Raw genomic sequence first — 576,716 nt, 5'->3', positions numbered from 1 at the left:
TCAGGCTCAATGGAAGGAGCAATCACGCCCCAGCATGTAGTCAAAATAACTGCAGTCAATGGTGGTGACCACCCCAGGCAATAGGCTGTATGGCAGGCCGGAGTTAGCCAAGAAAAAATAACAAGGGGATCCCTGGTCACATGTGGGGACCCAGGATACTGATCACAAGCTGTGCATGCTGGAGGCAAAAAGCCAAGGAGGAGGAGTTGGAAGCATGACCTTGAGAGGACCCGGGGAGAGAGGACTTCTTGGGCACAGAGTTCACTGGAGTGGCAGACATGGGGATTTCTGAGCAAGAGAGCTGCCTGCTGTTGCTTGCTCCTCCTGAGTCCGGGGAAATGGGACTTTTGTACGATTCTCTAAGATTAAAGCAAGAACTGACCGGACGTGTATCACTGATTTCTCCTCCTAATGGCAACAACTCTGCCAGGCCCCTAATACTGGCAAACTGCTCAGGGCAAAGGGTCAGCCATCACATCCAGCAAGTTCAGTTCCTGAGGAGGAGGCACATGGCAGCAATATGCAGCGTTACGGGGAAAGTGCAGGGACTTTTGGTACAGCCTTAGGCCCCAGTCTCGCAATTGGTTCCCTTGCACTGGTTCTCATTGCAGGGATCAGGGCTTTAAAGGACTGGGGGGGGGAGAAAATCCACTGACTCAGAATGCACAAGTTCAACAAGAAAATTCCAAAGCACTCTCGTTACAGTGTGTATGGTAACACCCATTGTTTCATGTTCTCTGTGTACATAAAATCTTCTGACTGTATTTTCCACTGCATGCATCCGATGAAGTAGGTTTTAGCCCACAAAAGCTTACGCTCAAATAAATTGGTTAGTCTCTAAGATGCCACAAGTCCTGCTGTTCCTTGTGCGGATACAGACTAACACGGCTGCTACTCTGGAACCTGAAATATATATATATATATGTCTCAAAAATCTCCAGTGGTATGAACTGGGCAGTTGGTCATTCCAATAGGGAAAACTCTCTAGTATTGAGATCAGAGATGCAGGTGGATTGGAGCTAATGTAGAGAATAGTGGGGAATTTCCAAAACTCTTGTTCGGCAAATCCACAGACTATTTACCCAAAGAGAGCTGTGGCCATCTGTGCCTGTTCCCCATGTCTCTGGCTGCAGCCCTGAGCTTCCTGTCATGACACGGCTCATTGGGTTGCCAGCATAGTTGCTTCCTGCTGAGTTCTGCGGAGAAGAAGGATGGGCCTGGGGTTAAGGGCCTGGTGATGGTTCTGTTCTTGGTTTTGTCAGAGGCTTCCCAATGACCTTGTGTGCATCGTTTCTCTTCTCCGTGACCTCCTTCCCGATCTGTCAGATGAGGGTAATAATCCTTCCTGTCTCCCACTCTTCATCTGTCCCATCTGTTTAGACTGGGGGCTCTCTGGGGAAGGGGCTGTCTCTTGCTACGTGTTTGTACAGGGCTCAGTGCAACGGGACCCTGATCTCAGTCAGAGTCTGTGCAGCCCCCGGCACAATGGGGCCCGGATCTCGGTTCGGTTCTCTAAGGACTTGCCGTAATGCAAATAATCATCATAGCCAGAGCATTTTAAAGAATTGTGGCCCGATTCTGCTCTCCTTTCTCATGGTGACTGGTACCTTACACTACCTGCTTTCAGTACAGCTACACAAAGAGTAAGGTACTACTTAATACGGTACAGGGGCGGCAGAATCGGGCACGTAACACCGAGGGTTTTAGTCCTGTGTTTCACACTGCCCTTTGGCTTTCAATGATACCACTTATGTGGAGAGTAAATCTATCACAGGGCTACTCCCTGCAGCCCCCGAGCAGCACAGAGCTCCTGTTTTCCTGTAACAAGGCCTCTGCAAGGTGGCAGCCAAATCTGAGATGGGCCTGACAGGAAGGATAGTGCAATGGTTAAGGCTCTGGCCTGGGATTCCATTCCCTGCTCTGCTAAACACTGTCCCAGGTGCTGAAACCCGCCACCCCGTCGAAGCCAATTTCTGCAGGATGCACTGCAAACTCCAACCCATGGTGCTCCGAGGCAGCAGAGTGTTCGATGTCTGGGAAGATTTTGATAACCAACAGGGAGATTAAGAGCATGAAATATTAATGCTCTGTGCTTTCAGCTTTCAAGGCACTTTGGAAAGGGATGAGAGCCCGCATTAGCCCCAGTGAGGAAACTAAACCAAAGCAAGGTCAAGTGACATGGGCAAGGTCACCCAGCCAATCAGTGGCGCAGCTGGGAGTAGCACCTAGTCCAATGCCTGGCTCACAGGATCACAGTCCCATCCCCAGGATGAGTACACCGTATATTTATGGAGCAGCAGCCACGCTGAAGGATCCCAATGAAATGTGCATGCAGGGATCATTTACCTGCCTCTTAAGTGGAACATGAGGAGAGGAAGTAGAGAATAAATGGCTTTGGCTAAAATGGCCAGGGGGACTTTGGAAGCCAGAATACACCCACCCGTGCTGGAATTGGGCTGGGATACCAAGCATAACACCCCCCAATCTTGCAAGAAGGCCTGCAGGGTCTTTAAAACCTGGGACCAGTCAAGGGCGGGAAGGGGAGGGAAGCTGAAGTGGCAGGGAAACAGTGTGTTTTCTAGCGCTGTGCTCTGATAAATAGCAAACAGATTTCCAAACCACAGGGGATTTGGGCCCCACACAGAGTCATGTTAATGAATTGCTGAGGAAGGGCATCAGAAATCTGGTCAGGGATGATGGCGGGGACACAGTGGGCAGGTAGCGGGGGAGACGTTTGTCAGGAATCATCAGACCTCGCTGTCCCGCAGTCGGAGTTTGCTGAGGCAGGGGGTGGGTAATAATAAATGCAAGGCGCCCCAAGGCCAAGCATCCTGCACGGAACTGGCTGGACCGAGTGCAGAGGCTCCAGCATGGCACTTCAGGAATAGAATAAACCCCACGCTCACCCGTCAGCCCCGGCATGAGCTGACCTTGGCTAAGGGCGAGGAGCGGAGACGCTCCCAACAGCAGAGCCACTGTCCTGATGCGCCCCGTTAGGGTGCACGGGCTGGGACTGACTGCTGGGGGCTTTGGGCTCCAGCCCCAGCCCTCACGTCGCTCAGCATGCAAACCCAGAGCCGACGGAAGGGAGGGCAGGCTCCGAACTGCACTGCCGTGCACTGGGATCCTACCCAGGTTCAGGGCTTGGTCAGGGCTTTGATGGGAGACTGCCAAGGTGCTCTCCTTCAGAGGAGATGCGAAGCCAAAGTCTGGACTAGTTGTGGTCACAAAGGGTGTGTCTACACTGCACACTAAGCCCAGCATCTGGCTTCTGTTTAAACCCCAGCCCCCCCTTCCATCCACACACAAATCAGTCTGACCCAGGTCAGCAAGTACTCAGGACCCAGGTCCTAGGCCCACCATAGAGAGGTGGATCAGAGCCCAAATCCCGATGTGACTCAAGTCTAAGCCCTGTCATTTTGCAGTGTGGATGCAGCTTAAGCCACAGACCCAAGTCAGAAGGGCTGCGTCGTGCAGTGTGAACACCCTACCATGGCTGGGAGACTCGTTTCCAGTGACTGTGAACCCACGTTTACAATGCAGTCTGGACACTCAAGTGCAGGCTTGGAAACACTGGGTTTCCAGTGCAGTGTAGAGCGGGGCTTTGTAAAGATTCACTTTACACAAGAGCAGGGCTGTTAGCCCCACTGTCCTAGCCAAAGCCCAATGCTGGGAACCCTGGGTGCACCCCTCTGCCGTTTCAGTAACACACCGAATTCTGCTTCGCTTCCTGCCCTAAACTGGCATGTAGACTTGCTGGGCACTGTCAAACAGCTGCTGCCTTCCGCTGGGTGACATGAGTCCTATACCCAGGCGAGGCCTGCAGGCCAGAGGAAAGCCTGCTGGCTGACAGGGAAGGAAAGCATTTCGCAGGAGCTGCTTCCTCCCCTCCACTGGGGACCCGCCGGCCAGCAACACTGCCTCAAAGGGGGCTGGGGGATGTGTTGATTTTGTGCCACCTCTGTCAATGGGGCTTCAGCTCGGGCACAACATACACGGGCTCCCCCAGGAAGGGTTGTGGTAGAAACACTGGGGGTGGAGCCCTGCCCAGGGAGAGCAGCCAGTCTGACTCCAGCTTCTGGATTCTACGGTGACTCCTAGGGGCTTAGACAGCAGAAACACAAATGTCTCCATAGCCATTGTATACCCCAGTGTCACGGCACCTCTGACATGTATACAGCTCCCTCCAGCCTTCCACAGAGCTACGGGGCACACATACCCCCCCACTGAAATGCAGCCACCTCTGGAGAGGAACACAGCAGCTGTTTAACAGCCACAGTTTGGGACAGCTAGTTGTGGACGGCAGGGCTCACACTTCCAAGCAGAGTGAGCTGGGTATCCCTCAGAGCTTCTCTTTGGGCAACAGGTTCAAATCCCACCAGGACAGGTAGGGTGGGTAGATCACTTTGTCTCAGCAACTCAGTCTCTGATTGCAGTGAGTTTGCCAGCAATTTGCCACAGGGAGGACTTGGGGCGGGATGTACACCAGGCTCCGTAGCTGCTTTGCTGTCTGGTTGGGAATTGTCCCGACCATGCACAAGGTCCTTTGTGGCTGTTCTCACTATTCCTGTCTCGGTCCAGGTGTCTGTCCTGTCCTGCCCTCCATGGGAGGGTAGGAGCTGGGTGGGGGCCGGGGGAGTGATCTTCCCTCTTTCCCGGCCTCCTGAGACTCTGTCATGGGAACAGCGGGTATATTTCTTAAATGCATGTCCCCAAGACGGGGTGACCTAACGCTGGCCCAGAATCCTTTGCATCGGCTGTACCCTACTGCAGCAGAAGTGACTTGCCAGCTGGAGCAAAGACTTTGGGTCCCATCTGAGACCCGACAGTGCTGTCTGTGCACGAATGATCCCTCTTAGTCCTAGGCTCGGGCTGAGCTGGGATTATGAACCAACCCAGACTAGGCCGCACTGAGGGTGACTAGGCACTGGGGCGGGTGTGGGGAGGCAGCTGACGTCTCCTGGCATATATCCCACCCCAAGTCCTCCCTCTCCAGTGGTATTTGCCTGCTCTTCTCAGTGCCCAGTGCTTCTAGCAACAGTGCCTTCTGCTGTGTCTGGGGCAGACGCACATGCCCGAGGGGTTAGATAGGCCTAGAATAAACCTGACAAAGGTAAGTCTCATTATCCTGAGGGGAAACCGAGGCACAGAGCCACTCTACGATTGGCCAAGGGCGTACAGCAAATAAATGCCAGAGCCAGGATTAGCGCCCAAGTCTTCGAAGTCCCAGTTCTGTACCCCTTTGCTGGCCCACTTGCCTTAGATCCTTTCTTCTACAGCCCTGTGCTGATGCTGTCCCCAGCTCACCCCTACGCAGGCTCACCTCTTGACAACACCGGCCCATCTCCCCCTGGCACCCGCTCTGCTGCTTCTCCCTGGGACTAAACCCACGTCCCCAGCCCCTTCGCCAGGAGGGTTTGCTCGAGAAAGGCAGTTAAAGGTGCTGGCCCAGCCCTGAGCTAGTGAGAGTTCACGCCTGCTTTGAGATCACGCTAAAGCCCTCAACTCGCTCCCAGCCACACCCAACGACCAGGGTAGAGTCAGGAGCCGGCCTGCCATTGCCCTCAGCCCCTTGAAGCCAGGCTGGGCTGCTTGGAAAGTGACGAAGTTGGGACCAGACGGAGCGACCCGCCAGACACCTGCACGGCCCAACGCCGAGTCAAGCTCGCGTGTCTCATGCTCCGGGGAGGAGAAGAAAGCCGGGCAATGGGGCTAATGAGCAGCAGAAACACTGCCAAAGGGGAGTGCTTTGCATGAGGCATTGGCAAGTCACTGCGGCGCCTCGAAATCCTCTGGGCTGAGAGCCCCGGTAATCACAGCGCTGTAAAACACCAGCCGCTTCAGAGCAGCCAGGCCCAGGTCAGCACGTCAGCCACGGCCACGAGCAACGCTAGCTGCTCGAATCGCAGCCAAATGATACCAGCTGGAGCCCTTTATTACACTCATGTCAGCCGCATCAGTGAGACAGGTAGCGGGCTGGGGGAGGCTCATTACACGAGCGGATGGCTGGTGTTTGGGGGGTGGGGCGCTTCTGAATGCTGGCTGGGCCTGTGCTGAAATTGTATGTACTGCGTGTAGGCATCGTAACGTACCGGCAGCATGTCATGGATGTGTCTGCTCTGTGTGTAATATGCAAACGTGTGAACGTGAAACACAAAGACCCCCCCCCCGTGTGTGTGCGCTCCACACATGCATGGAGGTGCCTATGAATTGTACGTATGTGAAATACACACGTCACCTGTCATGTGTGCAATACACACCTGTGCATTATGCATCTGTTGTGTGACCAACACATGCATGTGTCATGGATGTGCATGCTGTGTGTGCATGTTACGGAGGCATCACCAGGTGCATACACGGGGTGGCTATAACATACATCACATTGTGTGCAATCAGTATGCACACACTATGGGCCCAGCCCCAAACTCCTCGATGTCAGCGGGAGTTTGGCACGGACAAGGCCTGCAAGGCCTGGGGGTCATGGGTCTGTGACACTTGCAGGGCGGGGCAGGGGCGGCCTTTGCTGCATCTGCTCTGTGACTAAAAGAGTAGCGCATAATACCCTGCACGTGGACAGCAACTTCCAGCCATGGCCCAGTGCGTCACACACAGTCATCAATTGATCAGTCATAAATGATCTGGAGGATGGTGTGGATTGCACTCTCAGCAAATTTGCGGATGATACTAAACTGGGAGGAGTGGTAGATACGCTGGAGGGGAGGGATAGGATACAGAGGGACCTAGACAAATTGGAGGATTGGGCCAAAAGAAATCTGATGAGGTTCAATAAGGATAAGTGCAGGGTCCTGCACTTAGGACGGAAGAACCCAATGCACAGCTACAGACTAGGGACCGAATGGCTAGGCAGCAGTTCTGCGGAAAAGGACCTAGGGGTGACAGTGGACGAGAAGCTGGATATGAGTCAGCAGTGTGCCCTTGTTGCCAAGAAGGCCAATGGCATTTTGGGATGTATAAGTAGGGGCATAGCGAGCAGATCAAGGGACGTGATCGTTCCCCTCTATTCGACATTGGTGAGGCCTCATCTGGAGTACTGTGTCCAGTTTTGGGCCCCACACTACAAGAAGGATTAGAGGACTGGAACACATGAGTTATGAGGAGAGGCTGAGGGAGCTGGGATTGTTTAGCCTGCAGAAGAGAAGAATGAGGGGGGATTTGATAGCTGCTTTCAACTACCTGAAAGGGGGTTCCAAAGAGGATGGCTCTAGACTGTTCTCAATGGTAGCAGATGACAGAACGAGGAGTAATGGTCTCAAGTTGCAGTGGGGGAGGTTTAGATTGGATATTAGGAAAAACTTTTTCACTAAGAGGGTGGTGAAACACTGGAATGCGTTACCTAGGGAGGTGGTAGAATCTCCTTCCTTAGAGGTTTTTAAGGTCAGGCTTGACAAAGCCCTGGCTGGGATGATTTAACTGGGAATTGGTCCTGCTTCGAGCAGGGGGTTGGACTAGATGACCTTCTGGGGTCCCTTCCAACCCTGATATTCTATGATTCTATGAATTACCCCTCTCTACCCTCCCTGGCAGGGGATACGGTCCTGTACAACTCTCCCCACTTCACAAGAGGGCAAATTCAGCACAGTGAGGGCATCTTGACCAGGGTCAAACAAATCGGTATCAGAGGCCAGGGCTCCTGATGGCCATTCTCAGGCTCTGCCCATTAAACCATGCCGGCCCCCCCCAGCTCCAGTCTGTTCCGAGCCTCACCTCACCCACCAGGCACATAGTGAGATTCCCAGACCAAAGCCATTCAGGCAGGTTATCGCTTTGGGTACACGTCGTGGCTGCGAGCCCCTGCAGCTCCCTGACCTGACCCGCCATGGCTCGAGCCCTCCGAACATGGGAGGATGTTGCAACTTCCAGCAGTTTGACTTCAGTGCGGAGAAACAAGGAAAGAGGGATTCCTCGTGTCCCAGGCCGTGGAAATTCCTTCTGCCCGTGCAGCAGAGCAGGGCGAGGGGACCAGCGAGAGTAAAGAGCGTGCTTGGAAAGGAGCCAGCTAATGAGCCCACCTGAACCCCGCTGGGACGTGGCCTCAAACTCTGCCTCCAGCTGCCTTTCCTACCTGCTGCGTGGTGGGGCCTGCTCCAGGAGCTGTTACCATCTCGCCGGCATGTCAGGCGCCATCAGGTCACCCTGCAGCTGACCCGGCCCAGCTCCCACGGATCAGGGAGAAACGCCCTGTTGGAAACGTGGCTGTGTTTAAGCATTAACCCCTTCTCAGCCAAAGCCCTTGTCACTCGGCACAAGCCGCGCACCCCAGGCCCTAAAGGATTTGCCACGTGGGAGACCCAGAAAAAAAATCCACAGGGAAAGTAATCAAAGCGTCAGAAAAACTGGAGCGATCAACCCGTTTACCGTCGTGTGTGCCTGTGCACTGGAGACAGACCACCGGTACGGGGCCGGATCCTCAGCTGGTGCAACGGAGCCAAGCGCCTTTGACTTTAATGGAGGAATAATCCGAGTCACTCCACTGAGAATCGGGCCCCCAGGGACGGCACGTCTCTGTCTCTGCGGCACGTAGCTGTCAGGACGGCTTGTTCGCATGGGTCACAGACGGGTGGGTGTGCGGCATGGGCTGGGGATCATACCCATGCTGAAGGGCAGAGTGTGGGGGGGGTGTGCGGGAACGGGCTAAGCCTCTATGGTGTGTGTGTGTGTGTGTGTGTGCGGGAACGGGCTAAGCCTCTATGTTGTGTGTGTGTGCTAAGGGTCTATGTTGTGTGTGTGTGTGTGTTCCCGTTAAGGGTCTATGGTGTGTGTGTGCGTATGTGCTAAGGGTCTATATTGTGTGTCTGTGTATGTGTGTGTGTGTGTGCTAAGGGTCTGTGGTGTGTGTGTGTGTGTGTGTACGCACAGGCTCAGGCTCTCTGGTGTGTGTGTGTGTGTGGGTGTGTGTGTGGGTGTGTGTGTGTGTGCACACAGGCTCAGGCTCTCTGGTGTGTGTGGGTGTGTGTGTGGGTGTGTGTGTGTGCACACATCCATGTGCCCAGGGTCTCTCTGGGTGTGTGCACACATGTAGCTGTGTACTCTGGTGACCATCTGGAAGCCACAGCGTTTATTCCTTTCACGGCCGCTCTGACATCATCTCTTTTCGGTCCCAGTCATGCCAAAATTCCTGCCATCTGGGAGGCTAATTCCAGCTCCTGCCATGGTTAGCAAGGCTGGGAAAACGTGTATTCTTTCCCCTTGCTGAGTCTCGCTACGTGCTTACTCGGAGCGTCTTCGGGTTCATTGGCCTCTCTTCTGACTATTGCTTAAAACCCTTGCTTCGTGCATCAATGGGAGACGTAACTTTTAGCCTTTGTGCTCACAGAGCTCCTCTCTTCCCCTGAGCTGAAAGTGCTCTAGCCAGTTGGGGAGGTATCATCACGCCCATTCTACAGAGCAGGAAACTGAGGCACAGAAAGGGGACATGCCTCTGATGCTGGCAGATCAGGTGCCAGTTCATGCCAAAGTCCCCCTGTCTCAACTGAACCCTGACTAACACCAAGCTGGGACCAGTCTGGCTCACCTGGGAGTCAGTATTGTTAAAATTGGTATTAGAATGATACGGTTGTGTTTAGTGTGTAGACGCTAGTGAATGCTTGTGAGTTCCTGCCTGCATTCATCTCCCTGATAACCTCCCATATTGTAAGGTAAAATTTGAGAGGTTGTATTCTGAGCCCCTATGACTGTGTAATTGACGGGACAGGAGAGAGACATTAATTAGCGTGAAGGGCTGAGTGCCAACAGAAGTTGTTACATCCTTCCCCACAGGAAAGCTCCATCAACACCAGATAGACTGTTGTGGGTTGTTAAAGAGGACAAAAGCCATTTATTGTTCGCAGGGGCCTGCACCAGGGGCATGGCTCCCCACAGTATTCACCTAAAAATGTGTATTTCTGCTCCAGCCCCGGACCCAGGCTGCTCCAGCCCCGGACCCAGGCTGCTCCAGCCCCAGCTGCTGACCGCAGTTTGCTGCTCCAGTCCCTGGCCGCTGACCCAGCCCCCAGCCACTGCTTTAACATGCCCCTCCAAAAGTGTTCAAATTTAAATTCCTGCGCATGCCCCTGGTTGTTTGGTTCTCCCCCCAGTCCTCTTTGAAGAAGAGTCATGCAAGTGGATTCCTCCCATCAGCTGAATTTGCAGCTCAGAGCACATGACAGGAAGGGGTTAAAAACCCCAGACACAAGGAACTCGGTATCTCTATGCTGCTTGGACTCGGGGTGGGGGTTGGCAAGGTTCTTCCAGGCATAAGCAAGAGATCCCCAGCAGCTTAGCCTGGGTTAGCCCTAAAGGACATATAGAGTTTGCCAATTATAGAAGCTTCTATTGCCTTTTGAACCTTAAGATTGTAACTAATTTGTGTGTATACATTTACCTGCTTTAACCTTCTAAATAATGCTCTAATTTGCTTTCCGTAGTTAATAAATCTGTATGTAGTTTATTATAGGATTGGCTAGAGATGTCGTCTTTGGTGTGAGATCAAAGGTGCAATTGTCCTTTGGGACTGGTAGTAACCTGAATATTGCTCTGATATGTGATGTAAGGGACCGTCTAACACAAAGAGAGGCTCACTGTGGTGGCAAGATAACTCGGAGTACCCTAGGCGATTGTCTGTGACTCCATGTTACGGCTGTTATAATGCCGAATGGAGAAGTTTACACTTGGTATTTGGTTGGTGAACTCCCAGCCAGTCTGTGGTTTAGTGCCTGGCTTCTTAACAGTCTGCCCTGAGGCTGGTACTCACACTCGAGTCATTGCCGGCAGCATTACATGGACTAGTCCAAAATCAGCAGCAGATCTGGGAACAGGAGCAGGGCCACCTCGTGGTGCTCACCCTCATGCTGATCCGACAGACCACAGCAGCTCCTGCTTGTTCGCTCTCCCCAGGACCAGTCTCTTGCAGCCTCCCAGGGAATGTTAAAGGTTCAAGAGCAGTTTTGTTTCATGCACTAATACCCTGTTTGCCACCCCAGGGCTTCAGCCCACCCTGCAGCTGAAATGACACAAAGAGCTGATGATATTCCAGTGTCTGATGTTGGACGGACGCTGGCTCTGCCCAGAAGGAGGAACAGAGCCTTAGTGCTAAGGAAGGTGACAGGGATAAGTATAGTACCTCGATACAGTAAGACTTTATTTTTATAGTGTCTGTGTCTCAAATGCTTTGCCAAGTTAGAAAGTGCCTCAATGAGAGGAGAAGGACAGAGAGAGGAGAGGTCTTTTCAGCGGAAATCTGAGCTGACGCGTGGAGAGAGACACAGGGAGTCCGCTGCAGATCCCCGGTGCTGCAGAGGAGAAAGGCCTCACTCCAGCAGTGGGCACATTGTTGCTGTCCCTGGGTACAGTGCCATGCTCGGTGATCCCCCGCAGTGACCTGACCTACCGGGGCACGATGGGAAAAGGAAAACACCAGCCTTCTACCTGCCACTTTGGAAAGGAGGACCACTACTGTTACTCACTCCCTTCTCCACCTCCCTGGGGAGTCTGTACACCCTCTGCTCTCTCTCTCTCTCTCTCTCTCTGTGTCCTGGGCTGCCCATTGGCACACGATTCCCGCACGCAATTCCCTTGGGCTTTGGAGAAAGAACTTTGCATTAATTTTACAGAAAGAGAGAGAGAGAAAAGAAAACCCGAAAAGACAGGAGAGGTTAAAAAACCGCAATTCAAACCTGCCTGCCTGCGCCGTAGAGAGAGGCATGGATGGCTGTCCTCTGCCTTACGGACGGGATGGTGACGTGTTACCGGAACCTGCAGCGTGGGGTTAGCTTCTCTGTTCCCTGCACCTTGTCAGACCGGCGGTGAACCAGGTACCCAGGGTGTGGGGATCTGTTGCACATTACCTCTAAGGCTCTTCTCCTTCTGTGGGGCTTGGGGGGTACCTGTCTGCACCCAGGATGGTTACTTCCAGGACAGAAAGCCACTCGCTAAGGAGACTGGATTTATTCCACATAGGAGATCTGTTTCTGCTGCTCCAGGCTCTTTTCTCAGGCCTCCATTCACAGGTATTGGGCAACAGTGTAAACAGAGGGGCCCAAGTAGCAAAATTAGATCTATGTTTAGATGAAACCCCTTGGAGTGGTTCGGGTCCAGCTCGTTATGGACACCAGGAACAGCCCCAAAGTCTGGCTCCAAAACTGAACTGGCTTCTGGAATGTGTGCAGTCCAGGCATGTGTGGGGCCTGCCCCTCATTCTCTGCAAGTCCCCATCTCCAGCTGGCCCCTCTCACATACAGGTTTGCCTCCACGGGAGTGTTGTGGGTTTCCGCCAGGGGAGCTCCCCTGTGGCTCGGTCCCTCGGTCGGGGTGTCGGAGCCTTAGGCATCACCGTAGCACGAATACACACGGGGCACCTGAACGAACAGGGCACTTTGCATCCCTAGCTCACCACGTGCTTTGCAAAGGAGAGGTCGTTTCCTCGCGCCTTTCACACGTGAAGGTCAGTGAGCAGACGGGACTTGCACAAGCCCAGGGCAGAACCAGCAAAACTCCACAGACACCAATGAAATTTGACCTCTGAGAGGAGACCAGGCTAATGATTGCAGCAGCACTGCTGCCCTCCCCCACCCACCCCCCGCCCAGGGCACTGGCTCTGGACTGTTGCCCATCGAAGTGCTAACTCAATCTGACCTGGTTTATCCCGTGAGGGCAGTCATGCTCCCAGCCCAGCTTCTTTGAACTGCGGGCTGCACTGGGAGTCCCGAGGGAGGGAATATTACTCAGCAGCAAGGAGATTTCGGATTCTCCTTGGTGGCTCTCATAGAATCATAGAATATCAGGGTTGGAAGGGACTAGTCCAACCCCCTGCTCAAAAAAGGACCAATCCCCAACTAAATCATCCCAGCCAGGGCTTTGTCAAGCCTGACCTTAAAAACTTCTAAGGAAGGAGATTCCATCACCTCCCTAGGGAACCCATTCCAGTGCTTCAACACCCTCCTAGTGAAAAAGTTTTTCCTAATATCCAACCTAAACCTCCCCCACTGCAACTTGAGACCATTACTCCTTGTTCTGTCATCTGGTACCACCGAGAACAGTCTAGATCCATCCTCTTTGGAACCCCCTTTCAGGTAGTTGAAAGCAGCTATCAAATCCCCCCTCATTCTTCTCTTCTGCAGACTAAATAATTCCAGTTCCCTCAGCCTCTCCTCATAAATCATGTGCTCCAGCCCCCTAATCATTTTTGTTGCCCTCCACTGGACTCTTTCCAATTTTTCCACATCCTTCTTGTACTGTGGGAACCAAAACTGGACACAGTACTCCAGATGAGGCCTCACTAATGTCAAATAGAGGGGAATGATCACGTCCCTCGATCTGCTGGCAATGCTCCTACTTATACATCCCAAAATGCCGTTAGGCTTCTTGGCAACAAGGGCACACTGTTGACTCATATCCAGCTTCTCGTCCACTGTAACCCCTAGGTCCTTTTCCGCAGAACTGCTGCCGAGCCATTCGGTCCCTAGTCTGTAGCGGTGCATGGGATTCTTCCGTTCTAAGTGCAGGACTCTGCACTTGTCCTTGCTGAACCTCATCAGATTTCTTTTGGCCCAATCCTCTAATTTGTCTAGGTCCCTCTGTATCCTATCCCTACCCTCCAACGTATCTACCTCTCCTCCCAGTTCAGTGTCATCTGCAAACTTTCTGAGGGTGCAATCCACACCATCCTCCAGATCATTTATGAAGACATTGAACAAAACCGGTCCCAGGACCGACCCTTGGGGCACTCCGCTTGATACCGGCTGCCAACTAGACAAGGAGCCATTGATCACTACCCGTTGAGCCCGACAATCTCGCCAACTTTCTATCCACCTTATAGTCCATTCATCCAGCCCATACTTCTTTAACTTACTGGCAAGAATACTGTGGGAGACCGTGTCAAAAGCTTTGCTAAAGACAAGGAATAACACATCCACCGCTTTCCCTTCATCCACAGAGCCAGTTATCTCATCATAGAAGGCAATTAGGTTAGTCAGGCATGACTTGCCCTTGGTGAATCCATGCTGACTGTTCCTGATCACTTTCCTCTCCTCTAAGTGCTTCAGAATTGATTCCTTGAGGACCTGCTCCATGATTTTTCCAGGGACTGAGGCGAGGCTGACTGGCCTGTAGATCCCAGGATCCTCCTTTTTCCCTTTTTTAAAGATGGGCACTACATTAGCCTTTTTCCAGTCGTCCGGGACCTCCCCTGATCGCCATGAGTTTTCAAAGATAATGGCCAATGGCTCTGCAATCACATCCGCCAACTCCTTTAGCACTCTCAGATGCAGCGTATCCAGCCCCATGGACTTGTGCTCGTCCAGCTTTTCTAAATAGTCCCGAATCACTTCTTTCTCCAGAGGGCTGGTCACCTCCTCCCCATTCTGTGCTGCCCTGTGCAGTAGTCTGGGAGCTGACCTTGTTCGCGAAGACAGAGGCAAAAAAAAGCATTGAGTACATTTGCTTTTTCCACATCCTCTGTCACTAGGTTGCCTCCCTCATTCAGTAAGGGGCCCACACTTTCCTTGGCTTTCTTCTTGTTGCTAACATACCTGAAGAAACCCTTTTTGTTACTCTTATCATCTCTTGCTAGCTGCACCTCCAGGTGTGATTTGGCCTTCCTGATTTCACTCCCGCATGCCCAAGCAATATGTTTATATTCCTCCCGGTCATTTGTCCAATCTTCCACTTCTTGTAAGCTTCTTTTTTGTATTTAAGATCAGCAAGGATTTCACTGTTAAGCCAGGCTGGTCACCTGCCATATTTACTATTCTTTCTACACATCGGGATGGTTTGTCCCTGTAAGCTCAATAACCCCTGTAACTTTTGCTGCACAACGCATCCACCAGCCCGAATACCAGGCTCCCTCCTGGGCTTAGCCCCTGGGGTGTGTCCGGGGGGATAAGCAATTCTTAGGGGGATGACATGACTCCCTCATTGGAACCACAATAGTTTTCAGCAGCTATCTATCTTCTGTAGCCTTCACTGTAGTAACTGAGCACCTCACAAATCGTCCCCATGTTTATCCCCCCAACACCCCTGGCAGGGGTGGCGGAAGTTTCCTAACAGTGGGGGGCCCCCACTGGCCCCCAAACCGTGCCCCCCGACGCTGTCCCTTCTCCCCAAGCCCCTGCCCTCGTGCCACCCCTTCCCTCCGAGCCCCTCCCCCACACTACCCATTCCCCACTGAGGCTTTGCCCCCGCACCGCCCCTTTCCCTGAGGCCCTACTCCTGCACCACCTCTTACCCCCAGGATCTTTCCTCTTCCCCCCATAGTTCATCCTAATGGCCAGTAAAACATGGGAGGGCATAGTGGGAGGGTTCTGGTGCCCCGACCCCACGGCAACAGGGCAGGGCTGTTCTCCCCATTGAACTGATGGGGAACTGAGACCCAGCGAGACTAAGTGACTTGGCCAAGTTCACACAAGGAGTCTGTGGCAGAGCAAGGACTAGGAAACCTGGGTCTCCCACATCCTAGGGCCACATCCCGGACCACTTGCACCAGCATGCAATTAGGGAACGTTTCTCAGTCAGCCTAGCCCAGAGCATCCTGACCATCTGCAGCTCCCACGGGTCAGGAAAGCCTCAGCCAAACGACTTTGGTGGAAAAGGCAGTTTCTGTAAAATCCAAGTTTTCAGGCAAGTCAGACTGAAATACTCAGTTTGGGATTGGGCTGACCTGAATTGAAACATTTCAGTTTGTCAAAATAGTCCAGTCTGGGTCAGCGGGACTTTAATCTGTGTCTGCCGGAGCTGCACAGTGCTTCACGCATACAGGTCAGCAATGGGATGCAGCTGGGGAAAAGGCTAATATCATTTGGGGGTGTATTAACAGGGGTGTCACACATAAGACATGGGAGGTACTTGACCTGCTTTACTCAGCCCTGATGAGGACCCAGCTCGAGTACTGCATCCAGTTCTGGGTACCGCACTTTAGGAAACATGTGGACAAACTCGAGAGTGTCCAGAGGAGAGCAACAAAAATGATCAAAGGTTTGGAAAACCTGACCTGTGAGAAAAGGTTACAAAAACGGGGCGTGATTCATCTCGAGAAGAGAAGACTGAGGGAGGACCTGCTAACAGTCTTCCAATATGTTCAGGGCTGTTATGAAGAGGACAGTGATCAATTGTTCTCTGTGTCCACTGAAGGACGGACAAGAAGTAATGGGCTTAATCTGCAGCAAAGGAGATTTAGGTTAGAGATTAGGAATTCTAAACATAGTTAAGCTCTGGAATAGGCTTCCATGGAAGTTGCGGAATCCCTAACACTGGAGACTTTTTAAGAAAAAGGTCAGACAAACACCTGTCAGGGATGATCTAGGTTTGCTTGATCCTGCCTCATTACAGGGGAACTAGGTGACCTCTCAAGGTCCCTTCCAGCCCTACATTTCTATGATTCTATACCTCCATTCTCTTCAAAGGGCCAGACTACATTTCCCATGATGCACTACGGTGTCTCTCTCTCTCTCTCTCTGTCTCTGTCTCTCTCTCTCTGGTTGGATTGGCACTATGCATTTTGGGAGTCCAATGACCACAGGGAATCATGGGAGATGTAGTCTGGCTGGGGAGCCTGGCCCATAGAGGGGAATGGAGCAACAAGGCACCAAAACTACAAGTCCCATGAGGCATGATGGTAGCTCCGGTGGATCCAGTTGAGTGTCAAACCAATCAGATGTAACGTTCCAACATGTCCAAATCAATTTTTTTCTGAACTTTATGATCTGAGAAAAATTTTGACTTTGTGTCCTGACTTGGAAGGAAAACAAAAGTCAAAATATCAGAATTTACCATGGAACAGTAAATTCCACTCATCCACCAGTTCTAACTTTGATCCAGTCTAAATACCAAACATGGATCATGCCTGTATCACATTGACTAGGATGCTTCAGGGTTCATTTATGACCCTTCCTTTAATTACTTTTGGTCTGGAATGAACTAAAAGCGCTGTCCTGTCCTGTTGTGCCATGTCGCTGTAAGCTGTTGTGCAGCTGCCATGTTCTACCCAAGAGGTGGCTGCCTTTCAGTGGTGGGTAAAATGAATCCTTTGTATAAAATGTGCCTACTGCTTTAGGATATTTAGATAAAAGGTACTGCATGAAGGTTGGGCACAGTGTGCCCGTTATGGATATTCTGTATATTGCTTCATATAGAGAGGTCACTAGAGTCCAGCACTTGGTGAGAAGAAGCAGGGTCTTGCAGTTAGAGCACAACACAAACCATCAGTATTTTCAGCCTGTTTTAGGACACAGGACTGCGCGACAGAAGACCTAGGTTCTAACCCCATCTCTGATGCTGAATTGCCGTGGGAATCGCTGTGTATTCATTCTCTGTCTAGGTTCTGGTATGGCCCCATCCATACAGGGTATGAGTATAATGTTGTGAACCTGGGAAGATTCAAAATCAACTCTGATTCTGAAACCCTGGCATTCAGAGACTTTAAGGCCAAAGGGGACCATTGTGATCAACTAGTTTGACCTCCTGCCCATTGCTCCTCGGAACCACATGCAGGCCGCATAAGTATATGCGGCTCCATAGAGATTAGTGGAATTGTACTCAGTGACACTAACTTTGCCCCTCTCCAGTATTACAGCTGTGACTTGCAATGACTTCCTTAGCAGTCATTAAAATGTGCTTAAAGAGCAAACAGGCTAAACTCCTTGACTCCCAGAATGAGGAGCTGGAAGTCCTTAAAGCCTGTCTAATTGAATGCAACCCACAGAAAATATCTAACATGATCTGCCTTGGCCACGTCAGTTTCCATTAGTGATTCTGACCGATTATCTCTGCTGCCATCTGGATAGCACATTCCATGCTGCTCTTCAGGTAGTAAGGCTGCAAGGAGAGCAGCATTGCGCAATCAGCCCCTAGCATGAGACAAGAAGCAGAGAGATTAGGGTGACCAGATGTCCCGATTTTATAGGGATAGTCCTGATTTTGGGGTGTTTTTCTTATATGGGCTCCTATTACCCCTCACCCCCTTCACGATTTTTCACATTTGCTGCCTAGTCACCCTAAGAGAGATTGAAAGGGGGTGCAGGGGTTTTGAATTAGACAAAACTCAGAGCAGCAAGGGAGTCCAGAGAGAAGCCGGTCTGAGTGCAAGGCTGAAACCTGGTGTGCTCCCAATGATATATTCCAGGTCACGTGCACTTGGGCAAAAGTCACTAGTGATTTTAGGTTTCAGAGTAACAGCCGTGTTAGTCTGTATTCGCAAAAAGAAAAGGAGGACTTGTGGCACCTTAGAGACTAACCAATTTATTTGAGCATGAGCTTTCTTGAGCTACAGCTCACTTCATCGGATGCATACCGTGGAAACTGCAGCAGACTTTATATATACACAGAGAATATGAAACAATACCTCCTCCCACCCCACTGTCCTGCTGGTAATAGCTTATCTAAAGTGATAAGCTATTACCAGATAAGCTATTACCAGCAGGACAGTGGGGTGGGAGGAGGTATTGTTTCATATTCTCTGTGTGTATATAAAGTCTGCTGCAGTTTCCACGGTATGCATCCGATGAAGTGAGCTGTAGCTCACGGAAGCTCATGCTCAAATAAATTGGTTAGTCTCTAAGGTGCCACAAGTACTCCTTTTCTTTTAGTGATTTTAGGTGCCCAATCTGAGGCACTTTTAAAGGGGTCTGGTTTTTCAGAGGAAGGGCGCTCAGCTAGAACTGGCTGGCACTATTGATGATAAAAAGTTGCCTTGTTGAAAGGAATGAACATTGTTATGAAACGTTTGGTTCCTTTCAAATTTTTGTTTTCAGTTTGTTTCCTAAAATAAAATTGTTTCCTTTTTGGGTTTTTTTTTTCCTTTTCTGCTTCTTTCCTTTTCCTGATCCACCCCCTTTTTCCAGCGAGGAAAAGAAGGTTAAAGGTGAGGGGTATTTGAAACTGAAATGGAAGTTTTTGTTCAAATTTAAAAATTTTAATTCATTAGAAAACTCCTTTAGCAACGTGAAGGCCCCCATTCAGGTGTCTCTGATTAGCCACACAAAGGTCGAGTCACCTAACACTGGAGCAGGGAGGTGGGATAACCTCTGCACGTGGCTTTCATGAGCCCATTACCGGATACTGTGCCCACTTCTGGTGCCCAAGCTTCCGAAAGGGTGCTGACGATTGGAAAGGGTTCAGAAAAGAGCTCTGAGAATGATCAGAGGGTTGGAAAAGCTGCCTAACAATGAAAGATTAAAGGAGCTCAATCTAGTTAGGTTAGCCGAGAGATGGTTAAGTGGTGACTAGCTCAAGGTCTGCAGGTACCTACATGGGGAAGAGCTTGGTGATACTAGATGTTTTTAATCTAGCAGAAAAAGGCATCACACGATCCAATGGCTGGAAGTTCAAGGTAAATTCAGACAAGGAATAAGATGTACATTTTTAATAGTGAGTGTAATTAACCAATGCAACAACTTACCCAGGAAAGTGGTGGATTCTCCATCATTTGGAGTCTTTAAATAAAGGCAGAATGTCTGTTGAAACAGCTCAAACAGAAGTTATGGATTTGATGTAGAAATTAGCAGGTGAGGTGTGGCCTGTTCTATACAGATCGCACCAGAATGACCATAATGGTGGAAGCCAGGGTTGGAATGAGCTCTCCCCGGCCATCTACTGATGAACTGGGGGAAGGAAAAGACCTTGGAACATGGAACGTATCTGCACAGACACACCTTGGCTATCAGCAGACAGATCTGCTTTGCCAACGTGATCAGTTTTGGCTGTTTTGGGTTAAAATTCACCTTAGGGGTAATCAATGTTACTATCCTGATAGCAGGACTAAAGAGCCACAGAGCTGTACGTACTAGGCCCTAACTGCGGGGCAGCGCGTATCGTAACTTGAACCTGTCTCGCTAAGCAGGGGTGGTGATGAAAAGCCAAGGGGAGTACCCAAGAGGCGGGCAGAGGTGTTTCTATATAGTGTTAGAGAGGCTGTTTAAAGAACTCTCAGAGGTGACACGTGGGGTCACAGATGTTAGGGGGCTTATTCCTTCACCCACTTACTTCCCTGGGCCTTCTCGCATGAACGAAGAGCAACAATGGTGTCCAAAGGTGCAAACAATTCGATGTTTATTGGGGTGAACTTCCAGCAGGCATGATTCCAGTTTCCTTCCTTAGTGTCCCCCTTCCCAGTTCTGACACCACAGAGCCTTACACCTGTGTCCCTGTTCCCATTCCTGCCCTTAGCCAAACATGATTCCAATTGCCCCACCCCCATTCCCTGTTCCCATTTCCCCCCCACTTCCTGATTGTCTGCAGACTATATAGTAAAACTTGAGTTCAGCTTAGCTATACCTTAACCAATCATTTCCCTGAAATTTAACTAACCAATCCTAACATATTGTAACATGATTATGTAACCAATTATATCCCACCACCTTAATTAGTTTACACCCAGCAAAATTAATTATACAGCAGACAGGAACAATCACAGAACCAGACAGAGATTATACAGACAAACAATAGCAAAGTGGGAACTATAATGACAAAACAATACAGAAGTGAGGATTTCACATCCCAGCTATTGATAAGTGAGTTCTTGCCAGACAGGATGCTATCAAACTAAGTTTTCTTTTACATTTTCTAGGCACTTCCCTTTCTCTGGAGGTGATAGGCATTATCAGGACAGGATTGTATTCCTAACAGCCCAATAGCACCTTATTTCAATGAGACTAAGTTGGAATGTGAGGAGGTGACCGGTCGCTTCCCAGCTTATGGCTGCCTCTGCTGCTTAGCCAAAGGCCTTAGCCTAAGCACAGGGCCTCAGACTGTCACAGTAAGAGAAGGCCCTTACACTTGCAGACAGTGATTTTGATTCTCTCTTTTATACCTCTAGAACTAGCCAAGTGATAAGAATACACCTAAATTCTTAGAGTATTGGCCTTTACCGACAGGCCTGAATATCTATATCCTAACAACGTCGTACCCCCGGATTTCTGCCAGGGTTTGCCTGTCGGGCTCCCTCCCTTTGTGGCAGCTCCTGGAGCTGGTGAGCTGCAAGCTGTGGCTGCGAGAAGAGGCAGCAGCAAACAGCTAGGAGCTGCAGGGGGGGCTGCTGAGGGCGGGGGGGAGAAGTGGCTGTGTGGGACATGACTCAAGCTGTTTGGGGCGGAGGGACCTTTACATTGTGCCTCCCCGCTATCAGCAGGTACCAGTCATCATTTGATGCACCCCATCCAGTGTTTAAAGACAGAGCTGATCAGACAACTGAAAATCCTTGTTCCTGCTCAGTTGTGACGAGAGCTGAACTTACTCATGAGCAGTACTCATTTACTTATTAAATGAGCATAAGCTTTCGTGAGCTGCAGCTCACTTCATCGGATGCATCCGATGAAGTGAGCTGTAGCTCACAAAAGCTTATGCTCAAATAAATGTATTAGTCTCTAAGGTGCCACAAGTCCTCCTTTTCTTTATGTTATGGAGTATCTACAGTGATTTCAGTGTAATATTTCTGCCAACAGTATAGTGTCTTGTTTCATATTTGTTCCTGTGGTTAGAACACGAATGTCTATTTTAATTGGGAGAGTTTCTTAAGAGAGGAGGGAATGTGGTGTTTAGATGTTGCTTGTAATTATTAGAATTGGGAGCACTGGCTGTTGGGAGTCTGAAAGGACAGGAAACAGGAAGGAGGGGGGAGGAGTTGAGAGCCTGGGAGAAAGCTAAAGAGGGTGCAGCAGCATCCTGGGAAAGAGGTTTCCACTTTGAAAATAAAGTCCTGTTGAAGCTTGTTAGTACCTTGCCTGGTTGATACAACAATCAGTAAGAAGCCACAGCCCTTGGGAGTGTCCTCCACACACAGCCCTGGCGTTTCCCAGGGGCATGGCTTGACACTGACACATCTAAACATTGAGTAGCAAGAGCCCCGCTTCTAATTCCCGGCAGCTTCCACTGATACAAGAGACAAACCCCCTGCCGGCTGTCCCGACTGCAACAAGAGAACAAAGTCCCCTGAGAAACAAATGATGCAATTTCTCCTCCTGTCTCTATCTCAGACTGTGGCCCACAACCCTCTGGGGTGGGCAGCCAGCCTGGCGCAAAGCTTCCCAGCAGGTTGATTTGCCTGCCTGTCCCAATACCGTCCTCATCCAGCAGACCACAAGCCTCATTCACTACAGGGAGGGGGAAATGCTGGGAGGGACGTAGTCAAGTGGGGTGGATCAAATGGGGTAGCAGATACAGCCCACCCTGGAGGAAAGCTGCTAGTCAAGGGTGTCAGCGAAGCATCTTTCAACTAGGAAGGAGGATGGATGCACAGCTACATGGCAAGTCACCTGGCCTCTCTGTGCCTCAGTTTCCCCATCGGTACAATGGAGATAGCAGCTCTGCCCTGCCTCACAGGGGGGTTGGGAGGATACGTTAAAGATTGTGAGGGGCTCAGTTACTACAGCGATGCAGGCTGAGGAAGTACCTAGACAGAGTGACAGGGAACCAGCACTAAATTCACTCCCAGGATCTAAAGGAGGAATAAAGCCCAGACAGCCATTGCATAGACAATCCTGCTGCCTGCCGGGAGTCCCAGTGCTTGGTGCAGTGTGGGAACCCCCCCTGCCGGGTCTCCGCGTGCACTGCTGTGGGTGCTGGAGCCAACAGCCTTGGGCTCGGGTGAAAGGATCTGCCTGCACTGGCGGGATGAGATTCCAATCATGAGGCTGATCTCTGAGGAGGATGATCTCTGGCTCCTTGGAGAGAGGCCATGGGGGCAGAGGGCACCTCGGGGAGGGGAGAGAAAAGATAGGAGCTCATGTCAGGGGCACAGGGACCCCAGAATAAAGAAGGTGTGGGGAGATTGCCCAACAGCCAACCCGCATGAGATCAGGAAGATCAAACAGGGTTGCTGCAGGGTTCCCGGAAAAACAGCAAATCCCGGATTATTGTAATAAAACTAGGGGGAAAACAATTCTTCAGAGACTAAGTGCTTGTCAGCCCTCCTCGCTAGGGAAAATAACGGGAGAGATGTACCCCACATTCTGCCCTACACCAGCGCCAGTCCATGCAGAATTGGGTGGGTTTGCATCACCCTGCCCTTTGCCTGACTGCCCCTGGGGGGCCGTGCTGGGAGCTGCAGGGTAACAGGTGAGAGCCAAGACTGGAGAAGTGCAAAAGAAATGAAGTCCTGATAGTTTGACTCGTGGTGCGGCGGAGTCAAATATACACAAAGCAAAGATGCTGAGGACCCATTCGATTAGCCACTCCAGCTGGCGGTCAGCACAGGGTTAGGCCCTACAATCTCCTCCTCCGGCTTTTGCCCAGCACAGTCCCAAGCTATGATGTTTACACCACTTCTCTTGGAGGGCTTTTCTACAACCTAATTATTTGTGTTGCAGTAGCACTGGCTGAGACCTGGGTCCCAGTTTGCTAGGCTGTGTACACACACACCCCCACACACCAAGAGACAGTTTACAACCTAAAAGGACAGGACAGACAAAGGAAAAGTGATTATCCCCATTGTACAGGTTGGGAAACTGAGGCCCGGGGCGATGACGTGACCAAGAAGCCAGTGGGAGCAGAGTTCAGATCTGTGTCTCAAGTTCAGAGCCTTCCCCATCCTCCCCACTCAGACACATTTAATCAACTTCACCTTTAGGACACTCTCCCTGGGACTCACCTGCCACTTCATTTCACCCCATTACTCCCTGTCTGCCCCGAATCTCCCCTCCCCTCCTGGATCTTTCCGTGCCTTCCTGCTCTTAGCACAGCTCGCTCTACAGTCCTCGGAGAACAATCGCCCCCAATTTTCTAACGAGAGGAGCTATTTTTGTCTCAATCTGCCTGCCATTCCCCTGCCATTGATTGGGGCGGGCTGCTGAAGCTGTCAGGCTGCGGCAGCATGCACTGGCGTGTGTGCTAACCAGACAAGAGGAAGGAACGTGGCCTGTCATAGCTCAGGCAGCCTACAAGGCCCAGCTGTCTGGAGCTTGGGCTTTTTTTAGACCCCGCTGCACAGAGACTTCAAGGGGATCTCCCTCGTCTTCGCCTTGCTTTCCCCTCCCATGGCACTCCTTTTCCTGACAGCCAAGATTTTCAGCACAGCCACCTGCAGCCTAAACTTAGAGATGGCCATTTGTGCTAGGTGGTTTCTAAGATGCACCCCGACGGTCAGGTTTTCGCACAGAGAGTTTTAACTCAATCCCCTTGAAATCCTTGGGGCTACTGCCTGGATCCAGCACCCCCTTCTCAGTAACAGCCACACACATTAAAGGGCTGGAAGGACAGATTTATTGAGGAGGGATTAAAAGGGCTAAGTATGCATAGTTCATTGGGAGACAAATAAAGGACCAGCTATTCGTGTCTGAAGGAGATGAACATCACAGGAAGGAAGGGAGACTTGTCTAGGGTGGTAGAACTAAGGGCACCTGGGTACACCTGGGTTTGGGACAATTTAGCCTGAATTTCAAGACATATTTCTGATTGTGAAAATGTGCTGAGCTCCAGAGGGAAGAGGTGGGAGGTGCATAGCTTGGGACATTTCCCTGCAGTAGCCTCTGCAGTTTTAACAATCTAGCATGGGCCACCATGGGGCGTACTAGACAGGACACAACTAGACATCTCGCTCCGTCTCTGGAGGCAAGAGGGAGAGAGACGAAAACTTTTAAAAGGGCAAAGGGGTTTCCATTTCTAAGGATGCAAAACAGGCCCACTGGGTAGGTTATTCCACAGTTGCTAGCTTGGGGTTTGGGGCACCTTCCTCTGAAGAAGCTGCTGCCGGTAGGACCCCGTTATATTAGTCGTAGATTTTTTTGGGCCGGAAGAGTCTATTTTGATCATTTAGTCTGACTTCCTGGATAACATAGTTCCAAGAACCTCACCCAAACATTTCTCTGTCAGCCTATAACTTCTCTTTGAGCTATGGCGTATCTTTTAAAAAGACATCCTGTCTTGATTTAAAGACTCCAAGTGAAGGAGAATCTACCATGTCCCTAGGTAAATTGTCCAAGAGCTAATTCTCTTGCCTGTTAAAAATGTGTACCTTATTTCTAATCTGGATTTTTCTAGCTTCAGATGCCAGCCATAGGATCTCCTGGTGCCTTTTTCTGATAGATTAAAGAGCCCACTACTATCAATAATCTTTTTCCCTGTGTAGGTATTTGTACATCAGAACAGCCACACTGGGTCAGACCAATGGTCCATCTAGCGCAGTATCCTGTCAATGCCAGGTGCTTCAGAGGGAATGAACGGAACAGGGCAATTCTGAGTGATCCATCTCCTAGCTTCTGGAGGTTTAGGGACACCCAAGCAGCCCTATGGCTCATAACCATTCCTGGACCTGTCCTCCAGGAACTTGTAGATGATGATGAGTTACTCCAGAATAGCTATTCTGGTACATTTCCAAATTTCCTCACTCTCTCACTACAAGGCATGATTTCCAGACCTCTATCCTCAGAGCAAGGGAGACCCAAAAGCCAACAGCCCCTCCTTAGGCAAAACATCTCCCGTTGTCTCAATTTTCATAATCAATTAAAGTTTAAAGCTAGAGCTGTAATAGTCAATAGTTTTTCTGTCAAAGCGAGTCTTCCCCCCACCCCCGTGACAAATAGCTTTTCAAACTATTTTCAGATTTTTCATCACATTAAACCAAAAATAAAAAGGGGGGGAGGGCTAGGTTTGGGGTCCCCCACCCTCTTTTCCTCTCCTCCCCACACTTTTCCAAAGAAGGAGAGGGGGAAAATTGATTTTGGGTTTTTTTGTTGATCCATTTGTACATCTTAGGCAAACAAAGTATTACACTAACAAGTGGGGGCGGGGAGGGGAGAAAGAGCATGGACCTTCCTTCATCCCACACTCCGTCCTGCCTTCCTTACAGCTTGAATAAACTTTCCTCTGAGAGGCGACCCTCGGAAGAATCCATTTCAGCTGTTCACTGTTCTAGAAAGACAGGGAGCTGAATCTCAGGTGATAAACAATCGAATCAACTGATTGAATAGACTATTAGTGTATCAAGTAAGGTCTTTTACGAATGCCTGTAACACGCTAGAAGTGACAACCAGAAGGTATGTCTAGCCTCACGCTCCAAGAAGACGTGTCTGTCCATGCCCTATGAAGGTTAAAATCTTCGCGTGCCCCACGTTCATGCCAGTGCACACACATTCTGCAACTGCATTTGCTGTAAAGAGTATATCCCTATTAATGTCACGAAAGCAGAGAGCCAACCACGACAGACACCGTTGCATTAACGCAGAGGGGCAGGAGTTTCTTATTTGGCAGGGAGGAGATGCGGTGTTAGAGTCTGATGCGATACATCAGTCACACACACTGAGGGTCATCATGGGTTCAAAGGGTTTCTTAGATAACTGCAGTTTAGCTGGACGGTTGCACTCATCTGGTTTCTTGACTCCCTGCAGCCTCCATGACTTTCCTGGTCTAACATCTACCCAGGGAGTGGGGGTATTCTGGCCTCCCCAACTAACTTTAGCCAGGTCACTGGACAGGTGTCTACCTTTGTCTGGATGGACCTGATCCTCCAAGTCATTCATTGGCTTCTGGGAGGTGAGGTCTCTCCACATGTCACAGATTAGGGCACTAGTGACTTTCCAGGTTCTATCTGGTAAGCGTTTCCCATTCCTAACGCTATGGTTGTGTTTGAGATACCGTGCACCTTGCCACACACAGACTAATTAATCCTCCTTCACCATGGAGGATGGAAGAGGTAGGGATTCCTGAGACAGAGCTGTATTAATCCCTGTCCAGGGAAGGGGCACATTGCTATTCTTCAGCTACTGAGCAAGATTTAAGCACTTATTGCAATAAATCAAGGCTGTAAAATCCTATACGATACAGGGAAAAGAGAGCACATGGCAGTGGGGCCAAACTCATTTTGGGGAGGGCGAGTTACTAGATCTGTGGAGAAGGATGTGAATTAGGACGACATAATGCCCCCAGCCTGCAGCTGAGCTCCCACTGGCACCAAAGGATGGTTTAAGCAAGGCTTGAAATGACTATATAAAGAGTCTAAACTCAAAGATATTTGTCACATTTGACATCACTCAGCAAGAAATTCTGTTTCTCTTTCAGACCACTGCTATTCCTGCCCTTTGCTTCTCTAATTCATCCCTATTTTTATGTCTCTATACACTACCTTCCCTGAAACAGCCACCCCCATGCCATCCTGAGAGTGTCACTCCTAAAGTAATCAACAGTGAAATAGTTAATGCTGCTGTGTGAGGGGACATCGTTAGGCTTCAGAGTTAACATTGAATGGGGTATATGATAAATGAAGGGGGGAGCTCCCTTTAATGGACACCCAGCCAGCCAGTAGCTATAAAATCCCTCTTAGTAGCTGTTCTCTAATTGTTCTACCTGTAAAGGGTTAAAAAGTCTCTCTGCTATGCATAGGTAAAAGGAATTGAGCGGGCACCTGGCCAAAAGAGCCAATGAGAAGGCTAGAACTTTTAAAACTGAGGAAAAGACTTTGTCCATCTGTTGTTCTCACGGGCAGAGGAGGGCAGGGCAGCAGCTACGCTGGAAGAAGCTTGGGCCAAGTATGAAAAAAAATAATCAGATCATACCTAGAAACTACTCATTTAAAACCCCAGCTATGTGAGTAGGTCAGGAAACGTCTAGGAAGATGCAATTCGGTTTATCCCTTTTATTTCGTTATGGCTTGTGGATTCCATTGTGCTAACCCCAGGTGCTTTTGTTTTGCTTGTAACCTTTAAGGTGGACCTCAAGAAAGCTATTCTTGGTGCTTAATCCTTGTAGTTGCTCTTTTAATATCTAGTAATAGCCTGAGTTGCCAGATGTAGTTTCTTTTTCTTTTTCTTTTTTTTTTTAATAAAATTTACCTTTTTGAAGAACAGGATTGGATTGTTGGGTCTTAAGAGGTTTGTGCACATGTTGTTTAATTAGCTGGTGGCAACAGCTAATTTCCTTGTTTTGTTTTTTTTCCTCAGCTCTTCCCCGGACGGGGGTGACAAGGCTTGAGGGTACCTCACAGGAAGGAATTCCCAAGTGCACCTTCCTGGGCTCTTATAGGGGTTCTGCACTTAGGTGGTGGCAGCTTCTACCAATCAGAGGTCAGAGAAAAGTTAAAAGAAAAGGGGTACTTGTGGCACCTTAGAGACTGACACATTTATTAGAGCATGAGCTTTCGTGAGCTACAGCTCACATCATCGGCTGCATACTGTGGAAAATACAGTGGGGAGATTTTATATACACAGAGAACATGAAACAATGGGTGTTACCATACACACTGTAACGAGACTGATCAGGAAAGGTGAGCTATTACCAGCAGGAGAGTGGGGTGGGGGTTGGGGGGGGACCTTTTGTAGTGATAATCAAGGTGGGCCATTTCCAGCACTTTACAATAACAGTAGGAGGGGAAATAAACAAGGGGAAATAGTTTTACTTTGTGTAATGACCCATCCACTCCCAGTCTTTATTCAAGCCTAAGTTAATTGTATCCAGTTTGCAAATTAATTCCAATTCAGCAGTCTCTTGTCAGAGTCTGTTTTTGAAGTTTTTTTGTTGAAGAATTGCCACTTTTAGGTCTATAATCGAGTGACCAAAGAGATTGAAGTGTTCTCCGACTGGTTTTTGAATGTTATAATTCTTGATGTCTGATTTGTGTCCATTTATTCTTTTATGTAGAGACTGTCCAGTTTGGCCAATGTACACGGCAAAGGGGCATTGCTGGCACATGATGGCATAGATCACATTGGTAGATGCGCAGGTGAACGAGCCTCTGATAGTGTGGCTGATGTGATTAGGCCCTATGATGGTGTCCCCTGAATAGATATGTGGACACAGTTGGCAACGGGCTTTGTTGCAAGGATAGGTTCCTGGGTTAGTGGTTCTGTTGCGTGGTGTGTGGTTGCTGGTGAGTATTTGCTTCAGGTTGGGGGGCTGTCTGTAAGCAAGGACTGGCCTGTCTCCCAAGATCTGTGAGAGTGATGGGTCGTCCTTCACGATAGGTTGTAGATCCTTGATGATGCGTTGGAGAGCTCTTAGTTGGGGGCTGAAGGTGATGGCTAGTGGCGTTCTGTTATTTTCTTTGTTGGGCCTGTCCTGTAATAGGTGACTTCTGGGTACTCTTCTGGCTCTGTCAATCTTTTTCTCTGGAGTTCTACATAGAGTGCTTCCGCCGACATGCACAGACTGAAATTGTGGAAAAGCAGCATCACTTGCCCCATAACCTCAGCCATGAAGAACACAATGCCATCCACAGCCTCAGAAACAACTCTGACATCATAATCAAAAAGGCTGACAAAGGAGGTGCTGTCGTCATCATGAATAGGTCGGAATATGAACAAGAGGTTGCTCGGCAGCTCTCCAACACCACTTTCTACAAGCCATTACCCTCTGATCCCACGGAGGGTTACCAAAAGAAACTACAGCATCTGCTCAAGAAACTCCCTGAAAAAGCACAAGAACAAATCCACACAGACACACCCCTAGAATCCCGACCAGAAGTTGCTGCAGTTCTGTTTGTTTACAATGAAGGTTCACAAAGTCTGTTTCCTGAACAGGTTAGGAACAAACAACAACAGGCAGTTTCCTTGTTTGGAAATCCAACCCTGTTTCCAGTCAGCACTCTGCCCCCCAAAATCTCTCTCTCTGGGTTTCTTCCCAGGGTCACACTACCAGCACTTCTCTTGCTGTCTCCTGGCTTTTCTGTAGCTGACACGCAGCTGCAATCCAGTCAGTGCTCAGTCCCCCAGCTTCTACTCCCGCCTTGTCCATGATTTGGGCAGTAGCTTCTACTGGTTCAGCACTCACTAAACAAAGGGACAGTTACTTGCTCCCTTGATTAGGCTGAATGAAAGGCAGCTAGCACACACTTAACAAGGTCTGTGATTGCCCATATAGAAAAGACACACTTAATGGCTGCTACCAACACCCTCCAGCATAACAATATTAGGATGCATGCATTTGTCCCATTAGATCATTGGCTCTTAATCTGTGGCCTCCAGGGCATTTGGGAGCAGTTCCAGGTGGCCTGCAGAGATGCTTCAAAACTGCAGCAACTGTGATATTGTAAATGCTGATGCTTTAAGCAATTTGTAACCTAGCCCGGGATTCTTTGGGGTTTGCTGAGGCTTTTTCTATCATTTACACTCAAAACCCACAAAGTCCCTCTCTGCCCCCTTCGTGTGCGGGTCTGTTAGTGCAAATGAACTGTGATTAGCTATACAGATGACCCCAACATTTGAAGGGAAGCATACAGCTAGGCAGACAGAGGCACAGAGACCTGGAGTGATCCGGGTCATAGAGAACACAAATCATGGGAGAGACAAGATCCTGATAAATGTACAGCCCTAAATTCAGGGAGAGGAAGAAAACAGCAGAGAGGAGAAAAGCGGGTGAGAGGGAGAAGTAACCAGCAGCTGTAGCTCACGAAAGCTCATGCTCAAATAAATTGGTTAGTCTCTAAGGTGCCACAAGTCCTCCTTTTCTTCTTCCAGCTAACATTGTGATAGTTTAGTTTCATCTTGTTTTCTTAATGACCTGTCCAGAAAACCAATCATTGCTATCTGCATCAGGAAGTGGAGGGGTCAAGCTTGGGAGTGGAGATGGGCCTAAAAGGATTTTGATTTGAAATTGTCTGTGGTATGAGAGAATTTGCAAACCACTGTGTAAAAGCAGGACAGTCCTACCCCTTCTGAGCCCTGGTCTACACTGGGGTGGGGGGGTCGACCTAAGATATGCAACTTCAGCTTCGTCCGTGTATCTTAGGTTGACTTACCTGGCCGTGAGGACAGTGGCAAGTCGACTGCTGCTGCTCTCCCGTCGACTCCGCTTCTGCCTCTCGCGAGCTAGAGTACCGGAGTCGACGGGGAGCGCGATCAGAGATCGATTTTATTGCGTCTACACTAGACGCGATAAATCGATCCCCGATAGATTGATCACTATCCGGCGCATAGTGAAGACCTGCCCTTAGCGAGGGCAGCCATCAGGGACCCTGGGGTGGTGCGATAGGAGGTGGGGGAACTGAGAGGGTGAATCGGGACAAACACAAATGCCACATTGTCATTTAAAAATGTTTGCTGCGTTTGGCTAGGGTTGTGTATTCATCTAGCCGGAAGCAGCTCCTTTCTTTTTGGTATTCGAGCTGTGTTTAAGAGCCTGAGTGCAAAAATAAACCACATGGCAGGGTTGCAATAAAAGTAGGCCAAGAGCTGTGGTGCATTGTCTGAATGTAAAAAGCAGGCGCCTTGGGCCATCTCGTGGTTGCAGAGCTTGCTGATGAGATGCTATGCTGTTTAACAGTTTTTCACAGCGAGTGCGTTGGCTTCTCTGTAGACACAGAACAGGGAGCCTGAGCATCTGGGACGGGACCTACTAGAGTAGAGTGTGATGTTTGTTTGATCTTTTGATGCTCCCTGTGAAGGGAAAGGACCATGTGTCTCCAGATTAGCAGGGGAAGGGGACAGACACATGAGCAGAGCTAGGCACAGCCTCAGGAAACTCACACCTGACAGCCCAATCCTATGTGGTGCAGAGCACCCCACAAGTCAATAGGAGTTCAGGGTACTCGACACTTTGCAGGACTGAATGTTGAGAATATAGGGGTGGGTTTTCCAAGATCACTCAGCCCTGGCCTAAGTCTGCTCCCACTGATGCCAATTATGGGACTATTACCAGTGCACTGTCCTAGTTTTAATTCTTGAGCCTGTGCACACATCCTACTAGATCTGACCCACTGCGGCCGAAGGGATCTTTGGCATGACTTCCAAAGGGCGTAGGAGTAGGGCCTGGATTGCTGGGCTGTCGCCCACTTCAGTCTTTTCTTTTTACTCCTTCTGTGGAGCTTTGCAGCCATTAATATCAAGGCAAGAAGCACAAATGTCCCTAACCTTATATTTTGAAGACAGGAAAACAGAGGCACAGAGAGGGGAAAAGACATGAAGAAGAGCTCTGTATGGCTCGAAAGCTTGTCTCTCTCACCAATAAAAGATATTCCCTCACCTGCCTTGTTTACCTAGGATCACACAGCAGAACAGTGAACAAAGCCAGGAACAGACCTCAGTTTCACTGATTCACAGTCCCATGCTCTAGCCTGTTACTTAGCCATTCTGCCTGTTACTTACATTGTGACAGTGCCCAGAAGTGCCAACCAGTGTCGGGGCTTATTGAATCAGACACTGTACAAGCACACAGGAAGACAGTCCCTTCTCCAAAGAGATTACAATTTAAGACAAACAACACTTGAATGATGGGAGGAGGAATGCAACCACAGTATGGTCAATTTTAATATCATAAACTGGTGGTTTAAAAAAAATAAAACAATCAAATAGGTCCATCGATGGCTATTAGCCAAGATGGTCAGGTTTGCAACTCGGTGCTCTGGTTGTCCCTAGCCTCTGACAGCCAGAGGCTGGGAGTGGATGACAGGGGATGGATCACTCAATGATTGCTTGTTCTGTTCATTCCCTCGGAAGCACCTGGTATTGGCCACTGGTGACAGACAGGATATGGGGCTAGATGGACCCTTGGTCTGACCCAATAGGGCCGTTCTTATGTTCTTAAACCCAACTGCTTGTCAAGCTGTCCAGAATTAGCTGGCTGATGTCTTAAAGGTGTCACGGCAGGAGTAGGCCTTGCAAATGGATTTGGAAGTGGAGAGGGTACAGGTTTATCCATCAGTTCAGTGAGGGCAGGAGGAATGTGGAAGAAGGCATGAAGACAGCAGTGGGAAATGCAGACAAGGGGCAGATGAGGCAAGTCTTGTTGGCAGAGAAATATGGGGAAGGGCCATGTCTATTATACATTCTTACCGTTTTAGTATTGGGATCACAGAGCACAGTATTAGGACACTAACCCCAGCACTGCCCCAGAACTTGAACTCTGTAGAGACATTTATTCCAAAGCTGGAAGAACCCAATTAAAGTCTCATGGACCAGGCCTGACAGCAAAACAGCTCAGCTCTAAAGGGATTTCAAAGATTTTGTTTGAAAGGAGGGAAACCCCTGCCTCAGATGAACATCCCACTAATAAAAGCAAACCTGGCTCTTCCTTCCCCTTGTTTTCCTGGGCGAGGCTTTTGTTCTGCTTGAGGGATATTTTAGGAGGGATCATGAAGCCTCTGCAATTGAGGGAAAGTGTGTGATCTTCAAAGGGAGGAAAGTGAACGTCTGAAATTCAAATGAAAGGAAGACGCCTGCCTTCAGGCACACTGCAGCTCTCAGTGCAAGGGTCTCGGTGGCAGCACTTGAAATAGAGGACTTCAGACGGACAGAAGCGAAAAATGGGTAGGCAACAGACAACAACACTGAGATTCTGTCCATCCAACCTGGAGCTAGCTTACGTGGGCCCAACACATAGTACCTGTCCATACCAACCCAGAGACGACATCATTACGTGATGTATCACTAGGGGCAGTTGCACATTTAGCAGCCTAAACAGTTTGTCTCTCTTGATTGGTCTTCTCAGAGGGACAAGAGTAGTTCTTAAATGCCCTTCTCTCCCAAATACATATAGTTTAAGAATCCAGTGCACAATATACAGTTGCCCACCTTCCAGTCTAACACCAGAGCAAACTCCTCATATGATGGCAAATAGTTCAGTGTCCAAGTTGCTTGGGCAGGAGTGCTGTGGATGCTGCAGGCTGATCGGCACAGGAAAGAGAAGGGAATTCTGGCTGATTTATAAAAGCAGGCTTTACGGGGCATGTCTACACTGCCTCTGCCTCTCAGCCCTGGTCCACAGACTCACCCTAGTGCCTTAAAAATAGCTGCAGACATGTTGCATTGACAATACAGCTCGGCCTGTCAAGCACACCCACCACCCTCTCCCGTGGCTTCAGAGCCTGTGTTCCAGCCTGGGCCCCAATGTTTACATAACTATTTCTGGAACATGAGCAGGAGCCCAGCCCGGGAGGCTCGCTCCCAGATGCAGTGTAGACATGTTCAAGGAGGCTTACCACAACCTGGAACCATTCCTTCCTGACCCCTGTAGATTACCAATTTGAACCTTGAAGCCAGAGATTGAATTAGCCTTTGCTTATCACTATATTGTGAGCACTTTGGCGAAAGGGCTATTTTTCTGTTTGTGTAGCACCTAGCAAAGCAGGGTCCTGGTTTGTGACAGGGGCTGCTAGGCTCTTATGACAACACAAATAATTCTTAAACTGTGGTCAGCAGAGAGCTGGCTGGTCACATAAGGGTGGCTCTGCTCCTTGTTTCCAGCTGCCAAATGGCACTGAGAGCTAAAAATCCATTAAATAATTTCCTATCTCCATTGCCCATGAAAGCAACTGCGGTAGTTGCCACAGGGATATTATAGGGGAGCAAGTGAGATGAGGGGTATCCACAAAACAGTCTATCAAACGGGGCCCCTCTATGAGTTTGAGACCCCTTGGTTTGGTGTGCACAATAATGTGCCATCGAGAGGTAGAACACTGAATCCAGACAATGTTTGTGTGTGTCTAATGTTGACAAGAATGACACACTCTCTTTCCTGTATCTCCTGGGCAGCAGCAGTCTCAGTCCCTGTCAACCAATGAACAGAGGAAAGAGTACAGAACCAGAATCAAACTATCACCTGCATGACAGAACAAAGCAGAGCAACAATTACAGGGTGACCACGCCAACCGATTCCATTCTCCCAACAGAAAGAAGCCACGTTCACTGCTCTGATTCAGCCATGAGGAAGCAGGACTTGCAACTGCCGCATAATTCTGTGGCTACATTTGTGGGGTTCTCAAAAAGAATCAGAAGCATGGCTTCCTGCTCTGTTAATAGCAAGTTTGCCAATGTGTGTAGGTGCTGGAAAATTAGAAACAGCCACAGCTTCCCAGAGAAAGATTCTTAGCAGCACTGGTTCAAAGTAATTCCGTCTCTGGGTTCTGGGGCCATCACAGAGCTCATATGGTGTAGGAAGTCACAAAAATCCTCACCTGGGAATAACAGTGCAGCCTCTGTCTTAGTTTCTATAAGTCAAAAACAGTCATAAAGGGTGGGTTGATATAGTAATTTGATCTGGTAGTTTTCAAACACCTACTTAAAACTAAAAACACTTTGCAACTTTGATTAACAGGCATTACCTGCTAAGTGGTACACTACAAAGAGGATTACACATGCCATTTTTGGATCTGGCTTACTTTCAAAAGAGAATTTTAGTAGAAAATAAAAGCAATTTGAGACCTCTGGCGATAGGTTCACTAGACACACTCAGCTTGATCAGTCCCTTGTGCTTGCTTCTTTCTTTGGCACTTGTTACTTATCTCTGCTAATTAGTAACAAAAACAAGCTTCTCCCTAGATTTAAGGAAGACAGGAGCTCTGTGCCAGCAGCTAGGACTAGCATGCCTCTTCTGAAAACAAGCTACCTCAATTTAAATGAAATCTTCATCTTCAAAGTATCTCAAGCCATCATATACCTTGTTGCACTTCCACCAGAATAAATTTGCTCATTTATTTATATTTAGTCTGACGGGTTTTCTCCGTTTAAGTACCTTGTTGAATTGAGGCCTAGAGCATGGAAATACTCACACTGAAGCCAATGGGACTACTCATGTAATTAGTTATGTACATGCTTAACCTCCTTGCTGAACTGGGGCCTCAATTTGTATCTGTCTGCTTTGAAGACATACAGACACTTCATTGACACTGGTTTTTTTTTTTTTTCTTTTTTAGAGTCTGAAAACAAAAAGAGAACTTCATAAGCAGCTTCTGAGTCTCGCGAATTTCTCTCACACAAACACCTCTCACACAAACACACGCTAGGCTGTTACTCATGGCATAATTACATGGATAAATTCTAAATCTGCATTACAGACTTCATGCAGCTTTAACTCCTGTTATAATTTCTAATCACACAATGATCCTTAAACAAAGCATATAAGATTGAGTACGTTTGTCTTCAGACCAAATCTTAATAAAAATCAGTTGAGCCTCAAGCTCTGGGAACCTGAGTAATGGGATGTAGCCAGCATCTTCAGGTCATAAATTTCAAGAGAGGCACATTATCGTATCAATCTTTGTACATCTGCCTTATAATGTGATTTAATTATTCCGGTAGTGGAGGACAGGAGAGGCAACAGAAAGCCTCTGAAAGGGAGCAATTTGTGAAAGTTTCATTTTTAGTTGGTAAAAATGATGTTACCAGGTTAAAAACCATAAGTGACATAAGAACATAAGAGTGGCCATACTGGGTCAGACCAAAAGGTCCATCTAGCCCAATATCCTGTCTTCCGGCAGTAGCCAATTCCAGGTGCCCAGAGGGAATGAACAGAACAGGTTATCATCAAGTGAGCCATCCCATCGCCCAGTCCCGGCTTCTGGCAAACAGGCTAGGGACACCATCCCTGCTCATTTTGGCTAATAGCCATCGATGGACCTATCCTCCATGAACTTATCTAGTTCTTTTTTGAACCCTGGTGTAGTCTTGGCTTTCACAACATCCTCTGGCAAGTTCCACAGATTGACTGTCGTGTGAAAAAATACTTCCTTTTGTTTGTTTTAAACCTGCTGCCTGTTAATTTCTTTTTGTGACCCCTAGTTCTTGTGCTATGAGTTACACTTCCTCATTTACTTCCTCCACGCCAGTCATGATTTTATAGACCTCTATCATATCCCTCCCTTAGTTGTCTCTTTTCAAAGCTGAAAAGTCCCAGTCTTATTAATCTCTTCTCATACAGAAGCTGTTTCATACTCCTAATCCTTTTTGTTGCCCCTTTCTGAACCTTTTCCAATTCCAATGTATCTTTTTTGAGATGGGGCAACCACGTCTGCACGACGTATTCAAGATGTGGACGTACCATGGATTTTATACCGGCAATATGATATTTTCTTATTATCTCTCCCTTTCTTAATGATTTCCAACATTCCATTTGCTTTTTTGCCTACTGCTGCACACTGAGTAGATGTTTTCAGAGAACGATCCACGACTCCAAGATCTCTTTCTTGACTGGTAACAGCTAATTTAGACCCCACAATTTTATATGTATAGTTGAGATTATGTTTTCCAATGTGCATTACATTGAATTTTATCTGCCATTTTGTCGCCCAGTCACCCAGTTTTGAGAGATCCTTTTATAGCTCTTCGCAGTCTACCTGGGACTTAACTATCTTGAGTAATTTTGTATCATCTGCAAATTTTGCCACCTCACTTTTTACCCCTTTTTCCAGATCATTTATGAATGTGTTGAACAGGACTGGTTCCAGTACAGACCCCTGGGGAACACCAGTATTTACCTCTCTCCATTCTGAAAACCAACTCTCTTTCCCGTACTGTAAACAATCCTTCTAATTTTTTGAAAAAAAAGTTTCACAAATCTGGTTCACTTTTCACCATTGACGCTACGTATAATCTCTCTGGTCACTTGATTACAGATCTAAAAGTCGCAATCTTACAACAAAAAATACTTTAAAAACAGACTCCAACGAGAGACTCAATTGGAATTAATTTGCAAACTGGACACCATTAAATTAGGCTTGAATAAAGACTGGGAGTGGATGGGTCATTACACAAAGTAAAACTATTTCCCCATGTTTATTTTCCCCCCCTTCTGTTCCTCACACATTCTTGTCAACTGCTGGAAATGGCCCCTCTTGATTATTACTACAAAAGATTCCACCCCCTCCCCTGCTGGTAATAGCTCACCTTAACTGCTCACTCTCGTTATAGTATGCATGGTAACACCCATTGTTTCATGTTCTCGGTGTACATAAATTCGTCCTACTGTATTTTCCACTGCATGCATCCGATGAAGTAGGCTGTAGCCCACGAAAGCTTATGCTCAAATAAATTTGTTAGTCTCTAAGGTGCCACAAGTACTCCTTTTCTTTTTGCGAATACAGACTAACATGGCTGCTACTCTGAAAACTTTCACTCTGTCTCTCAGATATTAGCACTGGAACACAACACTGGCAGGCGAATGTTTAAATCCTCACAAATTTTTTCATGGGATTGTTTGTGTTTCAAGGAAATATTATTTATATTTATTAGAGATGAGAACACTGAGTCATGACAAAAATAAGCTACGCAAAAGTGTGTGTGATCGTGAATGCAACTTGTGTTGTGAAACATGACTTTTGTGATATGATTGAAAAGACACTTACATACTTACCTCTAAAGTTGAGCATGTGAGTCAACCTTGTGTGCTGGTGAGCATGCAGATTGAAAAAACCTTGTTCTTGATTCTGAAAGTCTCACACATAATGTGACATAAGACACACTCATGCTTCACTTCAATACTGACTTATATAAATCCTTGATTTTACAAAAGTTTACATTTGATTTCAATTGACCTAACAGTGTTATTTTAGATAAAGAGTGGCTCTGGCAGGCTCTGAAGGGAGTATGTTAGTGTCTCATTGCAGATGCATTTAACAGAAGAGAAAGTGGAAATTATGGACATCATCCAGAAAGCAATTTATAAGATTCATTCTTGCAAGTAACAATCTTTGAATTACAACTACAGAATCTTTTTCCTGACCCATATTTAACTGAAACAGATATTCATAAAATGAAACAGCATAATAAGGAAACTAAGTTATTTCCTCTGCTTCTTTCAGCAAAGTTTTGAAGCTTCAGAACTATTTCAAAAGTACGTAAACAGATTTAAGAACACTTAACTGCAAAAAGCTGCCCCACAATCCCTTTAGAGAAAAGAAGCATTAACCCTTTCTGAGGCTTTAAAGATGATTTGTAATGGGAAACAACCTGTTGGACCCTTTTACAATTCTTTAAGAAGAATAAAAGTTCAACATATTAACCCTTTCCTCCTCAATCACAGCTGAGTGTGCTCAGGTTTCACTCTAGTCCAGTCCTCTAAACGTTGGGCCTCTGGCAAAAAGAGGAAAGGATGGAGACAAGATTTCTGATGTAAAACACAAGAGGGAACTTTATTTTAAACCCTGCTTTAAGAATCATAAAGGAATGGTAAAGGGAAAAATAATTTTTGCTTTGGTGTTCACTATTAACAATTGTATTGAACACGTATACAGAGCTGTATGTCAAGATGATTTATACCAATTACTATCCTCACAAAACCCCTGTGACGTACATACAACATCCCCCATCCTCCAGACAAGGAAAATGAGGAATAGAAGGGATGTGACTCCCCGAAGGTCACACAAGCAGTAACTGTCAAAGCTGAGATCCCAGCTCCTTATTCAGATCACCAGTTTCTCTCAAGGGATTAGCAGAACATACCTAAAAAAAGGGAAACTGAGCCCAAAAGCTCTGTTAGGAGGTCCAGTCCAATAAAATGCCATTGCAATAGCTAGTTAGGAAAGCCAAAAATGCAACCTCAAGCTCAGAGTTCTACAACACAGCCCACTACCCTTTCATCTCTAATACAGACACATGGCTCACTCAGACGGCGACATCTTCAAAGCCGCATCCAGGGCAACTGAAACCTACTCCATTTAATGCAGATTAGTTTTGGCTTCATGACTCCTGGCAAATTACCATTAAACAGAGTTTGGGCAATTCTGGTCTACCTGGCCTCATTTTTAAACCATAAGCCACAGAGTATCACCAGAGAGGTCTTCAACAAAAAACCTCATCAAAATAGAATGCCAGACTTGTTATGATAATTTATTTGCCATGGCTATGACCATATCTGTTTTCACATGGCCCTCGTCCCTCTCCCAATTGTGCTAGGTTTCAGCTCTTCTCTATCAAGGAGCTCAGTCACTCTGTGTTTGGTGGTAGCTCTTGAGCCACACTAGGTGGCTTGGTTTTTTGTTCTTGACGCCATTAACAATTGCTTCTGATATATCTTTGTCTCAAGGCTTTTTGTAGGATTCTCCACGTCCCCCAACAGATCTAGGATGCTTTCCTGTGTGGCCAGGCCCCCTTCCTCCACCCTGCTTTCTCTTAATTTGTCCCTGGGACTCTGCTTTGAGTGTCTCGATCCAGAAGGCATCAAAAGAGCCTGGTGCCTGATACCCAGGCTCTTGGGAATCTAGTGCATCTTTGCTCAGCAAGACACATATGGCAGGAATATTTCTCTTCACTGTCAAGGCATCTAGACCAGCCTCAGGGACGATGGGCTCCCAGATCTCTTCGGTCTGTTTGAAGAGCACTTTGGTGATTTGGTGGAGTCCCTTGAGCCGTCGCTTCATGATTTCCACACAAGTGATAGTCTTGCTGATGGCTTTGCCAGAGCCAGTGAAAAGAATCTGCCTAACTGAGTCCGACTCCATCTTGCCGATGGCATAACCCATAAGATTTCTGATTTTGCTGCCATCCTTCACTTTCATCTCAATAATATCTGAAGGCAGGTTGGTGAATGGAAGGGGAGAGGGCTTCTCCACAATCTTGGATTTCTTATAATTCTCCATTACATACCACTGTAAATTAGAAGAACAGTATCAATGAATACTTCTAATTATGATTCACAAAGGCAACATACCTAAATTTACGGACTACATTATCGGACTGATAAAAGTTAAGTAGAATCCACACTTTATTCATTTGTGTTACCATGCTACCTAGGAGACCTCGTCATGGACTGGGACCCCATTGTGCTAGATGCTATATTCTGACTTCTAGCATGTTCTGGAGTAGCAGTTCTCAACTGGGGCTCCGTGGGCCACTGGGGGTCCACAAGCCGTTTCAGGGCTGCTTGGAGCCCCAAGCCCCAGCGGCTGAAGCCTGGAGCACCGGTGCCAGAGCAGAAGCTCCCCTGACTACCCCCCCGCCAGCCCCATGCAGCTTAAACCCTGAGCCACCCCCCACCCCAAGGGGCAGAAACCTTGAGCCCCCCAAGGCTCCCAACCCTGCTCCAGTGTTGGAAGCCCAAAGACCCCCCCCCGTGGAGTTTATATAGCATGTTGGGTGGGGCTCCAAAGGAAAAAGCTTGAGAACCCCTATTCTAGAGTACCTAGCTGAACTCAATAATCCAAACAGTATCTTAATTCATATTTAACTACTTGTATTGTGGCAGCACCCAGGGATCTCATTCTGCTAGAGACTGCCCAGACACACAGAAAGACAGTCTCTGCTCTGAAGTTATTTACTCATGCTGCTTAGATTTGCCTCGAAATGATCAGGACACTTTTAGGCACTACAGCTACCATGTTATAGAACAGAGGTGGGCAAACTATGGCCCACAGGCCAAATCCGGCCCACGGGTCCCTCCTGCCCGGCCCCTGAGCTCCTGGCCTGAGAGGCTAACCCCCAGGCCCTCCCCCGCAGCCACAGTTCACAGTTCACTGCCGCCGGTACAATGCTCTGGGCAGCAGGGCTGCGAGCTCTTGCCGGGCAGCGCAGCTGCAGAGCTGTGGCCTGACCCAATGCTCTGTGCTACACGGTGCTGTGGCTGGCTCCAGCTTGGCGGCCCGGCTGCCTGTCCTGGTGCTCTGGGTGGCACGGCTGTAGTACCGCCAGCCACCAGTGTTCCAGGCAGCACGGTAACGGGGCAGGGGGGTTTGGATAGAGGGCAGGGGAGTTTGGGGTGGTGGTCAGGGGGCGCGGGTGTGGTCGTGTGGATAGGGGTAGTGGCAGTCAGAGGGTGGGGAATAGGGGCTTGAATGGGGGCAGGGGTCCCGGGTGGGGGAGAATCAGGAAGGGGGTTGGATGAGGCGGCAGTGGTAGTCGGGGGCGGTCAGGGGACAGGGAGAAGGGGTGGTTGGATGGGGCGGGGGGTGCAGTCAGGAATGAGAGGAGGGGTTGGATGGGGCGGCGGTGGGCAGTCAGGAGCGGAGGGTCTGGGGGCGGTCAGGGGGCGCGAAGCAAGGGGAGCCGGATAGGGGGTAGGGGCCGGGCCACACCTGGCTGTTTGGGGAGGCACAGCCACCCCTAACAGGCCCTCCATACAATTTTGGAAATCTGATGTGGCTCCCAGGCCAAAATGTTTGCCTGCGCTCACGAGGGTGGGGGCGGGGGGGGGTGGATGGCGGGGGGAGGAGGGGCCCCGCTCACGAGGGTGGGGGCGGGGGGGGGGCGGATGGCGGGGGGAGGAGGGGCCCCGCTCACGAGGGTGGGGGCGGGGGGGGGCGGATGGCGGGGGGAGGAGGGGCCCCGCTCACGAGGGTGGGGGCGGGGGGGGGCGGATGGCGGGGGGAGGAGGGGCCCCGCTCACGAGGGTGGGGGCGGGGGGGGGCGGATGGCGGGGGGAGGAGGGGCCCCGCTCACGAGGGTGGGGGCGGGGGGGGGCGGATGGCGGGGGGAGGAGGGGCCCCGCTCACGAGGGTGGGGGCGGGGGGGGCGGATGGCGGGGGGAGGAGGGGCCCCGCTCACGAGGGTGGGGGCGGGGGGGGTGGATGGCGGGGGGAGGAGGGGCCCCGCTCACGAGGGTGGATGGCGGGGGGGGGGAGGGGCCCCGCTCACGAGGGTGGGGGCCCCGCTCACGAGGGTGGGGGCGGGGGGGGTCTCTGATCAGAGGTGCGGGGGGGATGGAGACGAGGGGGTGCAGGGGGGCAGGAACAGGGGAGGGGGCATGTCTGCTTGGGGCTCGGGGAGGGTGGATATGGGGGGTCCCTGTCCGAGGGCTGGAAACAGGGGCTCAGAGAAGGGGGGGGGGTCTCCTCTCGGGGGCGCGGGAGGGGGCAGACGCAGGGGAGGGGGCAGGCCGTGAGCGGCCGCGGGGGGGCTCTGTCCCCATCCCGAGGGGCCGGGGTCTGCAGCTCGGGGCCCGGTGGGTGCGGGAGGGAGACGCGGGGAGGCCCCGCCCCCGCCGCTCTTACCGGTCCCGGCCGGAGCGAAGGGCCGCACGCGCCGCCGGCCCCGCGAGCCCCAGGCGGCGGTTTCCGGCTCAGGAGCGGGTCGCGCGGGCGACGTCAGGGGGGCGCAGAGTGACGGTTGGGGGCGCGTGCGCCAACGGCCGCCAGTCTAGCCCCGCCCTCTCACGTGAGCCCCCCGCGCCTTGTGCCGCCCGGCGTCGGCGCTCGGCGTCGCTCGCGCGCTCGTCCCCAACGGCCGTTGTTGCGTCATGGCGCCCGCGCTCGGTTCCCGGCCGGAGTCCCTGCCCGCCGCCTGCCAGGGCGGCCAGCCCCGCCCTCCCGCGCCGTGTGCGTGGCGCCCTTGCTGCTCAGCTGCCCAGTCAGGGCACCCCTGTGACATCAGTGGTTACTATGACAACAGGTTGTGAGTGACGTCTCCCGCCGGGGATGCTCCGAGGCAGCGCCGGGCGCCCCCGAGCTGGCCGGTGCCTGGGGCAGGGGTCAACCCGCCGCCCACCGGCGTCCGCCTGGGAAAGCCCCTGCTCCTGCCTGGCCACGCAGAAGGGCCCGCAGCCCCCCCTGGGGTGAACGGGGGCCAGGGTGGAGCCGCTCCAGGGCTGCTGCGGGACAGTTTGGGACAGGAAGTGACGGGCGTGTCCGTTGAGCACCAGCGCGGCGGTCCAGGTAGCAGGAGAGAGGCTGGATAGGCCAGTGGACGGGGAGTCAGGAGAGTGGGGTCTTATGTCTGGCTCTGCCACATCTGGCTGTGTGATTTGGGGCAAGTCATCTTATCCCTCTGTTGGGGACCCTGGGGCCTGGCCACTGGGTGACTGGAGGGGATGGAAGACCCCGAGTGTCGATGAAGCCCCCCCCTCGCACGAGGCCCAGGTGTCCTTGGCCCCCCGGCCTGGAGGCGCTCGCAGCCGTTATGCTGAGGATCTGCAACAGTATGCTGCGGAGTCAGACGGCCTGAAACTGAGCAAGGCCACACAGGGCAGATACGGAAGAACAATGCTGAATCAAGCAGCTTTATGTAGAGTTTAACAAATGATGCCGAGAACCAGGGAACTAGCTGGCAACGGGATTGGCTGGCTAGATGGAGACTTGGGGCAGCTTGCTATTGGACAAGTATGCTGGGGAAAAGGATGTATAAAAGCCTGTGTAACTTCCTGCTCTGTGTGCAGGATTTGAGATTTTATTCTCCCTGTACCTATTTGAAGCTTCAAATAAACTTTTCTGCTTCTCCAGCCCGTTGTGATTATTGGGTGTAGCACACCGGGTAATGAACCACTCAAGCTGTTGTTCAGCCTCTCGGCACTGGGTGCCGGCAACACCTCGTGCCTCCGTTTCCCCCCTTCCCATCCTTTGTCTGCGGTATTTGGATTAAGCTCGTCAGGGCCGGGACTGTCTCTTGCTATCTGTGTGTACAGTGCCCAGCACACTGGGGCCCTAATCTCAGTTGCGGGCTCTAGGTGTCACAGTAATACGAATAAATGTTAACAGCGACAACGTGTCACCCAGTCTGGAATCTGGCCGGGGTACTAGAATTTATATATCCTCCTCTCAGAGAAAATGTCATGGGATCTTCAGTGAAGACAGGTGTTTAGGGCCTTTTGGTTTTACATTTCATTCAGAAGAAAGCACCTTCACCAACACAGGGCCCTAGATCTTGGTCCAGGCACATTTGTTTGGTTCTGATTGAGCGAGAAGAGCACCAGCTACTCTATCACCTCAGCAACTTGGATTTTCTTTGGATGTCTCAAATCCAACTACTGACTGTCTGCCCGACAGCCGTTATGGCCCTGCAGCTGGGCCGCTGTAGTGTACAGTACTGTAGTGTAGATGCTTCCTATGTGGATGGAAGGAGTTTTTCCATTGCTTAGTCCACCTTTCTGAGAGGAACTAGTGAGGTTAATGGAAGAATTTTTCTATCGAGTTAGCTGTGTCTACATAGGAGGGGTGAGTTGACATAACTATGTAGCACAGGATGTGACATTTTGTACAGCCTTGAGCGTCATAGCTAGGTTGATTAATTTTTAAGTGTAGATCTGGGCTCAGTCTGAAACTGCTTAGCTTTTGAGATGCAACAAGTTGTTAGTCTGAGCTGATATTACCGCAAGGCTTCTAGGACCTATGAATATCTTAGTAAAATATGTTATTTAAAGACTTAACTGCAGTAACACCACTGAAAAGGCTGATTACCATGTAACCCTTCTGCCCGTCAGAGTTGGCAGCAACAAGGGCCGGGTTCAATATCTAGGGGTTCCATTCCAATAACACAATGCAAACCGGCTCGAGCCCCCACCCAGTGACCTGGGACCAATATATACCACCCCCGCTGGGCGCCTCCAAGAGGCAATACTTCCCCTCTCGCAAGCACCTAGTCTGAGTGTAGCAAAAGTCTTTTAATAACAGAGAGAAACAATGTGGCATTATGTTGGGGAAACACCACCAACAGGATTCATAACACAACCCATGAGCAAAAACAACCCCACCCCAGGCAAATTGGGGCATGCCCTTTTCCCTTTGGTTCTTGAGTCCAGCAACCCCAAATCACCCAAAGTCCCAAAAGTCCAATGCCCCAAAAGTCTCTGTCCCTGGTCAGGGCAGCCCCAGAGTTCGAAAGTTTATCGGCGGAGCTTTACCTCCCAATCTGGGTGGAAATGGGACAGGGGTAAGAGGCACCTTACGTGATCTGAAGCTGACCGCCCCATAGCTCCATAGCGGCGCTCCGCTCCGCCAGCCACCCCACGAACTCCTTCGCTCAGCTGCGCTCCGCTCCGCCAGCCGCCCCACGAACTCCTTCACTCAGCTGCGCTCCGCTCCGCCAGCCGCCCCATGAACTCCTTCACTCAGCTCCACGGCCCACAAGCAGCTCCTGCCATCCACACACTGCTCCGCGTCGAACTGCTTCACCAGCCGTCCCGCAAATTGCTCCACAATATATCTTCAGGCTCCCCCACTACTTAACACAACACTCAGTGATTTCAGCTCTTAGGTGAATTCAGCTTATAGTAGGGGAGCCCCAGTGCTGGTGCACTGTCAGCCCAAAGTGAGCTCAGCAGCCTATAACTAGACTTCTAATGAAATCAAAATTAGCTCTGATATTCCACAGTGGAGAGAGGAGGAAGTGCAATCAGCATGTAAGGCCCTCACCAAGGGGCCCATACCACCAAGTATTAATACTTGTCCCCAGCCTCTCTCCATTCACACAGTTTTGGAACCCATGACCCTTGCCTAGCGAGTGCTACTTAGTTGATGGTGAATCCCTCCATCATAACAAAAGGCCACGTACAGTTCCAAGCACAGTTCCCATAATCAGGGTAATAGCAATTTATTCTTCCTGCCCCAATAACAGAGACACTGGGGATCCCACAGCAGCCAAAGTGACCATTTGGGCAGCTATGGTCTCATTCTAGGCGTGGTGGGTGTGCCTATGCAAATGAGATCGGCCCCTGAAGTTCTTTTCCACAACTTGCCACACCTCACCACCAGATGTCAGGGTGGAGCTCATCCTGACACTGCTTACAACCAAAATAGATATAGAGTAATGAAATCATAGTTTCTTAGAGCCAAGGAGTCTTAAAATGAAATAGTAGCAATGATGAATTATGGGGAACTTAGTTTGTAGACAGTTTACCAAGACTGAATTAACTGTACAGATTATTCGATGATTAGCGGCAAAAATATAACTTCCATCATCTCAACATCAGGATTTTTAGCAGTACATTACTGAGTCATTATTTTTGGAGACCCCCAGACTTCAATGTGATGTGAGAAATGGGGATTTCATGCCACTTAATTGTAGCAAAGCTCTATTGGCCTGCACCATGCATATTACCTTGACGGATTTTTTATTAGCTTTACTCAACTACTTCTCTGTGTCTTGGAAATTCCAGACCAATGAGCTGATGCTGACTCAATCCATGGGGTTTCTCCATCTGTAAACTGGGCATAATAGCACTTACCCCACAAGGGTGTTGCAAAGATTAGTTAATGGACTAGTTTCAGAGCTAGTGTAAATGGGTGCTTTTCAGGGACGAATTCAGAGGAGATAGTTTCATAGAGTTTTAAGCCAGGAGGGACCATCCAGTCTGACCTTTTGTACGTAACAGGTCATTAATTTTCACCCAGATGCCCCTATATTAAGCTCAAAGACTTTAGTTTCACTAAAGCATTTCAGACCTCAAGAGGCTAAACAGCGTGCCATAGATAGAACAGGAAAGATCAACGTGCCACCAATTCCTGAGGCTCCTGCAATGGCAGGAAACTGATTAGATGAGTATTACCAAGAGGTCCACATACCATGCTACAGAGGAAGGTGAAAAAACCCCCACAGTCACTGGCAATCTGACCCAGGGAGACATTCCTTCCTGACTCCAGATCTGGCAAACAGTTTGACCCTGAGCCTGTGAGCAAGAAACACCATCTGGTCAACAAGAAAGGATTCTGTGTACCACCTCAGAGCACTACTCTGTCCCAACTCCAGCTGTGGTCAATCTCTGATCCTTCAGAGGATGGAAAAAACAACAATTACTACCACCCAGAACACATCTAGCCAATTGTGCATCGGGCTGAAAAAATCCTTCCTGGCCCTGGAAGGTGATGTAAGCAACGTAAGTTACCTGTCAGGTATAAGATGATCAAAAAACTGGTGTAAGTGCCCAAGTATAGTAACTTGAGGAATAGAGTGGGCTTTAAAAATAGTGTAATTTATATACTAAATTAGAGTATTAGAGTAGCATCTACAGACTCCGGTCCCATTGTGGGAGGCACAAACAATGGAGAAAAGACAGTCTCTGCGCTGAAGAGCTTACAGTTTAAGTATAAGATGAGGGACAACAGATGGATACAGCAGACAGATGGGGGGAGCACAAGAGAACAATGAGACAACTGTGAGCAGCATGATAAGCAGTGGTCACAGCAAACCAGCTGTCCCGCCTTTCCTATCACAGAATCATAGAATATCAGTGTTGGACGGGACCTCAGGAAGTCATCTAGTCCAACCCCCTGCTCAAAGCAGGACCAATCCCGAACTAAATCACCCAGCCAGGCCTTTGTCAAGCCTGACCTTAAAAACTTCTAAGGAAGGAGATTCCATCACCTCCCTAGGTAACCCATTCCAGTGCTTCATCACCCTCCTAGTGAAAAAGTTTTTCCTAATATCCAATCTAAACCTCCCCCACTGCAACATGAGACCATTACGCCTTGTTCTGTCATCTGGTACCACTGAGAACAGTCTAGATCCTTCATCTTTGGAACCCCATTTCAGTAGTTGAAAGCAGCTATCAAATCCCCCCTCATTCTTCTCTTCTGCAGACTAAATAATTCCAGTTCCCTCAGCCTCTCTTCATAAATCATGTGCTCCAGTCCCCTAATCATTTTTGTTGCCCTCCACTGGACTCTTTCCAATTTTTCCACATCCTTCTTGTACTGTGGGAACCAAAATTGGACACAGTACTCCAGATGAGGTCTCGCCAATGCCAAATAGAGGGGAATGATCACATCCCTCGATCTGCTGGCAATGCTCCTACTTATACATCCCAAAATGCCATTGGCAACAAAGGCACACTGTTGACTCATATCCAGCTTCTCGTCCACTGCAACCCCTAGGTCCTTTTCTGCAGAACTGCTGCCTAGCCATTCGGTCCCTAGTCTGTAGCGGTGCATGGGATTCTTCCGTCCTAAGTGCAGGACTCTGCACTTGTCCTTGTTGAACCTTATCAGATTCTTTTGGCCAATCCTCTAATTTGTCTGGGTCCCTCTGTATCCTATCCCTACCCTCCAGCGTATCTACCTCTCCTCCCAGTTTAGTATCATCTGCAAACTTGCTGAGGGTGCAATCCACACCATCCTCCAGATCATTTATGAAGATATTGAACAAAACCGGCCCCAGGACTGACCCTTGGGGCACTTTGCTTGATTCTGGCTGCCAACTAGACATGGAGCCATTGACCACTACCCTTTGAGCCTGATGATCTAGCCAGCTTTCTATGCACCTTATAGTCCATTCATCCAGCCCAGCCTTCTTTAACTTACTGGCAAGAATGCTGTGGAGACCGTATCAAAAGCCTTGCTAAGGTCAAGGAATAACACATGCTTTCCCCTCATCCACAGAGCCAGTTATCTCGTCATAGAAGGCAATTAGGTTAGTCAGGCATGACTTGCCCTTGGTGAATCCATGCTGACTGTTCCTGATCACTTTCCTCTCCTCTAAGTGCTTCAAAATTGATTCCTTGAGGACCTGCTCCATGATTTTCCAGGGACTGAGGTGAGGCTGTGACATATGTTTAATAGCAACTCTGAAGAGCACAGCTTCCTGAATAACCTTTTGTCCTTGGATTTGGCAAGCAGGACACCCTCCTCTTCCTAACGCTTGACCACCAGGGTCCACTAACCACAGCACTGCTCCAGAACCGCCTTGCAGGGCCCTGTGGAGGCTTTTATCCCAAGGCTGGAAGAACCCAATTAAAGCTTCAGGGATCTGACTTGACAGCAAAACAACTCTTCACATCTAAAGGAATTTCAAAGATTTTGTTTTAAAGGAGCGAAACCCCTGCCTCAGATGAACATCCCACTAATAAAAGCAAACCTGGCTCTTCCTTCCCCTTTTTTCCTTGGGTGAGGCTTTCACTGTGCTTGAGGGGGCCTTTGTGAAAATTTTAGGAGGGATCATAAAGCCTCTGCAGTTGAGGATGACAAGCAGCATAAAATGTTAAGGGAGATTGATCTTCAAAGGGAAGAAATTGAACTTCTGAAATTCAAATGAAAGGAAGATGCCTGCCTTCAGGCACGCGGCAACTCTTAATGCAAGGGTCTTGGTGGCAGCACTTGGAACAGAAAATCTTAGACTGAGAGAAGCCAAAAAGGGTAGGCCACCGACAGAATACTGAGTCTGTCCATCCAACCTGGGCATAGCTCAGATGGTCCCAATACATAATATCTATAATGAATGTGTGTATTATTTCTCCTGTTGTGGGATGGCAGGCAGGAGGTGGGCTGTGGAAGGTTCGAGACAGAATCTCTACTGCTTCCCGCAGCTCCCATTGGCCAGGAATGGTGAACTGCGGCCACTGGGGACCATGCCTGCGGATGGTCAATGTCAGCAAAATGTCTTGTGGCCTGCAATCAGATTACCCTGATGGCCGCAGGTTGCCCACCGCTGCTCTGTGGTAATGTTTTCAGTTTCTCTTTATGAGAGTTTGTCCATTCCCCTAATCATTCTCACCACCCATCTCTGTACTCCCTCTACTTCTGCAGTCTACTTATCTCTACATCTGTTTGAGATGGGGTGACCAGAACTAAACTCAGTATTCCAGGTGACAACTTGCCATTGCCTTATATAATGGCATTATAATAGTTTAAGTTTTATTCTCCCTTCCCTCCTTTATGCACCTTAACATTGTTTAATTTATTGACCACTGACTCATATGCCATAGAAGTCTTTCTTGAGGTGTTTACAGTGACGCCCAAATCTTTGCCTTCAGTTGCTACAGTTAATTTAGACCCCATCAAGATGTACAAGTGATTCAAACATTCCTTTCTATGTGCAATTAGCGATGGCTGCCAAAATGTGTCCCACACACTGGGGAATGACCCAGGGACCTCCAGAGCTAAAAGTGGGAGTTGCTACAGTTTAAGATCAAGGGCCAAACCTCAGTAGTTGGGAATTGTAATAACTCCTATCCTTTCTGGATTGGCACAGTGGGGGAACCTGTAACACAGATTCATCAGTGGGTTACGGTTATACATTGTCATGATTCAGGGCTATCTGCTCCTTTAATCACCCATTCTCTGTGAGTGCATCCCCATCAGGCATTTGGCATCTTGCCTTCACCTGTCCTGGGATGAGATTCTGCAATTCTCCCACTCTTAGACTGGGTCCTGGGGGTGCAACACCCTCTGTTCTAACCCTGATTGCTCAGTAAGTCCCCCTGTCTTTGGCTACCTGCCAGTCTTCCCTGTGGGAGCTGTGGCCAATGTTGAATGCAGTGACCCTAAAGAGCTTTTTCAGAACAAAGTGTTATTTAATCTCAACAGTAGGACACAGCACAACAAGGGAAAAGAGTTTTAAAACAAAAAAAGGCATTGACGTATATCCTTCCTACCTATTGTCTAGGTAGGCTTAGCTTATCCCAGACACACCCCACCTCTGGTCTGCTCCCACAATCTGCACCCCGGCAGTTTTTACCTCTCTCTCCGGCTCAGAGTGTACCCCTTTACGCAATCCACCACGTCCTTTGTTTTCTCCTCTGCCTCTTGAGCCTCACCATACTGGTGTGTTTGGCTTTTCAGCAGGCTGGGTATGTAACAGAGGCCTCCTGATCACTGAATTTAGGGCAGCACAGAAGAGGCTAAAGGGCCAGCTGGGAGCAAATGAACACTTTCTGTCTGGTGGTTATGAGCACCTGGGTGGTAATTACATAATTATGTAATTGGTAGAAACAGGATGGACACAAGAAGAACAAACAGGGAGCAAGGGATGCTCAGAAGATGAGCTGTGCTGAGCTGAGGAGAGACGCTATGTGGAAAGTTCCTGCTACACAATGTCTGTGTTATGTGTCATGTGTAAAAGTGAAGAGGAATAAAAGATACACGTGGTGAAAGGAAAACAGGCTGTGTGTGTGTGACTGGGAGGTAACAGAGATAGGCTAGACAGCGCGGCACACCGGGTAGCCGTGGAGGAGCCCTGTGATGGTGTAGACTGCAGAGCAGTTGATTTTCTGCATTGTCTTTTGTGCAAGTCAGCTTCTGCTGGAATTGACCCCCTGATAGTCGTACAGAAAACACTGCAATAACAATCAGGCAAACAGACTATATAATAATCACAGAAATATTCCAGGCAGCTCCCATGTGCTTCTCATTCATTACTTTACATTTGTTTACATTGACTTTCATCTGCCATTGTGTTGTCTATCTAACTTGGTTAGGTCCCTCTGAAGTGCCTCACAGTCTTCTAACCTAAATCATTTTATGTCATCTGCAAAATGTTACCACGTCGTGGCTCACCATCTTTTCCAGGACATTCATATACTTACTATCAGTCCTAGTTCAGAAGCTTGTGGCATCTCACTGTTAACCTTTGCCATGAAGAAAATTAACCATTCCTACTCTTTGATTTCTACCTGTTAGCTAATTTTTGATCCATGACAATGCTTTGTTTTTTACCTCATAGCTAATTAATTAGTTTCTTTAGTAGTCTCTTGAGAGGGATTTTGTCTTAGGCCTTTTGAAAGTCTCATTAAATTATTCCCTTTCTTCTATTCCTTTATTTTACTTTGGAGCTGGCCTGCCATTTGTTGTGTGTTTCCACAGCACCAAGCACAATCGGGCTGATCCTCACTGTGGCTTTCGAGTGCTACCGCATTAACAACAATAATTTTGTTCTAGAAATAGCAATTTGGTGGCCGTCCTAGGCTGCCAGACAATGACTAAGCTCACCAGGAATGGCAGTGATTCCTTTCCTATGCAGAGCTTTTCCTCAGACTAACTAACTGACTGAGCAGTGAATCTCTTGGAAGTAGAAAGGGATGAGCTGGGTTGTCAGCCAGAGACACGCTTTCACACAATTGCATCCGATGAAGTGAGCTGTAGCTCACAAAAGCTCATGCTCAAATAAATTGGTTAGTCTCTAAGGTGCCACAAGTACTCCTTTTCTTTTTGCGAATACAGACTAACACGGCTGTTACTCTGAAACCTTTCACACAACACTACACTTCTGCTTGGGGATGTCTGCTCTCTTCTAGTCTTGCAGCTCCCTCTTGTGGGCAGCGCAGAGGTCTGTGGATGCAGGTTCTTTAGGCACAGTGGCCCTCAGTTCAACAAGACATTGGTGGCATGACAACCTCTAGGTTTTGCAAAGTATACACACACACAAAAGACAGACCCATCATGTATATTTCAGAGATAAGTAACATCTGCCAATGGTAGGGCTGCACATTGCCTGGGATTTGGTCCTCTGTGTCTGTGTGTCACTGATATCCATTCCTGACATGGTGGCAGGTTGCTACCTAGCAGGATGACATCTCTGCCATCTCTCTCCTTTCTCCCAGGGTCAGGGACAGGTTAGGAACAGTTTTTCCTCATCACTTTTTGATGAGAGGTCTTTTATCAAGACCATAATCAGAGCCTGTGGAATGAACTCCCACAGGAACTAAGGACCATCACAAGACATCTCCATTTCTCTGACCTGCCTTCTCCAACATCAGCACAGAGCAGTGTGTACATTAAAAAAACAACAACAGCCAACCTACCAAAACAAAACACTAGCCCATCTGCAATCCCTACACAATTCACAGTTGTCTCCCTAGGGAGATGATATGAGGAAGAACAAACTACATCAGACAGATGTCAGTCCCATCAGTCAATGCACTCCTGGAAGGCACATAGATGCTACGGTGATAAGGGCGGTATGTGAACTGACAGAGAGAGACTGAAGAAATTTTTCTCACATTTCCTTGTACTTGAGACGCTGGATTAGAAAGAATCATCTCAATCTCCTGGCCCCATGGGTGGGTCGATGGGGGGCTGGAGCAGAAGGAGATAGAGCCATGAAAAGTCCTTCTCTCCCCATCCTGGCTGCGTAGAAAGAAGTGCCAATGGTTTCAAACCACCTGCCATCTTCTGTCAAAGACACTAGCGCCTTCCGTGCTGGTGCAATACAACGGTGTGAGTGACAGCTGAGGCACAGGGCAGCACCCCAGGCAGGAGTGGCTGTGTGGAGGAGGTTTAACTCACAGTGCCTTGGGGTTGGAGGGGGCAGGGCGGGTCAGTCATGTTCAGCATTTGTTCAATCCAAATTTCCTACAAGTTGTTGCCACAGTTTCAATGTGCCTCCAACTGAAGCCGGTTCCAGTGCGACCTGCAGCCCAGTTTCAGCTCTGCTCGCAGTTGAGGGGCCTGTCTAAAATGCAGATAAAACCGACTGGAAGGGGAGAACATTTAGAGAATCAGGGCGACAGAGAAAGTCCCGCTGTAGAGGTGCCCATGGGAACAGAACTGCAGCACAATGCAAGAGTGCGGCTTGTGTGGGGAAAGCCCAGTATTTGTATCCTCACGGACAATGCTGCACTAGGGCCAGGAGTCAGTGGCAGATCCTGGAACGAGCCCCGAGAGCTCAGACAGTGATTAACTGCCAGCCCTGACTCATCTCCAGGAGGGGGAAGTCACTCGAGTTAGGCTTGGATGATTCCAAGGCCTACTTCATTCCTGATGGCTACCTGGTCTGTGCAGCTGAGTCTATCTGCTCTGGAGCTAGGAGTCCAAAGAAACTGTTCAGAACCAGTCAGTCCGGTCCATCTCACACCTACTTGCTTTCACTAGGGGGTACCTCAGGAAGAGCATGCTAAGCAAAGGCAGTGGGCAATCCCACTGTACGGGGAGACTTTGGCAAACCAGTAAAGTGCCTGAAACCACTATGGGTTATTGCTACAAGTAGCCAAGTCAGCAGGCTGTAAATTAGCCAAGTCAGCAGGCTTAGCTTAACCAAGGCAGGAGGGGAGGGGGGTTTTGGGTGCCACAGAGAGGGCAGCTTGACCCCACGTCCTTCCTGATAAGAATTGTGTTGAAATTGCTGATACATGCATCTTAGAAGAGAAGGATGTGCCCCAGGAATGTCTACGGGGGCCTCAAGCCTGCAAACTCTAGAAAAACCCACACCTGGTTAATCGATAATCAGGAGCCTCTTGCTTGCCCATTGGAACTGGTTGCTCTCTGCCCCCCAGGCTAGCACTCCCAGAGCTGGAGGGAGGTGATGCCCCACACCCTCCACGCTGCGCTGGCCAACTCCAGGCACTTCTGCCAAGCAGAAATGTTGCTTCCGGCCCAGGGAGGAACCCAGTCCTGGCTGCCAGTCAAAGTGGGGGAAGCCAGGGATCACAGGGCAGGTGCCAGAGTGCTACACGGAGAGAGAGCTGGGCAGCAAAGAGGAGCCCAAGCCCTGGACCAAGGCGCTTCTGTGACCACAGTGCCCTGGGGAGTCGCCCAGGTCACCCAACCCTAAGGCCAGCCCGGGGAGCAAGCACCCAGGTGAACCTTTCTCAGGGAAGCTCTGGGCTCAGCCACTGGGGACAGGCCAGGTGCATCACAATGGACAGGTAGCCCACAGCTGCCATGGCAACCAGAGAAACAACCCCTCTCCTTGGAGACACTTGGATTCATGCATCTGAAGGCCAGAAGGGACCATTAGATCATCTATTCTGACCTCCTGTCTAGCACAGGCCAAAGAATATCACCGAGTTACCCCTGTACTGAAGCCAGTAACTTGTGTTTTGGCTAAAGCATCTTTCAGACAGGCGGCCAGGCTGGATTCGGAGACATCAGGAGATGGAGAAGCCACCACGTCCCTTGGGAGGTTGTTCCAGTGGTCAATCACCTTCCCTGTTAGACATGTGTGCCTTATTGCTCATTAGAATTGGTCTGGCTTCAGCTTGCAGCCGTTTGTTCTTGTTCTGCCTTTCTTGGTTAGATTAGCAAGGAGCTACCAAGTTCCTGGCATTTTCTCCCTGGGGCAGGTACTTCTACACCATAATCAACTTATCTCTCAATCTTCGCTAAATGGATGGCACTCCTTACTGTGAGTTACTGCAAGGCATTTTGTTTTGCCCTCGAATCATTGTTGTGGCTCTTCTGTGCACCCTCTATAATTGTTCATTAACCTGTTTAAAATGTGGACACCAGAACTGGGTGCAGTATTCCAGTATCTGTCTCACCAATGCTGTAAACAGAGGTAACAAGTCCCCTGCCTGCTGGTTGTCACTACGCCCTCTTTATACATCCCAGGATCTCATTAGTTCTTTTTGCTACAGCATCATACTGGGAACCCATGTTCAGTTGTTTGTCCACTGTGGTCCCTAAATTCTTTTCTGAGACACTGCTTTGATTTCCCTAATCCTGACTCTTTGGGACTGAAGGCTCCATTATCCCCAGCATGGGGCCTCCTGGCTGGCTGATGGATCCTGGAACTCTCCCAAATCTCTCAGACTTCTCAGCAACAAGGCTAAACCCTTGGGAGTGTCTGGAGAGTCCCTGGCTTGTGTAAGATTTATTATTCATCTACCCAAGTCAGCCATCTCCATATGAAACCTCAGGGCTGACTTTGAAAGCTCACAGCTGTCACAAGTCGTAGGGCCAGGGACAAAAATCATTATCAGAGCAAATTCTGTGTCAGCTTTCACAGCTGTAGAAGCGCTGACCATACCAGGGGTGGGTAACGTACCCAGCATTCATAATCAAAGGAGATTCAGACTCGGGGCTCCTGTGATTTGGATGATACGTGGATCCCAGAATCTAAACTCCCATTAAAGAATATTCACTAAAAAAAATCAGATGGAAAGTGTTTTGATTTCAGTGTGAAAATTTCAGTTTTTAAAAACCCAATTCCCCTCTGCCCTCCAACCTCCTCTTCCCCTCCCTCAACAACTTTTTTCAGTTTTCAGTGAAAGTTCTTGGTGCTCATGGCTTCGATGGGTCTTATCCTTGCACAATATAAGGCACAGGTAACGTCTTCCAAAACTTTGCCCTGGCCTTTTAAGTCCAGACGGTTTGTCCGTTTCATGTCTTTCACAAACCCACATTTGATCTAACATGCAGCATGTCCCTCCAGCCCCATTTTGCCTCGTTGAGCCAAGTTCTGCCAGTTATGAAGGTCCATCTTCCTGACCCTGATGTGGATTAGCCTATTTAATTGTCTCCCAAGGGAGGAGTGTGAGCTTCATTGTTTGGCAGTTTTAAAACCAGATGGGACAAATTCAGTGGAAAGTGTCCTGTCGGAACAATCCTGCATTGACCTCAGGGAGATGGACTGGGAGGTTTATCAGGCCTTTTCAGTCTGTATTACCATTATTGCTGTTTATTGTATGTGTATGACAGTCATGCTTAGAGGACCCAATCAGGGGTCGGGGTCCTGTTTTGAAGGGCGCTGCACACACACATAATGAAAAGCCAGTCCCTGCCCCACAGAGCTTACAGTCACATATAGGACACAAGACCATAGGTGGCTAAAGCTCCATCTCTAACGTCTATGGGTCTATGGACAAAATTCAGCCCTCCTGGTGCCACTCTGTTGAAGTCCATGGAGAGGCACATAGCTGAGTTTGGTCCCCAGGCAATGCTTGTCCCAGTATAGCTGTGTTGTTTAGGGGTGTGATTGGTTTACCACTATAGCTGGACTAGTACAAGCCCTCGTGTGGATGCAGTTATACACGTATAAAGGGGCCTTATTTCACCACTGGCTCGAATATGCAGGCTCCTCCCTGCAGCCCGGCTTTACCTCCGTATGCCAATTAATGAAGAACCATCTATTTCTATAAAGGTGCCTTGTCTTGGTGTAGTTTATTCCCCTTCCCGCATGGCAATAAGCTATCCCAAGATACACACATTTGCATCCATGTAACTGCATCCATACTCGGCAGGGCGGGACCACTTTAACTGTACCCTATAATTAACGTGGTACAAGGTGAGTGTAGACAAGCCCGCAGTGCTGAGTCCGATGAACAACCGCAGTTCTGACATGCCACCGCAAGGGGGCACTGTGACACTGCTTCAGCCACCAGGAGAAGGTCTATGGAGCTGAATGTTATTTCAAGGACTTGGCTCCTGGTTATGTGTTTTAGTGGATCCTGCCACAAGACTGCTAGTGGGCACAGGAAGGCGTGAGACCCTCCCACCCTGTTGCCATCAGTGCTGGCCAGTCCCCAGCTCACCCTGGAAAGTCTCCTGAGCTCTTGGAAAGGTGCAGATGGGACTTCTGGGATTTTATCCCGAGAGCAGCCACCTAACTTTTTGCTCTGCCTCCAGCTCAGATTGGTAGCAGCAGCCTTCCTGCTGCTTCCCTCCACCTGAGCCCTGCTCCATGCCATGTTACAGGAGTTTCCTTGCTCCTCCTCCTCCCATCTATTCTCTCCTCCCCAGTATTCAGGAGCCCCTGAAACATAGGGAGCAGGGACCCTGCAAGGTGGGTGGGTCAGCGCCCAGCTGAGACTTAGGTCCTAGCCCTGTCATTTTGCAGTGTGGATACAGCTTAAGCCGCAGACCCGAGCCGGAAGGTCTGCGCAGTGCAGTATGGACGCGTGAGCATGGCTGGGAGACTTGGGTCCAGCAACTGTGAACTCCGGTTTACACTGCAGCATGGACACTCAAGTGCAGGCTTGGAAACATCAAGGCCACAAGCCTGGGTGCCCCAGACCTGGGGTTGCCATGCAGTGCAGACAGGCGCTGTGGAGACCGTGGTTCTGAAACGCTCAGGAACTGAGTACAGCCACGAGCAGAGAGACTCCTGCTAGGAGGCAGGAGAGCATCGAGGCATGCACAGCTGGTTATCATCTGCAGAGGAGTAACTGGGGCTAGGAATCAGGCATCTCAGCAGAAATTAGAAGAAAGAAGGGCAGGGACAGAGAGTTGGGATGCTCCACAGGGGAGGAGGAAAAGCTTCCACCTGGAGCAGGTAGAAAGGCAGGAATCGAAGCCAAAGAGATGTCAGTTTCCTAGAACGTGGGGATGGGCCGGCCTGTTAGGTTGGCTAGTCCAGCCAGCCCCATGGAAATTAGTGCAGATCCTAAAACACAAGCCCTTTTCATAATGCTCCAGGGAGAATCAAGCACTTGGGAAGATCAGTCCCAGGGAATGTAAAACACATGTAAAGATGAAATAGCGGCAACCTTCTAACAAACACCGTGAGCAGATGGGAAATCTCAGTATTATCCCAGCTGGGGCGAGCTGCAGTAATTATAGAGAACCTCTTCCCCACCCCCCAGCTGGCGTGCCTAATGCAAGTATCGACCTTGGATTGGAAGTTTAGGGTCTCAAACGGACGGGAGGGGTGAAACCCCAGAGTATGAGCTGTCAAGAGATGGTGGGGGACAGGGAGGGCTACTGGGTTTTAGCCAGAACTTCTGGCTCAGAATGGGCCAGATCGTGACTTTAAACCCAGCCCTCAGCAAAGGCTGGTGCACTGGGCCCCAGCAACACCCATGTCTGTTTCCCCCCGGACTGTGCAGGGCGGGAGTAATTTGCTGTTGGCCTATTCCAGGAACAAGTTATGGCACCTACCCGTGCTGGTTCTCCGTTGTCTCCACCTGCAACCCCTTTGACACCTTCTATCCACCTGTCCTGGCGAGGGATGATGGGCGCACAGCATCCACTTACTCCTGCACGCCCAGTGCCAAGGTCTGGGCAGTCCATGTCAGGGTGCAAAGCAGCGCTCCTACACCCCTCGCTCCCCAGTCTGGGTGTGTGGCCCAGTGGTGCGTCTACACTGCAGTCACTGGCTGCAATGGAGGTGCCTTCCTCTCCCACCTCCCAGGGCTTCGATACTCCCAGCAGCTCTTGTATCTCCACCCGAGAGGTTTCCCGGAGACATCTCCGAGCTGCCGGTCTTCTTGCAGGAGCTCTGCAGGACCTGGGAGCTTATCTCGGTGACCAGGTCTGTAGCGGCCACCGAGGGGAGGACCTCCTAACAGAGCCCCTGCTGCACAACCCAAACCTTCGTGTGCAGCTGGCGGAGTCCCCCCGGTGCGCTGGAGGTTGGTCCTGGCTGGGGCCGCTAGAATCGGAGACCTCCTGGGCTACGATTGGAGGGACTGCGTGGCCCCCTGTAGCACTGGGCCAGGGCATGGGGCTGCCCCCTCCATGTGTCTCCTGCCCCCCCCCGCCCCAGCATGTGTCTCCTGTGTGCTCTGGGAGGTGAGGGCCACCTTGCCTCAAGTGGGTCCTGCAGAGGGTGCTCCCTGCCGACCTCTAATCCCTGGCCCTCCAGAATTCATCACCAGGTCCTGGCCCCGCGAGCCTCTCCTGCCACCCCAACACATGTCCTGAGTCATGTAAACAGCATCCAAACCATGCCCGGAAAACACCTGCCCATGCTCCTGCTTCACACCTGCCACCTCCTTGCCGTCCTGTCCTGTCCTGACACCATGTGACAGGACCTGCTGCCACTGGTGGAGGGCCAGGAGCCCTGGGGGGCCCATCTGCGCCCACTCTGGTTCCACGGCCCGCCGGGGACATCAGCTGGCAGCTCCTCCACAGAGTCGTGAACGTGGGCGTGTACCTGGCACGGTTCACGATCTCCCCAGCACCGCTTCCTTCTGCGGTCAGAGGGAGACACTAGCAGCCACCTATTCAGAGTGTGTCAGGTTGCAGCCCTTCTTCCGGCTCCTCACTGAGGGTCTGGCTGCATTTTTCCCTGCACCTCCTGACCCTTGCACGCGGCCCCACCAAGTCGCGGGACTCCCTCCTGGTGTTGGCCGAGATGCCCATCCGATCACCTGCCTCTGGTAGTGTCCACCCACTCCTACAGAGTCTCCCCACCCCCCGGATTCTTAACCTTTGACCTCACTCCTGCTCCCGTTTTCTCCTTCATTGTCCCGCATACTCACTTGTGGACTGGCCTAGTGGCTCCTCTCCATGGCCTGTAGTTTTGGGTGGGCCTAAACGCCTGTCCCAGCACCTGCAAACAGTACAGGCGACTGCATGAGTAATTAGCCAGGGCTAGGGGCTGGCTTGTACCGTGTGCAGTGATGCATGTGTCGCTGCTGGTAATCTCATTAGCTAGATGAAAACCAGCTCGGGTTTGTCCACACAAGATGCAGCTGCGCCCCATGAGTGCAGGGTAGACACACCCCTAGTGAAGATCTAGCCCAGCGGTAGTCAATTGGTAGACTGTGGCCCGAATCCGGACCTCCAGATGCTTTTGAATGGATCCCAAAATCTTTTTATTTACTTATTATCATTATTGGTTTTTTATTATTTTCTCTGGAGTCTGGACCTTGACAAAGAAATTTGGACCTTGACAAAAAATAATTGACTACCCCGACCTAGCCCACAGTAAAGGCATTGGGTCAGTCTGTGAATGCCTCCCTATTGCGAGCAGTTACTCCCGTGAGTAATCCTGTTAGATGCAATGGGATGGCCTGTGTGAACAACTGCTCCCCGGGAGAGCAAGGCGCTCACAACCCGACATAGCATTTGATAAAATAGTTATTTATTTGGGCCTTTGGGGGCCATCCTGCCACACAAGCAGCATTAAATCTGGCGTGGAATGAGGAGAAGAGAAATGATCACAGCTGCCTGCCCAGCATGGAAGTCCCTTGGGGAATGGGTGAAGCCAGGGTTTGGGGATGTTACAATTTCCAGACAGTTCACAAATTGTCACATTCCCAGCTGTGGGATTCCTGACAAGTTATTCTCAGCAGGCTGGAAGCTTTCTGGTTAAATGCTTCCACGCCAATAAGTTGTGACGTGAAATACACTCCCGGAGCAGCTTCCCCAGAGAGCACTAGATTCCAGGGATTTCTCACTGCAATTTATAAAAGTTTTACTAGAAGTAATCCAAGTAAATACTGCAAATCTCCTGGCCCTGCCAAGCCAAGCTCTTGCCACATAAATTACTGCCACACAAGAGGTTAGAAGCTCTAAAACATAAAGCACTTCCCCAGCTACAAACAAGGCACAGACACCAGCTCAAAGATTTGTTCTGCCTCAAAATTTTATTGCTCCCCCAACTGTACGAGACACTATGCCATGAGGAAACACGTCGCTGACCCATCTGCTGCAGACATGTTGAGCTGTGCAATCCGTTTGGAACGAGGCAAAGGAAACTATGAATAAAAAGGTGGGATTAGCGATTAAACATGTGTTCTGGGGATTGCAAAGGGAGATGAAATGTTCTGACAAGAAAGAAACAGCTTCTCCTGCCACTAGGTGTTATTATTACAATAATACCAGAGGCTCCAGGAGAAACTGGCTCTCCCCAACCCTGCTAGGTGCTGCTCGGTCTACTCCAAAGGCTTTGCGTTCTAAATGGACAGCACAAAGATTATTGTCCGCAGGGAACGGACCTGGATCTCTGTCAGAGCTCAAAATCCCAGCCCCAAAGACAGTCCGTTCTGAGCCCACAGGGGACGTTTCCAGCTGCTCAGCAAAGGGACAAACAAATCTGCTGATGTTTCCCGCTGATGTTTTGGTCCAAGTTTTTTTCTCACTGTGTATTTTCCAGTGGACTCTCGTTACATCGCGCACGCGCGTGTGTGTATGTCTCCAAGCATCCTCCACTGGCCACTGTCACAACTCCCCCCTCTCAAGGGTCTCAGCAATACTCCACGTGACACATGGCTAACATAGGAAGCATCCCGTTGGGGGTTCATTTATTTAATATCCCCAAGAACTCTGCCCCACGTCTTCAAGCAAATCTTAATGTCCCACCGTGAAATCCTCAACTCAACCCCATCTTTTCTACACCAGGGTCTTCAGGATCTTGGCTCCCTTTTCCTCCAACATGCCTTCATCAATGGACCAGTCAGCCCAAGTGACCTCCTCCCTTCCCGGGATTACCACAGTCCTCATCTGCCCTCCATGGGCTTGACTTCATCCCAAAGGATGGCAGCTTCCCAGCCAGTCTCTTTCTGGCCCCCAACCCTGGGTCATCACCACAGAAGCAAATTCCCCTCCCCCGCAAGCTTCCTCTCTGCAACTGCCTTCTTAGCTTCTAATTCAGGCATCGCCCTGCCCCACATTAACCTCAAACTGGGTGCAGCCGTCTAGGCATTGGGGGAGCTGGGCCCATTTCACTTAAAGCGGCCACCAGCCTGTGACCAGGGCCCTCTCCATGCATTCAGGGAGCACCTCGATGGGGATGTGCCTGCTGGGCACGGTCTGGCTACTGGGGCTCAGAGAAACACACACAATGGAGCAGATCCCAGCATGCAGCTTGCAGGTTTGGGGGTGGCTAGAAGAAATGCCGGGATGTCAGCGACAGCCTTGCAGGGCTGCAGTAATCTGCCCCCGCCTTGGAGCCAGAGCGGAGCTCGGCGGATGTGACCGGAGTGTCACGGAGTGTGGAGGAGTCCAGGGCCTGCACCCCTCTTCCTGGGATTCACTGTGACTCTCAGCCAGCCAGTAAAACAGAAGGTTTATTGGACAACAGGAACACAGTCCAAAACAGAGCTTGTGGGTACACCCAGGACCCCACAGTCAAGTCCTTCTGGGGGAGCAGGGAGCTTAGACCCCAGCCCTGGGGTTCCCTGTGTTCCTCCACCCAGCCCCAAACTGAAACTGACCCCCCATCCCCAGCAGGCTCTCTCCTGCAGACTGTCTTCACATTCCTGGGCAGAGGTGTTACCTCCCCCTCCCCCTCCTGGCTCAGGTTACAGGCTCTCAGGTCTCCCATCCCCAGGGCACATTCCCAGGTCAACACTCCCCCCTCTCTGCTGCGTCACATCATCACAACTCTCCCCCCTTCGAGACTGAACTGAGCGGGGTCACTGTGACCAGTGACCTGAGGAAGTTCGGGGCCCCCTCTGCGGGACAGCGCATCCGCTATCAGGTTGGCACTTCCCTTCGCGTGGACCACGTCCATGTCGTAATCCTGCAGGAGCAGGCTCCATCTCAGGAGTTTTGTGTTGGCTCCTTTTATCTGGTGCAGCCAGGTCAGGGGAGAGTGGTCGGTGTAGACAGTGAAGTGTCGCCCGAAGAGATAGGGCTCTAGTTTCTTGAGGGCCCACACCATGGGCAGGCACTCCTTCTCGATGGCCGCGTAGTGTTGCTCCCAGGGTAGCAACTTCTTGCTCAGGTACACGATGGGGTATCTCTCCCCCTTTTCATCCTCCTGCATTAACACCGCCCCCAGTCCCGTGTCTGAGGCGTTGGTGAACACCACAAAGGGCTTGTCAAAGTCTGGGTTTGCCAGAACTGGGCCACTGACCAGAGTCTCCTTCAGAGCCCGGAAAGCCTCGTGGCACTGCTCGGTCCAGACCACCTTGTCTGGCTTCCCCTTCTTGCATAGCTCAGTGATGGGGGTAGCTATGGCGCTAAAGTGGGGCACAAATATTCGGTAGTATCCTGCCATCCCAATAAAGGCTTAGACCTGCTTTTTGGTGTGGGGGGCGGGCCAGTCTCTGATCACCTCCACCTTGGCTGGTTCCGGCTTTAGGCGGCCCCTCCCCACCCGATGGCCCAGGTAAGATACTTCAGCCATCCCCACCTTGCACCTCTCCGCTTTTACAGTCAGCCCAGCCCCCTGGAGTCGGTCCAGCACTTGTCTAACCTGGGACACGTGGTCCTCCCAGGTCTGGCTAAAGACACAGATGTCATCAATATACGCCATGGCAAAACTCTCCATCCCCCTCAGTAGCTGGTCCACTAGGCGCTGGAAGGTGGCCGGCGCTCCCTTGAGGCCGAAAGGCAGGGTCAGGAACTCATAGAGCCCCAGAGGGGTGATAAAGGCCGATTTCAGCCAGGCATCTGCATCCAGCGGCACTTGCCAGTAGCCCTTTGTAAGGTCCATGGTGGTAAGGTACCGAGCTCCTCCCAGCTTGTCTAGGAGCTCATCCGGCCTGGGCATGGGGTAGGCATCAGATACAGTGATGGCATTGAGCTTCCAATAGTCCACACAGAACCGGACTGACCCATCCTTTTTGGGGACCAGCACCACCGGCGAGGCCCAAGGGCTGGCCGATGGCTGGATCACCCCCAAAGCCAGCATGTCCCGGACCTCTCTTTCCAGGTCCTGAGCAGTTTTCCCTGTGACTCGGAAGGTGGAGCATCTTATCTGCGGGTGCGACCCTGTCTGCACCCGGTGGACAGTCAGATTAGTGCGTCCAGGCTGGTTGGAAAATAGCTGTCGGTACAGATGCAGCACCCCCCTGACCTCAGCTTGCTGGGCAGGGGTTAGCTGATCCGAGAGGGGAATTGTTTCCAGGGGGGAACCAGCTCTGATAGATCTACTAAAGGGTCATCTCCCTGCTCCTTCCACTGTCCACACACGGCCAACACCACATTCCCCCTGGCATAGTATGGCTTCATCATATTCACATGATACACCCGGCGGTGGTGTGCCCGGTTAGGCAGCTCCACCACATAGTTTACCTCATTGAGCTGCTTGACAACCTTGAAAGAGCCCTCCCAGGCGGCCTGTAGTTTGTTCTTTCTCACGGGGATGAGAACCATCACCTGATCCCCAGTGGCGTAAGTGCGGGCCCGCGCCGTGCGGTCATACCAGACCTTCTGCTTCCTCTGGGCTCTGGCCAGATTCTCCCTGGCCAGGCCCATGAGTTCAGCCAGTCTCTCTCGGAAGATCAGGACATACCCCACCACTGATTCTCCATCGGGAGTGGCCTTCCCCTCCCATTCGTCTCTTATCAGGTCCAGGGGGCCCCTCACCCTCCTTCCATATAACAGTTCGACAGGCGAAAATCCGGTAGACTCCTGGGGCACCTCCCTGTACACGAACAGCAGGTGAGGTAAGTACTTGTCCCAGTCCTGCGGGTGCTGGTTCATAAAGGTTTTCAGCATCATCTTTAGCGTCCCATTGAACCTCTCCACCAGCCCATTGGACTGGGGGTGATAAGCTGAGGCCCAGTCGTGCCGGAACCCACACTTCTCCCACAAGCACCGGAGCAGGGCCGACATGAAGTTGGACTCTTGGTCTGTCAAGACTTCCTTGGGGAACCCCACGTGGCTGAAAATGGTCAGGAGCGCATCGGCCACGGTGTCTGCTTCAATGGAAGCTAAGGGCACTGCCTCGGGGTAGCGGGTGGCAAAATCTACCACCACCAGAATGTATTTCTTCCCCGACCGGGTCGTCTTGCTGAGAGGCCCCACGATGTCCATGGCCACCTTCTGGAAAGGCTCCTCTATGATGGGCAAAGGTCTCAAAGCCGCTTTCCCCTTGTCCCGGGACTTCCCCACCCTCTGACAGGGGTCACAGGATCGGCAATACTGCCAGATGGTGGTAAAGACCCCGGGCCAGTAAAAGTTCTGTAGCAACCTCTGCCGGGTGCGCCGGATTCCCTGGTGCCCTGCGAGGGGGATGTCATGGGCCAGGTACAGGAGCTTGCGGCGATACTTCTGGGGGACCACCAGCTGCCTCCTGATCCCACAGGACTCTACTTCCCTTGTGGGAGCCCATTCTCGGTACAGGAACCCCTTCTCCCACAGGAACCTCTCCTGGCAGCCTCTCCTCATGGTCCGTCCCACACTGAGGACGGTCAGGTCCCTGAGCTTCCGCAAGGAGGGATCTTTCCTCAACTCGACCTGGAACTCAGCGGCTGGGGAAGGGATGGGGCCCGGTTCCCCCTCAGTGGCCAGGTCTGAGGCCTCCGCCTCTCTGAGCCGTGCCCCTCGGCGCTCCCTGCCCACCAGGGTAGGGTCCTGTGCCTCCGGTGTGGTACCCTCGCCAAGGTCAGGGTGCAGTGCCCCTCGCTGGCTCTGGCTACGGGTCACAACCAGGGCGGTCTGGGGGTTGCTTGGCCAGTCCTCTAGGTCTCCCCCCATCAAAACTTCAGTGGGCAAATGGTGGTGTACCCCCACATCCTTGGGGCCCTCCTTGGCCCCCCATTTCAGGTGTACCCTTGCCACGGGCACCTTAAATTGGGTCCGCCCACCCCTGTCAGGGCCAGGTAGGTGTTGGGCACCACCCGATCTGGGGCCACCACCTCGGGCTGGGCCAGCGTCACCTCCGCGCCTGTATCCCAGTATCCATTGACCTTCCTCCCATCCACCTCCAGGGGAACAAGGCACTCTCTCCGGAGGGACAGCCCCGCGCCCACCCTGTAAACTGAGCACCCGGAGTCCAGAGCCTCCAGCCCTCTGGCGGAGCTGGCCTGGGGTACTCTTCCCCCCTGAGCAGGTGGTAAGCTGGCAGCCCCCCTTGCCTGGGTCGTCTGCCCCTCGTCCAGCTGGGTCCCTACCCAGTTAACCCTGGGTAGGTTGGGTCTGCTCAGTTTGTCCCTGAGCCCTGGGCACTGGGTCCATACATGGCCTCTCTGGCCAAAGTGATAGCAGCTCAGGTCACGTTGGTCCCCTCGAGCGGGTCGGAGGGGCTCGACGCCAGGCGTTCCCCTTTGGAGGGGGTTCTCCCTATTTCCCCGCTGGGAGGCCCCATGGTGACTCTCTCTCTGCATCGGGGGGGGGGGCTGTTCTTTTGGGACTCCTCCTGGCTACCCCCTGACCGACTGTTCACAAACTCGTCGGCCAGCTGCCCTGCGTGCTGGGGGTTCTCGAGCTTTTTGTCCACCAGCCACAGCCTCAGGTCGGAAGGGCACTGTTCATACAGTTGCTCCAGTACGATTAGGTCAAGCAGGTCCTCTTTAGCTCAGGCCCCAGCTGTCCACTTGCGGGCATATCCCTGCATTCGGTTGACCAGTTGTAGGTAGGTGACGTCAGGCGTTTTACGCTGACTCCGGAACCTTCTCCAGTACATCTCGGGGGTCAGCCCAAACTTACGGAGCAGGGCCTGCTTGAACAGTTCATAGTCCCCTGCCTCCGCCCCTGTCATTCGGCTGTACACCTCCACGGCTTTGGGGTCCAGTAAGGGGGTGAGGAACTGGAGCCTGTCTGCAGGGTCAACCCTGTGCATCTCGCAGGCATTCTCAAAGGCCGTCAGGAAGCTATCTATGTCCTCCCCCTCCTTCCGCTGGGCCAGGAAGCACTTATCAAAGCTCCTTGCAGTCTTGGGTCCCCCCGCACTGACCGCAGCCGGGGCCCCACTGCTCCTCAGCCTGGCCAGCTCCAGTTCATGCTGTCTTTGTTTCTCCTTCTCCTGACGTTCCCTCTCCTTCTCCTCCTGCTCATGTTGACGTTGTTTCTCCTCATGTTGACGCTGTTCTTCATGATCCTCCAGCTCCCTCATTTTCATCTCCCGCTCCCATTCCAGCGGCCTCCGCTCCAGGGATGGGGAGCTCCGCCGGGAGGATCCCCTGCTGGCTGCCGGGGTCAGGGTGCCCTCGGTATTCGCTGGGCTTCCCCCAACCCCTCCCCCAGGCATAGGTAGGAAGGGTCTCGGGATGTCCTTGGCAGCAGTCTGACCCCTCCCAGCCCGGTCAGGCCCCAGGGCCCAGGCTGCGTCCACCGGGCGGCTTCCCTCAGGGACAGGGATCGGGTCATCCAAGCAATCCCTCTCCTCCAACTGGGCAATCAGCTGTTCCTTGGTGGACCTCCCGATGCGCAGCCCCCTCTGCCTGCACAGCTCCACCAGGTCGCTCTTAAGGCGTTTAGCGTACATCTCCCTGCTGGCAACTCGCAGGCCGGGCAGCTTTCCAGGGTTTCCAGGAAAAGCCCCTAGTGTGCCAGTCCTTCTTGAGGTCACCACCTCTTTGCCAGGGTCGAGCTGCAGACTCCTCCGCCCCAGGACCGCTCGCTGCAATCCCCTGGGGGACCCTGTTACTGCAAAAGTCCTTCTCTCTGGTCACACACTCCCAGGGGTTAACCGCCCCCTGGAACCGTCTCTCTCTGACTCTTCAGCATGCCTGGTCCCTGTCAATCCCCCTTCGTTTTACTGTTCCCCAGTCACTTACTCCAGGAAGCGCCATTCACGGGGTGCAGTACATCCCACCGCTGCCACCAGTTGTCACGGAGTGTGGGGGAGTCCAGGCCCTGCACCCCTCTCCTGGGATTCACTGAGACTCTCAGCCAGCCAGTAAAACAGAAGGTTTATTGGACAACAGGAACACAGTCCAAAACAGAGCTTGTGGGTACACCCAGGACCCCTCAGTCAAGTCCTTCTGGGGGAGCAGGGAGCTTAGACCCCAGCCCTGGAGTTCCCTGTGTTCCTCCACCCAGCCCCAAACTGAAACTAACCCCCACCCCCCACCCCAGCAGGCTCTCTCCTGCAGCCTGTCTTCACATTCCTGGGCAGAGGTGTTACTTCCCCCTTCCCCTCCTGGCTCAGGTTACAGGCTCTCAGGTCTCCCATCCCCAGGGCACATTCCCAGGTCAACACTCCCCCCTCCCTGCTGTGTCACATCTTCACACGGGGTCCTAGTGAGGAGCCAGCTGTGGTCACTCAATTAGTGTGAACTGCAAAAATGGAGCAGACAATCCCCATAAAGCTGGTGGATATTCCAATACTTAGATTCACCAAACCAGCACCAAACAGCTTCTTTATTACCTCACTGGTTACTCAGAAGTGCAAGCAACACAGTTCCCTTAAAGTGATCCAGCCTCAGGCCTCCATCCAGGTACCCACGTCAAATATGATGAAAATTTCTGTAAATCTTATTTCATTGTATTAAAGAAAAGGTTCGACCAATCCCCAAGGATTGGACACGTCACCGCCCAGGTTAATGAACGTTTCAGATCTTACCCAAAGACACGCTCCAGCCAATTCTTATTAACTAAACTAAAATGTATTAAAAAACAAAAGAGAGAGAGTAAGGTTAAAAGATCAATATTCATACAGACATGAGTTCAATTCATTGAGGTGCAGATTCCTAGCAGAGATGGTAAGCTTCGTAGTTGCAAAGAGTTCCTTTGGAATTCAGTTCACAGGTCATAGTCCAATGTCCAGATCTCATATTCAGGGCATACCAGCATAACTGGGACCTCAGACTTGCAATTCAAACTTCCCCTGATGAAGCGTAAGCAGATGTGAGATGACAGAATCAGGACCCAAGGATACAATTTCATGTCTTTTGACAAGCTGGGATTCCCTCAGGGAACAAAAGGTAATTAGGATGACTTTGAAGGAAGTCCATCACTGGTACTTACCTATATGAATTATCATAAGGCCATTTGCTTGTTCCTCCACCATTCACAGTACATTTCAAAGAGAGATGAATACCGAGATATCCTGTCTTTTGAGGATTATTTATTTTGCAGGATGTTTAACCCTTTCTAGCCATGCGTCACACCCCCAGTGAGAGACTGGTGTGGAAGGGTGAAATTGGAGCTCCTGGATACACCTTAAATACCTTCCAACATTGATAGGAGCTGTGTTTACATTGAATTCTTTGTAAGGCCAAATTATTGATACATGCTTTGGCCCCAGCCAAAAACCTAGTCCATATTTTGTGAAACACTTTAGTGATTCCAGGGTTTGGTCTATATGTAGACTTAACATAGCCATTAATGTTTTTCAAAGAGCACTTACTCTGGCATTCAGCCACGAAGGCTGTGAGGTATTGTACCTCAGTTTCCCTTCGTGCACAGCAGTTCAAGCTTGTAGTGGGTTTTCAGCTGTGTACAGTTTCAAGATTAGATACACGCACTAACTGTGGAATATCCGTATCACTAGGCCTTTTAACATAGTGTGTGTTGTCATGTAATGAAAGAGTCTAACCATGAAGGTTTTTACAACATGAGTTCTTATGTATCAGCCCCAACATGTTCAAGGGTTTTTCCAAAAAAAGAACCTGCACTTTGTACCTTTTTACAGTTCTTGGTATCAGCAGCAAGTTAGTTACTATCATTAACAATAATATCAGTTTTATCACAAGTGTACTTTTACAATTTTTTTTGTCATGCCAAGCCTTTGGTTTAGACAAATCATTCTTTAGGTCAGCTTGTTCAATATCCCTTTTGAATCTTTGTAGCTTTCTCTTGACCTCAGGGTCTTCCTTAACATAGGCTTTGAGTTTAACCACTTCCTTGGGGTTTTGGTATTTTTGGGTTAACCTGTGGCTTTTATTTGCAAGGTTTAATCCTTCCCTTCCTCCCTGTCCAGTGGGTCAAAATCTGAACTCTTTGGTGTAACAGAATCCATTGGCTGGCTGGGTGTGTCCTTTTTGCTAACAGCTACAGGCAAGTCTTTCTCCCCCCAGGCAGTCAGGTAATTTGCATGAACACAGACACTAGCCTGTTTACTAGTTTTCAGATCCTAAACCTTTACCAATTCCAAGGCTGGATTCTGTCTTAAAGAGGCACCATCCATTTTCACTAGCATGTTAACCATCCATTTTCACTAGCATGTTAGACTCAAGGTTCTTTTGTCCTTCCCTTACCAAGCTCTGCTTCCACCTGGAATCAGATGTCAAGTCCATGAAGAAACTACAAGACATATCCAAAATATGTAAAGATGAGAGTTTGCCTGCTCTCCCCTGTATTCTTGAGAAATTAACTGCACAACTGTCCTCCTGCTCTGCAGATTCAGCTGTCCAGTCTTCCCTCTGAACCTGAGATACAGACTGCTCACTCAAAGAACCAACGTGGAGACAGTCCTGTCCCAACACCATTGTCTCCCCGACAAGCTGGTTAAGCTTATAGGGCTGTTTAAACTCCCTAACAATTTCTATTCCATCTGAAATCTCCTCAAAGCTATCCACGATGGATTTTTTCAAAACAAATTCAGTGGATGGATTTTTTCAAAACAAATTCAGTGGCTTCATTTTTATTTCAAAGACTTTGGCCCCTAGGCACCAACACACTTTCCTCAGAAGAGAGACTGTTTGCTATCCACAATGGCCCATGAAGAGTCAATGGAAACAATTCCTTTTCACAGACATCAAAGACTTCACCCAGAACTTCCTTTCCTTCTGCAATATCCTCCACTGCAACAGATTCTTTCTGAGCTTTATTTATGTCCAGAACCGACTTTGGCACAACAGACAAATCACCAAACTCCTTCTGAGTTTCACAGACATCCAGAATCACCTCTGGCCCATCAGGAGGATTTTCACACAGCCCTGTTTCAGGCAAACTGCTAGACTTCATAGTCACAAGATTAGAGGCATTCTCTTCCTTGTTAAAAGTTTCCACACTGTCAGCAGGTAACACAGTCTAATCACCCTCATGCTCTCCTTGTGCCCTGGCTATGATATCACCCTGATCAGACAAGGTTGTCATATCTTTACCCAGCGACACACTAGCAACAGGCAAAACAGAAGCACCAAAATCGCTTGGTCTCTGGGAGCTATTTATGACATTAACTGGACGCAACCTAGCTGCAATGTCATCATCCCTAGCAGACACAAATTCAGGACCACTTCCTTCCTGGGCTTTAGTTGTATCCAGAATCAGCTCTGGGTCGATTGATAAATTTTCAACCATCATAGGCTGACAAACTTCTTCTGTCTGCTCTACAAACAGAAAAGAGCTGGGAAAACATTTCCCTTTCACAGACAAACAGCTTGGGATCTCATTTTCCTTGTCCAAGTACACATGGCTGTTCACGGACAATTGCTTGGAGATTGGGGTAGCTCCCTTCATGGGCAAGTCATTACCCCTAACAGACACAGGAACATTTCCTTCACTGTCACCATTCTCCACACCGGTAACAGGTAAGGTGTAGGGATACCCATGTTGCACTAACTTCGCTTTCCCAAACTGCTGATTACACAAAGCCATCAGCTCAGAAGGCTGCTTATGCTCATCTAAACTTTCTTTCCCTTTCCCTCCCTTAACAGATAAACTGCTGTTTCCCACAAATAGTGTCATATTACACTGACCTACCTTAAGCGCATCACTTTTACCTGGGACAGGCTTACTTTCCCAAGCTTTACTAGCCAACATTCCATCACCCATAAAAACATTACCCTTTTGTTCCTCAATTAGGGCTTTAGCCTGATCACCAGCTTTAATTTGCTCTAGAGAAACATTTCCCTGAGCCCTTTCTAATGCCAGATTCACTTCTGAGATACCAGACAGACACTCAGAAATGCCTTCCACATATGAACTGCTTCTTTGCACAGACAGACAGCCATCTTCCTCAGACAAACATTTGGAGAAACCCTCCACAGGCAAATCTTTGCCCCTAGTAGACACAGGTTCAGAATTATTTCTTTCCTGTGACTGGTTTATGTCAACCTGACTGAACAAAGCTTTAATATCATCCCAATCAAAAGATCCTTAGGCAATAACTTTCTTACACCAGAGATAACTTCATGTTTAACACCATTCCATTCAAGAGGGATTCTGGCTAAAGGCACACTGACAGTAAACTCATAGAGGATTACAACATTCACACTCTGATTTGGTATATAATCTTCCTCTTTGACAAGATCTGCTTTAACAAGAGTGATGTTAGAAGCTGTAATTTTCCCTAAACAGCGTTTATCATTGACTTTTACATTCTCTGCACAAGTTATGGGGTTACCTTCACCCGAGCTCATAGCAAAAACATTTACATAAAAGGTGGCAGTGTTGGGGCACATTTGGTTACACACAGACAACTGCTTAGGGTCAAACAACATACCAACGTTGTCACAAACTGGATAGATTCTATCCTCATCTTTGTTGTTGAGAGGAACTGTTTTCTCAGGATGATACAGTTCCTGTTGTTCCTTTATTCTCTTGAGTTGGAGTTTAAGTCTGTCCACTTTTGCCTTAGCTTCTAGTTCCTGCAATCAAATATATGCCATTTTTTGTTCAGGTTCAAAACACAGGCGTTCTCTTTCAGCAGCTTCTCCTTCCTCCTATCAGCTATTTTTTGCTTTTGTTCAAGTTCTAGCTGCTGGTTTCTCACTGCAACCATTTTCGCTGGGTCTGCTTCCTTATCACTGGCAATTAACAGATTTTTCAGTTCCTGCGCTGGGGCCTTTTGCTTAAAATACAACCTTCTCTGTAAGCACAATTCTTCCAGGCTTTTTCTGTCAGGATCTTGATCATGGGTCACTCACTGTAACTGATTTTTAACCCTTAAACTCTCCAATCTCGAAATTAAATTTTGACAAGCATGTGGGTCTGATCCATAAACCCAATTAACCTGTGGTAATGTGTATCCAAGCATGACTACGCCACTGTGACCGGGGTCCTAGTGGGGAGCCAGCTGCGGTCACTCAATTAGGGCGAACTGCAAAGAATGAAGCAGACAATCCCCATAAAGCTGGTGGATATTCCAATACTTAGATTCACCAAGCCAGCATAAAACAGCTTCTTTATTACCTCACTGGTTACTCAGAAGTGCAAGCAACACAGTTCCCTTAAAGTGATCCAGCCTCAGGCCTCCATCCAGGTACCCACGTCAAATATGATGAAAATTTCTGTAAATCTTATTTCATCGTATAAAATAAAAGGTTCGACCAATCCCCAAGGATCGGACACATCACCGCCCAGGTTAATGAACGTTTCAGATCTTACCCAAAGACACGCTCCAGCCAATTCTTATTAACTAAACTAAAATGTATTAAAAAAACAAAAGAGAGAGAGTATGGTTAAAAGATCAATATTCATACAGACATGAGTTCAATTCATTGAGGTTCAGATTCATAGCAGAGATGGTGAGCTTCGTAGTTGCAAAGAGTTCCTTTGGAATTCAGTTCATAGGTCATAATCCAATGTCCAGATCTTATATTCAGGGCATACCAGCATAACTGGGACCTCAGACTTGCAATTCAAACTTCCCCTGATGAAGCGTAAGCAGATGTGAGATGACAGAATCAGGACCCAAGGATACAATTTCATGTCTTTTGACAAGCTGGGATTCCCTCGGGGAACAAAAGGTAATTAGGATGACTTTGAAGGAGGTCCATCACTGGTACTTACCTATTTGAATTAACATAAGGCCATTTGCTTGTCCCTCCACCATTCACAGTACATTTCAAAGAGAGATGAATACCAAGATATCCTGAGTTTACAATTCATTTAAATTATATCAGAATACAGCATAAACAGGGACTGTTGATTACATTGTCCACCCTACTCATACATATGTAAATACACAAAAACACAAACATTATCTCCCCACATGTCTTTTGAGGGTTATTTGTTTTGCAGGATGTTTAACTCTTTCTAGCCATGCGTCACAGGGGGGAAATGTGACTCTTGTGATTCTCTGCTGCCCCATCAGCCCACCGCCCAGGGGGCAGGAGCAAGCTTCTGGGTGCAAGCTGGGCTCTTCCGCTCCCTTATGCCCCATGCAGGCACGCAGGTCCGGTCACAGTCTAGCTCCAAGAGAGGTCGGCTACAGTCTCTACAGCCAGGGCCCGACCCTTCCACAACTGCAGTGCAACTGCACCGAGTGTGTTCAGTACCAGCCTGCTTCTCCAGGACGTGATGGAAACAAGCCATCTTCTCCTACCTTCGGTGGACATGGAGATCAACTGATCACCGCCCTCTGTATTCCAGCCCTTAGCTTCCCCTCAGGCTGCTTTCTTCAAGACTAAACATGCCCAGTATTCTCAACCTGTCCTCACAGGTCTAAACCTTGGAGCATGTTTGCTGCTCTCGTCTGAACTCTGTCCAGTTTGTCCACAACTTTTTTACTGTGCGGTGCCCAGAACTGGACACAGTATCCAGCTGAGACCTCACCAGTGCTGAGTAGAGCAGGGCAGTGACTGCCCGTGTTTGAACCTACGGCACTGCTGGTAATACACCCCGGAATGATAGCTGCTTTTTTGTACAACTTCATTCAATTTGTGAGGCGCTATCAGCCCCAGAACCTTTTCCGCAGCACTACCCTTAGCCAGTGTGTAATTGGGCACTTGATTTGTCCATCCTAGGTGCAGTACTTTGCACTTATGTAACCCTTCTGCCAGCAACACCGGCCAGGTTCAATACCTAGGGGCAGTGGTGAGCTGGAGCCGGTTCGCTCTAGTTCCCGTGAACGGGTTGTTAAATTTTGCAGCTGGTTTAGAACCGGTTGTAAAAGGGATTCGGCAGACTCCGGCCCGCGGGCCACATGTGGCCCACAGGACCGTCCTGTCCATCCCGCCTGAGCTCTCGGCTGGGGAGGCTCCCCTGAGAATTTCTACTCGCCCAGCGGCCCCGCGGTCCTTCAGCGGCACTTCGGCGGTGGGTCCTTCAGTGGCTCAGAGTCTTCGGTGGCACTTCAGCGGCGGGCCCTTCAGTGCCACCGAAGACCCAGAGCGACTGAAGGAACCGGTTCTTCAGCTTCCGGCAGCTCATCACAGCGTAGGGGTTCCTCTAAACAGGACAACACAGACTCAGCTCCAGCCCCTACCTAGGAACCTGGGGAAATGACACACCACCCCGGGTGCCTCTGAGAGGCAATACTTCCCCTCTCACACGCGCTGAGTCTGCATATAGCAAGGAAAACTTTTAATAAAAAAGGGGAATGGAACCCGGCATTAATGGGGGGAAAACCCACAGCCATGATTCAAAAGTATGTGACCAGGAGCCAAACACCCCCCCCCCCGGGCAATGGCCTTGGCCTCAGTTTATCACCTTGTGATGCAAAAGGCCGACAAACAAATGTTCCTTTAACACCATTCCCCTCTCCCTCCACCGCACCCCACTCACAGTGGCTGGCCTGGGCCAGCGAAGACCCGGCGTTCCGAGGTGCATTCCCATGAGTCCATTCATTCTGCTGTGCTGCCTTTCACTCCACTGCTGGCCACCGGGCCGCCGGCCACTCCGCTGCCCTCAGCGACTGCATGGCTGGCCGCTGTGCCTGCAGCTGCTTCCACCCCTCTCTCTCCTGCAACCCCTGCAAGGCCCTGGGCCCTGCCACTCAACGCGCCTCTCAGGGGTTGCAGCAGGTCCTGCAGGCTGGGCAGTTGCTCTCACTGGGCACACTGGTCCCCAGCGGCCTTCGCCCGCAGACCTGGCTTTCAGTGCTTGCAGGGCTAGTGACCACGTAACAAAACAAACAACTTTCAACTGGGTCTAATGCGCTCTAATCAGTGAGTAGGGGAAGGGGTCAAATGAGACCCAGAACAGCACCCACACCAGGAGATGACAACACCTTACTGGGCCCGGGCACCCTTACGCCCTGCTTAGCGAGTGCAGCCCAGTTGAGGGTGACGGGCTAAGCACAGTTCTGCTGCCGTTTACTCATACAATAAGGCTAACGAGCTTTCTTTACCCCTGCCACTGACTTGCAGGCGGTGGGTAACCTACGTGTCAAATGGACAGGCGGTGAGGTGGGCGCCGGATGGCCGCGGACCTGGAGCCCATTCCAGCGTCTAATTCAGCCCAGTGAGCAGTGGCTCAGAGCAGCTCCTGGGACTGGATGGCTTAGCCCGGTGGCAAAGCCCAGCCCTCAGCTCGCTCCCTCGTTGGCCATTTCAGCCGGGAGAAGCCAAGGGCGGACTGGCCACAGCTCCACTGGTGGTGGGTGAACCACCTAGTCCCCGACCAAACTGCTCGAGGACGCGCCCCCTTTCCTCTGCCAGAGCCCCCCTGCGGCTGCCAGCCCCCCGCATCCCCAAGGGGCCCCAGGGGAAAGGGCAAGCAGGGCTTCAGGAAGGGCTTTCTGGTCTCTGCTTTCGCTGAACGGACAAGCAGCCAGGTATGGCAGCCAGCGGTGCCAGCCGCAGTTGCAGGCCCAGGAGAGACACAGCGGAGAGCAGAGAGTCTGCATTTGCTGGAGGGTGAGATGGAGCTGAGCGTATGCACAATGGGCCAAATTCTGCATTCACGGGGGTAGAGCTGGAGTAACCCCACCGAGTTCCTCTGTTACTCTGGATTTACACTGATGGCAAAGGGAGCAAAATCAGCCTCCGATGGTGTGTCTGCACTGCATGGTAAACCCGGGTCTGGGGGACCCAGGCTTGTAGATTCCGTGTTTCCACACCCGTGCTTCAGTGTCCACACTGCAGTGCAAACCCGGGTTTACAACTGCTGGCCCCAGGCCTCACAGCCATGCTAACATATCCACACTGCACTACACAGACCGTCTGACTCAAATCTGCAGCTCATGCTGTGACCACACTGCAAAACGACAAGGCTTGGACCCGAGTCTCAGCGGGACTTGGGCTGGGAGCCACCCACTCCTTGCAGAGTCCTAGGACCCAGTTCCTGAGTGCGTGCTGACCTGAGTCACACTGGTTTATGTGCAGACAGAAGGGGTGGTGGGAGGTTGGGTTCAAACCTGAGTCTGAGCCCAGGGCGAGCGTGCAGTGTAGCCGTCCCCATAGGCTGCAGCCTTCCGCCGATCAGCAGCGGCCCCTCGGTAACGAATTAGGTATGCCCTGGGCACAGGGATCAATCAGACCCTCCCCAGACAGCAGCTGGAGGGCACTGTGACAGCAGAAGCCGAGAGAGAAATTCCCTCTCACAAGGACAAGAGCACTATGTTTATGAAGATGATTTACCTGCCGACTCTAAAGCTGGATGAGCCTGAGAGGCAGCAGTGAGACAGGGCCAGCTCAGAGCCACTCCATACGCTGGCTCCGGGGCAGTGCTGGGACTCGGCGGGTGGGGGCCTGGCCCCGGGGAGGGGGCTCCCCGATACGGCAGGACACCTGGAGGCAGAGGGGTTACTGAGATACAGTAGCTCCTCCAGGAGATCTCACCATGGATTGCGCCTCCCTGTGACCTGCGTTCCAGCCGTGGGGAGCAAATGGAGACAGGGCAGGAAGCAGAGGAGGCCTCTGAGCTCAGGCAGAGGCCCCACAAAGGCAGGCGTTCCTGTCTGCCACAGATCTTCAGCACTGCCGGTCAGGGTCATTCCGCCCTGCTGCTCCAGCCCTCAGCAATACATGGGGCTCTTAGCAAATCTGCAAGCCAGGGGAGTGAGGGGCAGCAGGTACCTCACTGGTAGGGGGAATAAAAATCACCTGCCCGTGTAGAAAAACAAACCTCTCCACCTTCTGGTAGTGGAACAACCGGGAGAGTTGCAGGGCACAATTCCATCCTAAGCGCTGTGTGAGGAGGCCAGAACAGGGAGGGCTGTGGGTCGGGATGGATTGGCACCGGCCGTGCTGTGTGGGGTACCCAGGGTTGGGGTAGCAGAGGGGCTGCTCGTCAGGATGGAGGGGCATTGGCAGAGCTCGGGGGGCGGGGGGGGGGGCAGATCTAGAGTAGCAGGGACGCTGCAAGTCAAGATTGAGGCGCATTGGCAGAGCTGTACGTGGGGCGTTCTGGAATGTCCCGGTCGAGGTTAGTGCATGGTCAGGGTGGCAGTACAATTCTGCGGCAGCTGGAGGTGAACAGGATTAAATGCTGGGTGAAGGCACCAGGTGGAATGCAGGCTGGTGAGATCAGGCAGGGAGGCGTGCGTGGCAGTGACAGGGATATGGGGAAGCAGGACTGGAGCGGCGAGGGGTCAGCAGGGAATTGCACTAACAGATCTGTGCAGGCAGAACGAAGCCAGCAGCTGGCTGGCACTAGCCGGAGCTGTCGGACCCAAATGCTTATAAACAGGGCTCCCTGTTTATGTGTGCGGAGGCGCAGGGCTCAGAGACAGGCACATATCTATTACACACGGAGTAATGGCTGTATATTACAGGGCTGTAATTCTGTCAGGGAGCCCTCTGGCCACACCATAAAGTATGGGAGTGAAGCTCAGGTCGTTTATCAGCCTTGCCAGAATCCCCATGGTGGGATTAACCGCCAGAATGTGCTGCCGGGGCCCTTGAGGTGCATGTTCCTCATTACCAGACATGGGGAAGTGAATGGTTCCCGGACGCCCTGGCTCCAGATTCCCATTTGGCGAATCCCACTGCAGAAACAAATGCCCCGGGCCAGAGGTCCCCAGTCGCGCACCGTGGAGAACCAAGAGCAAATAGGTGACCAGCAAGCTGCAGGCCAGAAGAGAGTCACGGGAAGGGTCTGCGGAAATATTCCATCTACCGGACATGTTCATGGGAATCGGAGGGTGAACAGTGCCATAGTGTCTAGCATGCTGCCTCAGGGCATGGTGATCCTCTGTTCCCTTCCCCCTGCTCTGGCCCGGTTCCAAGGAGGTAATAATTGGCTCCTGGCCTATACCAGCATCGCCCCGGCCCTGCTTTACCAGCTGGTGCACTGGCTGAGTAAAACCATTTCCCCCTGCCTCTCCCATCTGCTGGGAGGGAAGCCGGTGTGTTTAGATTGATTGTTACTTGAGTTTCAGGCACTTTGGTACTACAATGATGGGGACCATCAAAGAAAGCAAGCATGGATGGATGGATGATGGTTTATTAAATCTCAAGGGATCAGTAATTCCAGCAGGAAAAGAGAAATACCATGCAGCCGACAATGTTAATGCAACATTCCATTAGTGGTTCTATTCATACAAGGTCAGATGCCAGTGGCTCCTCAGCTGGCGTTGATGGACACAGCTTTCAGTGGAGCCATGCTGATTTACACCAACAAAGGATCCGTACCGGGAAATTGACAGTTTAGGCTCCCATTGAAATGCAGCTGCTTCTGGGCTAGAGGGCAGCAACCAACCAACATAGCAGCAGGAGGACAAGATTTTGGCCAGGGACAGAAGGGCAGCCACCTGCTTTCACAAAGAGTGTCAAGGGATCTTTAGCATTCACACAGCAGGCAGGTGTTATGTGGGAGGCTCCTAGGCAGAATGCACATTGCATGCAGCTCAATCTACCTGTCTCAGGTGAAGCTTCTGCTGGAATTTGAACCTGTGGTTGCAGGGAATCAAGGTATTTTAAAGATGAGTCCCAAAACCATTGCAGCAATGACAAAGGGACAGACTAGGAGTCACAGGAGACGGGATTCCATCCCCACCTCTGCTGTGCTGCGGGGCCTGGTGTGAGTCACTCACCCCTTGTCTGCATCCAGCTCTGGGGTGTACTTTCAGGCCACTGGGTTACAGTTGCTTAGCCTTATTCAGCTAATTCCTCATTTTTATGTGGAAGGGGGCGAAGGGGGGATTGCAAGTGGATTTTCCAAAGGAGGTTCTGCAGGAAATGAAACAGCAGCTGCAGCCCGTTGTACCAAACCTCCCAGTGTCCCATCAGCTCCCAGATGCCTCGCTGGAGGCCTTCCGCCCAAATACTAACCAGGCCTGAGATTCCCTAGCTTGCGCTCACAGCCTGGGCAGCTCAGCGCGTTGGTTCTAGTCACTGAAGTCCCTAAGAGGAGCAAGGACCAGCCCCAGCTCTCCCAGGCAGCCCTGCAATTAGGCCACCAGGCAACGCTGCAGCTGTGTATCACCCTGCACCATGAAACCCTGGAATAAAACATGGTTTAGAGCAGCCACGGCTCTCCCAGGCCTGGAACACCAGGTGCACTTAGGTGGTCTCTTGATCTGGTGCTTAGCAGGGCCAGAACAAACACAACCACCCAAGACAACATCAGGCTGTCCAGAGCAGTGAGCCCATCTGGTTCCAAGCGTACAGCTGCCGTCCCTTCCACTGAAAATTCACTCTGGCTCTTATAATTTATTCATCCCAGGATGCAGCTTATCCATCTGCAGTGCCATTACTGGAGATACCATTAGCTTTAAAATTTTATAAACTGCGGCGCAGGTGACAAGCTGAAAAGTTAAAGAGGGTGATTGTTGCAGGAGAAGAGGGGGATTGTTGCAGAAGAGGGTTATTGTTGAGCAGTTCTCTCCCCGGCTGAGATCCAAGCTCTTTAGAGGTGGTGGCAGAGATCTGTATCTACATGTGCTGGGCCTACCAACATCTCCAGATCTTCTCTCTCTCTCCTGGCTGTAAAGCTGATAGTGCCCCTGGTGAGACTGATTGCAAAAGCAGCTGTTTACACCTAGAAGCATCAAGCTCTGGTGCCTGGTTGAAGACCCGAATGCAGCAAGCACAGAAACGCAGGGCTGTCTGCGTATGAAGACATCTGTGTTTTGCTCCCTAGTTTGCCGTGATCTGGGATCAGGGAGACGGGCGACTGCAACCTAATGTTTCCTAAATACCCCATCATATTTGGATGCTGCAGTTTTGGGTTGTTCACTCTGAGACACCCAAACGTCCCCAAACCCAAACCCCCTGAAACCAAGACAGCCAAAGTGAGTGGGCGTCATTGCTTTGTGCCTCAGGCTCCTCAGCTGTGGAATTGGGATTATTTAATAGTCCACCTCATCCCGGTGCTGTGCAGTTAATTCTATCTGTCCATCCATCCTTGCCCGTCTGTCTCGGGACTTCTCTAGCCGCTGGCTGTAGGCCTTGAGCAGAAAGTGCTTTGCAGTCGTTAGGTGGCATTCTCTTGGGAGGGCAAGATATTGGGCTCAGTTGTCATTTTCAGTGGTTCACAGCACTGCAGTTTCCAAACCGGAGCTCCGCCAGCCCCAATCCTCACACAGCACCAGGCGGGTGCCCAGCGGAGGAGTTTTAGAGCAAAGCCATGGGGCAGTTGTCTAAGGGGAGGCAAACACTCAGACTCTGAGGAACTCTCTGTGAGCGCAGGCCAGCTTCACAACCCATCCTTGCAGTGGGATTCCTCTCCACCGCTTGCCCTTAGCTCTGGCCTGGGCTTGCTGTGCCCTGTTTAAAGGTTGCTGCGGCCCCCATCCCAGGGGTTATTAATTATGGTTAATTATTGCTTAATTCACTGAGTGGCCAAGCCCAGCCCTGGGCTATTTCAGCTCAATAAGGAAGTTTAAAAGTTGCATTTGCCACTCAATGAGGGCTGGGGGTCGCAGAGTGGGCTATACAGCAATGCCTGTAAACATGAACTGCAACCTCTTCCTAGGGTGACCAGAGGTCCCGGTTTTAGAGAGACAGTCCCGATATTTGGGGCTTTTTCTTATATAGGCTCCTATGACCCCCCACCCCCGTCCCGATTTTTCACACTTGCTGTCTGGTCACCCTACCTGTTCCCCCTGCTCCCCCAGTAATGAATTAGGCATGTGCTGGGAGTGGGGATCAGTCAGACCCTCCCCCGACAGCAGCTGGAGGTGGCTCTGACAGCAAGATTGGGGGATAAATTCCCTCTCACAAAGGACAAGAGAACTATGTGTATGAAGATGATTTACCTACTGCTTAAAAGTCTGGCTGCACCTGAGAAGCAGCAGCTAGTCAGAGCTAGTCCACATCTGGCCCTGGGGCGATGATGGGACTTGGAGGGTGGGGAGTGGCCTGAATGACACGCCCTGGGGGAGCAAAGGACAGGAAGGAGGATGCAGGGTCCCCAGGGATGGGGCATTAACTGAAGCACCTCCAGATCTCTCTGTCTCATTGCTTTTGTTTTTCATGGGAGAGAGAGTGTGATTTAGGGCAAGTTTCCTCTCCAGAAGGTTGTCCTCATTCACCCTTCATCGGGACCCCCCAGACTCGTGCCCCCCTAGGCCCACTGACTCGCATGGACATGGGGGCACACCCACCCACCCAGACATGATCTTCCATACGCACATGCATCATCCTCATGTGAAAATAATTCTCCACCACCTGCACTGGGAAGGGGAGTCCGGAGTCGGCGTGGTGGCTGTGAAGCACTCCCTGAGGACAAGATGGTGCTCTCCATGTTTGAGCTGGGTGGGCCAGGCCCACCAATGGTGATCCTGCTGGGACATCAAGCAGCCAAGGACAAGGGTCAAAAGCATGAGTGGTGGGGGCTCAGAGAATCCACAAAATCAGGAACATTCAAATGACAAAGGAAGTTGACCGCACCATGAGCAGATAATCCACCCGACAACCACGGCTGTCAACCTGGAAGGGCTTGGGGAGATTAGCACAGAGCCAGATTGCTTTAATGTGATGCATATAAACTCATCCCACCAATTAACTGAGCAACCGTAGTATCTCTTCTAGACTAGGTCTTACCTCGGCCTCATTACCGCAATATCTGAGTATCTTCCAGCCGTGCATTAAGCGACATGACTAATATCTGTCATGTGCGGTTCTCTCTTCCTTTTTCTCCCCCAGAGGACAGCCATAGGAGAGTTTTGTTTTTCAAATGTTATTTTTCATGTATCAGAGGGGTAGGCGTGTTAGTCTGGATCTGTAAAAGCGGCAAAGAGTCCTGTGGCACCTTATAGACTAACAGCCGTATTGGAGCATGAACTTTTGTGGGTGAATACCCACTTCGTCGGTTGCATCCGACAAAGTGGGTATTCACCCACGAAAGCTCATGCTCCAATACGGCTGTTAGTCTATAAGGTGCCACAGGACTCTTTGCTTATTTTTTATGTATTGATCACCTGCTTCCTGCCCAACACATGTTTGTTATTGATGGCTAGTTGAAGACATGTGCCTTGCCGTTGGAGCAGAAGGTGGGCAGCTTTGGGATGGTCCTTCGTTCCTGGGGGATTTGTTCCATAGTCCCGGACCAGCCCCCAAGAAAGTTCTGTCTCCTGCACAGACGACCTTTACCCTTATTGTAGTTAGTTCCACTGTGCAGGAGGAGTGAAATTGTCACCCACGTTCTGCATCCTGGAGCTTTTGGTGACCTTTTAGATATCATGGCTTCCTAGGTTCCAAGGCCAGAAGCGACCGCTGTGAACATCTAGTCTGCCTTCCTGTAGGACACAAGCCAGAGAACCTCACTAAGTAATTTCTGCATCAAGCCCATCACTTCTCTTTGCGCTACAGCAGGGATTCTCAAACTGGGAGTCGGGGACCCCTCACGGGGTCGTGAGGTTATTACATGGGGGATCGCAAGCTGTCAGCCTCCACCCCAAACTCCACTTTGCCTCCAGAATTTATAATGCTGTTAAATATATAAACAAGTGTTTTTAATTTATAACGGGGGGGGGGTCGCACGCAGAGGTCTGCTATGTGAAAGGGGTCACCAGTACAATAGTTTGAGAACCACTGCGCTATAGTGTCTTTTTTTGAAAGACATCCAAGATTGAAAGACTCGAAGCAATGCAGAACCCGCCATGTTCCTGGATATCTCCTGGGCCCAGACTATTGAAAACCTTGACGATAAGAGCCAAGAAGGCCTTGAACTTCACTCTTTATTCAACAGGAAGCCAGTGTAGAAAGCAGAGGACAGGTGCAAGGTGCTCACGGCCTCCCATGTTGCCAGGGAGACGCGGTGTAGCATTCTGTTCTAGCTGGAGTTTCGTAAGGGCGGATGGCTTCGTGCCCAGGTGTATTGCGTTGCTGTAGTCTGGGTGCGGGGCAATAAAGCCGTGAATATTGGAGGCCAGTCATCGTCTACCAGAACAGGATGGAGTCTCCTAGCCAATTGGAGATGGTAGAAAGTATGCTGAGAGCTCAGCATCATTCATGAGTCCCCTAGCCTGATATAACCAAAGGAGATCACACCCTGCCAACCATCAGAACCTCCGTCTTGCTCTTCCGCTACATTACCTTCCTACTCCCACGTGGCACAACCTTCAGCCCCAAGAACCCCAGGTGAAGTTCTTGTTGAATTGTTCCTCCCTTCCCATGGCTGCCAGATACATCACGTGGACACGAGTCGAGATGAGCAAATAATGTGTAATTCATCATCTAGTTATCACGTTTGCCTCTTCTCCCCTTTGTGAGCAGATTGCAAAATCCTTCACAGGGGCTTTCAGTGTGGAACGAACTGTGAGTTTCTCCCCGATCTGGTTCGAAGCACGTATGAATTGCGCTGCAGTGAATAGTCAAGGTCTGACATTCCAAACTCATGCTATGCTGCTGAGTCGCACAAGTACCGTTTCTAGCCCACGAACAGACGACTTGCAGGCCTGACCAACACAGGGAGAATCTGGAATATTATAAATGAACATGTGCACTTTGTCCTTCACTCACTCACTGGGACACATCTGTAAAGTGTGTCTGGGCCACTAGAGGATAAGAACCTACTAGTGCTGCTAGCTAATAGAGTCCCTTGTTTAATTTGGGTGGTAGAGGGAACAGTGCTGAAGCCTGAAGTTCAAGCTCCACTGATGATACTTGGGGAGGAGGGTGGCAATGCGTTCGCATTCACTATTCGTGCTAGTAAAGTGCAACTGCTCAAATATTTGGGGGAAGTGAGCACAGAAGGGCCATAAGCCCAGTCAGATGAAATGCCATCCTGAATTCAATTGGCCAGTCCCTGGGAATGTTTCCCAGCATCCTCTCATCTCTGTATATCACCCAAGCGACCGATGGTACAAGAAATGCACCCGGGGCTTGATCCAAACCCCACTGACATCAACCCAAAGCCTTCCACTGACTTCAAAGGGCTTTGGGTCAGGCTGGGGTTTAGCCATGCGGGAAGTTTATCCAAGTACTCTGCTGCCAACTATGTGCTTTACATGTTGAAATCAAAGATCAAGGCTCCGAGTCTCCCTGGCCTGCCTCTTAACGCGGCCGTCGACCCCCGGCAAAGCACGTAGAAAACCGCCTCGTCCCAGCACAACCGCCATCTTGCATTGCCATTGCAGCGGGGTCACGGGCTGCCCAAGGGGGAGGGCAGCGGAGACTCAGGCCCCAATAGACCTCCTGTCCTCTTCTGCTCAGTCTGAAGGGCCGGATTCCAGCAGCCTTCCACAAGGGACATTCCCTTTCTTACCTGTGCTGCTGACCCCCCATCTCTGCCCCTTCCTGCCAGCTGCCTTGCGGGCTTCACATGTTTGGCTTGCAGCCGGGGAAGAGCGGGCTCGGTTCCCTTAGCAGCCCCCAGGGCAGCAGAGGCAGCACCCCACAGGCCAGCAAGTCCTCTCCATAACGGAGTCGCCGTACAGAGCTGTCTCCTCTGAACTGGAGCTGTTCAAGCACCGCCCAGCCGGCCCGTCTCAGCTCCCAGCACCCTGCCGTTCCACGACTCTTTGGCGTGAGTCAAACGGCACCTCGTCCCCCTGCTGCGGTCTCGCTGCCTTTCGGTTACCTGCCTTCTGATGTGAATTTTACAGGAACTGGCTTTCCAGCCCACAGCCGCTCGGTGTCTGCTCTCCACGGCATGTCCCTCTTCGGCGCTTCGAGTCCCACGGCCTTTGGGAATCAATTTCCCCTGGAAAAACACGCTTCCCACCTACTCGGGAATCACCACTTCGCATCAGAGCAGGGACAGACATCTAGACTAGAGTCCCATCTCTCATTACAACCAGCATCTGGGGTGGCTGAGGAAGGTGCAAGACACCCCATAACGGAAGTGCAGACAATGACCATTCTTAGAGGGAGGGGCTTCCTACCCGTTAATTAGTGGTTGGCTCCAGCTCTGAAGCAGTAGAGTTCCTAACCCTTCACATTTCAATCCTAACTCCTTCTGAGGCCCCTATCTGGAAAACAGGATTCAAAGGAGCTGGCATCTCCTTGCAGGCAGGAGTCTGTGGAACTCATTGCCACAAGCCATTATAAAGGCCCAGAGCTTAGCAAGATCCCAACACGTTAAACCGTTATTTTTCCTATTGAGAGGTCAAATCCTTGTTTGAATCTCACTGAGCTCTTGACCTCAAGGTCTCAGAGGAGCACATGGGAAGTTTCCATGGGGCCAGAGGGGAGGGAGAGATGCACGAGCAGGTGCTAACCCTGAGCCCAGTGCAGATCCCTAGTGAACACGTCCCTGCTTGCTGCTCCTTCCTGACTCTTCCAGCAAGGTCGTGATCCTCCCCTGCGATACCCGAGCCGCGTGCTGTGGGGCAGCGCTGCAGGGAGCTGATGGGGTGAAGCGACGGGCCAGGGACGAGGCTGACGCAGCAGCAGGACCCAGCGTGGTGTCTGGAAAGGCGGCTTGTGGGTGCCAGCCCGACCTAGCGAGCAGGGGGCCCCGCTGGCCAGCACGCTCTCCGTTCCCTGGGCAGCCAGCTCTCTGCTTTGCACTGCCATGCCCTGAGCTGCCCTTCCACTGCAGTCTGGCCCCGTCCTGCCTCCCTAACTCTAGAGGCTGCTCCTGGCTTTGCTGGTGCCTTGCTGGCCCCCGCCGTAGCTCTCGCCAAGCCTGGCTGCCGGTGCCAGCGGGAGTCGTCGCTCCCGTCGAGCAGCAGGACGAGTCCATTGCAGCGCGTGGCTCAGCGCCGAGGACTGGCTCCCCCTTCCCGGATCCTGGCGTGCATCTGCGGCTCCATCCCCCTCCGGCGGCCCCGCGCACCTGCACTCCCAGGCGGAGAGGGATTTACCCTGCCTCAGGCTCTCAGCACCAGGGGTCAGCCCTCATAAACCTCCACGGCACCGGAGCCCAGGCCAGCTGACTCGCCGGCGCCCACGGGGACAGCCCCCCGCGCCCCATGCTCTTCCAGGCCCACTCCTGCGCTGGGCTGATGCACGGGGACCGGGGTCATTCCCAGGCCAAACAGCCAGAGGGGGCCCCCATCCAGCGAGTTCAGATCAAGCTGCCTGGCTCAGGTGGTGCTGTTGGGGTCTGTGTTGATGGCTGCGTGTCCCCCCCATTGCTCCCCACTCCCCCCCCCAGGAGCACTCTGGGTAACCCCGTTCTGTGGGAGGCAGGATGAAGTCATGCTGGTCCACAGCGAGCTCCTCCAGCTGCCTGGAGCCAGGGCAGATTGTGGGACGTGTCTGGTGACTGACGAGGCCTGAAAGCCACATTTATGCGAGATGATATCAAGAGTTTTAATTTTTTATGAGTGAGGGGGAGCGCCCAGGGAGCCGGGGGAGGGGGGAGAGCGGGACGAGGGACGGGGGCGAAATGCGCTTTGGTTTGGTTTGTTGACCCGCAGCTGCAGAAATGCTGCTCGGATCAAAACAACATCCCGTCCCGTCCGAGGCACAGGGAGCAGCTGGGGCCCGGCAGGGAGGAGGCTGGGCCGTGGCTTGCAGTGGCCGGCATGGAAAGGAGCCGCTACAGCAGAGAGCGGAGGCCGCCTGCGGGCAAGAAGGAGCCAGGCAGCACGTGCCAACAAGTGCGCACTGGGCGCCTGTGCCCGAACACAGCTGGGACTGACGGCTTTGCTGGGGTAGCGAGAGCCCCCTGCTATTCCAGGCCGAGGCTCCCCCCGAGACCCCGTGCCCGAACACAGCTGGGAGTGACGGCTTTGCCGGGGTAGCGAGAGCCCCCTGCTATTCCAGGCCGAGGCTCCCCCCGAGACCCCGTGCCCGAACACAGCTGGGACTGACGGCTCTGCCGGGGTAGCGAGAGCCCCCTGCTATTCCAGGCCGAGGCTCCCCCCCGAGACCCCGTGCCCGAACACAGCTGGGACTGACGGCTCTGCCGGGGTAGCGAGAGCCCCCTGCTATTCCAGGCCGAGGCTCCCCCCCGAGAGCCCGTGCCCGAACACAGCTGGGAGTGACGGCTTTGCCGGGGTAGCGAGAGCCCCCTGCTATTCCAGGCCCAGACTCCCCCCCGAGACCCCGTGCCCGAACACAGCTGGGACTGACGGCTTTGCCGGGGTAGCGAGAGCCCCCTGCTATTCCAGGCCCGGACTCCCCCCGAGACCCCGTGCCCGAACACAGCTGGGAGTGACGGCTTTGCGGGGTAGCGAGAGCCCCCTGCTATTCCAGGCCGAGGCTCCCCCCCGAGACCCCGTGCCCGAACACAGCTGGGAGTGACGGCTTTGCCGGGGTAGCGAGAGCCCCCTGCTATTCCAGGCCCGGACTCCCCCCGAGAGCCCGTGCCCGAACACAGCTGGGACTGACAGCTTTGCTGGGGTAGCGAGAGCCCCCTGCTATTCCAGGCCCAGACTCCCCACCGAGACCCCGTGCCCGAACACAGCTGGGAGTGACGGCTTTGCTGGGGTAGCGAGAGCCCCCTGCTATTCCAGGCCCAGACTCCCCCCCGAGAGCCCGTGCCCGAACACAGCTGGGAGTGACGGCTTTGCCGGGGTAGCGAGAGCCCCCTGCTATTCCAGGCCGAGGCTCCCCCCCGAGACCCCGTGCCCGAACACAGCTGGGACTGACGGCTTTGCCGGGGTAGCGAGAGCCCCCTGCCGCTCACCCCCGAAGCCACCGCCCCAGCAGCTGCTCCAGGGCGGGTCTGCACCTATGCAGAGGCAGCGGCGTGTATTGTGGGCACTGGGCGTTTGGGAGACGACATTGCTACGTTTTGCCGTTCTCCTGCCTTTTCACTCCTTTGGCACAGCTTTGTCCGGGATGCCCATCACCCCAGCAGCCGAGCCCGCTTGTGCGTGCCCGCTCCCTAACATGAGGGGGTAACTGGAAGGCCAGGGCCTGTTCACATACCGTGGGCAGCCGTCTCATGACAGCTCCTGCCAGGCGCTTCCTGAGAAGCTGGCCATTTTGGACCCAGCCAGCTCGTCTCCCTGTGAGACGCCTCGCGCGGTACTCACATTTCAGCCTGAAGCCTCCCCCAGCCCTTGCGGAGTGGGTCAGTTATCCACCCTGTCACCGACAAGGCCTCTGGCTTCTCCAGGGTCACGTGGCTGCAAGCCAGCGGCAGAGTCAGGACGTGAACCCAGGAGTCCTGCGGCCTGCCCCATCCGCCAGCCCACGCAGGAGTGTGATTTATTTCCAGAGGCTCTGGCAGGGCAGGGTAGCATGCTGGCGTCTCACGGGATCACCCCAGAAAGGACCACACGGGCTGGAAATCTCCAGGTCCACCACCGAGGAAGGCTTTCGGTCGCTGCATTGGGCCCTGACCCCCTCGGGGACGCGGCCTTTGGAGAAGCGGACATAGGCGTGGGCACTTGGGCAATTTCTTGGGAGCGTTTGGCCCCTTCTCTTGCTCTCCACCTGCCCCTGCTACTTGGACCAAGCTATCGGTAATGCCAAAGCATGCAAGGAAGTTTTTACTGGGGGGGCAGGGAGGGGAGTAGCGGGGATCCATATACCGAGAGGGCTCTGTCAGCTGGTATCCGAGCCATGTGCTAAGACATCTGAAGCTGTGTCTGCCCCCTGACTGCCTGGCCTGAGCACTCCAAATGCCGGGTGCCCGGGAATGTGCCTGTGGTCAGCGGCACTGGCCAAGCTTTGCTGGTGCAGAGAGGGCTGAGGGTGGAACGGCCCTAGTCCAGCAGTTCTCAAACTGTGGGTCAGGACCCTACAGTGGGTTGCAACCCCATTTTAATGGGGTTGCCAGAGCTGACGTTACACTTGCTGGGGACCGGGGCCAAAGCCTGAGCCCCACCACCCAGGGTCAAAGCCAAAGCCTGAGGGATTCAGCCCTGGGTGGTGGGGCTCAGGTTACAGGCACCCCACCTGGCCCCGGCCGGGGTGTCAGAGCTCGGGCAGGCTCAGGCTTCGGTCCCCCTTCCTGGGTGGTGCAGTAACTTTTGTTGTCAGAAGGGGGTCGCGGTGCAATGAAGTTTGAGAACCCCTGGCCTAGTCACACCCTGCCTTGAGCCAGCGGAGTAGCCTGTGTGTCCCGGCTCTGGCCCTCAGGTCTTTGGAACAGAAACCCTCCTTCCTAGGCCCTTTTGTTGTTATTCAACTTGCTTACTGATGCCCCCCCAGGACAGCTCGTCAGGGCTAGAATAACGGGTCTTGATTGTCGGGGGGGCAAGCGGAGACCTCGGCCCATCTGGGCTCACCGAAGGGAGCGAACGATGATGGTTTATAAAACTCCACTGCAGCTTGCTATGTTTGCGGACGGAGAGACCCCACATCAAAGACTCTTTCTGCTCCCTCCGCTCGGAGGCCCCTCCATCAGGGTCAGCTATAACATCCTGTGACAGCCCCCCGCCTCTCTCCAGCCTGGAGCTCATGGAGAGGCCATTGCAAATAATACTGAGCAGGGAAGTGTGGGAGCTTTGAGTGCTCCCCACCCTGCAGGGGTGTTACCCCTAGACTACATCTCGTGGCGGTTACAGCCAGGAGGAGGCAAATACAACAGGGCTGCCTGTAGGGCCCTGGCTTCCCCTTGGGCTGCGGGGAGGCACCTGGCATCTCGGTGCACACTGCTGCCCCATCCTCCGGCTCCTTCTGTCTGGGGAGTGAGAGCAAATCCTGCGCGGGCACCGCTGCATGAGACTGAGCTCCCCGCAGCTGCCCCTGCAGGGAGCGTGCTGGGGGACGCTCCACAGCTCAGCCCTCCGCCCCTTTGGTGGTGCGTGCTCGGCACCTCGACCTGCCTTTGCTCCTGGCAGGGTCCACGTCCGGGATACATCAGCCCAGCGTCCTAGTGCATGGAAGGCAAGGTTAAACGCTGGCGACACCACCGGGCACTCGAGGGCTCTGTGTCTAGCAGGCAAAGGCAGAGCGAGATCCAGCAGCTGGACGTGGAAGCTAGAAAATTTCAGGCTAGAAATGAGGCGCACATTTCTGACAGGGAGGGGGACCTCCCTGCTGGAACACCTTACCCGGGGACAGGGTGGATTTTTCGTCACAGGGAGTCTGGAAATCAAGACGGGACATCCCTTTCTTACAGATCCGCTGCAGCTCAAACAGAAGTGACGGGTTTGATCCCGGAATCCCTGGGGGAGGTTCTCCGGCCTGTGATATGCAGGAAGTCAGTTCATTAATTATCCCTTCTGGCCTTGGAATCTACAAATCCTGCCTCTGGAGGGACCCACTCAAAGTGGAAGTGGGAAGTCTCTTCCACACCTTGTTCAGTCCTCGGCCTCTGTGCTGAGATTGTCACGGGCCAGTTAGTGCCAGGGGTAGGGTGGTTTGTGCCATGTGGGAACAGACCTCACGACTAGGACTTTGACTGGAACCTACCAAGCTTGTCCTGGGCAGAGGCCCTTGACCAGAATGCGCTGGGCATAGCAGCGGGGAACGTTATCACAGAGGTTGCTGGTTCCCAGAGCTGGTTGGGAAGCCATTTTCCATCGGCGAAGGACCTGCCTTCAAAATCACGCTGGGTTTGCTGACATTGCATTTAAGGGAAAAGAACAAACAACCGCAAAAAGTTCTGATGGTGTCAAACCGTCCCATTCCTGACATTATTGGAACGAAATGTTTTGATCTGTCATTTTTGCAACAAGTTTTCATTTAGCTTCTAAAGCTCTATTTGAATGTAACATAACATTTGAACATGTGAAATTGGAACAAACCATTTCGATTAACCCCCAAAGGAAATCCTCCCCGCCCCCCGCCAGAATTTTCCCACATGGAGGATTTCAAAGGTTTCCGATTCACAATGAAGCCAGATTTCAAAATCCTTCACAGGGTGGAGCAGTCGTCCGCTGGCCAGCTCTACTAGTTACACACCGATGTGTGGTGGAGATAGGTTTGCTAGGGATTAAGGCTATCTGGATTGAGACGCGGGCAATCTGGAGTCACTGCCCTGCTCTGTCTTGGGCAAGTCGTGGCAGCTCTCCAGGCCTCGATTCCCCATCGGGAGAAAGGAGATAATAACGCTTCCTCAGCCTTGGTCTGAGCTGCAGGCTCCGAGGGGCAGGGGCGGCGTATCGCTTTGTGCGGGTACGTCTGCACGGGGGCTGGAGGGATAACGCCCGGGTCGTGTAGGTGTACCTGCCCTCGCTCTGATTGCACCAGCATGCCCAACTTCGTGGAGTAGCTGCAGCTGCCCGGGTGGTGGCTGCTTGTGTACGTGCCCAGTGTGCCAGATGGGCTTGGTCTCAGGTCGGCTGCTGTGGCTACGCTGCTATTTTTAGCACGCTAGTTCGTGTCTGCCCACCGGAGCTGCAAATTACACCGCCCGGCGTCAGTGTAGCCATTCCCTGAGCGGGCAGTGCCCAGCAGAGAGGGGCCCAGATCCGGGCTGGGCCCGCCGCGTGCCACCGTAAGACATAATACACTAGAATACAGTCAGCCATCCAAAGGGAGGAGACGAGACCCACGTGACCCGTCGGGGGGCTGGTTTCCCTCAGGGGCCGGCGGGTTTTGGAGCATGGCACAAGCAGTGATAAGCCCTATTTGCCACGTTCCCCTTTATGTTTTCCCCCACTGTGCTGCTGTAATGAGTCTGAATTAGACCTGTGCCGTTCCTGCTCAGCCTTTGTGGGGCTTAATTAGCCCTCTGCATTCTCCAGCAATTAGCACGGCCCATAATCTTCCCTGGGAGCCATGCAAACAAACAACAACGAAAGGAGGCCAGACTTCCGGGAGACACTTTCATTTCGTGCCTAAGCCAGTACCAGAGCACCAATTACTCTGCTTCTGAGCCCACACAGCTGCATTAGCACCCTTCAGGCTGTCTCCTTTCCATCAATCATGCAGTCTCTCTGATCAGCCCAGACAGCAGAAGTGGGTTATAAAGACAAGAATCAATCAGAGATGCTATTAGATAAACAGAGCGGCAAAAGCCAGATTAATGCTCAGCTGTTTCTTCAAAGCGATTAAAAACAAACCAGTTAATTGCTCATTAGGTGTCTTCAGCTCAGTCGGATCAACCTCCGGAGGGCGAGTGACTCCACACGGGGTTCAGATGCTCAGTGTTTGGGTGCCATGAGGTTCACGGTGCCATCCTTCTTCCCCTTTGGAGCGCCAGCCTCGTGTGGGATGGCATGAGAAAAGCCTGTCTGCTTAATGACTGACAACAAAAATTAGTACACCACCCCAGGAAGGGGGACCAAAGCCTGAGTGCGCCTCAGACCCGCTGCCCCGGGTTGGGGGACCAAAACCAAAGCCCGAGCTCCACTGCCGTGGGTGGGCGAAAGCTGAAACCCAAAGCCTTCGACACCAGGCAGGGGGCTGGTAACCTGAGCCCCAAAACCTAGGGCTGAAGCCCTTGGCCTTCAGCTTTGGCCCCAGGCGGTGGGGCTCAGGCTTTGGCTTCGGCCCCAGGCCCCAGCAAGTCTAAGCCAGCCTTGGTGACCCACTTTGGGGTCCCAAACCACAGTTTGAGAACAACTGGACTAAAGCATCTCTTCTGGAGAGGGAACTAGCCTTGATCTGAAGGTAGCAGGAGAGGGAGAACCCACCACTTCCCTTTGGAGCTTGTTGCTGTGGTTAAGCGCCCTCCTTGCTAAACCATTGTGTCTTATTTCTCACTGGACATGGGCTGGCTTTAACTTCCAGCTATTGGCTCTTGATATAGCCCCAAGGTTACATACCTGGCCCAGTCACTGACCCCCTGTGCGTCCTTGGCCAGGGCACCTGAACTTCCTGGCCGTGGTCCTGCCCCAGGGGAGTTTTGCGGTTGCCTTCAGTGAGTGCAGACTAAGCTCTGTGTCCTCCATTGTCTCCACCTGTCCCATGGGGATGCTCAGACACTGTTTGCCTACCTCCCAGTGCCTACCTGGTCAGCCTGGAAAGGACCCGGGGCATGTCTCAAGGTCAGTGACCTAGTTCCGTGGTACCCTGATCAGCTCCGTATATTTTTAACAGCCACCAGGCTGGCATGAGTATCCAGTGGCTTGCTCTGCCAATGCCATGGCTCTCCAGCCAGCCCCAAAGACCCAGATTCCTGTGACTGGCAGAGACATTGGAGGTTCAGAGACACATCAATACCCGGTGGGGCTCTTGTGAGCCTGCTGGGTCTCTAAGAGGAAGTGGCTAAAGAGGTGCATGGAGAGGGACAGAGTTTAGGGGTTCACCGAGCCAGGCATGCAATATGTTTCTATCCATTGCGCTGCTGATGGATCGTTTAAATGAAAGCATTTGAATGCACGGAGCCCTGTCTGTTTGCTCTGGGAGCCAGTATCATTCCCAAGAGCTCCCTGTCCACCATTCCCATGGGATGGGCCTTTCCCAGAGGGACACGAGGAAATGCACCAACATGCAGCAGGGAGACAAACATTTACAAACACCCACCAACCAGGTTTGAGCTTGGGATGACGGCTCTGCTCCTTCCATCCAGCCCTGGTTCTAGACCCAGTTTTGGCTTCCCCTGCTTACTCCTATTTCAAAGGGGGTGAAGCCAGCGGGTGGTTGGAGCGCCGGAGAGCAGCCAAGTGCTGAGGTTTCCTGACTGGGAGGAAGAGACATGTCTTGCCACGTGTGCTGAGCACACACAGCTTTCCAAGGGGAGAGGCGGCAAAACATACATGTCTTGAGATCTGCAAAGTGTCCTGCTCTGCACAAAATGTCCTGGCTTTTGCACCGCCTGCTCTCAGCCGTGGATGTCTCCATTAACTGAGATTAATGGGACCTCCCCTGGCCCGTCGCTCAGCTGCTGAAGCAGCCTTCAGTATTACAAAATCTTGCCTAACATTTCAACTATATTTGCCTCTTTTACTCCTCTGCCCCTCAGTGCTTGGCTCTGTCCTTGGGTGCGCTCTTTGCAGTTCTCATGATTCCCCCCAGCTGCCTGTCCTCCAGACAGATCAAGGCCCAGTGCCCTCCACCTTTCCTTCCTTTCCCAAACCCCTCATCATTTCTGCTCCTCTCGGCTCCGTTCTCTCCAATTTCCCTGCTGGAATGCAGCACTCAGGGCTGAACCCAGGGCTCCGAACAAGAAATCAAGCATAGCCGGTCGAGTTCACCACACATTTCTCATATGGCGCTTCCAATGGCTTTCTGGAATAGCACCCCACTGCTAATGCCTGTTGCATTTCTCCTCCAATCTGTCCCCAGCCCCAGATAACCCTCTGGCTACGGATGCCCAGGGCCATCACCCCTGGGGAGTTTCCGTATTCCTTCCAGTGTGTAGCAACCTTACATGTGTCAGCGTCAAATCCTGGGTGAGTGATCAAAGCCCGTTTCTCCAGTTCATCTGTTTCACATGGCATTTATGGACCCATCCATGGAAATATTTGCAGGTCAATCCTGGGGCCGGGTTGTCTGTGGGTCTAATTACCCCTTTCCCCGTTTCATGTCATTAAAGGAACTGATCCACAAATGACTGGCCTCCATTTCAAAGGCCTTTCCTGGCTTAGCCCCAGCCCTGGCCACCATCCCAGACTCTTTCAGGCCTTTGAGTCCCTTCCCATCTCAGCCCCGGAGGCCTCTACTCTGTCAGTGATCCCTGCCTTCATCACTCATTTGTCAAAGTGTCTGGCCAGCCCCCCAATCCACCAGAAAGAGCCCCCCTTTCCAGTGGCTTGGCAGTCAGCGCTCACCTTTTGGGGTTCACACTCTAACTCCCCTCTCCCTGCCCAGGATTGCAGCTCTATCCACTGACATCACTATTCCCACTGCCTCGGCTGTATCGACTGCCTCGTTACCCCGGCAAAGGAAGACGGTTAAGTGAGATTGGCCTGATTTGTTCTGGCTAAGCCTGTGCCTTGCTTGCTGCCTTAGGACACGGTGGGTACTCGCCCATGGGCTGCGTTCAGCGTTGTTCCAGCCATTTACCAGGTCTTGACGTAGTGTCTTCTGTGCTTGCCATAAAGCAAAATCTGGGTGGGAGCATCTTCAGCCAGAAACACGCGGCCATTTTGCTTCGTGCACAAGGGGCTCACCCGGGGGAGAGATTCGCGTAGGTGAGTCACAGCATCGGAAATGGGAACCACCCCTCAGGGCTGTGAAGCCCAAGATTCATCTTAGGATGGAAGGTGCAGAACACCCGAAGCTGTGCCAGCCAGCTCCTACTGCTGCCCCAACAGCTAATGCCCTCCTTGGCTGTCCAAACGGGGGACTCTGGAGTAGGCACAGGGAGGTTATTTTATCTCTGTATTGGGCACTGGTGCGACCGCTGCTGGAATCCTGGGTCCAGGTCCGGTGCCCACAATTCCAGAAGGATGTTGAGAAACTGGACAAAGTTCAGAGAAGAGCCACAAAGATGACTTAAGGACCAGACAGCATGTCCAAGTGAGAGACTCAAGGGGCTCCGTCTATTAAGCTTATCAAAGAGAAGGTTAATGGGTGACCTGCCCACAGTCTATAAATACCTATGCAGGGAACAAATATTTAATAACTGGCTCTGCAGTTGAGCAGAGAAAGGCATCGAGAGATCCAGTGGCTGGATCCAGCTAGCCAAATTCAGACTGGAAATAAGATGCAAATTTGATGACAACATGGTGGCTTCTCCATCACTGGAAAGTTTTAAATCAAATTTGGAAGTTTTTCCAACAGATCGGCTCTAGTTGGAACAGGAACTAAGGCAGGGAAGTCTTGCGGCCTGTGTTAGACAGGAGGCCAGACTAGAGGAGCACAGAGATCCCTTCTGGCCCTGGAATCTATGAATCTGCCATTTGGTTCTGCACCTTCCATCCTACGGTGGATCTTGGGCTGCTGCAGGCTGGCACCTAAACACTGTGGGCTGGGGTAGGAGGCGAGCAGCGGTGATGCACTCACCCAGAACGGAAACCTAGTGTGGCGTCTCACCTGGGACATGGACCACCCCTTCTGGGCTAGCCAGTCAACTGACCAGCCTCGCTCCAGGTGATGGAGCTCCCGCCATGTCCTTAGGGGTGCAGATACCATAGTCTGTGAGAGCTCACTGCCGGCAAACATCTCCAGCCACTGAGCCTCAACTCCTGAACCGTCCACGGCCCTGCTCCCCCAGCCTCTCTCCTTCCAAAGCAGCACCTGGGATGGGATTGACTGTGGGGAAGCCGTGGGGACCCATTCTGCACAGTCTGGATTTCATGTTATGTGACGCAGCGGTCTCTCTGAACGCTGTGATTCCCGCTTCCTCCCTCTACGGGATCCTTCTGTGAAGTGGAAGGCCGAGACGCCAAAGTTAGTAACATTCATGCACAGCTGTGCATAATGCTGCTGGGATGCTCGGCGTCCAGGCCTCTACCATTCTCCTTCCTGGGCTGCCTTCATGCGGCAGTAGGGTTTGGCATTTGTCACAGGGTAGCCAGCACCCTGCCTACCTGTGCCAGGCTAAGCACTGAGCCTAATAAAGGCTTATAAGGGCTCAGACGGGAAGGCCCAGAACACGGAGGAAGCTCCCGAGCAGAAAGACGTCTTGAGGAGCCGGGTAGGGGGCTCAGCGGGAAAGGGAACCTCGGAAAGGCACCGAAGGTTTCCGACAGGATGGAGCTAGGCGGGCCAATGCCATAGGGAGACCTGGTGCCAGTGAAAGGATTTTCCCAGGCAGCGGCAGGCAGGGAACTTGATGCTGCTCCAGAGAAGAGCTGCAGTGGTTTGAGCTCTATGGGTCTCCGACTCCAGAGAGGGAGCCCTTTCCCGGGTGATGGTGCGAGGCCTTGCTCCAGAGGCCTTACTGGTAAGGAGCCTGGCAGAGGAGATGGATGACTCGGGGCGAGGGGTGGGGCAGCCAGACAAATATTACTTCGCGCCCCCTCAGCTAAAACACTGGAGTTAAGGCCTGTTTTGCAAACCATATTCAGCCTTTGGTTAAATTAACTAGGCCCTTGAAGGGGCATTGCTCACTATACACAAGACTGGTTTACTTATTGATAGCCCCTAAGGGGAAACTGAGGCAGGGATAGCCACTGTGATTCTGCATCAGGCCACTGAGCGGGCATGCAGGGAGACAGGCTAGCTTCAACTGAAGGGGGTGCTTCAGCTGTGAAGGCCCCACCAGAGCTGTACTGCTTCCCAATCGTCATGTCAAAGATGCGACGCTCGGTGCTGCGGGAGGGTGCCCAATCGCTGAGGGAGAATGACCTCTTACCTAAGTTTTCAGCACCGTGGTAGCTGCTACCCAGGGAAGTTAGGCCCCCAAATACATTTTTGGCTCTTGGCCTGAGTGCCTTTCCATGGTACGGGCACACCTTTGCTGGATCATTCTTTGGTTAAACAGCTGACCCAATCTTCTACTCAATGGCTCGGTGTGGTGCTCCCCAGCCCCGCCGGTATGGCCCAAAACCTCTGGCCCAACTGACGCTCGATCTGTCTGCTCAGCTGGACCCAAGAGACAGCTGCTATTCTAATTGCTTTCCCATTAGGAGATGCGTTTTCCCTGCCAGGTCCCCGTCCAAAGAGCCGGCTGACATTGTAAATCACCCTGGCTTTCGGGGCTGTGAATCCATAATTAGTGCATAATTAATTAGCAGCTGTTTTCCACACTAATGACACATTAATAAATGATGAAGGCATGTTGTCGGGTAATGGAACATTAACGATGAAACATGATCCTGTGTGAAGCCTGCTGATTCCCCATGCTGCTGGAGCGGGGAAGCGGGGCGTGTAGGAAGGTGAGTTCGGAGCTAACAAGCCCCTTGCCAGGCTCCACCCCCCATGACCATGGAACCTTCCGCGAGACCCCGGCTGGCTTCACGTGTCCTTCACACGTCACAGCTAGGTGTTTTTGGTCACCTGCCTCAGTGCTCTGGTCACCGCCAGCTTCACAGGCAGGACTAGGCCTCCCGGGCCAGATCCTGACCTATGCTACAGCCTCTTTGTCCTGCACCCGGCGTAAGGGGTGTGGCTAAGGAAAAGGGGTGTGGCTGGAGCAGGGCAATCCCCCGCAGGCACAGCAGTCCTCGCGGGAGGAGGGCTGTTACTAGTCCCCATCCCAGAGGCTGCTCACACTTAGTTTGGGGTGGATGAATTGGCCCCCAGCAGCTCCAGGGATCAGAGAGAGAAAAGTAGCATCCAGCCATTTCCCAACTCTGACCTCATGTCCTGCCCTGACTGCAGCTGGGTTGGACCCCAGGATCGCCACCCTGATGGAAAAACCCGAATGTGGGCAATTTCTACACTGGGTAAAATGCTAAAAATCCCTTTTGCAAACTCGAACGTTTTGGAGTGCTCAGAAACCTGCTCGGTTGCTACCGGGACCCAACCGCCAAGCCTGCCCGGGTTCATCCAGCCCTCGGCGAAATCGCCACTGCTGGCAGGAAACCAGCTGGAGGCTTACCGAAGAGGGCTCTTGCTTGGCATGGAGTTGTCTCTGCCGTTATGCTCTTCGGCACCAGGCGACGGTCCACCAGCATTGCACAGCCCGGGCACCTCAGAACGAGAAAGAAGGCTGCTGGGTTTGAGCCACAAGCCGCTGTGCAGAGGGACTTCTCTCAGACTGAGGGCGGGCTCTCCATTTTGGGGTATTTCCCTGGGGGAGGGTTGCCAGGGGTGTCTGCACTGCAGCCCTCTGGCGCTGATTGTGGGGACAGCCAGACGGACAGCTAGATTAGGTCATTTCTTTTGACAGCCAAGTGCAATATTCATTTTTTCCCCAGTTTGGGCCCTGATTCAGCAAAGCACGTGCTCAGCTCTAAGCATCTGCCTAATCCACCGGATGCCACTGGGGCCGCTTGTGCGCCTAAAGCTAAGTGTGTGGGTCACGGCTTTGCTGAGCTGGGAGGAGAATCCGTTTCCAGACTTGCCAATTTACTAACAACCTGGTTCCTTCCCCACTGAGCAGTAAGTATGTGGATTAGCATCACTCCTGCACCTGCCACGGCACTATCATGGGGCCATGTTTGTTTCAGGTAAGAGGCAGGTTTCTGGCCAGTCCAGAAAAGATGTACTAGGAGCAGGGGCTAGCTCAGGGGTTCTCAAACGTTTGTACTGGCGACCCCTTTCACACACCAAGCCTCTGAGTGCAACTCCCCGCTCATAAATTAAAAGGGGGGGGGATTTAATGTAATTTTAATTTCACGGGGGCCAAGGCTGTCAGCCCCGCTCCTGGCAGAGCTGGGGCTGTCAGCTCCCACCAGGCATAGGGCTGACAGCTTGCGACCCCCAGGTGATAACCTCACAACCCCCCCCCAGTTTGAGAACCCGTGGCTAGATCCTGCCGCTGACACGCTCCCTTTGCTAAACCGTCCTCCTGGCTTGGCGAACAGCCACTTCCCCTCCGAATGCTGGCTGTGGGGCCCGCCAAAATTCCTGTTTGGGGTGAATCAAAAGCCACTGGAGTCTTAGGCGCCATCCCTGGGATCCGCCAGAGGCCAGACCCAGGGCCGTTTCATACCCCCTGCAACCATGGGTCACACTCAGAGACACCTTTGCTCTGTATTTTTATTTCCCAGCAGCAGCCAAAGTAGCCTGGAGCTGGAAGAGCTGCAGCAAGGCCCCAGTGTCATGCTTCTAGGGCAGGGCAGGAAGAGCAAACGCCAACGCGGTTGCATGGGGCGTGGCTGGGGAATGGCAATAAAGGGACGGGCAGCCTCCAGCATCCTTCTGGCAGACTCAGTGCAGCCCAGGTAGGCCCCATCCGGTCGTAGGGCGTAACCTGCCCCATACCTGTAGAGCACATCTGACCCCCAAGCTGTAGCTTTAGGGATCACTGCTCCCCATAATGTAGACAGGTGAAAAGCAGCAACCCCGCACCAGGGATCCATCCCTCATGGACCAGCCCAGGCTCTGTGTTCTGGTTACAAGCCAAGCTGGAGCACGGCCCACATACTTGCTGGGTGGCACCATTTGACAGATACTGTCAACCCATTGGGTATTGACCTCACCTAGCCGCTCTCCGTGGCACATCACCTGAGCCACGTGGTCTGCACCCAGCAAACGCCCAGCGCTGGCTCAGCGTGAAGGGCAGCCGTGCCCCAAATGTTGACAGAAAGTTTTGGGCAAGGGGGCAGGGCATGGGACGTGGCCCGATCAGAGAGCTGCTTGGTACTGCATTTTTCCTGGGGGCAACAGATTTCAATACACTGGGCCCCCCAATGGAAGCTCTTGCAGGTCACCTTCATTTCACCTGTACCAGCCATGGCATAGTGAGCAGCATCGCGGCAAGAAGCCCACTAGGAGCCCAATGGAACAATCAGCCCGCTGCCCGTCATCTCCCTGCCACCGCGTGTGTGCCAGTGGAAAGGTGCCAGGAACCTAGCAGAGAATGGCAGTGGGACAAAGCCAGCGTGCTGCACGAGGCGACCCACCGTGGCCATGCCCTGGGCTGGCGCTGGGGTTCCCCGAGGATTTCACACGCGCTGGGTCAAGCCTCCCTCCGGTGTGTCTGCTTCCCCTGGCCAAGGCCTTCTGCTCTGGGAACGTCAACTCCGAAACAATGCCCGAGGTGGAGAGAGGTCCCCATGGCAGCCTCAGCGCAGGAGCCCCGTGTCCCGGGTGGCCCCAGCCAGCAAGCCGGGCCTGTACGCATGGGTGGGCACGCTCGCATCCGAGCCACGCTTGAGTCTTTGTTAGGCCTTGTGGCCGGTGCGTGGCGGCTCTTGGGCACCAGCTGATGGGTGAGGGGAGGCTAACCGCTGCAGGGGACCGTAGAGGAGGGGTTCACACCAGACCACGACTAGGCTGTTTCCCAGTCCTTAGGTGGGGCGTTTTTAAGGCACACAGAGGCATGAACCCTCAATAGCTAAGTAATAAGTCTCTGCTGCAGTGGCCTCCATCTGCACTGAGCCCAGCTCGGGGGGGCTGGCCTGCACGGGATGGGGCTCTGCTCAGGGTTAACCCTGCTGACCCCAGCCAGCTGAGCAGGGCGCGGGGGAGATAAGCGGGGCTGTTCCCGGCCAGAGCCCTATTCCCAGCAATGGTGGGGCGCAGAGGCCAGGATGGGGCTTAGCAGCCAGCACAGCAGAGTTAATTAGGGGCTTGTGCTGGGGTTTTATTGCCCAGTTAAACATTTAGTGCACCGCGGTGGGAGGGACGTGGCTGCGATGGCTGGAGCCTGCAAGAGCTCGTCCCAGCTCCGGCCTCTGCACCTGACTGTGCTAGAGAGTGCATGGGCCAGGGTGACACCCCTGGCCCCGCTGCCCTCCAGCAGCCCAGCCCCTGCCCCCCGTTGGCGTCTCCCTCGCTCCCCGCTCGCTGAGCGAGATTAGAGACTCCCCAGTTTAAAATCCAGCTGTGGATCTGGCCCTGAGCGTCATGGCTCACTGGGCAGAACCAGCTCCCTGGAACTGAAATCTCCTGCACTTGGTGGCTTGGCAAGGAAACCCCTAAGCCCTCACCCACATCAGATGAGAAATCAATTCAAAAGTGCCCTCCTGGGCCTTATTTCCCACACTCCCCTCGCCAGCCACAGGAGACCAGCAGCTCCCATCTACTCCAGTGGGCGTCCCAGGATGGGGCCCCAGCCCCTTCTCACAATCCCACCAGCTCTGTTGCAAAAGCCATCTCCTGTGCAGCTGCTGGCCCGAGGACACCCTTCACCCGCTCGGTCTGCACGTCTCCTCTGCTCAGCCACCTCCTCGCCCGTCCCGCGCTGTCTTTGTCTTCCCCACCCTCACGGCATTTGGATTCTGCTGCTGGCTTCCCCTCCTGTTCGCTGGCTGGAGAACAAATTGGTCCCACTGTATCGATGGCAGTTATTTCTCTTGAGGTAGTGCCCGGAGGTTCCATCCCCAGCTGGCACCTCTTGCACTTGGCACTGTCCCCACACTGCGAGATGGCCCTTGCCCCAAAGAGCTTACAATCTAAGCAGGTGCGACAAAGGGGGAGGGGAAACTGAGGGTCACCAGCTGAGCTGGGAACAGAACCCAGGCCTCCTCACTCCCAGTCCAGTGCCCTGTCCACCAGACCCTACCACCTCCCTCTTGACGCCTGCCTTGTTGCAGGAGGTGGTTATTACCGGGTCAGAGACCAGGTAACAAACCTGCCCCTTGTGAAAGTTTAACTAGGAACGGCTGAGTCAATGCAACTTTACCATGAAATTACCCCAGACACGGATGCTGCAGTAACTTGGGGCGTCTGCGCTTCTGCTCTGTCTTCCGACAGTGACCAGTGCCAGGTGCCCCAGAGGGAATGAACAGAACAGGGAATCATCAAGTGATCCAACCCGTCACCCATTCCCAGCTTCTGGCAAACAGAGGCTGGGGACACCATTCCTGCCCATCCTGGCTAATAGCCATCGATGAACCTATCCTCCATGAACTGATCTAGTTCTTTTTTGAACCTTGTTATAGTCTTGGCCTTTACAACATCCTCTGGCAAGGCGTTCCACAGACTGACTGTGCGTTGTGTGAAAAAATACTTCCTTTTGTTTGTTTTAAACCTGCTGCCTATTTCATTTGGTGACCCCCTAGTTCTTATGTTCTGAGAAGGAGTAAATAACACTTCCTTATTTACTTTCTCCACACCAGTCAAGATTTTATAACCCTCAATCATATCCCCCCATAATGGTCTCTTTTCCAAGATGCAAAGTCCCAGTCTTATTAATCTCTCCTCATACAGAAGCTGTTCCAAACCCCTAATCATTTTTGTTGCCCTTTTCTGAACCTTTTCCAATTCCAATATATCTTTTTTGAGATGGGGTGACCACATCTGCACACAGTATTCAAGATGTGGGCGTACCATGGATTTATATAGAGGCAATGTGATATTTTCTGTCTTATTATCTCTCCCTTTCTTGATGATTCCCAATGTTCTGTTCGCTTTTTTGATGGCCGCTGCACATTGAGTGGATGATTTCAGAGAACTCTCCACAATGACTCCAAGATCTCCTTCTTGAGTGGTAACCGCTAATTTAGACCCCATCATTTTATATGCAGAGTTGGGATTATGTTTTCCAATGTGCATTACTTTGCATTTATCAACCCTGAATTTCACCTGCCATTGTGTTGCCCAGTCACGCAGTGTTGCAAGACAGTGTGATTCCAGTTCCAGCAGCACCAGTGTTCAGCTTCCAGAAATAGGAGGGCTAAAGGATCAAGACTGGCCTTGCACTGGGAGAGGTGCCAGGCAGAGCCGTCCCTTGGATAGGGTGTATCGGCCCCACGCTTTGGGGGACCCCGCGGGCCAGTGCCATTGGCCAGCACAGTTGGTCCCAGAAGAGATGAATCCATCACTTCCACCCCGGGCCCCGCACTCCCTTTGGGATAGCCCTTGTGCCAGGTGTCTAGAATGACGTGGGGCTCTTAATCTAGTTTGATTTCCCCATCCTGATAGGTATCAGGGGCTTCTTCTAAAACACAGGGGGGTCTGTAGAATGCCAAGTCTCTTGAACTCTGGGTAGTGCTAGAATGCCCAGAACTCCGCAACTCCAAAAGTCTCTAGAATGCTTGGGGGTTTGAGGGCTCCAAAGGGATCTAGAACTTTTTCTGGGGGGGGGGGTCCTAAGGGCTCCAAAAGGCACTAACACTCTTAGGGGTTCTGGAACTCCAAAAGCTTTAGAGCTCTGGATCTGGAGGCTTTTTCAATCAGTCTAATCTCTTCCCCACCCACCAGCACTGGACGGTGGGAATGACTGGAAGCGTTCTACCTTCTTTGGCCCCCCATCACTGGGGTTCCCAATGGTCTAGAATACTTGGGGCTCAGCCCTGACCTTGAGGTGAAATAATTCCAGGGGCCAACAGTCATCACGAAATGATCACGTTTAATGAACAACCTCTTTCCTGGGTTGTTTTTTGTTGTTGTTGGCTGTTTTGGGGTGGGGGTGTGTGTGTGTGGGTTTTTTTGTTTGTTTTTTTATATATACATCTATAAAAAATTCAAATACAGCATGTTAACTTTTGGAATACTAGGACATCAGGTATTAAATACTGCGCTCGGAACGGGCAGGGTGCTGTCTTACAAAACAGGACCGGGGTGTGGCGGGAGTGCGGGGAGGAGAGAACGAAGGATGGGGGCAACGGACGAGCGTGGGGGGGAGATACGTTTGTGTTGTACAGTTCCATTATGAATATTTGTTTTTCGGTAATAAGACAAATACAGAAACCGAGGCGCTTCCCTGTAGAAATGGAAGGGAGGTGATAAAAAGAGAGACAACCAGGCAACGGGACGGGGGAGAGTCGCAGACTTCACTGTAGCTATTGTCTCCTCGCTGATTTCGCCCGGGCTGGGAGGCGCCGGGAGTCCAGTGCAGGCGGACGGCGGAGGGAGGAGGGTCGGTGTGGCTGTTGTTCTCAGATTCCTGTTTCCTGTAAAAAAGAAAGCCCCCAATGCACTTGTCTGCGCTCATGAAAACAGTGCTTATGTCCTCTGTCGCACGGGGGCTGGGGGTGGGGAACCGCATCCGGGGGGACTAAACCCCCCGCTGCCCCTCCAGCCTGGGGCTTCTGGAAGCCAGTTCAGTTCTTCGGCGCCCCCCCCCCGAGGAGCAGGTGGAGGGGGTCGCTCCCTTACGAGGCTCATTGTGGTTTCGAGGCCCCTCCCCCGTCCCGTGTGTGTTTGACACGTTTTGTCACCCGTGTTGTGGCAGCGGGGGCAGCAGGGCGCCGTGGGCATGAAGCGAAGTAGCGAAGCATCTTTGGCATGGCGGTTTAGCTGTATGATCCGATCTCTCGCCCAGGGCGGCTGGCGCTCTCCTCTGCAGCGCGGCCGGGGTTGGCGTCTCGCTGTTTTTTTGGGGGGGGGGGGGCATCAGGGGAGTGGGGGTGTCTCTCTCGCTCTCTCTCTCTCTCTCTTTTTGTAAAGGTTCCGCGGTCCCCCCGGCAGTTCGGGGCGGGGAAATCCTCGCGGCGCGGCAGGTCTGTCCTTCTACAAAGTGAAGCGATGAAGAGAAATGTGATACGTCCGCCTTAACGTGTGCAAAATAGAAGAGAAAACAGATTCAGATGCGGGGGGGGTCTCCTCCGGGGGGGGCTGCGAGGAGGGGATCTGCAGGCAGGGAGAGGAACAGAGAGAGGGATCACCGCCTGTGCTCAGGGGGGCTCCGAAAGCAGCACACTCAAGCGCGGTACAGTCGAAAGCCACAGCGTCACAGGCCGGAAGAGACCCACCAGATCATCCCATCTGACCTGCTGTATAGCACAGCCAGCCCCCCGCATGCTCCCCCCAGAACCTGGATTAGAGCAAAGTGTTACAGGCCTCGGGAGCTTTGTATGCCACAGGCAGAGACCAGGAGTCACCGAGGAGCACCAGAGGCCAACACCTCGGCAATGGCAGGGAACTGACTGGATGAGATAGACCCAGATGATCCCAGCAGGCGATCCATGCCCCACAGAGGAAGACAACCCCCCCACCCATCAAGAACACTGCTAATCTGACCTGGGAGAAAATGATCCCAACCCCAAATCTGGTGATCAGTTAGACCCGGAGCAAGACTCACCAGCCAAGCACCCAAGAAAGGGAATTCTCAGGGCCATCTCAGGGCACCAGCACACCCCAAATAGACACCCCAAATGTCTCATCTCCACCCCGGCCATCTCTGATGCTTCAGACCAAAAAACCCACAAACCCCAGAATACAATAGGGAAAAAATTCCCTCCCAAAGCCCTCCAGGTGGTGGCTGAAGCCCTGAAGCATGAGACAGGTAGATTTATAGCTACACAGATTGGCCCTTGCCCCTATCCCTGGGGTGCCCCCACTTTGCATCACAGCGAAAAGAATCCACAGACTGCTGTCAGAGGGCAGGGATCCCAGAAATCCTGGCCCCACTGCAATTACTGGAAGTTTTGCTATTAACTTTAATGAGGTGAGGAGTTCATCACTCTGGAAAACGGAGATCTCCCCTCACTGGTAGCAGTAGGGGGTCCCTTATTCTTTGAAACTCCGCCTCCAACAGGGAGTGCACTGCTTCCAGGCTCAATGGCAGAGCGAAGCCTTTGATTCTGAACCGTCCCCGTGTTCCAGGCGAAGCAGACTGTGTGCACGCAGGCCAGGTAGAGTTGCCAATTTTGGTTGGACGTATTCCTGGAGGTTTCATCACATGACATAATCTTTAATTAAAGATTAATCTCTAATTCCTGGAGACTCCAGGACAATCCTGGAGCGTTGGCAATCCCAAGTTTGTGTGCCCATCACTCTGTGTGTGGACGCATACGTGAATGTGTGAGTGTGTGTCCATGCATGGGCATGAGTGTGCATGATTGTGTGGCTGTACCTATGGGCATTCATGCATGCCTTTGTGTGCGTGTACATTTGTGTACGGGGCTGTGCGTGCATGTGTCTGTGAGAACATCCATATGTACCTCACAGACTCATGGACTTTAAGGCCAGAAGGGGCCATCATGATCATTTAGTCTGACCTCCTTCACGTTGCAGGCCACAGAACCTCACCCCCCACTCCTGTTACAGACCCTCTGGCTGAGCTGCTGACGTCCTCAAATCTTGCTTTAAAGACTTCAAGTGACAGAGAACCCACCATGGCCACTAGTTTAAACCAGCAAGTGACCCACGCTGCAGCGGAAGGCGAAACCCCCCCAGGGTCTCTGCCAATCTGACCCAGAGGAAAATTCCTTCCCAACCCCAAATATGGCGATCAGTTAGACCCGGAGCATGTGGGCGAGACCCACCAGCCAGACACCTGGGAAAGAATTCTCTGTAGTAACTCAGAACCCTCCCCATCTAGTGTCCCATCTCTGGCCACTGGAGATATTTGCTAATAGCATTTGCGGATTGGCCATATGCCGTTGTCGGCTACCTCTTTATACTGTCCCCTCCGTAAATTTATCAAGGTGAGTCTTGAAGCCAGGTAGCTTTTTTGCCCCAACTGCTCCCCTTGGCAGGCTGTTCCAGAACTTCACTCCTCCGATGGTTAGAAACCCTTTGTCTCATTTCAAGTCTAAACTTGTTGATGGCTAGTTTCTATCCATTTGTTCTTGTGTCCACACTGGTGCTTAACTTCAATAACTCCTCTCCCTCCCTGATATTTATCTCTCTGATGTATTTAGAGAGAGCAATCAGATCGCCCCTCAGTCTTTGTTTGGTTATGATAAACAAGCCAAGCTCCTTGAGTTTCCTCTCAGAAGGTAGGTTTTCCATTCCTCTGATCATCCTAGTCGCGCTTCTCTGCACCTGTTCCAGTTTGAATTCATCTTTCTTAAACATGGGAGACTAGAATATGTATGTACACGTGGGTATGTTTGCTTGCTAAGCTTTCTAGTTAATTTTTAAAATAGGTGGGAAAAGTTTTAAAAATTGTTTGGGAGCCTTTTGAAAAATTTCAGACCATTTTGTGCCTCTTCCCTTGAGAACGGCTGAATTTTTCTTTTGCTTTTTTCACCTTTTCTTAAATCCATATCTTTTTAGATTTAAAAAAGTTGCAGTTTTTCCAAACAGAAATGCTTTGGACATTGAAATCAACATTTTTTTCAGCCCAAACATTTTCAGTTTTGCAAAACACCACGGTGTGAGTCGGCTGGCCCAGCAAACGAGTTCTGTGTGTGTGTGTGTTTGTATCTGTGTGTGTGATTTCTGTTTTTGAAAAATGATCAAATTTAGTCCAAAAAACTCCACCACATTTCAAACAAACAATCTTATCATGCTCTTGATTTGGGACCCAGCTCTCATTTTAACTAAGGCCCTTTCCCCCTCGCTTGCCCAGCAGATGAGATTAGAGTGAAAACGCCTCTAGGAAACCCTGGCAAACCTTCCTTCTTGAAATACCCTTTAGTCATGATGATACTCACAACACTGACCCCCGTCCCACCCCCAAATCTGAGCACTGACACCCCCTTCTACGCAATACTGACATCCTTTTGTACTGCAAAGCCCCACTGCGAGAAACAAGACTCAACCCGTCCCCCCAAACAACACCAACGAATCAAATCACCCCCCCAATCAGCACTCTGACCCCCAAAAGAGAGATAGGCCAGAGACTTTACTACTGCTCTTGATTTTACATGAAAGGCACCCAGACACCGTGGTGATGGGCAGCAGGCTAAAACAGATTAGAATAGACAGACAGACAGATGTGCATGGGGGTTAGGTAGATAGATAGATAGATAGATAGATAGATAGATAGATCTAACAGGCATCTTGTGTCTCCAGTGTCCCGGGCTACATCTCCACTGGCAAGGTGTGTTTTTCTCTCAGGATACCTAACACCCGTTATCTCTGCCACTGTGCAATCCCGGTGGAGACAAGGCTCCACAGTGCGACTGCGAGATGAACTAGGGGAGGCCGACCCAGCACAGGGGTCTAGTGCTGGCCTGGCCTAGCTCCTTGCTGGTAACGCTACCGGTGCCTTTTGCGGGGTAGTTACCTCACAGTGAACACACACTTCGGTGCCAGTGAAGAGCACGCCAAGGACTCTGCGTACTGCGCTGCGAGTGTGACTGTCCCATTCTGGCGGCCCGTGCGTGGCTAGTTTGGCTCCAGCCCAGTGAGGACGGGCAGGAGGGATCTGCCAGAGCTGGTGAATACTTACTAAATAAACAGAACGCCAGCTGCTGCCAGTACCAATCCCGCCGCCCAGGACATGGTCACGGCCCCGCTGCCGACAACGGCCTCCTGGTCGCAGATCTTGGTGGTGGGGGGCGGCACGAAGGAGGAGCTGCTGGTGGTGGTCGTCTCTGGAGCGAGGGAAAGGAACAGCCTGCAGATGGGCCAACAGGCAGCTACGGTCTGCATCGCCTCCTGCCCGCTTCACCTTCCCTCCAAGCTACAGGCCCACCCTGGCACGGCACGGATGGCAGCGCCTCTCCCAGGCCAGGGCTCACCATGCCAGCCTGTCTATTAAAAGCCCTTTGCCCATCCGGCAGCCTCCTGACAATACTTTCCTGGATTAGGAAAATCTGTCTGCCCCCCCATCATCTCACCAGCTAGCCTCTTGCTTTGTTTAGTCTCTCTGTGCACTTGTGTATCCAGCCCTTCACCACACTAGCCATGAGCCCCGATTAATTTCCCTTTTACCTCCTCTGGCTGAAGGGGGCTGGGCATGGCTCCCTTTGCTCTGGGCACTGCCCTGGGAACTGGACATTGGCATGACCTGTCCTCCCTCAGCCCCCCACCCCCAATCTGAGGGGCCTGGTGTGCAGCCTCAGCAAGAGCTCTGCGCCCCCGCTGGGCTGGGTTATGAGCATTGCAGCCTCCTGGGTGGGCCTCAGCTCTGCACAGCTCCTTGGGGTGCCCGGTCTTTGATGCCCGTGTCTCCCAAGGGACCTGCTCAGAGCTTTCTGCAAGCCCAGCTCCACTGGGGCCCCGTGTTAAACAGAATGGCCAGCAGAGGGCACCATCCCCCCACAGAAATGTCCCCGAGGGTGCCAGGGCGGATTTGGGGATGCCCAAAGGCAGAGTGGCCAAAGCCTGCGACGGGAACCGGCTGGGGTTCTGGGGAGCCGGGAGACGCAGCACAGGCCGTTGGCCCGCCCACGTGAAGGGAGAGCCACGGCCGGGCTGCACCTCGCAGGTCGGGGCTGGGGTGTCCTCCCCAGGTCGAAACGCGGAGGTCTCTGCTCTGGGGGGACCGGCTGGTAATAGCGGCTCGAGGGGGGTAGCTCAACTTTACTGCCATATGTGGCTGGCGTCCTCCGTGAGGGGGCCTGGGTTGAGAGAGAGAGCTCCCGGTGGGAGTGCACTCGCATGGGTGGTGATTTGGGCTCACCCATGGGGAAATCTGACCAGCCCCATCTCCCTTTGGGGTCATCCCCCATTTTAGGATGCTCCTGACTCCCATTGGCATGTGCCGTGTCCTGCAAGGTGGCACCTGCAGAGGGTGAACAGGGCCGTGACTCCACACAGGGGCCCAGGCCCTTCGCTGGGTCTGGGCAGGGGAACGTTGTGGCCCAACCGGGCTGTGATGAATGAGGCGCGGGCAGGTGCTGCCTCCCAGCCCGGTTTCCGGAGGCCTCACCTCACCATATGCACCGACCCCCTGACATCACTGGCCTATGACATCACCAGCACGGTGGGGGCAAGTTTCATGACATCATCAGACATGTCAGTCTTCATGGTGTCGTCAGGGCTGTGATGCAAGGTCTCTGACATCACCCTCACAGCACGTCACGTGCTTTGAGACGCCCTTAGCATCAGCGAGGCCTGTCAGGAGCTTTATGACATCATGAGCACAGCAAGTCACAAGTTTCATGACCTCATCAGCCTGCGCCCCTGGATCAGCTACAGCATACTGTATCCTGGCATACAGCCCCCCCCACCCCACCCCCCAGCCTTGCACTTGGAGGTCAGTCCTCCAAGGAGGTCAGACATTCCCGTATTCCCCCCCAAGAGCAGGTCCGGGGGGGGCCCTAACCCGGAATTCCCTCCGGCCCTTCTGGGGCCCCCACTTCCATAGCGCTGCCAGAGTTGAATCACTGCCACTTTCCTAGCAGCAAACAGCTGCTCATGCTTTTAGATCTAACTGGTGCCACCGGGCAGGAGCCAAGGGCCAGCAGAGTCAGTCCAACAGCTGGAGAGCAGGCCCGGGGGAACCAGGCCACTCGTCACACGCTGACTGGAACTGTCATGGGGGGCCATGGGCCAATCTTGGCGGGGTGGGGGGAGGATCTCAGCAGGTGCTTAGCCAAACCTCTCCAAGGTGTCCAGGAGACAGAGAAAGGGAGGAGCAGAGGCTAATTCAGAGGGGTCCGTTGCAGCTCAGCTATTTCAGAGCGATTGCCATCAAGAGGTGTGCAAACGGGGGGTGCGTGTGAGAACTTTGTGTGTGTGTGTGTGCATGCAAGTCATGCGTGTGCATTCAAGGTGGTGTGTGTATGCATATGGAGAGGTGTGTGTGAGTCAACCTGCAGCAACACTTGTATTGTTTGTCACACTCACAAAGGATTAGTTAACTGAACAGGAGAAAACCAGGCGTGTGTGTGTATTCATGTGAGCGTTCACACGCCCCAGGGAGTGTCTGTGAGCGAGTATAGCTGTGTGTGTAAACGGGTGAATGCCTGCATGTTTGTAAGCATTTGGGTGTATGTTTGTGTGATGTTGGGGTGTGTGTGTCTGTATGTGTGTTACTTTGCAAGGGTTTTGTGTATGCGACCGAGGCAGCATGTGTCTGAACGGCTGCAAACTCCCGGCTCTGTCTGATAAGCTTCAGGCAGCAAAGTCCTGGCAGGTGCCGCAGCCTCCAGAGGGCAAATCTCAGTGTATCTTCCTTCAGCTTGAGACAAACAGCCTGGGCTTCTTCCTCCGGACTGCAGCATCGAGTGCCTCCTCGCTCGCCTGCATGCCCCATGTGGGCGAGGCTCCTTTGACTCACACAGCTAACAGCCCAAGGATTTGCACACACACACACACAGAGTGTCAGCAGTGCCAAGGCCTTGCACACCCACGACCGGTAGTGGCAAAGATTTGTGCAGTGCTGAGAATTTGGACGCTGTCCCAGTTCTCTGTGAGAAGCAGTGATTTATTTGCTCTGGGGATGTGGATTGCCCAACCTCCTGGCAGTCAGTGCCAGTTGGGGGAACCAAGCCGGGGTCCGCTCCAGTCCTTCTGGGAAACCGAAGGCCGACGTCGTGAATTTGGACGCGGTCCCAGCTCTTTCCTAGAAACAGGGGCTTGTTAACTTTGTGCCTTTTCTTTCTAATTGGTGTGGCTCCGAGCCATTGTGCGGGATCAGGGGAGCTGGGGGGCAGCACTCCACTGAATAATAACCTTCCTATGAATCCTTAGTGCTTCTTCGCAAGCTGGAGGCCAGAGCTGGGAGGAGCTGAGTCAGCAGAGGCCAGGCCACCATCTGACATGCCGGCTGAAACGCTGTAACGCAGCTGGGGGGAGTGCGCCCGCCGTGGGGATTGTACATGGCCCGGTCCCGGTGGAGGCCAAACCTAGTTGGCTCTTAGCCAAACCTCTCGAAGGTGTCAGGGCAAGAGACAGAAGCAGAGGCTAATTCTGAGGGAGCCTGTCAGGCTCCGTCCTTGCCGAGCAGTGTGTGTGTGGATTTGTGGACAGGTGTTTTGTGCGTGTGTGAGCAAACAGGACATTTGCACGTGTGTGTTGTGTGTCAAGGAGAGAGAGAAGCACGGGCAAGTGCTTAGCCCAGGGACTGGATAAGTTTGAATCCAAGCTCGGAAGCTGCGTCACTCTGGCCAGGGGTGAGTTGCTGAGGTCCAGCTGGCAAAGGTCTCTGCTAGTTTGGGGGGCCCAGCCTGGGAGGCTGGAAATGCTGCGAGCTGGGTACCCACATCTAGCTGGCTCTTTGAAACCTTGGGCTTTAACCTTCCTGTGCCTCAGTTTACCCATCTGTCCAATGGGGAAGGGGGGGAGGCGCTCTTAAGGTTAATTAGCCCGTTTGTAGGTGTGTGTGACCAGAGATGGACAAAATGCAACAGCTCGAGGTGGAGGGAGGAGGCGTCTGGCCCGAGTCACGGCCTGGGACAGGCTGGAGGGAGCCCCGTCCGATGCACTGACAACACCAAGGGGCTTGGGCCTTGTCTCACGTTTCGTTCCTCCCCACTCTCTGGCAGGAGCCCCAGTCTCACAGCTGGGCAGAGCCAGTGTGGACAGCATAGGCATTATGGGCCCACACCTAGGGCCCCAGCCCCTGGAGGCACGTGATGAATCCGAATCTCAACTGCCATTTAAAAGTAAAAACAACGAGGAGTCCGTGTGACACCTTAGAGACTAACATATTTATTTGGGCATAAGCTTTTGTGGGCTAAAACCCACTTCATCAGATGCATGGAGTGGAAAATACAGTAAGCAGTATATATATCACAGCACATGAAAAGATGGGAGTTGCCTTACCAAGTGGGGGGAGGAGGGGGTCAGTGCTAATTAGGCCAATTCAATTAAGGTGGAAGTGGCCTATTCTCAACAGTTGACAAGAAGGGGTGAATATCAAGAGAGGGAAAATTACTTTTGTAGTGTTAATGAGGGCAATGCAATCCAGGTGGACGTTGGCCATTTCCAACAGTTGACAAGAAGATGTGAGTATCAACAGAGGGAAAATTACTTTTTGTAGTGACCCAGTCACTCCCAGTCTCTATTCAAGCCTAATTTGATGGTGTCCAGTTTGCAAATTAATTCCAGTTCTGCAGTTTCTCTTTGGAGTCTGTTTTTGAAGTTTTTTTGTTGAAGAATGGCCACTTTTACATCTGTTATTGAGTGTCCAGGGAGATTGAAGTGCTCTCCTACTGGTTTTTGAATGTTACACTTCTTGATGTCTGTCTTCCAAGATCTGTGAGAGTGAGGGATCGTCCTTCAGGATAGGTTGTAGATCCTTGATGATGTGCTGGAGAGGTTTTAGTTAACAGAATGCCACCTGCAGTCACCTACAGCCCCCAACTAAAACCTCTCCAGCGCATCATCAAGGATCTACAACGTATCCTGAAGGACGGTCCCTCACTCTCACAGACCTTGGGAGACAGGCCAGTTCTCGCTTACAGACAGCCCCCCACCCTGAAGCAAATACTCACCAGCAGCTACACACCACACAACAAAAACACTAACCCAGGAACCAATACCTGCAACAAACCCCGGTGACAACTCTGTCTGCTTATTTATTCAAGGGACACCATCACAGGACCTGACCACATCAGAAACACCATCAGGGGCTCATTCCCCTGCACATCTACCATTGTGATATATGCCATCACGTGCCAGCAATGCCCCTCCGCCATGTACATTGGCCAAACCAGACAGTCTCTACGCAAAAGAATAAATGGACACAAATCAGATGTCAGGAATCATAACACTTCACTCTCTCTGGACACTCAATAACAGACTTAAAAGTGGCAATTTAATCGCATTGCCCTTGTTAACACTACAAAAGTAATTTTCCCTCTCTTGATATTCACCCCTTCTTGTCAACTGTTGAGAATAGGCCACTTCCACATTAATTGAATTGGCCTCATTAGCACTGACCCCACACTTAGTAAGGCAACTCCCATCTTTTCATGTGCTGTATATATAAACTGCTGACTGTATTTTTCACTCCATGCATCTGATGAAGTGGGTTTTAGCCCACGAAAGCTTATGCCCAAATAAATGTGTTAGTCTCTAAGGTGCCACAAGGACTCCTCACTGTTTTTGCTGATGCAGACTAACACGGCTACCACTCTGAAACCATTGAAAAGTGATGTGTTTCTGTCCTTCATGGATGCAGAGAAAAGCTTGAAAATGTGCCCTAAGTTAACTGATGCCTACCTGAGTATGCAGAGAGCCTGAAACAATAGCTCCAGGAGCTGGGGACTGCCCCCTGCACCTGGATCCTGAAACCTGCTGCCACCGGAAGGGCAGGGCCCCGGGGGCCCTGGGCTGCTTTCACTCAGTCTCATGACTGCCAGTGCTCCTGGCCTCCAGCTCTCCCATGAGGCAGTGCGCCAGCTTGACAGGGTGAGGTCTAGTGGGTTAGAGACTGGACAGCAGGACTCCTGGTTCTGTCCCTGGCACTGGGAGGATAGTGGGGTCTAGTGGTCAAAGCAGGAGGCTGGGAGCCAGGACTCCTGGCTTCTCTTCCCGACTCTGCTCCTTGTGGTGTGAACTTGGGCAACCCCCTTCCCCACCCTTCGCGGGGCCCGCCTCCCCGCCTCCCCTCAGCTGTGCAGCAGCGGTGATGCCAGGCCCTTGGCAGGAGAGGGGATCAAACCCCCGGGCCCTGCTGCACCGTCCCGGCTGGGGGCCCCCTGCCGCCTGGCACCCTCACCTGCCACCGGGGCTTCCGTGGTGAGGTGCTTGGGCTCCTCCGTCCAGGGCGTGGCGTGCACAGCGGCGCTCCAGTCGCTCCACGTGCCGATGTCATTGTCCTTGGCGGCCACCTGGATGATGTACTCCTTGCCGGCGTAGGCGTCGGTGATGGTGTGGGACGTCCCGTCGGACAGCTCCACCTGCATGGGGAGAGCGGAGGGGGCGGTCACCGGGATGCCGAGGGGGGATGGGGAGGGGGGAACGGAGGGGGAGGGGATGGGGCACGGGGGAGGGGGAATGGGGAGGGGATGGGAGGGGGGAATGGAGGGGGAGGGGATGGGGCACAGGGGTGGGGGAATGGAGGAGGTGAGGGGGGAATGGAGGGGGAGGGGATGGGACACAGGGGTGAGGGAATGGAGGGGGGATGGGGAGGGGGGAACGGAGGGAGAGGGAATGGGGCACAGGGGTGAGGGAATGGAGGGGGTGAGGGGGGAATGGAGGGGAGGGGATGGGGCACACGGGTGGGGGAATGGAGGAGGGGATGGGTGAGGGGGGAATGGAGGGAGGGGATGGGAGGGGGAATGGAGGGGGAAGGGATGGTACACAGGGGTGGGGGAATCGAGGGGGTGAGGGGGGAATGGAGGGAGAGGGAATGGGGCACGGGGGTGAGGGAATGGAGGAGGGGATGGGAGGGGGGAACGGAGGGGGAGGGGATGGGGCACAGGGATGGGGAAATGGAGGGGGGATGGGGAGGGGGAATGGAGGGAGAGGGAATGGGGCACGGGGGTGAGGGAATGGAGGAGGGGATGGGAGGGGGGAACGGAGGGGGAGGGGATGGGGCACAGGGGAGGGGGGATGGGTGAGGGGGGAATGGAGGGAGAGGGAATGGGGCACACGGGTGGGGGAATGGAGGAGGGGATGGGTGAGGGGGGAATGGAGGGAGGGGATGGGGCACAGGGGTGAGGGAATGGAGGAGGGGATGGGAGGGGGGAACGGAGGGGGAGGGGATGGGACACAGGGATGGGGAAATGGAGGGGGGATGGGGAGGGGGAATGGAGGGGGAAGGGATGGTACACAGGGGTGGGGGAATGGAGGGGGTGAGGGGGGAATGGAGGGAGAGGGAATGGGGCACGGGGGTGAGGGAATGGAGGAGGGGATGGGAGGGGGGAACGGAGGGGGAGGGGATGGGACACAGGGATGGGGAAATGGAGGGGGGATGGGGAGGGGGAATGGAGGGGGAAGGGATGGTACACAGGGGTGGGGGAATGGAGGGGGTGAGGGGGAAATGGAGGGAGAGGGAATGGGGCACGGGGGTGAGGGAATGGAGGAGGGGATGGGAGGGGGGAACGGAGGGGGAGGGGATGGGGCACGGGGGTGAGGGAATGGAGGAGGGGATGGGAGGGGGGAACGGAGGGAGAGGGAATGGGGCACGGGGGTGAGGGAATGGAGGAGGGGATGGGAGGGGGGAACGGAGGGGGAGGGGATGGGGCACAGGGATGGGGACACGGAGGAATGGAGGGGCAGGGGAGACAGGGAACTGGAGCCGAGAGGAGGAATCGTAGCTCGGCAGGGGAGGGGGGGTCGTCATGGCTGCCCGTCTGTCAGGTGCCAGAGGCTGGGCCAGGGTGGTGGCGCGAGTTCTGAGCAGCCGCAGAGCGCGCGCCAGGCGCTGCACAGCGGGAGCAGGGGGACGGCCGACCTCCACCCCCAAGGCTGGTCACCGCGTCCCTGACACCAGTCTGGCGGCTCCTCTCCGCTGGGGATGGGGTGGGGGCCAAGGCGGGGCTGGAGCCAGCCGCCTCCTCTGCCCTCCCCCCTCCCCCCGAGCAGGAGGGTCCGTCATTCCCGGTCGGGCTGGGCCCAGGATGTCCCCCCGACCAGAGCGCGGCCCGACGGACCGGCCGAAGCAGCAGGCCAGCCGGCCTGCCCGGGCAGTGCCCGTGAGCACCAGAGTCAGTGAGACGGGCAGACACGGCTGGGGAGAGACCCGAGAGCCAGAGGGGAGGGACAGAGACAGATCGCAGAGGGGGCCAGGGCTCCGCCGGCTGTCCCTCCGCCCCGCTGGCAGCGCTCAGCCCGCAAGGCAGGGAGCGAGCCACCCTGGCCGTGCCCCGGGCACCCCCAGCCCTGCCTGCGGGGGACGCTGCACAGGGGGAGCTGGCTGCAGAAGGCTGGGAGGCCAGGCCCGGCGTGGTCTGTCCCCACACCCGAGAGGCTGAGCCCCAGCCGAGCACTGTCTGAGCCCCAGATCCTCAGCCCCTGCTGCCCTCTGGTGCCCCACTCCCAGCCACGATGCCCAGGGCACCCGGCACCAGCCCAGAGGGGCCCAGGTCAGCCCTAGGGCGTCCCTTACCCAAGGCTTTCTTTCCGGGGGAGGAGGGGGCTTTACACAGACGACACACTCTGTGGCTTCTGGGCCGATGCAGGGAACGACCCCTCCCACTGTCAGGCAGCGCTTGGGGCGGGGTGGGGGAGCCGACGTGGCCTGTTTGTGAGGTTTCCTCCTAGCCACGAAGCCTGGAAACTCCATTGTTTTCAAATGAAAGCGGGGATTTTGGAGCACAGCTCTGGGGCGGGAGGTGAACTCGGCAGCTGCTGTGGGACCAAATCCAGGGGGCTCTGCTCCGTCATAAGCAACCCTACCATAACACACCAGGCGCTCAGCCCCGCGCGAACGAGCGACCCTCCGGCCATGAGCAAGCCCACAGCAACGGATGGTGGCTGGCATGCCTAACCCACCTACAGCAACATGAATGCCCAGCACTCCGGCGCACCTTACGACAACAAATCAGCGCGCGTAGCCCAGCGCTCAGGGACAGCCCGCCACTAACAAAGCAGCCCGCACGTGAGAGGGAAGGAAAAGCACTATAGGGCAAGAGAGCTCTCAGGTTTAGGCTTTCGGGGGGCTCAGCATCAAGGGGAAAGGAAACCGCTTCGTAAAGTGCTGGGGAGCTGTTGGTGCCAGGATGTCGGACAGACGGGGTGGGGAAGGCAAGGCCTTCCATTGGCCCCACTTCTGTGGGAGAGAGACACGAAAACGCACGGCATTCCTGCTCGAGCGAAGGCCGGAGAGACTGTGGAAAGGACCCCCCGGCGGACTCCCGGAGACAGCCCCTCTCCAAGCCCCACTCAGGATTTCCGCTGCGAGCCCACGTCCCACCATACTCCAGGAGCTGGCTCCCTGGGGCTGCGGGAGACACCGTGACCACCCCGTGTTACGGGAGGGTTGACCAGCGGCCGCACGGCACTCTTGGTGCGATGGGTTAACGCCGAGCCATTCTCCCTCGCGACCTCTGGGACCCTGGGCTTGAGTTCGATCTCGGCCACAAGTCAAATGGGCCAGTGGGTCTCGCCTCACCCCCCCCAGCCGGTGTCTGTCCACACAGGTGCCAGCTTTCTTCTTGCCGGGTGGGTGCTCCACCCCTACTCTGCCCCCGAGGCCATGCCCCCACCCCGCCCCTTCCCCCAAGGCCCCACTCTCGCCACCTCTTCCCACCCCCTTCCCCCAGCGCCTCCTGCCCACTGCCAGCTGATCGTCGGGTGGTTGGCGGGTGGTGAGCACCCACTATTGAGGGGATCAGCAGAAAGGGGGAGAGGGGGCTGCGAGGGGGCAGGTTGGACAAGCAGGGGGGCTGCAAGTCAGAATGGAGGTGCATCGGTGCAGCTCTGGGCGGGGAGGCTACGACTGGAAAAGCAGAGGGGCTGCAGGTCAGGGCTGGGGGGCACTGACAAGGGGAGTGTGGGGGAAGCTGGAAGACAGAACTGAGGCACGCTGGGAGTGCTGCACGGGGACGTACCTGTGCTGGGCCTTACTGACACGGGAGGGTCACGCCGGTTACACGTACACTGTGTTTAACAACCAGCCCTCACGCTGCGAAACCAAAGAGGCGAGGCTCATTATTCTGCACGGACAATGGCAAATAGTGAAGCCAGGGGAAATCTCTCTCCCTCCTCCCACGCCACCTGGGGCAGAGCAAGTGGGTTCCTCGGTGGCAGCTGGCTGAGAACCTGGGTGGTGCAAGAAGCGGGTTTGCTCGAGGCAAACGCTGGCTTGAAGGCCCATCTCCGGAGCACAGTCTATTAGACACACAGCGCAGTAAGAGCTCAGGCCGATCGACTCTTACAGGATCTCTTGGCTTTTGCCCTTGGGCACATGACATTGGGCATGTCGACACTACAATCTTCAGTCCACCTATGTAGAGGGAGAAGCCGCCCGTGGCTTCTTGCCTCCGGTGGGGAGATCCACGCCTAGAGTCCAGTCAGCTGCTGTGCTCCCAGCGGGGAGCTGGGACCCCAGGGAGCAGCAGCCCACACCAGGAGCCTGGGTGGCAGCAAAGCTGGGGAGCTGGGAGCCGGCCTTCTTGTCAGTGTCCCCGCTCCAGCTGCCTTATGTGGACCTAACTCTGTAGCGTAGACCAAGCCATTGACTGAATGCAGGAACAGAGTCAGCTACATTTCCCTGAAGGCTAGCTCAGCACCCTGGATTTTGCAGGCTCGTATCTGAGATCTCCTCGGCTGAATTCTGCACTGGAGTTCGGGGCTGGTTCTCACTTCATCCAAATCCACTTGCTTGGCCCTACTTGATATGTCTTCAGTGCTGTGCATCCCAGATCCTCCCCAGGTGTGACCCGGCACCACGGCACTGGCTTCAACGGCGCAATGTCAGTTTTTACCAGCTGAGGATCTGTCCCATTCCATTTAAAATAACACAGGGACATTATGACTTGCCATAAAGAAACAGAGCAATGGTCCATCGAGCCTGGTGCCCTGGCTCCCTGCAATGCTGGGTCAGGCCAATGGCCCATGGAGTCAGATGTCCCGTCTCTCTGGCATACCCGACCAAACACACCCTCCACTCCTCTCATGGCAGGTCCAGTGCCAGGCGTGTAGGAATTAGATCCCCTGCATTTGCCCACTCACCTCCCTGCATGCAAAGTGTTTGATCAAATCCAGGGGCCATGCACTGATTCGCCTGATGCGCACGTCTGCATGTGTGGACACCATGGGACTTCCACGCAGGCAGAAGGAGCGAGGACGTGCACGGTTATCTTCCCACCTGCCTTCCAGTCACACCACATCATCTGGTGTCAGTCCCCCCGGCACCGCAGCCAGAAACCTGCAGCCCATGGACCCCCTAGATGGGCGCTGTCAGATGGCCGTTATGTCTGTCACAAGAAACCTCCGGATTAACAGGACGATGGTACCCTCCTGCGAGCCCTGCGTTTAACCCACACGATGCCACTGCAGTTCCCATCCGCGGCATGGCCCCATGTGCAACCGGCAAGACTCGCTCACGTCCCCTCCCTTCCTTCTTGGCCTGTGCTGACACAAGCCATCTTCTCTCCAGACACATGTGGATAATAAACATGTCTGAGCGGATGAAGGATTGCGAGGGGTCTGACACGACCCATCTGCTAGGCTCGGGGGGAGGGGAGGAAGTTGGCCTCTGCTCTCAATTCTGGAGCTCAGGAGGCCAATGGAGAACAGAAGCAGGAGGGATAGAACCAGAGCTGGGACATTGACCATGAAGCTCCCACGTCCTTCCACCCCTCTCCCTGGCAGAGAGCACCAGCCAGATCTCAGCTCAGCTGTCAGAGGGGGGAGAGGAAGATGCTCCCTTTGTGGCTGGGGGTGCTCAGCATGAGCCCAAATCTGTGCAAGAGCAGAGGGAAAATTCAAGGGACATTATGTACTGGCGCCCCGGGGGGCAACTTGGATAGTGGGTGTGTGAGGTGGGAATCCGCCGTGAATCTGGAAAGCCCCTGTCAGTCTGAGGCTGCCGATGAACTGATGGGATATTCTGAGACTTCAGCTGTTGTCTCGGGAGTAACAGTGAGTAATGTGAATGACCCAAGTTGTGGAAGAGTAACTCCATCAAACTCCCCGGGGCCCCATCTGAACAAACAGCCGAGTTTTTAAAGAGCTAAATTCATCTACAGGAGCAAGGTGGAGCGGAAAAGTCCTGCCTCATTTTAGATCTCCACCCTCCCAGCACACTGCGTAGCCGCACATTGAGCCAGTGAAAACGAGACAGACACATTACACCATTGCAACCAATTCCCGCTGGCCTGACACCCTCCCAAGGGCAAGGAAACCATTATCCAGTATGTGCTGAGAGCTGGTGACTGTTTCTGGGGGTGCACCTGGGAGGACGACTGACGGACCAAGGAGATGTGCCCGCTGAGACAGCCGGCCCAGGAATAGCGCAGTGCAAGGCTAGCAGTGTACAAAGGGAGGCCCCCGTGTGCATCTGTGCATGCCACACTTGGCCTGGAGCAATCAGAAATTGATGAGAGCCATGGAAGAAGGGGGGGGGGAGAAGAGCACCCATGGGTGGGGACTGGATGGGAGAGGAGTTAGGGAAACTGAAAGTCGCAGGGGTGCTAAAGGGGGAAACAAGGGAGAACAAGGCATTGAATCTGTAGGCATTGACCCGAGTAAGGAGACCCACGGGCTGGGCTGATGGAGAATGATGTCTCACTGTTGCCATGCAACCCAATGGAGATACTACAGAGACCTGGTACCCCAGAGCCGGTGGTAGACAAAGAGCCAGAGGGTAGCAGTGGGGGTGTATGAGTGCTGTGCGGCACGGCTGTTGACGTGTGGACGGCATTGTGCGCAAGTCACTAGGAGTGTTGTGCAATAGACTGTGTGTGCGTGCGTGTGCGTGTGTTTTTAAGCGTGTATGGTTGGGGGTAACAACATGTGTATACGGAAGCGGTGTGTTTGTGTGTGCCACGTGCAACAGTGTGTGCATGAGTGAATGAGAAGCAGGGTCAGTGCACGCACGTGTACATGAGTGTTAGTGTGGGTGGACGGAAATTTGGTGTGTGAAAGGTTATGGGTGAGTCTGAGAGAACGTGTGCGCGGTGGGGGTTGTGTGCATGGGAGTGTGTACAAGAGTGTGGCAGGCTGTGTATGTGGGAGTGTGTTGCTGTGAGTGCAGGGCGTGTGTGAATGGAAGCGAGTCCGTGTGTGCACGGGTGTGAGTGCAGGGTGTGTGTGTGTATAGAAGTGAGTCCGCATGTGCATGGGTGTGAGTGCAGGGTGGGTGTGTGGAAGTGGGTCAGTGTGTGCGCGTGGATATAAATACAGGGCATGTGTGTATGGAAGCGTCATGGCATGGGCATGGGTGTGCGTGCCGGGCGTTTGTGTATGGAATTGTGTAGGGGCGTGGGCATGGGTGTGAGTGCCGGGCGTTTGTGTATGGAATTGTGTCGGGGCGTGGGCATGGGTGTGAGTGCCGGGCGTTTGTGTATGGAATTGTGTCGGGGCGTGGGCATGGGTGTGCATGCCAGGCGTTTGTGTATGGAATTGTGTCGGGGCATGGGCATGGGTGTGAGTGCTGGGCGTTTGTGTAGGGAATTGTGTCAGGGCGTGGCCATGGGTGTGCGTGCCGGGCGTTTGTGTATGTAATTGTGTCGGGGCGTGGGCATGGGTGTGAGTGCCGGGCATTGGTGTATGGAATTGTGTCGGGGCGTGGGCATGGGTGTGCGTGCCGGGCGTTTGTGTATGGAATTGTGTCGGGGCGTGGGCATGGGTGTGAGTGCCGGGCGTTTGTGTAAGAAATTGTGTCGGGGTGTGGGCATGGGTGTGAGTGCCGGGTGTTTGTGTAAGGAATTGTGTCGGGGTGTGGGCATGGGTGTGAGTGCCGGGCGTTTGTGTATGGAATTGTGTCGGGGCGTGGGCATGGGTGGGAGTGCCGGGTGTTTGTGTACAGAATTGTGTCGGGGCGTGGGCATGGGTGTGAGTGCCAGGCCTTTGTGTATGGAATTGTGTCGGGGCGTGGGCATGTGTGTGAGTGCCGGGCGTTGGTGTATGGAATTGTGTTGGGGCGTGGGCATGGGTGTGAGTGCCGGGCATTTGTGTATGGAATTGTGTCGGGGCGTGGGCATGGGTGTGAGTGCTGGGCGTTTGTGTATGGAATTGTGTCGGGGCGTGGGCATGGGTGTGCGTGCCGGGCGTTTGTGTATGGAATTGTGTCGGGGCGTGGGCATGGGTGTGAGTGCCGGGCGTTTGTGTATGGAATTGTGTCGGGGCGTGGGCATGGGTGTGCATGCCAGGCGTTTGTGTATGGAATTGTGTCGGGGCATGGGCATGGGTGTGAGTGCTGGGCGTTTGTGTAGGGAATTGTGTCAGGGCGTGGCCATGGGTGTGCGTGCCGGGCGTTTGTGTATGTAATTGTGTCGGGGCGTGGGCATGGGTGTGAGTGCCGGGCATTGGTGTATGGAATTGTGTCGGGGCGTGGGCATGGGTGTGCGTGCCGGGCGTTTGTGTATGGAATTGTGTCGGGGCGTGGGCATGGGTGTGAGTGCCGGGCGTTTGTGTAAGAAATTGTGTCGGGGTGTGGGCATGGGTGTGAGTGCCGGGTGTTTGTGTAAGGAATTGTGTCGGGGTGTGGGCATGGGTGTGAGTGCCGGGCGTTTGTGTATGGAATTGTGTCGGGGCGTGGGCATGGGTGGGAGTGCCGGGTGTTTGTGTACAGAATTGTGTCGGGGCGTGGGCATGGGTGTGAGTGCCAGGCCTTTGTGTATGGAATTGTGTCGGGGCGTGGGCATGTGTGTGAGTGCCGGGCGTTGGTGTATGGAATTGTGTTGGGGCGTGGGCATGGGTGTGAGTGCCGGGCATTTGTGTATGGAATTGTGTCGGGGCGTGGGCATGGGTGTGAGTGCTGGGCGTTTGTGTATGGAATTGTGTCGGGGCGTGGGCATGGGTGTGCGTGCCGGGCATTTGTGTACGGAATTGTGTCGGGGCGTGGGCATGGGTATGAGTGCCGGGCGTTTGTGTAATTAATTGTGTCGGGGCGTGGGCATGGGTGTGAGTGCCGGGCGTTTGTGTACGGAATTGTGTCGGGGCGTGGGCATGGGTGTGAGTGCTGGGCGTTTGTGTACGGAATTGTGTCGGGGCGTGGGCATGGTGTGAGTGCCGGGACTTTGTGTATGGAATTGTGTCGGGGCGTAGGCATGGGTGTGAGTGCCGGGCGTTTGTGTATGGAATTGTGTCGGGGCGTGGGCATGGGTGTGCGTGCCGGGCGTTTGTGTATGGAATTGTGTCGGGGCGTGGGCATGGGTGTGAGTGCCGGGCATTTGTGTAAGGAATTGTGTCGGGGCATGGGCATGGGTGTGAGTGCCGGGTGTTTGTGTACGGAATTGTGTCGGGGCGTGGGCATGGGTGTGAGTGCTGGGTGTTTGTGTATGGAATTGTGTCGGGGCGTGGGCATGGGTGTGAGTGCCGGGCGTTTGTGTATGGAATTGTGTCGGGGCGTGGGCATGGGTGTGAGTGCCGGGCGTTTGTGTACGGAATTGTGTCGGGGCGTGGGCATGGGTGTGAGTGCCGGGCGTTTGTGTATGGAATTGTGTCGGGGCGTGGGCATGGGTGTGCGTGCCGGGCGTTTGTGTATGGAATTGTGTCGGGGCGTGGGCATGGGTGTGAGTGCTGGGCGTTTGTGTAAGGAATTGTGTCGGGGCATGGGCATGGGTGTGAGTGCCGGGTGTTTGTGTACGGAATTGTGTCGGGGCGTGGGCATGGGTGTGCGTGCCAGGCATTTGTGTAAGGAATTGTGTCGGGGCGTGGGCATGGGTGTGAGTGCCGGGCGTTTGTGTATGGAATTGTGTCGGGGCGTGGGCATGGGTGTGAGTGCCGGGCGTTTGTGTACGGAATTGTGTCGGGGCGTGGGCATGGGTGTGAGTGCCGGGCGTTTGTGTATGGAATTGTGTCGGGGCGTGGGCATGGGTGTGCGTGCCGGGCGTTTGTGTACGGAATTGTGTCGGGGCATGGGCATGGGTGTGCGTGCCGGGCGTTTGTGTAAGGAATTGTGTCGGGGCGTGTGCGATGCAGAGAGAGTGACGGGTCCCCCTAGGGAGTGAACAGGAATTATTGATGGCATCTGATTTCCTCTGGGAAGCTGGAGCGTTCCCCCTCCCCCCTGGAAATAACAAAATCTGCCCCCCCCCATCAGCTCACCCTCCCCCGCCCCAGGCTTACGTAATCCTTTCGGGATGTAGCTCGGAGCCACGGCGGGAGCCCATGGTTTACAGCTGCGGCGCATTCCTGGGCCTCTCGCTCTGGGCCGCACATCCTGGGCTAATTCAACACTGACTTTCAAAGCCACGCACAGGAGGATATTAACACCCCCCCCACCCCGCCCCATGGAGGGGGAGCCCCACACGAGCTGCGGGGAGGTCACAGGCTCACAGCCCCACTGTAAGGGCCCTGCTAATGCCCCCGTGTCGGCCTGGGGCCGTGGCTATTGTGTGCTTGATCAGCCCCAGCGTGGTCCCTGCTGCTGTGGACGGGGCCTGTGGCCTGGGGATGTGGCTAGGTCCGGTCTACATGGTAAAATGCAACAGTGCAGGCCGACAGCCGGCCGATCTCCACACCTACAGCCAAAGTGTGAAGGAGACAGACCCCATCCCGGGGGTACGCCCGCCCCCCCCCAGCATAAGGGCACGTGCTGCGTTTGGGGCTGGAGCCTCCATTTCCATCTGTCAGCGGGGTCCATTCCGGACCCCGTGGCAGGTTGCTGCCATCTCGCTCCGCTAGCTAGATAACCCCGCCCCCCCCCATCAAACTCCTGCCAACATTAACTGATCCTATAACCGATTCCCCCCTCCCCCCGTGCCGCCAGACAGGAGGGAAGTCTGGGGCCCAACTCTAACAGCTGACAACGCTGATTGGGACCAAACCCCAATGCAATCCGCACAGCTGCTGCTCCGCCAGCAACGCCCCCCACACCCACAGGACTCCAGCAACCACAGCTGCAGAGCAGAACTGGGCCCGGTCCCCCCGCTAACCAACATGCAGACAGGAATATTCCACTTCTGGGGCCACCTCAGCCGAAGCAGCAAATCAGCCCTCTGCCACAAAGCACCGGAGCAGAAAAAATTCATTCGGTCTCTCTCGAAGGTACTTTGAGAGATTCCGAGGCCAGAAGGGACCGCTGTGATCATCTCCGCTGCCCTCCCGTAGAACGCAGGCCAGAGACCTGCCCCACACTAATCCCTAGAGCAGCGCTGTTAGCAAAACGTCCCATCTTGAACTGAAAATTATCCGTGCTGGAGACTCCACCACGACCCTTGGGAACAGTTAATCGCTGTCACTGTTAAAAATGGTTTCAGAGGAGCAGCCGGGTTAGTCTGTATTCACAAAAAGAAAAGGAGGACTTGTGGCACCTTAGAGACTAACCAATTTACTGGGAGTGACTAGGAGAGGCTAAGTCATTATGCAAGGTAACCTATTTCCCCTTGTTTTTTCCTCCCCCCCCCCCTTCCTCAGACATTCTTGTTAAACCCTGGATTTGTGCTGGAAATGGCCCACCTTGATTATCATACACATTGTAAGGAGAGTGATCACTTTAGATAAGCTATTACCAGCAGGAGAGTGGGGTGGGGGGAGAGAAAACCTTTTGAAGTGATAAACACCCATTTTTTCATGATCTGTGTGTATAAAAACATCCTCACTGCATTTTCCACTTTTATGCATCCGATGAAGTGAGCTGTCGCTCACGAAAGCTTATGCTCAAATAAATTGGTTAGTCTCTAAGGTGCCACAAGTCCTCCTTTTCTTTTTACTGTTAAAAATGTAGGCCTAATTTGTCTAGCTTCAATTTCCAGCCATTGGATGGTGTTGGACCTGCCTCTACTACACTGAAGAGCCCATGATTAAATATTTGTGCTCCATGTGGGTACTTACAGATTGCAATCAAGTCACCCCGCACCCTTCTGTCTGTAAAGACTGAGCTCCGTAAGTCTATCACTGTAGACAGTCTCACACCTGTTTTCTAACCCTTTACTGCTTCTCGTGGCTCTTCTCTGAACGTTCTGCAATTTATCAGCATCCTTCTTGAACCGTGGGCACCAGACCTGGATTCCAGCAGCGGTCACATCAGTGCCAAAATAACCTCTCTGCCCACACTGGAGATTCCCCTCTTGATGCGTCATGGACTCGCATTAGCCCTTTCAGCCACAGTGTCGCTCTGGGAGCTCAGGTTTAGCTCATTACCCATCACGATCCCCAGGCCCTTTTCAGTGTCACTGCTTCCCAGGGCAGAGTCCCCCCCAGTGGAAGTGTGGCCTGCAGTCTTTGTTCCTAGACGCTCCCAGTACCCAACAAAACCACACCCCCCTTCTACTGTCGGCTCTCTCGGGCCGGGACCACGTCTTTGCTCTGTGTTTGTACAGCAGCAACGGGCTGCGGGGCCAGGACTGGGGCTCCTCCTGCGACAGAAAGACGCCATGAACTTCCCAGCTGACCCAAGCCCGCCCCAGACTGAAAGATGCCAGTGATACAAGTCAGGGGGAAGAACAAAGCAAAAGCAACGCCAAGCTAGCCTGCTGCGCAACCCTGCTCAGAACAATCGCGCCAGCAGGCGAGCGGCAGGGCCCGAGCACACCGTCCCCAAGCACGGTCAGGGACCCGAAACCAGAGGTGGAAACTGGAGTCACCAAGCACAGTGCAGACGCAGAGACGAGACACTGTCTGGCCAACATGACAGAGGCAAGCGTCCTCGGCTGGTGTGAACTGGAGCCGGCCTGAGTTTTCGTGGCGCAGAGGCTGGGATCTGACACTTCTACACAGTCCCGCTGCTCGGTCTGTGACAGTCCCGGAGCGTGTGCGTGTGAGCGTCGGGCGGATGGCTGGCCTGGACCGGGGAGCTGTGACTCCCCGCTCATTTGGGCCTGCCTACGCTCGCTCTGCTGGTGCCCCCAGACGGCGCTGTGTCCGCGGTGGCACAGGCCCAGGTCTGCACCCGCGTCGGTTAGCCCAAGAGGCCGCCCGTTCGCTCCCAGCGCAGGTGCACATGCAGGACCTGGGAACTGCCCCTCTCTGCCCAAATGTAGCCCTACCCTGTCTGCGAGCAACTGGGCCTGCGTCTCCTTCCAGGGACGTGTGAGACTCGGCAGTGCCGACGCTGGGGAGTATTCGTGTGAGGGGTGCGTAGCTGTAGCACGTGTGTTTGTGATCGTGGGTGTGACTACGTGCGTTTGTGGTGCTGGCCGTGTGGGATATTTGTGGTGCTGTGTATTGGTGTGTATTGCTTGGGTTGCACGCTGTTGTGTGTGTATTTGTGGTGCTGTGTGTACCTGTGGTGCTGTGCACTGGGGTGTATTTGTGGTGCTGTGTGTATTTGTGGTGCTGTGCGCTGGGGTGTATTTGTGGTGCTGTGTGTATTTGTGGTATTGCGCGCTGGTGTGTATTTGTGGTGGTGTGCATTGGTGTGTATTTGTGGTGCTGTGTGTATTTGTGGTGGTGTGCATTGGTGTGTATTTGTGGTGCTGTGTGTATTTGTGGTGCTGTGCGCTGGGGTGTATTTGTGGTACTGCGCGCTGGTGTGTATTTGTGGTGCTGTGTGTATTTGTGGTGTTGCGCGTTGGGGTGTATTTGTGGTGCTGTGTGTATTTGTGGTGCTGTGTGTATTTGTGGTACTGCGCGCTGGTGTGTATTTGTGGTGTTGCGCGCTGGGGTGTATTTGTGGTGCTGTGTGTATTTGTGGTACTGCGCGCTGGTGTGTATTTGTGGTGTTGCGCGCTGGGGTGTATTTGTGGTGCTGTGTGTATTTGTGGTGCTGTGCACTGGGGTGTATTTGTGGTACTGCGCGCTGGTGTGTATTTGTGGTGGTGTGTATTTGTGGTGCTGTGTGTATTTGTGGTGCTGTGCACTGGTGTGTATTTGTGGTGCTGTGTGTATTTGTGGTGTTGCGCACTGGTGTGTATTTGTGGTGCTGTGTGTATTTGTGGTACTGCGCGCTGGTGTGTATTTGTGGTGCTGTGTGTATTTGTGGTGCTGTGCACTGGTGTGTATTTGTGGTGCTGTGTATTTGTGGTGCTGTGTGTATTTGTGGTGCTGTGCACTGGTGTGTATTTGTGGTGTTGCGCGCTGGGGTGTATTTGTGGTGCTGTGTGTATTTGTGGTACTGCGCGCTGGTGTGTATTTGTGGTGCTGTGTGTATTTGTGGTGCTGTGCACTGGTGTGTATTTGTGGTGCTGTGTGTATTTGTGGTGCTGTGCGCTGGTGTGTATTTGTGGAGCTGTGTGTATTTGTGGTGCTGTGCACTGGTGTGTATTTGTGGTGCTGTGTGTATTTGTGGTGCTGTGCGCTGGTGTGTATTTGTGGTGCTGTGTGTATTTGTGGTGCTGTGCGCTGGTGTGTATTTGTGGTGCTGTGTGTATTTGTGGTGCTGTGCGCTGGTGTGTATTTGTGGTGGTGTGTATTTGTGGTGCTGTGTGTATTTGTGGTACTGCACGCTGGTGTGTATTTGTGGTGGTGTGTATTTGTGGTGCTGTGTGTATTTGTGGTGCTGTGCACTGGTGTGTATTTGTGGTGCTGTGTGTATTTGTGGTGCTGTGCACTGGGGTGTATTTGTGGTGCTGTGTGTATTTGTGGTGCTGTGCACTGGTGTGTATTTGTGGTGCTGTGTGTATTTGTGGTGCTGTGCGCTGGGGTGTATTTGTGGTGCTGTGTGTATTTGTGGTGCTGTGCACTGGTGTGTATTTGTGGTGCTGTGCGCTGGGGTGTATTTGTGGTGCTGTGTGTATTTGTGGTGCTGTGCGCTGGGGTGTATTTGTGGTGTTGCGCGCTGGTGTGTATTTGTGGTGGTGTGTATTTGTGGTGCTGTGTGTATTTGTGGTGTTGCGCGCTGGTGTGTATTTGTGGTGGTGTGTATTTGTGGTGCTGTGTGTATTTGTGGTACTGCACGCTGGTGTGTATTTGTGGTGGTGTGTATTTGTGGTGCTGTGTGTATTTGTGGTGCTGTGCACTGGTGTGTATTTGTGGTGCTGTGTGTATTTGTGGTGCTGTGCACTGGGGTGTATTTGTGGTGCTGTGTGTATTTGTGGTGCTGTGCACTGGTGTGTATTTGTGGTGCTGTGTGTATTTGTGGTGCTGTGCGCTGGGGTGTATTTGTGGTGCTGTGTGTATTTGTGGTGCTGTGCACTGGTGTGTATTTGTGGTGCTGTGCGCTGGGGTGTATTTGTGGTGCTGTGTGTATTTGTGGTGCTGTGCGCTGGGGTGTATTTGTGGTGTTGCGCGCTGGTGTGTATTTGTGGTGGTGTGTATTTGTGGTGCTGTGTGTATTTGTGGTGTTGCGCACTGGTGTGTATTTGTGGTGCTGTGTGTATTTGTGGTACTGCGCGCTGGTGTGTATTTGTGGTGGTGTGTATTTGTGGTGCTGTGTGTATTTGTGGTGTTGCGCACTGGTGTGTATTTGTGGTGCTGTGTGTATTTGTGGTACTGCGCGCTGGTGTGTATTTGTGGAGCTGTGTGTATTTGTGGTGCTGTGCACTGGTGTGTATTTGTGGTGCTGTGTGTATTTGTGGTGCTGTGCGCTGGTGTGTATTTGTGGTGCTGTGTGTATTTGTGGTGCTGTGCGCTGGTGTGTATTTGTGGTGCTGTGTGTATTTGTGGTGCTGTGCGCTGGTGTGTATTTGTGGAGCTGTGTGTATTTGTGGTGCTGTGCACTGGTGTGTATTTGTGGTGCTGTGTGTATTTGTGGTGCTGTGCGCTGGTGTGTATTTGTGGTGCTGTGTGTATTTGTGGTGCTGTGCGCTGGTGTGTATTTGTGGTGCTGTGTGTATTTGTGGTGCTGTGCGCTGGTGTGTATTTGTGGTGGTGTGTATTTGTGGTGCTGTGTGTATTTGTGGTACTGCACGCTGGTGTGTATTTGTGGTGGTGTGTATTTGTGGTGCTGTGTGTATTTGTGGTGCTGTGCACTGGTGTGTATTTGTGGTGCTGTGTGTATTTGTGGTGCTGTGCACTGGGGTGTATTTGTGGTGCTGTGTGTATTTGTGGTGCTGTGCACTGGTGTGTATTTGTGGTGCTGTGTGTATTTGTGGTGCTGTGCGCTGGGGTGTATTTGTGGTGCTGTGTGTATTTGTGGTGCTGTGCACTGGTGTGTATTTGTGGTGCTGTGCGCTGGGGTGTATTTGTGGTGCTGTGTGTATTTGTGGTGCTGTGCGCTGGGGTGTATTTGTGGTGTTGCGCGCTGGTGTGTATTTGTGGTGGTGTGTATTTGTGGTGCTGTGTGTATTTGTGGTGTTGCGCGCTGGTGTGTATTTGTGGTGGTGTGTATTTGTGGTGCTGTGTGTATTTGTGGTACTGCACGCTGGTGTGTATTTGTGGTGGTGTGTATTTGTGGTGCTGTGTGTATTTGTGGTGCTGTGCACTGGTGTGTATTTGTGGTGCTGTGTGTATTTGTGGTGCTGTGCACTGGGGTGTATTTGTGGTGCTGTGTGTATTTGTGGTGCTGTGCACTGGTGTGTATTTGTGGTGCTGTGTGTATTTGTGGTGCTGTGCGCTGGGGTGTATTTGTGGTGCTGTGTGTATTTGTGGTGCTGTGCACTGGTGTGTATTTGTGGTGCTGTGCGCTGGGGTGTATTTGTGGTGCTGTGTGTATTTGTGGTGCTGTGCGCTGGGGTGTATTTGTGGTGTTGCGCGCTGGTGTGTATTTGTGGTGGTGTGTATTTGTGGTGCTGTGTGTATTTGTGGTGTTGCGCACTGGTGTGTATTTGTGGTGCTGTGTGTATTTGTGGTACTGCGCGCTGGTGTGTATTTGTGGAGCTGTGTGTATTTGTGGTGATGTGTGTTGTTGCATGTCGCCCATGCTGCCCCACGCAGCCTCCCCCTGCCACCCCCAGGCTGGTCCCGGGGAGGCTGGGTTCGCCCCGGGGCCCACGGGGCATCGGCCCCTTGGTTCGCCCTGAGCCAGCCTGGGCGTGGAGCCGCTGGGGAGCCGTGGAGGCAGGTCCCAGGCCCCGGGATCTGCTGCAGTGGAGGAGGGGATGCGGGGGGAAGACGGAGTCTGGAAGCTGAGATTTGTTTCACAAACGCTCCGATTCCCTTCGTGCCCATCCCTCGCTGTGCTGCCAGCCGGCACCCCCAGCCAAGCCCCACGCCGCGGGGCCGGCGCACGGAAAGCCTCCCAGCTCCGCCGCTTGGGATTTACGGGGGCACTCTCAGCAGCACCCCCCACCCTGCTCTGGGCTCTCCCCTCAGCATGGCTGCTGGAAGGAGCTGAGGCTTGGGACACGAAGGGGAACCGGAGCCGACGGGGAACCGGAGCCAACGGCACCAAATAGAAGTTCCGTGGAAGACCCTGGGGACTTTATTCAACTACCCCCAAGCACGGCAAGATTTCCAATAGAAACGCAGCCACACCTTGCCTTTCCCTGCAAAGCTTCCCCCCCTCCTGCAGCCTCAGCTGTGCCTCACCCTCTCATGGGTCAAACTGGTCCTCGGATCTGAGTCCGTCCCCCCCACTTTCCTGTTTGATGTTGGGAAGATGCTGGGGCAGTGCCAGGGGAGTGCTGCCGGGTGTCGCTAGTCATTTGGAAACGAGCATGAGATGAAAGGGACCTTGGCTGCAGGCAGCTTAGACAGCAACAGCGGATCATTGTTCCTGGCCTGGGAAAGGCCGGCGCTGGGGTGGGAGCGGGGCTTTGCAGATTCAAGGACCAAGTTAGAGGCCCAACTGCGTGCATCACAGAGGAGGTGATGAGCGGGTCCTGCGGGGAGGGGCCGGCGAGGTGATCCCGCGGGGCTATCGAGGGGGCTGTTGCGCTGACCCAAGGTGGGTCACTTGGAGGTGGGACACATAGAATCGTAGCATAGAACTGCAAGGAACCTTGAGAGGTCATCTAGTCCGGTCCCCTGCACTCAAGGCAGGACTAAGTATTATCTAGACCATCCCTGACAGATGTTTGTCTAACTTGCTCTTAAAAATCCCCAATGATGGAGATTTCACCACCTCCCTTGGCAATTTATTGCAGCGCGTAACCACCCTGACAGTTAGGAAGTTTTTCCTCATGTCCAACCTAAACCACCCTTGCTGCAATTTAAGCCCATTGCTTCTTGTCCTATCCTCAGAGATTAAGAAGAACAACTTTTCTCCCGCCTCCTTGTAACAACCTTTTATGTACTTGAAAACTGGTATCATGTCCCGCTCAGTCTTCTCTTCACAAGAATAAACAAACCCAATTTTTTCAAGCTTTCCTCATAGGTCATGTTTTCTAGACCTTTAATCATTTTTGTTGCTCTTCTCTGGACTGTCTCCAATTTGTCCACATGGGTGCTGCAGATGGAGGTGGGACATATGGCCACGGATAAGGCCCCAGAAATCTCAGCTCATTTCTAACCTCTCTGGAAGCGCCCCTGTGCAGATAGCAGACCCCCAGCAAGTTTCCCGTCCACCAGCTTGTTCATCTGTCTGCCTTGGCTCCCGATTACTCCTTGGTGGTCAGTGCCCTCGGCAGTTATCTGTCACCAGCTGGTCCCTTCCTCCTGGACAATCTTTGCTAGGCAGTGCATATCCCCCTTGGTTTGAATTCACACCCCTCTTGGCCAGCCTGCAGCATGCAGACCTGGAATGGGCTGCCCCTGAGAACATCTCTCTCTCTCCAGGAGACAGCCTGCAGCTGCCAAAATCCACATTCAGTTCAGAGCAGACATGAAGTGGAGTGAATGAACACAGCTGGATCTGCATCTCCTGTCCGCACAAGCAAGAGGCTACTGGAGTGGGGGAGAAGGTGGGGCCACCAGACAGTTCTCTCTCTCTAGGTTCTTCTCTAGCTTCTCTCATTGGGGTTGTTAAGCACCATACAACACCCGTAATGTGGGGGAAATAACATTATTCCCAGCTACTCTGAAACCTGTCATTATTCCCATTGTGCAGATGGGGAAACTGAGGTCCAGACAGAGGAAGTGACTTGTCCCCAAAGTCACATATGGTGTCGGTGGCGGTGCTGGGCACTCTCAAGTTCCCAGCCAAATCCTGTAACCACAGGGCCAATGCACATCCACGTGAGTGACGGAGCCAGCTTCCAAAGGGCTCTCAGCAGCAGCCACAGTGCAAGGGAACACAGGAACAAAAGCCATTTACTGGAGGCAATGGACTGAGTCCTCACGAGAGACGGGACGGGACACAGAGAGGTGACAGCTCTGGGGATGGCCCCTCTGTGTTAATGCCTTTGGAGGGAGAGAGACATAAGAGAGTCCCCCGGGGGACGGAGATAGGGGATGGGAGATGGATGACATGAGATGTCTGACCGAAAAAGCCGGATTTTCCCCTTTTTTTGGATTTACTTCATTGACTGCTCTGCAGCAGGATGAACAGGACCCCGATCAGGCCGCTGGGTCCGCAATGCAGCCAGGGTTGGAAAAGCAGAGGGAGGGGGGGGAGACCATGGGCAATACGGGGGGAGTAAAATATTGCTACCCTCTACGAGGAGACCTCACCTCAGCGGAGCAGCGCCAGGTCTCGGCTGAGATCTGTCAGACAGACCGCAGCTTGGGTTCTAACCAGGCATGCAAACCTTGGCTTGTAGCTTGTGGCTTCTTTTTTTGATCAGCTCCCAGCAAGCAGGGGCCGGGAGGGGGAGGGGGGAAAGAGTCAGGGGTGCACAGTGGGACCACCACGGTCCCAGATTGCATGCCGTGGGGATCTAGTCACGTAGAGTGTTGGGGTTCTTAGGGATTGGCTTGTTTTGGCCTTGTTTTGAAATGGGATTAGCTTAATTTAGTCTGCAGAAGAGAAGAGTGAGGGGGGATTTGATAGCTGCTTTCAAGTACCTGAAAGGGAGTTCCAAAGAGGATGGATCTAGACTGTTCTCAGTGGTAGCAGATGACAGAACAAGGAGTAATGGTCTCAAGTTGCAGTGGGGGAGGTTTAGGTTGGATATTAGGAAAAACTTTTTCACTAGGAGGGTGGTGAAGCACTGGAATGCGTTACCTAGGGAGGTGGTGGAATCTCCTTCCTTAGGGGTTTTTAAGGTCAGGCTTGACAAAGCCCTGGCTGGGATGATTGAGTTGGGGATTTGTCCTGCTTCGAGCAGGGGGTTGGACTAGATGACCTCCTGAGGTCCCTTCCAACCCTGATATTCTTTGATTCTCTGATTTTTGGCTTATTGTGAAAGTCGGGGTGCTTATTTACCGCGTGAAAGTTGGCAACTGTGGTTCTAACCCAGAGTTTTCTCTCATGACCAGAACCAAAGCAGAATCCAGGTCCGTGGAGGCGAGGGGTTTCCGCTGGCATCGGCCCATCATACCGCACGTGAGATTCCCCGCTGCATTCGTGAAATGGAGACAGGCTCCACGCACAGGAACGCACAACACCCAAGCATCTGGGGACGTGCAGCCGGGACCATGCATATGCCAGCCCTTGGCTCTCTCCAGACCAAGGAATGCCTTCAGCAGGCCGTGCAGCGATCCCCATGCCTCCTGGAGCCAAAGGGCACCTGAGGGGTACTCAGTGCCGTGCAGGATTCGTCTCTCGGTTGACGTGCTGTTAAACAAAAGAGGAAGGCTCCCCAGAATATCTCTATCCAGCCCTCCGCCCCCGTTCCGTGCTGCGCCTTTGTCAAAACAGACCCCCACGCTGCATCGCGCACTGCAGCATAATGAGGGTAGATTGTAATTGCAGTCATTACGCTTCCTCTCCCCCACACGCTCCCTCGCTGCTCGGATGGAAAAACACGGGCCTCGGTTTCTCTCCCGGGCCCTTCCCCCACCCCCGTGGAGTCTCCCCTGCCTTGGGGAGAAAGGAGAGCACGTCCGTCTGGCTTTGTGCTCACCTGGTGCAGAGACACCAGCCAGCGCCAGGAAGCAGGCCTGCTTCACACCGACTCGGAGTCTGCATGGGGCATTTTCAGCTACCTCGAGCCCTGCCTCTGTCCCGGGTGCCCGCTGCCCCATGCTCGCTCCTGTGGGACTGCGCTGCTCAGCAAACACCTGCACTTCGCTGTGTGTCAGGGTTTCAAGCCCCCTGCCGTGGAGGTGGCACCGGACAGAGCGGCAAGCCGGTGACGGAGCATTAAAAGCCGCACTTCACAGTGTGTCCACTTGATGGCACCAAAGAATTTTTAAATACATTTGCCACTCACCAGCCACAATAACCCAAACTAACTGGGAAAGCCACCTGGTGCACGTCCTGGGGTCTTGGCAAGCACACAGGTTCCCCTCGGCTGAGCCCCGAGGGGCAGCGGGTGTGCTTGGAGGCAGAGAAACACAGGACTTGGTTGCAATGACGATTTAGGGGATTCCTGATTGTGGCTGCTGGGCACAGACAGACCTTGGGGTTCCCTCGGGCACCTTAGCTCCCAGCCCGTGCTGCCTAGAGCCACCAAGGGGGTTGCGGCTGTCACCGAAAGGACTGCTGAGTGAGGCACAGTAGGGTTTCTACCCCAGCCAGAACTGGGGCATTGTGCTAAGCGAGGCAAGCGTGAAGCACAAGCTGCTGAGTACTGAAAAAGGGCAGGTGAGGCCACCAGGGGGCGCCAGCCAGGCCTATTCTTTCCCCGCCTCCGTCGGTATTTGCATGTTGGACTAGCTCTGCCAATCTCCATCTTCCATTTCTTTGCCATGGCAACAAACGTGAAGGTGGAGCAATGGAGAGCCACCCAAAGCACAGGCTGTGGAAAGCAGCTTGTGAGCCCCAGGGAGCCCTTCTGGCTGCTCCCTGAGTCCGCTCTGACGCCCGTTCCCATTGCGCCTCTCCCTCCATGGGGTGCACGGCCCCTAATTGCAAGCTGCCGAGGGGCAGGAAGAGCCCCGCGGAGCCGGCTTTTGCTTTCCCTGGGGAACCATGTGGGGCAGTGCCCTCAGGCTGGGATGTGTTGGGAAGAAAAGAGATTTCCAGACTGACCGTGCAGGATTGAGACAGGCAGCCAACCCCCCAACCCCCAGGCACCTGGCTGACATTCCCCCAGTACTAGCTGTGCCCACCTCTTATGCAGAGACCCAGAAAGAGGGAGCAGGGGGAGAGCGACGCTAAAGACAGCAATCCCTCCCTGTGCCCCAATCCCCAGCTTGATCCTCTGCCCTGCTACCACCTAGCTTCCTGCCCTCCGCCTTATCCCACACCGTCACTGGTGACAAGCATCCCCCCCAGCTGCCAGACCCTTCCTCACCCCTTCAGGGATGATCCTCTCCTGCCCCAAACCCATACCCTTCCCAGTTGCCAAAGCCTCCCTCACCTCGTGTGTCCATTCCCCATGGCAGGGAGTCATACAAGTGGTCCTGGTTTCTAACATTGGGCCACCTTAATAAATTCAGGTGTTTTGTACCTCTCTGGTCTTTCCCCAAGCCCTGGTCAGTGCTTTCCAGGGAGTGCCCCAGCCTAAAGCAAAGAGTCTGAGGGAAATGGAAGGCAGCACATTTAAAACTGAACAAAGGAACACAAAAGACACACCTAGCCGGTGGAACTCATTGCCACAAGATATCAGTGTGGCCAACAGCTAATCAGGAATTAAACCTATCCAGGAATAGGATATTTGCATGGATAACAAGAATATCCAGTGTTATAAGAAAAATAACCGAAGAAACCCTCCTTTTTCAGGGCAAACCTCTAAACACTAGCAGGAGTTTCCCCCGGGTTGAGGAGGTTGAGTCTATTGCAGGGCTCTTGCACCTGCCTCTGATGCAGCTGGTACTGGCCATTATGTCAGACAGAATGGCAGGCTAGATGGACCCCTGGGCTGACTCTGTCTGGCAATTCCTCTGTTCCCAGGACTAATGTCTACCAGATAAACAGAGACCAAGAATTACCAGGTCTTCAGTCACTCTGGACCAGAGCCATCCTGGGAACTTACGAGCTGCAACAAATTGGGCACATGCATCGTTTGATTCCTGGTTCCGATCCCCGCCTGGCTGGGAGTCACCGAAAGCCATCCCCCATCTGGCTCAGCAGCCCTGGGGAGTGGCAGTCCACTCCCTCGCTGGGCAGTGGCCACAGGAGGTTTGGTGTCCCATGTTGTTGGCATTGGCAGAAGAGAGCCAGGGCACCAAGTGGACCAAAGAGACTGAACCTGCCCTCCCAGTTAAGAGAAGCCATGGGGCAACGCTATCATCGGGGCAGCGCAGATGGAGAGGAGGCAAGGAAGCAAACTCTCTCCTCTCAGATAACCCATCGCTAGTGAGATCTGCAGGGACGGGGCTCCTTGGCAGGCTTGGACGCCCTCTGTAGCGAGTGGGCCAAATTCTGCACTTGAGGCACTAATGGAAATCCAGGGGAACTCCAATAGGAAAAGGCTGTATCTACACCAGGGTAACTAATGGGGCTCACTGGGAGCAGTGGTGTAAAGTAAGACCTGACCTGAACCTTCACCCAAAACTCCAGCCCAACCTGATGGGCAGACAAGGGTCCGCGCTGCCTCGGTGCCCCACAGCGCTGGCTGGGTGTGGAAAGGGATTCCCCCAAACACAGCGACCCAGGCCATCCGGATGGCATTGCTGAGCTGGAACACCAGAAACAGGTCGAGGAACCCAGAGGCTTTGGGGGAACAGCCGAGGGTGGCAGGCCATGGGAGAGTGGCTGGGCCTGAGTAGCCGGAGAGTGGAGTAGACGCTCCTTAGGAAGTGGTGGAGCGCTCGTGACTGCAGTGATTCCAGGGCAGTTTAGCTCAGCTGTTAGTGTGACGGGTGCAGGGCACAGCTTTGCCGCACCCAGGGCTCTGGCCGGCCAGCCCGAGCAGTCTCCAGCCCCTGGATTCAGTTTTGCACCGATAAGGCAGAGAGCACACGGAGAGCTGGGGAAGAGAGCTGGGGAAGGGCTCCAACCCGACAGACAGACAGATCGGTGCGGGAGGAGGGGCAGAGAAGCAGCATCAAAGAGAGAGAAATTCCTTAATCCGCGTCCCTGCCACACAGGGACAAAAGTTGGTGAAAGCTGCGAATGGTAATTTTTTTGGCCGGAGGGGCTGCGTTTCGCAGCCCGCTTTGTGTACCTGCCAAAAGTCACTCGGGCTGGCTGCAAAGCAGGGCGGAGATTAATGAAGGCTCAATAGCCAGTGCAATGCAGGGCGATTAGCAGTGCAAAAAAAAAAAAAAAATCCCAACTCCTTGAAGCCAGTTAGTCAGCCGTCCATGCTGACAGCTCGTGCAGGAAATCTCAGCCATTCTTCCACTGTCTGTCCTGCCCCACCTCCACCGCCCAGCTCTCTGGGAGACAACGTCCTCCCCTTTGAGTTTCCTCATCCCCCAGACGACTGCTTTTCCACCACTGCCTCCACCCGCTAACGGAGCGGAGCCAACGGGCTTTAGAACGGGGCCCAAGTCCTCAGCACAGGGATGCCCCCCAACCAGAAGCAGGGAGCGAGATGGGGGGCTCAGGGACTCCCATGGCATTAGATAGTGGAGGGTCCTCAGAGCCCTACGTCCATGCTAGGCACCGAGGGAAATGGCAGATCCGTGCGTGGAAGGGAAGTGACTGTCGGTCTAGGCAGAGCCATATCCCCTGCTAACGAGGGCTGGCTGAGCGCTGCCTTCCGTGGGCTGCCTCCGTCGCTTGTTAATAAACTCCTGCCCCTAGGATGCAAGCCAGGCTTGGAGGCCGTCTCCGAGGCAGTGTGCACAGCAGAGAGGTGGGACTCACGCAGGGCCACCGAGCAGCTCGGCCAGGCCATGGGACGGCGGATTGCAATGAGCAAGGGGCACCAGCCGGGGGCGCCGTGTGACCCAGGGGCACAGTGTACCTGCGGCAGGGAAGCAATGGTGCAGGATGTGGAGGGCTGGGCGGCACAAGGCCACAATGGGGGAGGGGTGGGGCAGAGCCTGGTCTGCAGCAGAGCCTAACAGAGCGGGGCAGGATCTTGACAACTCCTGCCCCCAGGGCCCCTTCCAGCTGGGACCAGACCCTTCTTCTCCCCCATGCCCCAGCCCCTGCACTGCCTCTCCAGGCCTACAAAACAGGACTCCCTGGAGCATGGAGCAGAGCCCAGGAGAGGAGGGGGCTGGGAAGACACGATGACCCATTCGGTGACCCTGGTCAAGTCCCTTCCTCTCTCTGTGTCTCTGTAAAATGGGGGCAATGGCAGTGATCCCCACCCCCAGAAGCTGCGGGGAGGATGGAGGACTGGATGCAGGTAGGGGGACGGGCCCAAGTCCCATTGGTGCTCAGCTCTGGCTCCTTGTTGGTGCTGATGACACGCCGACTGGAGGTTCGGGGTTTGCCCCCCAGCGCAGATTCCAGCTCTACACCCCCCCACCCCCGGCCCCGGTACATCACCCGTTGGTGCAGAGAATCAGGGACACCAGCTTGCATAGGAACAGGAGTGACCCAACCTTGGCCCATGACGCCAACTGAGCCCCCAACCTGTGGGGCATTCCCTAGCTGGAGCTCATGGCTGGGTTCCAGCCGGCGCTTCGGCCCTGGGCTATAGATAGATCATTAGCTCCACCTGAGCCGTTAGGTGCTTGCTGGCAGGCTCAGGGCTAACACCAGGGCAGCAGCAGACGGTTGGGGTGGGGTGTGACCCAGCAACTTCAGGAACGGCACCGAGGGGCGCCGGCAGAGCTGGGGTGGGAGGAGGCCAGGGCTGGGACAGCGGGGGGTGTGGGTCGGGAGTGGGGGCTGGCAGAGCTGGGGGAGGGGAGGAGCTCAGGGCTAGGACAGTGGGGGTGTGGGTGGGGACTGAGGGGGGCTGGCAGAGCTGGGGTGGGAGGAGCCCAGGGCTGGGACAGCAGGGGGTGTGGGTCGGGACTGTGGGGCAGGGCGAGTGGGACAACAGGGAGCTGTGTGTCGGAGCCGAGGTGCGTAGGAAGTTTGCTACCAACAGCCCCCTAGGCCTCCCTCCAGACACTGCCCTTAATCCCTCGCTCCCCATCTGGAGGTGTGCAAAGCTCGTTTAACCCCGTCCGTGCCCTGTGGCTCTAACAGTGCCCCACACGCTGAGCGGGAGGCGGCCCAGCGAGGAGCTAAACTACCTGCAGCCGACGTCCGGACCCTCCACGGGACCCCGCGCTCCCTCGCCATGTGCACCATCCTGGGGCGAAAGGAGCTCACGAAGGCCGGCCTGTCCACTCAGCGCTTCCCCACCCCACTCCTGGCTGCCCCCGGGGTCAAAAGCCAGGGCGAAACCGCAGCCTGCGTTCCTGGTGCACTCTGGCAGGTAGCTGGGTGAGCTGCAACCAGGCCGGAGGTCCAGACGGCCCTTCGAAGGGATGTGAACAATCCCCCACAGCGCGGGGGCGGGGGCTGTTTGAAAGGGGAAGACTTGACTGTCTCGAACCTCTGCATCCCACATGAAAATGTGTTAGCCGGCTCCGCGCCTGCTGGGTTCTGCTTTCCATTCCTCGACACCTCCCCACCCTCCTCCCTCCCTCCTGCCAACAGACAAGCTTGCAGCCTGCAGCCCGACAGGAAAGGGGTTGTCTCTCTGCATCCCAGTGTGCTGAGCCATGCACGGCCCCCAGGGAGCAGAGCTTCCCTCTGCCCCAGTGGGGGGCACCGCCGAGCCAGACGCAGGTCGGATGCAGTGAGAGCTGGCTGAGGCGACCCGAGGGCATCCACTCTCTCTTATATCCCCTTTGTTGCATTTGTCCCATCGCCTCCCCATCCCAGATGGGGCCATGGCTGAGATGTTGCTTCCCCAGCACCTTCTCCCCTCTTTCTCAGGGGTGAACGCATAGGCATAGTTTGACTGGCAGCTCCAGTCAGACCAATGGGGCCAGGCAGGGAGGGAGTGAGGGGCAAATTCTGCACCTGTCTGAGGCTTGCAGTTTGGGGGGGCAACGCCTCCCCCCCTCAAAACTATGTCCATGGGTGGAGGCGCTTTGGGGCAGCTGTGTGGCCATGGTGAAGCATGGGACATGAAATCTGGCTGGGGAGGCGGGTGCGTAAAAGAGGATGGGTATGTGAAGCACCTGAGACCTGGGGCGGGGGGCGTGTCGGAGCGGGAATATTGCCGTTCTCAGGCGCTCAGGTTCTCAGAGAAAAAGACCCATTGCCCAGACACTTTTGGAGAAGGAACACGCTGAACGGAAAACCCATTTCCCACCAAAAAGCAGTTTGGGGGGAGAATGTGTGAGCGGCCCCAGTGCGAGGACGGGGGTGGGGGAAGCAGCCAAAGGGAAAGAGGAGGCTGCCATGAGGGGTTCAGCAGAAGGGGTGCTAAGAAAGGAGTGAATAAGCAGGGAGGGGCAGAACTGGGACGAGTCTTGAAGGGAGGACAAGAAGCCTGAACTAGGCAAGGTGGGGTTCAAAGAGCATTAAATGAGACCAGCAATGGGGAAAAAACCCATTGGATCTGTGCCCTTTTTTGCTTCTTTGCACCGGATGATGAAGGGCCAGAAAGTTATTTGAAATACACATATAAATCAATTAAAGGGCAGAGCAACACAGCCCTGACCAACCCAGGGGATGCTGTGGGTCCCGGAGAGCGAGTGAAAAGGCCGCAGCACAAGGATCAAGAGAGTGAACGCTGAGCTGCTGACAGAGAAGGGACAGTCAGGCTCAGTCTATGGGCTCAGCTTGCATTGGTGTCAAAGGCTCCGTATGCTGGTGCGAGCCGGTGTGTGTCCACACACAAATCCCCTCCCGCTGGGAGAAGTGACTCCAGGTTGCAAACGCAAGTCTAGAGTGGCGGGAGTTAAACTGGGGAGCAGCAGTGTGCACAGTTCAGTCCTTAGGGCACTAGCCTAGCACTTCGGAGACCTAGGCTCAGTTGTCTGCTCTGCCGTGTGACCTTGGGCAAGACACTAAGCCTCTCTGTGCCTCAGTTTCCCCACCTGTACAATGGGGTTAACAGCACTGCCCACCTCACGGGAGTATTGTGAGGATAAATACATTAAAGACTGTGAGGTGCTCAGATACTGTGGTCACAGGGGCCAGATAAGTACCTAAAATAGATATGTCCTGCTCCAATTTCACTAGGCCCATGCATGCAGCTCTCCCATTACATCCCCTCAGGGGTGTTTACACACAAATGCACACTGCTTCAGTTAAACCAGTTTAGCTTAAGCCCGTTCTTAATTGAGTTCTGGGTAGGTCTACATTACAGCTGTGCAGCTGTGTCATCGTAGCGTAGACACTTCCTACATGGACAGAAGGGGTTTTTCCATCACTGTAGTTAATCCACCCTGCTGAGAGGCAGTACATAGGTCAGTGGAAGAATTCTTCCTTTGTCCTAGCTGTGTCTGCACCGGGGGTTAAGCCAACTGAACTATGGTGCTCAGGGCATAACGTTTTTGACAGCCCTGAGCGACGTAGCTAGGTCAGTGTAATTTTTAAATGTGGCCCAGCCAAGGTTTAACCAAAACAAGCCTGGTGTAAATTGAAATAAGAGTGCCCACACTGACTTTAGCACCAGCTTAAGTAAATCAATTTAGAATCACTCCTTTGGTTAAATAGGTGCAGTTGTGTGTGTAGACAGCCCTTAGGCAGAGTCTTTAAAACACTTTGGGTTTCCATTCCTCTTGGTCGATGTCTATTTAAGTCCGACGTCCAATGGGCCTTTGTTGAAGATTCACCATCCCCTTCCACAAAGGCGGGAACTCCCAAAACACATGGTTTGACACAACAGAGCTGACAACCCTGATATCTCTAGGGGAAAACACCATTAGAAACCCTCCAAATTCCCAGGCTTTCTTTACCTGTCACAAAGAGACATGCTGGAGACTCCCAGCAGTCCCCAGACAGTGGTGTTTTTAGTCTTTCCTGCTCTGGATGTTCCCCATAGACATAGGGATGGTTTTCAGTTATTAACGACCATGATGGTTCTGGTTTCCAGGCTCCTCGCTGGCTGAGCGCTGTGCACCCCCAAGAGGAAACGGGAATTCACTGCTCGTCCAGGCGGAGGCAGCCCGGCTACGACCTGCAGAAGATTTCTGCTTTGCTTCAGGTTACTTGGCTTTCTCATTAACATGTCACGGGAGTAGTCATAAACAGAACCCTGTCGAGAGAGCGCAAACCCCTCCTCGCCTGACCCCCCCCTTCTCTCTCTGATTAAAGACCAGACTCCGCCATCTCTCCTGGCCTCCTCCCTCCCAGGGTGGCCCCAGTGAGACCAGTGGGCCTGCTGGCTGAGTCAGACTTGACTGCAGCCGCTTACAGATGTGGCCCAAGGACCAGGTCAGCCCATTACTCAATGAGGGGGTGGGGAAACAACAACAGAAAATGTGGAAATGGCAGAAGAGCTAAATGACTTTTTTGTTTCGGTTTTCACTAACAATCGGTTAGTAGCGATTAGACGTCTAATATAGTGAATGCCAGTGAAAATGAGGTAGGATCAGAGTCTAAAATAGGGAAAGAACAAGTCACAAATTACTTAGACCAGTTAGATGTCTTCAAGCCACCAGGGCCTGATGAAATGCATCCTAGAATACTCAAGGAGCTGACTGAGGAGATATCTGAACCATTAGTGATTATCTTCAAAAAGTCATGGAAGATGGAAGAGATTCCAGAAGACTGGAAAAGTGCAAATATAGTGCCCATCTATACCAAGGGAAATAAGGAGAACATGGGGAATTACAGACCAATTTGCTGGAAAAATAATGGAGCAAATAATTAAGCAAACAATTTGCAAACACCTAGAGGATAATGAGGTGATAAGTAAGAGTTAGCACGGATTTGTCAAGAACAAATTGTGTCAGACCAACCTGAGAGCTTTCTTTGACAGGGTAACAAGCCTTGTGGATAGTAGGGAAGTGGTAGATGTGGTATATCTTGACTTTAGTAAAGCTTTTGATACTGTCTCGCATGACCTTCTCATAAACAAACTAGGGAAATACAGCCTAGATGAAGGTACTACAAGGTGGGTGCATAACTGGTTGGAAAACGGTTCCCTGAGAGTCGTTATCAGTGGTTCACAGTCAAGCTGGAAGGTTATATCAAGTAGGGACCTGCAGAGATCAGTTCTGGGTCTGATTCTGTTCAATATCTTCATCGATGATTGAGATAATAGCATAGAGGGTACACTTATCAAGTTTGCGGATGATACCAAGCTGAGAAGGGGTTGCAAGCGCTTTGGAGGGTAGGATTAAAATTCAAAATGATCTGGACAAACTGGAGAAATGGTCTGAAGTAAATAGGATGAAACTCAATAAGGACAAATGCAAAGTACTCCACTTAGGAAGGAGCAATCAGTTGCACACACACAAATGGGAAATGACTGTCTAGGAAGGAGTCCTGCAGAAAGGGATCTGGGGGTCACAGTGGATCACAAGCTAAATATGAGTCACTGTGTAACACTGTTGCAAAAAAAGCAAACATCATTCTGGGATGTATTAGCAGGAGTAAGCAAGAAACGAGAAGTAATTCTTCCGCTCTACTCCATGCTGATTAGGCCTCTGCTGGAGTATTGTGTCCATTTCTGTGCGCCACATTTCAGGAAAGATGTGGACAAATTGGAGACAGTCCAGAGAAGAGCAACAAAAATGATTAAAGGTCCAGAAAACATGACCTATGAGGGAAGATTGAAAAAATTGGGTTTGTTTATTCTTGTGAAGAGAAGACTGAGAGGGAACATGATACCAGTTTTCAAGTACATAAAAGGTTGTTACAAGAAGGAGGGAGAAAAATTGTTCTCCTTAACCTCTGAGGATAGGACAAGAAGCAATGGGCTTAAATTGCAGCAAGGGTGGTTTAGGTTGGACATTAGGAAAAACTGCCTAACAGTCAGGGTAGTTAAGCATTGGAATAAATTGCCTCGGGAGGTTGTGGAATCTCCATCATTGGAGATTTTTAAGAGCAGGTTAGACAAACACCTGTCAGGGATGGTCTAGATAATACTCAGTCCTTCCACGAGTGCAGGGGACTGGACTAGATGACCTTTTGAGCAGACAGGGCTCAGGGAGGCTGGCATTCTGGGCACTGTCATGCCTCACCCGGCGCTGGGCAGGGCTAAACGACACGGTGGTTACAAGGCAGTGCCCGAGGGTCACGGCTTTGCTACCAGGACTCCCACTGCTGCTACCACCAAGCAGGGCCACCCGGGGCAGGGGGGCAGTTTGCTTCACCCCCCGCTCCATTTGAGAGGGCCCCCTAACTGAGCAGCATTGCAGCCTGGCCCGCGGGATTGCAATGCCACTCAGGTTTGGCCTGGCTGCTGCTCCAAGGGACAGGAGCTGCTGCCGCAGGGTGAACGCAGGGCGGGCTCGCAATGCAGCCATAACCTCGGGGACAAGCTGGCTTTGAAGGCCCAATCCTGCGAGGTGCCCAACTCTTCCTAGTTGCTAGCCATTCACGTCCAAGGGCGTGGAAGTTAAGGGTGCTCATCCCTGCGTCTCAGCCCAGCCCCTGGGGCCACGGACACAAAGCAACACATGCTGGGAGTAGCGTGTGTCTCTGGCTCTGCTACTTGCTAATCGTTAGTCTTTGGGCTTGTCTACACTGGCGTGTCTACACTGGCTTGTGTGGTTGCGGTGCAGCACTAGGAAAGAACTCTCCCAGCGCTCTAAAAAACCCGCCTCCACGAGGGGAGTAGCTACTGTCTACACTGGTGCTTTACAGCGCTGAAACTTGCTGCACTCGGGGGGGTGTTTTTTCACACCCCGGAGCGAGAAAATTGCAGCACTGTAAAGAGCGAGTGTAGAAAAGCCCTTTGTTTTCAGTGTGATAGAGGCATGCAGCGCACTTTACAGACATGCTCCTTGCTGCAGGACGTGCCAGACCCAATCCTCCAACACCCCAGACAGCGGGAAGAAGGGAAATCCCACTGCAGAGGCTTGGATGGTTTCTCGGGATGTGCTCCTAACGCCCCCCGCCCTGTCTTCCAAGCTGCACTGGCCCCTAATGGACCATTTTTCGTAGTGATCCGCCCCTGGGGGTTCCTCTGTCCCCACCCCCCCAGAAACCCTGGATTCCGCCCACTCCGAGGTGGGGAGTGCATGACTAGGACCGAGTAAACTCTGCAACCAGGTTGCCTTCTAAAAGCAAACTCACCAGGCCAAAGCATCCTGGGCAAACGATGATGCAAACTGCCCCTAAGTAGCATCTGTTCCATGAAGCAATGCTGTTAGCAAAGCCACACGGCGGTGGCAAATGGAGCTGTACCGATTTCCTCCCCACTTCCCCACCTGCTACTTGCTCAAATACTCTGCAGATGAACAGGCTTTGCCGGTGGGGGGGGGGGGGGTTGATCTTTGCTTTGGTTTGCCCTGAACCAAGAACTGCAGGGGCTTTGGTAAGCAGACCGAGAGGTTCGTCTCTTTCGCTGTGGCTGCTGCCTTGCGGCTTTGCATGGTGACAGGGCTCAGCGATTCCCAACAGGTATCCAGATACCGGTGGAGCAATTGCTTCTCTGTGATCCCAGCAGGCATCAGTAATGACATAAGAACGGCCACACTGGGTCAGATCAATGGTCAAGCTAGCCCGGTATCCTGTCTGCTGACAGTGGCCAATGTCAGGTGCCCCAGAGGGAATGAACAGAACAGGGCAATCAAGTGATCCAGCCATATGCCAGCTGCATCAATAGCCCCGCTGAGATTCCCATATCCCAGGGGAGTGGCCTGGCCATTGGGCTGTTGGCTACTTTGGGGTGGGTCTCCGTCTCTGAGACCAGAAATTCCACCCCATGCCCTCCTAGCAATGGGGCAGATGCTTTGAAACACAGCGCTTGGCACGGATCTGCCATGTTGCCATGTCTCCCAATTGTATCAGAAGTCTCCCGTCATTGGGTGTTTTTCCTAAAGCTCCAGCTTCAGGAGTCATGAGAATAGGGGGTGGGAGTGAGGGGGTCTCAGCTTGAGAAATGGTTTCTCTTGCCCGGTAATAAACTGACTATTGAGTATGAGCATCACTGTCCTCTACTGTACAGAGTCAAAACTGCTCGATTATGTGTCACAGGGGTCCCTTTACCTTGAGTGGCAGGACTTAGGCTTTCAGAACCAGGGGCCCTGAGTTCTATTCCCTGATGCTACATGGTGGAGCAAAGTGACACTGAAGAGGTTCCCACTCTAAAGCCCTGATCCAGCAAAGCAGTTAAGCATGCGAATAGTTCCATTGCAGGGCCCATCACCCACGCCCTGCATGCTCCACACTAGGCGGGGGTGACTGATTTTGCTTGTGTGTTACATGGCTCCTCTTGGAGGTCTCTCTGGTGTGTGCATGCCATTGTGGTGACAGCACTGCATTATCTGGGTCTTTTTATATAAACGTAGCCTCTCGTGAGGGGGGACTTTAGCAGTGTGGGCAAGTGTGCATGGAAGTGAGCCTAGGAGTTAGCCTATGGATGGTCTGAGTAGGGGTGCGTGTGGGTGTCTACATTCATGCACACATGTGCACTTTCATGCAGACAGGACCTCTGTGTGTGTGTGTCTGCAGATGTGTGTGATCATCTCCATGTGTGAGAGCCAGCGAGCTCGCTGGGATACAGTATGTATGAGTGCAGCGATTGCTGCTGCTGTTGTGAGTTAACTGAAGGAGCCTGTAAAACCAGAAACAGGCTATTAGCAATCCATTAGGGCAGAGTATCCAGTTCCAGCCTAGGTAATCCATTAGAGGAACATCTGAGCGCATTAGGAGAGCTCGCTGGAGGCCAGGACGGGGCCATAAAACAGAGGAGGAAACCATGCTAATCTGGCTTGAATTACCAACTTAAAAGCAGGAGAGAAATAAAGGATACCCTAAATATTGAATGTTTTATATTTAGGAGACAAAATGTGAGGTTCTGCCAAGAGGGGAGAATAAAAAACCTGTTTCGTCTGCAAATACATCCCATCACTCCCTCCTGGAAGCCGAAAAGGAGCAGCCCCGCTTTCCAGTCCCCTGGCTCTCTGGGGTGAGCTCATCAGGGCAGGCAAGAAGGGAGAACTGATTGCCATCCATCATGAAATTAACTCTACCTTTGATGGGCCTGTCAGCTTAGAGTGCTGGGGAAGGGACGTGTCCCCATGGAACCCCGCCTTTCGAGAGGCTAGCCCGGGCCCTGCCCCTTCTGCCCAATGCCCCGCCTTTACCCCACCCATTCCATCCCCCCCTCGCACGCTGGAGCCCCAAGCCCCCACTGCAGCTGGAGGAGCCCCAGTCGAGCCGCTCCAAACACCAGCCCGCTCGCCTCAGCTGTCCAGAGCTCTGGGCAGCCGGCCGATCCACCCCAGCTGCACCGGCCAGCCCAAGCCATTCCTGGCTGCTGGCTGGCCCGTGCGCCCATTGGCCTGAGGTGCCCCAGGTCTCCAGCCAGCCTAAGCCCCAAGCTCCGGGCTGCTCGCACAAGCTGAGCCCCCCGCTGGCTTCAGGGGAGAGGCGGAGCAAAGGTGGGGCCTTGGGGCAGAACGTGGGTGGGGCCACGGCCTGGGACTGGGGAGGTTTAGCCTCCTCATGCCTATTATACCTGCTGCTCATGTGTGTCCCAGCTCTGTCTTAAGTGCTGCAATGTGCCACGCGTCCACCACACATAACAGCACGCACAGACTCCCGTGTTTCGGTCGAGGGGCAGCCTGGGGCTCCTTCTTTTAGCACACTGGTAATACTTCACATGCTTAGAGGATTGAGTTCAACCTCACAGCAGTCCGGGGGTGAGGGATGAGGTAGCAGCAGAAAGCAGCCTGGCTTGAGTCACATCTCAGGCTGAGTGCACAGGGTTGGCAATTCGGGAGCACCGCCGGCCCCAATCTCACTACTTGTGTAAAGTAAGCAATTTGGATATGAAGTCACTCAGGTTCTAATGCAGAGTCACTCAGGTTCTCATACCTGCTTTAACTCCATCCTGTCCCTGCCCTGTGGCTAGAGACCTTCACTTGTTGCTACATGAAACATACTGTTAGCCTTTAAATTACGGCAGCACAGGCCCCAGCCACACAGTGCTGTAACCAGCCCCTCCTGTATCTGCCCATCCAGGGTATCAGGGGGGCCTCAGGGCAGATTGAGGATGAATCCTTGGAGCCCTGCACTGGAGAGGGCCCCATAGCGATCCGGAGGTGGGACACAGCTAACTGCTGGTGGCCAGCAGGCTGATTGGGGAGCAGCCAGCAGCTGACCGTCACCAGTTGCCAGGATGCTTCCAAGGGGGGGGCCACGTCTGAGCCGGCCCCTCCTCTCCTCAGATGTGTGGGACAAGGGTAGGTCTCTGGCCTGTACGAGGAGGGTGAGATCCCATTGGGAAGGCCCTGACCTGCTGCATAACCTGAACTGAGTCAGCAGCTCCCTGCGTCTACTCTCCCATCTGTAAAATGGGCACTTGGACACTTTGGGCGGCGCTCTGGGGCCTGGGGGTGAAAAGCACCCACGACACAGCCAGTCCGTTCCCGTTGATGCCTTTAGGGCAGCATTTTAGAGCAGTCTGCACAAATCACCCCAGCACAGCAAAGCCTGAGGCCAAACTCTGTGCGCAAAGCGGGCAGTAGGGGAAGGAGCCCTTTGCTCTCGGGCGGCCATCGGACCCATTTCAGGGGGAGGGGGAATTGCTTTTGCTGCCAACAAATGATGCACGCACGCAGAGTCTGAATGCACGTTCCTGTCTACTGCCAGTCACTCCAGCGGCCCTCTTGCGACCTGCCGCTCAGCCAGCCAGTCCAGGTTGTTCTTGCACTTCTGCTGCTGTGTGCCCGGAGGCTGCTGCCCCCCCCAGGAATCCCTCTCTTCACCCTGGGAATGTTTAATAAGTTGGCCTGCTCCCATCTCCACCTTGGCACATCCCTGCTCCCTGCTGGGTGACAGCCCCGGGGCACAAAGCAAGGCTGGGTGGGGGATGCAACCTAAGTAGGTGGCAGGAAGAAGTTCCATTAGCCGACTCCTGTGTATGCAAGGGGTTTAACATGAGGTATGGGGGTAAGTGCATGTGGGGCAGGGGGAAGATGAAGAAGGGGCCAAGAATGGTGGGATTGGGCATACGTACCAGCATATGGTTTCATTGCTTCTTGTGGCTGCTGGCAAAGTTCCATCTTTCTCCAGCTGGCCTCCTTTTTATTAACCTGCCGGGACACTTTGTGATGGACGTTCCCGCGGTCAGCAGTCAGGTTGTGTATAATGGCCTTGCCATGTGGGGAGCTGAGCGCAGGAGGGCTCCTTGTGTTTGCACCGATAGCTCGTTGCACCCCTGTGTCAGCCAAACAGCCTGTCAGGGCAGCTTGGAGACCCGCATGGCTTGGGATGCACCTCCCCTTCCCAGAATATGCCCTAGTCCAGTGTACTGGTCCCTAGACTCCAATAGGGAGGGGAAAGGCTCAGGCCACCTGGGAAAGACACAGTATGCAACAGAGAAGGGACCTGTCTGTGACACTTTATACTCATTAACCATTTCCATGCCAGTCAACACCTGCTCGTCCCCTTCAGGCTGTGGGCAGAGGAATGGCCTCTCATTCGGTGCCCAGCTACCCTTCTCGGCAAATGAAACCTCAGAGCCTCTTGTTCAACTGCTGCACAGCACCCGGCTGAACTGGTCACAGTGCGAGTGACATCCCGGCATGGTACCAGGAGCTCAGGGCCGCCTCTTGCCTGTCATCAGTGCAGGCTTGGCACATGTGGTGGCCTCATCTCAGACACGCTGGTCGCTGGCCAGCAGTGTGCCAGGACTGGCATAGCAGGACTTGCTGCTGGTCAGGATTAAGATGCATTGGCAGAGCTGTGTGGGTGGGATTGTGGTGCATTGACAAAGCTGTGGCGGGGGTGGGAGGAGGGGATGTCCAGGGCTCTGTGTGTATGTGTGGGTATCCCTGGACTGGACTGGCAGGGAGGCAGGGTGTGGGTTGGGACTGTGGTGGATATGCAAAGCTGTGTGTGTGTTGGGGGGAGCCCAGGGCTGGACTGGCAGGAAGTGCTGCAGCTGTGAATTCAAGTGGCTTGAAAGAGCTGAGTAGGGAATCTTGCCTGGCCCTGCAGTGCTACCCCCGTCTGACTTTAAAGAGCTGATTGAATTAATCACTGCAAATAATTCACCTGATGAATAGCGGCATTTTCATTCAGCTTATTCACAAATCGTATTTTTCATTCTCCAGCTGGCTTGACAGACAGTCTAATAATGAGCCCAGGACCTTCGTCGGCAAATGTTGGCTGTCAGTCACTGAGCAAATTATTCCCAAACACACTTTTGCATTATTTGACCCGCTCCAGCGACTGGTGTCACGTCACTCACAATTAGGTTTTGCGTTTTTTTAAATATAAAAACAAGCAATACAGAAGAATGATGCAGCCATAGCATGAGTGATGGCAGAGAGGGAAAAAGCCCGGAACATCAGCAGTTCTGGATCAGGCACCTTGGTTCTTAAAACAGGAATGCCAAGCCATGCAATATGGAGCAAAGGATTGTTTTCATCTACATCTCCACTCCCAGATGCAATGGGGAATCATCTCCAGATTGCACCGATGAATCACATTGGGGGGTTACACTGGGGACTGACTGTTTCTTGGGGCTTGTATTTTTACTGAGAATTCTCATCTAACATATTGAGATAGTCCCACTCGCCTTGGTATTTGAGCACCATACAGTTTTTAACGAGTTTAGCCTCATGGGCCCCCTGTGAAGTACAGGGCGTGCTTATCCCCATTGTGGCACACAGAGAGGTTAAGTGACTTGCCTAATGTCACACAGGAAGTCGGTGGCGGAGCAGGGGCTTGAACCAAAGTTTCCCACATCTGAGGCTAGCATCCCTAGCCACGGGACCATCCTTCCGCCCTTAACATAGTTTCAAATGCCAGCAATCGTATTTAACAGACTCCAGGAGGCTGAAAAATTGCCAAGTCCCCTTTTCTCTTGAGGCACAGCATAAAATGACCGGCACTCAGACACACAATCAGACCGAGCGGGCCGGCCTATCTTGAGAGCTCATAGTGAGACAGACATAGCCACCCTGACCCAAGGAGCTGTAGGCAGCAGGATTGCTGCTGTCACTGGTGTGGACAGGCAGGTTACTCCCATCCCAAAACAAGATAGATGAAAGATCATCTGATTGCTCATGTCATTCCTGCAAGGAGCCAAAAGAACAGAGCTGGTCAGAAAAGCACTGTCTGCAATTGCTTTGTTTGAAACTTCCCCTGGGTCTTCTGATTTTTGGCCAAGTGAAACCAAATTTTGCATTTCAAACACAATTTTTTCTTTGTTTATGAAAGTGTTCAAAAACCTAAAAAACCATATTTTTATTTGTAGGTTTTATTTGTCAGGCTCCCCTCCCCTCTTCACCCCCCTGCTTTCCAGTGGGAAAATGGGTGGGGTAAAGAGAAAGAAAGGGGGACAAAAATTCCCCCCCAAAGCCAAGAATTTCTTGATTTTCAAAAAGAGAAACAAAAATTTCAATTGGGAACAAAACTACACATTTTCGCCTGGTCAAAAAATAAGAAAACACCCAAGGACCCAAAAATTTGACACAGAAATTTTCTTTGCCTTCAAAAGATCTTTTTTCATCAAAAAAGCCCGTCTGACAAAGAAACATGGATCAGCTCTACAAACATAGCTGAAATGCAGGTCTACCACCAAGCTGTTGGTCTCGCTCCGTTTGCCAGTGAGCTAATAATCTCCCCATCGCACAGACCACCACCAAACATCGCCCTACTTGGGATTATAGTCAGCCAGTCTCAGAAGAGAAGACAAAGGTTGAACGGACCATGGAGACTCAAAAATGCTGTTACCCATGCTATCCCAGGTCTTCTAGCTAACCGTGGACTTCTGTCCTAAGAGCCTCACTGACGACTTTCTTTAAAAAACAAAAACAAGAAATAAAAGTAAAACTACGATAACGTCAAGGCACAGGCGGAGTCCCTGACAGTACAGCGTGTTCTGGCCCAAGGTATTTTTTATCTCTGGTTTGGAGTCTAACATGGCAGAGCGCATTTAAATGCGGTGACATTTACACTTCAAATGGCTCTTACGTCTCAGCGGGCAACCTTTATGTAGAACATACGTATGGAAAATAGAGACTGGCCCCATAGTACAGCGCAGGGTGGGGGAGTGGTTTGAAGGCGGAATGGGGACTTGAAAGGGGCGCCGGCTCTTGGTTGCGTTTGCTGGGCCTGACATGAAGGAAAGAATCAAATGTGCGTTTTCTGCAAGCTGGTTACCAGGCAGTAACCGCGCCTTCGCAGCAATAAAGCCCCTTCCCGTTCCCGAGCACCTCCTGTCCGAGGTCCTTCCCAAGCCATAGGCCCATTCTGAGGCATTTAGTGTCCCCCTTAACTCCACTCACTTCACAGCAGGTAAGGAGAGGCTGCAGGCTTGGGCCTCACAACCCAACAACCCCCTAGCCTTCCCCCCACCACCTGGCCCTCAGTGAAGGCGATTGAGAGGTCACTCACATGTTGCCACTGGTCAAGGATGAGGGGGCGATACCTCAAGAAGAATTTGAGCGGAAAGGACTCGGGGTCAGGCCAAGAGGAAGGGTTCTGCCACCTCACTTCGAGCCTCCGGGGGTTGTTGGATACGGGCTTGGCCACCACGTTCTCTGGAGGGTCCGGCTTTACTGGAATAATACAGAAAGGTCTTTTTACACCTTATACTCTTAGTCCATTCTCATGCTATTTCACAATACAGGGCTGGGGTAGCTCTACTCCAGGTACAAACACACCACAGGTAACTTCCTCCCATGGTACATTTTGCCACTCACAAAATATCAGCCACATGTGCAACATGGCCACGTAGCTTCTAGACTCCGTCTTATACTTTGTGGCTATGTTGCAATATGTTTTATGAAGCATACAGTAAATACGTGGAATAGCAGATGCTTTTCCCTGTACAGATTAGAAGCAACAGGTACTACATCGAGGAGGGTCACACAGACAGATACATGTACAGGGGTGATAGACAGAGAGACAGACAGACATTGTACTAGAGGACTAGTGAGATGAGGTGACTGGTAATGAGTTATAGACACTTGTATGGTACACTTCTAAGCCGTCTGTGCTCAGTCCTGACCCCAAACCATCATTTTCAAGGGGATGACCCAGGAGGTCCCTTCCAGTCTGACATCCTATGTTCCTATGAAATCGAAGGGCCAAAGCTGGTGCTCATTACTCAGCCGAGCTGACTTCAAGGGAAGTTTGGCCTGCATAAGAATTGAGTAAAAGCCTCAGAATTTGGTCTTTGACTTTGATGTAGATTTAGGCTTCAGAAGGACTGAGAACATAGGATTCAACCCAGGTCAGTTACTGACTCTTCATGATCACCCAGAGCAAAAGTCCCTTCTGTTTTACCTTCTTCCCCCAACTTTCAGCCTCTTCCCCTTTGGCTCTAGTTTGGGGTATTGGAATATTTGCTCACCTACTTCAGAGGCGTTTTGAGTGAGTAATTAGCTGAAGTTTGTAAAGCGCTTTGAAGCTGAAGACATATTAGGGTATCGACAGCAAATCAATCATTACTATACTTAGAGACAGGCCATTTTCTTCTTGGGGAATGGGGCGGTGTCCCACCAAGCATTGTTGAACTGAACTCCCAACTTCTAAAACTTTTAATTTGCTTTAGCAAATCTATCAAAGGCCAAGGGCAGTGTGAGGGCATTAGTGTGCTGCACTATTTCATGTTAAGAACATAACATAAGAATGGCCACACTGGGTCAGACCAAAGGTCCATCTAGCCCAGGATCCTGTCTTCTGACAGTGGCCAGTGCCAGGTGCCCCAGAGGGAATGAACAGAACCGGTAATCATCAAGTGATCCACCCCCTGTTGCCTATTCCCAGCTTCTGGCAAACAGAGTCTAGGGACACCATCACTGCCCATCCTGGCTAATAACCATTGATGAACCTGTCCTCCATGAACTTATCTCGTTCTTTTTTGAACCCTGCTATGGTCTCGGCCTTCACAACATCCTCTGGCAAGGAGTTCCACAGGCTGACTGTGAGTTGTATGAAGAAATACTTCCTTTTATTTGTTTTGAACCTGCTGCCTATGTTCTGTGGTAATTAACAGCGTGTTAATTATTGAACAGGTGAGAAGCACAGAAGTTGCAGGGCGCCTAAACCTAGCTGTGTGTTCTGTCTCTCCATTCATGCTTATACTCTCCTGGGGAGCTGGTTAGACAGATATGCCCCAGAACCTGACAGCCGGACACATCCAGATTGCAAAATAAACCCTGCCTGAGAAAGCTGTGTGCTCCTGTCTGTGCACCAGTGTGGGCCCTTCCAAACCAAACAGGTGAGCGAATCCCTCCGGTTCTGCTCTCCGCTCAAGGGCAGTGATGGCAGAACAAGTCACTGGGCTACACGATCTCTTTCCCTCACTGCAGCATCGCAAACAGGCACCAGCCGTCTATAGCTGCACGGAGATGGAGCAGGGTGGGAGGTGGTTCGACAACGCACTTTCACAATGGGAGAGCAATTCTATTATCTCCGGGTAAGTGGGGACTGGCCCAGAGCCCACTGATGCCAATACAAAGATGGCCTCTGACTCCACTGGGCTTTGCCTCAGTCTCAGGGAGCAAGCCTGTGCAGGAGGTATCATCACACCAATTTTGGAGATGGCTTCCTGGCCTGTGGTACACAAGAGGCCAGGCCAATAATGGCCATCTGGCCTTCAGTATCTGCAGATGACATGACTTCCACCACCACTCTGAATACACCCCCTGGCCAATCATCTCCATGGCAACTGACTGGCCAGGTGACGATCAGTGACTAGGATTCACAAATTGGGACTCAGCAGCAGAGGGACACCTGGCGCCGAGGACCCGGTTCAACCAGAGCCTCCTCAGCCTCTCTCAGTCCCAGATCCTCTCTCTGCGGGCGTCTGATGAACAGTGGGCCTCATGCAGCTATGCCCTCTGAGCCCCACGATTCCAGGGGAGCTGCTGAGGTGATGGGCTCCCTCCAACCCCATGCAGTATTGGGGTTCAGGCTCGGGAGGGGACCTCCCTTTCTGCTCCGTCTCTGCCATGCTCACGACCCTGCTAGCCGACAGTCCGGTGCCTCCCTAGCCTGGAACTGGAGAGGGAGCCCCTCGCGCCAGGGCGCTGGAAGTTTAGTATGAGGGAGGATGGGGCTTTCAGGGTAGCTCTTGGCCATGCAGCAGTCTGCCAGAGGGGCAGAGGACCCCACGGGAATCCTCGAGGCCTTTGAATAAAACTCAAGCTGAGTGTAACGTGTCTGTCTGTCTCGTCTCCAGCAGCCTCTGGAGGAGTCCACCACCCTAGCCCTGGCTGCTGTTGGACAGTTCCACAATCTGCAGCCTGGTTCTCTCTGTCGACAGGAAGAAGCTTGGACAGGATGAACCTAGGTTTGTAACTAGAGTGCCTTGGCTTCCTCTGGGTGCCTGCAACGGTTACTCCTCTGCTTCCTACCACAGGACTTTGGCCAGTGGTGATTCCTGTGGACAATGGTACAACCACACACAAAAGGCAGGTGGCCAAAGGACTCACAAGGCCAATAGATCATGCCCTTTATCCAAAAGTGTTATGGAGGAGTCACCGGGTGGTGCTGTTATACGCAGTCTTTTTCTGAGTTCTTTTTCTGAGCATGCAAGTGCTGTTCAGCCTTTGAAGTCATGCTGCTTGTTGTTAGTTTTGTGATGTGATTACTTTTGGGTGGGAGCTGTAGCCAGCAGCAAGGGAGTTCGGTCTCTGCTCTCTAACTAGAGTCAGTTCTTGCGGGGCTGAGATTCCTGGAAGAAGGGGTTGCCTGTGGGCTGCTTGTGACCACCACTGTTCCAGGACTGTTGAATATAGTGTAAATAAATGAAGTTACACTAAGAAATTACCCAGACTCCTCATCTAACCGTCCCGCAAGGCCCAGATATCTTCTACTGCTGGATAGAGGGACAGCAGCAGCATAAGATACCTGTCTAGTTAATGAGCAATTTCTGTACTGTGATTGTTGTTATTATCTGCTGGGCCCTGGCAATGTGCATGGTGCTGTACTGGACACGACACAGAAACAGCCCCTGCCCTGAGGTGCTTGCGACATAGCTGCGAAGGCAGGATGCACTGGGGAACCCAGGGGAAGGAAGAACTGGGGGCTGGTTATTCTTTGGGTGGCGAGTTCCCGTCCAGCAGGCCCAGCAGGAGGTGTGAGTGGGAAGGAGTGCCTCGAGTGCAGGAGAGCGGTACCTGAGTGAGCAGGGATGGAGAGGGCCTTTGATGCAGAGAGGATTGCGGGGGACCAGTCATGGGAACGGCAGACAGAGACACAGGGGATCTTGAGCCTGCATCCTTGAGCCACAACTTCCCTCTCCCGTCGCTTCACCCATCTTGCCTGCCGCTGCATCAATTCACTGGCTGCCTCTTAAACTTCTGATCCCAGCCTTCCAGGCCCCACATCGCTTGGCCGACACCTCAGGCCCCGTCTCCTTTGATGGAGCCCCCGCCACAATGCCAGCTTCAACACCTGTTCAGCCCCTTCTCTCACCAGCGTCCTCCCTCCCTCCCGGATGGAGCACCCTGCCTCAACCCGCCACCTCCCTCGCCTCCCCTGGAACCTCACTGCTGCTGTCCTGCCTACGAGCCGCAAAGGGGGGGGTTGGGGAGAGGAAAAGATGAGGTCACAAGGCAGATGTGCACATGCCTGGGAGAATGACTGACCGATCCCAGCAGGGGCACCTCTTGCGCTCCCCTTATCTCTCTGTTCAGCACGTCACATGTTGCATCGTGTCAGGTTCGGGGGGGTTAGACAATGGGCTTGGCCTGTCTGGCCGACAGCTGGAAAGACGCGATCCTACGGGCCTGATGCTGCCAGGTGCTGAGCATCCTCAACTCCCCCATGACTTTCCTTATAAGGTTTTATCCACTGGGGAGGAGGTGGGGTGTTATAGCCAGGTGACGTGTGCAAATGCACGTGCTTTTTGGGGGTCACTTTTGAGGCACAATCACCCCATTTGGTAGCAGGCCAGCTGGGGAGGGGGGACAATTATTATCAGGCCTGATTTTCCTCTGGTGGCTTTGCCTTTTATCAACAAGCAGCAGGGGGAGGATTTGTCGGGTCTGTGCAGTCCTGAGCTACTCCAGATGGCTGTGTAATTCCTTCTCTTGCTTTGAATCCCGGGGCTTGGGGTGGACATCGGCTTCCATTAAAAGGGCCTTTGAGTCCAAACACATACGGAAAAGTATAAATCCAGCGCTGGCTCTGTGGACTTTGTGGATTTGGTTTGCAAAACAAAATATCTGTGTTGCTGAACGAATGCAGATGATTTCAAAATCCAGCTTAACAGAAAGTCTGCGAGAAGCCTTGGGGATGAAAGGCGCTGGGCTGGGTGAATGTGAGATATTGCGACAGGGGAAACTTTCAAACCCTCCAACTTAAATCCATTCACTTTGCAGGTGTTTCTCCTTTGCTGTGTTTGCTAAGGACCCAAACACTCAGGGCCAAACTCTCTCCCGGTGTCACGCTCCGAGCCAAATCCTGCTGTCATTTGTAAAGCCAGAGTAACTTCGTCAAATAGACAGGGAAGGACTTGGATACTGGGGTGAAGATCGGTGCACATGTGCTTCAGATGGGCTGACAGCTGGATACGTGACCCCTTGGGTTTACGCCAGTATAACTGAGGGCAGACTATGGCCCCAGATGTCAGTGAAGCTGCACCAGGGATGGGCTTGGCTCTTTGTGGATGGAACGAGAGTCCCAGTGTAAGAACAAATACCAAAATAGTATCAGTGGGTGGAACAAATCCATCCATTTTGTCAGAGATTTGGTTATGAGCCATTCGCATGTGAGCAGCCCTTTGAACTAAACTTTTTTCCCAAGCAAAATGGAGGTATAAAATGAAAGTTAGACTGGTATAAGGTAAAGTGTGAATTTAAAGTGAGATAGTTCTACTGGTATAACCCTCTGAGGACACTCATTCTCGTATAAGATAATGTTGCTTGGGAAGTGGTTTAAGACAGAAAAAAGCTACTTTTATACTGGAGATTTCTGGGAGAGAATCTTCTGGCTCTGAGCAGCATCAGACTCAGTCCTTGAGTGGGTCTGCACGTTTGTGGTCAGCAGAGAGTCTGCAAACGGCGCTCCAGTGTGTTTAGAAAACAGTGCTCCCAACCCTGAGGTCCTTGTTCAGTTCTCCCCGAATCAGTGGGAGTTTTGCCCGAATAAGGATTGCTTAAAAATGGAGTCAGGCTCTCAGGATTTGTGTGAAGAACAACAGCATCCCCAATCTGCAAAATGGTGTGACAAACTGGGCTGTTTCCGCCATGTTCTCATCACAGATTTTCAGGTCAGAAAGGACCATTGTGATCATCCTGTATAGCACAGGTCACAGAACCTCACCCAGTGGTTTCTGCTTTGAGCCTAGCAGCTTGTGGTCAAACTGAAGAATATCCTCAGCTCACTGACTCTTCCCAGCTCTGGTTATCTAGGCGCCTGTGTGTCACCTCGCTAACACCAGAATATACGTTCATTCTGATTGTGCACTGAGGGGCCAGCTAGTTTCACGGAACATTTGTATCCTGGTCTCAGCGAGAGATGGTTCAGGGAGAAGAAATTATTCAGCTTGTGGGAGTTTTACCTTTGTTTCCAGTGGGACCAGGGCTCGGCCAATGCCGGATACTATGACCGCAGCTAGCATTGCTACCTTTGTTTGTTTTGTCCATCTTAGGGTGGAAGCTCTTTGGAGCAGGAAAAACGGCTTAATTTAGCGTTGAAAAGTGCCGTGTACATTTGCAGCTATGTATAAATCAGTATCACAGTTCTAGCTTCTCTGGAATATACCAGCTGGTTTGTCTGATGGACTGTTCAAGAAGAAATCCTTCATCTTCAATCAACTAATAACTTCCCAGAGAGATTCCAATGTGCAAGGCAGCCAGTCCTGAAAACCTTGTTTCCATCTGCACCACCACAGAGGAGGAACCTATTAACTAGCACAGGGGAGCCTACAGAAGTTTGGAACATCCTGGAAGACAGCAGTAAAGGGCAAGAAGGGGCAAACTTTGAAAGTCTAACAGATGCCAGCTTCAGATCAAGTGTAAAGTCTACAGCATAACTGCTTCCTATCATGCTGTAGACATTCTCCAGCTTTGTAACTGGTTTAGATCTGTTCTCAGGATTTCACTGAGGAGATCTGCTATCTAGTGCTCAAATACTATAGTGAGGGGGCCCCGACCGACAGACAGACAGGGCAGGGGTTGAGGAGTACAGAGTTCAGTTCTGGGCACCCCCTTGCCAAAAAGCTATTGACAAGCTGAAGGGAGTTTAGCACAGAGCAACAGAAATGACTGGGAGACCTGCAGAGATTGCTGTAGGAAGAACAAAAGGCATTCTTTTATACACATTAAATCAACCAACTGATCCGCTAAGAGGACTCAGCCTCGGCTCATGACCGATTTGCAAGCAGTAAAAAACACAAAAAGAAAATATAGCAAGCACTGTAGAGTAACAGGGTGAAATGAAGGACTTGCCTACCCAAGAAAGGTATACTGGGATAAGGTAAAGTGTGAATTTAAACTGAGATAGTTCTACTGGTATAACCCTCTGAGGATACTCATTCTCGTATAAGATAATGTTGCTTGGGAAGTGGTTTAAGACAGAAAAAAGCTACTTTTATCCTGGAATAAGCATGTCCCCAAAGGAAGTTATACTGGTATAACTATAGCCGTTTAATTACACTGGTAGAACAAGTGGGAACCCCTACCACTTCAATCTTTTATAATTAGATTGTACAAAACAATAACAAATGTATCATAGGGGACAAGCCTGCATTGTTCTCCATAGGGATGGGCTGGATTGAACCCTATGGGGACATACGAACCACATGGCAACCATTTAGGTCGTAGAAAAGATTGACCTTTCTAACTGACCAGGAGCATTCTTGCTAGCACTCAAACAAGTAGATATCAAACAGGGGTTCTGTGATTTTTGCAAAGACTTTGCCATGTTTATGGAGGTACCCTGAGTCTCTCATTTGATGTCTTTGGTTTCGCGCCTTCAAAAAATGTCAGTCATCCAGTCAGAGAGCAGAAACAATACCACGTGACTCAGGTAACCCACTTCATGCCAGCAATGAGAAATGAGGAGCAGACCAGAGAACAGTGGAAGTAGTAAATGAATCACTTAGCTCACAATTAGTGCCTAGTCCAGGAGGAGTTCACATAAAATGTGTAGCACCCCATTTCAAAGGCTGACCCAATTCATTTAAAACAGAATCAAAATCCCTTCATGGATAATTCACTGGCAGAAAAATGGGGAAAATTCATCATATAAATAATCCTCAGCAAAAAAGATCTATTTACCAATTGCTACCGGCCCAGTACTTCTAAGAGCAGCCAGGGCAACACTGGAGTGGCCACGTAAATTTCCTTCCCGTGTTTTCATTTCCAAACTTGCCATGCTGTGTGAACTCCCTCCTTTTCAGAGAGCCCCTGCCCCGGTCAGACAAACTTGACCTCAGCTTTTCAGATCTCACCCCAGCCAGTCACCTTGTCATATGTCCGAAATTAAGCAGCCCGGCCCCATCAGTCGCGGAAAGGAGGAACTCTCTGAGTAAAACCAAGGTGCTGCAGGAAGTGGAACTGACGAGGCACTCTGTGCTGTCAGTCAGTACCACAGCACACTGCACTATCCGAGCCACCGTCTTTCAACCGAATGGTAAAACCGATCACTTAGGATCATTCAATATCCCGGGGCATTTTTCACAAGAGTAAGGGTATTAAACTCCACGGTTTGGCCAAATTCCAGTCTAGGTCTTTTAATTCTGCCTGCCTAAGTAGTTTAAATTGAACTGACCTGCTGTGTAGGTTGTTACAGACCCATTTGTGTAGCACGTGAGCACCTCACAGACATTAATACTGGATTCTCACAAAGCCCCTTGGAAGTAAGGAAGAATCATTAACCTCACTGTACAGCTGGGACACAGGGAGATTAAGTGATTTCCCTAAGACCACACAGGGGGCCTGTGGCAGAGTCAGGAACTGAACCTGGATCTTCCGGCTCAGTTCAGTGCCTTGACTCCAAGGCTATTTTGCCTCTCTCTGTCCTCACATTATAAATTGCTGCTCAATGTGACCGGGCTGCCATCTGAGAAGTGGCTGTGTTTTGGGGGGTGGTGAAGTCTCCCTTGCGTATAATCTGTATGCTGTTCTGCAGAATGCTCTGGTTTCCTTTCAGGTTGAAGGGGTCAGGGAACGCCTGCCCTTTCAAGTGCCGGGATTGCATTTGAGCATGTTATCGCATCCGAACGAGCCGAAAATGTCTTTCCCTTCCTTAGGTTGGTGGCCTGCACTCCGCTGTTCGCTTGGAATTGCGTTTGCCTTGAATTGCTTTTGATATGTGGAATAATTAGCACCAGCAGGATGTTACATTTTTAATGCCGTGTATTTTCTTTTGATAACTTGCCCAAGGCTCCCATCAGAAAAATCGCGGAGGTGAGGTGGTGTTTTTTTTTTCCCCCTCCCCTCTTTTGCCTGAAGAATGCAAATACCATCTGTCAGGCTGCTTTAAAGCTGTTAAAACACAAGTCAGGATTCAGAGAGGAGCTGTTCACTCCCCCTCCCCCACATACAGCAAACGGGAATGACAGTGCTGGAGTCTCTTCTCTATCAGAATGATGTTTGTACTCGTGAAAGGCTCTGGCAGTCCCCACTATATGCAAAGGACAAAGTGTCCTATGGGCAGAGGACATGCAACTGTCCTCCAGGCTCACTCCTCACCTCAGCTATGGCCTGCGGGGATCACTTCTCCACGGCCCATTCGGTGCTTGGCTTCTAGTGAGAAGGCCACTCAGGGCCCAAATAGCGCCCATCAGGATGGGGGTCATGTGACACTGCACCCCATATTCTTCACAGATATTACGATATGATATGATTAATACATAATGACGTATTTTATGCAAGATGGGTCATGTGAGATATCATTGGAAAGATTATGATTTGCTGAATATGATTATCCTATTTGTATGCATGTATCATTTTTGTATCTGAAGTTAGGAATATTGGCTATGTATCTGTATTACAAATCTGTTTACACCTGGGGAACACCCACTAGGCAAAAGACTGTCAGTCTAGATGGCTGGCTGGGAAAGGCCCATTCAAGTTAATGAACCATTAGGGAGAACACTAGGCCTAGAAGAAGCTTATTTCCCACCTGGGGGCCTTCCTGAGGAAGTTACAAACAGTCTCCAAGTCATGGCAGCTGTGACACTAAAGGGACCAGAGACCAAGTCACCTGGTGCTGGTCTCCATCTTGGAATACCAGTGTTTTTCTACTGACTGGCGTGGGAACCAAGCTTTGAGACAAAGGGTTCCCTGCCTTATGCAAAAGCTATATAAGGCAAGGGAGTGACATTACTGTGGTTCTTCACTGACTCTCCCCCCAAAGAGTCTCTTGAAAACACCGAAGGAACAGAGACTGAACTGGGGGAAGTGCTGGACCCAGGCTAAAGGGATTTTTAGCCTGTGAAAGGAACACCTGGGGCTTTTAGCTGTAAGCAAGTGCAGCTGGCTTCTTAGGAATCTCTGCAGCCTGCTTGAATCATAATTTAAGGAAAGAAGTTGCTACTCATATACAATCTCTTTAGTATATTAAACTTAGTTTGCGTGTTTTGTTTGTTTGCTAGGTAACCGGCTTTGATCTGTTTGCTATCCCTTATGATCACTTAAAATCTATCTTTTGTAGTTAATAAACTTGTTTTTTCTTTATCACAAGCCAGTGTGTGGGAGTCATAACTTGGGGCAGAAAGCTGTTGCATATCCTTCTCCTCATTGAGGGAGAGGGCTAATTTCATGAGCTTACACTGTACAGTTCCCTGTGCAGTGCAAGACGGTATAATTTTGGGTTTGTACTCCTGGGAGGGAGGGACGTGCACTTGAGCAGCTGGGCAGTTCCTTAGCTGTAGCCTCTCCATGCAGAGCTGATCACAGCATCTGTATGTACTGCAGCTGGATGGGTCCCTACCTGTATGTGTGTGGGAGCCTGGGAGAGGGCTTGGCAGGCTGGTCACAGCAGTACAATGTAAAGGGAGCTCAGGATGGTGGGTCGGGGGGGCTCAGTGGTACCCCAGGTCCAGGTGGCACCCCAGAGGGGAGGGGGAAACCTGTCGCAGGTCGGATATCCGTTGAGAGCTGGGCTCACTTCACAGCTGGGCCACCAAACCACCAGATGAGGGTAGCAGCTTGTGGATGCTGGTGACCCACCGGCGAATGGGCCCCCCATGCTGCCTCTCTAAGGCCAGGCGAGAGTCACCGGTAAATACTGTGGTTTGTTATGCTCGGCCAGCAGGTGAGGAGTCGACAGGGGGTGAACATGCGGATGATACTAAACTGGGAGGAGTGGTAGATACGCTGGAGGGGAGGGATAGGATACAGAAGGACCTAGACAAATTGGAGGATTGGGCCAAAAGAAATCTGATGAGGTTCAATAAGGATAAGTGCAGGGTCCTGCAGTTAGGACGGAAGAACCCAATGCACCGCTACAGACTAGGGACCGAATGGCTAGGCAGCAGTTCTGCGGAAAAGGACCTAGGGGTGACAGTGGACGAGAAGCTGGATATGAGTCAGCAGTGTGCCCTTGTTGCCAAGAAGGCCAATGGCATTTTGGGATGTATAAGTAGGGGCATAGCGAGCAGATCGAGGGACGTGATCGTTCCCCTCTATTCGACATTGGTGAGGCCTCATCTGGAGTACTGTGTCCAGTTTTGGGCCCCACACTACAAGAAGGATGTGGATAAATTGGAGAGAGTCCAGCGAAGGCCAACAAAAATGATTAGGGGTCTGGAACACATGAGTTATGAGGAGAGGCTGAGGGAGCTGGGATTGTTTAGCCTGCAGAAGAGAAGAATGAGGGGGGATTTGATAGCTGCTTTCAACTACCTGAAAGGGGGTTCCAAAGAGGATGGCTCTAGACTGTTCTCAATGGTAGCAGATGACAGAACGAGGAGTAATGGTCTCAAGTTGCAGTGGGGGAGGTTTAGATTGGATATTAGGAAAAACTTTTTCACTAAGAGGGTGGTGAACCACTGGAATGCGTTACCTAGGGAGGTGGTAGAATCTCCTTCCTTAGAGGTTTTTAAGGTCAGGCTTGACAAAGCCCTGGCTGGGGTGATTTAACTGGGAATTGATCCTGCTTCGAGCAGGGGGTTGGACTAGATGACCTTCAGGGGTCCCTTCCAACCCTGATATTCTATGATTCTATGAACATCCCAGCATTTTCCCTTCAGGAAATGGAGCAAAACTGCATGTTTCTAGCCCCCCTCCCCTAGGCAAAGTAGGTCCTAGGTCCCCTCCCTGCTCCTGTAGAACCTGGCTGTACAGACGTGGAGGTAAATGCAGGGGTGCTGGAACAATGTGTATAGTGGGGGCGCTGAGAGCCATTGATCCAAACTGTGAACCCTGGATATGAGGGAAACCACTTCAAGCCACGGCGTGCGGCAGCTCCCCCCGTCCCCCCCAGTTCCAGTCCCTATGGATGGTAAACGACTCATTTTTCTGCCCAGACATGATGCTTTTGGTCTGTTTTGCCATGGGGCGGGGGGGAGGGCAGGGAGGGGGAGTTTCCTTGCACGATGCTTGGCCTGACTGGATGCCGGAGGGCGGGGGACACAGTCATAGGCTACGTCTACGCTTGGGGTGTGACTGCCAGCTGGCACGGACCTCCTGGTGCTAGCTCTCGGGGAGCGAGTGCACTAAGGACTGTAGTGTAGCCATGGGGGCACGGGCAGAGGCAGCGGTGGCCCAGGCTAGCTACACCAAGTTCACACCCCCAGGGTTCAGGCGGGTTTGTGTTCGGCATGGCCAGCCTGTGCCGTTGCTTGCCGTGTTACCCCAGCCACACTGGCTCGAAGAGAGCCAGCATGAGTGGGTCTGCGTGAGTTGGACTCGCAGCCACAGCTCCAAGAGTACACACAGCCAGAGTCAGACCTCCTGTCTCTCACAGGGCTCCAATCCCACCCAGCACCCGCCCACTGAACCCGACACCCCACCCGTCAGTGCAGGCACAATGGCGGCTTGCCTTAGACAAGCCGGCTCTTTTGCTTCACGGTGTTTCCCAGCCAACGACCAGCGGTTCCTGACTCCTGCATGGAAACCATGGGCTGAACCAGGAAGCCATGAGATTCAAGGCCCTGCCCACCCCCGCCTGCCCCACCCCGCACAGGAGGGAAGCTCTCGCTCCTTTCCTTAGCACTTTAGGGTACATCTACACCACAACTGAAAATCCACGGCTGGCCCGTGCCAGTTGATGAGAAGGTCCCAAAGCTCGGGCTGCAGCCTGACCCCTGAACATCTAACACCGCATTTAAACAGCCTCTTAGCCCAAGCCCCGTGAGCCTGAGGCAGCCGGCCTGGGCCAGCCGTGGGTGCCTATTGCAGTGTAGACACACCCTTCGTGTCCTCTGGAGGCACAGGGGGAGTCATCCAGGCATCCCTATAGAGTCCAAGTCCTTTCTGATGAGTAACCTCTGGCTGTCCTCCCCCTGCCCAACCCAGAATGTACTGCTCTTCACCCTCCCCAGGGAGAGGATCCTTTTGAACTGGATCACACGCCTACGGCAGCTCAGGCATGGGCTGGCTCCTTCTCGTCCCGCTGTAAGGCCTCGCCAAGGTGTCTCTGCCGGCTCACGCTGCCTATAGGGACTTCAGCACTGCCAGGATGGATCAGACCGGGGGCCCATCTAGCCTGGTATCCCTGGTGATGGGACAATCTTCCCACAGGGAAAGTTTTCTCCAGAGCTGCAATAGCTAATGGTCAGTTTATGCCCTGAGGGTTTATAGCTCCTATGGTCACTGTATCTAGTCCCTCTCTGTGTGTCTCTGCTCCAAGGCCTCCACCTGCTCCCCCGGCCCACTCTCACTGCTCCCACCCATGACCCACCCCCTCTCTCCAGGCTCTCTCCCTTCTCTGCTGATGGCACCTGTCCGTTGGCTCCCACGCTCCTTTGGTGCAAGGAGCAGAGGCGTTTGGCTTATGGAGCATGGTAAGGGGTGCACCAGCCACCCTGGCTCCTCTCCCCACTCCTGGCTGCCCTGAGCTCCAAGCTCCTCTCCCAGCCTCAGCGAATACTGATACCTTTGCAGAAAGCATAACTCAGAAAACCGTTTCCAGGCCAGAGAGGGGAGGACAGCAGCCCTGATTCCTTACTGAGCAGAGACAGGGGCCGGAGGGTTCGAACACATCTTGCAGCCATCATTTAAAATGGCAACACAGAGTGACTCCTTGCAGCTGGATGCTAACAAGCGGCGCTATGTGACCGGCAAGCGAGGCAGCAGCAAAGGGCATCAGAAGAATGTGCCAGTCATTTTCCACTCAATTAGAGTTCATCTTCTGGGCTTCTGGGGAGGGGGTTTTCCATTGGAGACTAGAGCAGGGGAGGGGGAGGAAGCACACCAACGAAGGTTAGTTCTTCCCAGGCCTCTGGCTGTTTAGATGGGCCCCATCGCTGGTGGTCTGACAAGGAAACAAGTGCCAGACTTGCTCCATGCTCAACTGAGATTCAATTCAATTCCATTCAGAGGGAGTCAGGGAGAGTCTGCTAAGCTCCTGAATGTGTGGCTGGACTTCTCGGGGGAGGAACAGCCTTTAATCTGAGGCTGCATCTGAATTTACTGCTGGCTGTGTCTACACTAGGAGTTTCTGGGGCCATAATTCCCAGCGGGTGCAATATCAGGGGAAGCTCTAGTATATACAGCGCTCAGGTGTGTTTACCTCCACCACTCAGATGAGGGTTAGATGACAATGGTCTATCTAGACTAGCATAAAAGGTGGATTTTTTTAGGAACATAGGACTGGAAGGGACTTGCTGGGTCATTGAGTCCAGTCCCCTGATACCATGGGCAATCCCATCATATCATCCTGTTCATAAACTTATCAAACTCCATCTTCAGACTAGTCAGGTTGTTTCCCCAAACTACGCCTAGTAGAAGGCTTCACTCCTCATTCCTCTGATGGGTAGTTACCTCCTTCTAATTTTAATCAAGTTAGTTCAGTCAGGGTAGTTTAACCCTGTTGAAGACCCCACTGAATAAGAACATAAGAACAGACATATTGGGTCAGACCAAAGGTCCATCTAGCCCAGTATCCTGCCTCCTGACAGTGGCCAATGCCAAGTGCTTCAGAGCAAATAAACAGAACAGGTCATCATGAAGTGATCCACCCCCTGTTCACTCCCAGCTTCTGGCAAACAGAGGCTAGGGACACCCGGAGCATGGTGTTACGTCCCTGACCATCTTGGCTAATAGCCATTGATGGACCTATCCTCCAGGAACTAATCTAGTTCTTTTTTGCTACCAGTGTGGATACATTTCAATGCCTTTCACTCAATTTCAGAAAGATATAAAATGTGGATTTTAGCTAGAACAGTTTAGCATGTGCTAAAATTCAATGGCTTTGTCTTGACTGGAGTTTTAGAAGGCGTTAATTAGATAGAGCTAGTTAATATCACAGATTTAAATCTCGGTCTAGATAAGACCATTCTGGTGAAAGCCTAGGAGCCCTCCTGAGCCTTGTTTACACTACAGCTCCCACAAGTGGAACTGCTCCTGTGGGCTGTCCTGGGTCTGAACAATCCTGGTGATGAAAGGGCCAGTCAAGGAAGAGTTGAGTCCTGCAGTGACGAGTCCTAACCTAGAAGCGGGAATGGCTAGGGACAGGCCAGGAAGAGCAGGTAACCAGCTACCTGAGGTTATCTCGCACTGGTGCCACTTTCCACACCAGACAGACAGTGCGAAGGTGCATGACGAGGAACAAAATGTTTTACATATCATAGACTGTAGGGCTGGAAGGGTCGTTGAGTCCAGCCCCCGGCCCTGAGGCAGGACCAAGTAAACTAGACCAGCCCTAACAAGTGTTTGTCTGCCAGTGACAGGGATTTCATAATGTCCCTTGAAAGCCCATTCCAGAACTTAACTCCCCTTAACATTAGAAAGTTTTTCCGAATATAAAACCAAAATCTCCCTTGCTGCCAATGAAGCCAATTACTTCTCGACCTACCTTTAGTGCACATGAAGAACAACTGATCACCATCCTGTTTACAATAGCCCTTAACATATTGGAAGACTGTTTTCAGGTCCTCCCTCAGTCTTCTCTTCTCAAGACTGAACATGCCCAGTTGTTTTAACCTTTCCTGATACTCTAGGTTTTCTAAACTGTTTATCGGTTTTGTTGCTCTCCTCTGGACTCTCTCCAGTTTGTCTGCATCTTTCTTAAAGTGAGGCGCCCAGAACTTGACACAGTGCTCCAGCTTAGGCCTCACCAGCGCTGAGTAGACATCCCCCCTTTTTTTTTTGAGAATGTCATGTGGGACTATATCAAAAACCTTACTAAAATCAAGATATATCATGTCTACTGCCCACCCCGCCCCACCCCTATGCACTAAGCCGGTAACCTTGTTGAAGAAGGAAATTAGGTTTGTTTGATATGATTTGTTTTTGACAAGTCTATGCTGGTTAACCTTATTGTCCTCTAGGTGCTTACATACTGATTATTTAATAATTTGTGCCAGTATCTTTCCAGGTATCAAAGTTATGCTGACTGGTCTATAATTCCCTGAGTCCTCTTTGTTCCCCTTTTTAAAGATAGGTACTATGTTTGCCCTTTTCCAGTCCTCTGGGACCTCACTCGTCCTCCACGAATTCTCAAAGATAAGTGCTAATGGTTCCAAGATTGCTTCAGCTAGTTCCTTAAGTACCCTACGATGAGTTTGATCAGGCCCTGCTGACTTGACTATTACCTCTAACATATGTAACTATTCTTTAACCTGTTCTTTCCTATTTTGGCTTGTGTTCCTTCGCCCTTGTTGTTGCTATTAATTGTGTTTAGTATCTGGTCCCTGTTAAAATAGGCATTAAACATCTCAGCCTTCTTGAAGTCACACATTATTAGCTCTCCTTCCCTACTAAGTAAAGGATCTATACTTTCCTTCATCTTTCTCTTGCTCCTAATGTATTTAAAGAACCCCTTCTTCATGCCTTTTATGTCCCTTGCTGCATGTCCCCTTAGCCTTTCTGATTTTGATTTGCTTGATTTGCTAAATATTTATTTAAAGTGAAGTCACACATTATTAGCTCTCCTTCCCTACTAAGTCTTGAAGTCACACATTATTAGCTCTCCTTCCCTACTAAGTAAAGGATCTATACTTTCCTTCATCTTTCTCTTGCTCCTAATGTATTTAAAGAACCCCTTCTTCATGCCTTTTATGTCCCTTGCTGCATGTCCCCTTAGCCTTTCTGATTTTGATTTGCTTGATTTGCTAAATATTTATTTAAAGTCAAGCAAGCTCTTTGAGGCCTCAGAAGAGGCCCAATTTGGGTGATGTAGGAAGGTTTGAGTAGGTTCTCTGCCGATGATTTCCTCCCATAATTTCTCTGCTGTCTCCCCAGCTGCCTACTTACTCCTCACTGGGGCGTCTATCACCTTACTCTCTGCAAGTGTAAACATATTGTTTCTGTAGATGTTCAGGCTAGAAGGGTCTGTGTAATCATCTAGTGGGACTTGCTGCATAACACTGGACATAGAAATTCACCCAGTGAGTCCTGCATTGAGTTCAACAACTTGTAGTGGAAGTAGAGGTCACCTTAGTCTTTTAGAAAGACCACCAGTTTTGATTTAACAACTCCAAGTGATGGACAATACACCACAGCCCTGGGCTAGTTGTTCCAACTGCTATTATTAGGATTAATTTGTATTACCATAGTGTCTAGTAGCCCTAGTCATGGACCAGGACTCCATTGTGCCAGGTGCTGTACAAACACAGGACCCACAGGGTTCACAGTTACCTCACTGTTAAGATTTGGTGCTTTATTTCCGGTTTGAATTTTTCTGAATTTAGGTCCACACAGGGGCCAAATCCATCTTGGCATGAGAGAAAGCAACTCAGCTGAAATCCATGGAGTTGCATCTGCTTACACCAACCATGGATTTTGCCCACCTTTCTCTCTCCCAGACCTGACATATCCACTGCATCAAAGGCATTGACTGAACACTGGGAACATCATTTATTTGCTCCCATGGCCCAATAATTGATGGTGCATTTGTGAAACCAACAAATTATTTTACTTGTTTCTGGGCTTGTTTCTCTCTGTTGTTTTTTAAAGAATATTGTTTTGGTAAAACACATACTTCCCCCAAGCCTTCTCTCCCAACTCAAAAGGAAGAAAACTTGAATTTTGATGGAAACCGAAGGCAAGCTGGTTAATTCTTGTGTTTACCTTTTGGGTCTGGTTTTGGCTCGAACCAGAAACACAAGAATATCTGTGGTAGTTTCATCTTAATTGCTCCATCCAGCAGGTTATGACAAAGTCTGAGATGCTCCTAGACTCAGCCAAAGCTTTTCTAGACCTACACAGACAGAATCAAAGCCAAATGGAAAGTGTGATACCACTGATGATGTCATTCATCTGTGGGTTGTACGGGGCTTTGGGTTCCCTTGAGATGAGGGACACTAGAGATTCACAGATACTAAGGTCAGAAGGGACCATTATGATCATCTAGTCTGACCTCCTGCACAACGCAGGTCACAGAATTTCACTGACCCACTCCTGCGAAAAACTTCTCACCTATGTCTGAGCTATTGAAGTCCTCAAATCGTGGTTTAAAGACTTCAAGGAGCAGAGAATCCTCCAGCAAGTGACCCGTGCCCCATGCTACAGAGAAAGGCGAAAAACCTCTAGGGCCTCTTCCCATCTGCCCTGGAGGAAAATTCCTTCCCGACCCCAAATATGGCAATCAGTCTGAGCATATGGGCAAGATTCACCAGCCAGATACTACAGAAAATTCTTTCCTTGGTAACTCAGATCCCACCCCATCTAATATCCAGGTTCCATTCTTTTTGGGCTCTTATCATGGCACCCAACACTGTGGCATCCATGTGATTATGACCATTATTACATTTAGAATAGCAACAAGCGACCCAGTGAGGGGTTAGGCCAGGTGCCACCATGTGGGTCAACTGGCTCCTGAATCCCAGCTGCCTGCTCAATAAGGATCCATTGTACATTACAGCTGGGCAGGTGGCTGGCTGAGATTGCTGCCGAATGGGCAGCTGGAGTCACCTATGAATTGTGGACACAGAACTTAGCACAACAGGGTGCTGGTCTAGGATTAGAGCTCCTAAGGGTTAGGATAATACACATAAATAATAATGATATCACAGCTAATCCTCCTTCTCCTGTGTGCTTTTGCCACTCAGCTCTTGCCTTAGATGAAGATTGTGCATTTACTGGGCAGGAATGGGCTTTTATTGTTTGCCTGGAAAGCACCCAGCACGATGGGGCCCTGGCTAGACCGAGGCCTCCAGGTGCTAACGCAGTGCACATGCTCAGTAACAACAGCCTGTCCCACTTCTCTGCTGTGGTTTTGGTGGCTGTTCCCTCTCCTAAGAGATGTCTGTCTCTCTCCAGGTACCTAATACCAAACCACACGGAACCCGAGACAAAGGAGCTATTTATCCATCGCTTTACGGGAACACAACTCGGCCTATAGGCTTTTCCTGAATTGCTCATTGTGACCATCTGTTGCTCATGGCAAGTGACTGGGCAGCCGAGTCACCTGGGGCACGATTATTTCCACTCCCTGACTGGATGAGTGAAAACAGGGATGGAGTAAGTCTGGTGCAAACAGCAAACCCCTCTTTTCATGCACCAGTTCCCTGCGGGAACTTCTTTCTCCCTGCTCAGAATGGGAGGTGGACAGTGACGCTGCTCCAAAGGAGGCCTGCTTCCTGCCCCAAGCTGCGTCTGAGTGGAAAGGAGCTGAGAGTGCATTTTGGGGACTGCTCTGACAGCTCAGTTATCGCCTTTGATCCCGGCAGCCCGAGATGGGAAACGAGCAACACACCAGGCTGTAAGCTGGGAATCAGATGGCTCGGGGGCTACCTGTTCAAATCTTGCTTCGCTCTGTGGTGACCACATCGCATTGTCATCGGACAGCTGTTTGGTGGCCTCACTAGTGGTCACAGCTAGGGCTACCAACCTGCCAGGATTGTCCTGGAGTTTCCAGAAATTAAAAGATTAATCTTTAATTAAAGATTGTGTCATGGGATGAAAACCCCAGGAACACGTCCAACCAAAACTGGCAAAACCTAGTCACAGCCCGTGTCCTAAGCAAAACGTTCAGTGAAGCATCATTTTAGTCGGCATGGACTCTCTTTCCAATAGCAGAGGAGCCAATGGGCTATATGGACCATGGAGACCATACTCCCTTCTCCTGACTTGAGGGAGTCCCTGCAGAACATGGGTAGGACACATCCATGCTCTGCCCTGGATAATCTGTGGATAACAAAGGCTCTGTTCCAGCGCTGTCAACCGGGCACCTCTCCCCAGCACTACCATCCAGGAACTAAGACAGGCAGCCTCGTGCCACACTAAGAACCAGTCAAACCGCCCGCCCGGCTCTGAGAGCCCAGCGCCGGCCAGGGAAGTTACCTATGGTGAACTCGTCAAAGGTGATTGTGGTGGCGTTTCTGCCCAGGGCATTCGTGACTGTCAAGGTCACCTTGTACTTCACCGTGGAGAACAGCTGGAGATATCTGATGTGACACCTGTTTTTGGGGAAAGCGTCTTTCTCACAGACCAACTCTCTCGGGCCATGCCTGTCAAAACCAGAAAAGAAGAGAAAACAGGCATTACCCTGAGGATCAGCACTCAGCTGGACAGGCTCACTGGGGCCCAGGATTGGTGCCATGCTGGCATCCCTGTGCTCCAGCCTGGCCTTAATTATCATGCCTCTTCTCTGCTCAGACCTGCCCTCAGCCTTAGGGAGGCTCGTCACTCCTCCATCTTCCCCTGGGCGGCCCCCTCTTTGGCTCAGACCTCAGGTGCACCGTCACAACTTCTGCCTGGATCCTGCCATCACCCCGGTGCGAAGCTGCAACCCCACCTCTGGGGGCTACAAGGTGCCACGCCAGCTCCAGCACCCAAGAGGTTACCTCCTTCCAAAGGGGATGCCCCAGGCTCACGTGCCCTGCATGACTTTAAACCATCGGGAAAGGGGAGTTTGTGCTGATTGACAGCCCTGGAGCCAGAAACCCATTGATTCATCCACAGAACAAGGCCAGTGGGCAGCTGCAGTGCAAACTTCCCTATGCGCCCCGCTCCACCTGGATGCGGAGAGGAGCCAGCAGCTCCCTGTCCATACGCAGGCAGGGTTAGGGCCAGTGTTAATCCTGATTTGGAGTGGAGTGGACTCCTCCCTGTGAGGATGGAGATTACGAACTAATTTCACACAGGCCAGCCGGTGGCCACCTCACAGGAAGCAACCAGCACCGGAGAGCTGAAGGGCTGCCTTCCCAATTCCCTCATCCGCCCAGCCCGGCAGTGGTACTGCTGTCTGTGACGGGAGAGTCTGTCCTTTGGGCAGTGTCTAGGGACCACCACAAGTTCTCCGTGGGCCCCTGCGGGCAGGTAGCTATGTGATCGTGTAGGAATTGCCAGAAGCAACACGGAAATGGATGACGCTCCCCCCTGTAGCACCAGCTGCGTTCCAGCAGGCCAAGAGGGCTGGGGGAAGCCTAGCGATGTGATGGCACTTGGCCAAGACAAATGAATTTAAACCGGAATAGCTGGCAGGTGAATAGCAGCTGGGAGCTATTTCCCCATGTGGAGAAGGAGGTGGTGTGGACTGGCCCTGACGCCCAGGAATAGGATCTGAATGGGCTCAGGGGTGACTCAGTTAGGAGTCACATCCTGCACCAGGACGCTGGTTTGGATGTCACCGGAACGTCACTGCTGTGCACAGCTGGCTGGCCCATTTCTGGGACATGCAGCAACACCAGGGTATCTTTTAGGTGCTCTGTGTCTGTGCTGTGAACCTGGGGGCACTCCAAGGAGCGACTCCAGATTTATTCCAGATTTACCCCTCAGCCCAGAGACAAAATTGCCCCACACAAAGATGCACCTCTCCCCTCCCCGCCCCCCCGGACCCAGGCACTTACATGACGGTGATATTGAAGGTGTTGGGGATGTACGTGGGACTGGGCAGGTGCCAACTGCAGTAGAATCCCTTGGGGTAGTTGTTGGATCGACACATCAGCACTGGCTCCTTGGGCGAGGCTGCCGGGAAGCAGAGACCTAGATTACTAATGGGGACGTCCTCATCACTCTGGTCTGTGCGATGGAGGAAGCGCGGAGAGGTGGGGACGCGCTGAATGCAAGAGGATTTCACTGCCGTAATTGTGCAATGGAAACTCTGACCCAGGAGGACCTCACAGGCCCAGGCAAAAAACCCAACCCCTGCCATCCGGCTTCTAACTCTAAAGACCTCCATGTGGCTTCCTGTATTGCTTGGGAGGGCCGGATTCTACGCTGCATCAGAACCTGGCCAGCAGATCACCCACAGGAGGCATCCCTAGACCCGGTTCCCTAATTGGTGTGTCTACCAGCTGGCTGCCAGCCCCTAGAGAGGGCATAATCCTCGGAGCAGACGCACTCGAGGTGTGTGTTAGCCCTGCAACTTATCACTGCCAAAGCTGTGCAACTCACACACACACTTTGGGGGCTGGGCCTAGGACCCTGGAGCTTCTGCTGCCAGAACAAAAACTTCCGACACATGAGCAAAAGGAGCTCTCCTTGAGCTGGTAGCAATAACAGGTCTCTTATCCTCTCTGTAGAACGCACACACACACGCACATGTAGATAGTACATTCCAGCTTGTCTCGGCTGGACGTTATTCTCATGTAATGGACATAACAATCAAGCACTGCCCACTGGCCAGTGACACACTCCAATGAGACAGAAGAGATTCACAGAGGTCAAGGCCAAAAGGGGCCCCTGCGATCCTCTGGCCTGACCTCCTGCAGAACACAGGCCAGAAGACATCGCTCGGCGATGCCTGCCGTGGTCGGATTTCCTCTTCTCCTGCTCTGTGACGTCAGCTTTGAGAACATGGGCAGCCCACCAGGCTGAGCTACATGCGTGCGATTGATGTGTTATACCAAGATGGCATGCGTGCAGAGAGGGTGGTGGCTACGGGGAAACTGCTGGAGCCCAAGTTTCATTGACCTGTTCTGGGGTTGAACTGTTTTCAGGGCCAGAGTGAGAAACCCCAGAGACCCACTGGCACCCATATTTAATGGAGAGCGCAGAGCCAGGGAACATTGCACCCAATGACTATTATATCCATGCACGACCGCCTGCTAATGCCCTGCTAATGCCCTCTCCAGGAGGAGCGAGCTTTGCTGAGTAATTGCAGAGTTTCAGTTCTGCAACCCTCATCCATCTCCCCACCTCCGCTTCCCTCTTGGTGCCTGATGGCTGAAATTAGATGGTAAGTGCTCTGGGGCAGGGACCTCATCTTCCCATCCCCACACCTCACACACCTGCGGGTGGTGCAAAATACAGAACCAGGTGTGCCGTTACGAGCTCTCAGGCACAGTGTCTGCAGCTGTCTGTGCCCAGGGCGGCCGTCACTTGTGTTTGAGACCGTGTTGTGCCTATGGGATAGCACAAGGACTGTCCTCTCTGGACAGCGTGTTCTGGCCAGACCCAGAGGACCCGGTGGGAGCACGCTGTTCCATCTGCCTCACATTATTGAGAGATTTGCACACCAGAGAGAGCCCGAAGGTGACAATGAAAGCACCAGAAGCAACAGAGAGCATGTCCTATCTAAAGAGAGGGAGGAACTGGGGCCACGCAGCTTAGGAGAGAGGGAAAAGCTGATGGTCTGTAAACGGGCCAAGACAGGGGGAAATGAAGGGTACGCGTCAGGACCAGTCTGCGTCAACACTTTGGTCAGCAGAACTGTTTCACCAAGGACAGCAGAAAACCCGGGTCATGTGAGAGAGGAATGTGCGTACGCATTGGGCCAGGAGAACCCCTTCCCCTGTGCTAAGACCTGTGGCTTGGCCGTGGCTTCTTCAGAGGATTAGAGACGTTTCAGATGGGAAAGGTCTGACCATAGTTCACCCATCCCTAGTCGTGGGGGCCGGGCCCACGACTACGAAACCACAAATAATAAAAGCAGTGTAGCTGTAGCCACGTCGGTACTGGGATATTAGAGAGACAAGGTTGGGCAGATAATACCTTGTATTGCAGAAGCTGGTCCAACGAAAGATATTACTTCACTCACCTTGGCGCTCAGATAATAAAAGGTCAGAGTACATGAGCATAATGGTCCTTTCTGGCCCTAAAAAATCTGTATCTATGCACTTTGCTGATATCTAAGCACCTGCCTATGCAGGTCTAGACAGCTCAGGTGTTTGGGTGGTATGCCAGCATGGATGTACACTTCACTCTATAACTTGCTCCCACTGCAACAGAAACAGACATAGATAGATTTTCTACTGCTTTGTCTAGTTGACCTTTAGAAGATCCAAGCCCCGGGGCTCCCACCTCTTCCCTGGGGAGCAACACCACAATCTACTACAGCTTGCTGTCAGGAAGGTCTCTGATATACGTCAGCCCTGATTTGTCATCTCCTCAGTCCTGCTCATATCCCTGAGCATGACAATGAAGAATTCCTAGCCCTCTTTGAGTAAAGACTGTCTTCCATAAGCAAAGAAGAAGAGCCAATATGGCCTCTACTCAATCTACCATCCATCACTCCCAAATAGCCGTTGACCAGGGTTAGACCCCACTGCACATGTCAGCACTGGGCTCCCAGAAACATCAGCCCAACACCCCACTCCACTCAGGCCACCCCTTGGAAACAGAGTCCAGAACAACGATGTTCAGAGCCCTCCGTGCGACTAGTCACAGCGATGAGAGAGATGCCTCGCCCACGACAATCGTGATCTCCCCTGGCAGCACCGTTCCACTGGGACAATGGAACTGCCAAGCCAAAGGGGGACTCGTGAGCATGGGACTTGGGCCCCAGGCCTCTGCATTGGAACTCATTCCCACTATGGACCCCACGCAAACCCTCTGCAATGTCAGCGCACACTCGCACCAATGTAAATACACAAACACAGTCATAGAATCATAATCATAGAATCATAGAATATCAGGGTTGGAAGGGACCTCAGGAGGTCATCTAGTCCAACCCCCTGCTCAAAAACAGGACCCATCCCCAATTAAATCATCCCAGCCAGGGCTTTGTCAAGCCTGACCTTAAAAACTTCTAAGGAAGGAGATTCCACCACCTCCCTAGGCAACGCATTCCAGTGTTTCACCACCCTCCTAGTGAAAAAGTTTTTCCTAATATCCAACCTAAACCTCCTCCACTGCAACTTGAGACCATTACTCCTTGTCCTGTCCTCTTCCACCACTGAGAATAGTCTAGAACCATCCTCTCTGGAACCACCTCTCAGGTAGTTGAAAGCAGTTATCAAATCCCCCCTCATTCTTGTCTTCCGCAGACTAAACAATGCCAGTTCCCTCAGCCTCTCCTCATAAGTCATGTGTTCCAGACCCCTAATCATTTTTGTTGCCCTTCGCTGGACTCTTTCCAATTTATCCACATCCTTCTTGTAGTGTGGGGCCCAAAACTGGACACAGTACTCCAGATGAAGCCTCACCAATGTCGAATAGAGGGGGACGATCACGTCCCTCGATCTGCTCGTTATGCCCCTACTTATACATCCCAAAATGCCATTGGCCTTCTTGGCAACAAGGGCACACTGCTGACTCATATCCAGCTTCTCGTCCACTGTCACTCCTAGGTCCTTTTCTACAGAACTACTGCCTAGCCATTCAGTCCCTAGTCTGTAGCTGTGCATTGGGTTCTTCTGTCCTAAGTGCAGGACCCTGCACTTATCCTTATTGAACCTCATCAGATTTCTTTTGGCCCAATCCTCCAATTTGTCTAGGTCCCTCTGTATCCTATCCCTGCCCTCCAGCATATCTACCACCTCTCCCAGTTTAGTATCATCCGCAAATTTGCTGAGAGTGCAATCCACACCATCCTCCAGATCATTTATGAAGATATTGAACAAAACCGGCCCCAGGACCGACCCCTGGGGCACTCCACTTGACACCGGCTGCCAACTAGACATGGAGCCATTGATCACTGCCCGTTGAGCCCGACAATCTAGCCAACTTTCTACCCACCTTATAGTGCATTCATCCAGCCCATACTTCTTTAACTTGCTGACAAGAATACTGTGGGATACAGTGTCAAAAGCTTTGCTAAAGTCAAGATACAATACATCCACTGCTTTCCCTTCATCCACAGAACCAGTAATCTCATCATAGAAGGCGATTAGATTAGTCAGGCATGACCTTCCCTTGGTGAATCCATGCTGACTGTTCCTGATCACTTTCCTCTCATGTAAGTGCTTCAGGATTGATTCTTTGAGGACCTGCTCCATGATTTTTCCGGGGACTGAAGTGAGGCTGACTGGCCTGTAGTTCCCAGGATCCTCCTTCTTCCCTTTTTTAAAGATTGGCACTACATTAGCCTTTTTCCAGTCATCTGGGACTTCCCCCGTTCGCCACGAGTTTTCAAAGATAATGGCCAATGGCTCTGCAATCACAGCCGCCAGTTCCTTTAGCACTCTCGGATGCAACTCGTCCGGCCCCATGGACTTGTGCACGTCCAGCTTTTCTAAATAGTCCCTAACCACCTCTTTCTCCACAGAGGGCTGGCCATCTATTCCCCATGTTGTGATGCCCAGTGCAGCAGTCTGGGAGCTGACCTTGTTCGTGAAGACAGAGGCAAAAAAAGCATTGAGTACATTAGCTTTTTCCACATCCTCTGTCACTAGGTTGCCTCCCTCATTCATTAAGGGGCCCACACTTTCCTTGGCTTTCTTCTTGTTGCCAACATACCTGAAGAAACCCTTCTTGTTACTCTTAACATCTCTCGCTAGCTGCAGCTTCAGGTGCGATTTGGCCCTCCTAATTTCATTCCTACATGCCCGAGCAATATTTTTATACTCCTTCCTGGTCATATGTCCAGCCTTCCACTTCTTGTAAGCTTCTTTTTTATGCTTAAGATCCGCTAGGATTTCACCATTAAGCCAAGCTGGTCGCCTGCCATATTTACTATTCTTTCGACTCATCGGGATGGTTTGTCCCTGTAACCTCAACAGGGATTCCTTGAAATACAGCCAGCTCTCCTGGACTCCTTTCCCCTTCATGTTAGTCCCCCAGGGGATCCTGGCCATCCGTTCCCTGAGGGAGTCGAAGTCTGCTTTCCTGAAGTCCAGGGTCCGTATCCTGCTGCTTACCTTTCTTCCCTGTGTCAGGATCCTGAACTCAACCAACTCATGGTCACTGCCTCCCAGATTCCCATCCACTTTTGCTTCCCCCACTAATTCTACCTGGTTTGTGAGCAGCAGGTCAAGAAAAGCTCCCCCCTAGTTGGCTCCTCTAGCACTTGCACCAGGAAATTGTCCCCTACGCTTTCCAAAAACTTCCTGGATTGTCTGTGCACCGCTGTATTGCTCTCCCAGCAGATATCAGGAAAATTAAAGTCACCCATGAGAACCAGGGCATGCGATCTAGTAGCTTCCGCGAGCTGCCGGAAGAAAGCCTCATCCACCTCATCCCCCTGGGCCGGTGGTCCATAGCAGACTCCCACCACTGCATCACTCCTGTTGCTCACACTTCTAAACTTAATCCAGAGACACTCAGGTTTTTCTGCAGTTTTGTACCGGAGCTCTGAGCAGTCATACTGCTCCCTTACATACAGTGCTACTCCCCCACCTTTTCTGCCCTGCCTGTCCTTCCTGAACAGCTTATATCTATCCATGACAGTACTCCAGTCATGTGAGTCACAAGCCTTCTACGCCCATGGAGCTCTACCGCCTCCCGGTGAGAGACAGAGGAGGGGAAAAGGCTCTCGTCATTTCTAGTTTACACGGTTCAGGAGGTGTTCAGTCACTTTAGGGATGGGGACTGATGGACAGACAGGAATCCTGGTGGGACCTCCAGTCCGCAGAGTGCCTGCGAAGAGGCTGTGGGTGTTGATTTGATGTCACTCATGGGGAAATCTGGCCAGACCCATCTCCCTTTGCGGTCAACTCCCATCCTGGGATGCTCCTGATTCTCACGGGTGTGCGCCGTGCCCTGCAAGGTGGAGTCTGCAGTATAGACGACGACTTCCCTTCTGCCCAGTGGGTGCTCCACCCCCTGCCCTGGCCCCGCCCCATCCTGCCTCTTCCCGCCCCTGCTCCGCCCCCATTCCACTCCTTCCCCCAAGTCCCCGCCTCCTTCCCCAAGTCCCCGCCCCTTCTCTGCCTCCTCCCTGAGCGCGCTGCATCCCCGCTCCTCCCCCTCCCGCTGGGAAAGTCCTAAACCTCACCAAACAGCTTTTAGGTGGGGGGGGTGGGAAGCCCTGGGAGGGAGGGGGAGAAGCGGGGACGCAGTGTGCTTGGGGGGGCAGAGGGGGAGGCGAGGCGGGGGCAGGGGGAGCTTGGCTGCCGGTGGCTGCCGAGCACCTGCTAATTTTTCCCGGTGGGTGCTCCGGACTCGGCGCCCGTGGTCTGCAGGTGTGAACAGGGCCCTGAATTCACAGGGAGGCCGACACCCCTTCTCTGGGTCTGGACGGGGGAACGTGGCAGCTCAGCCTGGTGGGATGCCGAGACGGGTGACGAACGTGGCGAGAGCCGCTCCTGCCTCCCCATCCCGTCCCTGGAGGCCTCGCCACGCCATATGCACAGAGCCCGCAGACTGGCAGAGCTTCACGAAAGCACCAGCATTGCACAGGACATCACCAGCCTGGCAGGACGGGTTTATGAGCACACACATTTCAGCCTCTCTGTAGATAATAACTAACCATGATAACCCAGGAGAGCTGTTGGCTCCTGTCTGGTGCTCATTACATCCAGCTGAGCAAAGGCTGGGTCTCCTGGGTGCGCAGCCGCTGGAGACCGTTTTGCTCACACTGAGCAGCGAGAGGCACAGCAAGCAGCTCCAGATACATTAAACCAAGCCGCCAATGGCTCTTTCTTTCCAGAGGGTGAAACTCCCCATCCCCCCCGCGAGCAAATGGCTCACTGTGCCCAGTCCGGTGTGCAGAAAACGCTCCGGGGAAGAGACCAGCCTGCGCCCGCTCCAGTGACAGCTGGGGTGGCTTTCCACATGCTCCAGGCTGGGAGTCTGCATTGCAAACCAGAGCTGCTGTGGACGCCACTGACATTCTCCCAGGGAGAAGAAGAATTTGCCCTCCTGTGTAGCCACTTCCAGCCAAAGAGAGAGAGAGAAACTGAGGCACAAGGAGCTGCAGCGGCTTGCCTGAGGACACTAACTAGGTCTCCCAACTTGCAGTCCCGAGGCCATCCTTCCCCCTGGTCTTCGGGGCGTTGTGTCTGTTGGGAGAAAGCAGCCCCTCAGCATGGCACAGACCTTGGCCAAAGCACTGAGGAGGATGGAGAGGGAGAAGAAACCTGCTTTGGTATAAGGCGTGTGTCTCTCCTGATGGCTATTTCAGCCCTCAGACAACAGAGGAAGGCCAGAATCTGGGCAATGAGCCCCACGGTTAAATAATTCAAGCAGACCCTTTGCAGAAAACCAGTTCAGATCATCGCAAGGCCAGAGACGATGCCGAATTCCCCACCTCTCCTGCCAGCCCCTTAACCCCTTCGCTGCCCGTGGAGCGAGCACTTAGAACCCACGCGGCCGCAGACCGTTGGCACTACGGTCGCGTGCCATCTTTCTCAGAATCCCACGGGAGCTGGAAACAACCACCAGGCTAAAAACATGTGGCCCCTAAGTACCCACCTGATGAAGCGCGTAAGGAAGAAGGGGCAAGGGGGGCTGAGGACCATCCTGTTGTATCTCAGAGCTACCACATGGTGGCAGTAGCTCATCAGAACACTGTTACTTGGGGGCCACCAGCACAGGGCCCACGGCATTCCACGGAGAAAAATCAAATACATGGAGTTCCGAAAGAGGGCGGGGAAGCCCTAGAGACTGGGGTACCAGGGGGCTGGCAGCGCCCGCTGCAGGGGGTGTGTGCAGTGATGGAGCAGAGCCCAAAGACTGGCAGAATCCAGGGGCTGAGCTGGGGGACACACAATGATGGGCTCAGAGCACAGATGTTTGGGGTATCAGGGATGGGGGTGCTCTGGCTTTCCCCCCCTGCAGCGAGGATGTTTAGGATCCATTATTCATACGAAGAAGCTGATTCCAGCCGTCTCCTCTGTCTCCACCCCAACACTGGCTCCTGCCCTTCTCATTACAAGCATCCTCTGCAGCCCTCTTCGGCTTTGACTCGATCCGCGCCCCACCTCCCTTCCCAGGCCTGTAGAGGCAGTCAAAGGCTAGAGCCGCTGCTCCGAAAGGACAAGCTTATGCACTGCTCAGCAGCCTTTCCACCCAGCCGCCCCTCACACTAGGCTTCTGACTCACCAGCATTCGCGAGCAACCTGCAGTTCTTCCTTGGGGTATTTGTTCCTGGTGGGGGGGAGAGGTAGAGTGGCAGGGGACATCCGCTACTTAGGAAAAGCAAAGGGCCCAGCTAAATTCTCGGTATGCAGAGACAGCACCAGAAATGTGCTGGGCACGTGGGACCCTGTCCGGAGCCGGATACAGCGTGAAATCGCCCCGCGCCTCCCTTGCAGAGACAGCACAGAGGGATCCTTTGCCAAGAATTCATCCTCGGCTCACCTCGGCCTCATGGAGAGGCCCGCATGCTACCTGCACCACCCTGGAAGGTTGCCTGGCCTGCAAATATCATTAATTAATCTTTAACGAGACTTTAATTAGCCTATCTGAAGATTATTTATCTCCTCTGTCCGGCGGCAAGCCTTGTAAATTGGATCCAGCTATCAGCAATCTTTGCTAATTCCTCCATGCCCTGAAGATGGTTGGAGATTTGCAGGCTGGGCTTAGAACTTTAGTTCTGCTTTTCAGCAAGAAGAGAGGGCGTCTGAACAGCCTCGCTGCTGCATTATCACTCGGCAGCCTTTGAAGGACTTGCAAATATTGTTAGTCTGTTTGTCTTCACAGCAACCCCCTTGAAAATTCTCTCCATCTGCCTGCTCAAGTACAGAGGTGCATGAGCACTGTGTGCAAAGAAGGAAGAAAGGACAGATAGATAGATAGATAGACGGGGGTATGGGCAGTGATGAGCTGCCAAAATCTTAACAACGGGTTCTCTCCTCACCCCACGAGGGGGTCGTTGTCCACCCCTGCCCCCCCAGGACTCCTGCCCCATCCAACACCCCCCCACGTTCCTTGACGCCCTCCCCCACCAGGACCCCTGCCCCATCCACTGCCCCCAGAACCGGGCAGGAGGGTCTCATGAGCCACCATAGTGGGTGCCCACCCCACCTCTAAGAGCCAGAGGGACCTGCTGGGGGGCGAGGTAGGGAGTCCCGGTGGTGCTTACCTGGGGCAGCTCCCAGGAAGCATCTGGCAGGTCCCTCTGGCTCCTAGGGGTGGGGTAGCATAGCTGCGGGGGGAGCAGGGGGAGCAGCTGCTCCCCCCACTGATCACATCAAAAATGGCGCCTTAGGCACCGACTCCCTGGGTGCTCCGGGGCTGGAGCCCCCACGGGGAAAATTGGTGGGTGCAGAGCCCCCATCAGCAGCTCCCGGCCCCACGCCTGGCCCCAGCTCACCGCCACTCCACCTCCGGGGGTGGGGCGGGGAGCTGCCGGTGGGGGCTCTGCACCCACCAAATTTTCCCCTTGGGGGCTCCAGGGCTGGAGCACCCGTGGAGTTGGCGCCTAAGGTGCCACTTTTGGCCGGGTAAATTTAGAAGCCCTTTTAGAACCGGTTCTCCCTCGCGGAACCACCGGCTCTAAAAGGGCTTCTAAACTTAACAACCGGTTCTAGCGAACCGGTGACAACCGGCTCCAGCTCCCCACTGGGTATGGGGATAGACAGATAGACAGATGTGTATGGGGGATGGAAAGAGAGGGAGAGATGTGGATAGGGTTGGTTAGATAGACAGATATTGCCAGACTATCTTAGATCTCAGGTCCATCTAGTCCAGTATCTTGCTACCAGCGGTACTCAGTGCCATCTGCTTCAACGGAAGGTGGTAGACCCCTGCATGGCACATTTCCTCCGAAACCCTCATAATTTAGAGGTCAGCTCATGCCCTGAGCCAGGAAGGGTTATGTTCTGTGTTCAAAATGTTTGTTAATTTTTAAAAAAATCATTACTATAACATTCCGGCGATCTTTGTGTTACACTTGCCCAATCCTCCTCTGAATCCTGCTCAGCTCTTGGCCTCTGTAGGATACTGTGGCAATGAGTTCCATAGGCTAATGGTGTGTTGTGTGACAAATCACTTCCTTTCGTCCGTTTTAAATTTGCTGGCATAAATTATCATCTGTCATGGGCTTGGGAGTTCTGTTACCAGGGAAATAAAAATAGATCCACATGTGAAGCTGGGGAAATGAGAGCCCATGTGACTTTCTCTGCATATCCCCTGCTGACAGCACAGAGTGTGCACGGCTGAATTTACGCCAATACCTTAATACAGCAGATAAGACTTTTTTCCTGTTTTTAAGCAAGGGGAAGAGCAACAAACTTTTGGAATGTCCTCTGGGCTTGGCAGCAGGTGGTATTTTTGGCAAACTCAGAGAGCAAAAGAGACTCAAGTCAAAGACAATGAAACGAGGCCGGTAACCCATCTGTGCAACCAAAGGCACATTTCCATATGAAACACTGTGGCTGCACATTGTGCCGGTGTACTGCCTTTTCTGATATCTGGGAAGGAAGCAAAGTGTACACTGGCCTGAATATTACATAGAGCTGCCCCTCTTTGAACTCCTGTCTGTCCCAGAAAGCTCAGTGTTTAAGACAGCAGAATGACCCAGTGGATAGAGCACTGAACTAGGACTCAGAAGATCTTCTGGGATCTATTCCTGGCTCTGCCACTGAGCTACCGGGTGACCTTGGGCAAATTGCTTCAGCCTCTTGTGCCTCAGTTTCCCCACCTGTAAAATGATGATAATAACCATGGTGACCTCCTTTGTAAAGCACTTGGGATGAAAAGGCAAGAAGCAGAGTCTACAGCATCATATGACACTTGCGTGGATTGAAATAAGTATTGTCAGTAATGCCAGCTAGGATAAAATTACAGGGGCAACTGACCCGCCTGTGTCAGGGAAGGCCGTGGCCAGAGGTATGCCCCTCCTATGATGGAATCAAGGACAATGAGGTGCAGTGTGTGTGTTTGAGGTGAGGAGAGGTCATGCCTCCTTCTGAAGTATCCAACATTAAAAGAGATAAGGAGACTGGACTAGATGGAGCACCAGTCCATGGCAGGATGCCAGGAGGATGGATATCGAGTCAGGTGGAGTGCTGGTCCATGGTGGAGCATCAGGAGGAGGGATACCAGGCCAGGTGGAGCACCGCTGTAACCCACACACCTCCTGGATGCGGTGTTCTGTCCCATCTAGTGGCATCCGAGAGAGAGAGAGAGAGATTAATGAGTCTGTTCTAGAGCCTTAGCTAACAGCCGTATGGCTTTCAGCTCATGCTGTAGCGGCTCATGCATTTAGCTCCAGAGGTCCCCTGTTCAATCCCGCTCACCAATAACCAGGGTCTGTCGGTGTCACAAGTTGGGGCTCATCCAGGATTTCAGCTGGGAAGTCTGACGCACGGGACGCGCTTCCTCCACTTGCGGAAGTATGTCACTCACTCACCTTCTGGGTGTGGTGTTCTGTCCTATCTAGTAGCACCGAGACCACTGAGACAGAGATTAATGAGTCTGCTCTACAGGCAGTTGGCTTTTAGCTCATGCACTAAACTCCAGAGGCCGCAGGTTCGATCCCGCCTGCCAACGACCAGGGTCTGTCGGTGTAACACCAGTCTGTGGTGGAGCGCCAGGAGGAGGCATATCAGGTCAGGTGGCCAGTCTGTGGCAGTGTGGCAGGAGGATGGATACTGGGTCAGGCGGAGCGCTGGTCTGTAGTAGAGTGCCAGGAGGAGGGATACCGGGTCAGGCAGAGCACGGGTCCACAGTGGCGTGGAAGGAGGAGGGATACAGGATCAGGCAGAGCACCGGTCTGTGGCGGCGTGGCAGGAGGAGGGATACTGGGCCAGGTGGAGCGCCGTCTGTGGTGGAGCGGCAGGAGGAGGGATACCAGGTTGGGTGGAGTGTCAGTCTGTGGTGGAGCGCCAGGAGGAGGGATACTGGGTCAGGCAGAGCACCGGTCCGTGGCGGCGTGGCAGGAGGAGGGATACCAGGTCAGGTGGAGCGCCAGTCCGTGGCAGGAGGAGGGATACCGGGTCAGGTGGAGCGCTGGTCTGTGGTGGAGCGCCAGGAGGAGGGATACTGGGCCAGGTGGAGCGCCTGTCTGTGGTGGAGTGCCAGGAGGAGGGATACCAGGTCAGGTGGAGCACTGGTCCGTGGCGGTCTGGCAGGAGGAGGGATACCGGGTCAGGCAGAGTGCCAGTCTGTGGTGGAGCGGCAGGAGGAGGGATACCAGGTCGGGTGGAGCGCCGGTCTGTGGTGGAGCACCAGGTGAAGGGATACTGGGTCAGGCAGAGCACCGGTCCGTGGCGGCGTGGAAGGAGGAGGGATACCGGGTCAGGTGGAGCGCCGGTGTGTGGTGGAGCACCAGGAGGAGGGATACTGGGTCAGGCAGAGCACCGGTCCGTGGCGGCGTGGCAGGAGGAGGGATACCAGGTCAGGTGGAGCGCCAGTCCGTGGCAGGAGGAGGGATACCGGGTCAGGTGGAGCGCTGGTCTGTGGTGGAGCGCCAGGAGGAGGGATACTGGGCCAGGTGGAGCGCCTGTCTGTGGTGGAGTGCCAGGAGGAGGGATACCAGGTCAGGTGGAGCACTGGTCCGTGGCGGTCTGGCAGGAGGAGGGATACCGGGTCAGGCAGAGTGCCAGTCTGTGGTGGAGCGGCAGGAGGAGGGATACCAGGTCGGGTGGAGCGCCGGTCTGTGGTGGAGCACCAGGTGAAGGGATACTGGGTCAGGCAGAGCACCGGTCCGTGGCGGCGTGGAAGGAGGAGGGATACCAGGTCAGGTGGAGCGCCGGTGTGTGGTGGAGCACCAGGAGGAGGGATACTGGGTCAGGCAGAGCACCGGTCCGTGGCGGCGTGGCAGGAGGAGGGATACCAGGTCAGGTGGAGCACTGGTCCGTGGCGGTCTGGCAGGAGGAGGGATACCGGGTCAGGCGGAGTGCCAGTCTGTGGTGGAGCGGCAGGAGGAGGGATACCAGGTCGGGTGGAGCGCCGGTCTGTGGTGGAGTGCCAGGAGGAGGGATACCAGGTCAGGTGGAGCACTGGTCCGTGGCGGTCTGGCAGGAGGAGGGATACCGGGTCAGGCGGAGTGCCAGTCTGTGGTGGAGCGGCAGGAGGAGGGATACCAGGTCGGGTGGAGCGCCGGTCTGTGGTGGAGCACCAGGTGAAGGGATACTGGGTCAGGCAGAGCACCGGTCCGTGGCGGCGTGGAAGGAGGAGGGATACCGGGTCAGGTGGAGCGCCGGTGTGTGGTGGAGCACCAGGAGGAGGGATACTGGGTCAGGCAGAGCACCGGTCCGTGGCGGCGTGGCAGGAGGAGGGATACCGGGTCAGGTGGAGCGCCGGTCTGTGGTGGAGCGGCAGGAGGAGGGATATTGGATCAGGTGGCACTCTGGTCTGTGGCAGTACATCTGTTGATATGTTCAGGCCCCCTACACCAGGCAGAGAAGTTTCCATTTGCAGCACTGAATGGTTCTGAGTGAACTTGTTACCTCTCCTGTAGCCACCACCCCCACTTCCAGAGGGCAAGGTAGGGCTGCCAAGGGCCCCCAGGGCTCTGCATGCCCCAGCTCTGCAGCAAAATCCTGGCCCACCCCTTGCCTCTAGCAGGCAGAGCTCATCAGCCCATCCCATGCTCTTAAGAAGAGAAAATAAAGCAGCACACCCAGATCGATACAGGGCTCCTTAATGCTATGGCTGGAGCCGGGCCAGGCTGCCAGGCCTCTGGAGAGAGAAAGGTGGGGGCTGGGGGGGGAAACAAAGCCATCAAGGGAATGTTAGAGACACTATCTGTGCTGAGGCTCCGGAGTTCCGTGGGTCACCCCCTGAGGCAGAGTCCCCCAGGGGCTGGGTTCAGAACAGTGTGTCCCACGGGTTGCTTGGGGAACTGCTCGCAGGATGATAGGGTGGTGCAAAGCAAAGTGGGGAGTTTGAGGAAATGTTTCCTGTTTCCCACCTACCAGGAATGGAAATGATGGGAACATAGAGAACAGGAGTGGCACGTGCCCCATTCCAGACGCCTCTGCGTACCCCATGGCCGCACGCAAACATCCCCTCAAAGCCGGAATCCAGTCGCTGGTGTCATGTCCCTTCCTCTCAGTGGTTGGTAGCTGATGACATTCTGATCACTAAATCCATCCCTGGCTGCTCTCCAGCTCCTCCAACCATTTTTTGTCCTTATTTCCAGTCATAAGGCCCAGTTCTCTCCTGGGGACAGCCTGTGCAACCCTGCAGCCAGTGGGGTGCCGGGGGCTAGAAACCAGGGCAGTCCCCAGCCCATTAGCTTCAGGAGAGCCTATAATGCTGCCTCCTCTGGCACCTCCAGAAGCAGGCGTATATGGGGAGTTGACCTCTTCCACCCTCTTTAATCTGCAATAAATATTTACTTCTCTGCCTTCGCTTCCTGTCCAAGAGATGGAGAAATTAATCCAGCTGAGGATCTTTAGCTACTGCCTCAGTGCAGACAGCTCCTGCTCTGTCGGTCTGTTTACCAACCTCTCTCAGTCACAAAGCCAGCCACAAGCCATAGAAAACCCCTGCGGGTTTAATCTCGTGGTCAATGTCTATGTTTAACTGAGTCTCCGCTTCTCGTATCACACTTCAGGCTTCACACACCTGCTTCTAATCCGCCTGTCCTGTCGCATGAGCGCCTGGCATTTGTACGGAAAACACAGAGCCAAATTCATCCCTGCTATAACTCCAGTGGAGTCATCTCAGTTACACCAGGGATGAGTTCAGGCCAGTTAGCATTTCCTTCCTGCCTTTCCCCAGGGGATTCGCTAATCAAAGGCTTGCTGTGCTCACCCCTTCTCTGTGAGTTACTTGTCCAGGTGATTTGCTGTCTAGATGGCAGCATCTCTCCCATGCTGCAAAGGACAGACAGTCCAAGCCAGCTAGAAAGCCAGTACCGCAATGCCCTGCCATATGCACCATTATCTGATGGGGCACGGTAGGAATTCACTGTTGAAAAACTCTACAACATTAAAATCTTACTTGTCTTTAAAATATCCAGCATAAACCAAATTCCCTATTATTTGTATGAGAGTAATACTTACAGGCCTCATTGTGCTAGGTGCTGCCATAAGGGGCAGACCCTGCCCCCCGTACAGCTTAGATTATAAATAGATCAGGGAACACAAAGGAAGCAGTATTGTCCCAGTTTTACAGAGAAGTGACTTGACCAAGGTCACAGAACACTTCAGTGGCAGAGCTGAGGTCAGACCTCAGATCGCCTCACTCCTAAAGCACCTCACTATCCATTGGACCACGCTGCAAGCTTACAGATGTTGGAGTACTGTCGACTAAATATGCTGTCAGCATGAATTTGGATGAGGCAAAGCCCTCACAGGTGATGGAACCACCAGTCATTTGTGCCGATCATCCTAAATGAACCCGTCCCATATGGGGCTGTCAGACGCAGCATTCCACTCGTGACACGGTTCACCCGTAAAACAATTCTACGGGGCTTGGGCTGCTGTATCCACTGCCCTGCGACTTGCATAGTCCCTCGCACCTGCGCAACGGGAGTGTGAAATGCTCCCATTCTGCTTTGGTGGCGCTGGTGTGAAAAGATCAATTCCATGCGATGCAACGCAATGGAGAATAAGGTCCTGTGTAGATACATGGATCGACTAGCAGATTTCTGTCTCACTCCATCTGTAAAGCCACAAAGTCTTCGTACTTCGAGTCCCACTGAGCAGGGAAAAAAACGTAACCAATCCATTTGAGAAACCGCTAAAAATGATCGACAGTAGCTTTTCCTGGCCCTGAGGGCCGTGAGATAATGGCCATTAAAATCATGGCATATTTATATATAGAAAAGCTATTTTAGGTCATTTTGAGAGGTTTCTGAAATGGATCAGTTATAATTTTCCTCGCCAGCTGAGAACTTAATGTACTAAAGGTGCCTGGCTCTAGAGGTGGAGGGATACGAAAAATAGTACCAATAAAAGGTTTAAAGGCTCTCCAAAACATTTCTGTAAGAGGCTTATTTCCTTTATCACACATTGCATATACAGAGCACAGGATGACGAGGGATTTTATTGACATGAATTTGAGATGACCTGCATAACTCATCATCCCTAACTCAAGCCAATAAAACCTTTATAAGACAAGGTACCATCATATATCTCCTCCAGAAACATAAACATTTGACACTGTGTGTGTGTGTGTGCTGTGATATTAGATAGATCTTGGCCTCCTCCAGGCCTCACTGTGGATAATTTACACAGGTCTGCAGTCACAAAGCCAGCTGAGCCTGCTCCCTAAGGCTTTCTAGAGGAGAGCAATCTCTAGATGGTATAGGACTGGTGTAACTGGTCTTAGGTAGGAATGAGGCAGTAAGGTGGCATGGCTAACGTTCCAATTGCTGGAGTAGTCCTCTGGAGCTTGCTACAGAGGGGCATAATTCAAGAGTGTTGAATTGAGCTCAGCTGGGCCTGGGGATCTAGGAATGTCTGTGTGTGTTTGCACACACCTATGTACCTCCATATACACAGAGTGTAACCAAGCAGAATGTACAGGCTATCCCTAACCACATACACATGTATACGGTACTAGATCTGTGCCTCTCACTAGATGCACCGTTGGTGCCCTTCCTCCCTTTGATAGTAGCACTTGTTGCTGCAGAAAACGTATGTTATTTATTCTAATACAGATTTCCTGAAAATGGCCGGTTTCTAGAGGGCCACTGGGAAATTAAAACTATGAATAAATCATATTTCTACAGCTGATAACCGGAGCATCTGTACAGACAGGAACGGGTTCTCACCAGAGTCCGCCTGCAAATCTCTGCTCTGGAGCAGCTGCAGTAGTAAATGAAATAATAATTAATAATCATGTTCGTGTACATTGTACCTTCCCCTGAAATGTCTGAAAGAGCTTCTCGGAGCGAGCACGTCTGAATGTGCAGATGTGGGAACCAGAGACACCAGAGGTTGAGATTTTGCTGTAGGTGATGCTGGTGTAAATTGCTCTGGTTGCACATTGCCGTGTGACTTTCGGTTCTTCGGTGCGCGTGGAGGGTGGCAGCATTATTGAAGTGAAAATGAACATGCTACAGAGTTAATGTGACACTGTGACAGTGATGGGCTAATGCTTGGTGATTAGCATTGCATTGCCTATGAATGCTGACGTTACTTATAAGCCCCTTGTTTTTTAGGGTGTGTATTGGGAGGAAATGCACTTTTGCAACTTAAGGTAATGTGTTTTGCAGTGGAATTTTTGAGGTTTTTAAAACCAATGCAACGAATGTCAATTGTGAGGGAAACTAAGGCTCCAGGGATGGAGAGAAAGGATGGCCCAATGGTTACAGCACTAGCCTGGGACTCTCAGGAGATGTGACTTCAATTCCCTGCTCCATTACAAACTTCCTGGGTGAATTCGGACAAGTCAGTCACTCGGCTACCCAGAAGATAACAGCCCTGCCCTGCCTGGCTGGGAGGATAAATATATTCTAACAAAAGAGCGTGAGGTGCTCAGATACTCTGGAGGCTTCTATAAATACCACAGAGAGACAGAGAGACAGACAGGCAATGCTCTGGAGAGAGAGGAGCCGGTCTGATAATTTCATTGGCTGAGCTCCCAAGACCCGCAATCAATAATCCTTAAGCCCTAGTCAGGGACCTTCTGGCCCTCATCCACAGTCCCTCTTCCATGGCTCCAACAGTTTCTTCTTGTGAGCTATTACCTATCATGCTATTGATACACAACGTATTTGTTGTTGGACCCCACAGTGTAAATAGCAGGACACTCCAAAACCTAAATCCCTTTTTCCTTATAGATCTGTGGATCGATCCAGCTATGGAATTATGGATGTATGCATCTGTTGTGCCCAGATACCCAAGGATGGAAGCGTGGTCTAGGTGTGTCCCCCATCTTCAGAACCTTCAATTCTACTGTGTTCCAGAAGTGAGTCAATTTCCACATCTCAAAAATCAGGAATTTTTCAGAAGGAGCCGAACAAAACAGGGTTGACTCAGCAAAAGATAAATTTCTTAAAGGGCCTGTTTCAAAACACTCACAACTCACAAACCAAGCAATGGATGCGCTCTTGCCCTTTCAGAAAATTCACCCTGAGCTCCAAGAGTAAATGCCATACGTCTAGGGAGAAGACAGTGTGTTATTTAGGCAGAACCAGAGGCTGAAATCCTAACTTTAAGCACAAATCTCATTGCAAACTCCCACCATAAATGCTGCTTCTCAGTAAGTAAATCTGATGATGGATTCACTCTTGTTTATTTCACCACATGCTGATTGAGCCTACAGTATTAAATGCAGCCTGTCGCAGAGTCAGCGTGAGTATCACTTCAAAACACTGGCCCAGCTTCTGAGCGCTGCTAATGGCTCCTGAAAGTTCAGGTCATTAGCAGGAAAGTCTGCTCAATGAGAGAGAGAAGCAAATCAACACCCGCGGCACCCGTGAGCCTGCTCTGAGGACAGCTTGTGACTGACAAACTGAATCGCTCTTCTCCGTGGAAATGGCCATGCCATCAAGGCTAATGTCAGGGGCCTTGTAGGCAAGGCAGGCTCCTGCTTTGGCCAGGCAGGGCAAGGGAGAGGCAAGCAAAGCAAAAGCACAGGAGGCCAGCTTGACGTTCACTGGTGCGGCATCGGAGCACTGTGATGCGAAAGGAAAAGCCTGTGGCAGGAGGTGACGGCATCTCACCAGTCCTGGAGCCCTTTGGAGACTGGTGTAGCATCTTGAAAGCCCCCATTTGGGGGGAGGAATAGCTCAGTGGTTTGAGCATTGGCCTGCTAAACCCAGGGTTGTGAGTTCAATCCTTGAGGGGGCCATTTAGGGATCTGGGGCAAAAATTGGGGATTGGTCCTGCTTTGAGCAGGGGGTTGGACTAGATGACCTCCTGAGGTCCCTTCTAACCCTAATATTCTATTCTATATAGATCCAGCTGGAAGGACATCCCAAACACGAAGGGAGGCAATCCTAGGCCCGGCCCAGTCCCTCATCTCTCCTGGTATATCAGCTCACTGAATGATCAGCTTACTATAATCCGTGCGCCATTTACTCTGCGATCAGACCATGGTGCCAGGACCAGGGCGTGGGCGCTCTGACTTAGCAGTTAAGAGCCGGGGACAGGAGCTGGGGGCCAGAGCCAGAGTAGACAGGCCATTCGCTCAGTTTTAAACTAGACAGTCCTCTTTTTGGGTGCTTTTGTCCCCGACACAAAAACAGACAGTATCGGACGGGGGAATGACGCTTTGCCCCCTCTGGCATGACCTCACGTGCGCAGTGTGTGCGAGGTCATGCAAGTGGGCGAAAGGCAGCAGGTCCTTCAAAATGGTGCCTGCCCTGCAGTGTGACCTTGTATGCCGCCAGGCCCACGCCATTCCCGGAAGTGCTGGAACATCTGGTATTCTGGCCACCCTACGCCGGAGTCAAGAACCAGGAGTCGAGCCAAGGGGCCAAGTCAGAGCCAGGAGTCAATCACCAAAGCCAGGGGTCAGAGCCGTATTCAGAAACTGGACAAGGGAGCAGGGCTGTGGTGGCCTGGAGCAGGACTGGAACAGGCCAGGCGCCCGGCTGGGGTACAGGAGTGATCGCAATGGCTGGGGTAAGCATTAAGCAGCCAGCAACCTGCTGCTGAGCTTCAATGCAGACCTGTTGGCCCCTTTCAGCCAGTCAGGCAGACTGGCCAATCAGGTAATTCTCCTACAGCAGATCTGGGCTCATTAACCTGACCAAAGGCTGACATGGCTAGCCCCAGGCTCAGCAGGGAGAATTCACCCCCATGGCACCTGAAGTGTAGGGCCCCAGACACAGGCAGCCTACAAATGATATCCAGCCCTATGCAGAGGGTCAGCTCATAGGGCTTAAGTGGAACTTAAATGGCACCTAGGGTCTGCACAGGGTGGATTTTGTTCTGTTCATGGTGTTTGCACAGAGACATTAGACAAAAACATAAATCCTCTTGCTGGAAAGTAGCCATATAACCCACCTTTATTTCTTAGAATCCAGAACCCTAACACATGAGAACCCAAAACAGAGAGAGCCGAAGCAGGCTGCTCCCTAAATGAAAATCGTCCCCATCCTGAAAACCACCCTGACTAACAGGAAGAGAAGGGCCTGCAGCAAGTGGAGGCTGCATGTGCTCGGAGCCTCACAACACACACGTCCTGCCCTGAGGAGCTCGCTGAGCCAAAGACAGGGTGATGGGTTGAGCAGAGGTATGGCCAGGGTGGAGAAAAGAGGGATTGGTGGCAGTGGTGGGTTTTGGGAGGGCAGAGAGAGGGAGGGATATGGTGGAAGAACGAGGCCCACTATGACTCAGGAGCAGGCGTGGTGCTGTATTGTGCCCGACACCGTCACCTCATTTCATTGCAATGATGCCCCACGCCTTGCAGCCCAGGGCCAGGGCGTCAGGTGGGCTGCGGAAACCACCGGGCATCAGGACTGACCTGAGCATTCCCTGCTGGGGAGCAGGTACTGCGGGCGCTTATCTGCTGTCCCTGCTGAAGGGGAGAATAACCAACCTTCGAGCTCCCTCCCTCTGTCCAGAGCCTGGAACATGCAGCAGCTTGTCTGGCGCCGCTTGGCATTCCCACGACGCAGCCTCTCCCCGAAGAGGGGAACCCGCTGCGCATGCTGCTGATCCTGGCTGCGGGGGAGGATGCTCTATGCCACAGCTCACAGCCCAGCAAATACGTTTCAAGAGCTGACAAGGGAGGGCAGATCTGGAGCTTGGGAAGCTGCCCGGATGCCCTCTCTGAGGGGCAGCCTGTGAGCTGCCCCCTTCCCTGGGCACTCAGTCCGGCTAACGCTGCTCCTAACACTCACCACAGCCAAACTCTCGCAGACCCAAGTTCAAAGGAGATGAGGACAGAGCGACGGGCAGGGAAGAGAAGAGGGCACCGGGGGGAGGAGAAGGAGTTCCGTCTGCTCTGTGTCCGACAGGCCTGCCTTGCGAGGCATGGAGCCACCCTGGGGAATTCCTGACACTGAGCCTGGGCATGAACACCAAGCCGGCACGATGCCACCAGCTCATCCCATGGTAGACGTTTCTACAGCTCCGCCCGCCCCCCTGGCTCCGCCTTCTCTGTGCCAGGAGTATGGATTTGCAGTGATGCTGCCCTGATGAATTTGCCGCCTATGTCGATGGAGGACACGCGCTCCGACAGGAGCATTGCTGCTTGTTCCTGGCCTAGGTGTGGGAACAGCTGCCACGGACACGTCTCAGCATCCACGGGGGGGAAGCTGTCAAGAGCTGTGCAGAGGAAACCATTGGACCTGCACAGCCCAGGAACTAAGCTCCGTACCCGTGAGCTCCATCTAGTGGCGGAGTATCTGTTAACCAACTCCGTACATCTCTACCAACATCTCTTTCACAGAGCACTCCTGTCAGAGAAGCGAGTTTTCAGGAGGGGTTTGAAAGAAGGGGGGGTTTGATCTACTCTCTGGGCGGCTCTGCTGGGAGCCCTGAGGAGAGAAGGCATGAAGGGAAGGGATTTTTATTTAGATCTTAGTTAAAATGGGATTTCAGAGGACTCCTGATGACGCCCCCCTATCGCTGCAGTGTTTGAACCCTGCCCAGTGCCCAACTGCCTCCCAAGACCCACAATTTCCATACAAATACAAAGCAGATTTTCCCTACGAGAAACCTTCCTTTTCCCCAGCTCCTGGCACCAGCAAGCCAGAGCGTAGGGAAATGTATGCCCTGCAACCGCCTGCTAGCCCCCTCCCCTACCTTGCCCTAGCTTCCAAAGAGACAATCAATTCTCCTTGCCGCTCCAGATGGATATGACGGGGGAAAATACCAGGGATAATCAGACACAACAGGGGCCGTCAGCAAAAGCCATGTATCCTCCACAAAGCTGTCCCACCAGAACTCCTGGAAATTGTATATTTATCCAGGATGATCCTCTAGAGAGGCCATCTAAGCAGTTTGTCATGTAATGAGCCACCGGGCCCCAAGGATATTAGCCTCTATCCCTCCCAGAGGAGAGGGGCACATACAGTACGGCAGTAAGCAGCAGCCCTCCAAGCAGGGCCCTGCTCTCGGCTTCCCTTCGCCCAAGTCCCTCCCCTCCCTGCCCCTCCTGCAGAAGGATTTCCACTCGGCTTTCCCTGCTAGCCAGGGGAGAGAGAGGGGTGTACGTGTGAGGTCTCGCCTCAATCCCCAGAGGACAGAGAGGAAGTATTAGGGGGTCTCTGACCCTGCTGATGAGGGGAGGGGAAGTTATGTATGCCTCTCTTCTCTCCTCCACATGGGAGGACTGACTAGAGAGTGGGGAGAGGGCCACAGCGCCGGTTAGGGACAGAAAGGATCTCGTCTATTGGTGAAATGCACCCCTAGCACTGAGGAGCAGCTCAAGGTCTAGGCTGCTTGGAGGCTAGGGGTGGCACACGGGTCTTGGGCAGGCCCTTCAGCCCAGGGGTGAATTTCACCTAGGGGTGGGGGTGTTGAGCAGGGATGAGGATAGGGAGCTGCTCCAGTTTGTCCTGGGATGAGGGAAACCACTGGGGGTGAACAGAACTGTTGTGCTTTGTCAGCCCCTCTCCCCCAGTCCCCAGAAAGAACCAAACCCAAAGACTTGGGGTGGGGAGGCTGAGGGCAGTTTCGTTAATTACAGACACCCCATGAGAAAGGCGAAGCTGGGGCCGGAGGAGTTTCATGAGGCAGGCTGTTCCAGCTGCATAAACTTCAGCAGCCCCCCGCGCTTCGCCCCCTGCTGTTTGTACCTAGGTAGGGCGTGCACCCAGCCGCTCCATCCCCAGGCCAAGTGAGGGTTATCTGCACTACACCTATAGCACGCCGGTGCCTTTCCCAGCCAGCCCGCAGTGCCACAGAGCCAGAACCAAAGCCAGCACAGCAGGCTCTGGTGTGGAGGAGGTGGGCAGGGTCCTGGACCAGAGTGAGTTGAATACCACCCCCAGCCCCGGACCAGTGACTGTTTTCACAGCGGGGGTCGGTTTGCTTGGTGCCCTGGTGTCACAATTCATGAGCGTTTGGACGGTTTGGGGAAACATTCCCCAATTTTGACCGTTTCTCAGGTGTGTAATCCTCCCGGGAGAAGCAGCGCTCCATACAGGCTCATCTCACTCACTACCTGTTCGTCTCTTGGCCTGAAAGATGCCAGCCCTCCAACTGGGTGGCAGAAACACACAGACAACTTGTCTTCAGGAGACCACTGAGTAACCAGCGCTCGATGCTCACTCCCAATCCCGCAAACGAAAGGGCTGTACCGGGCAGTTATGTGGCCAGCGCTTTGGAGCAAGCAAAAATCCATTCAAAGGGAGCCAGGAAACGGGCTCAGAAACAATCTGTGAATTAGAAGAATAAGGCAAAAGTAAGAATGGCTCTAACAGGTCACTGGATGAGATCCTGCCTGACTATCCTGAGGGCCAAACCTGTGGCGGGTCAGCCCTGCGTGGAGTGAAGCCAACCCAGGAATTCTGCTAGATCCACGATTCGGAAGTCGAACTGATGCGGCACTGGCCTGAGGCGGACAGGCGCTGGTGACGGAGATGGGGTGGTGTCACTAAAAGCCAAAGACAGCGGGCTGCATTTGTGCCCAGAGCTCTGACTGCTCCCTAGCAGTTGGGACCACAAGGGGGTGGGAAGGAGGAGACACGGGATGTGTGTGTGTGGCAGGCCAAACGATCAATTCAGGGAGCAACTGGGAAGGGGGGCGGGTTTCCTTCCTCAGAGAAGAGAAAATGAATAAATAAAGGGAATGAATCTGAGCTTCTGAAAGTGAAGGTCTGAGGGCGTTGGCTACAACCAGGTGGGAAACGAGGCCTGATGGCCAGGCTTCCTCCAGCACAAGCACCCCCCAAAGCGGACCTGCCTCACCCGCTTGTATCTCAGCCCCAGGACCACCCCGGCTCCAGCTCTCTTGATGCACTTTCATCCTGAGCCACAGCCCGGCCCACTCTCCCAGTCCTGGCCTCACTCCCGGCTTTGCCAATGCTGCTCAATCCCGACGTGCAGCCCCCCTGTTATTCCACGCCTGGGTCCCCCACGCAGGCTGCCAATGCACCTTAATACCGATCCGCAGCCCCTTCTGCTATTCCAGCCCTGGGCTACCCCTAAGCAAGAAGAACCAATGGCCCCAAACTGCATGGCCCTTTTGGAAAACGGACAAACAGCCAGTGCTAAGCAGTTTGATGGCAAGTCAGCCACCACACTCATGTCCCAAGAGAGGCAGTGCAGCTTCCCCCATAGACCTTCTCCAGCTGCAAGGGGCTCTACTCTGACCTGGAGAGACCACCACCAGGGTGAGACAGTCTCCAGGGCCCATTCTATCCCTGGCCTCTGCTAAGTCACACAGAAGAGGGACTAGCTGGCGCCGATCGGGTGACGTTTTTGTAGAGGATTGAGATCACCAGTTCATTCGTCACTAGTCACTGACCAACGGTTACAGCCGTCAGCCCCGAATGACCACCGAGAGCATGATTAACGTTCCCCAGGAGCTCCACCAGCCAGCCAGCCGCCGAGGGGAGCCTCAGCTCCTAACCAACGGTTTGGAGGTGCTGGGTTTCCTGACGCAAAGGCTTCTGGGGGTTCCAAACAGGCCCCGCATTGGCCCCCTTCGGCTCGTTTCCTGCCAGAGCTGTTCCTTTCCCAGGGAGGGGGAGGCACCCCCGAACGGGTTAAAGTCTGGAGTCCGCTCAGAGCCCTCCTCCGACTGGAAGGACTGGGAGGAACTCCTCCACGGCCCCTGGGGATGCCAGTAATTAAACATCCAGGACCACTGCCAAGAACTCCAGATGTTTAATTAAAAAACCAAAGCTCACCTCTGCTCACCTGCTCCGTGCAAACGGCGCAGGTCTGGGAGCCACGGCAGAGAGCCCCAGCCTGTGCGCCATGAGGCTGCCCGGGGCATCCGGCTGCCACGAGGCGCCCCGCTGCCCAAGACCCCCCACCAGCTCAGGAACCGGAGAGGGAGGCGAGTCTTTTCTCCAATACAGCGGATGTGGCAGCAGCAGCCCGTGGAGGAGAATGTGGAGCCAGGTTCAAAGGTAGCCAGCTGTCCAGAGGCGGAGGGTCTCAGCCCTACAGGTGGAAATGCCTGGGGAGATGGCCAGGAATTGCCCCTCCCTCTGCAGGTGGCCTCAGCGACTCGCAGCCAGGCCTTGTGAGATGTCACGAGCACCTTGGGAGCCACTAGAACAAGTCCCAAGAAACCTCCTCTGCTCTGAGCAGCTGAACGTTGGACCACAGTGCGAATGTTGCCGAGAGTCTCTATTCTGCTCCTGCTGCCTTGGCTTCCCCTTCCCTCCACTGGCGGGGGTCTCCTCTGGGCTGGGGAGAGTGGGAGTAACTCTTCCCACCACCCCGTTTGCAGGAAAGGTTTGACCTGAAAATGCCGTTAGCACCTTGCTGTTTAACAGGGGAACTTGGCGCCGGTGAAAGGCGCCAGTCTGGCAGCCCTTGAAGCTGAAGCAACCGAAGAGATACAACGCAGCCAGCCATGGTCCAGGCTTTCCCGACAACCTGCCTCAAGGCAGCCCAGACTCTGTTCCTCTTCTGAGAAAGCCCAGAGGAGGGTCAGGCAGGGCCAAGTGCAGCGGTCTTTGTGATACAATCGCCTTTTTCTCTAAGCACCGCGCCCCTTTCACATAGGCCACCAACCAACCTTCCGCGTTGGTGGCCTGAGCTGGATTTGAACCAGTGCCCTAGAAGCATCTGCAGAAACAATTACCTAACGCCAAATGAGCGATCTGCAAAAGCACTTCATCAAAGAGCGATGAGCAAAAGCCATCCCGGCCCCCAGGAGATGGGGATGCCATAGCACTACGGAGCAACCTACCTCTGGGTCAGGGACAGACACTAATGCGAAATGGACACAGGTGATCCAACCCTGAATGCAGTGTGTGATCCGACCCTAGATGGGTCCTTCCCCACTCTGTGACAGAGACCAGAGGGCTCTAACTTCGTTTTACACCTGGCTAGCACTCAGAGATCTTGTCCTGCCTCACTTAATTTGTATCCTGTCCAGGAGAAAAAGAAGCCATGACATTTCATTCTTTAAAATAAATTCCAACCTGTATCCTCCCTGGGATCCCAGGGGCCTGGGCTCCAGGTACAGTCCATGTGATTTTCACAGCCTGCTGACTAGGCCCAGGTCAGCCTTACTTTCTTCACCCCAGATGAGTAATCTTGGGAAAGTCCCTGATCAATGTATCTCAATAAGGAGCTCAGTCCTTGCAAACCCATATTCATGGGTACCGTCCCTTCTGTTTCAATGGTTCAGATCCTTGACTGCTGTAAACCAGAGCAGCTCCATTCAAGTCAGTGGCACTATCCTATTTGCACCAGCAAGGATATGGCCTGAGGTAAGGATTTGCACGAGCGAGGCTCCGACTGTATATGTCACTGCATCGCGCAGTGTCTGAGCGTCCCCTTTCAGAATGCACACTGGGCCAGCACGAGGCTCGGCTGATCGGTGTGGTCAGCTCAAACCCTGCTGTGCTAGGTGCCCTGCGCTGAGAAGGAACCTGGAGTGGAGATTCTGCCCTGCCCCTTTGCATGGCCGCAGGACTGGCTTTACTACCCCTGCCTCTCTCCAGTACCGGCATTTCCTACCCTCCTTGGCAGCCTCTTCTGTCGCCGAACTCTCCGGTTTAACCTACCTTTGCCCTGCCACAACTTTGGGCCTGGGCCCCTCTGTTCTGGGCCCTGCAGCTGGGGGATGGTTGATCCCTGTCTGTTTGCGTAGCTGGAGCTAATTCGCAATCTCCTTTCTTCCAGCCTGGGGAAGGTTCCCTTCAATCTTTTCCTCACCAAAGTTTATTTCCCAATCCCCCTTATGGCACTGGCTGGCGGATTCGTAAGGGAAACGTAATGATCATTAGCTCTTGGCTCTCCCAAGCAACAGGAAGGGGCAGCGTGCGTGCCACTCAGCCGCTTTCCCAGCCCTGCGCTGCTGCAGCAGCCCTTCATTATCATAATCTCCTTCCCAGCTCACTCCTTAGTCTCAGTGACAAGTTTATAGAGCTCAGGAACTTTGAAAAGTCCACGAGATTTGGACACCGCTGAAGGGCTGGCGAGCGTCCAGGTGCTTGTTGGCTCTGGGACAGGAGCTGGGAGCTGGGAGATAAATACCTAGGAGAGGATTAAAGGAAGCGCCTGGAAGTTGCTCTGGATCTGGCTTCTCCTCTCCCCCTTTTCCATTTCATTAGCGATGGGCTGGTGGTTCAAAGGCACATTCCTCAGGCAGGAAAAGCAAGGCTGCTCCTCTGATTAGCTAATGCACGGGGCATTTGTTCCCTGTACACACCAGCCACCTGAAACAGCTTCGCCCAGAACAAACTAATGAAGCCATGAAAAAGGTCAGTTGCAAATATTTTTATCTCCTAACAGCAACAACGATTTCAGTGCAGGAATTAGTGATGTGCTGGGACTCCTGCCTCCCCCTTCAAGCATCAGCCAGTCTTTGGTCCCCGCAGAATCCCCTTCATTTCGATGCATAGCCCTTAAACAAGGCCTAGGGTGAGAGAAATAGAGACGTGTTTCACAATCCACATGTATGCACCAGCTGTGCACCGAAGTTCCTGCACAGCTTAGGAGCTCTGCAGGAGTGAGACTGTTGCACTGTGGAGTTTAGGAGACAGGAACATAGGAGTTAGCACATCGGGATCAGACCAGGGCTCCATCTCGTTCAGTATCCTGCCTCCAGCTGTGACCAGCCCCAGCTGCTTCTGAGGAAGGTGGAAGAGCCCGTAGTAGCAAGCTAAGTGTCCTCTTCCCATACCTCTTGGCTATTTACAATCCTTATTATTGTGATTCCGCATGTTCTTGCTTATAAATGTCCAGGCCTCTTCTGAATCCTGCCTCATTTGCATCTTGCGAGTTCCATGGGCAAATTAAATCCGGATCTGATCGGCTTTTGGAAATAATAAATATACCCCTGACTCAGCCGTCCTTAACTTGGGCAGCCCTACTTCATCCATCCACAAAACCCAGTTTGGAAGGGATTTTCAAGGGGTCGTCATTTTAAAAGCTTTACGCTGATTTTCTTCCAACATCAGCTTGTTGCGCAAATCTCAGGCAGGGTTATTAAGCCGCGTTGGAAGTTTCTGCTGCCTCTCAGTTAGAAGAGTTAAACATTTTTGACTGGAACAAATGAAAAGCTCTTTCCCCCCAGCATGCCCATTAGAAAGCTGACAATTCACAACACAAAACGAAGTGGGAATCATTAATTAAATTATCCACAAGGCGTGTGTCATCCAGCCCTAATTACTACATGTACTGTATTTGTAAGATTGTTTTCATTCGTCTCCTTTCTTCCTTCTCTAAACCGTATTATGCAGTACACAGTACACTAAATTATCTTAAGCTCTCCTCTAGGTCATACACCAGCTTCTAATCCTTTAATCAATTCTGTTGCCCTTCTCTGGATTCTCTGTAATTTATTGATGACCTTTTAATGATGAGACACCCAGAACTGGATGCCGTTTTCCTCAGTGTATCCACACCAAATCTGTATACAGAGTCATTGTTACCTTCTTTGTCCTATAAATGATAGGCCTGGACTTGCTACATACGCTAGGTAACAGTGACTGTTATTTGCTGGCTGTTCATTACCACCGAGTTAAAGGAGCAAATTGACTATCACTAGGGCTTGTGATAAATATTCGCTTGATTTTTTTGTTAACATCAATAGTGCCACTTTTTGAAGGATTTACATTTTGCCCCTGCAGAAGCACATATAACAAATCCTCATGTTCCTGCTGATACTTTAAAATAATATGCCACTCCCTCTGCCCTTCCCAACCTCCAAACTACGGGATGATCCCCTCTCTCTCCATCCAAAAGAAAGAGGCCACCCACTGAAACGGAAAGATAGCACAGAGTAAACTGATACAAAGAAATAATATTTTTACACAACACATAATTTGCCTGTGGAACTCCATGCCACAAGACCTCAAGGAGTCCAAGAGCTCAGCTGGATCCAGAAAAGGATTGTGGATGTTCATATGGCTAAGGGGAACATTCAGAGTCACATTAGACAGGATAAAATGTTACCAGGGCTATAAACCCTCATGCTTCAGTGTATAAACCAATCACTGACAGTAGTCAGGAAGAAACTTCCCTTTAAGGATTTGTCAATACCTGCCCTTTCCTTTTGGTAGTAGCTGCCACTGGAGATGGGATAACCAGCACCTCTAAGGCATTTTTCAGGTGTACGGACATGGAATGATCACACTACCTGGGTCAAAGTTAGGGGAGATTTCCCTAGCACCTTCCACCCAGAGATCCCCAAATCACAACAAACTGCATAGATGTCACCCCTCCCAAACAAAGCTCGTTGCAGGCACAGAGCTGCAGCAGCTCACAGTAAGTCTGACCCAGGGCCATCATTAGGCATAGAAAGCATAGGCGGCTGCATAGGGTACCTGAAAATTTGGGACACCCCTGGATTTTAGTGTCCACCCTTCCGTCTCTTCCTATCCCTGTTCTGAACCTTCCTGCAGGCTCCCACCACAGCTGGCTGCTGCAGCCTGGTTGCTCTTACTCCGGAGGGGATCTAGTACTTAAAAGTGAAAAAGCCTCCAGCCTGCCAGACCTATTAGCACAAGAAGCTTATGCTCAAATAAATTGGTTAGTCTCTAAGGTGCCACAAGTCCTCCTTTTCTTTTTGCGAACATTGAAACTGTTAAAGAGCCATTCAAGGGGTAATGAAGCCATTTAACAGGCATTTGCCAACCCCAAGGTATATACTGTCAGTTTCTGAATTTACTGACAAAACCAGTTGTGCATTACTGTAATATTTATGCAGAACGAGTCTACAGGACCTTAGTTTAAAACTTGTTTTAAAAATATTTCATTAGTGGGTTGCTGAAGATTATAAAAATCACATCTCTAAAAAATCCTTGCATAGATTTTTAGATGCACAATCTGAGTATTCATCTTTAGCCTTAAATGCTTGGATCTTCAGACATATAGTTTTTTAAATAAATCCTTCAAAAGACCACCTTTATCTAAAATACACATGTGAGCCCGGGCTGCCATCGGGCATAGGGGCACCAGTTTAATAATACTGCATAGGGCCCCATAAATCCTAAGGACGGCCCTGGTCTTACCAAGCATGTTGCAAGACAGGAAGTGAAGTGCAATCCCACCTCCAAGTGAAACGGCAGCGGGGCCAGAGCGGGGAAAAACATACTTACTCCCACTCTTTGGAATTTGACCAGGGCCCTGTGTTTAATACCCCAGCGCTTGGGGAAAGTACCAGAGGAAGTGCCACCAGTGGACAGGACCCCTCCCTTGTCCCATCTGAAAGACGGCACCTCCGGGGACCCCCTGCCCAGCGCCATGCCAAGGCATCGGCTGGGTGCTGACTCAGGAAGAGGAGAGCCAGCTAATGAATAAAGAAAAGGAGTACTTTTGGCACCTTAGAGACTAACCAATTTATTTGAGCATAAGCTTTCGTGAGCTACAGCTCACTTCATCGGATGCATACTGTGGAAACTGCAGAAGACATTATATACACAGAGACCATGAAACAATACCTCCTCCCACCCCACTCTCCTGCTGGTAATAGCTTATCTAAAGTGATCACTCTCACTTATCACTTATCACTTATCTAAAGTGATCACTCTCACATTACAAAAAGAAGGATTCTAGGTGGACTCCTCCTGAAGGTTGAAACAGCAGACTGGACTTCTACATAGAGTGCTTCCGCCGACGTGCACGGGCTGAAATTGTGGAAAAGCAGCATCACTTGCCCCATAACCTCAGCTGTGCGGAACACAATGCCATCCACAGCCTCAGAAACAACTCTGACATCATAATCAAAAAGGCTGACAAAGGAGGTGCTGTTGTCATCATGAATAGGTCGGAATATGAACAAGAGGCTGCTCGGCAGCTCTCCAACACCACTTTCTACAAGCCATTACCCTATGATCCCACTGAGAGTTACCAAAAGCAACTACAGCATTTGCTCAAGAAACTTCCTGAAAAAGCACAAGATCAAATCCGCACAGACACACCCCTGGAACCCCGACCTGGGATATTCTATCTAATACCCAAGATCCATAAACCTGGAAATCCTGGGCACCCCATCATCTCAGGCATTGGCACCCTGACAGCAGGATTGTCTGGCTATGTAGACTCCCTCCTCAGGCCCTACGCTACCAGCACTCCCAGCTACCTTCGAGACACCACTGACTTCCTGAGGAAACTACAATCTATCGGTGATCTTCCTGATAACACCATCCTGGCCACTATGGATGTAGAAGCCCTCTACACCAACATTCCACACAAAGATGGATTACAAGCCGTCAAGAACACTATCCCCGATTAATGTCATGGCTAACCTGGTGGCTGAACTTTGTGACTTTGTCCTTACCCATAACTATTTTACATTTGGGGACAATGTATACCTTCAGATCAGCGGCACTGCGATGGGTACCCGCATGGCCCCACAGTATGCCAACATTTTTATGGCTGATTTAGAACAACGCTTCCTCAGCTCTCGTCCCCTAAAGCCCCTACTCTACTTGCGCTATATTGATGACATCTTCATCATCTGGACCCATGGAAAAGAAGCCCTTGAGGAATTCCACCATGATTTCAACAATTTCCATCCCACCATCAACCGCAGCCTGGTCCAGTCCACACAAGAGATCCACTTCCTGGACACTACAGTGCTAATAAACAATGGTCACATAAACACCACCCTATACCGGAAACCTACTGACCGCTATTCCTACCTACATGCCTCCAGCTTTCACCCTGACCACACCACACGATCCATCGTCTACAGCCAAGCTCTGCGATACAACCGCATTTGCTCCAACCCCTCAGACAGAGACAAACACCTACAAGATCTCTATCAAGCATTCTTATAACTACAATACCCACCTGCTGAAGTAAAGAAACAGATTGATAGAGCCAGAAGCGTTCCCAGAAGTCACCTACTACAGGACAGGCCTAACAAAGAAAATAACAGAACGCCACTAGCCATCACCTTCAGCCCCCAACTAAAACCCCTCCAACGCATTATTAAGGATCTACAACCTATCCTGAAGGACGACCCATCACTCTCACAAATCTTGGGAGACAGGCCAGTCCTTGCCTACAGACAGCCCCTCAACCTGAAGCAAATACTCACCAGCAACCACATACCACACAACAGAACCACTAACCCAGGAACCTATCTTTCAGCAAAGCCCGTTGCCAACTGTGCCCACATATCTATTCAGGGGACACTATCACAGGACCTAATAACATCAGCCACACTATCAGAGGCTCGTTCACCTGCACATCCACCAATGTGATAGATGCCATCATGTGCCAGCAATGCTCCTCTGCCATTTACATTGGTCAAACTGGACAGTCTCTACGTAAAAGAATAAATGGACACAAATCAGATGTCAAGAATTATAACATTCATAAACCAGTCGGAGAACACTTCAATCTCTCTGGTCACGCAATTACAGACATGAAGGTCGCTATCTTAAAACAAAAAAACTTCAAATCCAGACTCCAGCGAGAAACTGCTGAATTGGAATTCATTTGCAAATTGGATACTATTAATTTAGGCTTAAATAGAGACTGGGAGTGGCTAAGTCATTATGCAAGGTAGCCTATTTCCCCTTGTTTTTTCCTACCCCCACCCCCAGATGTTCTGGTTAAACTTGGATTTATGCTGGAAATGGCCCACCTTGATTTTCATACACATTGTAAGGAGAGTGGTCACTTTGGATGAACTATTACCAGCAGGAGAGTGAGTTTGTGTGTGCATGGGGGTGGGGGGTGAGAAAACCTGGATTTGTGCTGGAAATGGCCCACCTTGATTTTCATACACATTATAAGGAGAGTGGTCACTTTGGATAAGCTATTACCAGCAGGAGAGTGAGTATGTGTGTGTGTTTTTTGGAAAAGGGAGGGGGGGGGTGAGAAAACCTGAATTTGTGCTGGAAATGGCCCACCTTGATTATCATACACATTGTAAAGAGAATGGTCACTTTGGATGGGCTATTACCAGCAGGAGAGTGAGTTTGTGTGTGGGGGGGCAGAGGGTGAGAAAACCTGGATTTGTGCTGGAAATGGCCCAACTTGATTATCATACACATTGTAAGGAGAGTGATCACTTTAGATAAGCTATTACCAGCAGGAGAGTGGGGTGGGACGAGGTATTGTTTCATGGTCTCTGTGTATATAATGTCTTCTGCAGTTTCCACAGTATGCATCCGATGAAGTGAGCTGTAGCTCACGAAAGCTTATGCTCAAATAAATTGGTTAGTCTCTAAGGTGCCACAAGTACTCCTTTTCTTTTTGCGAATACAGACTAACACGGCTGCTACTCTGAAACCTGTCATTATGCTAATGAATAAACACCACCTCTGCTTGCCGCACCTTTGCTCTCCAAGCAGGTCTCTTGTCTGGGCCTAACACCGTGTGACAAGACCGCTGCCTATGGAGGTGCTGTCTGACCAAAGAGACTTTTTATCCTCTTCACTCAGAATCCACAAGGTCCCAGTTCACCTGTCCTCGCCAGTCACTACTGCAGGAGTTCTCGCTCTTGGGATGGCAGAGTCCGCAGCCCGCATCTCCGTCTTTAATCTCCTCCCAACAGGCCGCGCAAGCAACCAACCCAACCTCTTCGCCAAGGAAGCTGAGGGGATTCCCTCTGAGCCAGTCAAACACCACTTCTTCTCTGGCAGCCTGAAGGGGTTCCAAAGAGGTGTCCCCTCCTCATGCTCCTCCCTTCAGACTGCTCACAGCTAGAGCGGGGCAAAATGTTTCAGACTAGTCGTTTATTCACTGGAAAAGGCAGTTGGGGGTTGACAGAAACGATCTGAGAATTCGGGTCGAAACTGGCAGATGGATTCGACTGGAAAAACTCAAAGAGAAAACATGTGAGAGAAGAAGTGGAAATGTTTTGTTCGAAATTGAGCTAAAAACAAAGAGAAAGGATAAAAACCACCCAAATATGATGCAAAACAAAAAGAAACAAAAACATGTTTCAGGTAGAACAAAACGTTTAGTTTGACCCCAAATTAATTTATTTTATTTTTTGGTTTGGCCACTGAAGTGAGAAACCAGTGATTCACTCAGCTGTGCTCCCAGGTAAAGCCCTAGCACAGAGTGCAAAGCAGCTATTCACACTGATGCCATTGCAGCCCTGGATCTAATTGGGGCAGATTCCCAGCACGGACGAGGCCTTCGCATTGTACTCGATGCAGCATAGAAGCTTGGCAGGCAAAACCAGCGTGTTGGATTTTTCCTCCCCCAAGGTCACACAGTCTTGGCTCTCAGTAAGATCTCACTGAGGCTCCCAAGGATTTTGCTGGGTATTTGATGGGATTTCAGCAGCCTCTAAGTGCGACTTCCCAGAGAGGAAGAAAAAACCCCAAAGCTTTAGAAGGAAACATTATGAGCGGCTTTGAAGGATTTTGCTCCCCTCTCTGAAGGATTGCACAGGAAATTGCTATTAGACAGAGGGAGAGGAGCGAGCGGGGCTAGGGAAACGTGTGAGTTCGCCCTGCCTTTGCACTGACCGCAGTCTCGCTAAGGCAGCCGGTTTGGGCCGGCAGCTCAGGCTGCGCAGGGATTGGCGCAAACCCCGGGGTGGACCCGACACCAGGACAAAAGCAACAGCTGACATTCACAATGGAGCACTCCGGCTGCTCCTGCTCTGGGATCGGTCGAAGATCTCCCCTTTGCTAATGCCCAGCATGCAACAAACAAGAGGGAACCTGTCTGACCCCCTCCCCCAGTCTAGAAGGGGGGAAGCTCCCTTCCCCCAATAGAACAAGAAGAAACACCTCTGGCCACCTCATCTTGTTCATTACACTATTTACTTAGGGGCTGCCATTCCTGGCACACAACAAATAATGGCTACATATGATGAGTAAATGCTGGAATGAGCGGGCACCCCCAGGAGGATGGAGGGACAATATCCCTGCTACACATAAGGTGGCAGAATCATGGTTAGTGGAGCAGCGGAGGGAGGGGCTGGAAGACACCTTTGATTTCTTGCACAGATCTGGACGCTCTGTGCTGCTGAGGTCAGGTTTTTGGCACATTCTGAGGGTAGGGCTCAAACCATCAAGCCAACAGCCCTTCAAGGACGTGGCCGGCGTTGACAAGATCTGATGTGACTGGACGCACAGGAGGTCACGTTTTCAGAGCCCCATGCAATAGCTGAGCAGTGCTGAAGGAACGAGGCCTGGTGCATGCATCCTACACAGCCCAGCTTCTGTGCCTGGCTTGGGAGCTCTGGCCTGCAGTGGCTCTGAGGATTTTGGAAGTCCCCGCAAGATGATAATGTTTGAGGCCCAGGGTTATTTTTTGCCATTTCCCAGGGCAAATTTTGCATGTGCGGCTACCATGGCCTACACGCACCTTTACAACAACTGCGTCCACATGAAACCCCTGATGTCAGCTATCCGGTTGCATGCAGGACTGCTGTCACTGCATGCAACTTGGCAGCGACTGCAGGTGTGAGACATGAATGTGCATTTCAGAAGATGCAATTCTAATTTTTGGTCTGGAAATGAAAGAGGGAGGATTTGGGGAAGAACCCAGGAGAAGGGGAAAAAACATAGTCTCTTCCTTCCTCTCTTCCCATCCTGCCACTTTAATTTGAGACTTGGTTAGGTCTCGGCTTTAAGGCAGCAAGTGGCTTGCAAACGAATTGCCACATAGTGTGTCATCTGCATCGTTTAATAGGATACATTTTCCAGAGCAAAGGGGAGGGTGGAAATGTGCACAATAAATGTCTGGCACCTCTTCTGAAATGCTAAACCCGTGGCAATAGATTATATGTGAGAGGCTGGGTTGTAACCATCATCTGCAAGGGTGTTTCTAACAACAGTGCAGCTGGCTTCAGATGTCAAACAATAATACGCAGCACTTAATACCTTCCAAGCCCTTTACAAAGAACGGATGGGATCCAGGCCCCATGGCAGTTAACAGGAGATTTGTCACTGGTTGCAGTTCTAGCCAGATCTGACCCATTAATTCATCATCGTTGCTAACCTCCAGGAGGTAGGTACAGAAGTATTGCACTGGGCTCTGCTGAATGGAACAGAACTGCTCTACTGTGGGTCATGGGCTCCCAGCAAGAGATTCCGTGGCAGGGGCCTGTATTTGGGAAGCAGGAGCAGCTTGGTTCTAGCCCCACAGTTTGAGCGGTCGACAGATTTGTTACAGGTTTCAGAGTAGCAGCCGTGTTAGTCTGTATTCGCAAAAAGAAAAGGAGGACTTCTGGCACCTTAAGAGACTAACACATTTATTTAAGCATAAGTTTTTGTGAGCTACAGCTCAGTATCACTCAGACCGTTTTACAGTGGGCGCCCAGAGAGGTGACGTGACCCAACCCAGGCCACAGAGGGAGTCCGTGGTGAAGGCAGGAACAGCACCCGGGAGCCCTGGCTCCCAGGTCCTGTGGTTCAATTGGTAGAACACGCTGGATATCAGGAGATCTCATGGGACCCAAACAAGTCATGGTATTGCCAGCCGCATGTTTTATCCCTCGCTGCATTCTACATGGGATGGGCAGGTGGGGAATTTAAGCATGCAGGTCCTGGGGAAGGCCTATGAAACCAAACTATTTACCCCTTCACATAACACAAGACCCAGGGGTCCCGCAATGAGATTAGTAGGGAGCAGGTTTGAAACAAAGAAAAGGAAGTATTTCTTCACACAACGCACAATCAACCTAAGGAACTCGCTGCCAGGGGATGTTGTGAAGGCCAAAAGTATAACTGGGTTCAAAAAGAACTAGATAAGTTCCTGGAGGATAGGTCCAGCAATGGCTATTAGCCTGGATGGTCAGGGGTGCAATCCCATGCTCTGGGTGTCCACAGCCTCTGACTGCCAGAAGCTGGGAGTGGGTGACAGGGGATGGATCACTCGATAATTGCCCTGTTCTGTTTATTCCCTCTGAAGCACCTGGCACTGGCCACTGTTGGAAGACAGGACACTGGGCTAGATGGACCCTTGGTCTGACCCAGCGTGGCCATTGTTATATTTTTATGGTCTAAGGATCATCCAGCCAGTAGGAGGGGAGGTCACACTTCTCTCTTCTATCACAGGCGCCCAGATACTATGGTGATGGGCAGAAGCATAAAACCCTACAGTTCTATGGCAACTACAAGGCCCGGCTGCGTGGGTCCCCCATGGGTCTAGCTGCTGCAGTTCCACCTGGGGGAGGGCGGGGGCTGGCGTTAGCACAGGCCAAACAGTTTCAAATACAGGCATTGCACCCACAAAACATGCCTTGGCAGGTGCTGAGTGCAGGGAGTTGCTACAGGGCCACCGCACCCACAAGCAATGGAGGGGTGTGTTCCCAGTGGGTGGCTGTGTGCGGTCTGGGCTTGCACCATGTGCACCCCACGGCGTGGGAAGGGCCATCTGCTAGTGAAGGAGAGGTCCCAGGACTCTGGCAAACCTACCCGCTCTGGATCCTGCCTCTGCTGCTGTAGGCACAGGGGCCTTTCTCTCCTCTCACTGCCGAAACACAAGGTGGAGTTGACCCCTGTGCAATGGACTGGTCTCAGTTCTGCTCCAGGTTTCCGCGCAGCATCAAAAGGTCCGGGGAACAACGAGCATGGCAGTAATCAGCTGCTATTCTACTCGATTTGGTTTTTTATCCCATGCCCATCGCTCTTGTACCTGTGCATTAAGTGACTGGCAGCTGCTGGCTCTCTCAGCCAAGGACTGCAGGGCTGGAGGAGACTGCCTCCCTTTGGCAGAGGGGTGAGGTCCATCAGTGGTGCTGGGAAGCGTGGCCTGCTACTGCCCAGGCTGTACTAAGCCTGTGGGTGGAAGGCCAGAGCTGTCAATCCAGCCCCTTTCACCAGAGCTCAAACTCCCCCTAGACCACGTAATGACCCACTCCCAGAGCCTGCATTAAGGGAGCAATTAAAAGTTGCAGGATGTGCCCTGCCCATGCCACTCATGATGGCCACTCTTTCGGAAGCCACCCAGACATCCACGCTCACCCCTCCCCGCCACGGACCAGCGCTACGGCTGAAAAAACACTTCTCGCAACAGTTGTTTCCCTGCAGCCCGAGCAGATGTTCTGGGTTCTGTTACATGGGATGGATCCTGCTTTGATTTATTGCTGGACGTGACTTCTGGAGATTCTCAACCCCAGCTCCCTCTTGCTCTCCCTCCTGTCTATGTTCTTTTACGTTCGCTTTGCGGTCTCCCCGACACTCTCTGCAATAAACAGAAACTCCTTTCCAGTGTAAACAAACACACAGAACACCCCAGCAAGCCGCACGGTGCTTGCTCTTTAATTCCCCTCCTTATTGCTAATATTCTCTGGGAAAATGTTTTTTTTTTTAAATTTCCCCCCCCTTCCTTGCATTTTTTCGCAGAGATTTATAATGTGTCGGCCCGACTGCAGTGGTCTAGCCCGCTCCTTGTCACGAATGTGCTATTAAAAGTAACTCTAACAATATATCTACATAAGTAAAGCCACACAAAATACCAATACCTGATATACACACCACCTCCCAGAGAGAAACGGTTGGAAAAGGAAGGTAGGCTACCTGGAATTCTGCCTTAGCCTGGGAATTACCCAGCCACAAAACATGGGCATTGCCACTATTAAACCCAACTATTCAAAAGCTTTCCAAGAGGCAGTATGTCCCCACAGGCAGGGCACCAGCCGGGGACTCAAAAGACCTGGGTTCTAGTCCCAACTCTTATGCACCTAACACAGAGATCTACAGTTCTGCTGGCCAGCCCAGCGTAAGTTGCCAGCTGAGATGCTCCATCAGGGGACTTTTTCAAAGCAATCGTAAGTTAGGATTTAAAAGCACCTGGAGTTAGGCTACATCTGCTTCCAGTGATTCCAGTGAGAGAAAAGTTAGGCAAATGTGGCCCCACCAGTAGGATTTAATTTGCCAGTTGACCCTCCTCAACTGCTCTGAGGTCAACTTGAAGCTCAGCCTGAGCCACTGACTGCAGGAGAAGGGAGTGAGTTCTTACCGTTCACTGGAATTGCTAATTGTCATGTTATTAGTGCTGGTCCGGAACAGGGCCTCACCTCCCACTAAGGTTTCAGAGGAACAGAGATCCCTGCTCTGACCAGTGCAGATGAGTTTGGAAGGACACAGCCTGAGGTGCAGATTTCTGGGGATAACTGGATTATTGGAGAACGTTCCCGTCTGTTAATTTGGAAGAGTTATTAATACTGATAAGGCCATGCCAAAAGATGCTAATGGCTTACCTGCGAGGGGTGCATGACGGATAAGCGCCCAGACCCTGGTCAAGGAGATCACAAGGGTTAAAGCCCTCTTCCTGGTGAGGCAGTTAAAGGTCTGAGGTCTCCTTGTATTGCACAACAGCTGCTCACAAGAAGGGCCAGATGCCAGCCTCACCTCTGAAACCCTGTGATTCCACAGGAGGGGCTCGGAGCCAGAAGGTTTCCCTGGTGTACAGCTCAGGGACAGGGGCAGGAAGAGGAAACAACATGTTCAGCTTTTAGATTGGTGTGAGGCCCTAGAGAGAGACAGAGGGATAATGCAGCTACTTCTCCAGACAAGTGCCTTAACTGAGGCTTCTGCTAACGGGAATTGCTTGCCTGTGTGCAGTTCATTACCCCCTCTGCTCTAGGACTCAGGGGAACTGACCTGCCGGGCCCCAAAATCTGCTACCACTCAGATTAAACTGCAAGCCCTTGCTCTGAAGTAGTGCGAGGTGGTTAAATAAAATCTAGGAATAAGGAGACAATTTCCTCACTGTAGATGCTTAACGCTCTGGGAGTAGTTTAGGTCAAGACACAAAGATATGCAGGTTATACTACCCCTGTATTTTGCTACTGGAATCTTGCACCCAGTTCTTGCATACGCAGGTGAAGAAGGATACTGAACAACCAGAAAGGGCTCAGAAAGGAGCGACAAAAATGATGCGGGGTGTGGAAAAACTGTCTTATAATGAGAGACTTCGGAAACTTGCTCTATTTAGTTTATCCAGGAGAAGGTTAAAAGGTGACTTGATCTAGGTCTACAGTTACCTACAGGGGGAAGAGATTTCTGATGATAGAGGGCTCATCGGTCTAACAGACTAACATCTAACAAGATCCAACAGCTGGAAGTTCAAGTTAGGTACAGTCAGACTCAAAATAAGGGGCCAGTTTTTAACAGGGAAGATAACTAACCGCTGGAACAACGTAGCAAGTGTTGTGATGGATTCTCCATCCCTGGCAATGGATTCTCCATCCCTGGCAATCTTTACCTCAAGAATGGATGTATTTACTAACAGATATGCTCTGGTTCAAACAGGAATTAGCGTCGGGAAGTCCTGAGGCCGGTGGGATGCAGGAGGCCAGACTAGATGGACTGCAATGGTCCCTTCTGGCCTATGCTTTTTGTGTAGCAACTATTATAATCCTGCCGCAAATAGAAGAAGTAAATGCTTTCCATTTGTTTAATGGAATGAAGGCAAAATGGTAGCTTTGTGTAGAGTAACTGCAGCCAGACCCACCTCGCAGGGTCCTAGAGCCAAGACTCCAGCCCGAGCCCTGATGTCTACACAGCAAGGAAACAGCCGCGCAAACCGAGCCAGCTGGCACAGGCAAGCCGCGGGTGTCTAGCCGCAGTGTCCACAGACCCAAAGGGTTCCAGCCATGTACACCAGGCAAAGATCTGGGTCAGCATCTTTTATTTAGAGAGCTAAGTGCCACAATACTGTTAGGAAATATCTGTTCACGGTAACAAAGATTATAAACTGTCATATTTTTACAACACGGGAAAATAAAAAGCTTGTTTCCTGAGGGAAACAGTCATTCGCAGCAGTTGGAAGTGCCTGTGATTAGATCCTCTCTGAAGAGTTATTTTTAAAATTACCAAGAAAACAAGGCAGATAAGTGGAACTCTGCATGCAAGGCCTGCGGAGGGAGGATTTGCAGCCAGGGCCAGGAGATATGAGATAACTCAGACTTCACCAGCCTGTTGCCAACTGGCCTCTAGCATCTTTGGTAACATTAGAAATTGTCCAGCTGCCAGTGTTATCACCTGCTGGAAACTGGTGACAGCGCCTGGTTGTAAAAATGTGATGATGGCTGCTTGCTCTCAGCCATCCATCCGTGTCTGCGGATTTGGTGTCATCTGTGTCACACCTCGTGGCCGGAGTGAATTCAGACAAGAGCCACTCTGTCTCCCGAACAGTCCAAGTGCTGCCGTGGAGGACTCCTTTGCAAGGCTGTGAGCTGTGTTTTGATAAGATAACGAGGCCTGTGCCGGGCGATCTGCCTCGTGGAGAATGGCAAGTCCTCTTCTCATTGCTCCTGCGACACTGCTGGGAGCTGTCTGGCACAGTGCCGGTTTGACACGACACACCCCCCATTCGCCTCCATTAACATCCGACTTGTGAGACGCAAAGGGGCCCTGTCACTAGACGCTCCGGACATTCGATAGATGATGAGATCGGCCCATCGGTCGGTGGCCACCTTGAGCAGCATGCTTGTCGTTACCACCAAAATCCACATGGGTGCACTGCCCTGGCTGCTCAGGACCGTGGCCCTGGATGCAGGAGGGCTAGTTCTGGCATACTGCTTACACCATGGGCACACTTTTGCCTTCTTTTCCAGCCAAGCCCACCAGAGTAGCCTTCGGCCGTTTCCATCACAAACATCGCTCCACCAGGAACCGATCCGGCCTCGGTGTCCCAATACCGCTACAGCAACAAACTCACAACAGGCATTCAGACTGAACCAGTGCCCCAGATCACCTGCCGTGACGAGGCATGCGCCTTTCTGCTGAGTCTAACCTTTCTCATGCCTCACCAGGGCAAACCTGGGGATGGGACAGCTTTGAGAACCTGTCACAGGTATGTTTAAAGTCTCCATACTGGGAAAGGCTATTAAAGCTCCCCTTTGTATTCTCCTGGCAGCACCTAGCACAGCGGGCCTATGTAAATCACAAGAGTGTAATACCTGTGACCCTTGGTAGAAACCAGGGCCAAAGAATCTGTCAGATGCCCAAGTCTCTGTCTGGATAAGACCAGATAACATTTTGCACATAGCAAAAATAGATCTGAATTAGCTCCTCTGTACTTAGTAACCCTGAAATACAGGCAGCCAGTTTTTCCTCTCCAGTGGACACAATATAAGAACTGGGTCACACTTTGTAGGAAGTCCCCGTTTATCAATGGTTTATAAAGATCATTATTCAGAAGCGCTGTACAGATGTTATGAGCAAGTAACAGAGAAGAGTAGTCTGGGTTACAAGCATCGCAGCTCCGGCTGCTACAGATGGCGATAAGCGACTGATTGACCGGTTGGACTCTATAACAATTGATTAACTATTTATTAAGACATCGATTACTAATTTATTAGCCCTTTAGAAACCAAGTATCAATGGAATTTTCAGATAAGGTGTGACTGATACATGGCTCTTCTCATTTCACCAGGAGGACACGTCGAACCTCATCTGGGCTGATAGATCAGTACTGGAAGCCGGTTGCTTCTCTTCAGTCCTTTCCAGAGCTTTGCCAGATTTGTCAGTCCAAGTCCAGAGTTCTCCTTGACCCAGACCATCATGAAGACGCTTCATTGCCGTAGCCAGAGAAGGAGTCTCGAGTCCATGATAAGTAACCCTAGGAAAGAATGCAGCAGCCTCCTATTTTGAGAACATGGCCTTGACCTTTGCCTGGTGGCCCGTGAAGACCACATGGTCCAAATACTCCAGGGAGCACCGGAAAAAGTTCCTGTTTGTTCTTGTCAACAGTTCAACACTCATCCTCCAGCCCTAGTTGCAGCTACATTCCTCGGATGTTCATTTTGTATTCCGGCTGCTCACCGGGCGCTCAGCTACCACTGTATAAAACCTACAATAGGCCAGAATTTATTATTATTTGTATTACAGTGGCACCAGGAGACCCCCACTAAGATTGCGGCGCCATTGTGTGAGGGGCTGCACGTGCTCAGAGTAAGAGAAAGCCTTGTCCCGAAGAGGTGGCCAAAACAGACAAAGGGAGAAAGCGAGGATTATTATCCTTATTCTACTGATGGGGGAATTGAGGCGCACGAAGATTACAGAACTGGCCCTAGCTCACACAGGAAGTTTTATGGCAGAGCCAGGATTCAAACCCGTGGTGGTAGTCCAGAGCCTTGGCCACAAGAGCCAGTACCTAAGTAGCAGGGTGCTCCTGACACTCAAAATCTGCCCAGGATGCGCTCTGGAACAAGGGAAGTGCTGATGCTCCCCCCAAAGAGAAGCAGCACTACCAGCATGTCCCCTTATGCGTCCACTGTTGCTCTCCTCCTGGGACATTTCCTTCGCGAATGCTTGGCTGAGGCCAATTTCGCCAAACAAATTTGACCCCTCGCTACTGAACCCAAGAGACCTTCACCACAAACAAGCGATTGCTGTTCTGCTCGGTGGCTTCACAATCACTTGGAAACCTGACGGCGCTGCTCCTGCTTACGAGGCAGGGGAGAGAGACCTCTTGTGTCTACCTGCTGCTCCAGATCCCCTTATTTCTGAGAGCAGAGGGCACTATCCTCCCCTTGAAGCATTTGTGGTGTCTGCCTGGCTAGTTCGACAGTGACCTCTTCCATTGCTACCTACCTCCCCCTTGGGGAGAGTTTCCCCAGCACTGCAGCTAAACCGGTTTTACCTCTTGCCACCATGAGAGTTTCTGACTGGTTCTGCTGGAGCTTTGCAAGCTCCAGTTAGCTCGGTAGGATGGACAGTTGGGTGCCCATAGCATTCCACGTAGGTCAGTACAGGCCCCGTCATGGGTCACTGGGTCCTCTCCCTCCCCCGGGAAAGTCTGTGTTGTTATCCTTGGTCTGTCTGTTCTATACGCATTAAGAGCTTCTCCTCTGGCCCCGCTCAAGAGCGTGGGCACAACTTCTGGTTCTCCAGCGGGGCGTTTGCAGATACAAATTATTCAGAGCATTCAAATGCAGGAGCTCCACCGCTTCCCGTTCACATCCAAATGACCCACAGGGTTGCCATGATGGTGATTTTTATTTAAATCGATATTTTCTGTGATATCCCAGAAGCACTGGCTGCCAATTATCTCTCTCATCAATCAGGCTCTCCGCAGCGGCAATCAGATTTCCTTTGCTTTGCACACTCCTATGGGTGGCTGCCCCTTTTCCTTGCGCCTCCATCTCTCTCATTCTGTCTTTGCAGCTGGCAGGCTCCGTCCTTCTCCAACTCTCTGCGCCCTCCAGGGAGCACCCAGCTTTCTCCCACTGCAGCCCCTGGGGGATCTGAGGAACACACGCATGGTCCAGGGAGAGTAGAGTGATTTCACTTGGCAGTGCCACCTGGTAGGACATTGGCTAGGACATTGCAGCTCCTTCCTCCTTCCTGTGATTGACCCCGGTGGTTGCTTGGCTGACTGCAGTGTCGCAGGGCTGTTGTCATTTTCTTCGTCACCACTGCTAAGCTTGGAACTCCGGAGATGAAATTCACCCCTGTGCACTTAAGTGGTGCATAGGGTTGAATATTACCCTCAGAGAAACAAACCACACCAGCTGGAGGTCAGCAACAAACTCTTCTTGATGGTGTTGTTCTTGGGCAGAGACCAAAGACTCTCAACCCGTGACACCGAGCTGCAGAACCTGATGGGAAATAACCCATGTGTGAGGTTCAGGTCACAGAAGCCATGAAAGGAAATGAGTTTATAATGGCAGCCCAAACCTTCAGCTGAACTAATTTATTAAACATCACGGAAAATTATTTCATTGTTTTAAAAAAAAAATCAAACCCCAAATCCGCAAAGAACACCCCCTCGCCCCACCCCGCTTCTGCAAACCATCTCTGTTGGTTCAGGAATCTAGCACATCTTTCGGCTTTCAAGCCAGCATAAATAACTGAAACACTGTTTTAGTGCATCTGCTACTCTAGGAAAGTAGTCACTCTTCTTCGTCTGCTAATGATTTGTTATTACTTGTATTGCCACAGCGCCTTGGCGTCTTAGCCAGGACCAAGCTGCCGTTGTGCTCGGTGCTGTACAAAGACAGATCTTGTCCCAAACAGCTTATAATCAAGAGATGACAGATGGATACAGACCAAAAGAGAGGGGGTGTACTAGGAAACAATGAGGCAATTTTGGTCACCATGAGAGGCAGTGGGTTCAGCACATCAGCCACCGGACCGACGTCTGGTTTTTTGTAGGCACCACGGAGAAGGAGAGTTTTACGGACGGATTTGGAGGTGGAAAACGAGTCCGTTTTGCAGCTGTTTATGGAGAGCTCTTCCCACAGGTGATGGGCAACATGGCAGAAAGGATGAAGGGGCTAGTTTTAAAATGTCACAAGTGGTGTAACAAATTGACACCAGTCACACCTGGTGTGGCTGACTCACGATTTTATCAGGCATCTCATGATATTTGGTGTTTTTCCTAAATCCCCAGCTCCTGGAGTCATGGTGTATGGGGAGATGTCAGCAAACCAGTAAAATGCCTGAAACCACTACGGCTTATTGCTAAAAGCAGCCAAGTCAGCAGGCTTAGCTTAACCAAGGAAGGAGGGGAGGGAGTGTTGGGTGCCACAGAAAGGGCAGCTTGACCCTGCATCCTTTCTGATAAGAATTGTGTTGAAGTTGCTGATACATGCATCTTAGAAGAGCAGGATGTGCCCCAGGAATGTCTGTTGGGGCCTCAAGGCTGCAAACTCTGGAAAAACCCACACCTGGTTAATTGATAATCAGAAGGAGCCTCTTGCTTGCCCACTGGGACTGCTTGCTTAACAAGTTTTCTTTACGGGACATGTCATTCTATTACTAATGTATAAAACAATGGCATCAGCAGAGAATCGCAGCTTTCATTTAAGTTTCCAGCCTTCCTGCTTGTGGCGAAAATCTTGAAAACGTGACCCCCCTAAAGACCCCAGGAGGGAATTAAAAAGAACCCCATGTACAGTATTTGGATTTTTTAAAAAAATCTCATGATTTTTTAAACTGATCTCATGATTTGTTTTGAGGCCAGGCTCATAGTTTAGCAACACTTGTGGTTGGCAATACCACACCCCCTCTGCCTGGGCGAAACAGAGAGCAGAATCTGGCCTAAGCCTTAGAGCAAGAGAAGCCCAATGAGTGCCGAATCCAGGGAGTACGTGAACTACTGCCCCTTGAACCACAATTCCCAGAACGCTCGAGGGAATGACTTGCCTGGGTGTTTCAAATAAGCCCCCAAAACGGAACACAGCCAACCAAGGCATAAACATAATGGCAGATCAGTGGATTATGGATTTGCAGTGTCAAAATAATTGATCAAGACTTGCTCTAAAACCGGCCTTTAGAATGGGATTGTTGCTGCCATCCATATATTATATTTGATGAAACCAAGTTAGCAGCGTTTTTATCTGTCAATTAGGAACCATGAAGCAGTTATTAAATAGAGCCGGAGCTCTCCTTGCTGCTATCTCGGGCCGCACGGCAGACACATAACAGCCTGTAATGAGGCATTAAGAAGCAGCGGTTTTGTTTCTGATTGGATTGGAGATGATAAGCCAGAGACGGGCAGCTGCTCGCTGGGGAGTGGATCCGCAGCTAAACGGCCGGAGAGAAACAGCTGCTCTCGGAAAGATCAAGATGCAAGTTCCACCCCCCGCTTAAAACGAGGCTCTGAAGAGCGGCCGTCTCGCTGCGATCGTTAGCTGGGTGGAAGCTGGCTAGACCCTGAATTTAATTAAAGGCTTTCCCAGAGCGCGCGCTGAGCACGGGGCAGGTCGGCCACTCCGTCGGGCCCCAGGCGCCAGTGGGTGGGTTTGGAGAAGAAGCAGGCAGGCACCAGGCAGCACGCTTTGTATGGGAAGAATGGGGCTGCCACACATCAGTGTCGGAGAGAGGGAGCAGGGAAAACATCTGCTTGGAAAATACATAAGTGACGTCGACTGAACTCGCCCCTGCCCCCCAAGTGTCCGATGCCCTGATGGGGGGAAGCTGGGCGGGGGTGGAACAGCTGCTGCCCACATGGGCTTCTCCACCTCCGCTGTCATAACACCGCTCTGGGAGACAGGCCACCGAGAGAGATGGACCCCAGGGCTGGCAAGTCCTCAGTCCCACTGCAGAGCGGGGCTGCACCGGAACCGGTAACCCAGCGGAGAAAGGTGCCAGCACCGCCCATCCACAGCCACCCCCCGAGTTCCTAAAGGGCAGCAGGGAGAAGGCAAATTACGCACCAGTAACCCAGCCGGCCGCTCCATGCCTTGGGAGGACAGGGGTTAAAGGAAAGACTTGGGTGTGTTATTACCCTGGTTCGTTACCAACCGATCCCCTTCCGTGGGGCTGTGCCCCCCGGGGCCGGCTGCTGGGAACTCCCCGAGTTCCAGCGTTCTAAACCAACGCAGTCTCCCCAGTAGGCCCCATACATTGCCCATGGAGTTGAGGGCACCTGCATTTCAAACCAACTGTCTGATGTTGTGTTGACGCTCAGGCCCCTGCGTCACCCCAACCCCAGGGGCCTGCTGGGAGGTGACAGAGGGTCTTTAATCTTGACATCTCTGAGGAGAACAAGAATCACAGGTAAGCCATCTCCTTTTCTCCGCCAGGCACCACAGCTATGATGGTTTCTCGGCTCCTAAAGCGACTTGAACCCTGCGCACATGTCTCTGTCGAAAGGGTAGCGACGGTAACAAAGTGCAGACGGAAAAGAGAAATTGCAAAGGGTCGGTTTGAAAGGAGCAGCCTGGGGAGGGGACCAGTAGGGGAGGGACTCTGATGGGAGTGGAAGGGAACCAGGATGGGTAAATAACTTCCATCTGTGTGGAACCTAGCCTACGCTGGAGCAGGAGCTAGTAGACCTGATGCTCACTCAATCACTGGAACAAAGCCGCTGTGAGAGGGAACTGCCCTCAGACATACTGAATGGTTCAGGAGAGGGCTAACAAGGAGCGGAGAGCCGCGCGTTGTCAGGGTGAGACAGCACGAGAACATGCAGTGCTGTTCAAAACCTCTGTGCGCCTCCACACCGTCCCATCTCCAGGGTGCCCCATCGGGCCTGCATGGAATAGGGGTGACACAGTCTCCGGGCCCAGCCGGCTCGCTGGATGCTGAAGTCTTGTGCCTTGAGGGAGTCCAGGCCCACTGCCGATCAGATCAGCAGAAGCATCGGGCACTGCTCCCAGACCAGCTCCCAGCAACAGCTCCCAGCAACATCAAACCAGGAAACCTCAGGCAACTGCCATGTCTGTCCATAGAATCATAGAATATCAGGGTTGGAAGGGACCCCAGAAGGTCATCTAGTCCCACCCCCTGCTCAAAGCAGGACCCATCCCCAATTAAATCATCCCAGCCAGGGCTTTGTCAAGCCTGACCTTAAAAACTTCTAAGGAAGGAGATTCTACCACCTCCCTAGGTAACGCATTCCAGTGTTTCACCACCCTCCTAGTGAAAAAGTTTTTCCTAATATCCAACCTAAACCTCCCCCACTGCAACTTGAGACCATTACTCCTTGTCCTGTCCTCTTCTACCCCTGAGAATAGTCTAGAACCATCCTCTCTGGAACCACCTCTCAGGTAGCTGAAAGCAGCTATCAAATCCTCCCTCATTCTTCTCTTCTGCAGACTAAACAATCCCAGTTCCTTCAGCCTCTCCTCATAAATCATGTGTTCCAGACCCCTAATCATTTTTGTTGCCCTTCGCTGGACTCTCTCCAATTTATCCACATCCTTCTTGTAGTGTGGGGCCCAAAACTGGACACAGTACTCTAGATGAGGCCTCACCAATGTCGAATAGAGGGGAACGATCACGTCCCTCGATCTGCTCACTATGCCCCTACTTATACATCCCAAAATGCCATTGGCCTTCTTGGCAACAAGGGCACACTGCTGACTCATATCCAGCTTCTCGTCCACTGTCACCCCAGGTCCTTTTCCGCAGAACTGCTGCCTAGCCATTCGGTCCCTAGTCTGTAGCGGTGCATTGGGCTCTTCCATCCTAAGTGCAGGACCCTGCACTTATCCTTATCCCCATGATGGGCACCTTATGGCAGTGCACGGGGCATGGCTTGCAGCAGGCGGGGTGCTTCTCCAAGCTGCCTCTGGAACAAAGAGAAAAGCACAGGGACAGCAGCCACGGCTTGAAATACACTCAAGCAACCTAACGGGCCACCAAGAGACCATGCCCCCGCTGCCTGGTGCCACGCAAAAGCATTGTTGGCCACGGCTCCTGAGCAGCAGTGAGAGTCAGGAAGAGGAGAAAACTTGGGGAACGTCAGAGCTCGGACTACCGGAGAGCACTGAAAATGAGCCGAAAACTCCTCAGGGTGCTGCAGAGGGGACAGAGGTGCCCTTACCTGCTCCGCGATGAAATAAACGCACAGCTGTGGTCCAACAGACAAGCAGGCAGCAAGGAAGGGGAGGTCTGGGCTCTCCACTCTCTCCGCCGGAGAGACAGATAAAGCCAGGATCAGGTCACCCCTGTGGGAGAGTGTACTGGAACCACCACCGGGGCAGTGGCCTGTGGGCACAGAGCCCCTTGCAGGCTCCAAAAAGCAAGGCCTGGCCTTGGGGAAGTTAAAACAATGGCTGTTCCGCGTTGTGTGAGCCAGGCACCCCGCCGCCCCCAGCTCCAGGGGGAATTCTGCACCCCGCTGCTACTGCTGGGGGAAGTGCTGAGCAGTCCGCACTGCCGTGATCTGTACCACCCATGGAGATGGCTACCTGGGACACGAGGAAAAGAGACGAGCCCAGAGCAGAAAACACAGTGTTTTAACCCCACAAATAGGTCTAGGGGCCGGGCTGGCTGGAGAGGGGCACACAAGCCCCATAGGCAACAGCGTGAGATCAGCTTTGAGAAGCTGAGAAATGCAGGCAATGAGGGCTTTGGGCACCCAGTTCCCGCTGCAATTCACGGAGCATCCAAATCCCGGAGGGCTGGCAGCTACGCTGCTCTCAGCTGAAGTGTTCTGTGCCGTGGGGCGTCTCAGCCACAGGGCAAAGTCCTCAGACCCACTGCAGCCTGAGGCTAGAACTGTGTGCGACCTGCCATGGGATGCAAAGCTAGGCAGCCATTCAGGGCTTCACGTACGGGTTGGAACGTACCGACATGGGGGTGTGTTTGTGTGTGCATCGTTTGCCTCTGCGGGTCAGAATCAGAACTGCTCGCTTGTGTGTCCTAGGCCCTATACTCCCAGCCATGGATGATAAGCCTCATTAGTTGGGGTGGTGGGTGCATGTGAAGCAAGAAGACGCACACGCTCTCTTGGCTGTCACTGTGACGTCGCACGTGGTCAGGCACAGTGCGGCAGAGAGAGCACTGGGAGGTACTAGGCAGTGGTGGATTGATCACAGATCAATCAGATCCTGCCAGCCTCCCCTGCATCATCTTCCCCCAGCCCAGCTCTTCCATCTCTCTCCTAGTAACCTTTTCTTTGTGAAGGGGGGTTGGTATCCATTATTTGGGTAAACTTAGCGCAGCTGGTGAAAGGTGCTGCACTGGCTGGAGCCCTGGGGACTGACGACCACTGGAAAGATCCAGCCAGCACAATGGGAGTGCAGGCTCCACCCCCCAGCCCAACGGGAAGGACTCGTTTTCCTGGTTTGCGGTCTCCAAGGGGCCCGGCTGTGAAGGTGGTTTGGGTGAGGTGAACTCCTAGATGGAGACCCACCAACTCGTTAGCACAGCCGGCAGCCCTGTCCGTCTTCACAGCATCCACACCTCCAGCTGCCCCATGCCCCTTTGCCTTTCGTGCCTTTCCCCCCTTGGACTACTGTGTTTCGCTGCGCCCATCACCGGGGCCCTGCGCTGTCTGGGCCACAGTCCCTGCGGGGCCTCTCCAGTGGTTATGCACAGAGGCTCCAAAGCTGCCCCATTGATTTTGGTCTCTCAATCTAGAAAATAAACCAATTTCCCAAACAATGAGAGAGCTTTGCCCGTTAGCCCCAGTGCAGCACGAGGAAGCAGAGAAATCCGAATGGGATTAGGATAGAGCCCCCTGCTAGTCCAACCGTGATTAACGGCTTCTGAAAATACCTTCAGTCCAGCAGTTAGATTTCCGCTGGCGTGAGATGTAGCGGGAATTGGATGCGTTTTCCCGCCGAGACTACCTCTGCTCTGGGAGGGGTCAGTGGAGGGCAGGCTGGGGGGAGGGGAGGGTTTTGAGGTAGGTCCCGCCACTGCCACCTCCACTCACATCATTATTTTCCTTAAATTTGACCAAGAACAAATTCTCGGGGACTAGCGGCGGCCACGTATTGAGGGATTATGAGATTAGAAATGCCACTGACGCTGAGCGGAATCACTTTAATTCTTATCTGATGCCCACAGATGTAGGCAATCAAAGCATCCCCTCCAGGTAGAGCAACGAATGGCGATTCAGAGGAAGGAGAACAGGACGCGGCCCTCTCCCGGTGAGCGGAGAAGTAGGCGTTCCCGGAGACAGCAGGGCAAGATTGCGTCTCCGCTGCCAGGCCTCCCCCTTTCATTATCTTTTCCAAGGGCGAGTCTGTCAATTCCCTGCCAAGAACTCTGCTGAGCTGTAGGCAGGATCTGTTTCAGTTTGCTCTCTTCTGGAAGAGCCATCGCTGTGGCATGTTTCCTGTCCCGTCCACCTGCTGGCTGGACCATGCTGTGAGCCGGCTGGCTTGGAGGATGCACGACGGGGCATCCAGTCTGCAAACACTCCGGTGTCTGTGTCTCATGGTTTTTTAATTCTCTCTCAAATAAATACACAAGTCAGTTTCATGTCTGTGAACGCCAGGGCTTGGACTACTGCCGTTAGCACACCCAGAGCAGGCAGGGCTTGTGCAGGCTTCCCACATACACAGCTCTAGCGAAGCCCTGTAGCCCGACTTGGTACTCCCCCACTTCCATCCTTTCTGAGAAGCATCCAGCCGTTTGGGCGCTCAGCCGCAGGAAAGGAGGGGCAGATGCTCTTGCGGGATTCCTGGTGCTTCTCCCTTCCAGTTGGGTCCGACGCCGGTAGCCCAAAGGCAGCGGGGAAGTGAAAAACAATGGGGCAAAATGATCTGTAGGGTTTTTGAATGTCAAGGAAGCCTGGCTGATGCTGGCCAAGGTGGTTTGGCCAGCCCCTCATGTTAGCCAAGGAGGAGACATGGCACTGTCCCTCAAGACAGCTCCCGAGCATAGATCAAAACTCTGCTAGCCTGCATCCCTCATTTACCTTAGTCCCACCCGTTTCAAAGGGGCCACCTGCTCCAGAGAGTAAAATTCCATAGAATCTGGGCCTAAGACCCAGAGCTGTGGGGAAAGATGATCTTGTGGCCCAAACATGAGCCAGAAGTCAGGTGATGGTAGGGTGACCAGATGTCCAGATTTTATAGCGACAGTCCCAATATTTGGGCCTTTGTCTTATATAGGCACCTATTACCCCCCACCCCCTGTCCCGATTTTTCACACTTACTGTGTGGTCACCTTAGGTGAAGGGGGTTGAGTACCCAGAGCATGAGTTGGCTCGGTCCAAAGAGACCTCCTGCGCTGGAAGGAGCTCTGCAACCAGGCCCAGCCAGGCCCAAGGGACAGGCACCTGGGCTTGCTGGAGGCAAAACAGAACTGAGAGAATGAGCTTCCTGTATGGGCCACTAGGAGGTGCTGACCGGCCCACCCCACATAATTTGCACGGTGGGGGTGGGAAGTGGGTCAGTCAGTGATTGAGCCTGGCCTGTTGTGCCCCAGTGAGGGGCACACACCCGGACATGTTTCACCACCAGGGCTGCCTGCAGCCGGCTACGCGGCCTGGATAGTGGCTAGATCCGGCAGCTGCCCCCAGCTGCCTTCTCTTCTGCCCTTGACTCGGCGCAGAAGCCTGTGTGGCCGTGGGACGCCTCGGCCAGAGGCCACCTGTCCACGTTCCAGACCCGCCCCAGAGAGCTGGGTTGGGACAGGCGGGCCCGGCAGTGCCTCCATGTCCTTAGCGTGCACTAAGGGCACCGGAGTGCTCTTGGCCCACGCAGCAAGCTGGGCAAAGGAGGGAGAGATTTGCATAAAGCTTCTCCACAAAGAGGCCGCGCTCCCATCCAGCTGCCTTTTGAAGCCGCATTACCTCATGTCGGCTCCGTATCAAAAGCCCTCGGTCAATTTCCTCCTTATAAGGAGATCAGGGGACTGTCCTCTTGTTATTGCTAAGGTTGCTCACTATTTTTTCACCCCCCTCCCCCCCCTTTTCCACTTTCCTGTCTTATCCTTGGCTTTTTCATTTCCTTTTTTCCTTCCCCCTCTCCTGCAGACACCTTGACAATGAGCCCGCCTGATCTGCCCCCTCTCTTTCCAGGCTGTCTCTGCCAGATGAACTCGGGAGCACAATGCAGACGAAGCCACGAGACGTAATAAGTTTTGACGGACCAGGCAGGCTGGGGGAGGGGGAAGGCAGGGGAGTGCTGTCCGGGAAGTAGCTCATGGCATCGGCATTATTCCTGAGCCCTAGAGAAGTGGGGTTGCAAGGGGCTTACTGCCTTCCCCTGCCATGCGGCATCTCGCCCCTTGCGAAGCAGGGCAGCTCATTGCCATCGGAGCAATTGACAGAGAAGCTGGTAATGGCCATTGACACTTTGCTTTCCTTTCCTTTCCCGGCCTCTCCGCATAGCAACATAGGGATCCTCTGACCAGATCAGACCCAGGGTCCAGCTAGCCCAATATCCTATCTCTGGGACAATTGGCCCCCCTTGCAGATCTCATCCCGAGCCCTATTAATTGGAGACTGGCTGAAGCCCAGAAAACCCTGATGCAGGAGATTTAATATCCCTTCCAAACTGTGCTGGTCTTAGCTGTTATAACTCTGGCTAGGCATATCCAAACACACGTCCCATTCCCCATTTGGGGACAAGCTCAAATGAATCGGGTCCTTTGCACTGTCTACCTCCCTGCAGAAAAAGAAGGATCCACCCATCGGAAATGGAATATCTGCTGTGCTTCCTGTCTACCTGTCTGTTTGCCTGTCTGTCTGTCTTCCTGTCTGTTTAGATTTGAGAGAAAGAGAATAAAAGGGGCCATGACAGAGCAATAGGGTCTGGTCTAGAGGCTACTGCGGGCAATGAGAATATTTCCACTGATTTCAAAGGGCTTTGGGCCAAGCTCCTGCAGAATAATACATGGTGGAGAGAAGATAAACCAGGCGCTCCTATTTCCCCTGTCTCATAACACAAGGACAAAGGGCTACCGCATGAAACTGAAGGGCATCTAATTTAAAACCGATAGAAGCAATCATGGTACTACACAGTGCATGAATAGCCTGTGGAACTCATTGCCACTGCATTATTGAGGCAAAGAGCTTAGTGGGATTCAGGAAGGACTGGACATTTATGTGGATCGTGGGAACAGCTTCTAGAAATGGTTATTGCAATAAACTGGGCCAGAGTGAGGAAGGCAGGGTCTGCAGCAGAGCTGGTCTCCCTGATTGGCCGCCGGGGCCAGCACAGCAGCAGCTCTCTGGCTTCTCATTGCTCATACCCACCCCTGGGTCTGCTCCTGTGTTACTCCGGCGCCTGCTTCCTGCTGCCCCTGCCCTAAAACCCGCCTTGCCTGATCCCCTCCTTGCTCCACTTACTGCCCTCTGGTTTGACCCTTGGCTTTGGCTCCTGACTACTGACGTCCACGCCAACCACTAGGCCAGACCGCCCTCATCCTGGTTGACTGAGAGGCGGGCACCTACCTCTCACTGATCGCAGGGTTCGGAGGGAATGTACTCTGTGGACAGGTCATTCCATAACTGCCCACTGGGGGGATTCTTGCCCTTTCCTCGCAAGCACTTAGTGTCAAAGAGAGGGGGCTGTGTGGAAGGTGTGCTCCGGTTTGGTGACTCCGGCATTCCATCCTATCCATAGGGACTGGCTAGCTTTTAAACCACTGCACTCGAGGCTCAAATCATTTGTATTGCCGCATCATAAGACAACCTTGTCCTATTGCATTGTAACCTCCCACGGTTTGTCCTGCAAATCGCCTCGCTGAACACTGGCCGTCCCTTTCAGACTTGGTCTGGGCCACCAAAATCAGAGCCACTGCAGATCCTCTAGCGTTTGAACAGGGGCACGGCAAGGCCTCCCCAATGCAAATAACCACAGTGATAGACCAGAGGCAATATCTGACACAGGCCAGAGAACTTAATCCAGTTCCCCTGTACTGAGTCCAGTAATTTGTATTTGACTAAAACATCCTCCAGAAAGGCAGGCAGTCAGATCTGAAGACATCAAGAGAAAGAGAATCCACCGCTTCCCTGGGTAGTTTGTCAATCAGCCTCACACTGTTAAAAATGTGCGCTTTATTTCCCATTGGAACTGGTCTGGCTTCAGCTTCCCGTCATTGGTCTTTCTTCTGCCTTGCTCCACTAAAGAGCCCATTAGCACTGGGTAAGTTCTCCCCGTGAAGGTTCAGATCCACTCTTACCAAGTCACTTCTCAATTGTCTTTTTGAGAAACTGAACGCATTGAGCTCCTGAAGTCTCTTTTTTTTTCAACTCCCGAATATTTTTATGGCTCTTCTCTGCACCCACTGCAGTTTTTCGCTATCGTTTTCAAAACAAGGACACCAGAATGGGATGCAACATTCTGAACTGGTCTCCCCAGTCCTGTATACAGAGGTACAGACTCCTCCCTGCACCTACTCACTACTCCCCTATTTACACAGCTACAGATCATGATTTAATTGGGGATTGGTCCTGCTTTGAGCAGGGGGTTGGATTAGATGACCTCCTGAGGTCCCTTCCAACCCTGATATTCTATGATTCTATGAGTCCTTTTAGTCACAGCATTGCACTGGGACCTTGTACATGGTCTTTTCTGAGTCACAGCTTCCCAGGATACAGTCGCCGAGCTAAACAGCCTTGTTTTCAAGGGACAAGTTTACATTTTTGTGCCGGACCAGTTTCAGAGATAGATGTCCATGTTCAGGTCACAGTGGAATACCCCAAGGGAAGGCTACTCCCATGTTCCTGAGGGTCTCTGATATTTTGTTTCTTGGGAGCACCGTTCTCAACACCGTGAGTTATGATTCTGGTGAGCCAGCGAGAACCACAGGGGTCTGAAATACGTCTCCACAGATACACACACAGAGGAGAAGTGGCTATGCAATTGTCTGCCACCCCAATGCCTTCGATGCCTTCCCACTATTCAAAACTCCTTTGAAGCACTCAAGAGGACTGAAGTTCCTTTGTAACAGCTTAAAATATATCTGAAAGCATTGAGTGGTGTGTCGTTAACTTGCAGAACTCACTGCAGCTGGACCCCCATGAGGCAAAGGACACACCCGCTGCAATCTCTCCAAGAAGGGCTTTTGATCTTCCTGCATCTATGGAGAACATGATTCCCCAGCTGCCATCAGGAAGCAGTTTCCCCATTGGGATCAACTAGGCACAACAATGACAGGTCACTGTTAGCCCTTCTCTTTGCTAGGTAACTAGCTAACAAAGGGCAAAACCCTAGTGTAGACAAGGCTGTTTTAATGAGTTAGCAGGTTTGAGATTAACCCTTGGTGCCTCCCTGGCATTCATCTTGACCTGCTAACACGTGTTAAAACTACAGCTGCCTTGTCCACACTAGACGGCTACTGCGTTGTAAAACATACCACCCCTTTTCCTAGCATAAAGAAAAGATGATGCAGGGCTGCAAGAACCACTGATGGGTTTCGGCATGTCAATATACACCTTAGGCCTGCTGTCTGGAGCATTCAGAACCTACTGTCCCTCGGGTGGGCTCGTTCCTACCTATAAAGGTTTATAGGGGTTGCCCCTCACCATGGCATCTGAGGGCCTTAGGGCCACGTTAGGTGAAGATCACTTTGAAGACTCATGTCTGTCTGGGCAAACAGGCCAGGTTTATTTTACAAGCAATGGAGAAGAGAACAAAAGGACTCTCCCCGGCTGCACCGTGCCGTGGGCCAGGGCGGCCCTTGAAGATGAACGAGTCATTCAGATGCTTGCTGCTTCCAGCTGCTGGGTGGGATGCACCGACAGCCGCGCGGGGACCTCCTTGCTGGTGATAGGGACTGAACGCTGGTGACAGGGACCCTGAAAGCCAGAGCCTTGACCGGAGACATCATTCAACTGCCAGGGATGTCCCAGCTGACTGGGGAGCTCAGCTCTGGGTGAGGAGAGTGACGGAGCAGGAGGAGACAACCTGACAGAGCTGGACCGTGTCTGACCAGCTCCTCCTGGAGCTCAAACACCGAGTCACCTGGCCTGGCCCGGCCTGAGGGAGGGAGGGAGGGAGGGAAGGATGGGCTTGAGCCAGTGCCAACTCCAGGCAGGGAAAATAAATACCTGTCAGCTTTGCTGACTGCCTCGCAAATCTCAGCTGCCTGCCTGCTCGCCCCCAGGTTCTATACGGCCCCCACGGCTGCTGTGTGGAGCTCCACTGCCGGGCCGATGATCTGCTTCTGAAACACTGATGTTCCACTGTCTCTTGCATGTGGCATCTGCTCTGCTTTTCAAAGTCCCCAGCAAGGGGCCTTCCGTGATTCCCCAGCCTGAGCCAGCTTGCTGTCAGCAAGCTTTTCCGGATAGATGCCCTATGTTACCCCACTCTTCCGAGCGCTGCACCCACGGATCATGGGCGACTCAGAGTCCCCTTCCTGCTCCCGCTGCAATACGTGGCTAAGCTCCAACATCTCTGCTTCTGTGGCATGAAGCACAGCCTCCCACACCTTATCCTGTCCCGCCTCAGCACTTTCCTGGCTGCTTCCATCTCTCCTCCCACGCTGATCCCACCGCACGCTGGGTCGCTGCTCGTGCCCTTCGTCGAACTCTCTCCAAATCAGCAATACTCGTTGGGTAACATGGTGTCCAGGAGGACACAACACATTCTGAGCCCCAGCACACCCAAGAGAGGGAAACCATGAGCCTCTGAGAGCGAAGCCCCAGATGACGCTGGCCTTTTCTGCAGCCATATGGCCACTGTAAACTCAGGACTAAGGTGTTGCTCACTCCCAATCTGGACTCCCAATCTCCCAGCCCCACTGATTCCCCAGTTCCCCTCCCACAGGGAACTTCCAGCTTTGGGATGATTTTGCCCTAGACCTAGATGATTGTCATTTTGGTGTCTGGGGATGAGGAACTCTTAGCAAACCCAGGAGCCAGATCCTCAGCTGGTGTGACCCACTCAGATCCATTGTCTGCACCCACCAGAGTGGCACCAGTTTACATCAGCTGAGGATGTGGCCCAAGCTTTACGTCAGTTAGGGTGACCAGCAGCCCCGATTTTATAGAGACAGTTCCAACATTCAGGGCTTTGTCTTATATAGGCGCCTATTACACCCCCCCCCCCCGACCCATCCTTATTGTTCACACTTGCTAGGTGGTCACCCTACCGTCAGTGGCCACAGGGTGCCGAGCTGGGGAAGGGAAACCAGTACGATGATTCCGAAAGAGAATATATTTTATAGCCTCTTTATGAGCTTCTTAACGATCAAGAAAAACTCCACTACCATTTAAGAGCTGAGTGAAATGCTTGGCGTCCACCGCAGTCCAATGCAAACCGCAACAGAGCTTGGAATGAGCCTGCCTCCCAATTACCACCTTCTAAATGCTCTCCTGATAATACGGCTATTTTAGGGACTGATTCAGGTGAAATTCCACCTCTGCTGCCTGTGGATGTAGCTTTTTAGACAGAAAAGTTGGCGGAATTCTACCCGGCTTTCCCTTGTGAAAATGCAAGACTCCCAGCCAACAGGTAACCACCGGGACTTGAACCTGGGACTTCCAGCTCCAAAGCACAGACCTATTTCCCTTAAGCTAAAAGTTTAGCTCATTAGGTAGCAGCAGACAGTGGTTGGCTGTTGTGCTGTATGTGGATTAGGCACCAGACAGGGATACAACACACACTTTACAAGTACCTTACAGGGAGTTGCAAAGTGGGGGAAAGTAGCTCCAGGCACGAATCAGCTGATTTGCTGGAGGCAGTTCATTAAAACTTGCAGCTATAAAGCCCTTTTCAAATGGATAATTAAAAAATGAATAACAGAAGCGAGAGCAATCCCAGGTGTGACGTGTTTTAGTGGAAGGGGGACTTTTTCTCCGGGCAGTTTTGCTGGCAGTGAGAATGCGTGCATCTGGCAGATCCTGGCAAATTGTCTGCCGCACCATGAAAAGGCTGAAAAGTAACAGACATGCACTGAAAATAGGAACTAGAATCCAAGGAATGCATCAATGATCGTTTAGGGCAGTGATTCTCAAACTTTTCCCTACCGCGACCAACATTTCCATATTTAAACTTCGCCAAGGTATCCCTGCTGCTAGCCAGGACCCCTTCCACTTAGCAACATGGGAAGGACAAAACCGTCACGACACCCTGATGCTTGTCTGTGAACCCCAGATTGCAGCAACGTGCAGCACGAAGCAGAAGAGGCAACGGCCAGACAAAGAGGTCGAGCTGGTCAAAAAGGGGAACCAGCTTTTTTTATGAAAGATTTTGAAATCCAAAGTTTTGTGATTTCCCCCATCGTATCTCAAGAAATAATCCATGCTAGTATTTTGCAGGAATCTCCTAGTTAGGTGTACCTGGGTAGGATATGATGTAGCTTGATTTTAGGAAGGCTTTTGACACAGTCCCATATGACATTCTCATAAGTAAACTAGGGCAATCCAGTTTAGATCAGTGGTTCTCAAACTGTGGGTCGGGACCCCAACATGGGTCGCGACCCTGTTTTAATGGGGTCTCCAGGGCCGGCTTAGGACCTGGGGCTGAAGCCTGAGCCCCACCGCCAGGGGCCGAAGCCAGACTCCCTGCCTGGGGCTGAAGCCCTTGGGCTTCAGTTTTGGTCCTCCCACGCAGGGCGGTGGGGCTCAGGAGGGCTCAGGCTTCAGTCACCACTCTTGGGGTGGTGTAGTAATTTTTGTTGTCAGAGGGGGGTTGCGGTGCAAGGAAGTTTGAGAACCCCTGATCTAGATGAAATCACTATAAACTGTGTGCAAAAGTGGTTGGAAGACAGTACTCAAAGAGTGGTTATCAACGGTTCTCTGTCTCTTCCACCCCTAGGATTCTATAGGATCGGAATGGATCCACCCCAAGCCTTTGCCTACAACTTGGAATGACTCATTTTAGATGTTTAACTTTCTTGAAAGTGACATGGCAAATTCAGTTTGCAAAAGCAGGAGTGTTTCCACTGGCAATAAGTGGATTGCACTAGGAACTTGCAAGGAATACCCAGCAATGGATTATTTCTCTGTTGCCTGGCACTTTGTGCAGTCATTTACTTCCCAATTTACAAAAAGAAAAGGAGGACTTGTGGCACCTTAGAGACTAACCAGTTTATTTGAGCATAAGCTTTCGTGAGCTGCAGCTCATTTCATCGGATGCATTCAGTCATGTAGCTCACGAAAGCTTATGCTCAAATAAATTGGTTAGTCTCTAAGGTGCCACAAGTACTCCTTTTCTTTTTGCGAATACAGACTAACACGGCTGCTACTCTGTAACATCCCAATTGAGTAGCATTTTACCGCCTGCTTTGCACGGGTGTAAATATTTGCCCACGCAGGACGCCAGAGAACTAGGAATAAGCGCCCGCTCTCTGCCTCATACCAACTTCCCCGAAAACATAGAGTCTGATTCTCCCCAGCTTTACACCTTATGTCACCACTTACACCTCTGCTCCCACCTCAGAATTCTCCTCTGGCGCCGGCGGGCGTGTTTGACCAGGCTGGGACATGCCGGGAGCCCGTCGCTCCCTCCACATACAGAGACACAGAAAGTGCCCAGCAAAGTTGAATATCAGGCTTCTGATTTAGATGCCAGTGTGGAACCATGGGCTGCAGCTTATCCGGACAATTTCCCCATACCAAGCTTTTCTTGGGATATTGGCAGCGCCGCCCAGAGCCCAGCTGGGCTGCGGTGGCTGGAGCAAACACAGCCCCCGCTCTATTGATACAGAAGGAGCTCATGGCATTCCCTGGAGAATTATCTTGTCATTCCTCCCAGTTGCCTCAGGCCACCCCTGTGGGTGATCACAGGGCCCAGGAATCAGTCCTCTTGTGGTTGCTTTGCAGGCCTGCCTCAAACCGCCAAGGCTGGCTCGCCTCCCCTGCAAGTTCTCAGCAGCTGGAAAAGCAGTAAATCAGGGAGGAGCTGTCTCGCTGAGGGCCGCTCGGCGGTGGGTTCCCCTGGGGGCCTGGTAGATGGAAGGAGCTTGTGTGCATTGCAGCAAAGTGCGAATTGTGCTGTGCATGAACGGCCCGGAGTCAATGACCGGAGCGCTGGGGCGGGAGAGCTGGCCCAACACCCTCGGCCAAAACACGTTGCTTGGCTTGACACCATGGGGGGAGGAGGGACGGGAAGGGTTAGAGGACAGTGGCGGAGCCTGGAGTGGAAAGAAAGGCTGCCAAAAATAGCCTCCTAGGCTTTCCATTATCTCTCCCCACCCCCAACCGGACGGCCAGGCTTGGTCAGAGGAGATAGCTCATTTCACAGTCACTCTAGCCTCAAGCCCTGCAGGGCAGGCCGGTGAGCAGCCAGCGGTGAAGGGCTCAGACGCGCCCCTATGGAGCCGCAGGACAGATTTTCTCCAGGGCTGTCGGACGCACGCAGCACGTGGGGGAAGATGGGCACTGCTCGGAGCTGCAGACATGTAGCATGCTCGAGGGGCAGCCCTACAAGGTCCCAGTGGATCCCACAGGGAGCCCAAGTGGGTACTTGTAGTGAGGACCATGGCACTGGGCTGGGAATCAGGAGATCTGGGTCCTGATCCTGGCTCTGCTGGTGAGCTTGGGCAAGTCTGTGTCTCTGTTCAGACCGCGAGTTCTCTGAGGCCGGGACTCTCTCTCATTATGCTTGTACAACAATGAGCACAAACAGGGCCCAATCTTGCTTGGAATTTCTGGACTCTCGTAATAACACGAACAACCCAGGCTTGCTGTTCAAAAGGGATTCCCTTTGTCGGTGTGTTTACGGAAGAGTTAAGAGCTCAGAGCTCTGTTCTGGGCAGGGAAGGACTAGAGGAGAAGTGGGCGAGAGCTGGATTGTGTATTTCCACTAGACACATGTGGAGCTGGGGCCCTTTTCTGGGGTGGCAGGATGATGTTTATCCCACCCAGAGGAAGAGAACAGCTGACAAGAAGCCACCACAGTACAGTGTTGTGTTTGGGTGGTAAGTCTGGGGAAATCGGACAGACAGCAATGGACCAACTTAAACTAAAACAATCTACGCTGGCTGCAAACCGATTTAAGTGAGTCCACACAATGGTTTGTACCAGTTTAACAACATTGATCCTCCCCCCCCAACCCCCCCCCCCGCATTTTAAAGTGGTGCAATGTGGGCATGTAAAAAGGCCTACAGCCTCGAGATGAGAGCATCACGTAACCCCGAGTTAGTGTTGCTAACAGCACCAAAGAATGGTGCTGCTGGGTCTAGACTCAGCAGACTTCGCTTTTCGCTCCTGACACTGTTCATCCTGTGAACGCTCGTTCTACGGGACTGTTCGTTCCCGGGCTGCTTGGTGCAGCAATACGCCTGGAGCAAACAGTCTGTGGTTATTGATGGGCCATGGTCACGGCTTATATCCCCTAGGCAGCATCGTCCTGCTTCTGCTACTCTTAGGCCTGGCCTACACTCAAAAGTTATGTTGACTCAGCTACATTGCTCAGGGGTGTGAAAAATCCACCCCGCTTCGAGATGTAGCTAAGCCGACCTAGCCCTCGGTGTAGCCAGCTCTGTGACGACGGACGAATTCTGCCATTGCTCTAGCTCCCATGGGGAGGGGGATTATCTACACCCATGAGAGAAACTCTCCCATCGCTGTAAGTAGTGTCTTCCTGAAGCGCTACATTTGCACAGCTGCTCCTCTGTAGCGTTTCAAGTGTAGACAAGCCCTAAGTCCTACATTAGCCTCTTTTCTTTTCACACCCTGGATGCAAACAGGAACATCTTCCTGCAATATCATCCAGCTGCTGGTTGCCCCCGTGGGTTAGAAAGGAAAAGAAAACAAGCAACCCGGGCCAAACTTCTTTGGAACTAGTTCACGGCAGCCTGGGGTGGGAAGCCACAAGTGTCACTGTGTCACAGAGCCCGAGAGGAAGGCAGTGCAGAAATCGCCTGCTAAAGGAAAAAGCGTCTGGCTGGGCTCTGTGAGATGCAGGGCTCTCTGCGGCAGCGAGGCCTGGCTGGAATTCACCTCCTGGGCTGTGTTAGGGTGGCACAGTTGGCCACACTGATGGCTCCTGGCAAAGGGGTGTCCTTAAGAAAGGGACTGTCCCCACAGGGATAACGCTTAGTGGATGCCAGTCTCTAAACCAGCCATCAGTGACTGGATAGCGGCAGGGATATAACGCAGACTCCCTCTCGTGCACTGTAACAAACCCTAGGAACCACATGCTTGTCACCGTGCTGCGTACCACAGTCGCTCAGAACTTTACGGTGGAAGGAGAAGAACTCAGATCCTCCTGGCTCCAAAAGTACCAGCCCTGGAGCTAAATAAAGATGGCGCCACCTTTGCTGTTAGCTCTATAGGGGCTAAGACACATGGTCAAAGAGGTCTAGCAACTGGCACTGGTGCAGCTTGGTCTTTTCCAGCTCCCTGAGAAGTGTTTCTATGCCAGGCATGCAATGCACACGATGGGCATCTGTCGTGATGTTACAAGGAGGAGGGCGAAAAATTGTCCTCTTTAACCTCTGAGGACAGGACAAGAAGCAATGGGCTTAAATTGCAGCCAGGGCAGTTTAGGTTGGACATTAGGAAAAACTTCCTGGCAGGGTGGTGAAGCACTGGAATAAATTGCCCAGGGAGGTTGTGAAATCTCCGTCGTTGGAGATTTTTAAGAGATTAGATAAACACCTGTCAGGGTAATACTTAGCCTGCCTCAAGTGCAGGGGACTGGGCTAGATGACCTCCGTGACACTCTGTACCTCGTGGGAACACCCTGCATGCCCATGTTCATCCTTATCATATGATTGTATGGTATCCAATGCAAAGTTTGTCATGTCTTTGGAAGGCTCAGGATGCCCTGAGCATTGTTGTTATAGTGATGTTATACGTTGTAATTTCATATATATAGTTATGAGGCTGAAAATGTGTCCTCATGGCTTAAAGCAAGCCCAGGCAAAACTCTCCAGGAGCAGAGGGGCAGTTCACACCTTATAATGGCATGTATGGGACAAACCCAGCCCAGCCTCACAGGAACACAGGCCACTGGCCTAGGCAGCAACAAAGGGTATGTTGGACTCTCAAGTGAGTCACCCCCCTTCCTTTGGTCAGTTTGGGAGTACGATGAGGTAATGCTCACCTGACTCTGAAGGGGAGAGGGGGAAGCCAAGAGGGAAGAAAGAACATGTTAAAAGGGAGAGACATTTGTCATGCTCTCTCTCTTTCTTCCACCTCCATCTACAGACACCACACCAAGCAACTGAAGCGCTAATCAAAGGGGAGAGCCTCGCTGAAGGGTGACCAGCCAGCCAGTGGTGAGAAGGATCCACGTTTGTAAGGACACTGTAAGCGTTAAGATCAGCTTAGAATGTGTTTTGCTTTTATTTCATTTGCCCAAATCTGACTTCTTGTGTTTTGACCTATAATCACTTAAAATCTATCTTTTGTAGTTAATACATTTGTTTGTTTATTCTACCTGAAGCAGTGCGTTTGGTATGAAGCGTGTCAGAGGCTCCCCCTGAGAGAACAAGCCTGGTACATATCAATTTCTTTGTTAAATTGATGAACTCATATACGCTTGCAGCATCCAGCGGGCATAACTGGACACTGCAAGACGGAGGTTCCTAGGATTGTGTCTGGGGCTGGAGATATTGGCTAGTGTCATCCGGTTGCACAATCCAAGCAGCGGCTGGCCCAAAGTGCTCACTCACGTAGCTGGGAGCAGCTTCCATGCTAAAGGCTGCACGTGATCAGCCTGGGACTGGGGGTTCTCACTGCAGAGCAGGGTAAGGCTGGCTCCCAGAGTCGGGGATTGGAGTGACCTAGCAGATCACCGGTCCAGATAACATCAGGGGAACCTCACTGCTAGGATACAGATATTCAGGCCTGACTGTAAAGGCCTCTCCTTTAAGAATTTGGTGTATGTTTATCACTTAGCTAGTTATAGAGGTATAAAAGAAAGAATCAAAATCACTGTCTGCCGGTGTAAGGACTGTGACACTCTGAGGCCCTGTTCTTAAACTAAGGCCTCTGGCCAAGCAGCATAGGCAGCCATAAGCTGGGAAGCGACCAGTCACCTCCTCACATTCCAGCCTAGTCACATTGAAATAAGGCAATCTGGGGCTGTTAGGAAGGGGATCCGATCTATCAGCACCAGATAAAGGGAAGAGCCTAGAAGATGTAAAAGGAAATTTAGTTTGATAGTTTTCTCTTTGGTAAGAACTCACTTATCAATAGATACACCTGGGAAACCCTTATGTCTTTATAGATATAGCTGGGAAATCCTCACTTCTGTATTGTTTTGTCATTATAGTTCCCACTTCATTATTGTTTATTGGCATGGTCTCTGTCTGGTTCTGTGATTGTTTCTGTCTGCTGTATAATTAATTTTGCTGGGTGTAAACTAATTAAGGTGGTGGGATATAATTGGTTAGCTAACCATGTTAGGACTGGTTAGGTAAATTTCAGTAAAATGATTGGTTAAGGTACAGCTGAGAATATTACTATATAAATTGGGGCAAACAGGAAGTAAGTTGGGATTTGAAAATAAGGAAAAAGGAACTTGGATTTAAGCTTGCTGGAAGTTCACCCCAATAAACATCGAATTGTTTGCACCTTCGGACTGCGGGTATTGTTGCTCTCTGTTCATGCGAGATGGACCAGGGAAGTGAGAGGGTGAAGAAATAAGCTTTCTAACGGTCACAACCTCACAAGGTCCCTTCCAGTCCTACAATTCTGAGCTAGCTGGTCCTGGAGGAAAGCAGGCTCAGGCTTCATCATGACAGCAGCTATTCCTCAGCCTTATTGATGAGCTGGCAACATAAAAGTTAATTAGTGACCCCAGATGGAGCTTAATTAGAAAGACTGACCCCAGCTGTTAGGCTTGAAATAAGACAAAGGTTTCTAACCATCGGAGGAGTGACGTTCTGGAGCAGCCTTCCAAGTGGAGCAGTGAGGCCATAAACCTACCTGGGCTTCAAGACTGAGCTTTGGTAAGTTTATGGAGGGGATGGTATGATGGGACTGCTTACAATGGCATATGGCCCATCTGCAACTGCTATTACAAATATCTCCACAGGCCAGAGATGGGACACTATATGGGGAGGGCTCTGAGTTACTACAGAGAATTCTTTCCTAGCTCTGTGACTGGTGGGTCTTACCCACATACTCAGGGTCTAATTGATTGTCACATTTGGGGTTGGGAAGGAATTTTCCCCCAGGTCAGATTAGCAGAGCCCCTGGGGGTTTTTCACCTTCCTCTGCAGCATGAGGCACGGGTCACTTGCTGGTCTGAACTTGAGTAAATGGAGGATTCTCTGTAACTTGAAATCTTTAAAAGAAGATTTGAGGACTTCAGTAATTCAGCTGTAGGATATGGGCCTGCTACAGGAGGTGATGTGGGAGGCTCTGTGGCCTGTGATATACAGGGGGTCAGACTAGATGATCATGATGGTCCCTTCTGGCCTTAATGCCTGTGATTGAAGCAAACAGAGCACCAACTAAACAGAAGTGGGAACTCAGTAGACGGGGCAACCTGGGAGCTAGGGAAGGGCCTGAAGGAAAGCCCAGTAGTTTGGGTCTGGCTGTGGCCACGGAAGCAGAGCTGCAGGAGCAGGGTTAATCCCTGTGGTGGGGCCCCAGAGGAGAGAAGAGCCCCAGGGACCAGGGAATGACACAGAAGCCCAGGTGGAGTGGAAGGCCCGTGTACATGGTACTTGGACTCCCAGCAAGGAAAGGCCTGTGGGGAGGGATCAAAGAATTTATTGTTCGGAGTCAAGTCCAGCAGGGGCAAAGGACCCTGAAAGGGGTCTGAACTGCTGGGTGACTTGGCCTGAAGACTGACTCACAGGAGATGCAGTGAGGGAGTCCAGGGAAGAGCCTGGCTGGAAGTGGTCACCATGGAAAAATTGGAGAGAGTCCAGAGAAGGGCAACAAAAATGATTAGGGGACTGGAACACATGACTAATGAGGAGAGTCTGAGGGAACTGGGATTGTTTAGTCTGCGGAAGAGAAGAATGAGGGGGGATTTGATAGCCGCTTTCAACTACCTGAAAGGGGGATCCAAAGAGGATGGCTCTAGACTGTTCTCAGTGGTGGCAGATGACAGAACGAGGAGTAATGGTCTCAAGTTGCAGTGGGGGAGGTCTAGGTTGGATATTAGGGAAAACTTTTTCACTAGGAGAATGGTGAAACACTGGAATGCGTTACCTAGGGAGGTGGTGGAATCTCCTTCCTTAGAAGTTTTTAAGGTCAGGCTTGACAAAGCCCTGGCTGGGATGATTTAGTGGGGATTGGTCCTGCTCTGAGCAGGGGGTTGGACTAGATGACCTCCTGAGGTCCCGTCCAACCCCGATATTCGATGATTCTATGATGAGAACGTAGCCACCAGAGCGCTGTGAGAGGCAAAGTCCCTTGCAATGCCATGTCCCAGCCTGAGGGGGAGCCACAGAGGTGAGGACACAGGTTGCCATCATCGAAGTGTTTAGATGTCATCACAGTTATGAACATGGGACAGAGATAGATCGATAGAGAAATGTGCATGGGGTTCAGACAGACAGACAGATAGAGATAGATAGATCTGATCAGCTGTCTAGGATTCTGACTGTGCACGTATTGAATCCCCATATTCAAACACCAGGTTGTATGTTACTGCCGAAGGTACATACAGCATATGGGGCATATACATAAGGCCACTATTCCCAGACATACGGATGGTACAATACTGACCCCATTTTAAATGTATAGTCAGAGACTCTGACTTGCAAGCAGTTTACAAAGGTGTAGGATATTCCCACCTCTCTAGTTCCATACCATATCTCCAGCTCTCATATGAAACGAGGGGCTGCATTCCACACCTCACCTCCCTTGTGCATAGCGTAACCACGCAATAGATCATCACCCAGCAAGGAGCCTGACACCCTGGAGAGGTTCCCGACATGCTGCTCTCAGCTGGCTACTCCACTTTGGCATGGGGAATTGCCCTAGCTGCACAAAATAAAAACTGGACGCAGAAAATAATTTCCTTCCAGACAACCAGCACAGGAGACAAGATGGCACTGAAGGGGCAGGTAGGCAGCTAACGCCCCTGTGGTTTAAAAGTTACCAGCTGGGACGCTTGGCTTGTCTCGTTGGAGATTAGACTGATGAGAGACACAGCAATGCTTCACAAGCAGGGCATGCTCAGAGTGGGTGCAGCGTCTCGAGGCTTCTAGGACAGCCACTGGTGCACTTTGCCACCAACCCGCTGGGGATTGAACCAGGGACCCACACAGCACAGCTTGAGCGAGCAAAGCCTCCGAGGATGGGGGCTGTAACCCCTCGTATCTTCTGTGGATCAGCACTGAGAGGGACTGTAACACCCACCCACTAGTGGGTCACGCTTACGCCAGATGCATCTGCGGCCCTGGGTGTAAATGGTTCGTAAAGTTGATATACAAGGGCAAAGGAGTGATGCTCACGCTCAGCAGGTGTCCAGAGTGTTTGCAACAAAAAACAACAACAACCTCCACGGGTGTATCAGCCAGTGAGAGATGTAGCAGGAGTTTACAACAAGACAGCTCCATTGCTACTCGCATCTACCATGCCCCATCCCGAACTAGCAGGGGCCAGGTCCTCCGCTGGTGCGGGCACTGCACACATTTACACCAGGAGAGTATCTGAGCCTAGAATACCCAGGCCCATTCCACCCCCTCATGTCAGCTCTGCGTAAGCTACTCGGCCACACCACTGACGTACACCCCTTTCTACCCAACGTACACCCCCGACTGCAGCCCAGTGGGGATGGATTTACTGCAGAATGCCACCAGCAGAAGTGAGATCAGAGCCGGGCCCAGCCCCCCTAGAGGCAGCTTGCCCTGCTGAATGTCATCTGGTGTAAATCCAAGGAAGACTCTGGATTGGGCTCCACCCGACAGCAGAATCCAGCCCCAGCCAGCATATGCTTCCAGAAAGCCTGCTGGTGCAAATAGGTGGGCACATGCCATGCCTGCCCTGGGGTACAACATTGAATTGACGTGGACGGAATAACAGAGACTTGGTGGGATAACTCACATGACTGGAGTACTGTCATGGATGGTTATAAACTGTTCAGGAAGGACAGGCAGGGCAGAAAAGGTGGGGGAGTAGCCCTGTATGTAAGGGAGCAGTATGACTGCTCAGAGCTCCGGTACGAAACTGCAGAAAAACCTGAGTGTCTCTGGATTAAGTTTAGAAGTGTGTGCAACAAGAGTGATGTAGTGGTGGGAGTCTGCTATAGACCACCGGACCAGGGGGATGAGGTAGATGAGGCTTTCTTCCGGCAGCTCATGGAAGCTACTAGATCGCATGCCCTGATTCTCATGGGTGACTTTAATTTTCCTGATATCTGCTGGGAGAGCAATACAGCGGCGCATAGACAATCCAGGAAGTTTTTGGAAAGCGTAGGGGACAATTTCCTGGTGCAAGTGCTAGAGGAGCCAACTAGGGGGGGCGCTTTTCTTGACCTACTGCTCACAAACCGGGTAGAATTAGTGGGGGAAGCAAAAGTGGATGGGAATCTGGGAGGCAGTGACCATGAGTTGGTTGAGTTCAGGATCCTGACGCAGGGAAGAAAGGTAAGCAGCAGGATACGGACCCTGGACTTCAGGAAAGCAGACTTCGACTCCCTCAGGGAACGGATGGCCAGGATCCCCTGGGGGACTAACTTGAAGGGGAAAGGAGTCCAGGAGAGCTGGCTGTATTTCAAGGAATCCCTGTTGAGGTTACAGGGACAAACCATCCCGATGAGTCGAAAGAATAGTAAATATGGCAGGCGACCAGCTTGGCTTAATGGTGAAATCCTAGCGGATCTTCAACATAAAAAAGAAGCTTACAAGAAGTGGAAGGTTGGACATATGACCAGGGAAGAGTATAAAAATATTGCTCGGGCATGTAGGAATGAAATCAGGAGGGCCAAATCGCACCTGGAGCTGCAGCTAGCGAGAGATGTCAAGAGTAACAAGAAGGGTTTCTTCAGGTATGTTGGCAACAAGAAGAAAGCCAAGGAATGTGTGGGCCCCTTACTGAATGAGGGACGCAACCTAGTGACAGAGGATGTGGAAAAAGCTAATGTACTCAATGCTTTTTTTGCCTCTGTTTTCACTAACAAGGTCAGCTCCCAGACTGCTGCGCTGGGCATCACAAAATGGGGAAGAGATGGCCAGCCCTCTGTGGAGATAGAGGTGGTTAGGGACTATTTAGAAAAGCTGGACGTGCACAAGTCCATGGGGCCGGACGAGTTGCATCCGAGAGTGCTGAAGGAATTGGCGGCTGTGATTGCAGAGCCATTGGCCATTATCTTTGAAAACTCGTGGCGAACCGGGGAAGTCCCGGATGACTGGAAAAAGGCTAATGTAGTGCCAATCTTTAAAAAAGGGAAGAAGGAGGATCCTGGGAACTACAGGCCAGTCAGCCTCACCTCAGTCCCTGGAAAAATCATGGAGCAGGTCCTCAAAGAATCAATCCTGAAGCACTTGCATGAGAGGAAAGTGATCAGGAACAGCCAGCATGGATTCACCAAGGGAAGGTCATGCCTGACTAATCTAATTGCCTTTTATGATGAGATTACTGGTTCTGTGGATGAAGGGAAAACAGTGGATGTATTGTTTCTTGACTTTAGCAAAGCTTTTGACACGGTCTCCCACAGTATTCTTGTCAGCAAGTTAAGGAAGTATGGGCTGGATGAATGCACTATAAGGTGGGTAGAAAGCTGGCTAGATTGTCGGGCTCAACGGGTAGTGATCAATGGCTCCATGTCTAGTTGGCAGCCGGTATCAAGTGGAGTGCCCCAAGGGTCGGTCCTGGGGCCGGTTTTGTTCAATATCTTCATAAATGATCTGGAGGATGGTGTGGATTGCACTCTCAGCAAATTTGCGGATGATACTAAACTGGGAGGAGTGGTAGATACGCTGGAGGGGAGGGATAGGATACAGAAAGACCTAGACAAATTGGAGGATTGGGCCAAAAGAAATCTGATGAGGTTCAATAAGGATAAGTGCAGGGTCCTGCACTTAGGACGGAAGAACCCAATGCACAGCTACAGACTAGGGACCGAATGGCTAGGCAGCAGTTCTGCGGAAAAGGACCTAGGGGTGACAGTGGACGAGAAGCTGGATATGAGTCAGCAGTGTGCCCTTGTTGCCAAGAAGGCCAATGGCATTTTGGGATGTATAAGTAGGGGCATAGCGAGCAGATCGAGGGACGTGATCGTTCCCCTCTATTCGACATTGGTGAGGCCTCATCTGGAGTACTGTGTCCAGTTTTGGGCCCCACACTTCAAGAAGGATGTGGATAAATTGGAGAGAGTCCAGCGAAGGGCAACAAAAATGATTAGGGGACTGGAACACATGACTTATGAGGAGAGGCTGAGGGAGCTGGGATTGTTTAGCCTGCAGAAGAGAAGAATGAGGGGGGATTTGATAGCTGCTTTCAACTACCTGAAAGGGGGTTCCAAAGAGCATGGCTCTAGACTGTTCTCAATGGTAGCAGATGACAGAACGAGGAGTAATGGTCTCAAGTTGCAGTGGGGAAGGTTTAGATTGGATATTAGGAAAAACTTTTTCACTAAGAGGGTGGTGAAGCACTGGAATGCGTTACCTAGGGAGGTGGTAGAATCTCCTTCCTTAGAGGTTTTTAAGGTCAGGCTTGACAAAGCCCTGGCTGGGATGATTTAACTGGGAATTGGTCCTGCTTTGAGCAGGGGGTTGGACTAGATGACCTTCTGGGGTCCCTTCCAACCCTGATATTCTATGATTCTATGATTCTATGAATTTCCTGGAGACGTGCCCGATAGCAGGTTTGTCTTGTTCCCCACCAGGCTTTTCAGCTGTGTTGCGAGAGGAGCCCTCTGCCCAACGAACTGCTGAGTCCGTGGGACCCGGACAGATCCCAGGGCACGGTGCAAACCTTTCGAGGTTAGCTACATCCTGCACTGAGCCGGTCACATACAGCAAAGCTCCTTTGATGGAACACAGACCCGAGTGCGGAGAGAGCGAGCAGCTTCCACTCCCGGGATAAGATCATCAACTATTTTAATAAGGGAGTCCCTCCCCAGCCCCGATTCAAGTGAACACTGTCTTGTTTAGTTGGCAGCAAATGCTAAAGACCCCCGGGGAGCTCGGGCGAGGAGGAGGGGGAGAAAAGGGACATCTGTTTAGAGCATTTCCACTCCATGCTCTCCCAGGCTATTGCTATCTCTTGTTGTCAAAATTTATCAACTGCGTAATTGTTTAAACAGCATTAAAGTGCTTGGAGCAAGAGCGACTGGAACTTGTCCTGCAGTTGCCTGTAGGACTGATACTGACAGCTCAGGAGGATCGGGGAGGGGAATGATCCATGAGCTGCCAAAATCCTCCAGCTCACGATCTCGGGGGGAACACACCCCGGCTTGCCTGAGACCCCCCCGCTTTCCTCTCAGCTCCCCTCCTTGTTTCCCAGACCCCAAATTCTCCTCCCCCACCGCAGAGCCCTGCTGCGATCCCATTTATTATTCTAAATTATTTACAGCAAGGATGCCAGATTGGGAAACCACAGCTAATTACACTGTCATTCAGGCTAAAGTACGCCCAGCTTCACCTTGGACAGAGCGCCCGGCAAAATAAGCTATTTGCTGCATCCCTCACTGTCTGTCTGAGCCCCCCTCCCCCACTTGGGACTCATCAGGTGAGCTGTGGCAGGAGAGGTGGGGATGGGGAAAGTGGTAGGGGGTGTGGAGATGGGACACAATGAAATAGTTCTAATCCCTTTCCACTGGAGAGCCAGAAAAAGCTTTTCAAGTGTTAATTGAGGCACCTTTTACATGGGGGAAACTGAGGCACAAAGAGGGTAAGGACCACTCCTCCAAACCACGGGGAGCTCAGCACCTCTCAAAACCTAGCACTAAGCGACCGAGAAGCCATATAGCAGACCGAGGAATATATCATGTCTCCCTCTCCCAGTCCTGTGCTTTACCCCCTCTGATTTCTTGCCAAGAAGTGGCTGCAGGGGTGGGGCGAGCAGGGGGAGGGCAAGGGCGTGGTAGGCTCAGAGGCCAGGAAGAACCCCACTGCTTCCTGCTGACAAAAGGAGATGTCTCCTTATTGGGTTAGTGTGTGGACAGCCCCGGAGCGCCAGGACTGGCGGTGTGTTTACCATTCCCAAGACACGACAGGACTTTCCCCGAGATCAGACAGGTGAAGAACACACCTGTGGAATGGGAATGCCCGGCAGGGTCCCCGCCCATCGCCACCCTGCACCCTGTGCGTACGTCTACACTGGGCTGGAGGGGTCATTTCCAGCTCAGGTGGCTACAGCCGCACAAGCGCTGATTGAGCTAGGGCACTAAAACCAGAAGTGGAGCAGCCGCCGCCCGGGCTAGCCGCCCCGGTGCAATCCTGTCGGAGATCGTGGGTATGGAGCTGTGCCGCGGCCCGCACCAGGGCAGCCAGACTGCTGTGCATGGCGCACTAGCTCCATCAGAGCTAGCCCAGATACGACTGCCCGAGCTGGAACGCAGCCCTGCCCTAAGGGGAGCAGCCGGGCTGTTAACCCCAGCAGAGTTAGTTCCCTGAACGTCTGTACAGATTTCGATGGGATCTGACCACCCGTGCATGCCACCGGCCAAACAGCAGACCACAAACCTCGCAGTGTAAGCCCCCCAGGGCTGACGCCTGCCCCCACGGGTAACTGGTCTGGGAAAGGCGAGGGAGGGCCCTGGAGATAAGGGCTATATAGAGGGGCACCACCAAGCTAGGAGCAGAGGCTGGTGTTTCTGGCCTGCCAGCGGGGAGCTAGGAAGACGTGGGCAGCAGGGGGGTGAGAGGTTCTCTCCCATCCCTGCGAGCGAACCCCATGGCACAGGCGGACACCTGGAAACTCAGCACCCGCCGGTGGCAGGAAGTTCACAAAAATATTTTGACAAGGGGCACTTAGCCGAGCCGCACCCCCGCAGAGGGGAGCCCAGTGTAAACAGAGCGCCGGATCTCCACGCCACCGGGGCCCCCATCACGCCCCGCTCGCTTGGCGTGGGACGTCCCTGAGATGATGCGGCTGGAGCTTCTCTGGTTAATTGCCGTCAGCACTGCAGACAGCTCAGAGAGGGAAGGCAAAGATGGGGGTGGGGGGCTGTGGGAAGCTGTTTAGACAATGGTTTGGCTTCTTTAATTATTGTGCTGGGTTTGTCATGTTAACAAGGATAAACAAGTCGGGGGAAATCTCCCAGCTGACGCCAGGGCTTTGGCATTCACAGGGGGCGGGGGGGAGACCAAGACAGACCTGGGAGGTGGCGGGGAGGGGGAATTTAGCGTTCATTAAAGCGAGAGGCTGGGGACTGGGCTGCCATGGGGCTGCCAGGTGATGGCTGAGGTTCCCCCTAGCCTGCCAGCCCCATACACCTAAGTGTCTCTGTCCTACCAGCACAGACCAGAGCACCGAACTGAAAAGACTGGCTGCCCTGCCTACCGGTGCAGGAAAATCCCCCCAGAGAATAAGATGAGAACCTCAAACTCATTTTGCTCATGCCCCCAAATCCAGATGGAAACCCAGGTTTTCAGGTGACCAGCTAGAGCTGTGAACTTACTCACCACCTTGGGGTTTCCGAGTGAACCCCGCTGACGGCCACGCAGCTGGTCCTGACTCACACTGGGGCAGCTGAGATCGGAGTGAGGATCTCGGTGCGACCGAGGACCCCTCCCCAACACAGTCACTAATGTCCAGAGGAGTGCTTCCGGGGGCTTTGGATCAGGGCCGCAGTGAGGCAGGCCAGCTTTAGCGGCTGCATTTCAAGGACGGGGAGGGTAAAAGAAAACCTACAGAAGCAGCAGATCATGTCACCCAGCTTGAATCAACCTTGATGCCAGATGCCCACAGCAGCCCCAAGCCTGCCACGGCAACGGACACTGCTTGGCCCACCTTGGTGGCTGCAGCAGAGAGGGCGAGGACTGAATGGGTCATAGGGACTGAATTCCCCTCTGCCAGTGGGGCAGCTTTGGGTGTGTGCTCACCCTCCCGCTCTCTGTGCTGTAGCTGTTCTGTGGCTAAACAATCGCCAGGGTAGATGCCAGGCAGCACTCCCAATGCTAAGGCCAGGGCTATCCTATAAACTCACGTCGGCATAGCTATGTCGCTTAGGGATGGAAAAACCCACGCAGTGAGACCGACCTCAGCCCTGGTGTAGACAGCGCTGTGGCGCCGGGAGAGCTGTATGTGTCACCAAGCCCTAACTGAATCGTCGAGGGGGTGACGTGGGGAAGTGAAAACTGAGGAGGTTGGGGGGAGATGGCTGCACAGCTGGGTGTGCAGTCCCCGGCGGGGATGGGGTTACTGTGCACATCTTCACTGATGCAGGCACTGGGCAGGCTACGACAGCAGCCAGGGCCAAGCTTCTGTTCAGAGACCCATCCCCCTGCGGAGCTCTCTCTCTTCCCTCACGCTTTATTACTTGGGACACTAGGACAGAAACTAATTAGGACGGAGCATCAGAATTCCCGTGAGAGGCCTCTGCTCCGACTGCTTGTTCCACCTCTGACTCAGAGTCAGTCTCTGATCTGCCTAGGCATTTATACCGTCTTATTATTGCAGCAGCTCGATGCCCAAAGACAGGGAAGATCTGCCAGCTCGCAGCTTGGGCCCAGTCCTGCGAGCCTAACACAGGCAGGACTCTGCTGGAAGGTGCTGGGAATTTTGCCTGAGAAAGGACTGCAGGCCCAGGTATTTTGTCCAAGGCCCCGGAGCGGATGTATGGCCTTTCCTACTGCACTACGGCCAAAGTTCAAAGCGCCCCAGGGTCTGTTCAGAGCACCAGAGTCAGATCGGCTGAATTTCATGTAGCCTCCAGTGGATGAGACCTTCAAAAACTCAGCTGCTGTGTGCACACCTTCATGAAGAGAAAATATCAGGTACTAACGGGCTCTCTAATCTAGCCGAGAAAGATACAACAAGAACTGACAGTTGGCAGTTTAAGCCAGGCACATTCAAATGATGCAGATTTTCAACAGTGAGGCTGGTTAATCATTGGACCCAAGGCCCAAGGGAAGTGCTGGATTCTCCACCTCTTGATGTCTTCACACCCCAGCCTGGTTGCCTTTCGGGAAGGGAGGCTTTAGCCAAACCCAAGTTATCGGGGTTACTAGAAGGGTAACCGGCTGAAACTGGTCTCGCTATACACAAGGTCAGACTAGATGATCTGATGGTCTTTTCTGGCCTTAAAATCTCTGAATCAAAGATGATCTATATAAATATAAGGTGCTGCTACTCCATCGGCTCTCCATGAGGTGCCCAAGACACTTGGTGGAACAGAAGGAGCAGGGAATGTCAGATTTCACAGGGTTATTAGCCCGGACAGACAGGCTCTCCTGAGAGGCCTAGCACACTGGGCTTCTTAGAGACCAGCAGAACCTTTGATGGGGTCTAATGAATGCTCCTCTCTTTATGATGAGCCCCCACTGCCCCCTGCCTGCCGTGGCATGGCTCAGAGCTCCCGGCCCCCCTGGCCCTCGCAGCTGCTCTGTGTTTACAGCGGGAAGAAAGGATATTTTTATTGTTTCTGACATCGGCTGCCCTGGATTATCATAGTGTACACGGCAAGCCAAGTCAGCACCACTCTGCTAGGCTGCAGCCGGGCAGCTTGCCTGCGAGGGAAGGGAAGGAATGCGGCGGTGATAACATGTGTGCGGGGGGGGGGAGGGGGGGCGATTAGACCCATTCAGTCAGCATTTGGAAAGAGCCTTCTCTTTCGCTCTCACACCCCTTGGCAGGGCCAAGCGAGTCCTGCCGGGGGACGAGGTGGAGAGGTTACCCCTTGCCTTTGAACGTGTTTGTTTGTCTAGTTCTGCTCCTAATTCCATTAGAGCTAATTGCATTTGGGACTGCGGTCTGGTGTCATGTTTTGTTTTCTTTTAAAGGCTGAGATATTAATTTGCATATCCTTACCCAGCATGCCTTTCCCGGCCCTCAGCACTGCCAGGGCCTGAAATCTGTGCATAAGCAGCGAGGTTCGTGGGTTGAGTTTTTGAGCCCTGAGTGATCCAATCCCCTTAGGACTTGGAGGCTGAATTCTGAGGGTTGTGTGTCCAGTAAAATGATCTGTATTTAGATTAATAGCACATCGTAATAACCTAATCTAATTTGTAACACTCCCACCACTGTGGTTTATTGGTGAACTGTGGGTCACTCCTATGCCTCATCATTATCTCTCTGTAGGGGATACTTTGCTGATGTATTGAGGTGGCAATTAACACAGCAGTCCCATGCTATTCTACTTTATAGGCCCAGCCAGATTAATCTCACCTGCAGGGATCCCCAAACCTGCTGTCATCAGCCCAACTACAGACAGCATGGTGCTGAGGGACATGGTGGTCCTGGGGACACGGAGACTCACTGAGTGTCCACCCAGCACCTTTTCCAGTCCAACAGCACCGGAAGAAGGGGGGTTAATGGTCGCAAGCAGTCAGGGCTTCGTTTCCCTCTCCAGTCTGCGAGAGAGCATCCCCCTGAGCCATCCACAGCATCCCCCGAGTCACCCCACTGCATCCCCCCCCCGAGTTGCCCTGCGGCACCCTCCTTGAGTCGCCTTGCGGCACCCCCCCCGAGTTGCCCCGTACACTCCCCAGAGTCACCCCACAGCAGGCACTGACTCACTGGGCCATGAGGGGCAGCAATGATTCAAAAGGGAGAGTGCCCCCTACTGTGACACCCACACACCTGCATGCGGTACAGAGCCCCACTAGCATGGTGCTGGGACATTGGGGTCAGCATTGACTTTGAGGGGAGAGCGTCCCCACCCCACTGCTCCAGGCGCACAGCGCCCCCTAGTGCTGCCCCAGGGTGAGCCCTCATTTCAAGGTGAGGGCTCACTATACTGAGTAGGGTTGCCGCCTCCAAGATACAAAAAAACAGGAGCCAGCTATTACTTACAAGGCAGAGACCTCTCTGCTTCTCACATCATACCACGGCACTGGCCAACCAGCTGCGCCTACCCCCACTGCCCAGCCCAGTCTCCCAGGCCAGGCCCAGCCTCTCTCTTCCCCACAGCTCTGGGCCCCCAGACTCCGGCTCCCAGCCCCTGCAGTTGGACACCCCACTGGCTACCAGGCAGGCAGCAGGGGGCAGTTCAGTCTTGCAATACCCCTGCCTTTGTGCCACCACTTCCTCTTCAACCCGATGAATCTGCCACTACCCTGCCCCCATTTGCCACCCACTTGCTGGTCCTGGCCACCCTTTGGTGCCATCTGGCTGGGATGCAGGTACTACTCCCATCTCTGAGCAGGCTTGGCAGAGAGATGCATTATCATGCGATTGACAAAACCCGGCATTTTTAGTGTCCCGGGAAGACTTGCAGATTTCTCGTGGTGGCTACCTGGAAAACGGGCCGATCCTGGGAAACTTGGGCTGATGGCAACCCTAGGAGCGAGTCACCCACACTTCTCCCTGCAGCACAGCACCCCCAATGCTGAACCGGGGCACTGGGCTCCGCACTGACTCTGAAGAGCCAACCACCCGCCTCCCGCAGGCTGCCCACTCACACAGCTGCAAGACGGGGGCCACACTCTGTCCCCCGCTACCTGAGCAAAGGACACAGCAGCACCTCATCAGCTCCTCCTACCCCCTGGGGCAGCGCAGTAGGGTGACCAGATGTCCGATATTAGGGGCTTTGTCTTATATACACAACTCTACCCCCACCCCCTGAAAAAAAAGTCCTCCAATTTTTCACACTTGCCATCTGGTCACCCAAAGAGTTCAGGGGCATGGCCGGGCAAGGGATCCGTCCCACGAAGGAGTGGGTAGGCTGGTGGTTTTCATGGAGATGTTTTTCTTTTTCTCTTTCTTTTTTTTTTTCAAGGGAAGGGAGCGGGGAGCCCAGCCCCAAACCGCAGCTGGAGCCCAGCTGAGGAGCAAAGCGACTTCCAAGGCAGAGGAACAGGGGGTTGTTATTATTTATTAGCAGCTAATGCTTGATTGTCCACTAATCAGGCCAGAGAATACAAACGCGGGCCATCCCGGCCCCCCGCTCACATGTGGTTTCTGTTGCGTTGCCTGCCTTCCCCTACCCTCCCTGGTTGGGTTTTGTTTGTTTTTCTGTTAATTTGGTTGTTTTTCCATGTCGTTTTCCGTCAAACCGCATGTTTTTCCCCTTCATCTCGCCAGCCATTTAGTGACAGGCAGCCGGGGAAGGAGTCCAGCACGGAGCCCTTCTCTCCAAGTCTGGTGGGTGGCCCCCTGCCAGCTCCGGCACTCTGCGGAGTCAAACGTGCTGCATTCCATTCCACGCGGATCCAAGCGCTCACCTGCACTGCAGGCAATTAGGGACACATGGGACGAGCGGAGCTGGCAGCCTCCCCCTGGACAGATCCCCTAGCAAAGAGCAGTCACAGGCTTCCAAAGCGACGGACTCCTCCGGGCTGGCTGCTGTGCCACGCTATGGTGCACGCCGTGTCTGGTTCCCGCACGCTCCCGCTCACTCTGCAGCTTCCCCCGTCTTCTCTCTCCGCTCCTCCCCCAGCCTCTGGAGAGCTGACCTGGGATCTAGCCCTAGCTGTACTCTCACTCCCGATGCATCTGGCTTAGAGAGCGCTCCCACCTGGACACCGACGCAAGCCGCCCTGGCTAGAATGAATGGCGGGGACCCTGACTCTGGCTCAGCAGCTCCTAGGGGCTGAGGGAGCGTGCTCATGGATGCATTATTAGACCCAAGCTAGCTAGATGTGTCCAGGGATGGAGAAATTGGTTCCCTCCAGGGTATGGGTGACCTAGGAGCTCCCTTTCTGCTATCCATGGCCATTAACTCAAGCCCCCCTTCCACATTGCCTGGGAGGCCTTCCTGGTCCCATTTGCACAGACACCTCACTCTCCTCTTTTGGCCGACCTTCTGCCTCTAACTATCCTCTCCTCTCTGGCCTGTTAAAATTATTTTTATAACAGACTATAAAAAAGAGAGCCATGTGCCAAACCTCAAGAGCACATTATTTCCTAACATCTCTGTTACAGCCACTCCCCCGCCCTCGGGCCCTGCGTTGCCTAACTCGGAGCGTGAGCTCTGGCTCAGCCGGGAGCTTGCCTTCTAGCCTTGCTCTGAGATGGCTCAGCTCCCCCAGGGTGCTCCGGTTCCACCCCCTTCCTGACCCCGCGCAATCCATCGCACAGAGCTGTGCTCTTCAGGAGAGAATTCCCTGGATGGAAAGTCCCATTGCATCCCCGTCTCCCAGCACGCCTAGCCCTGCTCACCCAGCACAACCCCCTGGGCAGTGGGATGCCAGTGGAAGCACCAAGAGAACCTAGTGTCCTGATTCCACAGCCCCGTGCAGCCTCTTGGGTGTAAATGGGAATCACTCCAGCGAAGACAGCACTTGGCTGTTCCGAGGCTCAGCCTGGCCCGTGGTTAAGCGGCTCTCCAATATCTGCGCAATATGTTATGTTCACTGTGCTCTAAGACCTTCAACTACACGAGTTCAGTGACGGCCTGATTGGCAAGTACCCAACCCCCAGGGCAAACAGCAAGAGGGACGTAGCCTGAAACAATTGGCCCAGGGGGCCATCCAGTCCCGTTCTTCATCTAGGACAGTGGCCAGGGCCTTCAGAAGGAGGAACAAGAAAGCCCATAATGGACAATTCCAGAAGGATCTGTGCTTCCCATTAGTTCGTGGCTGGTTTGATCCACACCTGGCCTTGCAGTCACACAAGTCAGGCAGATTTAAATCTGCACATTTGATGTCCGGGGACTACCTGCCCATGACACCATCCCTTGAGGGGCAGGATTTCCTATGCACAGAAAGTGGCTCCACGTGGCCTGCTCCAAGAAGAGGCTGTGGCTTTAAAGGATCAGTGGGCACGGACCTGTTCCTGAGCGGCTCTTTTTTGAATGGCCAGCCAACGACATGAGAGGATACTGAAGAGGTGGATAATTGTGCCTGACCCCGGAATGGGAAATCCCTTTGCAGTGGCTCAAACCCAGAAGCCGGGGACGCTTTTGGATGATGGGGCAGACTGGCCTTGTGACCATTTGCACTCTCCCTTTGAACCCTGCCCTGCCCAGGGTGGGGAAGAGGCCAGCACCAAGCTGTGAGCCAACTCTTGAGCAAGGGCTCCAATTCTGAGTCCAACCTCCGTAGGGTGAACCCCAATGCTGAGCTACGCTGGGATTTCAGGCAGGGCTGGGGGCACCTCTACAAGGCCCAGCTGGGCCTGCAAAACCCAGGCTGGGAAGCTGCTCTGAGCTTGGCGCGGCTCTTGTTTTCACGCTGGGTGAAAGGAGGGGGTCCTTGTCCACTCAGGGACATGCCCCTCTGCAGTAGCATGTCTCTGCACTGAGGTTATTAATTCCGTGAGAGGAAGAGGCAAGTGAGTGGGGTAGGGGTGATGGGGGAGGGGGGGAAGGGAAGGAAGAACTTGCAGAGAGCTTTCAGTTAAAATCCAGGCAATTAAATTAATTACCAGAAAAAGCATCTCACCTGATTAGTTCCTTGCATATTTAATTACATTAGCAACATCGGGCATTCGCTTATTTCTTTATCTCCGGCTCTCTCTGCTGGGCTCGCAGCCCCGGCACTGTCCGAGCTCTCCCCAGCCTGCCACAGCCCAGGGAAAGCTGGGAGCGAGTGAAACCAGCAGGATATCGGCGCTAAAGCCGACCCATTCCCACGGGCCCCTGGGGGGATTGACGGGGATTATTATTAGTGAGGTGCTTAGCAGATGTAAAAGCCATTGCAAAGTCAGGGCTATGCCACAGCTGGAAAGGAGCCTTCGGAGGCGAGAAGCTGAGCCAGGCCCCCTCCTTCTCTCCAGCCCAGATCTGGGCTCCAGCTTCCCCTTCCCTGCGTGCAGAGCTGCATGGCAGCCTGACGTGCAGCCCAGCTCAGCTGTTCCCACCCGGTTTCCAACAGGAAGGATTTCTGGTGGGCGTCAGGGCCTCTCCCGGGTTTAGCCCCGCTGGGGGGAAGAACCCCCTGGCAGGCACAGGGCGACACAGTGCCACGGTGCCACGTTCAGCAGAGTCGTGGAGGGTGTCATGCCCTCCAAAGTCACCCTGGAGCCAGAGAGGCTCTGAATTGGTGTGGGGGGGAGGGCGGGCGCTCTGCGCTTTGGGAGCCTCACAGAACGGGCCCCAGGGGTGAGTCCAGCCTGAACGAGAGTCACTTACTCGACAGGGTTGCCGGTAAATGATGCACCCACTCTGGCCTCTCCATTGCCACATGGCCTCATCAACCCACCATCCAGCCCCTCCACAGCTTCTCTGCCACCTCCCGCCCCCTCCTCCCCATCTGCTGACTCATCTGTAGATTTCCCCTCCTTCTCCCTAACTCCCCGCACTCCTGGATGACTCCAGCAAACCACCCTCTTGCTGCCCCGTTACCCGGCAACTCTTGATAAGGTGCTGCGGGGGGGGGGGGGGGCCTTCACCCACAACAAGTGGCTCTCTCCTCATTCTGTCTGCCATGCTCTTTGCCGGCAACCACATGCCTCTGGCCTCCCTGGTTCGCAGGCCCAAAGCCCCAGGGTTTATTTGCTGCCTTTGATCCCCTCGTTGTACTCAGCTGGGTCTGGTCCCACCCTCTCCGGACAACATCTTGCTGACATCCTACAAGAACAGATCCGTCGTGGCCTCCCGCCCTTGGTCCACAGCCTGTCCTCGTCCCTGCTCATCACACACACCAAGGATTCTCATCTGATCTGCTCATCTAGCCCTTCCACCTCTCCCCTGGACATCAGCCCCTCCTAGCTACTGAGCGTCCTACACCCATGGAGGAAAGAGTCAATGATCAGATCCTAAGGCATACATAGGAGGGGGAAAAGTTAAGGTTACACCTGAATTCTGGCATTTCCTGACTTGCATGTTCCTCAATTTACAATCTGAATAATGTCTGTTTTGTATGTGTGCGGGATGTGTGTGTGTGTGTAGATTAATATAGCATCATCCCGCCACAGCGTTAAACTTCACAGGTGGCATGTGACTGGGCTGGCTGCTTCCGACGTGCCCCATCGTCACCAAGGGTCACGCTCCAGGCAGCCTGCCTCAGTTTCCCCTCTGGGACTGTGCAAATAAAACTTCCCGGCAGGCTTTTTCTTGGGCAAAAATATCCCTCCTTGGGGACTGGGTTTATTAATATAAAAGAAACTGCTAATAAAACTCAACCCCCCCCAGCCCCCCCCAAACAGTCCATTTGTAAGTCCACAGAACCCAAGGGTTTTCTTCCCCTTCCCAAGCCTCCTGGCCTGGAGGAACTCTCACGGTCTTCCCTGCAAGAGCCTTTCCTCACTGTCTGCGGACTCTGCTACAGCTTCCTGGGCTTTCCCCTTCACTGCAGCCACCTGCTGCCCTTTTAGGGAACTACCTGATTGAACCCAAAGGTGCCTCATTTTGTGATATTTTAGGGCTAGACCCAGCCCTCTGGCCCATAAGGGGCGAGCCATCCTGGTACACGGCTGCTCCAGGATTGACGTTCACCACTCACGGCTGGTGAGTTAGGCTGCAGGCGCCTTTCATGTCAGATCATTTATCACTCCTAATCAGAAATGCCCCGCTGGCCCCTTGGATGGACCCAGTAAGGTGAAACAAGTGTTTAGAGAAAAGACCCACGACACACCGGGCTGGATGGCCCGAGCCCAGGAATCTTGGCCGATATTGTCACCTACACACACATCCCGTCCTGTGAAATACACAGTTGCCATCACCTCTACGCGCCGAGTCCTGTGAATTCTAGTGACTGTCGTGTCCAAACACACGCCCATAGTCTCCCATGCAGGAACTACAGTCATTAATGCCTCGCTCCAGCCACTCATCTGAGACGGCCCCACCGCGGCGCAGCCAGAATTGCCCCTTAGAGCTAAGCATGCTTTGCTGATTGCTGGGAGAATCTCTCCCTTCCCTCGAGTCACAACAGCGGACGTGAGTCCCTTATTCCTCTGGGCTGCACCATCCCGTGAGCGTGGATGGGGGAGCATCCCCTTGCGCCTAGAGAGCCAAGCAGCAGTTAACCTACGATGGGGGGCCAGGCTGCTGCCAGACGTGGGGAGGAGATGCCCAGTGCTGGGTTGTGTTATCGGGGTACGGTGCAGCTCTCACGGTCTATCCCCAAGGAGGGGTCCGGACCTCGCGCTAAGGCGTACTCACTTCCCACTTTCAGGTAGGTCTGGTATTTGAGGTGCCACGAGGAGCCTTCGTAGCAGGCGTACTGGCCAGTGCGTGTGAGGTCAACGTTGCGCAGCACCAGGCGTGACCCGTTGAGGTGGGACTCATCCATGTCTGTGCCGTTGGCCGACCAGGTCACGGCCGCGTCCCAGTCCATCGCCCCGCACTGCATGGTCACATCTGCGCCCAGCCGCTCGTACTGGACCTGCATGTCTGAGGAGACAGAAGAAGAATCCCGAGGTGAGCTCTAAGCACGTCTAAGCAAGCCACACTCGGGGGGTGTGGAAACGGTGGGGCAGCTGAGAGAGAGAGAGAGAGAGAGAGACCCCGGAGCTACCCTGGAAGAAAGTCTGAGCATTAAATCACCCCCCAGAAGGAGGCAGGAAAGGCAGCATGACATGAGCACAGCCCCGGAGCCAGGCCTGCGCGGGTTCTAGTCACCAGTCACAGCTCTGACACTGACTCACTGTACAGCTCTGGGCACATCCTTTAAATCCTTCTTGATGCCTCAGCTTCCTCACCTACACCACACTGGCCTTCCTCACCTACACTGACACGGGCCTGCTCACCCCGGTAAGCTGCTTGGAGTCCCTGCTCAGTGCAAAGCCCTATCCTCGTTAGCCCCACTTTCCATGGCAGAGCTTACAAAGGCACGGAGAGCTCGCGCGGCTCGGCTTAGTGGGCTGGACACTGACCTGGCATCCAAGCCCTGTCCATTCCAGTGCTATCAGCCTTCTGGGGGACCTTGGGCTGGTAGCTTCAGCAGGACAAGGGTCCCTCCCTACCGCTGAGCTGGGCAAGGCAGGTAAAGGAGTTCCCTTTGTTTGCAACCTGCTTTAACAATGACAATCATTCGGGCTTTTCCTCTGCAGATCTCAGTGACCTTCCCAAGGGGGGGGGGGCAGAGCCATCGTCCCCATTTTACACAAGGCAGGAGGTGCAGAGTGATGAAGGGACAAGCCCACTGTTGTACAGGGAGTCCGGGGCAGAGCTGAGAAACGACCCCAGGTGTCCTGATAGGGTGATCAGTCAGCAAGTGTGAAAAATCAGGACGGGGGTGGGGGGGTAATAGGAGCTTATATAAGAAAAAGACCCCCAAATCGGGACTGTCCCTATCAAATCGGGACATCTGGTCACCCTATGTCCTGACACCCCCATCCAGCCTGTGCCCTCGCCCCGATACTACGAGCTAAGCGATAGCTTGTTATGAGCAGCTGCCTGTGCCCCAGCAACGGCGCCAACCCGTTCTACGGCCTGGTACTCCTCGGCTGGGGGACGGGTGCTACCGGGCAGCCAGACCGAGTGACGGGGATTGGGAGTTAGAGGCTTCTACCAGGTCATTTGTCTCTCACCAGGCACAGACAACAGTGACAAGAATGGCCTCACGATGGGCAGTGGGAATCCATTGACACCGGCGTCCAGGGTCAGGCCATCGAATTATATGATTTTAGTGGAGTTGCCTAGAGAGGCCTATTCCGCAGTACCCATCTGCTCGTCCTCTGGGCTGGGGAGGCTAAATCTCTAGTCTCTCTGTCGTTGGTCCCTGTGTCTGAGAGGGAGGGAGATGTAACGCCCAAGGCTTCAGGGTGGGACAAATACTGCCGAGGCAACACTGCAAGAGAGGGGACGGGTGATTGTTGCTGGTGGTACAGGGTGGTTATGAACAAGGGAGAAAGCCCAGGCATTAGGACAGGGAAGATGATGATTACGCACAAGGAACATTCATTCACAGGCAGTCAGACTCACAGGCAGTCAGTTTCCGTGTGGTAAAGCTGGTTGGAAAAATTCGGATGGGACATGCTTTCTGTGGAGCTTGCTGGTTCAACATTCAAGCATTTCGTGGATACGGCTCAGTTTCAGCAAAGGTTCAATGGAAGCCAGGCAGCGTTTGAATCCTGCCTGCCAGGAAGGTTTCCACTGGAAACTTGCCTGGTTTCCTGCCAGCTCACCCGCCCGGCTCCTTGGCACCCTGCCTGGTGGGCTGACACGGAGTTGGGAGTCTCAGCTCCCACGGTCACAGCTCCTCAACAGACTAGGCTTCCAGTCTCCCCATGTGGTCTGACTCAGAGCTGGGAACCCCAAGGCTTCCAGGGCCTGTGGCATCCTGCCAGGTGGACTCATATGGAATTAGGGACCTCAGGGAGCCCAGGGTCCACAGCTGGCCGATTATGCCGTGTGGGCAATTTGCGCATACAGTCATAATAACTGTGTGTGCAAAGCTGGGGACGTGGCTGTGTGGACGTTTTTGCATTGTTTTGAAAACCAGGACCTGGACACAGGGAGTGTGGGTGAGGATTGTGACTGTGCAGAACATAAAGCAAGGCATGGACGCTGCCTGGAGGATCTTACGGTCTAAAGAGATGGACAACACAAGTGCACTGGGTGCCTCTGTGTTTGACAGTTACCCGAGGGACCTCAAGAGACCCGGGCAGTAGAGTTCCTCAGGAGACACTCAGAGACTGAGTGGGTGGGACCGTCCTGCTGTGTGACAGCTGATGGGAGCAATGGTCTGTCGTGGGACCCTCCTCAGCCAGCTGGGCCAGGCATCACACTCCCACCCGTGTCCGAGAGAAGGCAGGCTGACGCCAGAAGCTGAGCAGGAGTGCTGGAGCGAATGCATGTGGAGAGAGCAGTGGAATCCCCCAGGGCCGGGCCGGGGCCAGGGGGAGCCCTGAGGGGAAGGGGTAATGGCAGTCTCCTACATCCTAACATGCTCAGTTAGGTGGAAGCCCGGAGTTGTAATGCCATGAGACGTACTCAGATCTGGGTGCTCAGGAACGCAGGTCTCCCTGTTCCTGGGAACCTTCCAAAACAGCTCAAAATCCAGCTACACATAGAAACGCAAAGGGTCCATTAGCATAATATGGGAAGTAGGGGTATGGCTGAAGGGGCATTAAAGAGAAAATTTTATACCCACATACAGAGATCTTCCAGACCTCTCCTCCCCCCCACACACACTAAACCCAGCTCTGGGTACCCTACACACAGCTCTGCCAACATCCCTCCACCCTGATCTGCAGCACGGCTCTTATTCCAGCCCGGGGCTCCCCATATTCAACTCTGTTGCTGTCCCTCAACCCTGACCTGAAGCCCCCGTCGCCATGGTGTTCCTACCCCTTTCGCAGGAGCATTTCTCAGCCGTCCTCAGTCCTCGCTTGGTTCTACTTGGAGCGTGCACCCCTCTTGGGCAGGCACTGCCATCGGCACTGGATTGCCCGCCCGAGCTTGGCTTCAAACCCACACTGGCAAAGGCGAGAGGCCAACTCCCACCCCCCCCCCTCGCTCCCCGCTCTTCCACCTCTAATGCTGCTTTTGGATCGAGACCGATCGGCGCACAGCTACCACATCCGATGCCGCTGGTGGGAGCCTGAGCGGAGAACGCACTGGAGCGTGACAAGCAGGGAAATCAAACCACCGGGGCAGCATTCTTCTTCGTTATTTGTACAGCTGCAGTGCCGAGGGGCCCTAATCACGGATCAGGACCGTACCAGCACAGGGACTCCTCCTGCGCAGTCACTTGTCCAAGCTGCCCAGGTCTCTGGGTATGTGGGCACAGCAACAAAACCCCCACAGCAGCGAGTCTCAGAGGCCGGGTCAATAGACGCCGGCTCCTGGGGCTTGTACTACGGCGTGAAAACTAGCCACGCAGACGTTCCTGCTCAGGCTCTGTGACCCACCCCCTCGCCGGTCCCCCGAGCAGGAACGTTGACTATTTTAAGTGCCATAGCACGAGCCCAGGTCTGTAGACCCGGTCTCTGAGCCTCACGGCTGTGTTTGCAGCGTGCTCGTACCCTCTGCGTCCTGGAGGGAGGCTGGGCAGCACACAGAGCTGCAGAATGGCCTCTGGCCATGCACTTCCCTCTGCAGAGCAGCCCTGACCTTCCTGACAAAGCCACAAGGGATCACTGCACTTCTGGGCAAAGCTCGCCCGCGAGAGATGCAGCGTGCATCTGGGACGCGATTCCAGATGGAGGGCTGTGGGTGCACGCAGAGCAAGCACCTGCGGCGTGGAGGGAGAGTTAATCTGGGGATGGGTGGGTGGCCAGCTGTGAATATTTGCGTATATGGGATGTGAGGGTCCGTGTGTATATGAGGACGGTATGCAAACGCGGTGTGTGTCTGTGTGTGGGTGAGTGAGAGAGATTGGAGAACGGTGGATGCAGAGTATGAGTGTGCACGGCAGACTCATGGCACGTGCATGTACGTCGGGGTATGCCTGTGCGCATGGGGTCTGTGTGTGCGCAGCCGAGCTGTGGGTAGGCAGGGGGTGGATCTGAGCTCTCTCTGCAGGTTTTGGCACATGTGCAGTCAGGCTGGGAGATGCCGCTGTGAAGTCGCTGGTGCTTGCCTCTTTGGAAAGAGAATGTGCGGGACCCATTTTTGGCAGCCACGGCACACGTGTTTCTCTTCACTGGGGCTCTGCTAATTTATGTCCCTCCCTTCAAGGCAAGATGCTGACCTGAGCTCTGTGTAAAACCCCAGGGACAGAGTGTCTCCCCGGATGGTAGGTGCAACCCCCACGTGGCTGGTATCTTGTGAGGGGAGATTCAGCGCTCAAGTGGGACCAGAGCATGAGGCTGGTACTAAATACGGCTCTTCCCTGACCTACATCCCCTTGGAAATGCCTCTGACAGCAGCCAGGTCCCAGGCCGCGCTGTGGGGAGAGTGCAGACATGCCGAGCCACCCGCTCCTTGCCCAGCGTGCCGCTACGTAGGGCTGGAAGGGGGTGGCAGGTCATTTCAGGGAGGCCACGTCCACTGGCACACGCCGGGCACAGCTGGTGTTGGAAGAAAGCAGAGAATGAACGGGACTGGCTTGAGCTCAAATAACTGTTGATGCGGCTTCTGGGGAGGGGAAAGGATTGCCATATGCATGGGCAGGGGCAGAGGGGGGGCCATGCATGGACCATCAGGAAACTGCTCTGACTGGACACTTTGGATGGGCCAAGGTAGCTGCCGCCCCTTGGTGGCTTTTTTTTTTGTCCGGAGGAGAACTTGGTGGCTTCATTAGGTGCTCCCACCACCGTGGTTCTCAACACCACCCCCTGCTGGGACCCTGGGGGTTCCCATCGCCCCACTGGGGCTTCCTCCTGATCCTGAAAGGTAGAGACAGGGACCACATGGCATCCTGGTCTGTGTTTCTTTGCCCTGAGCAATTCCCTAGGCTCCTTACACTCATCCCACACCCCCTTCACCTTCAGCTTCCACCTTAGTGCTCTGCCTCAGGGCGCTTTCCTGTGGCTGGCCTGGCAAGCTAAAACGGATTCCCAAACGGCCTTTGACTGGAGACTGGTCCATCGATCCATCCAGGAGGTGAGCTCCAGCATCTTACTCAGACTCCTGCACCCATAAATCCCCCTGGTAGCGTTGAACAAAGCCGTTATCCTTTGCTCCCCTCGAGCCTCTTCTGTTGCATTGCCCATACAGCGGCTGCTGGGTTTGACCCCCACAAGGCAGCCGAAGCTGGGCAGGTGCTCCCTGTTCAAGGCCTGGGGACCCTTTGGGAGGAACACCGAGCGTTATTGCAGCCCGAGGCAGGGGAGGGATCCTTTCAGTGAGAAGGCTGAAGGAGTCCCCAAGGGGGAAGGTGCTGGGCCCGTTGAGTTTGAAAGCTTCCCATCTGCTGGTCCCGGGAGGGAGGTGGAGGAAGCAGAGGGTGCTGACGGAGCGGCTCACAGGTCCCTGATGGATGCTGTGCTTCTCTGTCACCCTCCAGACAGTGGCTGAGGGGGTGTCTGTGGCTGGAGGGGGACGGGGAGAGGAGGACTCTTAAATTGCGTTCCTATTGGCCCATAAATGAGCGGCCCTCCGAGGCTGGCTGCTAGCCGCCAATGCTCCGGCCGTAGGGAGGGATTAGGGAGCTGTTCCTAGCACTGCGGCGCATTGTCTCTGCAAGTGGCGCTCTCTTGCCAAGTCGATGATTGAAGGCCCATTACGCCCTACGGACCAGGGAGAATCCAGCAAACCACATGCTCGTCTCTCTGCCTGCGTTCCAGAGGCGCCCGTGGGAGCAGAGCCAGAGGGCTGACAGTGCAGTCAGCACGGAGCAGGGCCGCTTGCCACACTCATCGGCGGGGAGCGGAGCCGCTGGCCCGGAAAGGGGACTTTGACTGAGCTTGATCAGCTTTCACCTGCTTTTACGAGGCAGAGGGATAAACCCAGAGCCAGCCTCTCTGAACGTGACCGGGCTCACTGCACGGAGCAGCGCTGGATGTCAAGCGTTGCGTCAGATCACTTTGAAGGGGGCCCAAACCAGCAGCATGCCAAGCCAATGCCTCGGCTGCCAGGTGCAGTCTGGGGTGTGCGTGGAGCGTGTTTACATTCACACAGCACCAGACTGACGCAGCCCAGAGACCGACTGCCTCTGCTTAGCTGCAAAACAGGTACAGCATGGACAGAAGCCAGCACACAGCTCCCACGCAGCCACCCACGGGGGTGCCCTCGCCCTGCTCGGGGGGGATCCGTGCTCTGGAGTTCACCAGTCCTGGCTCATTCTTCTGAGATTGTCAGCAAACACATTTCAGAGCATCAGAGCTGCTACGCTGGGGTCAGACCAATGGTCCATCCTGCCCAGTACCCTGTCTCTGACAGTGACCCATACCAGAGCTTTGGGGGAGTTATGGAGTGATCTGCCCTGTCTTCCACTCCTGGCTTCTGGCAGTCAGAGGCGTAGGGACACCCAGAGCATGGGGTTGCACCCCTGAACATCTTGGCTAATAGCCATTGATGGACCTATCCTCCAGGGACTGATCCAGTTCCTTTCAGAATCCCTTTTTGGGACCAGTGGGAGGGACAGGGAGCTTGGAGACCTGACTCTGTCCTATATTCCTTGTGTGACTCTGGGGGAGAGACTGCCTCTCCCGTGCCTTGCCCACTCTACACTACAGGGGTAAACTCACCCACAGGCCGGTGAGGAGAGGGTAAAAGCCACTGGCAGCTGTCAGGTGCTCAGCTACTGTGGGGAAGGGGCCACGTTAGTGCCCAGCGAGAGAAGTTGCTGATCATCTACCAGGTGATAGCAGCTGCCTCTTGTTACTAGGGGTCCATCTCCCGCCCAAATTAAGGTGTGACTGTAGACCAGGCAGACACAACCATGCTAGTGTCAGCCTAGCTGGCACGGACAGCAATAGCAATGGCGAGCCAGGTACAAAGCCAGTGTGCCCGGCAGGTTTGTACCGGAGCGGGCGGCCAGTGCCACCACATCTGCTCTCGTTAGCCGCGCCAGCCCGATGAGCGGGGGGACGCCCCCCGGTGCTGCAGCCACTCCTTCACGGGCGTGCCCCCGGGGCAGCATGAACAGAAGGACGCGGCATTGGGGAAAATGTCTCCACTGGGTTTGGGGCAGTTCTGGAGCCCCAGCACGTCAGGCCATTGAGCCTTGGTTTTTTTTGCATTGACTCGCCTGGAGGCCTGGGAAGCCCCTTCCAACCCAGAGCCTCAGGGGATGTGGGACAGGAGAGAGACCAGGACGAGGCCGTCTTCGGTCCTGGGGAGGGGGGGAAAACCAGACCAATGTTCGTTGCATGCAGAGCGGTGGCCTGGGGGGGGAGTCGCCAAGTGCAGTTGATGCAGCATTCAGGGCTTTCCCTGGAGCGAGTACAGGGCAGCATCCGGGGGCACTGCCAATACTGAGATCACCTCTCCTAGTGACCTTGGCCAAAGGGCCAGAGTGGGCCCTGCAAGAGAGCCTAGCTGGGACCAGGCACGAGTGCAGAATTCCCCTGCAATCCAGGACTGCTCCCTGCTAGCGTGACGGCCCCACCCTGGCCAAAGGGGGGGCACATGTGCAGGCAGGGACGGACCCCTAGCCAACGTCTCCCCCCACATGCTGGTATGCACAGAGCCACCGCAGCGAGGGTCAGCGAAGGGCAGGGCAACAAGCGACTGATCGGAGGCAGGCGTTAAGCTGCCCTGCCCCGCTGCAGGGGAGGACCAAGACTTCAGGCTGCAGAGCCACTTGGTAAGAGACCAGGTGGGCGATTCTGTAGAGCATTAGTCACAGGAAGCAAAGGGAGACCTGGGATGCCACCTGTGGCCAAATGGCTTTGTGAGCACGTAAAGGAGCAGCTGAAAGCAGCTCTTCTGCGACAGACACTAGCGAAGGGACGAGATGAAGCGGTTTGGGAGGTGGGGCCTATGGGAGGGCACTTTACCCGTTCCTGCTCAGCCGGGGCCCCTACACTGAAATTACCACTCTCCCTCTGAAAGACTCTTGATCGGCTTCCAGGCCAGCAAAGGCAGGACAGCTAAAGCAAGCAAACCCAAGCAAAAGCTCTGTGTAAGCGCGTGCAACCAGCCGGCCTGCACACTTCCCAGGTGTGACGCATGTGGGGGTGCTCAGCCCTGAATATTGGTCTGTACCCCAAAATCTAGGGCACGCAGCAAGCCAGGCTGCCCAGAGCAGAAGCAACAGGCAGATATAAAAAGAACAGGAAGGGAACCAGCTTCAACAACGGGAAAATACTGGTGAATGCAGTTCAGAGAAGCCCCCAGTAGCAGTGCAAGTGGCAGGCCCACTGACCGGCCCTCAGCCACCCCCCTGTGGGTTTCAGGTGGGCCGGAGAGGGCCGCGGGATGTCAATCACAGTGCACTGCCCTGATCTCTGCCAAAGAGCCCGGCGGTGCTTCTATCACACATGCCATCTCCCGACCAGGCTGGAGGCAGGGAAGAGCCCTCCTCACTGCCCTCCGAGAAGATCCCCGCTCTGGAAACCCTGTCCCAAGTCGTGCGTTCCAGGCCTGAGCCCCATCTCCTGAGATGGGTGGGCCCCCTCCAATGGGGCAGTCTGGGAACCCACAGCACCTCCACAGGGACAGAGGCACCCCGCCCAACCCCTGCACCAAGCACACGAGGCAGCAAGGGCCTTCTGCCACTCCCACAGGAGGAGCAGGGCACACGGGCGGCCTGTGTGCACCTGCCAGGAGGCCTGGCTCCAGCAAGGCTGAATCCTGAAGAGGCCAAACGGGCCCGTATTACAAGCCCCCGTCCCCCTTTCCTCCACTTGCGTGCTACGCTGCTTTCCACTGCCCTGGCAGCGCAGGAGAGTCAGCTCCCCGTGTTCTCCGCCTGTCCCGTGCGAAACGCTCCCCGCACCAGCCAGCACGCCCCGCACGCTCGGCTGGGTATTGTGGCTGCTCAAGGAAACCCCCAGGGGCCGGCTCCTGACTCGGTGCGGATGGGCTCAGCCCCACCGATGTGACCGCAGCTCAGCCAACACACGCCCGCTGCCAATCCGCCCCAGGGGCTCTCCCAACTCGTCCCAGGGGTTCTCCAAAGACAAAGCAGAAAAGAAGGGGAGATTTTTAACATTCCTGCTGGAAGCGGCCGCTCCAGCCTGTTGAATGGGGCTCATTGTGCCAGGCTCCCTCGCGAGCAAATTACCGGCATTCATTCCCGAGGGCCCCACCCCGTTTGGCTGCCATGGCAATTTACAGACAGACTTGACCCAACTGTTCTTGCCGCAGTGGGCACGCCCTTCTGCCCACACACAAGGTGGATTCGCTGCTTGTGGAATCGAGGGGGGCAGGGGGCACTGTTCACAGACAGGTCCAGCCCCAGGCAGCCGTGCTTCAATATTGCTCATAGCATCAGCCTCACTGGCAAGTTTCAAAGCCTTTTGCTTGAGGCGGCGCAGTGTCATTGGCCTCATTTTACAGCTGGGAAAACCGAGGCACAGAGCAGGCGAGTGAGTTTGCCCAGAGGGCGCAGAGGGGGTCAATGACAGGACTGAGAATTGAATCCAAGTCTCGTGATTCACAGGCCTTCCCCCCGGCCACTGGAGGTGCATCTCTCTCCTGGCTGGGTCTGACCAGCCACAAGCAATACTCTGGGTGGCGAATTAGACGCCTGTGAGTGTATTCGTATAGAATAAATTTCTTATCTGCACCGTGCCGGGGGAGGGGGGTGCTGAGAGCTTCACAGGCAGAGAAAAGCAGATGGGCTCAGAACCCCGTGACTTTCACGCTAAACTAGATCAACAACACAACACAAAAATAGCAACAGGCCTGGGGGGTGGGGGGTGGAGGGAGAGAAGGGCAGGGCAGGGACGAGCTGGGGGGAAAGACTCTAGTAAACAGGAAGAGGCGATGGCTGCTGGGAGAAAGGTGGTTATTCCCACCTGAGCTGATTAGTGTTGCAAACTCTGCAGGCTTCCCTACTCAGCTCTCCTGATTTGCAGCCCCACTGTAACTCCAGTCCCAGGCTGCTCACTCAGCTCTGCCGGAGCTCTGCAATCCCGCCCTGCAGCCCCACCCGGCTAATCGAATTCTGGGCCCACTCTATAGATCGCCAGTGCGTCTAGTCCTGGGTCCCCTCATGGCTCGGCCACTGCATTTCCACACTGGCTTGCAGCTCTCCCTTCTGCAGATGCACCCAGCCCTGTCCTCTAGCACCCCTACTGATTCCGCTCCTAGGCCCCCTCTCCCCACAGCCCTGACTGGCCAGGATCCCTATCTACACCAGCCCTGCTTTCCTCCAGACCAGGAATCCTGCCAAGTTGCATGTTACGGTACAGACAAAACAAGCACAAGGCCCAGGCTGGGCTGCTCAGCCCCCTCTCAGTTGTGCCTGGAATGGAACGGCGGGTTTAATTCTTGCTATCAATCCCTTTGCTCACTTCTGCTGCACTTTGTTCCCACCCGGCCTCGGTGGCCAACAGAAACCTTCCCTTGCGGGAGGAGGAATGTCATGCAAAGGAAGCCAGTTCCTCCAGGAGTGAGTTCAAACCAAATCTATCTTTGTAAGGAAACAGACGTAATTAAGTGTTGTAGGTGGAGCCAAAGATATGGACCGTTCCAGGTTTAATTTGTTCATTAATGAAGAACTGCAGTAAGTGAAGCCTTGTTTCCTTTGCAGCACTTTGGTAAATCCCCGGAGTCAGCATCTTGGCTCTCCTGACAAGGAAAAATAATTAGCGAGAAACTTTAATTAAGAGATAACAGATGGGTGCTAAAGGACTTCCACTTAATCACTCCCAGATAGCCTGGAGCCTGAACTTGGTTTACTTCAGGGGAGTCGTAAATGATGCATCCCCCCTCCTACAGAATCTTACAGAGATTCACTGCACTAATCACGGCTGGTGAACATGACGAGCACTAGGCGTGCAAGTCTGTGAATCCGGGGCCTGGTGGGACTCCGAGGGCTCGTCTCAAGAGGGATCAGAAATGCAGCTCAGGGTCCTTTCTCCCCAGGTTGACCCCAGATGGGTCCTCTGCTCGTTTCCAAGCACAGCAATCAATAACTTGCCACAATTCCTTCCCTCGCTCTCCTGCAGACCAAGACCAGGTCACGAGAGGCAGGAGCTGCCTTCGGGGACTCTGCGGCTACTCGGTTTCAAAGAATCCATCCTGGTGCTTTAGTGACACAATGAGCAAAAAGAAAGGAAACCCTCAGACTGGAACCAGCGTCAGGGACAGAGACTGGAGACTGGCCCTGGTGGGATGGCTGGAGAGTCAGCCTGGGACAAATGTTGGATGCTCCAAGCTGTCTACTAGGAAGGAGACTGTATATCCCCATACTTCTCCCCTCTCTGCTGCTGGTGGGACACCGAGCTAGAGACTGGCATGGCAGAGAAGGGGCTGATCCTGTTGCTCATCACCAAGCGACTGAGATCCAGGGAGGACAACGGCAGCTGTAGAGGGACTTGTCTGGACTCAAGAGAAGCCTGGAGAGCTGCATTATGTGGAAATGTACGTGCTGGCAGTCTCCCTCCATCACTGGGGAATCCATATGAGTAGCAGACCTTCCCCACTCAACCAGTCACAGCGGGCTCAGACCATGGTTCCAGCTAACCCAGGAATCGATATCCAACAGTGGCCAGTTCCAGTTGCTTCAGGGAAAGGTGCCAGAAACCTCCTAGTAGGTGCTTATGGGGCAACCTGCCCAGAGAAGGTTTCTCCTGACCCCAAGAAGTTGGCTTATACTCTGAAGAAAGAGCCCTTCCAAACCCCTGGTTTTATAAAGTCCATACTGTTGTAACTTGGGGTGTTCTTGTTTCTGGACTAAATGTCATGTGGGGGGCAGGTAGGTAGGGAGGGTTGGGCATCGGGGTGTATGGTAGGTAGGGGTGCGTGGGGGGGTACACGGTAGGTAGATAGGGAGGGTTGGGCATCGGGGTGTACGGTAGGTAGGGGTGCGCGGGGGGGTACACGGTAGGTAGATAGGGAGGGTTGGGCATCAGGGTGTACGGTAGATAGGGGTGCGCGGGGGGTGCATGGTAGGTAGATAGGGAGGGTTGGGCATCGGGGTGTACGGTAGGTAGGGGTGTGCGTGGAAGCCGCTTTTCAGCCTGCTCTCCGCCAAGCACAGTCTCTTGGCTCAGAGGTGTGACTCTCGCACCGGGTGAAGCCCTTTCCGTCCCTGGTCGGATTTAGTCTCCACGTGTGTCTGTGCCATGTTGCTCTTTGCAGTGGAGGTAGCGAAGCCGCCCGAGAGACGCAGGGGTGGGAGGCGTCTCCTTGTCCCCTCTAGCCGTTCATCTGGAAGATACACAGGCATGTTCCATCAACGCTAATGCTACAGTTATGGGAATTTTCTTTATAGGAAGGGACACTTCTGAAATCAGTCAAATATGCCGTTGTCACAAGAGATAAGCCCGTCCGCGGCTCCCCTTGCGCTCTCCACGACTGTTATATAATAGTTTTGCGCGGCAGCTAACGAATCCTCAGCCACAGAGTCCGACCGAGGGAACGGAGAAGGGGAGCCACGGCCGAGGGACTTGCAATGCGTAGAAGCTCCTCGCAAGCATTCAGAAAAGCAACCCTGGTGTGTTCAGGCAGCAATTTTGCTCTACCAAGGGAACAGCTGATGAGCACCTGTGTCTAGCTGGCCTCACTCCGCTCGCTCTCAGCTATGAAGCTTCTCCATCTCCATCTCTTGATGTCTCCAGATCCAGCCTGGTGGTTTATCTGGAAGATGCTTTAGCCAAACACAAGTTACTGGGCTCAGTACAGGGGTGACGAGGAGAAGTTTAATGGCCTGTACTGTACAGGAGCTAGGCGACCTCATGGTTCCTTCTGGTCTTAAACTCTATGAATCAATCAAATGGTCACTAAGCAGCATCCAAACTGGGTGGTGGAGGGACCAGTGCCCAGTGGGGAACGGCGCACAGCTCTCTTATGGAACAGGAGAGTTACAGCTTGGCACAGGACCCACAGTGGCCTTTGTACGTCCTGCCCAATTCCCGATCCACAATGGAGCCCATCTGGAAGCTCTGCTGACATACTTCATAGCATCTGAGCCAGTTGCCAACATCGGAGCTCATCCTTGCTGCACGCCGTTGAGGCCAGGAAGTAGGGGGAGCAGAGGTCCCGATTTTACAGGGACAGTCCCGATATTCGTGGCTTTGTCTGATACAGGCGCCTATTACCCCCCAGCCCATCCTGATTTTTCACACTTGCTGTCTGGTCACCCTACGAGGAAGCCGCCCCCTCAGCTGAGGCACAGGGCACAGGGCAGGAGATCAGAGGTCCACTTCAGCTGAAACCAATGGGAGCTTCCAAAAATCAACCCCTTGTCTGAGGTCAAGCTCAGACCCAGTTCTCTCAAGTCCCATCCTAGCTCATTAACTACAAAATCATCCTCCTGCAGCCCATTGGCGGTCTCTGGTCCCTCCAGGAACAGCCATCGCGAGCGCCCTCCAAACATCAAAGGCAGCGCCATCCCTCCCCGAAGTGCGTGCACGCAGTGGCTGCATTCTGTCCTGCTCGGCGGGAAGTCCGACCGCAGAGCTGAGCGGGGAGCCCAGGGCAGGACGGAGGGGCATTGGCAGAGCCGGGTCGGGACAGGAATGGCAGGTCAGGAGCGGGGTGTTGTGTCTAATGCAGCCCTTCTAAAAACACAGGCTGCCACCTGTTTGGGGCTCCGTAGGTAGGCGGCATCGCAGTGAGTTAGCAGGCAGTTGAGCGGGGAAAGCTCTAGTGACAGGGCAGTAATAAAGCCTCTCTTGATCAGCCCATAATAAGGAGTTAAACCTGCCCACTGTCGGCCTGCGTGCATGTGTGTCTGTCACTCTGCACCTAGCACAAAATTCACCTGCCATATCGACCCCCCAGATCTGTTCCCCCGTCTTTAAGGGTCAAAGAGTAGACTGGGCTGGGCTGCACTGGGTCAGAAGCCTGTTCCAGGAGCTGCGCTTTTTACAGATAATGTGTAAGGCTGGTGGCAGTTGACACGTTGCTTTTAATCTCGGGATTTTTAAGTGCAACTGGTGATTTTTTAGCCCTTGGCTTGGCAATGCTGAACCCCCCCTTTGCACTCCCCTGCCTTCCCCTCAGTTCTGTTTGCCTGTGAACCAGTTCTAGAGCAATCCAGGATCCTGCCTTCCCGTGCCCCCGTCGCGTGGCATGCTGTCGTGGCACTCTTGTCACACCTGCAGAGGCCTTCTTTGAAACCGCTGCCAACCCAGCGGGGTCGATGTCTGATGCCTCCCACAGACCCATTTCTGAAAGGCTGAGACTCTTTTACTCCGGCTAGAAGAGCCGTAAACCCTGGACACAAGCCGGCCCTTCCCCCCTTTCCTTTCTTCAGCAACACCTCCCCATTCCCCCAGATGCCGTCCCTGGATGGCGGTGATTTCTGATGCGTTGATAGGACCCGGGTGTCCAATTATTCCTCAGCTGTGAGTGAAGACTGATGCTTTAAGAGATCAAGTTTCCAGTAGGAAGTCTTGGGAAAGCCTTCCCCTGGCTTACCTACTTCGTACATTTTTGCAAAGGAACGTCCGCTAGAGCTTCCACAGACGACACGAGTACTGCAGAGACCTGTCTTCCCGGCTTGCCAAAGGCCTGCCAAGGAGGGCTAGTCTACCCCACTGCTGCCATTACAGCCTGGGCCTGGGCACCATCGCGGGGCTAGCACTTGAGAGACCTCGGATCAAGCCCCCAGCTCTGCCACTGGCCGCACGTCACGGTGACATCTCTCTTGAGCCGGCCTAGCGCGAGCGAGAGCAGCCACACGGCGAGATATCACTGCGTCCACGCTGGTGCTGTGCTCACTCGTGCATGGCACAAAGACTTCTGGGGGCAGCTCCCATGGTTCTTAGCACTGCCAGGAGCTGAGATGCCCTATGAATTCTTCCCCAGTGTACTGGGGTGGGGGGGAACTTGTCTGTCCCTTCTGGGTGGAGCTGGGGAGGGGGGAATTGTGGGAAGGCCCTGGAAGACTAGAGGCTCTCAAGTGGAGCTAGCCTGCATCCACCCTCCAGAGCAGTCATGTTAGCAGCTCACGAGCCGCGCTAACTCCAGCTTAGGCCCGTACCGCCCTTGGGCCAGGGAACTCAAGTTAAAAGTACCACTGCGCTTGAGTTAAGTGTGTGTGCGTGTGGATGGGACTCGAGTTAACTTGGCGATGAAAACAAGCCAGAAGTATCCTTAGACAAAGGATTTAGGTCACGAAAGCAGCCTCAAGGAATCAAAGGGATTTGGCACCTAAGTCCCATAGGAGTTTGCAAATCACAGTCACAAACACACGAGCAATCCCATCCCTGTTCAGCAATGGAACAAACCCATAGGCTTAACTGTTAAGCATGCATTTAAGCTGATGTTGGAGGGGGACAGAGGGCTCTGAACCCTGCAAGATGGAGCTTTAGGTGCACACTAGGTTAAAGGCCCTTTATCACCACGTAAGCCATGTGCCTGGGGCGTGAATTTCTCCATCAGTGATCCCATCTACATTCACACACTGAAATAATGACCATGCCCTCAAACAAATACACTTGAGTGGATGGTTATTTGCCTCTGGGACGCTCATATTGATGTAACAACAAGGATCAGGATCCAAATTCCTCCCATTGAAGTCTGTAGATTACCACCAGGGACCATGCAATATAAGCATGTTAAAATAAACTCTCAGAATTAGAGAAGTCAGAGGCGTAAAAGACCTGTTGGGTCCACTTCAGTTTACCCTCCTGCTGCCAAGACACTATTGTTCCCTACAGTATCTTTGCTATTTCTCCAGTTTAGTTTTACACACTGTACAATCTGTGCAGGACCAAGTTACGAGCATTGTGTGAAAACCAGAGCGCACCATTTCCAGACTCTGGGGTGTGCAAATGCACAACTGTGATGTTACATTAATTTTTTTTTGCACTTAATAGCTTTAAAACTCAGCCCCCGAGGCTTTTTCCATCTGTCTATTTTCCTGCTGCAGGCTAATGCTTTGTCACTCATTCAGTACCAGTCTTCGTAAAATCACCATTAAAGTCAGATTAAAACATCAGACCTAGAGATGTGATTACTTGAACGAGTCCCTTTTAAAAAAACAACTGCCCAGCCCAATTCAATAGGACGTGGGTAACTTTTCTAGACAGATGGCGAGTAAGTAACACTAAGGATCCCAGCATAGCACCGTCCACTGTCATGTGGTCAAGATTTTGGTAAGGTGCTTGCACGGATTGCACCTGCAGAGGCTGCCTCCTCTATGGTCTTTCTGATTCTCACATCAGGGCAGAGAGCCAATGCTCAGGACTTAGCGGACAATGCTGTCAAACAATGCGTGAGGTGGAACAGAACCCAGCTCACTCGCTGCTGCGTCCTGCTAGCACAGGAGTGAGAACACACTAGTACAACAGCAGCGTACAACAGAATCACAGAATCAGCAGATCGAGGGAAGTGATTATTCCCCTCTGTTCGGCATGGGGGAGGCCACACCTGGAGTACTGCATCCAGTTCCCATTACAGAATGGATGTGGACAAATTGGAGAGAGCCCAGCGGAGGGCAACGAAATTTTACTAGGAGGATGGTGAAGCACTGGAATGGGTTTCCTAGGGAGGTGGTGGAATCTCCTTCCTTGGAGGTTTTTAAAACCTGGCTTGACAAAGCCCTGGCTGGGATGATTTAATCGGGGATGGGTCCTGCTTTGAGCAGGGGGTGGGACTAGATGACCTCCTGAGGTCCCTTCCTACCCTGATCTTCTGTAATTCTATGTGTGACCTGCAGGCACGCAGGGAAGAGGCCATTTCCCCCAAGTCACTTTTCTGACTCAGCGCTGAGTCACTCACTTCCCTGACTAACATTTGCGCTTTGACAGTCTCCTGTCACTTTTATGGGGCAAATGCTAGGGGTCTTACTCAGACAAAACTCCACCTGCTTTCCCCCCAGGTAATTAAAAAACAAGGAAAAGGTCTCCAGATTGGGCCCAGTAACAATGACATGTTAAATTTGTATATTGTGCCTGTTGCTCCCAAAGGGTCCCAATGTGTTTTACAACTACACAAACAATTGTGGAATGCAGCCACCTGTATGATGGAGGGACACAACATGTTTCGCACACACAACACACTGCAAACCAGTGGGGAGAGGGTTACTTTGACCACAGACGCTGGGGGAAATCCCTTATTCTATCCAAAAGTCCCTGTAGCTTGGGTAGGACCTTGGCTTTTACAGTCTCATCTGAGGAAGATGGGCAGGTTTGGCATCGTTTAATCATATTTCATAGAATCACAGCATTTAAGGCCAGAAGGGATGATTAGATTATCTAGTCTAACCTCTGGAACGACACAGGCCAGAGAAGACACAAACTTAGGACCATTCCCTTCTTGGGCTTTAGCTGAATCCAGAACAAACTCTGAGACAACTGCACTCCCCTCAACCATCATAGGCTGAAAGGCCTCTTCTGTCTGCTCCACAGACAAAGAAGAACCGGACACACTTTCTCCTTTACCAGACACACAGCTTGGGATCTCTTTCCAGTTTCACCCAGTTATGCCTATATTGAGCCCAATAACTTGTGTTTGGCTAAAGCATAACTTCAAGAAGGGAAGCCAGTCTGGATTTGGAGACATCAAGAGCTGGAGAATCCATCCGTTCCCTTGGGAGTCTGAGCCAATGGTTAATCCCCCTCCCTGTTAAAAATGTGCACCGTACCTCCTCATTCGAATGTGTCTGGCTTTAACTTCATTCTCCATGCCCTACATTGCCCCTTGGGTGTTCTACATTTGACTAGATATCCATGGCAGCTGTCTGGCAATGGTTCCAGGTGCAGATTTGCCATGGCTGAGTGATTGGAGAGCCTTCTCTCTCGTTGATACTCACCTGCTCGTGGCGGTTTGAGAGGTATTCCTGGGCTCATCCCCGTCACTCTCAGACTTGAGCAGCACTGCTGCACTTTTACAAGAAACGGCACCAGGCGAGAGAGGTTCAAAATAGGCTTTGCTCCCTGTGGTCAACTCTGTCCTTTCCTAGTCAAACACCACGCACATGGCTCACACAAACAGAGCATCCTGTCTTTTCCATTGTGCAGGACAGGTGCAGGGTATGTTCCATTTAAGGTTTCCCTGCTGGTTGAGATGGATCCCTTACTAGACTAGCTCAAAGACCGCAGAGCTCAGACAACTTAAAATGCAGCCACCCTTTGGATACTGTTTGTGCCTGGAATCAGAAGCAAGCCCAGGATCTCTAGCTACAGGTTGGCAGACGCATTAGGGTTCTAAAACAGACACTTGAAATTACAGATTCCCAAACAATACCTCCTCAAGGGAGTTCTGCATTGCTAAGGAGTTCTGAGCCTCCCGCCCAACTCGCAAATCCATGGCGTGCCTGAGCAGCTTCGTCTTGCCTTGCCAACACTGAAGTACTCGGGATGGCAGGACCATCCATTAACATTCTGGTCAGCTTGGGGAATAACAGCACTACAGGAGGTCTCCCTGGATCTGCATGAGACAGAATGCTCCCAGGACCCCAGCGGCCAACCTTAAATCAATGGCAACACGATAGGCAGATTAGCCAGGGCCTTCTGCTCTCCCCCAGATACCCACCCTGCCCACAGGATACTTGCCATGGTGGGGATCTTAGATGTCAGAAATCAGATCCATAGATTCCAAGGCCAGAAGGGACCACTGTGGTCATCTAGTCTGACCCCCTGTAGAACACAGGCCAGAGAACAGCCCCACAAACAATTCCTAGAGCAGATCTTTTAGATATTACATTATCTGTTACATTTACATTACCGCAAATTACTGCAGCCCAGCAGAGAAACCCTGACACACCCCTCATGGAAGATGAGTTAATTGAGACTATTAAGAATACGAAAGTGGGAAAAACGCAGATGGTTTCCCTGCTGAATTCTACAGACAGTTCTGTGATGCTTCCCTGGAGGTACCCAGCTCTCACTACACATACCGACAGGCTTTGAGAGCTACAGCACACATTGGTTTTTATCACATGGTTGAATGCCTATGTATTAGCCAACGGGATTTTCTTTCTTTTCTTTCTTTCATAATTAATCTTTAAGGGCAATAAAGAAGTCTATGTGATGACCACACCATATAATAATAGAAACTGCCAGTTCTGTATCAGACCAGGAATCCATCTAGCCTAGTATCTCTAACAGTAACCAGTACCAGCTGCTTCAGAGGAAGGTTAATGTCATGCTGCAGTGGACAATTATGAAATAACCTGCCTAGAGGGAAAGTTTTTTCCTGACTCCAATAGGTTAGTGGGCTGGTTTATGTCCTGAAGCATGAGGGTTTATATCCCTTCTAAAAAAAGTCCTATATAATGTGATTGAGGATGTTCTCATTATCCATAAAATGCCTAACCATTTTTGAATGCTATTACTATCTTGGCCTTATTGGTATCCAGTGGCAATGAGTTCCACTGGTTAATTATGCATTGCTGAAAACAAATATTTCCTGTCTTCAGTTTTAAATTGATTTCCTTTCAATGTCATTGAACTCCTGGCTGTAAGCATGGCTGAGTGGCTACAGCACTAGCCTAGGTTCAGTAAGGTTTCCTGTGTGAACTTGGGCAAGTCACAGTTTCTCTATTCCTCAGTTCCCTTCTGTACAATGTGGATAATGGCCCTGCCCTGCCTCACAGGGGTGTAGTGAGGATAAATGTATTAGAGTCTGTGAGGTGATCAAGTAGTTGTGGCCAAGTGGTTAAGGCAATGGACTAGAAATCCATTGAGGACTCCCACACCCAGGTTCAAATCCTGCCTTTTTGGGGGGGAGGGATAGTTCAGTGGTTTGAGCATTGGCCTGCTAAACCAGGGTTGTGAGTTCAATCCCTGAGGGGGCCATTTAGGGATCTGGGGCAAAAATTGGGGCTTGGTCCTGCTTTGAGCAGGGGGTTGGACTAGATGACCTCCTGAGGTCCCTTCTAACCCTGGTATTCTATGATTTTCAGATCTAAGGGAATGAGGTCACTGATGTACTTTAGAAAGATAGACTCCAGCCTGGGTCAAATTACAGCTCACTGGAAAATAGGGGCACAAAATACAAATATTTAAAAAATAATTTTCTCCGATTTCCCCCCCTCAATTTAAAATACAGAAATTAAAAACGTCATAATTTCAAAACTGAAGAAAAAAATCTGTGTTTTTATTGGATGAAAAATAGGGGGGAAGGAGAGCGGAATTTGAAAATTCATCTACTTCTTTCCTTTTTTTTAGGGTTTTTTTTTTTTTTTTCAAATTTTGGGGAAAAAATTTGGCCAGCTTTCTGGCTCATCTTGGATTTGAGACCATACGACACTTCAGGATTTAGATCAGTGGCCCAATTAGAACACAACTGTGGCCCATATGACATCCTCAAGGCCATTCAGACAGTCTGTATATTGTGTGGAAGCGGCCCACATAACACATAGAGAGCTGCATATGCAGCCCACATGGTAAATTGGTTGAGAACCACTGAAAGAGAGTCACAGAATCCAAGGGCAGAAGGGACCACTGTGAAAGATCTGTCCTACAATAATTCCTAGAGCAGAGCTTTCAGAAAACATCCAATCTTGCATTAAAAATTGTCGGCAATGGAGAATCCACCACGACCTTTGGTAAGTTGTACCAATGGTTAATTATCCCCCCATCAAAAATGTACACCTTATTTCCAGTCTGAATTTGTTTAGCTTCTATTTCCAAACACAGGATTGAATTATACCTTTCTCTGCTCGATTGTTCTCCGTGTAGATACTTATAGACTATAGCCAAGTTGCCCCTTACCCTCTTTGTTAAATTAAACAGATTGAGTTCTTTGAGTCTATCACTGTAAGGCAGGTTTTCTAATCCCATAGTCATTCTTGTGGCTCTTCCCTGACCCCTCTCCAATATATCAACATCCGTCTTCAAAAATACCACCGAGGCGAAACAACAAAGTAAAAGAAATTGTGAGATGCAAAAAGGCATCCTTTAAAAAGTAGAAGTTAAATCCTAGTGAGGAAAATAGAAAGGAGCATAAAGTCTGGCAAGTGAAGTGTAAAAATACACTAAGGGTAGGTCTTCACTACCCGCCAGATCGGCGGGTAGTGATTGATCTGTCGGGGATTGATTTATCGCGTTTCGTCTAGAAGCAATAAATTGATCCCCGAACGCGCTCCTCGTCGACTCCAGAACTCCAACTCGTGAGAGGCAGAAGCGGAGTCGATGGGGGAACGGCAGCGGTCAACTCACCGCTGTCCTCACAGCCAGGTAAGTCGACCTAAGATACGCCGACTTCAGCTATGCTATTTGCGTAGCTGAAGTTGCGTATCTTAGTTCGACTCCCACCCCTAGTGTAGACCAGGGCTTAGGAAGGCCAAAAAAGAATTTAAAGAACAGCTAGCCAAAGACTCAAAAAGTTACAGCAAAAATATTTTTAAGTACATCAGAAGCAGGAAGTGTACTAAACAACCAGTGGGGCCACTGCATGGTCGAGATGCTAAAGGAGCAATCAAGGATGATAAGGCCATTGAAGCAGAAACTAAACGAATTCTTTGCATTGGTCTTCACTGTGGAGGATGTGAGGGAGATTCCCAAACCTAAGCCATTCTTTTTAGGTGACAAATCTGAGGAACTGTTCCAGATTGAGATGTCATTAGAGGAGGTTTTGGAACAAATTGATAAATTAAATAGTAATAAGCCACCAGGACCAGATGGGATTCACCCAAGAGTTCTGAATTAACTCAAATGTGAAATTGCAGAACTACTAACTGTGATTAAACTATCGTTTAAATCAGCTTCTGTGCCAAATGACTGGAGGATAGCTAATGTGACACCAATTTTTTAAAAGGGCTCCAGAGAAGCTCCTGGCAATTATAGGCCAGTAAGTCTGACTTCAGTACCAGGCAAACTGGTTGAAACTATAGTAAAGAACAGAATTGTCAGACACATAGATGAACATAATTTGTTGGGGGGGGGGGGAATAGACAACATGGTTTTTTGTAAAGGGAAATCATGCCTCACCAATCTACTAGAATCTACAATCTCTGAGGGGGTCAACAAGCATGGGGACAAGGGGGATCCAGTGGATATAGTGTACTTAGATTTTCAGAAAGCCTTTGACAAGGTCCCTCACCAAAGTCTCTTAAGCAAAGTAAGCCGTCATGGGATAAGAGGGAAGGTCTTCTCATGGACTGGTAACTGGTTAAAAGATAGGAAACAAAGGGTAGGAATAAATGGTCAGTTTTCAGAATGGAGGGAGGTAAATAGTGGTGTCCCCAGGGGTCTGTATTGGGACCAATACTATTCAACATATTTATAAAGGACCTGGAAAAAGGATAAAACAGTGAGGTGGCAAAATTTGCAGATAAAACTATGCAAGATAGTTAAGTCCAAAGTAGACTGTGAAGAGCTACAAAGGGATATCACAAAACTGGGTGACTGGGAACAAAATGGCCGATGAAATTCAATGTTGATAAATGCAAAGTTATGCACATTGTAAAACATAATCCTAAATATACCTATAAAATGATGGGGTCTAAATTTTAGACCACTCAAGAGAGAGATCTTGAAGTCATTGTGGATAGTTCTCTGAAAATATCCACTCAATGTGCAGCGGCAATCAAAAAAGCGAACAGAATGTTGGGAATCATTAGGAAAGGGAGAGATAATAAGACAGAAAATATCACATTGCCTCTGTATAAATCCACGGTAAGCCCACATCTTAAATACTGCGTGCAGATGTGGTCGCCCCATCTCAAAAAAAGATATATTGGAATTGGAAAAGGTTCAGAAAAGGACAACAAAAATGATTAGGGGTATGGAACAGCTTCTGTATGAGGAGAGATTAATAAGACTGGGACTTTTCAGCTTGGAAAAGAGATGAATAAGGGGGGATATGATAGAGGTCTATAAAATCATGACTGGTGTGGAGAAAGTAAATAAGGAAGTGTTATTTACTCCTTCTCATAACACAAGAACTAGGGATCACACAATGAAATTAATAGGCAGCAGGTTTAAAACAAACAAAAGGAAGTATTTTTCACACAACACACAGTCAATCTGTGGAACTCTTTGCCAGAAGATGTTGTGAAGGCCAAGACTATAAAAGGGTTCAAAGAAGAACTAGATAAGTTCGTGGAGGATAGGTCCATCAATGGCTATTAGCCAGGATGGGCAGGGATGGTGTCCCTAGCCTCTGTTTGCCAGAAGCTAGGAATGGGCGACAGGGGATGGATCACTTAATGATTTCCTGTTTTGTTCATTCCCTCTGGGGCACCTGGCATTGGCCACTGTCAGAGGACAGGATACTGGGCTAGATGAACCTGTGGTCTGACCCATTATGGCCGTTCTTGTGGACACCAGAACTAGACACAGGATTCCAGCAGTGGTCGCAACAGTGCCAATCACAGAGGGAAAATAAACTGTCTGCTCATACTCAAGAAATCCCTTGTTTACGCACGCCAGGATTGCATTAGCCCTTTGGGCCACAGCGTCACACTGGGAGCTCATGTGTAGCTCCTTATCCACCACAACCCCAAACCTTTCTCGGAATCACTGCTCCCCAGGACAGAGTCTCCTATTCGGTAAGTACGGCTACAGTATCACGGGTTTCATGAAAGTCTCAGATGTTAGCATGTAGATGGTTTCAGAGTATTTTGAAGGTCCCATTGTGCTCATTGATATGAGAGTTTAAGTTCTCAAGTTCTGGATCCTTTTTTTCATTTAGAATTTTGGTTTTTAAGCCTTTTAAAAAGATTCAGAAAATATCTTTGGCCGTGATTCAGCAAAGCACTTACACACGTGCTCAATTCCATCCCTATTCGGCAAAGCACTTAAGCAAGTCCTTAATTTTAAGCACGTATTTAAATGCTTTGCTCAACTGGGGTCTTTAACCCCAGGGGGGGAAACAGGGGGGAACATTCCTTAGTTCTATGGAAGTCTCCAACCGTGTCAAGAAAAATATGGGACTCTCCTCTGCAAAGGAACAAAATGAAAAATCAGAATAATGACATGTTGTTAAATTAAACACTAGAGAAGAAAAGATCCCTGGGGGAGAGAAATTCCCTGAACAAATGGAACATTTCATTACAACCTAACTCATGCTGCTTCCAACTCTCTCCAGAGGAGCTGTCCTGGCCCTTTAACATGCAGAAATTAATTAGTTTTTTTTAAAAAACCCTCTTCCCCTGCACTTGCATCCTGAAACCAAGCAGGGTCGGGGAAAGAAAATTCTTGGCTTCCAGGGTGAAAAACCAGTTTTGAAATGAATCTGCTGTGAAAAAGTTGATAGGACCAGGAGGGGGATAGAGAGAAGAGGAGGAAATTAATAATAGTAGCGGAGAAAGAAAGGACTCAAGACACAAGCACAAAGCAGCTATCGGAGGGGTAGAGAGTACAAAAAGTCCAAGAGAAGAGAGTGAGCAAAGGGAAATATAATCCCTGCTTCAAATCAATGCATAGAAAGCAGCTATCTGAGGGAAAATGCCTTTTCTGTCCCAGACTTGAGGTCATGAATAGAAAATAATCTCAACTCTAATAATCTCCGGTACCAGGCAACAATCCTTTTTATTTTCTAAAGCACAGTGAAAACTATATACACATAGCTTTATCTATTGATGGGTGCACCCTCACGCGCAGCACCGGGCAACCAGCCCGCCTGGCTCCCTTACTGAGTTGACAGAGAATCCCGGGAGGTTGGGATGGGAAAGGCCCGTGTCCCCATCTACCAGGGGGACAGCACAGGACTGTTGCCTCCAGGGCTTTCTCCAGCCCAGTTTTAAATGTCTCCGGCGACGAGGCTCCCCACGATCTAACAGGCCTCGCGATCAGAATATCATTCTTGCTTTCTCAGCTCATGACCCCTGGGTAGGTCCTCTTGCTCCGCCACACACAGCGCCTCCCCCGCCCGGGTTTGCACGCATGCACACATCACCGTGGAATGTTTTTTGAGGGGAGCAGCACTTCCGGGGGTGGGAGGGGGGAGATCTCAGTTGCTTTTCTTGACCCTGCGGCCATCAAGGCCCCCAGGAGCAGCTCAGCACAGGAAAAGTGACAAGACGGGACATGGAGTGGGATGCAAACAGCAAAGGGTGGGGTTTTGAACTGTCCTTTTGCTCAGGGGAGGCTCCCGTGATCCTCTCTCACGCTCTATAGCAAACTTTACTTCTCCCGACCCCCTTTAGGGAGCATGAAGCCCACACAAGGCTCAGGTGTAAGCTCTTATTACTGCTTGCCTTACAGCAATGAATGCAGTCCTCAGCCGAGATCAGGGTCCCTGACCTGAGCCAGGGCCTGTGGGCTCTACTGCAATACAAATAATTAAATAACGAACAACCTTTTGGGCCGCAGATCGTCTACCAGTCTTTGCTCCCTCTGCAGTTCCAGCGGAGGCAGAATTCTGCTGGACAATCCGGCTGTTTAGTGGTGCTGCTAGACAGCTGTGGAATCACAATCAGAAGTGACTCCATTTAGAGCAGCACACAAAAGGGATTCTCGTAAATACTGCCCTCACTCAAAACACTTCCATGGGCAACAGTTCCAGGGAGAGACGGCACCTGGCACCATGCCACAACAGCAAGGAAAAGAAATGCGAAGCCACCTAACAGCATGTACCCATGCTGCATCCACCCCCCTACCTCCTACCCCACCCCATGCCAGCTAGCAAGCACCCGCTGTGCCAAACTTCTCCCTCCAGACACAGCAAACCACTCCCCCAACCTTTTCCCTTCTCCCCCCATCCCTTTCTCACACTACCCCTCAGTAGATAGGGACGTGCCATGCAGTAGAAAAGAATTCTAGCAGAATCTGCCTAAGTTGAGCAGCGAACTGAAGCTGCACGGTCCACAGCAGCGAATCCAGTGAGAAAGCACAGATTCACTAATGCTGTGCGAAGGAGATAAAAAAAAAAATCATTCAAATGTTGTAAGCACACGCCTGGGTGTCCTGGGAAGCGAGGGGCACAAGGGATTGTGGAACCGTGACCAGTCCCTGTGTTCCCCTGCTCCTCCAGTTCTGCCTGGTCCTTAAACACACTGCAGAAAGACTGGGGGAATCTCCTTGTCCTCAGCACCCTCGTAAGGGCCAGTGTGTGTCTAGCCTGAGTATTCACAGCGAATGAGCAATGGGCTGTCCGGTCACACATGTCTAAATGCTCCATTTCTTATAGGGCCAAAGAAACACAGTCTAAACTAGTCCTCAGAGCGTACACAATGCCAGGAATTCTTAACCAGGTCAACAATGCAAACTTGCAGCATGCTAGAAGAGACTGTAACATGAACAAGTCTGTCCTTCATTTACGGCGGTGCGATCCATGAATTCTTCATTCCTACTCTATGATTTAAAGCAGAATGAATAGCATAACAGGATTAGATCTGCCACCTAAATTCTGAAATGTTCCTTCTGGGTATATATCTAACAATCCCATTGACAGATCAATAGAAGGACTTCTGCCGTCATCTCAGCTGAGCTGCCAAAAATGTAATTGCAAAAACCTGGAGAAAGAAAATGTACCATGGATAGAAAGTGCATAGAACCACAGAGCTCTGCTTGTACTTATCAGTGATCAACAGGCTTGGTAGAATTCGATTTCATGTGTTTATAATTTCAATGGATAATATTGACATTTCTTTTTAAGCTTTTTAAATTTTTATCGATATACATTTTCACAGTTGCAGAAAATTATGGGGTGGGAATCAGAGAATTATTTCATGACCATAGACATCGGAGATTCAAAAAACTTAAAAACAGTTAAAACCCAAATTGTCAACCTCGCATGTCAAGATATACAAAGTAAATAGCCTTAGGTCAACAAATCATACCTGGTTTTACTATTCACTCACTCGCCAATTTGCAACAAACCTAATTCAAACATCTGAATCGCTGGATTTTGACTCTAATAGTTTATCAAACAGCAGTTTTCTTACTTTGCCTATCTGTAAATTTCCGTTATTCATAGAATCATAGAATATCAGGGTTGGAAGGGACCTCAGGAGGTCATCTAGTCCAACCCCCTGCTCAAAGCAGGACCAGTCCCCAATTAAATCATCCCAGCCAGGGCTTTGTCAAGCCTGACCTTAAAAACTTCTAAGGAAGGAGATTCTACCACCTCCCTAGGTAACGCAGTCCAGTGTTTCACCACCCTCCTAGTGAAAAAGTTTTTCCTAATATCCAACCTAAACCTCCCCCACTGCAACTTGAGACCATTACTCCTTGTCCTGTCCTCTTCCACCACTGAGAATAGTCTAGAACCATCCTCTCTGGAACCACCTCTCAGGTAGTTGAAAGCAGCTATCAAATCCCCCCTCATTCTTCTCTTCTGCAGACTAAACAATCCCAGTTCCCTCAGCCTCTCCTCATAACTCATGTGTTTCAGACCCCTAATAATTTTTGTTGCCCTTCGCTGGACTCTCTCCAATTTATCCACATCCTTCTTGTAGTGTGGGGCCCAAAACTGGACACAGTACTCCAGATGAAGCCTCACCAATGTCGAATAGAGGGGAACGATCACGTCCCTCGATCTGCTCGCTATGCCCCTACTTATACATCCCAAAATGCCATTGGCCTTCTTGGCAACAAGGGCACACTGCTTACTCATATCCAGCTTCTCGTCCACTGTCACCCCTAGGTCCTTTTCCGCAGAACTGCTGCCTAGCCACTCGGTCCCTAGTCTGTAGCGGTGCATTGGATTCTTCCGTCCTAAGTGCAGGACCCTGCACTTATCCTTATTGAACCTCATCAGATTTCTTTTGGCCCAATCCTCCAATTTGCCTAGGTCCCTCTGTATCCTATCCCTGCCCTCCAGCATATCTACCACTCCTCCCAGTTTAGTATCATCTGCAAATTTGCTGAGAGTGCAATCCACACCATCCTCCAGATCATTTATGAAGATATTGAACAAAACCGGCCCCAGGATCGACCCCTGGGGCACTCCACTTGACACCGGCTGCCAACTAGACATGGAGACATTGATCACTACCCGTTGAGCCCGACAATCTAGCCAGCTTTCTACCCACCTTATAGTGCATTCATCCAGCCCATACTTCTTTAACTTGCTGACAAGAATACTGTGGGAGACCATGTCAAAAGCTTTGCTAAAGTCAAGATACAATACATCCACTGCTTTCCCTTCATCCACAGAACCAGTAATCTCATCATAGAAGGCGATTAGATTAGTCAGGCATGACCTTCCCTTGGTGAATCCATGCTGACTGTTCCTGATCACTTTCCTCTCATGTTAAGTGCTTCAGGATTGATTCTTTGAGGACCTGCTCCATGATTTTTCCGGGGACTGAGGTGAGGCTGACTGGCCTGTAGTTCCCAGGATCCTCCTTCTTCCCTTTTTTAAAGATGGCAATTGATGGCAATATTTTTTGTCGGTTTGCATGTGTACGGTGGAATCAATGTTTACCGACATTTACCAATAAAAATCCAACCTTTCCAAGTCTACTTTTAACTGCTACAGTTTTGTTAATGTGCTTTGATAAATAACCATCAATATGATCCATCAAAATTATAAAAAATATTTAAAATTGAATTTTACCAAGCCTTGTGCTAAACTAGTTGCATGCCTGCAAGAAACATTCAGATGATCCAGCAAGTTGGACAATCTGCCTTGCTTCCATAGAGTCACAGAATCACAAAACTGAAAGGGACCTCAAGAGGGCTCTTGTCCAGCCCCCTGCACTCGTGGCAGGACTCAGTATTATCTAGACCATCCCTGTCAGGTGTTTGTCCAACCTGCTCTTAAAAATCCCCAATTATGGAGTTTCCACAACCTTCCTAGGCAATTTATTCCAGTGCTTAACCATCCTGAAAGGAAGTTTTTCCTAATGTCCAACCTAAACCTCCCTTGCTGCAATTTAAGCCCATTGTTTCTTGTCCTGTCCTCAGAGGTTAAGAAAAACACTTTTTCTTCCTCCTCCTTGTAACAACCTTTTACATACTTGAAAACTGTTATCGAATCATAGAATCATAGAATATCAGGGTTGGAAGGGACCTCAGGAGGTCATCTAGTCCCACCCCCTGCTCAAAGCAGGACCCATCCCCAATTAAATCATCCCAGCCAGGGCTTTGTCAAGCCTGACCTTAAAAACTTCTAAGGAAGGAGATTCCACCACCTCCCTAGGTAATGCATTCCAATGTTTCACCACCCTCCTAGTGAAAAAGTTTTTCCTAATATCCAACCTAAATCTTCCCCACTGCAACTTGAGGCCATTACTCCTTGTTCTGTCATCTGCTACCACTGAGAACAGTCTAGAGCCATCCTCTTTGGAACCCCCTTTCAGGTAGTTGAAAGCAGCTATCAAATCCCCCCTCATTCTTCTCTTCTGCAGGCTAAACAATCCCAGTTCCCTCAGCCTCTCCTCATAACTCATGTGTTCCAGACCCCTAATAATTTTTGTTGCCCATCGCTGGATTCTTTCCAATTTTTCCACATCCTTCTTGTAGTGTGGGGTCCAAAACTGGACACAGTACTCCAGATGTCCCCATTCAGTCTTCTCTTCTCCAGACTAAACACATTTTTTCAATTTTCCCTCATAGGTCATGTTTTCTAGACCTTTAATCATTTTTGTCGCTCTTCTCTGGACTCTCTCCAATTTGTCCACATCCTTCCTGAAATGTGGTGCCCAGAACCAGACATAATACTCCAGTTGAGGCCTAATCAGCGCAGAACAGAGTGGAAGAATTACTTCTTGTGTCTTTCTCACAACACTCCTGCTAATACATCCTAGAGGATGTTCACTTTTTTTGCAACAGCGTTACACTGTTGACTCGTATTTAGCTTGTGGTCCACTATGACCCCCAAATCCCTTTCTGCAGTACTGCTTCCTAGGCAGTCATTTCCCATTTTGTGTGTGTGCTACTGATTGCTCCTTCTTAAGTGGAGTACTTTGCATTTGTCCTTATTGAATTGCATCCTATTTACTTCAGACCATTTCTCCAGATCATTTTGAATTTTAATCCTATCCTCCAAAGCACTTGCAATCCCTACCAGCTTGGTATCATCTGCAAACTTTATAAGTGTACTCTCTAAGCCATTCTCTAAATCAGTGCTGAAGATATTGAACAGAACCGGACCCAGAACTGACCCTTGCAGGACACCACCCATTATGCCCTTCCAGAATGACTGTGAACCTCTGATAACTAGTCTTTAGGAATGGTTTTTCAACCAGTTTTGCACTCACCTTATAGTAGCTCAATCTAGGCTGCATTTCCCTAGTTTGTTTATGAGAAGGTTATGCGAGACAGTATCAAAAGCTTTACTAAAGTCAAAATATACCACGTCTAGCGCTTCCCCCCATCCACAAGACTTGTTACCCTGTCAAAGAAAGCTATCAGCTTGGTTTGACATGATTTCTTTTTGACAAATCCATGCTGACTCTTACTTATCACCTTATTGTCTTCTATATGTTTGCAAATTGATTGCTTAATTATTTGCTCCATTATCTTTCTGGGTACAGAAGCTAAGCTGACTGGTCTGTAATTCCCCAGGTTGTCCTTATTTACCTTTTTATAGATTGGCACTATATTTGCCCTTTTCCAGTCTTCTGGAATATCTCCCATCTTCCATGACTTTTCAAAGATAATTGCTAATGGCTCAGATATCTCCTCGGTCAGCTCCTTGAGTATTTGAGGATGTATTTCATTGGGCTCTGGTGACTTGAAGACATCTAACTTGTCTCAGTAATTTTTAACTTGTTCTTTCCCTGTTTTAGAATCATAGAACCATAGAATATCAGGGTTGGAAGGGACCTCAGGAGGTCATCTAGTCCAACCCCCTGCTCAAAGCAGGACCAGTCCCCAATTAAATCATCCCAGCCAGGGCTTTGTCAAGCCTGACCTTAAAAACTTCTAAGGAAGGAGATTCTACCACCTCCCTAGGTAACGCAGTCCAGTGTTTCACCACCCTCCTAGTGAAAAAGTTTTTCCTAATATCCAACCTAAATCTCCCCCACTGCAACTTGAGACCATTACTCCTTGTCCTGTCCTCTTCTACCACTGAGAATAGTCTAGAACCATCCTCTCTGGAACCACCTCTCAGGTAGTTGAAAGCAGCTATCAAATCCCCCCTCATTCTTCTCTTCTGCAGGCTAAACAATCCCAGTTCCCTCAGCCTCTCCTCATAACTCATGTGTTCCAGACCCCTAATAATTTTTGTTGCCCATCGCTGGACTCTCTCCAATTTATCCACATCCTTCTTGTAGTGTGGGGCCCAAAACTGGACACAGTACTCCAGATGAGGCCTCACCAATGCGAATAGAGGGGAACGATCACGTCCCTCGATCTGCTCGCTATGCCCCTACTTATACATCCCAAAATGCCATTGGCCTTCTTGGCAACAAGGGCACACTGCTGACTCATATCCAGCTTCTCGTCCATTGTCACCCCTAGGCCCTTTTCCGCAGAACTGCTGCCTAGCCATTCGGTCCCTAGTCTGTAGCGGTGCATTGGATTCTTCCGTCCTAAGTGCAGGACCCTGCACTTATCCTTATTGAACCTCATCAGATTTCTTTTGGCCCAATCCTCCAATTTGCCTAGGTCCCTCTGTATCCTATCCCTGCCCTCCAGCATATCTACCACTCCTCCCAGTTTAGTATCATCTGCAAATTTGCTGAGAGTGCAATCCACACCATCCTCCAGATCATTTATGAAGATATTGAACAAAACCGGCCCCAGGATTGACCCCTGGGGCACTCCACTTGACACCGGCTGCCAACTAGACATGGAGACATTGATCACTACCCGCTGAGCCCGACAATCTAGCCAACTTTCTACCCACCTTATAGTGCATTCATCCAGCCCATACTTCCTTAACTTGCTGACAAGAATACTGTGGGAGATCATGTCAAAAGCTTTGCTAAAGTCAAGAAACAATACTTTCAAGAAACAATACCACTGCTTTCCCTTCATCCACAGAACCAGTAATCTCATCATAGAAGGCAATTAGATTAGTCAGGCATGACCTTCCCTTGGTGAATCCACGCTGACTGTTCCTGATCACTTTCCTCTCATGTAAGTGCTTCAGGATTGATTCTTTGAGGACCTGCTCCATGATTTTTCCGGGGACTGAGGTGAGGCTGACTGGCCTATAGTTCCCAGGATCCTCCTTCTTCCCTTTTTTAAAGATTGGCACTACATTAGCCTTTTTCCAGTCATCCGGGACTTCCCGCGTTCGCCACGAGTTTTCAAAGATAATGGCCAATGGCTCTGCAATCACAGCCGTCAATTCCTTTAGCACTCTCGGATGCAACTCGTCCGGCCCCATGGACTTGTACATGTCCAGCTTTTCTAAATAGTCCCTACCCACCTCTTTCTCCACAGAGGGCTGGCCATCTACTCCCCATGCTGTGATGCCCAGCGCAGCAGTCTGGGAGCTGACTCTTCTAGTCTCCTCTGATCCTACCTCATTTTCACTGGCATTCACTATGTTAGACGTACAATCACCACCAACCTTATTCATGAAAACAGAAACAAAGAAGTTATTAAGCACCTCTGCCATTTCCACATTTTCTGTTATTATTTTTCCCCCCTCATTGAGAAACGGGCCTACCCTGTCCTTGGTCTTCCTCTTTCTTCTAATGTATTTGTAGAATGTTTTCTTGTTCTCCCTTCTGTCTCTATTTAGTTTGAACTTGTTTTGTGCCTTGGCCTTTCTACACGGAAAGAAGGTTTCCGAATGCAAGATGACTTAAGGGCCATTGGGCGTCTGCAGCTCACAAACCAGTTGGCGAGAACTCCCTTCCAGGAGCAGCACCTTGTAAGCCAGTGGGTTGGGAGCGCTTGCTGCCATGGCGAAGGGTCACACAGTCTAGCCCCCTGTAACCTCAACTTCCATGGCCTCTTATTTCAAGAGATTTAGCTAGTTTGAGAGAAACGTGTGATTTCTGGAGAGGAAGAGAGGCCGCTGGGTAGAGTGCCAACATGGGACCCCGGTTCAGCCACTTTCGGCATGTCTGCAATGGAGTTGGAGGCGTAATTCCCAGGGCGGCAGCCACATCCGTGCCAGCTCTGATTGAGCCAGTGCGCTAGAAGTGCCAGGGAGGGGCCAGCTGCCCTGCGTATAGCCCCATCAGAGACTCTAGGCGCACACGAAGGTGGCTAGCGGCTCCCGCCACTCATGCGGCCATGAACACACTTCGCGTTTTAGTGCCCTGGCTTGCTCGGAGCTAAAGCAGCCACATCTCCTCGAGCTGGAATTTACCCCCCCCCCCCCGGCACCATTCGTTAGTCTCTCTGGGCTGCAGCTGCCTAGCTGTGAAATGAGGAAGAAGCACTTCTCTCCCGCACAGGGTGTTTGGAAGTTGCTCAGGTGCTCACGTGCCACGCGAAGGGGGACGAGAGAGAACGCAACTTAGCAGCCACTTACCCATTTTTATTCCCGGGGCAGCTCCCAGGTGGGAGTCTGCAGACAGCCCTGCCCCACTGAAGTCAACGGGAGTTTCTCTTTCCGCAGGAGCGGATTTCGGCCAGCACTGAGCAATTTTGAAAATCCCCCTCATCAACTTGTTTCTTTTTAAACAGTTATTTACGTGTTTTAAAACTCCAGGATCTTCCGATCGTTCGGCGAGTTTCCCTTCTCTGTCTCGACAGTCACTGCAGCTGCTAGGTAGCTTCTGGACAGTGCTGGCTAGTTATGTAAATCTAGTTGCAATGATTATGTTGTTCCACTCCGTTGCTGCTTACCTTCTAATTTCGCTGCAGCTCCCACCTTATAATTGTAAGTGAAGTACAATCAACGCTAATTAATTAAGGGCCAGAACCTGCCAACCATAATCAAATTAAGTCATACGTTATCCTGCAAGCAGCCCCATTGATTTTGGCGGAGCTTCTTGCATATTAAGGTATATTTCTCTACACAAGGAAAGGGAAAGAACCTAGCCCTAAATTATTTGAACTGGATCCAAAAAGAAGACACTAGAAAACACACTGCAATCTGAGCTAGAAAGGGCTAGACAAGCCCCTCCCCCCCCCTTGCTCTAAACTCAGATTTGGCGGGGTGATGGAACTCTCCTAAGTGTTTTCTCCAGTCTGTGGTCTTCTGCATTATCCCCGCAGGCTGCACCAAGGTGTTCTTGAGGGTTATCTCTATGGAGGTAGCTTTTTCTCTTTCTAAGCACCTTGAGGGAATGTTACCAGCTATGTAGGGTTTTAATTCTTCTGAACTAAGAAAGTAAGAGTGCAAAGTGATGGCCATTACTGGTGATGAGTGGGGAACAGGCCAAGTCCTCAGCTGGTGTCAATCAGCAGAGTGCCATTCGCTCTAGGGGAGGTGTGACACTCTGTGCCCCAAAGCAACACCTTGGCACCCCCACATTCACCATTGTCATATAATTATGATATGTTTTGTACAAAGTCTGCCTTGTGAGTTATCTTCTAAAAGTCTTGATCTGTTGAACATAAATGTCCTGTTGGATTGTATGGGCTGTCATTTTACGTGAAATTATGAAGTTTTGCTATGTATGTGTAACTGAAAGATGATGTCAAGATGGAAACACCCACACTAGCCTTTCAGGTACAACAAGGAAGAAGCTAAATAGTGCTAAGAGCCCATCAGTGAAAACAATGGACCATCGAAGAGCTTATCCTCACCTGTGGAGCTTCAGTCAGCCTATACACAATAGCTGCCATGACTCATCGGGAGCAGGCAAGGGCTTGTGACTAGATCACATGATATTGAACTCCATTTTGGTACCTGTATTTTTCCACGGACTGGGCTTGGAACAAAGAGGTTCCCGCCCTATGGAAGAAACTATATAAGGGGGAAGTGACATCTCCACGGGGCCTCACTCCCCACACAAGAGAACATCTGGAAACACCTGAGGAACAAAGACTGAACCGGGGGAAGTACTGGTCCCAGGCTAAAGGGATTTCTAGCCTTTGTATGGAAGCTTGATGGACTGTTTATACTACCTAACATAGTAAGACACTGCTTGATTCAAATCCTATCTAGTGTATAAAACTTAAAGTGCGATAAATGTGTAAATGCATGGTTGCGCAGATGGTGTCGGAGAGAGGGCTTTGGATTCTTCGACCATGGAATGTTGTTCCAGGAAGAACGGTTGCTAGGAAGAGATGGGATCCACCTAATGAAGAGAGGGAAGAGCATCTTTGCAGGGAGGCTGGCTAACCTAGTGAGGAGGGCTTTAAATTAGGTTCACTGGGGGATGGTGACCTAAGCCCAGAAGTAAGTGGGGAAGTGGGATACCGGGAGGAAACACAAGGAGGAGGGTGCAACAGGGGAAGCCTCCGGATTCATAGTGAGAAAGTAGGGCAATTGGCTAGTTATCTTAGGAGCCTTTACATGAATGCAAGAGGCCTGGGAAACAAACAGGAAGAATTGGAAGTCCTGGCGCAGTCAAGGAACTATGATGTGATTGGAATAATAGAGACTTGGTGGGGTAACTCACATGACTGGAGCACTGTCATGGATGGGTATAAACTGTTCAGGAAGGAAAGGCGGGGGAGAAAAGGTGGGGGAGTTATACTGCTCCCTTACATACAGTGTGATTGCTCAGAGCTCCAGTATGAAACTAGAGAAAAGCCTTTTGAGAGTCTTTGGGTTAAGTTTAGAGGCGAGAGCAACAAGGGTGATGTCGTGGTCGGCATCTGCTATAAACCACCAGACCAGGAGGATAAGGTAGAGGAGGCTTTCTTCGGACAACTAACAGAAGTTTCCAGATCACAGGCCCTGGTTCTCATGGGGGACTTCAATCACTCTGACATCTGCTGGGAGAGCAATACAGCAGTGCACAGACAATCCAGGAAGGTTTTGGAGACAGTTCGGGACAACTTCCTGGTGCAAGTGCTGGAGGAACCAACTAGGGGTTGTGCTTCTCTTGACCTGCTTCTCACAAACAGGGAAGAATTGGTAGGGGAAGTAGAAGTGGGTGGTAACCTGGGCAGCAGTGACCATGAGATGGTCGAGTTCAGGATACTGACAAAAGGAAGAAAGGAGAGCAGCAGAATACAGACCACGGACTTCAGAAAAGCAGACTTTAACTCCTTCAGGGAACCGATGGGCAAGATCCCCTGGGCGGCTAATATGAGGGGGAAAGGAGTCCAGGAAAATTGGCTGTTTTTTAAAGAAGCCTTATTGAGGGTGCAGGAACAAACCATCCCGATGTGCAGAAAGAATAGCAAATATGGCAGGCGACCAGGTTGGCTTAACAGAGAAATCTTTGGTGGGCTTAAACACAAAAAGGAAGCTTACAAGAAGTGGAAACTTGGACAGAAGACTAGAAAGGAGTATAAAATATTGCTCAAGCATGCAGGGATGTAATCAGGAAGGCCAAAGCACAATTGGAGTTGCAGCTAGCAAGGGATGTGAAGGGAACAAGAAGGGTTTCTACAGGTATGTTAGCAACAAGAAGAAGGTCAGGGAAAATGTGGGACGCTTACTGAATGGGAGAGGCAACCTAGTGACAGATGATGTGGAAAAAGCTGAAGTACTCAATGCTTTCACAGACAAGGTGAGCTCCCAGACTGCTGCACTGGGCAGCATAGTATAGGGAAGAAGTGAGCAGTCCTCAGTGGTGAAAGAACTGGTTAAGGACTATTTGGAAAAGGGAGACATTCACAAGTCCATGAGGCTGGATCTAATGCATCTGAGAGTGCTGAGGGAGTTGGCTGATGTTATTGCAGAGCCATTGGCCTTTATCTTTGAAAACTCTTGGTGACTGGGGGAGGTCCCAGATGACTGGAAAAAGGCAAATATAGTGCCTATCTTTAAAAAAGGGAAGAAGGAGAATCCAGGAAACTACAGACCAGTCAGCCTCACCTCAGTCCCTTGGAGGATCATTGAGAAGGTCCTCAAGGAATCCATTTTGAAGCATCTGGAGGAGAGGAAGGTGATCAGGAACAGTCAACATGGATTCACCAAGGGTAAGTCATTGCCTTCTATGATGAGATAACGGGCACTCTGGATATGGGGAAAGCAGTGGATGTGATATACCTTGAAAGAACTATGGATTGGATGAATGGACTATAAGGTGGATAGAAAGCTGGCTAGATTATCGGGCTCAACAGGTAATGATCAACAGCTCGATGTCTAGTTGGCAGCTGGTATCAAGCGGAGTGCCCCAGGGGTCTGTCCTGGGGCCGGTTTTGTTCAACATCTTCATTGATGATCTAGATGATGGGATGGTTTGCACCCTCAGCAAATTCACAGATGACACTAAGCTGAGGGGAGAGGTAGGTACATTGGAGGGTAGGGATAGGGTCAAGAGTTACCTAGACAAATTGGAGGATTGGGCCAAAATAAATCTGATGAGGTTTAACAAGGACAAGTGCAGAGTCCTGCACTTAGGAAGGAAGAATCCCATGTACTGCTATAGGCTGGAGACGACTGGCTAAGCAGCAGTTCTGCAGAAAAAGACCTGGAGATTACAGTGGAGAAGCTGGATATGAGTCAACAGTGTGCCCTTGTTGCCAAGAAGGCTAACGGCATATTGGGCTGCATTAGTAGGAGCATTGCCGGCAGATCGGGGGAAGGGATTATTCCCCTCTATTTGGAACTGGTGAGGCCACATCTGGAGTATTCCGTCCAGTTTTGGGCCCCCCACTACAGAAAGGATGTCATCAAATTGGAGAGAGTCCAGTAGAGGGCAACAAAAATTATTAGGGGGCTGGGGCACATGACTTATGAGGAGAGGCTGAGGGAACTGGGCTTATTTAGTCTGCAGAAGAGAAGGATGAGGGGGGATTTGATAGCAGCCTCCAACTACCTGAAGCAGGGGTTCCAAAGAGGATGGAGCTCGGCTATTCTCAGTGGTGGCAGATGACAGAACAAGGAGCAATGGTCTCACATTGCAGTGGGGGAAGTCTAGGTTGGATATTAGGAAAAATTATTTCACTAGGATTGTGGTCAAGCACTGGAATGCGTTACCTAGGGAGGTGGTGGAATCTCCATCCTTAGAGGTTTTTTAAGGTCAGGCTTGACGAAGTCCTGGCTGGGATGATGTAGGTGGGGATTGGTCCTGCTTTGAGCAGGGGTTAGGACTAGATGACCTCCTGAGGTCTCTTCCAACCCTAATTTTCTATGATTTTGTTTATTTCTTAGGTAACCATTTTTATCTGTTTGCTGTCACTTATAATCACTTAAAACCTATCTTTCTGAAGTTAATAAATCTATTTTATATTTTTTTTACCTAAAACAGTGTGGTTTGAGTGAAGTGTTTGTGAAAAATCTCAGCTCAGTTAACAAAGGTTTTGCGCATATTACTCTCCATATTGAGGGAGGGGTGAACTGGGTAATTGTAATAATCTTTATTGGTCGGGCTTTTGACCAGAGCAGGACAGTACAGTTCTGGGATCCTAGGCCGAGGAGGTGGGAGTATTTTGGCTGTAGCCTCTCTATTGTTCGTTCACGCAGTGGCTGGCCAGATCATTCATGAACACAATTGGGTGTGGCCCCTGACTATGGATGTTGGTGTGAGGGAAAGCTTGGAGGGCTTTGCAGCTTGTCACAATGTCATAGTGCAAGAGGGAACCCAAAGGTGAGACAGAGGGCTCGGCTGTATCCCAGTTCCCGGGGGTGGGGGTATTACAGGACTCTGGCTAGATAGGTAAGCAGGCAGATTCTAAAACATCTTCCTCATGGGTAGCTTTCCACAGGCTTGCAGATGACAGAATTGGGGCCAGGTTCAGCTACACATGCTCATGCTGAGTAGCACCTTACTCCATGTGGAGCCATATTGAACAGGTGTGAGATATCTTCTCAGTCCGAGCAAGGGTGGCAGCAGAACCTGGCTCATGACCTAGACATTCAACGAGGGCGAGCGGAAACCATTTGAATATTGCAGTGAGTATTAATGTCCTGGCCGGGAGCCCCGGAGTCGGGTGGCCCAATGCCAGACATGAGCATTCTTGACTTTGGACCAGTGCAAGAGCACAAAGATGTTCCAAGAATTGGGGGCACAGTGCTGGACACATGTCATTAGCTGCTGCTGAAAGAATGGGATTCTGTTCAGAAGTGCAATGCCAGGTCAGACCAAGTGAATGCTGAGGGAAGGGGGGGAATGTCACTGGGCAAAGCTGGTTCAGCTTCTGATGGGTGGATGGCTGAAGCAGAGAGGATGATGGTTGAAGCCAGAATTGATTCTTTCTCTTTGCTCCACTAGGAGATTCTGAACTGAATCATGCTGTTGTTCACCTGGCCCTGATGAGCCCTTTGCAGCTGCTCCAGCTCAGACTCCTTCGTTGCAAGGCACCAGCGTGGTACCTTGTCAATGCTGGCCCAGTCAGGCCTGGTCAACGGTGGTGGAAAGATCTGAGCCCTCAGAACACAACTTCTTCTTCTTTATTTTATTACGTATGCACCATTATCCACAAAGGAATCCTTATAGATAAAAGAACATGGACGGATCTGTCGCTCTGCTCTGAAATACGAGCTCCAAACTTCTGGGCAACTGGGCAACCATCTACAACGCCTGTCTATGCCACGCCGAGGCCAGCAGATAACACAAGAACTCCTCCAAACTCGGAGAAGCAGTGTGATGCTCATGTATCTCGCCACATTGACAATTCCTTCCCATGTCGCTGTGTGTTGCTCCCCTCTTGGCCGCTCAGATTGCCCTGGCAACCAGTACAGCTTGTGGTGGGGTTCCATACTCAAGTAATCAGACTCCATGTTCTGATGCAGTAGCCGGCTTTGCACAGGAAGTATCAGGTGTATGTGTGCATAAAACCAGGAAAGGTGGTGGGGATTCTCAGCCAGAATCTGAGTTCTAATCCTCCCCTGACACAGACTCCCCAGGTGGTCTGGGGAGAGTCACTTCCCTCACTCCCATCCATGCCTCGGTTTCCCAAACCTAACATGGGAGGTGACAATACTCGCCAGAGTGCTGTGAAGAATAAGTGGTTAGTGTTTGTTCCATTACTTTAAGAGCCAGACCCTCCGGTGGTGTAAATCGGAGTAGCCATGCTGACACCACTGGATCTCCACTGATTTACATTAGCTGACGACCTGGCCCATAAAGTGCTAATTACTGTGGTTATCGGCACAGACGCCCCCACATCTGAGGACACTCAGTTATGCTGCCTCCAGACTCTCTTCTCAGGATGCCCTGCCCCCTTCACAAGTAAAGCCGAGAACAGCAACAGCTTCCTCCCAAACACACCACACCACACCCCGTCTCCTCTACAGGAAAAGTGTTCCTTTTGTGGCACACAAACTTTACTGAAATCCAGCCACTCCGGGCTTCGCGAAAGCTACCAGCAATTCCAGCAGACTTGAATTGCGAGCAGCATGTCACCCTCTGCTCCACTTCCTTCACTGGTCTAGAATATTGGAACAAGTTCAAGGTCTCGGGCCTTATCATCAGAGTGCTGCAAGGCCTGGGCTCAGGGTATCTAAAAGAGCCCAAAGCTCCGGGATGAAGACCAGGGTCGACAGCTTCACCCCTCTGGCCCAGGAGAACTCTCAGTAACAAGAGTTAAAAGCTCATCTGTGCAGGGACAGAACTTTCTTGGGGCCGGTCCCAGACTGAGGAATGACCTCCCCCAGGAACGAAGGACCATCTCAAACCCTCCTCTCTTCCGCTGAAAGAGCAAGGCACATATCTTCAACCTACCTTCTGTAACCAACATGTAGTCACGTGCGTATATTGTATAGCATAAAAAGAAAATTCCAAATCAAAGCACCCCTCTGCATACACTTCTCCCACTGGGGAGAGGATGAAAGAACGAACACATGGTGGATGTTAGCCATGTTGCTTAACACACACCTGTTACTATGGTGATGAGCATGGTATAAGAACGTAACTGCCAATCCTGCCGACTCAGCTGGGGATCTGAGAGTCAAGCCAGGTTCATTTCATGCCAGGAATCATCCCCAGTCATAAAGACCCTGCAAGCCACGTTCTTCCCACAGCAGCACCCACACCACCCCTTTGCATTCAGTGGGTTTGCACTGAATCTTCAGAAGCGATTCGGCAGCTGCTGCACCATAAGTAACTTCAGCCCCCTCTCCTGTAGCCGCCCTACCTCTGCCTGGCTCACGGGGGGAAGCAGCATCAAACATGGACTTTTGCTGCTAAAGGCAGCAGCTCTGTGTGGTACACGCTTGAAGCAGAGCTCCTGAGTAAGGAGGGACCCATTTTCCAACCCACTGCACCGAGTAGGACTGCACTTTAACACATACATGAGTTGATTTTCTAGCTACTCCTCTCTCGCTGTGAACATCAGTGTTATCTAGCCATGCACAACCCATGCTCGCCACCAGCCCGAAGAACCTCTCGCCCCACACGCTGGGAATACATCCACAGACACTCATTTCATCCCCCTTTTGCTCTGCCCCACACTCTCCAGCTCTGTACCGTCTTCCATGCAGCATCCAGCACCTACAAACCCCCTTGCCCCCCGCCCCACAACTTCTAAGCTCTCCTCTTAGTCCCTCTTTTAATACTCACCCCATCTAGAAGAACTGCTGCCCTCCTCCCCCCGCCCCCCTTCAAAGCAGCATTAACGAACTCATCATGGAACTAGCAAGACACACGCTGAACTCTCTGGCTCAGCCACTGTGCTTGTGTTTGTTTCCCAAGCATTGTGCGTGGTCTGCTTAGACTGGTCTCCATAGCCGTGACCCGGCTTTCTTATGGACGGCGGCCAGCCCTGATGTGGGCCTCCATGCTCTAGTGTCTGAACGCACTGCCTGAGGCGGACGGATGGCAGGAAGGCAGGTGATGCTCTGCCAGTTGACACCCTCCCATCAGGCTTTGACCTTGTGCATGGTGCCTGCAGCATGGATTCTCCCTGCCTGAATTAAGCGTGGGATGCATCTCACAAAACGACACAGAGCTGCTGCCACCAGGACTGACCCACGGGCAGCAGTTCCCGCTGCCAAAGCACTACGCTCTGTGTCAGGGACCAGGAGTCTCACTTCTCCTAGTGCCCGGACAATGGCCCTGAGAGCAGCGCAGGAGGGCATAATGCACTGTCCCACCCTACCCTACCCCAGCCCTCGGTATACACATGGACAAAGCTAGAGGCAGGTCCAATTTTCCGCCAGCCAGCTTGACGGCATCTCTTTAAACAATTAGCGTCTAGTTTCCACCAGCACCTGGTAGCAGCTGAGCCTAAAGAGCAATCATTCCTAGCTAATCCAACACCCATGGATCGATGGTCCATACACCGAACAAATAACACTGCGAACCCCCTGCCTCTATCACTGCCGATTGCTTTGCAGTCTCACTTCAGTTCTCCACCTGATTGGCCTTCCTGATGCTCTTGTTACAAGGTGACACGCATCACTTTCCCCCTCTGTAATGAGCCTGCCCCACACAACCTTTTCAATCTTTTTTGAAAAAAATCTATACCACAATTATATCAGCATCTCTGTACAGATCGGCTCCTTTTCGCACCGCAAGGGCCTGATAGTGCAACAGGAAGCTGCTGAAACTTATCTAGCCGTACAGGCCCAAACTCCAGCATATTGGGGTTTGAGTTTTGGGGGGTTATTTAAATCTAAGTTTCTCCTACTTGGCTGATACAGCCACTGTTGGGGCAGGGGGTCGATATGCTGTGCTGATCTTTATCCCTGGGATAAAGATTTCTGAGATTTCTGGCTAATTTCAGAGATTTCTGGCTAATTGCACAAAGGATTAGAGCTCAAAAAGTCTCCCAATACAAGGATTATGCAAAATATAATACACCTCTGCTCTTCTCAACACGCATTAGGGGCCTGGTTCCTGAGCTTTGCTCATTGCTCCTCGGCTCCTAATCTGACCACCTTCCTACCAGGTGTGCACGAATGATGGTTTGGTCTCCGTGTCTCATTTTAGCTACATTCCGATTGTCCAGGGCTCTGCACAGTGGTGGCCGTTTGTCGCAGGGGGATTTCACCAAAACACCCCACAGAGGCTGGTGGCACTGGCTCACTGCAGGCATAGTATTGACAGAGGATGAGACGTACAGGCTGTCTCTAGGCAGCTCTGCTGATGAGTCCTGCCCTTCAGTACCCGGGTTCCATACACACACGGCTCTGCTGGTGCACATCAGTCCCGACCTACAGCCCCTCTGCTATTCCAGTCCCGGGGTCCTCTGCAGACAGCTCTGACCATATCTCTGAGTCGTGACCTGCAGCCCAGCTCTTATTTCAACCCTAACCTCCCTACACAAACACCTCTGCCAATGCACCTAAATTCTGACTTGCAACGTTCCTTCTTTCTGTCTTGGGCTTCTACGGCCAGCGGACCTCAACCCTGAGCAGAAGCCCCCCTGCTATTTCAGCCCTGCTTCTGCCTGAGCTGCCGCTAGGTTGAAATTGTGCTGAAATACTCGATGAGTTAAGCTATGGTTTTAGATGAGGGAAGCAGTTCAGAGCAAGTAATTAATGACTGGAACTTTCAGTCCCAACTTGAACTGGGCACGTGCTGGTCAGTGTTTGGACTGGACTGGACGGACTGAAACAGGGACACACCCTGTTCCCAATGGCATCTGTATATGATAGTCTGGAGCAAGAGTCCCATATGCCTTTGGGTGCTCATTCAGCCAAACAACTGAACTGTTTGGGATTTCCACTCAAACCATGATCACCTCTGCATTTCTACAGACCCGTCACTCCAAAGCCCTTTCCAAACTTAACAACCCAGCTTGCACATTTCACACCGGGATCACTGCAATGCAGCTACTGCTGGGGTGGAACCCAGCAGGTGTTGAACAGCTACAGCTGATTGAATATGGTCTGTGAATATTCCCTCGGAGGCCAAGCTACTTTTTGATTCAGCCACATTCAAGCCCCCGCTATTGGAAACGTTCACGCAAATGGGGTTTGGTGCACACAAGTGTTTGGGAAATTGCTGCTTATTCACACACAGGCAGCAGGTCGGGGTTAGGAGACTTGCTCGGCCCCACACAGGGAGGCAGAGCTGGGAGGAAATCTCGGGCAGCCCCGGCTCCCAGCCCTATGTTCTGTCTGTTCTTTGATCCTCTGCTGGATTTCCCATGCAAATGCAGATCCAACCCATTCCTCACTCGGTGGAAGCCAGAGGGGCGCTCCCTTTGCAGGTCATGCTTCCGCACGGCCTTCGCATTCCGCATGTCAGACCTGGGGCAGCAGGAGCCGCTGCTCTTGGAACTGGCTGCTCTCAGGCTGGAGGGAGACCCCTCTCAGGGCTGGGCACCATCGCTGCTGGCACTGTCCAAGCACTGGCTACTGCCTTCTTGCACACAGCCTGGCCCTGCTGCGGCATGGGTGGTCAGGCCCAGTGGGTGGAGCCAGAGCTGGGCCTGGTGGGTAGGACTGGAGCCCAGGGTCAGAGCTAGGATTGAAAGCCAGGAACCAAAGCCGGGGGGTCAGAGCAGGGCTTGGAATCCAGGGGTCAGAGCCGGGATCTCAAGCCAGGAACCAAAGCCAGGGGTCGGAACTGGGGTCAGAAGCCAAGGGTCAGAGCAAGGCGAAGGAGCAGGGTCTGTGATAGCAGCCGGTTGGGGATCCACCTAGCTGCAAAGGCACCTTCCACCAGGTGTCCCCTCCAGGCTTCAGGAGTGCACCTGGACCAATCAGGGACCTGGCAGCTCTGCCAATCTAGCCCTCAGCGGGCAGCACAACCAGCAGACCCAGGGTCCCACTCCCCTGCACTCTGAGCCCCGAGTCCAGCCCCAGGGCAGTTTGGGCTCTTTCACCAGAGCCCTGCTGCCTAGCACAGCCCTCTTTGCTGGGGTCAGTCCCCGTGCCAGAGGGTCTTGCGCAGGGCTGGCATACTTGGTGCCTGCTGCATAGGTGGGCTTCCCGTTCCCAGCAGAGCCTTTCCCAGGTGATTTGCAAAACTCAGCGATCCTGCGAAACTGGGGACCCCTTTGTCCAAACCTGGTCTGCTGGGTCCTGTGCTTGAACTGGGCTTTATCCAAGAGCGAGCCCCAGGGATTAGACAGAGGTTGCCAAGCCAGCCGATTGCTGGGGATGCAGAGCTGAGAGGCTAGATCCCAGTGCCCACGAGCCAGCTCCCCTCCAAGCAGTGTCCTCTTCTTCACAGACACTGCTTGTATTCATCCAGGTGGGATACAACCAGGAGTGCCCCTCCCTCCCCTGGCCTGCTCTCCCCCTGCCTCCCTCAGAGGGGGACACACTCTTTCTTTTATGAATTAGCAAGCTGGCGTCTCTTACTGCTTTTGGCTCCCTCTGACAGGCTCTGGCAAGAAGCACAGCAGAGCCGCGCTCGCTCCGACAGTCAATACCGGGCCCCTCTCCAGGATAAACACCCATTGCTCTCTCTCTGTTGCAAGTGCTGCGGCAGCCAGATCCTCTAGGACAGGATGCCCCAGTTGGTGAATACTCACCACGGACTAAGGAACATCGCTTCAGCTGTTAGTTGGAGGTTCCCTAGCTTAGCCCCGCTTGGATGGGGCTGGGGGCGTCACACAGAGACTCCAGAGGCAGCATCTGTCCCAGGTCACTTTGAATTTTCCTCCTCAGGGCCTTTCATGTGTGGAATTGAGAGCTCGTCAAACAGGGAGAGCAAGAGAGGATAGTCGCTGGTATCCTGGGGACAGGTGCGGTGGTAACTCCCACGGTGCTCTGCTGATTCCACGTAGTCCCAAGCTGCGGACACCCTGGCTATCCGAGCTCCCTACACACAGCTGTGCTGTGATGGAAATGGACCATTGAACCCTACTCTTTGGTTCCGGTCTCTTAGTTGGCTTTTGCTCAGTGACAATACTTCGCTTTTCACCCCATGACTACTTAGTAGCCTCTTGTCAAAGCCGTTTAAATGTCTAAATAAATTATGCCAGCCGGTTCTCCTTTATCCACTCCTTTACTGACATGGTCAGAGAATTCTATCAGATTGGTGAGGGACAATTTTTCTTTGCACTAACGGTGCTAATTAGACCCTATCCGATCACAATGTTCCTGGTGTTTTATGATTGTTTTTAATGATCATTTCAACCAGTTTGCCAGGTACAGATGGTTTACTGGTCTGTAGTGCCCCAGATCACCCTGAGACACTTTTTGAAATACAGGTACATTTGCTACACCCATTCTCTGGAAGAGCAGCTGATGAGAGACTGAAAAATATTTTTGTTAGCATCTCAGCCCCTTCATGTTTGCGTTCCTTCAGAACCCTTGTATGGACCATCATGGCCTGGGGATTTATTGCTTTTTAAATGATCGGTTTGTCCGAGCAGCTCTTCTTCTCTCATCTCAATCTCTGAGAGCACCTCCTCTTTATTACCAGGAAGAGCAGGTGCGGGGTAGGAAAACTCCAACATCCTCCTGGGTGAAGGCTGGTGCAAAGAGAGCAGTTAGCATCGCAGCAATGTCCTTATCTTCTTCCATTGCTCCCTTTAGCCCCTAGTGTTCCAGCAAATCCCCCAGTTCTCTCACGGGCTTCCTACTTCTGATAGATGCATCGAAATCCCCTAAATTGCTTTGCAAATCTAGCCCAAGTTTGATACAATAATAAAATAATTTTCGGTATGAAATAAGCAGGGTCTCAGCTTTCCTGGGTTCCCTTCGGCTTTCCAAGTACACTTCTCAGTTACCTTTATTAAAAGGTCCATCTCCCTTTCACAGTGTTTCCTGGTGGTTCCTTAACACAGGGTTCACCGGAGACAAGGAGGGCTGGAAAACCCAGGTGGTGCATGTCAGCGTGGTTAAGGACTGAGGAGAGCAAAGAGCAATAGGGTGGAGGGACGCTGGATGGCTCAGGGGTGTGGAATGGGACCTGGAGCCTTTCACTTCCCCGATTCACTGCACATCCGGGCTGGATGTGAGTGAAAGCCGGGGCAGCCTACGGGAAAGGAGACCAGGCTTTGTCCAGCTCATTAGCAGGTCAGGGTCTGAACCACAAAACCACCAGCACCAACCGGCATCCTTGCTGCTGGTCTCAACACAGAGGGCTAGGAAAGAGCAGCATGGCCCAGTGGGGATGCAGTGCACTGCACTGGGACTCAGGAGTCGAGGGTGCGGGTGGGGAATGGGGTCTGCCTGGCTAGAGCAGCAACGCACTCCCTCAGTATCTGCCTGGCAGCACAGCAAGGCAGCAGAGCCTGCAAGAAAACATCAGCACTAAAAATAGGGTGTCTGCGGTAGGGACTGACCACATTTATTAGCGTGTCCGTGACCCGCCTGACCACCAGGTCAGCCTGGGAGAGCTCGGCAATAATGCACTGTGCATCTGGTCAGGAAATCTCCTGAAGCACGGGGGGGATAGATGTCCAGGAATAGAAAGAGACATTCCAGGAGCTGTTGTTTTATTTTGCTTTGCAGACAGGGAAGCCTTGTGCCTTTCAGGAGCTGCCTCTTGGTCTGCAGAGAGCCAGGAGTCTGGTGGAGGAAGGGTGGAGAGCAGAAGGGAAGGGGGAACTGGAAAGGAGATGGGGAAGCAATCCGAACCGGTCATGCCTCCAACTCTGCTCTGAACTAACTGTTGGTTCTGGGCTTCCTCTTATCAAACCGATGCATCAGCTGGGGGAAAAAGAGGAGGGGACCAGGCAGGCTGACCTAAGGAGACAGCTGGGAAAGATTAAAGCAGCATGGGGGTGTGGGGCCACAGACATTCATGGGATCCTAGATGTCCTAACGTCCCGTCCAGCATCTGATGGGACAACGCTGGAATGTCAGTGTGGATGGGGCATCACTGCCCTATGTGTGAGTAGCCTGCAAAATCCCAGACAGAGACAGAGAGACTGTGGCTCCGGCAGCGAAGAAGGGAATCGCAGACTGTCGGCTCGGAGGACAGGGGAAGTGGAGAGGGTGAACAGCAGTGGTTATCTGTGCTAGGCCACTAAAGGGATAGAGGTCCCTTGCAAACACAACAGGCAGCCACACGTCACTTGGGCTAGCAGAGACCTGGACCCGCTCTCAGGTGCCCACGCGGACCCCGGGGGGAGGTTAGCTACACATGCAGAGAACCTAGAACAAAAGGCCCTGAAAGCGTCCCAGAGGGCACCAGAGAGGGCAGAACCCACCCAGAGAAGAAGCCCCCCTGGCTGGCAAGATTTCTGACCCACAGGGAGGACCTGATTGACAGTGCAAGGTTAATAGGCAGGGCCCACTGGGCTGAAACCCACGGTGCAAGCCGAGGCTGCTGTGCACAATACAGTGCCCTCCCCACAATTCGGCCCCATGCTGGGGGAGGGTGAAATCCTTCACTTGGTGAACCCCACGTCAGACCCACATCCGACTTCACTTTCCACAGCACCGGGAATACATGCCAGGCACAGCAGAGACCCAGGGGGACAGCTTGGTCTTCCCAATCCCCAAAGCCCCCAAGGGGTTGCGCTGTTCACAAAACATCTTTGCTTCCCAGCTCTTTGGCAGACCAAGGGTATTTCCCCTTGACATCCAGAGCCCCCGCACTGATTTCCCAGCAGTCTGCTCCAGACGGGCTATTCCTCTTCCTCATTGTGTTAGGCTGTCACTTCCCTGTGCGGCTGTCACAGTAGGGCAAAGATTGCACATGGCAGGGGGCAGAGAGACGGTGCTCCAGGGCACTGCACGGGAACCTCTGCGTTCCTGGCACCCGCATGCAGGAGGTCCCCGCACATTCCACCCCAGGGCAGGACGTGCTCCCCCATGGGCATCGGGAAAAGGGCAGAATCTGGAAATGGGCAGGACAAAAAGGGGAACATGGAGGCAGCGACGCTGGGATGTTTCCCTTTGAACAGCGGTGTTAGAATGATTTAAACAGACTCCTTGAAAGGGGAAGCTTGAATTCTAATCATGGTACAAAAGCAGCTGGTGCCGAAGCTTTCATATGAGGGGTACCGTGTCTTCAGTGACTCACACTGACTCACGCGCCCTGTGCATGAGGTGCAGACAGTAACAACTTGCGTGCCAGAAGGGGGGACCACAGACCCTTGTGGAACAACACCGGCTGCCAACAGCAAGTGGGATGTTGTCAGCAAAGGCGGGGGAAGATCTGGGGCGCAACAAGCCCTCACTCTTTTGAGGCACCCTCCTGCACTGGGAATGAGGAAAGCCTCTGTCCAAAGCCTCCGTTCTTGAAGTCCCATGCAGGGGGCAGGCATTTCAGATGTGTCTGCCACCCCAGGTCTCCCTTTTGCAGAGTGTATGTTCTCCCTCTGTGCAGAAGGCCCCAGAGGGCTATCTGGACACGATACAGAGTCTGAGCCACAGCTAGGGCTGGCTTGACTATGTGAATCAAAACAGTTTATCCACAAAATTTGTCTCTCCTCATCCCTCCCCCCCAGCTTGTTCATCATTTCATCAGGTGTGGTGAACACTTTCCCAGAACATATCTGAGCCTATGGATTACTCTCCAGTTAAGTGCTTGGCCAGTTGTTGCTATTTGAGCTTTGTGACTGGCCAAGCTAAGTCAGGTGGCCTTTGATTCTTCCCCCTGATTGGATGAGCTAACCCTGATGCAGCACTTCTGACTAGAACCAATTTAATTTCTTGATTGACCAACTCTTGTTCCAGGGCCCCAAGTTCCTTTGGAGGGAAAGTTCATGTGCACAGAATTTCAGCCACAAGAATGCCTGTGAACAGTGAACAGTCAAAGTCTAAGCAGGCTTCACCTAACCCTAACAGGAGAAAGGGTTTGCAATCATGATACACTTGGCTCTCAGGACAAAAGAAATCTGAGTTTGGAATGAGTCTCATATGGTCAGCCAGCTTGATAAGGAGAACACCCGGAGTCATATTAGGAAGGCTTAAAAAATGTAATTGCTAATGGGGACTTAGTTATAAAACGAGGACTCCTTGTTAAATGAGGGTGTTTCTTTTGGGGTCCCCCAGGGATTTGTTCTGGGCCCAATAGTAGTCAACAGCTTTATCAATGACCTTAAAGAAAATATAAAATCATTGTTGGTAAAATTTGCTGATGGCCCACAGGGTGCTGGGGTGATAATAATGATAAGGACAGGGCACGCTGGAACCCTTGATAACTGGGCATATTCAAACAACAGCCTGTGTTTTAATACGGCCACATGCAAGTTCATACGTCTAGGAACAAAGGCTGCAGGTGACGGTTACTGGACGCTGGACTGTGGTTAGGACGGCAGTGACTCTGATAAGGACTGAAGGGTCATGGTGGAAAGCAGCTGAATATTAGCTCCTGGAGCTTTGCTGCAGGCAAGAGGGGAATACCAAGTAGGAGCAGTGCGGTGATAGGTGATAGCCAGGAGACAGAGCTTTCTTGGGGCCAGACCCAGAGTGTGGAATTAACTCCCCCAGGAATTAAGGGCCCTCCCAAACCTCAAGGTCCTTCTGCTCTATGCACAAGGTGCATTTCTTTGACCTTGCCTTCTCAAACAACCATATATTATATATATAAAAACTCCATAGCAAAACGCTCCATTACACACACTTCTCCCCCTGGGCAGAGCAAGAGAGATCAAACATGTGACAGATGTTAGTCACGTTGCTTAATGCATGACTGGAAAACATTCATATACTACAGTGGTGAGTGCGGCATAAGAACCTAAACCGAATAGAACAGAATAGCTCTGTATACAGAATTGGGGAGAACATTACTGGAACGCTGTTTCTGTTCTGGTGTCCACACTTCAAAAAGCATGTTCAAAAATTGGAAAAGGTTCAGAGAAGAGCCATGAGAATGACTCAAGGAATGGGTTTCAGAGTAGCAGCCGTGTTAGTCTGTATCCGCAAAAAGAACAGGAGTACTTGTGGCACCTCAAAGACTAACAAATTTATTTGAGCATAAGCTTTCGTGGGCTACTGCCCACTTCATCCGATGCTTGCAGTGGAAAATACAGTAGGACGATTTTATGTACACAGAGAACATGAAACAATGGGTGTTACCATACACACTGTAACGAGAATGATCAGTTAAGGTGAGCTATTACCAGCAGGAGAGAAAAAAAAACCTTTTGTAGTGATAATCAAGATGGGCCATTTCCAGCAGTTGACAAGAATGTGTGAGGAACAGTAGGGGGGAAAATAAACATGGGGAAATAGTTTTACTTTGTGTAATGACACATCCACTCCCATTCTCTATTCAAGCCTAATTTAATGGTGTCTAGTTTGCAAATTAATTCCAATTCAGCAGTCTCTCGTTGGAGTCTGTTTTTGAAGTTTTTTTGTGGTAATATTGCGACTTTTAGGTCTGTAATCGAGTGACCAGAGAGACTGAAGTGTTCTCTGGCTGGTTTTTGAATGTTATAATTCTTGACGTCTGATTTGTGTCCATTTATCCTTTTACATAGAGACTGTCTGGTTTGGCCAATGTACATGGCAGAGGGGCATTGCTGGCACATGATGGCATATATCACATTGGTAGATGTGCAGGTGAATGAGCCTCTGATAATGTGGCTGATGTGATTAGGCCCTATGATGGTGTCCCCTGAATAGATATGTGGACACAGTTGGCAACGGGCTTTGTGCAAGGATAGGTTCCTGGGTTAGTGTTTTTGTTGTGTCATGTGTGGTTGCTGGTGAGTATTTGCTTCAGGTTGGGGGCTGTCTGTAAGCGAGGAGTGGCCTGTAAGCAAGGAATGGGAAAACTGCTTTACAGTAGCTCAATCTGCATGAGCAGTCAAGAGGAGACTTGATCGAAGTCTGTAAATATCTACACAGAGGAGAAGATTTCTGATCGTGGGGTCTTTAATCTTGCAGACAAAGGCATAACAAGACCTAAAAAGTGGAAACCGAAGCCAGACAAAATCAGACTTTGAAATTAGGTGCAATGTTTTAAGTGGATAATTAACCACTGGAAAAATTCACCCAGGATTGGAGAGGGTTCTCCATCATTTGAAGTCTTTAAATCAGGAGTGGATGCCTTTCTAAATGAGATGCTTCAGCTCAGACAGAAATGATGGGCTTGATGAAGGAACCACGGGGTGAAGTATTTCAAGCTGTGCAATACAGGAGGTCACACTAGAGAAGTATAATGGTTCCTTCTGGCCCTAAAATCTATGCATTTATGGAAAAACCAAGAGATCTAAACCATCATGCCTTTCGGGCAAGAGCTAAGCTCTAATGACTGGGGGCTAGGAGGGAAGTATCCCTGAGTACAGGTGTGATAAATGAAGGGGAGGGGAGTAGCTCCCTTTTATGAACACCCAGCCAGCCAGTTAGCTATAAAATCCCTCTTGGTGGCTGTTCTCTGCTTGCTTTACCTATAAAGGGTGAAAAAGTCCCCCAGGTAAAGGAAAGGGAGTGGGCACCTGACCAAAAGAGCCAATGGGAAGGCTGGAACTTTTTAAAATGAAAAAACCCCACTTTCCCCTTTGTCTCTGTGTGGTTCTCTGGGAAAGAGGGGAACAGGGAGCAGTTATGCTGTGAGAAGCTTTAAGCCAGAGAATAAAATCATCAGATCATATCTAGAACTACTTTTAACAATGCAAATATGTAAGTAAATCAGGGAATGTCTAGGAAGACGCGATTAGGGTTATTTCTTTTATTTCTTATTGGCTTGTGGACTCCTCTGTGCTAACCCCAGATGCTTTTGTTTTGCTTGTAACCTTTAAGCTGAACCTCAAAAGAGCTATCTTGATGCTTAATTTTTGTAATTGTTTCTTTTAAGATCTAGAAAAAGCCTAAATTCCAAATGTATTTCCCTTCTTTTTGTTTTTAATAAAATGTCCCCTTATTAAGAACAGGATTGGATTTTGTGTCCTAAGAGGTTCGTGCACAGGTTGTTTAATTAGCTGGTGGCAACAGCTGATTTCCTTTGTTTTTTCTCAGCTCTTCCCCGGAGGGGGGTGTGTGTGAAAGGGCTTGAGGGTGCCCCACAGGAAGGAATTCCCAAGTGCGCCTTCCTGGGTTCCAAGGGGGTTTTGCATTTGGGTGGTGGCAGCATCTACCCATCCAAGATCAGAGAGAAGCTGTAACTTTGGGAGTTTAATACAAGCCTGGAGTGGCCAGCATTAATTTTTAGAGTCCTTGCAGGCCCCCACCTTTGGCACTCAAAGTGCCAGGGTGGGGAATCAGCTTTGACAGCAGGGTATCCCATAACTGCCTCCTGGCAGCACCTAATGCTGACCACTGTCAGAGAGAGACTCGTCGGCTGGACGGAGCCCTGCCCTGATCTTGTACCTTCAAAGAAAGAGAAGATCTTTTCACGGTCAGGTAATTTGGGCCCAACTCTCGACTTGGCAATTAATAAATAATCCAGTGGAGAAAGTTCTCTGGGTTTTCAGTGCAATAGAGGAACACAGGATTTGCTGAACCAGATTAGACCATTGTTCCTGACTCTGGTACCTGCCAATGCCAGCTTCTTCAGAGAAAGGGAAAAGAAAAAAACAACATCTCTTGCAATTTGTCACACTGCGCTGTGCAGAGGGGTTCCCTCCTGACGCTGCAGGGACCAGCTCATGGCCTGAAGCCTGGGGGTGATTATTCCCATGGCCCCAAATCCACTGATCCTTGGCTGAGCTATAAAACGCTGCTTTCCCCCTTTCGAAATAGTCACCTCACATTCTGTGGGACACACGCAAAACCCACTCATGCCTCCTGCTGCTGGCTTTGATCGAATGGCAGAACAGTGCTGCCGTCATGACCTGTGCTGAAAAGGAACATGCAGCTGGCCCCAAGTGTTATAACGGAGAGTAATGGGATTAAATTAAGCAAAGGCCACAGTCAGATCCACCCCTCTGGGAAGAGCACTCCCAAGACACACGGTAGGACAGTGACTTACATTTACTAGACAGTCATGCCTTTTATCTGGGAGGATCCTAAAGCATCTACAGTACGATACAGGCTGTAGGATAGAAATATAGCTATTGAAACTGGATCAAAAAAAACCCAAGGGAGGAGAAATGTCATGATTTCTGGGTATTTTGAAAATGTCTCCCTTAATTTAAAAATTCAGAAATGCTGAAATGCCCAAATGTCACATGCTTTCCCCCAGCTCTATAGCTGGCTGAAAAAGGAGGAGAAAGAACTGGGAAAATTTCCCTTCTAATGGGAAATCAACTCGCAAGGCCCCGACTTCTGTTACTGCTTGGCAGAAGGAAAAGAGTATTCCAGCAGATCCCAACTGAGGCCAGTGCCCCGTTGTGCTAGGTGCTGTGTGCACACACACACTCTGAGTCTCTGAGGAAGTGTTGTCCTCCCCCATTGAACCAAGGTGCTCAGAGATGAAGTGACTTGCCCAAGGTCCAAGCGTCACTCCATGTGAACTGAACCCATGTCTCAATTCCCAGTCCAGAGCTTTAACCACAAGACCGCCTTTCCTGTCTGAAAGACCTGCTATGATGGTTGCCAGCAATAGTGGGGTAGTGGACTCGATGACCCAAGAGGTCCCTGCCAGCCCTACACCCTGTGCTCTATGGGACCCAATATATTAAGCTGAATAGGAGCTGTGGGTACTCAACACCCCTGGAAAACAAGCCAACATACTTAGAGGTCTCCTCACCTCTCGCTTTCTACTCTGTTCAGCTCTTCCTCTGAGAGACACGAGATTCCTGTCCTCAACAGCTCGTGTGTCTGTCCGGCCTCAAGGAGAAAAGTCTATTATTCAGTATCAGAGAGACAGTGGACACACGTGGGCCTGCGGGCTTCTTCCTACCCTTGAAATATGCATGTGTGTTTGTGCAAAGGCAGGTACCTTGCAGCTGCTTTAGATAAAGGCACCATGAGAGCCATGAAAGCCTGCATTCCAGATCCAGGCAGCACCTCCGCCTTTCATCAGCCTCAGCTGCCATTTCGTGGGGCTGGTTCAGGGAACACAGCATGTAACACTCTCTGCCAAGGCCAGAGCCAGACTAACGGGGAAGTTCAGTCCTGCACCGAGGAGTCAGCATGAGGCCTGGGCAATGCCTGCCCCTTAAAAACAGGGCAGGTCCCAGGCTTGCTGCATGCCGCCCAGAAGGAATTTGCAAATTCCATTGTCTGGTTTGATTTGACCCACATTTGCAGGGCCATTTCCTGGTCCCTCCAGGCATGTGGACCAGTCTTTGTTCGCTCAGGTGCCCGGTAGAAACTCTCTCTTGGTGCAAATACAGGTATGAGTGCCCGAGCTACGCACCCGCTGCCCCCGTTGCCCCATCCACAGAGTGGGAGTGAGGCTGTGAGGAGACATCTCCAGCCAGTGCTCAGCCTCAGATCCTGGAGGAGGGCGTCTGCTGCGGGAGCAGATACCGAGGTGGGGAAATCAGCACCAGGCCACAAGAACCCTCTGGAGCCACTTCTCTGCTCAGGGCTGGGCCACGTGTGGGTTCCCAGGGCCAGCGAGCCCAGCCGCACCTGTAATGACCATGCTAAGTGGTAACATGATGTAAAATGTTGCATCCGATGAAGTGAGCTGTAGTTCACGAAAGCTTATGCTCAAATAAATTGGTTAGTCTCTAAGGTGCCACAAGTCCTCCTGTTCTTTTTGCAAATACAGACTAACACGGCTGCTACTCTGAAACCTGTCATGATGTAAAATGGAGGCTAGTGGATTCAATCCATGCCCAGTGCAGCCAAGTGAAAAAGCGGGCATTGTTCTTTACAGCCAGGCACTCCACACCACCTCAGCACTCGGGCCAGTAGATGAACCATGCAGGGATCTGGACTCAGCGTTTGCAAACCCCATCACCGTGCAGTTACATGGCAGGAGAAAACTAGATGTACAGATAGCCATAAGGCCAATAAATCTGGTCTCTTTCTTTCTCTCTCCCCCTCACTCAGGAAGGAAGCCAGCTCCTTTACAATCTGGGCTGCCCATTCATAGCCAAATATCACGCTCTCTCCTGTGCAGAAGAGACTGGAAAAGGCCATGGCTAGACAAGGAGCTCTTTGCTAGCATAGCTATACTCGTCCAGCAAAGCGCTGCTCACGGAGATGCAGTCTGTACCAGCAAAGCCGCACTTTTGCCGGCAGAGCTTATTCCAACCCCCTGAGCAAAACAAGCTATAACGGTAAAAACGCACTTCTGCTGCTATAACTCCATCTACACGAGCATCGTTCACAAGTCACATCCCTGACAGAGGGACGCAGCTATGCTGGGAAAAGTGTGCGGTGTAGACCTGGCCTGTGTGACCTAAACTGTCCGAGGCCTGTTATTTCCTATGGGCATCTCCCTGAAACTGTCCCTCCCTCAGAGAGAGTCAGTTCATTGCTACTGCTCCTAGTCATCCAACCGGAGGACAAAAATCATACCCCGAGGACTTAAGCAGCCGATCCCAGAGCTCAAAATCCCCCAAGCCTAGCTATCTTGATAAAAACTACTCAAACAATGACAAATTTCCAGCATATTTTTGAGAGAGACAAGGTGAGGGTGAGGTAATGTCTTTTACTGGGGCAAATCGTTCTCTCTGTCGTCCACAAGCTTGTCTCTGTCACCAACAGAAGTTGGTCCAGTAACAGATATCACTTCACCCACCTCGTCTCTCTCATACATTGGGACCAACATGGCTACAGCACCACTGCAAACATCTCATTTTTGGAATTCACCATAGCTTCCCTGGCACAAAATAAAGGCAAAGCCCAGTGAACAAACCGCTCACCGTGATGAGCTCATCCAGGGCTAGCTGATCCCCCAAACTCTGATTAGCCGACCCCAAGAGGAGTGGGCAGAGCTACAGGAGAGCTCCTTCTCTCCCAGTCAAATGAGGGGTGGTGACAGAAATAACTAGGAAGGTTGACTGCTCATTGGGCAGGCAATTTGCATTACCTTGCTGTGCATTCTGAGGGCTGCTTACAGGCTAATGACTTTGTCTTGGCTGGAACAAGGTCAGCATTTTTAACAAGGTGTATGCAAATGGGCACTGCCAGGAGATTTTGTAGCAGAACAGATTGCAAAAGATTACCACAAGGGCTGGAAAGCGAGAGAGCAAGAGAATAAGTAAAATCAAATCTCTCTCTCTCTCTCTCCCCCAGTTGAGGAATGATTGGGGTTAATTGCTCATCGCTGGTTAGTAAGCTAAAAGAGATAGCAGCTTCTTTGTGCATCAATAAACTAACCTCAGATACTCTGGCCTCAGAAGTTCATTCATTTCAAGAGACTTTTATCTCTTTATGGCCTCTCCAAAGTGAAAACATAATTACTGTTTAAACGTGAGTTAATTCAGCAGGGTAAGGATCAATAAAGCAGAATTACTCCTTTCAAACAGAGAAATCACAATAAGGGACAGATGTGTATGTAACTAGTGGATAGCTAAATGATAGGGGAAGGGAGAGATCATGTGGCTTGGGGTGGGGCATTCCAGGTTTGGGGTATTTTTTTAGTTCAATATGTTATACAGTAGTTGACTGAGGTGTTCATATACTCAGTCTTAAGAGTTTTGCATGGCCACCCATCACCATAGTACCCGAGTGCCTTCCATGCTAAAGAGATTGACCATCGCAAATTCCCCAGTGCAACTTCATACAGCCCCTGGATCTTAGATTCAGAGATTCCAAAGCCAGAAGGGACGATTGTGATCATCCAGTTTGACCTCCTGTAGAACACGGGCCAGAGCCCTGCCCCACACAAATTCCAAGAGCAGAGCTTATAGAAAAGCATCCACTGTTGACTTTAAAAATGTCAGTGACGGAGAATCCACCGGGTCTCTCTTTTCCAGATACAGAAAGCTCTGGTTGGGATTGGGTGTTCTCTTCTTTGTGGTGAGGGGATGGGGAAAAAGGGGAGCAGTTGATGGGGGGAATGTCATTCTGGTCATGATGGGGGTCAGGATGGACTCCTTGTATCTATGGAAGTTGCCTAGGTCACAGTGGGCAGCATTATTATATCCCCTGTTTTGTTTTGTTCCCCCCACCCCCATAATGTAATGTACCTACAAAGGGAAACAGCAAAATAACAATATCCCACAGACACAGAGAAAGAACCACGAGGAAGAAAATCCAAGAAGAAAATTAAGTAGCACAGTCCAGCAGATGGACTGGGGCTCAGGACTCCTGGGTTCTAGGGCTGGCTCAGATGCTGACTGGCTGGGAGACAAGTCACTTCATGCCTCTCTTCCCCTTCCATGCTTTGTCTTGTCTACTCAGACTGGCACCGTCTCCTGGAAGTGCCACTAATTCCTACAGCATCCAGGGATTACATAACCCCACAGGAAGTGGCTCCTTGATTTGGACCGCCCCCCCAGCCAGAAGGTGCAAGGGGCACTCATGCAATCACAGTACTAGCTCTGGGGTCCCCTTTCCCACCTACGTATATGCCTCGCAGCTCCACCGCAGACATCATCACTAGCGCTGCAAGCGGGTCAGCCCACGGAGTCCTGACGTAGGTGCGAAGCTGCTGCTTCGTCTACAAACACCCCGGGCTCCTAGATCTTGCAGAACCTCCGTGGGCCTGCAGAGGGCTCTGGACCCTCGTTTGGTCACCTCCTGTACTGCAAACTTTTGCTCCTCTCTGTCTCGGTTATTTATAGGATTTCTCTGGGACTCCTTATGTTTCCATCCACAAGTTTGTTGCTAACAAGTGCAAGGCCTGATGCTTAGACAGCACAGGGCTGGGTGCATTAGAAAGACCATTGTCTGGGACAGAACAAGAGAGAGGATCAGGGGCTGTGCACAGCACGGGTGGAACAGAGCATGAGCGTGCATATTGTCCAAGTGTGCGTGCAAGACCGAGGCAGCGTGTGTGTGCGAGGGCGAGTGTGTGAGAGAGAGAGTCTGGTGCCCAGCTCGGCCTCGTTAATCCTTTTTCCATCCCCCCCATCCCTGGCAGGCGAGAGCTGGAACAAGCCAGGCCGAAATAAACCAGTATTCTTTGCTGTAATTGTGGGTGTTTCATTCCCTCCCTTTAAACTGGCAGAGGGAGGGTTTGTTCCAGGGGCTAGAGCTCCTGACAGCTGGTTAAAATTCACTCCTGGGCAGAGACTGGCTGGATAGAAATCCTTCCCCTAACCCCACATGGTCTGCTCCCACCCCGGAGTTCTGGGAGCCTGGAGGGCAGCCTGGAACTCCCCCCATGTGTACCCTGCTGTCTCGCCTGGCCCTCTGCTCCCCTCCCCTATGCCCCGGCGACCCTCCACCCTCCTTGGTCTCTTCCTTACCACCAAGCCTGCATGGTCCACCCCGAGAGTAGGCAAGCTGTCAAACTCAGCAGGGTGGCATCCATGCCAAAGCCTCGCCTTGCAGTCTGAAGAAGCATGTTTGCATGGCAGCCTGCCAGTTCCAGACTCCCTCTGCCCTAATCTGACCCACCCCAAGTCTCTGCCAGTCCCTCCCAAATCCTGTCTGCCTTCTTACCCTGTAAAACCACCCTGGTGTTGTTGCTAGGCTGTGGGGGTAGATTTCAGACCCCAACAGGACCCTTCTGATCATTTGGCATGACCTCCTGCATAGCACCTCCCCCAGGGATTCCTGCATCCAGTCCAGCCACTTGTGGAAAGAGACATCTGACTCCAAGTGCTGGAGAATTCACCACCTCGCTTGCTGCTGAGCTACCCTCGTTGCTAAGCATTTGTCTCGTCTGCCCCCATTTAAACTTGGTTGATGTAAGCTCTCAGCCATTGGATCTCATCCTGCCTTGGTCTGCTAAATTAAAGACCCCTCCAAGGCAGGAATGGGGGTCCATCCGCAAGCCCTCTGCGGTATCACTCGGATGGTGAAAGTCTTTCTGAGAAAGGGAGCCGATCAGCAGTGCTGACCCATGCTGCTGTGTTATTCCTTTCTCCCCAGCAGCAGCTCTGTCTACAGGAATACTTTTAATCAAGGGTGGACACACGGGGATGGTGTCTCTGACCCAAGCTTGTGTCCTCATGCCACACTATTGTTGCCTGGTAAGCAACAGTCACTATGCGGAGTGGATCTCTTCTCTCACAGGCCCCGGCTGACATGTGATTGTTTTGTCACCGGGTCATCCGGCTTATTGTGCTGTGTGGGCAGGACTCTACCTCTGCCTGTACGATGGGTTTGGCTGCTCCGCCATCCACCCACCTCGCCGGGTGTTAAGGCATCCTGCCCCAGCTGCTGATGGTGCCACGCCGTATGCCTGCCCTTGGAGCACTCCAGCCACGGCAAAGGCACGAGAGGGCACAGGTGCCCAGGTTTCCCTGCCACGCACCAATACACACACGTTCCAGCAGCAGCAGCAGCAGCGCAGATGGACACGCACTGCTGACCTGACACACGGCTGATATTGTGAGAAAAGTCACGTTTGTTGATTCTCCCTCCCCGACCTGGGTTTGAACCAGGGAACGTCAGCATGAGCTGCTACCACTTGAACTAAGGGAGCAATTCTGTTCGCTAGTAGCAGCAGTAGACTGTTATCTTCCATGTGGCCCAGCCACTAGAGGGGGATGCAACACCTGTTGTCAGTATGTTACACAGACTGATCTAAAAGTGGAGTCTGAGGACATAAACACACAAAGCCATGTCTTAAGTGGCAACTAGAACACCCCTTAATCACTCCACAAAAAATGCTAGCACTGATAGCCGATTGTGGCCCCTTGCCAGAAGTAGATTATCATCCAGGGAGAGCAGGGCCGTCCCTGTGTCACACCCAGGGCTAAATGGGGACTGAGAAGGGTCAAGGGAAGCTGGGGACTCCAGATAAGGACAGAGCTGCTAAGCCACAACCATCTCAGGAGCCTCTGGCCTCAACTGTTCAGGTGCCCACATCAATTATGGCTGCCTCGGCTTCCCCCTTCCTCCCCCTTCCAGTTAAAAATGAACATTGCTCAGAATCTATTTAGCTACGCAGTCCCGTGAGGAGGCTTCCCACTTCTCTCAGTACTAACCATATCCTGAGCAATCACACACCTCAGCCTTGTAGGGAAACTGGTCGGGAGAATGGGACCAAGCAGGAGACATTTCATATTTATATTTATTTATTTATTTAGGGCCAGACTTTGCTGCCCTTTAGTTGAGTACTACCTTCCCATTTGAATGGTCCCTCTGAAATCAGTGGGGCTATTCACCCAGGGAAGGAACTGCTCCATGTGAGTTAGGGTATCAAAATCTGGCCCTTATCTATCTGTTTTCTGTTTTTCTTATAATAGGCAGAACGGGTAGCATCACCTCTAGTTAAGGTTGCCCACCACTTCCCCCTACAAGACCTTGTTTTCGGTTGCTTATAACTTAGCCAAACTTTAACCGCTCAGGCTGCGATTTTTTCCTGCTGGGGCGGCAGCATCAGGCTGCATTATTTTGAAAAGTTTCAGCAAAAATCGTCCAGCTCTTTCTGAGATCATGATTAGGGAAAATCACATGCCCACGGTAAGGTCATTATTCTGACCGTTTTACTGAGAAAAATCTAACTCCGCCATGCTTTGGAGCAGGGACTTGAAATTTGGCAAAGGGGTGGCCTTTGTGTCAGGGATGTATCTTTTGCTGTTTCCATGAAAAAACAAACAAACCAACCCAAGTACATTTGGCCAAATAATGAGCCTCTGAAAAATCTGTTTGCACGGCCAGTAGATACTCGTTAGAGTTTGGAAACTAAAGTCTCTGAAGATTCCATCTGCACTGGGCATGCTCCAGCCCAGGACTGCAGGGGCTAACCAGGAATTTCCCTGCAATTGCTGCTCCTGGCTGCTGTGACTCCGGGCAAAGAAATGCAGAGCAGGGAGCCTGTCTCTCCTCTGCACTCACTGGTCCCCAGTTCCCCACCCCGCCAGGGCCCAGGCCTCATGGAGGAGGAAGCTGTCTGACTTAAATGCAGATAGGACAGGAGCCAGACTTGAGGTGTGGGAGAAACAATAGATTGGGACAAGGAGATTGGAGGACAAATGGGGAGCTGGTGATGGGGGGTGGGGAAGACTGGGAAAAGAGACTGGGAGCCAGAGGTATGGGGAACGGAGCTGGGGAGACTGGGAACCAGTGAGCATGTGGGGGAGAGAGTGAGATTGGATGTGGAGTCTGGGACTGGGAACAGAGTGGGGAAAAACTGAGATCAGATGACGAGTCCAGGTATGATGAGAGAATGGGACTGGCTGGATAAGAAGACTGAGATAAGGAGCCTGGCGGGAAACTGGAGTGGTGGAAAGACTGCGACTTGAATGGGAACTCTGGGGGAAAAACTGGGACAGGCTGGAGGAATGGCCAAAAGGAAATGGCCTGCATGAGAACGGGAGCAGAAGGGTCTATGACCACTAGCAGACACTCCCCCTTCTCCAGAACCTGGAATGGAACCCAAGATTCCTGTGTCTCCACCACCCTCTGCTGTCAGAAAATAGCAGTGAAAGCCACTCACAAAGCATATACCTTATCCCCCTCTGGCGGCTGGTTCACACAGATGATGACAACCTACTACTGCCGTCGGCTATTTCATTAGCTCCCATGGCAGAGGTCTGTGCGGTGGGTCTAAATGTTCCAGCCCAGCTGACAACACACGCAGGCACCAGTGTGATGCCATGTGATGGAATTTTTGTTTTTTTCAGTGTGCTTCTACAAAAACCTAGGAAATTATGCACCAAAAACTACCTGAAAAGAACATTAAGGTTGTGAAGTCAAGCGCTCAAAGGATAGGAAATGAAACATTCTGAGACACAACCAGAACAAAGGGGCCAAATCGCTTGCTTGGGTGACTTAAGCCTTAGTTACATGCCCCGGCAGGATAAAGTGGAGAATCTGAGGAGTCTGGAGGCCAAGACCAAATGGCAGTGCTGGGGTTTGGGGTCGTGTCGGGTGACTTGAGAGCCGTCGCGCAGTGGGTGTTAGCAAGCAAGCAGCCTAAGCCCCTTCCAGCCCAACAACATCCTTATTAATTCATACGGCATTTTGTAGGAAGCTTGCTAATTGCTAGCACCGAGTAAGTCAGGAGGGGACGCTCAGCCCAGTGTGGCTGTAAGCTCCTGTGCAGAACGGCTTGTCAGAGTCTCTTTGCTTAAGTATTTACAACAATGTGTTTCCCCAAATGCTTCCTACTTTATTAAAGCTGAACACCCACTAATCACGTTATAAATAGGGAGGTGGCCATTGCCAAGGGCTCTCGCTGCTTTACTGGAGTCGGGCAGCCCTGCGTGCTGCCTCTCCTGCTTTTTCCTCGCAGCCGAGATTCCCCGTCTCGGGATTTATTTAACAGGGTGTTAAAAGGGATACAGGTGCTCAGGGAATAGCCTGCAAGGGAGAGGGGTACATTGGAGCACATGGGACAGGCCTGGGGGGGGTCTGGGCAGGAAGGTGGGGCAACAGGATGTGGGGGAGGATGTCGGAGGATTCTGCCTAAGTTCCATTATTCAGGAATGAGGCCCGTGTCCATGGCATGTGTTGCTGAGGGGAACATCTGGATTTAGGCCTGGTTTCAGAACAGCTCTGCCTTGCTGTCCCCCAGGGCTCCCCAGCTCCCTCTCTGAGGCCTCCAGCTCCCTCCTAGCTCCCTCAAGGCTGCAGAGTCCCTTTTGCCCTGTGGCACCCCCTTGGGTTACGCCCCAGGGAGCAAGGCCTGCCCTCTCACAGCGGGTTATGCTGCTGGGGAGCAGCTGCCACAGAGGGACAAGATGGAATGACATGCCCACTCCACAGGGCCGGGGAGGGTCAGACTGCAGAGGGCATATGGCCAAAACCCTCGACCCCTCGGCTACCAGGCAGCCACACAAAAAGTAGAACTGTATCCGGCACCCGCAGCACCTGCTGTGCATATTCAGGGGGCTTGAACGCCTGTGACATGCCAGCTGCCCTGGGTCAGAGTCAGAGACCGAAGAGACCCACCTAGGAAGCATAATGATACCAGATCCTGATCAACATCCACAGAGAGTCTCCTTTAACGCTTAGCAGTCTACCCAGCGAAGGTGCGCAACCGGCCCCCTTTGCCATCATATCTGTGCCCCACACAGTCTGTAGTGTCTTTATCCTCCCAAGACCCCTGTCGGGTAGGGAGTGCCATGGTCCCTATTTCACAGCTGGGAAACTGAGGCAGGGACAGACTAAGTGACTTGCTCAAGGTCACCCAGGAAGTCTGTGGCAGAGCAGGGAATTAAGCCCGTCTCCCCCAAGCCCCGGGCAAGCACTCTAACCGCTGTGCCAGCCTTCCTCCTGTGTGGGAGCCTAGGACACATGGTTGAGCAGGGCTGGTTCCGTCCAGCAGAGGTCAGGGGTGCACATGACCACCCACCTGCCATCACAAAGCTGCGGCTCTCCAAAGAAACAAGGTGGACAGGGCTGCAGGCTGGCCTACTAACCCGCATGAGGTATTTTCACACTCCCCCAGGTTGCAGCCCTGCCTGTCCTGCTGACTCAGAGCGTGTTCCGGGAACGGTGCACTCAGCGACGACGAAAGCCCAGGACAAAAGAGCGATAGCCACCCTTCCTCAGCAGCCAGGACAACGCAAAGCAGCTGGGCCCCCCTGGGAAATCTGGCCCCGTTGTTCTCCTGGTTACAGCTGTGCCCAGGGAATTGCACAGGGTTCTGGGGCTCTGCCGGCTGCTGTCGTGACTCGCACACTACCAGCGACTCCTTGCTCTCTCTAGAATGGAAACAGGCCACTGTTTATCTCAGCCACTGGTGATGGGGACTCAGCAGAGAGCGACTCTGGACATCATAGCAAGGGACAATGGGTGCATTCTGGTATGACTGGCCATGGATCACCCCTGGCACCCCCACGGGGGCGCTTTCAGAGGCTGCAGGCAGTGTGCTCAGAGGTAAGCAGTGGGGATACTCTGTGTCCCTGCACTGGCTCGTTATGGTCACCCCCTTCCATTCTCCAGCGCCACCCCTACAGCAGCCGACGAACCCAGAGTGCTCATAGCACAGGGCATGGCCGGGCGCCGTCCTCCTTAGCACAGCGGGGTGCGGAGGAGAGGACACGAAAGGAGATGCGGCACACAGCCCTTGACACAGACACTGCAGACTGAGCACCCAAATGGGACTGGGAGATAAGAGGCAGCGGGCTACGAGAGAGATACATAATAAGCAGGTTCCACGCTCTCGCAGAGACAGAATTCTTTGCGGGCCGCGGGGAGGGAGGCTGCGATTAACTTACCCAGCTCGCTGTGCCTCTGAGCATACACCATCACGACTGCGGCGAGCACCATGCAGCAGGCTGACGGGACAGGATTGGCCATCTGTAGAAGCAAATGAGAGGGATGGGTCAGGGTTTGTCCCTCGGGCGAGAGCGCTCTGTACTCAGAGGAGAAACTCAACCTCCATGCGCCGGCATCTGGCTCGGGGGCGCTGGGTAGCTGGTGGCACTGTCTTGCTGAGGAGGAATGTCACTGAGGCCTGGTGGTCTTTAAATAGCCCGTGCAACTTTCCACTAGAGCTGGGGCGTGAGCTCTGGGCCCTGCCCTCTGTTACTTTGGAGTAACTCCTACGGACTTTGATGGGAACAGCACTGGTGTAGCTGAGAGCAGAACTGAGCACTTAGAAATATCCCTTACACATTCATATGGGCATGTTATTTTCCCCATCCCCTTCTAAGCTCCAACACTCCCCCCGCACACAACCCTGTTAAGCAGCTGCAGCACTCCACACCAGAGGTAGATGCCTCTGAATGGTGTGGCAGACAAACATCAGAACGGCCACACGGGCTCAGACCAAAGGTCTATCTAGCCCAGTATCCTGTCTTCCGACAGTGGCCAGTGCCAGGTGCCCCAGAGGGAATGAACAGAACAGGGAATCTCAAGTGATCCATCCCCTGTCGTCCAGTCCCAGCTTCTGGCAAACAGAGATTTAGGGATACCCAGAGTGTGGGGCTGGGTCCCTGATCTCATATCCACACATTACAATAGTACTCCCAGAGGACTTTTGGAATCAGGTCCTATTTATGAGCTAGTGAGCCAGCTCCAATGCCCTCCACTGCATCTCCCCATGGAGCCGCCCGTGCCCAGGGGCTGGATCTAAGACATGAGAGGAGATGACAGAACACTGCAGTAGCTGTTGGTGTCTCATCTGAAATGGCCTTAAGGCACCACGGACAGGGCACTGGCCTGAGACCCAGGACACCTGGGTTCTATTCCTGCCTCTGAACTGCTGGGTGACCCCAGGTAAGTCACTTCCCCTCCTGCCCTTTGTTTGTCTGTTTAGATTGTAACCTCACTGGGGCACGGACTGTCGCTGGTGGTTGATGTGTACAGCCCGATGGGGCCACTAGGTTTTACAGTAATAGAAATAATAAATAGAATCAGTAACAATTGCACGCCTCCTCCACGTATCTTTAAGCCAGTGCTTCCCTCTGTAGTACGGTTATTATTATATTAACCACCAGACCTGTACGGGACATTGCACAGAAGATGGGGTGCCAGGTGTAAGCCAAGTGAGGCAATTATCCTGCTCAGCCAGGCTGGGGCCTGGTCTCTGTTAGGAGCCCTGGGTTAGTCCTGCATGTTAGGAAAGCCTCAGACGCACTGGAGAGGGGAAGAAGCAGGAAATGCCTGGGGAGTAGGAGCTGGGAGGAAAGGTGACAGCACTGGGCTATGTTCTGTCTGGGGAGCAGGGAGCGTGAGAACCGCCTGCAGATACAGTCAGGGTCTTTTCCTAGGGGAGAGGGACCAGTTACATGGAGTAGGTCCATGAGGAAGTCATGGACTAGAGGTTCAGCGGGGATGTTAGGGGAGCTGGAAAAAGAGTGAAAACGAGTCCGGTGGCTCGTCCAGACCCCGCCGACCATGTCAAGAAGCCGGCACATGCTTCGGCACAACTGGCGCGGCCTAAGTAGACATGTGCTAGGGAAGGTGATGGGGGCACAGGTGGGTGTTCGTGTGTGGGTGAAAATGTCCCCCTCTACTCCAAAGAATCCCCTCCAGCATCATGCATGGTGCCTGACCCCCCCAGCATGTCCCTCTCCACAAATCAGAGTGGCGAGCCAGCAAGGAGGGTGCAATTCAAGTCGCACAGCTTGGCTGGAAGGTTTGCCTTGCCTGGGGCTGTGCTGGAAACAATGTGAGACAGAGCTGTGCAGCCAGCCACTGTCCCCATTCTGTGCGCTGAAATCCTACCAGGAGCTCGGGCGCCGTACTCCTCAACGCAGAGGGAGCAGCCTGGTGTCTTGCTGAATCGAGAGGGCCGCTGCTGGGGACAATGGAAGGGCACCTCTCCAACCCCCGAGACCAAGGTTGCTGGCTGCCCAAGGTGGTGAAATAGGTTTGTTTGATGGTGCGGGTCAGAGCTGGGTGTCGCGTTGCCTGGTTAGAATCCCCCCATTCAGCAGCTTGCCACCTTTGCAGGCTGGGGTGCTGGAATAATTTTTCTACTGGGGGTGCTGCTGATGGAAACCGTATCTTTGGAATTTTGTTTTTTTTAACCACTTTTACCACTTCAAGCCCAGGGATGATTCAACCCCAGCACCGCTAGTTCCAGCACCACCAATTGCAGGGTAACGAGGGGGTGAAATGGGCATAGGGGAGTGGGGGAAAGGCAAAGGTTAAACAGGAAGAGTCAAGGGTTTAAGACACTGGTATCCCCTTCACAGCCACATTAGAGCTCCCTGCATCATCCCTTCTAATCCCCCAGTCCTCTGTGCAGAGAGGTAGGCACAGAAGGGCAGGGAGTGTGGGGAGGTGTCTCTGTGCCCCAACCGCAGCGTGCCAACTCCCACAGCTGGGCCAGGTGAGCCGAGTAGGTGCTATCCTTTTCAGGGCTGCGGAAAGCACCCCTCAGAGCAAGAGCTGAGCTGGGAGCAATTGAGACTCAGCTGCAATTTGTGCCTGGACTGCCTCTGGAGGTAGCGCAGCGACGCACCACCTCCTCAGAGGGGCTTAGAGACCAGTCTCCACCTAGCCCTCCGCATCCATATGGCAGCCAGTGCAACGGGGCTCCTGGCCCAGAGAGTGGGAAGATGCAAACGCTGCATCAAGCGAAATGTGCATGCAAACTACCAGGCAATCAGGGAGTCCGGTTTCATGGTTCACGCCGGGGTAGACGGCATGAAGAGGGAAAATAAATTAGCCTTTTAAAATTATTGCAGCCTCAGTAATCTCAGGTGCTAGGTCACTAATGCGTGGAAGGTTTCTCTTGTAACACGGAACATGCTTATAGGCTCTTTAGCCATATGGCACCCATTTAGCCTCCTAACACGGTTGCAGTAATTGGCCCAAACAGCAAAACATATTCCACATAAAACACGCAAGCTATGGGAGCCCATCTGGACGCAGCCTGGCATATCACCGCCCTTTACAACACCAAGTTCAAATAGAACGATCAATGGAAAAGCCTGGGAAGGGGGAATCTTGGGGTGGTGGAGGGAGGTTGAAGTGCCATGAATGAGCACAGAGCTCACCCTCCTGGGGTTCACAAACCTTTCCCTCCTGTTTAAACTCACTTCCTGCTCCTGTCCCCTAAGCAGGGCTCACTGCTCTGCTGCACAGCCACCCTCCCTTCCTAGCAGGGATGGGAGAAGCCCCGAAGCAGGCTGTCACCAGGTGACACCCTACCCAGGCAGGGCACTCCAGTGGCTAGTGTACGGAGACCTTACCAAGTCCTGTCGCAGACTTACCACTCTGCAGCATCTCCTCCTGGCCAAACCCAGCACTGCAGCCCCTCTGCCTCACCCTCCACCTGGACTGGGCTTTGGTGGCCTGGGCAGTTACTCGGCCCTCCGGCCTGGTCACACTGAGGCTCCCAGACCTTCCAGGGTAAGAGTGTCCCAGCTCAAAGGAAGAAAAACTCCACCCAGGCTCCAGTCCCTACAGATTCTTCTCCCCCTCCTGGGCTCTGGCCTTCCAGGGCTTACCCCCGGTTTCATCCCTGGAGACTCTCCTCCTAGGCCTGCTGAAGGAGGCTCCTGCTCCCCAGCTGCCCTCTCCCTTCACGGGCAGTCCCAAGGCAAGACTCCTTCCTGCAAGCCCCTCTGTGGTTCCCTTCCCAGAGAGCAGAAACTTCCCACTGCCTTACCCCTGGGTCTCTCCTCCCTATTGCCCTGCAGTCCTTCCTTTATGCTTCTCCTGGGTCAAATCCTTAATTACCTGATCCCTTCCAGGTGCCACAGAATGAGCTAATTGGAAGGGGCAATCCACCTGGAGGAAGGGTGGCAGGGCAGGGCCCTGTATTTCTACACTGACTAACCCCAGGTGCTAGTTCTGGCTCATGCAGAAATGACAACAAACAGAGCCCTCAAAGGGTAGTTGGCAACCAGGAGACAGGCCCCCGGGCTTAGGGACGGGTGATGGTAAAGTCCGATGTTGCAAGATTCATTGGGCTTGAGTCTCTGTTAAATTAAGACTCTTTTTTGCAGCATAAAAGTGGCTCAAAGAGAAGTCCCCGAGAATCCCTCCTGCTCAGGGGCATTCCGCTCTGTGCCCCCAGCCCCTGGCATAGGGGGTGGATCGAGGGCGTGGCCAGAGAGTGTATGGCGATTCTCTGCTTCCTGGGAGCAGGCGTAGAAGGGCGGAAGGTAGAGCATCCCTGAGGCTGCCGTCTCTCCCCGGTGCAGCCCTGGAACACATAACGCCCCCTCCCTGGCCCAGGTTCAAGCAGAGAGTATCTCAGAGTCAGGCCCCGGGTGCCAGCTGTGCCTACGTTCTGACAACACATGGCCGAGGCTTCCCACATTGTCTCCAAGGGTCATTCAGTAAAAAACCCCCATTAATTGCATCAGCTTTCAGCTCAAAGTCAGTCACCATCGGCTCAGGGCCTGGTCTCCAGCACCTGCCATGACAGTCCATTGCAGGGCGGCTGCCAAGCAGCACCAGACACGGGAACCCAGCGTGATCCAGCCACCCTCACAGTGCTAAAGATTTTATTGTGCAACGTGTAGCTAGGTGTCCTGTGGGGAGCTGCTACACTACGAGGGCCACGTGATTATACCAGGGGCTGGGTCATCAGCATGGGATTGTGAGCAGAATCATTGGAACTGTGGGCATCATTTGCAGGGGAGACTTTATTCCACTGATTTAGCCTCTCTCTCTGTTTGCCATTACTAGGGAGTGGGCTGTGACTGTCTTCCACTTACTCCTTATTCTCCCAACAGCCTTTGTGACTATTTCTTGGCCTGGAGACCTTTCAGGGGCTGGTTCTGACAATTACATGGTCTTCAAAATGCAAATGTTATTGGTTAGTTTTAAATGCACACAACTTAGGTCACATGTTTTGGGTTTTGTGCCCTAAATGATCTGGAAAAAGGGGTAAACACTGAGGTGGCAAAATTTGCAGATGACACAAAACTACTTAAGATAGTTAAGTCCAAAGCAGACTGCAAAGTATTATGAAGGGACCTCACAAAACTGGGTGACTGGGCAACAAAATGGCAGATGAAATTCAATGTTGATAAATGCAAAGTAATGCACATTGTAAAACATAATCCCAACTATCCGTACCGTGACAGGGTGGGGACAGATGGCTACAGGAGAGTAACAGAAGGCAGATATATTAGCCCCAGGTTAAGTAGGTCCCTTTTCCCTGGGTAAGGTAACAGCGAAGGTTTTTTTTTTTTTTTTTTCAGTCTGCAACAGCATGTATTTACTCATGTAACAACCTGAAGATACAAAAACATCTGAGAAAATAACAGAAGCATCCAGTACTGGCTGAAAAGGAAGTGGTATTTTTTAAAAAAAGTCTCTGACCTTGAGTCCTTTCATTGATCTATTTGAAATCAGAGTTTTTTATAATGAGTATTGCCTTTTCCATCAGTGTTTTTACACTATCAAGTTATCCACAAATAGGAAGTGATTTTAAAATGATCACACATGGAAATAAATACATGTAACCAGTGTGACAGGGTCAGGCCAGATGGCTACGGGAGAATAATAGAAGGCAGATATATTAGCCCCAGGTTAAGTAGGTCCCTTTTCCCTGGGTAAGGTAACAGCGAAGGTTCCAGAACAATCAGGAACCTTCTGGAGACAATTAAGACAGACAGGCTGATTAGAACACCTGCAGCCAATCAAGAAGCTGCTAGAATCAATTAAGACAGGCTAATCAGGGCACCTGGGTTTAAAAAGGAGCTCACTTCAGTTTGTGGTGCGCTTGTGAGGAGCTGGGAGCAAGAGGTGCTAGGAGCGGAGAGTGAGAACGCGGACAGTTGGAAGCCTGAGGAGTACAAGCGTTATTAGACACCAGGAGGAAGGTCTTAATGGTGAGGATAAAGAAGGTGTTGGGAGGAGGCCATGGGGAAGTAGCCCAGGGAGTTGTATCTGTCGCACAGCTGTTCCAGGAGGCACTCTAAACAGCTGCTTTCCACAGGGCCCTGGGCTGGAACCCGGAGTAGAGGGCGGGCCCGGGTTCCCCCCAAACCTCCCAACTCCTGGTCAGACACAGGAGGAGTTGACCTGGACTGTGGGTTCACGAAAACGGCCAAACTGAGGGCTGCCGTGAAGCTCCAAGGTGAGCAAATCCGCCAATAAGTGCAAGATCCACCAAGGTAGAGGAGGAACTTTGTCACAGTACAAAATGATGGGATCTAAATTAGCTGTTACCACTCAAGAAAGATCTTGGAGTCATTGTGGATAGTTCTCTGAAAACATCCACACAATGTGCAGCGGCCGTCAAAAAAGCGAACAGAATGTTGGGAATCATTAGGAAAGGGAGAGATAATAAGTCAGAAAATATCATATTGCCTCTCTATAAATCCATGGCACGGCCACATCTTGAATACTGCGTGCAGATGTGGTTGCCCCATCTCAAAAAAGATATATTGGAATTGGAAAACGTTCAGAAAAAGGCAACAAAAATGATTAGGGGTATGGAACAGCTTCCATATGAGGAGAGATTAATAAGACTGGGACTTTTCAGCTTGGAAAAGAGACAACTAAGGGGGGATATGATAGAGGTTTATAAAATCATGACTGGTGTGGAGAAAGTAAATAGGGAAGTGTTATTTACTCATAACACAAGAACTAATGTGTCACCAAATTAAATTAATAGGCAGCAAGTTTAAAACAAACCAAAGGAAGTATTTCTTCACACAACGCACAGTCAACCTGTGGAACTCTTTGCCAGAGGATGTTGTGAAGGCCAAGACTATAATAGGGTTAAAAAAAGAACTAGATAAATTCATGGAGGATAGGTCCATCGATGGCTATTAGCCAGGATGGGTGGGGATGGTGTCCCTAGCCTCTGTTTGCCAGAAGCTGGAAATGGGCGACGGGATGAATCACTTGATGATTACCTGTTCTGTTCATTCCCTCTGAAGCACCTGGCATTGGCCACTGTCGGCAGACAGGATCCTGGGCTAGATGAACCCTTGGTCTGACCCCATATGGTCGTTCTTATGTTCTTACTTGGATGAGCTTAATTCTTAGTGTTGGATTTCAGGGATAGGGATTCCCATGGCTTATCCATTCAGAAGTCACTTGGCATTCCTATTCTCTGACACTCACTAGGAACTGGCTCCTCCCACAAACGTGCCTGCTGGTGACCTCAGTACTAGAACTGGGATCTCAAACTTATTCAAAATGTCGACCCCATCTTCAAAGAGAGAACGTCTCATTGCACCTCCCACAATGCGCCAACCTACACTTCTCCTCCCATTGGAAAGCACCCAGCACCACTTCCCTTCCCACTGGGGTCACCTTCACCCCACCCCACCCTTCACCACGCCCCAGCCTCCCTCTGTCTTCCCATCGGCTGTTGTGTAACATCACGGTAGCTACCAGCAATTGCCTCCGGAAGAAGTAACTTTACAGAGATATTGAGTGCATTTGTAGCTACTTGTAAAGTGATTGAGCAGCTGGAGGCATGGAGGAGCTTTCCAGTGCATGTGAGCAGCCAGCTCCCCGCAGCCAGGGACCCTCCATGCTAGACTCCAGTGGGTGGCTGCTTTTGCTTCTGCCTGAGACTAGTGACAGCGGGTTTACTGTTCAAGTATTTGACCTGCAGTGATGAGAACAACCGGACTCCAGCTCACGTGTCCTGGTAGCACTTTACACTGACAAAGCACTCTGCAGATATGAATCCGCCCTAACAAACTCAGCAAGGGCACGGCTCCCGCACCGCAGCGAGATTGATGCACCGGGCAGGGGTTAGGCTCAGCGGGTTGCTGCTTTCCCACAAGCTCAGTGAAGGGTGGCCAGAAGACAGCCACCTCCGTTCAGCAGCCCTGGCAGCGTGCCCGCCGCTGCTGCACGGATCTTCTCTCGTGGCAACCACGCACAGCTGCCGTGCCCCAGCACAGCAGCTGGGCCCACAAGCCTGCGCGCTGCGCTCCTGTCGCCCTGGGCGAATTTGGAAGGGAAAAGGGTACGGGCTGAGCACAGAGCAGAAAGGATGGAAAGGTCACTCCCCTGAAGGAGAAACGCTGCCAGAGGCATGGCCCGCAGCCTGAGGGGGTGCGAGGTGTGGGGCAGAGAGGGCCAGTTCCAATGCATAGCACGGCTTTGTAAAGAGCAGCGTGGGCCTGGAGGGGTCAGATCAGACCATTGGGTCCATCTACTCCGGTATCCTGCATCTGGCAGGCACCGTGGCCAGATGCACAGGAGAAACCATGACCCTGCCGAATGCACCTAACTGCAACGTTAACGTGTGCGAGCACGCGCATGTGTGGAAAAGTCCCTTCTGACCTCTGCAGCTATAAGCCTGTGCCCTGAAGCGTCAAATCTGATTACAGTCCCCTTATGTTAACTTACATCACTACCAGCTGGTCAGCACGCGAGCCAACCCTTCTCTGCTGCCCATTCCACAAGGCAAACCCATGTGCTCCCCTGCTTCTCCCCAGCCTCTCTGCCATTTAAAATCCCTACTCTTATTCCTCTTGCTATGACCCTCGGGCCTAGAAGTCGGCCTGGGGCCCCAAAGAGCTGACAAGCAAAATAAATAAGACAGACAAAGGGTGGGAGGAAAAGAAGGATGACTGTCCCCATTTTACAGATGGGGAAACTATGGCCCAGCAAGTTTAATTGATTTACCCAAGGCCATACAGGGAATCTATGAAACAGCCTGGAGTTAAACCAAGCTTTCCTGAGTCCCAGCCAGCCCTTAACCACACAGCCACCCTTCCTCTCTATACACCTGTGTTGAAGCCATCCGTTGTTTTCAGTACCACAGCTGGCTGGAAAATACAGGGCTTTTTCTGCAGAAGATTTTGACAAAAATGATTTTTTTTTTCATTTTTGTCAAAATTTTCTATGGAAAACGTTGATTTTTTTTAGCTCAGTGTTTTGGCTGAAACCCAAAAACCTTCTAAGTTTTGAGCATTTGTTTTTCTGAGACTATCAAAACGGTTCATGGAAAACAGACCATTTACACACACACATTCCCACACACATACACACACATTTTTGTTGAAAACTCTATTTTCTGTCCAAAAATAAAAGGGCTGGATATTTTTCTGCCATGCCGAGTAAGTGTCCTCTTGGGGGCAGGAGCAAAAGGAGAACATCTCTAGGTCTGGAGGTCCAAAGGTTCAGATGCCTGACAGACCTCTCCTGAGACCAGAGATCCGATAGGAAATACCACGAGTGCAGCTTTCCTGGTGATATTTCTGCTACTTCAAGATTTTTGTCCAGACTGGAAATAACACAAAAAGAGCACCCCGCCCCCCCAAATTTTAGATGAAGTTGAAAAAATTATGAAACAGGCAACATTAACCAAGGTTTTCTCAAACCTCCAGAATTTGTCTCCAGTTTTGAGGGAAGCGTTGAGCCAGTTCTGACCTGAACGAGCCCACCCATCTGTAGCAGTGATTCCATTCCCCCGGACCCTGGAATAAAAGCGTGGGTGCTTCCTTCCCTGACCCAATACCCTTCCGAGCCCCTAAGGCTCCAGCACAGCACCCATCTGTCAAGTGGTGCACTCCCGCTGCAGCAACCCTTGCTGATCCTGCCCTGCCCAAGTACAACCAAATCTCCCAGGGAGGAGCGTTACCTATTTGAATGCCCAGCGCATTCGCAGCACTCTGCACATCAGGATTGTTTCGCCTCAGCGTCTTCCCAGACCCAAAGAGTTGGCGGAAAGGCAAAGAAAATCCCCAGCGTGAGGAGGATGGAGCACGTACGAACTTGCTGAGCCAGCCAGCATTCCGGCACGCAGTCCCCCAGGAGCTAGGGAGAGCAAACTCACCCGGCTGCACGCCCCGCTCGCTCTCCTAGGTGTCAGACACGCAGCGGGAAGGAGCAGCGCGTTCTCACCGGCAGCTGACACGAGCCAGTGGAGCGCCCCATCTTGGGGCATGGCCGCGAGCCCCAAGCAGCAGCCCCGACTGCCCTCTACTGAACTTGCTCCTCAAAGAGCACATGGTTCCTTAATTCAACTCAAATATGGTTCCAGTGTCCCACTTGGTGCCACTTCCGAGGTTTATAGACTCCAAAGCCAGAAGGACTCATTGTGATAATCTAGACTGGATTTCCAAACTACAGCCTCTCACCGGGGGAGTCTGCATTTCTGGGTCTCGTGCTTCACTCTGGAGATGTGCCTCACGTGGGGAGTGCTCAAAGTGAAGTTAATGCTGCAGGAAGGGGTGAGATTGGGAGTCTGTGTAGACTGAAGGCCTCTACTTATCCATAGAATACGTATTGCCCAGAGAGCAGCCCAAGATTCTCCCCACATCCCTTTCCCTTCTCAGCACACCTCAGCCCTGACCCGGAGGCACACACGTCTAGAGGGGAGGTGGGCTTGCAGTCTCCATGGCCCGTTCAGCTCTTGTCCGCTCTGCTGAGAGTGCCAGCGAGGGGCCTCCTTTGTGCCAGTTGCAGAGGTGGGTTTTGTGCCCCACTAAAAGAGAATCAGACATGGACACAAGTGTGGCCATATGGATGCTTTTATTTCAGTTTACCCAAGCATATTTCAGCTTGGCTTAAATCCATGAGGAATGGGTGGGAGGGGGGAGGGATAGCTAAGTGGTTTGCACATTGGCTTGCTAACCCCAGGGTCGTGAGTTCAATCCTTGAGGGGGCCATTTAGGGATCTGGGACAAAAACTGGGGATTGGTCCTGCTTTGAGCAGGGGGTTGGACTAGATGACCTCCTGAGGCCCCTTCCAACCATGATATTCTATGACGACACATGGCTTTGCACTGGATTAACTAAACTGGTGCAAGTTTGTTGGGAGGCAAGGCCCTGGATTGCTTCTTTAAGTAGGGGGAGGCTGCTGATGGGGCAAGTGGAGAAGGAGAAGATGGAGCTCAGCTACCATGGTGATGGGTGCGGGAGAACAGGACAGAATAGAGTGCGGAGAGGACTCGGCAGGAGGCGAGTGAAAAGAGATCAAAGATCCAGGCGGAAGGTGGAATGCCACTTTATCTATTGAGTGAATGGGGCAGATGTCCTGCCCGGAATCTAATCATGGCCGAATATCAGATCCTGTGCAAATTCATACTAGGGACTGAACTGGGGCCACCAACTCCTTTAGCAAAGGCCACTAAAATAGCTCACAGACGGTAGGATGTGGAACTTGGAAGACTGGCTTGGTGACTTAGGAATGAAAGTCTCCATGACCCATTCTCCTTCCCCAGGTGCACAGAACTTCCTCTCATCCAACAGCATTGCAAAGGATCTGGTCTCTGAGCGTGGTCCGTATCATAGGACCTTTCCTAGACGCCAGCTCATCCCTTGTCTCTCGCCACGGGGCTCCTAGACCGCAGCTCTACCAGTATATCAGCTGTTTCCTTGGTCTCCATGTCCAACCATCTCGCAAGCTCTTTCCTTTGGGTGCTTCTGGAGACCTATGTGTATTGGGAAGATGGACAAGGAGGAGCTGCTAAGGGCACAGTTCCCCAGGCAGTGCTTTATTAGTGATGGCCACACTGGGTCAGCCCAAAGGTCCATCTAGCCCAGTATCCTGTCTTCCGACAGTGGCCTGCGCCAGGTGCCGCAGAGGGAACGAACAGAACTGAACAGCCAGTGGAGAAACTGTCTCGAACCTGCTCTGCACCAACTTGGCTCAGCCCATTCCTTCTGTCTCCGGCACGCTCCGGCATGGACGTTGGAGCCGGCTTGGGAGCCACAAGCCCTTACGGCGCAGTGCTCGGAATGCCAAAAATCTGCGCAAACTGCCCAGGGCTGAATAGACCGCCCCAATCTCACTGCTGTCACTCAACCGCCATGTACCGCACTCTTCTCCCCAACGGCAAAAAGATGGAAGGGGGGCAAGCGTGCAAAGAGGGGGCAAAAAGATGGAAAGGAGGGGGGAGGGGCAAGTGTCTTTGGGAACCTGAAACCATCAAGTGTCATCTCTATTCCTCTAAAATCTGCAGAGACTCCCCAGGCTGGAAAGGGGGGGAATAAAACCCTTGCCTGTTACCTTCTTATACAGGAGCCCCGACATGTCCCTCTTAATAGGCCTTAAGCTCCAGGCCTAGCAGAGTCCTTGTCAGACCTAAACCTCATTTTGTTGCTTAAAGGGAAAGAAAAGACGGGCATTATCATCTTCCTAATACATGCTTCAGAAAGTCTTACCTGCAGATTTAGAGATGCTTCCACTTGAAAGGGTTCCTTTAATCTCGTTGAAACACCCACTGTCAGCACAACAATTAGAGCCGGCCTCCCAGACTTCTCTCGCCCAGAGGATTACAACAGCCAGCTGGAATTAACACACCTGCTGCTTTCCCAGGTTCTTCCCCACCCCCTCTACCCCCGCTACCTTTTCTCCTTTAGAATATGGGGTTGTTTTAAATGACAGGAGGGGAGGTGTCCAAGCAACGGTCACAAGTGAAGAGGCAAGTCCTCAGATTCTTACGTGTATTGCAGAAAGACAGAGAGCCCAGCCAAAAGTGGGCCCAACTCTACTGGATCCTGCCCCAAAGAGCTTACAGTCTAAACAGACAAGATGGATAGAGCAACAGAGGGAAAGATACTTGTTCCAGGTCATGCGGGTGGAGGGGGCAGAGAGTCAGGATTAGAATCCAGGTCTCTCAACTCTCAGTCCTGTGCTCTACTCACTGGACTATGCTACCTTATTGCAAGCAAATCAAGCTTTGACCCAGGGTCCTTCCAAGACAAGAAATGAGGGTGTGGGCACGTGTGTATGCGGGGATCTGACATGGGTAGGAATGCTGCACCCAGGCATTGAACGCTGGCTGTGAGACTGAAGAGTTAGGCTGTTTTTCAGGGAAAGGGGAGGGGAGGGATGTCCTTTTGGCTGAAACTTTATAGGAGCTTCCACAGGCCCACAGATGGATTTTGGAGAGAAAGTTTGGCTAGCTCTGTTAAGCTGTTTGGAGTCAATCTGGTTCTAGCCAGGAGCTGAAAGGAAGAGAAATAACAGGCTTGGGGCTAAAGCACTAGCCTGGGCTTCAAGAATCCTGGATTCAGTTCCTGACTCTGCCACAGGCTTCCTGTGGGACCTTGGGCAAATCACTTCATCTCTGGGCCACAGGTCCCCATCTAGGGCTGACTGTTGCTCTGTGTTTTGTACAGCTCCGAGTGCAATGGGGCTTGGTCTGGGTTGGTGCCTCCCTGTTAAATGGTCATTTAAATAATAACACCACCACATAGGAGAAGTTCTGGAATTGTCCAAAGTTCTAGTTAATAATTTGGAGAGGAGAAGAGCCACAAGAATAATTAAAGGCTTAGAAAACCAGCCTTCTAGTGATAGATTCAAGGAGCTCCACGTATTTAGCTTAACAAACAGAAGGTTAAGCAGTGACTTGGTTACAGTCGATAAGAACCTACCTGAAGAATAAATATTTGAGAACTGGCCCTTCCGTCTAGCAGACAAAGTTTATAACAAGATCCAATGGCTCGAAGTTGAAGCTAGACAAATTCAGGTGGGAAGTAAGGCTGTCGTAAAGAAGTAAGAAAGAAGTTGATGCTAGACAAATTCAGATGGGAAGTACATTTTTAACAGTGAGGGTAATTAACCACTGGAATGACGTATCAAGGACGGTGGTGGTGATTCCATCATTGGCCATTTTTATATCAAGTGCAGATGTTTTTCTAAAAGGTCTCCAGTTCAAACCGGAATCATTTTGGGGCCACAGCCTGTGTTCTACAGGAGGGCAGACTAGATGATCACGGTGGTCCCATCTGGCCTTGGAATCTATGAAACGACCAATAGGCTGAAATATCCTAAGAAACGTGACTGGCAGCAGAACACAGCAGTAATTTCAAGGGAAAGCCCAACCTCGTGGTATTTCTATCCTTTGTTTTCCAGAACAAGTTGGTTTAGATACATTTCAGACACACATCTCAGCAGCATCCTGAGTTCAAGCAAGCTCCCACTGAAGTTAATAGGAGTTTTGCCCAACTAAGGGCTGAATAAAATCAGAGCAAGGAGCTCAGGATTTGGCCCTTAGGATCTGGATGCTACTCAGAACCATACCTGTGACAATGTTCAGCTCCATCCCGTTACGGACGTCCCCTCTTCGCAGTCACCTGTTGCCTGTGACTAGAGAGTAAAACTCTGATTGGCCTTCCGAGACTGCTATCACCATCCAGTGACAGATCCCCTCAGAGCTCGCTGGGGTACCCACTCTGGACATATCAGTTCTAGCCAACTACCGGTCCAATGGCAAGCCTCCTATTCCTGAGCAAGCTCAGAGAGAAGCTGGACAAAGGCCAACTACAAGCTCATCTGATTGAAGTCAACATTTTAGACCTAGCACAGTCTGGATTCAGGCCAGGACACGGAACTGAAATTGCTTCAGTGGCATGGAAGAATGATCTCCTGTCAACGGGTAGTGGACAGACATCCACACTCATCCTCCTGGACCACACTGCAGCATTCAGCACTGTTGACCATGAGTTTCTGTTGCCATGCCTGAGAGAGGTGGCAAGGGTCCGGGGTAACACGCTAGAATGAATCCTTCCTGGAGGGATGCGACCAATGAGCAGAGATGGAAAACTGTACCTCCACCACCAGACTGCTACTTGTGGAGTCCCACAAGAACCAGTTCTCTCTCTGGTCCTATTCAACATCTACACACAGTCCCTAGGTGAACTGGTTGGGGATGACATGACTCAAAGGTCAGCAATATGTAGATGACACACAGCTCTACCTATCCTATGCCACATGTAACCACGCCACCACCACGGCAAGATGATCTCCTGGGCATGAAGCCTTCAGAGCTTAGGAAACTCCAGCCAGTACAGAATGCTGCAGCACGCTCCTCAGCCACGCAGGCTACCACAAGGACATCAAACCTGTCTTCCACTCACTACACCAGCTTCCCATCAAATAGTGAATCAAGTTCAAGGTCTCGCTCCCCATCTTAAAGGTGCCCCACAGCCTGAATCCAGGGATCTAAAAGAGCCAAAAGCTCCAAGATGAAAACCGTGGTACAACTGTGCTCCTCTGGTACAACAGAGCTCCTTACAATAAGGGTAAAGCTCACCTGTGTGGGAGATAGCTCTTTCTCAGGTGCTGGTCCTGGACGGCGGAATGACCTCCCCGCAAAACTAAGCGCCATCCCAAACCTCACCACCTTCCACTTCAAGTGCAATGCACAGTTCTTTGACCTGCCTTCTCTAACAAAATACAGAGCAACAGGTATATTTAAAAACCCTACCAACACAAGACACTCCATTGCACATACTTCTCCCCTGGAGGAGAGAACAAACACCATGCGACAGAACAGATGTTAGTTGCGTTGTTTAATGCACCACTGGAAGGTGCTCAGATACCACAGTGATGTGTGCAGTAGAAGAACCTGAACTGAATAGAATAGATGCTACCAGCACCATCCAAATCCTTGACCCCATGAAGAATGCATCCTTTGTCGCTTGCCATATGAACCTCCACTAAGCAGATCTTGAACAATGGCAAGAACAGTATGAGCAGGCAACCTTTCAGGGATCGTCTCAACTGGGCCCGACTATAAATTGCCTTTGGCTCAATGGACATTGCCTTAACTCTGGGTCCATGCAGATGCTGCTGCGTGGGATAACATTTTTATACACACACATTTTGCACATGCAGCCGCCTGGCTCTGCCACAGTCTGGTCCCATCTCCCTTTCAGAATCGTGTAATGGATCACTTCCCTTGGCTTGTACCTGGCCTCTCAACTGTATTGTCACATAATTAACTGGTCTATCTGAAAAGAAAGGGCACCAGTCCAAACCCGGCCATCTGTTCAAGCACTGATAAAAGCCATTGCAAGGCGCAGCATACTAATAGCACGGCATATCTGGTCTGGTTTAGAAACCAGCTCTGTGAAAATGCATGGGAGGGTGAGAGGAGCCCTGAATTCTGATGTTCTCTGGTTGCATCCCTGGGGAATATCAGATGGGAAACCATTCATCATGGGCTCCCAGTGAACTAGGAACAGGAGTTCAGCTGAGATAGAATAAATAAGCCAAAACCTTCACTCAACATTCAAAATCAGCCGGTTGGGTTGGGTTGGGTTAAAAGTGACCCAAGGTGGCTGTGCTGTTCCTTTCTGATTTTTTTCTTTTATTCAACTCTGCCATGCTATCAGCTGTGGCGTCCAAGCTCCCTGCAGCAAGTGAAATTGCCAGGTAACTGGAAGCAATTGTATGTTTTCTTCTGTTAAAGAAATGTCAGATAAGTTAACTTTCCAGAGTTCTAGATTCAGCATCTTTTTCTGAAGCTCTTTCATCTGCAGCAAGGGCTTGATGTCAGTTACACCCAAGACAAATCTTGAATAGCTGGGTACAGTCTGAACATAAGGCAAACCCTCTCTCATTGCGGGATGGATGTCAGTGCCCTCAGCCTACAGATATGTCTGTGCGAGAGCTCTGTATTTTTACTGTGCTGACTCAGACCAATTCTGCCCTCAGGTACCCATTGAAATCAAGAGGAGCTGGGCCAGCAAACCTGAAGGCAGACACAGATTCACAGATTCCAAGCCCAGAAGGAACCATTGTCTTTATCTCATCTGACCTCCTGTGTAACACTGGACAGGGAACTTCCCCAAAATAATCTCCAGAGCAGAGCTTCTCGAAAAACATCCCGTCTTGATGAAGAATCTACCACAGCCCTTGATAAGTTATCCCAATGGTTAATTACTCTGCCTGTTAAAAATTTGCACCTTATTTCCCACCTGAATTTCTCAAGCTTCAACTAACCGTTCTCTAAATTGAAGATTATTAAATATTTGTCCCTCATGTCACTACTTACAGACTGTAATCAAGTCACCCCTTAACTAAACCAATTAAGCCCCTTGAGTCTATCACTACAAGACAGGTTTCCTAATCCTCTAATCAATCTTGTGGTTCGTCTCTGAACCCCCCCCCCCCAATTTTTCAACATCCTTTTTGAAGGTTGAACACCAGAACTGGGCACAGGATTCCAGCTCTGCCAGTGCCAGACACAGCCGTAAAACCACCTCTGTGCTCCTACTTGAGATTCCCCTGCCTATGCATCCGAGGATCGTGTTAGCTCTTTTGGCCAGAGCGTCACACTGGGAGCTCACATTCCAACCTGATTATGCATCATGACTTCCGGATTTTTTTCAGTCTTTGCTTCCCAGGATAGAGTCCCCCATCCTGTAAGTATGGCCTGCATTCTTTATTCCAAGATGTCATTTACATTTAGCCATATTGTTTGTTTGCATCCAGCTTAGCAAGAAATCCAGATTGCTCCGTATCAGTGACCTCATAGACTTTAAGGTTAGGAGGGTCCATCATGATCATCAAGTTTGACCTGTTGCACATTGCAGGCCACAGAACCTCACCCATGCCTGAAAGAGACTCCTAACCTCTGGCTGAATTACTGAAGTCCTCAAATCATGGTTTAAAGACTTCAAGTTACAGAGAATTCATCATTTACGCTACTTTAAACCTGCAAGTGACCTATCCCCCATGCTACAGAGGAAGGCGAAAAACCCCAGGGTCTCTGCCAATCTGACCCGGGGGAAAATTCCCTCCCAACCCCAAATATGGCAATCAATTAGACCCTGAGCATGTGGGCAAGACCCACCAGGCAGATACCTGGGAAAGAATTCTTTGTAAAAGTGGCAAAGAGTTCTGTGGCACCTTATAGACTAACAGACGTATTGGAGCATGAGCTTTCGTGGGTGAATACCCACTATGTCAATTTTTACTACTACAATTCTTTGTAGTAACTCAGCCCTCCTCATCTAGTGTCCCATCTTCGGCTGTTGAGGATTTTTGCTATTGGTAGTAGCCGATGGGTCACATACCACTGTAGGGGCAGTCCCATCATACCATCCTCTCCATAAACTTATCAAGATCCATCTTGAAGCCAGTTAGTTTTTTTGCCCTCACTGCTCCCCTTGGGAGGCTGTTCCAGAACTTCACTCCTCTGATGGTTAGAAACTTTCAGCTAATTTCAAGCCTAAACTTGTCGTGGCCAGTTTCTGTTTGTTCTCGTGTCCACACTGGCGCTTAACTTCAATAACTCCTCTCCCTTCCTGGTATTTATCCCTCTGATGTATTTATAGAGAGCAGTCAGATCTCCCCTCAGCCTTCTTTTGATTAGGCTATACCAGCCAAGCTATTTGAGTCTTCTTTCATAAGGTAGGTTTTCCATTCCTCGGATCATCCTAGTCGCCCTTCTCTGCACCTGTTCCAGGTTGAATTCATCTTTCTTAAACATGGGAGACTAGAATTGCCACAGCATTCCAGATGAGATCTCCCAGTGCCTTGTATAATGGTACTATCAACTTCCCTGTCTCTACTGGAAATACCTCCCTTGATGTATCCTAGGATTCCATTAGCCTTTTTCACAGCTGCATCACTTTGACAGCTCATAGTCATCCTGTGATCAACCAAAACACCGAGGTATTTCTCCTCCTCTGTTGCTTCCAACTGATAAACCCTCAATTTATAGAAAAAATTCTTGTGGTTAGTCCTTAAGTGCATGAGCTTGCACTTTGCACTATTAAATTTCATCCCATATTTGTTACTCTAGTTTATAAAATCATCCAGATCTTCTTTTATGATATTCGGTTCCACCTCTGTATTGGCCATACCTCCCAACTTTGTGTTATCTGCAAATTTTATTAGCACGCTCCCACTTTGTGTGCTAAGGTCAGGAATACAAATGTTGAACAAGGTTGGTCCCAAGACTGATTCCTAAGGAGCTCTACTAGTAACCTCCTTCCAGCCTGACAGTTCCCCTTTCAGTGTGACATGTTGTAGTCTCCCCTTCAACCAGTTCCTTATCCACCTTTCAATTCTCATTTTAATCCCCATCTTCTCCAATTTAACTAACAATTTCCATGTGGAACTGTATTAAATACCCGACTGACCTCCAGGTAGATTAGATCTACTGCACTTCCTTGGTCTCAGAAATCAGTTATCTTCTCAAAGCAGGAGATCAGGTTGGTCCTTCACGATTTACCTTTTGTAAAACCATGCTGTATTTTATCCCAATTACTGTTCACCTCTATGTCCTTAACTACTTTCTGTTTCAAAATTTGTTCCTTTTCATTATTTCCCATTTCCCCAATCTTTGTGTCATCTGCAAACTTTATCAGTGATGATTTTATGATTTCTTCCAGGTATTTAATAAAAGTGTTAAATAGCGTGGGTCCAAGAACAGATCTCTGTAGGTCCCCAGTGGAAGCACACTCATTCAGTGATGATTCCTCATTTACAATTAGATTTTGAGACCTATCAGTCAGCCAGCTTTTAATCCATGTTAATTTTACATCTTTTTAGTTTTTTAATCAAAATGTCATGCGGTACCAAGTCAAATGCCTTACAGAAGTCTAAGTATATTATATTACTTCAATACTATTACCTTTATCAGCCAAATTTATAATCTCATCCAAAAAGATATGAAGTTGGTTTGACAGGATCTATTTTCCATAAACCCATGTTGATTGGAATTACCTATATTACCTTCCTTTAATTCTTTCTTAATCAAGTCCCGTATCATCTGGTCTATTATCTTGCCCAGAGTCAATGTCAAACTGACAGGCCTATAAACACCCAGAATATCCCGTTTATACTTTTAAAATATTGGCACAACGTTAGTTTTCTTCCAGTCTTTTGGCACTTTCCCAGTGTCCCAAGAGTTAGTGGGAATCAACATTAACGGTGCATTAACTTGAATGCAAGTTATTTGGACTTGCTTATTTAAAACCTTAGTAGCTGCTGTTTAACATCCTCCTGAGATACTAGTGGAAAGGAAAGAGCGTTATTGTACAATACGACTATATCATCTGTTTTTTCCCCAAATAGAGAACAGAAATATTTATTGAACACTTCTGACTGTTCTGCATTATTATTGATAATTCTGCCATTTCCATCCAGTAACAGAGAAATACCATTGCTGGGATTCATTTTGTGAGATCAAATTCTGTTTTTGCTGGCATAGAGTTGCAGTAAATTGACTGAAATCAATAGAGTTATTCAAGATTTACACAAAATTTGACCCAAAGAGCATATTTGTCACCACTGACAATGGAATGCCAGAGCTGCTGAAGACCATGAGACTGTGTGGAACGTTCATCACTAGTAGAGCTGGGCACGTCATGGATATTTTGGTTTACTGGTAATTCTGGAAAATTGGAAAACCCCGTTTTGGGTCAAAAAATCAAAACATCTTAATGGGGGGGGGATTTTGGATATATGGATGCTCTGATGCTGGTTGCTTTGAGCATTCTGTATTATCTCTAGCTACTTTGCTGGCCTGGATGTTTGTGCTTTTGCTAACTGCCAATAAAAATATTACAAGGACACAACATCTTTCCTAAGGGTAAAGGAGGACTTGTTGCACCTTAGAGACTAACAAATTTATTTGAGCATAAGCTTTCGTGAGCTACAGCTCACTTGTAGCTCACGAAAGCTTATGCTCAAATAAATTTGTTAGTCTCTAAGGTGCCACAAGTACTCCTTTTCTTTTTGCGAATACAGACTAACACGGCTGCTACTCTGAAACCTTTCCTAAGAGTGACACTCTCTCATGCACTCTGGAGTCCTTGTAATAAATCTAATCCTTCTGGATCTTGTCACAAGGCAGGACCTGCCAAACTACAGAGTGTTAATTAGCATTTCTAAGTGATCGCTATAACTAATACACAATCAATAGAGCAGGTAACAATGGCTCGAGGGCTAAGATGGAAACACCCTAAATTACAGCCAGAGAGGAGCAGCTAACAGTTCCGATGTTTATCAAAACTTCTTGCATCTGCAAACTGAAGCTGGCAATCCCACAAGAACAGCCCTTCTCATGTGGCTTCTGGTACATTCTGCATCCATTCGGACTGGAATTATTACAGGAGCAGCGCCTTCTCACTTTATTTTGGCACGTCAATTTCTAGTCTCCAGACACCAACATGAGACTTACTGGGAGTGTAGTGTAAAAAAACAAAACAATGCAAACTGTTTAGGAACTCAGAAAAGGGGTTGATTGGGGTCCAGTTTGATAGTTCTGGGCAAAGGTTCAGGCCAGTGATTATTTTTTATGGGACCCGTGTTGCCAAACTCTGCCCCGCCCTGCCCCAATTTTGCAGATGACCCCAGAATTCTGACTTAGTGAAGTTTGCGGCCAGACCACTTTATAAACTCTCCAGTGCCCCTTAACAACACAAGCCCCTAAGGCAGAGAGAACCAGCGCGGCCCCAAAGTGTCTCACAGTCACATGCTGTCCTAACCAAAATGAACAGGAAAGGAAAAGAAGCCCCAGATTGAAGCACTAACATTTCATTTCCAAAATCCTTCCCTGGCTCTGGCACAGACCTGCTTGGAAACATCACGGCCGCACACAGTGTCCAACTCGCTCCTGCATTTGCTTTTTCCATCAAGGCATATCAGGTTGTCTTGAGGGCTGCGTAGCTGATGTGCAGCTGGGATCCATGCTCCACGGGGACGTGCAGGGCAGACTCTGGGGCCTCGTCAATCTCAGGGTGAGCGGTGCTGGCTCAAATAGGGTGGCACTGGTGTAAATTGTGTCCTTGGTCGCTACACTGGGGCAGCTACCCTGGCAGCGGCCATCCCGGCACAGAGAAGGCTTTGGAGATGAGGCATTGGTGGAACAGAACAGAGCTTGTTTTATTGGCATCCTTCATATACCACGTAGCCCAGAGCGGTGCTGAAGGGGCTGCTAGTGCTGGTAAAGGCACTCACACAGCAACGGCTCCCACGCAGCCTGGGGCATCGCGGCCTGCGTATTGTTGGCTGGGAACTGGGGTTAATCCCTAAAAAGGCCAGGGGATCTTGAACTGTCTCCTGGAGGGCAACCAGAGACACCAGGGAAGGGACCTTGGTTTGACACCTGCCCTGCAGCCCGGCAGCTTTAACAGCGCAGCCCGCCCCTCACCCCAGTACTGTGCCTGAAGCATCAGTAGTGGGTAGGAGCCCGCGGCCGGGGGAGGGGGCTTGAAATCACAATCTGTTTGCCCACAGAAAGACACGGATGCTACCAACCAAGCCATTCCTCCGCCCTGCAGCGTGGAAGAGGATTTGTTTGGATAAGCTGGGTGCAAGCTGTCGGATCTCTGTGTTGGCCCCAGGGTTTGCCGTCACATACTGCAGAATGCAGAGACTCCACTCCCTTCACACCCAGCCTCCAAGGGTACCAAGCGCTCACTGGGAAGCACTTCGAGAGGGATCCTGTCTCCCTGGGGTCGAATCTCTCCCAGAGCTCGCACTGAAGCAGAGCAGCTCTTCACCCCACGCTGGGCTGAGTCTTAGAGGCGCAATCCAGGCCTAAAATCGACTAGCACAACAAACAACCAGCCCTAATGAACTGGATCCTAGAATCCCAGGACACCCTCTTCTTCGGCAGAGGTAGTTCTGCACATTGAAATGGCTAGAAAGTCTGTGTTACGGAGACATGTGTAAAACCTCGTGCCAGACAACAGGGGAGGCCAGAAGCCAGATTATTAATTCTGGGTGAAATTAAAACACAAGCAGACTATATTTTTAAAAGCATCTGATAGGGGAGAAGCTATTGAAATCATTTGTGATGCTGCTTTCAAAGAGCCATTCCTAGCAGGACCCTGGCATAAGAACATAAGAACGGCCCTACTGGGTCAGACCAATGGTCCATCGAGCTCAGTATCCTGTCTGCCGACAGTGGCCGGTACCAGGCGCTTCAGAGGGAATGAACAGGACAGGTAATCATCAAGTGATCCATCCCCTGTCATCCAGTCACAGCTTCTGGCAGTCAGAAGCTAGGGACACCATGAGCATGGTGTTGCATCCCTGACCTTCCTGGCTAATAGCCACTGAGGGGCCTATTCTCCAGGAACTTATCGAGTTCTTTTTTGAACCCCGTTATACTTTTGGCCTGGCAAAGAATTCCCCAGATTCCCTGCGCGTTCTGTGAAGAAATACAGGCAGTCCTTGACTTTACAATGTTTGACTTATGACGAACAGTACTTATGACTCTTCTGAATTGACACCCTGATTCGACTTATGACAATTGGTTTAGACTTTACGTCACTCAGTCCCGCAATTGAGTAGGTTGCGGTTCTGAGTTATGATGCTTTGACTTACGATGAAATTTTCAGAAGCCAATTGCATCCTAAGTCCGAGGACTGCCTGTACTTCCTTTTGTTTGTTTTTAACCAGCTGCCTATTAATTTCATCGGGTGACCCCTAGTTCGTGTGTCATGAGAAGGAGTAAATAATACTTCCTTATTGACTTTCTCACCACCAGTCATGATTTTACAGACCCCAATCATATCCCCCCTTAGTCGTCTCTTTTCCAAACAGTTCAGACCCAGTCTATTTAATCTCTCCTTGTATGGAAGCTGCTCCATGCCCCTGGTCACTTTTGTTGCCCCTCTCTGCACTTTTCCCTATTCCAATATATAGTGGCCTTCACTATTGCGTAATCTACACAAATACAGGCAAGCAAAGAGAGTGCCAGCCAGCCTCCCTGATCCCCAGGCAGGTTTGCCAGGAAGCCAGATTGCCTCCGGGGTGCAGAGGGGAATTTAGGTCCCTCCATGTCTCTTGGAGATGCCGTCTGACTCCTTAGACTCTGTTGCGGGGACATCCCCAGGCCCGACATCCTGCCTGCTTTTCCACCCAGGCAAAACTCCCTCTGATGTCTCCGGTTTACAGCGTCTTGGCTTCACTTCACTTATAGTCCTCCCACTGAAGCCACTGGGAGCTTAGCCTGAGCAAGGACTGAGTAAATCCTGAGTGATGACTTCGGGATCAGACCCTGTGTGATGAGGAGTGTCCATCTATAGAGACAACCTGGTTCTATGACTAGTGGATCTGCTGCCATCTAGGCCCACCTGGGAGCCAGGACTCCTGGGCTCTGCTTCCAGCACTGAGTGAGCTTGGGCATGTCTCTTGAAGTGGCAGTTTCCTGATCTGGGACGTAGGCAGGGTGGCCAGGCGTCCAGTTTTCCACCCGAAAGTCCAGTCGAAAAGGAGACCTGACAGTGTCCAGTCAGTAGTACTGACTGGGCACCCAAAGTTTGGTTACTGCAGGCAGGGGAGGACGGGACTGGGGAGGCAGCCCCTATTCAGCCAGGGCCACCTCCTACCTGGGTCGGGCAGCTGCAGCTCCCAGCCCCGGCTCCGCAGGCAAGTCCCTCCTGACCTGGGTGGGGGCAGGGGAGGGGAAAAGCAGCGAGTGACAGGGTGAGGTGGGAAAAGGAGTGAATGGTGGGTGAGGCCTGGGTGGAAGAGGCGGGGCCTCAGGGGCAGAGGCGGGGCAGGGGAGGATCCAGCACTCCTGCTGGAATATCTGGTTTTTTAAATATTGCAAAGTTGGCAACCCTAGCGTGGGTGTGAGACCCACCTCAGCGAGCAGTGTGACGGAGGCCTGATTCATTCAAGTGCTATGGGCCCATCAGAGGAAAGGCCCTACCCAGCCACATGCTGCCACTGCAAGTCAGCCCCCTGCAGCAGAGCGTAGACCTTGCCCATCATTTACCGAGATCATGGTAGCAGCTAACCAGGCCAAGTGCCTTCCAGCGGCAGACAAGGCCTGTGTTTAAATGGCTATTTACATGCCTGGCAACAAATTAACATCCTCCCCAACATGTACAACCCCCTCGACCCCTGCCCTGGGACCCACTCAACCCCCTGCCAGAGCGGAGCACCCCCTCACCTACCCGACCCCCATCTTCCCTTGCTGTGCAACCCTCCTCCGCTCCCCAACCTCGCTCTTCGCCCTCACTCCACCGGGCTCCTAGAACCTCAAATGCTGTTTCCATCCCCCTCCTACGCGAGCAAACAGCTGGTAAAGTCGCCAGGGCCGTGCCCCCACCCCCACCTACCCATCGTTAGGCTGCCTTAATTGCCGTTCTGTTTAATTGCACCCTGTTTCTATCCTCAAGGTAGTGAAGAGGGAAGGTGGGGTATCAGGGACCTGCCCGATCCCACTGGCCTCTCTAGTCCCTGACACCTTGTGCCCACGCATCCCCCCAACTCTCACTATGCTGGGGGTAAACAGGGCTGGAGGTTCTCTCCTCAGCTGGGGTTTCCCAGTCAATCAAAGAGATGGGGGAGGAGGGGAACGCAGAAGAGATAATAGAGGGCAAATTGTTCCTACTTGCTGCTGGCTCAGAGTTTTCCTCCACACGCAGCATCCAACTCCAAACATCTGCACCGCACTTGGGCCAGCAATTTACAAACAACGCCACTCGCATGGCAAAGTTTCCTGGACCGCATTCACTGCCCCGCCTCAATGCCGCCCCTCCTGAGAGACGGCCGGGCGAGCAAGGTCTGTGCCAACCGCCCCCGGGGGCTCCGTGCGTGTCCCACTGGACGCCACCAAAACAACCATCCCAACTGGCAGCCTCTGCAGCGAATAGGTCAGAGGCGGCCTGAGAGAGCCAACTCCCTTCTCATGCGGAGGACGGGGCTCTCAGGGGATGGGGGAGGCATGCTGAGGGGGCAGTTATTTTGCACCTGTTCTGCAGGAGGTGTTGATCTCCAAGGTAGCTAAGTGGGTGTAAAGCAGGGGAGTCCGAGCTGTCGCAGCAGAGAAGGGACAGTAGCAGCTCTCACTCCTCCTGGCACAGTTCACAGCTGCAGGGGACATACTGGGGCAGAGAGCGCCCCTGTGGTGTCAGGGCTGACCCCACTGCTTACCACGTCCTGGGTTCCTCTTGCTTGGCCCAAAGACTCTGCCCATCGGCTCCACTCTGGTCCCACAGGAGAGGGGCTCAGCCCACCGATCCCCCTTGGCTGATTTCAAAAGGCTGACACTAACCCCTGTGCCCTGCACAGAGCCTTGGGTGCACAGCGGTACTGGGCAGCACGCTCGGCTACTCAGCAGGGGCTGAGATCTGGAGCTGTCCCCTGGCTGGGCCATGGCTGGAAGCCCCAGGCTCTCGATCTGGCACGTTTCTGCCCATGCAAAATTTGCTTTTAAAAAATAATCATTGAAAACCCCTTAAAAATCCAGTGATTTACATCCATTCAACCTACCTATGGGTCCCCATCCCCATAGCATCTGAGGGCCTCACAATCATTAACACATTGCTCCTCCCAGTACCCCTGTGAGGTAGGACAGGGCTGTTATCCCCACTGTACAGATGGGGAAACTGAGGCACCGAGCGACTAAGTGTCTTGGCCAAGTTCACACAGGGAGTCTGTGGCACAGCAGAAAACTGAAACTAGGGCTCCCACGCCCTAGGTTAGCAGCCTAAATACTGAGCCATCTTTGCAGTCAATAGGTGAAGCCTACATTAAAGATGGCAGCAGCAGCCAACGGGTTTCACCCACAGAACCTGTTCTTGGATAGAGAGTCCCCAACCTCAGCTCACCACCACCTGGTGCCACTTGCTGCTGCATGGCGTGGAGAGGAGGGAAGGGAGCCAGCCAGCAGAGCAGGGCAGGTGGCTGTGCTGACCTTTGTTCTCCTTTAGGTTTCCCAAAGAATCAGCGGCCCCATGGGGCCGGGACTCTGAATCCGCCAGGCCGGCTCTGGAGTGGAGTTGGGTCTCTGCCCTCTCTGGGTGCCAGAACAAAGACACTCTTTGAAAACTATCCTCCCTCTGCTCCCTCCTCCTCTCCCATGCATCAAGCACAGACGCCTTCTGGCAACTGTCTTTCCTTCAACACCACCTCAGCTTACAGTAGGACCTACATAACTCAGCTCCAAGCCCTGGCGCCCCCACTCTTCCGCCTCTGGACATCCTCCCTGCTCAGCTAATAACTCTGGATTTGTGACAGCAAGGACTGCTGCATATAGCAGACTGGGGCTGCCTTCTGCTGCTGACCTGGCTTGCCCTCTGTCCCTGACCAGCACAATCGTAAAAGTGCTGCACGCGCTTCCCCCCACCTCCAGGATACGCGGTGTTTCTTCGGGCTCTTCAGAGGTTACAGGCACAGGGCAAAGGGACGTGGCTTCCTTCGGAGTCCGGCCGGCTGAGACAGACACAGCAGCAGATCAGAGCTTTGCTTTGAGAAAGCCCAGGGAACAGCTGGTGAGCACATCGGAGATGCTCTTGGCCCAGGCAGAGCTGACACATGGAGAGCCAGTTTGAGCTCACCTGGAAGAGATCTGGCTTCACTTTGAATCCGTGCATCCTCCGTGACCCCTGGATTCTGAAGTCACTCCTTAGCGAGGCATCCAGTGCTGGCTGTGAATATGCTCTGGGGTTTGGAGAGAGGGTTTTGTTGTTTTTTTTAAACCCGCTTTCACTTTCACAGGCAGCAGTCTGAAAGGAGCCAGGAACCACGCACGAGGCCCCACGCACGAGGCCCAGCACCCTTTCCCTAACCCTAGCCCCCCACCCCTGAATCCCGACATAACCATTAAGCTGGTATTTGTTTAGTGCAAACCGATGAGGAGGAGAGAAAAACGAAGAAAATGGAGTGGGCTGGAAGCAGCTGGGCTGAAATCAAAGGCAAAAAAGTTTCTCGCCCCAAAATACAGGAAAATTTAATTATCGAGGACAAAACACCATCTGTTTGTGTGGACTGTGACCTCGCGCTGGCCCCTAGCTTTAACAGCTCTTAAATTAGCATGTTTGTTAGGGGGTATTAGTGCTCCACATCAGGGAAGGAGTTGCAGGGAAGAGTGGGATGGTTACACAAAGTGCATCTTAGAGGTACCTAATGTGAGAGCACGGGCTCCAGATTCCTCTCTCCTGGGACTGCTAATGGGGAGTCCTTTCAAGGCCAGGAATAATAATAATGCAGACCAAAAAGAAAACAGGGTTCAGTCTAAAACAGAAAGGTGGGAGAGCAATAGAAAGCCCTGAAATCCTATTCTGTCTCGGCACTGGTTTTCTCAGAAGCATAGGCTTTATTATCCAGTCAGTCAGGAGGAAAGTTAGACCAAAAGGCACAGCAGAGGAATGAGGGCAGCTTTGTCAGCTGACCCTGCGCGGTGCTAAGCCCTTTCATTTCCCATTGGCCCCCAACCGGTCCTGAGACTAGAGATGCTGGAAACCTTCTCACATTTCAATTAAAATGTTCACTAATGGGGGACAAACATGGATGGAATTTCAGGCAGTGTTTTTCAACCCACTGCCGCTGTGAGCGCTCTGCACCTGGGTAAAGCAGGCCTCCAGGGTCACCCCTTGAACCCTTCCAACGCCAGGCACCACAAACAAAGGGCAGCCGTTGACAATTCCGGCCTAAGTGTGCGCTGGTTTTGCACATCTCAGCCAACCAGCTGGGTTCCAAATCTGCTTTAGGGATCAAGCTAATAGCTTGGTAGAATTTAGGCTGATGGTAACGTGATTTTGCTTGGATTGCAAACCCTGCTTTGCTCAGGGGACATTCCGGGGCTGAAATAGCAGGGTGGGGTTGCAGGATAGAGGCGCACCAGCCGAGCTGGGTGTGGGGGAATCCGAGATGGGAACACCAGGGTGAGGCTGCAGGTCAGGACTGAGGGGCACTGGAAGAGCTGGGGTTGCTGGGGCAGGACAGGCATGACAGGGTGTGTAGGGCTGTGTGTGTGGTGGGGGGGGCTCAGGACTGGAACGGGGCTAGGAGTGATATACACTGGAAGGAAGATCTCCTCTGGACTGGAATTGTAGGGAGTGCTGCAGCTCAGAGACTGGCTTCTGCTCTCACTGTAACCAACAGTACAACTCCCATTAACTCCAACAAGGGCACGTGGCAGCCCCAGGATCAAGGAACACTAGCACAGCTGGAGCGGGGAGGAGAGAAGCCAGTGAACTTTGCTGCAAGCTTTCCAACCTGCTCTGACAGCTCATTAAATTTCAGCCGAGCCACCACGACTTGTTATTTACACTCTGGTGGTCCCCAAAGGAGATGCTCAGGGTCAGGACGCTGCACAGACACCCAAGAAAAGACCATTCCTCCCCCAAAATGCTTCTAGTGAGGAATGACAGCCTCCAGAGATGCAGAAGACACCTGGTGCATCTTCATCCCAACCCAGGCCTGTCCTGTACAAACCACTCAGCCTGGGAGCTTCCAGAGCGCTGCGCTCAGCTGACAGAACCCAGATCTGATAAGTTCCTCGAATCCTGCCTTGCTCAGGCCAAGCAGCTGGTCCAAGGCCAGTGGAAGTCAATTGAAAGGCTTCTGTTAACTTCCCTGGGCTCCGGAAGAAGCTGAGTCCAGTCAGGCTCTGTCATGATAAACGATTGTACTGTCTGGGCTCTAAACTCCAAGCAAACAAATGTCCAAAGGGTGCTAGAAACATGCCTCAGCTGCCCATCTGAGATATACCTCATATCGGGTGTTGTGGAAACCATTGTCACAAGATACAACAAACCTTGAAGCTGAGGTTCCTTTAAAAATGTATCCCCATTATAGAGAAGGCCCTGTTGCTTTAGAGTTAATTTATCACCATTATCACATGAATCCTTGATTACTGGATGGTGACCAGGCCTCAGCACCAGCTCCATCTCTTTCAGAGGTTGCAGCCAAAGAGGGACGATTACAGAGGTACAAGAAGCAGACTTGGGAAAAGGGTGAAATGCCTGCAAATTGCATGGCAACTCTTTAAAAACACCACAACAGAGGCTCGAACTAAATGTATGCCCAAAATAGAAACAAAACAAAACAGTAAGAGGATCAAACAATGCCACCATGGCAAAGAGCAGAGTAAAAGATGTGGCTAGAAGCAAAAAGGCATCCTTTAAAAATTAGACGTCAAACCCTAGTGAGGAAAATAGAAAGGAGTGTAAATTCTGGCAAGCCAAGTATAGAAGTATCATAAGGCAAGCCAAGAAAGAATTTGAAAAGCAATTAGCTAAAGATACATACACTAACAACAATTTATTTAAAGTACATCAGAAGTGGAAGCAGTGGGGTCACTGAACGATCGAGGTGCTAAAGAGGCACTCAAGGAAGGCAAAGCTGTTGTGGAGAAACTAAATTAATTCTTTGTATCGGTCTTTACTGTGGAGGATGTGAGGGAGATTCCCACACCTGAGCCATTCTTTGTAAGCGACAGGTCTGAGGAGCTGTCCCAGATTGAGGTGTCATTAGAGGAGGTTTTGGAACAAATTGATAAATTAAACAGTAATAAGTCACCAGGACCAGATGGCATTCACCAAAGAGTTCTGAAGAAACTCAGTTATGAAATTGCAGAACTAACAACTGTGGTATGTAACCTATCGCTTAAATCAGCCTCTGGACCAGATGACTGGCGAATAGCTAACACAATACAACTTTTTAAAAAAGGCTCAAAAGGCAAACCTGGCAATTTCAGGCTGGTAAGCCTAACTTCAGTAGTGGACAAACCGGTTGAAACTGTAGCAAAAAACAGAATTATCAGACACAGAGATCAACATGATTTGTTGGGGAAGAGTCAACAGTGCTTTTGTAAAAGGAAATCATGCCTCACCAATCTATTAGAATTCTTTGAGGAGGTCAAAAAGAGTGATTCCGCAGATATAGTGTTCTTAGACTTTCAGAAAGCCTTTGACAAGGTCCCACACCAAAGGCTCTGAAGCGAAGTAAGCTGCATGGGATAAGAGGGATTCACAACTGAAGGATACAAGGATCCTAAAAAGACAGGAAACAAAGGGTAGGAATAAATACTCAGTTTTCACAATAGAGAAAGGTAAATAGCAGGGTCCCCCAAGGATCTGCGCTGTTCAACATATTCATAAATGATGTAGAAAAGGGGGTGAACAGTGAGGTGGCAAAATTTGCAGATGATACAAAACTACTCAAGACAGTTAAGTCCCAGGCAGACTGTGAAGAGCTACAAAGGGGATTTCACAAAACTAGGTGACTGGGCAACAAAATGGAAGATGAAATTCAGTGTTGATGAATGCAAAGTAATGCATACTGGAAAACTTAATCCCAACTCTACATACAACATGGTGGGGTCTAAATTAACTGTTACCACTCAAGAAAGATCTTGGAGTCATCGTGGAGAGTTCTCTGAACACAACCGCTCAATGTGCAGCAGCCATCAAAAAAAGCGAACAGAATGTTAGGAACCATTAGGAAAGGGATAGATAATAAGACAGTAAATATCAGAATGCAACTGTATAAATCCATGGTATACCCACATCTTAAATAAGTACAGTTCAGGTTTCCCTGTCTCAAAAAAGATATATTAGAATTGAAAATGAGACAGAGAAGGGAAACAAAAATTATTAGGGGTATGGAAAAGCTTCCGTAGGAGGAGAGATTAAAAAGATTGGGATTGTTCAATTGAGAAATGAGATGACTAAGGAGGGATATGATTGAGGTCTATAAAGTCATGAATCGTGTGGAGAAAGTGAATAAGGAAGTGTTATTTACTCCTTCACAGAACCCAAGAACCAAGGGGGTCACCCAATGAAATTAACAGGCAGCAGATTTAAAACAAACAAAAGGAAGTATTTCTTTACACAATGCACAGTCAACCTGTGGAAATCATTGTCAGGAGATATTGTGAAAGCCAAAACTATAACTGGGTTAAAAAAAAAATTAGATAAGCTCATGGAGGATAGATCCAGTAATGGCTATTAGCCAAGATGGGCAGAGGTGTAACCCCATGCTCTGGGGTGTCCCTAAATCTCTGACTGCGAGAAGCTGGGACTGGATAACAGGGGATGGGTCACTCGATACTTGTCCTGTTCTGTTCATTCCCTCTGAATCATCTGGTACTGGCCACTATCAGAACACAGGACACTGGGATAAGTGGACCACTGGTCTGACCCAGTATGGCCATTCTTATGTTCTTAAAGTTGGGGTTTTTAAGTAAGCTCCCAAAAAAATCAATACTGGAGAAACTTGGTGATAGTGAATCATTATTCCAGCCCCAATGGGAATGGAAAACACGTTTTCTGTTCCCAAGCCTAGTGGCTGATTTCTTCTCCAGTGTCAAGTCAAATAGAGCTGCTCTTTTTTTCATTTCTCATGGTTTATTGGGTGCAGTAAGGAAGGTAGGTATGGTATTGGATTTTTGCCTAGTGCCAGCTGTTGCAGGAAGCAGACGTGCTTTGTCACTGATTGTTTAAGCCATCTGACATCCACATTCTAGTGAATAATAACAGTAGATCAACTTATATTTCTGTGGTACCCTTATCCCAAAGAAATCAGAGGCACTTTATGTACTGTATACTGCTATCACTGTAATAACCATTGTGTTCACCTGGGGGATGAAACGTAGCTGCTGTTTTATAACAATGCTACTCAGCATCCGAGGGCAGAAAATGAAGAAGGATTGCATGTCCAATTGAAACTGGAGGGGAATTTAGGCAGAAACAGAATTCAGACAAACTGCTCTATGAAAAGTGCGGTGGGATCTTTAATGGCCAGAAATAGTCAACACATCCACCCTACTTCTCACTGAAAAGACAGCACATTCCTTCATGACACCAGATTCAGGGAGAACAATACCGTCAGCTGAGACACCAACAACGCTTTCTGCGGTGCCTGAGTTTGCCATGGAAATCTCCCAGTGGCCCAGGTCAGCCCTACTTGGCTTCTGAGATCTCTCTAGACCACAGCTCAAAGTGACAGAGCTGGAGGCAATAGCTGCTACTGTCCAGCTGTTGCATTGCAATTGTCTGCCGGTGTTGTTGCTCCCAGGCAGGCTGTCTCCTGCCCTTCCTACTGAGAAGAGACCACTGTCAAAGCGGTGTGCTAAATATGGAAGAGAACATGCTGGGAACCTCGCTTTAGGAGGGGAGGTTAGGCAGAGAGTGCATCCAGCTTTGGGCACCCTGTTCACATGGAGCAACTACTCCTGGCAATGCGTACTGAAATACTGTAAACCATTTGTGAGTCAGTCACTCCTCAGAGGCCTGACATATTCACTCCACCTGAGACACATGTCAAGATATACAACCAAAGGGTAGATAGTTACGCATCTTCAGTGAAATTAACCAAAGTTGACTAAAAACATTGGAAGCCCCATTTACCTACAAATCAGCAGGGGGTGGGAAGTCAGCAGGAAGGGAATCATAGAATCATAGAATATCAGGGTTGGAAGGGACCCCAGAAGGTCATCTAGTCCAACCCCCTGCTCGAAGCAGGACCAATTCCCAGTTAAATCATCCCAGCCAGGGCTTTGTCAAGCCTGACCTTAAAAACCTCTAAGGAAGGAGATTCTACCACCTCCCTAGGTACAGCATTCTACCATAGGAAGAACAGCATTAGGTCATCCTGAGTCTGGTGACAAACCAGTGAGTTTGGGAAGATATAAGGCGAGAGAAGAAGCCATTTTGGAATCCATCACTGGGCAGACACAAGGGGCCAGAGCTCCTGCAAAGTGAGAAAGGTCAGGGTCCCTCAGCCAAGGGGGTTGAAGTCTCTGGGAACTGAACATAAGTGAAAAACCTGCTTACACAAAGATCTTTTGCCTGGGAAAAGAAGGGAAACCAGCACCTTGTACTTTTGTGGAAGGTCCTGACCGAGAGAGAGTCAACCATGACTGAGAAGAAAAAAGATTGACAAGAAATCTACCCTGAACCCAGGCTGTAACTTGTTAAGTCTGAGCAATATTTTACTTGTATTCATTTGTAACCACTTTTGTCTTTATCCCTTGTACTGGAATTCACTTACCACCACTCCTTTTTTGATTAAAGAAACTTGTTTTACTTTCAATCTAAACCAACCCAGTGCTGTGTTTGAACTGAAGTGATCGCTCACAGTGGTTAAAATAATATGCCGTGCTTTTGTCTCTTTAAAGGAGCAACGAACCTTATTAATTATCAGAATGTTCCAGGAGAGGGCTAGACACTTCAGGGCACATGGTTCAGGGAAATTCAAGACAGGCTGCGTGCTGTGGTCACCCAGCAACTAGTAAGCGAGGCTGGTGGAGACCAGGGTGGGGCTGTGGAGTTGTAGGCAGGCTTCTGGGGTCAGAGTGCTGAACCAGGGCTCAGCAACAGACACCCAGGGCACTGCACGCTTGTCTGCTGGCTGTTGGTGCCCGGGCTGTGAGCCCAAGGAGCAGAGTATTTAATCACCCATGCTGACAGGGCAGATGATGACACAACCCCTCACTGGTGTGAAATTGCATCCAAAACATGATAAATACCCTGGGTAACTTTCGCAGGACGGTATTCCAGCCCAGCTTCCCTTCCCAGATCAGCTAAAACAAGGAGCAGCTTTACTCCTGGCATAGCTTTAGTGAATTTGCACCAGGGCTGAGACTGGTCCATAACATATACACCTGTCAAAGCAACTGACGGGTCACAGCTGCAGGGAGGAGAGGGAAACGCAGACTGTAGCTGGAGTGCAGGCTTTTATTTTTTAAGACTGCATGCTCTTCAGGGCAGGGACCGTGTCTAGCTGTGTTTGTACCATATCATTCACTCAACCATTCCATTAAAACCACGCCACAGAGAGAGGGCTATTCTTTAAGCTCGTCCACAGGGGCGCAGCTAGAAATTATGGGATACAACAAAGGGAACGTTGTGATTGTTACAGCCAGATCTATTAGAGGGTTGATGGAAGCCCTGCTACTGTGAGTTATTTAACCCTGGATGCTAGACAGAGTCCCGGGGCATAAGCTGTGGGGTGCACTGGCTGTAAGGCTGTGACCTAATACCAGGAGGTATTTTCCATGGCTAATTATAAACATTAGCTAATCTGTTTCTGCTGCCTCTAGAGGTGTCTGCTGGCAGGCTGAGGTAATAAAATGGAGGGAGAGAAATCACCCAGATTTTAAAACCTATTTACTGAAGTTTATGAACCAGGATATTACTTGGTGCAACAACTGCTTTGCACAGTTCCACGTTATCTCCTGACACAATCTAGAGACGCGCGTGGGGCCTCCACTTAGAGCAGAGGATTGTAGAGGGAAGTTCTGTGCTTGCCTCTCCCACAACTTGCTGCATGGGTGTCATTTAATCTCATCGTGCCTCAGTTTTTGCCTCTGTCAAGTAGGGATAGTAACGCCCACCCGCCTCCGAGGGGCATCATGAGCCTTCGTCAGCTGAGCTCCACAGTCACAAGCGTCTGCGTCTGTGCAAATTGTTATTGTGACCACTATATTCTACATGGAGGGGCTTGGGGGAGGTGTGTTCCATCCACATACCGATGTATAGTCAGCAGGGGCTCCAACGGGCATGGCTATCAAGGTCTTAAGAGAGCTGTCGAGTGGCACAAGGAGCTAAGAAACTCCGATCCCAAGGCACAGTTGATTAGATTGTCCCCTCTGTCCCTCCCCACCATAGTGTGTGTATTGTGTGTGTGGTGGGAGGGAGCAGGTTCTTCCTCTGAAACTCACCCATTAGCCCCTCTCCATTCCTGCCTCTGAACACCTCTTGGATGGGAAGGGGGATCCTGGGGTCCCTGGCTGGTGTAGATTGGCAGAGCTCTACTGAAGCCAATGAATTCCTGGGTGATTTATGCCAGCTGAGGATCTGGCCCGCTGACCCTACACTTAGCAGAGCTGAACGAGGAAGGGGCAGAGATCAGGCTGCAGTGGATGGTCTGTTAACACGCTGGAAATGATGGGCAGCCATGTCAGGCCCAAGGTTCCTGAGGGGGCCCATGGGCTTTACTGGGGAAGGGTCAGCAGGCTCCCTGGCACTGCTGGAAAAGCAGGAGAGCAGGATCTGTGCTCATCTCCATCCCCGCCATGCAGCCAGGCCTCTCCACGGGGAACTGATTGCAGGTGAAAACTGCTATATTGACATTCTTGGAGTATGAAGCTTGGTGCTCATCCCCACAGCAGGTACCCCCACAGGGCAGGCTCCCTCTACTCGTTCCAGGGCAGCACATCACTCTGCCCAGAAGGGATCCTTGCTAGAGGGTGGCAAAAGGCATTGCACTACCCAGGGCCTCTCTGATGAGCAGAGCGCCCAGGCCGGCTGGCACAATGATGCAGACGCCTGCACCCCGGGCACCAGGCTGGGTCTGACCAGGTCAGTTTGTACACTGAGCAGCCACCAAGCAATGGCTGGCACTTGCCTGCGGTGGAGCTGAAGGCATGACTTAGAGTTGAAGGGCTGCATTCCCCCTTCTAGGGCCTCTGTCCATTGGGGTGGAGCGAGTCCCTTTGCCCAGAGCACAGGGAGGGGGGACAAGCCGGGGTTCTGGTGAGTCCTGAGTGGGCCCCCCGCAGTTGCCAATCGCAATCCCACACCCGTTCACTGCCTCAAGCCCTCCCCACCTTGCAGGGGCAAGGACCTCCCCCAGGAGTCCTTGCCCCTGGTCCCAACTGGGTCTGCTCTGACAGAATCGCTGCCAAGGATCGTGGGGCGTCACCTGGGTGGGCAACGGCTGAATGGGAGGCCCCGGTACGAAAAGGCGGCAAAGACGCCACGTTAGAGCAAGCGACACAGTTTGACCGAGCTGGGGGTAGAGCGAGTGGCTGCTGCTTTCAGCGCCGTGGCAGATGGGTGGGTGAGCATGCGGGGCTGGCAGCTGTGTCCTAGAGCTCTGGCCTGTGCATGGTCACTTGATCTGCAGAGGCAAATGGCCCTTGCTCACAGGTGGGCCTGGGGAAAGCCCAGGGGGGCGGGGGCACGCGGCAGGATTCAGCTTTCACTGCTTCTCCTCCAAACACTGGGACAAATGGTCTGTGACCTACAGGGCTAGTGAAACAAGGGGCCGGCGAGACTGATGGTCTGAGCTGTGCACGTTCCCAGCTCCCTCTCCCTGACCCCAAGCATTCTGGACCACATCCCAGACTGCCCGCTGGCCACTGCATCCACCCCGGCCTCCTGGCTTCCTCTCCCAGATCCGCTCCTTCCCCTACCTCCCTGATTGTTCATCTTCCCAACCCTCCCCACCCCAAAACAGGTTCAGGGTGGAGGTGTGTCTGGCTGCCTGCTCAAATCAAAGCTGGTGCTTCCCCTTCTAAGTCTGGGGACTCCCATACCCAGAGCCCACGATACCTGGAGACAGGAGTGACTGTCAGTTGATTTGGCTGTGGGACAGCGGGAGGGAGCGAGGCCTTACTCTTTACACTGTGATGGAACAGATTAGCCAAGGCGAACAACGCCACCCCTTCTCCAGAAACAGTGGTGTCAATGTTCGCTTCTCCCCAGCGTGTTCTCCAGTGGAAACATCCCCTGAACCAAACCTCACCCTCTCTTAGAAGACTCCCCAGTTCTAGAGCCCCAGGGCCCATCTCAGAGTGTCAGAGCCTACAAGAGACCACCGTGGCCATCCCATCTGACCCCCTGCATTCCAGGCCATAGGGATTCACGCACTGGGGCGGAGCTAGAGCTCACCTTCTAGGCAGACACCCATTCTCAGTTTAAAGTAGGGCCTAAGCAACTTGCCCAAGGCCCTACACAGAGTCGGTGGCAGAGCCAGGAATTGAAGCAGGTATCTCTAGGGCCAGCCTGATGCCCGAACCACAAGGTCCCATCCTTGCTCTCCACCATCAGATCAGTCATCCCCGTCCTCATTCACCACCACTCCTGTCAGCATACAAACAGCTCCCAGAAACCCGTCCCTGCCACGGTGTCTAGGAGAAGGGAGACCCAAACTGCTGAGTAGCCGCACGACCTCACTGCTGCCTGCCGTGGCCTGCCTCAGCCTGTTCCCTGTCCCCATTGGGAGTCACTCAGCCTGTCCCCATCGGGAGTTACTCTCACTCGCTTCCACCTTTGGCTGTGAGCTCTCCGGGCTGGGGCCAGTATCTTTGTAGCTGTTGTACGAAGTGCCCGGAGCACTCGGGGTGCTAAAGCCAAGGTGCCAGCACAGGGCTGCTCCCTGCAGCAGTTTCTCTAGTGCTTCATCCAACCTGATCTTATAGGACCAAAGAGACAGGGCTTCCAACGCTTCTCTCTCCTCCCAAACCCTCCTTAGTCCTCATGTCCTCGGCCATGCCACCTTCTCTGTCAGTCAGGCCCGCAGGTTGCCTGTTATCTGGTCTCTCACACAGGCCTTTACCTCCCGTCCATATGAAACACAACCAATATTGTCGCATGGTTTTCTTATAGTCTCCCGTTTGTTTGCCTGTATCCGTCTGTTGCCTTTTGTCTTAGACTGGAACCTCTTTGGGGCAGAGACTGTCTTTTAGTTCTGTTTGTACAGCACCTAACACACTGGAGTCCTGCTTCATGACGAGGGACCTTAGACGCTACGGTAATACCAGGTAATAATAATCGGATCATCTCCCTGGCCTGCTGTTCTGAACACGTCACTGCCTCTCCCTCTGCCTTTCCCAACGCATCACGTTCCTGCTCCTTGTCCTCACCTTCAAGGCCCTTCGTCGATCTGCCCCTCCCTACTTATCCATTCGCCTCTCACTGCACTGACCCCAAACCCGACTGTTCTGCTAACGACTTGCTGCCCTTCCAGGGACTTGACCTGCAACCGTCTTTGCTCCTCCCCCACATTGATCCCTGGGCGTGGAACACCTTCTGCACTGATCTCTGCCAGGAAACGGCCCTTTCCTCCATGGTCTCGTCATGGAGAGGTTGAGACACAGGTGGGTGCAGAGGGCGTGAATATTGTTAATTAAAAATTAAAACTCAATGAATATAAAATACAAACATATTCAAATGTACAGGCACTACTCCCCCCTTTCCTACCCTGATCGTCTTCTTGCACTGTAAGATTTTGGGGCCGGAGTCTGTCTTCATGCGGGCCCAGACAGCGCCTACTGCGTTGTGCGTGATCTCCTCTCCCTCCCAATGACGACAGCAGCAGCTTTCCTGGGGAGTGTCTTTCACCAGCTCTCAGACCTCACCATCCTGATACTCATCCTAAACCTTCCTTTGCCCACTTTCAGCCCAGCGACAATGCCCCATGAGCAGCCTACACCCTCCAAGCACCATAGCTCCAGAGTGCTCATACCTTCCCCACACACCCCATCGTATTTGCTGAATCAAGCTTTCCATGCAGTCCTGGCCCTTTAAGTTTCCAACTCCCCTGCAAAGTGAATTCCATTGAACAACACCAAGTTCCTCTTTAAAGAGAGACACTTCTTTCCAGCACAAGAGGAGGAATATTAAAGGGCCAGGACTGTGTTTAGTTCTTTCACCCTTCCCTTATAAATTAATCCCTCTGCAAGAAAATGCACCAGCCTCCAGCCTACTGGGTCTAATTCCTCTATGGGAAAGTACGGCGGGATCCCAAAGCAAACCAACCCCCTACCCTACTATGGGATGTAATGCCGGATGCAGAATACTGCTAGCAGCCATGGCCCTCTCTCCAGGCATCAGGACCTATTGCGGGAGGATCCAGGTAACATCCCCCAAGAGGAAATTAGATTCAACTCTCTTCTTCTTAGCGTATGCGCAACATGCTTCAGGTGGCCCATATCCAGGATTCATCACCGAATTTGGTCCACTAGCTTCCCTGGCCCAGGTACTGACAGGGAGTATGACATGAACAAAATTGCAATATGTTTCCTTCTCTACATGGCGTATGATGCAAACTGCTTGCACCTCATAGGGAAGTATTCTAAAGAGAGGGGTTATGAGGAATGCAGTATAGCTGGCACAGAGAGTACAGGAGTCTTTAGGATGAAATCCTCAGGAATGGGACCATAACACCGAGGTGGTCCGAAAGCAGTCATTCACACAATGCACAGAACTCCATCCTTCCTGCTATATTACTGCTCTTCAGGAACCATTTAGCTGCAGAGAGTCATTTGCATCCAGTAGAAAACAAAACCCTTGGGAGATTCATCACTCCAAACTTATATTTCTAGGAGGAGGGGGAAAAACGAGGAAAGCAAATCACTGGTGGACCACTAACAGACTAAGGTCCTAACTCAGCGGGCCAGGGTGGCAGAATTGGGTCTGAAATATCGTGGCCCGTTTCCTACCTGTGTTATATTTCTAATGCTGCCTTCTCTACCTCTCTGCTAAAGACTTTCTGCCATTGTTCATCTTTCCATGGTCTGTCTTCCTTCTCTTATGAAAAATAAAAGCTTCGCTCGCATTCTGTACTGATAAACCGGGGCATTAGTCACACTGCAATATCTGAGGCCAATAAATAAACATCCCCATTCAACACACGACAGTGACAAGCCCCATATACATACCTAGGGAGACAAATATATTCTATCGCATTTTTCTGAGAACAATGTGTCGTTTCTAGCAAAGTGGTGTTGTACAGGAGAGAGCCAATCACAGCTTACAACCGCTGACATTTTTCAACAACTGAAATTGTGATGATTTTTTTCAACTTGCAAAAGTAAAAATCTTTCCAGATTTGGAGAGCCTCTTTCTGGTTTCCCCCTCCCAATGACATCACTTCCTGCCTTCCCCTATGGCACTTCCTCTCCATCTTCAGGCTCCCATGCTGCAGGGCTTTGATAAGGGCAACATTACAGCCTGCCCTGAGCTCCTTGCATCCGAGTTGCTCTCTCAAGCAGGGAAGAGAGGAAAGGTTTCAGTTTAAAACCAAACCAAAGCTCACTTCCTTGCTTCCTTCTTTTTTTAATAGAGAGGCTGAGGACAGGGGAGTGGGTTAGTTTTGATCTGCAGCGAGTTATAAACTTTTGAAGATTTCCCCATTGCTCTCCCTTGTTCCCCCACTTTCTTCCGGCCTCGCTTCAGAGTTTGACAGGCCCATTAGAAATCTATTCCCTCTGGCCCGACCCTTTCAGAGCGTATTAGTCAGACAATCCATTAAAGCTGGGCACATTCTTTAGCTAATGCCCTTCTGTGAAATTAAAGGAGGGTGGAAATATTCCATCAAAGTCAGCCACATCACCCTTGATGAGTTACTGTAATTCTATGCTGCAGCCAGCCAAGGAAGGAGAAAAAGAGAAAGACAGAGAGAGAGAGAGACAGAGAGAAAGAGGAAGGCGGGGCAGGTAATCAGTCCTCTGCCATACGCTGAGAATGAATATTAGGACGTCAGGCCTGGCACGGTTGTTATGGGAACCCAGCACCAGGAGTGAAGCTGCTCCAGGAAGAGCCTCAGCAGTGCTCACTGAGCTGTGGCTGGGGAAGGCACGGAGATGCATTTTCAGAATTAATGTGAGAACCAGAGGTCCTGGTGCTACCAGGGAAGGTGTAGGGGCAACTGCCCACAACAACAGCCAGTGTTCTGCAAATATCTGCCTGTCATCCCAGGAGAACATCTCCAGGCATCCATCACGGCTTGGCCATTGCACCGAGAGCCGGCTCATCCGGCTGCATTGCCAATGCACAATGTTGTATAGCAAAACGTCCACCACAAGTCTCAAAGCCCTTTACAAAGGAGGGTCGGAACTATGAGCCCCCCTTTTACAGCTGGGGAAATTGAGGCACAGAGCAGGAAAGCGACATGCACAATGTCTCACAGATCAGTGGCAAGGCTAAGAGGAGAATCCCGGTTTCCCAGCTCTCAGTCCTGGTGCGCTGCTGTACCCGAATAAAATAACCAGCTCTCCTTTCTTAGGGTCTGGCTCTCGGTAGGCTAGGGAAGAGTGGGTAATATTAAGGCAGGGCAGACAGGGGAATGCAGGGAGAGCAGTGGGGTGAGAAAGCAAAGTGGTAGAACTGACAGCCTGCCCCACCTGCAGTGACAGAGGGATGGGAGCCCGGTAGTGGAATGAGAAACAGCCCTTCTGAACGCGCACCCTCTTCACCACTAACCTGTTCAGCTTTCCTGCCCTGCTTCTTCCCACCATAGGCCACTACCCTGCCAGGCCTCGTCGTCAATAGAAGGGTTTTTGGCAGAGATTGACGGACCCCCCCGCTCTACGGCCTGGTGGTTAGGACGCTGACAACCCACATTCACTCAGAGCCAAGTATTTTATCCCAGAATCAGGCAACGTAGGGACGCAAAGCTGGGTTTTCCATATCCCGGCTGGTGCCCGGACCGCACAGGACATTGTGACACCATTCTGTTTCCTCAAAAGCATGCTCCAAAATCTCACAATCTGGGAAGCTGCCATCTGCCTTCAGCCCTAGGGCCCAGTGCCCTATGGCTCCACACATGTCGTTGGGAGAGACGGGCGCTTGGCAGGACTGGTCCTGCATCTGGCAGCGGCTGCCTTCGTCCTACTGGATTCCTTCACTGGGGAGAGGGGTTCTTAGTGGTCTAGCCACCATCACCTGCCGCCTAACTTCCCATCAGACAGGGCCACGGTGTGCAGTGATCCCAATAACAAACGGCCTGGAGCATTTCCCTTTGCCATCCCTTTGCCATCCCATTGCCATCGCAATGCGGCAGTGAGAGGCAGGAGTAAGTTAGCAGTTGACGAAAATAGCAAGATGTAAGGGAGACCAAAGACTCATGTAGGGCAGGGCGGCGTAAGGGGCTCCCTCCTGCGTCTCTGCCCACACCCACCATGCTGGCTTGGGATGGGCCCCTATTCTTAACCAACCGTATCCAACATAGAGCCTTGAAGAGGGTGGCCCCAGAATGAGCCCTGCGGGAGTGCCCCAGTGGAGACAATGAGAGCTGGTCTTGCTGGCTGAGAGTGGCTCTTATAAATGAGAGACAAGAGCGGGTTCCCTCTAGCTCATCCCTTCGTCAGAGCTGGATAATGCCCTACACGCTATCCCCCAGGGCTTGGCCCAGGTTGCATTTTGGCTGTGGAGGAGCTTAAGGGAGCCTTGCACTCACCTCTCAATGAGTTGCGGTGGGACTAATGCAAGGCTTGGACCACTTTCCTTGGGCTACTAACCCACAGTCCAACAGCCCGCTAAGCGTTGCTTTTCTCCATTCCATCCCAGGTAAATCCCCTCAGGCAGGAGCTCTCAACCTTTCCAGAGTACTGCACCCCTTTCAGGAGTCTGATCTGTCTTGCGCACCCCCAAGTCTCACCTCACTTCAAAACGATTGGCTTACACAATCAGACATCAACATACCAAAGTGTCCCAGCAGAATATGACTGACAAATGTTCTCCTTTTGACCACAGAATTATAAAATAAATCGAATGGGAATATAAATATTGCACTGACATTTCAGTGCACAGTGTGCAGAGCAGTATAAACAAGCCACTGTCTGTAGGAAACTATAGTTTGTCCTGACATCGCTGGTGCTTTTTATGTCGCCTGTTGGAAAACCAGGCAAACGAAGTAAAAGCTTTTTTATCCAGCCCTGGGGGGAACGGTGGTGCCAGTAAGTGAAAAATTCCAGTTAACTAAGAGGGAGGGAGTTTGGATGCGGGAGGGGGTGCGGGGCATGGGCTCTGGGAGGGAGTTTGGGTTTGGGAGCGGGGGCTCAGGCAGGGGGTTGGGGTGCAGGAGGGTATCAGGGTGTAGGACCCTGGGGTGCTCACCTCAGGAGGCTCCCCACAAGCGGCGACCTGTCCCTGCTGTTCCCAGTCGGAGGCACGGCTAGGCGGCTCTGCGCTCTACCCCCGCCCCACCCAGAGTGCTGGCTCCGCAGCTCCCATTGGCCGGGAACCGTGGCCAATCAGAGCTGCATGAGGCGGCGCTTGTGGGCGGAGGCAGCGCGCAGAGCCGCCGGGCCGCACCCTAACTCCCTCGCGGAGCCCGCACCCCCTCCCGCACGCTGAACCCCTCCCGGCCGTTTCTCCGCCTAGGAGCAGCAGGGACATGCTGCTTCCGGGGAGTCACGCAGAGCCAGGGAGGGAGCCTGCCAGCCCTGCGCCAACCGAACTATAAACTGGACTTTCTGTGAAGATTAGAAATGCCGGTTTAGAGAGCTTTCTGGATAACACAGCTTTTACTGCATCTAGATGAGCTGATGTACCCCCTGGAAGACCTCTGCATATCCCCAGGGATACATGTGGCCCTACTTGAGAACCACTGCCCTAGGGGACCACTCCACGCAACGCCTCTGCCTGCTGCCCGGCAAATTTGTACAGGCAATTGTCACAGCGCTTCACCAGCAGCTTTTCCCTGACTCCTTTTAACCTTTGGAATACATTTGAATACTTTCAGCCTTTCCCCTGTAAACCAGAGTCCAGAATATGCCCTCAGCTATGTCTGCGCAACCCACGCTGGCTCCAGATTTGCATTAGTTCATTGAACTGTTTACGCCGGTCCTAATGAAAGTTTCATCAGCACTGAAAGTAGGAATAATAAAGCAGGGAAAGGTCCTCCAAGATCTGAGCCTTCGCCGAGTGAGTGCAAGGAGCAAGACTGAGCAGTTCCTGAAATGAGCCTCTGGATCATCTCTCTCTGCCCCACTGCATTTCCTTCAACCATCGACTGCATTCCCATCTTGTTCCAGCTCCGATGGATCCTATCTGATTGTGTCCCATCCAGCTTCTTAGATCTCTCCCGTTGCCAAGCGAGCATGCGCTTAAAGAGCCAAGGTTGTTGGTCTCCCTGCACCCAGACAGTGCTGGCTCTCGATATAGCTACTGAGTTATTACTAATAAACCACTGGCTTTTAGTGCAACCACACATGGGACTCTCTATAATTCTGCCTCCCTCCTGCACCTCCCCATAGCAGAGCGCCAGGGAGAGGGGAGGACACGGGCAGGGGGAGGGGGGGAAAGGACCAAAGGAAGAGACAGCATTCGTGAGTCTCCTCTGCAGTGTTTGCTGTGGGCCAGCAGGCCTGGATGCTCTAGGAACGGGAGACAGGAGCCCTCTCCACAGGACAGGGAAACAAGCTCCCTTAACAGTATAGAAGCAGCAGAAAAGTTTTAAAAAATTCAACTACATTACCTGTCCCAGGACAACGGGGCGAGTCTTCCCCATCAGCCCTCCCACAAGCTGTGCAGCTGGTTCAGGGGCAGAAACCGCAACGCTGCGTCAAGAAGTTCACCTTGCACCCACGCTTGCCAATGAGAGCGGTGAGCAGGATGTCACTTCCCTCCTCCGCGCCAGGGAAGATGAGGCATGTGACATCAGGCCCAACTCCAGATCAGATGCGTGCATGAGAGACAAGACTGTTTGGAGAGGTGTTTACGGGGAGATGTGAGTGAAAACCCTGGGAATGCAGGTTTCACTGCAGGGAGGGTCGACCAGAACAGATCAGAAAGCCAAATCAAAAACCTGAAACCAATTTTGTTTTGGCTTTTCAACAAAAAGTGACCAATTGTTCAGTAAACAAAAACATGTCATTGAGTCAAAGAGCCATTTTCCACTGGGCAAAAACTTCCAACAGACAATTTTGGAGCAGCTCCATGGAACAACTTCAATGGGCAGGGATGGCGTCCCTAGCCACTGTTTGCCAGAAGCTGGGAATGGATGACAGGGGATGGATCACTTGATGATTCCCTGTTCTGTTCATTCCCTCTGGGGCACCTGGCATTGGCCACTGTCGGCAGACAGGATACTGGGCTACATGGACCTTTGGTCTGACTCAGTATGGCCGTTCTTATGTTCTTATGAGGCACTGGGGTCAGGAAACAAGGGAAAGAGACTGGGGTTGGGGGGTGCCAGGTCTTGCACCTCTAGCTTGTTTTGAGTGATATCTTTCATTTGTGTCTCCAAGTTCCCTTAACTCCATCCAAATGTGGTGTTCCTTCCTTTTACTGCTGGAAGTTATTTATATCCAAAGTAAAAACTCACAGAACTGAGATTTCAGAGAGAGTTACTCACAGTAAAGGAAGGAATCCCATGGCATTTGAAGTTTCTTGCATGTGTCCCTCTCATTTTGGTTCCTTGTCATATGGTGCAACCCACGTTTGGAGAGGAAGGATGGGCTTAAGGACCAGGCTCCAGATGAGCACTTCAGAAACCTCTGCCATAGAATTCCCTGTGTGACCTTGGCCAAGTCACTTAGACCCTGATCCACCATTCACTGAACTCCAAGGGCCATGGGATCACGCTTTCAATCATTCTGGGCCTCGGGTCCACATCTGTAAAATGGGGATAATAATTCCTCTTTTGCCTGTGTTGGCTGTTTAGACTGTAAGCTCTTTGGGGCAGGGACTGTTTCTTACTATGTGTTTGTACAGTACCCAGCACAATGGGCCCCAATCTTGACTGGAGCATCTAGGTGTTCCTGTAATACAGCGGATAAGCCACACCCCCCTTCGGGGCCTCAGCAGACTGAGAGGGGTAAAGGGAAAAGCGGGAAGGCTCCTGAGCATTCCTGAAAACTATGCCTGGCCCAGGAAGCTGAGTGCCATGAATGGCAGGGAACGGGGCCAGTAGGCCGGGTGGCGCAGAGCTGAAAGGCAGGTGAAGGTGACCCGCCGTGAGAGAGGTGGAGAGAAGGGAGAACTCCACTGCAGACTTAGTTACAGGGTGGCTAGTTGCCAATTGTGACTTAGGGTTGCCACCTGTCTGGATTCTACCTGGACAGTCTGGTTTTTGGCTTCTGTGTCCGAGTGCCATTTAGGGTTGCAGGGGCCGGTCGAAAAGGGGACCTGGCAACCCTGAATGGCCGTTGAACCAAAAGTCCGGTTACTGTGGGGCGGGAGAGGCGCCGGGTCATTAACCCAAGACAGCCTCTGCTCAGCTGGTGCCGGCTCCTACCTGCAGGCAGGCTCCTTGAGATGATCCAATGAGTGACGGGGGGGGAGGGGAGGGGAGAGGAGTGAGTGAAGGGACGGGACCTTGGGGCAAGAGGCGGAGAAGGGGGCGAGGCCTTGTGGAAAGATGGAGAAGGGGCGGGGCCCGGAGGAAGAGGCGGAGAAGGGGCGGGGCCTGGAGGAAGAGGCGGAGAAGGGGCGGGGCCTCAGAGGTCTGGTTATCAGCCATTAGAAAGGTGACAACCGCAGTGACCCTGCAGGGAACCGTGACAGCGCCAAAGTGTGTCCCTCGGTGCACAGCAGACACAGCTGCAGAGCTGCCAGACTCTGGTCACTACAGCGCAGAGAGTGGTGACCAGGAACAAGGGAGAGGTGAGGCCTCTGCACACGGTGACACAGCTGCTGTCTGTTCCGGGATGGATGATTCCCCCTCCCTCCCTCCTCTGCAGCCGTCTCTCAGAGAGGAGCTGCTAACTGGAGGTAATAACCCTAACTCAGGAGGGGTTCCAGCGGTGAATGTACCAGTACTGAAAGCTTCAAAAGAGCCTGGGGCTTGGGGCAGACGAAAGCCCTGCTTAGCCGGCTGGCTGGACACCAATTATGGGAGACTCCCAGCACAGATACTGGTCTCACTCTGGGCTTACAAAACTCTGCCCAGCTTGCTGAGCAGCTTGCAGACTGCAGCTGCTGCAGTCAAGCAGCGCGAGGCTCTTTTCTACAGCTCTCAGGGAACAGGAGGGAGCCTGGAATTCGGGACTCGGAGCGGCACTTAAGAAGCTTGATTTATTTATAGAGCTGGTCAAAATTTGTCCTTTTGATTTTTGAATTCTGGACAGTATAAAAAAATAAAAGTTCCCCTTCTGAAGCTTTCAAAACGGAAACATTTTTTTTTTTTCATCTTATAAAATTTGTCATGGTTTCGAAAAACTTTCCAAACCACCAAGAGAGTCCCATGTGAGATGCAGCTGGAAGGAGCATTACCAGTTTTTCTACGCATGCTCATCCAATCAAGGAGTCAGGAAAACGCCACCTGACGAAGACACGACATGCACCCAATTAAAAGTTGCACAGTGGGAAACTGGAAACACGAGCAATTTCAACACCACCACCCCCCTCCGTGAGAGCTGGCGCAAGGATGTCGACGCAAGCTGGGAATCACACCCCTAGCTGCAAGTGTAGACGGAGCCAAAGAAAAGCAGTTTTACCAAGGACACCTGGGAAGGGCTGAGCCCTGGCCCAGGCTGGAGGAAGAGCCTGGCGCCACGTGCCTGCTCACGCTGATGCGGAGCTGCGTCAGCAGCTTCCCACATGCAATGTGAAATCCTCTGGGGGGCTGGGGTGAAAGAATCCCTTGCATGGCACAGGAAGGATGCCTGCAGCATAGGTAGGCACATCTCAGCTAGCTTGGGTTTGGCTTGCTCCAGTAACAAGAGAAGTGAGGCCCCAGCGGCATGGGCTAGCCAATCAAATATTGCCCAGGGGCCCGAGTGGGGCTGTGCTGCCATGGCTTCCCCATTATTGGAGCCAGCTAGCTCGTGTGCGTCTCCACACGCAGCGGTCTCACCTCTGGCAGCAGTGCAGACCGACCTTGAATGTCTCATCTGTAAAATGGGGTCACCGATCCTGCCTATCTTGGGTACTTACCAGGCCCCCGTCAGCCTTCCAATATGAGGCATAGGGGCAAACAACTTAACGAGCTTTAAGATGGAGCTTGACAAATTTAGGAACAGGATAAATCGATGGGGCCTTCCTGCCGTCCCCAGGATCCAGCAAGTCCCTTCCAATCCTCTGTTCCTTGTATCTGACCATTTCACAGTCTTGATTGTATGTATTCCCCCAACCCTTCTGGTGTCGCAGGGCAGTGCTGTTACCTCGATTTTATAGACAGCAAACTGAGGGCCAGAGGATATGTCCGCACTGCAGCTGGGAGGTATGATTCCTGGCAAGGGTCGACATACACCAATGCTAGAAGCCTAGGTGACAAACAAGAGGAATTGGAATTGCTCATTTATGAGCATAAATTTGATCCAGTTGGTATTACTGAAAGCTGGTGGGATGACTCCCACGATTTGCATGTTGAAATCAAGGGCTGTAACCTATTTAGGAAGGATCAAGTGGCCCAAAGAGGAGGGGAAGCAGCACATTGTCAAAAATGGCATTACCTGTTTCTGAGTCACTGATGACGCAGAAGAAAATGATCCCAAATGCTTATGGATCAATGTCCTGACAGACAAGGCCCAAACATGGGGTATTAGTTGGTGTCTGCTCCAAAGCACCAAATCACTCCAGGGAACAGGATATCCGGCTCCTTATGCAGTTATCTATAATGTGTGGGGAAAAAACTTTCCTGATCATGGGGGACTTCAGTTTGAGTGACACATGCTGGAGAGCTCATGCCGCCAGTACTAAAACATTCTTGGAAGTTCTACATATTATAGATGACAATTTCCTGCCACAAAAAGGGCTGCCTCCAACATGGGTGAATTTTATATTAGAGCTTGTCTTGACAGATAAAGAGGAACTGATCACAGAACTGAAATTAACTGTTGCTTAGGTACAAGTGATCATCACTCAACCAAATTCAAACTGTGCAAACAGGAAAAAGTCCAGACCAGTGATATGTATACTTGGTGCTTTAAAAGGGCCAATATCACAAAGCTGAAAACAATTATGAGTCAAATCAGATGGGAGGAAAAAATTAATCAGAAAAAATCTGAATGATAATTGGGAATTGTTTAAGAACACTTTACTAGCTGCCCCAAAAGTCACAATCCCGCAATCAAGAGAGGAGGCCGTAGAGGTTGAAAAAATGATCTGGTTGAAAAGGGAAGTGAAGGGAACTATAAAAGAGAAGGAATAATATACAACAAATGGAAGAAAGGGGAGGTTGATAGTAATGAATATAAATCACGAGCTAGGAATTGTAGAAAACTGATAAGGGAAGCAAAAGGACACAAGGCAACACCTATGGCCAGCAGAGTTCAGGACAATAAGAAGGAGTATTTTAAGCATATTGGGAATAAAAATAATTCTAACAATGGTATTTGTCCATTACTAAATGGAAATAGTAAAATTATCAATAATAATGCAGAATAGGCAGAAGTGTTCAATACATATTTCTGTTCTGTAACTGAGGAAAAATAGATGATATAGTCATATCTTATGAGTACACTGTTATCATTAGATTGGTATTTTAGGAGGATGTTAAACAGCAGCTACTAAAGAAAGATGTTTTTAAATCATCAAGTCTGGACAACGTGCATCCAAGAGTTTTAAAAGTGCTGTGTGAGGAGCTCACCAGACCATTAATGTTGATTTTCAATATGTCTAGGAACACCGGGGAAGTGCCAGAAACCTAGAAGGGAGCTAACATTGTACCAATATTTAAAAGGAGTAAACGGGATGACCCAGGTAAGTAATGACTTGTCAGTCTGATAGCCATCCCAGACAAGCTAATGGAGCAGCTGATATGGGACTTGATTAATAAAGAATTAATGGAGTGTAATATAATTAATGCCAATCAACATGGGTTTATGGAAAATATGTTCTGTCAAACTAAATTGACAGAATCTTTTTTGATAAGATTTCAAGTTTGGTTGATAAAAGTAATAGTGTTGATGTAATGTACTTAGACTTCTGTAAGACATTTGATTTGGTACTACAAGGCATTTTGATGAAAAACTAGAAAGATAAAATTAACACAGGCACTCATTACATGGACTAAAAGCTGGCTAGCTGATAGGTGTCAAAATCTAATTGTAAAGGGGGAATCATCATTGAAAGAGAGTGTGTTTCCAGTGGGATCCTTCAAGGATCTGTTCTTGGGTCCATGCAATTTAACACTTTTATCAATGACCTGGAAGAAATAAAAAAATCATCACTGATAAAGTTTGCAGATGACACAAAAAATTGGGGAAGCAGCAAATAATGAAGAGGACAGGTCACTGATACAGAGCAATCTTGGCACAAACAAACAATATGCATTTTAATGTGGATAAATGGAAACGTACAAAGAATGCAGGCTATACTTACAGGACGGGGGACTCTATCCTGGCAAGAAGTGACTCTGAAAACAGTTTGGGGGTTACGGTGGATAATCAGCTGAACATGAGCTCCCAACATAATGCTGTGGCCAGAAGGACTAATACAATCCTGGGATGCATAAGTAAGGCAATCTTGAGTAAGAGCAGAGAGGTTACTTTAGCTCTCTATTTGGCAATGGTGCAATTGCTGCTGGAATCTTGTGTCAACTTCTGGTGTCCACAATTCAAGAAGGATGTTCACAAGCTGGAGAGGATTCAGAGAAAAGCCAGGAGCATGATAAGAGGACACAATTATCGGACACATAGATGAACATGGTATGTTGAAGAAGCGTCAACATGGCTTTTGTAAAGGGAAATCATGCCTCACCAATCTATTAGAAGTCTCTTAGAAAGTCACAAGCATGTGGACAAGGCTGATCCAGTGGATATTGTGTACTTGGATTTTCAGAAAGCTTTTGACAAGGTCCTTCACCCAAGGCTCTTAAGCAAAGTAAATAGTAATGGGATAAGAGGAAAGGTCCTCTCATGGATCAGTAACTGGTTAAAAGATAGGAAACAAAAGGTCAGTTTTCACAGTGGAGAGAGGTAAATAGCAGGGTCCCCCAAAGGGTCTGTACTAGGCCCGGTGCTGTTCAACACATTTATAAATGTTCTGGAAAAAGCGTAAACAGTGAAGTGGCAAAGTCTACAGGAAATACAAAATTACTCAGAATAGTTAAGTCCAAAGCAGACTGAGAAGAGCGACAAAGGGATCGCACAAAACTGGGTGACTGGGCAACAAAATGGTAGATGAAATACAATGATAACTGCAAAGTAATACACATTGCAAAACAATCCCAACTCTACACACAAAATGATGGGGTCTAAATTAGCTGTTACCACTCAAGAAAGAGATCTTGGAGTCATCGTGATAGTTCTCCGAAAACATTAGCTCAACGTGTAGCAGCCGTCAAAAAAGAATGTTAGGAACATTAGGAAAAGGTTAGATAAGAAGACAGAAAATGTCATATTGCTTCTATATAAATCCATGGGACGCCCGCACCTTGAATAGTGCGTGCAGATGTGGTCGCCCCATCTCAACAAAAGATATACTAGAATTAGAAAAAAGTACAGAGACGGGCAACAAAAATGATGAGGGGGATGGAGCAGCTTCCACACGAGGAGAGATTAAAGAGACCGAGATTGTTCGGTTTTGAACAGAGACGACTAAGGGGGGATCTGATCGATGTGCATAAAATTATGACTGGCGCAGAGAAGGTGAATACAGAAGCATTATTTACCCCTTCACATAAGACAAGCAGGGGTCACCCAATGAAATTAATTAGGCAACGGGTTTAAGAGAAACAAAAGGAAGCACTTCCTCACACAACGCACAGTCAACCTGTGGAACTGGTTGCCAGGGGATGTTGTGAAGGCCAAAAGTATAATGGGTTCAGAAAAGAACTAGATAAGTTCATGGAGGATAGGTCCAGCAACGACTATTAGCCACGATGGTCAGGGATGCAACCCCACCTCTGGGGGTCCCTAAATCACTGATTGTCAGGAGCTGGGACTGGACAACAGGGGATGGATCACTTGATAATTGTTCTGTTCATTCCCTCTGAAGCATCTGGCACCGGCCACTGTCGGAAGACAGGACACTGAGCTACATAGACCATTGGTCTGCTCCAGTGTGGTTGTTCTTATGTTCTTAAGGATTAAAAAACATGCCTCATAGCGATAGACTTAAGGATTTCAATCTATTTAGCTAAACAGAGAGAAGGTTAAGGGGTGACTTGATCACAGTCAGTAAGTCCCTAAATGGGAAAAAATATTTAATAAGGGACAGTTCAATCTAGCAGAGAAAGGCAACACAATCCAATGGCTGGAAGCTGAAGCTAGACAAATTCAGGCAGGAAATTAGGTACACGTTTTTAACAGTGACACTGATTAGCCATTGGAACAACTTACCAAGGGTTGTGGTGAATTCACAATCCCTGGCAATTTTTAAAGCAAGATGGGATGTTTTGCTAAACGCTCTGCTCTGGGAATTATCTGGGGACAGGTCTCTGGCCTGCGCTCTACAGGGGGTCAGACGAGATGGTCACAATGGTCCCTCCGGGCCTTGCAGTCTGTGAATCTAAGACATGGGATAGCTCACCTTGAGCGAGCCTGCTAAAAAGAGTGGTGTGAACATTGCGGCAGAGGTGGTGGCTCGGGCTCACCTCCCGAGTCCATGCCCACCTGACTCCCCGGGGCCAAGCGGAGGCGGCTAGCCTGAGCCACTGCTAGTGTAGCAAGGTCCAAACTGCTGTTTGTAGTGTGCTGGGTCAAGCAGTGGGCTGGGGGTCAGAGCTGCCAGCTGCCATGTGCAGATGCACCCAGAAAGACCAAGTGACTTGTCACACAATTGCACCCAGGGTCTCGGATCCCAAGTTAATACCCTGACCACTGGACAATCCTTCCTTCTCCCAGCAGGGATTATTTCTTCCTGGCTGTCTATACAACACACAGCACAATGGGGCCCTCATCTTCGTGAGGACCTCTAGGCACAACCCGAATAAAACACTACAGAAGAACCACAGGCTGGGAGAACTTGCGCATTGTGTGGCATGCTACTGCACCCTCTGGCCTTGAGGGAGGCTGAGCCGACCCTGACCGCTCTTGACACACAGCCCTGGAAATCCAGGCTGGGACCCAGAGTGACAGTGCTGTGACTGGAGATGTGAAAAACCTGGGTTCAGCCGGTCCGTTACTCTGGCGTGTGAGTCCAACACTCCAGTCTCCCTGTGAGAGGGATGCTCCTTCCCGAGCTGCCAGTCCGCAGTGTTGGTAAATTATTAATCACTGAAATGAGGCACATCAGGATGCAAGTCCTGTGCGTGTGTGCAGTTCAGCAAACCCCAGCGGGAGGGAGAAGATGGGGGCAAGGACCGCTGACAGGCTGATGATTAATGGAAATGTAGGGAGAGAGTGACACTTTCTGCTGGTAAAGTTGCTTCAATTAAAGCCATCAAGCGGCCTAAGTATGGGAAGGAAACAATCAAGCAACAGCCCCTCGGCATGGCCCCACATGTGTTGCACCTAACGGCTCTGCTATTCGAACCGGTCTGACCCCTTCCTTTATTTTCGCAGGTGTGAGTTCACATTCGAAAACAACCGTATCTGCATTTTTCCGGCCCTCAGTTTGCTGCATGTGGGAACAGTAGCTCTGGGACATCTGACCTCCTGATGTACGGCACAAACCAGCAATTAGATAGCGAACAACTACCACGGAGATCCTCTGGGCAACATTCGCTCCCTGCGCACGGGACCAGCTGAAGGCTCTATGCACCGCTTATGCCATCAGCATAGCAGCAGATTGCAGGCTGTAAAATGAAGATGCAAAAAAGATAATAAAATAAAAATGCCGAAACTCTGCCTGACTCTCAAACTCACAGAAATAGTGAGTGATGTGGCCCAAAGTGGTTTGATCTCATCGTCACGGAAGAGAGTGCACATGCACGGTCATGGGATCCTGGTGCATAGCTGGGACATTGACGCACTATGGAACACAAATAAGTCATAACACTTAACTGGGCATCCAGCATCCTCAGGACCAGCAGAGAGGGGGCAGGAAAGGGTTCAGTCATGAGCTAGAGCCAGAAGGAAGGAGGATGTTTAAAGAACAGGAGAATGTTGTGGTTAAGGCTCTGAGACCTGAGTTTGATTCCAGCCTTTGCCGCAGACTCTGGGTGTGACCTTGTCTGTAGGACTTGGTTTCCCATTGGTACCGTGAGGACAGTGATGCTTCCTTTGTAGACTGTGAACTATTCGCAGCCGGGACTGTCTTGCTAGGTGTATGCAAATTCTCTAGTACAACAATGGGGCTGTGATCTTCCTGGTGGCCTCTCGGTACAACTGTAATACAGACGCGGCTTAGGAAATTCAGTTCAGTACATTATTCAGTGCTTTGCCACTCTGGTAATGACGGGTGTTTTACCCAATCGCATTTGAGGGCTCCATGTAACAGTTGTACAATTGACATGGCTTAACAGACTGCTGTTTATGAGACATTGCAGTATTTAAGAGACACATTTCTCTCAGAGCTGCGCATAAAATTTGATAGCTAAATAGCTGTAAATGCTACTGAGGTCTGACAACTTGAAGAGGAATAGAAGGTCTGTCATGCAGGGTATCAGCCAATATGCTCTGCACCACAGAGCCAACGAGATTTCCAGTCTCATAAAACCCTTGTTATATTGGAAGTGAGAATTTGTGCAGTACATATGAGCTCTTTTTTATTGGGCTGGTGTGACACTGAGAAAAAGCAGTTAAAGTTGTACAAGTCCTCCTTGGAGCGCGATTGGGGCGTCTATAAATCAAAAAAGTTTTTCCGAAAGGCGTTTACTAAATAACCCAGCTTTAATTCAGTCTCGGCTTGGTTTACGGGGCAGGACTGAGAGAGCTTACACGGATGCTCGCAGGGGCAGAAAGACACAACGTAGGTGCATAAATATCTTAAGGGAAGTCATAGGAAAGGATCATTCTCATTGCATACTCACGACTAAGTACTGTCCGATTCAGACTGGAGCCCTGCTGGGTGAGGCGTCGTACAGACGTGTAGGTAGACATGGCCTGAAAAGCTTCTGCAGAGTAATGGATAGTTACACAGGGCCAAATTCTTTTCTAGTGGAAAAGAGCCAAACTCTCTCAAAGACAATGGAGCTGCATCAACCTGATCTCCTTCTTTGAGAGAGTAACAGATTTTTTAGATAAAGGAAACGCAGTGGATCTAATTTACTTAGATTTTAGTAAAGCGTTTGATACTGTGCCACATGGGGAATTATTAGTTAAATTGGATAAGATGGGCATCAATAGGAAAATTGAAAGGTGGATAGGGAATTGGTTAAAGGGGAGACTACAACGGGTCCTACTGAAAGGTGAACTGTCAAGTTGGAGGGAGGTTACCAGTGGAGTTCCTCAAGGATCAGTTTTGGGACCAATCTTATTTAATCTTTTTATTACTGACCTGGGCACAAAAAGTGGGAGTGTGCTAATAAAGTTTGCAGATGATACAAAGCTGGGAGGTATTGCTAATTTAGAGAAGGACAGGGATACCCTACAGGAGGATCTGGATGACGTTGTAAACTGGAGTAATAGGAATAGGATGAAATTTAATAGTGAGAAGTGTAAGGTCATGCATTTAGGGATTAATAACAAGAATTTTAGTTATAAGCTAGGGACGCATCAACTAGAAGTAACGGAGGAGGAAAAGGACCTTGGAGTATTGGTTGATCATAGGATGACTATGAGCTGCCAATGTGATATGGCTGTAAAAAAAGCTAATGTCGTCTTGGGATGCATCAGGAGAGGTATTTCCAGTAGGGATAAGGAGGTTTTAGTACCGTTATATAAGGCACTGGTGAGACCTCACCTGGAATACTGTGTGCAGTTCTGGTCTCCCATGTTTAAGAAGGATGAATTCAAACTGGAACAGGTACAGAGAAGGGCTACTAGGATGATCCGAGGAATGGAAAACTTGTCTTATGAAAGGAGACTCAGGGAGCTTGGCTTGTTTAGCCTAACTAAAAGAAGGTTGAGGGGAGATATGATTGCTCTCTATAAATATATCAGAGGGATAAATACCAGAGAGGGAGAGGAATTATTTAAACTCAGTACCAATGTGGACACAAGAACAAATGGATATAAACTGGCCACTAGGAAATTTAGATTAGAAATTAGACGAAGGTTTCTAACCATCAGAGGAGTGAAGTTTTGGAATAGCCTTCCGAGGGAAGTAGTGGGGGCAAAAGATCTATCTTGCTTTAAGATTAAACTCGATAAGTTTATGGAGGAGATGGTATGATGGGATAACATGGTTTTGGTAATTAAATATTCATGGTAAATAGGCCCAATGGCCTGTGATGGGTTTTTAGATGGGGTAAGATCCAAGTTACCCGGGAAAGAATTTTCTGTAGTATCTGGCTGATGAATCTTGCCCATATGCTCAGGGTTTAGCTGATCGCCATATTTGGGGTCGGGAAGGAATTTTCCTCCAGGGCAGATTGGAAGGCCCTGGAGGTTTTTCGCCTTCCTCTGTAGCATGGGGCACGGGTCACTTGCTGGAGGATTCTCTGCTCCTTGAGGTCTTCAAACTACAATTTGAGGACTTCAATAGCACAGATATAGGTGTGAGGTCTTTTTTAGGAGTGGTGGGTGAAATTCTGTGGCCTGCATTGTGCAGGAGGTCAGACTAGATGATCATAATGGTCCCTTCTGGCCTAAATATCTATGAATCTATGAATCTATTTACACCAGCAGACAATTCAGCCCAACAAAACCTCATTGGGCCTATCCTGTCCGCCTTCTTTGGGCCGATGGAGGATTATTTTCTACAGCCTTCTTGCTAATTTTTTGTCCAATCCACATGTCCCCTGTGCTGGTGCTTTCCACCCCTTCCTTGGCACAAAGGAAGTTTGAATGCTGGAGGAGATCATAAAAAAGGTACAACAGAAGGCAAACCAAAGGAACTAAGCCAGGGAGCTTTATGTGCTAGGAAATTAATTCAGGTTTTGGTTCTAGCTACAAAGGTCAGCAGCTCTTAACCAGACTCCCATCCTGGCCCGCTTTGTGACGGTAACACCAATGGTAGTTGTCATGGTCTCTGGACTTCAGCCTTCCAGCATAGGCACAGCTCAAAAAGTTCAAATCCAGAAAGTGGTTCTGACCCCACATAACTTCCACTGACTTCACCGGTGTCACTCCTACTTACAGCAGCGTAGGTGAGACCAGAACCAAGCCCCAGATGTTCCTCTGAACCCAAGCCAAACCTCTCCTGCCTGCAAGGTCCATATGGACACCACCCGAGACCAGACTCTTCCCACAAAGACTCCTTTGCTGGGGCAGGGAAAGCTGGCCTAGGTTGCCCATTGGAAATGAAGCATTTCCGAACCTCCATGAGTGATTTGATGGGTGAGGAAGGTTCGGGCTCACGTTATCCCAAACAACTCCTTCATCTCGATTCAAGAGCCATGTTGCTTATGTCATCGCAGCCTGGTTTCCTGGTTAACCTGCCCTTCCTGCGGCTAAACTGGTCTGCACAAGAGGCTGGCAGCGATGCTAGTAGCTATAACTCTGACATCAATTACCTAGACTAATGGACACCTTTGTGGGTATGTCTAGACAGACAAAAAAAAAAAAGATCCACGGCAACAAGTCTCAGAGCTCAGGTCAGCTGACTGAGACTCGCTGGTCTATTTTTCTTTTTTGCTGTGTAGACGCTGTAACGATGCTGGTTCTGGCGGGACCCAACCGAGAGTGCTAATTCAGGACAAATTGCTTAAAGCAGGGCAGTTACAGCCCAAGGCTGGGGTTTCTGTGCACACCAAGGCAAACCAAACCAGCCAAACAGAGAAGACTTTGGTTTTACCCCACTGGCTAACCACAAGTCACACAAGCAATTCCCTTAGACACTCCAGTTTCCCAGTATCCCCACTAGTACCACTCGTTATGGGGACAAATGGTTATGAAAACCAATATCCCAGTAAAAGAAAAAAGGTTCTCTCGATCCCAAAGGGCCAAGCTCCAGACCCAGGTCAATATACAAATCAGATCTTGCCCACAAATCTCGCTGCTGCTGATCCTTTAGAATCTAAAATCTAAAGGTTTATTCATAAAAGGAAAAAGATAGAGATGAGAGCTAGAATTGGTTCAATGGAATCAATGACATACAGTGATGGCCAAGTTCTTGGTTCAGGCTTGCAGCAGTGATAGAATAAACTGCAGGTTCAAATCAAGCCTCTGGAGAACATCCACAGCTGGGATGGGTCCTTCAGTCCTTTGTGTAGAGCTCCTGTTTGTAGCAAAGTCCCTCCAGAGGTAAGAAGCAGGACTGAAGACAAAATGGCAGAGCTGCAGCAGCTTTTTATAGTCTCTTGCCATGTGGTCTCTGCTTTCTTTGTCCCAAGGACAAGCTGTCCATCCCATAGCCTGGAAAAACCTCAGAGTTCTGTCCAAAGGCAGATATCCCTGCATACCTGGCTGAGTCACAAGGTGTATCTACCGTCTCTCAATGGGTCAATTGTATAGCTGATGATCCTTAATGTGCCATCAACTGGGCTAGGCAGAACTGACACCAACTTGTCTGGGGTGTCACCCAGAAGCATAGCATAAGTTTGAAATATAGACAGTACAGAGCCAAAATTCATAACTTTAACTAAAAAAATGATACTCACATATAGACAGCATAATCATAACCAGCAAACCATAACCTTGTCTTAGACACCTCATTTGACTCCCTTTATACAAGATTTGGTGCCACTACAGGACTTTGGTTGCAACAATGATCTATACAGTCCCAGTTCAAGTCAATAACGTCACACCCCCAACGCAAAATTGATGCAGGAAGGGATGACACAAATATCACTGACTGCATCCCAAGAGCTCCCCATCCTTGGTTCTGCCTTACTACAGCTAGTACTGGGTTAGAAGCCGTACCAATGTAGAACAGAAATGGTTTATCAAAGTCATGTTCAATAACCTGATTGAATCTCTTTACAAACTCAAGGTAAAACTTGGTTAGAACAATAGTGGATTGGATCTGCTTTTGCAGCATGGTTCCTGAATGTCGCATGTGATCTTGCCAAGAGCTAAAGAACATAGCTACCTTATCCATACAAGCTCTGGCAAATGTTTGAAACCCAATTAACATCAAGTCAATGTAAATATTAATGTTCTTCATAGTATAGGAATCTTGACATTTAGCCATGAAAGTAATACGGTAGTGTGCCTCAGTTTCCCTTTTCATACAGCACATCAGGTCTGGAATGTCTTTTCCTTTGTGAAAAGTTCCAAGACTGTTTACAGGCATTAACTGTGCAACATCAGCATAACATGGCCTTTTAACATAAAGGGTGATCTTATGTATCACTTTTAACATATTTGAGGGATTTTCCAAAAGATTAGGCACATTGTACATTTTTACAGTTTTTGGTAATAGCAACACATTAGTTACAAGAATTACCATTAGCAATAACAATAAATTCATTGCAAGTCTCCATTTATAACCATTTCTGTCATGCCACAGCTTTGGCTCAATACCATTGGGGTTTAGGCCTTTTAGGGTCAGCTTGTGGCTTCCCTTTGCAAAATTAAGGTCTCTCTTTGCTCCTTGTCCTGCAGAATCAAACCCTGATTTCTCTTGCTTAACAGAATTCACTGGCTGATTGGGTGTGCTCTCTGTGCTAACCGCTATTAGCAAGTCCTTCTTTTCCCTGTCAGCCAAGTAATTTGCATTACCACAGACAGGAGCCAGTTCACCAGTTTTCAGATCCTTAACTGCTATTGATCCCAAGGCTGGACTGTGTCTTAAAGAGATACTATCCATTTTCACTAACAAAATAGACTCCAAGTTCTGTTGTCCTTCTCTTACCAACCTCTGCTTCCACATGGAATCAGATGTTAAATTCATTGAGAGACTACAAGTCATATCCAAAGTGTCTAGAGATGAGAGTTTACCTGCCACCCCCTGCATTCTCGAGAGACTAACTACACAGCTGTTCTGCTCTGCAGACTCAGCTTCCCAGTCTTCCCTCTGAACCTGAGACACAGATGGTTCACTCACAGAATCAGCATGGAGACATTCCTCTCTCAACAACCTTGTCTCCCCAACAAGCTGGCCAAACCCAGCCACTTGGTTATAGGACTGTTCAACTTTCTTACCAGCTGTCACTCCATCTGAGACCTTCTCAAAGCTATCCACACTGGATCTTTCAAAAGGAAAGTCAGTGGATCCATTCACAACAGAAAATTTCTGGCTGTTAGAAAAGGAAACTTTCTTGATTAAATCACATTCACACCCTTCAGTTGCAGTAAACTGCTTGCGCAGACTCCATGAGGATTCCTTTCCCCCAGAAGCTTTTCTAAGCAGCAATTTTCTAAGCAGCTCACAGAAATTCTGCCTTTACCCTCTTCACCTAGGGCTTGCTCTAAAGGAACACTTCCCTGAGCAACAACAGACTCTTTCTGGGTCTCACTTACATCCAGAATCACCTCTGGCCCATCAGGAGGATTCCTAAACAATCCCCTTTCAGGCAAACTTATAGACTGCCTAGATAAAAAGTTAGAAGCATTCTCCTTCTCTTTGCCAGACACAAGCTCAGGAATATTTTCCTTCTTGCTGCAAGTTTCCACACCCTCAGTAGGTAACACAATCAAATCACCTTTATGCTCTGCTTGAGCCCTAGCTAGGGTATCACCCTGATCAGACAGAGTTGCTACACCCCTTCCCAGCCACACACTAGCAAAGGCAAAATACAAGCACCAGAATTGTCTGGTCTCTGGGATTTTGCTAAAATACTAACTGGATACAACCTAGTTACAGTGCCATTCTCCCGAGCAGACACAAACTTAGGACCATTCCCTTCCTGGGCCTTAGTTGAATCCAGAACCAACTCTGAGACAACTGCACTATTCTCAGCCATCACAGGCTGAAAGGCCCCTTCTGTCTGCTCCACAGACAAAGAAGAGCCGGAGACACGTTCTCCTTTACCAAACACACAGCTTGGGATCTCATTTCCCTTGTCCCAGCACACAGGGCTGCTCACAGACAACTGCTTGGAGATGGGGGTAGCTCCCTCCGTAGGCAAGTTAACACCCCTGACAGACACAGGCATATTTCCTTCACTGTCACAATTCTCCACACAGGTAACAGATAAGGTCCAGGGACACTCATCTTCCACTATCCTTGCCTTCCCAAACTGCTGACTAGACAAAGCCACAGCTCACAAGGCTGCCTAGGCTCATCCAAACTTTCCTTATTCTCTTCTCCCTTCGCTTGATCTAATTCCAGATTTGCTTCTGAGACATCACATAGACATTTAGAAACTTCATTCACCGTCAAACAGCTATTTCCCACCAGGTTAGAGTCCCCCTCCCGCTGGTCAGAGCAATATAACATACCAACATTGTTATAAACTGAAATTTCAAGAGGATACAGTTTCTCAATTGCTTTTTTGACTTCAAGCTGAATTCTGGCAGTTTCTTGTTGCAGCTGGTGAACCCTCTCCTCAGCAGTGATCCTTTGCTTTCTCACCCACTGAATTTCTGCTAGTTTCTGTTCATGCTCAAGTTGCCATTTGTTTGCTGCCTTTTGCATTCTAACTGCTCCTGCAGCTTCTGTAGCATCAGGTAAGGGCTGTGCTCCTGCCTCCTGATCACTGGCCATTAACAGATTTCTCAGTTCTTGATTTGTAGCTTTCTTTCTAAAGCTTATCCCCTTTTCTGAACACAAATGTTCCAGGGCTTTCTTGCCAAGGCCCTCACATGCTCTTTGCAACTGCTCTTTAACCAACCAAACTCTCAATACCAAAATTCAAATTTGGATAACATGGGGTTCTGACCCAAAGCTTAATTGACCTGGTTCTGTGGATCCTGCCAACTACGCTACTATAACAATGCTGTTCTGGCGGGACCCAACCGAGAGTGCCAATTCAGGACAAATTGCTTCAAGCAGGGCAGTTACAGCCCAAGGCTGGGGTTTCTGTGCACACCAAGGCAAACCAAACCAGCCAAACAGAGAGGACTTTGGTTTTACCCCACTGGCTAACCACAAGTCACACAAGCAATTCCCTCAGACACCCCAGTTTCCCAGTATCCCCACCAGAGCCACTCGTTATGGGGACAAATGGTTATGAAAACCAATATCCCAGTAAAAGAACAAAGGTTCCCTCGATCCCAAAGGACCAAGCCCCAGACCCAGGTCAATAAACAAATCAGATCTTGCCCACAAATCACGCTGCTGCTGATCCTTTAGAATCTAAAATCTAAAGGTTTATTCATAAAAGGAAGAAGATAGAGACAAGAGCTAGAATTGGTTCAGTGGAATCAATGACATACAGTGATGGCCAAGTTCTTGGTTCAGGCTTGCAGCAGTGATGGAATAAACGGCAGGTTCAAATCAAGCCTCTGGAGAACATCCACAGCTGGGATGGGTCCTTCAGTCCCTCGTTCAAAGCTTCAGTGTAGCAATGTCCCTCCAGAGGTAAGAAGCAGGACTGAAGACAAGATGGAAGAGCTGCAGCAGCTTTTTACAGTCTCTTGCCATGTGGTCTCTGCTTTCTTTGTCCCAAAGACAAGCTGTCCATCCCATGGCCTGGAAAAACCTCAGAGTTCGGTCCATAGGCAGGTCCCTGCATACCTTGCTGAGTCCCAAGGCGTGTCTGCCTTCTCTCAATGGGTCAGTTGTGTAGCTGATGGTCCTTAATGGGCCATCAACCAGGCTAGGCAGAGCTGACACCAACTTGTCTGGGGTGTCACCCAGAAGCACAGCATAAGTTTGAAATACAGACAGTATAGAGCCAACATTCATAACTTTAACTACAAAAATTATTCACACATATAGACAGCATAATCATAACCAGCAAACCATAACCTTTTCTTAGACACCTCATTTGACCCCCTTTATACAAGATTTGGTGCCACTACAGGACTTTGGTTGCAACAATGATCTATACGGCTTATCTATCCCAGCTTATGTCAAAAACATCACAGACGTACCTGTAGAGGAGCCAGGATTGTAGAACATACCTAACACAGGGGTGAATCCCAACAATCTCACCTAGGGGACTGCCCATGGAGCTAATGCAACTTGTTCCAGAATAAGGCCTGACCAGGATTTTAGGATTCAGTGGCAGTTTTGGGACCTAGCCTCTTTCAAGGTATTTCTCTGGTCCCCATCCCCATGCCATGTGTTCACCTCACAAACATGAATGGGTTTATCCTCTTAGTACCCCTGTGGGGTAGGGAAATTTTATTCCCATTTCACAGATGGGGAACTGAAGCACAGTGTGGCTAAGTGACTTGCCAAATGTGATGAAGAGTCTGTGGCAGAGCTGGGAATTAAAACCAGATCTCTCGTGTCCAGGATGATGCTGTTCACCACAAGACCACCCTCCAGTGTCCCTCTGAAGATCTGAGTTAAATCAATCCAAGTATGGGCTTTCCCAAGGGCTAGCAGGGCTCAGTATCTATCTATTGTGAAAATGAAAATCTTTGGGTGTGTATGGGTTCCTCTCTTCCCAGCGGTCTGGAATTCACTCAAGCGGCATGAATCTGGTGAACACTGCTTTCTCCGTAAGTACGTGTGTGTGTGTGTAAACCAGCGTTCCTCCCTGTGGGAAACTCTCTGGAAAATGCAAAGTGATGAAGAAAAATGGCTTGCTTTTCCATGAACCTACAAACCCTGTTATTTGTCACCTGGTTTTGCCAGCAGCACGGGTCTTTTCCCACGGTCCTAGGAATCAGCATGTTTCCAATTCACTTCCACCTACGGTATTGAATAACAGTAACCAACTGGCTTCGTTCAGCAGCTGCTTTGGAAAGCCAAGGGAAAGGGAGGCAAGGTTCACTTAGCAGGATTCAGGGAAGGAGTCAACGTGTATAAGGGGAGCACAGGCATCCACAGTCAGAACAGTGAAGGCTAAAAAACTATACAAGAGCTTTGCAAGGGATCTAAACTGTTCTGCTCTGAGGCAATCACTAACTATTGGGCTCAAGAGGATGCTTTCCTGGGGACTGACTAATTCTACTGTACGGTTGATTGCACCTTGCTCTGAAGCAGCGAATGCTGCCCACTGCTGGGGAAAAGACATGGGGCTAGCCTGAAGCACCGGTCTGGTCTAGTTGGCAATACCTATGTTTAAACTGAAGATGCTGGAAGCGTGACATGGTAGACACTTGAGAATGAACCCGGGTAGCTGGTTACCGTCGCTGATGAAGGCACGGACCTGGCTACTACGTTGATAAAGGAGGCAGATGGAATCTCTGCCCTAGTGGGTCAGCGCAGGAGCCTGTCACCTGTGAAAACTGGATTCCCACCTGGATGAGGTCAGGTGTGAAAAGGAGTTCGGAGCTCTTGCTCACTTAGCATATCACAAACACGGCTGTGGATTTGACAAAGGCCGTCACTGCTCAGCATAACCCAAGGACTGCCATAGAAGGGGTCAGGGGGCTGCATGTCAAGACTGAGGTGCATGAACAGACCTATTTGTGGGGGGTGAGGGAGGCGATGGACTGGAATAGCAGGAGGGTGGCTGCAGGTCAGGAGGGAGGGACTTCGGCACAGCTGGGTGTGGGGAGCCCAGGGCTGGAATGGCAGGAGGTGGGGCTAGGAGTTGGGGTTCGGCTCCACGGAGCAGCTGGGAAGATTACACAGCACCTGCCTGTGCTGTACAGGGCTATAGGCCCACGGCTGTCCTGCCATGTCATGAGCAGTAAACATCACTTGTTCTGGAAGTGACAGGAGAGCGGAGTTAGTGAGGACGTGAGCTGGAGGGTGGGGAAAGGAAGAAGATAGAAGGGTGACGCCGAACCCAGAAGACAAATGAGTCTCTCTGGACAATTAGCCCCATCAGTCTGTTGCCTGGATCTCAGCAGTTCAGAAATCCCTTCCCAAGGTGGCGGCTCACTCTCCCCTGGCAGCCAAGACAAAGTTCTTGTCAGGCTGAGTGAGACGAGGAACTAACCTGTGCCAGTAATCTCTGAAGGGCAGCTTCTTTTCAGGCTTTGGCTGATGGATCACCTGCCCACGGAGTCACCTGCCCACTCCCCATCCCGCCTCAGAGATGCCGGCCCGATAGCAGTGCCAGCCGCAGTCTGTCACGTTGCTCCCTCCAGATGGGTTTCACAACACAATTCTTCGCTCCGCGGAGTCACGCAGACGCTGGCGGATAACCTACTCCAGCTGATGGAGACGGATTCCGTCCCAGGGCCCCTGCTCTCTGGGAGACGCCTTGTTAGCCTGAGAGAGCTGGCCCGAAGGACAAGTCGGAGCTAGCTCATCTTCTGCCTCATGTCCCCTTCCGACCCCACCACAGGCCCAGAAGTGACTGACATGAGACAATAGGATGAGCCATTTCAGATGAGTCTGGCTCCTGCCCCAGCCTCCCTGAGGGGGTAACCCTGACTAGCTGCATCCTGCACGAGGCGATGTCATCTCTGGAATAGTCTCTCTTGGCTTGCGCTAACTCCCGCAACTCTGCAGTGCATCTCCGAGCCTGTCATCTTTCCACCGCCTGGATCTCAGTCATCAGAGCAGAGGGAATAACACAGCCTCGCTGAGCTCCTCAAGCCCAGGCTCCGTGGTAACACGCACGGCTGCGTCTCCATGGAGCGGGAGGAAAGGCAGTACAGTGGGCAGAACTAGCATTCTGTACTGCAGTCTATGGCTCCCCTTAATGCAGGCCTACGGGTTCTACTGCTGCCCGCGGAGGCAGACTTGGCTGGGGGAGCAGAGGGCAGAAGAATCATAGAATCATAGAATATCAGGGTTGGAAGGGACCCCAGAGGGTCATCTAGTCCAACCCCCTGCTCGAAGCAGGACCAATTCCCAGTTAAATCATCCCAGCCAGGGCTTTGTCAAGCCTGACCTTAAAAACCTCTAAGGAAGGAGATTCTACCACCTCCCTAGGCAACGCATTCCAGTGTTTCACCACCCTCCTAGGGAAAAAGTTTTTCCTAATATCCAATCTAAACCTCCCCCACTGCAACTTGAGACCATTACTCCTTGTCCTGTCATCTGCTACCATTGAGAACAGTCTAGAGCCATCCTCTTTGGAACCCCCTTTCAGGTAGTTGAAAGCAGCTATCAAATCCCCCCTCATTCTTCTCTTCTGCAGGCTAAACAATCCCAGCTCCCTCAGCCTCTCCTCATAACTCATGTGTTCCAGTCCCCTCATCATTTTTGTTGCCCTTCGCTGGACTCTCTCCAATTTATCCACATCCTTCTTGAAGTGTGGGGCCCAAAACTGGACACAGTACTCCAGATGAGGCCTCACCAATGTCGAATAGAGGGGAACGATCACGTCCCTCGATCTGCTCGCTATGCCCCTACTTATACATCCCAAAATGCCATTGGCCTTCTTGGCAACAAGGGCACACTGCTGACTCATATCCAGCTTCTCGTCCACTGTCACCCCTAGGTCCTTTTCCGCAGAACTGCTGCCTAGCCATTCGGTCCCTAGTCTGTAGCTGTGCATTGGGTTCTTCCGTCCTAAGTGCAGGACCCTGCACTTATCCTTATTGAACCTCATCAGATTTCTTTTGGCCCAATCCTCCAATTTGTCTAGGTCCTTCTGTATCCTATCCCTCCCCTCCAGCGTATCTACCACTCCTCCCAGTTTAGTATCATCCGCAAATTTGCTGAGAGTGCAATCCACACCATCCTCCAGATCATTTATGAAGATATTGAACAAAACTGGCCCCAGGACCGACCCTTGGGGTACTCCACTTGATACCGGAGTTAAGAGTTAAGTCAATCTTATCCCAAGTGCTTTCCAGCATGGGGAGACACAACCGAGGCACCAGAGCCGACAGCTCATTGGAAATACTGCCGCATGGCGGTCAGGAAAAGGGAAGAAGACCCTCTCTCCCTGCCACAATGCAGCCTAGTCACAGTGATAATCCAGTCATGCCATCGCATACGGTGATGCATTCCGTTCTAGCTACCTAAAGTACTTACCTAACGCCCGTTCCCGCAGCATCTGTGCACCTCACACAATGGAAGTCTGTGGAGGAGCCCGTCTGCCAAGTCCCAGCTACCTGCGGCATGCTCCTTCCGGCCACCCTGCCCCAAGAGGGGTGCAGCAGAGACGGAAAGGGTTCTGCAAATACCAGTGGTGAGACCCAGAGAGACTTCCACAGAAGGAGACAGTGATGGGAGAGCAGGCTAAGAGGAGGGAATGGGAAAGAGCATGTGGAATAAGGAATGGGATCAGGATGGTAAACTGGGCAGCCCCTTTCTCATAAAACAAGAGGCTCATCCAGTGTAATTAAAAGAGATACAAGGTCATACTTTTTCTTTTAACACGGTGCACAATTAAGCTTATGGAACTCTCTGCGCTGGAATGTGGGTGAGGCCAAGCGCTTAGCAGTCTTCAAGAGAGGCTTCGCTATGATAAGGATACCCACAGTAAATCGGGATGAAGCATCAATAATGAAAACAAAACCTCCCACATCCAGGCATAAAGCAGATACCAACCGAGGGGAGTTTGCAAAATCTTCCCCAGTAGGCAGGTGATTCTCCGATTCTCCCTTTGAGTGATTGTTCCACCTTCCTTTGCAGCCACTGGTAGTGGTTAGCATCACGGATAGGATACTGGATGAGATGGACCCTGATCGGTTCAGTTCAGCAATAGACATCCCTATGTAGCACTTATGCCAGTCCTTCCCCTCAGGCCTGGTCTACAACACACTGGTAAGCATTAGCTTGACAGGAAGGTGTCTGTTGTTACGTTAGTTAGAGGCAGAGTACGTTTATGGCTCTGTTTAATTAATACATTGGACCTCTCGTCCCCAATCCTGCCAATGTCTCCTATACCACCAGCTTTTCCTGTGGAATCTGAGAATAACTGGTTTGTTTACACCATATACACCAGCCCTGGAGCAGAGGGGTCATTTAGAGCTGGATTGAGGAGGGGAAAAACATCCCCACAGAGCAGGAAATCCATATTCATGAGATAAAGGACAGCGGAGTGCAGACTAGGCCTGGCCAAAGCCAGGGTTCAAATCCTGCCTTAGGTCATGCTGGAAGAGGAGTTTGGTTGGTTTCAGCCTAACCTGTGTCATAAAATCACCACACACGTTGACAGACGTAGCTGTCCCCGTAGGAGACCCTGGCGACTGTGCTCTGCTTTATCACGGGGGAGACACAACCATGCTGTGCTCTCCTCTGGTGACTTGATTTTTGTTTTTTCTTGTTATTCATTTCCATACTCTAAAAGAAAAGACGGAAATGTCAGGTTTGGGGGAAAAGAACAGCAGAGGACGGACACTACCTCCTCGGGTGGGGGTTTCAAATTGCCCAGAATTGGCCTCTTTACTGCCAATGATATCAGCAGTGAATCTCCGGCTGACACTGATGGGCACAGAGATAGGCCAGCCTGGGCCTTTTAGCAAATCCTCCTCGAGATGATTTCTTTGGATCACACCTGATCAGCACCAAGTAGCGAGCAAAGAACCATGCCGCCAGGTAAGCAAAGAGACCCCATCGCTGGGTGTATAACAAAGACAAACTGCCCCTCCCCTTTCTCCCAGATTGCAAGCAGATGTGTGTTTAAATGATCTGCTGCTAACTACCATGCTAAGCAACGCACCTTGGTCTGGGAATGAGTCTAGGAGCAGGACCAAGAAATATGCGTTAAATGAATGATGAGAGGATTAGCAGGAATTCAGCAGGTCCTGGAAGGGTGAAATGTCACCAGTGCAGAAAATGCAGGTCACTTGTGTGGAGATTTCAGCTTCCCAAAGGGGGGATAAATCTTTGGTTTACACCCATTTCACAGAGAAATTCTGCCATTCTCGAGAGCTGGGAGCGCACTGGAAGCTCATGCTGCTGCTGCAGAGGGAAGATTTTGGCCTCCAGGGCTGTCAGACCTGCACCTTTGACCAGCACTAAACTCCCTTAAAAATTTAGACCGCATTTTGTTTGTTTTACAGGACGAGACTTATGCTCCTCCACTTGGCCCTTGCTGGAGGGAGGTTTTCTGCAGAGAAATGGGAAGAGGTTAGCCGGTGAATATAAAATGCCTTTTGAAAAACAGCCCCAAATCCAAAAGGCTTCTGCAAAGCATTTCCCTTCTGAAGATGTGTTTTCCTCCTCCGTTCCACACTGTATATTTGATCACATGTGGAAGGGTCAGAAGTTGGGACTGCAGAAGAACTCAAAACTCAGCTATTAATTTACCTGAGCCTAGCCCAATCTCACTGTATCTCCTGAGGCCAAATTCTGCTTTTGGTTTACATCAGCGCAGCTCTGATTACAGTTAAGGGGCCAGACTATGGCCTCACTTACAGAGCTGCAAAACTGGAGCAGCTCCCATGAAGTCCACAGGGAAGAAAGCTCAAAGAAGGCCTGATGAATCAGAGGAACGGGTGCTCTCTCAGGAATAGAGCATAGGCCTGCAGGTGAAGAGTCCTGGGTTCTAGTCCCATCTCTGCCACTGACCCACTGCAATACCTTGGACAAGTCACCTTGCATCTCTGTTTCTCCTCACACCCTTTGCCTGGTCTACTTAACTCATAAACTGTTCAGACCAGGGGCTGTCTTTGATTAGGTGTGCAAACAGAAGCTATCACAAGGGAGCCCCAATCTCTGTTAGAGATGCCACTGCAGTTGAAAAGAACAGAACAGGAAAGGGGGAAAAATGAATATTCATGAGCAAAGGCTGCAGACTGGACCCTGCGGTAGCTGGGTCCATCCCTGGAGCCAGGGCGGTCACTTTATTTATAAATTTATTGCTATGTTGCCTCAACTTCCCACTTCTTAAACCCTCCTCCCCTGCTGAGGAGAGATCATGGGAGCGCCGGGCCCTACCCCACACTGGCCCTCCAGCTGCAGTCACCCCAGAACAGCCCGCAAGGGGATGAGGGGACAACCACAGAGCAGAGGGAACGGCAGCCTGGCAAAGCCTCACTCTGAACCCAAAGCCAAGCCTTGGCTGACATCCAAGGAAAGGTGCAGGGCAGTAACCTGAGTAAAGTCAGAGTAACCTGGAGTAAATCAGGACACCCTGCGGGCTGCTCTAGCCTATCGCAGCCTCTGCACAGCTGCATACGAGCTGCATCACCACACAGAATTTCCATAGGGCTGACCACGACTTCCTGCCCCCTATGCCGGTGCTTATGATGGGGGCGGTGTAGCGCAGCTTACGTGGGTCCTATGCTGCTCCTGTCCTGGAGGAGTTCTCCCCAGCCCCTTGCAGGTCACTTATGGTCCCAGAAAGCACCGGAGCAGCAGACAAGGGTTGGAGAAGGTGCCCGAATCAGATTCTCAATCCCTAAACTACCCATTTACTGCATCAGGTTTCTCCATGGGAAATACACAACCAAGAGAGTCTCTAAGAGACGCGGCTCGAAGCCTAGCACACGGGCCATAATTCGGAGAAATCGACTGTAATTTAAATGTCATCAAAACGTGACACTGGTTTGGCGGCTGGTGCGCCGAGACCATAGCCTACCATGCTGACCAATATCACCTCGTGGTTTCAGCTGTCTGTATCCATTTGTTGTCCCTTGTCTTATGCTTAGACTCTTATACTAGCTCCTTGGGGCAAAGACTTTTTCTGTATTTGTCCTGGGCCACAACTAGCGCTCCTAGTCACCGCGGTACGAAGATAATACATGGAAAATGTAATTGACGTATTTATTAAAACATCTAGTATTAAAATGATACATTTGGTCCAGATGGACAACCAGAACTAGGCCGATATTATCCCTAAAACCAGGGTCAACACAACGGATCACGTGGCACGCAAGCCACGATTCTGATTTTCTCCTCTTCAAGAAGAGAGACTCGCAAACCCTCTGAAAGCGTGCTTGCTTTATTGGAGGACAGATGACCTTGTGCGGCTGGGACTCAGGACACCTGGGTTCAATTCCTGCCTCTGCTACCGGCTCCCTGAGCAAGTCACTTGATCTCTCTGTGCTTCAGTTCCTTCCTAAACCACAGGGTTGTGGTAAGATTAAATTCCCTAAGAATGGGAGACACTCAAATATTACAAGCTTCAGAGGGGTTGCCGTGTTAGTCTGGATCTGTAAAAGCGGCAGAGTCCTGTGGCACCTTTCAGACTAACAGACGTACTGGAGCATGAGCTTTCGTGGGTGAATACGAAAGTGGGTATTCACCCACGAAAGCTCATGCTCCAATACGTCTGTTAGTCTATAAGGTGCCACAGGATTCTTTGTCAAATATTACAGTGATGGGGAGCCAGATAAGGACCTAGAGATTCTTCAAAGTTCCCTCCCAAAGCAGTGACCTAAGCATTCAGAACTCCACCTTCCCCATGTCTTGCAGCAGGTGCACTGTAATGTCCATCCTCATTTCATTCTTAACATCCTGTTGGTTGCCACAAGAAGCACGGTTATTAGACATGATCACTAAGCCACCATCCCCTCTGGATTTCCTAGTGCATTTCAACGTCTAACCATCGGTTGGAGCTGATCAAAAATTTATGACTGAAATATTTCCTCTTGGAAAATATGGTTTTGTCAATACTGAAATTTCCCCTCAGGAAAATGGCAGTCCCCCCAGTTTTTGATCGGGAAAATCAAAATGAAAACGTTCATTCCAAATTGACATTTCAAAAGGAAACATTTTTTTTTTGAAACGTCGATGTGAAATGAAAAATTTCTTTTTCAACCACGGGTCGGAACATTTTGTTTGGATCGAAAAATGTCAACATTTCTCCTTGGGGTGTTTCCCGTTGAAAACTTTGGGGGAATTTTTTTGTTTCATGAAAGTTGCGATATTGCAACTTCGTGTTTTGATTTGGAATGGAATTTTGAAACAGCAAAACTTCCCTCAAAAGGGAAATTCAATTCTTGGAGCACGTCTTTTAGACCACAAAGTGCTTTGGAGCCGGGACTGTCTTTACTGTGCGTATTGCACTGGGTTGAGCGCACGGCTGGCACTAGTCAAATCATCAACAACACTGCGGCGGCAAATGGCCTGTGTTCCTCCATGCGGTGTTCATATGGACACACTGCACGGTGGTCTTCTGCAAACGTTTCCCCTCCTCAACACATTTGGGAACGTACTTTTCCAACGAGTATTCTGAGAGATGCACTCTGTACAAACTCTACTTTCAGGGCCATATTCCTTTTGCTATCACATGCGCATGTACATCGAGAGCAACATACACTCATCCCAGCATGCAATGGGAAAATCAGGGGAATGAGTCCTGCCAAGCAAACCCACAACCCATTCCAGAAAGCAAACTCCCCACCAGGACAAGGAGTGATTTACCACCCTGAACAAATGGAAGGACGTTAATGAGTCTGGAAAAGGACATGAGTCATTGAACAAAGGCGCCTGCTTTTCCAGCACAGATGTTGAGTTATTCTCACCTGAAATGAGTTTTTGGACAGCTACATTGCACACACCATTCCAACCGGAGCATGCTCAGGTCGCTCTCTCCTGGACAGGGAGTTATCTCAGAATTTAATAATGGAAAAACAGTTATGATATGTACACCCACCCAGAGACACTCACACAGCAGCTCAGCGGCGTCTCGCAGAAAGCAGCTGGGGAAAAACAGCTACATTTAGCTTGCGGCTTGCTAAGAAATAAGGACCTAAGGAATAAGCTTATCCACAGCCAGATATCAAACGCCATCCATGTGGCTGTCATCGCCAACCGGAAGTCAACATTCGCCATTGGGCACCAGATCAAGGTCCCTGGGCTGTTGCAGTTCTAGTTGTACAGGGCTGGCAGTAAGGACTCCGAGGGTCTACTCCCAGCTTCCAGGGAGAGAATGCTGGCTTTTTACTGGTAACTACCACTGGGGTGTAGCGACGATGTTTCTGAGCGGTTCCAATGTGCCGTTATACACCGGGGATTTAAGCTGCCTTGCTGTTTTCAAGTGGGTGGGTGCATGGGTGGGGTGGGGGTGGGGGTCACTCATTATAGTCTCTGAGATCTTGGCCCAACCTGCCTTCTAGCCACAATATTATATTTTCCTTCTCTAGCATCTACCATCCAAGGATTTCAAAGCCCTTTACAAATGCTAATGAATTAGCTGAGCCTTCCCCCTGCTATGACTGAGGGTATTATCCCCATTAACAGATAGGAAAATAAAGGCACAGAAAAGTGAGTGACTTGCCATGGGTCACAAATGAAGTCTTTGGCAAAGCCGGGAAGAGAACCCAGGAGTCCTGGCTCCCATCTTCCCTCCCAAGTAGAGCTGGAAAATTAGTAGATGCTCCCAGCAATGGAGAGTCCGTCATTTCCCTCCGGAGACAATTCCACAGTCTACAGACCTGCAACTTTATCACCAGTCTACGTTTTCCTTCACTCATTTTCAGTTTAGTAGCGGAAAGGTAGGAGATTTAATGAGACAAACCTGGCTGCTTATGAGAAGTTAGATTTGAGTCAGACCATGAGCAGAGCTGTGGTTTAGATGGAGACGATATTTCATAGCATCCTAGAACTCAGGATGGAAAAATTCTATTAACTCTCTCCAGGGGCTAATGCAGGATTGTTCCCCATTTTCTGGTGTCTTGCCCAGTCCAGCGATTTGATCAGGACCAGAGCTCAGCAAAAATATGAAGTTTCACTTTGTGAACTGCCGTGTGTCAAATAAAACGCTGGGGGTTTCAGCGTGTTTTCTGCAAGAATTTGTAATTTCTCTCAAGGACAAAATTGTAGCTCTTTCACCTGCTGAGCACAAGTCTTGGAGCAAAGAACTGCAGCGTGCCGGGCTGCCAGGAATCGCAGATCAGCAGGCAGACGGGCCAGGGCGAGATGTCTGCAGCAGTATAACGTCATTAGCGACATTGCAAAGAAAACCCTTTTGTGTCAGTGTGCTCTGACCAAACATTTGAGAATAAACTGCAACAGGTTCTGCAGCTGAGACTGTAAGTTCTTTTAGGGCAGGAACCATCTTTTGGTCCTGTGTTTGTGCAGCACCTAATACAAGCAGGGCCTGATCCCTGACCGAAGCCTCAAGGTGCTGCTAAAATACTAAAACAAACAATACTAGTAATTTTGCAGGCAAAGCTTATCCTGCCATCAGTGCAGGGGACTGGACTAGAAGATCTCTCGAGATCCCTAAGATTCTGTGAATCTATCTTTCCACCACTTTGGCTGGCAGTGTGAAAGCAGTTCTGATCAGAAGCTAAACATTACGGTAATCGAGATAACAGTTCAGGGGCCGCTTGCGTACAGGCTTTGTGTGTCGGAATGGCGCAAGAGAGGAGAACACAATGTTGTCTAGAGAACAGAGCATTGGACTGGGCACTCAGAAATTGCATCTCTGGCTTTGCTACTGGCTTGCTGGGTGACCTTGGGCAAGTCACTTCACTTCTGCCTCAGTTTCCCCAACCATAAAATGGGGATAATGCTACAGCTCTCCCTCTGTAAAGCACTTTGAGATCTGCTGACGAAAAGTGCTATATAAGAGCTAGGTTTTATTCCTAGCAGCTAAGAGAGCTCTCCTTTAGCTCAGGAGATAGCACCTTGTTGTTTGGGAGCTGACAGGTCCGTTTGTGATTTATCCATTTCTGAAGAACGCAAGTTTGTTCCAGGATGCTGGACAGAGTCCCTTACCTCTGGGGCAGTGTTTGGATGAACAGAACAGGGGACTGGCAGAAGCTCAGCAGGGGACATAACTACACACAGTTTTGTTAAATGTCCAATGGTTACATGACACTGCCAGTATATCTTTTCTGGGAGCCTGCTAAGGGAAAATGGATCTTTGGGTAAGGGGACAGTTGCCCCCTTACTAACATTCAGTGGGGGTGTTTTGGTTGGCTAGCTCCCAGTACTAAAAGGGGGAAGAGTCGATGAGGAATCTGGACCCTGAGACTGACAGACCCCAGGTACAATGGGGAGAGACCAATGGTCCAGGTCAGCCTGAATGACAGGGCGAGCAGGCTAATCAGGGAGTCAGGAGGCCAGGGAGGTCCCATCCTCCATGTGAGCTGGATTTGCCTGGCTCAGACAGAGTGGGGCCGAGCTAAGGAGAAAGCAGGGGTCCAAGCTGAGCTGTGCCAGATCCAGAGAGAGCAGACCCTGTCCTGGGAGCAGAGCTGCAGCCCCAAAGCCAGAGGCACAGCCCAGATCGAGCAGACTTGCCCTGGGAGCAGAGCTGCAGCAACCAGAGCCAGAGGGGCCAGAAAAGCAGCCCAGGAAGCAGGTCAGGGCTGGGAGCAGAGTCACAGAAGCAGCCTGCAGAGCAGACCTGTCCTGGGAGCAGAGCTGTAGCGACCAGAGCCAGAGGGGCCAGAGAAGCAGCCCAGGGAGCTGGAGGCAGAGCAGCAGCCGTGCAGAGACAGAGTGGTGGGGCTGGGGCAGTCCGGAGCCGGGTGCGGTGAGCAGCTGGGGAGAGCGAGGGGGACCCTGGGCAGCGGGCCCAGCACAGGGAGACGCCTCAACCAAGAGGCTCTGCAGGCCAGGCTTGGATCGTAACCCCGACAGGGAAGAAGGGTCCTACCTCCTAGAGCCTGAGAGCGTGTGGCCACCACCAGAGCGAGTGTCCAACCTGCAGCATCCCTACACAGCCAGGGCCTGAGCAGGAGGCCTGGGACTTACAAGGAACAGACTGTGAACTACCCTGACGTTCCAGAGATGCCGTTTGTGATGTTCCCTGCCACAGAGCGGGGTGATGTGTTTCCTTTCACCTTTCCCATTTCCCCTTATTCTTTTTAAATTTAATTGTTGATTAAATAACTTGCATTTGCTTTAACTTGTATGTAATGGTCAGTAGGTCAGAGAAGTGCCCAGTGCAGAGAGTACCCCGGAGTGGGGACACCCTAGCCCCTGTCCCAGGTGACCACAGGAGGGTTGGAGGTCGAGCCCCCCAGGAATCCTGGGCCCAGCCTTGTTGGGGTTACGAGGACTCTGCCAGACAGGAAGAGTGGAAGGGGAGTCCTCAAGGGCAGGGAGGCCACTGGGTAAAGGAAGTGGGAGCGAGGACTCAGATCCTTTTGCTAGCCCACTTCACCAGGGTAGTGCAGAAGCCAGGAAAGTTCCCCACAAGAGCGGGACTATTTCCCCGCTTACATTTGCTCTCAGGAGACATTGGGTTCTGCCCTGCTGCCTGTCTTCACTGTATCCCATAGGGAGAGGCGGCCACACTCAAATTTGCAAAGCTAGGAAGTTACTGAGGAAGCAGAAGGCTGGATTGTGGAGAACAGTCACTGCTGTGTCCTGTGCAGTGTTGTAGCCGTGTGGGTCCCACTCTTACTCCCATTGCACCTGGGCAAGGTCGTGCCAGGGATAACATGTCAACAGGCTACATTTCCCAAAGAAAAGGAGAATCCAAGCTGCACATGCAGAAATGGTCAGCCGTCAGCACGGTGACCTGCAGCGTGCACCTCAATCCACGCATAACCCATGTTGTCCTTGTTTCCAAACTTCGCATCGGGGGGTGGGAAGGGGAAACTCTGCAGCAAGTCAAATCCAGAGCCCTGAAATTAACACAGGCAGCGTTGTGACATGTTCTCAGGCAACAGCGTCATGTCATGACATGATTTTGCCCCGTCACCAGGTGCCGAAGCAAGGCTACCAATAGGATGAGATAATTGGTGTGAGGTGAAAAGATCCAGTGCCAAAAGGCGACAGGCCTGTATTCTGGGCAAAGCGTTGGGATGAGGTCTAGGGCATGCTGTGCTAACAGAGAGAAATGTGAACTTCCAGCTGTCTAGATCTGGATTTGCACTGGATCAATGGTCCTGCTAGCGAGACTCCGTCCAGACACCTCGTTTGGAATGCTTGCCTTGTTCCTTAGAATAATAATAATAACTCTGCTCTGCTGGCAACTCAGCTGCTCCTGTCAAGGCTGAGTCAGCAAGCATAAGAGACGCTGGGTGTATTCCCTTTCTGCACAGAGAGCAGCGCTTTCCTTTCAGACCTGGACAAGCAGTCCTTGTTGGCGATGCCAGTCCTGAGCCAAAGGCAATATAGGGGCTGGCTTTGCCAAAGAGTGTGCTAAGCAGCCCCTCTTTTTCAGACTCTGGGAGGACATGCCCACTCTCCCTGTAACGACCTTAAGTACCCCATCAGTGTGTTCCATTGAAGGGGGCATGGGCATTGCCTAGGTGCGTGACTTCAGGAAAGCCAACAGCTTTGTGCCTCCGTTTCCCTCACTGTAAAATGGAGATACAGACAATTGCTAATCTTTAAAAGGCACTTTGAGACCTTCGGAAAGAGGCTACTGTTTGGTGCAAAGCCAGTCATAAGGATCTTCCTTTAAGGGTGGGGAAGAGGAGGAGGGAGAGAAAGCAAATAAAGGGACCTGCATTTCCCAAGCAGGATCTCAGATTCAGGAATTTTCACCTGCTGCCACAATGCAGCCACCTCTGGGAAAGAACACGGAAGTTGTTAAACTGCACACTGTAACGCCATGCAGCACAACAACAGTTCAACGGAGAACGCTGTATCCAACTGATTTAGGCAGGCCCACTCTAACGGCCTGGATTTGTATCTCGCCAGGACCTCTTGCACGAAGTACCAGGGGAACTTTCCTTGTCACAGCTGGTCAGGACCTGGGTATTTACATCCCATCTGAAAGAGGCAACTTCCAGAACTGCAGCCCGGCTGAGCGCTATCCGAGGTCTCTGGCTGTGACCTGAAACAGAGGGAAGAGCGCCTCCCCATGGTGGCAATTGTAGTGACAGATTGCGAAGACTTAATAAAAAGAACAGCTTTCTTTGCAAGACTGAGGAATAGGAGAACCCAGGCTGGGGGGAAATAAACGAAGAAACATTCCCCATGTCTTTCTTAGATGACGGATCAGGAAACACACTGCCCGGTACATTGCACGTTCGGGATGTGGCAGAGCACCAAGGACATCTCATATGCTACAAAGCTGGATCCTCTACTGCAGCTGGGATTTCAAATATCGGCTTTGACCTTGGTCATATATTTTACACAGTGAGTCGTCTACACTGGAAATAGCAGGGAAAGGGCTGATTTTTTTTTTAAGATTTAAAGCATGGTCTTAAAACTGGGGAAACCCCAGTGGATGGCCCATCTTCCTAATTATGCGCCATTCCCCATTTAGAGAAAAGACACGTCTGAAGAGATCTAAGGCAACATGAAGCACCAGCCCACAGTAAAGAGATGAGGATAAAAATGTCATTTGCTTCATCTTATCTGCAACTGATCTTGATTTCTTCCTTCAGGGCCAAGACTGAAGGTCCGTTTGTCTATGGGCACGGAAGGGGTGGGATAGGAGAGCGGGCATAGGCAGTTTTTACTAGCAGTTCATTCACACATAAGGGACCACTCATCAGGATCTCCAAGGTGGAGCCAGACATCCCTATCCTCCAAAGGAGGGGTCTGGGGCTGGTGGCATGGGGAGAAAGGAAGCTGCATCTTCATACATAGTGTAGCAAATTATTCCGGGGGGAATTCTGCAACACTGCATATGCTGAATTTGCATGGAAATTAATGTACGCGCAGAATTTCCTCCCCCTCACCCACCACAGAAATGGGCTGCTGGACTCGGCAGAGCCCAGCTCGCAAACAGAAGATACTGCCGGGGGGCATGGGGAGGGAGCTAGAGGGTTCCTGGCCGCAGCAGTTCCCAGCATGCCTTGAAGGAAGCGGGTGACATGCAGGAAACTCCACACAAGCCCAGGACCCAGCATCAGGCAGTTTCTCCCTCTGGATCCCTGGGCTCTGGGGGGTAGGAGGGGCGGGTGTCTGGGCTGGGGGGGTGGGTCCGTGGCTGGGCTCTGAGGGGAGATGGAGTGTGGGTGTCTGGGCTATGGGGCCACCCCACAGTTGGGCTCTAGGGGGAGGGAGCAGCGAAACAGAAACTGGGTTGTCGTAGGGTTTCTTTAACTCTACTCCTGGGGGAATTGTTGTGCGTGTCTGTATTGTTACAGACAGACTTGGTGACGGGTATTTTGAAATAAATTACCAAAACAATTGACATTGGCGTGATTCTATAGCGTTATTTTGACAAAAATATCCAGAATTGCACCGAATTTTTCATTTTTGGCACAGAATTCTCCCTGGCGTAGCAAGTGCACGCTTTCAGGTACTTCTGTCCTGCGTGTGTTGTCTGCAGCCAGCACATTGCTAGGCATAACTGGTCTCTTCCCTTCACCACCCACCTCCCAAGGACTGTGGCTTCAAAAAAGTTTATGCAAAGCCCTATAAGAGCCCCTTCCTTCCTCATGCTTTCAGACTTCCCAAGGAGAACTGCCCACACCAGAGACAAGAGCGACTGTGGAGGGATCGAGAGAGAGATTCTCTTTCATAAACGGCCTGTTATTACTCTGTGCTCACATCCTAGAGGCCCACACTAATTGGTCTGATAGCATTGTCCTTCAACCTACATGTTTACACTGGGCCACCTTAACAGATAAATAATTCAATTCCCCACTCCCCCTCCCTACCCCCGGCCAGGGAATAACTGCCTCTGATAGCCTTGATTTGCTAAATAAAACACTCCTTGAAGGCTCCCTGTAATAACATTTGCACGGAAAATTGACATTCGTCCTCCTTCCCATCAGCCCTGATGCTTTTGTTTGAGAGTTAATAACTTTGACGCTTGGCTGGGCTATTGATCTCTCCAGGCACAATGGGTTTTTTGGTCCAAAATACACAAATAAATTAACGAGCAGGTGATGGCCCAACCCTAATGAACTTGTGCAGGCCACTGCGGCTGGGACGTAACGTGGGAGCTGGGCTCCATTCATCATCCAAGAAGCCCTATGGATAGCTGCTTAGACGTTTATCTGCAGAAACAAACAGAGCGGGCTGGACTCCCCCAGCACCCTCCAAAAGAAGGGCTGACGCTCAGGAACGGAGCGGCAGATTTCATGGGCCAACATGGAAAGTTCACGCTGTAATGCTCGGTATCAGCCCAATGAGGTTCTGACGCATCCCTGACGCAGCGAACAGAACCTACTCGCGGCGGAAAGCTTTGCTGCAAATTCTGCAACCCGGCAGGTCAGTTTCCCAGATGGGGCCGAAGCAGTTGAGGTGGAGTCAGGTATTTAGCGAGCATAATTTGTTTATCTGTGCACTGTGCACACACCACCTTTGCTGGGTCAAGGGCAGTAGCATGGAGAACGCAGGCCTGTTGAAAAGACACCACCCTCACAGGCCCCTCACCCTCTCTGGGGACTCTCACTACTCTAGGGTTGCCAACTTGGTAATATTTAAACCTCTCCTGCCCTGCTTCTTCCCTCTGGGGCTCCGCCCCTGCCCCGCCTCTTCCCCCCCAAAGCCCTGCCCCTGCCCCACTGCTCTTCTCCAAGGCCCCATCCACTCCTCTTCCACCCTCTCCCCTGTCGCTCACCAACCCGCCCTGCCCAGGTCAGGAGGGAGGGTCAGGGCTGGGAGCTGCAGCTGCCCGATGTAGGTAGGAGGCGCCCCCAGCTGACCCGGCACTGCCCCGCCTCCCCCGCCTGCAGTGACCGTACACTGTCAGGTCCCCTTTTCGTCTGGACTTTCCGGTCAAAAACCAGGCGCCACTCTCAGCCCAGCTGACGGCTTAGCAAAACCATTTTCCTCTTCCTGCCTCAGCCCCTGAGTTTTGCAGCTAGACAAACCCTCTTGCCCAACAAAGGGGAGGCTGGACATCCGCCCTCCCTTCATGTACCTATTCTCCGTGGCGGAGCCAGGTCTGGCAGCTGGTAGAGAGGGCGATGGGTCATTGGGGATAGGCTGGAGAGCCAGCGGTGGACCCGGCTCCCCAGTCCGGGCATTGTGACCTGGTGCATGGGGTCGCAGCCACATTCAGGTTTGGCCCAGCCGCCACCCTCCCGTCATGATGGAGGGGTGACTGGGGAGCGAGTGGCGTTACGACCTGGCGCACAGGGATTCAGCGCCACAGGACCCCAAGTGCCAGGTTGCAATGCCCGGAGTGGGGAGCCAGGCCCAGCCTTGAAGGACAGGAGCTGTTGCTGTGGGAGGTATGCGGGGGGCGGGGGATAGGACAGGCTTGCTCTCCCATCCCCTGTGAAACTTTGTGTCCTACACGCCTTTCGTCAATTGCATCATATGCTTGAAAAAGTGCCACACACCCCTAAAGGCCACAGGGGTGCAGGTCGTGCCCCCAGGCCCCGCTTAGCTCCACCATGACCTGTTTGGCAATGCAAAGGAGACCCAGAGCACTGAGTGCATCTGGCGGGCTCACCCACTCAGCCTCCCCAGCAAGGAGCCGGGTATTGTGAATTAACCTTTTTCCTGGGGAGAGGAAGGATGCACTTGGGTAGCATAGCTCTTGCTAAGGGAAGGGTCCTCCTTCGCCCTGTTGTGAGACGTTTCTCTTCCTCCCCCAGTCATGCCCCAGAGGAAAGCTGGACTGCAATTTCCCTGACAGAATAGCTTCCCATTGGAAAACGCATCTCGGCAGGGGGTTAGACTAGATGACCTGAAGTGATGGTCTTCTTTCAAGGGTTTGGAGAACACTGACCTAAATGATCCTAGAAACACAAGGTGGGGGAGGTAATATCTTTTATTGGACCAACTTCAGGAAAATGAAACCAGTCGTGCTGTCCCCTCACACACTGGAGTCCGCCAGGTAGGGATAAACACCTCTACATCTCTTCACTCCCTGCAGTCCCACATAATCCTTCCTCACCTCCCTCCCCTGCTTAGAAAATGCTTCCAAACACGACACTTCCTCTGCGTTCTTCCATGCTATGATGAGAAGTAAAATAAGGAGCAACGTGGCCACTCAAAGTATCAGCGTCTGAGTTGGCAACCACAGCGGTGACACTAGGTTCTCCACAGATTCAGGCAGACAGCTCTGTATCAGTCACCTTCTCTTCACATTTAGGTTTTCTTTGTAACCATGAGCGCTAGAGACGTGGGAGTTCTTTCGAATGAAACAATTAACACCCATCGATTCTATCCCAGGCTTCTTGTTGATATACGAAAATATTTTTTTTTTTTTTTGGTTTTCTGCAATTTGCATGTAGGCACCTAATTGCTCCTCAAAAGACTTTTCAGGGGGCGATAGTTCATGGGAAACAGTTTCCCTGTATGCAACGTAGTGGTAGCTGTGTCAATCCCCGGATATTAGAGAGGCAAGGTAGATGAGGTTATCTTTTACTGGACTAACTTCTGTTGGTGAAAGAGACAAATTTTTGAGCTTACGCAGAGCTCTTCTGCAGGTCTGGAAAACTTAATCACAGTGTCACAGCTAAATATGAAGTCTACACTCTGTGACACTGATTAAGTTTCCCAAAGTCACATTTTCTGTAGGACCTTTGATGACCGGGAAAAGCCTCAATATACAGCTGGGTATCAGGCAAGAGGTGGGAAGCATGAAGCAGACACATGCCGAGTTTTCCAGGTCAAAATCTATTGCCTTTGCTAAATGTGTATGATTGTTTCAAGAGGATTTCAATGCAAGTTGCGGGTACTTGGATAGATGGATTCACCGGTTCATCTAGCTTTACTGCAGCTTCGATAAGTGTTTCTGTATCCTCCACTGCAATTCTCCATCATAACTTCCAGCCCCAGTAACAACTCCTCTGTCGCTCCCAACGGATCTGTCTATGCCTTTCAAAGCAATAACTCCTCCATGAACAGCCAGACCGGCCAAGTCGACTGCTTTTCCTCTGCAAACTACTGCTTTTTGACTCTCTGTATGGACTTCCGGGGGCTCTTGACCAATTTCTCTCTCCCCCGGCTCCAGGCTTAGAACTAAGGGGATGAGAGTGGGGTGTAGAGGTGGGTTTTATTTTTGTTTTTTAAAGAAATATCTCTGGCAGTAAGGTTTCAGTCATCTTCCATTTCCCTGACTTCTCTCATCCCTAGATGATACAACTCCAGATCCCTCAGTCATGCTCACACAAGACAGCACTCTAAGGAAATATTTCTCTCTCTTTCTAAGTCACCACTTCTCAGATTGCTTATTTCATCCCACTGATATCTGAAGTGTCTTATGAGCCCTTCCTGGGTCTCCTCTGGATAAATTACTCAGGCTATTCCTTGGGGCTAGAGAACAACACTCAAATAATTATTAAGAAATGGGAATGCATTGATGGACCCCTGATTTCCAGAGTACAACTTTTAGTTGTCATTACCAGTTCTTAAAGAATCCCAGTACACAATCCTTGCCTTTCAGTGGTTTTGATCTCAATCATGTGTTCAGTAAGTTAGGGTTAGATCAATCCCTTTGATTATTATTTCTTGTTTATTGCACAATGGGGCATAGAGGCACCAACTAATGCTGGTCAGGAAATGTTTTTTTCATCAAATCCCCACAAAATATTTCAGGGTTTTTGTCAACTCCCAGCCCCCCAAAAAACCCATGTTGCATTTGTGAGGGCTTTTGGGGGGGGGGAAGGGGAGGAGAAAGGTTGACAAAAACATGAATGTTTTAGTCAAAAATGAATTTGTGAAAAAAATCACTTTCATCCCCTGCCACTCCCCAACACAGAAATGGCACTTTCCTGCCATATCCTTGGCAGATCTTCCTGAAATCAGTTTAAGGATCTTTGTGGTCCATTATATTAAATGAATCGTGTATGTGTGTATTATTGTGAGCCAGGATTGTAACCTCTTGAGGGGGGAGATACGACAGATGTGAGACCTGGGGCTTCAAAGGACAATACTGAACAATGTGCCAGACAAGAATGGGCAGTGGTTAAGTGTTGCTCCTGGGGAATTTTTAGGAGGAAGAGAATGCAAATTCCCCACCTCTGGTTATACAAAAACCCAGCCTTTGAAGCTATGCCCTGTAGAACAGGCCATTATCTGCTGATCACTGGTTACATGAGGCCAAAATGAAGGGTCCAAACTGCTTAAAAGAAAAACTGATCTATTCATGGTTGTTCTGGTTCTGAATCAGAGACAGTTCTGAACTTGTAGCCGTTGGCAAAACCCAGTTGTGGGTTTCAAAGGCCACCAACCAGAGGGCTGAGGTTAGAGTTGTGGTGATCTGTGGAAAACTTCTTCCACTTAGATAGGTTCTTTTGTTGTTTGTAACCTGTTTTCTCTGTAACGTTTTCACCTTATGAATAAACGTGCTTGCTTAGAACGAGCTGTGTGGTAACTTGTCCCTGTGGACAATTATGCTATTCCTAGTCTCTGGAGAGAAAGCAAACCTGCCTGGCTGACTCGGAGTATCCGTGTAGGCAAGGAACTGTGCAACCTGGAAAATCCCGTTCAGGAAGGAGAGAGACACAAGTCCTTACCCAAGAGAGGTGGTGGCTGAAAAGCTGGGAACCTAGAGTGGGTGCCCTGGCTGGACCAAAAAAGGGGTGCAGTGAGATATAGGTGCAGATATACTGAACAGTGAGACCCCCGATTTTTTTTTAAGTTTTTTTTTCGTAAAAAATAAAAAATTCTACCAACTCTAACCCCACCACATGAGGTGCTCCCCGTAAACACAGAGAGAGCCAGCCCCTGCCCAGAACAGCTGGCCATCTCAACGGACCAGCGCCCAGAACAGCTCACCATCTCAACAGACAAGACAGACAAAGAATGGCCCAGAGATCACAAAGCAGGTCTGTGGCAAAGGTAGCAGAGGGCCCTGTTCTCCCAAGTCCTAGTCCAGTTGCCCCTCCACTACACCAACACGTTGCTTTTTACACTTTTCAGGACAAGAGACATGTCTTATTTACCTGGAAAGTGCCTAGCGCATCTCTGGTGCTGTCAAGATAAATAAGGAGAAGAAGAAGTGCGAAACTGTGCAGCTCTTTTCTGTCCAATAAAATGATTTTCAAAAGCAGCCCCAAATACACGAGCTGAACGTGTTGAGGAGTATTCACTAAGCGACGTGCCCCCGCTGGTCCACTTGGAACATGTTCGTGGTTCTCCTTAGCTGCCCAACAAAGCTACTAATCCCAGTTCTGCCTTGGCGCTGGTATGGAAACCTTGGCTTCAAGGAATGTCTGGAGAGGAGCAGCTCTGGAAATGACCCAGAGCGACAGAGGAACGGAGCCCAGTAAGAAAGCACAGGGCTGAGCAAACAACCAACACATCAAAGCCCCAGAGGTTATGCCTCTAGGTTATGGATTCTCAACGTTTTTCTTTCTGTGGCCCCCGAAACATGCTATAAAAACTCCACAGGCCCATCTGTGGCCTCTTTTCCTGCATAGCCAGTCGAACGAAAGCTGTATGAAATGGATCGTTATACAGTTAAACACACACACATATATCTTCCTTTTCTTTTTGATAGGAACTAGGTACAAAAATAAAAAAACCCAGAGTATTATTTTTGTTTTACTTACTCAGTGTGAGCCTTGTCTCTGGTGCTGACCTATAGGCTGCGTGGCCCTCTGAGGTGAGTCAGGGGGTAGAGGTGGCGCTCCCCCTCCAAGCCCTGCTGTCTGGGGCTGAAGCCAAAACCTGAGCTCCACTGCCCAGTGCTGAAGCCCGGTTTATTCTGGCAGAACCCCTGAAACCTGCTGGTGGTCCCCCAGGGGGCCACAGACCCCTGGTTGAGAACCGCTGCTCTAGATCAATTGTGGCTAAGTGCCCTTCCCAAACTGTTCTCAAACCTAATCCACACATCAAAGAGAGAGTCCAATCTCTCCCCCTTCTTGTGGGTTCAGTTTTATTCATACAGAACTTAGTAATAACACAACGTGTTGGGAATCAGCAACCAGTACAATTACCATGACAGACCACATGGAATTACAAAGCAGTCAGTCTCACTTGCATACCTGGAAAGATACTGGATGAAATTATTAAGCAATCAGTTTGTAGAGGATAATAGGGAGATAAAAAAATAGCCAATATGGATTTGTCAAGAAGAAATCATCCTAAAGCAACCTAGTTTTCTTCTTTGACAGGATTACTGACTGAGTGGATGAGGGGAAGCAGCAGACATGAGAGATCTTGATTGCCCAAAGGTTTTTGACACACTCCCACATGACATTTTCATAAGTAAACCAGGAGAAAGGGATCTAGATACAATTACTATAAGGTGGGAGCATAACTGGTTGAAAGGCCGTACTCAATGAGTAAGTATCAATGGTTTGCATCCAAAAATATTTGAATAGTGCCAGATCCTTGCAGAACTCCGAGGACGTATCATGCGGAGTTCTGCAAGGATCTGGCACTATTCAAATTTCCCTTAATGCTGTGGATGATGGAGTGGAGAGTGTGCTTATCAAATCAGCCAATAGCACTAGCCCGGCAGGGTCTGCAAGCACTTTGGAGGAGCATATTACTGGGGTATACTAACAAGAACACCGTATGTAAGACACAGGAGGTAATTGTCCCATTCTGCTCGGCATTAGTGAGGCCTCAGCTGGAGCACTGAGTCCAGTTTTGGGTGCCTCACTTTAGCAGAGATGTGGAAAAATTGGAGAGAGTCCAGAAGAGAGCAACAAAAGTGATAAAAGGATTAGAAAACTGGACCTGTGAGGAAATGTTAAAAAACTGGGTCTGATTAGTCTTTAGGTGGGAACTGAGAATACATGAAGGGCTGTTACCGAGAGAACAGCAATCAATTGTTCTCCAGTCCACTGAAGGCAGGACAAAAAGTGATGGGCTTAATCTGCAGCAAGAGAGATGTAGGTTAGAGATTACAAACAATTTTCTAACTCTAAGAACAGTTAAATTCTGGAACAGGCTTCCAAGAGAGGTTGTGGAATCTCCGTCACTGGAGGCTTTTAAGCACAAATTAGTCAAACACCTGCCAGGGATGGTCTAGATTTCCTTTGTCCTAAATCAGCGCCAGGGGACTGGACCTCTCGAAGCCCTTCCAGACCTACATTTCTCTACTCTATAAAGTTAAACTCCGCCCTTCTTCCAGGCTGGTCGCACCCAGATTCCTCCCTCCAGACTGCTCACCCCACACCCTATATCCTATCATCTTCCTCCAACCTCCCTTCTAACCAGGTGGTGTAATGAGCCAACCTGCCACACGGAGTGATCAGAACACACTGAACCCTTTCCCAGTGTGATCAACACCTGCTAACTGGATGGGGTGCTTCAGACAAAAACGCTGCCAGCCTGTTACAGGTATATTTTGATGTGCCTGCATCAAAATCTGAGCTGGCACCCATGACCCACATAGCATTGTCCAGTGGCACCTCTGTTGCCATCAAATGAATCTAGCTTTTGAAGAAACCATTACTCCCATGGTGCCCAGTTAGTACAAAATAATTAAGCTACATAGGGATCTGTCAACTGCCAAAATCTGAAAGCAAGGCAGAAGATTTTGTGGCTGATTTCAGATTGGATTTTCCAAAGTTGTGCCAAGCAGAGCTAGCCAAAAACTTCCATCAAAAATCGTACACATTTTTGGGGGGGAAAGCAGGGCGGGGGCAGAGGAGGGCAATGCTATTTTCTGGCCAGTTGATAGAACGGGTGAAATTTTCCAAATATGTGAAATTAAAAAAAGAAATGACATTCTAAATTTTTCAACCTGCTCTAGTGTTGACTTTGATCAACCTCATTCAGAAGCAGCTGAGGCTGGCATGAAACTTGGAAACGACTTTGGAAAGCTTCTGAAAGAACATGTGGCCCTGTACAGCCCTCCTGCTGGAGGGAGAAAGATAATCCAGAGTTTAGTCCTGGCTCGGCTGATGACTTCGTGCAGAATGGGGAAAAGTGTCTCTGATTTATTCACGTTTCTGTACCGTGCTCTTTACCATAGTATCTGAGTCCCTTCCAGCAAAGGCAAGGACTGCGCTGCGCAAACGAAGGAGAGCCACATACACTGATATTTATCCAGTATTAAGAGTCAAAAGAAGGAAATTCATGGCTACTCTGACCTGTCGGCTTGTTGATGGAACGGAGGACAGAGTGTGACCCATGCAGTGTCAGATTCTCAGTGCTCCCTTTTCCATGGGATGCTCCTAAACTGCACGTGGAAAACAAGCAGCTGGACATACAAAAGGATCGTCAGCTGGTGACAACAATGCAGAAAGCCTGACATCCTCACTCGGTTCTTACCCACTCAATGGGAGTTCCACCGAGTACAAGATAGGACACTGGGCTAGATGGACCATTGGTCAGACCCAGTCTGGCCGTTCTTATGTGCTTACAAGCCGAGGAAGGACGTTAGGCACCAGGTTGATGGGGCTTGGGGATAAGTGTCCAGCTGCAAAGAATCATAGAAGATCAGGGTTGGAAGGGACCTCAGGAGGTCATCTAGTCCAACCCCCTGCTCAAAGCAGGACCAATCCCCAACTAAATCATCCCAGCCAGGGCTTTGTCAAGCCTGACCTTAAAAGCTTCTAAGGAAGAAGATTCTACCACCTCCCTAGGTAACCCATTCCAGTGTTTCACCACCCTCCTAGTGAAAAAGTTTTTTCTAATATCCAACCTAAACCTCCCCCACTGCAACTTGAGACCATTACTCCTCATTCTGTCATCTGCTGCCACTGAGAACAGTTGCATATTCAACATAGAGGCTCCAGGCCTCCTGCACTACGATGGTGGATCCCCAAGACACAATATGGAGGGGAAGACATTGCTTACCAGTACTAGCTGTTCTCTGAACACTGCCCATCCCCAGCCCCCCTCCCCAGTCTCAATGGCCAGTCTCCATGCACTGTAAATGGGCCTGACAAGAACTCCTGCCTCTGGACAGTTGGGGATTCCCCCTTCTGAAGGGAGTTTTTGGGTGTTTTATTGCCACCACAGCGACTGTTACGCCACCCCTCGACCTGTGGTACAGGGGGTGTTGCCAACAGGCAGGTGGCATGTCCACAGGAAACGGCTGTGCACGGCCAGGTTATCCCCACTGTCCCAGCCCAGAAGATCCAGCACAAGATACTGACTAGACAGTGAAATGTACGACTCACTGGTCTAATTTTCATTGCCCGCAGTGACCGAAAAGCAACAAATGACAGAAGGCTGGTCTTGTGCTTCAGGTACTTTCTGAGATGCAGGAGATTGTCCATTCCTGCCTCTGTCACAGACTCCCTGTGTTACCTTGGTCAAGTCACTTCATCACTCTACGCCTCAATTTCCCCATCTGTAAAACGTGAATAACATCACATCCTACCGAACAGTTTCAAGAGGAAGATTCCACTTATGTTTGTGTGACACTCAGACACTAAGTTGATGCTTGGTGTAAAAGTCCATATAGAGAGATCGACAGAGAAGTAAGCAAAGACTTGGTGAAAACAATAAACTCATAGACTTTAAGGGACCATCATGATCATCTAGTCTGACCTTCCAGGCCACAGAACCTCAACCCCCACCCCTCCTGTAACAGATCCCTAACCTCTGGCTGAGTTACTGAATTCCGCAAATCATGATTTATAGATTTCAAGTGACAGAGAATCCACCATTTACACTAGTTTAAACTTGCAAGTGACCCATGCCCCATGCCGCAGAGGAAGGCAAAAAACCCCAGTGTCTCTCCCAATCTGACCTGGGGGAAAATTCCTTCCCAACCCCAAATATTGCAATCAGTTAGACCCTGAGCATGTGGGCGAGACCCACCAGCCAGACACCTGGGAAAGAATTCTCTGTAGTAACTCAGAGTCCCCCCATCGAGTGTCCCATCTCAGATTGGTCGTTGCAGATCATTGTTGTTAGCAGTCGCAGATCAGCCACATGCCATTGTAGGCAGTCCCATCATATTGTTGCCTCCATAAACTTATCAAGCTCAGTCTTGAAGCCAGTTAGATTTTTTGCCCCCACTGCTCCCCTTGGAAGGCTGTCACTCCTCTGATGGTTAGAAACCCTCACCTAATTTCAAGCCTAATCTTGTTGATTGCCAGTTTATATCCATTTGTTCTTGTGTCCACATTGGTGTTTAACTCCAATAACTTCTCTTCCTCCCTGATGTAGTTACAGAGAGCAATGATGTCTCCCCTCAGCCTTCGTTTGGTTAGGCTAAACAAGGCAAGCTCTTTGAGTCTCCTCTCATAAGGTAGGTTTTCCATTCCTTGGATCATCCCGGTAGCCTTTCTCTGCATCTGTTCCAGGTTGAATTCATCCTTCTTAAACACAGGAGACCAGAATTGCACACAGTATTCCAGATGAGATCTCCCCAGTGCCTTGTATAATGGTACTAACACTTCCCTGACTCTACTGGAAATACCTCGCCTGAAGTATCCTAGGACTGCATTAGCCTTTTTCACAGCCGCATCACAGTGGTGGCACATAGTCATCCTGTTATCAACCAATACGCCCGGGTCTTTCTCCTCCTCTGTCACTTCCACTTGATATGTTCTGAGTTTATAGCTTATTATCCTATAGTTCTTACTCTTTAATTATCTCAGGCATCACGGGGAGAAAGAAATTTCTTAAAAACATACGGGCCCAAACCTTATGTTCTAATGCATGAAAACTCTCCCTGAAATCAACTGGAGTTTTACCTGAGTAATATCAGTTTGGATTTCAAGATCTGGCCCATGTGAATTTTAACTTGACAGCATCCCTTTGAGGTTTCAGAGTTTGAACAGTCTCGTAAGAAAAACTTAAAATCCACCCTGGTAAAAAAGCATTTCACATACACCCCAATCAAAAATGAAACACACCAGAAAACAGCAGAGAGTACTGGACATCTTCAGCAGAGCTGGGCAAAGGGTGGACGAAACCGACTTGTGATTTGTTTTGACCAGGCATGGGGTATTGTTACTTCTCCACAAACATTTGGGCAACTGTTTTTTGTGCATCAAAGCTTGGGGAGGGGCAACTTACTTGTGAGAACAGAGCTACCCATACGTGAATATGGAGATTTGTTCTGGACTCAGCCACCATCTCTATATCCATGGTTACTTGGTCGGAATGTGACAAGTTAAAACTGGATGTAAAGTCTGCTAGACAGCCAAACAATTTGGATTAGTTCCTCTCTCCCCATGAGTCAGGAAGGAACCAATATAGTTTAAACGTTGGGATCTGTGTGCGTGTAGCCAAATAGAATGATTTCCCTTAGGCAAAAGGAGGACAAGAGGAACATGCAAAATAAATATCTTTTAATGGCCTAGGCCTTCTTGCCTTTGAGGTCTCTCTGTTTAGAAGGGCTCCTTCTTTCAGAGCAATTCAACACATTGCTAGCACTGCTCCTGTTTCTAAAGGTTCGCTTCTCCAATCTGAGACTAGCTATCACTCCATGGGACTTTGGCGACCCAGAGCTCGACCAGTGGAATCTAACTAGTTAATACCCAATTCCCGAAAACCCAGAGGCCCAAATACATTTGTAAACACTATTGAGCGAACAACTGCAAATAATAAATGGATTTTAAAAATCGGGACTGGTTGGCAGACAATTCAGACAGAAAATGGGGCCAAATGCAGTGGATAAATTGCTCAGCGTGAGTAGTTTGACCAGCCATTATTCATAACTAATGCAGTCCTAGTAAATATAAAACAGAGGCCAAATCTGCCTGTATAGATCCAATGACCTCATCTGTTTTCATCCTAGTTATTGAAGAGAATGAGAGAAGAGCGCATGTCCTGCAGAGGATCCTTCTCTCCTCCCCCTTCAGCTTTCTTGTGGGGGTGCCACAGGGCTCTGTCTTTACTCCCCTCCTCTTCTTCCTCCACACCTTATCTCTGGGTAATCTCATCCACAAACACACATTCAGCTACCAGCTCTAGGCGGAGGTCTCTCAGATCCACCTCTCTGCTACAGACCTGTTTCTTTCAGCCCATCTAAAATCTTAGCCTGTCTCTCTGACAGCTCCTAGGCATGTCCAGCTGGCAGCTCAAACTCAACATGGCAAAAACAGAGCTATTTTCTTCCCCCCAAACCCTCCCTGATATTTCCTTTCTCCATCGCTATGGACAACACCCCAATCCTGCCTGGAGCTTGGGTGTCATCTCGAACTCGGACCCCTCTCTAGGTCCTTGCATCCAAGCTGTGTCGAAGTCTTACAGATTCTTTCTGCATTACATCGCTAAGATACAACTTTTCCTCTCCTCCCACGTGGCTAAAACTCTTGTCCAGGCTCCCATATCTTGTGTCTTGATTCCATCCAACATCCTTCAGTGTGGCCTTGACGAATGCAGTCTTGCCCCTTTCGTATGCATCCAGAAGGCTGCTGCGAAGGTCATTCTCCTAGCCTGTTGTTTTGACCATGTTACCCTCATCTCTGCAACCCTCCACTGGCTCCCTCTTCTCTGTTGTATCAAACATAAGCTCCGGGCCTTCACTTTCAAGGCCTTTCAAACAAGCCCCTTCGTGCATTCTCCCATGTTGCCCCTCACACTTGCGAGATGCTCCCCATAAACATCCACAAAACTAACTCATTAGCCACTGTCAAGACCCTCCTTGGAATTCTGCTGTCCTGTTATGCCCTCAGAAATGCCAGCAACAACTTGACAACAGACTGCTGGTGGGCTGAGACCACTGCCTATTGGGCTGACCAATATTATCTCACTGTTTCCGAGCCCTCCCGCATCTGTCTGTATCCAGCTGTAGTCTCTTGTCTTAGATGGTCAACTCTCTGGGGAAGGGACTGTCTTGTTCTGTGCTTGTACAGTGCCTAGTGCACTGGTTCGTGGTCCATGGCTCTGTTTGTACTGCGCCTAGCACCATGGGGGTCATGGTCCATGCCTGGGGCTCCTCGATACTTTGGTATTACAAATAATAAAGGATAATATTTGAAAAAAATAGCACACAATCAACATCTCTTTCCAACATACACCCACGTGCACACACTATGGCATATACACAGACTCACTTCACGCCACCCCTCCCCCAGTCTCTCTGCATCCCCTTTCACCACTGAGGATGTGGGAGATGTATCTAACCGGGACACACTCTTTTCAGGTAATAAAAATGAGGCATTTTCAGAGACCGAGGAATCACATAAGAACGGCCATACTGGGTCAGACCAAAGGTCCATCTGGCCCAGTGTCCTGTCTTCCGACAGTGGCCAGTGCCAGGTGCCCCAGAGGGAATGAACAGAACAGGGAATCATCAAGTGATCCATCCCCTGTTGCCCATTCCCAGCTTCTGGCAAACAGAGACTAGGGACACCATCCCTGCCCACCCTGGCTAATAGCAACCGATGGACCTATCCTCCCATGAACTTATCTAGTTTTTTTTTTAACCCTGGTATAGTCTTGGCCTTCACAACATCCTCTGGCAAGGAGTTCCACAGGTTGACGGTGTGTTGTGTGAAAAAATACTTCCTTTGGTTTGTTTTAAACCCACTGCCTATTAATTTAATTTGGTGACCCCTAATTCTTGTGTTATGAGTTACACTTCCTTATTTACTTTCTCCACGCCAGTCATGATTTTATAGACCTCTATCATATCCCTCCCTTAGTCATCTCTTTTCCAAGCTGAAAAGTCCCAGTCTATTTAATCTCTCCTCACATGGAAGCTGTTCCATACCCCCAATCATTTTTGTTGCCCTTTTTTGTACCTTTTCCAATTCCAATAGATCTTTTTTCAGATGGGACGACCACACCTGCACGCAGTATTCAAGATCTGGGCATACCATGGATTTATATAGAGGCAAAAGAGGAGCTGCTGGAACAAACTGATAAATTAAAGAGTAACAAGTCATAAAACCAAGGGTTCTCCAGCAGCTTAAGCAGGAAATGACTGAAACTGCTAAAAAACTGCTAAAAAACATCAAAATCAGCTGCCATGCTGGAGGACTGAAGGATACCTATGTGACACCAGGGACAGGCACGACATGCTAGCGGTAGGCACTAGAGTCTAGGTCAAACAGGAATGAATGCAGGAAAGTTCTCTGGTCTGTGTTCTGCAGGACGCCAGGCTAGAGGATCAGAATGGTCCCTCCTACCCTTGGAATCCGTGATTCCTGAGAATTACAGAGCAGCCCGTCATACTCCAGAAGAGGTGAATTGAAACGCGGCTCCTGGGGGTGGGGGAATGGGAAAAAAATTCAAGAACATTTTAGTTATTACACCCAGGGTTTTTTTCCCCTGGTCAAAATTTTTCAGTATTTCAGTATTTCGAAATAAAGGGGAAAAACTGGAAAACTTTTAATGAAATTATTTTCCCCATGTTTTTTAAAGCAGGTCTAGTTCCAAGCCGCTTCCATGGTTAGCTTCTATTTTAGCACCCCTAAAATTTGGGCTTAACCAAAGTAGTTGGTTCTGAGGATTGCCATCTTTATTCTAAACACAAAGGAGAATCTTTTTGTAAAGGGCACCGAAAATTTATTAAACTGTTTGTGAATTACAGGCCATTAAAAATTAACCTATTTTGAAACACTGGCTTTTCAAAACAAATACTGTTCTTTCATCAGTAATCTCAGAATATAGGCTAACCACACAGCCCTTTGGAAAGAGAAACATAATAATGATACCTATACACATTAACAGCAATATTGATCTAACTTCGGACGCAAGTCCACGTACATAAATAATTTTAGCATACATCAATACTGTTTTACACTCCATTAAGCAGCATTATTCTCAAGAAACAGAAATTATAAGTACTTTACCAAAGGATACCACTGTCAGTTGATAAATACAGTAATGATATTCCACATTTAAAAGCGCCCATTACAAGAACATATTTAGTTACCTAAAACAATTTAATGAAAATAATACATAAAATAAATCCGCAGGTTGTTATGTTGTGATGAAGTATGCATTGCTTTATTTGTGATAACAAAGGCTTTATTATCTGCGCCGTTTAAGATTTATAACACCACCTCGCTCTTTTCATTAGATCTCAAAGTGCTGCACAGTCTAGAATGTATTCTCCCTCACAACAACCATGTGAATTACTGAAGCATTATTATCCTCATTTTAGAGCTGAGGCATTGAGGCTAAGTGACTAGTCAAAGGCCGCATGGACAGGCTGTTGCAGAGAAGGGAATCGAGCCCGGCTGTCCCAAATCCTAGGCTAGTGAGGCAGCTTTCCTTCTAATCACCCTTTCATTGCTTTGAACAAGTTAAGATATTGCTGTCACACAGCAACTTTAGCTGACGTTTTTAACTAAGTGTTCTGGTTTTGGACTCAAGACAGAATGACAAAACACGAAGACGAGCAGGACTGAGAGGGCCAGCAGGGCTTCTGCAACGGAAACCTGCCTCTCTCACCTACTAGAATTTTTGTATGTGCCATCGACACAGTGAGTAGAGGAGAACCAGATGCCTAGTTTAGTTCAGGGGTTCTTCCCCTTCTTCCCCCGTCTCCCCCGCTATCAAAACTCCATGGCCCACCTGTGCCACAACAACTGTTTTCCTCCTTATAAAAGCCAGGGCTGGCAGTAAGGGGTAGGAAGCAGGGCAACTGTCCAGGCCCCATGCCCCGGGGGAACCACAAAGCTAAATTGCTCATGTTTCGGCTTCAGCCCCGGGTGTTGGGGCTCAGGGCCCCGAGCTGCAGTCCTGTGCAGTGGGGCTTCAGCTTTTTGCCCTGGGCCCTCGTGAGTCTAAGGCCAGCTATGCTTGGCGGACCCCCTGAAACCTGCTCACGGCCCCCAAGGGGGCCCTGGACCCCTGGTTGAGAAGCTGGATTTTCCCAAAGGCTGTGACAAAGTCCCCCACAAAAGCCTATTAAGGAAACAAAATGGTCATGAGTTGAAGGGGAAGGTCTGTCACCAATTAGAAACAGGCTAGCAGGAGGAAAACAAAAAGTAGAAATAACGGGCCTGTTTTGTAAGTGGTGGAAGGTTAACAGCGAGGCATCGTAAAGTTTCAGACTAAGCTTATTAATGGTTAGAAAAGAGCTGAGCAGAGAAGAATATGATAGACTGCAAAGACCTTCCAAAAGGCCTAACAAAGTGAGACAATCAGGAAGCACAGTCACACATGAAATTCAGTGTTGACAAATACAAGGTAACGCACGTTGGAAAGAATATTTTGAACTAATCGTACACGTTGCTGGGTTCTAAATTAACCGTAGCCACGGAGTGAAAAGATCTGCCAGTCATTGTTCAGTGTGCAGCAGCTGTCAAAACGGCAAACAAATATCAGGCTGTATCAAGGATGTGACAGAAAATAATACAAAAATATTCTAATAAAACAGTTATTTATCCAATGGTATTAACTGACTTGGAATACCATGTTCAGCTCTGCCCATTGTCTCTCTAAAGAGAGGGAGAGAAAGGGAGGATGTTCTGAGATGGGGAATGCAAATGATTAGCTACAGGGAAAGACTTTGATATGCATAGAGGTTGAAAAAGTTGAGACTTTAATTTGGAGAGGAGATGAATAAGCAGGAACGTGATGGAGAAATATAAAATTATCAGGTGCAGAAAGGTAAATCAAGTGCTCCCATATACCTGCTCATAACACACGAACAGAGGGACAGTCAATGAAATTGAAAGGCAACAAATTTAAAACTGCTACAAGAAATAGATATATTACAAAGTTCATGGTGATAGCCTGCGGAACTCATTGACACAAGGTATCGTGGAGAACCACAGCTTAGCTGGATTCAAAAAGGTTTAGACATTTACGTGACTAGTAAAAGCATCCAGTTACATTAGATATGTTAAAAGTTGATAAGGGACATAAAACCCAAAGCTTCAGAGTATAAAGCAGAAACTAATTGATGCGACGACACAACATCTATAGGCAGATTATTCCATAATTGTCCATTAATAATAAACAACAATATCATCTAGCTCTTATATAGCTCTTTTCACCTGTGGATCTCAACATGCTTTACCAAGCAGAGTAGTATCATTATCCTCATTTTACAGATGGGAAACTGAGGCACAGAGAGGGCAGGTGACTTGCCCAAGGTCACCCAGCAGACCAGTCACAGAGCAGGGAATATAACCAGGTCTCCTGAGTCCCTGTCTAGTGCTCAATCCACTAGCCTGCACTTCTGTGCAAAGTAGCTGGTGCTGGCCCCTGTCTGGGACCAGATACTGGGCTAGCTAGGCCATGGCTCTGCTCTGATAGGACAGTTCCTATATCCTCAGATGAACACACGTACACAGTGTTCTAGGAACTGCCAGACTGGGTCAGATCCCAGGTTCACGTAGTCCGGTGTCAGGATGCTTGAGAGGAAGGTGCCAGAAAAGGTGCAGGAGGAAATTAAGGGGTAACCTGCCCCCAGGGAAAGCTGCCCCCAGCTCACCATCAGTGCGAGGTCGCTCAGCTCATGCTCTGAAGCAGAAGGGTTTATGTATTAGCCAGGATGGGTAAGGAATGGTGTCCCTAGCCTCTGTTGTCAGAGGGTGGAGATGGATGGCAGGAGAGAGATCACTAAATCGTTACCTGCTAGGTTCACTCCCTCTGGGACACCTGGCATTGGCCACTGTCGGAAGACAGGATAGTGGGCTGGATGGACCTTTGGTCTGACCCAGTGTGGCCGTTCTTATGTTTCCTGCGAACCTCTTGGCTATTTTTTAGTATTTACTATAACACCACTGGATGGTTTTAGTTATAGCCCCGTCTAATCCCTTTTATCTCAAACACAATCTACAAATCCTTAATCCAGGCTTGATATCGCCTGCAGCATGTTCCTTCTTCCACCAGTCACTCTACAAACACTAATTCATCTTCACAACAGCCCTGTGGGAGGGACGCCACTGTTATGAGCACAGCTATACAGACACGGGAAACCAAGGCAGGGAGATTAAGGCCAACATTTACGTAAGGTAACCACTACTTTCCACTTTATGCATCCGATGAACTGAGCTGTAGCTCACGAAAGCTTATGCTCAAATAAATTGGTTAGTCTCTAAGGTGCCACAAGTCCTCCTTTTCTTTTTGTGAATACAGACTGACATGGCTGCTACTCTGAAACACTACTTTCGTGTGCTTCGATTTGGGACCAGTACCGGCCCGACCCACAACTGGGGTCAATGGGATGCTCTTACGCCCCTGACAATGGGGTCCAGGGCACCTCGAAGTTGGATTCTGAAAAATGGAGCCCCCCGCAACGAAAACATGGGTCTGACGTGACTGATGGGTCAGTGCAAAAAGAGAGTCCTCTGACGGACAGGTTAAACTCTGACACTGAAAGGTCCCAGCGCCATGTTGCTGAGATGCAGTGTTATGGATGCCACCCAGGCATCGAAAAGCCCCATCGGGAATCATATTCTTTCCATCTCCAGCATTGCCCTAACTGCCCTGCCCCTGCCCCGCCCCCCTTGCATTTCACTCTGCCTTTTTCCAGGGCCTGGTGATTTCCTAGCTGATGAACGCATTAGAACGCATTACCACCTCGTTCTGCAACACCTCGCAGCCGCTCACATTTCAGGCAGGGCGACAAAAAGATGAAGTATGAAAATCCCTTTCCTTTCCAACCCGGTCGTCCCGGCGTCGCACGAGCTGCTCAGACAAAAGGGCTGGGAAACTGCACAGGCTGAACACGAGCATCTGAATCAAACTCACACCATATGCAGGTGGCGGGGAAAGAGAGCTCCCTTCCCCCATTCCAGACCTCTCTACCTCCCCGCTGTAAACTCTCCCTCTGCAAGCTAATGCACGGCCAAAGGCCAGCCTGTCTGCATTGAGAGAGGATCTTTCTCTGTCCGCTCTGCGTAGCCCGATATCGTCTTTGATCATGGGATGCCACTGGAGAGAGACAAATACTGATAGGGTAGCACAAGGGATCGGGTACTGCCCATTTACACTGGGTGGGCTTGAGGAGCACCAGGAAGGGCAGCACCAAACTCCAGCCATGGATTTACCTGTCCCAGTTGCACAGAAGGGGGGTGGGGAGTCAGTCTTCTGAAAGGGACTGCAAGAGGGACTCAAATTTTGCACCCACAGCCACCAGCGATTGGCCGTAAATGTCCGACTGCCCCATTGGACCCAGAGCATCTGAATTCTAGCATTCCCACCCAGGTGATAGCACCGGAGGCTGGGTACCTGCGACTGACCCAAGGAGCAAAAAGAAGGCCGGATCCAGCAAACCTTACTCATGTAAACAGTCTTTATCCACATGTGGAGTCACATTGACATCAGTGGGTCTGCTCCCTGGAGAAGGGTTTGCAGGATCTGGCCTATGAAGCCCTAGGAGCAGTCAGACACCCGTAATGATAATTCTTGGTCTGCTCAGCACCAGGTACTGTAAATACCAGCTTAGAGGTTCAGCTTGTCCCCAGGCAGGCTTGGAAATGTATTCTGGCAATGCATACCCCCTCAAACTTCCCCCACTCTAGAAGCTACAATATAAAGAGAGGGCTTTGTAATTCCCTCTCAAGTTAAACAGGCCAAACTTTAGCCCCTTACGCAGGGCCTGTCTTGGTGGCGTGGGTGTATGTACCTGTGAAACCATGGCTCCATTTTGTTCTGTGTTGATGCAGCATGCTTAAAAAAAAAAAGAGACAGACAGACACAGACACATACATACCGCGCCCTCTCCTGAAGACTTTATTTTTGTTCTTTCTTCTTGCTGTGTCCCTCACTTTAAAGCATCAGATCACAAAGGCCAGGCTGAAGCGCATGAGTGCTGGGGATAAAGCATTCTGGCTCAAGGGGATCCGGCTTTGCAATAATCTTCCAGAGGCGATCTGGGGAATCCAGAGTCTGACCATCCGTAGGAGACGTTGCAGAACCTCTCTCCTTGAGCAGGTCTTCCCACCGTGACACTCACAATTCAAACACCCTTTTTATTCTCCTCCCCCGCCCCCCAAAAACCCCTATCCCAAGCAGAGTGCTGACCCCAAAAAGGGAGAACAGAGACTCCACGGAATCCACTGTAGACTTCACTATTACTATTGATTTTACATGGAAGGATAGAGAGAGAGAGATCTCATATTTAGAAATCTTGAAACTCATCCATCTGTAAGTACAGTGACTCTGGATAATGAAAAAGCTCCTCCGAAGGTGCTGAGCTCAGCAGATTTCTCTATAAATGATTCCTATTAGAGTCAAAATGGCATTGCCAGTGCCTATTAGACAGTCGAAGCCTGACATAAAAGAGGCATTAAAGAAAAACATATGTTCCTGCCACCCATCTTTATAGAGTAGTGAGGAACTCAGATGGGCTTTAATGGAACCACCATCTATCACTGACCCAGCCTAATGCCCACACCCCTCACAAACCATTGCAAACAACAGGTCTCCTCCTCGGCTGAAACCAGGGACACATCAAAGGCTTCGGAAAGGCCGGTGGTCAGATATCAAAATAATTGGCGCCTTAGGATCTAAGGTTCTTCTATGGACCTCATTGCTGTAGGGTCTGAGTGCCAAACAAATATCGGCTGCGCCTTCAGAGCAGCCCTGGGAAGTAGGGATGCATCCATATCCCCATTTTACAGAGGGGAAACTGAGGCACGGTGAGGTTCAGTCTGTGTGCAAAGTCAGGCTCAAACCCAGATCTCCCGAAATACCGGAGATAGATAGGGAACAACCTCAGCATTCAGCTGCACCTTCTTTTCCCACTACAGACAGCACAGATAAGTCCCTCTGCATTCTTCACCTGCAATCACATCCTCATATGGGAGCCAGGCCCTCTCTGTGTCCATCACCCTCCCTCCCAGGGGCACCGTGCGCATGTCCCCTCCCCAAACGCCCTCAGTTCTCCACCATCCTGGCGTCATCTGCCTCCGCCATTATATCGTATCTATAACATTACACACAAAACACTATGCTAGATGAACGTTAAGGTGGCAAAGCTAATCACCCGGATGTCAGGAAATGCCGGAATTAAGACTTGCTTGGGCAAACTTAATTCAGCCACCTTGTGCGCAAGCATGAGGATACAGGCTTTAATTCCACAATCATGCATTGTTTTTTCCACAGGACCCCTGTCTCATTCAGGGCACAGGATGCACCTGCTCTGGGGAGGAATCCGGGCTGTGCAGTGAAGGAGGCCGCAGAGGCTGGAAGGGGTGGAGTGAATGCAGCAGGGGAGGGCAGGAAGAGAAAGGATGGACTCCTGGCTCAGGCAGTTGAAGGCAACCCTGGAGAACTGCATTCCAACCCCACTTCTGCTCCCTACCCACCTTCCACCAAAACTGCCTCCCGGGCCCAGTCTCCCTGTTCCAATCTACTTCCTCCACTCCAGCCTGGCTCCTGGCTCCTCTGCATTTGAGTCAGGCAGCTTCCTCCTCCATGCTGCCTGGGTGCCAGCCTGGGAGGCATTGATAACCCAGAAGAGACAGGCTCCCTACTTTGTTAATTGCAGGGCACAGCCTGCTCAGCCTTGGCACCCACCAGTTGGAGGATGCCCAGTCACTCTGCGGGGAGAGGGGAGTAGTGCGTGGGCCAGCTGGTTGATGTGGGAGCTATGAAGCGCTGGAGCATGCTCAGGCTGACAATCTTGGGAGAACCTAGCTTTCAAACTCTAATAAGCCTCTTCTGAGCATGTGCAAACTCAGATTTTTAAAGGTTCACGACGGGGGCAAAGTTCACGGGAACAGGAAAAGGCACATCATGGGCACTGGGGTGACTCCCCTGCTCAATTTTAAGTCCCCGATCCAAAGCATGGGGGTGCTGGAGGTCCTCAACAAAACACTGGTTCAAAAATATATATATATATTTTTTAATAAGGGCCAAACCCTAAACTTTTCTGTACTCTCGTTGCTGGAAATGGCTGAACAGTCTGAGCTCAAACTTTCCAGAAAAATTCAGCCTGAAACAGGCACTCGGCATGGTAAAATTTAGCCTCAATAGTTATTGACAAAATTATAAGCAACTGGAAACAGGGTCTTATCATGGGAAGTGTCAGGCAACCTTAACAATAGGTAATGCTACCAGATCCACCCAGAATATTGGGAAGGGAGGAGAGGCCAGGGTACACATGAGGCAAAATTATTGGGTGGAGATCTTTGTATATTCTGCTCTCCCATACATTTCTGATCTCTCTTCCTTTCTCCTGGAGAGCTGCTATCATTTCTCTTTGTATCAGTCACCTAATGCAGGCCTCGAGCCTGCAATCTGAGCCGCATGGCTCTTGCGCCCAAAGGGAGACGCACAGAAGTGCACCCGTGCAGGACCAGCTGCAGGATTGGGGCCGCAGACTGTACAGCTCTTTGCTGTGCGGACTTGGTCTTCTTACACATCTGCAAAACATCGTGACAAAGCTACGGTGCTATTTGGAAAAAATAGCTGGTGTAAATCAGTATGGATTTCAGTGGAGCTGCATCCATCGCACAAGCTGCAACGCTGGCCCATTGGCTCCAGGGAGCCTGATTAATACCAGCTGGGGATCCGGCCCATTGACTCCAAGGGAGCTCTGCCAATTTACACCACCGGAGAATATGTCCTAATAATTAGTAACAACATAAGGTAACAGATCAGTGACAGGATCAATACAGATTCTGTATAAAAAATAAAAGAAAAACAAACTTTTCACACAGCAGCAGTCTAGACACCATGGAGAGTGCCAGGAATGACTGGAGAGACTCTATTCCTCTGTGAACACTCCAGCTGGGATACGAGGTGGGGCCAGGACTGTGAGCCTCCTCCCGCATTGAGAGGCCCCTCCCCTTCTGAGCAAACACCACAGGTGTGCCGAGCGTGATCCGGTGTGAACACCTCATCCCAAAAGTTTAAACTCTGAGGTTTCCACCTTAACCGTGGAAATATTTAATTTCGTGCTGGAGCCGCACCGGTTTTGCGAAGGGAAGAGACAAGAAGCCAGCTGTTTTCAAACGAACCCTGAATGCACCTGCAGTGCCAGCCCCCCCCGGGGCCCTCCGCTCAGCTCTTTCGCCGCCTGAGAACGGCTTTCACGTCGGCGAGGAGGCTTGGTTTCAAGCCTGAGAGTCGCTTGACTGACGACCCTTCTGACCAGCAGCACAGACCCTTTCCATCCTGCTGCTAAAATGAAAGGTTCCTTTGTTCAGACACATCAGTGACTTCCACTGCGCTGCAGAAACATCTACCGCCAGGGACGGGAAACCAGGCGGCAGCTGTCTGCAGAGCACCGGGTACCCTGTGCGGAGCAAGGAGAGGAGGAGTGTGAGAGGAGGGAGAGATGGAGTGAAGGAGAGAGACGAAAGGAGGAAGATGGGGAGGGACTAGGAGACCATGAGGGAGGAAGAGAGGTAGAATGAGAGGGTGGGAGAATGAACGGGAGTGAAAAGGGAAGATGGGGCTCAAGGGAGGAGGAAACGCACAGAGGACACGTCCCTACTGGTTCAGAACAGGTTTGGCACACGCCCGCAAAGCAGCCCTGACCAAAGAGATGGACATGAAGGGGGCCGGGAGGAAGAGGCAGGGGAGGCTGCAATAGACGAAGGAAGGTCGGAAAGTTGAGACTCCCTAGGTCTGTGATGAAAAATTAAAGGATGCTCAGCCCTCGGCCGATGGGGGGAGAGCAACCCGCTCCAGTGTCCTGGCTCACATCAGCCCTTTATGTACCAGGGTGCCCTGGGGTGGAGAGGAGTTTGAGTCAGACCCTTACAGAGACGCTAGACACAACATGCTTACGTCTTGGAGGAGGCCCTGTACCAACCCTCTGGCCCACGGAGGAGGGATTAGAACAGGGGAGAGCTAGGATGACATCCCACCTCGCCCCCTCCAGACCCATCCACACACAAACATCCCCAGCAGGCCCGGCGTGGGAGCACGGCCAACTCACTTTGCACTGGAGCCAACCCAAGGAGCCAGTCTACAGGGAACCAGGCCCCATCCCGGCGCGGGATGAAGGGAAGTCTGTCGCTGGAAACAGGGCTGCTTGGGGGCACTAAGCCAAACCCGCTGGGGTCCTCGCTGCTTTCTGACTCGGATGAGATCCCACCATAGCCAGGAGGGGAGTCACAGCTGAGCCGGTGGCCCCCTCACTCCCCCCACCCACGCACCGCCCGGGAGCCGAACGTGTGCGTTAGCGGGGTCGTGTGCTGTTCGCACTTGGGCTGGCGCTGTCAAAGCAGCATCCCAGAGAGACAGCCAGGAGGGGGGAGAGGGGACCCACTGCCAAACCTCGGCTCTTCATAATAAAACAACATGGCCAAACAATTGCTCAATCCGGGGTCAGGCCGGTCCCAGCTTGTGGGGAAGGAGCGGAGGGGGGCACTGCGTTCAACCCCCACAGTAACGGGGGGAGGGGGGGCAGCTGCTCTGATCCACGCAGAAGCCCCCTGCTTGGAGCACCCCCTCTGCTGGGGGCACTGGCGGGGGGAGATCCCTGCTCACAGCAGCCGGTGGGTTACTTATAATCACTTGCAGTGCCGCCCCATTGTGCGGGGAGAGCCAGGCCCCTTCTCACGGAGCGGGACCAACTTTGGGGTCAGGGCAAGGAATGGACTCCAGTTCCCAGACGCATCCACGACTCATTCCAGCCCCTGTTCTTCGAAAGCTGCTGGAACAGAGCAGCGCATTTCCAAGATTGGGGGAGCAGGGAGGGGTTTTCATTCCCTTCCTCCACCCCCCCACCCCCCCCTGCACTCCACATTTTTTGGGGGGAGGGGAGAACACAAGCTGAGGTTTTGGGGGTGGGGGGGGTGAGCTCTGGAAAAGCGAGCGCGGCGGGTAGCTGGGAGGCAGTGAACTCGGCCGCTGACCTGAGAGGAGGCGACGCAGGGGGAAGGATTCCAGAGGCTTTTGGCAGCGTGCGGCGCTCAGCGCACGCTCGATGGCTCCTTTGGGTGCCGACAAGAGGCTCAGCGCATGAGCTCAGCGTGCAAGGCATTACGGAGTCACGTGGGCGTGCGGGGCCCCCCTGCGGACACAGGCAGCGGGGCTGGAATGTCTGGGGCGGGCGCACGACCCGCACTCTCTGTACGTGCACAAGCTCCGTGCGCAGATCTCCTTGTGCATGCAGGCGTGCTTGGGGCTGCCGCTCACGAAAGCTCACGCTCCAATAAACTGGTTAGTCTCTAAGGTGCCACCAGTCCTCCTGTTCCTTTTGCGGATACAGACTGACACGGCTGCTCCTCTGAAACCTGACACACAGTGATGTGCTCACTGCATGCGTCCGGGTCTGAAGGCGTGTGTGTGTACACACCCACACAGAGGCCTTCCCTCTGCGTGTCTCCACATGGGTGCACGTACGTCTGTGTGTCCGAAGATTCTGCGTGTCAGGGCGTGCATCTGGGTCTGTCTGTCTGGGTCTCCTGCGTCCGTCTCTTTGCACATGCGGGTGCCCCGTGCAGATCCGCCCATGTGTGCGCGACTCTACCTGCGGGACGTGACTGACGTTAGGACACAAAAGCTGCTCCCCTGTTGGATGACACGGCCGTGACGTTTTCTCACAAACAATTTCTGATTGTTAAACCAGGATTCAGCGGGAGGAATGGAAAGTGGATTAACAATCCCCCCCCCCCCCTTCCGGCTGCTGTCACTAGCCCAGGCCTTTTTGCCAAACCCAGCCGCCGCCAGAGGGAAGAGTTGGAGGATTAACCCCTCAAGCGCCGTGCTCGGGGCAGGTGCTGCAGTGGGAATGAAAAGCTCCACCGAGCAGGATGGGAAGTGTCTGTGACCCTGGGGGGGAGACTGAGATTTGGAGAGGAACCCGGGGGACAGCAGCTTCGCCACAAGGTTTCGATCCATCAGCTGCAGCTGTGAGAGTGACTTTTCGGAGATTCACAAAAGCTGCTCCCTGCTCCGAGGCCACTACAATCTGTGTAGAGATACAACAGAGAGTTTATCTCCCCCTATGGGCAGAAGGCGGATTTCGGTGACTTTTACCCACTGCCCCAAAGCAAAAACCTGCCACTTTCCCCAGAGGAAGTTGCCTTTAGTTCCCCTAATAAAACCCCATGGAGCTGGGGACAAGGAGAGGGGATTGCTCCCCTTATTGGCTGCTAAGAATTCCACCCCTCTTCCTTGCCCCCCATTACAGCTCTGCACAATCTATGTGCTAGGCGGAGCTGACTGGGTGAACGGAGGGGAGAAAAGAAAACCTTCACGTCAGAGGGAGACAGATGTTAGAGATGGGAGAGCCCACGCAGCTCCCAACAATGCATTTTCTGCGTAGGGCCCCGGAGGCGGGGGGGCCTTTTACTCCATGCAAACAATCTGCCCTTAAGGGATAGAGCCAGATCTCCAGCGTAATTGCATCCTTTAGCCCATGGGGCCACCCTGACCCATTCTCCCTCTGCCTGCCAGCTCCTAGCTTGAATACAATGAAATGTGACTTAAATGAAAGCACTGTAGTGGTCTTACTCCCTGGATCCCACCCTGCTATCTAATCAGTTGGGAAACAGCAGTAACCCCTCTGAATGGAGATGGAGAGCTTTGCTCCTACTGGGACAGGTCATCACTGCTACCCGAGCTTCCTTGCCTTCTCCTCTACTCCGCCCAGCATGGGGAGGAGAAAAGGTCCGTGGCTTCAACAGAGATGCATAGCAGCTCTCCTGGCTGGGGAAGAGTGGGGAAGTGGATGGTGTCCTGTCTCTGACCGAAGAGGGAAGGAGAAGTCTGTGGGTAAGCCGTGCTGTCTGGTGAGCTGAAGGGAGGGACCAGCCGGCCTTGCTGCACCCACCTGGGGAATTGAGCCATCTCCCTCCTGATGTTCCTTCTTTATTGTGAAATGATTTTGTGCCAGACACATTTCACTAACCGGCGTGTTGCACTTCTGTGCAAAACTGCCCCACTCTGTAGAGAGGGACCAATCCCTCCGTGATCATTTCTACCCCAATCCCTCCGTCCCATGAGCGTATTTCCATCATGCCCATGCACTGCTATCCTCCAGCACACGCGCGCACAGATGCAGACATACACACACACAGAGTCTGTCCAGAGTTCAAGGCTGCAACATTCTAAGAGGGAGGTGGAGGCCGGGTTGCTGGCATGAATGGATGCCAGGTTCTGCAACAAAGGAAAGATCAGGTGTGAATTTCACCAGCGATACCATGCCTTTGTGGCAAAGGGGAACAAGGACTGTTTGTGCTGCTGACAGAGGAGTACAGAGTCCTATGCAGTCCTCCCCCACAGCACAAAAATTCAGGAAGCATCAATTGTCTCCTCTGACTTAAGCGTCATGTATTATTTACCAGGTGCCTCTCAACTCAGTAATATCTGTCCATCTCCCTGGAGCACTTCTGGAAAACAAATGCCTAGTAAGCACCTGTGCAGGACCCAAGGGTCTGGGAGCATGCACCAGTGCACCAGGATGCAGCTAGCCTCTGGGAGCCAGGAAGCCCCTGGGCCTCTCCCGCAAACTCCCTTAATGTCCAGGACACAAACATCCCAGCTTTAGCTTAAAATGAAACAGGCCCTAGCCCTTTGCTCCAGCAAAGAGAGCCTGGAGGACTCAGAGCAACCAGCTTCCTCGTGGTACCAACCCTACATCACCCAGGCCTGGCCTTGGGGAACTGCATACCCCACAGCTGCTGATGCCTTGCTATTCTGCCGACTCCCTGGCTGGGGGTGATGATGGTGGACAGGAGGAGAGGGGGGCTGAGTTTGTTTTGCCGGCCCATTAACAAGGCTCAGGCCGGTTCTGCAGGTGAGCGCATGCCCTGGCCTGTGTGAGGGGACATCTTTCTGTGCTCGGGCAGTGACTGCCAGTCGCTCAAACCGCGGTTTGAAACCAGGATTTTAATACCGAAGCGGACTCCCCGCCCACCGGAGCCGCAAGAACAGCCCCACTAGTTGGTGCCAGCTGCAGAGAGCTGCCCTCCCAAGATCTGTCACAGGCTTCACAAGCCCACACACCTGGGTGTATCTGCCAGCACGGGGGATGGGGGGGGGTCTCTAAGTGTCTGCAGGGGCGATCAAACACACTGGATGTGGCTCTCTGGGTGTCTGCTGCTGCTTCTTCTGCGGGCAGACTTCACTCTGGGGAATGGGAAGGCTTCAGCTCCAAGCTACGCCACAGCCTGCATGTAGGCAATTTGCAATTAACTTCTTTTGACGCGGCAAGGAGACAAATGACTGTAATTTACAAATAGACTTTATCTTCAAACGAACGCCTTAACCGACGCCGATTGATTTCTGCTCCCCCTTTGGAGAACTTCCTGCAATTAAATTGTCACATCCCTAATACCCATGTAAAAACGAGCCAGATACTGCATTTCGATCAGCACCTCCCCGGGCAGGGAGCACAAAACCCATTTGCCAAGTTCTCTTTTGCTCTCGAGTTCGGCAAGAGATCAAATTCAGCTAACCGCTAGAAAGTGGAGCTTTTATCTGCCTCTCTGGGGCTGCCAGCCAAGTCGCACAGACAGCTCAAACTATGCCAACCCTGTCCTGGCTTGTCTCTGATGGACCCAACTCATCTGGGAGCTGGGCCTTGCAAGCCAGCATCTCGGCTCAGGGCACATGCACAGAGCCCAGCAAAACAGAGGGCTCCCGGATGAGCAGCTCAGCTGGGAGCCCTGGAGAGAGAGTGAGTTTCTTTTTTTTAATCTGGTCTCAGGGCTTAAGCCAGCAGCAAGACAGACAAACCTCTTTGGGACAAACCTCTTTGGGTTTGCTTTGGGACAAACCTCTGCTGAACTTCACCATGGGCACAGGGACTAGGAGTGTGGGGGGTGCTACAGCACCCCCAGTTTTTGTGCAGGGTCCTGCCTGTCAGCCCACACTCAGGGTCCGGCCCCGCACCTGGGGTCCTGACTCTCGGCTGCAGGACCCGGGCCCAGGGCTCTGCTCCCAGCCCCATACACAGGGCCCTGGCTGCAGGAAACGCACCCGGGGCTCTGTTCCTGGCCCCGCACCCGGGGCTCTTTTCCCAGCCCTGGATGCGGGGTCCCAGCTTTGGCCCCTTATCCCTGTCCACACGCACCCCCACCCAGCCACAGCCCTGCTCCTAGCCCCAGCTCTGGGGGCTGGGGGGTCACAGACTGGAGTAAGGGGGGGTGAGGTAAAAAGTTTGGAATGGGGACCATTGGCTTTCAGCATCCCCCCTGTAAAAATGTTCCAGCACCACGGCGCTCCACAGGGGGGTACGAAGATCTGACCTGCTCTGGTGCCAAGCATCCGCAGTAGGGATTAGCGCGGGTCCAGGGACACGAGGGCGGTAGTATAGATGGGCCCTCAGCCTCTTGCCACCTCCCTGTGGTCTGTTCTCCCGGTGACCAACTGGGGACAGTTCACGCATTTAAACAAATCCCAGCTCACAGTGAAACTCTGCAGGCCTGGCCTCCAGCTTCCAGCTAAAACTCCATCCACAGAGGGACAGAGACCCGAGGGGCCTACGCGCTTAGCCCTGGCAGTACTGCCATCTTGGATCCGATATCTGAACCTCTCGCGGGAGACCTAAGCTATTTAGAGTGGGGAGGCTCTCTGTAGGAACAGATGAGGTGGGAATTGCTTTTCCCTCCCAGGGCCAATTATGCTTCATCTTTTAATAGCTGGGATGCTATCATCACCATGGCTCCAACTCATTTTCCCTCCCCCCAGCTCAGCGCTAACGATGCTGTGGCAGAAGCACAGACTCAGAGACTGAGTGGCCCAAGGCAGCGCTGCGTCAGCCACCGGCCAAGACGGGATTGTTCCCTGCATTGTATTTTCCAGTGATTGGCCCAGATTCTCCCCCCGCCCTTTCCCCCCACACACCCCAGGCACATAGCGATTAATTCTACTGTGGGTTCTGCCAGGGCGAATCCGGAGTGACTCCTCAGAAGACACCTTGCGGTTTATACCCTGGGGTTGCTAACAGCCAATGGGCCAGATGCTGCGACCCTAAATCATGCAAAGTAGCACGTTTGACTTCAGTGCAACGCCTCACGTGAATAAGGCACCAGAGGACTGGAAAAGGGCAAATGTAATGCCAGTCTATAACAAAGGGAAATAAGGACAATTTGGGGAATTACAGACCAGGCAGCTTAACTTCTGTACCCGGAAAGATAACAGAGCAAATAATTAAGCAATCAATTTACAAACACGTAGAAGATCATAAGCTGATAAGTAACAGTCAACTTGGATTTGTCAAGAATAAATCATGTCAAACCAACACATTAGCTTTCCTTGACAAGGTAACAAGCCTTGTGGAAGGGGGAAGCAGTAAATGTGGTACATCTTGACTTTAGTAAGACTTTTGATACTGTCTCCCATGACCATCTCATAAACAAACCAGGGAAACACAACCTAGATGGAGCTACAATAAGGTGGGTGCATAACTGGTTGAAAAACCATTGCCAGAGAGAGTAGTTATCAGTGATTTACAGTCAAGCTGGAAGGGCATAACGAGTGGGGTCCTGCAGAGATCTGTTCTTGGTCCGGTTCTGTTCAATATCTTCATCAATGATTTAGACAATGGCACAGAGAGTACATTTATAAAGTTTGCGGATGATACCAAGCTGGGAGGGGTTGCACGTGCTTTGGAGGATAGGATTAAAATTTGATTAAAATCAGAACGATCTGGACAACTGGAGAAATGGTCTGAAGTAAATAGGATGCAATTCAATAAGGACAAATGCAAAGTACTCCACTTAGGAAGGACTGCACATACACAAAATGGGAAATGACTGCCTAGGAAGGAGTCCTGCGGAAAGGGATCTGGGGATCATAGTGGACCACAAGCTAAATATGAGTCAACAATGTAACTGTTGTAAAAGAAAGTGAACATCCTTCTGGGATGTATTAGCAGGAGTGTTGTAAGCAAGACGAGAAGTAATTCTTCTGCTCTACTCTGCGCTGATTAGGCCTCAACTGGAGTATTGTGTCCAGTTCTGGGCACCACATTTCAGGAAAGATGTGGACAAATTGGAGACAGTCCAGAGAAGAGCAACAAAAATGATGAAAGGTGTAGAAAACATGATCTATGAGGGAAGATTGAAAAAATCGGGTTTGTTTAGTCTGGAGAAGAGAAGACTGAGAGGGGACATGATAACAGTTTTCGAGTACATAAAGTGTTGTTACAAGGAGGAGGGAGAAAAATTGTTCTCTCTTTCTAACCTCTGAGGATGGGACAAGAAGCAATGAGCTTAAATTGCAGCAAGGGCAGTTTAGGTTGGACATTAGGAAAAAACTTCCTGTCAGGGTGATTAAGCACTGGAATAAATTGCCTTGGGACGTTGTGGAATCTCCATCATTAAAGATTTTTAAGAGCAGGTTGGACAAACACCTGTCAGGGATGGTCTAGGTAGTATTTAGTCCTGCCACGAGTGCAGGGGACCGGACTAGATGACCTCTCGAGGTCCCCTCCAGATCTACTATTCTATAATTCAGCCCAGTGTGACCCCGCAGTTTCTGTTCCCAAGGTTGTCCTCAGGATAAAAGCAGGTACTGTTCAGTCTATGCTGTTCTGGGCTAGTCCGAGTAGGGTTGTCTACTCCTAAGTTGGGTTCTATTGGTCTGTTGTCCTGACGTGCAGCCTGAAGCTTCCTTTGCACAGTTCCATCCCGTTACTTTGGATTACGCACCACTGACCACAGCCCTGCGCTGTTCCTCTTCCTTGGGCCCCGGTCCAAAGCTCACTGAATTGCCAAGAGGCCTCTCATTGGCTTTGATGGGCTTTGGATCAGCCCCTCTTGCCGACACCCTTCTGATAACCGCAGGCTGTTATCACATCCCCCCTTCGCCCGCTGCTTAGCCAAGCTACTGCAGTCCTCTCATCTCTCCTGTATCAATCCCCGTGGAAACCTGATCGCTAGGAAACCTTGGCTTTGTCCTTCAGGAAAATTGTTCTTCTCTAACGACTGAGGGAGCAGCCCCAGGGGTCCTGACTCCTTTTGGAGGTATTCCTGGGTTTGTGGTGCTGAACACCCCTGGTGCAGGAGCGAAGGGTATGTCTACACTGCAGCTAGGAGTGAGCCCCAGCGAGTCTCAGAGCCTGGCACAGGTCCTGACTTTTATTTTCACCCTCATTCCGCCCCGAGATCCTGCCCCCACACTCTGTCCCTCCCCCGAGGCCCCACCCTTGCTCCTCCTCTTCCCACCCCTCCCCGCCCCCTTCCCCAAGGCCCCGCCTTCGCTCCGCCTTTTCCCACTTTGCCCCGCCCCCTCCCCTGCCTGCCGGCTCGCTGCTCTCCACCCTCCCCCAAGCGCCACCTGCCAGCCACCAAACAGCTGATGGGTGGCCCTGCCAAACAGCCAGGGCTGGTGGGTGCTGAGCACCCCTTATTTTTTCCCATGGGTGCGTTAGCCCCGGAGCACCCACGGAGTCAGGGCCTATGAAGCCTGGGTCAACAAATTCAGGCTCGCGGGGCTCGGGCTGCTGGGCTAAAATTAGCCACACAAATGCTGCGGCTCAGGCTGCAGCATGGCTTCCGATGCCCACCCCTCCTCCTAGCTTCCCAAGCCACCATGTCTCCACAGCTATCGTTAGCGTGGTAGCCAGAGCTTGCTGAGCCAGGCTCTGCGGCTTACTGCTGTGGGTGGTGTAGACGAATCTCCAGCATTGGTCGCACACCGAGCCCTTTGCACTGCAATCCTCTGTAATTAATCCAAGCCCTTGTCTTACTGGCATTGGGCTGAAATGCAGATTGTGTCTTAACATTGGTTTCAGAGAAGCAGCCGTGTCAGTCTGTACTCGCAAAAAGAAAAGGAGTACTTGTGGCACTTTAGAGACGAACAAATTTGTCCTTTTCTTTTTGTCTTACCATTTTGTATTGAAAGCACCCCCCGCCCCCCGGGTGGTGGGTGCATGTGGGTCTCTCTTATTGCCCCACAGGGTGTGAGGAGTGAGACAGATACAGAGCAGGAGAGGGAGAGCACTGGAAAGCAAGTGTGAAACACGTCACAAGAGACTAGACTCCAGGGGATTCGGAAGGGAGATCAGAGTCTTAGCAGAGATTGGGGGCCCAGGCCTAATTCCACGCTGGCCGCTCCAGGAGCTAGCAGGCGGCTGTGGTTTGTTTCGCCGATACAGAGAATAGCTACAGTGTAATGGGGATAATCTTTCCCTTGCCAGCTACTGGTACTTAACCCACTACAGGGCAATAGGCAAATGACTGAGCAAACAGCACTGCATTGGCAACAAACATGGCTGCATCTCTTTGCTGTGCGCGTCCCACTTAGCATTTGATCCGCGAGACAAAAATAGCTGGGTTGAGGTGTCCCGCAAAACAATATCATGTCAGTTGAGGACAGCATCCGGCGGGGGGCGAGTAAAGTAGGGTACAGACTGAGCCATTCCCACCAAGGTCACTGATTCAACTCCATACCAGGACTGGGAGTGAAAGAGTTTGTATTATAAGCAGCTTCTCCATGGGATTTGTGATAGGCCATCACTTAGGGCTGTAGTCTAGGACTTGGAGACCTGCGTTCAGTTCCCTGCTTTGTCACAGCCTTTGTGTGCGACCTTGGGCAAGTCACTTAGCCCCACTGAGCCTCAGTTTCCCATCTGTGCAATGGGGATAATAGCACAGCCCTGCTCTACAGAGGGGCGTGAGGATAAATGTATTAAAGATTGGGACGTGCTTTAAGAAAAGCACCATAGAAAAGCCAGGTCTGCGTATTATTATATAGTGTCCCCTTGGAGGAAGTAGGGTACTGCAAGGAGGTATGTTATGAAGCATAACAGACACATGAAAGTAAAAGCCACAGTTATAAAACTTCAAAAGGGAGGAGGTTATAGAGGGAGTCTGATATTAAATCTATCATTGGCACTGCTGAAAAGAAACTTAGAACTAAATTACGTCTGCACCTGCGTGTAAAATGCAGCCACATCTGGGGTGGCAAATGGCATCTGTTCAACAGTGCATAGCAACAATACACAGCCCAACAAGAGAAGAAAATGCTGCATCTCATGGGATCTGCAGGGGCCAACTCAAGAAGACAGAAAGTTATTTTCCCAAAATGGCTCTGAAGGTTGCGAAAGGCTTTCATTTCACATCACAAGCCGGACTCTCCAGTAGACAGCTCCCCTGGTACACTACCTCAGTGCTGACTCAAAGAGCAAAACACAACCAACGCTGCTTCCTCCAGCATGCTGAGTGTCCTTGGCCATCTCCCAGGCAACCCCAGCCCTGCTCAGCTCAGGAGGGCAGTGGAGATCTTGGTCCAGCTCTTCTCTGCTAGGCAGGTACATCACACAAATCCCCATTCTGCTGGGCAGCCAACGACAGGCCGGCTGTGGGGAGTGCATCGGCCTGTGCCCAGGGTAGGAATGTGCAGAGGGGAGCTACCCGACTGACGTCCCTTGCCGTACCTGTTCTCTCCTGAAAGCTGTAAGACTTCGCTCTTCAGGGACATAAGTCAGGCAGCTGCCAGCAGAGCCATTTGGAAAATTAAAGGAATAAATCGTTTCCTTAATTTGAAAGGGTGGCAGCAAGCAAATATACCTTGGGAATGTGCCAGAAATGAGAAATGAGCAGGGACCCAGTTTCAATGCAGGCTTTTGTTCGAGGAGATGGATACAGCTGGCATATGCCCCTTTGATACTAACACGCACTTAACCACGTGTTACTCTTAGTGCTTTGCTGTTATTTATTTGTATTCCGGATGTGCCCAGAACCCCAGTGCTGGACACTGCACAGACCTTGACCAAGATCAGCGCCCCAGTGTGTCAGATCCGGCACAGAACCGGACTGAGATCAGGACCCCATTGTGCCAGGCACAACATAAACCCTGATCTACACGGGGGTCCCCGCTGTGCCTGGTGCTGCACAGACCCTGACCGAGATCAGGGCCCCTTTGTGACTATAGCTAGTGAGTTGGAGACACACTGATTCATAACTAAAAGTCCGGGAGTGGCTTGGCTTCTTGGGTGGCGATTCACGTCAACGGCGGCAAAGCCCCAAGCGTTGCCAGTTTCAGCCCAGGATTAATTCAGTCAAAAATCCTCCAGCTTAACGAGCTCCAGTCAGCCAATCAGGCAGCAGAAGCTGTACTGTGTGACAGGCCATACACCCTGAGAGGTGACGCATGTGGCTGGTGAATACCCCCGCTGCCCCACCCATAAACAACTCAACCAAACGCCAACAGGCAATGGAGCTGCCTCCAGTGAGCGGGATCTGCCCGCAGGCAGTGCCCAAACCAGCCCGCCACAGGAGGGCTACCCCGCAGCGCCGGCCGCACTCAGGAGGAGGGATGGTGAGCCTGGGAGGTACGACCAGGTCTGGTGTGCATGGGGTCTGGGCATCCTTTATGGTTCCCTGGGGGTGGGCTCAGCCTGCTCCACCAGCCCCTGGACAGGGAAGAGGAGGCTGTGGCCCAGCTCCTCTGGGACTATGTTCAGTTCTGGAATAATTAGAGGTCACCCCCTTCCCTCTCCCCCACCCCAAGAGATGCTGCCCCCGACCAGCCACTGTGCGGCGGGTGGAACTGAGTTACCGCACAAGCCTGGCAGAGGGGCCACGGGAAGAGTGGGGAACCCCAGGGGATGAAAGACAGCGAGGCCCCCCCAGAAAACATGCATGCTCACCCCAGTGCGCCAACAGAGCCTGCAGCCGCAGAGGTCTGGGATCCCGGGGGTTCCTGACCAGGCACTCCAGCAGCACAGACATCAAATGGAGCAGGGTTAGCCCATTGCGAAACAGTTCTAGAAATCCCATCCAAAGGCCCAGGAAAGCTACAAGGACCCTCGCTACAATGGACTTTCCCCGGTCAATCTTAGCTGAGGCAAACTTCCTGTGAAGTCAACGGGCCCCATTCCATTCTCACTAAGCTCCGGCTTTCCGCCGGCTGAGCTCCCTCGAATCCAACGAAGCCACTCCCGAGTACGCGGACAGATAGCAGAACGGAATCAGGCTCAAGGCGAGTATGGGGGAGCAAAGGCGGAAGGCACTCAGGGGGCAGCTCAGAGTTTGCAGGGAACTCCGCATGCTGCTTAGCCAATCACCGAGGCACGGCTGAGCTAGTCAGAGGGGAGCAGAGAGGACAGAGCAGCTCCAAGCTGCATCCTGAACTTCCTTAAGACACTCACATTGTCTTCTTGCTTTTTCTCCTTCTTCCCCTCCCCCACTTTTGGACCAAAGCAAATCCCCTAATCCCAGCTCCTTTCCGCCAAAGATGCATGCACCTGCGAAGTGGCTGGTGCCAGCATGCAAACCGGAGCCAAGCACAATGACCGGGCCAAAGAGCCCTCATCGCGCGGAGACCAGCTTTAAAAAACAACTGTATTTCACCCAATCCCTGTTCATCTGGCCTGCATTATTGCTCCAGTTGTGTTCCCAGCCCAGAGGATCAGCCGAGATTTCTGTGTCTGCAACAAGACGCTCGCTCTTTCCTGTTACCTCGTGCGCCCCTTCGCGTTCAACATAGGGTGAAACCGGCCCCTGGCCTAGACACCACATAAACGAATGCCCTGGCATTTGTTCCATTCCAGTCACTTCCGCACGGTGTCCTGAACATGGCCAGCGCTCTGGGAGAATGGGTGGGGCCACAGGGCCACGCTAACAAATGCGCTTGCATCGCAAGTGGGCAAAACATTCACAACGAAACGCGTAAAACGCACGCCTCCTTGCAAACCCCCAGATGGTCAGACTCCAAAACCTGTCTGACCGGCCACAGAGCACAGGGCAGAGGATTTCAGCCAGCCATTCCTGCCTCCAGCCGAGCGGTAGCGGAACTACGGGGTGTCTTACAGCAGTGGTTCTCAACCAGGGGCCTGGGGCCCACTGTGGGCCTGTGAGCAGATTTCAGGGGGTCCGCCACACAGGGCCAGAATTAGACTTGCTGGGGCCCAGGGCAGAAAGCCAAAGCCCCACCGCCTGGGGCTGAAGCCAAAGCCTGAGCAACTTAGCTTCACAGGGCCCCCAGTGGCGTAGTGCCCCAGGCAACTGCCCTGCTTGCTACCCCATAACACTGGCCCTGGCTTTTATGTGCAGAAGAAACAGGTTTTGCGGCAGGAGACGGGCTGTGGAATTTTTACAGCCTTGTTGGGAGGACCTCAGAAAGAAAAGGGTTGAGAAGCCCTATCTTACAGTCGTGTCTTAGCTAGGAGCCCAACACTGCTTTCTACAGGCCATTACCTTCTGATCCCACTGAGGGTTACCAACAGAAACTACACCATTTGCTCAAGAAACTCCCTGAAAAAGCACAAAATCAAATCTGCACAGACACACCCCTGGAACCCCGACCTGGGATATTCTATCTACTACCCAAGATCCATAAACCTGGAAATCCTGGGCGCCCCATCATCTCAGGCATTGGCACCCTGACAGCAGGATTGTCTGGCTATGTAGACTCCCTCCTCAGGCCCTACGCTACCAGCACTCCCAGCTATCTTCGAGACTCCACTGACTTCCTGAGGAAACTACAATCCATGGGTGATCTTCCTGATAACACCATCCTGGCCACTATGGATGTAGAAGCCCTCTACACCAACATTCCACACAAAGATGGACTACAAGCCGTCAGGAGCACTATCCCCGATAATGTCACGGCTAACCTGGTGGCTGAACTTTGTGACTTTGTCCTCACCCACAACTATTTTACATTTGGGGACAATGTATACCTTCAAATCAGCGGCACTGCGATGGGTACCCGCATGGCCCCACAGTATGCCAACATTTTTATGGCTGACTTAGAACAACGCTTCCTCAGCTCTCGTTCCCTAATGCCCCTACTCTACTTGCGCTACATTGATGACATCTTCATCATCTGGACCCACGGAAAAGAAGCCCTTGAGGAATTCCACCATGATTTCAACAATTTCCATCCCACCATCAACCTCAGCCTGGACCAGTCCACCCAAGAGATCCACTTCCTGGACACTACACTGCTAATAAGCGATGGTCACATAAACACCACCCTATACCAGAAACCTACTGACCGCTATTCCTACCTGCATGCCTCCAGCTTTCATCCAGACCACACCACACAATCCATTGTCTACAGCCAAGCTCTACAATACAACCGCATTTGCTCCAACCCCTCAGACAAACACCTACAAGATCTCTATCAAGCATTCTTTTAACTACAATACCCACCTGCAGAAGTGAAGAAACAAATTGACAGAGCCAGAAGAGTACCCAGAAGTCACCTACTACAGGACAGGCCCAACAAAGAAAATAACAGAACGCCACTAGCCGTCACCTTCAGCCCCCAACTAAAACCTCTCCAACGCATCATCAAAGATCTGCAACCTATCCTGAAGGATGACCCATCACTCTCACAGATCTTGGGAGACAGGCCAGTCCTTGCTTCCAGACAGCCCCCCAACCTGAAGCAAATACTCACCAGCAACCACAAACCACACAACAGAACCACTAACCCAGGAACCTATCCTTGCAGCAAAGCCCGTTGCCAACTGTGCCCACATATCTATTCAGGGGACACCATCATAGGGCCTAATCACATCAGCCACACTATCAGAGGCTTGTTCACCTGCACATCTACCAAAGTGATATATGCCATCATGTGCCAGCAATGCCCCTCTGCCACGTACATTGATCAAACTGGACAGTCTCTATGTAAAAGAATAAATGGACACAAATCAGAAGTCAAGAATTATAACATTCAAAAACCAGTTGGAGAACACTTCAATCTTTTTGGTCACTCGATTACAGACCTAAAAGTTGCAATTCTTCAACAAAAAAAACTTCAAAAACAGACTCCAACGAGAGACTGCTGAATTGGAATTAATTTGCTAACTGGATACAATTAACTTAGGCTTGAATAAAGTCTGGGAGTGGATGGGTCATTACACAAAGTAAAACTATTTCCCCATATTTCCCTCTCCCCCTCCCCCCCACACTGTTCCTAAGTCGTTCTTGTCAACTGCTGGAAATGGCCCACCTTGATTATCACTACAAAAGGTTCCCCCCCACCCACTCTCCTGCTAGTAATAACTCACCTTAAATGATCACTCTCCTTATAGTGTGTGTGGTAACACCCATTGTTTCATGTTCTATAAATATATCAGAGGGATAATTGCTCTCTATAAATATATCAGAGGGATAAATACTGGAGAGGGAGAGGAATTATTTAAGCTCAGTACCAATGTGGACACAAGAACAAATGGATATATACTGGCCACCAGGAAATTTAGACTAGAAATTAGATGAAGGTTTCTAACCATCAGAGGAGTGAAGTTTTGGAATAGCCTTCCAAGGGAAGCAGTGGGGGCAAAAGATCTATCTGGCTTTAAGATTAAACTCGATAAGTTTATGGAGGAGATGGTATGATGGGATAATATGGTTTTGGTAATTAAATATTCATGGTAAATAGGCCCAATGGCCTGTGATGGGATATTAGATGGGGTGGGATCTGAGTTACCCAGGAAAGAAATTTCTGTAGTATGAAGAAAAGGAGTACTTGTGGCACCTTAGAGACTAACCAATTTATTTGAGCATAAGCTTTCGTGAGCTGCAGCTCACTTCTGTAGTATCTGGCTGATGAATCTTGCCCATATGCTCAGGGTTCAGCTGATCGCCATATTTGGGGTCGGGAAGGAATTTTCCTCCAGGGCAGATTGGAAGAGGCCCTGGAGGTTTTTCGCCTTCCTCTGTAGCATGGGGCACTGGTCACTTGCTGGAGGATTCTCTGCTCCTTGAAGTCTTTAAACTATGAATTGAGGACTTCAATAGCACAGATATAGGTGTGAGTTTTTTTGCAGGAGTGGTGGGTGAAATTCTGTGGCCTGCGTTGCGCAGGAGGTCAGACTAGATGATCATAATGGTCCCTTCTGACCTAAATATCTATGAATCTATAAATCTATGTTCTCTATATATATAAATCTCCCCACTGTATTTTCCACTGAATGCATCCGACGAAGTGAGCTGTAGCTCACGAAAGATTATGCTCAAATAAATTGGTTAGTCTCTAAGGTGCCACAAGTACTCCTTTTCTTTTTGCGAATTCAGACTAACATGGCTGCTACTCTGAAACCCCTTGTATTAGTTACCACGTTAGCTAACATGAGTTAAGAACACACCTTTTTCCCTACTGAAGACGCCCAGTCTTGATTCAAAGACTCCAAGAGACAGAGAATCCACCATTTCCCCTCAAACAGTTGTTCCAGTGATTAACCCCCCTCTCCATTAAAAGTTGGTGCCTTGGTCCCACTTTGTAGTTGTCTGGCTTCCGCTCCCAATGAGTGGATCTTGTTTGGTCATCGATTCTGAGGCCAGAAGGGACCAATGTGGTCATTTAGTCTGACCTTACTGTACAAACACTGGCCACAGAACTTCCCCAAAATAATTCCAAGCACAGACCTTTTAGAAAAAAACATCCAATCTTGATTTAAAAATGGCCAGTGATGGAGAATCCACCTCAGCCCTTGGTAAATTGTTCCAGTGGTTAATTCCCCTGTCTGTCAAAAATGTACAACTTATTTCTAGTCTGAGCGTGTCTAGTTTCAACCTCTGCCTTTTTCTGCTAGATTAAAGAGCCCTCTGCTATCAGAAATTTTCTCCCCATGTTATTTATACACCTGAGATTGTAGAAGCTGCCTAGGAAATTTAGAGCACAACTCCCATCCATTTCAATGAGAATTATGCATCTAAATCCCCTAGGTCTGCTTTGTAAATCTCAGCCAAAACTTTGGGAAAAAAGTCACGTTAAAAATAAAAATAAGGAGAGAGACTATTCTGGACAGAAGATGAGCCCTATTTTTGTGCAAACATTGTTTTGTCCAGAAAAACATCCAGAACACAATGGTTTTGCTGTCAAATGACAAATTTTTGCAAAGATGAGAAACTTCAGAAATTACACACACACACAGCAATCAGCAACATGTGGAAAGGAAACAGAGGAAAAGGCTGGGGAAATGTAATGAACTCTCGCAACTCAGCACTATTTGCTTCTTCATAACACGTGACCAAGGCTAAGCAAATGCCTCAGAATTATTTCCCATGAACTCACAAAAGGCTGAATTCCGTTCACCTGCGTGCGCTCTCCCCAAGTTTGCGTCTGCTTGCCAGAGGCCGTCCACCTCTAGGTAAGAAAGTTCATGGAAGCAGCAAACCTTTGAAAATAATTACAGAAAGCAAATTCTGTGGTGAGCACTCTTAGCACAAACCTGTTTCAGAGAGCTACACTCAGCCATTACCATTGCTTATCAAATGCACTGAAGTAGTGCCCAGAGGCCTCCACTGAGATGAGGGTATACAAACAGAGAGTGAGAGAGCATCTCCTCCCGGGAAAGCTCACAGTTGAAATAGGCAAGAAGGGAACTGATGCCCTGATAGATTTTCAAGAGAACTCTTCTCTGTCTAAGCACCTACCATGAAGCAGCCAGATTTCCAAATGCATTCAGCAACCAACGGCTTGTTCTCAATGAGAGCTGAGCACTTCTGAAAATCTGGCTCGAAGTGACTTGGTCCAGGGCCAGACAGGAAGTGGTATGGCAGAGCTCTGAACTGACCCTAGATGTCCTGAGTCCCAGCCCAATGCCTTCACCACAAGACCAGCCTACCTCCAATCAGGGAACAGATGCAATACCACATGAGCTGCATATCAAACAAAAGTAGCTACTGCAGCTCAAATTTCCAATACGGAAAACTCCCAACAAACTGCTCCTGAATGACCTACAGGGACAAGAGCTACTAGCAGAAATTATTCTGTAACTAACTTGGAATAACAAAGAAAACTGTATTATTATGCTTCATTTTCACAAACACACATGGTCCCTGCCCCAGAGAGCTTCCAATCTACTTAAACAGCTTCCAGTCACTACGCAGATTGAAAGAGGAGAGATTCCTTGTAGAATAATCTGCTACTAATGACTGGTTCTGATCTATATATGACGTATAGAACCATAGAATATCAGGGTTGGAAGGGGCCTCAGGAGGTCATCTAGTCCAACCCCCTGCTCAGAGCAGGACCCAAACCCCAACTAAATCATCCCCGCCAGGGCTTTATCAAGCCTGACCTTGAAAACCTCTAAGAATGGAGATTCCACCACCTTCCTACGTAACCCATTCCAGTGCTTCACCACCCACCTAGTGAAAAAGTTTTTCCTAATATCCAACCTAAACCTCCCCCACTGCAACTTGAGACCACTGCTCCTTGTTCTATCATCTGGTATCACCGAGAACAGTCTAGATCCATCCTCTTTAGAACCCCTTTCAGGTAGTTGAAAGCAGCTATCAAATCCCCCTTCATTCTTCTCTTCTGCAGACTAAACAATCCCAGTTCCCTCAGCCTCTCCTCATAAATCATGTGCTCCAGCCCCCTAATCATTTTTGTTGCCCTCCACTGGACTCTTTTCCAATTTTTCCACATCTTTCTTGTAGTGTGGGAACCAAAATTGGACACAGTACTCCAGATGAGGCCTCACCAGTGTCGAATAGAGGGGAACGATCACGTCCCTCGATCTGCTAGCAATGCCCCTACATATACATCCCAAAATGCCATTGGCCTTCTTGACAAGGGCACACTGCTGACTCATATCCAGCTTCTCCATATGTAGCACCAGTATGTGATGTTACATCATCATTATGTGAGAAGTGTTATGAGATGAAATCCTGACTCCTATCAAGAATGGTCGCCTCATCTCAAAAAGATCTATTGGAATTGGAAAAGGTTCAGAAAAGGACAACAAAACTGATTAGGGGTATGGAACAGCTTCCATATGAGGAGAGATTAATCAGACTGGGACTTTTCAGCTTGGAAAAGAGACGACTAAGGGAGGATATGATTGAGGCCTATAAAATCATGACTGGTGTGGAGAAAGTAGATAAGGAAGTGTTATTTACTCCTTCTCGTAACACAAGAACTAGGGGTCCCCAAATGAAATTAATAGGCAACAGATTAAAAGAAACAAAAGGAAGTATTTCTTCACACAACTCACAGTCAACCTGTGGAACTCCTTCCAGGGGATGTTGTGAAGGCCAAGACCATAACAGAGTTCAAAAAAAAAGAACTAGATAAATTCATGGAAGATAAATTCATCAATGGCTAGTAGCCAGGATGGGCAGGGATGGTGTCCCTAGCCTCTGTTTGCCAGACGCTGGGAATGGGCAACAGGGAATGGATCACTCGATAATTACCTGTTCTGTTCATACCCTCTAGGGCCTCTGGCATTGGCCACTGTTGGAGGACAGGATACTGGGCTAGATGGACCATTGGTCTGACCCAGTGTGGCCGTTCTTATGTTCTAAGTCAATGGCAAAACTCCCTTTGACCTCAGTGGGCCAGGATTTCCCCCATGTTGTGAAGAAGCCTATGTCACAGTGCCCAAAATAAATTCACAACTCATTCATTGCCATGCTAGCTCAGCTCAGAGATTAGGATCACCCACAAACTGGTGAGCAGAAGGCAAATCTGGTGTCATCGCCACAGTCCATTGCTTTTCGGATTATTGGGTCTGATTCCCAATTCTAGCTGATGGTGGCTTTTTCCAGAGGAGCAGGCATGCCAGTTCTGTGCTGGCACGGGAGTGCCGTGCGGCCTTGAATAAATCCCTTCTTCCATCTGGGTCAGAGTTCCTAGCAGCACAGAAAGCACTCGCAACAGAAGCTGAAATGCACCGATGGAAAGAGAAGGTTTCTGGAACCTCGGCAATGGGAGAAGGTTCATGGTTAGTCCTTACATCCTCCGTGCCAGTCATCTGGGGAGAAGACACCGGCTAAAGGACCCCGTCTTGTCCTGAGCTCACTTCGACTGGCTCCAAAATGCAGCTCATTCTAAGCCTTTTGAAAATAAGCCCCCATGGAAAAGTAAAGAGGGAGCAGAATTTGCTGCTAGAAGAGATCCTGAAGCTGCAGGCAATGGTGCTTCCATTGGCCAGGGAGAAAATATACCTCCAGACGGTTAAATTTCATAGGGGGAGAGACAGAGAAACCAGGAATGAAAAACAAATCCCCCATGACAGCACTTGCCAAGGGGCTTCCACACTGCTTTGTTATCTGTCGGCCAGGTAGGCATTCAGGTGGGCCCCTCCATGAGACAGCGCATCTTCCCCTCACATCCAGACCAGTGAATGCCCCTATGTACGCACTGCAGGACACAAGCTAGGGAAAGAAGACATTACACAGGGGGCAGCCAAGGCCACGGCAGCTCCACAGCCAAGACAGGCACTGCACAGCTAACCAGAGAACGTGCAGCTCATGGCAGGCATCACAGAATGCATTGGGGTTTCTTCACTTGCTCCACATACTGGGGCTAGATTGAAATGAGTTTCCCCAGCTGATGTCTGCAGGACAGGGAAGGTGAGAATGACCCACACCTAATGAGCATGCCAGCCTTCCAGCCCCGCTGCGCCCTGTGCCAGCTTGGATCTGCATGCCAGTATGGAGACAGGCACGCATCTGCTGCTTCTCCTGTGCACCATGACTGAGGATGGCTTGGTCTTGTTCCCAACCATCTCCCCTAGCCCCAGTTCCTATGTAGCTCAGAGCAAGAGGCTGTTCTCTAGTGGGACGGGTCCAAAGTACTGAGATGCCAACTGCTCTGGTTTGCACATGGGCTGCAGGGCATTCCAGAGGGTCCTGCCCCACTTCCTAGGGCACTACTGCCACCAAAAGGCTGGTGCTGCCCAGCAGGGAGCTGGAGGCGTTGCCCAGTGGGATGCTGCCCTCTGATCCCACCAGACTGTAGGGAAAAGAGAGGAAGCATCTTCCTTTGTTCCGCACCAACCCTCTCTCTCTGGCTGGTTCATGATTTGTGCTGATGGGTTCTAGAGTCATGCTGGGCCATCCCCAGGCTCTCCTCAGGGCTTTCAGGGGAAAGAGGAGAGAGGGGAATGCAGGATGTTATCCCAGTGGTGAGATGAACTCGGCACTTTGATGCTGTCTAACTTACCCAGGCTGGGAAGTAGTGAGTAGCCACCACTGATTTCCCCATGCAGCTAGTACATCTCCCTTGGGATGCTGGAACTTAAAGGAAAGCTACAGCCAAGCCCAGCAATGAAGGTGTTACAGGACCATTCTAGACACACGAGCTGCTTGGGAAAATATCAGTTTACTGTGGGAAATTTTTTTTAAAAAGTTTCCCCTGAACTTTCTGCACTTTTATTTTTTACATGCCCTAACCCCACCTCAACATATTTTGGTTTTGCAAAACGACTAAAAAAGTTTGAAAGGAACAAATGTTTTCTGCATTGACAGAAAGGCCATTTTCCATCAAAAAATGTTTGTGATGGGAAATTTTAGACCACTTACTTCATTTCCCCCAGCTCTCACTATCTCGGTCCTGCCCCATTGAGCAAAGCCCAAAACTTCAGAGTAGGAACTGAAGCGGGTCTGAGTACAGGGAACTGCTGTGAACAATGCTTTCTAGATCCTTCAGCCCCTTGTTTGATTAGCAGCTCATCTGCAAACAGATCCTGAGTCCCTTTGAACATATTTGCTCTTTGTAAGTATTTGCTGAATAGGTTGGCTGGACCAGTGGACTGTTTGCAAAGTAGCTATTATTCATCATTGTGGCATGTGGTTGGTTGCCTGAGTCACATGAGGTAGTTTCCGCACCCCGATTGGATGACTCTGGTTTTATTTTAGACAGAAGAAGAACAAACAATAATGCACTTTGCAGTATGAATATTTGGACAGACAATCATGGATACAAATGGTCATGGGACATCATTTCCAGCCAGTGCCTGGCAGCTGTCAATAACAAATGGGAAGAGACATGAATTGCAACAAACCAAACTCTTTGCTCACTTATTCACAAAGCCATTCCCCTCCACTGCCCTGCCCCCCTTTCACCAGTTCTAGTGGAAACCAGATGCTGCATCAGAGACCCGCTTCCTTGGGAAAATAAATGACACACAATAAAAGTAAGGACTATTCAGGCAGGATCCCTGGTGCTCTGCATATACAGTGTGCAGGGAGCTCTGCGAATGACATCTAGCCAGCTCTTGCTGAGGCTCAGCACAAGCAGAGACAGGGTTTTAAAGCTCTTTGGAATCCTCCAGGGACTGGTGAGAAGTCGTGTTGCTCTCCTGTTAATCACTTGGAGGGAGTCAGAAGCATGGGGGAATGGAAGAGAGATGTCAGCAGGATGTCAGTCTGTCTTAGAGGCAGGTCAATAACAAAACCCCCAAGCACAGGAACAGCTTCCCCTACCACAGCGCAGAAAGCCAGCGACCAAGAAGGCAAGACTGCCTTGCATGAGAGGAAAGTGATCAGGAACAGCCAGCATGGATTCACCAAGGGAAAGTCATGCCTGACTAATCTAATCGCCTTTTATGATGAGATTACTGGTTCTGTGGATGAAGGGAAAGCAGTGGATGTATTGTTTCTTGACTTTAGCAAAGCTTTTGACACGGTCTCCCATAGTATTCTTGTCACCAAGTTAAGGAAGTATGGGCTGGATGAATGCACTATAAGGTGGGTAGAAAGCTGGCTAGATTGTCGGGCTCAACGGGTAGTGATCAATGGCTCCATGTCTAGTTGGCAGCCGGTATCAAGTGGAGTGCCCCAAGGGTCGGTCCTGGGGCCGGTTTTATTCAATATCTTCATAAATGATCTGGAGGATGGTGTGGATTGCACTCTCAGCAAATTTGCGGATGATACTAAACTGGGAGGAGTGGTAGATACGCTGGAGGGGAGGGATAGGATACAGAAGGACCTAGACCAATTGGAAGATTGGGCCAAAAGGAATCTGATGAGGTTCAATAAGGATAAGTGCAGGGTCCTGCACTTAGGACGGAAGAACCCAATGCACAGCTACAGACTAGGGACCGAATGGCTAGGCAGCAGTTCTGCGGAAAAGGACCTAGGGGTGACAGTGGACGAGAAGCTGGATATGAGTCAGCAGTGTGCCCTTGTTGCCAAGAAGGCCAATGGCATTTTGGGATGTATAAGTAGGGGCATAGCGAGCAGATCGAGGGACGTGATCGTTCCCCTCTATTCAACATTGGTGAGGCCTCATCTGGAGTACTGTGTCCAGTTTTGGGCCCCACACTTCAAGAAGGATGTGGATAAATTGGAGAGAGTCCAGCGAAGGGCAACAAAAATGATTAAGGGACTGGAACACATGACTTATGAGGAGAGGCTGAGGGAGCTGGGATTGTTTAGCCTGCAGAAGAGAAGAATGAGGGGGGATTTGATAGCTGCTTTCAACTACCTGAAAGGGGGTTCCAAAGAGGATGGCTCTAGACTGTTCTCAATGGTAGCAGATGACAGAACGAGGAGTAATGGTCTCAAGTTGCAGTGGGGGAGGTTTAGATTGGATATTAGGAAAAACTTTTTCACTAAGAGGGTGGTGAAACACTGGAATGAGTTACCTAGGGAGGTGGTAGAATCTCCTTCCTTAGAGGTTTTTAAGGTCAGGCTTGACAAAGCCCTGGCTGGGATGATTTAACTGGGAATTGGTCCTGCTTCGAGCAGGGGGTTGGACTAGATGACCTTCTGGGGTCCCTTCCAACCCTGATATTCTATGATTCTATGACTGGCTGCACCATTCAGAAACGCTGTCAACAGCGGTGGGACGCGCTGCCAGAGAACTGGCATTACTGCAGGTCATGGGACATGATCGCTCGGGCACCCTCAGTCAAATAGCCTCGGCTACCGCCTTACCGTGAACTTGCTGGTGGCCAGAATAATCTAGCTGGCCACAAGCACCTGGCAAAATACATATACTGGAGTCAGTTGCACCACAAAAAGAACAGGAGGACTTGTGGCACCTTAGAGACTAACAAATTTATTTGAGCATAAGCTTTCGTGGGCTACAGTCCACTTCATCAGATGCATAGAATGGAACATAGAGTAAGAATATATATATATATATATACACACACACACACACACATACACATATAGAGAACTTGAAAAGGTAGAAGTTGCCATACCAACTCTAAGAGGCTAATTAAGATGAGCTATTATCAGCAGGAGAAAAAAAAACTTTTGTTGTGATAATCAAGATGGCTAATTTCAGACAGTTGACAAGAAGGCGTGAGGATACTTAACATGGGGAAATAGATTCAATTTGTGTAATGACCCAGCCACTCCCAGTCTCTATTCAAGCCCAAGTTCATGGTATTTAGTTTGCAAATTAATTCCAGTTCAGCAGTTTCTTGTTGGAGTCTGGTTTTGAAGCTTTTCTGTTGCAAAATTGCCACCTTTAAGTCTGTTACTGAGTGACCAGAGAGGTTGAAGTGTTTTCCTACTCGTTTTTGAATGTTATGATTCCAGAAATGCAGCCATCTCTGGGGTGGGGCATGGTTGCTGTTAAAGACCCTGCTCCTGTTGATGGGACAAAGGACAGCAGGTGTGGACGCCAGCAGGGTCTGAATGACTGTGGCCAAGTCACTTAATCTCCTTGTACCTCTGTTTTGCTATCTGTAAAACAGGGATAATATCACCCCGCCACACAGAAGTGCGGTGAAGCTAGAGCCAAGAGATGCCAATACTACAGCACCGAACTCCCGTAAATACCTTCAAACAGTCCGTGTCTAAGCACCTTTCGAATTCGGCAAGCAGGACCGGGCGTTAGAATCCCGCTGCATTACCCGGGCAGTGTCTTTGCCCCACCACTGTGGCTCTGGGGTTTTCCCTCTGGCATTACAACAGATGCATCAGCAGGGTATCGTACTCCAACGGTCTCCGCTGTTTGTGCCTTCAGATCCCTTCTCAAGGCTTTCTCCCTGCGCTGACCACAACAAGCAGCGGGCAGCAGTTTAGCCATAAGGGGCAAAAGTCAGTCAAGATTTTCAGAGCTTCGGCAATGGCCTTGCGAATTCACAGTTGCATTTCCATCCGGCCGTGCTGGCACATCTTCGTGCAAGCAGCCTTTTGTTCACTGTAGGGTTGCCTACTCGGTAACATTTAAAAACCGGACACTCCAGCAGGGGTGCTGGAACCTCCCCTACCCCGCCTCTTCCCCCGAGGCCCCGCCCCTGGCCGCCTGTTCCCCCTGAGACTCTACCCCACTATCCATTCCTCTCGGGCACTCACCCCACCCCCTGCCTGGGTCTGGAGGAACTCACCTGCGGAGCGGGGGCTGGGAGCTGTAGCTGGATACAGATAGGAAGTGTCCCCAGCTGAGTAGGGGCTGATGCGGATGATCACCCGGTGCCTCCCCCCGCCCGCAGTAACCAGACTTCGGGTGTCCGGTCTATAGATCTGGCTGGACGCAGTCACGTCCCCTTTTCGACCGGCGTTTCTGGTCGAAAACCAGGCACCTGGCTACCCTAGTTCACTGGCGTGTTCCAAGAAAGCAGAGGCTCGCAGGGACCCACCTAATGAATGCATGCAATCAGGCAGGGGCAGACCGGTAGTATTATTTATTATTTGTATTCCCATAGCACCTAGAAGCCTGCACCATGGCCTGGGCCCCATTGTGCTAGGCGCTGGACAAACACAGAACAAACAGCCCCCCGCCGTAAAGACCTCACAATCTAAGTATAAGACTAGTGATAACAGGTGTATTAGTAGGAGCATTGCCAGCGGATCGAGGGAAGTGATTATTCCCCTCTATTCGGCACTGGTGAGGCCACATCTGGAGTTTTGGTCCCCCCACTACAAGGGATGTGGACAAATTGGAGAGTCCAGCGGAGGGCAACGAAAATGATTAGGGGGTTGGGGCACATGACTTACGAGGAGAGGCTGAGGGAACTGGGGTTATTTAGTCTGCAGAAGAGTGAGGGGGGATTTGATAGCAGCCTTCAATTACCTGAAGCGGGGGGGGGGGTGTCCAAAGAGGATGGAGCTCGGCTTTCTCAGTGGTGGCAGATGACAGAACGAGGAGCAGTGGTCTCAAGTTGCAGTGGGGGAGGTCTAGGTTGGATATTAGGAAACAGTATTTCACTAGGAGGATGGTGAAACACTGGAATGGGTTACCTAGGGAGGTGGTGGAATCTCCATCCTTAGAGGTTTTTAAGGTCAGGCTTGACAAAGCCCTGGCTGGGATGATTTAGTCGGGGATCGGTCCTGCTCTGAGTAGGGGGTGGGACTAGATGACCTGCTGAGGTCTCTTCCAGCCCTGATCTTCTATGGTTCTGTGGATATGGACAAACGGGGGAGTGCACGGAAGCAATGAGACAACAGCGGTTAGCGTGTCAGGCAGCGGGCTCAGCACACCGGCAGCTTGAACATTGTCAGGTTTGTCAAAGGCCTCGTGGCAAAGGAGAGCGTTGAGGAGTCGTCTGGAGGAGCACAAGGAAGTAGCGTCATGGATGTCCATGGCGTCGCTTCCCAAGCATGAGGAGAAGCCAGGAAAAAGCAGGGAGGGGCTTGTTTGGAAATGTAACAAGTGGGTGACGGAGGCTGGCTTCAGAGGGCGCAATGACAGCACACTAGCAAATGAGAGACAGGGATGGACCGTGAAGAGCCTTGCAAATGGGATTGCCTGCTAGTCCTCCGTGCCCCAGTGTGATCCCTGAGCACCATCGGCTCCTGCCGGGGTGCTAAAACTCCTGGGAGAACCATGCACTGGCTGAATCTAAACCCAGCTGGAAGGGTAAGTATTGGGGGGGGGATGCTGGGGGCTTCGCTTGCTGTGACTTCTCACTGAGCACGCACAGACAGCTACAGAAGCTAAAGATAAGGATGCAGATACTGCTGCCCTGGGGCTCTCTCTCTTTGAAGCAGATGAGGCCAAGCCTGCCAGGATGCACAGAGTTCAGGCTCTGGAGGGAGCTCAGGGGATGTTTTTTCCACTAACATTTCCAGGTAGTGTGTACAAAGACGTGACATATTCATACGCTGGGGTGTTCCTGTACTAGGATACAGGTTCAGCATGGATAGTCTGGGTCTTCTGCAAGGGATGACATCATCGGCCTAGTTCTGATCTCGCTCACCCCAGAGTAAATCAGCAAGGTCTAAGGCCACAATTAAATGACTAAGAGATTTTATTTGCAAATTTGACACCATCGGCTCAGGATTAAACAAAAGACTGTGAATGGCAGAAGTTTCAACTGGAATTTTAAAAGAGAAACAAAATGGGGAGGCATGTTACCGCCACCATCTTGCTCAACATTAGGGATTGAACTAGGTACTGCCAGCTCTGAAAACAGTCCTTGCTTGAGCTAGCCAGCTAGTCCCGGTAGAGGGGAGGGGGGCTATAAGAGACCAGATTGTCTGTAGCTTGGGCACAGAGAGGGACGCGTCACTCACCCGGACGTGACATTAGGTTTTGTAAAAGCTTGCTGTCACAAAACTGAAATGATAGGCTCAATTTGACCTGACAGCGTCCCTTTTAAAGTGCTTTTCATGTGGGTGAGAAGTGCCCAAACGACATCCCCAAAGAATGCACTTTTCTGTTTATACCGAGATTAGATCCCATGTCAGCATGCCCTATGCATCCCGCTATTGCAGCAAACTCCTAAGCCAGCCAGCAGATCACATGGGTAATTTGTTTAACTCAATTGAATTATTCAGAGCAACACGCAGTTCTGGAGGGTAACTAACGTTTAGAAATCAGCATGGAAAAGCCAGGCCCTCACATCCAATTTCTGGTGGCATCTAGGCTGAAAATATTGTGGGAAGGGTTACTGATTCGCCTGCCACAGACCATTCCTCCCTCGCTGGAGATCTTAGCAGACAGGCCAAGGACTGAACAGGCTCGAAGATCAAAGAGGCCAGACTGCTGTCTCCCCACACAGTGGTGCATTGGCAGGGGGGAGCTTGCTGCCCATGTACTGCGGACCCCATGGATGACAAACACCTTTGGTCTATAGGGCGGCCCACATGGCTCCTCTCGTCAGCACTAAACTCACTTCGGCCTTCCACAAATAAAACCCAGCCCAACGTACCTTTAAAAACAGAAAAGATCAAGGAGGAGGACAGACTGAGGGAAGATCCACAAACACATGCAGACAGCAGACTCCCAAACAATATTCTGCCGAGTCTCATTAGGGATGATTTATAAGGCCGATGCCATTGTTAACCTTTGACCACATCCTCCCCACTCCTGCTGGGCATCTCATGGCCCACACGTGATTGTACCAGAGCAGCCAGGACGATGATTTCATTTGATCTTCCCTGTTAGGCGCTTTGGATGGGAAGCATTCGATCAGCGTACTGCAGCAGCCTACCCATCCGACGGGCCCTTCGGATGAGATGGAGAAGTTCTCCGTGTTCTTACAGGATACGCACACAGTAACACAATGCTGGCCGCAGAACTCTTCGACCCAGATACCATGAGCCGAGACCTTTCTTTTGTGATTGGCACGCCCCAGGTCGGACGCATCCATTATTCACAGCCTTGCCAAAGACTTTAGACCAGTGGGTCCCAAACTCTTTTCCCCAAAGATCCCTTTGGCATCTGACTAGATGTCCTGCACTTTTCATTTTTGGTACTTCCGGAACACCCCTGCCAGTGTGGTAACAAGCCCTCTGCCCTACTCCCCTCCCCCCCCGCCCCACCCAGCATGACCTTGAATGCACAGGGAACCCCTGGTTTAGACAATTTGTTTTCAGTGTTAAACTCAATTAACAAACTCTCCATACGGACTCTTCTCTATTTATGTTAGTGGCCTAAGCGACGGGGCCAGCTCTAGCAGGTTTTTCATAAGTCTGGCGATATTTAGTGTTTTTCTGAAAGCTCCAGGGGGAGTCATGAGAATCTCAACTTCCAGGTTTAAAAAAAAAAAAACGTTCCTAGCCCTCGTGGTTGCAGAGAAAAGCTTGAAAATTGTCACCCAAATGCCTCCATCACGCTCAACCTGAAGGCAAATAAAAAGAACCCAAACGGATTTTTTAAATGGCCTGATTTTTCATGCAAATCTCGTGATTTGGGGCCTTACATGTGAAGTCACACGGCAATTTTTCAGCTCCCTGACTGGATGACTGGAATTCAGAGGACTAGTGAACAGCACACTAGGGGGGCGTGGAGGAATGTTCGGGGGGGGGGGCGACCAGCCCCTATGGGGGTGGGGAGGGAGTGCCCCCTAGCCCCACTATGCTCTCAGCTCTTCTCCAGCCGTGGCCCTGGCTTCAGCCCCTGGCTCCCAGCCTGGCCACAGCTCTGGCCACAGCCTCGACCTCCTTACCCCTGTCCCCTCCCCTCCCCTCCCTGGGAGCTGCGGCCCCACTCTTGGCCCTGGCTGCCAACCGCAGCTCCTGGGGAGGCCCGGACAGGGTGGGGGGCAGGATGTGAAAAGTTTGGGGACCACTGGCATGGGAGCAAGAATGGGGGCGGTAAAAGGGCTGTGGCCAGCACACCCCTGCTTGTAGCTGATCCCCATCCGGAAGGGCCTCTGTGGACCATAGGCAGCCAATGCAAAAGAGAACAATTTTCAGGCTACTTTAACTTGTGTTGGAGACTGGGCTGGGATCTGGAAGCCCCTGGGTCAGGGACAGCCACCATTGCCTTCCCCAAGCCAGACCTGGAGCAAGTGTGGCTCAGCTGACCTGGAGAACGTGGCCCAAGATTTCTCCATGGATCACAGCGTGAACTGAGCTCAGCCATGTTACCCACACAAATACCCACAGAAAAGAGTCTTGTCTGGCCAGGGGTGTCATCTCACAGACAGACACAGACACAGACACACACACACAATCTGAAGAAGCGGCAAAATTTTAACCTCAAGCCCATTTGCCAATACACCCCTGCAAAAAATAACCCCTCTTGCCAGCGCTGGGCTGCACTCACCGTGTGATAGCTGGTGGGCTCCTCCCCTGGACTCACTGACACTCGTTAGACAGCCGGACTTTGATTGACTTCCTCAAGTCTCGCTGGGCGCAAGGCAGTGTGTATATATAACTCTTTGAAAAATGAAATTACACGGCACTGCACAGCTGCTTTGAGAGGAGAGAAGATCCGCACATGTGGGAGTACATGATGGGTCTTTTGAAAGGGCTCGTTTTCAGACAGCGCTGGGTTTTTGGCAGCGCTGTAGGGCATTTGTTCCGAAGCTGTGTTTACACGCCTTTGATCAGACGTGTTTAACTTTTCTAGTGCGTGACAGCAGCAAAACAAGTTTGATATGTGGATAATGAAACACTTTTTCTTTTCTTTTTTTTGTAAACCCTTAACAAGATTTTTCACATCAGCAACTAAACAGGGGATAGCGGCGGCATTGTAACAACTGCTGCGTGTTAACAACAAAATAACCACCAGCCAGTTCTCTTGTTAGAGCTTTTCATCTGAACCGGCTGCATCCTCACCCGGGCAAAAATCACGCCTACATCTACGGGAGAGTTGTCTGAATGTACAGAGCAAGTGCAAAGACATCAGGCTCCGGATGACTTTGGTTGTAAATTATGGCCTCTCTCCTGTTGAAGAGGATAAACCCCGCAAGGATCTCTGTAAGCTTAAAGCCTGTATCATAGAATCACAGAAGATCAGGGTTGGAAGGGACCTCAGGAGGTCATCTAGTCCAACCCCCTGCTCAAAGCAGGACCAATCCCCAACTAAATCATCCCAGCCAGGGCTTTGTCAAGCCTGACCTTAAAAACTTCTAAGGAAGGAGATTCCACCACCTCCCTAGGTAACGCATTCCAGTGTTTCACCACCCTCCTAGTGAAAAAGTGTTTCCTAATATCCAATCTAAACCTCCCCCACTGCAACTTGAGACAATTACTCCTTGTTCTGTCATCTGCCACCACTGAGAACAGCCTAGATCCATCCTCTTTGGAACCCCCTTTCAGGTAGTTGAAAGCAGCTATCAAATCCCCCCTCATTCTTCTCTTCCGTAGGCTAAACAATCCCAGTTCCCTCAGCCTCTCCTCATAAGTCATGTGTTCCAGTCCCCTAATAATTTTTGTTGCCCTCCACTGGACATTTTCCAGTTTTTCCACATCCTTCTTGTAGTGTGGGGCCCAAAACTGGACACAGTACTCCAGATGAGGCCTCACCAATGTCGAATAGAGGGGAACGAACATCTCCCTCGATCTGCTGGCAATGCCCCTACTTATACAGCCCAAAATGCCATTGGCCTTCTTGGCAACAAGGGCACACTATTGACTCATATCCAGCTTCTCGTCCACTGTAACCCCTAGTTTCTGCAGAACTGCTGCTTAGCCATTCGGACCCTAGTCTGCAGGGGTGCATGGGATTCTTCTGTCCTAAGTGCAGGACTCTGCACTGGTCCTTGTTGAACCTCATCAGATTTCTTTTGGCCCAATCCTCTAATTTGTCTAGGGCCCTCTGTACCCTATCCCTACCCTCCAGCGTATCTACCTCTCCTCCCAGTTTAGTGTCCTCTGCAAACTTGCTGAGGGTGCAATCCACACCGTCCTCCAGATCATTTATGAAGATATTGAACAAAACCGGCCCCAGGACTGACCCTTGGGGCACTCCACTTGATACCGGCTGCCAACTAGACATGGAGCCATTGATCACTACCCGTGGAGCCTGACGATCTAGCCAGCTTTCTATTCACCTTATAGTCCATTCATCCAGCCCATACTTCTTTAACTTGCTGGCAAGAATACTGTGGGAGACCGTGACAAAAGCTTTGCTAAAGTCAAGGAACACCACGTCCACCGCTTTCCCCTCATCCACAGAGCCAGTTATCTCATCATAGAAGGCAATTAGATTAGTCAGACATGACTTGCCCTTGGTGAATCCATGCTGACTGTTCCTGATCACTTTCCTCTCCTCTAAGTGCTTCAGAATTGATTCCTTGAGGACTTACTCCATGATTTTTCCAGGGACTGAGGTGAGGCTGACTAGCCTGTAGTTCCCAGGATCCTCCTCCTTCCCTTTTTTAAAGATGGTCACTACATTAGCCTTTTTCCAGTCATCCGGGACCTCCCCTGATCGCCAGGAGTTTTCAAAGACAATGGCCAATGGCTCTGCAATCAGAGCCGCCAACTACTTTAGCACTCTCAGATGCAACGCATCCGGCCCCATGGACTTGTGCTCGTCCAGCTTTTCTAAATAGTCCCAAACCTCTTCTTTCTCCACAGAGGGCTGGTCCCCTCCTCCTCATGCTGTGCTGCCCAGTGCAGCAGTCTGGGAGCTGACCTTATTCATGAAGACAGAGGCAAAAAAAGCATTGAGTACATTCGCTTTTTCCACATCCTCTGTCACTAGGTTGCCTCCTTCATTTAGTAAGGGGCCCACACTTTCCTTGACTTTCTTCTTGTTGCTAACATACCTGAAGAAACCCTTCTTGTTACTCTTAACATCTCTTGCTAGCTGCACCTCCAGGTGTGATTTGGCCTTCCTGATTTCGCTCCTACATGCCCAAGCAATATTTTTAGACTCTTCCCTGGTCATTTGTCCAATCTTCCACTTCTTGTAAGCTTCTTTTTTGTGTTTAAGATCAGCAAGGATTTCACTGTTAAGCCAAGCTAGTCGCCTGCCATATTTACTATTCTTTCTATACATCAGGATGGTTTGTCCCTGTAACCTCAATAAGGATTCTTTAAAATACAGCCAGCTCTTCTGGGCTCCTTTCCCCCTCATGTTAGTCTCCCAGGGGATCCTGCCCATCAGTTCCCTGAGGTTGTCAAAGTCTGCTTTTCTGAAGTCCAGGGTCCATAAACAAGCTCTCTCCAATTTGTTACAGTTCCAAGCTACAGAGCCTTGGCTCTTTAGCTGAAACTTCAGAGACGCAGGCTTTCATGTGTGTTAAGGTCCCCCCAGTCCTGCCCCGGTACCCCCCGGCACTGATCTGCAGAAGAAATTATTTGTGAGAGCCACCAGCTGCAGAACTTTCGCTCGAGCTGTAGCAGCTCATGCTGTGGGCTGTGGAGGTCCTGGGTTCAAACCCCGGTGTGTTGGCCAAGGGGACGGCTGTCATGCTTGGAGATCTGGAGGGCCCTACTTTCATTTCCTCCCCAGAGGAAGCAGGTTCCTGCCAGATGTCAGGGACACAAGGGTATCCTCTGCCCTTCTACTTGGACACACAGCTCCATGTAGGTCCAGGCTGTTTTTGGTTTCCTGGCCATGCCTGCATCTTGTCCCTCACCCATGCCTGCATTTCCCCATGATCAGGTATCTCACACCTTGATGTCCTATCTGGGTGCCTATCCTGACCTGCTCAGTTCCTGACTGCACCATGATTGCTGTGTGCCTTGTCGACTGGGAACCAACCTGTGCCTGTCTTCATTCCCCTCAGGTCTTTAGTCCCAAGGCCAGAAACTTGGCGACATCACAGAAGGGGAGCGAAACGCTGGGTTACATTTTGCTCTGGTGTAAACCTGGAGAAGCTCCATCCGGGGAGTCCTCTGGGTTCACATCGATGGAAGTCAGAGCACACTTTGGCTGGTTCTTACCAGACAGATCTGGCTTAGGGATATGATAAGGCACCAGAGACCAGGACCTTTATGTAGAGCAAAGTTCTGCTCTGTCCTCAAACCACACTGGCCCAAGGTCAAAGATTGGCAAAATTCACTCCTGGAGCAGTGATGGGTCAAAGGTCCCAGATCTAGTGAGCCAGAGGTATAAAACTGGGAGCTTTATTCCCAGCTCCCTAAAGAGACACCCAGCACTTGCTTCTAGGACTGGAAGATCCCAAGACATCAGACACTAAACCCACAGCATTATGTGTAAGAAAGCTGGATTTGGGCCACCACAATGCATAAATTCTAATTTTCATCTCTTTCTAAGCCCTGTGCAGTTGGGCTCATGGTTGCGGTGATGATCTGGCTTTACAGGCCAAGGCCTAAACCGATATAGTACCAACAATTTTAAAAAGGACTCTCTGAAATGTTCCTAAAATAGATTTTCTGACAAGCTTGTGACACACAGACAGCATGGTGCAGTATAAAGGGCTTATTTGCCCTCATTGGGGATGGCACGCAGGCCGGAACTCCATCACTATCTCAACACCTACGACCAATGAAGCCATCCCAAAAACATGCCAGTGAAACATATGATATCCTCATATAGTCTGCCGATGCAGGGAGAGCGAGTGAGAGCATGTGCTGTGGTGTGATATGCACGCACAGCGGCTGCCATTCAAAAGTCCAGAATTTGTCAATGGTCACTACAAAGAGGTATCTGAGATAGCACTATCCCCCCCAGACTTAGAATAGGAAATAATTGTGAAGGATGTTGGCATTTTCATGCTGCCACCGTATCGTAGAACCTGGAAGATATACGCAATCATGTGTGAAAGAGATGGTTTCTCCACAGGTGGACACGGAAGTGTATGTTCAGCGGTGATAAATATTTAACATGCTTTTAGTCCTGAAAAGGCCTAGCTCTGAGGCCATCAGCCTGTAAGTCAAGACCAGGGCTGATTAATGGGTTAAGCAGCTCCCAGTTATGGAAGGTTAGGATCAATCCCAATTCTCTGCTATTTGTTGAATCTTTAATGCTTTTTATCGGGAGTGGAGTTTCTTGGCAGAGGTTAGCATTTTAATAGGGCCACTTTAACTGCATAGATTTTAAAGGGATAAAAAAAACCCGAGGTTTTCATGCAGTCACTTTGTTAAATGAAATTTAAAAAAAAAGAGAAAGAGAAAATGTCAAAAAAAAGGTTTGGAAAAGCCCATTTTTCTCCAAGGCAAATTTGCTGCTTTCACAGTCTGGCTTTCCCCTCACTCTGAGTGCGTGGCAGGGCTGTGAAATGATCAGTTATACCCTTCCTCAGCAGATCTGAACCACAGCTACTCCACCAGGAACAGTCATTTGTTCCTTCCATCTGCAGGCTTCACAGAAGCTCCTTGGAGGAGCTGGGACCTAATTGTTTCAGAAGTGTTTGGATGAGTCTGATAGGCAGGAACACCATGTTGTTTGTTTAGCATGTTATCACTTTAGCAGAAGGTATCAAGAAAGATGCTAGCACGAGGGTAGCATCATGAGGGAAAGAACTATAGAAGGGAGAGAGAGAGAGAGAGAGAGAATGCGAGGCAGGTGGTGATGACACAAGAGGAAGCAGGTTTCAGAGTAACAGCCGTGTTAGTCTGTATTCACAAAAAGAAAAGGAGGACTTGTGGCACCTTAGAGACTAACCAATTTATTTGAGCATAAGCTTTCGTGAGCTAGGAGGCCAGTCCTTGCCTACAGACAGCCCCCCAACCTGAAGCAAATACTCACCAAAAACCACACACCACACAACAGAACCACTAACCCAGGAACCTATCCTTGCAACAAAGCCCGTTGCCAACTGTGCCCACATATCTATTCAGGGGACACCATCACAGGGCCTAATCACATCAGCCACACTATCAGAGGCTCATTCACCTGCACATCCACCAATGGGATATATGCCATCATGTGCCAGCAATGCCCCTCTGCCATGTACATTGGGCAAACTGGACAGTCTCGACATAAAAGAATAAATGGATACAAATCAGATGTCAAGAATTATAACATTCATAAACCAGTCGGAGAACACTTCAATCTCTCTGGTCACGCAATTACAGACACGAAGGTCGCTATCTTACAACAAAAAAATTTCAAATCCAGACTCCAGCGAGAACCTGCTGAATTGGAATTCATTTGCAAATTGGATACTATTAATTTAGGCTTAAATAGAGACTAGGAGTGGCTAAGTCATTATGCAAGGTAGCCTATTTCCCCTTATTTTTTCCTACCCACCCCCCAGACGTTCTGGTTAAACTTGGATTTATGCTAGAAATGGCCCACCTTGATTATCATGCACATTGTAGGGAGAGTGGTCACTTTGGATAAGCTATTACCAGCAGGAGAGTGAGTTTGTGTGTGTGTGTGTGTTTTGGGGGGCGGGGGAGGTGAGAAAACCTGGATTTGTGCTGGAAATGGCCCACCTTGATTTTCATACACATTGTAAGGAGAGTGATCACTTTAGATAAGCTATTACCAGCAGGAGAGTGGGGTGGGGGGAGGTATTGTTTCATGGTCTCTGTGTATATAATGTCTTCATCGGATGCATACTGTGGAAACTGCAGAAGTGAGCTGTAGCTCACGAAAGCTTATGCTCAAATAAATTGGTTAGTCTCTAAGGTGCCACAAGTCCTCCTTTTCTTTTTACAAGAGGAAGTGTTATAGACATCTTCACCTGAATGTCTTGCTGCCAGCTCAAACATGACATGGCCAAACCCAAGTGCTTGATCTTTTCTCCCAAGTCTTATCAGTGATGACTTGTAAACTATGTTAAAATATCAAGCTATGACTTTAAGTTTCTAAAGGGCTTCCTGGTCCTGCTTGCAGGGTAGGGGGTCTCTGTAGGGAAGCATGAGATCTGGGTCTTCAGAGTCAGGTTGCAAAGAGGCAGCCTTGGTCAAGGTGGGTGAGTTGTGCCTTGCTGCCTTAGGGAGCAGCCTGCTTTGTCTCTCTCATTTTGGGGTTCTTGTTCTTCAGTTCTGGATTCTAAGCAATAAAGTTGTGTTATGTTGCAACCTTCCAGCAAGAGTGCTTATGTTTTTATCCATGCCTCTGTGTGTATGCTATGAACATAATATGATCCACTCCTCCATCGCTGTTGGAAACACCATCACCCTCTCCTATCAGTCAGGCCTATAACCAGGGCATCATCTTTGACTCAACCCAGTCTCCAGACCCACAACATCCAGGCTGTGTCCAAACCTCACTGCTTCTTCCTCCATAAGCACCTCTCTGATGCAGCCTTGTCTCCCTGCCCCACGGCTGAGAACTGCCCAGACCCATTTTGTTCTTCATATTATTGACTGATAATGTGATAACCGCTGGGAGTCCCCAATCATGGATCAGGGTCCCGCTAGGCTTGGTGCTGTACAAACACACCGTAAAAACATGGTCCCTCCTCATCTCCCATTTTGACACTCCCATGATGCCCTCCTTTCAGACCCAGTGTTCAGATCATGTTCCCCTCCCTTGGCTCCCCGACTTTCTCCGTCACATCCAAGAACAAGCTTCTGGTCCTGACCTCCGAGACATGTCTGGAACGGGAGAGAGGAGCTTTCCTGACTCTTCTCTCTTATCACATCAGCCCCATGCCCTCTCTTCCGCTCGGCCTGCCTCCATCGCCCATTTGTCCACTGCTCTCACCCGTACTGCCCTTTGCACACAGAGCTATCTATCCCCTTCCAATCTCACCCACTTCTGCTGTGACACCGGTGAGAAACCGGCAGCAAATTACAGCCAGGAAGTGGGGCAGGATGGGCTGCTGAAGCTGATCCTCTTTATTCGGCCTGTGAAAACACCTGTACTCATTGTCACTCCCTCCGTCCTCCCCGTCTCCCCTGGTTACGGCCACTCGTTGCACCTTGGCTTCATTAGTACGTAAGGTCTCTGGGGCAATGGTGCTTTCATGGGGCCTGGCAGGCCCTGGATCGCGGCCTCTGGGCGCTCCCAGTCACGCAGAGAGTCCTACCGACAGACGGGCAACACGAAGGGCGAGTGAGAGAAGGAGCAGCCACAAAAAAGAGCGAGTGAAAGAGAAACGCGCGCGTGGTGCAGAAAACAATTGGAGATGCACGAGGAGGAGAGCTTGTGCATCCTGGCACAGGTAAGAGCCGCCAGCGTTCCCGCCGAGCTGCTTAGATGGGATCAAACGCCAGCGTGAATGGGGAAATTCAGGTGCCTAGTGCCAGGCAGCCAAGGTGGCATCGCCTCACCCCTCCTTTGTACCGCATAGGCTGGAATCGAAGCTGAAGCTTCCGGGAGCATCTTTTATAGGAGGCCTTTGTTCTTTCCCACAAGAGGGACTGTATTGTACCCACCTTTTCACACACAGAAACCCCATGGACTTCAATGAGCGCCCTTGCCCTGAGCTTGCAGAATGGAGCCCTAGGAAAATCAAAGGAGTTTGGGAGCCAAAATTAGGCTCAAAGCTTCCTGCCTTGGGGCCTGTTCCACATGCGGTGAGTGCACTAGCCGGCCCTGGGAGAATGCAGGAGGGGGAAGGGGCTTTGTTTTTAGCTTCCTGATGCAGGGACTGAATCGAATCCCGCCCACATGGGTAGCAGTAACTCTAGCCGAGTCTAGGTGAGATCGGAACGAGGCCCTCAGCATTCACCCCAAGGATCAGAGACTGGGGGTGGGGGGCTGTTATACCACTGCAAACTCATGCTGGCTGCTCTGGATTGCCTGAGATCAGAATCAGGCCGAGCGAGAGGAGTCTGTGATGGGATGGCAGCAGGAAAACGGGAGACCCCAACGTGGACACAACTCTTCCAAAGCTCAAAAAAGATATTCGGGGTGAAGGTTCAAATCCTCTTTGCTCATGACGCATAAATTAAGATTGGACGTTTTTCTAGTTCAACCACCAGATACGAGCTGGCTGCAGCAGGGCCTGTGTTTCACAGAGGGTCAGACTCTATTATCACAATGGTGCCTTCTGGCTTTAAAATCTATAAACTGGATGCTTCTTTGTCCTCATTTTAGAGTTTTCTTCTCTCAAAGGCAGTTACAGAGACACAAAGGTCTCTCTGGGCTGTAGTTAAGATCCTTTCCCAGTAGCTGTGCCACTGCGGACCCATGCACCAGAAACTTCACATGTGTGAACTTCGGACAGGAGAGCGGGTTTTTCGCCACAGAAACAGAGCTTGCCCCATCTTCTGGTATTATGATCCTATGGAACTAAACTAATCCAGGTTGCACAGGGCTACACATATACCTCGCATACACCACGCACCAGCTCCCATGTTCACTGGCACACGCCCATTCACACCACACCATGCGGCTCAGTTCACACACCACCCCACTCACACTTGTTGACACACATTAACTATACCCATCCTGTCTCGTGCCCCACTCCTCCCATGCACACACCACACACTTCCATTCACACATTCTCTCTCCCAGTCTCTCCTCCCCTCACATTATCTCCTGCCATTCCATACCCTCAGTGACACACACACAACCACACATATCACACTCCCATTCACACCATGGGTACCACTGGCCTTCAACTACTGCACATCAGGATCACATTTCGACTCTTACATGCAAACCATTTCCATGATAATTGTCTTTTCTCATCCACTGTTGTAAACATGGATTAGGAGCCGAGAGACAGAGATGAGCCTTCACTGTGGATTAACCTGCATGTTGTTTTTTGTGACAACACCAATATAAGATCCAGACTTCTGTCCCTTGCAACGTGACAGCTACCAAACAGCTGGTTCCCAGCTCCCTCAATTAGAGCTTCAGAGAGATTCTATATAGAGCCACTAGCCTCTAGCCCTCCCTGAGAAGCTGCTGCAGCTTCGAGTCCTTCCAAGCACCCAGATTCCTCGGCATTCCCATGAAAACCTGACGTCTGCCTGCACAGAGAGAATCAGTGCGTGCTCTTGTGATTGGCTTTAGTGCACCAAGGTGAGAGCTGCCAGACAATCTCCGGGGGTTGGAGGCAGGGCAGAGAGATCTGTGATGCGGGGACTTGACTGCATCCCATGGACAAGGAATAAGTCAGGGTTCGACGCCCTTCGTGCCTCGTAGACTGGGGGCTCAGCCAGCCCCAGGGTGGCCCGTTCAGACTCAGTTCCATCTCTGGGATACACTCACCCCCTTGCCACGCATCGCCCCGGCACACAGCTGGGCACTCAGGCTCAGCCACGTGGCCCTGGACGTTCCCTCCCCCGTGGGGTCAGTTACACCCAGCTCGGTTCTCCCAGGCATAGCACTTCACACCCGCCTTGCACACTGCACAGGTATACACAGCCACGCAAGCATCAGGACAGGGGAGAACCCCTCCCGCCCAGGTGCAAACCTGTGACACAGCTCAGCTCCTCCTCCCTCCCCTGGCTGAACAAGGGCAGGGCAGGGGCAACACCTGGATTGTGCGGCAGGAACTGAAGGTGGAAAGGGGGGAGGTCTGAGGCCCTGGGAATGGCAGATCCTTCCTATGGGCAGCACAGGATCGGGCACAGCAGCAGGAGCTGGTGAGAGGTATGCCCGCAGCAGAGCAGAGATAACGAGAGGGTGAGTCCGATACACCACCACCAGCCGATGTGCATATGGACGGGGCGGGGGAGTGGGTCAGGGAAGAGCTGACAATAGCAATGCCTGGTGTAGTGGGTGTATTTTTCCCTCCAAGGACAGATAGACCATGGCTTCCCCAGGTTCTTCGGCGTGGTAACTCCCTTCCCCCCGTCACACCCCTGCCAACCCTATCGACTTGTTTACAATCCACGCTGCACATCCCCAAGCTCCCCCAGCCAGGAATTAGCTCCAGAATGGTAAATTACACGAGCCAGAAGGTTTGATGGAACGAGCCCATTGGGTGGCTTGGAGATGCTATTAATGGAGAACTTTCACTAATTGCTTTTGTGTAATTGGGGGCTGCTAGGCAGAACTGGGTAATAAACGAGACCCAATTACATTTTCTCTTGGTATTTATTTTATTAAGTAGAATTCATCAGCTGATGAAGGGCCCCAAGACAATGGCTCATGGCCTCGTGGAAGGGTCGTTTAATTCCCCCCTTGGGAAAGCACAGAGGGAGCTTTTCCCAGGTGCACAGACTAAACCTCTGCACCACGAAAGAAGCCCAGGCTCCCACCCCCATTGTCTGTCCCAGCTAACGTAAGTTCGGGGCAGGGACTTTCTTTTCCTGCATGTCTGTGCTGTGCCTGGCACAATGGGACCCCCGACACAATAGGGGCCTGATCTCAGTTGGGTTCTGTGCAGTCCCTGGCCCAACGGGGGCCTGATCTCAGTCGGGGTCTCTAGGTGCTACCATAGCAAATGTAACGAGTGGCTGGTACATCCACAGAGAAGAGTTAATAGTTTGCCTTGCACGGGTTCATGGGGGAGGCCAGAGCTGCATCTCTTTCTCCCATCCCTGCCCCCAACCCTTAACAAACCTGGGTGGCAAATGCTCATAGTGCTCCTGTGAGCGCTAGTCAGGGGGCCCAGCTAACGCACCTGCCAGCGCACAGCCTGACGTACCCAGCCAGCTGGGAGGTGTGGCCAAGCCTGCACATACGGTGAGGACAGCGTTTGGAAGAAGCAGTATGGAGCAAGGCTGCAGGAGAAGTGGTTTGTACTCCAGATCACTCGGCCAATTGCCACGCATGCTGGATGGCTCCTGCACTCAGCTGCTACTGCTTTGCTCCCTGCTGGCGTATGCCTCTGTCATGGGGCAGAATCCTACCAGAATCCAGCCCTTGGCTGTCCAGCTCATCCTGCGTTCCCTGCACCAGAGAACATTCACATTACGGCATCACCTGGGCGACAGACTTCAGAGTCTCTCCATTCATGAAATGGACAAAGTGAAACCCATACACGCGCCCTGTCTAACGGAGCAATTATCTATGGCACGCCTCGCTGCAGTGTCTAAGCACCAGGGTATCCAAGGCACTGCTTCAGAGTCAGTGAAGTGACTGCTAGGCAAATTCGAAGGTGGGGGGGGGAGGTGAAGTGTCACTTTTCTTGAAAAATTATTCGTAAAAATTGGTTAGTTTCTTTAAAAAGACCCGGATTTATGAATATTCTTGCAGACTTACAGGCCATGTGAGATTCGCCAAGACTCATGGGTTCACATTATTCATGCTGGCTACTGAATAGTTGTGAAAATGCTCCTGAATTCTAAGTATTGCATGAATCACTATCGGTCCTAACTTTTATACCAGACAGGGGGTTAGTTGCTTTCCATTGCAGGCCTGTCTAAAATATTTCAGCCAGGCTGGCAGGGAGCAGACAAAAGCACCATGAGGCTCAGCTAACCAACCCCAAATAGCTAGCCATCAAAGCAAACAGCATGTGAACCAACTATCTGGCAAAACTTTTGAGGAACTGGTCTGTCCCTAGGGATGCAGGACGGGTTTGTGCACAGCTGGTGTCCAAGACAGAGGCTAGATTCAGAGTGAACAGCTTTATCAATAACTAGCGCAACCAGCTGGACTGTTAGCACTGGGCCAAAGTCCTCAGCCCCCCTACTCAGGATTTAGCCACTCTTTCCTCAGCAAAGTCTGCTGAAGAGACCCCAGGATGTAACCAATCAATTATTTATCGTTGTTGTGGCCAATCACTGAAACGGTCCATTTGGAGAATGACTTCCAGTGCTTCCTTGAGGAAGTCTTTAACAAGACTGGTTTTAGAATCAGAGAAATGTGGGGCTGGAAGGGACCTCGAAAGGTCGTCTAGTCCAGTGGCTCTCAACCAGGGGCACGTGTACCCCTGGGGGTACGCAGAGGTCTTCCAGGGGGTACATCAACTCATCTAGATAGTTGCCCAGTTTTCCAACAGGCTAAGTCAAAAGCACTAGCGAAGTCAGGACAAACTAAAATTTCCTACAAACAGTGACTTGTTTATACTGCTCTATAGACTGTTCACTGAAATGTAAGTACAATATTTATATTCCAATCAATTTATTTTATGATTATATGGTAGAAATGAGAAAGTAAGCACTTTCTCAGTAACAGCGTGCTGTGACACTTTTGTATTTTTATGTCTGTTTGTGTAAGCAAGTAGTTTTTAAGTGAGGTGTAACTTAGGGGTACGCAAGACAACTGAGACTCCTGAAAGGGGTTCAGTAGTCTGGAAAGGTTGAGAGCCACTGGTCTAGTCCAGCCCCCTGCACTGAGACAGGACCAAATAACCTAGACCATCCCTCACAAGTGTTTGTCCAACCTGTTCCTAAAAAAACTCTGATGGGGAATCCCACAATCTCCTAGGTCACCTATTCCATAGCTTAACTCTCCTTGGAGTTAAAAAGTTTTTCCTGATATCTAACCTACGTGTCCCTGGCTGCAAATGAAGCCAATTCCTTCTTGTCCTACCTTCAGTGGACATGGAGAACAGCTGATCGCTGTCCTGAGTATAACAGCCCTGAACATATTGGAAAACTGTTATCAGGTTCCCCCCTCAGTCTTCTCTTCTCTAGACTAAACATGCCCCGTTCTCTACCTCTTCTCTGGAGAATTGCAGTCGGACCCGGCCCAGCACCAAACCACGAGCTAGAAACACAAATCAGATCTTAGCGTGAAGGGAGTGAACCTCCATTCCCTGGCCTGTGCATTGCTCCTCTCCCGGCCGTACTGCTCGGCGTGCCGGCCATTCAAACTCCTGCCAGGGAAGGCACGTTTTGGACCCTGCACACAGTCCCGCAGTGGATTGAGCCGTCAGGTTTGTAGCTCCTTAGAGCCAGGGAAAGTGACCCTGACCAATACACAGTCATGCACATCAGCTCTCCTCACGCCTCTGGCCTTATCAGCACCTCCGCTGCCCCACCCCCTTCCCAGCTAGCACCACCCATGCCCGGGAAGGGGGCAGGATCGCAGTGAAGGCTGCCCAAAGAGGGCAAACTGGGTGCATGATAGAAGCAAGGAACGGGCGCCAGGCTGTGGCTGAGTCATTCAGGTTAGGGACTGTTCTGTCGATGCCACCCAGAGTCTGGGTCTCTCTCAGCTTCCCCTACGGCATGTTTTGTTCTGAGGAGAACGGGGGGGACTTCCCAAAGCCCAGAGCAGCACCTTAGCCAGTGCAGATGTATCATTTAGACTCAGTCTTCAGCCTTGTTCACACAAACCGAAACGTTACCCCAGAGGAAATCAAACCGATTTAGCTAACCTAGGGCAAACTCCTTGGGGACACGCTTCTATCAGTTTGAAAATGGCTCTACCGGTTTAGCTGGTGCTTGTGTAAATTTATCAACACAAATTCAATGGATATAAGCCAGCTTTACGTCAATTTAAGAGCATCTGTAACCCACACTCCTCCTGGGTGTGGTGCTCGGTCCCCTCTAATGGCACCGAGACCACTTAGAGATGAAAGAGTCTGCTACTGCCTTAGCTAAGGGCCATGGGACTTTTAACTCTTGCAGTAGAGGCTCATGCATTAGCTCCAGAGGTCCCAGGTTCGATCCTGCCCGCCGACGACCGGGGTCTGTTGATGTTGCACATCCACACGCAAAGTCACACCTGTTGAAGAAAACGAGTTCGGACTCGTCCATTTAACGAAACTGGTGCTGGGTCTGTTTGTGTGTGTGCTCACCTACACGCACCAGGCCTTACAATGGAGCAGGAAATACTGTGTCAGGAGCAAGCTTTCTTGTGCCATTCCGGCTGCTCCCCGGGATCAGCCAGGCTGGGGGCGAGCCCGTGGAACGGTCCATTGGAGTGGGTCAGGGCTGCTGCTGCTGGTCTCAGAGGCACACCAAAACAAGCAAGCGACTCTGGTTCCATTCCTGTCTCAGGTGACGATTCAGATCAGTTTCTTGTTTTATCCAAGGCCTTTGGGGAAGGGCCTCTTGTCATTTTGCTATTTGGCCATCCAGCACCCAGCGTGGAGGCCTTCAGGCCCATCTACACAATGTAAATTACGAGTTCTGAGGGAGCCTTCGAAGGAGAATTAAATCTCATTTTCTGAAGAGCCCTTTTGCCCATGTGGCTTGGCTCCCCCCTGAGAGCAGCACGCTTCCCGGCGCACTCGGCTCCTTTGTTGCTGTGGAGATGTGCAAACATGGGAAATGCATCATGCGGTGGAGAGAGCCGGCCGAAGCCCACAGCTTAAGCAGAATCCGAGAGGCAACAGAGGCAGAGAGAGGCGACGTGATGTACCCAGCATTCAGCCACCTGGGGGCAGAGCTGGGATTAAAACCAAAGAGCTCCCCCGCCCGCCCCCACGTCATGCTCCCCAATACGGATGTTGCTTTAGCACTCCGATATCATTGAAGACAGAGACAGAAAAACCTCAGCCCAAGAAGCACAGCTGCCTACCTGTTTGTCTGCTTACCGAGCTCTCGCTGCTGCTGCATCTGAGTAGCCTCCCAATCCTGATCAGATTGCACCTTCTTGGCACCCTGTCAGGAGGGGGGGAAGGGAGGCGTTTTCCCCATTGTGCAGATAGTGAACCAAGGCACAGGGAAGACTCGCCCAGATTCACGCAGGGAGGCTGAGCCGGGAATTGAACCCACATCACGGGTCCCAGCCCAGCGCTTTAACCACGAGACCCCATGTCATTCCATGCTACCGGCAATGCGTGGGTGTGTGTACAGATGTGTGTATTGCTATGAAACCAGGCAGGCGGTACTGCTCTCCCTGATTTTCCAGGGCCTCATTTGCACAGCACATTACCACACAAACCTTTTCTCCTTCCTATGGGCCCACCTACCCCCCTCACCCTTTCCCTCCTCACCCCGTCTCCAGTTCCATCTCAAGCCCCTCTCCCCGGTACCCTTTCCTGCTTCGATTTGCTCCCATATTTTACCGCTGAGCCTGCTGTCACTCACATAACCTTGCCTGTTTAGTAATTTGTGGCAATAAAGTGTCACTGTAGGGAAAAAATACAGCATCCCAGTGGCGTATAAATCTCCAGTCCATAAATTGCACAGTCCCGGCCCGCGCCCCTCCCCTCTCTTTTTATGTAAGTGTAACCATCTAGGAAGAAAAGGAGCCATGCTGGTGTGTGATCTTACAGGAGAGCGGCGTCCTAGCCGCCTTCGTTAGGGACCCTGACGAGTGCAGAGCGGCTGGCGTGTGACTGGAGCCATGGGGCCTCGGCAGAGGCTTCCCAGAGCCAGCCAGTAATCAAGAGATTCTAACTAATGAAGAAATGAGTTGCTGAGACGCACTAGTGACTATTCCAGGCTCCCTCCCTGCCACCCTGTATCGGCCTCACTACACCAGGCTGCAAAGCAAACACAATCCAGGGATGGATTAAGCAATCCAGGGTCCCACGGGCAGCATGATGTGGACCCCCCTTCCTCTGCCCCTGCCCCCACTTGGAGAGGCCCCTCCCCAACCGGAGAGGCAGGGGCAGCAGCATAGGGGCCCCCTTGGGAGATTCTGCCCCCTTGGGAGTAACATGGGTCCCCCCCTCTGATTCAGAGAGTCCAGGGGAGGAGCAGGGTGGCTCCCCAGCACGTACCCCAACAATCATGGTTTATTTGCTGAACGCGTGGGACTCAGTGCACCTGTCTCCTCCGTCACACACTAAATCCTCTACCAGGATGCTGCTGGCACGGGCTCCCCAGAGAAGTGGGCCCTGGAGCTTGCACCCAATTGACACATCTGGGGCAACTCCCATGTCCAATCTACTGTCACAGGCTCTGTGCAGACTCAGGCAGATACCCCTGCATTGGTTACATTCAAGTCACATTTTCAAGGTTTCTTTGCAAGCATGTGGGCTAGAAACTGTCTTTTAGTGGGAGCGGAGATTCCGGTGTAATCACAGGAGCTGGGTCCGCAGGCACAGGCCTATGGCTTCTCCTGCCCCTGTCAGTAACAGCAGTAAGGGGCAGACCCCACCCACCCTTCTCCCCCGTTCCTTCTCGGATTGCAAAGGGCTCTGCCCAAAGCACAGAGCAGTCCAATGCTGCCAGCGGAGGGGGGCAAGGCTGGGGACCCTGCACGGAAGCAGGGGGAGGAGGGAGTGGTGCAAACCCTTGCAGAGCCAAACCCAAGGAGAGCCACCGGTGCCGAGGGAATGTGGGGGCGCGCCAGGTCTGATTCACCCGCCGTTCCCCCGCCCATGCTGGGGGAGGAACACGCAGCACTGCATTGCCAGCACACGTTGTCCCCAGCTGCAGGAGCTAGGAATGGGAAAGGAGGGTCTTGGGGCAGCCAGATGTGGAGTGGGGCCAGGAGAGAGAGCGCTCCCCGATCGATCCCCATCCCGCCTAGAGCGCTCAGTCCGAGTCACCGGGAGGACCTGGCTGCTGGAAAGGAGAGAAAGGGAGCGAGAAGAGAGGGAGGCTGGCACGGAGAGCGTGAGAGGAGCTCTGTCTGTTGGAGGCACCGCTACAGCATGGCGGCCCTCGAGAAACGGCCTGGCCCCAGGTTGGCACCTTCTTGCTGGGGTCTGGACTGCTCTTCGCCAGACATGGGAGAATGACACTCTTGCTGAAGGATGCTACTTTTACTAGAAAAATACTGTTTGCAATAGGAGATCCAGCATCATCAGTAAGGGTTCTACCACACGGCAGGTCTCAGCATTCTCCGGGGACATGCGTTACTCCGTGGCTATTGCTCACAGACATTCCCCTATCAATTTTCAAACTATCAATACCAGTAAGAAATACAGTCATCTCTTTCATGTCTACTGGACAAGAGGAATGGTTTGTCTGACGCGCTCAGACATAGCTACTGCTAGGAGAAACCCATGAGCCACAAAAGCAATCTAGGCTACGGACTATCCATATGCACCCACCAAGCAGTGCATCCTACCTTGCTTGCTTTCTTCTTCTTTATAGCCAGCAGTATCTAGTGTCATTTTGCTGCTATCCTTCTGGCTGTCTGCACGCTTGCAATTTGTTTCGTGTACACACACACACAATCTCAGGATAAGAGCACCAACACGTACCCATCATGCAGAAAGCGAGGGCGTCCTATATCAAAGTTCTGTCCCTGTTCTGGTGTCTCTACTGAAATCCCGAACATTGCTTATGACTATAAATACACTTGTGAAATTTCATAGCCCGTCTAAAGCCCATACGTGGTTTTATCAAGAATGCATTTGCTTCCAGTCTCGCCCACTCGTCAACGGGAAACACGGGCAACAGCTAACAACTCCCTGGAGAGGGACAAAACCCAAACAAAGGGAGAGTGAAGGATGTTTGGAATGTTCTGCATGAGCATTAAAAACACCGTCAGGAAGAGACGCGTCCCCCCACGGGCTCAGGAATGGTGTGCGACATGGGGAGAAATACGTAAGACAGGCATGAAAATGAACATGCTGCCAATAGAGATGAAACCCATCAAACAAGCTGCTAACCACCAAACCAGACAAGTGCAAATGACCTCCTATCTTCCCCCCTTCCCACGTGCCATCCGCAAGTGAGAACAGACAGCGCCGGCCATTCAAAGCCGCGCAACGTCGCACAGGCTGCAGAGCAGAACAGCAGCATATGGACAGCTGCCCCAAGTCACACATGCTCTGGGATGATGCCGTGTGATGTGCCACCGAGGCTGACTGAGGCAACAGCCATTCACGGGAGCAGCTAGGGGGCAAGGAAAACAACAGAGCATAAGCCACCCCAACTCTCATACATGAGACAGGACAGGAGGAGAGATTCTTCTTTGGCTTCTGCACCCCCATCCCCAGCTCCCTGTAGAAACACGGGCTCAGTCTCCCCTCCCTTACACTGGTCTCTATCACTCAACCCAAGCGAGGACTTCAGCAATTTCCTGCAGAACAGGCCCGGAACGGAACTAACCCCTTTCACTTTTTAGCCTCTCCACCATCCCTCACTGCTCCCCAGGGGGAAAAAAACGCTTGCACCCACAATTGCAGGCACACTGAGGATCCCGACTGAGCTGATTTCCCAGAGTGGCTCCAAGCAGCCAGCTGTTTTGCCCTCCCGGCGCTAGTTCTAACCCCCAAGGGCGCCACTGGGTTTGGGTGGGAAGGTCTGTACCCAGAGCATGCTGCGTCCAGTGCAGCACAGCATAGTAAAGCATGGGACAAGCATGGCACAGGCATGCAGATCATCAAGCCATTGAAACCCGCCTGCCTGAGGGCTCAGCTGAACACTCCGGCCCCATGGAGAGTGCTAGGAAACGCATTTAAGACCCTGGAGAGACATTAGATGACTTTGTCGTCCACGGGCTCATTTGTCCGTTCAAAGACTGGCGCAAGGAAGTGTGGTCCAGGGTTGAGGGGGCTAGTCTAGGACACCTGGGTTCAATCCTTGGCTCAGCCACTGACTTCCTGTGTGACCTGGGGCATATCATTTATTCAACCCCATGGCTCATTTCCCCACCCGTAAAATGGGGAGAGGACCGTACCTCCCTGGAGAGGGTAGAGAGGCTAGAAACTATAAGGACCGTGAGGCACTCAGATACCGTGGTACTTAGCTCAATGTACGTACCCAGAGAGAATACCTGTTGTGGCTGTGAAGTCCTGAGTGGCCACTGGTGTGTAGCATCGTGATCAATACAAGGTTATTCAGAGGTCCCAAGGCCAGAAGGGACCATTGTGATCCGCTAGTCGGACCCCCTGCAGAGCGTAGGCCAGAGACCTGCCCCACCATACTTCCCAGAGCAGGGAATTTAGCAAAACATCCAACCTTGATTTACAAAATGGTGAGCGATGGAGAATCTTCCATGCCCCTTGGTTAATTGCTCCAGTGGTTAGTTCCCCTCACTCCTCGGTTCTTCTCCACCTTGGGTAAGTAGGTAATTCAAGTGCTGCTGAACCCCTTGGTATTGACGCAGATGCAACATGTAATTCCAGGTCGCTACTGCCTTGCAGAGTAATGAAGATCCTTTCCAAGGTGACCACTCCCTGAGACTACTTTTCATTTGCACCTCGCACTTCAGGGTCTGCTAGCTACCAGGCAGGCTCCAACCCAGGCAAACTGAACTGCAGTGTGCATAGGAGAGGGGGGAAGACTGTGGGGACTGGTCCTCCTGCCAGGCCGGCATCTTCCCAAAAGAGTGCGGCAGGGCTAATCCGGGGTGCCGTTTATCACAATTCATACAGAAGCTCCTCTCCCACACACAGGCGGATGCAGGAGAGGTGGAAGCACCTGTAATTGGGACCAGCCCCGTGCAAAATTCATTCCAGGTAATGAAACAAATGATCCCCAGACGGATGGATTTGCAGCTCCCCCTTTCCTTGACCTATTGCTGTTTGGCTTAGACAGCTCAACGTGGTCTTATCAGCAGATCAGTTTGCAGCTGCGGCGCTCTGCCAGCCTCCCTTGTTCCAGAGCACTGGGTAATATATATATTTTTTTAATATTTATGGGCCAGATCACATGCCTTATGAAGCCAGGCCTAAATCATTCCTCCACCCGCCCGCACCTCCAAGATCCTGTGGAATGTGTCTGCTATTAAACACACAATTAGCCTGCATTTACAAATCTGCAAAAGGCTCTGGCCAGCCATTCATCGCTCACCAGTGGGGATTTTAATCCTCCCACCAGATGAGTCCATCTTGTTCACCGTCTAATTAGCCACAGGCAAGCCAATTCCATCGGAACCGGCTGCAGGGCCACGAGCCACCACAGTACTACAGCCTCGTCCTTGGAGACAGGGAGACGGGCTGGGGTCTTTGGACCTGACCGAAGTCGAGCTCCCTTTGCAACAAGAAAATGTCTGAGTCCTGCCAGCTCTGGGACACAAGCAGGCCAGCTGCTGCGTGCCCTCAATTTCCCTTGACCTTGGTGAGAGGTCCTGCTGACGCTGCGGGGGCCGAAGTGGGAAGACGGGGACATCCCTCCCCTCCTTAGAGCCCCGCAGACCCAGAACTGTGCAGAGGAGAACACGCTTCTTGAGGGCAGAGAGAGCCACGCGGTATCCCCTCTCCCCCAGCCACGTGGCCTTTGGGAGGGAGAAGCCAGCCCAGGGGCAGGTCAAGCCAGAACTGTTTGACGCTGCTGATGTCATCAGATTGTTTCCCGACGTTTGCACCCTGAGTGTTCCACCCTCTGTGCCGATTGACTGCTTGCCTCAACCCTCACCCACGCCCCACCTTCCACCTAGCCAATTCCCGGCTAGCGTAACCCCATGGAGAGGATTTCAATCACAAAACAAATGCGGAACTGACATGTCATTTGCCCCCATCGTAAATTGGTCCCTCTGCTCGTGCGGCAGACCCCTCCCTTCCATCTTTTGTCTATTTACATTGCAAGCTCTTTGGAGCAGGGACTGTCTCTTGCTTTATGGGCTGTCCAGCACCTTGCACAATGGGGCCTGATTCTGCACTGCCATAATCCACAGATAAAGCCCCCCAACACTTGGCGAGCCTGGAGCTTTCAGACCCTGCTCTTGCAAGCTGCTGGGCAGCGCCAACGCCAAGGAGTTGGTCGAATGCGTCCAGCTGACGTCAACAGGAGCTGACCACACTCAGCACCCTTTGCGGGAGGTGCTCTGCTCCTGGCAGGATCAGATCCCAGTCTCTCTGGTTGGCATACATATTCTGCACGCATCCCACTTCTCCCACTAAATGAGCATGCAGCCAACAGGCTAGAAGAATACCAGCCCAGCAGGGATTAACAGAAAGGCTCAGATGGAATGTGTCCAATGCTGATGCAGGCCTCGGGAATGATACCACCTTGGAGGGAATCACTCCACAACCAGGGCTGGATCGGTGCTTTGATGCTGTACGACTGCACCAGGAAAGGGATAGGATCAAAACAGATCGGGGTGCGTCGGGTATCCCGGATGGAGAGCCAGGAGCACCACTGCTCAGAACCACCACTAACCCAGGCCCCTCTCCCTGCTGCCTGGCTCAGGTGATTCTAAAAGCAACGTGACAAAGCCGGATTCGTACTCCTCCACTGCTGAGCATCAGTGAGCGCCAGGGGATGTATCATTCAGCAAAGCCAAGGAGAGAACAAGCAGTGTTTAACCATTAGCATGCGTGTAAGGAGACCCTTAATAAACTATTTTCCCTCGTTCCTGTCTGCCTTGCTCCGGGCCACTAATCCAATTGAGCAGAGCTCTGCGCTTGTAACAAAGCTGTGATACATTTGTCAGATCCCTGACTAGACCCATGGCTAATTTTACAACACTAATTTATCTTAGCATATTAGATCGCTTTAATTTCGTCCTCCCGGATCCCATTACCACCGCCGTACCTTGTAGCCAATGTGTACCGGGAATTGCTGTTATTAGCAACGCACTCCACTGGAGATGCCCCGCAAATAACGGGAGCAACAAGCAATCCAGCCATCAGGCCAGCATGCACTGAATCAGAAAGGGAAGCAGGCCAGCCCGCCAGGAAAAGGAGGCGGCAGAAAGAGGAGGAAAAGGTGGCACCTGGACATAGACAAATGGGACGAAATAAAGGCCCAGGGTCAAACTCTACTTTTGGTGACGCTGGAGTAAATCTGGAGCGTCTCCGCCGGCAGCAAGGGGGCCACACTAATGTAAACGTGGAGCCACTCTAATGCTTGCAACTGGGAAAGCCGGGGTGTAAATGCAGAGCGACTCCCCCGTGTTATGCAAACAATGGCAAGTCCAATTTGGAAAGTCATCCTGCCCTGCAGTCTAGGGACAGATACATATTTTTTAAATGCAGCCACCCAGAACTATTAACGACCTCACTGCTTCTGACGGGGTTCCAAATTCAGTTCAAGGAGTTCTCCCCTGCGTTAGTCAGAACAGTCCCAAAACACCTCTGGGCAACCTCATTCTACCCGTCTAGACTGTGATGACCCGTTCCTGTGTCACTACACAACATCTGCACATGGTGACAACAGTCTCGGATCGCAACGCTGAGAAGGAGACAATTCGATCTAGGGAGAGAAGGGCCAGCTGCTCCCCACAACAGGCTGTGTCAGGGAGGCAGAATGCAATTTCTTATGTGCTGAACACTGGCCAGAGCGGTAGGTGAAACCCGCCTGCCAAGGGTAGAGGTGATACTCAGCCAGCGAAAGCCATCAGGAGTCGGGCTTTTCATCAAAGATGGCGCAGCATCCCTTGCACTGGTTCGGGACTGACTGAGACACCTGCCTGTTTGAAATAAACAGAACAGGAAAGCAAAGTTGGAGAGTCTCCCAAAAAAATGCTGACCCTGCTCAGCTTAAGAACTAACGTTGACGCCGCTTATCCAAGAATCAAGCCCAAGACCTGCTGGCAGGAAACCTTCCTCCAGAGACCCCTTCCATGGGCACTCTGAGATCTGCACTTTTGTGTGTCGCCCACCTGAAGCCGGATGTCTCTTCCCACGAAGCTAAATAACTCAACAAACGGTAAAAGCACGGTCTAAAAGCTCCAAATAAATAACAAGTCAGCACCTGCCTCCTTGGCAGTCAGCATCAGGAGGAGAGGCCTGGAGGTGCGGGACACGGCACACTAGATTCCGAGCTCCTGGACCGCTCAGTGATGCACATTCTGGCAGCGATGCTCAAAGTGAAACAAATGGGTCTGTGACTAAACAACCTCTTACCTTTCCACCGGTCTGAATTCCCAGGGGCGTCCCCGATTTCTCATCAAATTCCTCAGGATTCCTCCACACGCTGCACTTGACCCTGGTGGGGTAGAACTGGGATTTCCTTTGAAAAGGAAAGAGAAAACTACTGTCAGAGATTGGCACTTCTACTTTGTCACCACCATTTTTCCAGGTGGGATTTCCCATGCTCACTCCTCTGGGTGGGGACCCGCTTCTGGCTGAGACTTGGTAGCTGATGGCCAGACCAGCTTGTGCAGCTCATCTAGGTAAAAAATAATTCTCATAGGATTGTTGCTGCCCCACCCCAAAATGTGTGTTAAATTTCATTAGTTCAACGTATACATAAAATGTACGCATACGACGACACATAAAAGGACTGCAGTGGGGGAGGTGTCCGTTTGCCCTGGCCTGGTCTTTGATCTGATTTAAAGAAATAATATGAACCAAACAGAACCAGCAACAACACCCCTCAGCCAGAATAAAAACGCTGAATGCAAAGAAATGACAAGCCACATCCCCCTTAGGTCTTATCATACCCAAGGCTCCCATCCTGCATGTGCTAAACTTTACGTGCCGTGGTTACATCCCACGGACTTCAGCGGGACTGCTGAGAGCTTGGCCAGCCTGTGAGCACACGTACAACCACATGCCCATTTGCCAGAGAAGCACCTAAGATTGTAAACAGAGTCAGGACTGGTTCTTTGCTTCTCATTTGTACAAGACTCAGGGCAACGGGGTCCCAAATCCAAATCAGGGCCTTAAGTCATTAGGGTAACAAATGAGGAGCATAAAGGATAGCCCCAAACTTACTACTGGCATTTAATGGATCGGTCACACAAGACAGTTTGGGTGAATATTCAGGCTCATTAGCTTTCCTTGGTGCTTTTTTAATGCTTTGCATTAGGGGATATTCTGTGCACAGCACATTTAGATGCTTTGCAATAGGCCAGTGGCTTTCAACCTTTTTTCATTTGTGGACTGCGAAAATATTTTGACTGGAGGTGCAGACCCCTTTGGAAATCTTAGACATAGTTCGCGTTGAAAACCAGCAGAATAGGCATCTCTGCCTTGTTTTATCACCCACATCTCACACCGTCGGTGCTGCAAAAGGACTTTCCCGGGAGCAGCAGCAACTTTAGGAAACGTTCGTGTCCCATCTGCATTTAGGGGACAACCCCAAAGCCCTGGGAAATCGACAGAAGACTTTCTGTTGACTTCAACGGGCCATGGCAAGGGTTAAAAAGCCCAACCCCAAAGGCCTGTAAACGATAAATAAATAAGTGAAACCTCATTGGGCATCTGTGCGGCTGATTGAGAAACTCTCATTTGCAACGCGCTGGGAAATAATTAAAAAGTTTTCCCGGAGCCTAAGGAGGGAAGCGGCCCGTTTGTCACGCCAGCAGCGCGTGGCACGCTGCAATTTATCACGCCTGTCAGGTATCAGGCGCTGAAATATTTAACTCCGTCAGCCCCGAGCCGAGCCTGCGCCGTGCCCCATCACTCACAGCAGACTGCCGGACATATGGGAGCCACTGATCAAGGGAACTGGCAATGATGGACGGAGATGACGGAGGGCTCCCCCGCCCTTTGCCAGCTCAGCTGAGAGGCCGACGGGACTGTTTTACAGCTCTGAATTGCAGATGAAATACACAGACAAGGCCAGGTTGGAACTGAATCACAGCGCCAATTCGTCACCACATGTCAGAGAGCAGTTGGTGCTGCCCAGGGTGATGGCAGGAGGGAAATGGGAGAGAGATCATGGATGGATGAGGAAATTCTTAGTTGGTTCCTCAGATCCATCCACAAAGATGCAGCTCCCAAGGGGTAAGAAAGGAGCACATGACGCAGGACACTAAGGGGGAGCTTTAGCCAGGACCCTGACCAAGACAGACCCCTAGGGAGACACCCAGAGCCAGAAGAAGAAAGATATCAAGGTGTCATGTTAGAGCAGTGTGGTCTGGGGACAGGGCACTGGGCTGGGAGTCAAGGCAGCTGAGATCCATTCCTGGCTCTGCCACTCAGTGCCCTTGGCCTCAGTTTCCCCTCCTGCCCTCTGTCTCTCTTGTCTGGTTAGACTGTAAGGTCCACAGGGCAAGGGCTGTCTCTCCCCAGGTGTGTATGTTGCACCCAGCACAATGTGGCTTAGATCTGAGCTGGGGCCTCTACCTGCCACTGTAATACAAAGAATTAACACTAACCAGGTGTTACCTGGCTAAACCTCAGGGACACAGCAAGACGACAAGATAAACCCCAGGGAAGTTTCCATGAGCCAGAAGAGGGACAGATGCCTCTGGTTCAACCTGGACCTGGGGCAGGATAGATTCCTGGAGTGCAAGTGAGGAGATTGATTATTTACTCAACGCTCAACGCTCTTGGCCCCGTACAGTTATAAAGACAGTCCCCGGCTGCAGAGCTGACAAGTTTAGCTGGACCAGTCCCAACATCAGAATAAGATAGATGAGGATTAAGACAGTAGCCGGACCCACAGGGCACAAAGGACCAACCCAGGGAGTGCACACCCGGCGTTTAGAGCAGGCGTTTGTCCCTGGGTACAGAGGTGGAACACCCACCTCCCCTAGCGAGGGTCACTGCGGCCTCACCATGGGGCCACAGACTAGATCGGGGTGGGCAAACTTTTTGGCCCGAGGGCCACATCGGGATTGTGAAACTGTATGGAGGGCCGGGTAGGGAAGGCTGTGCCTCCCCAAACAGCCTGGCCCACGCCCCCTCTCACTTCCCGCGCCCCTCAGAACCCCTGACCCGTCCAACCCACCCCGCTCCTTGTACCCTGACCACTCCCTCCTGGGACTCCCCTTCCTTAAAGCCCCCCTGGGATTCCACCCCCTATCCAACTCCCCCTGCTCCCTGTCCCCTGACTGCCCCGACCCCTATCCACAAACCTGCCCCCTGACAGGCCCCCCCAGGACTCCCATGCCTATCTAACCCCCCCGGTTCCCAGTGCCCTGACCGCCCCCGCAGAACCTCCGCCCCCTGTCCCCTGACTCCCCCCTGCCCCTGATCCAACCCCCCCGCTCCCCGCCCCCTTACCATGCTGCTCAGAGCAGCAGGAGCTCGCAGCCCCGTGGCCTGGCAGGAGTGGCCGACCAAAACACTGCCCGCGGGGTGCGCTGAGGCTGCGGGGGAGGGGCCGGGGGCTAGTGTCCCCGTCCGGAAGCTCAGGGGCCGGGCAGGACAGTCCCGCGGGCCTTAGTTTGCCCACCTCTGGACTCGATGACCTCTTGAGCGCTCTTCTTCCCCTCCATTGCTATAGTTGCAGGAAAAGAGGGAGGCCCATTGGCAAGTGACAAGACGGGGGAGAAGTTGCACTCAGGCTGTCCCGTGGATAAACAGAAGACTCCAGTCTCCAGGGACTGCCAAATCTAGGACCCTTCACCAGCAAGAAACCCACTTTTTGTGATTCTTGGGGGGAAACCAAGCACACACACACACACACCTGTATTGTGGCTATTTCCCTGGCAACAGGAAGGAAACCATAAGAATGGCCACACTGGATCAGACCAAAGGTCCACCTAGCCCAGTATCCTGTCTTTCGACAGTGACCAATGCCAGGTGCCCCAGAGAGAATGAACAGAACAGGGAATCATCAAGTGATCCATCCCTGGTTGCCCATTCCCAGCTTCTAGCAAACAGAGGCTAAGGACACCATCCCTGCCCATCCTGGCTAATAGCCATTGATGGACCTATCCTCCATGAATTTATCTAGTTCTTCTTTGAACCCTTTTATAGTCTTGGCCTTCACAACATCCTGTGGCAAGGAGTTCCAAAGGTTGACTGTGCACTGTGTGAAGATATACTTCCTTTTGTTTGTTTTATACTTGCTGCCTATTAATTGCATTTGGTGTCCCCTAGTTCTTGTGCAATGAGAAGGAGTAAACAACACTTCCTTATTGACTTTCTCCACATCAGTCATGATTTTACAGACCCCAATCATATCCCACCCTCCCCCACCCCGTCATCTTTTCTCCAAGTTGAAAAGTCTCAATTTTATTAATCTCTTCTCATACGGAAGCCGTCCCATACCCCTAATCATTTTTGTTGCCCTTTTCTGAACCTTTTCCAATTCCAATATATATTTTTTGAGATGGAGCGAACACACCTGCACGCAGTATTCAAGGTGTGCGCGTACCATGGATTTATACAGAGGCAATACGATATTTTCTGACTTATTATCTCTCCCTTTCTTAATAATTCTCGACATTCTGTTCACCTTTTTGATGGCCGCTGCACTTTGAGTGGATGTTGTCAGAGAACTATCCACAATGACTCCCGGATCTCTCTTTCTTGAGTGGTAACAGCTAATTTAGACCCCGTCATTTTATATGTAGAGTTGGGATTATATTTTCCAATGCGAATTACTTTGCATTTATTAACACTGAATTTCATCTGCCATTTTGTTGCTCAGTCACCTAGTTTTGGGAAATCCCCTTTGTAACTCTTCGCAGTCTGCCTGGGACTTGACTACCTTGAGTAGTTTTGTACCATCTGCAAATTTTGCCACCTCACTGTTTACCCCTTTTTCCAGACCATTTCTGAACATGTTGAACAGGACTGGTCCCAGCACGGACCCCTGGGGGACACCACTATTTACCTCTCTCCATTCTGAAAGCCATGAGGTGCCTGCGACACTTACAATGCAAACCACTGAGTAATTCTGTAAACAGGCCCCGGCTTTGTAAAACCCTGAACGAGGACCCAGAATCTTTTGCAATTTGTAGACAATTTCAGGGGGAAATTCTAGATTGACAGGATCCAACTGGGCTCGCTTTAAACCAGAGGCATTTAGCTAGGATCCCACCAGGAGCTCCGTATGCACTGAATGTAACATACCACCCACCCACCCGGCTACCCTTGATGAACCCTGGGAACTCACACTATCACAGGACGACTAAGCAGTACACCAAGCTGTGGCCTCCAACACACACAGATCTCAGAGGCAAAAGCTAAGTTGCACACACACCATGACGGACCAGAACTCCCGGTCTCTATCTACAGAAATGCAGTCCTCTTCCAAAGAAAACACCATCCATCTCCTCTTCTCAGGCCTCCAGTCACCACCCTGTTCAGCCAGCAGAGGGTGCTGGCTCACACCCACACACAACATAGACAGCACCGAGGTATATCTGAGCAGTCCTGATTCGTTTTCCATAGACCACAGCAACCAGCACTCCCAGAAACTATGGGGCCTGCTTCTCGTCTCAGCGATCCTGGTGGAGATCAGGGGAAATCCCCTTGAAGACAATGGAGTTCCACTAGTGTAAGCGAGAGGAGAACTACACCCTGTGGCTTACATGAGAAGCTCGGTCCAGTATAGGGCTGGAATGTGTATTTAATATTTATTTTAATATATACGTGCACGTAGATGTTGAATCCCTGCGCTGTGTGAAACTAATCTCAACCCTTTAAACCATGGCACACAAACACATGCACAGACACAGACACAGACTTTTCAGATTTGGGCCAAATTTAGGTGGATTTTCATAGGGACAGCAAAAGGCACATCCCTGACTCCCGCGAGACACCCCACTGCTAAATATCACGGCCTTGTTCCAAAGTGAAACAGTTGTAAGAATCATAGGTCTGGAAGGGACCGTGAGAGGCCCTCTAGTCCAGTCCCCTGCACTCATGGCAGGACTAAGTATTATCTAGACCGTCCCTGACAGGTGTTTGTCTGGGCAAAATAACGTATTCTTTTCCCTAACTTCATCCTGAGAAAGTTAAACTGGTTTTGCTGAAATATTCCAGAACATTTCATGCTGAAGCAGACACCCTAAATGGGAAATTTCAGCCCTAATGGTTAAAGTTGGTAGTGAAAAATCACTGAAAATAGTCTAATCAACTGTGGTGGGCAACCTTGATTACAGGCATCACACCTATAATAAGTTACACACCCACTTATTGACCAAAAGAAATAATTTTCCCTGCCTAAAGCCAGTTGCTCTAGAAAAGCTGACCTCACTGGTACCAAGAAATGCAGAGGCAATAAATCCACAGGGCCCTACAGCAATGCTGTGATGTATTCGCTAGCTGGTGATTTTGGTCTTCTCCATTTGCGGGTGCACAACCTGAAACCCCCTGGGAAGGGGCTAGAATTCTTCAAGATAGGTGCTCAGCACTGTCTGAAATTCAGGCCCCATGGAGACGAGGCAATCCGGGAGCAGAGTCGCCCCAAATCAATTTGGAAATGTAGGAGTTGGTTCTAAAGCACTCCCACTGGTCAGGTGTTGGGGGTGCTGCCTTGTGGTGGAGTGATCAGCTCTAGAATGGAAGCAAAGAAAAACCGTTGCCTCGGTAGCCGTCAAGAGAGCATGGCATTTTTATTTGTCTCTGCCTTCGCTCCCATAAATAAAATGACAGGAACTTTATTTATTAGCTTAGAAAGGCTGAGAGATGAAAAAGCAGCTGAATGGGGGAAGCCAAGTGAAGACCAAGGAAGATTTTCAACCTGGGGAACAAGAGAAACGAAGCCCTGCTCTGTCAGCGGACAAAATCGGAACCCCTGCGGCAGGCCGCATCGACGAATGGGACGGGGCTCAGGACCTGCGACCAACACGGCATGTCTTCAGCTCTCCCAGCAGCTTGCGGCTGGGGTTCTGCGGTGGGCCACGAGTCACTGGGGACGTGCTGTACTTTGTCAGCAGGCCTGATGGGCTGAAATCACGAGTGCAGGGGAGCCACTGGGGAGTGAAGAAAGGGTCCCGTTCTTCGTCTGAATCGATGTGAAGGGGTGGGGAGGGGCTGTTTAGCGACCAGGCCGAAGGATCTTGCAGAGCAGCATCATTTCAGCCTGGCTCTGAACAGGAGCTCAAGAAATCGCCCAGCAAAGCAGCACAGACAAAAGCCCCGTCTATTGCAGGTCTGAATTCTGGCGGTAACCCCAGCCGGAGAGGGCCTCCCACTCAGCAAGGGTGTCCCCCAGATTTTTTGCATGGTGAGCACCATCAATCCCTGCGGACCCATCCAGGCTGCAGCCACTAGCCCCAGTGCCTCGCTCGCCACACGCCACTCTCAGCCCCTGCGCCTTCCAGCCCAGCCTGCCCAGGTGCAGCATCGCTCCCCATCCCTGAGAGGAGAGACAGGCTGCTGGAAGCAAGGTGAGGCCGGGCAGGCCCCAGGGGGAGCCCTGGGGTAGGAGCTGGCCCCACAGCAGCAACGAGGAGGAGCCATGTTGAACACCCCACTGCCCACTCAGGTTTGGCCCTGCGGCCTCCATCGTGATGGGGGACCCGCAGGCCCGAAATTGAGCAAATGGCACCGTGACCTGATGCCCAGGGGTCAGAGCATCGCTCAGCTTTGGCCCCGCAGCCCCCACTTCATGAGGGAAGTGGGGTCCAGGAGTTAACGCCGGTGTACAGGAATCGGGGCCTGCATTTCAACACCTCTCCCTGTGGCCAAAGAGAGAAGAGTGGTCGTGCCCACGTGAACCGCTGGGCTCAGAAACCGACCTCGGATAAATCTGAGCCCTCTGCAGTTTGACTGAAGCCAGTGCAGGGGCAGAAGCAGCAGCAAAATGCACTGATTACACAATTCACTGCGAGTTATTCGCCTGGTTCTTGTGCTTGATGGGGCAACTCCCCCATTGGCTCCCCTACGGACACCTCACCCCGCTGAGAACCAGGCTACTTATTTAGAGGCTGACAGACAGGGCATGGCTTGCATCCAGCTAGCACAGGTCACAATAGCAGAAAAGATAGCACAGCCCAGGACGTACCCAGAGCCCGGGCCAGACTTGTGCTCTTTGCACTGCTCACCGGCGGAATCCAGGCTAACTCGCACAGCGTGTACAGACCCACAGAGTCGCCCGCGTGACATTAGCTGTCAGCGCTTCGGGGCAGGGGTTGCATGTGTCGTGCGGGGCACCGGATACACGACTTTAAGTGAGGAATCCTGCTGGGCCGACTTTGCAGAAATCAGGGCTAGTTTCCCAATCCCCACAGGAGAAGTGAGAAACACCAGTGCACCCAGCAGAGATGGCGACAGCTGCATTCCCGGGGTGGGTTAAAGCATCTTTAGCTGGGCTGCCGTGTGCTGAACAATACTGTCTGCCAAACACTCATCTCCTTGGCTGGAGAAGGCGGAGAATCTGGAAACGACAATTCAATGCATCTGCTTTGCTGAGAGCTTCTCTGCAGGCAGGTGTGGAAAGAGATGGGCGGATTTCACCCAGACCCTGACATGTAAGGTTTTCTCAGATCTTAGCGTAAACCACCGACTATCCCCCCCAGCAAAGACTCCATGCTACTCAGGTGTGCAGCTGCATCACGCATGCCCCGCCCTAACCACCACACTGATGTTGTGGAAACGGGGCTCATGCACGGGCTGAAGATGGGACAGTGAAGTTCAGAGACAGGCAGTGCCATCATGTGGCTCCTGACCGCTGCAGTAATGGGCAGGCCACCTGCCATCCATCAGCAAGCCTTCATTCCCTGCCCCACTGAAAGCCTCAGCCACCAGGCATGCAGGAAAACACACTAGAAAAGCCACCACAGCCAGGCAGCCTGCGCCAGGCCCAGGGAGATGAGCTAATGGTGACCTAATGGGTCTCTTCCATCATTCTCATCTGTGGTCCCATGACTCAGGATCATGCTGATCAATACAAGGCCATTTGTCAGTGAGACCAGCATCATCCCCAGCTGATTTCAGACGAGACATCTGGCCCTGACTCAGCCAGCGTGATGTCGCTCCTGCAGGGTCCGTGCACAAGCCCAGAGGTGGTGCAGAAGATTGAGGGGCATTGCCATTTGCTCCTGGCCGAGAAGGCAGAAGATAGACCCATCTGCTTGGTGGGTGTCCCTGGGGACAATGCCAAGCGGGGATCCTAGCAGCGTGTCCAGAGCACGCTGCAGAAGCTCCACTGAGGCCGGGAGTGTCAGCTGGGAGGACGCCAGTACTCAGTGGTTAAAGCAACTGAAACAGGACGAGGAGTTGTCACCGTCCCAGACTCCCAGCCGAGGAGGAAGGAGAGCTATGCCAGAGCCTTGTTCAGCCAATCTCGGGCGAGGAAGATGAGCTGCCCTCCGTACTTTAACCTGGTCAGTACCCAAGCAGACAATGCCTCCAACGCGCTCTCTCAGGATCTCCGGTCCATCTCTCCAGCCAGGGGATTCTCACAGGTGGTATCTGGACCCCCTCCCCAGCCAGGGACACACTGTACCTGAATTCTGGCCTAGCTGTAGGCAGTAGGGGTAGTTACGATTCTATCCTGGTCTAACCAGTGCCTCCGTGAAGAGGTATCAGGGCGCTCTCCCTCCATCCTGAGAGGTGGACCAGCCAGGTGTCTGCCTGGGACACCCAAGGGTGCGATTCCTGGACAGCTAAAAGGTGCAAGCCAGGGCCGATTGACACTGCCTCCCCATAGGTACTGTTCACCACAGCCAACTCCTTGAGGCTCTCCCATAGCTCTGCTCGGAAAGGGGAAGGCCCAGCTACTGGGACACAGTGCTCAGTAGACAGGCAGGGTAACCTAGTGGTTAGAATGCTCGCTCGGGACACAGGAGACCTGGGTTCAGCTCCTTGCTTTGCCACAGACCCCTGGTCACCTTGGGCAAGTCACTCAGACCTTGCCACACCCTGGTGGCATGCTCCACCCTGAGGTCCGTGCCCGGGTGCCTCACGCATTGTATGGGGAGAGTCAGGCACCAACTGCAGAAACTTTGGAGCCTGCGAGATTGGCTGGCAGCTCAGCAGTGGTTTTGTGAATGCCAATGGTACCTAAATGCTAGACGTAGGTGCCCAGAGAGGCATTTAGGCCCCTAAGTCTCTTTGTGAATCTAGCCCGGCGTCTCTGTGCCTCGGTTCCCCATCTGTGCAATGGGAGTAGCAGCCCTGCCTTGTCTCACAGGGGCGTGGCAAGGATGGATATATTAATGATCGTGAAGTGCTCATGGCAGCAACCGGGATGTGGGCTGCCATGCCTAGTGGTTAGAGCAGGAGTTGGTCGCCAGGAATCGGACCCAAGGGTCAAAGCCAAAGCTAGAGGCCACGTGTCAGAGCCGAAGTCAGGAATCAGAGCGGAGGATTGGGACCAGGTTACCTGGCATAAGGAAGGGCTGGGGGCAAGGCTGGGGTGGGTCTGGAACAAGGTTGCAAACAAGCAGGCACACGAGCTATCACAGCTGTAGGCAAAATGTTTTCAGAAGCCACTGAATTGCTGCTGGGTTTAAGGGCCAGTCTGCCGATTCTTTCCACAAGTCAGGCCACGCAGCCAAGCAGGCAGCTTGTTACAGGCCAGCTGCGCTTGTTAGGTTGTCTGGAGACTGGCTCTGCAGCAGGCCCTGATTCCTGACCCTGCAGATGCTATGGTGACAGGTGCCACAGAAGTACCTCTTTTTGTATGAGTTCATAGAATCACAGAAGATCAGGGTTGGAAGGGACCTCAGGACGTCATCTAGTCCAACCCCCTGCTCAAAGCAGGGCCAACCCCAACTAAATCATCCCAGCCAGGGCTTTGTCAAGCCAGGCCTTAAAAACCTCTAAGGATGGAGATTCCTCCACCTTCCTAGGGAACCCATTCCAGTGCTTCACCACCCTCCTAGCGAAATATTGTTTCCTAATATCCAATCTAAACCTCCCCCCTGCAACTTGAGACCATTGCTCCTCGTTCTGTCATCTGCCACCACTGAGCCAGCTGAGCTCCATCCACTTTGGAACGCCCCTTCAGGTAGCTGAAAGCAGCTATCAAATCCTCCCTCACTCGTCTCTTCTGCAGACTAAATAAGCCCAGTTCCCTCAGCCTCTACTCATAAATCATGTGCCCCAGCCCCCTGATCATTTCCGTTGCCCTCTGCTGGACTCTCTCCAATTTGTCCACATTCTTTCTGTAGTGGGGGACCCAAATCTGGACGCAATACTCCAGAAGTGGCCTCACCAGTGCCGAATAGAGGGGAATAATCACTTCCTCGATCTGCTGGCAATGCTCCTACTAATGCAGCCCAATATGCCGTTAGCCTTCTTGGCAACAAGGGCACACTGTTGACTCATATCCAGCTTCTTGTCCACTGTAATCCCCAGGTTCTTTTCTGCAGAACTGCTGCCTAGCCATTCGGACCCTAGTCTGTAGGGGTGCATGGGATTCTTCTGTCCTAAGTGCAGGACTCTGCACTGGTCCTTGTTGAACCTCATCAGATTTCTTTTGGCCCAATCCTCCAATTTGTCTAGGTCACTCTGGACCCTATTCCTACCCTCCAGCATGTCTACCCGTCCCCTCAGCTTACAGTCATCTGTGAATTTGCTGAGGGTGTAGATCCATCCTATCATCCAGATCATTAATGAAGATGTTGAACAAAACCGGCCCCAGGACCGACCCTTGGGGCACTCTGCTTGATACCAGCTGCCAACTAGACATGGAGCCATTGATCACTACCCGCTGAGCCCAACAATCTAGCCAGCTTTCTATCCATCTTATAGTCTATTCATCCAGCCCATACTTCTTTAACTTGCTGGCAAGAATACTGTAGGAGACCATATCAAAAGCTTTGCTAAAGTCAAGGAACAACACGTCCACTGCTTTCCCCATATCCACAAAGCCAGTTATCTTATCTTAGAAGGCAATCAGGTTGGTCAGGCCTGACTTGCCCTTCGTGAATCCATGTTGACTGTTCCTGATCACCTTCCTTTCCTCCAAGTGCTTCAAAATGGATTCCTTGAGGACCTGCTCCATGATTTTTCCAGGGACTGAGGTGAGGCTGACCACTCTGTAGTTCACTGGATTCTCCTTTTTCCCTTTTTTAAAAGGTGGGCACTATATTTGCCTCTTTCTAATCGTCCAGGACCTCCCACGATCGCCATGAGTTTTCAAAGATAACGGCCAATGGCTCTGCAATCACATCCGCCAACTACCTCAGTACCCTCGGATGCATTGCGGAGTTGAGTAGAACTTACAGCAAAATTAGAAGAGGAACAGAGACCGCCCTATGCAAAGGGGGGAACTTGCAGAGAGCAGATGTGAGAGAGTTACAGGAAAGAACAAATGGAATGGAAAGTAAATTGGGTGAGCGTACTTACCCACACCTAATACAAGAACAAGGGGCCAGTCAAAGAAAATGAAAGGTGGCACATTTAAAACTGATTAAAAAAAAAATTCCCTGTTACGGTACACTGCTCGCCCGAGGAACTCACTGCCACTAGCTATCACTAGAACGAAGTGCTGGGGGGGATTCATAAAAGGAGTCAGAGTCTATATGGATTATGAGAGCATCTCCAGATCCATAGGACAGGATGTACAAATTTTTCTGACCCAGAATTGTGAACAGTTTCTTGCGGAAAGTTAAAAACCTGTTTTCTTTATATTTCCCATGAAAAAAGTCAACACCCTGAAAAAAATGTTTAAGACAGACCACAAAACAAAAGAGTTTTCTGTCAAAAAATGTTGGATGGGGAAATGTTGCCTCACATAAATAAAGGATATAAACCCCCCTGTTTCAGAGTCTGAGAACTGAGCGGCATTGTAGCCAACATTCCCCTCCAGATATTTTGATTTCAGTAACATGTGACATTCTCATAAGAAAACTAAGGAACTGTGGTCTACAGGAAATTACAGTAAGGTGGGTGCATAACTGGTTGGAAGACTGTACTCAAAGAGTAGTTAGCAACCGTTCACTGTCAAACTGGAGGGCATATCTAATGGGGACCCACAGGGGTCAGCCCTGAATCCATTCCTATTCAATATTTTCATTAATGACTTGGATAATGGCTTATAGAATTAATGGAGGACACCAAGCTGGGAGGGGTTGCAAAAACTTTGGAAGACAGGATTAGAATTCAAAATGACATTGACACATTGGAGAATTGGTCTGATATCAACAAGATGGAATTCAATATAGACAAGGGCAAAGTACTACACCTCGGAAGGAACAACCACAATGCACTGCACAGTGGGGAATAACTGGCTGGGTGGTAGCCCTGCTGAAAAGGATCTGGGAGTTATAGTTAGGACCCTACCAAATTTACGGTCATGAAGTCTGGTCTTTTGTGTGCTTTTATCCTATACGATGCAGATTTCACGGGGGAGAGACCAACGTTTCTCAAATTGGGGGTCCAGACCCAAATGGGAGTTGTGGGGGGAGGGAGGATCACATGGTTATTTTAGGGGGATTGCAGTATTCAGAGCTGGGCAGCCGGAGAGCGGCGGCTGTTGGCTGGGCGCCCAGCTCTGAAGGCAGAGCCCCGCCAGCAGCCGCGCAGAACTAAGGGTGGCCACACCACACCATGCCACCCGTCCTTCTCCGCTGCTGCCTTCAGGGCCGGGCGGCCGGAGCGTGGCGGCTGCTGACGGAGGGCCCAGCTCTGCAGGCAGCAGCGCAGAAGTGAGGGTGGCAACACCCTACCTGGCATCCTTCCTTCGGCGCTGCTGCTGGCGGGGCTCCGCCTTCAGAGCTGGGCTCCCGGCCAGCAGCCCCCGCTCGCCAGCCCCCCAGCTCTGAAGGCAGCTGCGCCGCCAGCAGAAGTGCAGAAGGAAGGGTCGCAGTACCACCCCCCCACACACAATAACCTTGCGACCCCCCCCCACACACACACACACACACACAACTTCTTTTTGGGCCAGGACCCCGACAATCACCACACCCAGACATTTCAGATTTAAATAGCTGAAACCATGAAATTTATGATTTTTTAAATCCTATGATCATGAAATTGACCAAACTGGACCGTGTATTTGGTAGGGCCCTAGTTATAGTGGATCGCAAACTGAATACGAGTCAACAATGTGATGCAGTTGCAAAAAACGCTACTATCATTCTGAGGTGTATTAAGAGCAGTCTTGTATGTCGGACACGGGAGGCAACTCTCTGGCTCTACTTCACACTAGAATACTGTGTCCAGTTTGAGGTGCCACACTTCTGGAAAGCCGTGGGCAAATTGGAAACAGCGCAGAGGAGAGCAATCAGAATGATCAAAGATTCAGAAGACCTGGCCTGTAAGAAAAGGTTACAAAAACTGGGCATGTTTTGTGTTGAGAAAAGCAGACTGATGGTGGGAACCTGCTAACAGTCTTCCAATATGTTCAGGGCTGTTATGAAGAGGACAGTGATCAATCGTTTTCCGTGTCCACTGAAGGCAGGACAAGAAGGAATGGGCTTAATCTGAAGAAAGGGAGAGTTAGAAAGATTTTCCTAATCTCTAACCTAACGCTCAGAGTAGCTAAGCCCTGAAACAGGTTTCTGAGGAAGGTTGTGAACTCCTCAGCATTGGAGGTTTTTAAGACTAGGCTGGACAAACACCTCTCCGGGCTGGTCTAGGCTTACTTGGTCATGCCTTAGCACGGGGGGCTGGACTAAATGACCTCGTGAGGTCCCTTCCAGCCCTACATTTCTAGAATAGGTCATTCTTTAACTGTCCACTACAGGGATCATGCAGCTTCACCTGAAGAAACTGGAGGCCACTAATGGAGACATTATACCAGACTAGATGGACCCCTGGGCTGATCTGCTCTGGCAATCCTCCTGTCCTCTCCCATCGCCACCCAGTGTGTTTGCACCTGTCTCACCATGAGTAGAAATCCCTCCTGTAACTGCTCTGCCTTCTTTTGATCCTTTGCCTCCTAAGCTGGCGTGCCAAACTCACTGCCATTAAAAGCCTCCAACTCCGTAATGACAACGGGGGCTAAAGACGAACATCACTTCCTCGTCTCTGCAGATTCAGTGTGGGCACAAACCTGCTGATCCCAAATGAAAAGTGAGGAAACTGGAAACACACCCACAGAACCAGCGACTTTTCCAGCTAAACTAGAAGGTGGTTGGATCCGGAAGCGGTGGTGGTGGGGGGGAACAAACCCAGTGGCATTGATCCTCCTCCTCTCCAGTTACCATCTGTATCTGATAATGGTATTGATCGGGAAGTTCTGGATGCTTCATTTCCTTGGCCACCCCCAGTGTATCTGTCAGCTGTTACCGAAGTAGAATCTGTTGAGGATCCTTTGGTGACGGCTGTTGCAGAAGCACACGCACCGACGCCGGGAAATACAGAACTGTGTTAAAACCAGTTTTTAAACCCTTCTATCCTACTCAGGCCAGGAAGCTGGTTATTTGCATGGATTTACTCTGGGTGCTCCAATGTTTAGCTAGTGAGCCGGCTAATCTGTGTGCAGGGAAATCCCTGGAGGCTCAGGGTCTAGGCAATCTACATCATTCATCATTTACATTAGCTATTGTCTTAATCCTCTTTAAACTGCTGTATAATATATAAGGGGAATGGATGTTCTGCAAGGGCTAAAACTCACATGCTGGAGCTAATCGGCTCGAGCGCACGCTAGAATGGCTGATACAACAATGTCATGGAAGAAAAGAGAACGTATTGAACCTCCCAGAGCGGATTTGTCTCCCTTTTTCTCTAGGACATTTCGAAGGCACCTGTCGCCCTGGTATGTAGCTTAAGGGCATAGCTACACAGCAGCTGTGAGGTGTAATTCCCGGCTCGGGCAGACATCCATGCACCAGCTCTGCTGGAGAGATCATGCTAACAAGGAGCAGCGTTGCCACTCGGGGCAGCCAGCCAAGCACACACCTAGGACCCCAGCGGGGGCTGTTGTGGATGGCTGGCCTGAGCCACTGTGGCCACGCTCTTTTCAGCACGCTAGCTCCCGTGCTGGGAAACGCACCTCCCAGCTGCTGAACAGACGTACTCTGAGTCTCTCTCGATGGAAAAACATACCGTGCTCCCCCCGCCCCCTCACACACACACACACGTACAACCATCTCTGTAACCGTTCAGCAGGGTAAAATATCTCAGGCGACTATTTTGAGCATATGTGAACGGGCCTAAGCAAAAGCTGAATCCTGAGGGCCGCACTCACACCAGACTCTCACGGACCTCAGGCCTGGGACCGTCTCTCCCTTGGGGCGTCCGTCCACTAGAAGAAAACACTTTGTTCTAGGAATGCGAGGGAGTTAGCTTGGCCGGCAGAGAGTAGACCGTGCAGAGGGCTGGCACCCGAGGGTGGCGCTGGATAGGCCCAGCCCGATGAGAAGAGATGAGAGGTCTCTGGGGCAACACAGAGTTTAATGTTTGGTAGAGCTTCGCTCCACAATGCTACAGCATCCGAGGAGACAGAGAACAGGCTCCTTTATGGGAAAACACAGAGTTTAAGGGCGTGTGTGTGTACACACCAATAAGGAAGTAGCACATGAGACTTTGGTTCCCTGCCGGCTGGAGCGGAGGGAGCTAATAGACAGAGGAGAGCTAAATTGTCTTTTGAAATGCTGTATCAGTATTCACGTTACAGAGGCTGCTTCCAGCAATTTCAGCTTATTAATAATAAATGCTACATAATTACAGCAGACTTGCTCTTGTCCTCTTCCGGGTTTCTGTCAACGTCTGCTTAGCTCCGTGCAGCCCGCAGCCAGCCAGCCCTCCGTGGCTCCCCCGCCTGCCAAGGCAAAGGATAGCCACCGGTGGCACTCAGTTCTTCAGGGCAGGGACGCAGCCTTCTTATGTGTTTATAGCCTACCCAGCACAAGGGGACTCCGCTCCCCAGTGGAGGCCTATGCAAGCTACAGTAAAACATAGCACAGGGAGGAGGGTGCAGCTGTCCACTCCTGCCCGTATGGGTATGTCCTGACTACCTGCCTAAGCACCGTCACTGTTACTGGGTGTATTGCAGGACAGCCCAGGGTCAGGGCTCTGTTGCGTTAGGTGCTCTATACCTAGCAAGACATGGTCCCTGCTCCAAGGGGCAGCGGTGGCCCTGTTGGGGAGGGGTATCTTTAGAGACCGTTCTCAGAGATGCCCCAGCTTTGTTCTTGGTGTCTGCAATGAGCGCATGCTGCTCGGATAAGGACGACGCGAGGAAGAACCAAAACACCGGGCTCAGCCGGCTGCCTGCAGCCAGGCGCTTCGCTCTTTCCTGCATCACTGACAGGGGGCCCTGTCGGGAAGTCTTTACTCCCCAGCACTGCTGTGTGGGATTTGCCCCAGATTATTACATCTGGGGAGTGGGATTTGCACACCTCCACAGAGGGCACTCCTCACTCAGGATAAGATCCCTGGACTCCGAAGCTGTACCCGGGGGTTCAGATGCAGGTGGTGACGTTTGTGCTGGACAGACATGCACCCATGTACCCGTCCTTCAGGCAAGGTGTTTTACAAGCGTAATTGTCTCCTGCATGCCTCCTCCATCTGTAGTTTGCTGGGAATACCTGGACTCCTCCCATCTACTGCGAATATGCTCCCAGTCCTCTGAAACCTCCAGTGACTACTGGTCCTTTTCAGTAGCCAGCACAAAATCTCCCCTCATCATGGCTCTTGCACATGCCAGCCCCATTCTCCACCGTCTACACTCCTCTCTAATGAATTCTCCAGCCTGTTTCCTACATTGCTTTGCTCGCTGGTCCTCTTTTCAGCAACCCTCAACCCTGCTTTTCCACAAGATCCTTCTCCCAGTGGGCAGAGCCAGCTGGCCTCTGCCCTCAATCTCCTGGCACCTAACCAAGTTTATTATTGGTATTGGCCTGTATTGACTCCAAACAGCTGAGGCCCTTTGGTAGGACAGACACTCTACAGAAATACACCCCTTCTGAGCATGGCTGGTGGCTGTGCAGATGGGGGTTAAAGACCCTCCGGCGCTTCTTGGAAAGAGAGAGAAAGAATTTTATGGCATCTGCCTGCAAACTGAAATTCTGAGCTGACACTGCTAGTAACGTAATAGCGGCATTCATGTGTATCAGAGCAAAGGTCTAATCCACACCTTTAAAATTGGCTCTCTCTTTTGCTGGCTTTTCAGGGGAGGGCTTATGCCCCATAACATGGAAGAATAGCACTACTCCGAATGGGATTTGTGCGGGAGACTCCAATACCATACTAAGAGCGCCCAGCGCAAATGTACTTGACTCATAACCCCTTATTATGGACATTTCTAGACACGAGAACCACTGGAGAGTGAAAAACCACCAAGCAATTCAGATACAAACCCAAAGCTATGTTAAAGGAACATTAAGGTTGGTCAACTGAGCCCAGAAGAGTCAAGAAACCAAACAGTACGGCTGCATATGTCACCTTAACTCAGCCCCCCGGCCACAGCATCATGAGCCATAGTTCTAAGCACATCAGCACAGACTATTTCTCAAATACTGCAAGGCAGGGCACAGGTTTTTCAACACACTTTAATGCAGAGCACCCTGTAACTCCCACATCCCTCCATGCGTCTCAGTCACACCGGTCCCATATTGTATTTATTGACTTGGAGGTTTTATATCAGATTTCTCTTCTCTCTCACGTTTGGTCTCCCCCTCCCCAGTGCCAATACACAAGGCTATGCCCTATTTTCACCATCATTGCTGACCGTTTGCTGCGAAAAACATGGACTTTCAAAACCAAAGGAATAGGGCTGTTACTCCCAGCGTTCTGAGCATGCTCAGAGAAAAGCCGGAGGGGTGGGTGGGCTGAGTGGGCGGAGGTTAGGAGGGGAACACAGGGGAGAGGTGTAGCTCTCTGACGTGACACCTGCAGACCAGGTGTCTGAGGGCAGAGGAGAGGAGGGGAGGCAAGAACCACAGAAGCTTAGGAGAGAGGGGAGCCAACCCTCTGCATGCTCTTCTCCATGGAAAGGGTGCGGTTTACTAAGCAGGGCACGCTCTTTGAGAGGCAGCATGGTCAGTGGCCTGGGACCCAGGACACCTGGGTTCTATTCCTGGCTCTGCCACTGACCTGCTAGGGGAAGATAGACAAGTCACAGATCCATGCCTCAGTTTCCCCTCCCAATCTTGTCTATTTCAACAGCCAGCTCTTTGGAGCAGGGGCTCTCTTCCTGTGCAGCACCTGGCACAATGGGGTCCCAGGCTCAGTGGCAGTCTCAAGGTGCTACTGAAATACAGGTAATAATTGTGTCACCTGCCAGAGTGGGACTGAACCATCGGGGGGGGGGGGGGATTTAAGAGAAAGCTGAGCCAATCTGCAGCAGGGGAGCTGCCATGCTGGATACTCCAGGGTGCATGACAGGAGCAATCCCTCCTCCCCAGAGCTTGGGCAGCACCCCAGGGGGGACTCTGCATTAACAGAGCAGCTCCACCCCCAAGGAAGAGGAGTCTCTTTGCTGCCCAGAGAACTTGGAAAGATGGAGCCCGCAGCCTATGTCTCCCCAGATATCCTGCCCACCCCATGGATGGTGGAGCAGGATTGCCCATTTACAAGCTCAACAACAAAATAATTCCTAATTGTTACTAGGCTTGTTTGAACATAAGAACGGCCAGACTGGGTCAGACCAAAGGTCCATCAAGCCCAGTGTCCTGTCTTCCAACAGTGGCCAATGCCAGGTGCCCCAGAGGGAATGAACAGAACAGGTTATCATCAAGTGATCCGTCCCCTGTCACCCAATCCCAGCTTCTGGCAAACAGGCTAGGGACACCATTCCTGCCCATCCTGGCTAATAGGCATTAATGGACCTATCCTCCATGAATCTATCTAGCTCCCCTTTGAACCCCATTATAGTCTTGGCCTTCACAACACCGTGTGGCAAGGAGTTCCACAGGCTGACAGTGTGTTGCATGAAAAAATACTTTCTTGTGTTTGTTTTAAATGTGCTAGCTATTAATTTCATTTGGTGGCCCCTTGTTCTTGTGTTATGAGGAGTAAATGTTCAAAATCTCAACAAGTTTCAGGGGATTTTCACTGATCCCCACCAGCTCTATTAACAATAACTAAGTGCTGCAGGTTCCCTTCAAAGAACAAACTTATTCCCCTCTCTACAATGATACAAGCTCAACGCTGTTCTCTCTCCCCTAGTCCCCCAGCTCACCGTTGATTCCCCTGGAGTTAATGGGGCAGAGAGGGTGCCAGCCGCCTGGGTGAGGACATCAAAGCATGTGATATTGCTTGGGCAATGAGGCAGAAAGTGAGGATGCAAATGAAGGACGGTACCTACTCCCTGCCCCAGGGAACGAGCAGATGACATTGAGCATGTTGGCATAAATGAATCTGAGGGTATTGAGAAACGAGAAGCTAACAGAGAAAAACTGTGCCCAACAACAAAGGGAAATGTATCCTGTACCATGTGCTGGGTTATAACAGAGGATTCCATGTGTCTGACCTCCTTTGTAAAGCACTTTGAGATCTACTGATGAAATTAGGGTTGCCAATTTTGGTTAGATGTATTCCTGGAGGTTTCATCAAATCACATAATCATTAATTGAAGATAACTCTTTAATTTCTGGAGACTCCAGGACAATCCTGGAGGATGACACCCCTGGGATATGTGCTATATAAGAGCTAGAGATGATTATATCATTATTAAAACTAAGCTGGCTCTTTACTAAGAGAACTATTTACAGAGGTGCTGCAGCTAGCATTCCAGCCATGTGCACACAAACCGACTTCCCGGTGTCTCCTCCAACCCCTTCCCTCCTGCAACCTGTGCTCTTCCTTCCAAGCTCCATGCTACTGGAAGAGCGATGGAGAAATGACACTGACCAGCAGAGAGCGGTGTGATAAATGGAACAGTGGGGTGGCAGGCACCAAGGCAGGCAGCTGTGTGGAGGCAAACAAGGTATAGAACGTCCATGGCAGGACAGGTGAGATGGCAGAGGTGGTGGCTGCAGTGGGATAACTGAAGGTGCTGTCGTGAGCGCAGCAGTGGTGGGGCCTCGTGACGCGGCGGTGGCGGTGTAAGTGACCTGTAAACACAGCGATCGCTATGAAAGTCCCCGTTTCCGTTTGCAGCGACCGTCTTCTAAGCTGTCACACACAGCAATGACAGCAGTGGTGCGGACGTCCCAGCGTCTCCATCGGGGAGGCACTCAGCAGGTCGTGCGCCCACAGTAATGGGGAAGAGGGCATTGGCAGGACTCTGGTACGTGCATCCTAGTGCAATGCACACCCATTTTCCAGCCATGTGCTCTTTGCACTCCTCCTCACACTCTTCGTCCACCTTATCCTGCTTCTGCACTGCAGAGTCCTCTGCTCTTCCAGTCCTGGCTCCTCGGCCCACACACTCAGCTCTGCCGATGACCCCTGGTCCTGCCTCTCAGCACATGATGGTCTTCCAGCCGCATCTGGAAGCTCTATGGACATCCTTCTGTCCTCCCCCATAGCCTCCCACGCTGCTCTTCCAGTCCTGGTTCCTTGAGACACACAGTTCTGCCAATGCCCCTCTGTCCTGACCCACTCGCCCCTCCGCCATTCCAGACCCGACCTGCCCTCTACCACCTCTGCAATTGCCCTTATCCACACACCACCCACCTGTGGTAGGCCTGCCCGGAGCGCTTCCATGAGGCCCCCGCCCTGGCCAGAAATGAGTCCCTCTCAAAAGCCAACTTGTGCTACGGTGCCTGAAGTGAACCAAAGTGGCTCGGCTAGAAACTGCCTCTTGCTAATCCCATTCCCCTTGCTCTGTCTGCTTGTCTGCTCTTCGCCTGGGAGCCCCAGGAGCAGAGAACATTTTTCCTCAGTGTTTGGAAACTGCCCAGCACAAAGCAGCCTCTGCAATAAACAACCAATCTCAGCACTCCAGTGACTAGGGACGGCGGGGAGATGGTAGGTCCTCCGGGGACAGGACGTTCCATGGTTAACAGACAGGAGCCCAGTGCATCACTCCCCTCTCCCCCCGCTCCCCCACCATGCATGGCAGTCCTCAGGCAAAGCCCCCTACCCAGCCACCGGAGAAAGGCCACTGGCCTGGGGAAAGCTCCCATACGGACAATGACTGCACAATTCCAGATGCCAAGCATCTCCGTGAGCCCTGGCCTGCTGCTTTTAAATGTCAGCAGTAAAACCAGCTGCACACGAGACAGCATTAAATGGAAGAGGGAGAAAAGGGGGGAGGGAGAGAGAGAGACGAAGGGGAGAACAGACAGCTCTGCTAATAGCGAGTCAGAAGTCTCAGAATCCATTTGAAGCACGTAGGGCTTAATTTAACGTAATGGTTTTGTCAAACATTGGCAACTCTGTTAAAAGCACAGGGGAGCTGGTGATTCACATCTAAGCAGCTCGGTCTTCCCTGGTGGCTAGAAGTCTGCTTCGGAAGTCCCCATGGAACCCAGTCGGGCTGCCCGGAGAGGATGGGCATAGGCCCCGACCAGAATGAGTCCCGACGGCCGTCCACCGGAGGACACGGACTTGGGCTGCACTGCATTGGCTTATACAGGACACAAAGGGTATGTCTACACTGGGTTTCCAGCGTGGGCAGACACACGTGTGCTAGCTGAAAATACAAGTGTAGCCAGAGTGGCACAGGCTGCAGGAGGAGCCAGCCACCCACCCACCAAGCATGTACCCATAGTCCTGCACTGTAAGCAACCTCGATCACAGCTCGCGTGGGTTTGTCGGCCACACTGCCAGCTGCAGCACGGAGGCCCCCAAAGATACACAGAGTCCCTGCACTGCGACTCTTGTGATTTTTTTCACCAGTCGCATGCTATTTGGCATTTTCCCTAAAGTCCCAGCTCCTGGAGGCATGGGATGGGGCGAGCACCTCAGCTTGCCTTCCTTGTTTTTTTGGAACGTTGCCAGACCCCATGATGGTAAGGAAAACCTGAGGAATGTGACCCCAACAGACTCAGACCCCATACGGCAGAGAAAAAGAACCACAAATTTGTTATTTTTAAGAAAATCTGGAAGTTAAACCACCCCTGATTTGGGGGCAGACTTATGATTTCTGAACACGTGGGGTTGGCGACACCACAGTCCCTGCCCCGAAGGCCATCCCATCTGAGACACAGAAGGAGATTCCTTGTCTCCTCCTCCCTTCCCATGACCTGTTTATTTCACGCACCCGTTGAGTTGCATCTGTAATGGTAAGCACTATGGGGCAGGAGCTGTCCCTGTTACCGCTCAGTACAGCACCCAGCACATTGCGGCCTCAGTCCTTGACGGGTGACCACTAGATGGCGCTACAGTGCAGGTCATCAGAGGCAGCGTGGACGGTGGTGGTGGGAAGCTAGCAGGAGCAAGGACCATCCTCCTCTGCCGAGCCTCGGGGGAGGCCGCGGCCCCCAGAGCTCCCACTCCACACACACACACAATGGCCTTGCTGCCTGGTAACAGAAACACCAGCGAGACACTAAGCAACTGGCCCAGGGAGCCTGGGGCAGAAGAACCAGGAGCTAAATGGACATCTCATGAGTTTCAATCTAGTGCCGTTTCGACCAGGCTGACCTGCCCTTCCGCCTTCCTCACCACTGGCGAGGCCCCCGCACCATCGGGGCCCCTGTTTCCCAAACACTCCCCCCCGCCCCCAGACTGTCAGGGGAGATCCTAGCCCTGCCACAGCCGCCATCTTGCCACTGACATCCGACGAGGGGGCATGGCTGCCGACACCACAGACCCCTGTGCTGGGACTGCGGTTCTGGGCGGGTGGTACTGGGAGGGCAGCAAGAAAGCCAGGGGCATGGGGACAGGGACAGTGAACTCTTCATGTCTCCTCCTCCACCCCCCAAACACACACACACTTTGAGAACGGGATTCTGAAGCTCTGGTTTGCTGGATTTCATCACCATAAGAACATAAGAATGGCCCTACTGGGTCAGACCAAAGGTCCATCTAGCCCAGTATCTAGACAGTGGCCAGTGAATCCTGCCCCCGCTCTCCCACGTTCCCTGGCAGCTGGATGGCACCTGTTTTTCCTCTCCCATGGGGTTTGCATTAAAGGATCTCTGGTGTGGAGAGAGCCCCCACTAATCCCTTGTGAATGCAACCGTACCAGGAGGGGCATAACAGAACAGCAAAGAGTCCCAGGCACCATCCACCGAGCTGATTAATAACGGAGTTCAGGGGAAACAAACTCTAAACTTCATGCAGGGGGCGCCCTGGGTCCCTGGGACAGCCCTCACCTCCCATCCTCCGCACCCCAGGACCTGGGCTCCCATTTGATTTAAGATACCAATGGAAGCGGGTTTAAAGGTCTCAGCCTGGCCCTTGACTCCTTAGTGGGAGTTTTTCCACATCACAAAACCAGCAGACAATTCAAGCTTTGATTGACAGTCTTTCACCAGCAGAGGCCCAGGGCTGGAACAGGACGGGGAAGGGGGGACCACGGGTCAGTGGTGGAGCTGGGCGCAGCGAGCCCAGGGCCGGAATAGCAGAAGGGGGCACAGGCCTGGTCAACACAAGACACTTCTGCCAGTAAAATAATGTTGATTTTTTACACAGTATTTTTATACTGTCTGTAGCCCAGGAGAGGAATAAGTGCAGGGGAGGGGGGCAGGATTGAGGGGCACCGCAGAGCTGTCTAAGGGAAGCCCAGAGGGATGGAGGAGGGAGAGCCTGTGGGTTGGGATTAAGGTGCATCGGTGGATCGGAGTATGAGTGACATCGGGACTGGAAAAGCAGGGGTGGGGGCTACAGATCAGCAATCAAGGCGGTAGGTCAGGACTGAGGTGCTGGGACAGAGCCAAGCTTGGGGGTGGACGGCGTGTGTGCACGCTCGTGTGCAGAGGGTGTGCTCACACAGTCCTTAGCTGTGTGCAGCGCCCCTTTCGTATCCTCTCTTCGCGCATTGTAAAATTCTCCAAATGGAAAGAAAACCAACAAACTTCCTTTGCTGCAACGGTCTCCTCTGCAGGGAAGAGCAAGTTGTTCAGAGAAGCATCCATGGCCTCTCTGCTGCGGCTCCTAAAGCCATGGGATACGTAACCAGCCCTTCTCAGGATGAATCTCTCTGCTTGGTAGGAGCAGCCTGCCTTCTCCACCGACCAGTGGCCCCCTCTCTTCTGTTCCCGCCCACGCCGCTCTGGATTTCTCTTTTCTAACTTCAATGGATTTCGCCCAATGCTTTGTGGGGGGACATCACGAAAAGGGACAATTGCCCAACGCCACTTGTCCACTGCGGCGGCCTGCCGTCCTCACAGGCTTTGCAAAACCAGCATGGAAACGGACTAGCCCCAACACGAGATCTGCTGACAGCTCAGCTTGATCAAAAATCTAAGGATATTGTATCACCCATCCCAAACCATATATAAAATATAGATAAGTCAGAGTAATCACTGCCACCACACGCTACACCAGCCTGTCCTTCCGAAATGATACTTAAATAATACTTAGTCTTGCCGTGAGTGCAAGGGACTGGACTAGACGACCTCTCAAGGTCCCTTCCAGTCCTGTGATACTTCATTTCTCCCCACTAAGTTCTCATGGGGGAAGGAATGTGGGGACCCAAACCCCACAGGTCATTTCCAGCCTGTCAACTTTATTATTTTGGCCGGGGGGAGGAGGGGAGAGAAATAACACGGACAATAAATAGTAATCCCTCCATCCACCAAAAAAAACATTTTCTTAAGAAAAATTTCCAGCTACTGCTTTAAAATGCAGCCGCTGCCGAGAACCCCTTTTCCATGACTTGCCAAAAGAGCAATTCATCCTCTCCCTCTATTCTGCGCTAGGTAGAGCAGACCCCCTTTGTTCATCTCCCCGCGTTCTTTTGTCCAACCCTGAAAGCATTGAGCGCTCCTGCCTGAGGAATGTGAAACTGATGTGATGGGACAGGAACAATGCTCCAGCCCCGGGCTCCTTCAGAAGGCAGATCAAAGCCCCTATTTGCATGGCTTTCCATCGCCAGCCTGTTCGCTCTCTCCCGCCTGCGAGATACCAGGGCTGCTCCAGCACCTTCATTGTCCTTGGGGCCTGAATGAGATTTGCCGTTCTCCTCTAAATTACGCTCCCAGGGCCCTTTGCACCTGTTGCTGGCTTGCCCCTCTGGGAGGAGACACCACAAAAATAGCACAGGGGAGACACACACACACACTTCCCCCCCTCCCCCTGGAGGCGGCGGGGGGGGGAGAAATTTGTATCTATGGACGTCGCTTGGAATAAGCTGAGAAGTATTTAACTTTGCCATCAAGAGGCCACGCGCTGGGGCCCACCTGATCAGGAGCAGGAGAGCGTGGAGAGGGCCCGCAAGGTGGAAGGACGGCAGCCCACCAAGGAGAGGTGAGGACGAGCAGATAAATCACAAGCCATGGGCTTCAGAGTAACAGCCGAGTTAGTATTCGCAAAAAGAAAAGGAGGACTTGTGACACCTTAGAGACTAACCAATTTATTTGAGCATGAGCTTTCGTGAGCTACAGCTCACTTCATCGAGCTGTAGCTCACGAAAGCTCATGCTCAAATAAATTGGTTAGTCTCTAAGAAGCCATGGGCTGCGAGGCTCTGAAGCCTTGGGAATAATGGGCCAGCGCGTGGAGCACATTAGCATAGAAAATAGGACGGTCCTTTGACAACGGCAGGGCACGAGCATACAGACGCATCCCTAGGCTGACTCTTCGCTGGCCCCAGGCCAAGCCCGGAAGAGGCCAGGAAAGCCAGGGCCAGGGGAGGTGACCCTGATGCAGGCTCTGGAACTTGGGCCCTTTTGCTTTTCATGTTTCGCTTTCCTCCAGACCAGCTAACGACGGGCAACGGATCTTGGCTTCCAAGGGGCACTCTGGTCACGCTGCCTCTGGGGCCACAGACAGTGACCCACCCTGAGCAAGCCCTGGTGGTGCTGATCCTGCAGCCTCCTCTGAGAGGGAAAGTCACCTAAGGATGATGGTCTCTCAGCTAAACCCAGCACGACCCTGGAGGTTTGCCCCAATGATCTCACCTCACAGCGCCTTTCATCCAAAGTGCTTTCCTATCCGACTGCACAAAGGGAGGGATCCGACCCTGAGGTTACTCTGGTAAAACTCCCTGGGAAAGACCTTAGTTTGTGACCCTCTATGTAAATCACTTAGCCCCACCAGCCCCTCCCCTTGCTCTGTCATGCAGCCGTCTCAAGCATCTGCGGGCCGGCACCTACAACCACTGCTCACACAGAGAACAAAACTCCCAATAGCCCAGAAAACGACCACCTGGGGGAAATCCAGTCAGAGGGTAACAATCCAAACTGGAATTTGGCCAGGACTCCCTAGCGGACACCCCAGGCCAGACCCTTTGACTGGGGTAAACTTGGAGTCACTCCACTGACTTGCACCAGCTGAGGATCTGGCCCCGACAAGCAGCCAAGACCTCGGCTTCATGCCTTCTCTAAAAGAGGGCAACTCTGGTGGTATCCCTGCCCCCGGGGGCATTTCTTGGGTGCAGCTTGAAAAGGAAGAAAGCCAGTTTCCCCCCCACTTTCCAACATCGGTGTTTTGCCTGCAGTTCCCCATCCAAGTCCTAACCCAGCCTGGCTCTGTGTTCAAGAGCAGATTTTAAGCCACAGCCCATCCTGGGCCCATGCTACAGCAAGAGTTCCCCACCTCCGGCGCAATTCTAGCGGAGTCAATTTCTCCATAGGGCCCATGGACAGCATAGACTGGGTAGCAGCTCCTCCCCCACTAAAGGGGTGCAAGAAAGGCTCCCCTTCACACCTGGCCAACTCTGCTGGCTGGTGCAGCGAAGATGAGGGGCCAGCAGCAGCTCTAGAGGGAACAGAGCCCGGAGCTCCCCAAGAAGAAAGTAGCTAGGTACCCATCTGCTTGCCCCTGACCCCCCGAGCTCTGTAGACTACAGAAGTGTTATTACAGCATCATCCAAGCAAATCCCGACCCAACAGCCAATCCCCCATCCCTCCGTCACTGAGCTGATGCAGCAGCAGGACTGGATATACCAGCACCTGCTCTCTGGGTTCAATTGCCTTTGTCGAGCGGTGCCAGGGTGATGAGGACCGTAGAAGTACCTAGATGGCTAGAGAGAGAGGTTGTTTCAGGGGCTCGCTAACTCGTTGCCCTTAATTCATTCCAGAGTCAATTCTTGACCAGCCACCACAATGCGTACGTACATGCTTCTTTGCTTTCAATTTGGCCAGCAAAACCCATTTACCAGGCCTGTCTCCTCCGGTTTCCATCAAACCCACTGGATTCTCCTCTGGTGAAATAAGCAAATTTACTGTAACACCTTCCTTTGTACAAGAACAGCTAAAATGAGAGTCCTTCTGGCGCCTAACTCATTCCCTTCGCAGCAGGAGCTAAACGCGGCTTGTTTTGGATTGTGAACTGCTCTTTTTGAAATGCATGAAAGTACCAAGGCAGGGGGGGAGGTCTATTTATCTGGGAATGATGTTTCTAAGGAGAAGATTTATTTACCTTGCAGTTTACCGTGGAGAAGCTTAGGTTAGTAATTTACTGGGTGAAGGCACTTCAGGCTTTGGGTGAATGTTACCATGAGACCTAAACATCTTCCTGTCCTGACTTTGTCATTATTGTCAACACTCCAGCGTCAAATCGCCTGCATTTTAAATTCCCTGTTTAGTTTGAGTCATCAGCTTTTCCCCTCAAAACCCCACTCAAGGCCTCCCATTCCTGCACTTTACAAGCTTGACAACTGCAAGGGCAGTATAAACTCTGATGGAGAACTTTACACCTGTGCAGACTGGCGGGCAAGATGTCTCAGCACCACTCATGTCCCGCCAAGTCAGAGCATACGTGGCACATAGACCTTGTGTTGGTCCTTCATGTGGGGGGGTGGGACTGCACCCTCAACAAGCAGGGTTTGGAGCATGCACAGCTGATGAGCACCACAGGGAGCTTCCCCATAAGGACTGGTATTGTTAATCTTTTGTATTTTGAAAACACTGGGCCTGATTCTCAAGCACCTTGCCTCTTGCCTGGTCATTCGCACCCATCATTTGGTAGCATTTTGACCAGGCTAAGGCTTTTCCATTACTATTATTCTGTATTTGTGCAGCAGCAGCACCAAGAAGCCAGTTGTGGACCAGGGTCCCATTGTGCTAGGAGCTGTGCAAACAGAACAAAAAGATGGCATCTGCCCCAAATGTAGAACCATGGGCTCAGATTTCAGAACGGTAAGCACCCAGCTTTGCAGTCAGATTTTCCAAAAAGTTCAGCATGCAACTCGCTGAGCCTGTTTGAAAATCTGCCCTTTGTCTTCCATATGCAAACAAGTAAGCAAATTAAGACCTGAAGTTTTCAAGCTAGAAAACATAGAATCATAGGACTGGATGGAACCTCAAGAGGTCATCTAGTCCAGTCCCCTGCACTCATGGCAGGACTAAATACTACCTAGACCACAACCTCCTGAGGCAATTTATTCCAGTGCTTAACCACCCTGACAGTTAGGAAGTTTTTCCTAATGTCCAACCTAAACTGCCCTTGCTGCAATTTAATCCCATTCCTTCCTGTCCTAGCCTCAGAGATTAACAATTTTTCCTCCCTCCTCCTCGTAACACCCTTTATGTACTTGAAAACTGGTATCATGTCCCCTCTCAGTCTTCTCTTCTCCAGACTAAACAAACCCAAGTTTTTCAATATTCCCTCATAGGTCATGTTTTCTACACCTTTCATCATTTTTGTTGCTCTTCTCTGGACTGTTTCCAATTTGTCCATGTTTCCTGAAATGCAGTGCCCAGAACTGGACACAATACTCCAGTTGAGGCCTAATTAGCGCGGAGTAGAGCAGAAGAATTACTTCTTGTGTCTTGCTTACAACACTCCTGCTAATACATCCCAGAAGGATGTTCACTTTCTTTTACAACAGTTACATTGTTGACTCATATTTAGCTTGTGGTCCACTATGATCCCCAGATCCCTTTCCGCAGGACTCCTTCCTAGGCAGTCATTTCCCATTTTGTGTGTGTGCAACCGATGGTTCCTTCCTAAGTGGAGTACTTTGCATTTGTCCTCAATGAATTTCACCCTATTTACTTCAGACTATTTCTCCAGTTTGTCCAGATAGGATTAAAATTCAAAACTATCCTCCAAAGCACTTGAAACCCCTCCCAGCTTGGTATTGTCCGCAAACTTTATAAGTGTACTCTCTATGCCAGTCTCTAAATCATTGATGAAGATATTGAACAGAACTGGACCCAGTACTGATCCCTGCAGGGCCTCACTCATTATGCGCTTCCAGTTTGACTGTGAACCACTGATAACTACTCTCTGGGAACGGTTGACCAAACAGTTATGCACCCACCTTATAGTAGCTCCATCTAGGTTGTATTTCCCTAGTTTATGAGAAGATCATGCAAGACAGTATCAAAAGCCTTACTCAAGTCAAGATATACCACATCTACCGCTTCCCCACTATCCACAAGGCTTGTTACCCTGTCAAAGAAAGCTATCAGATTGCTTTGACACAATTTGTTCTTGACAAATCCATGCTGACTGTTATTTATCACCTCATTATCTTCTAGGTGTTTGCAAATTGATTTCTTAATTATTTGCTCCATTATCTTTCCGGGTACAGAAGTTAAGCTGACTGGTGTGTAATTCCCTGGGTTGTCCTTATTTCCCTTTTTATAGATGGGCACTATATTTGCCCCTTTCCAGTCTTCTGGAATGTCTCCCATCTTCCATGACTTTTCAAAGATAATTGCTAATGGCTCAGATATCTCCTCAGTCAGCTCCTTCAGTATTCTAGGATGCATTTCATCAGGCCCTGGTGATTTGAAGACATCTAAACTTATCTAAGTAATTTTTGATTTGTTCTTTCCCTATTTTAGACTCTGATCCTACCTCATTTTCACTGGCATTCACTATATTAGATGTCCAATTGCCACCAACCTTCTTGGTGAAAACCGAAACAAAGAAGTCATTAAGCACCTCTGCCATTTCCACATTTTCTGTTATTGTCTTTCCCCCCTCATTGTGTAATGGGCTTACCCTGTCCTTATTCTACAAATACATTAGAAGCAAGAGAAAGAGTGTTTTCTTGTTACCCTTTATGTCCCTAGCTAGTTTGATCTCGTTTTTTGCCTTGGCCTTTCTAATTTTGTCCCTACATACTTGTTAGTTATTTGTTTATATTCTTCCTTTGTAATTTGACACAGTTTCCACTTTTTGTAGGACTCTTTTTTAAATTTTTTGGTCACTGAAGATCTCCTGGGTAAGCCAGGGTGGTCTCTGGCCAGACTTCCTGTCTTTCCTACGCAGTGGGATAGTTTGCTCGTGCCCTTAATAATGTCTCTTTGAAAAACTGCCAACTGTCTATTGTTTTTCCCCTTAGATTTGGTTCCAATGGGATCGTACCTACCAACTCCCTGAGTTTGCTGAAGTCTGCCTTCTTGAAATCCATTGTCTTTAGTGTGCTGTTCTCCCTCCTACAATTCCTTAGAATCGTGAACGCTACCATTTCATGATCACTCTCCCCCAAGCTGCCTTCCACTTTCAAATTCTCAACCAGTTCCTCCCTCTTTGTCAAAATCAAATCGAGACCAGCCTCCCCTGTAGTAGCTTTCTCTGCCTTCTGAAATAAAAAAATGTCTCCAATACATTTGCAGGGTTATTTTCCTCACAGATGCCTGGGTAGCTGAAGTCCCCCATCATCCCAAGCACAGGGACTTGGTAGGGATTTTGTTAATTGTTTAAAGAAAGCCTCCTCCACTTCCTCTTCCTGGTTTGATGGTCTGTAGTAGACACGCACTGAAGTCTGTCAGCTCGTGCGCTTGAAATTCCCCCTTGCAGGAACCTGTATTTTTCCTTCTCCTCACACCGACGTTTATAATTTCCAGAGATCCCTTTCGGATTTCTTCGTCCTCAGTAGCTTGTGCATTTCCTCCCAATTTAATATCTGTGAATTTCATTAGCTTGATCTTTATGAGAATTGCCTGCTCCTTCTAGAACAGTCATGCAGACATTAAATACGAGTGGATCTAATACAATTCTTTGCAGTGCCTTGCTAGCCCCAAAGGGCTGGGACCTTTATTGGCTCACAGCTGGGCACAAATTACAGTATTAGGGCCAGGAAAAACCCAGATTTAGGGGATTTTTTTAATGCAAAGCTATTTATTTGAAAGAATTACAGACAGGCAGCAAAAGGTTATACAATGCTACTTTTTAATAAGCCTTAATTTTTAAAGCAGAATTTCTTAGTAACCATGTTGGCCCTGCAAGTATTTTGACTGGCAAACAAAGCTGGTAGCACTACTGATTTTAGATGAAGGCCTTTGTTTTTTTCATCTTTTTTAAGCACTTGGTTTGTTAAGTATTTCCTGGAGCAGGCTGTTGGCTACCCTGGGTTCTTTGTTTAACAGCATTACGGGCCTTTTTAGGTCTTAATTAGGGTAAGAGTGGAGCCTATGATATTCTTTAATAGTTATACCCCTTTTTGAAGGAGTTACATGTTCTCAAAGTATGCTATGTTGGCATTACATAACTTTTTTTTTAATTAATATTTTTGGAAAGGACTCTATGGACAGACTGAAGGCCGACGGACAGCCGACTGACATTTACTTTTTTATTAATCGTTTGCTTATTAATTACGTTTTGAGGCAACTTTTGTGGCGGTGCAGTTTTACAGGGTTGATTGACCCAGAGTAGGTAGTTCTAAATTTACCATTTATACGTTGTTTGGGTAATTAGTTTGATGAACACGACTGACACACAAGTACATAGTTGGGTCAATGTTCAAGTGCAATTGTAACAGCGACAGACCCCGGTCGTCAGCAGCCAGGATTGAACGGGGGACCTCTGGAGCTTAGTGCATGAGCCTCTCCCGCATGAGCGAAAAGCCAACCGGCTGTTAGCTAAGTCTGTAGAGAAGACTCATTTAACTCTCACTAAGTGGTCTCGGTGCCACTAGATGGGACAGAACCCCACACCCAGAAGGTGTGTGGGTTACACAATGCTAGCTTTTTTACTTTTTATAGGGTCTCTTTGATGCTGAGAGAACCCTGCTTCCAGAATTCTTCAGAAAATTTAAACGTACCACCCTTTACCCCACTCATGCTAACCCCAGGGATTTATAATAATTGAACACCATCCCAACAGACACCTTTTGGCATCCGAATACATTGTCCTTTATTGCAATCTTTGACCCAGCCAAGGACTTTAAACTTGCCCTTTGTTGGACAGCTTGTCGATGTGTGGGGCTGGCGGGAGGAAGGACTTTCAGGCTTGTCAAAACCCATAAGATACAACAACAACAATTCATGTTTTTGTAGACAATGGTCATTCTTGCCTTGCCTTTGTCATGAAAATGAAATCTGCAGCGCAGCCTGTTCTTGGCCACACGTGAGCTACAGAGGCACTGCCCATTTCCAAACTGAACGAATGCCCTAGAAGTCCCAGTTTTACCCCACGGAGAATGGAACGGTTTACTCGATTGTCATTGAAAGCGGTTTGCTGCCAGTTAGTTACAGGGACCCAATTTTTGTGAGACTATAAATCAGGAGTAAACCCACTGGAACCAGCATGCCATATTCCCCCCTGCACTGGTGTCAGGGCCGGGGGCGGGTTGCAACTCCCCTAATTAATCCCAGGGCAGGCTAAAGCAGCCCTCAGGGTGCTCTAACTTGTTCTCTGGATTCAGCATTGGGCCATTGCGTCATCAGGGCACACGGTTGCTTCAGCCAAACCTCCTCCCATGCCCACTTGCTCAGTACACCCTCTCCCTGACCTTGGAATACCCGCTGTGCCGGAGGGCTCCTGCAGAGGCAGCACAGAGCGTGGTCAGAGAGTCATAGAGTTTAAAGCCAGAAGGGACCTCCATATCACCTAGTCTGATCTCCTGTATATCACAGGCCAACACCACCCAGCACCTGCAACTAAACCCAAAACAGCCTAAATGAGATCAAAGTATTATAGCCCACAGGAGACTAAACTAGGATGTGCCACAACCACAGAATAGGAGGGACCAAGTTGCACCAATGCTCAATGCCTCGCAATGGCAGGGAATTCAATAACCGAGATAATCCCGGCAAGCGACCCTCATCCACACGCTGCAGAGGAAGGCAAAAAAATCCCAAACGGTGATGTTGCCCGACCAGCCCATGCCCATGTACCCGTGTCTCAGTTGAATATGGACTCTATGGATATGGGGAAAAACTGTGGACGCGATATACCTTGACTTTAGCAAAGCGTTTGATACGGTCTCCCACAGTATTTTGTTAGCAAGTTAAAAAAGTTTGGACTGGATGAATGGACGATAAGGTAGATAGAAAGCTGGCTAGATCATCAGGCTCAATGGGTAAAGATAAATGGCTCTATGTCTAGCTGGCAGCTGGTATCAAGCAGCGTGTCCCAGGGGTCGGTTCTGGGGCTGGTTTTGTTCAACATCTTCATTCATGATCTGGAGGATGGGATGGACTGTACCCTCAACAAGTTCATGGATGACACTAAGCTGGAGGGAGAGGTAGATACACTGGAGGGTAGGGATAGGGTCCAGAGTGACCTAGACAAATTGGAGGATTGGGCCAAAAGAAATCTGATGAAGTTCAACAAGGACCAGTGGAGAGTCCTGCACTTAGGACAGAAGAATCCCATGAACTGTTATAGGCTGGGGACCGACTGGCTAAGCGGCAGTTCTGCAGAAAAGGACCTGGAGATTACACTGGACGAGAAGCTGGATATGAGTCAGCAGGGTGCCCTTGTTGCCAAGAGGGCAAACAGCATATTGGGCTGCATTAGTAGGTGCATTGCCAGCAGATTGAGGGAAGTGATTATTCCCCTCTATTCGGCACTGGTGAGGCCACATCTGGAGTAGAGTGTCCAGTTTTGTGCTCCCCACTACAGAAGGGATGTGGACAAATTGGAGAGAGTCCAGCAGAGGGTAACAAAAATGATCAGGGGGCTGGGGCATATGACTTACAAGGAGAGGCTGAGGGAACTGGAGTTATTTAGTCTGCAGAAGAGAAGTGAGGGGGGATTTGATTGCAGCCTTCAGCTACCTGAAAGGGGGTTCCAAAGAGGATGGATCTAGACTGTTCTCAGTGGTAGCAGATGACAGAACGAGGAGTAATGGTCTCAAGTTGCAGTGGGGGAGGTTTAGGTTGGATATTAGGAAACATTATTTCACTAGGAGGGTGGTGAAGCATTGGAATGCGTTACCTAGGGAGGTGGTGGAATCTCCCTCCGTAGAGGTTTTTAAGGCCCCGATTGAGAAAACCCTGGCTGGGATGATTTAGTTGGGGTTCATCCTGTTTTGAGCAGGGGGTTGGACTAGATGATCTCCTGGGGTCCCTTCCAACTCTGGTCTTCTATGATTCTATGAATACTGACAAATACAGAGCTGCAATTAGTCTGGCTCATCACTGTGGTAGCAGTGTTAAAATAGGTAGTAGGATTATAAAAACATGTTTAGACTTTATTAAAAGCTTGTGAGTTGCTGCCTGCGTTCATCTTACATTAATCCTAGTGTAAAGTGCTGACCTCCCACAAAAGATGTTACGCCCAGCACCCATCGACACAAGACGGACTATTGTGCGACATTAAAGAGGACAAAAGTCAGGGTTATTCTGCTGCTCCCCCATGAAGAGGAGTCTTGCAAGTGGATTCCTCCCATCAGCTGAGTTTGCAGCTCACAGCACATGGGAGGAGGGGAGGAAAAACACCCTAAAAAGAAAGAACTGGATCTCTGTGCTGCTTGAATTCTGGTGAGCAAGGTTTTCTAAGCATAAGCAAGAGATCCTCAGTGGCTTGGCCTTAAAGGACTTATGGAGCTATGAGTATAAAAGCTCCTCTTACCTTTCGGAACTTAAGATTGTAACTCATTTGCGAATGGACTTTTCCCTGCTTTAACCTCGTAAATAACTCTCAATTCCTTTTCCTATTTAATAAATCCGTATATAGTTTATTATAGGATTGGCTACATGCATGGTCTCTGATGTGAGATCTGAGGTGCAACTGACCTGGGGTAAGTGACTGGCCCTTGGGGACTGGGAATAACCTGAATATTGTGGTGATTCTTGGTGTAAGGGACCATCTATCACAAAGGTAAGCTTACCCATATGGTGAGACGGATTGGAGTACCTAAAGGGACTGTGTGTGACTCATGTTTAAGCTGTTACAGTGCCTAACAGAGGAGCTTACACTTGGTAATTCGTTGGTTCAGTCTAAGTACAGAACTCACAACCAATCTGGGGGTTGTGCCCTGCTTCCTAAAAGTCTGCTCACGCTCGAGTCACAGCAGGACAGCTGAACACCAAAGTGATGGCCCATCTGCCCTGGGCAGGAGATTCCTTCCCAACCCTAAATATGGCAGTTAGACCCTGAGTGCATGAGCAAGAACTAGCTAGCTAAGCGTGCGCGTGTGTGTGCGAGAGAGACGGGGGGGGGAACACCCGGTGGCACCGCAGAGCCCTGGCCCAACCCATCCAGGCTCATAAATCAACAATAAATTGAGCTCAGTGAAGTCCCGCCAGCATAAACGAGACCAGAGCCAGACTTTGTGGATGCCAAGGCAGCTTTGGTTGCAGTAGAAGAGTACTGTATATTGTTAGCAAGCACGGCCATGCTGCCAGACTCTGCCAGCTAAAAGCTAGGATGGCACCGAGGCCAGAGAGCAGTGGCAGATGGAAAGGCTCCAGCCTGTGGGAGCAACTAGTGGAGTGCCACAGAGGGGTGACCACAGGATTTACTGGAAGGACAAAACTGGAAGGGTCAAGCAAATACCTGAGCAAACTGAGATCCAAGGGGACGTGGGAAAACGAAGGCCTGGGGCAGAGAAGTGCCTCGTGCATTTCAGTGCAGGGAAGTGTAAGTGGTGAGGAGAGGGCTGAAATATGTCACAAGAGATTAAGCCCAAGAGATTAAGCCCACAGGGCAACAAGAAGCAGATCAGGGAAAGGAGCTGGGGGCGATAGGGACAGAAGGGCAAAGCCATCAGCTCAGCGCCAAGAGCAATCCCAATCCAGAGGCGGGTGGGCACGCACAGCCACAGCTAGCCGAGCGAGACACCCTCTCTCCCCAGGGTCCCAGTCCCCTCCAGCTCAGACTGTTGTCCGAGGTCTTGTCCCTGAGCTTACAGCCATTTTCCTGCAGCTTGATCCCAGGACCGACTGCAACAACTCAAAGGCAGCCTCCCTAGGGCTGTATTTCATGCCTGCTCTGGAACGGTGAGGTCCCTGCAGAGGCAGCCTCTCCCTCACTGTATCCCACTGCAAACACTTACCTGCGTTTTGTCAGTTACTGCGTCTAACCCTCTCCCCGCCTGCCACCACCTCCCAGAATTCTCTCTTCCCCCGGGGTACCGGTGTTGTAGATCGTTTCCCCCTCCTCCCTCAGATTTACCAGCTATCCTCTTTCTAAGTCGAACGCGATGCTTTTTAGACACAGCCAAATGCAAGGTCATACATCTAGGAACAAAGAATGTAGGTCACACTTCGAGGACAGGGGTCTGTCTCCGGGAAGACAGCGAGACCGAAAAGGACTGAGGGGTGGTAGTAGATAACCAGCTGAACATGAGCTCCCAGTGTGATGCTGTGGCTCAGAAGGCAAACACGATCTTTGGATAGATAAGCAAAGGACCATCAGGGAGGTGACATTACAGCACACTGTACAATATACAGCATGGGTGAGACCATTCCTAGACACTGCGTCCATTAAGTATGTTGACAAATTGGAAAGAGTTCCAAAAAGAGCTAGGAGAATGATCTGAGGTCTGGGAAACACTGCCTCACGGTGAGAAATGACAGAAGCTCCATCTATTTAGTGTATACAAGAAAAGATTCAGAAGTGACTTGATCACGGAACATGGGGGAAAGATTTCTCAAAGCAGGGGCTCTTCCTTCCATCTGCCTGTGATGTTCCCCTCTGGGGTCATCCAGACTGGTGATCTGCTAGGTCACTCCAATCCTTGACTCTGGGAGCCAGCCTTACCCTGCTCTGCTGTGAGAACCCCACTCCTGGGCTGATCACGCACAGTCTCTGGCATGTAAGCTGCTCTTTGGATTGTGCAACCAAATGACACTAGCCAACATCTCCGGTCCCAGACACAACCCTAGGAACCTCCGTCTTGCCGTGTCCAGTTATGCCTGCTGGATGCTGCAGGCTTATAGGAGTTTGTCAATTTAACAAAGAAATTGATATGTACCAGGCTTGTTATCCCAAGGGGAGTCTCTGACACGCTTCATACCAAAAGCACTGCTTCAGGTAGAATAAACAAACAGATTTATTAACTACAAAGATGTTTTGACTTATAATCACTTAAAATCTAAGTCCGATTTGGTCATATGAAATAAAAGCAAAACGCATTTTAAGCTGATCTTAACAGTTCCAGTGCCCTTAAAAACTTGGATGCTTCTCACCACACGCTGGCTGGCTGCCCTTCAGCCAGGCTCTCCTCTTTGATCAGCACTTCAGTCACTTGGTGTGGTGTCTGTAGATGTAGGTGGAAGAGAGAGAGAGCATGGCAAACGTCTGTCCCTTTTATCACGGTTCTTTCTTCCCCCTTGGCTTTGCCCCCCCCCACCCTTCAGAGTCAGGTGAGCATTACCTCAGCACAGTCCCAGACTGCCCAAAGGAAGGGGGTGACTCACTCGAGAGGCCAACAGATCCTTTTGTTGCTGCCTAGGCCAGCATCCTTTGTTCCTGTGAGGCTGAGTTGGGTTTGTCCCATACATGCCCTGATGAGATGTGAACTGCCTCTCTGATCTTGGAGAGTTTTTGCCTGGGCTTATTTTAAGCCATGAAGACACATTTTCAGCCTCATAACTATATACATGAAATTATAACCTATAGGATTACTATAGCATTACTGTAACAATTACTATAACATCACTATTACAACAATGCCCAGCGCATCATGAGCCTTCCGAAAACACCTGACATGACGAACTTTGCACTGGATACTACACAATCGTTTTACAAGTATGAACATGGGGGTGCTGGGTATTCCCCTGAGGTACAGAGCATCATACCGCCAAAGGCAGAATGAGATGCAAGGATCAGAAGCTGAAGCTAGACAAATTCAGGCTAGAAGTAAGGTGCAGATTTTTAGCAAAGATAATTAACCACCGGAACTTTCCAAGAGAGGTGGTGGATTATCTGTTGCTTGGAGTCTCGAGATCAACATTTGGATGTTTTTCTACAAGATCTGCTCTAGCTCAAACAGAACTTATGGGCTTGATGCAGAAATGATTAGGTAAGTTTGTCTGACCTGTGTTCTCCAGGAGGACAAGCTAGATGATCACAAGTGTCCTTTCTATGATGAAAGTCTCCGAATCTCCATTGCCTGTCTCTCTGTGTTAGTTACCTGGCCATGCTGGTGTTTGCAGTTTGGTATGTGGGTGGCATTTCAAAAGGCAGCAAGGATGGTCCAGTAGCTAGAGCATTAGCCTGGGCTATGGAAGATCTGGGTTAGTGTCTGGAACCAATCCCTGCAACAAACCCTATTGCCAACTCTGTCCGCATATCTATCAACATCTATATCATATCAAGTGACACCATCATAGGACCTAACCACATCAGCCACACCATTAGAGCCTCATTCACCTGCACATCTACTAATTTGATATATGCCATCATGTGCCAGCAATGCCCCTCTGCCACGTACGTTGGCCAAACCAGACAGTCTCTACGCAAAAGAATAAATGGACACAAATCAGACATCAGGAATTATAACATTCAAAAACCTGTAGGAGAGCACTTCAACCTCTCTGGACACTCAATAACAGACTTAAAAGTGGCCATTCTTCCATAAAAAAAACTTCAAAAACAGACTCCAATGAGAAATTGCAGAACTGGAATTAATTTGCAAACTGGACACCATCAAATTAGGCCTGAATAAAGACTGGGAGTGAATGAGTCACTACAAAAACTAATTTCCCTCTGCTGATACTCCCACCTTCTTGTCAACTGTTTGAAATGGGCCACTTTGATTGCATTGGCCTCATTAGCACTACAAAAGTGATTTTTCCTCTCTTGGTATTCACCCCTTCTTGTCAGCTGTTGAGAATAGGCCACTTCCATCTTAATTGAATTGTCTTGTTAGCACTGACCCCCCACTTGGTAAGGCAACTCCCAGCTTTTCATGTACACATATATATATATATATATACACACACACACACACACACACATATACACACACACACACACACACACACCTGCCTACTGTATTTTCCACTCCATGCATCTGATGAAGTGGGTTTTAGCCCACAAAAGCTTTTGCCCAAATCAATTTGTTAGTTAGTCTCTAAGGGGCCACAAGGACTCCTCGTTGTTTTTACTACATACACTGTTACCTACTGTGTAGGATCATGCCCGCAATGTGCTACAAGCTTCCCTGATGTTCAAGGAGGACACCGAGGAGTCTGCTCTACGGACAGAGGCAGGTGGACAGAGGTTTGGGAAAGACCAGCAGGAAGCTGACTTTTTAATACTGGTCAGCTAGCTCCTTTGTAGGCAGCACAGGAGATGCAGCACTTACAGCTGGACAGAGCAGAGCAAAGATGTTCCATATACTTCCCTTTGCCCCTCTCAGCAGCCACATTATACCCGCCCTGCAGCGTCCATACTAAAAGCAATTAAACCCTGTAAGATTTCTTGAGACTTGGCATCAGACACACCCCTAAGGTCTGGCTCTATTACTGCATTCCTTCCATCCACTACATCGGCCTGTTTATCTCCAAAACCATCCAGACTGTCCGGAACGATGTTTGCTTTACAAACCTTATTGCTGTTTATTACGGTTTATTATTTCCCATGGATATTTACAGCTTGTTTATATTAGTGCTATTAGCTTCTATCCTTAATAAAAGTATTTACTGGACAGTAATTGCTAGGATCATTTTCCTTCTTTCTTCAGAAGACTGCTTCTACACCCCCCTGCATCTTCTGGGACCTTCCCAGATCTTGATGATTTTTTTTTTAAAAAAAAATTAAGTGCCAGCGATTAGCTAAGTTCAATAGCTAATTCCCTCAATACCCCAAAGGCCACTTATCCAGATCAGCTAACCATTCAAGCAGTTCCCAATATACCCTCATCCTGGCATTTATCAATAGCTATTTTTGTAAGGTCTTCCTCACTTCTTTAACAGTAATGGTATACACAGATTTAAAGAGGAGATGAGTATCTCAGCCATTTTGGGACTCACATTGATTTCTTCTCCTATACTTAACGGGTCTGCTTTCTCATTGGTATTTCTTTCCCTCCTGCCAGATTTGAGAAAACCCTTCTTTGTTCCCCACAGCCTGTCTGGTTAGTGGCAACTCACTCCATTCAGACTGAATCTGCACAAGCGCGACTGAACCACAGCTGCAGCTACGCCACCAGACGCCTCCTACATCATCGGAAGGGGTTTCCCCGCCAATGTCACTAAGCCACCTTGCCAAGTCACGGTCAAGGGAAGAATTCCTCCCTCAGCCTAGCTCTGTCTACACTGGGGGTTAGGTTGACTTAACTACAGCTGTCAAGATGCAACATTTTTCACAGCCCTCAGCAACACAGCTAGGTCGATCTAATTTTTAAGCGTAGACCAGGCCTTAGGTTGCTCTTCTCTTTCCCTTTCAAGCCATAACACATCCTCAGTATTCTCCTTGCCCCAAAGCAACAGCAGCGGGGTCTTCGGCCGTATGTTCTTCCTCAGCAGAAAAATGTTAGTTTGTTCCAACTGGCATTGTCTTCTTGGGGTCACCCACCTTTTAGCAGATTGAGCACTTTCAAGGGCAGAAGGAAGTGTTTACAATCCTGCTTCTTCCATGGTCATAGCTTTTAAACACTTCCTCCTGCCACACCTCGTTCTCTGGATTTCTTTATTCCCCTCTGTGTGCTTTGGTGCAGTTAAGTACATTGGCACTGTTACTTCCCCTTAACGGATTTCTTATCTCAGTCACTAGTGACTTATGATCATGGCTACGCACAGAGAGGTTAGATAAAAACATACATCCTCTTGCTGGAAGGTTGTAACATGCCTTTAATTTCTTAAAATCCAGAACCCTAGCACACAAGGATCCCAAAACAGAGAGAGACAAAGCAGGCTGCTCCCTAAAAACAGAGGCACAGCTCACCCACCTTACTTTCTAGACTGCCTGTCTGCTTACAGCACAGATTGCATGCTTCCCTACAGAGTCCCCTAGCCTGCAAGCAGGGCCAGGAAAAAACCCTTAAATTTAAAGCGACTGCTTACAGTTTTAATACAGTTTTCAATGCACCACAGTGACACAGCTCTCCTACTATCCTCAAGTCTGTGTCCCTTTTCAGTTCCTCCTGCTCAGTAAATAGTCGACCCAGGTTGGATTTTCTGGGACATAAACTTGTCACCTACATAGAAGAGAAGCCTTCCCAGGATGCATTTCTCACCAGACAGGTGTCTGGATCAAGTCCCCTATTCATTGAGTAACCTGCAGGGGAGGCGATTTGTATGCTCTTGGCCTGGAGGTGCCCCCTGCAGTTTTCCCTTTGTTTCATTGCGTCTGGTTCTCCACCACACTCCTCACTGTCAAATTTCATCTGAGTGGCCCTGAAAATAAACCACTTTTGACACAGGCTGCCACCTCTGCTTCCCTCTCTGTCACTCCTTTATAGATTGCCTCCATCTGTATTGACATTCCAGTTAGGAGACTCATCCCAACAGCATCCACTTACGTCCTCAGTTATAATCTCAATAGCAACCTCTGGTCTTTCCTGCTCTCTCCCCACCCCTCCCGGCACTCCGATAGCACTCCTCAGCACTGAAGCTCTGCCGAGACCCCTGCAAGAAATCGGCCGGCCAAGGACTGCCAGGTCAGGGGCAAACCCCTTCCCCAAAAGAAGGCTTGTAAGTAACTCAGAGCAATCCAGCTAGGTACAGAGCTGGCCAAGGTAGCCACGTGTTACTGCCATTTCTCTCAGCGTCTCTCCATGTCCCCTCCTACTTTCTGCAGCATCCTTTCTTATGCCGGGCAGGAGTCGGGTCTTCCTCTGTGTTCGCCGAGCCCAACGGGGTGCCCATCCTGATTGAGCCCTCTGGGACGCTACCAGAACACGAACAGTCTCAGCAAAAGGACCTCGGTTTCTGCCTAGCTGTGGCAAGCAGCCTCCATGCTTGCTGTGTTGGCTACACAGTAGCCAGCCGCTCCTATTCCCACTCCTGTTATCCACGGTCAGCATCACAATGGCACTGCACGGTGTCAGTGGAGACCAGCACCCTGTGAGTGCACACAGCGGGTACGTCTATACAGCAGACGAAGGGCAGACGGGGGCGCGGGCCAGCATACCCATAGTCTAGCTAGCGTGGGTAGCAACAGCAGTGAAGACATGGAAGCATAGGCTTCGGCACAGGCTAACTGTCCCAGTCAGGGACCTGCTGGGTATGGACTCAGGGTGTCCAGCTATGCCTGTATTTCTAGTATTATCAGTGCTAGCTAGATCAATCCTCGTGGGGGTATGTGTCCCCAGGCTAAAATCACACCTTCATGTGCGGGGTAGACTCCCCCAGAGAGAGAGTGTCCCTGCTCTAGGGAGCTCACAATCTGAATAGACAAAGGGTGGGAGGGGAAACTGAGGCACAGAGCGGGGCAGTCACACAGCATGCCAGGGGAAAAGCTGAGGATAGAACCCAGGTCTCCGGGCCCGCAGCCAGGTGCTCTCTCCACTGGGCCGTGCTGCCCCAGATGACACCGCAGCTCATCTTAATGGCCGAGAATGCAACAGCGCAGGATTGGCGGCTGCAGGGTGTTGGTGGTTGGGACCCCGCGTTACAAAGAGCGGAAGGCACAGCTATGCAGCAGCAGCATCTGCTCGCTTCAGTACTCGGGAGGGGGCCGGGGGACACTGGCAGAGAAGCGGCTGTTTGGATTTCACATGATCTCTACCTGTCCTTCACCCTCAACGGCGCTTCCTCCCCGCACTCAGAAATAACAAGCAGGGAAAATCAAAGGAAAATATTATTTTCCAGAGCACTTCTGATCCGTATTATACACGCTCATCACCAGCAAAGGATCTTGCGCTGGTATCTCTCTCCCAGCGCCAGCCAAACAAGGGAAAATGCATTATGTGTATGTGTGTGGGCGGGGAGCTAGACAGAACAATAATACTGACCAAATTAGGTGACTTAATAGGTCTTTGATGTCTGACTTTTCTGTGATTCTATGAGGGAACATGGCTTACTGGTTAGAGCAGGGGATGCTAGACATCAGAACTCCTGGGTCCTATGTCCACCTCTTGTAGGCAGTGTGGTCTAATGGTTAGGGAAGATTTTAGCAGCCAGTATTTTAGCAGACAAGTTACTTAAAAAAAACAAACCCACAAACCCCACACAGCACCAATAATAAAATAAACTCATGCTGCCTCCTGGTTGTTTTTTTTTAAAAAACCTCCTTTCATTTGGATTTCTTTCCCTCCATCTCCTGATGTACCTTCGCTCCTGTATCTATGGTCTCCCCCACCCCCCAAGTTCATCTCACACCAGGTTAACACTACTTTACATTTTCCAGTTCTCCTGGCTCCTTGACCTTCCCCTGCTTTCTCTCCTAAGACACCCCTTTCCAGTCACTCTCTCGCTCTCTCTCTTCCATTTCAACTTGCTAGTTATTTTTATTCCCTTGTCCGTTGCACATCGAGCTACTCTCTACAGCTGCCCCCCACAGCCCCCTTTCTTGATACTTTCACCCTCTCCCTTCCAGATGTGCCCCCCTTAGCCAGCTATTGATATTTCAGGCATCAGACCATAGCCCCTTGCGCCCCACATGCCATCCCCCAAGGCCCCCCACCACTGAAGAGCTATACTCCTGAGATCTCTGGGCTGCAGGGAGGTGGGCCGGAGTAGGGGGCAGGTCTAAATAGAAGCAGCAGGAAGAAGCAGCTGATTATTCGTATTGCAGGAGCACCTCGGGGTTCCCCAGTCAGAGACCAGGCCCTGGCGTGCTAGGCGCTGTATGAACACATACACGACAAAGACAGTTCCCGCCCTGAACAGCTGACAACTGCAGTACAAGACAGGACAGAGACTGGGGAAGTGGGAGGAAACCATGAGGCAATCCTGGGGAGCGTGAGCTCTCTGCAGGCCTGCTGGGAGAGGCAAGCCCTCCATGGCGAGATGTCCTGGGCTGCAGAGCAGTCCGGGCAGGGAAGGGATGGGAGATCAGTCGCATGGGGCAGGTGGCCATGAGCAAGCGAGGAGGAGTCAGCTGCTTTGCTGGGGAGATTACATCACCTGCTGCTCAGCATTTGCTACGCATTCCCCTTTGCGGCTGATCCACAGGGGATGGGCACCGACGACAGCCCCGGATCCAGGACGGGTCTTCTTCTCCAGTCCTGACTCATGCTTTCAACACTGGACATGCCCAGTTCAATGCCTGGTCTTGGCCAAGATGGACTCCAGAGCCCAGAACATGCTGCTTTTCCTAATATGCAGCCTCAATCGCTCAATTTCACCCCAATTCCCCTTCGCTAGACCAGCTTTTATTACTGCAAAAGAGCCTCCTCTCTCCCTGCAGCCTGCTCTCCCTCCCGCCTCCCCCCTTCACCAGCACTTGTCCAAACCGTACATCATTAGTGCTCTTACTCTGCCCTCGTAAATCAATCCCCTGGTTAGAGAAGAGGAACAGAAAACAAATTCCCTCCTGTTTCTCAGTGGTGCGGTGGCTAGAACTGCAAGCGGTATTGCAGCTGTGATGGACCAGCATCAGACACAAAGAGGAAGGCAACTGCCTCCCTGCTCCATGACACCTTGAAATTGCTTGGTTAACCTAGGACTCTCCCGGAATTCCCCCTCCTACTGAGGAGCCGCGTTTTGGAGTAGACTTGGCCATTTATCACCCAGATTTCTAACCTCTTTGCCCCTTCTCACTAGTCCTCTCTCCCCACTCGTGTCTGGAGCATCTTCAGATTCAGCCTTATCTGCCAATGTAACTAACAGGTCATTTACCTGGCTGCGGGAAAACCTGGAGGATGTTCAGGAAAGGAGAGAGAAAGAGAGAGAGAGAGAGAATCCAGATGTGACCTAACAGGGTTTCTGTTTTGTTTTTTTTTCTTGCCCTGCTGCTTATTTCTAAAGTGCTGGGATTTATTTATTTATATTGTATCCATCTCTGCAAGATCCAGGTCCATTATGGAAATTAAAAGGAACTATTGTCAGCAGTAGGCATAGATCAAACCGGTGTCTCAAACACCCACCGAACAGGTATATACCTTCTTGCTATTGGCCCAACACCAAAGAGAGCTGGAGCCTATAAAGCAGGTCCCACGCTGGTGTCCTAACAGTTAGGCCGTGGGCTCCCATGGCCAAAGGGAAGGCTGCCAGCTAAGAATCTGCTGTTCTCCCCCTGGTATTCAACACTAATGGGCACAAAAGCCATGATGCAGAATAGAAGGAGAGGTAGCCATGGAGGTAAGCAGGTCCTGGGCCATTCAGAGCTTTGCAGCTCCTAACCAGCCCCCGGAATTGGGCTTGAAATTGGTTTCCAGGAACAGCTGTGGGCAAAATCACTGGTGTTTTAGAAGGTTGGGAGGAACCCTTGCATATTGACTGGCAGGACTGTAACATTAGAGATAGAACTGGTCCAAACGTTTTTTGGGGTTTTTTGGACAGAAAATGCAGTTTCTGGAAAAATCAAAATTTTTGTGCAGGAAAGTTTAGATTGTTGCCAAAATCTTTCAAGTTTCCCATCAGGAAAATCAAAACAAAATTTTGCATCAGACCAAATGATGAAGGGACTGTTTCAAATGTTTTCCTTTTGTGAAAGCATTACTGAAATGGTTATTAAAATGAAATTTCTGTATCCATTTTGATTTAAAAAAAAAAAAGCCATGAAAAATGTCAAAAGTTGACAGATTTTTGCAAAAAACTTTTTAAATGAAAAAGGCCATTTTTCAACAAAAGCACTTATAAGTAGAGGAAGACGGAATTGGGCTTATTTAGTCTGAAGAAGAGAAGAATGAGGGGGCATTTGATAGCAGCCTTCAACTACCTGAAAGGGGGTTCCAAAGAGGATGGATCTAGACTGTTCTCAGGGGTGGCAGATGGCAGAATGAAGAGCAGTGGCCTTCAGCTGCAGTGCAGGAGGTTTAGGTTGGATTTTAGGAAAACTTTTTCACTAGGAGGCTGGTGAAACACTGAAATGCGTTACCTAGGGAGGTGGTGGAATCTTCCTTTGAGGTTTTTAAGGTCAGGCTTGACAAAGCCCTGGCTGGGATGATTTAGTTGCGGCTGGTCCTGCTCTGAGCAAGGGGTTGGACTAGATGACCTCCTGAGGTCCCTTCCAACCCTAATATTCTATGATTCAAGCGGTATGGTGCAGCATTGGAGTCGCACGGCTGCAGGTGCATCATGGGAGATGTAGTCCGTCCAAGGATCTCAGTCCATGGAGAACAGGGGTAACAGACCCGAACAACAACTCCCATTTGGCCACAGAGGACAATGCAATTTGCTATTGAATGGACTAAACATTTCACGTTAATTCAACGAACGAAACAAAATATTTTACCATTTCTGAGATTTTTCTAAACGTTTCATTCTACAAAATTTTGGATTTTCAACTTTTTGTCCCAATTTGGGCCCAAACCAAGTGTTGAAATATCAGAATTTCCCACAAGTTGGAATTCTGATTTTTGCTCAACCCTCGTCTGGGCTCTAGATGAAGACAGACCAGGGTGTTATCAGCTGGAGGAAGGAGAAGGCAGAAGCTACCCTGGATTTGAGACAGTCAGGGGTGTTCAGCCTCAGGACACTCTGCAAGTCCCTTCCTCTTGCCCAGGCACTGAAGATCCTGGTACCTGATTGTTTGTGGGACCATGGAGACCGAGTGAGGAAAGTCCTGCCTGCTGTAGTGAGCGTGGCTGGAGTTTTCCTGCTGCTGTTGTCATTGTGGTGTTATTTGAAACACCGCCAAACACCATCTGGAGAATCAGACAGGTGCCTTTTTAAATACACACTATGAATTTAGATAAATGAGCAGCAGAGACATTCCCGCTGTGTATACAAAGGAGCCCCTGAAGAATCGCTTGAGTACATGAGTAGGCCTAGAACCAGCTCCTTTGTCTGGGTGACGCAGAACCCACTGTAGAAGTAAGCAAGCCCAGAGGAGCACCATCGAATTTCTGGGCAGGGGGAGGGCAGAACAAGCCATAAACCAATGACTCACCGTTGCTGCCGCTTGAACTGGAGGGATGACCCCTAATGCCAGCCCTGTTTGCAAGCCCTGGTATGTCCCTGGGTATGTCCCTCTCTCTCAACCCAACCCACTTGCCCCTTCTGACCTTCCACCCACTCAACTATTATTCCTGTATTTACAGGTGGACGCAGCACCTTTCGCAAGCCTCGAGAATCACACCTATAGCGATCGCAGCCATCTCCGGGCTGCCATTCTGGGAACCAGCAGAACCACCCTGCGGTGTAGAGCAGGACGTGAAGATGACCCTATCTACCCAAAAGCCACTGGCAATGCAGAGGCAGCAGAAAATTCCCAGAGATAGAACATGGCCAGGGGACAGAGGCTAATGCCTCTCCCACAAGAAGTGCCAAGAGCTCTCTAATGGTGAAAGGACTTTAAGGTTTTCTGTCATGTATATAAAAGGTTACAGCACCCCCTAGATCTCCGGGGACAGCTCCGACTCAGATGGGAGAGTGACACCTACTGAGGGCTTGTCTACATATGAAAGACAATCTGGAATGAAGTTGCAACAATCGGGGTCCAGATGATGGGTGTGAACACCAAAACGGAGAATAGGGGTCTGAAACCCAAAGAATAAGCAATTGAAACAACTAGTTGTATATAATGTTATTGTGTATAAATATATGTCAAGTAAGGTTCATTGCCCTTGTTGCCAAGAAGGCCAATGGCATTTTGGGATGTATAAGTAGAGGCATAGCGAGCAGATCGAGGGACGTGATCGTCCCCCTCTATTCGACATTGGTGAGGCCTCATCTGGAGTACTGTGTCCAGTTTTGGGCCCCACACTACAAGAAGGATGTGGATAAATTGGAGAGAGTCCAGCGAAGGGCAACAAAAATGATTAGGGGTCTGGAACACATGACTTATGAGGAGAGGCTGAGGGAACTGGGATTGTTTAGTCTGCAGAAGAGAAGAATGAGGGGGGATTTGATAGCTGCTTTCAACTACCTGAGAGGTAGTTCCAGAGAGGATGGTTCTAGACTATTCTCAGTGGTAGAAGAGGACAGGACAAGGAGTAATGGTCTCAAGTTGCAGTTGGGGAGGTTTAGGTTGGATATTAGGAAAAACTTTTTCACTAGGAGGATGGTGAAACACTGGAATGCGTTACCTAGGGAGGTGGTAGAATCTCCTTCCTTAGAAGTTTTTAAGGTCAGGCTTGACAAAGCCCTGGCTGGGATGATTTAATTGGGTATGGGTCCTGCTTTTGAGCAGGGGGTTGGACTAGATGACCTCCTGAGGTCCCTTCCAACCCTGATATTCTATGATTCTAAGGTCTTTAATGAAACCTTGTGATGGTCTGAACTGGATGGTCACTAGGAGATAGGTACACAGGTTGTGTGTGTGTGTGTGTGTGTGTGTGTAAAAAAAGACGGTAGTTTAATAAATTTAATAAATGTGTTAGTCTCTAAGGTGCACAAGTACTCCTGTTCTTTGTTGTGGATACAGACTGCTACTCTGAAACCTGTAGTTTAAACCAACTCCAAAATACTTCTACCCCAAGCAGGTGTCTGGTGTGCAAACTGTGGGGAGTGTGTGCACCAAAGTGAAGTGATAACTGGGTCAGATAAATTCTACCAATTGGTCTTTCGGGGTTGACGAACCACAGGGGAAAGTCAGAGTGCCTGACAGTTAGGAACTTGGGGAGATGGATTTGTGGGGGCTCAGGACCAGAAGGGCTGGTGGATCACCCTGCAGGGAGTAACTAGGTGAGCGGAAGCCAGCGTTGAGACCCCTAATGCATATAAGGTTGGCAAATGCTGTCAGAGCTCGGCGTCACAGTAGTACAGCATTAAGGCACGCAAAGTTACAGGGCAGGTGGTGACAACCCCTTACTGGTCTGGGTGATCCCCAAAATGTCGCAAAAGTAGGGTGTGAACTGAAACCAGATTAACTCTCCCTGGTTAATTCCGTGTATGGGTGCTCTTATTCCAGAATAAAGACTGCCATATTCCAAATGAGCTTAATCCTCTGGAATAATGACAGGTTTCAGAGTAGCAGCCGTGTTAGTCTGTATCCGCAAAAAGAAAAGGAGGACTTGTGGCACCTTAGAGACTAACCAATTTATTTGAGCATAAGCTTTCGTGAGCTACAGCTCACTTCATCGGATGCATCCGATGAAGTGAGCTGTAGCTCACGAAAGCTTATGCTCAAATAAATTGGTTAGTCTCTAAGGTGCCACAAGTCCTCCTTTTCTTATTCCAGACTAAGAACATCCATACGTGGAGTGAATCAGGAATAGCTATTCCAGAACAACTGGTCTTGTAGACAAGCCCTGAGTCACCAGCACCCACTTCTTTTAGTGGAAGTCTCCAAATATTAACCTGGCCAGACTTTTCTCAGCTAAATGAGAGGTTATGCTGAAAGGTCCTGCCAAATAAGATCTAGGGTAGGGTTTCTCAGTCTGGGGGTCACATGGGCCATGACCCAGACTGCTAAATGCGAAGAGAGGGCCCAGCATGGGAATAGTTCAAAACCACTGATCTAGGGTCTGCTCCCACTGAAGTCACTGGAAGAGCACCCAGGACTTGACCAGGGGCAGGAGCAGGTGCTGAACCAGGTATCTGGAAATCGGTTTCTGCTGCAATGTCCTCCCTAAATGCCATCCCTTCTATGGCAGCTGCCATCCAGGGCACTGTCCCTCCACAGCTCTCATCCATTTGTCCCTGTCCCCAGCTCCGTCCAACAACCAACCTGTAAAGAAAGCCCATTCTGCCATCTAAGCAGGTGCTCACTGCAGCCTGCTGGGAGCCCCGGGCCATTGCATGCGCTGGGGGAATCCAGCTGAATGATCTCGCTGCATCAACAAAGCCCATCAGGATGCAGCGGAGATCAGTGGACCAGCTGGGTCCTTCTGGCCCATCCTTCTTTGGGGGAAGAGATTTTACTGTGGAAAGCGGTCAGGTAAATTCTACCAATCTTATTGCTGGGAGGTGGGAAGAGCTTGATTAGCACTGTGTTATCTATAAGGTTGTTCCCTCTCCTGACCTTCCCTCCCGCCCTTTAGTGCTTAATGCGCCGAAATAACCCAGTGCGCACTGACGGAACTTCATGCTGCCGCAGGGCACAGAATCTTAGGGTTGGAAGGGACCTCAGGAGGTCATCTATTCCCACCCCGTGCTCAAAGCAGGACCAACCCCAACTCAATCATCCCAGCCAGGGCTTTGTCAAGCCTGATCTTAAAAACTTCAAAGGAAGGAGATTCCATCACCTCCCTAGGGAACCCATTCCAGTGCTTCACCACCCTCCTTGTGAAAAAGTTTTTCCTAATATCCAACCTAGACCTCCCCCACTGCAACTTGAGACAATTACTTCTTGTTCTGTCATCTGCCACCACTGAGAACAGCCTAGATCAGAGGTGGGCAAACTATGGCCCACGGGCCTTATCCAGCCCGCAGGACTGTCCTGTCCAGCCCCTGAGCTCCCGGCCCGGGAGGCTCACCCCCGGCCCTTCCCGCACTGTTCCCCCTCCCATACAGGCCTGCGAGCTCCTGCTGCTCTGAGCAGCATGGTAAGGGGGTAGCGGCGCACACACGGCAGTGGGGTGGTTGGGTAGGGAGTCCCAGGGGGCAAACAGGGAGCAGGGGGCGGTTGGATGGGGTGGAGGTTCTGGGGAGGTCAGGGAACAGGGGGATTGGATGGGGGTGGGATCCTGGGGTGGGAGCAGTCAGGGGACAAGGAGATGGGGGGGTTGGATGGGTCAGAGGTTCTGAGAGGGACAAATCGGGGGATGGGAAGTGGGAGGGGGCGAATAGGGAGTGGGGACCAGGCTGTTTGGGGAGGCACAGCCTTCCCTATCCGGCCCTCCATACAGTTTTGCATCTTGATGTGGCCCTCAGGCCAAAAAGTTTGCCCTCCCCTGATCTAGATCCATCCTCTTTGGAACCCCCTTTCAGGTAGTTGAAAGCAGCTATCAAATCCCCCCTCATTCTTCTCTTCCGCAGACTAAACAATCCCAGTTCCCTCAGCCTCTCCTCATAACTCATGTGCTCCAGTCCCCTAATCATTTTTGTTGCCCTCCGCTGGACTCTCTCCAATTTATCCACATCCTTCTTGTAGTGTGGGGCCCAAAACTGGGCACAGTACTCCAGATGAGGCCTCACCAATGCCAAATAGAGGAGAACGATCACGTCCCTCGATCTGCTGGCAATGCCCCTACTTATACAGCCCAAAATGCCATTGGCCTTCTTGGCAACAAGGGCACCCTGTTGACTCATATCCAGCTTCTCGTCCACTGTAACCCCTAGGGCCTTTCTGCAGAACTGCTGTCGAGCCGCTCGGTCCCTAGTCTGTAGCAGACTGTAGCATGGCCCTTTGGAACATCACAGGGACAGACTGGCGATTAGAACTCAGACCCTCCAGCTCTAAGAGCACAGCCCCCTGCCCTGCACTTGAGCTACAGGAGAATCACTGTCAGCCATTAGCAGTATAGGGTCCTATGACACACTTTTGAGCCGTTCTGATTCCATCCAGAAAAGGGCAGCTGTGTTCACACACACACTAGCCACTTCATTGGCATTGGAGCCAGGTGCGCCTTTACATAGCTAAGCAATGACGCACGGGCAGCATGAGCTTGTTTCATCGGCAGCATGGCCCAACGCAAACTGTATTGTACAAGTGACCTCAACAGGCAAAGAACGGGCTATCAGGTTAGTACAGTAATAGAGGGGTAGAGTCTATACCAGAGGAATGGGGTCAGGTATTCTACATGTAGCAACGTGCTGCTCTATAACCAACAGCCTCCAAGCTGGGCCCGACGTATTCCTTACGAAGAAATAATGAAGCGAGCATAGCACTGGTGAGAAATGGCAGCCCCACAGCCCTGGAGATGGAAATCCTCCAGTCGCCATTATTTATAAGAGCGGCTCCAAATTTTTGGAGCAGAAAGTTCTTATGTTGAAAAATGGCCTTTTTTATTTAAAAACAAAAAAGTGTTTGCAAAAATCTGTCAACTTGTGACATTTTTCATGGCTTTTTTAAAATGAAAATAGATACAGAAATTTCGTTTCAATAACCATTTCAGTGATGCTTTCACAAAAGATTTGTTATTTTTAAATGATGAAGGGTCTGTTTCAAATGCTGAGAAAGGAAAACAGTTTCAAGCATTTCCCATTTTGCCATGAAATTGTTCTGCCAGATTTTGACCTGCTCTGCCATTTGTCAGAGTCGATACGGGTGCTCAGGACTTCTGAAAATCAAGCCAGCTAGGGAGGTGCCTAGGAGAGACAGTGTAGCCTCGTGAATAGAGCGCTGGACAGACTCAGGAGACCTAGGTTTGATTCCCAGCTCTGCTGCTAGCTTGCTGGGTGAACTTGGACAAGTCACAGCCCCGCTCTGTGCCTCAGTTTCCCCAACTGTAAACTGGGGATAATGAGACTGGCCTTCTTGGTGAAGCACTTCAAGATGTAGTGATGAAGAGTGCCTGGCAAGAGCTGGGTAATAATATTAAATATAGATTTAGGAGCCTAACTTTAGGTGTCCAAAGTTTCAACGTTCTGACCCAAATGAGCCACCAAATTGCAGCCAGTGCCTGGATCAGAATATAAGAGGACAGAACCGTGCAGACACTGCTGCCTCTAAACGGGCCCTCACTGGACGAGGGTAACTGGGGCCCGGCTAACCGGGACTGGATTTAAATTGGTGATCCAGGTGGAAGGTTCATTTCCAACCCCCCGAGCCAGCCAGCCTCCTCCCCTCCACCCACCAGAGACGTTCTGCTCTCCCATTGCGCCTCACTCCAGTAACGTCTCCTGTGCCTGCCATAACTCCAGCTCTGTAATACATTGCTCAGATATGTACTGGAAGGAGAAAATGACAGTGAAGCCAGTCGTCTCCTTTGTCGTATGTTCCGTATTCTTACCATCTCTCTGTATTTCCTGTCTTCTGCGAGGGGTCCTCTGGATGTCACTGGCTTGGGCAGGTGGATCTGAAGTGGCCCCAGCTGAATTTAGCCGTGCATTTCCCCAGGGATTCAGAGAGCTCTGGACAAACCAGGTCGTTTTGCATTTGAAAGCCTCATGCAGGGAGGGGGGCCCCAAGACACCCTTTGGCAGGCCCCAAGCCTAAGGGAAGAATGCCTGGGCCAGCAGATTCTGGGAGGCAGGGCACAGCAGAGCTGTCCATCCGCCACTGCCTGGCCTCTGCACTTCATCCCTTCCCCTGACAGCTTCCACCAGTGGGAACGCCCAGGGAGCCAGCTCTGGGTATTCTGGGCTGTCATTTGACTGACAGCTCACTCTCTCTCTCTCTCCAGCCCTATCACAGAAGCTGCCTCTGGACTATGGGCTTCTTAAACTGATCAAAGCTATTTTTTTTTTTGGGGGGGGGGGGGAAATCCTCTTTCTGCTGCCTGTTAATCTGCGTGTGCAGTGTCCAAATCTCCCTCTAGTATACACATGCTCGGCTGTTTGCAGGGCTGCACGTCACATGTGCTGATTAGAAATTACAGCCCTCTATAAAGCAATTTGACCACCCACAGCCCAGAAGTTGGCAGGGGGGTGTGTGTAACATACTGTAATGACACGTAATGGAGCAAACCTCTCCGACCGGCTAGTAATAGCAGCCCATAGCACTTAATGGAATGCAGGACATAAAGTTTAAAGGCCAGATGGCCGCTAGTTAGGTCTCAGATCCCATCCTGGCAGCACAGGGACTGTTCAGAGCTAACAGGGACATCAGCACTAGTTTCTCCAGCAGGGCAGGGCTAGGCAGAGCCATGACCACATGCCTTTCAAAGGGAGTAGCGTATGGTTGCCAGGCTCCCCCCAGAGGTGGTATTATCATCATCATCATCATGTGTCTGAGAGCCACAATACTGTACATAGCCACCCTACCGGAAAACAGCCAACTCCTGGAACCATGGAATCTTTAATAGCCACATATGGGACATCCAGCAGAGTGCCACCCTTGTAACAGGCTGGGACACTTGGTGACAACTACTGAATTCCTGACATCCAATCCCACATCTGTAGAAGTCTCCCTTCCCCAAGCACTGACCTGGGTTGTCCCTGCTTAGCATGTGAGAGCAGGTCAAGTGCATGGTGTAAGTGCAGGGATGCAGGACCACATGTCCGCTTGTATAAAGCCCCGTTGGTGTTAAAGACACAGGGCAAGAACCTGGCAAGTCAGGCTACGCACACAACACAGGCCAGGGCGCTCAGGCTGGTGAACCCTCTGACACATGTCAACAGCTTTATCACCTGCCAGCTACCTGCTGTTTGCTGCCTATGGGACAGGAAGGAGAGCCACCATCAGATCTTTGACAAAGCTACGGGCATTGACGGATCCTGCCCTGGTGCAAAAGTCACTTTAATGCACGATGAGGTCATAATTAACAAGCTAGCACCATTGCATCTGGGGATGGATGATATGGATAAAATGAGAGCCAGCATCCTTTAAATCCAGACTAATTCCTACATCCAGTTCCTAGCCATGGAAAAACTCCTGCAAGTCTCCTCTCCCTCCACTCAAGGGCATGCTTTCACATTGTCAAGGGCCCAACATGCAGACCTCTGGTGCCTGTTTGCTTCTCTAATTGCAAATTCCTCTACTTAGTTACACAGATTCACGTTTATTTCCCAGTTCGAGGCATCTCGGTGTTTTATTCCCCCAGTACTAGAGCCCCGAGCAGCTTTCCTGTTTCCATCTTCCGAGCCCTGTGCTGATTAGATGTTAAGAGCTAGATCTACTCTCTCTCAAACAGGCATCTCTGAGACGCCCATCACTACCTACCATGCAATAACAAAGAAGCATGCACTATCAAGAGCCCATGAGCAACCCTGCAACAGCAATCATGGCTACGATTAAGTCTATGCAACCTCGGCACATGCAACCCTACTACTGCCAATGGGTGTCACCATCACAGCACTCACAAGCAGGGCAACCATGAGCTGGTGTGACACACAATAGTGGACAATGCCTTGTGCAGTTAGAGTTCCCAAGGGGGTTTGACAAACCAAGAGCCAAGCACGAGCGGAACATGGTAAACGCTCCCTTTCAGCCACTGTGTATCCCATTGCCCTGGAGCCCCTTCTGGGGCACTGGAGATAGGTTTGTTCCTCTGCACACAGAGACCAATATAGTTCCTTTGTTGCCCCTGCTGCAAGCAATTTGGCCTTCAGAGCCAGCAATGAGCTGGTATCATGCATGCTCCCAACCTGGGTCCTTCAGAACAAGTTAGGGCACCAAAGAAAGATGCCGATCTAGGAGTTTTGCAGCCAGTCCCAGCCTGCTGGCATCTCAGCAGGAAGATCTCAGCAGAGCAAAGAGCAGGACCTCAGCTTTAGAGCTACAAAGTCATTTCAGCTCAACCGATTTCCTCCCGGGAGCAGTAGGACACAACCGAGAAGGTTGCCAAGGCTAACTTTGGAATTTGCAGGAAAATTATCGTTGCAAACGGTTTGTAGCTGGGCTGGGTCAGGACAGCCAGCAAGGGGCAAAAGGGACCTACAGCCTTTAATTGAGAAAAGGTTTGGAGGGGATGGGGCTGATAAAATAGACTGATTTACACATTAATTCCTCTTCCCCCCAGTCTGTGTCCCTTCTGCTTCCCTCCTAAGGCAATGCCGATGCTTCACTCCCCCTCCTTGCAGTTTGGATGCTGCCCCTCCAATTGATGGGATGTTTCACAGCTCTCTGTATTCTGAAGGGTGCCTGCTGATTGCACTAACATGCTAAATCTATAGAGCAAAGCCCTTTACATCAGCACCCTGAGAAGAGGGGACCCATGGCTTCCTCTAAACATTTAAGCAAATAGTCTTCCGTGAGGCTTTCTAAGAGACCCTGAACATTCATACCAGGGATCTTACTCTCACTAGGCTGTAAGCTCTTCAGGGCAGGAACCGTCCTTTTGCTCTGGGATTCTCGAGGTCCTTGACACCACTGTTCTCAGGGCCCATCTTCTGAGATTTTCTTGAAACCCTACCACCCCTCAGTTCCAAAAATCAGATGGAACCGGACCTTGAACGGAGTTGAACCTCCCATGCTGATGAAAGTTTGGGATTCACCCTTCAAGCTTTCGTAGAATGGTTTCTATTATGGTAGCCCCTAGAGGCTCCCACTGAGATCAGAAATCCATTGCTCTGGGTGCTGTGCACCCCCTCGGGGATTGTCTACACTTGAAACACTACAGCGGCACAGGTGTAGCACTTAAGTTTAGACATGACCTACGCCAATGGGAGGGGCTCTCCTTTTGGCATAGGTAATCCACCCCCACTTCCAAGAGGTGGCAGCTTGGCTGACAGAAGAATTCTTCGGTTGCCCTAGTGCTGTCTACACCAGGGGTGAGGTCGGTTTAGCTACCCCACTGAGAATAGAGTCAAATATAGTACAGATCTTACATGATTCAAACTGTGCCAAAAAATCTCTATGGATAGAAATTTGGAGCTTGAAGTATCAGAATATAGCAGTCGGGCTGTACGACAGACCAACTGACCAGGGTGGTGATGGGGATTGTGAAATGCCCAGGGAGATTAGAGAGGCTAGACATACAGAAAATTCAATAGTCATGGGGGATTTCAACTATCCCCATATTGACTGGGTACATGACACCTCAGGATGGGCTACAGAGATGAAGTTTCTTGACACCTTAGATGATTGCTTCTTGGAGTAGCTAGTCCTGGAACCCACAAGAGGAGAGGTAATTCTTGACTTAGTCCTAAGTGGAGCACAGAATCTGGTGCAAGAGGTGAATAGAGCTGAACTGGTTGGTAATAGCGACCATAATATAATTAAATTTAACATCTTTGTTGGAGGAAAATGCCAAAGAAGCCCACCACAGTATCACTTAATCACAAAAAGGGGAAACTACACAGAAATGAGGAAGCTAGTTGAATGGAAATTAAAAGGAGCAGTCATAAAAGTAAAATGCCTGCAAGCTGCATGGAAACTTTTTAAAAACACTGTAATAAAGGCTCAATTTAAAGGTCTATCCCAAATTTAAAAAATGTAGTAAGAGCCACTGTGGCTAAGCAACAAAGTAAAAGAAGCGGTTAGAGGCAAAAAGACCTCCTTTAAAAACTGGAATTTAAATCTAGCTGAGGAAAATAGAAAAGAATATAAACTTTGGCAAGTAAAAGTAGAATTAGGCAGGCCAGAAAAGAATCTGAAGAGCAACTAGCCAAAGAATCAAAAACTAACCAGCAAAAAAATTTTAGTACATCATACATCATAAGCAGGAAGCCTGCTAAACAACCAGTGGGGCCACTGGACGATCGAGGTGCTAAAGGAGCACTCAAGGAATATAAGGCCAAGAAGGAGAAGATACATGATTTTTTTGCATTGGTCTTCACTGCAGAGGATGTGAGGGAGGTTCCCGCACCTGAGCCACTCTTGTTAGGTGACACATCTGAGGAACGGTCCCAGACTGAGTTGTCAACAGAGGAAGTTTGGGAACAAATTGATAAATTAAGCTGTAAACAGCCCCCAGGACCAGATGGTATCACCCAAGAGTCCTGAAGGAACTCAAATGTGAAACTGCAGAAGTACTAACTGTGGCACGTAACCTATCATTTAAATCAGCTTCTGTATCAGATGACTGGAGGACAGCTAATGTGACGCCAATTTTTAAAAAGGGCTCCAGAGGCAATGCCAGCAATTACAGGCCTGACTTTAGTACGAGGCAAACTGGTTGAAGCTATAGTAAAGAACAGAATTCTCAGACACAGATGAACAAATTGCTGTGGAAGCGTCAACATGGTTTTAGTAAAGGGAAATCATGCCTCACTAATCTACTAGAATTCTTTGATGGGGTCAACAAGCATGTGGACCAAGGGGATCCAGTGGATATAGTGTACTTAGATTTCCAGAAAGCCTTTGACAAGGTCCCTCACCAAAGGCTCTTAAGCAAAGTATGCACTCAGGGGGTAAGAAGAAAGGTCCTCTTATGGATCAGTAACTGGTTAAAAGATAGGAAACAAAAGGACAGGAATAAAGGGTCAGTTTTCAGAATGGAGCGAGGTAAATAGCAGCGTCCCTCAGGGATCTGTACCGGGACCAGTGCTGTTCAATATATTCATAAATGAACTCGAAAAGGGCATAAGCAGTGAGGTGGCAAAATTTGCAGATGATACAAAACTACTCAAGATAGTCAAGTCCAAAGCTGACTGCGAAGAGTTACAAAGAGATCTCACAAAATTGGGTGACTGGGCAACAAAATGGCTGATGAAATTCAATATTGATAAATACAAAGTAACATGTACTGGAAAATGTAATCCCAACTCTACATATACAATGATGGGGTCTAAATTAGCTGTGACCACTGAAGAAAGAGAACTTGGAGTCTTTGTGGATAGTTCTCTGAAAGTGAAAACATCTACTCAGTGTGCAGCAGCTGTCAAAAAAGCTAACAATGATAGGAACCAAGAGGAAAGGGATAAAAAAAAAAAAAGACAGAAAATATCATAATGTTTCAAGATAAATCCTTGGTAAACCCATACCTTGAATATTGCGTGCAGTTCTGGTCGCTCATCTCAAAAAAGATCTATTGGAACTAGAAAAGGTTCACTGAAGGGCAACAGAAATCATTAAAGTTATTGAACAGCTTCCGTATGAGGAGAGATTAAAAAGACTGGGACTGTTCAGCTTGGAGAAGAGATGACTAAGGGGGGACGTGGCAGTATTCAAGGTGTGGGTTTATGACTGGTACGGAGAAAGTGAACAGGGAAGTGTTATTTATTCCTTCACATAATGCAAGAACCAAGGGTCACGCAATGAAATTAACAGGTAGCAGGTTTAAAACAAATAAAAGGAAGTATTTCTTCACACAACGCACCGTCAACCTGTGGAACTCCTTGCCAGGGGATGTTGTGAAGGCCAAAACTATAACTGGGTACAAAAAAAGAACTAGAAAAGTTCATGGAGGATAGGTCCAGTAATGGCTATTAGCTAAGATGATCAGGGATACTACCCCATGCTCTGAGTGTCCCTAGCTTCTGACTGCCAGAAGCGGAGAGTGGATGACAGGGGATGGATCACTTGATGATTACCTGTTCTGTTCATTCCCTGTGAAGTACCTGGCACAGGCCACTCATAGACATTAAGGTCAGAAGGGACCATTATGATCATCTAGTCTGACCTCCTGCGCAACGCAGGCCACAGAATTTCACCCGCTCACTCCTGCAATAAACCTCTCACCTATGTCTGAGCTATTGAAGTCCTCAAATCATGGTTTAAAGACTTCAAGGTGCAGACAAGCCTCCAGCAAGTGCCCTGTGCCCCATGTTACAGAGGAATGCGAAAAACCCCCAGGGCCTCTTCCAATCTGCCCTGGAGGAAAATTCCTTCCCAACCCCAAATATGGTGATCAGCTGAACCCTGAGCATGTGGGCAAGAAGACAGGGCCACTGTCAGAAGACAGGATACTGGGCTAGATGGATCATTGGCCTGACCCACTATGGCCATTCTTCTATGTTCTTACGTTAGGGGAATGGATTTTTCATGCCCCTGAATGATGTAGCGGGGTCAACGTAACTTTTTAGTGCAGACCAGGCCCCTGTGAAAGACAGTCCCTGCCCCCAAAGAGCTTACAGTCTAAACAGACAAATGGTGGGAGAAAGGATGAGGAAGCAAAGTACAGAGAGATGAAGTGATTTGCCAAAGGGGGCACCAGGAGTCAGTGGCAGAGCAAGGAACTGAATGCAGATCTCCTAAGTCCCAGTCCAAAGTATTAGCCACAAGACCTTCCTCTTTCTCTCACTGGAGTTTACCTATATTTATAAATCAGTGCCCATAAGCCATGGCGATGGCCCCTTTAGACATGCAGAGAGGCATAGACAGGCAGGTGAGGCAGATGAGCGGGTGGTTATATGATAAGGACTGATCAGTAGGGAAGAGTGGAGCTGGGCAAGGACCTGAAGTCGTGCAGATGTGCTGGAGTCGGGGGAGGAGGTAAAGTGCTCAGATCAATAAGCACGGAAGATCATTTTTGCAGCTGTATCTGAGTAGGCTGGAGGATTAGGGGTTCGCCGGCTTGTGAAATTGGTCTTCAGAGCTGGGGTCCTTTAAGACTACAAAACACACACACACACACTTCCACCTGCAACTGGCCAGGAGATTGCACCCATCCTAGCAGGCTCAGATCTGACCCATATGACCTGTGCACACATCATAACACCCAGACTCAGCCGCTACAGTGCTCTGTACCTGGGGACAACGCCCTGTGTCGTGAGGAAGCTCCAACACAGGTCACCAAGGCAACAGTCACCCCAATATGCTGTTCTCTGCACTGGCTCCCCAGTGAGTGGCACCCAGCTCAAGGCCTCAACCTGATCTTCAAAGCTTTCCTTGGAACAGACCCTGGCAAATGGAAATGCGAACAGGCCCCAGCTCACTGCACGAGAGACCTCCCCCTTCATCCAACAGCGCCCACCTTCGCTAAAAGCGGAACTGCTGGCCTGGCCTCTGCTGGCATGGGCAGAACAGAAATCGTCCCCCCGCAGGTGCCCAGGCACATGGTGCCAGCAGGGACACAGACAAGAAGCTAGAGAGATTGGGGAAGGGGAGCTGGGCGGCCAGCAAGGAAGAGGCTGCTGTGATCGAGATGGGACCGAACGAGAGTTTTCACTGTTGAGATAGAGAGGAAGAGTCAAGTCTTTGGGACCATGTAGTGGAAGGAGGTGGACACATCACCTGGCTGTGTTGGGCACAGGAACCCTGAAGACAGCCCTCAGTGTCGCGTGTCTGCGTATGTACATAGGCCAGATGCACGGTGTACACACACACACCACACACACTGCATTATTGTGCCCTGTGGGTGTGACCCACAATGTGTTTATGTACACACAAGAGCACATAATGCGTCTGTGAATGTTTATCTCTGCATGTCCCCTTCCTATGGCACGGTACCTGGTGAATGTGATTTTATAATACACATTTAAGCAATTCAAAGAACAAATTCAAGGGCATGTGCCTTATAATTAAGCAGCATTTCTTTCTTAACATGCTGGCAAGGTGCCTGCAATTAGCAAGCCCTTGATTCACTGCAAATTCCCCACAGATCTAAAGCACCTGATACGGTACATCTGTAGGTCCCTCCGTAACCCAGCAAAGCTCTTTCCCCCACTCTCTATTTAAATCCTGGTGCGATTTTCCACACCTTTCAACTCACGAACACTTAATCGGACACCCTGGGCCCAGCTCAACGGGCCAGACCAGAGCCGCCGGTGTAATTGGCAGTGCAGGTGGGCTGAGGCGGACGCAAGCCAGGGCGAAATTATTCTCATTAAAACAGCAAGTGAGACGGCGCTCGGCTCAGCTTGAGGAAAACTGCTTCCCACAATGGCTCCGCCAAGCCAGCCTAGAGGAAAGCAGGGGGAAAGAGCCAGCGCGGCGTGGGGTGCTAACAAGATCCCCTGGAAATGCAAACGATGGTCAAAGCAGCTGCATTAACACGGCGTGGGAGACTAGGGAAAACATGGAATTTCCCGGCCCGCCTTTTTGTCCGCCACAGGCTTAGGCCGGTGCATGGGACTATTATGGGGATGGAAAGGTTTTCACATGGTTGGGCAAAATTCCTCTCACTTTCCAGTCTACAAAGAACCCCGGTGGGGCTTAATAGGCTAACACAAACACAGCCCCATTCCAGATCGTTAACGTGGGCAGAGGGCTGTGGGAAGCAGGACAATTAGGGCTCCTGTCTGAGCTCCCAGCTCACCTTGGCACAGAGCCGCCCATGGTTCCTCCCACATTATGCAGCTCATAGATTGGCACTTTCAAGGTGGAGGAGCTCCGGGGCTGGGCGAAGAGCATTCCAGGTGTGAGGACGGGTCGCCAGATCGCTGGGGTCTTCCCGATGGCCAGGCTGATGGAGATTGCCCGTACATGTGTGAGGAAATGCAGCTCTTGTTAAGTGGAGGGAGTTCATCGTGTTAGCTAGAGCAAGGCATGATGCAGGCAGCCACTGGGTCAGCTTCCTCTAAGCGCTTCTGCTGATGGCCCTCAGTCCCAAACTGCCGCCACCCAGCTACTCCAGCCCTGCCCACCTCACACAGCTCTGCCGACAACCACAGTCCCAACCCCCTTGTGTCCCAGCCCTGGGCTCCCCACACAACTCTGCCGATGCCCCACAGTCCCAACCCCTGATTGTTTGTTTTAAATCTGCTGCTTATTAATTTCATTGGGTGACCCCTAGTTCTCGTATTACATGAAAGGGTAAATAACTCTTCCCGATTTACTTTCTCCACATCATTCATGATTTTCTAGACCCCTGTTGTAGCCTACTTAAGATGTCTCTTTTTCGAAGACAAACACTCCTGGTCTTTTTAATCTCTCCTTGTATGGAAGCTGTTCCATACCCTTAAATCATTATTGCTGCCCTTCTCTGTGCCTTTTCCAATTTTGTATTTGAGTTCCCGCAGAACCCTTGGGTGATACCATCTGGTCCTGGAGACTTACTGCTATTTATCAATTTGTTCCAAAACCTCCTCTACTGACACCTGAATCTGAGACAATTCCTCAGATTTGTCACCTAAAACGAATGGCTCAGGCAAAGCGATCCCCCCGTATCCTCTGCAGTGAAGACTGATGCAAAGAATTCATTTAGCTTTTCCACAACAGCCTTGTCTTCCTTGAGTGCTCATTTAGCATCTTGATTATCCAGTGGCTCCACTGATTGTCTGGCAGGCTTCCTGCTTCTGATATACCTAATTTTTTTGCTGTTAGTTTTTGTGTCCTTAGCTAGGTGTCTTCACATTCTTTCCTGGCCTGCCGTATCAGGATTTGATTTCCAATTTTTAAATGATGCCTTTTTGCCTCTAACCACCTCTTGTACTATGCTGTTTAGCCATGGTGGCAGGGTTTCTTAAATCCTCTTACTGTTGGGGTATTTTTTTTCCATTTGGGGGTACACATTTAGTTTGAGCCTTTATTATGGCATTTTGAAATAGTCACCATGCAGTTTGCAGGCATTTCACCCTTGTGACTGTTCCTTTTAATTCCATTTAACTAGCTTCCTCGTTTTTGTATAGTTCTGCTTTTTGAAGTTAAATGATATTGTGGTTGGTTTCTGTGGCATTTTCCTCCAACAAAGATGTTCAGTTTAATTACATAATGGTCACTATTACCAAGCGGTTCAGCTCTATTCACCTCTTGGATCAGATCCTGTGTACCACTTAGGACTAAATGAAGAATTCTCTCTCCCCTTGTGGGTTCCAGGACAAACTGCTCCAAGCAGCAGACATTAATGATGTCTAGAAAGTTTATGTCCTGCATGACGTCCTGAGGTGACATGTACCCAGTCAATATGGGCACAGCTGAAATCCCCCATTATTATTGCATTTTCTGTTTTTGTGGCCTTTCCAATCACCCTGAGCATTTCAGTGTCACTATCACCACCCTGGTCAGGTGGCTGATAGTGCAGTCCTACTGCCATATTCTTATTCTTTAAGCATGGAATTTCGGCCCACAGAGATTCTATGGGACTGTTTGATTCACTTAAGATTTTTAGTTTCTTTGACTCTATCCTGTCTTTCATATAGTGCCCCTCCCCCACAAGTGCAAGCTACTCAGTCACTGCTATGTATTTTGTACCAGGGCTCTTCTCTGATCCCTCCCCAGGGATCTGTAGGTCAGACCCTATGGGAGCATCATTCACAGCTCTTTCAATGATGTGCAGTGAGACAGAACTGGCAAGCTGGGAGTCCGCTTCCTCAGACCCTCAGCAGCCCTCATTCTCCTCCTCCACCCTCTGCCTCTCCCGCAGAACTCCTTCATTCAGGGCCAGGTTCTGACCTCATTTACACCAGCGCAGATCTGGTGCCACTCCCATTTACACCAGGGAACTGGCCTTCCGTCCGTCCCCCCCGCAGCCTGGAGTCACAATGGAAGGGCCTGGGATCTGGTGTAAAGCAGAAGTAACTCCCTTCCCCCCCCCCCCATCAGTGGAGTGACTGGGGTAGAAAAGAGCTGGATCAGGCCAAGAGCCCAATTCTTCTCTCATCTACACCAATGTAGAACTGGAGTCACTCCAATGACTCCAGTGGTAGATTTGACTGAGCAAGGACTGAGCAAACCCCGAGTAAAGACCTCAGGATTTTGTCTGGGGAGAAGGCACACGGCCCAGATCTCCTCACACTTGCACCAATGTAACCCCATTGACTTCACGGAAGCTGCTCCCGAGGTACACTGGCACAGCCAAAATGGGAATCTGGCCACTGCCTCCTTTCTCAGGCCCTGTGGACACCACCACCCTCCTGCCTGTCCCTCAGGCCCGTAGCCTGGGCGCCATCTTGGACTTGGACTCTCTCTTGGTCCTCATATCCATGCTACGTCTTAACCGTGCCTATTCTTTCTGCACAAAGTCTCCACGACACAGCCACACCTTCCATCCCCGCAGCTAAAACTCTCCAAGCGCTCATCCTCTTTGCAACTGCAACTTCCCTGTGCGTGTCCCATCAGAACGCTGCCGCAAAGATCATTCTCCTAGCCGGCCACCCTGACCATCTTCCCCTCCTCTTTGCATCCCGCTTCTCTCCACATTCAAGGCCCCTCACCACCCACCCCTCATCTCTCACTCACCACTGAGCTTTGGACTCCCACCCCCCCAGTCAAGGGGGAGTGGGGCCCGAGCCTCTATTTGCCAGAAGCTGGGAATGGGCAACAAGGGACGGATCATTTGAGGATTACCGGAGATTACTGCATTGTCCCCAGGGCCTTTGACACAGTTCTGATTCTATCCAGTAAAGCACCTACGCTGGCCAGTTAATGCCACTGGCCTAGACTGTTCATGGACCAGAGGTCTATGCAAGGTGTGGTGGGGCGGGGGGGTGTGTGTGTGATGGAGACAAAGTGGTCCAGGGGAGGAGCGGGAGGGACCAGTGGAGATGCACCCAACCATGCCCTATGGAAACGATTACACAGCCTGGGGCTTCACTGAGCCACCCCCTTCCCCAGGGACCCTGCAGGCTGCCACAGTCAGAGCGGTTAGTTCCTGGACAAGGGGCATGTGTCAGACATGGGGTGGCTCTGTAGCCTTTGCCGCAGGGGAGATGCAACGGACCAACATGGGGAAATTCCACAAGAGAATCCTCGTGGATAATTCCTGCCCTCAAAGCCTCTCTTGTAGGAGAGGGCCTGTCAGGTCTACTATTACATGAGGATGGGGAAACTGAGGCACGGGCAATAAACCAACCCATGCAAAGGCACGCAGAGCCACGTGCTTTGCCCTAGCCCTAACGAACCAGATTGTGCTGCACTATCTGCTCCAGTATGATGCTGCCTAAAGAGTTAAGAGCTCTGCCCCATCCGACCCTGGGCTGCACTTGTTTTTAGTTGTGTGTTTCAGACAGCGCCAGGTCTTATTTATAACATCATAAAACGGTGTGAAGCTTTACAAGGCAGAGCCAGTTAGGTGTTCAGACACTCTGCCATCAGGAGAAGGTCAAGCTCACCGGGCACCGTCTCTCTCCAGTGGTTAGAGAGTCTCTTCCCACTTCCCAAGGAACCTGACTGAATGAGGGTTTGCAATAGGGGGCTGGTAACAGAATATACCATTTTTGCTTTGCAATGCACCAGGACTTTGCTTGCAATGAAGAAACAGTGGAATTCTGCAATTTGTTTTAAACAACCACGCTGCACATGCAAGAGCTTCCAAACTTTCTGAGCCGTTTTGATCTACGCAGCCACAGCAGGAGACAGGCATAAAGTGCCAGAGAAACAAAAAGGAGTTTTGCTTTATCTGTCATGCAAAAAGACAGAGGGGGGGGAAAAAAATCCAACCCCCAAATGATCCTGCTTTCAAAACATCTTGTCAGCCAGCCCCCTCCTCCTCCTCCTGTCTCTCTCATGCTGAGAAACAGCTTGTGTGTGTGCAGGTGTAGCACGGCATACTCACTCGCACAAGCCAGGACGGGGGTTCAAACAGAGGTGTCCTCGCTTCTCTACGTCTCGTAATAACGTCACCACACAAAAGGCTAATGAAACTGACACATGGAAGGAGTGACTCCTGGCCATTCCAATGGCCTCAGCTGGGGACCGATACTTTTAGAACGTAAGAAAGGCTACACAGTGTCAGACCGAAGGTCCATGTAGCCCAGTGTCCCGTCTTCCAACAGTGGCCAATACTAGGTGCCCCAGAGAGAATGAGCAGACCAGGTAATTATCAAGCGATCCATCCCCTGTCACCCATTCCCAGCTTCTGGCAGTCAGAGGCTACAGACACCATCCCTGGCCACCCTGGCTAGTAGCCATTGATAGACTTATCCTCCACGAACTTATCTAGTTCTTTATTGAACCCTGTTATAGTCGTGGCCTTCGCAACATCCTCTGGCAAGGAGTTCCACAGGTTGACTGTGAGTTGGGTGAAGAAATACTTTTTTGTTTTAAACCTGCTGCCTATTAATTTCATTTGGTGACCCCTAGTTCTTGTGTTATGAGAAGTAGTACACAACACTTCCTTATTTACTTTCTCCACACCAGTCATGATTTTATAGACCTCAGTCATATCCCCCCATAGTTTTCCAAGCTGAAAAGTCCCAGTTTTATCAATCTCTCCTCATACGGCAGCCATTCCACACCCCTAATTATTTTTGTTGCCCTTTTGGATCACCCGATAAAAGTAGCTCCCTGTTTGCCATTCAGTTTTGTATATGCCCAGTCCTTAGCGAGCCCAGGTCTCCCAGCTCACCCTTTCCACAGCAAAGGACAGGGGATGTACAGTCAGCATTGCCAGGTCTGCATCCATCCTGTGCTAGCTGGCCACACTGTGGGGCACCCAGTTCAAATCTCTCGCGTGGGCAACAGACTCTCCTAGCTCAGCCACTGGAAGGGAGAATGGTTACTGCCCACCCGCCTTTACACTGCCCCTGGCCACCTAAGCGATCCCAATGCTCACTGCACCCAGCACTGAAGTGCAGCCACCTCTGAGGCAAAATGCAGCAGCTGCTGAAGCTTAAGCGCTGAAATAGGGTGGATGGTGGTTTCTCCATCACTTGGGGTCTTTAAATCAAGACGGGGTGTCTCTCTCTAAAAGATCTGCTCTAGCTCCACCCCAAAATGATTGCCTCACTGGGTGAAAGCCTCCAGATTGGGTTATGTAAGGGGTTAGTCTGGGTGAACCTGATTGTCCCTTACTGCCTTAAAAAAAAACAAAAAAAACCCTATGAAATGCAGCCACCTCTGGGTGATGACGTGTTCAGCAGCCATTTGGCAGCACACACAGATTACTTCTTCACTCAGTGCCTAAATGCAGCCACCTCTGGGGTGGAACATGGCAGCTGTTTAGCTGCTTGCAGCAACACTGCACAAGAGCTAAGTCTTGCTCTGGCATTCATTTTCCTCTTCTTCCTGCCCCAACTCCTCAAAGTCCCAGTGACCTGAGCAGGCTGTCCCAGAGCCCATTAACACTGCTGTGTCAGGGAACTGGGTGGGAGACCTCAACGCCTTCTCTCCCTAGCACTCAGATTGCTACTTATCAGGCACTGACACTACCTAATGTAGTCCTTTGACTGTCCTTGCACAACGTTTATATTCATGCTAACTCTTTCCCTTCCAATGCTTTCCTCCTCCCTTCAGCACAGGCTGGCTCCTTAGTGTAGGGTGACTCCACACACCTATCTGTGTGCACTTAGTTCGCTAGTAGAAGGTTGCTCACACACACTGGGGTGCTCACACTGGTTTGGGAGTGCAGGGTGACTCTCGCACAAGGGCGCATGCACTGGTTTTGTTAGTGTAGGGTTGCTCAAATGCACTAGGCTATATGCAGTGGTTTGTTAGCATAGGGTCGCTCACACCCCCGGGGGCATGGCTGGGAGGCTGTTGGCAGGCTGCTCACGTACATTGCTGGACAGCGTTGAATTTCCTTCAAGAGCTCTGAAGCTTTTGGTTTGAATTTTAAAAAAAACACTCCCATAAAGAACCAGCTTCTTTGTAAACATACGAGAAAAAAGGAGATTCTCTGAGCCTCTTGACCTGGACGACGTCTCCATAATTATTAGTCTGTGTTTATCTTCAGCTAAACCCAAACTATTGAATAAACAGTGTCAAGTTGGTTTTCCTGAGCAGGTGATTATCTTCTCTGGCTCCTCTAATGAAAATGATTAAGGGGCTAGTGACCTCACACTACACATGCTAAATAATGCAAGATGCTTTGGGATTAGACAGGCAAATCATAACCCTGCTTTATCTTATCACTTCCTGAACAGCTCCAGGCTTGTTTTCAATAGCGTTTGGCAGCGTTAGCCAAATGCTATCTCAGCGGAAACCAGAGCAAAGCGATCCTGGAGAGCTATGTAGAGAGACAGGCCCTCCATCAGATTTGTAGGGAGACCAAGAACTGCAGCAACAGGGGTTTTTGGGGGGGAAATCTTAATTGCCCAACTTCATGGCCTGCAGGGTGACAGGGTGCTTGTCCATTACCTGAACCTCGATAGAGAAAAAGGTGGTTAAATATTTTGGGTAAGGAGAAGAGGACTCAAAACCATAAGGAGGAACCTATAACAAGGTTCCTTCTACAGACTGGAAAAGCTACAAGCAACTGTCCTGCTACAGGACAGCCTAAGGAAGAGGCTTCCCCTGGGGACAGGTTATTTGACCACTGGCTAACTGGAGTAGGTCTACGCAAGCAGCAATCACACCCCGTAACTGCTGTAATAGCCAAGGGTGGATCAATTCCTGCAGCAGCCTGGAAGCATCCCAGAGTGCAGGGCATCTATTCATCACTTGATGATTCCCCGTTCCGTTCATTCCCTCTGGGGCACCTGGCACTGGCCACTGTCGGAAGACAGGATACTGGGCTAGATAGACCTTTGGTCTGACCCAGTATGGCCGTTCTTATGTCTCCTGACTCACAGTCCAGTGCCCTCCCTACTGGCCCTTCCTGCCTGCTTAGGACACATGCTTACAAAATTCAAACCTGGAAATTTACACTTGATACTTTTTCTTCTCAAAGACGTGAGTTCAGTCTAGACAGATTCAGACTGGAAATAGGCATACATTTTTAACACAGAGGGCAATCAACCACTGAACAACTTAAAGAAGAGCCGTGCTTGATTCTCTACCACTGACAAAATTTTAAATCAAGACTGGATGTTTTTCGAAGAGATTGACTCTGCTTCAAGCAGGAATGACTTCAGAGCAGTTCTCTAGCCTGTGTTACAGACCAGGTTAGACTATCAGTGAATTCCATCCAACAGACTGGCCTCTTTGTGCACTGGACAGACAGAGGCAATGCAGGTGTCCTCCCCACGCGACTCAGGAAGGCTTTGGGGTGACAGGCCCTAGGGACACAAGACCAGTTTCCCCTGCCCACGGACAGTCGAGCGCTTGGCCTTTTGGTGAAGGCTGCCAAGAAAGCAGCTGATAGGTGTCAATTGCGCCGTGGGTTTTTAACTGATGCAGGCACCTGACCTGTGGGGTACGCGCTGAGGCTCCTGCCCACTCACTGCGCACACATCACCCACACGGGTGACAAATTTCAGCCCCCACTGACCTGGGCCGGATTCGAATGGAACAAAGAAGGGGCTGCAGACAAGAGTACCTCCCCAGACTCCGATACACAGCATCTCTGCTGTCTGACAGAGTCTCCTGGCCCCCAAAACACAAGCGAGCGTTAACCCTTGCTGGCCTAGCCCTGCTCAGCCCCAGGACCTGCAGGCTGCTTCCCCTCTGCCTCCCACATCACCAGACTGGGCACTGCCGGTCACATGACAGGGTCTTTATTCCACAATACCAGAGGCAGGAAGGGCCCCAGCCAGAGGGAGTTTGCAGGGCTAGCGTCTGGGGAAAGCATCTTTCTGCTGGGCAAGGCTTCGGAGAGGGAGAACCGATGTGGAGGCTCCGAATGGCATTTCAGCTGTCACCCTTCACATGGTCAATCACCTGAAGGATCAGCAACAGACACACAGGCAGGGGAGTGTGGGCAGTGGAGAGACAGTGTCCCCTCTGCACAAACACAGACCGGGTTCAAATAATAAACTCATGTCTTAACTGAGTTGGGCCGTGACCACATGAACAGTGGGTAAGGGGATAAAGCAGAGGACTGGGACTCAGGAGATTTGGGTTTCTGTTGCCTGCTCTGTCACAGGCCCCCCTTTCGTGACCTAGGGCAAGTCACAGAATCGCCCCGTACCTCAGTTTCCCCACATGGGCAAGGATGCCTCCTTATGTCACAGGGACCCTTGGGGGTTACATGTCACCATATGTGATGCAGGGGGTAGGTTGCCATGACAACAATATACAGCCATCCTGGGTCTTTCCCCCATCCTTTCTGCCCAACGATCTCAGAGCATGACCCAAGCTGCAGTTGGTTCAGACCTAGCTCCCTGGGAGTGCCCGAGACCCCCACTCCCGAGGGAGGTAGGACAGAACGACCAGCCCTCTCTTACAGATGGGGAATACTGACCAATCCACAGATGGGAATGGTCTCCCGGCAACCTAGGATCCCACACTGGTCAGAGGACTGGGGGGATGCAGGAGGGTGTCATTTGGTGCCACTGTGCATTTGCCTTCGACCCATCCAGCCAAGGATCTCAAAGCAACGTACCAACATCCTAACCCCGTGTGCCAGGAGGTCACCATTAAAAATCAGCAGCGTGGCCTAGTGGATATGGGAAGGAAGTCAGGAGACATGGGTGCTCTCCCTGCCTCGGGCCTCCCATGTGACCTGGGGCAAGTCCCTTTTCCTCACTGTCTGTGTGTCCCCCTCCCACCCTTTGCCTTCTTGGTTTGGACTGGAAGCTTTTTGGGGCAGAGACCGAGTGTGCGCCCAGCACAAGAAGGTCTCCAGATGTTATTGTGATCCAGACCCACCATCTCTTTGCAGCACAGATGTATCCAAGGGGTTGTTCCAATTAGGAAAAGTGGGAGTTGGCTAGCAGTGTTAGCTAACTCTGACCTTTTTCCTAGCATAGATCCATGTAATTTCCTTTTATCTCAGTATAGCTGGTCCGGGGAGGAGTGTGGGATGGAACCCAACCCAGCAGTTAGCCTGTGCCTACACTTGGGAGAAGGTCACAGTTAGACTGAGGTTCATTAGCACAATTTTTAAATAATGTTCAGTGAGGAATTAATTCAGGGAAGTCCCATGGCCTGTGCTATGCAGGAGGTCAGACTAACGATCGCAACAGTCCCTTCTGGCTTTGGAAACTAGGCTTCTCACCACCCTTGGGACAGGACATCCCTGAGAGAACTCAGAGCCAAGGGGGTGTGAACTACGGGTACCTGATGTCTTGATTAATAGCGGCTACTTAACCGTGTTGTCAGACATGTCCACAGGCACCTGGGAACTCCCGGCTGTTGCCAAGCTGCGCACCCGTGGCCCCACTACGACACTCAGAACTTCGCCGAACCGGAAAGCCCCGGCCTTGATTATTGGAGCTGAAAAAGAACCTCTGCTGGCAGAGCTGGAGTTATGGCATGCAACGGAGAAGTCCTGATGCCACGCAAGGGGGCGGCAATGCTGTTCACCCACACTAGCCCATCCATCGTGGTATCGTCCCTAGTTCATGGATGGGTAGAGAAAGGTTCAGAGAGGAGAAATGACTGAACATCAGAACGGCCACACTGGGTCAGACCAAAGGTCCATCTAGCCCAGCATCCTGTCTGCCGACAGTGGCCAATGCCAGAGGCCCCAGAGGAAATGGACAGAACAGGTAATTATCAAGTGATCCTTCCTCTGTCCCCCATTCCCAGCTTGTGGCAAAGAGAGGTCACATGGCGAATCCACGGCAGAGTGGGAGTCCTCCGATTAGAGCATTCGAGGCCCTGCGGCCGTGATACTATAGTACTTTGTTTCACTTCTCAGACAAAAGCCAGATTCCCCCGCCTGGCCAGGAGCCTGGCAAGTTACTAACACTATCTGGACTGAAACGAGGGTTGCCCAGGATTGTCCCGGAGTCTCCAGGAATTCATCTCGAATTAAATAATAGGTCATGTGATGAAATCTCCAGGAATACCTCCAACCAAAATTGGCAACCTGAACAGGAACGACACACTGGCCTACCCTCCAGAGCCCTTGGAGTGACAGGGGAGACAGGAGACAAAGGCCTCCATCGTCCCCAGAGCACAGACCATCCAACAAGTACTTTTGCGGACTCACAGGAGAGCACCGCTTTAGCCCCTTCTGCGGCAAGCAGGCGTCATGGAGTATGCACGTAAAGGCGAGTCTGTGGAACACATGCGGGCTGGAGTGATGGCACGTGCATAGGGTATGGGTTACGAGCAAGCAGCTCCGTAGCGTGGAGCTAGGAAGCTGTCAAAAAAATATCAATCGCTGTCCAGCACAGCTGGAGGTCTAGATGAAACCCTCTCCTACTGCTTCCGGATTTCAGCGTGGGAGAGCATTGGGAGAGATTCTCAAAAGCAACTTGTGATGCCCCGAAAGGCCCTGAGCATCAGACAGTGCCAAGAACCCACCCTCTGAAACCCAGGCATCTAAACTTGTTGACCCAAGAACTGAGACCCTCTTCCCCCAAATCATTAGTTATTTTTGTTTCAGAGTAGCAGCCATGTTAGTCCAGATCCGCAAAAAGTCTAAGGTGCCACAAGTACTCCTTTTCTTTTTGTAGTTATTTTGGGGCAGCTTGGCCAGGACACTGAGGATTGTTCCCTAGAACTTTCCACACAGGGGGCTCACGGCGCTTTCCAAGTAGTCATTGATTCAACTCACGCTCCTGCTCGGAAGGGAGGAGGGTTTAATCCTCGTTTCAAAGACAGGGCAAGCGAGGCCCAAAGGCGTTCAGTGACTCACCCAAAGTGGCCCGGTGGCCGAGCCTGGGCTAGAATTCAGGCCCTCTGAACCCGAGTCCTGTGTCCTAACCACTGGAGAGCACAGGCTGCCTCTTCATTGCCAGCATTATTTTTAGACCGTGCAGGAACAGGCCGACAGGAGAACGCGGGCGTTTGTACGAGCAGCACGTTTTATGTCATGAAGGAAGAAGAATATCCTGCTACAATGAGCCCAGTGTTCAACTTGCCTTCTCCACGGTGTCCTATAGGCAGCAGCGAGAACTCCCTTTGCTTCCAATTGGAGCCTAAGGACCTCCACCCCACCCTTGTAAGTGCAGGAAACTTTATGCTTCTTGTAGCTGATCAAATAAAGCATCAAACAGCCACTTTGCGTGCATGACTTTGAACAGAGGCAACCCTAGGTCAGTTTTGCTAATCTACAGCTCTGTCCTGGGGCAACCGCAGCCGCACTGCACTCTGTGAAAAAGGCCTTTCAGGACGCCCTTAAAGAGCTCATTAGCGGACAGAGGCAGAGATCAAAACGAGCATCACATCTTCTCTTGCCCCAAGCCGGCCCGGTGGGCTTCTGCAGGGCCGGGGGGACATGCTCAGGAACGGCCCAGGAGCAGTGTAGCACCGCTGGGCCATTTGGGGTGAATACAGCAAGCGTGATAAAGGAACCACATGGGCTAACTTTCCACTGCATGCATCCGAGGAAGTGAGCTGTAGCTCACAAAAGCTCATGCTCAAATAAAATGTGTTAGTCTCTAAGGTGCCACAAGTCCTCCTTTTCTTTTTTCATGTTTACTAAACATACAACGAGCAAAGCTTAGCTATGGAGACACACTGCAGGGGTCTGTAACACACAACACAGCGAGTGCCCGCTGGAGGGCTGCCAAACTATTTAAAGGGATACTAACCAATTCCCAACCACCACAAACCACCCTCCTCATCAGCACCTTTGATGCTCAGATTGGAAGCCACTGAAGACCCAGTACTATTGAGTGCCAAGAGTCCTTCCAAGTCAGTGGAGTTACTCAGCATTTACACCTGGGTAACTAAGAGCAGACAGCTCCTCTAGTTAGTATTTATTTGGGTTTAGACACATTGCTAACACAGGGCTGTGCCTGGTGATGCATTTGCTCCAGGACACCCCAGATGTTGCTTGCAAATGCAACCCAAGGTGCAGCAGTTCAATGCAACACAACTCGCCCCCCAGCAAAACGGGGCAGTTCATGAAGCAGGATCCCCTCCAGTAATTCCCTACTCCCATTTCCAAGTGCCTGGGAATAACACTGGTCTTTTTCCCCGTGCTTTGGCATCCCCCACTTCCAGGCTATCTCAGATCAAGCCAGGGAGCCCTCACTGAGTTCACCCAGCCAGCAGCCCCATTCCTGTGCTCAAGTGGGGAATCAGCTGGAGCATAAATGCAGGGCTCTCTCAGTGGTGGCAGCATAGCACGGGGAAGGAGCTGGTCATAGGTAGGCAGGTAGCTCTTAAGCCTTCTTTATGTATTGCTCCACTGTGCGGTTAAAGCTGATCCCCATGGGGATCAAAGGTCACATTTTGCCCTCAATCACTCCCCCAGCTCCAAGCAGGCCCCAAGCCATACATGCGCCCTGTCACGATGAGTCCATGGGACTCGGCCAAATCTACAGCAGTAAAATTGAGAGCAGCATCAAACCCAGTCCATGAAGCTGCAAGTGCATGACACATCCACCCAGAAGCCTGTAGGTGACTCAGGGCTGCTCAGAGACCCGTGGGGCTGGAGAGCTCTGGCCTGGCAGAGTGCACCAGTGACATGCTTGAGGAGTGCGTGCCAAGTGCCCCCTTCTTGAGACTGGTCCACATGCAGGATAACAGCCTACTACTGCTACCGGTTGACAGCGTTCCATCTTTCACACAAGTGGCAGTAGTCTGTACGTTGGCAGCGAAGGCATTGGGTTCAAACCTTGCTGACAACCTAGGGGCTGGGAGTGGGGTCGTCAAACTGGCTTTGATGATGAGTGTGGCAGGGCCATGCCCATGACCCCACCATCATTCCATGCCCTTTGGGGTGCTCATTGCTTAACCTGCAGCACCCCATTCCTGGGATTGTTCCCAGCCCTACGAATATAGCAGCTGAAAACACATTCTTTCCCCCACAATGCCTCTCTCCACTTGTGCATCTGCATGGTCCTGGTTGCACTTCATGGAACTGTAGGATGGGACGGGACCTCGAGAGGTCGTCTAGTCCAGTCCCCTGCACTCATGGAAGGACTAAGTATTACCTAGACCACTTAATTAAGCCTGAATATCCCTGTTGAGGTAGGTAAATATTATCCCATTTTAAAGATGTGGAAGCTGAAGTTAAGTGATTTGACCAAGGTCACACAGGGAGTCAAGAGCAGAGTCAGTGAGAAGAACTCAAGAGGTTCCATGAGTCTTGTTTTAACCACTGGGTCACGCTTCTTGCTAGGTCCGTATCAGTGACCTAGCCCAATCCATCCCTGCTTATTGTGGTTTGCACTGACCCACATTCTGATGTAGCCCATGTATTCACAGATCCCAGGCACGCTCTGGGCTCATCCATATTAATTACAAGTTCCACAGGGAAAAAAGCCCAGCTTCTTGCCTAGCAGCATTTCCAGCATCAGAAAGAAATCCTGCCTTCAGTGTCTCCGCCTCACCTGGCATTTCCAGCGGCACTTTCAGCCCCTCGCTTTGTGTGCGTCGCACGCTGCTTACACCCAGCCAGCTCCACACTGCTCCGAGATATTTAATGGCTCCCATGGCCCCTCCACAACGCTCAGAGATGGGAGGTCACAATTCCTAGAGCAGTCACAGTGCCTTCAACAACTGCAGCTTCCTTACAGAAATGCTTGATCATGATCCTTTGGCTCCTTTAACCCAAACAGGGACAGACGGTGCAATACCCAAAAGGCAAGAGAAAGGCGATTTCCCTGGCCACTGGAGCGAACGTTAATTCTTCTGTCGGCCACAGCTTTCTTTCATCCAGAGAGCTCAACGTGTTTTATGAGCAGCAATGAACCTGGCAACAACCCTGTGGGGGTGCTGAAAGTCACCGGCATGAGAACCACTTCATCTACCAGGGACATTAGAAGCTGCCTCTCCTGCCGAGAGCCCTTCGACAATGCACGGCAACACAGAACCGTCGGGACTGGAAACAACCAATATTCCAAACAAATGGCACTGCCAGGCTGGGAACCAGACTCTCCTGGCCACTCACTCTCTTTCTCAAAGCATCACTGGCGATCAGAACCCTAGCTCCAGAGCTCATCGGCCTCCCGCAACACAACTCACCTCTCAACACCACGCTGGGGCGCTCGTTCAGGGCTCTCCCAGAGGGAGGGTTATCGTTGGCAGGGGGCTCCTCTGCCAGGGCTGACGGAAAGTGCACTTTTAACGGGACACCTGTCAAACCTCTACAGAGAGAGTTCAAAGTAGTTCCAAAGTCCTCGGCACCCTGCCAATCTGTGTGGCTTTAATATAAACCAACACATTTCTAAGCATTTTTCTTTCCTCTGTTGTGTGAAAGACCCACACAACAGCTGGGGAAAGGATAATACATACACACAAAGGAGAGCCAGCAAAAGTGACTAGACTAGTCAAAGTGCTGTCAGAGACACACTGTAAACAAACTGACAACATAGAGAAAACACATTTTCATTCTCTAATCTCTTTCGGTTCTAATCATTTTAGGTGCAACATGCAAAACCAGTTGGCAAACACTGTCTAGACAGAACTGATGTTTGTGATGAATGTCAGCATTTCTCTGAAATATTAGTTGAGGGCTAATGATAGACAGACAGTAGCTCCTGCAAATATTTCAGTATTTCATCACAGAAGGCATTTAATTTCTAAATCGTTAGTTTTAAATCTTTCAAAATATTAATAACAGTATAAGATTTTTAGTGTAGAATCTGGATTTCTGATGTCATGAAATGTTGAACAAACTAGGTACCTGAAGATTTTCCACTTCCTGCTGTGCAAAACTTTAAGTAGATAAACACTGGAAAAAAATACTTGCAAATATAGCAAAGTTATTAACTATCAAAATTCAAGAAAGACAGTGAATCATCCCAAACCTGCATATAAATACAATGTCTCTTTATAAGGTTTGCTGCAACAGGAAAAATGCATTCCAATACACAATAGGTGTTATATTTTATAGATTCGTAGAGTAATAAATGTTAAGGGCAGAAGGCATTATCACCATTATTTGTGTGTATATATATATACACACACACAAACATATGTACAAACACGTTTACACACACACACACACACACATATATGGGGACACATGTGCATCCTATTTGAGATAGGAAAAAAAAAAAAGTTCATGAAATCAGCTGTGTCACAAGGTTTCTGCTGTTCTGGGACATGACCGTGTGGAAACAGCATAGGGGAATACATCATATCACCGCCCCAGGTCGAATCTGAACCCACACAGTGATCCAGCCTTGAATCTAACCTCAAGTGCCAACCCTAACTTCACCCCAGGTCGAAGCACGGTTTCCTTGCTTGACCACTCGAGAAAGCTGAAATCACACTCCGCATTTCTTGAGTTTCCAATATCCCCCAGAGACACCCAGCCTGTCCGGCCCCTTCCGTCTCCTCTGTCTCTCTGAAAAGAAACTCACCTAGGGCTGCTGTACCTGACCCCAGTGCTTCAGCCACTGAGGTCGCAGTGAGCACAAAGACATTGATCCAAGGTCTCTCAAGCCAGGTTTTACAGAAACAGGAAACCAATATGCTCCATCCACTGGTAAAGGCGGGAGGGATTTAGGAAGGAAGGCGGCAGTTTTATCTAGATGGGAATCTGGCCTGTGCAGTGGGGTGGACGCTCTACTTACAAAACACACCATGGGGCCTTCAAGGAGCCCGAACGGTCGGGCAGCAGCTCACTTTTAAGCCTCTTCCAAAAAACATTCTAGCAGCACCTGTGCCCCCTGGTGGCATTCGAGGGAACTGGATCAGCACCAGCTCAGGGGGAATAGCACCACCAAAGTGAACTACCAAACCGCCTTAACGCGCCACCTGGGTTATCCTCAGCGGGCTCCCACGCAAGTTCTGGCCAGGCCTGACCCTGCTGGGTTTGAGACCCCTTAAATCATCCCAGCCTGCCGCAGTGCAAATGCAGAGCGTCATTCTGGTGTGTGTCCAATGATGTCATTTCCTGTCAGTCACCGCTTTCAAAGGAAGTGATGGTCAATGCGGCAGCAGCTGGTAGAGGGGCGGTACTTCCCCAAGGGCGAGATCCTGACCTGGGGCCCAGCCCGGGACCACCTTCTGCAGAACACCCCCTGGCACTGAAAACACCTGCCGGGGCATCAAACACCTGCCGTGTTGAACTTCCCCGGTGCTCTAGTGACCTGCCTCGCCATCATGTCACGATGCCCCCTGGGGACACAAAAGGAGCAGGGGGCAGCCACGAGGGCCATTTTCCAAGAGATCACTTCTGGACGATTCTTCCCGGGACTGACATTACCAGGGAGCTTGCTCTTGCTGCTGGAAGTCTGCAGCCTGGTAACAAGGAACCCCAGAGAAATCCACAGGGGCAGAGGTATCTCACCACTGCAGTGCCGGAGTCCAGCTACCCGATACTTGAGCTGTCAAGGCCTTTATCATGAACAGCAATGTGTTTCAGTCCTTCTGTGCCAAGGGGCACCCAGCATCCCCTCACATCACCCCACCCTGGCCAAGCAACCAAACTGACGGTTACTGCTGGGTACCAAGGATACCGGAGGGGTACACAGGGGCTTCTCAGTCGCTCGGACAGAGCGCTCAACTAGGCTGGTTTTGTAGTTAAGGCACTGGATTAGGACTCACAAGACCTGGGTTCAAATCCTGGCTTTGCCATAGACTCCCCATGTGATCCCGGGCAAATCACTTAAATCACAGCAGGCCTCAGTTTTCCCATCAGTAAAATAGGAAGAATACTCCTCCCCCTCTTGCATACATTGCTTATTTTGTCTATTGAGACTGTAAGCTCTTTGGGGCCTGGGATGTCACTTCCTCCATGCACACGCAGTGCCTAGCACACCAGGGCATTGCTCTCAGGTGGAACGTTTAGGGGTTGGGGGAGTACAAATAAACCACATGGCCAAATTTGGGAGCAGGGAGGAATTTTCACCATGGCCGCCCATTGATCAGGGGACAGAGGCTGGACAGCCATCTGTCTAGGCTGGTTTAGCCGCAACAAAACTATGCTTGCTTGGGGACCAGAAGTTAGAACAGAGTGGACGTCTTCTGGTTTGGTGCCGCCAGAGCTTCTTGTCACAGAGAAGGAGCCACTATTCCACTAACCGTCCTTCCCTGCGCAGCTTTGAGGCAAACGTACCCAGAACAAACAGCAGCCAGGCCTGGGCACTGCATCACCAGAACAAAGTGGTGAAATTGGCAGGACTTCTGAAAAGCCAAGAACAAAAACAGTGCAGGGGAAGGAGGGATTGATTGACATGGAAAACTTAGAAGAGCTAGGATCTGTCTCACTTGGCGACACAAGTCCTGACGGGCCGGGCTGGATGCAAATCTGCAAAGGGGGTGGAAAGATTTAGCGCAGTGCATGGGGGGCTCGCTAGCTAGAGTGGGTTGACGTTAAGGGGAACTTTGGGCTGAGCGTTGGGAGAAGCTTCCCCAGCGGGAGATCTAGTTAGTGTCACCAGGGGAAAGAACGGGAGCCCATCTCTTGGGGCATTTAAAGGTGGCACTAAAATTCTCTCTAGGGACCAGCCCTGCATTGGTGCCCAGGAGCGGATCTAAAAGGTGCTTCTCATCCCGGCTCATTCTAAGAGCTGTGGGGCTTTAACCCCAGCCCCCAAGCACCGGTAGTGCCAGTGTCTAGGGAAAGGGGGCACTTTCTCCCAAGCCAGCCCCCCAAGGAGAGGCAGGGAAGGGCCAGGTCTGGGCAAGGCCCCTGCCACTCTGCTCGCTGCCTGGAGAGGGCGCCGCATGGGCTGCTGGCAAAGGCACCCAAGTGCAGAACTCCAGGGGGAGCACTCAGATACTGACCTGCCCCAGCACATCATTCAGCCAGCCCCATTGGTCAGGCGCGGTGGCCATGGTACTGGGAGACACGCGCCCCTGGGTGCACCAGCCCTGCCTCGCAAGCCGAGGGGATATTCTTCTCTTCCTCCTTACATATAAGGACTCACAGCTGTGGAGAGCAGACCTACGTGCCCCGAGAAGCACATGCTCTCTGAAAGGGGCTCAGTTAGCTGGATGTCGGTGCCCTAAGGATGTGCCAGGCTTTGCACCCCGGGCTTTGCACCCCTAGCAGGTGATGAGGACCCTCATGGACTTGGAGCTCAACCCCTCGTGGGATCAGGCTCTCAGAGCCTAATTCAGACCAACACGATAGGATTGTTCCAACCAGCCCTGGCCCTAAAGGTCCCTATGCAGGTGCAGAGAGTCTCGAGTCCCATGCGCCTATCCCTGCGGCAAACCCACGTACTAGGCAAAGTTACCCTTCCGCAACAAACTCACTGTGCGCCCAGGCAGTAGGGAGCCGGAATCAGAGGGGCCCACATATGTGGGGCTCCCAGGGGGTGGGAATCTTCCCGTGTCTTTGATGCCAGCTGTGTTGCAGCACGAGCGAAAAGGTGCACCAGCCCGTTGGACTCGACCGTGAAGCCAGGTGGAAGGGTGAGGGGGGCAGCCAGTAACATGGCAGAACACACACCAGCAAATCCCGCGCTTAGGTACCCAGGCAAAACTCTCATAAAATCTCAGGGTTGGAAGGGACCTCAGGAAGTCACCTAGTCCAACCCCCTGCTCAAAGCAGGGCCAATCCCAACTAAACCATCTCAGCCAGGGCTTTGTCAAGCCTCTCGCAGAAAGTCCAGGGGGTTTGACCTGAACAGAACAGAGTAAGGGAGGTCCAGGCCAGGCCCAGGCGGAGTGCAAGCAAACAGCTTTCCCAAGAGCACCATCCCCCAGACACTTTCCGCAGCTCATGCGAATAATGCACAACCCAGCACACACCTCTATGACCAGGGTACGGGGAAAGCTTAGGGACTCAGGGTGGCGGACACAGATGTGTGTGTGTGTGAAACCAGGTCCTGCAAAGTAGTTCCAGTACTCCGGCTTGGGATAAATCACCTAGCAGTGGAAGAACAGTTCCCCAGCCGCTCCAAATGTTAGTTTCCGACAAACACCCTCACAGAAAGAAAAGCATCTATTCCCAGCACAGCACTCCCCTGATGGGTACTATTTTGATGTAACTTTGGGGTGGTTGGTGGTCGTTTTAATAAGAGCAAGGGGGAAAAAATCACAGCAAAGAAAAAGGAAAAAGCAGATTTCACTATAATTTACAAAGAACTTCAGGGCAGCCTCAGCTCCAGCATTTGCAATCACGGACACTGCTGCGAGACGGCACAGGAAAGGGAAAATTGCTGCCCAAGTTTCAGCCCGATGCCGGTTGCAATGGCTGGGCATTTGGGAGGTTCTCCCCACAGAACTTCTCAATTTGCATCACGGTCACTGCACAGCCCTCAGCCCAGAGGGCAGGGGGAAGGGGCGCGAAGGAGGCAGAAACTGCCCCGAAGAACAAACTTTATCACACATCTCGGCGCGGCGGGTGCTCATTCCCAAACATCGCCCCGCAAAAGTCCACCCCAAGCCAGCACCGGCATGGCAAGAGGGGGGAGAAACGGGCCAGCAGGAAACAAGCTTGTCGAATTCTTTCCCAAAACATTCCAGATCACCCCCCACCCCCACCCCCCGCCTCAGCCTGACCCCTGGACAACACACACACCATCACAAAGGCCGACTGATAGGAACAAAGTCAGAGGGCTCAGCAGAAGAGGGAAAGGTTAGTGCCTCAAAGTCTGTGTGTATCTCACAGTCACACACACGCCTGCCGCAAAATGTCTCTTTTTTGGTTGTTGCTGAGAATCCATTCAATGCTTAAATAAAGAATAAGCTCCAACCCCTTCTCTCCTGCCAAGGCCCACCGCCCCATGCAACAATTTTAGACTTCAAAAGGGGAGGAATATTTTTCCAACGCAGCTTTAAGAGGTTGGTCTGGGCTTGACAAGAACCCTGTGAAACTTCCGAGGTATAGGGGAACGCTGCCTTCCCAAAAAAATAACCCTTCCATTTGCAACTGGGCATGGCAAAGCTAAGCCAGTCTTTGAGCTCCAGGGGCATGCCTGTCCAGGGAGCTCCAGCCCCTCGCAGAGCAGAGCTGGTCCAGTCCCTTTGATATTCCTGTTTAAAGAAGTGCTTTTAGGGAAGACAGGCCCTGTGTCTCTTCCCACACCCCAAATCCGGCCGGGCGCAGGGGCCTTGGAGCCCAGCTCCTGGCCATTAAACTCCTGTCTCCACCCAAGTTTGGGAGAGTTGAGGGAAACTCCGGTCCACCCAAGGTGGGAGAACAGGCATGCAGCCGAAGATGGTTGATAAAAAAAAAAAAAAAGAGAGAGACAGAGGGCGAGGAATGGGGGGAGACAGTGGGAAGAAAAGCCAAGGAAGGAAGAAAGCATTTCCGCTCGAACTAATCAATCAGAAATGCAGAATAGCTTCCGCGGAGGACGCCTGACACTGGGTCGCTGCCTCCTTTGACCCCTGGCCGCCACAGCCGAGCCGACCAAAAAAAGATGAGAGAAGCGCCAGCTAATTGTCTAGCCAGGGAACCGGGCTGCAAATCAATCGCGAAAGGCAAAGCTTCCACTTTCCGTGCACCACACCCCGCTCCCTGCCCGTCTCCTCGCTTCAAAGAGCGCGCCCGCGCCGCTGCCTGCTCCGCGCCGGTTGCCCTGGCTTTTTGCACAAAAAACTAACGACCCCCTGTGGGCCCCCCCCCGGCCCCCCTTCCCCCGATGCCCGTGTTGAACGGCAAGCCGAGAGCAGGGCTGGGGACCAAGCAGCCCACCCGCCAGACGCATCAGACAAGGGGGTGGGGGGGGTCCCCGAAAAGCCGCGCACCCCAGTGGGCACCTTGGGCGACCCTGCAAGGAAACCCCCGGCCCCTCCGCAGAAGCCTCCCGGCGCTGCATGGAGGGATGTCCCTGCCCAAGGCAGGGCGCAGCCCCCCGCGCGGGAAGGGGCCGGATCCGGATCCGGATCCAGATCGACCCGACTTTGGGTCTTGTCCGGATCCCAGCGCCCGCGGTACTTACAGCGCTTCCCCGCCCGCTGCCGCCGGCGGCCTCCGCTCCAGCGCCCGGCCCGGCCCGGCACGCCCCAGCCTCGCTCCTCGGACGATGGAGCCACCAGCTTCTTCTGCACCGGCTCGAAGGGTTTTAGGCGCTTTTAAACTCTCACGCGTAGCCCATGTGACCAGGGAAGCCACTGGGAAGAAGCGCTGGGAACCAGCGAGCGGCCGAGCCCTCCACCCCCTAGCCAAGGGTTTTAGAAATGCTCCTTGCAGAACAACGCGCCCCCCACCCCCCCCTCCAGCGCTGGGCAGGGCGCACCCCCCCCACACACACACCCCCCAGCGCTGGGCAGGGCGGGCCCCCCACACCCCCCCACACACACCCCAGCGCTGGGCAGGGCGCGCCCCCCACACACACCCCCCAGCGCTGGGCAGGGCGCGCCCCCCTCCCCACACACCCCCCAGCGCTGGGCAGGGCGCACCCCCCACACACCCACCCAGCGCTGGGCAGGGCGGGCCCCCCACACACCCCCCAGCGCTGGGCAGGGCGGGCCCCCCACACCCCCCCCAGCGCTGGGCAGGGCGCGCCCCCCTCCCCACACACCCCCCAGCGCTGGGCAGGGCGCACCCCCCCACACACACACACACACCCCAGCGCTGGGCAGGGCGGGCCCCCCACACACCCCCCAGCGCTGGGCAGGGCGCGCCCCCCACACACACCCCACACACACACCCCCCAGCGCTGGGCAGGGCGCGCCCCCCTCCCCACACACCCCCCAGCGCTGGGCAGGGCGCACCCCCCACACACCCACCCAGCGCTGGGCAGGGCGCGCCCCCCTCCCCACACACCCCCCAGCGCTGGGCAGGGCGGGCCCCCCACACCCCCCCCAGCGCTGGGCAGGGCGCGCCCCCCACACACCCCCCAGCGCTGGGCAGGGCGCGCCCCCCTCCCCACACACACCCCCCAGCGCTGGGCAGGGCGGGCCCCCCACACACCCCCCAGCGCTGGGCAGGGCGCACCCCCCACACACACCCCAGCGCTGGGCAGGGCGCGCCCCCCTCCCCACACACCCCCCAGCGCTGGGCAGGGCGCGCCCCCCTCCCCACACACCCCCCAGCGCTGGACAGGGCGGGGCCCCCCCACACCCCCTCCAGCGCTGGGCAGGGCGCGCCCCCCCCCACACACCCCCTCCAGCGCTGGGCAGGGCGCGCCCCCCCCCACACACACCCCCCACACACCCCCTCCAGCGCTGGGCAGGGCGCACCCCCCCACACACACCCCCTCCAGCGCTGGGCAGGGCGCGCCCCCCCCACATACACACACCCCCACACTCCCAGCACAACACGAACACCCACAAACTCGGGCCCGGTACCAGCGCAGCCAGGCGTGAACAAGCGCCCACCCGCCGTCCTGCACACAACTGTCCCCAGCCCCACACGGACACACCCTCCCACCCCACACGGCTCCAGTGCGACCTGTCCCAGGCCCCCGGAGAAGAGGGGGCCAAGAGGGAAAGGGAGAAAAGCCAAGCCAGAGGGGGCCACCCTTTTAAAGGCTCTCCACACACACACACACACACACACACTCTTCTAGGGTGACCAGATGTCCCGATTTTATAGGGACTGTCCCCATATTCGGGGCTTTGTCTTATATAGGCACCTATTACCCCTGACCAGATTGTTCACACTTGCTATCTGGACACACACACAGCTGCCTCCCCTCCCCCCCCCACACCCAACGTCTACACACACCCAACGTCTACACACCTGAACCCAACTCTACACACACACACCCCCGACTCTCCATAAACCCACAACCACACCCAACTGTCCACACACCCACACCTACCCCCAACTCTCTCTCTACACACACACACCCCAACTCTCCACACCTGCACCCAACTCTCCACACCCCCAACTTCTCCATACACCCCCCCACACCCATATGCACCACTCTCTCCATATACACACACCCCTCTCTACACACACACACCGCTCTCCACACACAGACACACACTGCTCTCTACACACACACACACTGCTCTCTCCACACGCACACACTGCTCTCTCCACACGCACACACCCCTCTCCACACACACAGACACACACCGCTCTCTCCACACGCACACACACCCCTCTCCACACACACACACCCCTCCACACACACACGCACGCACCGCTCTCTCCACAAGCACACACCCCTCTCCACACACACAGACACACACCGCTCTCTCCACACGTACACACACCCCCTCCACACACACACACCCCTCTCCACACACACAGACACACACTGCTCTCTCCACACGTACACACACCCCTCTCCACACACAGACACACACCCCTCTCCACACACACAGACACACACCGCTCTCTCCACACGTACACACACCCCTCTCCACACACACAGACACACACCGCTCTCTCCACACGTACACACACCCCTCTCCACACACACAGACACACACCGCTCTCTCCACACGTACACACACCCCTCTCCACACACACAGACACACACCGCTCTCTCCACACGTACACACACCCCTCTCCACACACACACACCCCTCTCCACACACACACAGACACACACTGCTCTCTCCACACGTACACACACCCCTCTCCACACACACAGACACCCCCCCTCTCCACACACACAGACACACACTGCTCTCTCCACACGTACACACACCCCTCTCCACACACACAGACACACACTGCTCTCTCCACACGTACACACACCCCTCTCCACACACACAGACACCCCCCCTCTCCACACACACAGACACACACCGCTCTCTCCACAAGCACACGCACGCACCGCTCTCTCCACAAGCACACACCCCTCTCCACACACACACACCCCTCTCCACACACACACGCACGCACCACTCTCTCCACACACACACCCCCCTCTCCACACACACACACACACACACACACCGCTCTCTCCACACGCACACACCCCTCTCCACACACACACACCCCTCTCCACACACAGACACACACCGCTCTCTCCACACGCACACACCCCTCTCCACACACACACACACACACACACACACCGCTCAGCAGGTTCAAAAATCCCCCGGCGTCTTTGGGAAAGCAGCTCCCTCGGAAGCCTGGGCTGCAAAGCCACCTTCCTCCCTTTCTCCTTCCAGACAAAGCTGGCAAGCTGCTCGCCACGCAGGGGTGTCCTGTCCATTTACAAATCAATACCGACCTCCGGAGAACCCTGCATTAAACATGAGCCCTGGCTGAGCGAGATGCTGCTGTTCCCAGCGGGCGGCTGGGGGAGGCTCCTCCGGCCCCTCTCTTTAGGATGCTCCTTTGGGGGCAGAGTGCTCAGGACCGGGCTCGCTTTGGGGATTTAACAGAGGGAAGCTGCCGAGCAGGGGAGGTGCCGTTTCAGGCTGGCTCTGCCGAGAGGGGTGACACTCAGGGAGCCCCTGCCAGACTAGTGCCACTTGGCGACAAGTCCCACACACGCGTGCAAACACGTAGGCAGACACCACAGGCGTAGGTGCCCTCAGGCAAGGCCAGGCACAGGCAGGGCAAGGCAGGTGCAGGCAAGGCAAGGCGGGCGCAGACACATGCAGGAAAGGCAAAGCAAGGCAGCTGCAGGTGTGCACACGGGTAAAACAAGGCAAGGCACAGCAGCTGCAGGTATGCACAAGTGCATGGGGGCAAGGCAAGGCAAGGCACGGCACAGCAGCTGAGGAGTGCACAAGCATGCCCAGGGAAAGCCAGGCAAGGCACGGCAGCTGTCGGAGTGCACAAGCGTGTGCAAGCAACGCAAGGCAAGGCAGCTGCCGGAGTGCACAAGCGTGTGCAAGCAACGCAAGGCAAGGCAGCTGCCGGAGTGCACAAGCGTGTGCAAGGCAATGCAAGGCAGCTGCAGGAGTGCACAAGCGTGTGCAAGCAATGCAAGGCAAGGCAGCTCCAGGAGTGCACAAGCATGTGCAAGCAATGCAAGGCAAGGCAGCTCCAGGAGTGCACAAGCGTGTGCAAGCAACGCAAGGCAGCTGCAGGAGTGCACAAGCGTGTGCAAGGCAACGCAAGGCAAGGCAGTTGCCGGAGTGCACAAGCATGTGCAAGGCAACACAAGGCAAGGCAGCTGCTGGAGCGCACAAGCGTGTGCAAGGCAAGGCAGCTGCCGGAGTGCACAAGCATGTGCAAGGCAATGCAAGGCAAGGCAGCTGCCGGAGTGCACAAGCATGTGCAAGGCAACGCAAGGCAAGGCAGCTGCCGGAGTGCACAAGCGTGTGCAAGCAACGCAAGGCAAGGCAGCTGCAGGAGTGCACAAGTGCACGTGGGCAAAGCAAGGCAGGCGTAGGTGTGGACAGGCAAGGCAAAGCAGGCACACACGTAGGCAGAGGCGGATTAAGATTTATTGGGGCCCCGAGCACAAAGAACATTTGGGCCCCCCACACTCTGGGGGCCCAGGGGTGCCATGGCCCCCCACCATTTAAGAAGGGGTAGTAGCCTTGGGCAGGCGTGGAGCAGTGGTGGCAAGGTGATAATGTGATTAGCTTCCCCACCATGAAGCGCAGCCCCGGCTGGTGGTACCAGCCTCTTCAAGGAGTGGGGTTGAAATGGGCCTTAGCCCCGCCTTGCCATGGGGCCCCGCCCCTGCTCCTCCTCGCCCCCCAAGCCCCACCCCCTGGCCGGCCAGAAGCCAGAGCCAGGCTGTAGTAAGAGCCACCCAGGGAGCCTGCGCTGCTGTGGGGAGCCCCAGACCCTCTATCTGCCCTGGGCAGTGCCCCCCAGGGGTGGGGGATATGGGCCGATGGGGGCTCTCAGGCCTCTCAGCCCCCTGCCCAGGCTCTGGCTTCCTGCCAGTCGTGAAAGAGCTGGGACAGTTGCAGTTCTCAGCACACAGCCCCATTACTCAGGGAGTGCATGAGACAGAGGATTATACTTAAATATTCCTTTCAGCACATCCACAGTCTCATCATCCCCTTAGCATGGCTCATTTTGCCGCACAAAACCCAAATGTCCTTCCTCTTTTTCCTACAGTGAAAAAAAAAACCACTGATGAATTTCCACTTAGAGCAAATCCATACAAATCCATGAATTGGCTGTAGAGGGGAGGGGTTGGGGAGAGATTTTGTCGATGTTGCTAAAAGCCACTGGTCACTGGTCAGAAACAATGACATTTTGTCTGGAACCGAATTCCTGCATAACTTGTTTGTTAGTTATATAACAGTAATGAATACAAACAGATGCTGGTGTGTGATTTCTTTTAACATGGAGACACCGTTATAAACCCGTGTCCACACGGCCCTTGACAGGATGAGACTCAATCTAGTGGCAAGGAAAAAAAGACGATTGGAGACCGCCATCCTCCTGCAGCCTTCGTCCGCCTTCACAGCTGTTTGGAGAAATCCTCTCTTCGTCTGCCTGCTCTGGCGTTGAGGACTTGGGGGGGTCAGATCACTGTTCATCTGGAACCTCAGCTTCGACCTTGCCGATAATTATTATTTTTATGGTAGCACCTAGTGGCCCATTGTGCTAGGGGCTGTACACACACATAGCGAGAGACAATCCCTGTCCCAATGATCTTACAGTCAAAGACAGGAGACAGAAAGCTTGGTGGGAGGGGAAACTGAGGCACGGAGCAGCAAAGCCATTTGCCCAAGGTCACACAATAAGTCAGTAGCAGAGCTGGGACTAGAGCTCAGATCTCTGAGACCCAGGCCAGCACCCTCGCCACCGGGCCATGCTGCAGATAAAGTGCGTGCTTCCAGGCTGAAATATTCACAAAATGAAAAAGTGAAGTGCCGTTTGGCAGCAGCCTCGTGCGCAAAGTGAGGCTCAGTTGTCACAGATACTGATCAGTGCCATAGAAACAACCAAAGCGACAAAAGGAAAAGATCTGAGCCTGGCAGGAAGCATTCCGAAACCACGGTGACACGAGCCATGGGAGTGGGCGACTTAGACAGGAAGAGACAGCAGGAGACGCAGGGCTGCTGGGTGGGCATGGGCAGAGGGTTTCGCTGGGAAGAGAACTGAGGAACAATAGGTTTCTTAGTGCATTTCAGGCTGCTGAGAAGTGCCAGGCCGACAGCCCTAGATACGGAAGTGCTCAGTTATTCACCAAGCGGCAGGGCAAGCTTTGTCCACACACTGATTCACCCTGGCCACCCCAGAGGACGCTGGTCTCCACAGTCCAGCCTTAAGTCCTTTGCCCCCCAGCTGAGGGTACCTGGGTCACGGAGTGCTAGCAGGGCTGAGCAGTTGGTGTCAACATGATGAACAATCATCAGAAAGTCTCGCTCGCCCATCGGGACCCCAACTGGTGTAAACTGGCTGTGATGCCATTGCAGTCCATGGGCCCGATCCCCCTCTGGTGTAATTAGCATTGTGTTCAGTTCTACAAGCATTGAAGTCCCCTCTATTCGACACTGCTGAGGCCTCCTCTGGAGTAGTGTGTCCAGTTGTGGGCCCCGCGCTACAAGAAGGATGTGGAGAAATTGGAGAGAGTCCAGCAAAGGGCAACAAAAATGATGAGGGGACTGGAACACATGAGTTATGAGGAGAGGCTGAGGGAACTGGGATTGTTTAGTCTGCGGAAGAGAAGAATGAGGGGGGATTTGATAGCTGCTTTCAACTACCTGAGAGGTGGTTCCAGAGAGGATGGTTCTAGACTATTCTCAGTGGTGGAAGAGGACAGAACAAGGAGTAATGGTCTCAAGTTGCAGTGGGGGAGGTTTAGGTTGGATATTAGGAAAAACTTTTCCACTAGGAGGGTGGTGAAACACTGGAATGCGTTGCCTAGGGAGGTGGTGGAATCTCCTTCCTTAGAAGTTTTTAAGGTCAGGCTTGACACAGCCCTGGCTGGGATGATTTAATTGGGGATGGGTCCTGCTTTGAGCAGGGGGTTGGACTAGATGACCTACTGAGGTCCCTTCCAACTCTGATATTCTATGATTCTATGAAGTCCATGAAGCCAAATTTACATCAGCTGAGAATCTTGCCAATATCTTTCCAAACCAGTAATTCCATATCTTGTGGCAAACATCTGACTGCATCATCCAGCGGTTAGACAACTATCCTGCCAGCTGGGGCAGTGATTGGTGGGGAGTCATTTATTCAAAGGAAAACACCAATGTTCCTGGGGTAAATTATCTGGATGGAAAACTCCAGTTAGTTCTTGCACTTCAGCATCCCGGCTAAATGGGACAAACTTCAGCCCCTCTGGTTTGCGGCTGGGGTAGATGCAATTCCCTAACTCACGCCTGAGACATCGACAGAAATATCCCCTTCCAGGAGGGCATCTCGCTGCTACGAGGAAGGAGCAGAGTGGATGGGGGCCCTGGGGAAAGCTTCCCTGCAGCGCTTCAGGTGAACAGCAACATAGAAAATTGGGCTTAGATCCTTGTTTCCATCTTATGCACAAAAGAGATTCTTTCAGGGGGAAATAAACAGTGGCCAGGAAAAATACAGAGAATGCAAAGAAAGAGCTGACCTGATATATTACATACCAGCAAGAAAGAATTATCAGGCAAGAAGCAACAGAACACAGGAGCCAAGAAACCAGCCAGTTATTTACCAACCAGACCGGCTCACATTCTCAGAGAAAGTTCCATGCAGGAAACAAGAGGGAGAGAGAGAGAAAGGCAGATCATAAAGAGACTGCAAGAAAAGGAACTCCACAGCCTGCCGCTACTTGTGGATTGATTAAAATTCCTCAGCAGTCATGGCTTGAGAGATTATTTTATGTGCCGCTTCACCTCATCCTCATTAGGTTCCCCAGACTTCTCGCTGTGGGTTTCACTGTGTGAAACAGCTGTAGCTATCTTTGTGCGTGCAGGTACGCGTGCATTCTCCGTGGGTCCGCACACGCCTTCTCCATGTTCGTGTGTGTGAACAGAGGCATATGACTTCCTTGTTTCAGTGTGCAAACTGAACCATGTTTATGCAGAGTGGGTGTCTGTCCGCATCCCCACAACGTGTGACTCAGTGAGCGTGTGGGGTAGACACAAGGCTCCATGCATGAACCCATCCTTCTATCAGCAACAGCACTGACTCAGACTGTTGAATCCAGAGGCTGGGAAAAGCAGGCTTCAGAGACCACGGCGCAGCACCCCCAGCCATGATGAGCATAAACCTACTGGCAAGCAAACATTTTTATTGGAGCGTTTATGGTCCCTGTGTCTGGCCTGGAAGCAGCCCGGCAGCCTGCACACCAGTTTGTGGTCCCCCCGGATCCTTCTGCATCGCAAGCACTTTGCCTATAAAAGACATCTGCCTCGGGCTGTGCGTTTGGCCCTTTGGGAGAAGGAGGTGAGACACGAGTGCTCTGCCCCTGGCAGAAGCCGCTTGCCTCGCCCACACACACAGAGACGTCGCTCCCCGGCAGCTGGCAGCCTGCCCTGCGGCCTTTGCGGGGAAGTGTGCATGAGGAACTGCAAGTCAAATCCCTGGCCACTTCAGATACATCCTCTTGTGCACCAAGAGAAGACGGCTTGCCCAGTGGTTAGAGTGCTAACCTGCTGCCTGGGAGCCCAGGGCTCAATCCCCTGCTCTCCCACAGACTCCCTGGGTGACCTAGGGCAAGGCACTGAGTGTGTCTCTGCGTCAGTTTTCCATCTGTACAATGGGGCTAACAGCACTGCCCTGCCTCACAGGCCTGGGAGCTGCCGCACCCCCTGGCTTGAAGTGGTTTCCGTTATATACAGGGTTCACAGTTTGGTTCGATGGCTCACTATACAAATTGCTCCAGCATCCCTGCTCACAAGCGTGTTGTGAGGATGAAGACATGAAAAGACTGTGAAGCGCTCAGATACTATGGTGATAAATACCCAAGACTGATTTTTTTTTTTTTGAAAGAACTCTGCTCGGAGGAAAAACAACCCCAACAATCAGACAGACAGACATGCAGGCAATCAGAGGGAGGGAGCTGGGCTGAGACTGAGGAGTTAACAGCAGGAACATAATGCCCTACATTTTCTACCTGAGATTGGACTTGCTTTCAGCTCCCATTCTGTAATAACCCCTCCCCGAATCCCTTTCCCCAGGCAATGAGCCTGGTGCTCACCCAGTGATGACAAGCAAACCCAGGCCTATGCTTCTCTGAATAGCACCCCCACCCCCTTTTCTCCAAGCCGTCGAGTTGGTTTAGGGGTTTGGATGTATCTGAAAGCAAACAGCAAAGATGCCATTTGAACATTTTGCTGGAGATGGGCCAGCTCTGAGAATTGTTTTGGGGCAGGTCTCTGGCCTGTGTTCTACGAGGCAATAGATGAGATGATCACAGTGGTCCCATCTGGCCTTGGAATCTATGAAGATGGTAGGAAAAATTTCCATGAACATTTTCACAGTTGGGTTTTTTTGGTCAAAATTTTGGACACTGGACCACCAGCCCTAGCAGGGTTAAACACTAAAGGACCTGCTTGTCATCTCCTTTATAGGGTCTGTCTACACTGCAATGAAAAACCCGTGACTGGTGCTTGCCAGCTGACTCAGGCTCGTGGGACTTGGGCTAAGGGGCTGTTTAATTGCAATGGGGACATTTGGAATCGGGCTTGGACCCCAGTTCTAGGACTCTGCAAGGTGGGAGGTAGAGCCCTTCTCCGGACTGTTTTTAACCCTGTTCTCACCCGCTCCTGCTATTATGGCCGCGGATCCTGCAGGCCCCGCAGGATCCCAGTCCCACTGCAGGGCTCTACACTGGTCCCATGCAGGGCTCCAGCGGGAGGGCCCCAGAGATCAGGCTCCAGCCCTGCAGAAATGAAACAGCCCTGCAACCAGACACCCCCGAGCCTGAGTTGGCTGGCATGGGCCAGCAGCCGTGGGTGTCTAGTTGCAGCCTAGACATATCCAGTGTGTGGTGTAGGAGACACCCATCCAACTCCCTGGAGTCATGCTGGTGTGAAGAGGAGAATCAAGCCATGGTCTTGGGCACGATCATTTAAAAAACTACATTCCCCCAGGAGTTTAATTCTAGTGCTCAAATTTAGGAGGAGGGGGTGAATATTAACACCTCCTTCCCCCAAAAGGATGTATACTCTCCCAAATCACACACTCTCTCTCTCTCTCCCTCCTTGTGGAATTGCTAAGCTGCTTATCACCTCCCTGGTGTCTAAGCACCATGGGGAGAAACCATGAGCAGAGAGAGAGAGAGAGTGTGTGGTTCTGTCTCAGGTGCACACTCTGAAAAGTGATGGGATGCTCTAGCTGTATTTATTTTAACCGTCACACTTTCTCCAACTTCTTGTTTCCTTTCTTTCCTGGCCAGAGAGAGACAGATGCGCGCTGCCCCCTACCCGCCCTGTGAGTTCTGGTTCGAGCCAGCAGTTCGGCCTCTTCCCGAGCTGGCCGGGGATCTAAATACCCTTCTCTTTCAGAGCCTGGATCCCCCCAACAGACCAACTCGTGCAGCACGTAGGGCAATGTGGCCCTTTGCTTCGGCCTCAGGGCCAGGCTGTCCCAGGGGATTGGAGCTATCGGGATTTTCCCCCAAAAAGGCGTTTAGTCAAAAAGCAGCCGTTTTCCCACGCACAAAATGTCTGGGAAACATTATCGCTGTTACTCGGCATTTTTATTTTGCCAAATTTGTTTTCAAAATTTTTCATTTTGACCCAGAAAGAGCATTTTCGTGTGTGTGTGTGTGTGTGGAAAGGCTTTCGAGATTTTGATTAAAAGATACGATGGGAAGTGTAGTGAGAAATGGGCCCATTTCAAACTCGCTGAGATGGAAACACCTTGGAACTGTCAACATTTTTTCAGGAAATTGTCTTCCCGTGTCCCAGCCAACTGCCCTGAGTGTTTCTGCCAATGTCAACTCCATGGTGCTAAACCGCTACCAATGTCCCCCGTCTAGACAGGCCCCGCTCCCGCCCCTGCACCAGCCCCCCTCTACCAGTCTTAGTGGGCTGCAGTGTTCCCTTTCCCCCCTGTTTATTTGATGCATTGTTTTATTCATTCGCTCCAGCTTCCTGTTCACACAGCATTTGTTAAAACCTCCATGAAGGCCTGATCAAAAGCTCAGTGAAAGGACCCGTCACTCTAAACTCGGTATTGCTCAGAGAGTGGGCTTTACAGGGCAGGGACTGTGGGTACCTCTGTTCCCCAGCACCCTCAATTCTCCCTTCTCTGCTCCTGGATATTCTTGTTATCCACGGCTCCTTTGCCATCTTCCTGCTCTTACTCCTTCCCCCCTTGTCCTCTTCCATTCCTTTCTTCCATGTTGCTTTCCTTATCCCTCCCCCCGCCCCCTTGATTCAGCACCTCTCTTTGGGTCCATCGCCACAAGGTCTCTGCATCTCTCCCTCCTCTCAGGCCCAGAGCTGGGACCAGCACCAAAAGACTGATGTCCATGCTGTTTCATAGATTAGTAGATTTCAAGGCCAGAAGGGACCACTGTGATTATCTTGTCTGACTTCCTGTAGAACACAGGCCAGAGACCTGCCCTCAAACAATTCCTAGGGCAGATCTTTTAGAAAAAGAGTCACTCTTGATTTAATTATTGTCAGCGATGAAGAATCCACCACAACCCTTACTGCCTTCCCCGGGCTCCTCAGTTCTGCTGGCTGAAGACAGCCCTAAAGTCGCAGGGGCCAAGGAGCAAAGCAGCAACAAAATATTCAGAGTAAATGGTGGAACTCCTCTGAATTCAAAGGGCTTTCCATGAAGCTCAAATTCTTCAGGGGAAAAGGGCCCTGTCCTTCCATGAACATAGTCCAGCGGCTATGGCAAGAGCCCAGCAGCTCGTAAAATCACCAAGAAGGGCTCGGAATTGAACTGGGTGAGACATGGTTTTCCCTGGCCGGAGAGAATTTTTGAGATTTCATCAATAGTTTCCCCTGAAATCTCAAATTTTCTCGAACCAAAAATCAGAAAAAATAATTAGACTGAGTCAATTGGACCATTTCGTTTCGATAATTCGGAACTGTTTTCTTTTGATTGTTACCTTTGATAATGTTTTATACTATAAAGTAACGTACATTTCAACCCTGAACATTCTGTTTCCAAGTGAGACAACAGAACGTTTCCACTTAGAAAAGGAGCAAGGTTTCCCTTTCGATGACACTTTTTCATTCCGAAAATGTTGGAACTGGACATTTTGACCATTTCAAAACTTTGTTCAAGATCTTTTCGCAGTGGGAAATTGCCAGGCGTGACCCTTCCCCATGGTTTTTGTTTCAATGAATTAGGATTTTCCGACAAAATCCTTTTTGCTGAAAAATTCCCAGCCAGCTCTGAGTCTTTTGCCACCTCCCTAAGCAGGCTTCCCATTTATTTTTGATATGAGAACCATGAGGTTTCTTCCCACTTGGAGATGATTCATGTCACCTGTTCTGGGACCACATGGTTCTGGGCTAGCTGCTGTAAGGTACTCACCACCATGAAACCTAAACACCGATATATTGGCCTGTAGAAAATTAACTTGGAATTTGCCAAGATGACACCAGAGCTGTGCAAAATATTCACAGTGAAACATAAAACCTTCATGATTCCAGATTTTTAGCCATGCATTCCTGAAAGGTAGTGAAAACCCTATGATATCTTGTGGAAAAGTCTATGAAATGTAGCTTTTCGCTAGTTTTTCCACTCGGAAAGAGGGATCAGTGTTAAAAATGATCTCAAAAATCTGTAAATTTCATTCAGCTAAAGATCCAACCTCACATGAAAACATGAGAAAACTAAAGTCTTCCCCCTGTCACTTTGATGCAAAAAAGAGGCCATCCTGACAAAACCCGGAACCAACTTGGCAAAAAACTTAGAGCTGGGTGAAATTTTCCAAATGTTGATCCTTTGACATGTTTCAGAGTAACAGCTGTGTTAGTCTGTATTTGCAAAAAGAAAAAGGAGGACTTGTGGCACCTTAGAGACTAACCAATTTATTTGAGCATAAGCT

General features: G+C 51.2%; 2 protein-coding genes across 5 annotated transcripts; both read right to left on the bottom strand.

Annotated features, from left to right (window-relative positions):
* Positions 1–38,730: 38,730 nt before the first annotated feature.
* On the bottom strand, positions 38,731–43,754 carry RPP25L (ribonuclease P/MRP subunit p25 like). The gene is made up of 2 exons (XM_084628333.1): positions 42,542–43,754; positions 38,731–40,204 (listed from the first exon to the last, which is right to left on the bottom strand). Exon 2 carries the CDS (start codon positions 40,193–40,195, stop codon positions 39,638–39,640), a length of 558 nt encoding a protein of 185 aa, XP_084484459.1. The 5' UTR covers positions 40,196–40,204; positions 42,542–43,754; the 3' UTR covers positions 38,731–39,637.
* A 60,723-nt stretch (positions 43,755–104,477) lies between these two features.
* CNTFR (ciliary neurotrophic factor receptor) lies at positions 104,478–564,033 on the bottom strand (the record flags this gene model as incomplete). Of its 4 annotated transcripts, none has more annotated exons than XM_084629637.1 (10): positions 563,877–564,033; positions 480,431–480,536; positions 324,717–324,798; positions 259,849–260,079; positions 175,749–175,866; positions 174,241–174,407; positions 154,283–154,446; positions 115,376–115,556; positions 109,211–109,355; positions 104,478–105,637 (listed from the first exon to the last, which is right to left on the bottom strand). In XM_084629637.1, coding segments are annotated over exons 3-10 (1,089 nt in total). In that variant the 5' UTR covers positions 480,431–480,536; positions 563,877–564,033. The 4 variants fall into 4 exon arrangements, with proteins under 4 accessions (XP_084485763.1, XP_084485762.1, XP_084485761.1 ...); XM_084629636.1 differs by having other exon boundaries at positions 104,478–105,717; positions 563,877–563,900; XM_084629635.1 differs by having other exon boundaries at positions 104,478–105,597; positions 563,877–563,900.
* Between the last annotated feature and the right edge of the window lie 12,683 nt (positions 564,034–576,716).

Source organism: Lepidochelys olivacea (assembly GCF_965140295.1).
Source record: "Lepidochelys olivacea isolate rLepOli2 genome assembly, chromosome: 5".
NCBI lineage: Eukaryota > Metazoa > Chordata > Testudines > Cheloniidae > Lepidochelys > Lepidochelys olivacea.
Note: the sequence above shows the minus strand (reverse complement) of the source record. Positions and strands in the feature narration are given on the sequence as shown.

Bases quoted from the DNA above. Each gene is read 5' to 3' on its own strand.
- RPP25L (XM_084628333.1), bottom strand. From the start codon at position 40,195: ATGGAGAATTATAAGAAATCCAAGATTGTGGAGAAGCCCTCTCCCCTT.